This window comes from Pseudopipra pipra, chromosome 18, assembly GCF_036250125.1.
Source record: "Pseudopipra pipra isolate bDixPip1 chromosome 18, bDixPip1.hap1, whole genome shotgun sequence".
In the NCBI taxonomy this organism is placed as follows: domain Eukaryota; kingdom Metazoa; phylum Chordata; class Aves; order Passeriformes; family Pipridae; genus Pseudopipra; species Pseudopipra pipra.
The window spans coordinates 6,046,550-6,619,525 of NC_087566.1; the positions used below are offsets into that span (position 1 = coordinate 6,046,550).

Genomic DNA, 572,976 nt, shown 5'->3' on the forward strand with positions numbered 1-572,976 from the left:
ATGTAGTTACACTTCACTCCCTGCCCCCAAAGTGTGGGGCTGTGCCATTCTCTCTCACATAGCAAGCTTGGCACTTGCCTTAAGGTACCAGAAGAGGATCTAGGAGGTCTAGAGGAGGAGAACTGAGAGAGCCTGAGGCTTTTAAACGAGAAGAGTGAGGGAGAAATGTGATAACATCATGAAGTAGCAAAGGGCTGCAGGGACAATACAAGTAATACAAGGAGAATGGGTATAATTTGTTCTCCATATCAAGGGCATATAGGACAAATTTCAAGGTTTTTAACTACAGCAAGACATTAGAAAAAAAATGTTATAGCAGTAAATATAATGAAGCCCTGGAATGAAGTGCAAAGGTGCCTGTGGGGTCTGTGAAGGAAATATTTAAAACACAGTATAAAAATTTCAGTCAAGGATGGCGGACTGAGCTGACCTACCTTGGGGCAGGCAGATGGATGGAGCAGAAAGTCCCTTTTTGTCCTCAGCTTCTGTGACTCCTGGACAGTGGGAGCTCATATGCAGCAGGGAGCTTGCCTATAGGAAGAGGCTCCTCTTCCTGTCCCCCACTTAGATTGTAAGTCACAGGGAAAACAAGAGAAATACATTTTACTCTGTAGTTTTCTTACCACTGGACCTTCTCAGGATGGGAGATGGACCATCTTGTGTGGCTTTTCATGTCTGAGGATGTCACCAAGTTCAGACTTAGTCCTGGGTCGAGCTCCAGCTTTGCAGGGAAGCTCAAACCAGAACTGGCCTTTTTGTTGTGCTGAATGCTGGTTGATCTTATTCCCTTCCTATTTCCCCCTCCCACACCCTGTCCCAGAGCACAGATAACATTTTTAGGCATGCTCTGAGTAAGCGAGAGGGAATGGATCCCGCTGGTAAGGGAGGTAGTTGGGTAGATGAAGTTGCTTCCTTTAAAACATCTTCTAGAACTTTCCTGGCTTCAAAATCAGCGTTGGGAATTCACTGGCAGCTGAGCAGGGATTTTCAGGCTTTCACTGGGTTCTGAGTTGGGAAACCAAAATCCCCGAGGAAAAGAAGATTCCAAGTCCCTCTCAGGCTCCAAGTCAGAGCACCTTTCCAGCCCATCTCCCATTTGCCCCTTCAGAGGAAGGCACTGGCCTCAGCAGTGTCCTGCTTTCTGCAGCCTGTGCTTCAGAGGAGCCTTCCCCAGTGTGGGTGAGCGTCACTCTGCCCCGAAGAGCCAGAGCCCTGTAACGTGCTGAGAGAGCAGACTGTCTGCTCCTGGCATTTCTTTATATTCCAGCCCACAGCCATTCCCTTTCTGAGAAACCTAACCACTCTGTGTCCTTTCTTCCCTCCCTCTCAGCTCCCTGGACACGTCTGCTGCCATGAGATGTCTCAGCCAAGGATTTTGAGCCAAGATATGAGGGAAATGCTTTAACCAGATGTGTGCCCATGCCTGTGACACTGAACTTTGAGATGCTGATATTTAAAAAGATTGCCATCTCCCCTGCCTCCCAGCAGCAAGGTGAGTAATGGGTGGGACAGCAGCATATCCAGAAAAACACCTCTTTTTCAAGAGGAAGGAGAGGAGGTTATAATTCGACTGCAAAAATTTGCTCCAGGCTGAAAACTTGGCAAACAAAAGCTTAACTTAGGAGTGATTTAAAAGGAAACAACAAAAAAGCATAAAATAAATCAGGGCAGTCATTTTGGGTGGAGATGAGGGTCCAGAGCTTAAAGATCATTCTTTAGTGGGGGAGGAGAAGGAGCGGCTCAAGACAGAGTTGCATTTGGCTCTCAGCCCTACTATAACTAAGCCTTTCAAAGCAGGAGAATAAACTGAATACAGTCCCTGGCCTCTCCCTTCACTCATTTGTCAGAGGAAAGCAAGGCCCCCTGTACTCTTTAAGCAGAGTGGATGCAGATAGGGTGGCATTAGCTGAATTCCTCCTATTGCCACTTTCTAAATGTGGATTTCCCTGTACCTTAAATTGTAAAAGCACATAAAGTCATTGAGGCTCAGCTTGCCCAGGAGATAAAGAGGGGCAACTGTTGCTTTCAGCATTGTGACTCCCCTCAGGCCCCCTCTCTCTGTGCTGTACCACACCTGCTGCTCAGCATCTGTGCCCTGCTTCTGCCTTCAGCACTGCACAGAGCCACTGCACACCACGCTGGAGACCTGAGCAGGAGGATGGCTGCTCCTTACAGCCCTTACCTGGGCTGACTCCTCTACAGTCCCAGGTTCACAAAGCTAAGGAAGAGGAAGAAGAGCTGAGTGGCTGCAAAGCAGCAGAGACCAGAACACAGATCATGCCTCTGGAGGGAAGGCTCTTCCAGATTATTACCTAATGTTTGTGGCACACGTGATTGGCAGCACACTTGGCACAGGCCTTGGGAAACAAAGACAAGGTCCAGCCAGTTACCTGCCTTTTGTCATCTCCAGACCCCTGGGCCCTTCCAGCCTGTGTTCCAGTGCATAACTGCATTGCAGGCTCCCTTTGTGGTTCTACAACTGTGAGATTTTCCTGATGGCCTGGAGTCTCCACACATCAAGTTAGGGAGCAAAGTATAATGGTGGCATTTTAGACAAACTCCTCCACCTACAGAGAAGGATTTCACAGTGGAGTGGGTTAAGCACTGGCACAGGTAGCCCAAGAACTGTACAAAAGCTCCATCTTTGGAGATTTTCAGATCTCAGTTGGATGAGGGTCTAGAGCAACCTGGTATGGCTTTGCTGACTCTCCTTATTGGTGTGCACACTTCTGAAATAGCCATCCCCTTGGCTGCCTGGTGGAGTGCTTTGGCTGTAGCAGGTGCCAAGGAACTATAGGCTAAATGAATGATCACAGGCTCCCTTTGCATGGTTTCCCTCCCAGGTTCAGTTCCATCAGCTTCAAGTGACACGGGCAGTTATGGTTGAGTTGGGATGTTACCTAGTTCTGCTCAGAAGAGGCCTTCTGTGGAGAGCAGCACAGCTTAAACCTCTCTGGCTTTTGTCACAGGCTTCATAGTTTGCTCGCAAATATTTTTGTATGTGTTCACAGATCCTCCCTGGCTGAAGAACTTAGTGCTCTCCAGCAGCTGACAGTGCCACATTTTGCTTCATGTAAAAGAAATGCACTTTAATTCTGGTTTTTCTCCAGGCTTAATGAGGGCAGGTAGAACCAGCCACTACCAAAACTTTCAGAACTAGGTCTGTTTATTTGATTTGATTTGATTTGTGCTTCTGGCACTTTTGTTCTTGCAGTATTAAGAGATTTCTTACCTTTACTGGTACACTGCATGATTTGAGACCTGGTCGTCAGTATCTCAGTAGAGTCCTTTTTTGACCTCTCTGAATATCTCAGTAGAGTCAACTACTGAGATGTTGAGGGAGGCTGTTCAAGATGCTGATGCTTTCATGTATTGTCATTTCTAGGGAAGACTGAAGCCACTGAGCATGGAATCCAGCCCACCTTCTACCTCCCACCTCCCCGAGTGCAGCCAGAACATCTGCAGACTGATCTACAGCTGCTCACAAGCACTGGAACTTCCACTTGTCCACGTTTTCAGGACACAAGCCACTCCAGGAAAGCTGCTTTTGAAAAGGTATGTCATCTCTTGTTTAGATTAAAATAAAATGAAAGAGGGGAAAAAAGAAAAACATTTGCCTTTGGCATCAAAACAAAGCAAGTCTTTCTTTTCCCTAAGCTTCCTTAACTGTGCTTTTTGCAAAAGAAAATGTAAAAATAAATGGGGATGAAGGTAAAGGCAAGGTACTGGCATTGGAGATAAGGTTAATCAGAGCCCAGCAGAAATAATATGGAGTGGAAGAAGTTTAACAAGTTCATTTTATGTGCCACTGTGTCATGCTTCCCTTTGTTGCTCAAGAATGTTGCTTCACTGGTTCCTAGGGTGTGAAAGGGCCATGCTGCTGGGAGGATGTGCCCCCAAGACCATGCACGAGCCACTACTGGGCTACCTTTCCATCTGAAAATTGTTGTTTTACTTGTATTACAGTTTTGCTGTGGACCAGGAACGGGTCTGGACTTTGTAGTCACAGGTCTTCTTTAGTATGATAGCTTGTAGAACAGTACTGTGCAGGACAAAAGTGTAATGAGAGTAGGCAGGCACTCCAGTCAAACCAAGGGAAGTTAATATGCCTCTGTAGAAAACATTCACAGTGGTCAGGAGGTTTGAAAGATACCCATCTTGTAAGGAGCTCAGAAGATTAAGCTAAATGCTCTTTAAAATAATGGAGATCCCTCTGACCTTTGCTTTCAAGGGCAGGAGGCAGGACAACACAGACTGTGTTGTGTGTACACATATAAAGCAAAGCCCAGGAGGAACCTCACAGACCCTGTCAGGAGGGGTGGAGGGCACTGGGAGAGTGTGACAAGCCCTGGCATATTGACACCTCACCACTGCGAGCAATGGCTTGAAGCCAGGCTGGGGCTGAGCTTCCAGCAAGGACTGACATCTCTCCCTGCTGCCAGTGTCTGTACACATCCCAAACTGCCATTGCATGGTCTGTGTGAGTCCTGAGACTGGAAGAGCCAGCTCCATCTGCCCCTTGGGTAGGTCTGCAATGCACTGCAGAGACATCCCAGCCTGCTGGCTTTCCTTCCCCTCCTCCAGGTCCCACCTGCACCCCCAGCCCTGGAACAAAGACTCCCACTAAAAGCAAAGAAGTAGCTGTAGTGGAAGATTCCCTGTTACTGCCCACATGTGAACTGCTGCTGCTGCAGGCTGTGGCTCGTGTGATGACAGCAATGATTCAATTAAGTGATTTTTGAATACTTCCTCAAATGGCAATAAGTCCTTTGTGTGGACACTCTTAAATCAGTTGGAGTGGCCAGGAACTGATGGATGTAAATTTGTAAAAGAAACAGAGCTGCAACCCTGCTTCCCTTTTTTTTTTTTCCTCTGTGTTTCCTCTCCCTAGAGGCACAGCCAGGCAGTTTGATGACCATGCCCAGCTAGTTTTTAGCTCAGCCCCTCAAGTGGAAAAAAAAAATAAAAGTGGTCAGTGTCCTCCACCATTTGTTCTGCCCTTGGTGATGTCAAAGCCTGCTCCAGAGCACGCTCCAGGTCTGTCCATCATAAATGCCCCTTCCACGCACTTCAGCCTGAAAGACATTTCATAGGCCTTTGCTGGAAAGGACCACACATCACATGTGAAGGACTCAGAAAAGCCAAGGTAGGACTCCTGTAACAGCTGTAACTCAGACGTTTTTGCACACATATTATTTTTAGTTAATATAGTTGGTGTTAACATTAATGCCTTAACCCTTGAGGAAGCTAGCTAACTTCCAGGTCAGTATGGCCAGGGAGCTGGCTAATTTCCAGAGTTTTGGGGAGAGAGCCAAGAAGTGCAATGCCAGGGTGTTTCTGGCTGCTGGTGTTCCTGAGTGGACCACATCCGGGTCTGCACTGTATCCTGGGCTTCCAGCCCTGTCTGCCCCCCCACCACCCTCTGCTTGCACTGTGGGCTGTGTCTTTAACAGCAGGGCTACACATTACCAACAGCAGCTGTGTGTACTGATACTTCACCCAAAATTACTTGAATAGGACAGACTGGCAGCTTGTGAACCGAGCTGTACAGGCTGGTGGCTTATGAAGGGACAGCCACCTTGGTCCAGGAGTTTTGTGTGTGTAAGATGTGGCAAAAAAAGTGACACCATCAGCCATGACCCGCCGTTGTTAGTGAAATGTGGATTTCACCAGGAAAAGGCTGTGGCAAGCAGGCAGGAGAGGAAAAGGGAGGGGGGATTTCAAACACCACAGCTCAGAGAAAGCAAGCCCTGCGTTCGTGCTTACGTCAGTAGCCTGTCTGTGTGCTGACCCCAGGCTCACCTGAGCCTTGGCAAAGCTCCCCTTTGTTCTGTGTTGGCGTTCAGAATCCAGAGTTATCCCACCACCACTGCGTGACCCGTTCCACCCAGACAGCCTGCCCATGATTGCTTCATAAAGCAAGACCCAGGAATCAAAACCAGGGCATGTTTCCTGAGCAGAGATGGAAAACAGCTGTGCTGGAAAAAAGGAGGGGTTTGCTGGCTGAGCAGTGGAAAATACAGATCAAGGCCTAGTTGTGCAATCTTCCCTGGCTGGCCTTTGGATGCTGTTGTGGCAAGGGGACCAGCTGCAGTTGGCAGGAGGCCGCTGCCCAGTGATGGGGGTAGCGAGAGCTTCTGGTGACAAGGCTGGAAACCCAGAGCTTAGTTTTACAGATGCTTGGGAGGCTGATAAGTGACATCTGGTGATGCTGCCCCCTCCACTGTCCTGCAGTCGGGTCTGTCTGGCCAGTCCCAGATGGTGTTTGAAGGGCCAGGCCCGCGACTCCAAAGGCACAGAGCTCTGCAGGGCTGCAGAGCAGCAGCACCAGCCCAGGTGTGGAGCTCAGTTCTGCCTGATGCTCATAAAGTGCTCCCCGTGCAGCCACAGCCAGGGGATGTGGTTATGTTGTCTGGCCAGGTTCCTGCCTCCGAATCCCCAGCAATTGTGCAGGAAGGCTGAGCAAAAAATCTTAGGGCTGGAATCTGCTCTGCCACTGCCATCTTCTAAAATCAAGGGAAGGCTGTGTCCTGATTTCACTAGCCTTAAATGGTGCTTGCTTCAAGCAAGGCTTCTGGAAGAGTTCTTGACTTTTATCAAATTCAAAATCCCTAATGAAAAGTAAACTAACCAGCTGCATCTGGATCCAGAGGCAGGAGGTGCGGGATTCTCTGTTTTTTTTTTTTAATCTAATTATTGTGTACAAGAAGGAGAGGATGGACAAGAACAGAGAGGGGGAATTAGGCCTTTTCTTCAGAGCCAAATTATCAAAAAAATTACCCTCTCCTGCTGAGAGAGCCCTGCAACATCTCTCCCAGTGCTCTCAGTAACTAAGCAAGAAACTAAAGTAAGGGGCAAAATGGTGAGAAGGCAGAAAGCAAATGAAGTAGACAGGACCATCAATCATGTCCTAGGCTGATACATGCCAGCTACATTGGCCTCTCTTCTCAGCACCTGGACCAGCAGAAGACAGTATGATGAATGTTTTTCACTCAGTGGTATTGGAGCTGTGGATGTGCTGTAACTGCAGGGGGATTGTGCTTCCTTACAACTGGCTCAGCCTACTGAGCTCAAACGTGGATCCAGACCTTGCTCTGCAGCAGCTTCCAACAGTGTTCATCACTAGGGCAGCACAACTACAGAGGGAAAAAGCAAACCCCAAACTGATCACTGCTACAGAGCCCATAAAGGGAAAGAAGGAAGATGTGGTGACCTGTAGCAGGGAGGAAACTGCAGAATTTAGGCAAGAGCAGTGCCCAGGCGAGGTGTAGAGGGAAGCAATTTTGGTCCAAATAGCAAACTTGGGAGTATTTATAGTTCTGAGTTGGGAGCTGAACACCACACACACACCACATGGAAGGAGTGAGGGACTTAAGGCTCTGCTGACAGCAGCCAACCTCTCCTTCAGTTTGATTCTCGAGGTGCAGCTTACAGGAGGCTGCAGGAGCTGCTCCCACAGCACAGGAAAAGAACAAGACAAGGAACATGCATTTTGCTGAGGCAAATGCACCTGCTTTAGCTATTACTGATTTAAGCCAGGCCACACTAAACTTGGTACACAGCAGGCTTTGCACAAGTGCACACAAAATCAATTTGCTTAAACCTGGACAACTTTGCAAGACATCCAGACAAACAAAACCCAGATAGATGCACAAAATTAATAGCTGGTAACAGCTTCAGCATTATTAGACCTGTTGAAAATGTAGCATTACTTGCAGATTAAACCTCCAGTGCTTCAGTTTATCATCAGTACAACACAGGATGACGGCAAATTTTAGAAATAATTTGCAAAGCGAGGTGATGGTCTTTTGGCTTTTACTCATCTGAAATTATTCTTTATAAAAAATTCATCCTCCCCTTTTAACTTCTTATAGTGGTATCAGTCATGAGAGTTCTCATGAAACAAACAAATATCCTCCATCTGTATCTACTCAGCAGGGTCCAAATGGGACCTCAATAGTGGCTGAAACAAAATTTCATTACAAAAAAAAAATTGTTCCCATGGAAAAGTTCCAATTTTGATGAAATATTTCCTGCAGAAAAGCAAAAACCAAACCTATCATTCAAAGGTTTGACCCAATATCTGCTCTCCAAGAGGGAGAAGGGTAGCAGAGAGAAAAAAAGCAAGTGTGGGTTTGGGAGAAAAGAAGACCTACCAATAAATGAGGGTAATGAAAGCAGAGGGAAGAAAGTACAAATTCCCAGGCATTCCAGACATATCTGGTGTCCTTTACATCCTGTGCTCTGCACTTCAGTTGTACAGATTTCAGTGTTCCACCGCAGAGGCAGCTGCAGTTCAGTTGTGAGTTATTATATGAAGAGTTTTGTTGTAGTTGTTACAGGATCTTATGAGATGAAAAGGACCTGACCACGGCAAAGAAAGTAAAATAGAACATGCAATCTATTAACTATGCTGGAAACCACTTAGGCCACAGAGAAATGGGTGCCAGGAAGCAAAAACTTCCAGAAGGAATTAGAAATAAAAGGGCAGAAAAAGGAAAAGGAAAGTCACTGGTAGCTGGGAGAAGAGTGCAGGCTCATTACCACATCTGAGCTGTTGAAAACAGCCTCTGGTTTTCTGTAGCTCTTCATCTGTTTTTCTGTTCATTTTTGTCCTTCTCTTTAACCTTGCTGGGTAAAACACATCTCCAAGGACAAATAAAAATGATTTTCTTGCCAGTGCTGCTGACTTTGCAACCTGTCAGAAAACTGACTAAACTTGAAGCTCTTTCAGTCAGTCACTTTAAAATATAGTCAGCATTGTGTTTAAAGAAAAAAAAAAAGGAGGAAGAAAAAGGCAATATATGAATTCAACAGCAGGGCTGCTCTGCTGTGTATTGCAGCATTCCACCAGCCTCTGGGAGACAAAACCCAGGTGATGAGTAGTGGGACAAAGGAAGTGCTGCAAAATACTAGGCTTGGCTCTTGCAGTATGGTGAAGATGCTTCATTTGTTTCAGTTAAATAGTTATTTTATTGAAGGATCCTCAGATCCAGAAAGCTGGTCTGGGAACCAGAAAACACCCTCAAGAACCCAGGCTAAGGAAATGCGAATTAATTTTGCTCGGGTCACACTTCACCTGCCCAGGGAAAAGTGTCTGAATCTTAACATCTGGGAGGTTGAAATCTGCAGTGGGTGCTTTTGTCATTACTTCCCTGGAAGCATTTCCCCTTTTTACCTGCGCCACAGGTGGGTGGAGAACTATTATTTATTTTAGGAATCTTTTCTGCCTCAGCTGCTTCACTGCTCCTCAGAGTTACACTTAGAGCCCAAACAGACTGGGAGGATTTATGCATGGCAGGTCCATCTACCATCTACTGTTTGCTGCTTTCAAACTCCGGTTAGGAGAAAGCAGGGGGAACTTTTCAAAATCAGCCTCAGCTTGCTCAGGGTCACAACAAAAAAAGGTGAAATTATGATTCCTCCAGATTCTGATGAGCATCAGATTTTGGCTTATGAGCCAAGTGCAAGGGGATAAAATGGGAGGTTGTGAGTGCCTCTTTAGGCCGTGTATGTGTGGGAGGGTTTGCTTTGTGAAGTAGCTGGTTCAGATCCCTGAATGGAGGAGGAGAAAACAGGGAGAGAGTCAGGCTATAGGAACAAGGTGAACTCTAGAGCAAAAGATGTAATTTTTCAATCAAGCTTTTAATGAAAAGATCATAAAATAACAGTTTCTCATCACTGTACATTAAGACTGCAAATTTCTGAATGCTGAGATCATATTATAATTTCTGTATCTTTTTATATGACACTTGAGTTGAAGCCACAACTATGTGTGGCTCTGACCTGAATTCAAGCTCTTGAAGGAAATGAACAGAACATTGCAGCAGGAATGTCGGCCTTTCCCTTGCCCTTCCCTCCTCTCCCCCTCCCCAGGAAACATCCAGGGCTCCCAGACTGACTGATAGTTAAGGCTTAAAATTAAAAACAAAAAAACAAAACAAAAAAAAAAGGAGATGCAACATCCCTTTTTCAGTTGTATTTAAAATATTAAAATAAAACAGGGAAGAATATCCAGCCAGCCAGAACAAGATCCTCTCCTCACAGAAAAGTTATCCCCAGCCAGTCAAAAGTCCTGTGGAAGGTTAGAGGAACAGCTGGGCCAGGTGCTTCAGTGGGCAGCTTGTGACAGAGAAAGTTTAAAACAAATCCCACTCCTCAGGGAAAGCCAGTGCTGTGAAGTGGGTCCCCCAACTGCCAACAAATGTCTCATGAAGTGTTCTTGCCCCACTGCAAGCCACAGGGACTGTCCAAAAACCACTGATCCCTCTGCTTGATGCTGGCCTTCAAAATGCTTAGGAAAACTAGGGAAGGGAGGGAAGAAAAAGATGGCAATAGGAGACAACTGAACAAAAATGCATTTCTAAACTTCTCTAAACTTCTCTAACTTTCTAACATCTCTAAACTTCTGTTTCAGGATCTTCGAGTTGTTAGTTAGAAAAAGGAAATTAGGATAAATAGGAATTTTGTTGTGGCAGATAAACTAGGGCTGAAATGAAGAAGCCATCCTGACTTGGAGGACCAGCTCTAGGAGCCTTACAGCAGAGCTGGAATTGCCTCCCAAGGGTCCCAAATATTTTACTTTTACAAGGAAAGCAGCAAATTTAGTGAGTCTAATGGGAAATCATCAAAGGTGAAATTTCTTACCCTACTCTGAAAAAATGCAAAATACAAGGAGTGGAAGGGGGCTGAGAAACAGCTACTCCTTTTGCCTGCTTGTCTCCTGCACTAAAGTCAGGACCATGAAGTACCATGGGACTTAAAATATTGCAACAAGCCACTTTCAGCTATTGAAAGCAACACCCAAATCCTCTTTTTCAAGAATATGGCCAGTTCTGGAGTGCAAGGGTAAGCTTATAGAAAGAAAGGATTTTACAGTAAATGGAGAGACTTTACTGATGTTGAGCAAATAATTATTTAAACAAAAACTAAGGAAAAAATGGCAGAAGTCTGTTTAACTATTGCAGAATTACAGCTCGGAGTTCGTTTAGATTTTAAATTCTTGCTTAAACAAATGTTTCTTCAAACATGCCATCTCAGTGATGAGCATTTCTGCTGTCTGGGGACAGCTCAGTTTGCTACCTGGAGCCTCTCAAACCCACTTAAAATGTAGGGAGGTTCTGTCTCTCTATTTTTCACTTGCTTTTCCCTCAATTCCAGCACTGCTGAATGGAAAGGTTTCTGAATTTGGCAAATATCCAGAAATCAGCAAACATCCAGCAACATTTCTTCTTGCTAATTTTTAAGGCTGTAGGAGGTGCTCACTCCACCAATACTGGAACAGGAGGCTTTGCAAAGGACAGCTTTCCCCCTGTGGGGCTGTGGGGAACCTGGTGCTTCAGGATCCTCAGCAAGGCCCAGCACAAGATGGCACAGAGGCTGTTGGGTTTGGCACAGAGCTTCCTCTGCCCATCCTGGGCCCCGACTCCCACCTCTGAGATCCCTTATTGCTACCACAGAGGGATGAGGGGGCTTCACTCCAGAGCTACATCCTGTTCTTCAGGCAGGACACAGACTTGTCTCAGTCACAGGCTGCACTCAGAAGCACACAACTGTTCCTCTAATGACTTTCACCTTCTCCGGATTTTGCCAGCAGTCACCTCAGCTTTCATTTGTTTCACTAAGTGCACTGGATGTTTCTCTGGTCAAGACCCAAACTCCTGCTTTTCAGAACTGAAGCGACACGGTAAAATACTGCTAACCCAGACTTTGAACCTGCACTGCTTGAAAACAATGCTTTCCACACACACGAGAGAGAGGAAAACAAAAACAAAAACCAAAACAGGAATCGTAAAAGAGTGACACTGTAAATTGAAACATTTAAATACAGCAAAAACATAAATTCCTCTTCTATGCAAAGCTACAAAAGTCCAGTCTTTGTATTGTCTTCACAGGTTATGGTTTATGGCTATGCTGAGAGTCTCTGAGATTCTTTTTTTTTTTTTTTTTTAATATATTTTTTTTTCATTTTTTTGAAATCCTGTAGAGAAGACCCTGCGGACACATCTTTGTGTTTGCAACTTTCTGAATTACATTGCAAAACTGTGCATACAGAATCTGAGAAATAAATACATTCATTACTGCACATACATATTGATACAAAAACAACACTGTCAAATAGTGTTTGCACCATCTTTGTTAGATATTAAGACCAGGCAAAATTAATGTTTCATTTTCCATCAGCCCCCCCTCAAATGTTTGAGGTGGCTTTGGTGTAGAAGGTAAAAGCTACAAAGGGTCAAGACTAATCATGGGGAGCTTTCTTAAACCTTTTTTTTTTTTTTTGGCTTCAGCAGTATTTTAGCAAACCACCTTCCTTGGTCACCTTTAAACTGTCCTACCATGCAGACCAGGCTTAGACTTCCACCTAGGTGGCCGTAGGAGTTTTGGTTGGGCTCTTTGCACATAACTGTAAGGTCTGGAGTGAATGGGTCCAGCTGGTGAGTTAAGGTGGCTCTGGGGGTTGGAGCAGCACAGCCCTGGCAGGAGGAGCCGCTCGGTGCCCGCGCTCTGCCCTCGCAGAGCTCTGCTCCCCGAGCCGGGCTGGGCACGGGCGGCAGGGCTGGGCGTGCTCCTCGTGGCAGCAGCCCCAAAGCCTCACAGAAGCTGCGTGTCAAGAGCTCTTTGGTGTCTTCTGTGATCTTTGTGGCTCCTGCTAACTCCCCCGAATGCACAGAGCTGGGCCTTTGGGGTTTTTTGCCAAGAATTTGTTTTTGGAAGTTTTGCAGTAAAGGACTGGAAAACAGCCCAGCTCTGCATGGCTAAAGTGAAGGAGATGTGCTGGGTACAGCAGCTCCCACCATCCTCTAACAACATCCTTTTCTGTCTCTAGAGCTTCTTGCATCTCTCTTTACCCTCTCAGTGCCCTCAGACTCCTCTAAGGAAGAGGGAGGCTGGAATGCCTCTCCAACAGCGCCTGGGTCTCAGTCCCAGCAACATCTCTCATGGGTTGAATAAAAAAAAAGTTCTCCGTGCCATATTTGTAATTGCCCACCCTGTTCCCCACCCTCCCCGAGCAGTGCTGGAATGCAGGCTGGGACACAGATCTCCCCTCCCAAGCTGGGGGACACTGTGTAGCCTTCAGAGACAAACCAATGGAAAAAGTAAAGATTAATTTTGACTGGCCCCTAGATCTGTTGAGGTCTGAAACTGTAAAAGTTTATGTAAACAATGAGATAAATATATTAGTACTTTTCTGAGCCAAGTGAGGTTCCATACTCATTCAAATGTGCTTTGGTTTAAAAAATAGTTTTGTGAATTTGGGTATGAGCTTCTTTATTCTTTTATACAACTTTTGCTATTTTATCTTTTTTTTTCCTGTTATTCCGAAAACATTCTGGAACTAAGTGACTAAAGCATATACTTAAGCTGCCTGGCCTCTTTTTTTTTCTTTTTTTTTTTTTTTTTTGTTTGTTTTTAAATTGTTTTATTCCTCTTGAGGCTCTTTGTGTCTTTAAAAAAAAAATTAAAATAAAATAAAATAAAAACCAAAAATGCAACTCCCTCCCCCCCACCCTAAAACTCTTAAAATCTTAAATATGAAACTAGTGTTTTGCTTTCTCATTAAAATACAGAAAAATGTCTGATACAATACTATGTCGTACAAATGCAGTTGAGTGTTTAGGCCCCGAGCAGGCCTGAAACAGTCCCTGAAGTTTTGAGTATTATTAGTTATTCATTATTACTGTCACAATTTGGAAAATGTTGTTTATACTCAAATCTATGGAACACAACTTTACACAGCTATTTGAAAAAAGAACAAAATTTCCTTTTGTACAATACTCTTGCTGTACACAGACTTTATGTCGTATTGTTTAAGTGCTGGGGAGGGGATAAAGTTTAAAAAAAAAAAAAAAAAAAGACGCTCCGAAAAAAAGTTTTTAAAAAATAGCATTGGGTCCTGAAACTTCAACGTGATTCTCAAGGCCTAAGAAACAAATGAAGAAGGGGCCTGGGTGGGGGGGAGAAGCTACATCACCCACACACATCTTGTAAAAATGGAATTAAGAGAGGGGGAGCAGGGGCTTTGTCTGCTGAGGAGCCTTGGGCTGCTCCCGGGCTCGGCTCCATCCTGCTGTCCCAAGGGTGGCTCCTGCCAGGCACCCACCATCCCCAGCGCTGGGGCACTGCAGGGCCACAAGGGAATGGGAAACCCGCATCCAAAACCCACAGCTGGGGACAGGGCTCATCCCTGGCCGTGCCCTTCTCTCTGAGGGAGCCCAGCACTGTTTGGGAACTCAGCCCTGCCGGGTCCTTGGGCAGGCGGCGCCCGGGGGAGCCCGGCCTTGGGGCTGCAGGGGCGGCAAAGGCAGGGTGGAAGTGCCCAGGAACTCATCTTGCACAGCTGGGCCTGGGATCTGCTGAGACTTGCTTTGAGAAAAAGGTAGATGGCAAGGCCTTCCCTGTCCTCCCCAAAGATTATTTCAGGGACATTCTGGGGGTGGGGGGTTGGCAAGGAATCGAGGAGAAAACAATTCAACATATATTCAAAATGTGGAAGTGCTAAAGACACTAAAACCTCACCTAACCCCCCCCCCCAAAGAAAACAGTGCATCTCAGCACAATTAGAAAAATCCAAAAGTCCATGCTCCCCTCTCACACTCCAGGGCTTGCAGGCGCCCCGGAGCAGGCGGACAGTGGCACTGGGAGAAGCTGGAGCGGGTGGAGAGGGGTGAGCGTGTTCCCTGTAACGTGACACCTGGCCAAGGCTCAGTGCCTTCGGGTTGTCTATTGCTTGGAGCCTGGATTCCAGTTTCCTATGTTCATTCAACTGACCCAAAAACTTCTCATGGACTAGTCTACCTTAACCAAAAAAAAAAAAAAAAAGAAAAACAAAAAACAAACAAACAAAAAACCAAAAAACCCCAATAGAAAATGAAGCTTATATTTCTTTGTTTTAGTCAAACATGCTCACTTTTTTTCTTTTTTTTTTTTTTCTTTTTTGGTCGAAACTTTAAAAAATTGTTTGTTTTTTCTTCTTAAAAAAGACAAAACGTGAGGTTTGGTAAACCTTACGCATAGAGACTATACTGGTTTGAGTGGAAAAAAAACAAAAACAAAAACCAACAAATGAAAAAAAAAAACAAACGCAAGTGTAAACCTTAGTCATTTCAGAAGGGATGATTCTACTGGCTGTGAATTTTTACCACCACAGTCACGGGAGGCTTGAAATAAGCCATAGCTTTCCACAAGGTCACGCCAACAAAGTCAAGGGGGCCAAGAATTGGTGGGCAACGTTCTCTGTCTTCTCTCCTAAACCAATAGCAGCTGTTGGCTGTGATGTCTTATGCAGATGTTGCAAGAACATTTTGTTTCTTTTTCTTTTCATTTTTTTCCTTTTTTTTTTTTTTGTGTGCGTGTGTTAAATTGTCTAACAGGGAGGATATGAAACACTTTGGTTTGCTTTTTCCTCCTCTCCCCCACCTTATTGCACTCTGGATTCTAGTAAATTATAGGCTGCTATGCCCTCACCCTCTGTCCTGCCAGGTGTTTACAGACTGACCCAGATGTGCTGGGGGAGTGGAAGATGAGGGGGACATTTTCCCCTCCCCATAATATCCAGATTCAATAAACAAAGCTGGAAAGGGCCCAAAAAGCTCAGAGAAGTTTTCTGCTTTTATCTAAAAGTGACTACAGACAGCCAAGAGACTGCGAGTTGAGCCAGTCCGAGCAGCCAGCACAGCCTCTGGCTCAATGTATATTTTGCTTTGTCTTTGGCCAAGCTTTGCTTTAACATTTCTCTAGTTGACTTTTGATGGAAGGACGGGGTGGTAAAAATCCCTTAACTTTAATTTAGCTTCTACTTTTATACATTTAATTACTTACAATAAAAGAAAAAAAATGCCTAATCTTTCACTAACCATCTTATTGTTCTCATGAATTCAAGAGGTAGCAAAGGTAACAAGTCTGTCCACACAGACTCGCTCTTTAGTGAGGGAGGAAAGCTAAAAACATACACACACACAAAAAATAAAATAAAAAATAATAAAAAAGTACCTATGGAACTTGTAGCAAGTCCAGCCTACATCAAACCCCCTCCCCACCCACCCACCCTAGAATTAACCTCAGACCTTCCAGTTCAAACATTCACATAAACGTTACAATGGTTTTTCCTTTAATAAAACAAGTACCTCTAAGCAAAGAATATTCATACGAAACTACTAGAAAAGTAAAGACGACCCCCTGCTCACTGAAAGAAATTCCCAGGGCATACAGTCCCTGTTCAGTCATGGGTAAGGCAAAAGAGGTTTGCGTGTTTTGTGGAGAAGGTGGCACGTGGTTACATGTGCCAAGGATAAAGATCAAAAGCAAAAGAGGGAGGGATGGTGAAGGAGGCTTCACCATTTAAAACTTAAATACTTGGGCTGGTGCAGCCCTGGGGAGCTTCTCTCCCCACCAGCCCAGCCCAGGGCACGAGGGGTGGGCTCTGTCTCTGCTACGGCTTTCCCACAGCCTCTGAAGGGGCTGCCAACCCTGTGAGATGGTCCACAGACACAGCTTCTGCACTGCTGAATGCAATGCTATGTTATTTCACAGCTACTTAGGCCACTGAAAAGGTGTATTCTCTTTTTAATGGCAAGAAATACCCCTACTGAGTTTGGTTTTAAGAGAGGAGGTGAGGTGACAGTAACACAAAGGAAAGAGGCAGGGAGGGGGGAGCCAGCGGAGGCCGAAAGTTCCCCAAGGTCCCCCTACCTGCTCCAGATAATTATCATGGCAATGAAGTCGAAGTGTGCAAAAAGAAGTGGCATTTCTTGCCAGATCATCAGGATTTGGAGGGAGACTTGGACTAAATGCATCAGCTTGGCTGTGGACCTTTCTTTTTTTAAAAAAAGGAAAAAAAGGAACTTTTTTTTTTAAAATGTTAAAGCTACATTTGTTTAGGCCTCCCATGACTGAACAGAGTATGGGGAGCTGCCCCCTTTTTTGTCTGGTATTTTTTTTTTCTTTTTTTCTTTTTTTTTTCTTTTAAGCAGCAAGTCTACAGAAAGGTAAATCACTGCGGATGGGCTCGAAGCTCATTCTGGAGTCTTTGGCTTATGTGGGAGAGGTATGCATTCGCAGGTGGCTGATCAGATTGCGCTGCTGGGTGAATTTCCCACCACACAGTTGACATTCGTAAGGTTTTTCTCCTGAGTGGACACGCATATGCTCTGTTAGTCGGTACTGCCGGGTAAAGCGCATCCCACATTCCTCGCAGGCAAAGGGCTTGAGCCCCAAGTGGCTGCGCATGTGCCGTGTCATGGTGCCCCGCTGCGTGAACATCTTGCCGCAGATGTTGCAAGGGAAGGGCCGCGTCAGCCAGTGAGTCTTCTCGTGCTGCCGCAGCGTGGCTGGATCCTTGTAGCTTTTCTCGCACACTGAGCACTTGAAGGGCCGGGACTCCGCAGCGTAGGATTGATTGGGGTTGGACAAATCCTCGGCTTCATCCTTGCTGCCGTACGTGCCTTCCTCCTTGATGTAAAGGTCTTCCTCGGTGTGCGTTTCCACGTGGGCGTTGAGCTGCTCCGAGCTCGGGAAGCCTTTGCCACAGGGGATACAGACGTACAGGTTGTCACCGTAGGCCACTGGCTCGAACCCCTCCTGCCGGTAGACGTAGTTGGCACTGGTATGGCCGCCGCTCTCGCTCTCGCTCTGGCCGCTGTCGTCACTGTTCTCCTTACCATTCTCCACCTCCTCCTTACAGGGGTAGGGCAGGTCTGCGCCGTAGGCCCCGGCCAGACTCCTCTCCACAGACTTGGACAAGGGCCCCAGCAGGATACCGTTGGGCAGCCCTTCGCCCTCGTCCCTGTCTTTGCTCCCCTCCTTCCGGTCAAAGGCGTTGTCTTTCTTGATCCACTCCTTCTTGCGGGACGAGTGCCGGAGGCCCTTGCGCTGGCTGCCCTCGGTCAGGGCGTGGTGGCACTCCTCGCTCAGATCCATCTCCATGGGGTCGCTGCTGTCCGCCATGCTGTGGGGGGCTCCGACTCCTGACTCGTCGAACGATGAGGCACTGTTGGCTGCAGGGGCTGAGGCAGACTGGGGAGAGCCGTGCTGGCTTTCGCTGTGCTGCGTGTCATCATGGGAGGCTGCAACAGGGAGCGATGGGCTTTTCTTGGACAAGTCGAGGCCGAGCTCCTGGTCACCGGTGCTCCCGTTCGCGCTGCCGCCCCCACCGCCGTTCTTGCTGGCTCCCCTGCTTAAGGAGTGACAGTTCTCTTGGTTGGAGCTGCTGATGAAGACCTCGTCATCAGAGAGCTTTCCCTTTGACAGCTCCTTTGAGTGCGAGCCCTTCAACCCCTCGTTTGACCCTGAATAGCGAGCTTGGATGACTGAAGCAGTGGAAAGTCTTTGACTCCTGGCAGATCTCCCAACACCAAGGCCACCGGCCTTGCCAGCAAAGGACTTGCCGTTCCGCTTCAGCTTCTTTCTGCAGAGAGCTGCCAGGTCGTGCAGTTGGAGGTAGCTTGCTGCGGTGAGGAGAGCGTTAAAGTTCTGTTCACCAGGCTGGTCAGTCGTTAAGAGCTTACCAGTATAAATAAAGTCCAAGATCTGCCGGAACACGGTGGGGTTCACCATGTCCGTGTCTAAGTTTATCAGGTTGTCATGCAGGACAAGGGATTTGAAATACATGCTGCTGGCTGCCAGGATGTTCTTATGGGCACGAAACAGGGCATTTTCTACCACAATGATCACATCACAGAGGAAACCTTTGGCTCGTTGCTGGTTCAGCTGCAGTAGCAGTTGTTTGGCATGATTTGGCAGTTCCATCTCCACCTTCTCTTCCTCTCACCTTCACCTTACCACCTGCAAAACAGGAGGATGAGAGGTGTGAACCTGCTCTTTCCACTCAGACAGGTTACATTTAATAGACTGGTTTAACATGGTGCAGTCTGTGTTAGGCTTGACTCTGACTAAGGAGATCTGAGTACAATGAGCCCTGCAAGCTGTGACCCTGCTTGGAATACAGACAGAAGTATCTCTCATGCTAAGACTTGATTCAAGTCTTTCAAAAATCAGATTTGTAATTATCTGTTTACAAAAGCAACGGTTGCTGGCTGGAGCTACTATTCAAAAGGCACCAGCATGAAAGCAATGGTTAGGAATGGGGGAAAGCTGATCCCTCTCCTGACACAGTTTTGAAGGGAGGATGAGGAGCGAGAAAAAGAGGAAGAGAAAAGAAACATCTACTTCACTGTCATTTGCATATCTGAGCATGTAAAATAATTAGCATAAGCTGCAGCTTCTCTGCTTTAACATGTAGTTTGTTTCTTGGCTCTTACATGTTGAAAACTTATAACACCCAGCTGCTCTGGGATTGAGAAAAATGACATGTAGCAACTAAATCCATTGAAGATGGAATTAATCACACAGAGGTGTGAATGGGAAGCCTCCTTAAGAGTATGAAAAGCTGCTTTAAAAACCCCCCTGGCAATGTCCATATCCCAATCCATTGACATGAAGGGCTAGAATCAACCCTCAACTGGCTGAAATTCAGGATGCTGAGCTAGCTAAGTGCCACCAAATGTCTTCACAAATCTGACACAGTTTTCTTAAGCTAATTTTGTTCTTTCTTTAGTTTTGAAGGAATTTTTTAAAACTGAAAACATCATATCTCACAGTCTTTCTACCCTGAAATACTGGAAAGAGAGGAAAATAGTGGTTGCCTTCATGTATGTATTCCACAAACAGTAGTCATGTTGCATTTTAGATTAGATGTTTATATTGGCTTTTCCAGTAGTATGGACTGTAGGAAACACCTTGCTTGAGGCATATCAGAACCAACTGCAGTTGTACATTTGGGAGATATCACAATACCTAAATGCCAGAATTTAAATCTGGGTCTGTATTCAGGGATCCAAGACCAATTTAAGATTTTTTTTTCTTGATTTTTTTTTTGTTTGCAAGTGCCAAGTGCTTCTTGTAATGGACATTTATCTGTTAAAGTTGGTTCAAAATTGTTTCTGAGGTTCAAATGTAGGAATTAAATACCAAACATACAATAGCCACATTTAGCCTTCCACTTCCTTCCCTTCCCAATTCATCATATTATTTGAAGCATTTTCTCCTACTGAAGAAGGAGGAGGTCATAAGTACAGAGAAATGAAGAGCTTAAATTTTCTCATAAAATCATCCTCAGTTAATGTTTTTATTGTCTGTGAGACCCATTAACACATTCTGTCCAATCAGAGTTCAAATGATGAAGCATCAGACTGCATTATCTTCCCTTGTGCCAAGCATATACACACAAGAAAAGAAAGAGTGATGCTGTCAGTGTTAAAAACTACTTCCTTCAAACCTGATTCTTACTAACTGATGATAAAAATAAAGATTTCATTATCAGAAAGGTGGTAAATTTACATCATCCTTTTCTGCGCAACAAAAAGATTTTGCCTTATGAAAAAAGCTATCAAAAAGTAAACAAGTGCAATTTTTCCTCCAGTGTTGTTGCCTGACTACCCTGATATTTTTACAAACAGATCTGCCAAGCAGGTGCCTCCCTTTTTTCTCAGGACAGAGCTCTTCCCTTGGTTTGCTGGTCAGCCTGGTACTTGCTTATGCTTTTGGTAGAATTTTGTGGCTCTTGAGTGCAGCTGCACCTAATTCAGCATCCACACAGATCCCTCTGGCTCGTCCCCCTGACCCACGGCTACAAAGGCTGCTCTGCTTTCCTGCTCTATATTGTTTCAGCAAGGGATGGGAACCCAAGACGACCTCAGTGGATTCACCACTGTGCCTTTGTGACACAAGTGCTGTTCCCAGAGGTCACTGGCTTTACCAAGGGTGGCAGCCAAAAGGAGGGAATCCCGGCTTGCCGTGGTGCTTGTCTCCACCTATAGTGTTTCTGTCCTAGAAAGGCACCCTGCAGCATCACAAAAACATGACAGGACAGGGATTACTGACACTGAGCACTGTTGAGCACTTTAAAAACAAGTTTTGATGTAATTAGTTACATCAGAGCTGCAGCAGGCAGGCAGCGTGGCTGGGTCTGGTGGCTTGCTTCCAGAATTGCTGATTAAGAGGAAGAAGCAACAACAGAGGCACCAAATACCCACTTTTATCTAACCAGGCCAGTAAAAGCCCTTAACTCCTGGGTCACTGAGATACATGGATAGGGAAGGACAGGCTTGCAACAAAACACAGCATTCTCTCTCTATAAATGCATCCTGCTCAGGATAGGCAGAGACAGCCTGGTGCTGTACTGTACTCTTTCACTACAAACATAACAGGGCTTTTTCATGCATGTAACACACAAAATCCCTGGATATGATTTTTAAGTGTTCCATAAAGGACAAACATGGGAAAGGAAGGGATGGGAAAGGAAGGGAAACAGCACAGCCAATATTTTTTGCCTAAACAAGCTAATAAAATATAAAATTTAAAAAAGGAGTATGTTACTCAAGTAAAAGTGATCTTATTTCCCATTCCTGTGGCACTTGAAGCAGAGGCCTAGAAATCTCTGTATAGAGTTGTCTAAGCTTTTGCAAAGAGTCAAGGTGCACTGCAGCTACTAATGCAAAATATTTTTAGAGTTGTACTTCTTTTTTTTCTTGTTCTTTCTTTCTGCCTTAAAAGATATTGAAACCAGGTAATGAGCCTGCAGGGAAAGCACTGGAATCAGGTAGAATTGTAATTCTGCTTTTTACTGACCTTCATGAGGAAGATAATGTTATTATTAAGCTTCAGTATGTTCTGCAGCATAAAAAATAGCATAGTACAACTTGTTTAAATTACCTCTATTTATCTCACATGTCAAATCTTACAGAACTATTCATGTTCAGTAGGACATAGGTAAGAGATAGCTTATTACCTTTAGTAGATTTTAAAAGCAGTGGTCAGGTGTAAGCACTGTAACACTGCTTATCAAATTTGAATTGGTTAGCTGAAGGCTAACATGGGTTTACGAACCCCAAACAAAATGAATGTAATGAAACAAGGCAGCAAAGCCTTCAGCCAAGCTTAGAGCACCATGTTTAAACTTGTGTCAGAACTGCCCCCCAGCACAGCAATATGGCTCAGGGAACACTCCTTTGACTGACATCCCTTTGCTGACAAAAGCTTGAGAACAACCTGCCTTGTGCATCTTGTGCAGTCCTGAACAAAAACAAATCATTCCAGATATTTTCCAGAGCTGACCACTCACAAACCCTTCCTTAGCACTGCTGCATTTCAGAGGTGGAGGAAGAGAGGTGTGTTGGAAAAGGTGTTAGCAAAAGACAAGCAGGCATTATTCCTTAACTTATGGCATTCCCAGGATCTCACTTCTAGCTGAAAGCATGGGACCAAGGACAACTCCGAGGTTAAATCCCATACAAAAGTTGGCAGATCTGCCCAAACAAATGGGAGGTGCAGCCCTTACAAAGGCCTTGCTATCCATGAGTTTGCAGAGACTGTCTCTTAACAAACCCTTGCCTTTGAATAACATCACCACAACCCCCAAAGCGCTGAAAAATCACAGTGGGTTTATTTTCTTCTATCTCAGTATCATTTTTAATAACCCTTCCTTTCCTGTTTCCTGCAAAAAGACAGATAAGACATACTCCCAGCTAAGAGGAGCCCTGGCTCACAAAAGGCTTAGATGCATTTCTAGTAAATAAACCAAACCCCAGACCTCAAGAATACATAGATGATCTCACTGGGGCCCCAGTTTTTAATCACTGAATGTGGTGTGCAAAATTTCACTCCTTTGCATTTAAAACATGATCACAGAAGGCTCTGGACAAAGAGCATCAGTGATGGTCTTTTCCCACATTCAGGTTGGTTCCTTGGCATTCAAGACACAGTTTTCAGAGCAGTGAACCTGCTCAAATACTGCCGTGCAAGGAGGGAGTGAAGCAAGACTGAGGCTCTCCACTACCTCCACCATATCCATGACACTGAGACACAGCACATGCAAAGACATGAGAGATACAGGGCACAAATCACAGAATGCAGTGATGCTGCAAGCAGATGCCACACAGCAAACAAAGCTTCGCAAGCTGAGCACCGGCAGCGTCTTCCTAAGCAGTGCTGCCCCAGGAGCTGGGTACCTGCGGGCTGCTGTGCCCAGCCTGGGGCACTCTGGCACCTTGAGGACAGGAAGGTTGTGCAGAACACACAGGCTGCTCCAGGAGCTGTGCTGCTCTCACTACACAGCGGGGAAAATTTAAATTTGTCTCAATTTCCACAAAGATTCTGGACATCACAGAAAATTAATTTGCTAAAGTAGAGGAGAAGAGAAATCACTTCACCCCTTTAAACAGTATAAAATCTACATATTCACTACAGATTTGATTCTCTTTAATATCACTAAATCTCCTCCTAAAAGTAATTGCTGAATGAATGGTAAATGTGTTATCTTAGCAACTTCTGGCAGGAGATGCTATTTGATTTCATCTCTGAGTTATAGATTGCAGCACATGAATATTGTTTACCTTTTAAGCAGCAACACCAGTGAAGCAAAGAATCAATCAAAAACAGATCTAAGGAACCACTCATTTCACGTAGAGGATTTGTGGATGGATGAGAAGGCTAGACACCGAGCACCTGAGCAGTGAACTAACAGTACTGCAGATAAAAACCAACAGATTAGATGTGATATAGCAAATTAGATGCTGTTAAAGCGTCAGCCTACTGTGCATGTTATAACAGACCTAGGACAAGGTAGTGGCCTGCTTCCTTAGTTCTCCACCTTCCCAAGCAGTTGTGCTGCACTGAGCAGACACTGCAGTGGTGAGCATGGGGAAGAACAAGTCAGAATTAAATCCACTGTTTCCTACATTGCTCTCTCCCACCAATTTCTGACATTAAAAATGCTGTGTCCAGCTGCTCCTGGAACTGAGTGAAACTGAAACCAATGACTTCTGCACCCTTCAGTTCCGGATGAACCAACTTCTTTTGAGCACTTGACGACCCCACTGGAAAGAGCTTTCCTGTTCCTCACTGGCCCATCTGATCTTCCTCTCCCACATCCCAACAGAACCTATTTCCAGAACTGTCCCGAGGTATCAGTGAAGTGGGTGGTTCATGGCCGCTAACCTGCCCCCCAGGAGCTGCAGTTGGCAGGTCATTAGCCCATGGCTTTTAAAGGTATTCACATTCCAGAACGGCAGAAGCACAGGGAGTAATGCTTGGAACTGTGTTAGCCCAAATGTGTCCCTATCCCCAGCCCCTGCGAGCAGACAGACAACAGAATTCAGAAGCAGAAGCAAGAACATGCATTTTCATCATTGGCAGTGGAGCAGCAAAAGTTCTGTGAACTGGGCTTAAGCAGAAAACAGGATGCAGCACCCTTGTTTTTCTCACACAAATATTTTGAACTTCAAAATAGCTTAGACCAACATGTCAAGTGACCCGGGGACACGGCTGCAGAGCCGGGGAGGGGAGAGAAAGCAACATGCAGGACAGAGCAGGATGTGCAGCTGACTTTGCAGGTGTGAACATGGAAAGGAGAAGGAAAATGGAGGCTAATTTTGCAGAGGATGCCACATCACCAAACTTAAAGTGGCCCTGCTTTAGTTCATTACATTCCAATTAGTGCCAGGCAGAACAGCCCTCCCGGCTCCCTGAGGCAGCTCCCGCAGGGCTCCCGCAGATCCAGCTTTGCTCGTGGACACAAGCACCTGTTTGGTACCTCTGTGCGGCAACATTTGTACGTGGGCAATACCTGCTCAACTGCTACCAGCTCCTGGCCCAAAAAGGAGAGAAGAAGAAGAGTCAGACGATTTCCCAGTCCCTTCTCTCATGTTCTAGAATAACAAGGAGAGCCTGACGTGGCTAAGCCCTTCTCTACTGCATGGCAAACTTCCCAGGGAAGGGGAATCTCCATGGGTGGAAAGGGTAGGGGCCCTGCGTGCATGGAAGCACTAACATTAGGAGAGCAGAGTGATTTCCAGTCAGTGCAAGGCTGCAGCAAAGCAGGAACACCTTGCTACACAAGCTGAGACTACGAGCAGTAGAATGCAGATTAACCGCTTGGTTGCCGCTTACCATGCCAGGTACATTGGGCTAAAGGCACCTCCATCCAGTGCTGCCCGACGTGCCAGGTACATCCCATGATGTTCCATTGAAATCACAACAGGCCATCAATAGAACGTGGCTGCACGGATGCAGAATGGAGAACCAGCAGGGACGCTGTTAAATGCAATTAAAAAACTGCAATCAAAATTGAAACGTACATTTTAAAACGGCCACCTGCCTTAAATATGTAACTACCAGAACAACCTCCCCTCCACCCATCTCCCCACAACTGCTGAACTGCAACGGCAGCAGAGCAGGAGGACTCTGCAAGTTTCTTTTTGACTCTGGCCGCCTCCACTCAGGACTCCCAATGTTACTGAGCTTCAGGGGGACCAGTCCATATGTATCCAAACCCAGCAGATTCCAGGATGTCTGCACCAGCTTCATTATGCCCAGAAATTCAGGCAACTAAATATCATCACCATTTAGAAATGCCTCTATGACAGGAATAGCCTGGTGCCAGAGCTTCGTGGTCTCATTCCCACACAGTACAGGCAACGGAAGAAACTCTTAAATGCTGATCCTCTGTGTTGTCCCCGTTTCCCTGTGCCCCTTCCCAAGCCTAGAGATGGTATGGCATTGAGCCAGGCTGGATACTTTGGTGCAAGATGGGAGAAGAAGATACTGTATACCCTCTCCTATGTATAATCATAATTATTCACTGATAATTTAATCTACGTTCTTAGAGACTGGAGATCAAGTTGATTCCTGGTGAACTGCAGCTTGTACGAGAGTCGCAAAACTTAAGATCTAAAATTCCACCCTCCCGTGCCCAAAGGAAAAAGCAACACCATCTTTTCCACATCAGGGAAAGGCACATCTGACAGACACCCTAAGTTTGACAAGCTGATTGTATCTTCTGCAGTGTGTATCCTCCTTCCCCCAGACCTCCCGTAATCAGCTCCAGCAGGATTATCATGGAGGGCAGTCTGAGGGTAGATGCTAAGCACGGGTCCCTCTCTACAAGTGATGAAACTGCTCCAGTGAAACCCATCAAACAAAACCCCCAAAAAACAGTACAGAAAAAAGCCTGCAGCCTGGCAGGGATTTAACACAGGTTTTTAGACCCTCAGAGTGAAGTAAAACATCTGCATAGCTCTTTTCACATTGACAGCTGCCTGTCTCCAGCTGTGCTGCCGAAGACAGAAATCTTACATTTAGAAAGTGAGAAGAATATTGATTATCAACCTTAAAAGATAAAAGGCCAAATGAAAAAGACCTACAATAATTAATGTAGTTGGATGAGAGAGAACATAAAGGAGGACACTGGCCCGGGAAACAGAAACTGTCCTCATGAAAAGGACAGTGAATATAAGAGAGGTCATTCTTCCTGGACATCTGCTGGGCTGGGCTCGGCTCAGGCCCAGGTCAGTGTTCCCACCATTCCCACCTGCATACTTATCCCCACAATTCTATAACTAAATCCCTGTCACACTGAACTAACAGGTCTTTTGTATTCAGATCACCCTGTTTTGACTGCTATAGACTGAAGATTTTCAAATCTTGTCAATACAATGAAGAAGTGAAATGTAAGCAACTGTTTGCTTACTGACCTGGGCTGTGCTGAGCCAAGAGCATTTGCTGAACTAGTCTGAACAGCCAGTGCCAGCATGAACAGGCCAACCCACATTTAACTACCCTGCAGCTTTAAGCATAATGGGCCAGAGCCCCAGGGATTCGGAGCTCCCCCTCCCCAGAAGATCACACTCTGCACTGCATAGGAGCAACATACTTCTGGCTGCATCTGCCAGCATCACAACTCTGCAAACCCCTCAGCAATACCAGCAGTACCCAGTTTAACAAAGGCTGAATGCTGCATAAAGGTACATCTTGAACAGCAGCTTGAATGCAGATTTTTTTGCTTCTGTGAAGCAAGAGCTCTTCTCCATAGTTGTATTTCCCCTCTAGGGCAGAGATTAGCAGAGAACTGCTTAAACCAAAGGTGTTTCCTACTGTTAGAACATCCCACTGCAGTCAGAAATGAAGCTTCCTGCCAATTCCTAAACAGAGCACTTGTATATTATACATTTATTTTCACCGCTGACATGAAGGAGCCTAAGATTACCCAAACCTCTGGTGGGAGGAGGAGAGGAGAGGCACGGACATTGCAGATCTTGTCAGGCAGAGCCAGGCACTAAAAATTCCTGCATATCTGCAGAGCACAGTTGATCTCAGGAACACGGCAGTGGCACAAAACAAATAAAAGCTTCAGAAGCTTGTGACCAGCTAATGACCAGCAACAGCCACTGGGCTCTTCTGCAGTCCTGCAACAACCCAGAAAGCTGTACCTGCACTGCAAGTAGTAAAGGCAGCTCCGCTGTCTGATGCTAATCTATTTTATTTATTAATTTACTCCTTATTGCACTAGAATACCCATAGATTGAGTGGAGCAGCTCAGCCCACACAGGAGGAAGGATCTCTTCCACCCATCCACCAGTTAAGACCCCTTTGGTATGCAAACTTTCTGCTTCCCAGCTACCTTTGAGCCTTGATGTACAGAATTGTCCCTTTACAATGCAAGAACTTAGGACATGACTAAAGGATTGTTGCTACCTCCCAGATAATCCTAGAGAGTGTTAGGCTTGGGCCCTGTCCTTCAGTAGGGTAGGGCAGTTGGCACGGGGTGGCAGCCTCATGCTGAGCATTGCTCTGGGGGCACACACAGCACGGAGAGAAGGAGGAATGTCCAATGACCCTTCTCCAGCCCACACTGTCCTACAGCACCCTCCGGGTTGCAGCACTTTAGGGCTCTGAGTCACCACAGGTACAAGCTGATAGCAGGTTGTGAAATGCAGTGGTACTGGAGCAAATGCACGACCCTTTCCACTGTCCCTGCAGCTGGGCAGGGATCTCCAGGACAGGGATGAGGCAGGAGCTGGGACCATCCACTGTGACTCAGGCTCCTTAGTTACATGAATTGTTAGAGCAAACAAAGCCTCAGAGTACTGGGAGAAATAAGAGAGGGTTTGATAAAGATCCTCTTATTTTTATTTCTTGTGTGGACTCAGCAAACTTTTCTGCAGAGAGAAGCAATCTGCACAGGAGCACCTGCATCCAGAGTACTGCTAATACCACCAACTTGCAAGAGTTAACACTGAGGGGTGCAGGGTAGTAACCATCTTGGACCAAAATGGCATCTCTCTCACCATATGCCTGGCTCCCATCCTGCCAGCTTTATCCTGCAGCCCTCACAACAGTGGTGCAGGGCTGCACATACTCGGGTGTGTTTGGCCAGCCCTCCCTGCCAGAGAGCTTCTCAGCTCAGGGGACTACAGCCCCAGGCACATAATGAAAGGCAGCCCAGCAAGGTCATGGGGTGTTGAAAACTTTCCTACAGTCCAAAGCACAGGATCTTCCTCCTTTCCTTCCCTACACACTGTTCTTGTCAAGGTCAAGGATTTTCTGGCAGTTCTCAAAACACACAAATTATAGGCTTTTGTCATGAATTAAGACTTGAAACATCTCTTCATTTTAAAGAAGTGGAAGGGGAGGAGCAAGACAGAGGGTAAGGTACTTTGGGCCAAGATTTGGTTTTGAAAAGGGGATTGGAAGCCTATGTATGTGCTTTACCCTGTAATCTGAAAGCTCCTCAGGACAGGACCCCTAGAAGCATTTTACACTGAACCATGTACACATCCCAGAGCAAGAGAACCGGCAGCTCCCTGCATCCGTTCCAGTCTGCTCAGCTTCTCCTAAATCAACACTGCCAGAAGGCAAGACAGCACTATAACAAATTAGCACCACTCACAATTTGTTGGAGTTGCTGTTCCATTGTTTGTTTATTTAAAACACGCGCAAGAACACACACACAAACCTCCCGAGCCTGCTCTCTGCTGCCATCCCCCAAACTCCAGATCTGCAGTCTCAGAGAGGCGAGCAAAGGCTGTGGATTAAACCCATGCAGAGCAACAGCCAGTGCACTGGGACTCTGCTTGGGTTTTGCTCTTTCACTACAAGCAAAACAAAAGAATGCCCACACTGTGCCAGCCTGGAACATCACGGTGTCAAAATCCTTATTTCAGCACCTGACTAGGGATGTGTTGCTAAGAAAAAGAAAGAGCCCCAGGCTTGAAAGGACCCAGCGCTAATAAAACTCTTAGTGCTAATGCTATTTATGAACATCCAAGGGATAATCTGCACCCCTTATCAGCCCACAAGATTATAAGATCTTTAAAATAGAAAACATGTCTTACTTCATAAAGCACTGTAAGAGTTTACAAAGCACAATATTAGTGGTAATAAATAATTGTCAGAGTCGGGCACAGAGGTGGCTGTAAAACCTGAGGCACCATCGCCATTCCCATTTCATCCTGAGCCCTGGGCAGTAACACTGGACATTGACTGGCTGTGCTGACTTGGTCCACTCAGGCACCAATCTGTTTTTATTTTAAGAGATCATCTGGGAAATGTGCTATGCTTACACTCACACTGGAGAAATTAATGTTTTATCATGAGGTGATCACGATGAGGGTGATTTCAAAGAGCTGTAGTAGATTCTTATCCTTCCACCAAACACAGTTTAATTTGCCAGCATGTGTCAGTGTGCCAGCAGTGATTCCTTCACAGAGCATTTCTATCTGTAGGCACTTATCACACACAGGGAACCCTTCACCAGAGCACCTGCTCACCAGTTACATCACACAGCACATAGAGACACCTTCTCTTTAATTTCTCTTGGCAATAAGCTCTGGGCTGCTGCAGACATAGTTTAGAGGACAGTAAAGTCAGCATCATCCACTCAAACCCTTACATGCTTTCATTCAGTTATTTCTTTCATTTTAGAGAATTTTTTTTTTCTGGCTTAAAAACGCTCTAAATGTTTGCATTTCTGGCTGCTGTATCGTGTGCTGACAGATAACAGTGTCATCCAAAGCATCTCTGCTCACCTGGGTTGATCATGGCTTTGGTTTCTGGACAGGTGAACAGTTACCTCCACCAGTCTAAAAACAGTAAAGGAAACTACAAGATTTTATACTCAGATTGAGACCTTTGCATGGAATTCTGTTAGTGCCAAAACATTTACAATGTTATTCTTCAGATAACCCATGATTTATCAGATGTTTAAATACTCAAGCTTAACTATTTAAAAAACTACTCACTTTACATTTGTCACCTAAGGAAATTACAAGGAAATTTGTGCATTTTTTTCCTGTCAGGAAAAAAAAAAGCCTCAAAGAGCAAAGCAGAATGCACAACCCTCCTTCTTTCAGCATTATTAAAACCATCTCATTGGTAATTATTCTTCTCAAGATGGGTGTGGGGGAGTGAAAATCTGGAGCAGATTCTATTTTTAGAAGATAACCTTGGGAAAAACAGGAGGTACCAGAGAAACAGGCATGAGGGGTGAAGTTGTGACAGTACTGAAACCAGCAGGAGACACAGGTGTACCAGGTGTCTGTGCCAGAGAGCTCTGAGAACACAAATGTGGCCACACCTCCTGCGAGATTTAGGCTGGGCTGGCAGGTTTCAGAGGCACTCAGAATTCACAGAGACAATTCACATATTTAAAAGCTTGAGCAAGAGTTAAAAAACCAAAAAAACAAAAAACAAACAAAACCAACAAAACAACAAACCCACACTAAAAGGTTATTTTAAAAGTTTGCTGGATCACTTCCCACAGAGCTCTCCCCTCTCAGCAAGGAAAGCAGTTAAAGAAAAAAAAACAAACCAACAAAAAACCAAACAGAACCAAAACATAAAACCCAAAACAGCCAGAGAGGCTGAAACCTCTCTAACACAGATGAAACAACACGGCATTTTTATAGCTACATAAATAGGATCAGCATCTGGCCCAAGGAGTAATACATGTACAAACTACTGCTAGCAGCCACAACAAACACTGATACCACTCCTTGGAGTGGAAGGAAAAAGTAAAATTCTTCCATCCTTACCACTTCCAGCAGAGCCCTCTCATATGACAGCACCAAGAGACACCCAGGGGATGCAGAAAATACGTTCAGCGTTTGGACTAAAGCCTCCCTCTTGGCAGGGTGCATTCCCAAACACCTGTATCCAGTATCCAGCTGCTTCCAGCCCCTGCCCCGTGGCTGCTCATTATTCAGCCACATGCAGTTCTGTCACAGAGAGGGACTCCATAAATTGTGGCATTGTTATGCCACAGTGCAGGTGCTTGAAAACACAGATCCTGAGGCTCATCAGCCACATCAGACAGAAGGATGTTCTGATGCCATCCAGCTTTCTCTGACCACCACATCAGCCCATCCAGGGTTAATCTATTCCTTTCTCCGGGCATTTTCTTGGCAGGGACCTCACTCAAAGAGTATATTTTAACAGCAGGAAAACCACCTTAAAATCCCAAACCAAACAAGTCAACTCTTGTAAAGAACCTGAATGAGTGGCATCCTTCTTATCCCAAGATATCCTCCACTGCAGATGCTGACATGGTTTTCACACACCTTTTTTCTCTGTTACCTCATGGAAGAAGCCCGACAATAATCCCAAATCCCCAGACCCTTCCAGGAGCAGACACAGACCCATCCCACACAATCAAAGTCTTATAACAGGGTATGTAATGTAAAAGCTCGTTTAATCTTGTGCAGGCAAGAAATAGCAGGGACCTGCCCGTAGAAAAATTAAAAAGTATATAGTAATTCATCAAATTGATTTAATAGAGCCAGCTGCATGTGCAAAAGCTGACTCCAGCAGAGACAGTCCCAGTAGTGTGCATTTGCTTACAAATAGGCAAGGGGCTTTGGCACAGCCACTGAATCCTTTGGAAAAGGTCGTTTTGACATGTTGGAAAAGGACTTGGATTTTTCAGCTGCTCCCTAAGCAGGAGGCAATTCAGAGGACACACCCAGGACCTGCAGCAGACACCACTTTAAAATTTGTCTTCATTATGTTCTAATTTTCTCACAATTTTCTATTATTTGCAACAGCCAGAAAAAAAAAGCACAGATGAAATTTTTCATGTTTCTAAAAACAGAGGAAAGGTCAGGAAAGCACCATTACACATCATTTGTTCTTTCTCTAGCAGTAGTCAGAGTCAAGAGCCCTGGCCCAGGCTCTACTACTCACATTTTCCCTGTTATTCTTGAGCCAACAACCCAAATATAGATGTCAGGTTTGGTGGGTTTCAAAACCAAAGGTGTGCTAGAAGGGGGATTATTGTGGGGTTTTTTAAAGACAGTTATTCATAACAAATAGTGAAATTGCTGAGAAAATAAATTCAGCTTTGCCATCTTGCAAATGTAACTTCTTCCCCCCAGATCCTACTAGGTCAGTGAGAGACAGGCAAAGCTTCAGACAGGACTAATACCTGTTTGTGCTGAAACTTGCTGAGGTGCCCAAAAATGACCGATGAATTTGGGTCTTTCAATGGGATGAATAGCAGAGTAGAAATTCTTAGTCATACAAGCTTTCTTCATAATTCATGATTTCTTCCCTCTGTGATACGTATTTTTTATTATTTGTGTAAAACTTTCATTATAAAAGACAAAAGTATGGTTATTAGAGGATATGTAAAGTACATCAGAACAACAGAAAGGAGTTGCAACTCTGACCACCTCTCACGTGAAAGACTGGTTGGTTACTGCAATCTACTTTAACTTAATTTTATTTTCCTGGGAAGTGTGAGAAGGCTTTTTTTTTCATTTGGTTTTTAATGGATCATATTATTTAAAAAATTTAGTGAGGAATATAAAAATCTGTGAAAGGGTTTGTTGGAGGGGGATTAGAAAGAGAAGAGTCCTGTAAAAACAACCCCAACCACTGTGCTGCACACAGAACCACAGAATCATTTAGGCTGGAGAAGACCTTTAGGATGGAGTCCAGCCATCAACCCAGCACTGCCAAGTCCACCACTAAACCATGTCCCCAGGTGCCACATCTACACGTCCTTTGAATACCTCCAGGGATGGCCATTCCACCCCTTCCTTGGGCAGCCTGTTCAATGCTTGACTGACCCTTTCCACCAAGAATTTTCCCTAAATTCCCCAACCTACACCTTCCCTGGCGCAACCTGAGGCCATTTCCTCTTGTCCTACTGCCTGTTACTCCGGAGAAGAGGCCGACCCCCCTTGGCTACAGCCTCCTTTCAACCTTGTTGACCCTCACACAGTTGGCCTCGGCCCATCGATCCAGCCTGTCCAGACCCCTCTGCAGAGCCTCCCTGCCCTCCAGCAGATCAACACTCCCACCCAACCTGATGCCATCTGTCACCTTACTGAGGGTGCCCTCGATGCCCCTGCCCAGATCTCTGATAAAGACACACACACTGAGGCCTTCTTGCCCCCCCACGAGGGAAACAAACCCAAAAGATCTGGCATAAAAGGCCTGGAAGACACTGCTCTCAGACACATAGTGGGGAGGTGCTGGGAAGCAAAGCAGTGGCTGAAATTAGATGGAAATAACCACAACATTCACAGAAGTTCCCCTTGGATACATGTCAGCATGTGGGAATGATGGATTAAGACTAAGTATTTGCATTTCCCAGTCAGATGCCAAGATAGCAGAGCTGGCACACTAAAGTGTTGTGGTGTTCCTTGAAGGGAGTCTCCTGCCACCAACACTGCCTGTGTGCAGAGCTCTTCTGCTTGCAGGTATCTCTCTCTCTAATAATGTAGGTGTTTTGAATTTTTTTAAATGTGATCTAGGTTAGTGCTTATAAAAGTAAAGCATTAACAACTACAGCATAGCACGGGCAGCTAGGCAAGCTCTTCTGGCAGATCCCTGCCAACACAATCAACCCCAAATTAACTTGTGCTGTGCTCCCACCCACACACAGCAAGCAGGTAGTGCCATGGTGCCAACTGCTTCAGTCAGCATGTAAGAGCAGAGTGCCATGTTATTACCTCCTCTTCTAAAGGCCACAGTAGAGCATTTTGATCTCTGCATTCAACAGACACATGAACTATTACAGCACAGGGCTGAATCCTCAGGCAGACGTGGCTTTTAAAATAAGATGTAGCACTTCTGCATCGTTGCCCTCCACAACAGATTTCAGTGCTTTTATGCTGCTCTTTTTTAAGGCCAACACTGACACTGCCAATGATACATTATTTCCCATTATTTTCCCAGCTGGAAAAAAAGTCCCTAAACAAACCACAAAGAAATAGAGCCACCATTACAAAGGATGAGGCATCATGATCTGTTTTAGGGCATCCAAGTCAGGGCCACAACCAAAAGGGTCAGGTCTTGCCCTCTTCCTGCATCAGCCCTGTTCTGGCTCAGCCTCTTGGTCTTCAGGGGCAGCACAACAGAGCAGGCGGCAAAGCACAGCCAAGGATCGGGAACACTCTCCAGCAAAGCTGGCTGTAAAGCCAAATCCCCAGTGTCAGAGGTCACAGCAGCAACGGAGGATTGTGCTTCAACCTCCAAAACATCCTCCAGTATCCAGGGAGGCTGCTGGCAATAGGTGAAAGATGGTGGTAAGACAGAGGAACAATGAGGAAAAAGTTCTCGGAATTGTTTCTGGCACTGCATGGTGCACACCCAGTGAGGAGGTGGAGCAGAGCACCACTGGGACCAGGAGGAGGCTTCTCTCCCACAGAGGGACAAACAGAAGGGAATGTTCCTGCCTGCATTTTGGCCTGAAATTCTCCTCTCCCAGTTTCCATAGTCAGCATAGATCAATGCCTAACTACACAAGATACTTCCACTTTGTAATGATCTTCATTTCTACATGTTTAATTGTTGTTGACTTCCTCCCTTGGAACTTTGTAGCAGCCCAGCAAGAATGACAGTTTAGAGGTTCTCCCAAAAGTCCCCCAAATGCATCAGGAACTGGAATCTGCTGCAGGGCTGTGGTACGTTGTCTCAGCAGATTCAGTGGGTAAGGAGGTCTTCTGAAACAAAGTGTAATAAATGTTTCTGCCTGGACTTGCCAAAAGACCTTAATGCAAACAGAACTGCAGGAAAATTAGGGTGGACTCTAGTGGCTGCCTCCCCCTCGGGGTTTTGGTTTTTTTGTTGTTTTTTTTTCCCTTCAATCCTGATGAAATGCATTACAGTTGCATTTAAACTGAGGTTGTGATTTAAATTTTCCAAAGCAGGCAGGGCAGGTTTGAAAGCCTGATATATCAGAGCGTGTGTGTGCTTCCTGAAGAACCAGGGTGGTTGCAGAGCCTTCCCCAAAGGGTGCCTGGTTGGTCCCCTCACCCCTTGGCATGTTTTGCTGTCACACAGGCCACTGGAGTCGAGCAGACTCGCTCCTTACAGCCAAGCAGCCCCACATTCAAACATGCCAGTACTTTCCTTGAAGGTATTTACAGTTTACTTTTTAGTGCTACTTTTAAGTTCAAAGGGTCTAGTAAAGCCCCATTAAGCCATTTACATCAAACTGGTTAGTTAATTATCCTGTTGCAGGCTTTAAATTAGCAATTTATAACCCCTTCCCTGGAGATGCCAGTATTTGGAAACAACTCAGCCAGGACATTTTGCAGGGTGCAGTTAAGGAACAAAAAAAGCCCCCTAAACCATACCACCACCACCACCACCCCCCCCCCAAAAAAAAGAAAACAAAACCAAAAAACCCTCAAACAAAAAAAACCCACCCAAACAACCCAGAATAAATCTCTTCAGTTTTTTATTGGAAATCTGTTAACTCTGGGAGAATCTAGTAGGGACAGGGGTGGGAGAGAGCCCACCATTACCAGTTAGCAGGGATAGCTTTGGCTGTGCAGCAAATCGGGGTGATGTGCAGGGGGACAAAGCCAGCCTGGGACGCACTACAGCCAGATGGGGAGGATGTTCAACCTTTACAAGATGTTCTGCTTCTTAGTAGCACAATCAAAGGTATTTTTACATTCACATTTACGAAAATGTGTCTGCCCACATGGGAGGAGAACAATTTGAGGCTTTAGGTCTGGTCAAACTGCACACCAGCACACAGGTTCTAAAGAGGACGTGGGTTTTGGTGAGCACCTCTGCTTACCCAGGCAGTGAGGAGGCTCTTCCTGCACTGCAGCCATCCTTCAGGTTAGGGGTTAAAAGAGCCATTTTTATATCCCCTTGCCATAAGGGTCAATGACCCCATGAGCCAGGTGAGGCTGGAGCTGAGGGGGCTCCATGCCCAGGATCTTCTCCCCTGCCCAAAACCTCTAATTTCTGAGGAGAATCTGTTGACCCCTCAGGGACTGGTTATTCCAGTCCACCCCACTCTCAATGCAGAGCTGTTACAGAAGAGAATAACCCCCTTCTCCCCTAAATGCTAAACTGCCCAAACTAACCAGGTCTTAGAGTAAAACATTCCTCTCCTCCCTCTTCCTTATTTCCACCAGCCATTACATTAGTTCTACAAACAACTGGCAGACTGGATGTTTACTGGCAAACATTATTTAAAATAAAGATAGGAGGAAAAAACTGTCCAGTTGCTACTATTTTTACACAACAATCTGTCAGGTATAGGAGAAATCTCGGCCCCAATCCTGGAAGCTGTCCCAAACTAACAGGCACTTAACACCTCACCAAGAGCAGGAATCCATGGAAAGAAGGGCCATGTGGAACAAGACCAAGGCAAACTAGGAGATTTCACATTAACATCAAAAAAAAAGCACATGAAGTTTGAGAGAAAAATTCCATTCTACTTGAAAGACAAGACAGACAGATGGAATCAAGTCATATGACAGACCCTGCCATTTTTTGGCCTTCATCTTAATACATCCTCTTTTCAATGGCAGAAAAAAAATTATCTTCTGCCAAACAAGTGTCAGATTTACTTTAAAAGACAGATAAAAATCTAAGCAAGTTATTTTCTTTATACTGTGCAACCATGAGATGTATTTTGCATTTGCTTGCTTCTTGTTATGGAGAGTAGCTGTTTCACAACAATTTTTGGGACAGGGGACAGGTGGGAAGAAGAGAGGGAAAAGACGCTCAGATTTCAAACTGAAGGGACAAAATATTTTTGTTCAAAATCTGTAAAATGGTGTGACTTTTATGTGATTTACTGCTCCAAATTGCAAGACAGAGGCCATATAATAAAAATACAGGTAAACACAACATAAAATCTAAATTATCTAAAGGACTGAAAAACCCAACCCCACACATAGATGACATTCCCCGAATTCTCTGCCCTTTCTTGGGAGCAGTTACACCCAAACCATCACTCAGACCAGAAGCTGTTCTCTCCTGCTAATCACTCTGGAATCACACACTAAGGTAAAAAAAGTTCAAATGCAAATGCCAGCCTGGCCTTTGAAACAGCCCAGTGCTAAGGGGCCACAGGACTGCACAATATTAGGAAATTATAAAATAATGTGAAACTGGGGAGAAAGAAGGAAGCAAAGCCCTCCTGTGGATAAAACAAGAGCGTTTCCTGCTCCACCAAAACCCCTCCATTCCCAAGGCATGCAATACCCAGGCCCGTGCCTAGAACAGGTGTGTCTCCTTAAATACCTCCCATGTCACACTTGTGTCTCATGGATACGGTCCTGCGGGATTATATTAGTACCAGTGCATACCAGCTGGAGCTGCCCCCGGCGGGATCCTGTAACTCCTGGCTCGGGGGGAGCAGCTCTCCAGCCTGCGGCCCCTCGGCCACATGACCAAGGACACGCAGCGACCCCGCGGCTGCCCCGCAGTTGTGCTCCGGGGGCTGAACCAGCCCAGGCACGAGCGAGAGACCTCCCCCGAGAGCGGGAAGGGGGCACTGCCAGCAGAAAGGGAACGGAGCGCTCCAAGGATTCTTTTCTTTCCCTCCTCTGCACTTACTACCACCAAATCCTGATTTATGCCAAATAGACACAGCGAAAACCACGGTAAAAAAACGATGCATGGCTAAGAAAGCAAAGCCCACCCAGCCATTCCCAAGCAGAAAATGCTGACGGGGCACTAGGCAGGTATGGCTAAAGCAGGATGAAGGAAGGACAAAGGAGAGCGAGCCTCATTCATCTCCAAGTCAGTGCAGAAAGAGACACCCCTTGGCAATTCCAGCCTAATTCATCACTGAGCCCTGGAGGATGCATACCTAGGAGGATGCTTGCTACTGGCCTGAGCACCTCAAAGTGCTAATAAGAAAAGTCTTACAGCAGCAAACACATTAGTGACATTTTTTTGTGTCTTCTCTTCATGACTGGCACAGATAGTACAAAGAAAAGAGCTACGTGGTGTGAGCTATAGCTCTGCATCACAATACAAAGGTATTCTTCAGCATGAAGAACTGCCCTGATGCCACCCTTGTCACGAAAGGCATCTCATAGTACAGGTCAGGGAGCTGGGGCACCGATGGATGTGAGAAGTTGCTGAGCAGGACACATGGGCTCTGAGGTGGAGCACCACAGGGCCCTGTGGGATCTCCTCTCTTACTCCTCCTTAGTAGCACAGGTATCTTCATTTTCCAGAGAACAATTCTTGCAACAGGTTTTAGGAGAGTACATGAGTGAGAATTCATGCACCAATCTTGATGAAAAGTCTCATTTATGAGGAATCTACCACATCCATAAGTTATTCCATTGGTTAATTAATTCAGATTTCCAAGTTTGAGCTCACATCAGGTTTATCTGCTCATCCCTACAGAAAATAGCTCCAGACATCACAATCAGCCATTGGGGGTGAAGGCAGTGCCAAGCTAAATGTTCTTCTCAAGTGGTGTAGGTAGAACTTCTTCAGCCCACCTCTGCTTTATAACCCCTCGAGGGCTGGGTGACACAGAGGGTTCAATGAACCCAACTCATCAGTCCAGTGCAAGCTGGAAGCAAAAGGAAATTCTCACACACTCCACATATTCTACATCCCAGTCATCTGTTCATCTCACTGGCCTTTTCTGTTCAAATAATCCAGAATAAGGCCATTCCATCATACTTCATTCTCAAACAAATGAGCAGGACCTCAAAGACCCCAAATCCATCTACCCCTACAAGCACATATCCTTCTTACTACTGACATTTCTCATTTTCAGGAGGTCTCAAGTCCATAGCCATAAAAATCAGCATTAACTGCCCGGTGAACTCTTAGTCTTTAGCCAACTATTTCTTGTGCTGTGTCCTTGATTACCAGGCAAACATCTGTTGCAAATGCCACCCCATTTCTCAGACACCAGGAGTTTAAATGTTGAACAGCCTCCCATAACCAAGATTTAGCATCTTTCCTTTACTCTTTGCCAGCCACAGTGTCAGTGACCTTTGGCCAGTGGGCAGCCAGGCTGGGGAGAGCACTGGGCTTCACACATCTGTCCTGAGATCTTACAATACAGACAGACTGTCCCCTCCTTCTCAGGCAACTTGAAACCAAGTCACCAGAGCAGCTCTGTGTCCCCAGCAGACAAAGGGAGGCCCAGCTGTATTTCATAACTGTGCCACATACAGAATGGGCACTTCCAGGAACCTTGATACTTAGTGACACACCTACTGCAGAAACAATTATTTAAGAAGCCATTTTTAAAAATCCCCACGTTTAGTACGGGAGTGCAATCATTCACTTCCATTTTTCCACAAGGAAAAATTGTTCAGACTTTGAGTAAACCAGGCCTTCTTATGATCAACCTCTCTGCATCCCCAGGGCTGTGTGTTCCCCTGGGGACACAGCAGCACGTGCAGTTTCTTTGAAGACTCCAAAAGGCTGAATTTCTAGGTGAGAGTAAAACAAACCAACCCACTGAAGTGGGAGTAGCTGAGAACAGAGCTGTCCACGTGCCTCTGTACAGGCCTCCATCCAAATGCTCAACTCCCACTCCTGTCAGGACTTGCAAGCCTTTAATCCAACGGAGGTTCTTCACCAACCTCCAGCTATTTCATGACGTGCCTGTCTTGGGGCAAAAAATCCTAGAGAGTGTCCCCGTAAATCAAACACGTTCGTTATATAATTGAAGAGGTTTTATGGGGGAAAATGGCAGAAATCCTACTGTCATTAAGAAGAAAATTAGTGATCTAGTGCATAGCAGTGATTAGCCAGATAGCTACCTTTTTTTATTGAGGAACCAGACTCATAATTAAGGTGTTTTTTCTTAAAATAATATATAAATAAACTATTGGAAAGTTTTACACAACTTTAACCAGTGGAATTTCAGAGTTCAAATAAATTACTAGCTATTTCACTGTTGGACTGTCTGTCTCTAAGGCCATAATTAATTTTAATGTTCAAAGTTGCAGTGCCAAACATGTGGCCAGGAGTAAAATAAGGAAAACCTCTTTTAGGCCTCTCTTGCATTTTCTATCAACAATACAGAAGACAGGAAAATAGGAGGCCAGGTGCACTTATGCTCAGAGATACCTTCAGTCTCACACACCTTGAGATGTATGTAAAACGTGACAAATTCAAAATTCACTTGCCCCCATTTTGGGGGAGGGCAACGGAGATGAGAGAGAGGAAGGGGAGGGAAAAAAGGAGACCAACTGTCACATGAATGACTTCATATGTGAACACACAGAAGGAGTTCCCTTATCTGTGGATCACATCATAGCAAATACAGGGAAAGCCATGGCAATGCCATGCCAGCAGCTAAATGTGCTGTTATTTATTTATTTATTCAGATAGTGTCCAATGGTAGAGGAAGACTGGATTTAAATAAAAGTAATTGAAAGCTACCAATTTTAATCTCGTTTTACATTAAGACTAGTTATTTTCATAAAGGATGATCAGTGGCTGGTAACTACTAACCATATTGATTTGCAACTAAATATAGTCTGCCCTCAATTTGGTATTATGTTCTGCTAACCAGAGCTGCACTATCTCCAGCTGAAACATTTATTCCATTTCACATATATTTATCCAGCTGTCATTTTCCCTCCTTTTATTATTTTAATAAAAACTCAATGACTTTTATTAGGCAATTTCTTTTTGTCCCATTTGAATCATAGTGCCTGAAAAGTCAAAAATCCATGGAGAATTTTTTACATCATTTTTGTATCGAGCATACTAAGCATTTAAGTCCAAACATGTCTAACATTTAAAACAAACTCTTTTATAAAGAGGAGTGAGCTGTAGCTAATGATTTAAAACTGAATTCTCATTGCCTATTCCTTGAAAATCTAGAGTTTCCCATGAGATCTAGTTTCTTATTCACCAGCTTAGAGAAGGAAAACAAGCATCCCAAATTTCTTAGACTTTCATTGTTCTCTCAGCTGAAATCCTTTATTGCATTAAGTAATAATTTAAAAAAAAATTATGCAAAAATGGCCTGAAGGTCTCCCTGCAAAAGCAGCTGCCTCTGTCAAAACAAACTCTTGTCCCTCATGGTCAGGGACAGACTTTCTGCCACTGAGCATTCTGTCTTCCCTTAAACCTTTGGCAGAGAACAAGCAGTGCCTAAATAAAGACAGACCTAAGTTCACAAGATCTATGAAAATTGTTTAAGGCAGCTATTGTAACTTCAGGTTTCTCTTACATATTATTGTTATTAAAAAGATGATCCAATGCAGTAGCTTTTAGCCATTACATCTACAATGCATTTGACTTTTGCGCAATAACCCACAAATTCTCAACCAAGATTACTAAAACCAACAAAAGCAAGAGGTTCCACTTCCTACAATACAAATTCTGCTTCCCTTTTCTTGGTGTACGTACTGAGAGGCTGTGATTGCATCTGCCCACATTGTGTTTAGCAACTGAAATTCGAGAAATATCTTTTCTTCCCCCCCCCCAAAAAAAATCTTAATACACATGCCAGATTAAAAAGATAAAGCTTAATTTGCTATTAGGAAGACTGCAGAGAAACAGAAGGCAGACCTGATCAAACACAACGTTATGTGAAAAGTGCAGAAGAAACGGGTTTTTGTGAAACCCTCCCATTCTACTTCCAAATTCACATTTGTCTTCACAATCCATGGCATTTCTCAAACCACTTCTGCACTAAGTTCCTTATTTGTTTATTCCTTCCCAAGATAGCACTTCCATTTATAAAATTCACACTTAATTGCCAGCACAGACCTGGCTGCCTGTCAGGCTTAGGAAAGCTGAAATGAAGCCTTTGCTTTGGCCTGGCAGGGCTCAGCCCTGGGCAGCCCAGCTGTGCCTGCACAGCCCCTGGCAGGGCCAGGGCACTTCCTCAGAGCAAACGCTTCAGCAGGGACGAGACCCAGCCAGGAGCTCATTGCTGGAATAATGTGTGTGCACCTACAGAGGAATAAAAAATCCTGTGGCTGCATGAACACCAAAGCAATGTGAACCACTTGTTCCTAAAGTCAGGAGCCATCATCCAGTGAGGATGTCTGCCCAACAGTGTCCAGCATGTGCCATAAATGGCAGTGTCACCTGATGACCCAATGGTGGGCTAACAGTGACTCACTGCCACCGACAGAACACACCTCAGTTACATTTTGAGCAAGACCCGAGGCCCTTCAGCCAATCCCACAGCAGTTTGAGCCAGGTGAGGTGCACCATGTGTGTAGCTGCTGGGTTGTGAATGCTGAAAGATGCTGTTCAAGCTCACCTATGACCACAGGTTAATCAGCCAGTAATGTGACTGATGTGATTACAACAGGACAAGGAGCACTGTATTAGTCACAGTGCCCCGGGCCTGCATCACGCTGGAAAACTGTCACATGTGTAGCTTGGACACTGGGAGAATCTCCCTAGATCCTTTTACCAGTATTGCTGGTCCATTCTTACAGGTGTTTGAAAAAGGAAAGTCTGGATGCGTGGAAGGGATAAAAGCACTAAACCCTCTTTACTCCTTGTTGTAAACATTCATTTTGCTGGTGTGGAGGAAGAAGCAAACGGGGGGAATAAAACTGCACATCCCTTATTTAAAAGAAAGATGACTCGATACCTCAGAAATAGTCTAGTAAGAACACTGTTTCCTTTCACTAATGAAGTTCCATGTCCAGTATTAGGGAAAACTAATCTTTCAGTAACACTTCAGCCACCTCAAAGGGCAATTTAAAAAATAATGTGGGGTTGTGATGTTTAAACAAGTTTTTCTACCAATTACTTGCTAATAGCATCCAGAGGCTCCAAGTAAGAAACAGGATCCATCATTCCAAGCAATTTATAATAGCAATATATAGAGTGAGGCAGAGAATTTGAAGGGAAGAAAAATGCTGGGGGCAGGGAGAGGACGGGAGGTTTAAAAATCACAATTAAGATTGCTGAGTATATCCAAAATCTAAAAACTGGTATAAAAGCCAATGCTCTGCACCAAAGCCCCCTGGAAATATAAACTGTTTAAAAAAAAAAAAAAAAAAGGGGAAAAGGAAAAGTCATTTTGTCCTAGTTTGCCCCATGAGATCAGACCCAGCAGCTTTCCTGCAGCCCACTCTGGAGAGCTCCCTTTGCCACCCCCCTGGCAGCCTTGTGCCCTGGAGCGCTCAGGTGTGCCAGGCACTGACAGCCCACAGGTACAAACTCATCTGCCCCAGGGCTGCCTGGCACACGAACTCAGAAGGGCTGAGAAATCTCCCAAGAAAAGAAACAAACTCTCCCTGTTTCGCTTAGAAAAGCCTCCTCCGGAGAGCGGAGCCGCATTGTTGGGAGGTGGCGATTGACGCCTGCGCTGCAGCCGCTCCTCCCGGGGCAGGGAATGCCACGCTGCAGCAGGCTCGCCTGCTCCAGGTTCACATGAAGCATTCCAAGCTACTCAGCTTCTGACAGCTCTCCAACTGCTCTTCCACGCGGTGTTGCTTTACATTACATTGCTTTCCCTGCCAGGAGGCACTGCTGTATTACAGTACAGTCGTCTAGCAAAATGTAAAACTGCTTTCTTCACCTCCCAAATACCACCTGACTGTTGCCGCTGCAGTCACGACCATAAGCCCCGCTCTCTATTACACTTCCCTGCTTTTGTGCATATATAAGAGATTTTAATATCTTCCCTCCTCTTCAGCCTCCTTCCCAACTTTCTGCTTCTCCCCTCCCTGTCGTACACCCCAGTCCTTTCTGCGGAGGGCAGCCCTCCTCAGCTTCCAGCCCAAGGTGTCACTGCTCGAGTTAAAACACCCAAGTCAGCTCATTAGGGGCATTATCAGGTGACTTGACCGACTGTAGCACCAAGCAGAGAAAGTGTGAAAAATAATTCAAAACATTGTAGTGGCTTACAGCTTCCTTAACAAGCTCAGCTTCCTGTTAAATCAGAATTTTAGCGAAGAAAGCAGGCTACAGAGGCAATTTATAACACACATACACTTTTAGGCATTTGGCTTTTAATTCTCTTCATTTCTGTGTGCTAAACTAGTTCCCTGCACTGCAGTGTAGCTGGTTTCCTTTCTAGTTTTGAACTACAAAAATAGCCATATCATAAGAGCAAAGGTCTAGCTCTGTCTGTTCTTCAGTCATAGCCAGAAGGTGGGGGGGGGGGTAAGAAAAGGGGGTGGGAAAGGGGGAGGAAAAGCAGTGAAATAGAGTACAGGCAGTCTTTTCCCTTCTTACACCCTTGTGCAATTGTTAAAGATCTCCTGATCCAGGGGTTGCATCCAGGCCATCACTTTTAATAAGAACTTATCTGTCCTCCATCGATTTTTCAATCTGTTTAGACTTCTGCTATCCATAACACCCTGTGGCAATGAGTTTCACGTGGTAACTGCTGCTTGACAGAGTGCCTCCTCTCTGCCTGCTTTGAATCAATTCAGCAAACACAAGAACCGTGAAGGATCACTCCCTACTCCCCTTCCCCACCCCATTTCTGACAATATAAGACATCTGCAATTTCTGTAATAAGTCATCTCTGCTCTGTGGCAAAGAGAGAAATCGGTGAGTGACTTTTCTCTGGCCCTTCCCTGGCCCTCCACTGCCTTTGAGGGGTGGTGATCAGAACTGCACAGCGCTTAAGACACTGGCACACCAGGGATTTACCCAGCAGCACACTGATGGTTTCTGTTTGGTTTACCAGCTTGGGTAAACATCCAGAGAGTTTGTTGATTCCTCAGGGAGCACAGCATTTCCTCCCAGCTGAAGGATCAGTCAGACTTGGCACTGCGATGCAGAAATCACTACCCTGCCTCATGAGCCCCTGCTAATCCCAGGAGACTTGCTTCACCAAATAGAGCTGCTCCACATAATTGCTTGGCTTATCTCCCCTCTCTTAGCTGAGCTACCAAGGTTCCAAAAGCCCTCAAAATTAATGACAGGCATGCTTGCAGATTAAAACCCTCTACCTGTGTAGTGCTGTGTGCATCACTTGTTCCCACAGCACTGCAGTCGCAGCGCTCGGCTGAGGTTTCTCTGTGCTTCTGACAAGCAGCTCCAGTGCTGCCAAATTAACAAACACTGGGAGGAACCATCAGAGTACTTTGTTTGACTCCAGCTTCAGAATTTCTGAGAGGCAGTTGTAGCACATCACAAAAAAGATAACACAAAACAAAGTTATGAACTGAAACACTGAATCTCAGCACACCTGACCAGAAAACCAAGCAGGTAATCTGAGCAAACACAGACTCCTCTGAACACACAGTTAACAAAAGGAGCTCAAGACAGCTTAACAAAATAATAGCACAGACACATTTTACTTCCACAGTTACAAACCTCTGAATTTGAATGAGCAAACTATAGGAATAACAGCCTTTGAGCATCAATGAAAATCTACAACTACACATAGCACACAAAGGCTGGGGGAATAAAGTCATCCAGTCCAGCATATCAAAATCTAAACCTTCCTTCTGGATATCTCATTTGTGGAACATTTTGCACATGGTGCCTGCAAGAATAACACTGGGTGTGTTAAGGTCTGTGGAGAAGAATTCCTTTCCTTCTGTTTCCTAAGGGAACTAACATCGCTTTCACTCAACAGGATGAGGAATCCCTTGCTGGAGCTCTGACATAAAGAGAATTCAGAAAGTCAGCCAGAGACCTGCCCACACCCATCACCATGACTTTCCAAGACTGGAATGAGAAAAAGTTCCGTTTAAGTTGTGCACTCAGCCTCAAATGTCAGTCACCCCTATTTTCTCTTTTGAAATGTATACACAATGTACACACACCTATTTATACACACATGTATAAATCACTTCTGATATTTCTTCTGAAATCCCCACAATGACTGACATTTCTCACAGTCCCAAATCTAACAGATGGTTCCCCAGTTAATTTACCCCCTGTATTATAAAATGCTGCCATCCATGAGGGATCAGAACCAGCCAGGAGCTTGAATACAGAGAGCACAGCAGCCTGCTCACAATAAGCAGAAAAGTTATCTCTGTAAAGCAGTTCACAAAGAGTGTCTTAAACACCATTACAGGGAAGTGGCAGCCTGCTCAGAGCCACACCAGGCAGGATAGAAAGTCCGAGTCCCTCGAGTCATGGGGCTCGTTCCTTGCTGCTCTCCAGGAAGGTGTGCACAAGCAGGTGAGGGAGCAGACAGTATCTCCTGCCTCACACTGGACTCCAGGCTGTGAGCCACAAAAAGTACTGTTTGCTCACATCCCCTTTCTTTGGTAACCAATTGAGAAGCTGCTTTCTTCTCAGTCCAAAAGCATCTAGCTCCAGCTGAAATTGTTTCAGAGAAGATTCAGCTGTGAAGAATGAGGATGCCCTTCATGAGATAAATGTTCTGGCCTCTTGTGGGCATAACTCTCCCAGCAGGAACTGACATTGATAATGCTGGCACAGAAAATGCATTTAAGCTCAATTCTGTTAATATGGTCCTCTCCCAGCTGAGACCAGAGGATCCCTGTTCACCTGGTATCTTCCACATTTATCCTGCCATTGTTCCAGAAGCAGAGCTACCACTGGTGAGGAAAAGTCACCCATAGTAAGGGAATGGGCTCTACTTCTAAGCCACAGAAAAGCGACAATGGATGAATTGACTTTGCAATTTGAGATGAGTTCTTCTTATCATCTGGGCCATTTGCATGAAACAGCTTCCCCAGCTCTTGGTTTAATGAATAAAGGAATCAAATCTTTCAATACATATTGTAAATAACCACAAAGATTTGCCATCTGAAACATCCATACATGGCTCTCTGCATACCCAGCATTTACAAGTAAACATTTCTCAAGTGATCATCTGAGAGAGCTGAAGTGGGCAGAGCTCAATGCCAGCCAAGCTGACTCTTCAAGGGAAAACTTGGACAACACAATACTGAAAGTCTTGGAGATGGTGAAGCCACTGCAATCTATGTTCAGTTTTTTCTCAAACACTAAGTTTTTGTAGCAAACTGGTAATTTTCCAGTTGTATCAAATTCTTTGATATCTACTTGGGAGAAAATTTAGTTATCTATTAACATTTGCATGGCTTATTTGAGCTGTGAAAAAAGTCAAGTGGAGAGGTGAAGAAACTTGCCCAAAGTCAAAACGGGACCCCCCATCCTCACTCCCTTTTCTCCTTGGCCTTCTGCAAGTGAAGGACAAACCTGCAGTGATCTGGCTTCAACTGCCCCAGCTCCAGCTGCTGCTCACAGTCCCCACATCCATCCCTTCTCCGGGGCAGCCCCAGAGCTGCCCAGCAGGCACAGCTGGGAACAGCTACACCCCAGGATCTATCCACCGGGTTAGGCAGAAAGGAGTATCCAGGGTACCTATCATGGCAACATCTAAATGCAAGTATCAGAGTACTTTGCAGACAAAAAGGGCTTTCCCCCAGGCTGTTTAAAATTTGCATGTTCCTGTGTAGCACTGAAGATAGCAGCAATGGTGATTCATTAAGATAATGATTTAAGTAGGAGGCTTAAGAAAGTCAGGGTGGATTAACATCCAAAGGGCTGCAGTTGGAGCTTCTCCACTCCAGGCTGCCACCCTCCCTTTTAAGGGAAGGGATGAATTCCAAGTCAGGAGAACTATGAATTAACAGCAACTATATCACAACTACATTGCACTGAAGCAGAAGAGCACCATCTCTGCTCCTGCCCATCCTCCTTGGCAAGGACAAGCACAAAATTTTATGCTGCAGGAAAATTTTCATGGCATTATAAATAATTGACAATTATAAATTATTGGATTTTCTTGTATTTGATTAGTTTCTTAGTGTAGGTTCTCCTCAAAAAAAAAAAAAAGGATTGTGTAAATTTCTTTTAAACCAATTTTCCATCCACCTTAAAAACAATACAAATTTTCTTCCCAACACTTGTCTTTCCCCACTATTGAATAATCAGATGGGTTTGATAAATTGATTGCTCCCACATAATAATGTAAATACACACATTGGGAAAAAGCACACAAGTCCTTTCCACACCCCAACATTTAATCAAATCGTGATCAGTTACGAGCTGAGACATGAATTCTGTCCGTAACACCAGGTTAATGCTCAGACAGTAACAGGCAGCTCATACTTCATCCCTGCTAAGAGAGAGGCCTCTGTACCGTGATTTTGATATATTACTTTCAGTTGCCTTCTAAAGAGAGGTACAGGCAGCCAGTTTTGCTGTTGTGCTGCTCACTGGTTATGTGGCACCAGGGCATCGCCCCACTCACCGCTAGCTGTGCTTGGGCTGAACGTCTTCTAGGCACTCTATCCCATGCTGATTCAGAACAGAATAGCTCCCTGGAATGCAATTATAGAAAGAGTGAGGGTTTGTCTTAAAAAGGGATTATTCCAGAACAGCTATTCCTTATTAACTATTCCCAGTCACCTCCTGGCTACGTTGATGAAGTTAACTGAGATTCAGATCTGTAACTTACCTTGGTCTGAATCAATGACCCTGTTTAGATGAGCCCTGGTACAGCATCCTACACCCATAGCAATGGCTTTGCCAATAGACTCAGTTGCAATGAAAATAGAGCTGGTGCATGGACACATCTCAGCTGAGTTTGTTTTAAGTTGGGCACATAACAGGATCAAGAAATATGTTAAAAGAAACCAGTTGTTCCTATCATGTTAGATCTCATCAGTGCTGCATGTGACATTTTGTACTTTACAAGTCTCAGGATCTGCTTTGTTCAAACTTGGTTTATTCCTTAGATATATGGAGACCTTAACAGCAGGGAAATTTTGAGTTCTGGAACTTCTTTGTTTATTAAGTTCTTAGCTTGCAAGATTTCTCATCCAAAAGGGCTGAGAAAGTACCTGGCACATCTTCGATGCTTATTGAATACATTAAATAAATCAAACGTTTTATGATAAAATTCCACTCCCCCACACTAAACAGATGTAGGTGCAAGTCAAAGAAGCTTGAAAAATTGCTCTAAAATTGATTTTGCTCCAGTTTTCCCCAAAGGAAAAAATTTGAGTGTGGTTTGAGACAAAAACATGGAAAATTTAAGCTATCATGAACAACCAAAGAGAGAAATGGAGGAAAGACAGAAGCCAAAACTAAACTTCACATTCAGCATGCATAATGGATATTCTCTACAGTGTTCTGTATTACAGGCATTCCTGGACTCACACATGAAGTGGGAGTCTTTTTCTTGGGCTCATCTCACTTCTAGAGAAAAACGCCAGATAGGTTAATGCTGGAGTCTCCTGCCTCCTCAGGGGAAATCACAAACCACAGAGAAGGCTCTTTCACATTCTGAGGGGCTAGAAAAGATAGGACTCAACAAAGCTGAGGATGTTGGTCCCAAAACTGGAGGAAGAATTACTTATAGATGCTTGTCAGGTCTTGCAGCATAAAAAAATCTGCGAACTCTTGAACACCTATAACTTAAAATACACACAAAGCCATGTCATGTTGCATGTGTTACAGGAAGGGAAGAGAAACAGCATCCTCTGTTCAGATTGTTTCTAGACTGTTAGACTATGACTTGGTGTGGTAGGACTGTCAAGCATCACCATCTCCATGATGTTCCACGCCGGAGGTCTGTGCCCAGGCAGGCAGGATCTGGGGAGGGGCAGAGGGCAGAGAGTCTCTGTGGACACAGTTCAGTCATTTCCAAGGCTGGTATTGGCATCCCAAAGGAGCTCTCTGACAAAGACAGCACAGAGCTCAGGATTTCAGGACAGCACTCAGCTGCAAGACGCACAAGACCATTTCTTGTGTCCCTGAACTCCTTCACACCACACCTCCCACTTTCACACTGACAAAGCTGGTCCATCCTGCACAGAGTGAATCAGGGATCCTGTGTCCAAAAATGGGTGATCCAGCCTGCCATTACTTGATTACATATCTGTAACTATCAGTCTCCTGTTGCATACACGCAATCTTAGTCCTTGGATGTAATATTTTATGAGCAGCTTTTATAGGTTCTTTTCCCTTTAGGAGAGAAAGTTAAGAGAGGCGTGGCAGAAAGGGGAAAGGGCTATTATAAATATATGCAAGTCAAATCAGGGGGGGAAAAAAAAAGGAAAAGAAACTGAAACCACTTCCAGTCTCTCTCCCCCTAATAAATTCCACACTCTCATGGTCTCTGGCACCACTTCACAGTAACCCCAAAAGATGTTCACCTGCTCCCACAGCACTGAGAAACAAACAGTGAAGCGAGAACAAAGAAGCTCCCACCTAGGATGACCAATCTAATCCCCTGACAGCACATGGTGAAGGGAGAACCTGATCATTAAAGGAGAAGAAAAACAAACACACGCGCACACAGCTCCACTGCTGGGCACTATTAGCATCCTCCCCATTTTCTATATGCATCCTGTATCAGGAGATTTATATTCAGGCCAAAAGCTCAAGCTGGCAGGAGAGGAAAGTACTTTGGAGAAGAGAGGGGTAGGGGGAAAAAAAAAAGCCTACAGTTTCTTGGCTTGTGATCAGCAGGCTGGATGCATTCTGTGGAACTAGGCCAAAGCGTTAGTTATTATATTCAAGAGAACATCTGAATCCCAGCTCAAGGGAGCCGAGTTTGCGGCTCTCATTTATGCTGTATATCAATTGAATATCAAACCACATTTTCCGCCTTCTGAATAATAAAGCTTAATAGTTTGGGACTCCCATATGGTCTATTGTTAAAATATTTCCAAACACTGGCTGCTGTTTTATTTCTGAAGGGAAGATTTCTCTTTCCTCTTCAAGCTTTCTTGTTTAAAAAGATGCTTGTAGCAAAAGCTAAATATGTTCATCTTTTAAATATTTCCAGAGTTTTAAGAAGGGCTGAAAAATGAGAGGATAAGGAAAATACATTTTGAAACTAGCTTTTTTTTTTCTTTTTAATGTCACATGCAAATGTTTGTTCCAGGCAGAAGCAGCTGGTGCCACCAGGCTCTGCTGTTCAGAACAGGGGGTGCAGAAGCTTTCAGAAACCATGAGTTGCTCTAACAAAGGAGGGACCACACAGACTCAAACCATTCACAAAAGGACCCAGGCCGATTATTTGACTATTACTTACAAGGAAGCTTGGCCAGTAACGTAGGCAATAAATACTGGAGAAACCTGTTCTGTGCATAACCCGGGTTTGTCTTTTCACAAGTCCTGCTCTCTAATTAGCTACTCATTCCTGGAGGGCATTGCTGATGGATGGAGTGTATCAATTTGGTATATATAAAAAAAAGAGTCAAGAAACTTGTTAAATAATAAAAACATCAGCATAATAAACACTGTGCAGTGTGTTAGGAACGGTCACTAGTGCTCCTTCCCAGTCACACCAGAAAAAAGTACTCCTGTTCTTTCAGAAAAAGACTCAGTGGCTGAGTCTCTAACTCTCAAGGGCTGCAGTGCCCTGCTCAGAGCACAGATGAGAACTCAGAAGTGCTCATCTTCTGGTCCTGCATTCACCCCCTGTTCCCTCAGCAGGAAAGGACTCGACTGCTCTATGAGCAGAAGTGAAAGCTGCGGCACTGCCTTGTCGTGCACTGCTGAGACCCACCAGCCCCACCTCACCCAGCCCCTGCCCTCCCGTGAAGTTCCTCCGTGAGCAGAGCTCTTGGTGCAGCCCCAGCCTCAGTGTGTGCTGGTCACTCTGCCAGGCAGAAGGTGCTGAGCTCTGCAGGGCCATCAGTAACACAGCACAAAACTGTAGCTGTTCCTACAGCCCAGGAGCCAAGTAGAAATCCGGCTCTCTCCTCCTTACTCTTTTGTTCTAGCCCTCCTTGCTGCTTCTCATTCCTGTCTCCTACTTCCCTCCTTCTGCCAGTGTGTTCCCCTCCCCTCCATCACCTATCTGCCCTCCATCACTCTGCTCCAGTCCACAGGGCTTCAGAGTCAGCTCTCCTAACCCTGAAACTGGTTGCTCTTACTCATCAGCTGCCTCCTCCCCAGAAGGGAAGAAATTCCAGTATTTCAACATTTGCTCCCATCCCAATTCGGGGAGAAAAACTGAAATTAGAGACTCTTTGCAGAACGGAAGTTCACAAGTTTAAAAAGAAAGAAAGAAACAAAAAAAAGGAAACCTATTTATGAACACCAGTACATTTTGTGTCATTTGAAATGGAATATTTTACATTACTGAAACCAAAGTTGGTTCATTTTGGTTTGGTGACCTGACCTGAGAAATTTTGTTCTGAGTCAGTACACTGTTGAGCTGCTTTTATTCCCACAGTGTTGCACTGCCTCAGCCACTGCAGTTTGGCAGCCTGGTAACCCTGGGCTCACTTCTGGGTCAGCCCCCCTGGCTGGAAGGCAGCTCCCACAGCACACACCAAGGTCTCCTGTGGCACAGCACGGCCTCTGGGAGCCCTGCAGTGCCATATGGGAAGGCCAAGGCCCTTGGAGTCCAGCAGAAGAGGACATGAGACAACAGTTCTCTGAGCAGTTGAGGATGACCTGGAATCCAGCACAGTGTTTTGAACCAATCCCGAGTAAAGCCTTTCAGACCAGCTAGAGAAAAGCAAAGCAAAGGGGGTATTCCCATTCAGGCAGCACAGACAGGTCAAGGGAACATTTCTGGTAAAAAGCTAGTTTATTAGTTTTACAGGTGATCAGAAATCCAGCATTGGGCTTTTCTAGGAAAAAAAGATGTTTCCATTCTAAGGAAACTATACTTTTCCCTGAAAATGCCACTCCAAGGAAAACTCATATCAGTCTCCTACTGACCACGGCAGCATTCTTACAAATTGTCTTAAAAATAATGGAATGAACAGAGCTCATTCTTGCAAAAATTTCCTCAGCAGGGAACTTAAATTATAGCAATATCAACACCCTCCTGCCTCCTACAGAGCTCCTGGTGTGACCCAAGGACTGCAGGATTTAGTTCATCAACCAAGTTTAACGACTAGTTCAGAGTCTGACAAGTATTGAACCAGAGGGTTTGCAACAGATGTCTGAAGGGTCGATCCCTTGCTGCTTCCAGCCGAGGCACAGACACAGCTTTTATGAGAGCTGGGTAGAAACGAGTGCTGCTGGAGCTGCTGATGGCTCCAAGCTCTGGCCCAAGTCTTAGGGGTGCCACCAATTCCTGCTAAACAAGCAGTTCTTAAAGCAAGTGGAGAGGACTCAGAGGAGCATTAGTATGTATTCACAGAAAGCTGCTTTAGTAATTTTTCTGTAGACTCTATAATGTTACTCCTGTAATGTGTGTTCTTCCCCCAGGTCTGTAGATCTGAGAGAAGGTGGAGAGTGTGTGTGTGTGTGTACAGATTTGATTTACTTTTGAAAAAAAAAGAGGACAAGGAGAGACACTTAGCCTGTAGTTTCAGTGTTGGAAACTGCAATAAACCTCTCTTTTTAAACCCCATAACCCCGTGACTGTTTTATAGTTATAAGGAATCATAACCAGAGAAAGATTTAGCCTAACAGTGATCTGCCCTCAAAGACATTAATCTGTCACGTCTAATCGAAGGGGAATAAGGAGACGAACCTTTCCTCTAAGTAATTCAAACAGATGGCACATGGCTTTGGTGGGAACTTACTGTAAGTTGCCCCTGTAACAAGGGTAAATTTGGCAGCGCTGCACACCCAGAGACGCTATTTAGGAGTCAGCGTGAAAGATATCTCTGCACGATTTCCTTGTGTTTTAAAACCTGAATTCACATCGACCGTATCTCACCGCTTTTGTGGTTGACACATTCAACCAGCTTTCCACCCACTTTTTCACCCCCTTTAGTGCCAGCAAGACTGAGTCTCTCTTGTTTGCAAGTTTTTCCTCTTCTCAAAGTAATTCTTTACTTTTGAGGGATCAGCAGAAGATAATCTAATGCACCATGCCAACATGTTAAAGCACTAATATAACTAATATAACTATTAGTCTGGGCCTCTAGTAGCTTCTTTCTTACCCTATAAAGCACACCAAGCATTCAGGTTAGTTTTTCTTTCCATGTCCTATTTAGGAAATAAAAGGTTTATTTTCTCTCCCTCTCTCTTTTTCCCCCCAAACCTCAATCTCCAATTTCTCTTTCCTAGTTTTTTCATACGACATCTCTTCCCTGCTTCTCCAGACTCACAGTAAAAAGCATTTCTTGATCACCTTGCTCTGGGTTCTTCCTCTCCTCCAGAGGAGCAACAAATGGCTCTTAGGACACTTTGCTCTGTTTCCTCTCTTGGCAGACAGCCAAATCTTACTCAACTCTCTTCCTCAGGTCTGTCACTCAGCCCACTAACCTATCCCCATTTTCCACCCACACTGAACAAGCCATAAGGTTTCCAAACTTGTCTGGAGAGCTTAATCCCAAATTCAGTTTGTTGTCCTATAGGAGACCAGACATGAAACCAATACGAATGCTTAAGAGTTCCCATGATATCTCAAAGCAGGTGAGGACCATTATTGTCAGATTCCTAGCATGCAACAAGGCTGATAGGGAGCACTGAAAGATGTGGGGGAACAAGAGACCAAATGCACATGCAGTGGCAGTCCAGGAGAGTTTACTGAATTCGAAGGAGCAGTAAACTTGCACACTGGTTTTCCAGACCGGTCAGGGGAGGATTGGTACTAGAGAACCCGAGAGTAATCCCCAGATTACCCTTCAACACGCTCACAGGGAGCAAATGTCACTTTGCATGGTGAGCATGGCAGCTCGGGAGCACGCTTTACGTTTCACGTTAATGAGTATTAGCACGGAACCCAACTTCCTTCCCCTCCCTAATTTTTATATAATTAAAGACCAGAATGAGCATTTTGTTTCAATCTGCAACAGTGACAGACAACAGCACTGCAGAGTAACAGGAAAGGGAGAGAATGAAGAAAAAAAATGGAGGTGGTAGACACTTACTGCTCTGGCCACTGCATGAAATGAAGGCTTGAGTGCACATTTTTGCCTGATTGCATAGCTGTCTCTGCTGCCCATCTAATCTGCTTAGAAAACTGGTTTTGAAGGATATGGTTCAGACATACCACTCGCATGGGGAGGGGGGAGTGATGAGGGGAGAAAAAAAAAAGTGCTGCAGCTGCAAAAGATAAAATAGAGACAACTAATTTTCTCAGAGCTTGCAACACAACCTCTCCCCCTCCTCCACATGCAGTCACTGCACTGGCAGGATAAGCTGGAGATTCTCCAGCGTAAGCAAGAAGGCACAATAAGGTGTGCAGGCCCTTCTCCACCCCGATACCCACAGCCCTGGGGGTACCACAGAAAGCGGAGGCTGACAGCCCGGGGCAGGGGGGGACATTCCTCTGCCTGCTCCTTTCAATTGCCTTCCCATTTTCCGGAGGGGGACGTGAGAAATGCACATTGCAGGATGTTATGCCGAGACAATAATGAGCGTAAGGGAGCTGCAGACTCCTGCTGTACCAATTGGTGGCTGGGTTCTGAACTCTCATTGTGTGATCCGATTTCTCCTGTCATTCAAGCCATTTTGCAAACTCCAAGCATACGTTCATTTAAGCCATGTGTCCTGAAATCTAAACAGCTGAAGGGGGCGGGAGGGGTAGGGAGAGGGGAGAACCACTGGATTTCTGGTGACAGTGTCTAAAATACACATTTGCACAAGGAAGTCTCACTTTAGATAGTCACTTAGCAAAACAACTACAGCTGCTGACAGGCAAGAGGTACAGTTTCAAGTGACCATCAGACACAAAATAGGCCAAATAAATTACTGCAGTCTAAAGGGAGTGGGTGTGTGTGCTCCCACAAATGTAACAGAGATAACAAATGGATTACCACTGGGTACCCGATGTCAAGATTAGCAGCCCCAGTTCTCATTCCAGTTACACCATAGCAATGACTTTACCCAGGATCGAGCAGAAGAGAAACTGAAATCAGAGTCTGACCCAGGATGTCAGGGAGGCAGCTGCTTTACTTTTTTAATGCCTAGAATTTCAACCCAGTTTGCTTTGTTTCAGGAGTCTAAGCTGCCTCTGGCAGAAGGGCTGGCAGCCTTTGCCAGCTGCCACGTGATCTGCAAGGATGTTTTCTAAATAGAATTTTTTTTTTTTTGAGGTGGGGATGGGGGAGAGGAAATGGAGGTTGTTAATGATGGAGGCAGACAGCACGAGAAGTATATTAGCATGTTTTATCCCTTTTCTCTAAGATATTTTGTTATTTTATTTCTGTTCCATGCCCATATATACACTTACCCTCTCCTTTGCACCCTCATACACATACACCCATCTGTTCTTTAAAACGGTCAAGGCCAGCTCTGGTCTTTGTGAGGTCTTTGAGGAAACATTGTGTGAGTGCTTACTCCCTCACTGAAGTAAAATACAAGGGGTTTTTACACGTATATAAATAATTTTTAAGCTTTCCAAATATTAATTGCTTACGGAAATTAAACATCTGCTAACAATAACTCCCCAAACAAATGAGAAGATGGTTTCAGTCTGACTGAAATGCCTTCCCTTGCTAATTGCTAAGAATACCATTTTCTTGACTTTTACAATGGCAATTTCATTAGGTCATCTCCAATTATCCAAAAATTTCAGTCCTTTCTCTTTCATGACAGATTGGAAAAGGTCCAATTCCCATCTCCAACACAACTTTCAGGGTCCTGCAAAACCAAGTGAGAAACTGGCAATTATGACGAGCCACAAAAAGTCCTCAGGGCCGAGACTGCCTACGTGGGTTGCAGAGTCCACCTGCACACCTTTTCTTACCACCTCGCCCACAGTCCCCTCCGAGTCTTCCGAGTTTTCACAAGTATCCTACTACAGACAACATCCCACTGTGGCAACTAGGTACTGGAAGTGCCAAGAGGAGCTGAAATGCTGATAACGCGCGAATGCTCAGAATAGCTGGTGCCAGGGGGAGAGAAGGGGGCCACCAGCTGAATTTTCATCACATAAGGAAATAAGTCAGTTGGGTAAAAGCCCCATATGGCTGCCTGGGAACATGGAGCTAAAAGGGCTTTCATTGCTTGGAGAACTGCAGATCTCCTCCAGCTTCTCATCCTCACTCTGTGCAACTTGGTGCAGAAACTTAAAAGAAAACTTTCCAAAACCCCACAGTCTTTTATTACACGAGATAAGGAACTAGTTCTTTGCATGAATATGTTTCCTGCATTTAAGAATCAAAAAGCATTTAGCGTTTGCCCTCGGCCTAGCTCACTCAAGGTCAAACAGCAAGTTCAGCAGCAAAAGATGACAAGGACTCAGGTACATCCAAATCCCATTCAACTGTTGTACCCATTAGACTGAAGAGATGTTAAACACCCTCATGGCGTCAAGAATGACTAATGCCCTCCCAGGTCAGCCAGTGACAGAGAACTGGGAACTCGCACATCTCCTTCCTCTGCCTCCCACTCCAATATTGTTGCAAAGCCCACGTGATGAGATTTTCCTAATCAGCAATTAAATAGTTAATGCTTACATTACAGCAGATGGAACAGGAGTTGCTGCAGGGAAGGTATGCAGAGGGAAGGAGGAGAAAAGAGACAGCAAGGAGGAAAAAGCAGGCAAGGAAACAATCCTACAGGAAAGCAGTTTTCCCACTAAAAGGAGTGATTAGTTGACTAGACAACGTAACCCTTAAGACTTTGTCTAGACTAGGATAAAATGCTGCATTGTTGAAGTCGTTTGAGGCGCAGTGTAGGTAAGGCTCGGCCTTTGAGCATGTGGTAGCCGAAGTAGAGACTAATTAGGACACGTTCACTAACATGTCTTAATGTTCCACGTTTAAGTCCTTGCCCAAGAACTCAAGGCTATGCAAAGCAAAGCTCTCTGATGCTGTCCTAATGATTGTAAAAGCAAAGCTATGACACAGTGCAAAGAAATCAGAATGTTGAGGAATTGCTCAAGTCTCACATCCCCCATTTTTCACACGCTCATTGAATGCCTATAAACATTTGCATCCTAAAATATTCACCAGCATTTTACTGGACAACCTGCTACGACATTTTTCCTCTATAAATCTAATCAAAGCCCCAAATGTCAATACGAAAAGAAACCACAGGCTAACAGCCTACACTCCTGTGAAACCTATCTTTTTGCTCCAGTGTTTGCCCAGGCAGATTTAGGAAGGAGGGTGTGAGGGAGAAAGAAGAGAACACTAAGAAGAGTGTGCCCAGGGCTTTAGCAACACCATAATTTTGATAATCCATTTCCAGATTTGTAATTAAAATCAAGTCCCACCTCACTAGGACAGCCAGATGTATCCATAGAGGACTCCTTCAGAGGGTTGTTACAGTAAATACCAGGAGAATTACGAATGCTGTAGCTTCTTCTTAACCCTTCCAGCAGTATTTCAGAAACCGCCTGTCAGTTTGAAAGACTGATCGTTTTTCTCCCAGCTTGTTGCAGGCTCTAGGTGTGCCCCTAACCAAATAGGCTTACCACTTAAAAGCTTAATTGCACCTGTGGCTTAAACCTTATCCCAGACAGCACTCAGGAGCATTTGGATTTGGGCGTTTCAGGTGTGACACCAGGGCCTGCGCTCACGAACAGAGCTGGGCAAGTCAGACTGGGAGCCCCTGGTAAAAGCAGACTCTGTACACTGGGGAGCAAGGGATGGGGAAGAAAGAAATGCTTTTTCCATTTTGATCACATTTTACTGTATTTATGTTTCCACAATTGGGCTTGAGTAATGTCCACCTCCTTGTTTGTGACTGAGGGCAGGTTTCAGAGTCTCCAATTTCTTTTCCACAACAAAAAGATCAAAGTTTGAGCCACTTGTGCAACTTAGGTGTTTACAGTGAACTGGTCTAATCGCATGGCAAGCCCTCCCTCCTGTTATCAGTCTCACACTGAGCCAAGCTCCTTCATTCCATAAGCACCAGGAAGGACTGAGAGGAGAGGGCACACGTCTGGTGTCCATTATAACCCACCATCCCTTCTATCTGCTCTTACACGGGAACTAAAATACAGGGTGCTAGGGAAAGGCCCAACATGTTCAGGTAAATATTCACTCAGGGTCTGGTCTGCAGGGCTGACAAACCATTTCCAGGTTGTACTTTTAAAGAGTCTTTCTAAAAAGCAAGCAAATGCTGTGTGAAGAACCACAATGAAAGAGAAGATTCCCTTCACTCACCTTTCAGTATTGCCTGGGTATTTCAGGCTCATGGTGCATCTTATTGACAAAGGAAACCTGTGCTGCCTTGTCAAAAGTTACTCGTGAAAGAGGGAGTTCCTGCAGCCAAGCTTCCACATTTCTAATCTCTCTGTCTCGTGCAAGGACACACAAACTTTCTGGGTCTCAGTTTTGTAAGCTATGAAATTGAGCTAAATTTTAGGGGGTTGTGAAATTGTTTTTAATTAATAATTGCAAAGTGCACATCTTCAGATGAAAGGTATCATATAAATATTAATGAGCTCAGACTACTGGCAGTATGTGTGTCTCTCAGGAATCGTAAGCACCATGGATGGATCAAAGAGGACATGTAGCTCTAAGAGACAGAGTGGTGGGAGTTGTCTCTCTTTAACTGTATTTTAAAGTAGATCCTCAAGACTGTTGTGGATATTCCCTATCAAGTTACAGCAGCTTTCAATTAAAATTACATTTTATCCTTAGGCAAAATTCCACCGTGTACCTTTTAATATTAGCAGGGCACATTTTCACTCCTGTAGATATTTCTTCTACATACATGCATTACTAGATCTTTGTAAATAGGGGTCAAACCAACTGGGAAATAGGGATTTTACCTTCGTTTTCATCCAAATAAATACCCCTTACCTATTACATTGCTGCAAAACTTCCAGCTCTGCTGCGCTGCCGTGACAAGCAGCGGGATGAGGACGTGGCAGCTGTTTGCTCCCGGTGCTCGTCGCTCAGTCTGGCAGCACTTCAGACATGGAGCTGTCCTTTGAATGAATATGGCAGAAAACGCCGGACGGTGAAGATGCTGCCTCTGCTCCCCTGAGCAGTCGTGCCCCGAGCAGGGGCTGCACGAAACGCGGCCACGCCCGAGCGGTCGGAGCCGCTGCGGGGGCTCTGCGCGGGCATGTTGGTGCAGGGAGCGGGCAGCGCGGCAGCCCGGCCCCCTGAGCCCAGAGCCCAGAGCCGGCTGCCCTGCTGGGCAGGCACTGGGGAGGAGGCTCAGCCTCCTCAGGAATGCGGGATGGCCGCAGGCCTCAGGAGTGTTTTCCAAAAAGGTGCTTACGTTTGTTTCTCTTAGGGTCCAGCGAACCTGCGCTGGTTTGTTGTTGGGGGGTGGCGGTGGGGAATGAGGAGGAGTTGCTCTGTTGAGTTTTTTAAAAAAAAAACATCAGAAGACAACAGGGCGCAGAGACCAGAGATCTTTCTTTGCCTGAGGAAAATTCAGTTTTATCAGCTGCTTTCTTACCTCTTTCCAGCTGTAAGACCCCATGGGCAGCTTTCTACCCACTTCTCTGCAGCCAGGGCATCCCAGGTGCTTTGTGAGCCTGACACGTGGCCAGCCAAGGGATCTACGGCAACTTCCCTTCTTCCTGGGGGCTGCCTTTCATTTCCTTAATGGAGTCAGACCACTGGCCTCTGTCCTGCTCACCTCAGGCACTCCATGAGCTCTGCTCTCTGCAGTTGCTGCTAAGGCACTGCTGTGGCTGCCTCCGGTTTTGTCTGCACTGGAGCAACTGGGACTGATTGCTCAGTGCTGGTAGCAAGAACAAAAATGGCACAGGCACACCTGAGGTGGTTGTAATTGTGTCCCTGAGCTACTCAGAGGGACCACAGCGAAGAGATGGCATTAAGAATCCTTTGGCAGAAGAGGGAGAAACTTGGAAGACACTCAGAACAAATAACACCTTGATAGCTAGGGGAAAAAACAAAAAGCCCCAGAAATTAATTTCCTCCTGGGTTGCCTATAAAAGATGGCATGTTCACAACAGGGAGAGTGGTGGCCAAAACAATGGTCTATTAACTTGGATCTACTTGCTGTCTTCAGTGCTAAAAGATATGGCAGAAAATGTAACTGTGTTTTGATACTGTGCCAACAATTTTTAGGCAAGGAACCATGAACCCAAACCAGAGAGATGGGAGGTTAATTTCTTCCCCCAGCCACACCAGGGAATTTTACACTTCTGTATGAATAATGTTTTTATAGCAAACCCAGGCATCAGTCCTAGCAAATACCTCTCTGTAAACTCTAGCCCAAAAGAATCACTTTGGAAAAGGTCATACCACCTCCTGTTCCCAGAATTAAGTTAATTAGCACTTGTCCCTCTCTGTATAAGGTCAGGGATCCTCCCACAAAGGAGGTACACAACCAGATTGTTAAAAGATGTACATATGCCCCCTTAAGCAAATAGGCTTCTTAGTAGTATCACTAAGATTCCCTTTGGTCATCCCTGTAGAACTCTCAATTGGGAGGGAAGCAGGCTGGGAGATGAGCATAACCAGTGCTTTGCCAGGTACAGGGAGCACAGTACAGGCCAAGAAGAGTGCTGGTATTTTAGTACTAGGTAGTGATATCTCTCCATCTGGATGACATTTACCAGGTTCAGCACCAGCCTTCATGCAGAATGAAATACCTGAACTATGGGAATGTTTTCTCACTGAATTGAAAGATTTGCAAGGCGTTTTCCCCTCTGACACACTTTGTTTCTCTTATTCCATCCAGGCATTTGTGCTGTATATATTGTTGAAGTATTCCACTTCCCCTCCATGTGACCACCTACGTGCACTGACAGAAAGCAAAGCCAGGTAAGACCTGCTATCAGTTATATCTGGGTGCAACTGAAGTTTGATCAGCAATGAAGGTCAACACGCTGTTCTGTATTTTCTGTCCACAAAAAAGTTACACAGTGCACTTACTGAAAGAGGGAAAAAATAGCCAGGCCCACACAGTTCTTGGGCACAAAAATATTGTCACAGGTTGCCTGCCACAGAAGTTACTGCTGGTTTACAACAGTAGTTTAGGAACAGAAACCCAAACGTTTAATTACAGACATGTCCATCCTAATCTAACTCTAACATAGCACAAACTATGTAGGATGTTAAACCCCACTTCCTAAGCCTTTCTGTCACAGCCATGACTGCTTGCTCTGAGCACAGCCTCGAACCTGCTAAGCAGGAAAGGACTACACCAAGGAGGACAGGCTCCAGTTCCCTGGAGAGAACACTCCTTTGCAGGGCCGTAAAAAAAGGTTCAGAGACTATTTGTGTCAACTCCCTAAACCACAAACCACAACTAGCCCTCCCTCTGAAGCACTTGCGTGCTGCTCCTTGCAAAGCTGGAGCAAGATATGTTGGCATCCAGATCACCGCCTTTGGGGGCCCACCCAGCCCTCTTGCTCTCTTCCCACCCCTTATCGCAGCCTTGCAGACCCTCTGCCTGGGCAGCAGAAGACACTGGGCTGTATTTGCCTCCAGCTTTGGCACCTTCTGTTCCACCACCACCCTGTTCTCCTGACCCAGGGTGCAGCTTGCCCATGCTGCTGGGTCCTCTGATACCAAGAGGGGGATAACACGTAGAGAATCACAAGGAAGAAACGTGAAACTGGCAGCTCTGGCATTGCAAACAGAGTGGGACTCAGGATGGATTTGACATTTCAGCTTTTTTAACAAGGAAAAACTGAACAAAGCAAAGGAATGGCTTATGGGCAGCTCAGACTTGTCCTAGACTTTCAAGCCAGTCATTTCCCATAAATACTCATAATTTCAAACATAAGAAAGGGGGAGAGGAGACAAAACAAACTGAGTCAACTGCTTACTGCCTTTCTGATTCAGAGTCCTCAGCAGATGTAAGACAGAAAATTATTCTAGGAAAAAGTTCCTATTTATGTATCTGGGACAGCCCCCAAAATTTTTACCAGAGGGGAAGAAGAGGACAAGAACTAAACTGCGAACTTGTCCACACCCTAGCAGAATTCACTCATTTTTCACCTCCCACAGGTATCATTAGCATGCTACCGAGAGCAGAAAAAACAGCAGCTAAGATCAAACACAAGCTAGTAACAAAGCTCTTCCTCCTGTCATCCTGCAATGGGCCAGAGTTTCTGGCTGCAGCAAGGAGTGTTTTCCTGAAAGGCAGGGCCAGTTCTGAGTCCCTTTTAAAAGAAGGGCCATGCTATGAACGTGCTACAGCTGCGACACAGAAAGTGCAGAAGGCAGGAAGTCTGACGTTCACACCAACCTCAGCCCCTTCACTCACACCTCTTTTCAAATAGCTTTAGCACATGGAGCCCACATTTTCACATTCTCAGAAGGAGCTTTATCTATCACATTGCAAGTTTAAGAGAATTTCTTTAAATTTTAAAAGTCCCTTTTTCCACATTCGAAGACTCACTCAACTGGGAGCAACTTTTAAATTGTTTTTATAAACTGTTCTCTCTGATTTTTGCAATAAGTTGCTACACTCCCTTTTAAAATAATATATATAAGTTTAAAAAACTAAAATACGGATTGAAACACCATACCAACTGTTGTCACAGTCCAAAAATGTCTGGATTTTCAAACTTAAGTCCACTGCTGTGTAAAAGGGCCACACACATGTAAGTGTCAATCAGACTCGGTGGCAAAACAGAGGGACCCAGGCTGAGCCTGCAGAATGGCACAGACTTTCCTGGACAGAGAGGGAGTGCCAGTCCTCACCCATCTGGAATAATTTCTGCATTTTTCAATGCAGACTTTTGGAATTCAACCTCAAGAAGCCAGGTGTTTGATTTCTGCATCTCCTGCTTTGCAGTATTTGGTGACAGAAGCAAGAAGAGAGGGAAATAAAGAAAAATGTATTATTTCCAAGGCTACACCATAATTATACCTAATATTACCATTGTAACTGTTTTTGCAGACAACTCAATAGGTCTGTTCTGTGCCCAAAAATTCTGTAGCTGATCCTGTACATTTTTAACAGAAACACTATCTCCATTCCCCTCCTCTCAGTACCAGGATTAAAATAAAGTAACATTCAAAGTATTTGTGAGAAATGGCAAACAAATGGGTAGTACAGCTTGGAGATTGCTTGGCAGCACAAAGCCACATGCAGAAATTAGCCATGGCAAGTAACTAAGTGAGGGCAACAAAACCCAACATTGTCCAGCAGTTGGGCACTCAGCAAAAGACTAATGAGTGAGGGGAAAGAGCCAACCCCACATGATACTGTAAGGTCTCAAGTACTATTTTGAATCAGGTAAACTAATATCTCCTGTACCTGTTCCAAACCACACAGTAATGCACAGTCTCTGTTTCTACAAAGTCTGCTGGCTGCCCCTTTGGAAGTAGCATCTATCTTGAAGAAGATCTTGTATTTTCTCTTGGTCTCTGAAAAAGGACCCCAAACAAGTGGCAGGGACACAGGGGTTTGGAAGCCTTTGCATGTTTATCTTTACTGATAAGCCTGCAATCTTTGCTGCAAGCACATCATCCTGTGTCTGCAGCAAAACCTTACTGCAGTCAATGCCTGCCTTGAAACAAGCTTCCTCAGAACTGGGCAATGCCTTTAACCCCTTAGTGGCCCACCCGAAGAGGCTTTGGTGTAGAAGACTTATTTTCCTGCTTGCAGGTGCATCATGTTTTCATACAACTTAAAAAACAAACAAGTAAGCCAGACCTGCTTTGAGACAGCAGCAGTGCAGATTATACCTCCACAGATACTATCAGGCTTAGTATCTTACCCTAGGAGAGTTTCATCTCCCCAAACCTCCTTTGGTCCTGTGGAGATCAAAAGTATTGTCCATTTAAAATAAAGGGATGCAGCTATCCAAGTTGTGGGTTGAACACATAAAAATTCATTAGGAGGACTTGTTGAAATTATTCTGTCTAATTGATTGGAGACTGTCAGCAGGACCTATCTGGATTCTTAGAACTGGAGAATCAACCATGATTCCAAGCTATCTAATCCTTTTCTAACAGCTTAACTAACCCTGCTTGTGCAGTTTTGTTAATACTTGAATTCTCAGTTCAGGCACAAACATGCATGCCAAGGGCAAACATCCAGAAAGCCACTGGGGATCTCCCAAAGCTGGCATGCCAGGAGCTTGGACAGCCTGAAAATTACAAACAAGTGGCTTTTCTCTGACAGCAGGTTCCATTTATTTCCTCCCACTTGCTCTTTCCCCATCTCCTTCCTACACCCCTGAGTCAACCTTCACCAGGCAAGTTTCAGTTAAGCATGTGCTTTGCCAGAGGTGTTTTTAAATTATGTTTTTTAAAGTTTATTTATAGCACACACGCACAGTGCACGATGCTTTCAGGGCTTCTGGAGACTTCAGCATGTCAGGTGTGACTTTGCCAGGTGGAAGGAACATGAATTCATCAACTGACCCATAGAAAATGCCCTCCCCTCCCCTGTATCTGTCTCTCTCTCTACTCTAACTCACAGGTGGAGTGAAATATAATATCCATGATGAACATACTGGAAATTCCAACTGAAAAAAAATTAGAGGGATCCAACTTAGAGGGATCCCTCTCCAGCTGACCTCTGAGCACAACCAGCAGCCCATGAGACAATACAATTCTGTGAACAGTTTCCTATTAGGGCAAGAGTTGGAAAACAGTCCAACAAACTGAACTGGGTGAAACTTGCAGTCAGAATTCACATGGTCCAGCACTCCTTGCATCTGGCAAACAGCAAGTTTCATTTAGGGATTTATCCTAAATGGGTTTATTTGAGGCATATGACTAGTTTCTCTTTTCATAGGAAAAGTGTAACATGACCACAAAATGATTTCTGAGGAGAAAAGCACATATTTTCAGCAAATCTCTGAGCTAAGTTCTGACCCTAAAAGACTTGTTCTCATGGTTAGGCTTCCCAGATATACACAGCACAAATCGGGTTTTATTGCACAAACCTGTGCCATAGTGGAGAGAGCTCCTGTTCTGCTTCCTGCTCTGTACCTGGCCTGGGCAGGGAACAGCCACTGGACAGGCCTTTCAAACCAAAGGGTGTGTCCATGACTGCTTTCAGGACAAGTTTAACTTTCCCAGTTCCCAAGTGGTGACAGTGGCTGAAAGACTGTGTCCTCAGCTACACAGCAAACAAAACCAGAGCAAGTTACTCAGAGCAATGGCTCAGAAACCTCAATTGTAGGAGGTGGCACAGAGGAGTTCTGAGAGGAGAAGAAAAGGATGTGGTAGACAATTTGCTAATGCCCAGAAAGTCTGTGTCTGAACCAGTGAGCTGCATGCCAGGATGCCTCGGGGCAGGGCTGAGTCCATTGCTCTTTCCACAGCAGCTTTTTCTAAATTAAGATGTCTTTACACACAGGACTTGGGAAACTTAATTCAGATTAACTGAAGTTGTGAATTTAAAGTGAATTAGCTAAACCACATTATATCTCTGTACAGACAACTCATCCAGTATTAAAAGGAACTTAGTTTTATCTCATTCTACTGAATTAAGAGCATTTTAATTCTAAGAATGCCCATGCAGGTATTAGTGGGTTGAACAAATAATGAAGTTACATGCTATGCTGGAGCCCAATGTAGCATAGGAAGTATCCCCACCTGTGTGTTGTTTAAAATATCAGAAGAAAAAAGAACATTGATATAAAAAAAGGGGAAAGGCAACAGCACATAAGAGACATTCACATCATTACTTCGAGAAAAGCCAGACACCAGATCCCAGCCCCATCTGCAACAACGGACCTGATCTAGATTTGGCCTCCATTATTCCATGAGCCACTACTCTGACTACCTAACAGAGGATAATTCTCAAGTTTTAGAAGTGAGATTGTGGTGTTGTTTGTGAGCATCCAGGTATGTTTCCAGCTTACCTAAACAGTACAGAGCTCTTACAGCTTCACCAAGGGTCATACAACACCACTACCCAGCTAATTGCTTGGACACAATATTTCTTCATCAAAGGGTTCAGCAAAAGTCATTTCAAGGAGCAGAAATGGCAAGTAATGGTAAATTCTAGCTGTTGTTTAGGAAAGGAGACTTAACCTCTCTGCTTCATTTCACCTGGGATTGCTGGGAGAGCTTGCAGCAAATCAGAACCACAGACTACAGAAGTCCAGGTAGCACAAGGGAGATTGGCCAACTGCTTGAAGTGAGAGTGGTCTGGTAACTATGGTTAGTTACCAGAACCCAAAAGATCTTTCCTACAGAATATGTGCTACTTTCCATGCCACCCCTTTTTGAGTTGTAGAGGAAGCAATAAAAAGGATAAAGGATTTTTATTATAGATATTAAGTAAACAACACTCTGTCTCCAATGCAATCTTCCACAAGAAGGAAAACCAACTTCTCAAGCAAGTCCAGATTGTTAAACAGGAGACAGATGAAAGCACTGCCTCAGAATGCAAGGAAATCCCAGGCTGGCTGGTTGGGAAAGAATTAGCAACACATAATTAAAAAGAGCACTCTCCCCTTCCTCCTCCCTGAGGTGAACACAGGTCCTGCATATTATTGACTTCTCCATCAGCACCAGACAATGAAGCCATTGCTTGAGGTCTTTCTCATTTCTACCCAGGCTTTCAGTTGCTGGAGGCTGTTTCACACCAGTTACCAGCAGTGTCCGTGTGCAGTACGGGCTGTTCACATGTGTAACTTGTGATGAAAGATTCGGCCAGTGGAGAACACCAGGAGGGAGGGAACCAGATGGGAGTTCTTATCATGACTTCCAGTAGAGGTTCAGTGGTCCCTTACTGGTGACCTTGATTGAGCACCAGTGGAGCCAACCCTCCTGCTCTTGTGTTTGAGCAGGGAGGAGCTCAGATCACATTTTACTGAACAGAGTAAATCCTGTCACTTGGTAATACCACCTGGAACACAGACTATCAGGATCCTCTCCAGGAAGAGCTACTGAAGGATCAGGAACATCCAGTATATTCATCAGGGCCAATACACAGGGAAGACATGAGATACAGCTCAAAAGTACAGCACAGAAAGGCTCCTGCACAGGTAAAGGCAGGAGTGACTTGGAGCAGAGGACAGAGCCATGCAAAATGGAGCACTACAGAAAAAGCAACAGGCAACACAGGTTATGCCTTCAGCACAAGAGCCAGGGGCTGCTGACAACAGGAAATGGAGAAAAAGCAGCACTCAAAACCAGCAAACAAAATAAACAGATGTGAGTGACAGCCCGGAGTGATCCCTCCTCTACAGGCAACAAGATCAGCAACACTCACTGGAGCCGGATCACACACCTTGCTACACCTATCCCTCCTGAAGTTTGAGACTGAGGACCACTCCAGCACAGTGCACAGGGGTGCTAGCTGACCTGTGCTGTTCCTTGGTCCCCAGCTCAAGGCAGGGAGTCCGCAAGAACGGCTTAAAAGCACATCATATGTGATAGTGAATACCCAGCTACACAGAACACTCAGTAAAGGCCAGAAACTCCCTCACCTCAGGGCATAACCAACCACTGACTTCCTCTCCGCACAAGTTATACCATAGTTGTTTGTTTTAGGAGTTCTTGTACCTTTCCCTCAAGCATCTGGTGTTTGCCTGTCTTGGAGAAAGGATGCCAGGCTAGACAGACAGATCATGGCTTCTTTCTGGTATGGCAATTACTGCATTCCACCCTGGAAGGGGGAGAACACACTGGGGAAAGCGAGGAATGTTAGATGGCAATTTCCAATAACACACGGCCCCATTAAATAGCCTTTCCTCTCCATCTGGCCCTGCCCAGTCATGAAGCAGAACACCAGGAGCACAGAGCAGCACAACTTGGCCCTCTGCACTCTCAAAGGGTCCTGTGTTCCACTGCAGAATTTGGGAACAAAGTTGAGCAGGGCTCAGCTCTCACCCTGGAAGTCCTCACACATGCGAGAAGCAGGATGTTCCGATGCAAATAAATGTCTTACAAAACCAGGAGCAGAATTGTGGTGTGCAGCCCAAGTTAATACAAAATGCAGTATTTAAAACAGATCTCACTAGACACCACAGTCCCTCAACATCAGGCTGAGTCAGTTGTCCTACAAGATCTGTGCCTCTAGTGCCAAAAAAAAAAAGGTAAAACACATCAAAGGTTACCTACAATACCAATTCCCTGCAATCTTTGACTAAGTCGACCCACGTCCAGCAGAATAATAAATACCTGTGTCACTCTATGAACTAGGGGCTTGGGAGAGTGTTTATACTTGAAATGGGCATTTGGCAAAGCCTCTTCCTTCCTTCTCTGGAGCCAGAAGGCTCCCAGGCTCCACAAGACAACTGTAATGTGGGAAACTCAGACCTGCCTTTCTACCTAAAAATTCTTCTCCCTGTTGACTTTGGCTCTGTGCCAGTTTAGCCGTCAATTCCAGGTCTCCCAACTTGTGTGTCAGCAGAAGTTGCCAGTAGATATCTGCCCAGATTAGCTGCCCAGACACCATCTCACTTGAGGCCTGCTCATGGATACCCTTCTTGAAAGCAGCTGCTGCTGCTGCATTTATCCACTGGAGCCCTCATTTCCTCACTGCCCATCTGCTGCAGGGGAGGCAGAGCCACACAGACAAGACACAAATGACTGACAGGGAAGACCCTGCCACACCGAACAATAAACACCAGGAAATCCAAAGCCTGCACCTACCTCGTGAATTTGTGCTGGTTTTTAAAAGCAGAAGCAGAATGTGGATAAGCAAGCACAGATACGGTTGAACAACTTATCTAAGTTTAGACAAGCGGTATCTAAATAATGCTGGTTTATCTTATTACTGTAACAAATATAAGAATTGATTTAATAACCTAATGTTGGTTTTGGACAGTAGAGGTCTGCATCAATGGACCAAGGCACTAATTATATTATCTTATCAAATCAGTGTATAATAATAGAAATTCTCTATGCATTGATGGAACTAGGCTTAGCTCTGCTTGAGAAAATAATCCCTGAAAGATAGGGAATGAGACAGTATTTAGTAGGAACTCCTTGTGCATAGTCACTATTTTCCTTCCTTTTCAAAATATTACTAAGTATTATCTTTAAGGTATCGCATGACAAGAAATTTCCTCGATAATCTTTTATTGCTTGGTATTTAACCTCCCTCTGTCTTTCTGAGAGGTAGTCAATACAATCCTCCAGAAGACTTAAGTAAAAGGGAAAGAACTACTGGTGCATATGCAGATCCATCCATTGTAAGCTGACAATAAAGCTTTTTCCATCAAGGTACAAGCAAAATGACTTGCTGACATTAACTGGCAAGTACTTTGCATTCATATGGTATCTTTCATCTACAGACTTCAAAGCATCTGACAGGAGGCAGGCAGGCGTCGTTTCGTCATCCTCCAAGAAAGAAGCTGAAGCAGAGTGGCAAGACCTCCCCAAGAAGGTAAAACCAATAGCAGAAATCTAAATTAACTGATACCCAGTCCTTAAAAATGAAGTGCTCTGCCCCCAGTACAAATTACACATGCCCCAGAGAGCAGAACTCACCCACACCCCGCTCAGAACTGCTTGGGATTCTTTAAGAATGGAAAATTCATTCATGAGAAACTAAACAAACACAGAACACAAGAATCCTCTTCTACACAGGGGAAATGGTGGGGATCTGAGACCAATCCAAATCTGAAGTTCTGTAGTGCTCCAAGGAGGAGTGCTCCTTGAGTGAACCTGCAGAAGCACAGGTCTTCATTCATGAGGAGAGGAAGGGAAACCCTGCTACATAATCTAGCAAGTGTTTAAATAAACCTGCTCAGATGAAGATCTCTCCAGAGAAAAACTAGGACTGTAAGAAAGGTTACGGAAATAATTTTTAAAATGCCATCTTAAAGAGAGTAAGCCTTGTTTCAGCTCTTCACCTTTTTCTTATAGCTGAATAAATGCTGATTACCTAGAGTACTCAAAGGGTCAGCAGAAACACTTTTTAAAGACAAATTGGGGGGGAAATCGCTGCACAGTGCTATTTTAAAAGGAGTGTATGGATTCCTCTAAGTTTTGGGAGCAACAAACAAAAAAGGATGCTGAAGGAATCTCTGGAGCAAGCAGTCTTTTAGCACAGAGAGACTGCAAGAGAAATATTTTAAAATGCACTCTCTAGTTATGAGATCTCTCACGGCCTGGGGAGGTGGACAATATTAGAGGCCACTAAATCCTAAAGTTTATTTTTCTAAAAGTTTTCACTTCAAATAAAGCTTTGTTTTAAAATGTATGGGGCCAACTGTTAGAGCATTGAGATCCTGGTTATTAGCCAGCTAGAGCTCATGAATTATGTTTAGTGAGAAGTTTATTGGCTCAGTAAACACCATTCCAGTTCCCCTCACTCCTGAACTGTGGAAGCCAAACCAAGAGATATTCAATGCCACATCACCACTAGAACCAGAGCAACCATTAGGTGATTACAGACATTTTATTTTTTGTAAGGAATTTGCTATTGCATCATTTAATACACAAAAGTCTTTAAATTTACCAAGGCAACACACAAAGAGTAAGTAACTGTTTGGTCCTGTTTACCATCTTCCGGAGCAGGAATATTTGTTTCCATCTCATAACTTTCCAAGTCCACACACTACAGAAATGCAGTCCCTCAAACTCTTAGTAAGGCAGGAGTTTGGCAAGGAATTTATAACACCAGCAAGGCTGGAGCGGGGCAAGCACAGGAGCTTTCTGATAAAACCATCACATGGAGTCAGGGCAGAGTATGGGACAGTAACAATCTGCATTTGTTTCTTATTATTGCCACTCTGTCTCAAGGAGACTCATAAAAATGGGGTCTGTTCTGTGTTCTGAGACTTAGATGTTGTTCTTTTTAAGTTACACACTCAAGAACAACTTACACCATTATAACTTAATGGCAGATCTGGCTACAACTCAGGTACAACCCAGGTAAAGTACCCATGAGTGCCCAGAATGGGGCCAGGGCAGCCTGAGGTGGCACTGGCTCTGCCTGGCCTTACACCCCTGTGTGCACAGCACCAGGAACCAGGAGACCCAAACACAAGGTAAGCATCTCCAGGACCAGCAAGAATGATGTGTAGCTGTGCAAATCCAGAAGCAGCTTCTACTTATGCAGTGGCTTTGTCCTGAGCACAGAGCTGTTTTAGCTGATTACCTTTCACTGCCATGAGCTAAAGCCTCACATACAGAGAGTAAGCAATGATCAGTCAGTGTGCAGTGACTTGTTTGTGTGCTTGTTGTTCCAGTTCTCTGGAATAGCTGAAATATGCCAGAAGACTGTACAGGGACTATGTCAGTCCTTGAGGCAAGGAAAGTTAATTTAGTTGGAAGAGTAGGGATGTAAAAGAGAGTGCAGTAATAACAGTAGTCTGTTCTGGTGGCAAAGTAAACTGGAACTGAAGGAGCTGAGGTTCTCTTCCTGGTTCTCTACATCTGTCACACCACCTTGGCCGAATAATGCATCTCTTTGTGTCTCTGCTTCCTCTCTCCCCTTTTTGCCTTTACTGTCCATTTAGACTGGGACATTCTTCAAGGAAGAGATTGTGCCTGTACAGCCCAGTGACAGCCTTAGGGTTCTGCAGTCCCTAAACCAAGCGTAGTCCAATTTACATAACACATGAAATACATGAAATCATGTATTCTCATGTAAGTGCTCTTTCTGATATTCTGAGAATCACGATGCTAGAATCTGTCCATATGACAAAGAAGAACCTTGGCAGCACAGATCCTTAGTGTCCAACCTATCCCACAAGGGCATGCCAAGGCCATATCATCACACCCATAATGAAGCACCTCTGGGGAGCAGGCACAGTTAAAATTTTTCCAACCCAGTAGTGGTGAAAGACAAGATACCCTTCTCTTTAAACTTAACCCTCTCCCTTCCAAAGAATGCCTGGAATTTCTACTATTTCTCAGCAGAGAGTGGAAGGCAAAGACTTGGCATGGGGCAAGACAGATAAGAGCAGTTGCCTTCTCTAGGTTTTGTTAACTCTGCATAATTGCTTAGGGCATGTGATGGTTAGAGAGAGACACATCTGTCAGAGACAGACTACAAATCACTAGGATAATTCCAAGCAAACAAAATGTAGTTTACAATATGGCTGTGGTATATAAAACACCTCTGTAAAACTACGGTATAATTCAACTGCTGCAGGTTTCATTTACAAAGTAACAATACAGTTTTCCCTCTCCAAGACTGCCATTTAGGATCACTGAGATGCTGAATAAAGTCTTGGCAGTCTTCTGGGACACAGTGAAGGTTGATTGTTGTTGGAACTTTCTCTAAGCAAGCCACATTTAAATACCATGTTTTGCAAAAGGCCCCATATTGCCTTGCATGTGAATTCAAGTTCCTTTACCAGTTTAAAATCTGGGTCAGAGCAATTTGCTTACATTTGGAGTCCTTTTCCAAAGTTAATGGTGTGTGGGATTTGGAGTTGCAGATACAGGACAACCGGATACTCTGCTATTATCTGCTCTGCATCATGCATCTGCCATCTACAGTTTTCCTGCTAAGCTTTGTTCATATGTACAACCCACTCCTTCAGCAGTTGCACACTCAGCATCCTAATGATATTATTCTTGGCCATCCTGTTAAACTCACAGGTAAATGCACAGGAGTGGGCCCTGCTGGATTCTCAATACAGTTTTTAGATGGCTCCAGATTACATCTGGCCAAGGGTGGAAGTTTTGATAAGCAGTCATGAAGTTGAGAGCTTTTCTATTCAAATAGGATGTTGACTCCTGCTGACTCTATCTCTGTCACTTCTCTGGTGATAACTAGATTACCCAAATGTACTATGCTCAGGGCTACATCAGACCACCACTTGGAAGATCCAGTTAGTGCTACATACAGCTGCCAAATTGCTGAGCCAAATTTCACACAGGGATCACACACAACAACAGTGACAGTTGATGTTTGTTTCACTTTGCCGTTCGAGGAGGTACTTTTGGATTACTAATATCTTGTATGACTTGGGTGCTGGCTAATTCAGAGATTATTTTATTGTATCATGACAGGCAACTGTTAGCTGGATCCTATGCCCTCAGCACACATGTTTAAGTCTCTGTGATCTGGAAATTTAGGTGTCCCACCCAGAGCTATGGTCCTGCCCATAGTTATTTCAGCACTTCTTGGAAAAAGAAAGAAAGGAAAGAAATAAGAAAGAAGCCCAAAACCACAATACAAATTTGGCACTTAAACTTACTGACAGAACTGACCTGCAAACTACAAGACAGTAACAGAGAATTATGATATTCACACTTTCTCATAGTATTCCTCCAGGTATAGTATATAATATTTCCTTAATACAAACCACTTTGGAGTGACAGTCAATGAAATACATTAAATACAAATACTGGGTTTAGGATAAAAATGCGGTTCCTACCTATGGGCTCGTAAAGGAAAAGTCAGCAGAGCCTTACTCTTCTTGTAGGTATATTCTGAAGTTTCATCCCCTTGTTCACAAGCCAGGCAGAATAAAAATATCCACCTACACTAAACCAAAGGGAGCCACTCGTAACCCAGACACAACCACAACAGACATTCTCGACAGTCCTTGGCTTAATAGAACACTGCTTTGTGGTTATACCCACCACTAGGATTTCATCTTGCAAGTTCTAGCACGTTTAATTTATTCCAGGTCATACATCAAATATAATATTAAAATTGGAGATGGCGTTTGAGATTGAGACTTTCTTTTGCAGTTCGAGTAGAGAGAACATGGTTGAGACTGTGGGTGCATGAGCATATTAATACCTAAACACAAACCTGCAGCCATCACTCAAGAAAAACAATTGGTCTTTAAGAGGGGAAAAAAGTTGTAAAAAGAATCAATTCCATTAAATAGCTCTATAAATCAATTCCACCAAAAATCAATGGGAAACTACATCCACAAGGTGCCAAGTAACTCCCACACATCAGGTGCAACTGTCCGTGACAGAGGCCACGCAGCAGCTCTGCCTGCCGGGAATCCAGGCAGCCAAGGGCTGAAGTGGGGACCTGGCACTGCCCACGCTGCCCTCCCACTCCTCCCACAGCACTTCAGCCCTGCCTGCTCAGGGGGAGCTGCTGAGACCCCCGGGAAAGCAAGAGCACTGCTCCCTGCCAAGGCCTGCACACGTGTTCATGGAGCCCACCCTGGGATCGGCCCCACGCTCCCGGGGGCCACTCAGACACAGCAGTGGGCAAGTCCCTCGGAAAAATCAGCGGACGAAAACTCAAGTTTCCTGTTAGAGCCACGGGTCTTACATGCCCAGGTCTAAAATGAAGCATTTGGGATTTTCCAACAGGCTTTGTGCCACATCAAGTGTCCCCAAAGGGGAGTTGGCTTATGCACAGATATGGGGAGGGTGGTAGGGGAACATTTGGGATGTGGGGCCCATGAGCCACCAGCACACAGTAAATCACACACTGGTTAAACAAAGAACTAGTTTAAGCACAAGTTCATGAGTTTCACATTGTGTCAGTCTTGACAGTTCAGTGACTCCCCAAGTGACTGTGCCAGGCCACTGCCCTCTCACTTTCAAAGTGCAGCTCAGTTGCATTTTCACATTTATAGGTGGTGGATGCCCCTTCAATGACTGGAGAAACCCTTGGGGCTTTCATTTTGTGCTGGCAGCTCTCAAATGACTTTAGAAACAACCCCCCCAGGGCTTTTGTTCTGTGTGGCAGAGCAGAGAGGGCATGGAAGATTCTGGCTTTGTTAAAACCTGCAGAAAAATTCATGTCCTGTGTCTTCCCCTTCATGTGCTCCACGTGTGCTGTCATGTCCCTGGACCATTACAGACACACTCTAAGAAATTCAGACCAAGCATTTTTGCAATAGAAAAACTTGATGAGTTGGCCTCTGCTAAGTACCAAACCCCATTTTTTCCTGTTGCAACTGAATGTCAAGAGTAACTGAGTTCAGTTATTGCACACAGAAGCACTCATGTCTAGTACTATTCACCTATATTTAAAATAGAGAAGGAGTGCATATATGTGTAGAGCAAATAATGAACAATTTAATGAGAAGGCTGAGGACTGTCCGTTGCAGGGATTGAGACAGTCTACTGCTTCTCTCCAAGGCTCTCTGACCCAACTGCAGGAGGGATCTGATCTGCAAATTGCATCTTTTAGCAATCAGCACCCTCAACTTACTGATTTCAATGGGGTTTGAGAGCAGTTGATATCAAAGCTTTCATCAGTCACAAGTTTCCCCTAGATGTAAGGACATGCCGTTCTGGAAAGCAAGACTTTGACATAAGCTGGAGGTTTGATGTCAAGAATAAGTGGGAACTGTACAATCAAAAACTTCAATCTAACCACTGGTATCTGGCAAGACAAAGCAGCAACACATTCAAGTTTGTCTCTTTTGGAATATTCCTTAAAACTTTATCATATGATTCTTCTGCTCCCAAAGAATTAATCAAATATTAAAAACTATACTAAGGGAAGCTGAAGGACGTTCTCAGTAGAACAGCCAGATTTTCCTGCAATTAAGAGTGAATGTTCTTCATTTTGCAGTGATACTTTATTTACTGGGATTTCAGTTTCATACAAGTCAGGAAAAAAAAAAAGATTTTTGCCAAGTGGCCTTCAGGTATTATAATTGGAAGGGTGTTTGCAGAGAGTTTTGAAACACAGATCCTGTTCTAAAGAGAGTCTCCATGCACAGACAGATGCCACACCAACACTTGCATGGATGTAACCTGAAACTATTTGGTGACTCTCCGAAGGTCTGCAGTAGCTCAGAGTGAAGAAATTACTGTTATACTGATGAAGGACAGCCCAAAACATGGTGCAAAGTTTGTGTGGAAAGAGACAGAGAAAACAGATAGGAACAGACACAGCTCAGGGAATGAAGAGATTACAGTGATACAGCAAATATGTAGGAATGGTTGGAAAAAGCAAGTATGTGCACAACTGAGGACCCTGGAGGAAGCAAAGAATCCCACAGGTTAGACAACCAAAGGATAAATTGCAATAAGCAGACATTATGGACTAAGAGTTGAAGCCAGCACAGGGATCTAAAGTGTCAACTTGCATTTAAAGACTATCACAGTTAAAAGCATACACCAAATTGCATAATAGACAAATGAAATGAATTGAAAGAGTAATCTGTGGAAATAGACTCAGAGAGAGGATTGTAAGGATTTTTTTTTTTTAAATCCTGCTCCCAAACTCTTTTATACTCAAGGAAAAAAAAATCTTAAATCCCATTTCCTGCCACTGTAGGGCTAAAAAGTTAAAACCATATTTCATAGCAGTTAACGTGAAACAGGATTACTGTGCCGACTTGTTCTTAAAGAGCAAATACATTTTAAAAACTAGATTTGGAAGGAGGTATATTTCTTTCTGACAAATCCTCTGACAAGAAGCAGGATGAAGAAAACATATTTTCTCTATGACTTCTGGGGATGAACAGAATTTAAAAGTTGTTGCCCTCAGTAGAATTGATGTACTCTTCCAATTGGACTTTTTTTGTTCAGTCATTCACTGTAGAGACTGACTTAATATGAATAATTGTGCTTTTCTTCCCTACTCAGATGAAGTACTTGCACTCTTCTCAATGAAGGCAAAAGAAATGCTTTGTTAACATTAAGTTTAAAATAAGCCAGGAAGGTCTTATGAAGAAGATCCAATGACCCATCGGAAGGAATAACTTTTTAATACCAGCCAGGGAACTGCCTCCTGAGAAAAAGAAAGATTCAAACCCCTACCCAAGCAGACAAGCCAGCCCTCTCTGACACAGCAGTACCACAGTCTACTTGGGACTTCCCTGTGTCAAAGCCTTTTACACAGAGAGCACTTGGGCAGCGAGCGTGTGACACACATCCAGCGAGACTCCTCATGTCTCTACTGTTTTCTCTTGAGCCTCTGAACTGTGACCTCAAAGCAAATGAATCTGAGAAGAAAATACATTAATCAGGCATTCACTCAGCCAGGCTCGGGATTTTTAAAGCAGGGATCTGAATCAGCTCTATCACCTCCCACTTCTTTCCTGATACAATTAGTCAGCATCTGCCCCGGCAGCCAACCCGCTGCCTCTCAGAGGGGGGGACAAGCAGCTGCAACTCCCTTGCCCGCTGCTACCTCCTGCCAGGCTGCAGAAACACGGAGAACAGCCTACTGAATTCATCTGGTGAAGGTTAGCACCCCTTCCCTGCGCTCAGGGGAGCGAGAGGAGCTGAGAACAGCTACCACTTCCAGCCCCTTTGATTCCCTGCTCCAGCCCAAGTGCAGGTTCAGACGTGTCCCAGCCACACCTCTCCCCACCTTGGGCCAAGGCCATGCCAGCTCTACACACCTGTTGGAGGCTTCCCCACATTTTAAGGGAATCCCCAGAAGGGGATTTGCAGGTGCTCTGCTCCCTTCAAAGAGTTCAGGCAACAAATCAGCCTGGGAAATTGGACCCACAGCATTCGATGTGGCCCTCTGACCTTTTCCGAAATGTTCTCAGCCCACCAGGCTGGCAGGAGCTGAGAGTTTTGAAAGAAGCACGTGCTTTTAAAATCCAGTTGAATTTTTGCTAGGGAAACTTTACAAAGGCATCATTAGGGTATCCACAGGAGTTTTGCAATTTTAGGTTGCACGTGATTACAGCAAATAAACAGGTGTGCAAGTCAGGGTCGGAAGCGGGCTTCTACTTAAAGCCCACCTCACCAGGCACTTGGAAAATAAATAAACCCCCCCAAGCAGTTCTGTTTTACCCAACAGCTCTAAGGCTCCAGCTCCACTCCTAGGGCTGGATTGTGCAAGCTCTTACTCCAGCAGTCACACCGGGTTCAAGCAAAGTGCCTGAGTAAGCATTTGCAGAATCTGACCCCCCCAGCCAGTTATCTATATGGCACCTATTTGTGCCTTGCATTGCAAGCTCTTTAGCCAGGGACATGGGCTGGGAGTATATTGTCTGCTGCAATGTGCTTTATCTCCATTTATAGCATTAAATCTAATTTTTGGTGCCAAGTACAGCATTACCCTTACAATGACATCTATTAAAGACAGTTTTCCCTGAAGACTCTGGTCTGACCAACAACCAGTTTGCACTGTTCATTTTTTTTATTTTACTGCAAAACCACCATGTTCATACTACTTCTCCACTTCTTTAATTTCAAGTATTTTCTTAAAAAACAGTATGACAGGCACTGAACTACAGAAATCCCACATCCTGGCATTACACTGACTTCACTTGAGATGCTGCCATCCTTCCTTCCCTGAAGATTTAAAAAACTGGAAACTTAAAACAAATTTCAAGCAGCAAACTCGACTGGTTAGTCTCCAGTAATGTGTAAGTTTAGCAGAGGCAGACTTGTTTTCCCCATGCCATCAGCAGCATTCCTGATGGGCACCCAGCCCCATCCCCCCTCCCAGGCACAGAAGAGGAGGGGTGGGACAGCAGCATGGCACAGCATGGAGCAGTTCTTATGGAAAAAAAATCTGCAAGTTCCCCTGAAATGCTGCGTCCTGCATGCCTCAAAGGACAGCTGCTACCTTCTCACTTACAAAAACGTGACCCCAGCCAGTCAATCTACAGCACTAATGCTGTCAGATACCCTCCCACTCATCACTTTTGATGGTCAAAGCCATTGTAATGAAGAAGCTTCCCCTCCACCTCAGAAGGGGATGTGCTTTGCTTTTGCTCCAGGAAGGTTTAGGGAGGGTGCTTTAGGTTTTTGAGGTTTTGGTGAAGGTACAACCCAAGCTGTTTTAGATAAACACAGAGGTAGCATGAGTCCATGTGTAACCACAGAGGAAGCAAGCACAAATAGGCAAATGTTCTGAATAATGGCAGTCGATGCACAGAGAAACTCGCTTGGACTCACCTGGACTCCTTTCCCCCTTTCTTGTCCAACCAGTTACTGGATGGGGCACATCCCAGGCCTCTGGCATATGATATTAGATGCTCTGGGCATTAGAAGATAACTACTGATAAGTCTTTTGAAATGGTACAGCTGGTGTCATGTAGCCCAAGTCCCTGTTCATAAGAACTCTCAAAATTTGGAAGGGAGAGGGCGATTTTATTTCCTACAAGTGAAAGAGAAGCTGAAGTGCTTCATCAGTTGTTTGTGTATATTGGGAGAGGAAGCTGTTTTTTTGGGCTGTGGCCATGGCTTCTGTTCTGTTAGGGAAGAACCCGTGGGCAGCTTTCGGCAAGTCATATAAACATCTCAAAAAAGGTTACATGAAGATGCCAGAGACACAGCTGTAAGTCACCGATTACTAATTATGAAAGCATTTTGAGATCTTTGGCTGGAAGGGATCTCTTTTCTGGACAGGCAGATATTTTAATTCCATACTCCAGTGATCACTGTTCCAGCAGGACCCTTAAGATATTTTTTCTTCCATGACTATCCTTGTTGCTAGTTACACCTCCATGCAGCTTTTAAAAAACTGCACAATTTCCAGTACTACAGCTCTATCAAATATACTAGTTTTCTCTGCTTTTGGTTCCACTTACAAAGACATTGAATTATTAGTACAGCATTCAGCTTGAAATCCTCCTGCACAATTAACAGGGTGAAATATTATACAATGGGAACTACTACTGTTATTTACTGTTCATTAAATGCTAATGGAAATTCAGCCCATCTTCAAAATATCCTGGCCTTACACAGGCAGAGGTAGAGAGGTACAGACAGATTAAATGATTTTTCCCGATTCAAACAATAAATCAGTGGCAAGAAAATTCTCATACTCAACTCTTTGTTTTAGGCACCAAAATAGAGACTGTCAGAATGAAGCTGATGGTCCTCTGTCCACACTCAGGTCACTCTTTCCCTCGCTCAGGAGCTGAGGAATATCAATTCAGCAATTAAACCCATCGCTTACAAGCAGCAACCAGAAACTGGGAGACCCAGCCTGACTGGAATAAGCCAGCTGACTGCAGCTACTGAAAAGAGGTCCACACTTGGGGAAGTACTCAAGACATTCCTTCTCCAAGGCACCACCCATAATAACAGGCCAACAGTCTCAAACACCTCTGCATCTTGGATGGATACGCAGAACCGCATACATTAAACTGCTTTTCTTGGAGCTCATTTCAGAATGCTGCCAGCTTGTAAACAGCAGAGTCAGTTTTGCTGCCAACACAATTTTTACCTAGAGCAAACGGAAGTGCTTTTCCAAGAATTTCCAAGACTGTTGCGTCACGCTGAGCACTGGCATTGCACCACACAACCCGGGGAGGGAAGACACAAATACAAGCTGCTGCTCGGCACACCCTGAGAAGGATTATTTAGAGGTATTTCTTTATTTCCAGGAAGAGACTCTCAGTGCAAAACAGACCTTCCAAAAAGTCCCAGTGTTCGCTGCAGGGGAGTACAGTCTCGTTAATACTTTCAGTGCTGTAGCAAAAAGTGAATAATTTTTATAGCCGGCACGTTTCAATTTTTGTTACGCTTTTGAAAGCCTTGTTTGATAAAGTACAGTGGAGACTAAGAAATGTAGCATTTCTGAAGGACTGGAGAGCAATCTTCTCGAGGCTCCTTTCCCCTCTGTGGGTTTTGCATAATCCTTTGGCAACTTTACCATTTTGAAGCTTTATTAGAATTATGTGTATGATGACAGCATTTACAGGCTGTTGCTAAGGTCAGGGTCCCATTATGCAAACTTTTAAATATGATGAGCATTTGTAAGATAAATATACAAGACAAACCAAGGACATTGTATTCTCCATACTTTAAAGATGAAGAAAACTGAAGTTGCCTAATTTCCTTCATGACCATAGCATGGAAAAATTAAATCAGGGATAGAAGCAGAGTTCTTTAGAGCACGAACTTACTCAGAAGAATTAAATGTGGGCAAACATTCAACCACTGCATCAATTCATAAAAGCAAGTGCTTATAACCAAGTTTTCTGGGTAAAAGTTTTCAAGTTGTAATTTACATGACTTTTAAAACACACTCAGCCAAACATCAGTCTGCTGACATCTGAAGAATTACACTATGACTCTCACTCTCATGCCAAAATTCCCATTATTGAGCATTTTGGTGCTATGGTTCTGAATATGTACATTTCATAGATGTGGACACAGATTTATAGTTTTTAGTGGATTCCCTGCCATCTACAACTTTGTTAGATATTTTCTCTGCCTAGAAGGACATCCATGTTTTAATTTGAAGACTGGGCATAATCATGTCGCTAATATCACATTACCAAAGAACATTCGAACTGCCTAGAAAAGAACAAAGAGTTTTTTCAAGGACTTGAGAAGTTTAAGCAAAAAGTTCCACGTGAGGACTGTTCTGGATACTTTGTAAAGGTAAACAGAAACTAGGAATAAAAAAGCATCCTTCTAGGAGTAGGGAAATAAAAACAGCCCAAGTTTAAGTCTCACTATACACTGGCATAATTTCAAACCTTCTTTTAAATGGTCTTAAGTCAGTCTTCAGTTGTATGTGTTTGCTAGTAAAGTTTTGAGGAAAATCAGTCCCTAAACAGAGAAAGCCACTACTTTCTTGTTTCATCCACTCTGAGCAGTTCACTAAACCATCGTATCAGGAGCCTCTTGTAAAGGGACAGAGAGGCTGGTTTTTTTCAGTTTTAGTTCAATAACCAGTTCTTTCAGACTGCAGAAAGCAATTGAGATTTGAGGAGAGGCAGAAGGACAGGAAAGCCTACTGCCCTCCAAATCAAAACTAGGTGTTAGAGACTAGTATCTGCTAGTTCCAAACTCAAAAAAGAGCAACATAACTAAAAAATAATCTGTTCCCTTTTGCTCTAAGAACACTTCCTTTGCTTTGCATTTAAATTGGAGCTGAATAAAAATCACAGAATAAGTCACATAGGAAGGGACCTCAGGAGGTCATCAGCAAGTATTTTGATAAGAAAGTATTTTCTAAATATTTTTATTTAACACTTCAAAATATTCAGGTTTAGTATTAAATTAAATTTAATGCTATATAAGAAGTCGTTTGAGTCACTTCTCAGAAACAAAAACACAGTAAATTACTTTTGGTTTTGATTTGCATGTTAGATCATAGCCTGAATGTGTTAAACCCTGCTTAAGAGAAAATAACATCAAATTTACTTTAAAGTTATTTTTAGTTGTGCATCAACATATTTTAATAGGTACAAACCAGTGAAATCCAGTCTTTCTGCTGGAGAGTAACTACCACATAGACAAACAAGCAAGCTTTAAAATAAGGTTTCTTGTCGGCTGATTTCAATTCTCAGTTAAAACTGGCAACGCAAATTACTCTATTCTGTTCTTTATCGAACAAGAGAAAAGATTTCCAAACTGTCAAACTGGCTGGTGGCATCTTGACAGCAGATGGGAATGCAGTAAGAGCAGTCCTACATGGCAGTGCCTTTATGTGACTCCTGGAAAACTGAATCCACTCACTGAATGGTTCTTTATACAACAAGAAATGAGCACACATTTAGGGGAAGGAATCTGCTGTACACCCGTGTCATCTTAAACCAGTCCAGGAATGAATGGGACTAGCCCAACATGAAGAGCAGAGTCAGGTTGTTTACCATGAGGCCTCTCCCCAGTCAGTCCATCTTGTATCCCTCTTTAAACCCATGGCAAAAGACTGATTTGAAGACAATTTTATCGTGCACAGTGTTTGGTTCAGTGGGGGAAGGGAGTGGATAGAGCAAACTGATATATTATGGAAAACCATCCCCTTCTCCCTTACCCAGGGGACTGAAGGACAGCGAATGCCTCAGGCCAGTGTACTGACATGAAATGCTTACCACCTCCCATCCACAACCTGGGCAAGGACAACACTGGCAAGTTTTTCCATCCAGTATCTACAGCTGGAAGATCAAGAGGGGATTGTTCCTAGATCCTGCATAGATCTCTCAGAACATTCAGCAACAGAAGTAAGAAGTTCACGCTGTTTTCAGGGCTATTCTTACTGCGAGAGTTCCCTGATGACAGTTTTGAGCAACAAACTAACTCCTTGCACTTCTCTAAACAATTCTTATTGCCAGCTGAAGGCTCAGACCCTCCCAGCTTAGCTGTCAGTGCATGTGTCTTCTGACTTTCTGCAGCCAAGCTCAGCAGTTTGTCTTTTTTCTGTTACAAAGAGAGCAAGTGAAGGAAGCTTCCCACAACAGGTCCATTTCCAAACGCCTGCTTGAGGTTTTCAGTTTAAAAGATCACTTTTTAGCCCCTTCAAATCCCCAGGGTGCACATCCGAAAATGTGATATAATACAGATGTAATCCTGGATAAAGTACATTCCACAGCCCTTTCCATTAAGTAAAATCAGTAACCAGAATCCCTGTTTAGGATTTGTGATTACAAGGATCACCCTCCGCCCTGCCCTGGTCAAACAATACGGGCTCCAGGAAAGCATGAGAGCCGTCATTTAAATAACGCAAAACCCTGTCGCTTCCACTCCAGAACAGCTGACTTGAAGTGCATGCTAGGCTGTGCTTATTAACAAAATGAGAAATCTGATATATAGAAAGAAAACACTATGTGAGGATTAATCCTGGATTGCAGTTTGTGGCCAGCACTGGGCCGTCATCCAAACACAGATGAAAAAGAACAAAATTTCTCCCACCTGTCACTTACAGCAGGTACAGCTATTGCAATGTTGTAGTCTTCTCCTTTACAGCTATTGTAACAACTCATTTTGTACCAGCTTAAAATTCAGGATTAACCTCACTGTTTCATTTCTTCCTTGTTTTGTGGGAGCCAGCACTGGAGGGTGAATTTTCTTTCCAGGAATTACAAACAAGAAGCGTGAGTAACTTACAAGTTTGGACAGCTAGCACAATACACGTACACTTCAAGGAAAGAAACCCAGCTTAAAACTGGCATCCTGTTGGAACCTGGAGATGCTAACTGAACAAGAAAATAGGACTCTCAGGAACATCTTTTTAACATTGTTTCTGCTGCTTTTGGGAGAAGTAAGCACACTGTCACTGCTGATTAAAAGACACCTGAGCAAACCAAATGCAGTTTCTTCACCAATGAGCTACTGCACAGCAGAGCGAAATCCCTATTGCAATGCATTGTCCTTGCTCCTGATACTACAGCAAGACAAAAACCAATTTAAGCAGCCCTAGTGGCTCAATCACTGGTAGTGTGATCATCACCAAACCAAAGGAGAAGTCATCTTTATTTTTTAAAATATATTCTCCTGCTTACGGTTGGGTCGACGCTCAGTTGTTGCAATCCCACAGCTGAGCCCTGTTAATTTTTCTCCAAGCCCAGCAGGGAAGGCATGTCCGCTGATGCTGAAATGGTCCCTTCCCATTGAGCTTCGCCTGTCACAATACAGCCAATATAATGGCTATGTCACAAATGTGATTTTGCTTTCTCCCACTCCAACACCACATTTGCTGCAGCACTGAAATGCTGCTTTGTGGCAACGTTCTTCCCCAGCTGTTGTCAGAAGCTGCAGTTTCATTCGTACACTTTATCAGTCAGATTTGGTTTGGGGATGGGAAACTTGGGTTTCTGTAGAGAAAACACGACAACCCCATCCTACCAATACCTCTGCCTGTCAACCCACGATATGTTCATCAGGCTGGATGAGAGGTTAAATGCTGCAGTCAGCACAAACAGGAGTTCTGATATGAAGGCAAATGCACCTCGGTTTTCAAACATTACCCCATTTCCCTACATCTATCATCAAAGGAGGCAGCAGGAGCTCAAAGAATAGCCACGTGCTATTTTCTGCAAGGTCAAAGGAATGTACAACATACAGTTTATGTTTGACAGTTCTTAATTACTATGGACTGTAAAGATGCTGGAAAATGGGAACTCTCACTGAAAGATCTGCTGTTCACAACTTCCAATTTCATGCTGTGACCACCAATTTTGGGCTGCGGTGGCTGTTTTACAGAGTTTAAATCCATAACACAGCCAAACTGCTTAGCATTAGGTTGTGTTCTAGTTATTTTAAACAACTAAACAAAATAAACTGAACATGTACCCTCCTGGAATCAGGCCTCTCATCTTCTCTTTCTCTCCTCTCTCTCCCCACCCCTTGTCACACATCGGCTTCTGCCAAACAATTCAGCACTGACACTACAGCACATCACGTGATACCAAGTGCTTCAAGCATCTTGCAATACTTATTACTATCTACACATCCATAAGTCATTCCGCCAGCAACGTATGTGAATACTAACGTGAGCTATTTCTTTATGTATTAAAGATTTAGAGCTCTCCCGGATCCTTGGAAGAAGCTTTTCCACCAAACACTGAAAAATCATCCCTTTTATGTACGTGCGTCTCATCTGCATTTCACGTAGATTAGGAAGCATGACATAGGGAAAACCTGCCACATCCTCGGATTCTCCCATTCCTTCTTCTTACAATCCTGTGGCCACACAAGTCTGTCGTGATTAAGCAATGGATTTTAGACACCGGAGAACAAGGCACTTACAGGGGGTGTCCTTTCCCGTGTTAGAATGGAAAGTAACAAATGTAAGAGGTTGCTTATTCTTAATGCTGATCTCCTCCAGAGCTAAAATGATATGTCAGTAGCAGGTGGCAAGTTTGAAGACACCCCCACTCCTCCTTTTTTTTTTTTTTTTTAATAAATATAACAAAGGGCACACAGATTTGACCTAATGGGTCAACCATCAAAAGTTAAACTGATTTAAATAATTAGACCTAGAATGTCAGGCACCACTGCAAATAATTGCTCCTAATGCTTTTAGGATTAGATTGCTAATGAAAAGGCGCAAAAAGGAGGCCACTTGCAGTTGTGGAAATAAGTCAATTTTCTTTCCATATGTCATTTTCCCCATGTAGATTTGCTGTGAAATCCTAAGGAGTCATTTACAGCTTTCTCTCCAGAGTCACTGTAGTATATTACAATAGTTCTGAGTCATAAAAAATAGTAATAAGTCATCTTGAAATATTAGTTGTTTATACACTGTATTTATCAGGCACAGCAAACATCTGCTCATAGTTCTGACATTTTCCAATGAAAGTGACTATTGCATATTGTTTTCCCCTTTAATTTGTGGAAAAACATGGGAGCTATTCAAATATAAACAGCATTCCGCAACAAATTTAAACCAGTTTTGGTCAAAGGACAGTTCATTAGCAGAATGTAATTCTGATGCTCTTAACTGGTTTCTGGCTGTTCTCTCAGATTTATTCTAACAGCAGAGTAACATCCTGGGTGATTTCGGTAACCGTCTGCTAAAACACTTGGTTCCATAGATAATTCATTAATTCTATGTAAAGGTGTATACACCCCCGCCCCACTCGCAGATACTAACGCCAAGTTACCCGCCAGCGGAAGCGCCGAGGCCACCCGAGTTCTCCGAGGCTGCGGACTTGGCAGCAGAAAGTTTCGAGTGCCCGGCCCCGGGTGTACATCCGCGCTCCGCGGGGCCGGGCGCGGTGTCCGGCGGGCGCGGATCCCCCGGGAGGAGCGCGGCTGGCGGCCCCGATAACGGGGGGCGCCCCGAGAGCCGCCCGCCGCCGCCGTGCCCACTTCCACCTGGGACCCGGCCAAGCAGAAGTCAATAATTGACTTCCCCGCCGGCTCTCGCCCCGTATCGAAGGGGCCGGGCGCGGGCTGGGCGCTGCGGGCACCGCGGGGCTCCCCGGGCCGCGCACCGCGCAGGGGGCCGGCACGCTGCTCCCCCGCCCCCACTCCCCCGCCGGCTTGGCTTTGCTTTTAAATGCAACCAGAAAAAAAACACAAAAAGCCCGGCTCCCCCCGCCGCCGAGCTGGCACCGGCACCGGCGCGCCGGGGGATGCAGAGCCCGGTCCGGCTCCGCGGCGCCGCGCACCCGGACCGGGCAGCCGCGGGCAGCCACCAGCCCTCCCGCTTCCCTCAATTGCGATGCCGAGCGCCTCGGCAGCAATGCTGCCAGCCTGGACGTACAATTTAATTTTTTATTTTTTTTTCAAACGGGGTGGACAGCTCTGCGCTGGCCGGCGCGGCCGGGGAACGCGCATTTCCTGCGGGGCACAAAGCCGGCGGGCAGGGTCTGGGAGGGTGCGCGATCCTGCTCCGTCCATTGCGTCCGAGATGGGGACGTAACAAAAGCCAGAGACCCGCAGCGACGGGCAGAGCGAGCGGAGCCGGCGGGTCTTTCCCTCCGCGATCCCGAGCGACCGAGGGGGGCGGCGGGGAAGGGGGGAGCCAGGGCAAAAGTTCACCGCGGTCCCGGTAGGGCAGGGGGTGCTCTGTGGGGCTGGGGCCGGCGCTGGGGTTGGGGGATGCCGGCCTGGCTCGTCGCCTCGCAGCCCGGCGGATGGACCGCGGGCGAAAAGGAGGGGATGCAAGTCCCGGGAGCCCCCTTCCTGCCCTCTCCTCCACAATGCGGCCAGATCCCCGGCACAAACACGCCCCCCGGCACCCCGGGGCTCCGCTCTCTCCTTTCGGGGAAAAAATGAAATAAAATAAAATACGGCTCACTTGCAGGGGCGAGTGGGGATGGGGAGCGGGCGGCTCCGGGGCTGCCTGCGCTCCCCGCCGCTCAGCCCCACGCCGGCCGGCCCCGGCGGGCAGCAGCTGCGGCCCCCCGCCCCGACCCCACCGCCGGCGGGGAAGGGGCAGCGCGCACCCATGCACACACACACACACGCGCACACACACACACAAATGGCACGGGAGGAGGGGGAAAGTTTCCAGCCGCTTCAACCAAATAACCAGCATTTGCAACCCCCAGACAGGCACGGTGGCCGGCACAGCGATGCACGCCCCGGCCCCCAAAGCAACGGGGCAGCGCGCCGGGAGAGCGAGGGCAGGGGGCCCGGGGCACGGACAGAGGGGGGCACGGGGAGAGGAGCGATCTCGGGATTTTTTCAATGGAAGTACCGCCGGTGCCGGGCACGGCTGATGCGGGGCAGGGAACAAGGGGATACCCCCGCCACCCCGGCGACTCTCCCGAGCGGACCCGTGCAGATGGGCAAAGCACCGGGGCTGCGAATAAAGAGCGGGGGAGCGGGGCTGGGCTGCACCGCGGAGCCCGGCAGCGCCCGGCCGCCCCGCGGGACCCGCGCCCCGCGCCGCGTTACCTTCTTATTGCATCTGGAGCAGTAGCTTTTCTTCCCCTTTCCCTCTCCTCCTCTCCCTCTCCTGTCCTCTCGGTTTATACCAGCCTGTTCCTCATCTCACAGCCTTCCTCCCAGCGCCATCTTGCAAGCTTGTGACGTTGGGAGCCGCTCACCCCTGACCCACATTTGAATAGAAGCCAAAATGAAAAAAGAAGAGGAGAGAGAGAGGGAGAGAGGAGAGAAAGAGGGGGAAGAAGAAGAAAGAGCGGAACAAGGATAGGCAGGGAAAGCAGCAGCTAAGCAATTGCTGTGCCAGTGTGGAACAGCATCGGCTCCGCTCCCTTGCCAGCTAGTTTAGTAATAAGCAATTTCCTGCTGTTGCAATAAATGTTGCCGCGACGGGGCTGGGAAAGGGACAGGGAGCGGGGTAATTCCCACCGAGGGACCAGGGCTTCCCCCACCCCAAGCCGCCCCCCCTTCCTTGCCACCCACACCCCGAAACCCAGCCTGGAGCCCGACCACTGCTCCCGGCAACCCAAATACTGCTGCTCCCTCCCAGGTTCTGAGCAATGAAAAAGGCATTTGTTACGATTATTTCTCCCATCACTGATGAACTCTCAAGTGTGTGTTAAGAGAAATAATACAGATTACAGCTTGTACATGTATTGGAATCTGAAATGAGCCTTATATACAAATTTATGGAACATCCTCATGTGTAGCACTATTTGCATATTAGCTTTTTGTCACTCCTGTCTATGTGTTAAGGACTGTCACTGCATTTTGCACCATCCAGGACACAGATACAGACGTGGCCTTTGCACCCACAAAATCCGTAGAATCTGAAGTTTTGTTTTGTGCATTTTTTTTAGTTATTTACCTATTGGAAGTGTATCGGGGGGGGGAAAAGTCATTTGTGTTTTGCATCCCTGGTCCTGCAAGATTTCCATGCATGCTTAACTTGAAGCACATCAGTAATCACACTGAGCAAGAAGGGCTATTCGGATGCTTGCACTAAACATGTGCCCAGCCTGCAAACTCAACCTATTATTTTGTAAAATGTTAAGTAAATTGATATCATCTTAATCTTACTGACTGTTGCCACAAAGTACAACTCTGCAGAAATCTGAATTATACCTTTGTAGCACTTTCTTCCTTCAGTAACTAATTAATCTGTAATAACAGGAGCAATGCATATAAACATTTTCATTGTAATCATGCACAGGAATAAATCCACTATCCCATCTAAGAATCACTGTATTAGCTGCAAGTATGAGATATTTTCTTTCCTTCTGTACCCTGACAGCCACCCATAACCAAAACTCTCTGTAGCCTGAGCAAGGTGATTCATTAGTGAAGCTGAGCCTACATTTAACACGTGCCTAATAATTCCCTAATAGCCACATCGCCAGCAACTCTCTCAGCCACTTCCTGTGCAGATCCCTGCAGTTTGCATGCACTTCAGCTGGATCCCAGCTGCAGCCTAAGCTCTCTGTCCCTGATAATAAAGATATTTTCTAGTTGCTCATCCAGAGTTCAAAGTTTTTGCAGGAGATGGTTTCTTCAGCCTTACCAAAGTGGCTTGAGGAGCAAATAAAGATAAGGCAAATCACAGCAGCCATATCAGAAGGGTCTGGACTGGTGGTTTGTTCGCAGTACACCCAATAAAGAGCAGAACACTTTAACAGTGGTGAGAACAGCAAACCTGACTGTCAGCACAAGACCCAGTGAAGTAGATAAGGATCAATTTGAGACTCTTCCCCCACCAGGAAAGTTAATTTAAGATTGGTGGTGCTGCCCTTAACTGTATTTTAAAGCTAAGTGGCCTTGTAAATAACCAGGGAGGTGTAGGTAGCCATTTGCTTCATGCTGTGCCAGAGGAATTGGTAGGCAAATACACAGAAGTCCTTGCACTGTGTTATCTAAACAGGGACAAAATGCATCACAGAGTTTTTTCAGGCAAGTTTAGACATTTGGGTTTAGAAAGACGTGCTTTTGTCAATCTTTATGTGGCATCTCAAGACCTCAACAATGCCACCGTCTGCCCTCATCTTCCTTCCGCTGAAGCTTCCCACCCCACAACAGTCTGTGTGCCCCTGCCAGTTCACAGACCAACATCTTAGTTCAAACCTGCTTTCATCAGACATTTGAACAAAGGTGCCAGGTTTTTCACAGGAATGGCTTGAGGCACAAGCATTTCAGCCTGTCTGCCAACTTTGCTAGGCAGGTGTTAACTTTTAAGAGTGAAGGGAGGGAAGAAGGTTGGGAAGATGGGGAGAAACATCCTAAAATGCCACCACAAGATTTAGTCTCAAAAGCTTTACTTGTATTTGAATCTTCTCTAGGTTTGGAGATGATCAGTTCCCAACATCCCTAAGGAAACTGAGAGATAGACACATTTGCAGTGGCAAGGAGACCAAAAAAAAGATATACATTAGCTGTCTGGCACCTAGAAATGATATGGTATGATGCAGCACTGCATCCAGCTTTATATAGGGGTGATAATTATAAGGTTGAAAAAGAATTAATGAGAAAGTTAGACCTGGCTCTGTCACTCGAACCATGGACATCTGTGGAGAATCTGATGAGCCAAGGAGAAGTATGGCCACACCTACCTGGAAAACATCTACAGGCACGCAAGGCAGATACCACGATACCTGTAATGTCTCCAAGCAACCACAGCCAGGGAACTTGCCATCCAAACAGAGGGTACACCCTCAAGTTCCAAGAAATCACACCCACTGTGGGCACATCTGGCACTGGGTGAAACGTGCCCATGTGTGTGAAAAGCAAACATGTTGCTCAGGTGCAGAGAGCAGCGTTCTCGGGTGAAAGGCTGGACTAGGAGGGTAATGGTGGCACTCTGCTTACAGACACTGGCACAGTGAGTGTGTTCTGAAGGATGGTTTGGGCTTGTGGATACTTTAAAGAAAGAGGCTCTTCTATTTCCAGCCTGATACTTGTCATTAACTTTGTTTTCTAATTTTGTTTGACTGTGGGGTTTTTAGCACTTATATTGAAAGGAGCACCAAGAGGATGGCAGCAGTGGATTGTGCTCTGCAGACACAAATGAAAGCTTCAAATTCCTCCTCACTGTGTTGATGCAACACATAAAATACTGTTCAAAACTATTGTTGAATGTAACACGTCCAAGGCAGCTATGACCAACAGATTTTTGTGCTAACAGTATACAAAGAATTCAGAACAAGCAGATTTCACACCATCTTTATATATTTGCCCTTAATATCTATTCACAAACAGCTCTGTAAAGCTGCTTTCAAGCAGAAAAGTTTAATGAATTGTATCCCCCCCCCCAAATAAATTGTTGTTTGTAAAATATTTAGAATCAGGTCAGTGACTTGAGACCCAGAGAGATTTCAGGGCTTCCGATTGTTTTCAGTCATTTTCAACAAACTGATGGGTTCAGAAGCAGCTCCAGCTCTTTGTAGCAGTGCTAACAGCAAGTTTATACTCATCATAGAACAAGAAGAGGACAGAGGTGGAATTATTATAGTGGCAATCGAGTGCTGTGGGTGCAGAGTGAAGTAATTTGAGCAAAGAAAATGCCATTGCAGAAAGTAAACGGAATAAGGACCAAAGAGTGGCCATGTGCCCTTACGGCTCTTCAGTGCCACCTGCCTTCAGTCCCAGCGCTGGTGGATGGCCAGTGCCATCTAGCAGGCAAAACAGTTGTTTACAGTAGGGAACCGATGGGTGAAGCTGGGCAGAAAAGTTGAAACGAAAAGAGAAAAACTGTAATTCAAGGAACTAAGCAAAATATGCAAGGCAGAGAATGCCAGTTTAGGGCTTAAGTCTGAAAGAGAGGTGAAAGTGAGGGGTAACCAGCCTGCTCTCAAGAACAGAAAACGATTTAGCTCTAAAAATAACAGCAAAAAAATAAATTTCTTAGCAGAGGTTTGCAGTCATTGTCTCTGCAGTGGTTTAGTTCTGCCACAAAAAATGCTGAGGGCCAGAACATTGATCTGGAACTGAAACAGGCACCATCTAAAGCATTGCAGTGACCCAGGAAACTGTGCTTGAATGGTACCAGAACAGCTGGTGATAACTCATGAAATTAAGAAGTTATTTCACTGTCCCCCCCACCAGAAATATCCCTCTACAGTCAGACTTATGTGTCTGGAAGGTTTTTTCCAAAAGACTTGCAGGTGTCCACGGAGGACACTCCAATTTTATGCTAAAATGGGTTTGGAAAATCTTTTCCCTCTTAGCTGCAAATGTGCTATGTATGAATACACATCCTCAGTAAAGCTCCTCCATTATGTGCTGGATTAGTTGGGTCCCCCAGTGCTACTTCTGGTCTTTTGACTGGCAGATGGACACACAGAATGTTACATTTTGACCTCTGTGTAATGATACCTGAATTTCTCATATCTGTTCCTGGTTTTACCAATTCAAAACTTGATAGTGCACAAATTCTACAAGTAATTTTTCCACAGCTGAAAAGGAAAAGAAAATAGTTTAAGAGACTCATATATAATCAAGGAAAATCAGAAACTGTAAATGTAATTTGAATCCTTAGTATCAAAAATAGCCACGAAGGTACCCAATTCAGAGCTAGTTTTATGCTGTGCCTGGTCACAGGTTCCCTCAGCTCTGCATTGGTTTGCCTTGTGAGGCTTCTGTTCAAAATAATGGGGTTAGAACCCAATTAAAAAAAAAAAACAAACACAACAGAAGGTAACAGTTTCAAAAATTAGGTTAGTGGTTTAGTGCCTGTACAAGGTACTATTTTGTCCACTCTGCTTCTGTTGTGTTCTTTCTGATAGAAAGTTTTCATTTCCTTGGAAGAGAAGAAACATACAATATTTTTATTGCTACAAGCTGAAGCTTTTTGCTAGAAATTCTGGCATAGGCTGGGCTGAGGCAATGGTGTTTGTGACTCTAAATCGTATAAAAACATTGCTTCCATTATAGCAAGATCTTTGATTTCTGTTTGCCTGTGAATTTCATTGCAAATATGTTTACTCTGTACCTGTCTACAAAACATCTGTATTTAACTATGTCTACCCTGTTGGTTCATATAGTCTGTGCAATGGCATCATTGCAATGGACTGTGGGAGAGCAATAAAACTAAGGAAAACAAGTGATGAACAAACCCACTACCTATGTGTGCTCAGAATAGAGAGAGATTTGCTGAAAATAACTCTCAAATAGATGTCAGAAGGAAATTAAATCAAAAATCAAACATTTCTTCGGCCATTTAAATAAACAGGGAACAAGAAAAGAACTGGTGCTACTATGAATTATGTGGACAAAGAAAAGATTAAAAATACTTTTGTACCCAAAATCTAAATGAAAGCTTTGCCATAGTTTTAAGAGGAACAATGGAGTTGAAGAAAGGAGCAAAACCAGCATGATTAGTTGGGAAGAAAATGGAAATTATCACAATAAAAGTGAAAGCAAATAAATAAAAAAAAAGCTTAACATTTTCAAGCATGGGAAACCAGGTAATTTTCATCCCAGAATTCCAAAGGAACAAGTACCAGATTGATAGCAACCATTTGAAATAAGTCTTTTATTTGGAGGTTGTTCTTGCATGATTTGGAAATAGTAGATATAATACTTTTATTTTAAAAATTATTGGAAAGTTATCTCAGTAGCGACTGAGCTCATTGATTTTGAGACTGTCTCAGACTTTCAGAAGAGTTTTGAAGGAAAATATATTTAACCAGAAGAAAAAAAAGAGAGAGCAAAAGACAAGATAAACAGGATAAAATGCAACCACAACACTGATTTTGCCGAGTATCCTGGACTATATCTTTGCAGAGATAACTGATTTTCTAAGCAAGGGGAAATGTAATAGATCTAATCTATATGGATTTTAGTCAAGCATTTGATATGATGCCACATGGGAAGTTATTCATTAAGATGGAGAAGATGGGGATTAGTATAAGAGCAGTAAAATGCATGAGGAATTGTCTGAAGGAGAGGTGCCAGTAGATTTCTATTGGGATAGAGATTTCTAGTGATTCAAGACTGAACTTGTTTAATATTCACTCTAATGATCTCTTGTCATTTAAGCTGGAGAGTAATAACGAAATGTTCTGATGAAACAGTCAAGAGGCACCATCATTAACAGCATCAGAGTATTGCAGCTGGTGAGCTGGAAGACAGTGAAAGCAATGGAAATGGGATGTAATTCCCTACAAAAGCAAACACACATTTGGATGCACTTCACCACTAACCATTGAAAATTGGGTGTCTCTATGCAGAAGGATGAAGAAAAGTAGATTCTCTTTAAGGAATAAAACTGACTACAACAACAGAAAAAACAGAAGACAAATGTCCACCTTAGTTAGTCAGTGAGTGACTGTGAACCATCAGTACCTGAGGCAGGGACAGAAATGACAAATGTGATCCTAGACAAGGTTCTTCCAGCAGCAATAGGAAGGCACTGCTGACATTACACAAGGCACTACTGGACCATTGTGTCTGTTGTGCAGGATCTCACCACAGGTGTTAGGACAGATATAAGTCTGCCAGGACATCCAGTGTAATCCTGAGACATGAGTCTTCCAACAAGAGCAGAGAGCTGAAAACTGCAGCTTTATAGACAGATGCTGACCCATGGGTGTGAGGGATGGACCTTGCAGGTAGTGGTGGGAATTTCTGAAGTGCCAGGATGTCCTCCAGTCTTATGTTTCTGATGTTACTGTTAGGAAAGTATTAGTCATCAAAAACGTGTATATGTTTTTGACCAGCTTTTTCTTGGTCCCGTTTTTATTTTGGCTTTTTGTTTACATGGAAGTACATATATGTGTGTGTACACACACATCCATCCATAAATACACATTGAAGTGAAGCTTTGCTTCTATTTGTTATTGGGCAACATAGAGAAACTGAGCTGTATTTTGTATTGTCTTTCATAACCTACAGAGCCAGCCTGTATTTGTTAATATGCTGCATTTCTGAGTATTTTTGGTGGTGACTTTCAAGTTACAGATAATCTAAAAATCTCTTCTTGTCCTCACATTAGGCAAAAATGATAGGAAAAAACCCCACCACATTCAGCTGTACATAAAATCTTTTTTCTTTCTTCATGTATATGTACTTGGGGTGGCAGTGTGTATAGTATGCATAAGTAATTAATGTTGCAAGCTGGAAGAATGAATTATTGTCAGATGGAGGTAAAGCATGCAATATGGTCAAGTAAGCAGTTCCAATAATAGCTGTGCTTAGAGAAGCAAAATGTAATAGAGGGCAAACTCTACAGGTTGCCAGATTGGTGTCAATGTGGAGCTTTGTTGCCAGTTGGTGACCAGGGGACAGCAGAAGGATTGGTTTTAGCTGAATGCTTTTAAGCTTACATGTTACCACACGTAATGAGATTGCTGCTCAAGCAGTGGCACTTAGACAAAGGCCATATGTAATTTTAGCTTGATTTAGTCAGTGGAGGTCCAACTAAAAGCCACATTTTCTTCCCTCCCTAACTTGACATTTTCTCAGTGAGTTACAGCTAGGTGAATATGAGCCATGTCCTGTTGTTGCCAGGACAGTTAGATCAGGGTGACATGTGCTTTTCCAGCTGGGAATTAGCCAAAAAAAATGGAACCGTATTAGAGCAACTGGGCTATGCAAGCTCCCCAAAGCTGGCACTGCCCAGGATAAAGTACAAACCAAGAGAGTACTCTGGTTTTGTCCAGGTCACAGCAGTGTTTTTGATGGATGTGGTAGAGAAGATACAAAATACAAGGACAACAAAAAGGCTCTTTTCCATCCGAAGTAGACAGCAGAATACTGGATATGTTGTAGCCCAGCTGAAGGCTGCCCTTTAAAGCTAATGGCCATGCAAACACCACTTTTTATATTGAATAAGAGAAAGAAACTACAGTGCCCTTGATTACATAGGTGTGTATTAACTGAGTATCAGTGACCTCAGAATCAGAGTCACACACACAGGCACATACACAACACACATGCACGTGCTCAGGGCACCTCCCCTGCCTACCTCTACCCAAACAGGCAGAGTCCAATTTCAGACTGCCCGGAATACAAAGCAGATAATGACTGGCATGGAAGAGCCCATGGGCAGCTTGGCAGCCTCTGTAGTTACTGGTATCAAAGGTCACTGAATGATAAAAAAATAAATATGTTCCAGTGCCAGCAGGGCATTGGTGATCCAAGATAAAAGTTTCTCTACCGCCAGAGGTACATTTCTTGTTTGGTACCTACCTGGACTTTATTTACTGTGGTTTTTCAAGATTTCATGAAAATACATGGGGGATCTGCTTCAGAGGCCAGACCCTCTCACTCTATCATACACTGTGCTGCTTTCATGGAAAGTGGCTTTTGGGTGCACCTGAGCCGCAAAGCAAAGAAATTCATTGGGTTCTGATACTTCTCATTCTATTTACTTTTCAAAAATGGGGTTGGATTTTTCCTGTCCTAAAAGCACCTTTCTGTTTGAGTCTGACTTCTCTGGTGCGGGTGTAAACCTGAAATTACTATGCTGGAGCCACTGGAATGATATGGGTGAAAGGGAGAGAGACTCCAGCCCAGTGCCTGACATTGTTAAACAAGGTTATAAACACACCATTGGTCAGTTCATATTCATCTTCTGTGATTAGTGCCAGCGGCAATGGAAAGCCTGGCCAGTCATTTCGTACCGTGTAATGCAAGGTGACTATAGTTCAGAGGACAAAGAACAAGAGATTGGGGTTTTTTCAGGGGCAGACAGAGGACTGGTTATGAATGTTTGGGGCGATTTAGTTTCATTGTTGTCTGTATCAGCACTGAGGGCTGAGTGACGCTTTCTTGCAGATCTCTAGTACCAGTTCAGGGGTTGTGCATGGGAACGAGGACCCTCTGCTGCTCCTTCCTCTTTTTTATACTTGCATTGGTTTTTTCCTTCTGTTTCTCTGAAGGCACAGATCTCTGGCAGTGTTCTCACTTTAGCTTAAGGACAATGCAAATAAAAAGCAACACACTAGAAACCCAGAAAAAGGTGAAAATCATGGTGTTCTTCTATTGCCCCTGGGCCAGCGTGCCATTTACAGCAGCTTTTAGCCTGCTCTAGCCAAGGATGGGTGACAGGATGGTGCAGGGTCAGGCAACTGCAGATATCGACTGGGAACCCCAAAGTCGTCACAGTGGCCATCTTGTACCACCCACGTGGTGTCCACAGGGTAAGGGGGTCCCTCACAGGGCTCTGAGCTGAATCAAGGCAAAATATTTTCAACTTTTGCTTAACTTCTGGAGACAAATTTAATGTCCCAAGCTGTGATGCTCGTCCCACTCCTTGGTGTAAATTTGCAAACTGTGTGACATATTTCCAGGTAATAGTCTACTTATCCAAAATATGTACTAAACATCAAACTTGATGTAGAAAGCAAAACAATAGCTATCATCAACACTATTTGCTGAAAAGTATCTTTAGCTTCTCAGTAAAAATGTAGCATTTAGGAAGCTACATATTTCAGTGGCTTTACAAACACTGGAGAAGGACACAAAGCAAGAAATTTTACACTTCTAAATGTACAAACAGAGAAACAAAGGGGCAAAGATTTGTTCCAAGTGCTCAAACAACCAGAGGCCAAAGGAAAATTCTGGAGTCATGAAGGACCAGAAGTAGGTGTCTGTGAAAGAGATGAACAACACCACTGCCCTTTACATCCAGCACAAACACATCTGCTGCATCGGCTACCCCAGAGGCTCCTGGAGGAAATCATTGCACCTTCATGTGTCCCAAGTGGCTGGACAGTACTCACTCTTCGGGCTGAATGAGCGGAGAGCTGGATACACAGAAGGAAAGGGACTGGAGTGGAACAGCTGGGGAATTCTGCAAGCTCTCCCCGTTCTCCTGGAACCTTCAGCAGCACATCGAAAAAGGCTCGGGATCTGCTTTGAGAACTGGGAACTTGCACAGAGGCTGAAAAACAACCTGTCATGCCTTGGGCCGCAGGATTCCATGTCAGAAACTGGTTAGAGCACAAGCATTTCTGCATCCCACTCCTCTGCTTAGATGAGCAACCCACGCCTCTGTAAATCATACAGGAGGCACTGATGTTGCTGTGGCTTTGTGTGCGTGCAGTAAATCACAGAGCTGTGGGGAGGGGAGACCCATCTGCCTGCAGACTGCCGGGGGCACTGCTCGTGGTGATTGAGCTGCCACCCTGCCCTTACTTACTGTGTTTCTGAACAGGGCATCGAGTCTCCTGGTACAAAAAAATTACTTTTTCCTTGTCTGTTCTTAAATGTGCATTCTAGCTATCATTTAATCTGTTATGAAACACTTGTCTTAGGATAAGATCACTGAGAAAGCTGTGGCAAGACAATCCCGACAATTTCTGGATGCTGCAGATCTTTTGGCACTTATCTCTTTGATTACAGTCCTGAATATGCAATAGAAACTACATTTTCACACTCCTCTGTAGTTACTAGTTTCCTTGGTGGGTGTTCCCAGCCCCTGAAACTCCTGTTTCCTTCATTATCAAACATTCTGAAGTGCTGCTGACTGCTCTGTTCTTTATCCTCTCTGTCCCATTCCCTTTACAGGTCCACAGCAGACTGTGTCAGCAAACAGCTTATTGCTACTCTATAAGACACTGTAAACCTTTTTGATCCCCTTGGTTCTCTATAGGGCAGCCAGGTGGTGCCTTCAGTAAGGGGTAAGGCCCTGTTTCTGACAGTGATGCTGTTTGTGCCAATCGAGGGAAATATCTCACAAGAATTGATCTAACTAAGTGTCTTCCACTTGCACTGGAACAGAGAATATTGGTTTTGTTCTCTGTAACCACAAATGCTTTGGGACTTGCCTAATTGGGACACTATATCTCCTCCTCTGCAGGGATTTTAGCAATGGAAATCACCAAAGGCAATCTTGACTTAGGGCAGTTTTCTCTCCACTTTGTCCAAAAGGGCTGTGACTTTTTGGCTTTCAGAAAGTGGAAGCGTGAGCAGTGAGAGAGGTCTTGGTGACAGAGTAAGAAATGTGCTTGTTTTGTTACTGTGATTGCATGGCTGGATTTTTATTCGTTGCAGTGTCTTGCCTGGCTTTGCATAGAACGAAGTGTGAGTAGTATGGGACAAAATGCAGTGGCACTGGAGAGCCATTTTCATGATCATCTTAAAATTATAACAAACGTAGTTCATCTATTTCTTTTATTTTTCTATTAAAAACCAAGAATGGGATAAAATATTAAAGCAGGAAAAGTACTTTCTTAAGATGGGCTGATAAACTGTTAAAAGTGTGTGTATGTACATTGCTGTTGCTGCTTTTCCTGCTTTAAACAAGTGGCTATATTTTGATTTTAATTAAGAAATAAAGGGTTTGTATGCACATGTCTACGGTGGAGACCCCCAAGTGATTCTGAGATGAGGGTGAACTGGGCTTTTTTTCATCCAGTTGGATTGAAATTACTTACCACTTGAATAGCATCTGCAACAGTGTAAGGCACGGAAGCAATTTTTCTTTTGTAAGAAGATGAAAAAGAAATAAAAAAGGAGTCAAAGAGTAAGCAGGCTGAATGGACCATTAGCACCAAACTCTAAAGATGTAGAAGTCAAATAGGATAGAAAGGCCCCATAAATTTTTACAACTCCTCAGAGAAAAACACTGTGATTATTAAAACATGAAACCTTGCTTTTCTAAAATGCTTAAAAGATTAATATAGAAATGTCATACTGTGGGTGCTGGAGGGATTATCCTTAATGGGAATGGTAGAAGTTATTTTAATGTAAAGCAAACATAGCCACCGAAGAAAGATCAAAAGTGGAACAAATTCAAGGCTCTTAGTTTCAGGAAAATGAAGTTTGTCAAGAAACTATTTCTACTCTGTTAATTAGAATGACCAAATTCTCCATAAATACCGTATATATATGACATAGAAAGTGGTGACCTCATCTAATTAGTCATTACCTAATCCAATCACTAGCACAAGAGCAAGGCTTAGCTCTCTTTTATGAAAATTTTTTTTCCCTTTTAGGCTTGAGAAAAAGTATATTTTTGCTAGTTGCACATTTTTGTGAGATCATGTGCATGTGCCCAAACAGCTTTGATGCTAATCCACCATCAACAGCCAGGGGAAGGTCGGTCACATGGTGCAGTGGCAAATGCTCCTGGAGTTTGTGGTCTTTTCCATGCAAGAGCAAATTCTGTGACTTTTTGTTTTCTTTTCAGTCTAGCATTGTTACTTTTTTTTAATGTAAACTGACCACAGAGCAACACACTGCTTTGGTCTCTATGTAAGCCTTTGAAGTCTCAATCAAAACTTCAGCGTTGCTAATTTAGAGCAAGAAATGTAATATTTTCTTTGCTGTTCAGGACAGCACTTAATTTGCTGTCTGTCCTTGTTTGGCCAGTGCTGCCATCAAACACCTGATTCCGTTAGCCCCCCGTTAGCAGCGCCAGACTATCAATTCCAGGAGCAGTAATTGCTTTACAAATTGTGCCGCTGTCGACTTGTTTTTTCCGCCAACGTGAGGCACAAAACCACACTACACCATGGGCAGTGCTCACACATTGCTGTCCTTGTTTCCCTGTAAAAGGGCTGGACTTGCAGAACACAGGTTCTTTTAACATTTATTTCTAAAAAGATCCATCATGCCAGTACTCAGCCTGAGTCTGCTGGCTTTGCTAAAAAACTTTCCCAGAAAGTAAGAAAGTGCTAAATCATTCTTCTCAGAGTGAAAATCCACTTGTTCAAACATTTAGTGTCACAGATGACAGCCAGCTATTTCTGGGTAATAAGTATATTTTTCTTGAAAACAATTCCAAGTATTTATGGGGAAGTTTTGTTCAGCTGCCCAAACCTGAAGCCTCTTTCCCTTGTCTTATCCTGGCCACAGAAATAAACTTCACAGAAATTAATGTTATGTTTTACCTGCTTGCAGCCCTGCAAGCACTCAGCCCAGCAGGCAGACAAGGTACCATCACCATGTGATGGTGACTAGTTACGAGTCACCAGAAATTTTACTTCAAGGTGGAATCTGGTTTTTAAGAGCTCTGCAAGCTACCGACAGTCCTGACAGTGAGGTACTGCAGGGCCTGAGGTGTGCAGAGCTCAGTTCTGCAGACTCAGCTCATGGAAGGCAGATCCTTGAAGGAAGTAGTTGAAATACAAGAATTTAGTTAATTGTCAGGATTTGCCAAACTCTAAGCAGTTTTTTTTGGAAGATTCTAAAATGTATCCCAGAATATCAACTGTAGACCTGGTGAAATTGGGATCAGAATTTAGAGAACCAAATACTTCATTCATAACAGAAAACAAATTTATATTAGTTATGTTCCAGAATTGTACCTAGCAACTCTTGTTAGCTTTATTTTTACTTTCTTGAAATTCTTTTTAAAAATATGAGAGTGTCAGTTGGTATTTAGCAGCTTTCCTCCGTATAGTTCTGGGAAATGCGCTAAGATAAAACAAAAGTGCCATAATTTCCTGATGAATAATCACACTAAAATGCCAAACACATTAGTATTTCTCTCACCAGTTTGGTGCCACAATGACAAAAGCAATCCATCTATTTTTTTGTTATGAGCCATGGGCTACAAAGCACATCATACAAATGAAGTGGCTATGACACAGCGCTCAAGCTGTATATTAAGCAAGTGTGCACCATCCCTAAAACACAGGGCTGTAATTCTTGCTTCCCTGGTGTTCCTTTAATTTGCAGCCATACAGAATAGCAGAAGAAAAACATTAGCATGTTCTTCTCCCTCATTAAAATATGGTTATTTGATGATAATCTAAAATGCAGGGTTAGAGCCATTGCACAGAAGCTCAGGATTTGCAGCCTTGTCCTGCAGAGCTTGTGCTCATTCTTACACATCAGTGCTCAACCCTAAATGCACAGTTACAGGAGCAAGTTGGACAGAGAACTTGATTTACAGGGTTGTAGGATCCTACCTGTAAACATCCTCTTTCCCCACTTGCACTCAGTGCTCACCACTCATTAATTTCCTGCCTTCTCTCATCCCCACACTGTGTTTCCAAAAGAACTCATTTTCATGACTGTCTTGCTCACTGGGCACTGGGTTGACAGAGCTGAGAAAGGAAATTTTCTAGTTACAGGGTGCCAAATGCAGAGTGACAGTGCAGGCATCCCATCCCAAGCTGCTCCACTAATGAGCTGCAGCCCTGAGAAGAGGGTGGGCATGGAGGGGATGGGATGGGGCTGTGTCTTGTTCAGAAAGACTCATAATTCTGTTGAAATCAGTTCTAGTAGGGGAGCTCTAAGAGTGGCAGCCATGGAGCCTGTGTTTCACTTATCTTACCTGCTTAATCCTTGTTCAACCTGCTGATGCTGCCAGGAAGAGAAGGTGCCATCTGTCCTTGGTGGTTTTCGTGTCATTTCATAAAGCAACTCAAAATCTGTAGAATGAAAATATCCAGTCACTTCCAAACTGAACATTTCAATGTTTAATATATAAACCCACCTTATATGCAGGTACCTGGTATCTCACACCCATTTCTGCACAGAGCCTCAACAGCCATGGCAATGAATCTTCTTGAAACTGGAGCACAACACACTGAGGTGTGTGTTGTATGTCTTGATTTTGCTCTGGCAAACAAGCTCTCACCCTAATGGTGTTGATCTACTTCATTTTTTTTCTGGTGTCTTCTGATTTTCTTTGATCTTAGCATGACAGCCAAGAACTGGGTGTGCAGGTGCCACTTTATGACAAAAAAAGGGCTTCATTGTATCCTTTTAGTATCCAGCAGCTCAGGAACTTGGATACAGGAGCAAGATAAGCTGGTGACCAGGCTGGGGTACCTGCTAGACCAGAGCTGAGCTTAACAGCCGGGAGACTCAGAAAACTATTTTTCATGTATTAATAGCAGTAGAGAACACTGGCAGTGTTTTCTAAATGCTCTTTTTACAATTCCTTGAAAAAGTAACCCAAAAAGAAGTTGTATGACACAAGTGATGAAGCACTGAAGAAACAGTGAGTCTCTTGCTGCACAGAGAGTCCTGAGCAGAACACCAGGTTGGCAGGTCTCACCAAAGTCACTGGAGATACATGGGTGGGGAGTGGTGTAACCATTTGGGAAATCAGGCATAACATGTACTAGAAAGTCTCTTAAGCTGGGAGTTGTCTAAAGCAATTGAGCTTTTGCAGCACTTTCCATGTGGGACAATACAGTTTATAGTGTGGAAAAAATAGGGACTGACTCTTCCTTGCAGATAAGTGACTTGTGTTTCTGTTTACGCCTGCAGACAGAGAGGGATCAGAGTTACCAATTCAGGTGACTGGTATCTTTCAGCCAAAGCAAGGGTACGAAAAGAACAATAAAGAACTGGGCCCTGAAATTCCCAGTTTAGTTTGTGAACTGTGCAGATCTTGGCCACACATATCCTCTGCTCACACCAGCTTTGCACTTGGAAAAATTACTTCTTCATAAAAGAGTTTCATTCTGCAAGTGTAGGCAAGTAAGTGGCAGTGTGTTGGTGTGCAAGGGAAAGGGATGCAGCAAGACACCATTTTGGGTTTGATCTGACAGCGGCAACAAAATGGGAGTCACTTGGACGGTGCTCCATCAATCCATCAGGTACATATTCACTAGGGACACACTGGACCTGAAGGAATATTTTAAAGAATTGAAATTAGATGCAATTTTTCAGCAATTGTGTACACCCCAAATACCACCTGCTGGAACTGAACCTCATGGAATGGCCATTGCTGCTTTAGAAACACACATGGCTGTGCTCCGCCTGCTTGACACGCAAAAAACTGGCACACTGGTGTACTTTAAGTGTGGGAAGAGGATCTATTCCACCAGCAGGTTCCTGCAGGATCTGTGCACAGCACACAGTCAATGTGTGGTGATCAGAGCATTCACTAGCAGAGTGCATGCAGTGAGAATGAAATGCATTTTAGGACCATCCCTTTCTATTAAAGCTGTAGCACACTGTGTTTGGATGCAAGCCCAGGCACGGTTCTGTGCAGGACCTTGTTTATCCTTTCATCGTGAGCGTTCCTGCAAACTGCTGTCTTCTCACTTATGGCTTGTTTTCAGTTTTACGTGGGGATGGTGAGGTGGGTTTCTGAAAACACGGCAGTGAATCAGTGACCCCATGGTGTGCTGTAACTGCCAAGAGCCCTGTGGAGAATACAAACATAATTAATCAGATAAAGTGAGATATAAGAGAGGAACCTGCATGTAGGTATACAGCAAAGGAGTTGGCAAGCTGTAAAATAGGGACTTGGGAAAAGGCGTCAAAAGGGAGAGAAGCAGAGTGATAATGGAAGGATGTAGGATAGCATAGGGGCCTGAAAAATGATGGCAGGAGCTTCCAGGCTGCTCCCAGGCCCCAGTGCAGAGTAGTCTGCCAGTGCAGCGGTGCAATAGGGCAGCACAGCACAGCAGCATGACATGGAACAACACAGAACACACAGCACAGCAGCACAGCATTGCACAGACACAGCACAGCAGACACAACACAGCTCAGCACACACAGCTCAGCACACACAGCTCAGCACACACAGCACACACAGCTCAGCACACACAGCACACAGCTCAGCACACACAGCACACACAGCACACACAGCACACACAGCTCAGCACACACAGCTCAGCACACACAGCACACACAGCACAGACACAGCACAGCACACACAGCTCAGCACACACACACGGCACACACAGCACACACAGCTCAGCACACACAGCACACACAGTGCAGCACACACAGCACAGCTCAGCACACACAGCACAGCTCAGCACACACAGCACACACAGCACAGCACACACAGCTCAGCACACACAGCACACACAGCACACACAGCTCAGCACACACAGCACACACAGCACAGCTCAGCACACACAGCTCAGCACACACAGCACACACAGCACACACAGCACACACAGCTCAGCACACACAGCACACACAGCACAGCTCAGCACACACAGCACACACAGCACACACAGCACACACAGCACAGCACACACAGCTCAGCACACACAGCACAGCTCAGCACACACAGCACAGCTCAGCACACACAGCACAGCACAGCAATAGCTCAGAGAGCACAGCAGAGCACAGCAGTCTCCTGACATCTTGTGGCTTGGCCGCAGAGCACAGCCATCCCTTCCCCCACAGCCCAGGCACGGGTGTCAGCTGGAGCTGACCTTGGCATTAACCGCAGGCACTGGAGGTTCTTATATATATCTGCATTCCTCTCACAAATGCAGGGCCACTGCCTTTCCCTCCTGTGCAAGAATGAATGGGCTCGGGTGAGCCCGTGTTTTCCCAAGTGCTTGTGTATGAGGTTTACCCAGATTTACACCAAAGAGGCTCCTAAATTGACGTTGAATATAGATGGAATTTACCTAAACTGGATCCCAGATTCTGCATTTATCATCCTCCCTTTAACTGGTGGAACAAACCCCAGAACCAAACATCCCTAGTTTGCTATAATCTCCCCCAGCCCCACCAGTTCACTGATGCTCAGATCAGGGACTGTTGATCAGAATTACTCATTTCCTTTGGTTGCAATGGCCCAGCTTCTATGCCAGTCATGCATGGTCTCTAGAGGAAAGGATAGGAATTTTAAGTATTTAATAAAGTGTACTTATTTTTAGGCACTGATTTCATTTTTAAGAAAGCATGGCTATCCAGAATGTTATATTTACACACATACAGAAATCCACACAATGCACTCTTAACCTCTATAATTTAAAAGTATTGCTGGTTCTTGAAATATTTGTGGAAGAGTCTTTTGTCTCCTCTAAGTAGCTGAGACTGACTCTGGTATTTGCCTCAGTCAGTTTCATAACTGGGAAAATTATGAATACACTGAATTTTGTAAGCAGAGAAATCAAGTAATTTTCCTCATGTTGGTCCTGATGAATCTCCCCTGGGTTACTCATTACACCAGGCTCTTGCTCTGGGCTGAATTTGCAGTGGGAGGGCAGAGGACAGCTGGAACTGGGGCTTTTGGACACCGTGGCTGGGGCTGCTGAGAGCTCAGGCTGGAGTTCTGGAGGTGCTGACTGATGAGGAAGGAGGAGGAAATGAGCTTCTTCTCGGCTATTTCTTGCAAGTGTGTTTCGCACATTATGTTCCACAGATTGGCAAAATATGGTGCTGAGGAAAAGACACACGGCCAGTATTGACCATTCGTTCTTTGGCAGCCCTCCATGTGGGAGTAACTTCCACAGCCCACTCCCTTCCCTCGTTTAGGAGGCACGGTTCAAAGGGGGAAGGAAACGAGATGGAAACGGGGGAGAGGGCTCACACTGAAGTGGAGCAGTTCCCTGAGGGGAAAGCTGTGGCCAGCATTAGGGCTAGAGAAAGATTATCGGTGCTTACCAAGAAGCTTAGCAGGAAATACATGGAGAAAGTCATATGGTCAGTTTGTAAGAATTCATCCACATTCCCATTCTCCTCCCATTCTTTTACAATCTGAAATTTAACCTCTGAGGAGACCATGCTGCAGGAATGGCAGTGGAGGGAGACAGAGCAGTGTGGCTGGGAAGCACTTTGGGAAGCTGAAATTTCGTTTTCCTTCATGTCTGTGGGAATCCCAGCAGATCTGCACCACAGGGAGGTAGGCACACTGCTTCAGCTGCCACTGCACCCTCCACTTTACCGTTTGGATACACACATCTCCAGCAAGGGCTGTTCTGGGAAAAATCAAGGTATTAAAAAAGATCCATCTGGCCAGTTTCAGTCTGAAAAACTCTGGAATGGATGAAGTGGCACTAACACATGAGAGGTTTCTCCCAATCCTCACTATTTTTCAATGCACTTAAATCTTGTAATTTAAGAAACATGCAAAGGAGTAAACTTTCACATACTTCTTACAATGTCTTTGAATTTGTCATAGTCTTGGCTGAAAATAGAAGTGGAGCTGATGGGCAGATGCTGTATTCTGTGATGAAACTTGCACCAAGGTTTTATAAAATAAATTGCCCTTGACTTCATGTTACCCAAATGACAGTTGTGGTTGCTGCAGCAGTGACAGCAGGACAGACAGATCATGTCCAGTTCAGCTCTATCAGTCCCTTTGTTAAGGTCTTCTGCAATTAGACAATTGACTATTTGTGCCTTGTGGCTCCTCTCGCAAGAGAAGTTATAAACTGAAAGTGATACCGAGTGTTATACAAAGGAGAAACAAGGCACAAAAATGGAAGGAATTAAAAACAAACAAAAAAATCCCCTTTTAAATATATGTAATTATATAAAAGTGTGTGTGTGTGTGTGTGTGTGTGTACACACACTCACATGCAGAGCCAAACATATGTGAAAACATGTTTCATTTAACAAAAGAAATTACATTTTTGAAAATATATATTCAGTATTCTGTTGCTGCAAACCAAAGTCATATGTTTATCTCGACTGCTAAAGAAGGTGAAGGCAGCTGCAATTTGAGCTTCTCTGCACTGGCCAGCTGGTAGCCTAAAGCCAGAGAACAGGAAGGGGGAGGTGAATTATCCCCACTGGTTGGTCTTAGAAGTGGTCACTGCACAGGGTAGTTTTGGAATTCCAAGGGTTATGATTCCTGTAGGAACTGCTGGGCTAACACTGGTTTATATTTTCTTAAGACCAAATGGTGTCTGGAAGCTCAGCATCAGGTAACCTCCAGCACCACACACAGGTTCAGGGCCACCTGTACAGAAACAAATGCATCACTTAGTTATTCCACACTTCCCATTTGTTTCTCTCAGTTGTCTTTGAATCACCATGACTGTCAAGATACTGTAAGTGGTATTCACTTAAAAACACAGGAGTATGGGAGCATCCTTAGAAATTAGAAACATCAAGCAGGTCAGGTCAAACTCCTTAGAGTGTCTTTAGAGGACACCCTACACTTGAGTGTACAGGAGAGAGAACTGTTACCTTGCTCCTGCAGCTGTTTGTGGAGAGCTGGCACAATGGCATGGACAGGGGGCTCACTTGAATGGGCAACAAGAAAAAAGAACAGGAAGGAGGGGATGTGACTTATATCCATTTCATTATATTCAGTGACAAAATGCTGCATATAAGCTGGTTACAGCTGGGTTTCTTGAGTGAGCCCAAGGCCCGGTGTGTACGTGGCTCCCGATTCCCCTGTGCGATACCTGGGGGTGGGAGCCCTCACATCAGTGCACTTTAATAGCAACATGCAGCCTGTTTGTCACCACTCTGAATTGGCTCTGGTGATTTCTTTATTCATCCTTTTTCTGCACCCAGGTTTTATGATTTCCAAACCACAATGTAAAAGCTGTTCAGCTCTTAACCAGCCATGTGGAAAAGCAATGTTGAATATATATGCATGCACCGTGTCTGGAAGCATTGCCATATTTTTCTCTGAAGAATTTGTTTAGGTTACATAAAAGAAATAGGCAGGAACCCTTGGGTTTTCATTTGGTGGTTCTCCCTCTGTTCTGCTTGGCTTCTCAGCTTTCAATAGATCCCAAGGTCAGGCTGTTATTTGTTGCTAGGCCAAAGTGGCAACCTCCCACCCTAACAATGCTGCTATCTTCATATCATCTGAGCTATGGGGGCCACATTGTGATGCTTTGGCAGTGTTGCTAGGGAGGTTGCTAGGTTAGACTGATGTCACTATGTGGGTTATAAATTGCCTTTACCCTGCTGGCCCTAACTTGGCCCCTAACACAATGATCTAGTGGATGGCATCAAAGTGCTCAGATGAGACATTGGAACAACATCTTCGGATCCTGAACTTGGCAGCAAATGCATGTTGTAGCCATTCAGCAAAGGAACCCACTTGTAATCTAGAGAAGAAAATAAACAATTGTCTGAAATGCATTCTTTCACGTCCAGAAATTAACAAAACTGATGAAAAATACCCAGTCTCTAACCCACATACATGCACTAAACCCAAGGTTTTCCCTTAACACAGGCTGTGTGCCCTTTACATGCCCCGCTATTGAGAAGAGGAAGGAAGTTTTATAAAGATGAAAGTGAGAGCTGAGGAGATGAGATAGGTGAACTGACAATTTCCCAGTTTTGAGTACTGTGTGTCACAATCACAACTCTACTAAAATGTACCAACACCTTTATTATCACAAAAGTGCCATTCCACGTGGTCAAATTATTTGCACGTTTCTAGTTTGTGACCTCAAGGGACTTTCTAATCTTCCCTGTTGGAAAAAAATAATAATAGCTGGAGAATAATTTTAATTGATTTTTCAGTAGATTAACATATCAAATTTAGAAATTCCGTGTTCTGCAAAATATAGATGCCTCTGTATGTGTGTGTGTGCACACACGTGTGCTCATGTATGCACCTCATTTGTTTTGAAAAGGAATAAATACAAATAGATAAACATGCATGCCCTTCAGAGCTGTTCTGGTTTAATAAGTAAATACATCATTAGACAGGCTTTGCTTTATGCACGATGTCTTGATATGCTTTAGCTGCACACCTCTCATTAGCACTAATGAAATTTGTGTGGCTAAATCCCCATGCATTGTGTTGAACATACACCTTAGTATATTTGTAATTAATTTTTAAAGACTGCAGACCAGAACACAGCTCCTACAGTGCCGTGTGAATCCATAGGGTGTATACATATTTATAAATGTTTTAAAAATGCATATTATATTTCACCCACAGAGCATAACATCTCTGCTGGCTGGAAACATGTATTAAAGAAGGTAACAAAAATCCAGAGGAAATGTCTTTGAAAAATAGTTAATACACATGGGCTACAGCTGCCTTTTAAAGATTAATTTCTTGGCCATTTACAATGTGGCTTTTATTATCAAAAGCCAATGGACCATATTACAGAAAATCTTGCTTTGTAAATTCCTTTTGCTCTTCTTGGGCCTGATTCTGTTACGCAGATTTCGGTCCTTTCCTTTGCAGACTTACCCTGTCATGTGCTCAGGACTGGACCTGAGTTGCCACAGGTTAGTGTGTGCCCTCCTGAGCTGTCACTGCAGTCAGCAGCGTTCCTTGTGCATGTACTAGTGCAGTTAAAGAGAGGTAAAAGATGGAGATCTGAGTCTTTGTTTAAAATGTGGTTTGCAAGGCTGCAAACGTGAGCATAATGTTGCAGAGTCATACACATGGGTGTAGACATTTGCATGCATTAAATATGTGGAAGAGTTTAGAGAGCTGGAATCATACTTTTAAAAATGTGGTCTTATTGAAGCTGCACTAGTTCTAACTGGATTATTATAATTTCTTTCAGTTGTTGATTTCCTATAGCGTTTGAAAATTAACTAAAGACTGTCTCAACAACACTTACGCTTGCTCTGTATCTTCTTTTTCCTTCTCCTGGCCTTCCCCTTTTCTTTTCTCAAGACTTCCAGAATTTAGCTTAGTGCCATGTACTCCTTCATTTCAATATGAGACTGGACAGAATGCAAAAGCACACACCTCTGTGTACACAGCAAATCCTGGCCTGTCTCTGTTTCAGCCTGTACTCAGCAAATTTCTGATATGCAAAGAATTTGGGGAGCCCATCCATGGGCTCTCTGGGCCTCCTCAGAGCCAAACCCAGACCTTTCCAGGCTACTTTTAAACCCATAAAAAGTGAGGGTAGGAGTGGAGGGGGAGGATGAAGCCAGTAACTGCTGAATCCTGCCAAGTAGTAGCCCAGGGAAGAGCGAAGAATCTACAGGCTCAGAGCTGTATTAAGGACGATAAATTGCTGTTACTCCTTAACAAGCCATGAGAGGATGGAGAATCTGCTGGGGTGGATCCCAGACGTGGGCAAGTGCCTTTCCCAGAGCAGAGGCTTGTCCTCTGTGACCTTGGGCAAATCATTTAACCTCTCTCCATATCACTGTTCTGTTTCTGAAATGAAAATAAACGGCAGTAATGCACCAGAAAAGCTAAATGTGCTGGTGATTATGAGGGGCTCAGATGAGGATGAAGGTGAGATAAATACTTTAGACAGATAAAAATAATCCTTCCTCAACTCCTGTGAAACCTCCAAACATTAAACTCAGCTCCTTGGTATGACAGACAGGATGTATCCCTCAAAAACCAGGATGGCTTGCATTTTATCATTGCTGTATAAGCAGATGAGGTTTTTCCAGGGGACTTTTGTTCTTATTCCTGTAGTAGCACTCAGAGTGATGTTTCCATATTTGCAGCACTGGTGTGCAGGGCACTCCAAGGTGACTTATTTCAGTAGAGGATTCACTCGCTGACTGGAGCCATTGGCTCAGGTCTTTGTCTGGTGATACAGTGTCTTGCATTAACATCGCAATATTCATTTCTTGGAAAGTGTTAAAATCTAATACGTAAATGTTAATTTTTTTTTAACGTGCTCCTGGGGCTTTTTCATCTATGCCAGAATTAAGTGCAAAGGGAATTTTTACAGCCAACTTGTAAATTCCTGACAAGAGCAGTTTATAATAGAAGTGTTGACATAACCTTAACTACGGTGACAACTGAAGCTGGTTTGTTAGGAAAGCAGCAAATAATTTTCTTGCAGGAAAGCAGGAGTTGGGCACAGAAGGTGAGGCAGCTAAATTTTTTTTTCCCTGAGAATCCCCGGAGGCTATTGTGTGAGACAGCATGTGAAATGAAGCTGAAGCAAATCACATAGCAGGCAGAAGAAACATTGTGGAATTTGCTCATTTTCATGAAGGAGAAGGTGCAGGTTATCCTCTTATAATTTTTTTTACAAGCTGCATTTCTCCCCTCAGAGGTAATGATGAGGGTCTTATAGCAAGTCAGTGCTTGCTTTTGGCCGTTCAGCTGTCTCTTCATTCTTTCTCCCTGAACACCTAAAGCAGTCAGGAATGAACTCTGGTGCCTTAACTCCGTGCCTTCAACAGAAGCAGGAGCCAGCCCTTTGTTTGCAATCCATTTGTGTCTCTTACAAGCAATAATTTTTTTAAAAGTCACTAAATCTTATTTCCATGAGTTACCTGCAAGAATTCAAAACCTGAGAACTTAACCACGGGAATAGATGGACAAGCCTTTGTGCAGCCAGGCTGAGCCACAATAAACATTGCTGTCACTTAAATGAGAACAGAACCTAGAAAGAGCTGATTTTAACTGAAATCTGAAGCCTAAGGAGCATATGTAGAGTTGATTCTTAGTGCCTTAATTTCCCCAAAGTCAGCTGAGGTTTGTTTTATACCTGTCACTTCTCTCCTGTGGACAAGGGGAGGAGGAGTTTTCTGACTCTTCTTGCAGGCATAAAATCATCAAGGTGGAATGGAGATAGTACGTGCATCCCATCCCACAGCACAGTTTCATACAAGCAGCCAGGCCCCTGTACTACTCAGGCTGAGTTTAGAGGTAAAAGTGTCTCCCATCCACTTTCCCATCCCCTTCTTCTGGCTACAACTCTCCCTGAATCTTTGGGATTAACTTTTAAATGGCATCCTACTTTCCAAACTGTTGAACAAAGTCTTTCTTACACCTTTGCTGTGCTGTTTGCATGTGGAGAGGCAGTCAGCCCATTGGCAAGTGGCAGGAAGATTTATTGTGAGCTGGCACACTGCAGCCTGGGTGCCTGACTTCCTCCCTGCCCTACTCCTGCATGTTTGGCAAAATCCTGGAAAGCTGAAAGTTCCGGGGGCAGAGTATTCAGTATAGAGTAAATAAAATATGGAGTTGAAAGCAGAGAAAAGGACAGCTCTGAAATGGGAAAGCCAGAACTAAATCCCCTTCAGTACTTCCTAATTATCTAGGGACAGTTATGGCCTGTGGAGCCTGCAATCCAAGTGCAGGAGCTATTGGTGAGGGACAGTGCAGTCCAGGCAGGGGGGACTGACTGTGTTCTGTGAGTGCTGATGGATTTTTAAACCCCCTTTTTGCTGCAGTGTGGTTGAAAGGGCAACATGAGCTGGTCTGGCAGGATGGCAGTGACAGGGGAGGATTAACCAGTAAGCGACCAGTTTGCACAGGAAAGAAAAGCAAAGCAAAGACTGCAGATTACTCATTTGCCTTCTCCCTTCCCATTAAAACAAGATTTTTTTACTCTTCTCAATATTCTTCCTTTTTAATACATATTGAAATACAATCCCTAGCTCTTAGGCACTGCCAGAAAACCTGGTGGAAATACTGCACTTGGAGCCACAGCCACGAGCTGGAGGATGTGGAAAACTATCACTTTTTCCCCTGGCAAACCAGACACGCATCGGGGGAGCAGCGTGCCAGCAAATGCCTCTGCTCTTTTCCCAGAAAGCTCATTTGCTGTCAGGATTTCCGCTCTCGCTGGATGCCCCTGAGTGTGTGGAAGGCGAGCTGGCCAGTCCTTGAACCACGAGCCGCTGGAGCGAGATCCCAGGGCGGCTTTGCGCCTGCCTTTGCCCGGGACATCTCCTCCCGGCGCTTGGTTCGGAGTGCCCTCTGCTGGGTTCCCAAAGGCGGCCCGGGCTGGCCCGGGGCTGGGGGCTGTGGTACGAGGCAGGCACAGCAGGGGCGGCCGCGTGTGGGCTCGAGTGCCTTTGTGCCTGAGCACCATTATGCTTTTGGCAGGGCTGTTAATGGAGATGGCATTTGGCCGCGCGCTCTTATCGCACCGCTCTTCAAAACGCACTTATACTTCCCCGCTCGGATTCAAGGCTAAGGGATGCGTCTCGGTGGTATTTATATACATTTAGCCCCAGGTCCCTGCCGCTCACAAAAGGATATGGAATGTAGAGTAGATTTATACCAAAAATGAAATGAACAAGGAGCAGAGGCTATTGCAGATAAGTAGGTATTAGAACTGTGTTTTCCATCTTGTGTTCCTAAATGAGGGTAGTGACACAAAGCGTTGTCAGCAACAAATTGGCAACAGCCAGCACTGCTGTGTTTTGATCTGTGCTTATGGGACTATTGGGACTGGTTTCTCCAAATAGTCTTTTAAATTTTGAGAGAGTCTGCCTCCATGGACAGCAGCTGTGCTTTGCAGAGTTATCTCAGGGTACAGAGCCAATATCTGCCATTGTCACCCAGAGCCAATATCTGCCATTGTCACCCAGAAGTATTTTCCTTTTTCTATTTTCTTTTTTTCCCTATTTTCCTTTTTTTTTTTTTTTTTGTCTTCCATACCAAGCTGGTGCAGCAGCAGTGTGTGGAAAAAGACAAAGGGTCAGGTGGCAGCTGTGGGTTGGTCAGAGGGTGCTGAGGCATCCCTTTGCTAGAGGTTTTCAAGAACAGACTCAGACTCAAAAATCATTCACTGAGGAAAATGTAGATCCATTTGAGCCTAACTCAGAGCAAGATGGGCAACCACATGTCCTCTTCCAGATCTTTGTTATGAGGCACAGGAACTTGTAATGGCAAAAGCTTTCATGTTCTGTCCAGACACTCGTTTTCATGAAACATGTGGGAACTTAATAGCTTTGAAACAGTTTTCCTTGAAACTGGCTATCCAACTGAAACACTACTGGGACAACGAACATATAGACCATGTGACTGCACAGTCCTCATTTTTCTTGGAAGCCAAACACTGAGGGGTCATTGCAGGTTTGATTTAAATAAGGATGGGAACTCTGCAGTCTTGTGGCTGTGTCATATGCATTGGCATGTTATACCTGCTGGTGGCAGGGAGGAGGGAATCTGAAACATTCTTGGCATTTCCTGGTAATTCTGTGTTAAATTCTCTCATAAGGGTTTTTATAGACTTCACTTTAAGGTAAGGCCGGCACAGCCTAGGTCCTCTTCTTCAGCCTGTTCTCCTTTCCCACAAATCAAATCTGTCTCCAGTCCTTCTCCCTGCCTCTGCACATGTATTGACTCCTTCTGCAGCCCCAAAAGCCATTGGGAAGGGAGTGGTGGGAACACTGCTCTGGAGAACAGAGTGGCAGTGGAGGCCTGAGAAGGTGTGCAGGTGATGTCATGGGTGTGTGAAGAGATAGAAATAGGAAAGAGACAGGAAGGAGAAAGGAGAGTGAAGGAATGTTAAAGAAATTAATGAAAACAATTGTTTGTGGAATTGGCGTTTGACTGGAAGGATCAGGCACCAAGGTCTGCAGAGAAGGTTGCACTGACAGCAGAGCAGTTCCATCAGAGGCTGTGCTCTTTGGTTACACAGAGGAAAACAAGGAGTCTGATTTCTGCCCAGATTTGATCACTGATCCCTTTTTTGGTTCTTGGCAAGCTACTTCAGCCTCTCCACAGCACTACTCCTTTGTGTAAAATGAAGACAGTGCAGCTGCATAGATAGGAATGAGAGCAGAGACTTTTCCAGACTGATGACAAATCATGGAACCATAAGGCTGGCAGACACCCTGAGAGATTGTCTAGTCTGGCAATCATCAATTTTTTAATCAAAAGACTGCCCTGGAATTTTTTTTTTAAAACTGTTCCATTGCACAGTGCCAGCACAATGGTTTGAATCTAAAAGTAACCAAAAATCGTATTTTATTCTTTAAATTGAAGAAAGACTCATGTTGAGCAAAAGTTTTTTTAAAAAAAATTAAAGCCAGATCTACTTATACTTTAAAATAGGCATAAGTCCCTTTGTTCTGATTAGTTAATCCTGGCATTGCTTATTTTCATAGATGCTTATAAACATTTTCTTTACTAGTTAGTCCAGCTTTGTTGAAGTGTAGTAGAACCACTGCATGAACTGGAAGTGTCCCACTCAGAGCAGCTCTCAGGGTGCAGGAGCTGTACTGCAGCAGCGTTACTTAGATCTCCCAGCAACACAGCCAACTCCATCCTGATTCCAAACATTTCTCCCCTTATTAATCACCCAAAATATCATGGTTTATAGCATCATTTTTTTCTCCATGTATTTGGAAGGTCATAAAAGTTCCTTCACCTGACCAAACCTGCACTGCAAATACCAAATATCAATACCAAAAATTATTGCTTTGTACTTGAAAGCAAACTGTTACTGGGAAGAACAGTCGGAACAAAGCCCTCTTAAGTCAGGGATATAATTGCTCAAGAAAATACCAATCAAAAATCACACCTTTACATAATTGACTGCTGTGTGCCTGAGCAGAGGTTTGCATCCATCCACCTCTCTTTGCTCAATCTGTTGAAATATGCAGAGTAACACCCCAGCACAGCTGCTCCACAGGCAGCAGAGCCCTAATACAGTTCAGTAATGAGGATGCTTTGTGGTCATCTTCTTCACATTAAGTGATTCATATCCTGTACATCCAGGAAGAACTGAGAATTTTATTAGGGCTGATGGATGTACTTTGACCACTCAAACACTGTATATTCACAAATGCACGATACCGTGGTTTCACTCTGCTTGAGAGAAGTGAGAAATGTAAAGGGTAAATAGACATTATCTGTTGCATGTAAGCAGTTTGTGCCATCCTAGATACTGGTAAAAGATCTGTCTTCAAAGCAAGAAATGACCACAGCTTTCTTCTGAATAGAAAAAGACTGGATCCTCCTGTGGGAACATAAAAAGTTTTGTGAATATCAAAGTTTTGTCAAGTAAGGATGTTCAATTTATGATGCAAAGGGAGAATATTCCCTATAGATGTTTATATTACAAATGTTATGAGATACTCCTTCTCTGGAAACATAGAACCAGAGTCCTTGTGCTTTCAGCTTTGCAGAATTGGGTCTTACTTACCAGTAGGATGCTGCTGCACCTGGAATAACTCCAGCGATTTAAGTTTGCCGTAGCAAAAGGGAATGACAAGTCTTAAGTGGCAGAAAAGTTCCTATAATTCAGAAAATGTCAGACATTGTAGAAAATGAGAGAAGTTCCTGACATGGTGCCCCACATGTATGTATGTCTGTATCTGCCCATTTCCCCCGGGTTCCTCCATGAGCACAGTGGAATGCACATCTTCTGTGGAACACGCTCATTCCTTCACCTGGGCTGATCCCCATGTAAAGGATAAGATCCCAAACCCTGAAGAAGGTAACGGGTTGTGAATTGTCTCCCATTTTTATGCTGTACATGAAAATAGGGGTAAGTTTTTGTCTCCACAAGCCAGCTGACAGGAGGGAGGGACGGCTGGACAGAGAAATCCCGAGTTGGTGGGAAGCTGAGCGGTCCTGATGTCCTACATGCCAAAATTCTGAACCTCATCAGGTTACACAGAAAAATCACTTTCTGACTATACTTTTATGATTGGTGTGTTTTTCTCCTTGAAATGCACACTTGATCCCCCCACCCTCCCCTCTAATTGTATATCACAGAGGAAAGCAATAATGTTTTGTCCATACAAATCAGCAACCAATCCCTTCTTGAAAGCTTCAATTAAGGGTGAAGTAGCCTGAGTGCTCCTTAAATCCACTGCCCTGGCTCAAAAAAAAATTTACACCAAGATTCACGGATGTAATTTATCTGGAAAAAAAAAGTATTAAAAACCTAAACACATCAAACGTGCACGTAAGCCAAGCCTCCCTTTGTGTGCTCCCAGAGGGTTTATCCCCCCCAGCACGTGCACACACGCACACCCCCCCGTAAGAGATCCGTTTTATAGATTCAAGGACAGCTCTCTCCAAGAGAAGAAGGGACGTTGCCAAGATACCAGATGTGGTTCCATTCAAGACCACTCATAGGAGCAATTCAAGATGAAATCAAATTAGATGTGTTGGTTATACATAGTGCAGCCTGCTTGGGATACTAAATGACAGAGTTTGCCAATAATTAAGTGAAATCTCAGAGATGATGAGTCCCCAGAGCTCTCTAGGTTATGTCGGTCTAATTCTAAGTGTCATCATTATAGCAGCAGAGCAAAATACTCTGCATAGGCCACAGAGCTGGAATTTTTACTGTGGATATTAGCTTTTCACAGCCAGTGCTACAGGGCAGTACTGAGCTTCATTACATGTCTTCTGCTATTACACTTGCTTAACCTTTCCCTGATATAAAGCTCCTGAAACCTGACTCCCACTTAATAATTGATAGTTAGCACTTACTATCCATAGTGGTATTCATATTCAAAGCACTTTACGAAGAGCTCATTAATGTCTCTGGATCCCCTCCCCCTTAAGGTGTCCAGCACAATTACCCTAATTTCGCAGAAAGGGAAACTGAGGCAGAAAGGTTGTGCCTCAGCCTGGGGCTGGAGGGCAGTGTTACAGTCAGCACTAATGCTCAGGGGCTTCCTTACTGGGGAACTGGCTGAGCTTCTGATGGTAGGAAACAGGTTGTTCTCAAATTTAGCGTGGGGATGGAGGTGCAAGGAGCCTTCCTCCAGTCCTGCAGAACTGCCACCGGGAGCTGCTGAGCATTCCCACTGCCTGCAGGTAGTGAGGAGCTGGAGCAGCCTTTGTGAGCCCCTCTGCAGGTCTGCCTGGGTGGTTCTTGTGCAGGGAGGAGGCTGGAGGATTCTGAACAGGTGGAAAAAGTGCCACTCTGAGTATATTGTCCTGCAGCTTGAGCCTCCTTGGCAGCCTGCCTGGAGACCACTTGGTGCTGCTCCTGTCTTTGCCTACTCCACCCTTACAGGCAGGGCAAGCAGGTCTGCTTAGGGACCACAGTGGCCTCACTTTGCACAGTGATTCAGAGCATGAGACAGGCCAGGATAAGACCCAAGTATTTCCAAAATGTGCTCCTAAGGAGACCATCCTCTACAACCCTCTCACAGCAGGACTAAGCCCTAATGGAATCAGTTTGCCAGGAGTTTTAGTGTCTTAATGGAGCCCACTTCATTGTTAACCTTTGCTTTGCTACCAGAAAACTGAACATCACAGCCATGTTCAGAAGAGGAATGACTATTTCCAGCTTTGCAAGCATTCACTTCTGATCACTTGATGATGAAATCCTGTTGCACTGAATTTGTGAATCTGAGAGGTCACTGGCTGAACTCCTGAAGAACAGGAGCTGATTTAAAAAGAAATAACCTAAATATTAAAAAGAAAGGGAGGGCAGATATAAAAAAGTCAGTCTGAAGGTAAGACTTTCAGGAAGGGCTTGCTCCAAATGTATTATTTGCTCTGTATAAAGGAAGGGAAAAGTTTTGAGGACTGAAGCCTTGGGGACCGTGGCATCAACGTTGGTTTAGCCACCAGCACCACACAGGAAGGCAAAATCTGCATTCCATTAGCCCAGGCTACAGTAATAAAGGTGTCAGGGGTAGGACTAAACCCTGATTCCCTAGTGCTGTGGTACCTCCACTGGCCCCATTTGGCCCTGGTTCCAGACCCTTCCCTGTGCTCCCTGTTTCCTGCAGCCCTGGCCACCTTCCCCCTGACACCTCACTGTTCCTTGAGGTCTGCAGAGCTCAGCCTACTCCTGAGAGAGGGACAGTGCAAGGGGACATGGGTTCATTCACAATGGAAAACAGCATCCTCAAGATGACTAGGAGGAAGTTATAAAATTTATAGAAAGTTCTGATAAAGATCTTGGATAGATATTTTCATACTGCTAAAAGATTCAAACCTAAGAGGCTTTTAATTAGAGACTGAGGCACTCAGAGCTATCTTACCAAAGAGGTAATAAAATTATTGACTAAATCACTAACAAAGGCAACTGAAGCAAGGAGTTTAAATGATTTCCAGAGACTGTTCTCCAAGTGAAGGTTATAGTGAGAGAGCCAGCAGTGCAATTAAACCAAATGAGGTCAAGCATGTTGGGCCTTAAGGCCTCTGCCTGCTCCTCAGATTTCTTTTGTTCTTATAATTCAATTATAAAGACCCCCCCTCAAGGACCATTTAACTGTCTCGTAAACCAGTTTGTAAACTTTTTTATTTTTCTGTAAATTGTCTCCTAAAAGTGGCTTTCAGCATTTCAGGTCTGATGGAGCGTTCAGGGGCTTCACTGTGCCTTTTGTTCTCATTTGTGCATCACATGCCTGTGGGTGTTCATACATCTCCCAAAGCATCCTCAGCCCATGCAAAACATCCATGGCTGGAGGTGGCCATGGATAAAACCTGTGCTGGGGAGCTGGAACAACTGTGATTGTTCTGTCTCTCCTTCTCTCTTGCTCCATGCCCTTCCCCTCCCCAGCCTTTCTTTATCCTGTTTCTATGTGAGTCAGAAAGAGGGTAACTTTTGTGTGTGTGTGTGTGCCTAATTTCCTGCCCACTAGGTCATGTACCCAACCCTTAACATCATAAATGAGCAGGGAAGTCTGCTGGCCAGCAGATGCCTATGCAGACCCATTCACGTGGAATTAAACACTTTTAAGGTGTAGGGACTTTTTCTTCTTTTTACCTTTTTTTTTTTTTGGTATAAATACAATTGTAGAACAGGGTTAGGTGGAAGTTGGGGAGCTTCCAAGTGCAAAAGTTTTGCAGACTGCAGTTCTGCTGTTGACATTGTCCACTGACCATAAGGTAGCTCCTGTAATTTGGAGATCTTGTAGGACTCTGTCTCATGGTGCAATTTTTTCCGTTAAAAGGGGCAAAACACAATTATTTACTCCTTTCAAGAAAGAGAGCATTTCAAGAATGAAACCATTCCTCATTCGCCCATGGGAAGAGGATAGAAGTCCAGAAGTGATTACAAATTTTTCTAAGCAGTTTAAACACAAAACTTCTGCTCATATTATGGCTTTAGGAGCTTATGTGATTCAAGGCTCTTGGGTTCCTGTTTGCATCAGGAGGGGCTTTGATGCCTTTGTAAATCAGGCCCAGGGTGGCTGTCTTTAAATGAGCCACAAGTGAGAGCGTAGAAATGTTCCCAGAAATGTTCCCTTGTAAAAATTCAGACCCACAAGTGGCAGCATCCTGCCTGTCCTGTGAAATTCCAAGGGACAGATTTTTGCTTGGAGATGAATCAAATGCTACAAGTGACTGTTGTAGCAGGAAGAGAAATACTTATTCTTCCTCTCTATTTCTATTTAATTACAGCTAAGATAGTTTGGTTGAGACATTGGAAGTAGGACTGACAGCTCTGCTTTCTTGGGAAAAAAAGAGAAAGCAAGTATCTCTGAGGTCCTGCAGAGACAGTGTGATCTGTCCCCTCACTGCGTCTCAGCAGGAGCTGGGCAGCTCCATGGTCTGAAATCTGTCAGATTTTGCTCTGTGGGTCCTCACAGATTTGCCAACCTCTGTTTCTAAAACTGTAGAAGAGCAGGGTTTAATGGGGTGACCCCTCATCTCCTGGAGAGAGGAATACTTGCCCTGTTAGCAGCAATACTGAAATAACCACTGGTGTTAGAGATGAACCCAGAACTCACTCTGTGACTGATCCCTCATCTTTCTCAGTTCATTAAAACCTTGTGCCTCCTTTCCCAAAGGAAAGAAATGTCAATACATGAAAGAGGAAGATAAGATGATGCTACATCCAGGTTGCAGAGCTGGAGATTTTGCTGGGGTAAGGTGCCTGTATTGGTGCTAACTCAGCCACATTGCACAGAGACAGTACAGCAGCCTCATTTCACTGGTCACATGCATAAATTAATGTAATTATCTTTATTAAAACATATCCCAAAGTATTGCCTGTTGCTAACCTGTCACATTCCAGATGTGGCTGATGATTGTACCGTGGTGGCATCGTGGAGCACAATGCCCAGGTCAGTTCTCTTCAGTCATAGGACACAGGTTTACTAGTATGAGTCTGAAGTAGCTGCAAGCCCAGTGGCACTTCCTGGATGGCAAAGGAGATTTTAGCTGAGAAAGTCCTTTCATTACTGTAAAAAATTAATGCAAAATGTCAAATATTTCACACCCAAGTCGATACTGGCAAAATTCCAGAAATATTCTGGTTTCGCTTGGGGTGTGAATATAGTTGATCATCTGTAATTCAGAAGCTTTTATTTCAAAGGAAAGAGGCAGAGTGTTGCAATAGACTGTGAAGTGATAAATATCAACTGTGCCACTTCTCTCCCAAAAGGGATTTCCCACAGTTCTATAGTGATATACAGTTCAAAAGGCCATACTGAGATTTATAGAGCTATACATTCAAAAAATGGTATCTGAGGCCCTTTGCTCAGCCAAAGTAGATTTGACTTGCAGCCTTCACAGTTCTGCACGACTCAGAAAGCAGCCACAGGTCCAGGGTGCCAGCAGGCCCCAGTGATTAGTGAATGTGTGGCAGCTGGGTCACTCAGATTTGTACAGGCAGTTAATCCAGCGAGTCCTCACTTGTGTGGCTGGATGTTGTGGAAGCTTTCAAATGTACTTGGCCAGGAGAGCTGGTCAGTTTGGAGTAAAAGGACAGAAATGAATTTAAATCGAGAGAGAGAGAGCAGCTGATGACAGCAGTGAATTTGGCCCTCTCCATGCATGTATTATTACTACAAACTGCTCTCTTTTTCTTCTTTTCTATTCTGTTCTATTCCTGTCTATTCTACTCTAATCTCACTGCACTTAAAGCCTCACCCACATTCTAACCCACTTGCAGAGCAATAGCTTTTGTCTGTTAATGTTCACTGAATGCCCCAAAATGCTTTCTCTGAAGACAGTAGAAAAGTTTCCACTGATTTTATTGGGGATATTGTTGGGCCCTAAATGAAGTGAATTGATGCTGAAATCTTCATTCCATTATACCCTTAACAAGGTTGTTTGTGCTGAAGCCTCTGGATGAAGCACCATCTCTGAGCCATGTCCTGAAGTCATTGCCCAGTTTACTCTCATTCAGAGATCAATGGAAGCTTTGACCAAATAAGAACTGAGCAAGGACTGCTGGAGTTGTTCTAACCTAATGTACCTGCTCTGTATTTGAAAATGCAAACCTCTCACAACTTTTCACAACTTTAAAAGCATATAGGAATTTTGAAAATACTACATTTAAATCCATTACCAACCTGAAAGCTATTCTAGTCATAGTTTCAATATTAAAAATGTTTTGGAAATGCAGAGGTTCTGAAAGTAGGTGTCATCCACCACACATCTTTATTTAACTATTTTGTTATAGGAAACAACCAGTTGCTGGGGGGAGGTCAGGTTAAAGCTATTTGACATCCATTATAGAATTCCTGTAAAGAGATGTGGAGGAAAATGGGTAAGTCAGCACAGCAAGAAACAATTCCAAAGTGTCCAAATTCCAGTGAGTTAGTTTTTGTTTGCTAAACAAATGATAACACTCTGAACCTACTATGAATAACACAATTAAATTAATTCTTACTTCATGACTCTCAGGTTTAATAATTCAGTTCTCTGGGTTATTTTCAGTTCATGTGTTTAGGACTTGATACCCAGAACAGCTGAGCATCACCAGCAGCGAGAGGTTTTCATCTCTTTACAGTTTTCATCTTAGTTTATTTTTGGATGCTGCCATATTTTCAGCATCCAACAGAATTCCCATTCTTTTAGGGGTTTTGAAAAGCTTGGTGATGCTCCAGCATCCTGTTTTCTAACATAATAAATTAAGACTGCTGCGAAAACTCCAAAGCAATAAGAGAGTTGGTGTTTGAAATTGTGCTTAGAAAAAGACATTTTAGAGACACGTGTCACCCTCAAACCCACAGTGAGCAATGCTTTGTCTGCAGTTGGCAGAAAAATGAGAGGATCTGATTATTTTGTGAGAGTGTCAGTGTTATGCCACTCCACCTCTCACATATCTGTTGGCTTGGCTGATCTGTTCTGATTGTGCCCTATCAGAATCACAAAGACACCGTGTTTACAACACAAGAGTGACACCACTTGAAAGCACACACACTGATGTTGGGAATAATGCATAAAATGGTTACTGCCATAAAATTGAGCTTATTCCCGCTCTCAGTAGCAAGCATTGTAAAAAGTACTTTCAAAAATTCTATTAAGAAGATCTACTTTCAGAGTGGCTCTGTACGTTTGAAACTGGTAATTGAAATAAAAATGAAATTTCTTAGAAAATTTACTTTACAAAAGAAGTTTGGAATTTTTGTTCAGGGGTATGTTTATTAAAAGCCCTTCAGAGAAATACCAAGAACCAAACATTGCAGGATAAATCATATTGGGCACAGATGAGAAATGTGCAAGGATTAAAACCAATTTGCCCCTTTTCCAGGCACTGAGGATGAATCCTGGCCTGACTGAACTTGCAAGTAACAGGCCCCTGGATTTCAATGAGATAATAATTTGATCCATGCGATTGCTTCTGTCTCTTTCTTTGATATTGCTGTAGTTGCCACTTCTTCTTTAATCCAAAACAACTGAGATAGAAAGGAAAAGCCACATGTTTTTATAAGAAAAGGGCAATACATAAGGTTAAAAAAATGTTTCATCAAAGGTGCAACCATTTAAAATGCAAAGCAGATACTACAGAGGTGACAAATTCAAGTTCTTAGTGTTTTTATTTAAGATCTTTCAAGTATTCATTTGCCAGAAATACTTGTTTAATTTTTTTAATGTATTCAGTTAGCCATATTCAGTTCTCTTTTATGTCCACTTCTCATGAATCATTTGACAGATGGACTTCTACAAGCACATCCCTTTGGGAAAAGTAAATTTGAAGTCATAATAAGAACATAAGACATGCCATAGTGGATCAGAGCAAAGGTCTATCTAGTCCATACCCCGAACCTGTCAGTAGCCAAGAGCAGTATATTAGATTTTAACAGTAATAACTTTGATCTTTCAGTGAGTATTAAGTTGGTGATGACTAAGCAGAAAATGAAAGGAAATCCCAAGGGCAGAGCATTCCAAAAGTCAGGCAAAACAGCAAGTGAGGCCACGTCTCCCTGTGCCTGAAGGGTCTGTGTCTCACAAGGAACAGGCACCAGGCTGAGCAGGCCCAGCTCAGGGTACTCTGGGGAATTATGGCCAGTTGTTCTGCTGCAAAATGGAATGTGTCAATAAACTCCAACAACGTGGCGGGGACAGAAATGGCTGGAGGAGGGAATCAGGGTGGACACTGGGAGGTCAGGGCTGGGGGCAGCTTCATGCTGACAGGGGTAAGTAGTTCTACCAAAAGGGATGGTTTGGGATTAGGAACTTGGGCTTGCACATGGTACATTGGCAGTGCCTGAACCCTGTTCTCTCATTTCCAGAGTCAGAGCTCCATTTGTTCCAGTGAGATTGTAGTTAAAAGTTCTCAGGATTTAGCTCATCTTTAATTGCTGCTGTCTCAATTAAATTGCATCTGTGATAACAACAGCCCTCCTGGAGCCCCAAAAGGAACTTAAACACACTGTGAGTAAATTAAATAATTGTGTAAATTATAAAGTTTTTATCTACTGGTTATTGCATTAAAAACTACATATAGAGCACATACTTTTTATACCCTTCCTACTTTAGAGAATCTTATAAAAAAGGTGTTTAGCCTGCCAAAAATCTACAAGGATCACTGATAATTTGTTGATCAGTATTAGGTTCATTAAACCTATGCACTTCATTATCTGATTAATTCAGAGGTAGGTTTGTAATCAGAGATGAAATGTTTAAGATTCTACAGCTTTGGCCTCCACAACCTCCTGCAGCTCATTAGAAAAGCTAATCAGATTGAATTTTCCACCATGCTGTTTATTGTAGCCCTAATGGAAGACAATCACTTTAAAATTACACACTTAGCAGGTAATTTCTAAAAGCCATAAGCTATGGAAGCTCTGTTCTCCCTGGGCTCTTTGTCTTTCCTTATTAGGGTAAGGTAAGCAATGGAGAATTCTGTTAGAATTTGGAGAGGTATTTTGCAATACTGAATGCAATATAAAAGCTGCTGAAAAAATATTTTTGTCCTTGCCATGTTTCTTGACACCTGTGAGCCTTTTCAGAGATGGTCAGTAATGTGTGATGAGTTTGATTTAATACTCAGAGGCATTTCCTATGTTGTGATTTTATTCTTTGAAGAATTAAGAACTTCCTTCATGTCCTTTTATCTTGAGATGAATAGCATTATTAAAAAAACAGAACAACTTTTTGATCTTGGGGTTTCACAGATCAGTTATAAACACTGTTGTGCTTGAGCTTTCTGAACTAAGTCACTAGTGTGATCTGAGGGAAAATTATGACAATGTTTAGTATGAAGAACCAGAAATTAAGGTGACTTAAAGTATGGAGTATTCTTAAATTTTTAATAATAGAATTCCTGTGAATTATGAGAAGTGACAACAGAAGTTGACGGTCCCCTCTTGCACCAGCAGTGTTCCTGCCACTGCTCTGTTTTTCTGAAGGGTAACTGAATTGGGGAATGCAGCAGGGACAGCCAACACCTGAGTGAGAAAAACTGTCATTCCACTTGTTGTGGAAAAGATCCTTTCAGTAAAGCAGGTATGAAGAACCTTGGACTGAGAGCCAGATCCAAGGTGGCAGAACAATTCCTCTGGCCCGCTTTACTGCTTTTTCCATCATATGGACAAAAGTCCATTTGTGCTTTGACTGTCATCTGTGTTAGTCTCTTATTTTAATACGTGAAAGGATGGGCTTTCCTGTGACTTATTGTAAGAAGATCCCAATGTAAACCTGCCCTGCCAAACCACGTTCATCACATCTCTACCTACTGGCAATAAAGGGTAAAGGCATATCCACAGAACACCATGAAGACGGTGCATACCTAATACAGATGAATCCTTTTGCCACCCAGCACGCTCTAAATTTGCCAGCCTGAAGGGCTGGATCCTACTTTTGGGATCTGTCTTCTTGCCACGGGCCTGACTCTACAAATAAACAGCAAGTTGCTAATGCCAGCTCTGATTCCTCCTTCTGCATGGCTGTGACAGCTTGAACAGTGAGCACCAGTGGTGTTTGGGTCACAGGAATGAAATGTGCTGTGCAGCAAAGGTCAGGGGTGAAGTCATAGCAAAGTATATCCCCTTCAGGGGATGACACCCCTGCCTTTTGTTGGTTAGAATGTAATTGGGGGGGGGGGTGAAATACTGGATTTATTTAAATAGACTTGGGTTAGTGCTATGTTATTCCATAGGATCTGCTCCATCAAACTGAGCTTAGAGAAGGGAAGGGCACCCATTGGTGCATCCAGCCCGTGTCGGCCTCGCTCTAAAGGAGTATTTCTTGCAGTGGGGAAAAGTGAGTGTTTGGTTTCCATTTCATGGGGTTACCCTGTGACCACCCTGTGGACTGTTGGGTGTGTGTCTGGCAGAGCCCTCATCTACCTGTCCTTCTGCAGACTGGGGTTCTCAAAGGGCTGAATTCCCCCTGTGCTCACCAGTCATAGCCCGTACGGTACGGAAGTTTAGTTTTGAGGGCACAAGTATAGACAAATCCTCAGCTTAGGAGTCTGGGTGACTTTTCTCTCATTTTGTGCAGGGAGTGTTATTTATTTTTACTTTTTCCCCAGTGCCAGTGGCCGCGGTCGCGCTGAAATCCAAGAGCCTGTCCCATGCCCCCCAAGATCGCCGGACAATAACATGGCGGCCGCCATGGTCCGGGCAACGTGGCGCCCCCCTATGCATGTACCGTACAACAAAATGGCGGCCTCCAGGGCTCACTCCCGCCTTCTCAAAGGCCGTCTGAGGCGGCCCCCCCCTTGTGGCTGAGTGGTTGAGCTTCTCGCCTAGGGAGCAACTCATGCTCTGAATACACAGATTCGAATCCCATCCTCGACCAGCAAAACCTTAAATTTTACTTTTTATTTTATAAAAACTGGGAACCAGCAGCCCCGCCGTGCAGGAGCGGGAGGGGGCAGAGAAGCACAGCAGCCTCCCCATTGGTTGCTATGAAGCTCACACCGCTCTCCCACTGGTCAAAACGTGGCTCGCACCGCCTCCCTCAGTGTTCCATTGGCTAGCATCTCTGTCAATCCCGCTAGGTCACCAAGGGGTGACCAGCCTAAAGCCTGAGCGAGAAAAAAGACAATAAAGCTAAAATAAAAAAAATAAATTAAAAAATAAAATAAAAACGAAAATAAAAATTAAAAAAACATAGAAAAGAAATGAGGAAAGAAAAAATAAAGTAAAAAATAAAGATAAGAAATAAAATGAAAAAATAAATTAAAAAGATTAAAGTAGACCATAAAATAAGAAGAAAAAAATCAAAAGTAAAATAAATAAGCACTCGGCCACTGGGTGAGTTGGGGGGCACGGCTTTACTGCCACTACCGGTCGTGTCCACCAGGCGGCGCCTGCAGGGCAGAGCACGGTGGTCGGGTTGGGATTCGAACCCAGGTCTCCAAAGAACTGATGCAGACTCAGTCAGCTCCGGAGCTGAACGCGGGGAAAATTTTAAGGTAGAATAGAATCATAGAATCAGCTGGGTTGGAAGGGACCTCCGAGATCATCAAGTCCAATCCTTGATCCACTACCGCTGCAGTCACTAGGCCATGGCACTAAGTGCCACATCCGGTCCTCAGAGAGATTTGAGTACCACACAGAAAACAAAAAGGATTTTCATTTAAAAAGTAATTTTATTTTATATTTTTATACAGAGTTCCTAGCAAAACTCTCCCATTACTGAAGGGGAAAAAGTTTATTCATCAGTATTGAAACGCGCCCTTCACAGTGTGGGTGCCCCTGTCCTTGGAACTCCACTCTGGTCCTGGCACTTCATCCTTGCACCGGCCGGTCCCTGCTCCGCCGCGCCCGCTCACTGCGCATGCGGGGGGCTCTTCCTTGTGGTACCGCTTTTTCACCAGCAGGGGGCACAGGAGAGTCAACGGAGCCACTGCGCACGTGCCACTTGGTTGCTAGGACGCTCACACTTATCACGTGACGCTGGGCGCCAGTAACGTCCGTGCGCATGCGCCGTTTGCCCGCGCGGTGGGAATTCCTTAAACTCTGAGATCCTGTGTGTGTTATAGCACATATAGGGTAGCGTTTTGAAATAAATTTACATGCGAGTTAATATTAGTTTTCAATATATATATAAAGATGAGAAACCTCGCAGGTTTTAATATTGTTTTGCACGCCCTTCCATGGAAAATTTTGGGCTGTAACCTTCCTTTTTTAGGAGTCTTGCCTTAAAGGATCGGCCAGGAGCCAAAAATACACTCAGCAGGCAATTATTAGTAGAGATAAGGTAGAGAGCAGGTTTAATAAAAGCCCTTCAGCCACCCCGGAGATACAGTGCCCGTGTCCAAGGGCGTTCCACAGTTTAAGGTGTTTGTCCGTCCAATCCCAGATCTATCCGCCCCCCAGATCCTCCCAGTTCTGCCCCTGGTTCTGCCCCCGGCACGCCCCTCTGGAAATTGAGTTAGGGGTCTCTTAAGACTCCTTCGTCTTGGTCTTCATCACAGCACGTCCAGCCCTCGGGGCTCCTCCGAAGTTCTGGGGTTTGAGGGATGCTTTGTTTGTTGGTGTATCTTGTCGTTGAGGCCTGGGTGCAAACGTTCCTAAACAGAAAGAAGGCCTACCTAAACAAGGTAAGGAATTTAGAAAGTTAGATATGAAATGGGGTAATAGAGGTGGGTAAATGTGTAAACTACTGTGCTAAAGGGTGAGCTAACTACAGCTACTTCTAAAATCTGCAAAAAGCTAAAAATCGCGAAAATTCATAGGCACCAGGAGGACCCCACATTACCCCGTTCATGCCCCAGGAGCTCACCTGCTCCTGCACCCATCGCGGCTCTCCCGGTGACATCGGGGTGTCCCCAGTGACATCATCACCTGCCAGGCTCCAGCCCCCTCCCTGTTACCCCCCCGGGAAGGCACAGAACGAGTCAAACTGCCCTGGGCAGCAGCTCATTGCTATAATAATTTCGTTGGCAAACGTACCCCCCTCCCAAAGAAGAGGGCTCTACTACAAAAATAAAGGCAGGGCAGCCCCCCAAAGGGTTGAAGTCCCCTCCCCAGCTCCTGCCCCCGCGGCACAGGGGCAGCGTGTCCGAGGGCGGTGCCTCGCCTCCCGCTCAGGCTCCGCTCCGTTCTGCGCTCCAGCAGCGCCAGGAGATGTCTCGCCCCTTCCCCGGGGCTCTGCTGCAGGGACGTCCCCCCGACGGGCTGCGGGGCACGGCTGGACCGGGATGGGACCCTGGACTCCGAGACCCATCCAACAGCTCCGGCCCTCGCGCCGCTGCTGCTCCTCCTGCTCGGCCAGTGGGGCTGAAAGTCAGGAGTGAAAATGTACAGAGTAAACTGAAAACAACAACCCCAAATCTCAGTAACTCGCTTCGTAGTGAAAAGCTGTGCCTCTGTTTACATACGTCCTGTAAAAATGCTCCTGCTGGAGGAGTCTTGGATTTTCCCTCGGCATTAACTGAACTGGCACAGCTGCAAACTGATGTCGTATTCTTGCAGGGTTGCTGGGAGGGATTTAGGGGCCCAAGGAGGTTTTGGGGGGTACTTGGAGGGGTTTGGGTGGGCTTGGGTTTGCTGGGATAATTTTGGTGGTTCTCGGATTGGTTTTGGGGATGTTGAAATATTTTAGGGGGTGCTCGGAATAGCCTAGGGGTTCTAAAATGGCTTTGTGGGTTGTTAGGTAGCATTTGTGGCTGGTTTGAGGTGCTGGGGTGTTTGGAATCCTTGGAGGGTTGGGGGTCCCACCTTTGGGGGTGGCTGTAGCAGGTGAAGTCAGGGGGGCCTCAGCACAGCTCATCTAAGGTCAGGGTTTGGATCACTCAGAATAGGTGTCGAGGTGTACTGGGTTTTTTTAGGGCTGCCTCTGATTTCTTTTTGGTGTGCTTGTCTCTGGGCATTTGGATCAGAGCTGCTCTGCCAGGGCTGCTGACTTGATGGTAGGCAGAATATGCCCTCAGGGCCCCTCAAAACTCCCTACAAGCCACCAAGAGCCCCACAGCCCCCTGCAAGACCCTCCAGGATCCAACCAGCACGTGTGGGACAGGGGTACTTGGGTGCATCCCACAGCCTGGCTGGGGGGGACGATGGCAGGGGGACCCTCCCCAGGTACCAGGACCCCCCTGTGGCCCCCTGAGCTGTCCACAATGCACCTAGGGGAGGTCCCAGTGCCTCCCAGTCACCTCCCAGTGACAGCTAGCTCTTCCCAGTCAACCACTAGTGCATCCCACTAATTCCTGGTGCCACCCAGACCCCTTGGTTCCTGCCTAGTTCTGCTCAATCCCCCACCAATGCCCCCCAGTGACCTGGAACTCCAGCCTCTGGACACCACCATAGATAGAAAGAGATCAATGGCCTTGAAGTGATGTAGAAAAATGGCTTGTGAAAAGCAATAACCTTATTGTTATGAACAAGAATGTGCATGAATTTGCTGTTAAAACCCCAAAACGTTGCAGGGTTAAACTTAATTTCTCTCCAGAGACATTGGGGACATCTGGGACATCTGGGACATCAGAGACATCAGGATTATCTAGGACATTTGGGATATCAGGGACATCTGGGACACTTGGAATATTTGGGACAGCAGGGAATGAGGGAAACCTCCTGAAATCCCTTCTGCTGCCATTGCACTTTCTTTTCTTTACCTGAATGCCTTTCAGCTAAACAATGTGCCTTTAATTATTTTTGACCCCTGGTCCCCATTTCACTACATATGTACCAGAATTATCACAGCCTTACACGATACTGCTGATATGGTTATCTGGTTCTGAATAGCCTTGCTTCCCCAGACTCCCTGTCATCATTCCAGACTCTACTCTGCCCTTGGTGTAATCAAGGCCAAGGAGGTTCTTATCTTATGTACTGATATTTTACATATCAGATCAATGGGATATGCTTTGCTTTCTTTCAGTATCCCCTAAAACCCCTCCATGGTAATGTCCCTGTTCTGATACTGGCTGTTAGTGCATAGGTGCTGTCCTACTTCCTTTCCAGAATATCCCTGTGCTTCTGTCTGAGACATTCTGTAGCCCATTTCATAGCTCTAATATTAAGCCACCATTCTCAATTATACCTTCCTCAGAATATCTTTTTACCTCTCTCGTTTACAGCCCTCATGCTGGCACATACCATGCAATAATCACACTTTTTCAATGCCTCATTATCTCCTGAGCAAAACTGTACTGTCAGCATCTATTCTTTATCGTTCTTCTAGCTGATAACTAATTCCTCCAGTAAAATTAAAGCATAGACCCAGTGCCAATGACTCTGTGGTCTTGAACTTTGAAGCAGGAATGTTTTTAAAAATAATAAACATCTACTTCCATTTCAGAAAAACTTAAATGTTAAAATAACGTGTAGGAGTTCAAGTGACTACCTCCCCTACCCCCTCTATCTTCTCCTGAATTGGACATGACCTCTGAAAAGGAACATTTCATTCCATTTGTCTTGCTTCAGTAGTTTACAACAAACCTTTGAACAGTGAGAATCTTGTTTATTCCTGGACACCTCGTTCTATAAAAGGCTTTTCTCAGACTGGCACAAAGACTACTGAAATCAGCCATCCTGAATCATCTGGACAAAATATGAAATTCATTGGCATAATTGTTTCTTTCTTCATTCTCTTCACCCTTACTGCTCTTCGGAATGCAGGTGAGTGATTTTCAAAGATTCTGCTGCTTTTATCTACAAACTTTTTTAACTTCTGAACTTCAGAATACACACCTCAGTAAGAAATTGCTGATACCATTTGCACAAGCCAAAGCAAAGGTACACAAGTCAGCTTTTACCAGCATGGTGTCATTTTCATTTCCTTCCTCTGTAATTTCCAGCAGGTTGGTGGATCTTCTCTGTAAGTAAACAGACAATTTGGAGAATGCAGTAAATATATTTAAAGACAGAAAAACTTTCTAGCTCCCTTTATTGAACAAGCACTTCTACCTCCCTTCTTCCCATTTCCCCATGCTTGTTCTTCACCACCCACCTTGAACCCTGCCTTTCTTTTTATTTGTGTCCTCCCAAATAAGCAACCCTCCCCTAATAACTTTTTGATAATTGGTTCCAAATTTTACAACAAGAAAGAAATTTCAGTAACTTTTAATAATCTCGTATTGGAGCACATCTTGTTGCTGATATTAACTTTCCAAGAGCTTTAACCTCCTGTTCTTATTGATTCCCTTCTAGGGTTGATGGTGAGGGAACCCCATTCTGATACGTTTAAGACTTAACTCTCAGAAATAAATATAATTAGTGACACTTGCTGAAGGGCTGCTCTGGAGATTTATCTGACTCTTGCATGTAAAATTACCCATGGAAGTGATGAAATTATGTAGTGGCTTGGAGGTAAATAAGTGTATTTTCCTATTCAAAATGGAGCAGCCCTAACATGCAGGTGATTACAGCCTTCACCTAAATACATTCCTAAAATAGCATAACCAGCATACTTTATTGATTTACAGTAATCCTTTAGATGATATACGAGAACATCTAGAAAAGTTCAATAACATTCCTGTCTATATGTTTTTTATTTCCTTTAACAAGGAGCTCAAGACTCTTGCTCACACCAGTGTGGGGAGCTGCTTAGTACCTGTTCTTGCCAGGTGACATGCCAGTCCTTGGGGAATTGCTGCCCTGATTATAAAGAATTTTGTCTTCAGATTTCTCCGTACTCAGGATCTCTGATGGGAGGCAAAGACTTTTTGATTGAAAATACAGCTTTTAATACCTCTTCTGTGCTAACATGCAGGTGGGCCATGATTTTATATAATCTCACTTTCCAACTATAGGTAATTACCATGAAACAAGGCTAGTCTGTACAGGAGTGAAAACTTTGTAGAGTTGTTAGAGTCCTGAAACACACAAAAGTTCTGCTGAACCTCACCCTCAAGGGTACATTTTGACTGTATTTCTACACAGGATCATTTCTTTTAAGTCAAGTTATTGTGTGATACAATCATTATTCTGCTAATTTATAATTTCTCCCTCCTCCCAGTAATTAAATAGTAAATTGAAGGCTTGTAGACTGCTGTGTATTTGTGCAGTGCACAGCAGGTTCCACACTGGTGAAATAAGCACAAACAAATTTTTTCAGTTTATATTCACTGCTACGAGCAAAACTTGAACTTGAACAGATGGGACTTTAAATGATCTGCTCATGACACAAGGTTGCTTGATGAAACACAACTGAGACATTCAGAATTTTCCTTCTCTCAGTGGTGCCACTGAAAAGTGTTTTCAACACCTACAGGTTCAAGCAGGAAATCAAAACCAGTGGCTATACTGCTAAGGATGGAAAAGGCCACTGCATCTCCCCGTTGCTTTATGAGACTGGTTTCATCCCTTTTGAAGTTTCTATAGATGATGGGAGGACGTTCCCCTACTCTGGAACTTGGCTATCAGGTGACTTATTTAAATTTACACCATTCCTCTTCTTCCTGTATTCTTCCTTGTTGGATGCAAGTTTACATAAGCCTTTCCTTTTTGATCATTTTTCTTCTTCTTTAACAGGCCTCAGAGAAGTAATTCTTGCTGTCCTCATGCTAATTCATCTTTTGAGAGATGAACTTTTATGGCAATTGAGTTCTGCTGCTATACAGTAGCAGCAGCAGCATTAACTCATAAAAAGTCCTGCTTAAAAATGAGGTTGACCAAAACAGTTACCTTTTTGTCACTACTTCTATTAGAAAATAACTGCTCTGTGGTGTTCAAACATTAGTAAGGGCTCAGCTTCAGCTTACTCTCTTTATGTTGTGCATCCTGTACTGTGTCAAACATACACAGGGGAAATACTGCTAAATCTTAAATAACATAGTAGCACTTTTTCAGAACTATGCAAAGCAAAAATGTCATTAGTCCTTTTTTTCTGCTCTGTAATGCAGTACATCACAGCAAGGTTTCAGATGAAGAAAAATGTACTTTGGTGAATGAGACAAAATGGCAATACTACGGTACCCCCAACACTTATGGAAACTTAACTCTTACCTGGACACATCAGGCACTTGCAGAAAACCACGTCAACATAGAAGTCTGGGGATACCATGAAACAGGTAAAGCGACACTTTTCCTACCTGTGCACAAACATTTATTGTAAGTTATTGCATGATTTATGTGGAGAACTCTGCAGAGCATGTGACCGCCTTCACTGAGGCCTCAAGAAGAGACCTGCAAGTATAAATAACTCATGACAGTAATGTCAGCTTTTCCTCTTCATTTACTTATGTGGAGACATCTAATTTCAGTCTCGTGGTAATTGTTCTTTTCCAGTGTCCAAAACCATTTTCTTCCTCTGTGTGACAGGTGACAGTTACTCAGAAAACTGGTTGGCTGAATGGAAATATCTTTATACTTTGGCCAGAGAAATCCCCAATACAGGGAAATTCACTTTCACTCCTGTACCTGCTGAAGGAAATTACAGTACGTGGGACTTCGGAATTTTGAGGATTACACCCAGCAGCTATTCTGATGGGCAGAGGCAAGTGCATCACAGCATTCATTAATCATAAGTACCTTATTATTGCTTCCTGAAGTAAAGTTGATATATCCTTCGGCATTTACAACTGGGACTCAGGCTCCATTTCGCATGAAAAAATGGGGAGAGAATTGGAAGGGCAAAAGTGGGAAAAACTCATGGGTTTTTCCCATATTTATTAAGAGGGGCATGGGCAGAGAGGGAGTAAGGCAAAGGCAATCAGTAACCACCTGCCACAAGCAGAGCAATGCACACTCAGTCACCCATAGGGGCTGCTTTGGAAAAACTCTGCTGCAGTTTTATTGATGGACATGATATGGAATGGTGTATGGAATATACCTTTGTTCAGTTTGGGTTGGCTGTCGTGGCTGTGTTCCCTCCTAGCTTCTTGACAAGCCCTAGCCTATTTCCTGGGGGACAGCATGAGAAACACAGAGGACCTTGACACCATGCAAGCACTGTTTGGCAGTAACCAGAACACTGTGTGTTATCACAGTTGTTTGGTCACAAATCTGAACCACAGCACTCTATGGGCTGCCTGCAGAAAATTACTCCACCCCAGCCAAACCCAGTACCCTCAGCAGACTCAGATCTGCCAATTTTTTTGTCACACCTGTAGAGGAGTCCCTAACTGTGGAATGTCTGTCACTGCAGCCATAGGCCTTCCTCTGCATTTAATTTTTTTTCTGTTTTGTATGCAGCCTTTGCATTCCTACAGATTTTATGACCACTTCCTTTTATTTCATTGTATATTTTCCCATGATTTTTGGTGAATTACCTCTGTAAGTGCTCCATACATATTCTGACCTTGCCTATCCCTCATAATTCTTCCACGTCTGCAGTTTTTGATGTAGATGGTGTAGATTCTGTGAATATATAAATGCCACCTCTTCAGAGTTCAAACATGTTGCTAATATGTCAGAACCTTCTTGAGCATTTAGGAGTCACTACCCAGAGAAGGGTAACCTTTTCTCCTTCTTGAGGGATTTTTATTATGCTTTGTATATGATATTTTTTCATGGGTAGAAAGCAGAGTAGTTTTGGAACATTTCATGGATTCTGAATGGTTTTTCCCTATCTGTTGCCATTAGCCCTGATACTATTGGGGCACAGGGTTATGTTTTGTTAGAGAATCCAGATGTTCTTCATTCTATCCTAAATAGAACTACAATGTCAAAAGGCATGAGTAGAAAACCTGTCTCTAAAAGGATTCAGGTAAGCCAGAATCATGAATATTGAAATGTATTCTGATTATTGTCTACTTGCTGCATGCTGCCCTCTCACTTTCTGAATTTGGAAAATTTTGATTGGCCATAACATTTTGCAGGAAAAAGAAATCAATGGGCTTTGTAATGAAATCACACCTTGCAAGTTAAAAGATACTTCGTAATTATAGTTAGTGATTTGACAGTGTTACTGTCAAAACAGTGCTTGTTCAGCTCTCAGATCTATTTTTTGGCTCTTTTTTTTTTTTTTCCCAGCAACATTCCATCACTCTGGAGCAATGAGCATGCATTGGCTTGGCACCTCGGGAAAGACTTCAGGGATGACCCAAATGCATGGGCAACTGCAAAATGTATGGAATGGGACAGAAAGGAAGAGAAGCTTCCAAACTTCAAGGAAGAAATTATAGACTGCCCTTGCACTTTGGCACAGGCAAGAGCTGACACTGGCAGGTTCCATGTGAGTTATTGATTGATCCCTTTGGCTTATGATAGTTCCAAGTAGAAGCTTAGGGAATGCCATACTCCACCTGAATGCCATACACCTCCCTGTTCCCTCTCTAAATGTCATTACAAGGCAATTAAATTATGTTTAAACTTGCACCAGTAGCATGTCAAATAGCAGAGGGAAATACAGCTTATTCAGGTAGTATGAGTAAAAGAAGGACAGCAGATGGAAATTACCTTCAAACAGGGAATTCAGCCAGTAATTCCAGTGGTAGACAGAAAACACCATGGAGGACAGTGAGCTCTGTGGAGCTGAGAGCAGGGTTGTCTTCTTCAAGATCCTGCAGGATGGCAGTCTGTGTTCATAGGTGATATCCTGGGATGGATCCTGCAGGATGGCAGTCTGTGTTCATAGGTGATATCCTGGGATGGAAGAAGCAGGCCACATTTCTTCCTAGTATGTCAGACTTCACTACAAGCCCTTATGCCTTGTGCTTCAGAGCTCAAGTCCAGAGCCATAATCCATTATTTCCTTTCTCCTGCTTCCTTCCTCTTTCTCAGCTCCACTGTGTAACAAGGAACTGACAAAAGCTAAGAAATCAATTGCCATTTAGTCTACACTTTCAGTTGCAGTGCTGATCTGAGGACCAGATGAGGGGAACTTTGTCTCCTATTTGTGATAACAAATGGTGGCAGCGTGTTTATACATATTAAAAAAAAATTAGGTAGATTTTGCTACCATCTTATTCTGGTTATGAACCTCCAAATTTCATGTGTATTCCAAATGACACAGTTAAAAGCATGTGAAGGAAAAAAAATAGATCCACTGCACTGCCTCTGTCTAAGAACATAGGACAAACTTTTAGTCTATTGTGATCTGTGTTTGTTATACGCTTATAGTTGAATCCCCTCTAGCTGCTCTTGTTCTTCAACGTCTGTCGTAATAGACTGCAAAATGCTCAGCTTAAGCCTGTTGCCCCAGGGTCTACTACTTTTCTCAGCCCTCTGGGGGAAAACAAGGTTCAAACCACTACACCCAGATACTACAGTATTAAATTCACTGTTTTTCCTGTCATTCCATGCTATTCAACACACAGCCTCAAACAGTTCATGTAGATTTTACACATATGTCAGATACAAAGGGTGAGGGGAGGATACATAAATGGAAAGGACAACGGGGAAAGAACCCCATTAAATGTGAACATTGATCTTTTTCAGACAGATTATGGCTGCAACATTGAGAAGGGGAGTGTGTGTACTTATCACCCTGGTGCTGTGCACTGTGTGAGAGCCATTCAAGCCAGGTAGAGAAAATTTTTTTAACTGCATTTTTTTTATTCCATCTCAGAGACAGCAGCATCACAGAAGGCACAAAGGTCTCTGGCATCTTAACTCAGGTTCATAGCAACCACTGTTTCCCTCTTATTCATATACTGACCCTCATTGCTGAGATGAAGTTAAGGCCTTAGATTTAATAAACAAGAAATTGCAGCATGTGAAACCTTAGGATACCTAAACAGGAACTAATGGTTAGAATAGATCTGAGTAGGCCTAATTAAGCCTTTTCTGTGTTGGTCTAATTAAGTTCAACAAGTTAATCTTTACACTATTTCTGTAAGAACAACTTCAAAGAGTGGTATGTTCATGTAGCTATAAGGCCTAGAGAAGGCCTTTTAACCAAGTCCTTCCTTCCTACCTTGGTTAAAAACCCTTCCCTCCCTGTCCCTACTCTGGTCTAATTTATAAGAACCAAGAGGGGTGGGGTGAAGTCTAACTGGGCATCATACAAAGCTTGCCAACCGAAACGTTTAGCTGTACCCATAAAAAGGCAATAGGCAACCCCTACACACAAAGGAACCTCACAGAGCTGAATGATGACTTTCTTGCTGCTTCTCTCCATCAGTCCCCAGTATGCAGCAGGACAGCAGTGTTGCTATGACTCCACGGGAACACAGATCCTCACACATGACTCCACGGGAGGCAGCACACCCGATCGAGGCCATGACTGGGGTTCACCACCTTTCCTGAAGCCTCCCCGGATACCTGGCTTTTCCCATTGGCTTTATGATGTTATCAGCTTCTATTACTGCTGCCTGTGGTCTGATAATTGTCAGTTCTATATGAAAAGGCGTCCCTCTAGTGACTGCAGGACCTATCGCCCACCTCGAGCTGGTAAGGGCTTCATAATTCCCTTATGGAGTATTGCCTTTTGATACAGTGTTGGCTTTTAGAATACTTGTATATGTACATATATTAGTTGACAATGGAGAAGGTACAATGTTCTGTGGAAAAACTCCATGGAATGTTTCCATTGATCTATCAGTAACAAAATCTGTATGTGTTTTTTAGTTGTCCTGCAAGATTTTCTGCCGTTGAGTATCTCATTAACCCCTGGAACATAAATAGCCAAAGCTTAGTGAATGCCCATGACTTTCTGCCATCACTGAACACTTTTTCAGAAAGAAGATGGTTAGAGATGGTTTAAGACAGGTAGGCAGTAGCTAGAAAAGCTGTCATGTTATTCATATGAAATAAGGAAGTTTTACCATTTACAGTGTGGCTGTTGCTCCTGCCCCTTGCTTTGAAGTAAGTCCTCAAGTCTTGCCATATCTCTACTGCTGCCACATGTCTTGCCTTCTATGCTGCTCGGATGCTGAGGTGTCCAGCAGAACATGGCCTCCCATAAATGAGGAAAGTGCAAAGAGGCAGCAGTTTGCAGCAGGAAGAAAGGAGAAAACTGCAGAGGGCACTGCAGTAGGTAGCTGGGGGTCACAAATGAGTGGTTTGCCTGCTTAGAGAAACCCCATCAAAGGTTTTGGAAAAAGCAGCCTTTTAAAATGCAGCTCTGAATGTTGGCCAAAGAATATGAAAGTAACTGGAATTACATTTCTCATTGTTCAAGGTTCTCATGGCTGTTCCTCATATCCCATTTACCATGGATCAGATCAGCCTTGCATTTTATCCTTTGTTTAAATGCCATTCTTCGGATCACCACAATGAGATTTATTTTTATTTCTCATGAACTTAACAGGAATAATGGGTTGTGATTTTTGCTTGTTCTTATTTCTCATTTTGCTTTCAAAAATAGCATCTGCTTTTGGGGATCCTCATTTCTTCACATTTGATGGTCTGAACTTCACCTTCAATGGCCTAGGAGAATACCTGTTGGTAGAGTCTGATCTCACATCCCTAAGAGTGCAAGGGAGGACACAGCAGGGTCGCCTTCCCAATGGTAAGTTGGCAAGAGAAAGCAGTGATGACAAATGAAAGCTTCTGAGGTTGCTTGATTTGCACTTTACAGCATTCCTCTTGTTGTCTCTAGTCTTCTCCTTTTTTTGCCATTTGTGAAAGGTCACCATTTTGAAGATAATCAGAAGGCAGACAACATGTTCAGGGAAAAAAACCCTTCCTAATTGAAATTTAATTACTGGTTTTATTGGGTGTGAGAAATGGCAGTATAAGGTTTTCTGTTGTGTTTAAGAGCTCAAAAAAAAATCTTATTTTCTCTCTATATCCGTTCTCATCTATAAGGAAACATAAGGTCAGCTCTAGAAATAAGTCAATAGGCATAGCTGCCAGCTGATGCATTTTGATAGTATTGTAGCTGAAAATTAATAGAAAGCATGTAAGTGTATGCCCTGATTTATTTTCTTTCTGTGTTAGATGGATATGCATGTGTGTGTTGACAGAGCAAAAATGTTCCACAGTGAGCAGAGAAAACACACTTTGGATGGGGAAAAAATTCTTTCTGAGCACCTCAAGCTAGCAGAAAAGTACAGAATGTGTGGTGAGAAGTTGGTTAAGGGGGTCATTTTTTTATCAAAAGGCCTGATGGTCCCAGTCTGTTGGCTTGTTCATAAAATGAAACCTAGGGCAGAAGAAGCTTTCTGGAGGTACCTGTGGCCTTCACAATTTGAAAGGGCAAATTGCAAACCAGCCTGTAAGGAGGAGACTGTCATACAGCTGCATTTTAAAGTGAGGGAAAAGCAGAGTGTCAAAGAGCATAATGGGATCATGCTTCTCATAAGGTTGAAAAGATACTTTTGTGTATGCTTTTCCTCTATCTAGTGCTATTTTATGGTGCATAAAATAGCAGGCTTGGCTCAGTAAAGAATATTCCATCTGGCCTTAAGGATGCTCTTCAAGGATTTGGTACTTCTGATACAACTATATGGATGAACTAAAAATTGTCTGTGCATTTCAGCACCCATGTAGATATACAGCTTATACTGAATATCACATTGGATAGGACAGAGATTATCAAGGAAATGTTTTGCCCTTGATAGATTTTACTGTGTTTATGGCAAAAGTAGCATGAGTCACTGAGCAGTTTCTTCTGAAGATCAGTTTCTTAAATTTTTGTTTATTCTGTTTCCTTTTCTTGTCATGCCCTCCCTGAAATCATCTTCAGTTTTCCCAGACCTTACTCACAGGACTGAATGTACAAGCAGATCAGCCAGCCTTCTTATATAGCCACTGCCATTAAGATGAAGAATTTAGAGTTTCCAGTCTTTTTTAGCATTAAACATTCTGCTTTCAATGTATTGGAAGGAGATGTATACTGTGGGTTTTTATATGACTTATATGCTTAGCCGTTCCCTCAAATATAAATAATTATATTTCATTATTTTTAGGAAATATCTGTTTGAGGTTTTTTTTCCTGTATTGCTATAACCTTCTATATTTATTTTATATCGTGTTGAGTATTTTAGGGGATTGTTTTTTTATTTGGAAGGAACTGGAGCTCAGGGGACAGGCTTGTCTGCAGTGGCCATGCAGGAGAACAACTCTGATGTGATTGAAGTACGGTACTCAGAGGATTTGAATCTGGAGGTCCTGTTAAACCAAAAGGTTCTCAACTTCTCTGAACAGACCTGGATGGACCTGAAAGGTTAGTTACAAATATCAGCCTTGTAAGCTATTGTATTCCAGTGGAGCCCATGTACAGTTAAAAATATCTCTAGATGCATGAATTTCAACTCTCTTTTTAGCATCCTTTTGTGAAAACAGTCTGCAGGTCACAGAAAAAAATATATATGAAGTAGACAGAGAACAGGCAGTGTCCCAACTCATTAGAATTTATTTTATTATTACATGACTTTCTTCAGTTGCTGCCAGATTGAGGCTGAATCAGTGGTAGTGTACTGTTGACATGCACCTTTGTGAAAGAAATAAAACTGAGAGCAGGGGGCAGAATGCCCTTTCCATCCAGTTTGCCCACCTGGCCTTTTGTTTATGCTAAACCAGTGCCCGGATTCATCTGGCCTTTGAGACTGTTGACAGCCACGATATCAGCAGGAATATAGCAGGAATGTAGCCACCAGAATTATGGGCTATACATCTCCTTCCAAATAGCCATGGATCAAGGATGCTACAGGGAAACACGCTGTGGCTGTCTGTGTTCCCATGGAGAAGTGTAGCAGAGTATTGGTTCGGGTGAGCACATCAGAACCCGCATTGCTCGTCACCAGCTAACTGGCAGCACCTAAGCTGTGTTCAGGAAGAGGCAGAGCCATCTGATTTGCCAGCAAGGAAGAAGGAGAGGAAAGCTGTGACTACTGAGAGTGGTGCTGCCAGCTCACAGCCACTCTCTGATGCAGTCATTTCATATCTTAGAGCTTCTGGTCTGGGACACTGGCAGAAGGCAGTGCATCTTATATCAGCAGTGGACCTTTCTTTGCTACTGCTCTGTAGTAGCCATCTTACTATAATTGTAGTATGAAGGTGTAGCTTTCCTTTAAATGCTTCTCAGAGTGTAGCCCAAAGTGAAAGGGAGGAAAAGCTTTATGAGAAATGGTTATAACTGATGATGATTTTAAGTGATGCTAAAACACAACAGTTTGTTCACTATGGATAATTAGGTATTTTGTCCTCTTCCTCTCATTGTTATAGGTCTCTTTCTCCATTCTACACCCGATCAGAACATCACAGTGATGTTCTCTTCTGGGTGTGGAGTGGAAATACGGGGAAATGGAGGATTTCTGACCCTGACAGTTCTGCTCCCAGAGAAGTTCACAAATCACACACAGGGTCTCTTTGGGGTAATGAATGGCAATACAGAGGATGAATACACCTTCAGGAATAAAACCACCCTACCAGTTCATGCAAGTCCCCAGCAGTTGTTTGAGTTTGGAGCTAACTGTAAGTAATTTCTCTGGTCTATTATTACATTTTCTTTACAAATTCAAAACAGCTTATGATTGAAAGGCTAGGAAATGAAGTCTGTGCCAAGCAATCAGTACTGGGAGGAGAGAGTAAGAGAAATATACTCTCCTCTACCCAAGTGGGTATGTGCAGGCAATGTTACATATGAATCTCTCTCTCTTTCTTTCTCTGTCTCCCAAGGGGCTATTGAGAATGGAACTTCTCTCTTTACTTATGACACAGAGTTCTTACTGAACAATTTCTTTTATGGGGAGAAGCACAATGCTTCCTTCCTGCCCGTGTTCTTCCCTTATGAAGACCCTGCTGATCCCCTGGTAGAAGAGATGGTCTCACTCTGTGGCTCTGACCCGTTCTGCAGATTCGATGTCCTGACAACAAGAAGCCTTCAAGTGGGAAATTCCACAAGACTATCTTATCAGAATCACAAGCTGCTGGTAGAACATCTGGAGCCAGGTGATACAACGTTCCTCAAAGCATCATTATAGAATCACAGAATCTGAGTTGGAAGGGACTCACAAGGATCATGGAGTCCAACTCTTAAGTGAATGGCCCATACAGGGCATCACTAATTTTATAGGGCATCTAAGTAGTTCACAATGTTTGAGGAGGCTTTGCTTAACTGTAGGTTCATGCACCTGTAAATACTCTTATCAGGAGGAATTGTCCTTGTACCAGGAAAACTCTGCACTGGAGGAATACTTAGGCAAACACAAAATATATTTCTTTCCATTTCTTCCTACACCGCAGTGTAGAAACTTTATCTTCATTTTCTGTGCATTCACCTGTAGTCCTCGGACTTAAAAATAATAATAATTTTAAAAGTATCAGAAGTATTTTCATTCAGATTGCCTAAAAGTCTTTGTCTTTCCATGAGTAGCCACTAAAATGCCATTTGAATCATTGTAATGGAGATTTGCTAGTCCAAATCAAAAATACTTTCACCAGATATGTCTCTTTTACTAGTGATCTCTTGTGGCTGGCTGGACCATCCAATCAATGGAACAAAGAATGGAACTAACTACCTGCTGGGCTCAACCATCATTTTCCTCTGCAGTCAGGGCTTTGAACTCACCGGGTCAAAGGAAAGAACTTGCCAAGCGTCGGGGGCCTGGTCTGGAGACACACCCAGTTGCATCCAGAAAATAGGTCTGTTGCCTTTTAAATGTTACATGTTGTCATAAAATCATTATCACACATGAGGCAATCTCAGTGCACCATGATGGCTCTTAACAATAAAAACTTCTTTTACTTGGGAAAATGTTGGACATAAGATCTCTGGATTTCCAGAGAGAGTAATATTCTAATCTAAATAACAGGTAATTTATGGTGGGTTTATGGGTTTTGTTGGGGCTTTAAAATTTTTTAATATTTTTAAAAATTATTTAATCTATCTACTCTTTCTAAGGGTTTAGGGCTACAAGCTTCCCTTTCTGTAGGCTTGGCTAGGAACTGGCAGGCATGCTTCTTGAGTGGATGACCTAATATAAATTTCAAAATCACTCTTAGAAAAATAGGAAAGCATAGTACTTAGCTAAAAAATAGGAAATATGGATTATTGGAAACCTCTAGTATCCACATAATTTGAGCTACTTTTCAAGTATAAATGATGGCACAGCCCCCAACCACTTAGTGTCATCTTTCATTCTGTCATCACTAATACAGTTTTAACTTCCTTTGCAACTAACTGGGGCAAACATGTATCCAGTCTGAGCCACCTGAGGGGTGAGTTATGAAGCCACACATTATAAAATGAGCACTTGAAGAGAAACTTTACAGAAAAGGACCTGGGGGCAACTGGCCCTGGGTGGTCCTGGGCAACTGGCCCTGGGTGGTCCTGTTTGAACAGGGGAGTTGGACATCATGACCACCAGAGGTCCCTTCCCATGTCAGCTGTTCCATGATTCTGTGAGTCGAGAGCAGACAGAGCCCACACTTGTTGAATGCTTTCACCCTTTTTTTCTAAAGGGTTATGTTATCTCAAAACATAATGCATCATTCTATGGCAGCAAAACTATTGTAATGATGTAATGTAATGAATGATGTAATAGTATTTAGGATAACTAACAAAATTTTATTATCTTTCTTGTGTTAGTCCCATTAGATTAACAATTAGCCTGGACTTTTGGATTTAGTAGCAGTTAGGCTGTCTCTATGATTTACAGAAAACAACCCAAAATTTTCCTTTTAATCATTCACCACATACACTCCAAACGTCCTCAAGATGGCAATATTTCAAAGCACCAAGGTGATGCAAGGCCAGATGGCACGTTTGAAGCACTTTTAATGCTATGTTAATAGTTCCCAAAAGCACTCATCAAATAACTCATACCAAGAGATTCTCCATCAAGTAGTTCATACCAACAGATTCTCCACTCTGAGCACCTTCCAAAGAAATGTGCAATGTGCACCTCACTTCAGCAATGAATTCCTGTCAGGCTGACACATTTCATCAGCCTCTGCTGGCCTGTACCAATTGCTTGCACGTTTTGAATGCAGCTCTGCACATTTAGTGATATTTGTAAGATGAACCACAGTGAGTTTGGGCAGCAGAGAAATGTGCAAAGGCCAGATCTTAAAAAGCCAGTGGCAAAACACTCTGCCAAGCTGAAAGCTAAGAACATTTTTCCACTGCTGCCATCAACCACATACATGCTGGGTAAGAGCCAATCAGTCTCAATAAGCAAAATGGATGCTGACATTTACATTAGAAAAATGGGGCAGAAAGCCAGCCCTGAATGATCAGAGGGAAGGAGCTGGGAAACATGCAGTGATTAATTGCATTCAGAATGATGGAGATGTGATGCACTTTTATGGATAAGCAAACAAACCCCACAATGCTGTGCAATGGTTTCCTGAAAGATGACAAAGAACAACAAGGTATGAAAGAATTTTATTGATCTGATTGCAACAAAGACCTTCCTTACTATTTGATATTATGAAAACTGGATAGGAAGAGAGACAGAAACAAGAAAATTTAATGCCAGTTATTTTGCAAAGTCCACTTCAGTATTTGAAACTTCAAATACAAATTATGCTGTTGAGCCTGCATATTGCTGCTTTTGAGTTTTGCTTTCTTGAATTAAAATTTCCATGGAAGTCCCCTGCTAATAATTATTTTGCTATGCTTCTAATTACAATCCCACTGCAAGTCTTGCCAGTACCACAGCAACCTCTCTTCACACAGTATCACAGAGGAAGAACAAAGAAACCATCCAAGCACAACCAAAAAGGAGATTCTAGTAAAATCACAAGTAACATCCAGCTAAAAATCAAAATCTTAGCAATATATGGACAAAGGATTGAAAAAAATCCAGTTTCAGGGATTGGCAGTTCTGCATTAATATTGTACATTCACGATGATGATTACATATTAACCACTAGCCACCCTTTCTTTGAGTTACAACAGCTTTACAGCCACCTGTCCCAACAGTCAAATGCAGAAGTTCTGTGAGTTCCTGATTTGTACCAGTTTCAGAGAATCACAGAATAGTTAGGGTTGGAAGGGACCTCTGGAAACCATCTAGTCCAACCCCCATGCCAAGGCAGGCAGTTTGTTCCACAAATAAAAAGAACAGAAAAATTGTATATACAATTTCAAAAATCATCTTGTGACTGCATTCAAACAGATATGAATAAATGTATCAAAGTCTTTCTGGTTTTTTTTTGTCATTGGTCTGTTTTTCAGCTATTGAACAACTAATTCTTCTTGGCTGTGTATTTGGAATAGTTGGTGTTGCAGTCCTGGCACGTCTGACTTTTTTATGTAGAAAGGAGAGGTAAGCCTCAATTAAACTGAAAACACAAATGAACCTCCTAAAGAAATAGCAACTGTTATGACCTCTTCATTAATTTTTCTCATCAACAAAGAAATCAAACATGGTATTTTTCTGCTACTATCTTTTTTGAAAAACACGTCACTGTCCTTGCCAGGATAATGCCTTCAAACTGAAAGAGGGTAGATTTAGATTGGATATTAGGAAGAAATCCTTCCTTGTGAGGGTGATGAGGCCCTGGCACAGGTTACCCAGAGAAGCTGTGGCTGCCCCATCCCTGGAAGTGTTCAAGGCCAGGTTGGATGGGACTTGGAGCAACTTGTTCTAGTGGAAGGTGTCCCTGCCCATGGCAAGGGGTTGGAACTACATGATCTTTAAGGTCCCTTCCAATCCAATCTATGATTCTATGGTAATTTAAATATTTTGAATCTTCAGCACTGTACAACAGGGGAGGGATACTGTTCTTTGGGGTGGTATGCACTGGAATTACACAGAACTGGTACTTTTAAAATTGTTGCAATACGACTATTCAAGAAACCCCAATATTCTTCTCACTTTGTTCTAAGGTAACCTCGTTCTATGGTAACTACTTTTACTCATCTTAAGCCTTTGGTTTGTTTGGGTTTTTTTAACTTTGTTTTTTCTTCCAAGACACAAAGGAAACCAGAAACTTGTTTCAGAAGTTCCAGTAGAATAAGAGACAATGAAATTCCAGCGGAGTTTTTAATGAAATACAGAAAAAGCGCAGCAGAGGCTTAAATCATCCACAGCAACAAATACCGACTTTCCAAACACAAACAATGGTATCATTTTGTACTATATAATTTGATTTCTGCTATCAATATAATGAGTATTGAATTGTATGGGAAATGCTAATCAAATTCCTGACATTACATTATGGCAGGCTGAGCAAAAGACAATGTTTCTGAAAGCATTAGTCTCAAAGTTACAGGCACTAGTTTCTTCTGTCACATCTTTGCCAGCAGAACCAGAGTTCTGACAAAACTGAGAGAGTTCATGATTTCTCTGCGCTTTTCATCTTTTACTGGAGAGCTGGTAAAATGGAAAGAATAAGAGCCTGCTATCTTAGCAATTGTCAGGGAAACATTTGCCTTCTCTGGGGCCATGTAAGGCTTAGAGAGATGTGAAAGTGGATGCACAGACAGATGGACTACTGGCAGGTCGGGTTGAATTTACAGATTTTTGGGGTTCTTTTTAGCAGAGAGGGAGAGATACTGACAGTATTTAAATATAGCATTCTTATATTTTGACAAGTTTCTGAACACAGACTCAAAGTGAACTTTTTGTTTCAGTTCTCACCTAATTTTAAAAGGATCCAATTGGAAGGGAGAGAAGGGAAGTACTCGGAAAATTATGTTTTCTTCCACATTAGTGTAGAATGACTTTTTAAAAATCCATCTTTATTCAACTCTCAAATTAGAGTCCATCTTCAAAACAAAAAGTCTGTTAGCTGCACTGGAAATGTTTTGCAAAACTTGCAGTGCTTTCCTTGAACAACCACAACATGAGCACTGTTTGTATCTAGATGTATTTTCCTGTGTTTCATTATCTTCATTAAAAAGTGATTTCTGAATTACTGCCTTGTACAGAATCCTTTCAGGAAAAAAACCCTTTGCTTTTATCTACAACCCAAAGGGTTTCTGAAGTAATTTCTATATTGTTCAGCTCTTTTCAATGTAAGAATTGCTAACATTTGCAGGTTGTTTTGTCTGTTTTTTTAAGGTCTTTAACTTATTGACTACTGGAAAATCGTGGTGGTTTCAAAAAGCAAGGACAAACTATACCTGTACCAAAATTATCCTGTACCAAATGTACAGGAAAACTAAATTAATTAATACTATAGATTTTACATTATAATGGGCACAAGACAAATTGAAAGAAATGCCTCAGACTATGTGTTATGAAATATAAAATTATTTATTCATTACTTATTAGCTGCCATTGCTGTTGCCATTGTTGTTTGTATACAGAGACCATAAACCACAAAAAGAAAATTACAAAATGAGAATGAGTGACCTTGAATACAGTGTTGAAATACAAATAGAAAGAAAAAATCTTGTAAAAAAAAAAAGAACTTTGAAAGAAATCTGGGGGATTATCACTGGCAATGAACTTGTTCTCCAGGGCCAGTGTGCTACAGTTACAAAAACCAGTGCAACTGATGTATACACACATATCGATTGTGTGTGCAACTGATTGGTGGAGAAAGAGGGCAGCATAGTGAATGAAAGTGGGTTGGCTTAGGAATGCTGGAAGACTGAAATGGCTTTTGGAGATATGGTTGATTTTGTGAGCTTTGTTAGCAATACACTGTTATAAATTTGTAAGCCTTCTCTGTTCCAGTGTCCTTAAGGAACAGAATGCCAAATAAAATGGAATTGAAATTGAGTGAATGGGAGCACAATGGGATCCCAGTCCTTGGAGAGAAGACTGTATGTGTGAGGAGGAACTAAATATTTCTGCATTTATCATTAAAAAGGAAAAAAAAAAACCATAGCACCAAGGTAACAGAACACTGCTATGGTTTTTCAATATTTCATCAGCTTAAAAAAATTACATTCAATAGGAATTCAGCTCAAAATTATTGAATATTAAAAATTTAACTAATATTTAGATTTAAATTTTTGTGTAAAGCCATGCTATTATATGGAATCTTTTTTCTTCTCAATGTTTTTCTTTTTTTTTTTTAAAAAAAAGGAATGTTTTTCTTCTCAAAATCAACCCTACAGCTTTATGTGATGGGAGGTTTCTGCATGCTAAAAGTGAAATATATCCATACTATGTATTGATACAACAGTTAAGGCCTACAAACCGTATTATTGCTTCCCCTCTCAGAGTAGAAAATTGCTCTCTCCCTTTATGGTTAATTGAAGGTGCCACTTCATTACACAGCAATGATGTACAGGTGCTACAAGAATAACAACGTTTGCCCTCCTTCCTGACAAAGCAACTTTGCTGTTAGTGTGGTTTCTTTTCTGTTGGTTGCTTTTCAGCAAAGCTGTACTGCCATTGCTAAGATGTCTCACAGGTCAGGTAATAAGACTTTGGATATGTTTAGACAATAGCTTGACATCACCACCTTTGTTTTGTCCTTTGTTGTCTGCACGTAGATGAGACAAAACTCTGATAACCCAAACCCTATCTTTCTGCATGTGCCTTCACTGTTGTCACAAAGCAACGCTGCTCCTCTTCTTTCGGTTCAGGGGTCTCTCAGCTTCTATGTTCCTGTTTGTCGCTCTGGATGTTCCACTGTAGGCGTGGGTGTCTGCTCGGGGTTCGCGTGTCCGAAGGTTTGGATGTGTGCGCGTGTGTGTCCTTGTGCCCCTGTCGGCCCGCAGATGTCTCGCGTCTCTGTCCGTGTGCCAGGCGGTGAGCGGCCTCTCCCCGTGCCCGCCCGGCGGCAGCTCTGCCCCCCGGAGCCGAGGGGGGTTTGCAGCCGGGCCGCGTCCGTCCAGCGCGCTGCGGGCACGGCTCCGCCGCCCGGTCACCTCTGCCGGGCCGGAGGTGCCGGTTCAGGTTTAGAGCGACGCCCCGGACAGCAGCGGGCGCGGACACCTGAGCGGAGCCGCCCGTGTCCGCGTCCCTCAGAAAGGCTGCCGTGAGCGGGAGCCGCAAGGGAATAGCACGAAGTTTGCAGCGTCCTCTTCCTGTGTCGTGTCCGTCCGTGCCCCGCGGCTCCCGGAGATGAGAGCGAGGCAGCGGCGGAGCGCTCTGCTCCGGCAGCCCCTGAGGGACCCCCGCCGGCCTGAGGGCGGGCGCGGGGCCGGGGCGGCGGCTGAGGGCGCTAGGCCGCGGCTGCCCGGGCTCCTCGGCGGCCGCAGCGGGACACGGGGTGCGAGAGGGCAGAGGGGAGTGACGAGAGCGAGGCGTGGGTCGCTGCTGGGCTGGAGCACTGTGCGTGTGTGGCGGGGGGTCGCCGGGGCCCTGCCTCGCTAACGGCGGGGCAGCCCGGCCTGCGGGGGGAACCCCGCGGAGCCCCTTGGCTGCCCCGGGGCGAACGCCGACAGCCCGGACCTGTCGGTGTCAGGAGTGGAAGCGGCAGTTCTGCGGTCCCGCGCTGCAGCAGGTTGGGATGTCGGTCTCTATCCTTTCCTGTCACATGGCTGGTAATAGGATCCCTCATCTGCCACTCGGCACCTCGCCGGGGCGCACTTACAGGACACATGCTGTAGGGCCTCCGCTTCCCGCACTTTGCGCTCTTCCCGGCCGCCTGCCACCCCCGGAGCGCTGGGGCTGCGTCCTGCGGGCGCCGCGCGGCCCGGCGGCCGCTGCCCATGGAGCCTCCCGCCCTCGCCGCCGTCCTGGCCTTCTCGGGGCTGGCGCTGAGCTGCTGCCGCGAGCCCCTGCAGTCCGGTGAGTGACGCTTCGCGGGGAGCCGGGAGGGGGGCGCGCTGGGGGCTGCCCCCGGTCGCCTCGCAGGGCCGGGCGGAGGGGGAGCGGGGCAGCCTCGCCCCGAGCTCCGCACGCTCGCGGCTGGCGCGCAGCCTCCCGCGGAAGGGCTCTGCCGCCCGGCAGCGCCTCTTCGAGGTCGCGACGACGTCCTTTCCTGCCCGCCCGGTGGTCCCGGGCTCGAGGCGGCTCGTGCAAACACGCAGGGAGTGTTTTTGTGTGGAGTTTGCGGGTGTTTGAGGCGCTCTCTGTGCTTGCTGAGCTGGGAGCTCGGAAACTGTATGGAAGCATGAGGTGAGAGAAAGAGGAGCAGCACATCTCTCTATGAAAGTGGTCTGATAGGTAGATCTGTGGAATGGAGGCATTTGCAGGGAGAGGAGAGTGTGACTCAGTGTGTGTCAGTGGGAAATGAAAAAACCGGTGGCAGCAGGGCATAATCGGGGCTGCAGAGCCAGAGCTTGGAGGGTGGCTGTCTCGCCTGCCTGCGGTGTGCTGTCCCAGCTCCCCGGCAAGCATGGACTTCTCTGACCATTTAGGTTCTCGTTCAGCCAGGGAGTCTGGGAAGCCTGAAACTTCACTACCCGTTAGTGTGATTTTTCACTTAAAATTTCTCTACGCGCTTTTGTCCTCATTTCATTTGTTTTAGTGACTTCAAGTACCACGGTTCTCCTCTGGTAAACAGTGGTCATTCTTTGCAAGATCTGAAGTGGCAGATGATCACGGTGTCACAGCCATCAGATGCGTGTCCACTCTGGATACATTTCGTGTATTCTAATTGCTGATCCTTCTTAGTATGTAGAACTTGCTCCAGTTCTTCTTGCCATGAACACATACTTGCTTATCAAGTTTTTGTAGATGCACTTTATCAGATTTGGAAAATACTTACATAGACTTTTTTGGGGAATAAAAAGCCTTCTACCAGGAAGAGAACTCTTCTGAGTTTACCTTTACCTTCTCGTAAACTCAGAAGTTACCTGAAGTGAGTAAAACATAAAAGTATTCTTAGATAACCGTTTATAGAGCTGCCTAGACTGGGACATATCTAGACCATGTCAAACAGTCTGTTCCCAGTACCATTAGGATATGTTTGATGCACACAGTACATACTCCCTTCCATTGCTTAAGTTGAAGAATGTTTGCTTGTAAGGTTTCTGTGCAGAACTGTGGACAGAACACTCCATGTGTGACCATGTTCCTCACAGCAGGCTGCATGACAGCAAGTGGAGGATATATCCCAGTGTGAATGTTTGGTCACAAAGGGGGACAGAGATGCCTGAGCACAAGCAGCTGGGGCAGGGGAGGAGGGAAGAATATATAATGCCTCTGAATGAAGGTGTAGCAAGGGAGAATGGATCTAGAAACCACTGCCATCTATGTGTTTTCTGCTAAAGAACCTGAAAACAATGCAAATCTGCATTTCAGCAACAACCTGTAATTTGTATGGCACGTACAAAATCTGCAGAGTTCTTAATCTGTGCAAACTACATCAGGATCTTCTTGACCCTTAATCCCACAGAACTGAAATGGGATCAGCTGTGTCAGGTTGCACCTGAAGCTAGCAGAATGCTGAAATTACTATTGCTTTTGTAAGGCAGTTTGTCATATGGTGTGTTTTTAATACCTATTCCTTTTTTTTAAAATGCATGTCTTAATAAGTTTATTGTAAAGTGCAGTCGAAATACTGACTGTGCCACCATCATTTGCTAAGAGGAAAGAAACTTTTGGAATTGCTTTATGTAAAATTACTCCAACTGTCAGAAATTAGAGTGGGTTAACAATTGTTTTTGCACATAGTACTGCGCTACTTTTCACAGACTGTTTTTGCTTTGCTGTGTGATGTCTAAGTTTCTCTTAATTCAAACACCTGACATTTCTGCATTCAGACACTGACATTTGTTCATTCAAACTTCAGCCATACCACATCTTTTGAGTGAATCAGAAATGAGAGGTGAGTGAATAGATTGCCTGACATTAAAGGACTGAATTTGGTGAGTTTTCAGTTACAAGGACAAAGAGATGGAAATGCCTTTGGCAGTTGTTAGTTTTGGTGAACAAATGTTATATCGCCAGTGCAATAAGTTATAATTTCTAGTTTTTGTATTTATAGCATGCATTTAATTTTCCTATCAGGAATGTATTATCAATCTCTTTTTCTTTTTTCTGTTTTCTTTCCATTTTGCAATACTTGGTTACCATGTCTTTGGTTTTCTTCCTAGCTGAGTCTTTCCTTTGAGCTGTTATTTCAGCCTTCTCTAACAAACCTTGTCTCTTGTCACCTTATTCTGCCCATGTCTTGCTGATCCAGAGAAGAAGTTCTAGTTGATATGCCATGAGCAAGTGTCATGGAAATACTCAAAAAAGCAATTCTTTTGTTTCTTCTTGTTTCTAACCAGGCAGATAGAAGATGAAATAGTCAGACACTTGAGCATATCATGCTTGTACATGCATAGAGCATAACTCAAAATCCAGAGCTATGTGAATGGATTTAAGCAGGATGGAGCCAAAGAAGTGGGAGGGAGGCAGGGATTACATGCTGCCAGCTGCAAAATTTTCATTCTTTGTCATATCACACCGTAAAGGTTGTACAACTGACCACTCTCTCCATCCACACAGTGGCTGTGGCCCATCCTGATAAAATTACCAAGGGGATTCAATCTGCCACACTTAACAATGGAACAACAGTTTTAAATCTTCACAAAGAAAGAAAACAAACGGGTGTATTAAGGAACAGAAATTCTTATGGGGCCACATCATGCATTCTTACTTCCAATGATAAAGAATTACAAGACAGGCAAGTGTGTTTGCATCTTGTGGCTGAGGACCAGCCAGCAGCTGCAAAGCTCTAGCTAATATAGCATGTTTGTGTTGTGCAAACAGAAAGAAAAGATGTACAAAATGCATACTTTGAAGCATTTAGAAATAATGGTGACTGCCTCTCGTGCGCATATCCGAACTTGCCTGCTTCCAACATATTACAGAAAGGGTCTGGCCAGTCAGATAGTGTTTAATGTTATTAAAAAAAAAAAAAAAGATTAGATTGAAGATTAGTAATCAAAGTTTCACAAGGATAGCAAATTCATGTATATAAGAGCTCACACACTGCCGGGGAACACAAGTATGGAGCTTCACATGTCTCTACATTTCCAGGAATGTACATTCTTACAAGGCAGACTTAAGTCAAGGTTTGGTCAAATGTCAGGTGGCATAATTCAAATATTCACTGTGGCTACTCTCTGTCTTGGACCAACACTAAATAAGTCTCTCATTCTGACCAGCAAAAATTATTGCATTTGAGGACTTTCAACAATTGTATGTCAGCATGTGTGAATATGTAGAATGAGCAAGATACGATTTTTAAAATACCTGTGGAGTGTCCCTACATTGTAAAGGAGAAATGATCAGCTAACCAAGTGCCCTCATAGCATCACATCAGAATTTAACTGTCTGATTTACCAAATGGGGAGTTGTCCAAATTGTTTTCTAGCAATTTTGAAAATAACAATTTTAAACAAAGACAATTCTTTCCTGAGGTTTTTTCTTTAGCTTATACCAACTGTTGTGTTTTGGGTTTTTTTTAATGTTACAGTATAGGTACACAAGTCTGATGGTTTCAGTGAGGGCTTGTGTTATATTAGTATAAATTGGAATAGAAAAGTATTGAAATGTAAAAATACTACACTATTTTTTCACTTGGGTAGGTCTAAACCTGCCTTATACTTCCCAAAAGCGTTTATTTTGCATCATAGCATAATATGGAATATTTTTTCCCCTGACCAATCATATGATAGTATGCAAATGAACTTTTGGTTCAATCGATAAAACTGCATCTTCAAAGAAAACCATTGCAATGCTAAAAATATTTTTAATAATGACCACAGAAGCCATATTTGCGTCTTTCATCTCCTGAAGCTTCTTCTGGTTTTAATCAGTGTTCCCACATGAAGAACTGTGGCAACCTATGATAATAGAATCCCTATTTGCATCTCCAGGGAAACAAAAATGTTCTCATCTGAAGAAGGTAGTGTGGTGTTCTGCCCCTTCCATCCATGGGCCCCTGCCTCTGTTACTGCCGGGGTATCTTGGCATCAGTTAAGTGGTTTCTGTCCTTTCCTCTGTGCGTTACTTTCTCATTGAAGTGTTTCTGCTGTCTAATTATACCCTTTCAATCAAATTAGAGACTGCAGCATCTGGTTAGTGCCTGTAACTGTTGCCATCTGCACCTAGATACAGTGCTTTCATTTAAGGAGGAGTGCTCAAATTGCAGTCTCCAGCAAGAACTAGAAGAACAGTTTAGGTTGAATGGGAATGACTTAAAACTACTCTCACAACACTGTGCAACCACATGCATCAAGCAGCTGACACCGAGTCATTATTGGACTTGGCACATTTGGTTTCATATCCTTATATTGTGCTTAAGCATTTTTCTGACTGTTCTAAAAGGCTGTAAGAAAAATGAGAGAGAACCGAGCAGGCAGTTAGTTACAGCATGTAAATTCAATGAACCTTTACTTTTTGGTCCAACCTTGCAGAGCATTTAATGTTCTGGCTATCACAGCACTCTAATGAAACCCAAGATTTAAATAGCAGCCACTTTCATTTATCTTTCATTACTCTGCAGATTTTTAAAAGAAAACCTTGCTTTTGGACAGTAGCTGGTAGGATAATTTCTGGCTTGGGCAGACTAGTTTCTGGTTGATAATTGTCAATCTGTCTGGCCACTAGTCAGCACTCCATGTAGCTTCCAGAATGTAAAGCAAACAAACAAAGCAAGTGTAGGTGGTTTTTTTTTTCTCTCCAGTGGAATAGGAACAAGTTTGTCATTCTGAGTGTTCAGTCTCAAAAGCTACGTTCAGGCCTCAAACTTACAAAGTACTCTAAGAAATCATTTAAACCATCCTGGAATCTCCATCTCTTCAGTCTGCAATTTGTAATGTCACTAAATATATGTCTTTGAGAATGCAGACTTTGAAGAATGCTTAGAAGATTTGTAAGTTTTCCCACTTGTCAGCCACAAAAGGAGGAGTGTTTGAGAAGTAGATAGCTGTTTGCTTTGCGTTTCATCTCATTTGCACAGATAAAATGTTTGTATTATTTCTGTCTGTGATAATGTGGCACAAAATGAGAATTTCCCAGGTAACTGGGCCTCTTGCCATTAAGGACTTCAGAGATTAAAGCCAATATTTGGAAGTCCATCGTAGGAAATCACTGGAAGCCAATGCAGACTCTGAAATGTCAGTGATTTATCATCAGTGCCTCATTCAGTAGAAAAGTCTGCACTACCTTAATTTTTCAAACGATTCTAAAGTGGCGCCCATGTGGAGTGCAGGCAGCCATACAGTCCCAAAGTAACAAAGGCAAATGATCATTGTAAGGTCCTTACATTGAAGAAGAAACCGACACAGATGGAAAAAATTTCTACGACAGCTGCTGTTTGATCTTCCAAATGTTGATCTGGCTCTAATAAAACTAATTGTGAACCTGTATCCCACACCGAGCATTCACTCATAGTGGACAATATCCCTAGTCTTGATTTCTGCTTTTTCTTTCTAGCAGTTGCTACTTAATACATACTTACCTAATCTCAGCATTCATTTAAAAAAATTACTTTTCTATCAACCATGGCACCTGATATGTTGAAAACAAAACAGCCCTGACAACAAACTTCTGTCCAGGTTTTCTTACCAAGGCTCATTATCCTGAACAGCACCTGTTTGAACCTTCCAGTTTTTCATGACTAGAACCACTGCAAAGGTTCTCTGATTAATCTCTGATTAATTCTGTTTACAGACATTCTCATGAAACAGTAGAAACAGCAGGGTCATTAGGCAGTTAATAGAGTGAAATCATCACAGACACTGATTCTAATCACAGATTTGACATAAGCCTCTACTTCAGACTATGTCTGAAACACAGCTGAGTAAGATCTTAGAAATATGAGGAGATCGGGCACTTCAAGATTTGAGTGGTCACAGCTTTCTCTGTGTCTTGTCTGAAACACTGGGGTTTAATATAGATTTATGGCTGACAGGATAGTTTGAGCCTTGGGTGTGTGAACAGAAACCATGTGGCAAATCTATCAAGAACAGTGGCACTGACGCCTTCTAGGAAGCTGTGAGCTTTAGTGTCCACCAAGTGTCTGTTCTTCCACTGGGAGAGGACTTGGATACAGTGCAAGTTCTGTCATAGTTTATCATAGTCTTGGAAAACTTTAAGGAATAAGGCTTGCCAAAATTTATGGAACTTGAGTCACAGTTCTGACGTTGGGTTCCAAGTGAAGGGCTTCATAGCCTAAAGTATTGTGGACATATCAGTCAACATAAGGCAGCTGGATCCAGTGGGTGCCACAACAGTAGAGAGGTGGTTGTTGCTGCTTGGTTTACTCTTTCCCCCCTCCCTTCTTCATAATCTACCAAAGAGAAACCAGGTAATTTGAGGAAGCCCAAGAGTTTTACCAATAGTGCTCAGTCCAGTCTTTTCTGACTGTTTAATTCAGATGACCTCTTCTGACTTAGTTTTGTGCAGACAGATCTGACTGACCTTTTTTAAGCTCATCTTTTCACGGAACTATTGCACCAGTGGTGCAAGATGAAAAGTAGGGTGGAACCTTTCTAACCTCCTGTTCTCCAGAATTTCATAGGACTTTTTAAAGTGGTGCCCATGGATTTGAAATAGAGAGGACAGTGGTCTGTCTGAAGGTGAAACATTTACTTTGCACCTTCAACACACTGGGAATATTAATTTCATGGTGAGATTGCTAAGGTAGTGTCTTGGCTGTCATGCAGCAAAATAAGATGAAATCACTGCATGTGACAAATAGAAGAATTCAGCTGTTTACTGCCAAGATACTGAATATGCTGAGATCTGTAACTATGCTACTAGGAATTTTATAGGAAACTGTACAAAATGTATCTCAGATGATCTCAAAGCTGCCTGTTCAAGGTAAAAGAAGGTAGGATTGTGTCCTGGTTTCAGCTGGTAGAGAGTTAATTTCCTTCTTAGTAGCTGTTACAGTCCTGTGTTTTGTATTGAATATGAAAATAATGTTGATAACAATGTTTTAGTTGTTGCCAAGTTGTGCTTACTCTGAATCAAGGACTTTTTAGTTTCCCATGCTCAGCAAGTGAGCAGGTGCACAAAAAGCCAGGAGGGAGCATAGAAAGGACAACTGACCTGATTTTTTAAGTGCCAATATTTATTTGAAAAGATTGAACTCCAGTGCTCTGGCAAAATCATTATTAATCCTTAACAAAAGGAACATTTCCTAGCAAATTCCCTGGTACACAAAAGTTATGTACTTCATTTGGTAACAGCTACTAAATTCCATAACTAAAAGTTTTCATTTCAGTGTTTTGGGGATAATCAATGATTTTGCATGGTATGTCACTGCCTCCCCATTCCACATCTAGATGGTAACTGAGCCAGGGGAGCTTCACTACAGCTCAGCTGGCACATTTTTCCCAAATCTCTTGATACTGCAAAAGAACACAGGAGGCATTGATACAGCTACCTGTTGTCCTGGGAACAAAAAGCTACAGCTAAGAGGAATGAAGAGAGATCTGACTCTTCCTTTTGTTCCTGGTGCAATGAAGTTTGAAGAAAATCAGTTAAAAAAAGCTGACATGAAAATGTAAGTCAGTCGCTACTGCGAGTTAAAGCATGGGCCAGTCCTAGCAGATCCTAAAATGGACTGATGTCAACTTCAGTTTAGTTTGTGTGCCAGATCTCATTCAGGTATTGTAACATTCCTTGCATTTCTGAGTAGATGTTAGTATATATTGCTTCTCATTTAGAAGTGAGAAGAAAAAAAAAAAAGGAATAGTACAAAGCTGACGTAGACATCTTTTCTGGATGTGTTTATCACTTCTCTCAACTGCTTCTTTATTCTGTACATTATTTTGTTGATCTAGTTTGATTATGTTTTCCTCTCTTTTCTGCTAAATTCATCAGCTTATATTTTTCAGATATAACATACAAAAGCTTTTATATTAACTGCCGAACAAGAGAGGTATTGAAGAAAGTTGCAACACTGGTGACTTTACAGTGGGTTTTTTCATATGTTTACACAAATACCTGTGGTGGCTTGAATACTGGAAACTCAGATTTGCATTTTCAAGTAAATGTATGCAGCCCACCTGCATGACTGAGGCAGTCAGGTAAATTACAGTAAGGAGGAGTATTGACCTGAAGCTTGTTTTTGTTAAATTATATAGCTTTCTGTCCAAAGATGATAGCAGATGCATTAATGGCTGTGCAGACACCTCTTCTGTGTGCCTTCAGCAACAAAATTTCATTTAATTGAAATCCTAACTTGCCTAGGCATGAAAATGCACAGTGAAGGCACAAAAACATCGTCTTTCATCTGCTGTGTAATAGAACTGTGAAATAATTATTATAATTGCACCATTCTGATATCTGTGGGCCCAGACTAAACTAATTTCAAAGGCATGGTTTTAATAATACATTTTTCCATCTCCCACAGTATTTCTAAATAAAAAAAAAGGTGAACTGTTAATATCAGTATTAAGCTGTGGGTTGGTTTTTTCCCTCTTCCAACTGCAGCCACACAGGTCTTTCTAACCTTGTTTTTTAAGTTCTTCTCATGAAGGACATCTGAGATCAGCACATACTTCACTTCAGAGCATTCTCCCGTTCCCTCAGGGCAGTAGAACGTCTCTGCAGCTGTAATATGGTTTCTACAGAGAATACTATCAGATCAAACAGGAGGTTTCACAGCCTGCAGTTGGTAGGAAGTATTTGTGACTTTCCCCACTAAAGCTATTCTGTACAAAGAAATGTTTACAGCAGTGTAACACAGTAGTTTTAATTCTGTCATGGACTGTTATATTTTAATCCTATTCTGAAATAAATGCAAGGATGACAAATGTTAGCAAGTATTAGTTACAGACAGGATGGACTTACTTACGGTACATTAATTATAACAATTATTTCTGGAAGATGATCACAGAGTCACAGAACGGTTGAGGTTGGAAGTGACCTCTGGAGGTCATCTCATCCAGCTGCTCTGCTCAAGCACAGTCACCTAAAGCAGGTTGTCCAGGACCAGGTACAGGTGGCTTTTGAGTATTCCCAAGGATGGAGATTCTACAGCCTCTCTGGGTAACTTGTTCCCGTGCTCATCACCCTCACAGTGCATAATGTAATCAAAAATGTTTTGCAATTTTGGCAAAAGGTAAAATTGTTCATGCATATGAATATTTATTTGATCAGAAGATGTCTAGTGGAAGGTGTCCATGGCAGGGTGGGTTGGAACTAGATGACCTTTAAGGTCCCTTTCAACCCAAACTATTCTGTGATTCTGTGATTAGCAAGACAGCAAAGCCAGGCAGCATGAGATGTGTAGTTCAGCTGAGAAATGGGTAGTGTATTTAGTGGCTAAAGAAATCATTCTCTGCTTTGGTTTCTAACTTGCTGAGTACTAGGAAGCCAGGAAAACAAACATAAGTGGGAGAAAATATGAGCAAGGCAGAAGAATACTGACCCATAATTTTTAATCTGGAAGCATAAATGCTCTAGTGGCAAATCACAGTATCATGATTATACTCTACCAAAGGAGGTGCCTTTCTAAGGCAATTCAGGCCAGAGGAAAATAATGCCCAAGAATTTTTCTAAATCAGAATATAAATGTTTGTAAGGTCCATGCCTACAAAGTCTTTCACTTTATAAAGTACAGATATTTAAAGCTTCAGCTGAAGTGACATGAGATTTTGGGTAATATGCTAATAAGTGGCAGATTGATAATGTCATATAATTTCAATTTTGGAAAATTAACAAGTTACAGAGTCATTCTAATGAGTAAAACAGAGGGAAACAGTAAAAAATGCTTATTGAGAAAATGCATGTTCATTGTGTAAATCACTGGTCTTATACATTGTTTATTAAAGTAATGACATCATAATCTCTCCAATAGAGGCTTGACTGAGAGAAAGTTAAAATCCCAGCCAGCATGTTTAGTTGCCTAAACAATGCAGGAAACATATTAGTAAAAGCAAACATGTTCTGTTGGAGATGGGGTGGAGAGTGAGAGAAGAACAACCAAACACTAAACCTGTATACATTCTTTCTCTTTTTCCATTTCTCTTTCTTCCCAGAATGTTATACAGCAAATGGGGCTGACTATCGTGGCACTCAGAACCAGACTTCCCAATATGCAGGGAAACCTTGTCTTTTTTGGAATGAGACCTTTGAGCATCCTTATAATACTGTGAAATATCCCAATGGGGAGGGAGGGCTTGGAGAGCATAACTACTGCAGGTAAGAAATATCACATTGCTACTAACTTTGCCTGTATACCCAGTGTTACTTTGAGTGGTTGACACAAAATTAGGAAACTTCCTGTCATGCAGTGAAGAATGTCATAACCATGGATATCTCTCAGGCTTTGGTTTATTCTGTAATCAGTACCCTGGATCTACAAGCACCATTAGTAGAATTACTTTTTCAACCCAACTTGCACACTTTTTCAGCACAGTCCTTATCATGTGTCCAATCTATAATTTGGCATGACAGAGAAAGACTATAGATTACTTAAATGAAAAGGTGAAGATAATAAAAAAATTGATCCGAATCAGAAGTACAGCAGCACAGTGAATGTCTGGAGGAGTCTCTGGGATGTTATGGTTTTTATCCTTACACACAAGCCTGGTTCTGTTATACACTCTGTTTCCAAGTTTTGTGCTTATGAAAGTTATGTAGTCACTAAAAATTCAAAGTGAGCATAAGCTGTTCAGTGGGTTGGAATTTGTTATTTGAATTCAGAAGCTCAACTGTCAGGGGTTACAATACCAGCTTAAACCATGGCAGATCCACTTCTCTTTCCTTGCCTTCTAGAGAAGTCCTGCATAAGTATGGATAGAACTTAGAACAAAACTTAAATAAGAACTTCAGAATTTAGGAGCCAAATCCGAACTGAAGTTCCGAGATGTTGAGGCTCTGCAGGCCCTTTCCAGCCTGTAACATTTACCTGCCCTTCTGCCTCTGCAGGACTGATCAGCAGAGTTTCTGTGTGAGTCTATACTTGCTGTGGGGATAGGTAGAGAACAACCTGATAGATACAGTCCTTAAACAGCAATAATAATCAGCTCATGTAGGATGCATATAAAGTTGAGTGGTGTCTCTTTCTCACTGGGAACTGGGGACAGAGATGTTTAAACCAGGAGCTTAAGAACTGAGTTATCTGAGGCATAGCAAGAAAACCTGCAATGTCTCCTTTGTGAGAAGGTTCAAACCACACCTGTTCTCCTGAAAGATGCTTTTACTTAGCAGGTTATAGGCTTTTTAGGGTAGAGACTATACACTTCCTACATTCATGTTGAAACCATTTCTCTGTAAGTAATATAAAACTACATAAATGGGACAAAATTAACATGCAGGAGTTCAGCAGAATTGCTATATCATGAATGTAAGGTCCTGGATCTTGATCCAAGAACTTTTCCTTATTTAATCAGAAACTGGATTCAAGAAAATATGGCCAGACCCAGAGACAGAATGGAGAGTAAGAAATCATAGAAAAGAGATCTTGTGACATGCAGTGGACAGAAGAGCACATTGATGAAAGGAGTCAGTGACATTTCCGGAGTATTTGATGATTCAGGAGGCTGTTTCTCGTTGAAAAATATTGGTGTAGGACAGGGAAGAAAAAGACATACTTGGGATCTTTTCCAACGGCTGCAGCACTGCTTCAAAATAACACTTCAGTGTGTTGCACCAGTGTACTCTGTTTTCAGCCATAAATGAGAAAGCATTATTGCCAGCTTCAGAACTGACTCTTTTTTGAATCAGTTCAGCACCTTACAGGAGCAAAGCAAAATACACTACCTACAAGAGATGTTCTGTAGAAGTTGGGCATTGTCTTTACTGGAAACCAGATAGATATCAAACTGTCTAGTACCAGATTGGCACGTGAGCACTGGAAGGGCTGTCTTCCCATTAAAAACATTTCATACCAACTTCACAGGCTCCCTCAGCCCAGCAGCACCAAGTGTGTGAGGATTTTCATGACAGGTAGAGAGCTGTGTGTCTCAGCAAGGATACTAATATGGAGCTATGAAAAGTCTAGTGGCCACTGAGTTGCCTGTGATACAAATAGCAGAATGAAGAAGGTAATTTTGATTGTTGCTGTGTGGCAATATTCTAGACAGACAGGATCTTACTTTTGGCAGCCAACTTGGGCTAATACTTCAGTTAGTACAAAGAAAAACAGGTTGTATGAGCTATGCAAAAACATGCTTAACAATCTGAATGTTTTCTCAGATATTCAAGAAACTCTTGCTAGAGTCCTGCTTTACTTAGCAAATGAGAATTTGGTAAGTGTTACAAGAAGCAAGAAGCCTATAATCTGATATATAAACCTGAGAAATGACTTAATTACCAAATACAGCTTTGTGACCTCAATCTGCTAGGTGTTAGATTATCCTCTTTGGGATGGAGTTTGACTGGAAGGTTAGCTATTTCCTTCCTTAAGCTGTATCACTTGGCCTGGGAATATTCTGGAATAACAATCCTAACTAATGGATGACTTTTAACTTTGAATTGTCTTGAAAGAAAGCTTGGAAAGTCACTAAGAGGGCCAGAGCATATCTTCAGCATGCAAATGTTGAGGCCTGTGACACAGCTGTTTCAGCTCTTTCTCTGACATTCATTTACTTGGTGACAATGGACGAGTTGATCTTCCCTTCTCTGAGGCAGCACATATCTCAGATTATGCTTTTTTAAGGCATAATATATTGCTTTGAGATTTGATTTTAGGGACAACGTTTGAATAATCTAGTTTTACACTTAAAGCATTAACCAGAAGCATGTTACCTCTCCATGGGAGGTCCTTACTTGGAATACTTTGTTTACTGCAAAACACCCTGTTAAGATGGAAATGCCTCATCATGTTCCACTAAACCTCATTTCAACCATAACAAAATTATGAAGGCTGAAAGACAGACACTTGTTTTCTAACTGTATGCACTTTTGAGGTTCAAGACAAAGATTTCTAAAGACATTAATCATGTCTCTCTACAATTGCCTCACATTTTAAGGCATTTATATGCATAGTGTCATTATCATGATTCAATTCCAGACATATGGTTTCTGTCATGAAGATGTAAATGCAAAAATTCCTGTAACTGTGAAAACAAGGGAAAATGTGTTAATTTGAGTACAAGCTTTTTCTTGGTTTTAGTCTTCTACTTTCTTCAGCTACTGGAAGCTCTGCCATTACACTTAAATTCCTATCATACCACTCTTAGGCTTTCCTTATCCACCACCTTTAGTAATCTTTTTGAAAGCCTCACTAGCAACATTTTAGTCATCCAAATTGAACTCAACTCACCAGTTGTCTTCAGCAGTCTGTTACTTGACCAAAAAATATCCCCAGCATTTCTAAAATGGGATCTCCCACAAAGGAGTTGTTAATACTCGTAAATGACAACATGCAGCTGAACTGACACTTCAGTAGGGGGGTGTAATTACTAGAATTCATGCCAAAATTCATGATAAAGAGATTATAACTGGTCATACTTAAAAGAAAAGGTCACATTTCAACCTGACTGTGCAAAACAACAATTTATTCTCTTTAATAGATCTTTTCAATGTGAATAGCTTTTCAAAGTGTACATAGAAAATACTTTAAATAATATAATGACTAATTAGGTATGCATTTGTAAGTGAGCTACACAACAGCAAATAATTGTAATGGTAATGATAATGATAATCATCATCATGGACACATAAGGAATTACCCATCCACTGGAACAGGTTTACTGACTTTTACTGAAGGGAAAGAAAATAACTCAGTCTTTCCCTAAAGAAGACTTTATCAGCTAAATGTTTTTATCACCATACATACAGAAAGTTGGAGTCTGAACTATTTTGTACCAAAGCAAAAAATCAAGTTTAGGAGCCTATGGAACCTGTACACAGGATGTGGGACTGAAAATCTTTCTATCAGTACTTATGAGAAATAACTCTGCACCTTTTAAACTTAAAGTAAAAAGATATTACATTTTAGACATTTTGGGCTTCTTATGCATGATGTGTACTGTAATAAGCAAAGCTGTCTAAACTTCCTGACCACTTTTGCTTTTTTTTGGTATATAAGTCCAACGGGAGGTATTAGGGCAAAAATAGTGTTGTCACTGAAGCTTAAGAAAATTGACTTATATGTGGTTTTTGAAAAAAAAAATAAATTATGACTTTCACTCACTCACTCACTCGATTTTTGTATTTCAGAAATCCTGATGGAGATGTCAGCCCGTGGTGCTACATTGCAGAACATGAGGATGGAATATATTGGAAATACTGTGAGATTCCATCCTGCCGAAGTAAGAGCACCAGGCAATTTTTTTAGGCCTTTTTCTCACAGAGCTTGGCAGTTATACAGCAGTGGGTGGTGATTTTCAAACAGAAACCAGGATAAGGCAAATCATCTTATTTTCATTTACAGACTAAGCTATATTTTTAAGTGGGTTTTTAGAGTTAATGACTAGCTCACTGAATTGTTCCTCCACTGCTATCTTTTTCATCTTATCTCAGAGTTACTGGATTATATTATTTACAAATAATTTTGCATGACAGAGAATCACACAAAAGTACTGCTAGTTCTTTGAATCCATAGAAATATGGATATGAATAGGAAAAATTTTAATTTTATGTAGGTGTCCACCATTTGCAATTAGCTTGTAAAATGAATTGTATTAGTTTAATGTGATAGTGCATCATACACAGAACTGCTTGGAAGAAACGAGAGACAGTATGAGAGGACACAGGGAAAAGGTGGCTATTTGGTATGTGGGAACTCCTGGCTAGAATTCTATCTCTGGCAGGTGCATGTACTTAGAGTTGCAGTGAAACCACAACCTGGGCTTTGTTTGATTTTTTTTTTTCAATCAGATAATTCACGAGCTACTCACCTGAAGCTTCCTTCCAGTGTTTAATATTTTTAATATATTATATTTTTTACCTTGTCTAAAATGTCATGATTTGTGTCAGTATGTTCCAAAATTTTCTTTCCCAATGCTCCAAGATAAGCTCCTAAGAATTACATTCTTAAAATATGCCTGGATATTAAAAAGAGATTTCAGTTTTACATGTTAACAAGCAACCATAGCTACACATTTTATTAAGTCTAATCATTAGTGCCTTCACTTGCTTTCCTTGCTTCTTCTGTGGAAGGAGTCTTTGTTTCTGAGGGATAACTCAGGTGTACACTCTTAAGCATCAGAGCAGTTGTCCCTATGTAGGAGTACTTTTGACTGGAAGAAGTATGTTGCTTAGTTGAAGTTAAGAAAAGAGAACCAAGCAAAGAAAAATGGATCTATAGATTTGTTTACTTTGTTCATAGATTTTTGGTTTGTTTGGTTGGTTTTTTTATGCACATGAGTGAGTGAGTCACATCCTCAAGCAAGGCAAACAAGTACTTAAGTGTGACCTTAAGCCAGATGACTTTTACCTAGACTTAAATACAAATTAAGTGGTCTAATTTTAAATAACGCAAAATCATTCAACACTCCAATACTCATTGTTTAGAGGACATCTTACTCTTCTTTTTCTAATATACCAGGTTTGATTTAGGAAACCTGACCCTCCTAATTAAGAAATTTATCTTAGTCTAAAATGAAAGAATTTGCATTTTCTTTAAAGACCACAGATGTTAACAAATTATCTGGATACAGCACCAGGAAAAAAGCTGAAAGGCAAATTCTCTCCACTCCATTTGTTCTACACAAAGGATCCTTTTAAAACCAGCCTCACTCATTTTCTCTGTGGTGGGGAGCAGAGGATTTAAACTTGGACACTTACTTGCACAGATAATCCAGACTTATATTTACAAAATGTCCTTTTGACCAGTAGCAGCTGCTTCAAGAATTGCACTGAAACTCAATACTAGTAAAAGGAATTGCAGCAATTTAGAGCAAACTGTACATTGCAAGCCCATCCAAATCTTAATACAAACCTCATGGTTTACTGTGTAAGTAAAAAAATCTTTTATTCTTCACCAGATTTTCTGTTTTCAGTAAGCATGTTGCTAAATCAGAGGACCATCAAAACTGTCTCGTGAAGTACACAATACAAAACTGAGGTTTGTGATGGAGCAAGAAAGCAATCATGTAAAGAAATCCTGTTTGAAAATTTTTAGAGGAGTATAAGCTTCTTTTCCATAATCATATTTACTGCTAGAAAAGACAAGTATCTGGAGCATAAGTTCCCTATTAACTATACCCACATAACACCGTGACAATGCCAACAACATGAAGCGTCTTGATTGCCCAGAGAGATTTGCATGCAATGATTCACTGTAACAATAATTAAGAATCTACAGTTAAGACTTTTGCATTATGATGATGATTTCACATGATTATATCATGTGTCTCCTTCACTAATATTTATACGTAACACTAAATGTTTCAGTCAGAAGTGTGTTCTGGCACTCTGCATGTGCAGACACGCTGCGCAGAAATTAGCAGTGTTGGAGGAAGATGGATGAGCATAATCACAGAAGACAGCAGTAGTTACCCCCGTAAGAGCTTAGTCTTTCCTTTTCTTCCTCTCTTCTTCTTAATGTCTTGTCTGCTAAGCAGACTGGAATGAACAAAAACAAAATAAAAGTCAAGACGGCAGCTCTGAGTCCTGAGAGAACATGTGCATCTCACATGGACCATTCAGAACTGAATGCTTTACATGGTTGGTTTGCAATGTCGCAGCTACTCCTGACTTTCTTGGTCTCCTTGTTAATGAGGTTAGGTTTAAACTCAAAGGAGATAACAACTTATGCTCCCAAAATGTAAAAGAAAGGCTTACTATCCCACTTAACTGCATCTCCGTGTTTATGACCTGTGTGACTCTCTTCCCATAAACAGATTTCATTACTGGAATCGTTTTTCCAGTGTGCATGTATGTAATGTGATAAATTTGACTGAGATATTGATGAAGTGTTAAATGGCAGAGCCAGGATCACCCTGTAAGATTGACCTGTCTGTGTTTTAACACAAGAGCAGAGAGCTCAAACCATTTGAGACAGTGTACTGGTGTACACTACCATTGCAAAAGGCTAGGAGGCTCTTGAAAGACAACTAGGTGAGCATAGCTGGAACATGATTTTGAGCTCAAAATTAGTAATTCCATGTTTTAATACATGTGCCTTGGCATGTAAAATGCAGAAGCTGTGGTTTTTGCCAGGACCTCATTATGTCAGATACTGCTTAAAAGAAAAACAGTATGTTTGCACAAAAGAGGTGACCTCTTAAGCACAAGAGAACAAATAAATACAAACAGGTGAAGACAATTTAATAGTAAAACATCACTGGTCAGCATGAACAGTAATCGCAGAACACTGACTACCTCATTTTTTGCCAAGTTTCTTTAGTAGGCTAAATATTAAGAGCAAAGAAAATTAAAATACTGCTGGGACACCAAAGAGACTAATTAGCTTTAGGATGTACGCTTGATTTAGTTACAAAATTTAAAAGGTTTTCAAATTACTCTGTCAGATTTCTTAGCATGGCACATATTAAAGTACTAATTCTCTGGAGATAAGGTTGAAGGGTCTCACCAATAAAGCTACTTCAAAAATTTAAAAAAAAATTACGAAATCCCAGGTCTCTTAGGGAAATGAGCTAGGTTGGTTAACTAGGAAGCTTTTTCAGAGCAGTGAAAGCATGCACAATGCCAAAAAAATGAGCTCTCTGAGAGTTATCTGCCCAGCTGTACTCAGCTGGGGTGGGGCTGCAAATGGGGATTTCCAAAGGTATGTTAAATCAGGCTGTAACTTGAAGTCTCAGTACTTATATGCATTTTGCTGCAGGGCATATCAAAGCCATAACTCCATGCAAGTATTTATAATTGAAATTGTGTCATTCTTAGGAAATTATGAACAATATTTGAAGCAACATTATGTTTACTGGGTACTGAAATAAAAAATGACTGAATAAATAAAACTCTTAATACAGCTCCCTGACCACATCACATGTCATGCAGAGCTGTGGCAGTAAAAAAGAATCCTTGTCAATCTGGCATAGGAATAAAACACTTACCTTACCATAGAACTGGGAATAGATTTAATTTCAAGTATCTGAGCAGATATGACAAGTAGGCAAGGGGTAATTTTATGCCATTAGCCCAGTATTATATTGTACTCCACATCCTCTCCGTGGGGTGGTCATGGCTAAATTCCAGTGCTTTGATGAAAAGTGCAAAACCAAAACAAAACAAAAACAGAGGACAAATTGTGCACTGAAGGGGGAAAACTGAGCTCCCATGGTGACCAAGGAGCCTTGAAACATTGTATTAATGTAAATAGATAGAAAAATAGGGGGGTTTTAAAGTGATATTGCTCATTTTTTATCTCTTTGTATGATACTTCAAATTCATCTCAGAATTCAAGTTTTAAGTATTAGGAAATTCCCCTATATAAGTGCACAGTCCCTCCCATAAAATTTGCCAAACTCCATTCTAAAACAGCTTAGGTTCCCTTTCTCAAATATCCTGTTTTGAAAACTTCCAGAATGTTATTGTTTTGAATATCAGACAGAACTCACATAGTTTAATTTATATTGTTAGAATATGCATGTTCATAGTAAAAAATACCCACAAACCCTCTGAAAGTACTTAATGCCTTTCTTTTTTTTTTTTAACTGTCTCTGTCAGGAGAAATGAACCAGGTATTTATCTTGTCTATTTTACTGCAGATTACTGGAACCAACCAGAGAGTATTACAGGTATATTGCTAAGAAGATATGATACTCTTGCCCCTTCATTTATCCCTGTGCATGTTTGGAAAATATGACAAGGATCTAGCATAGAGTAACACTTCCCATACTGCAGAACATACTGCTTAGTAATCAGGTAGTGCATAAAGTGGGCTGTGTTTTGGATGTTTACAGGCACACCTTTAGAATGACTGTTGTCTGTTGCTCTTGCCAGTGCCAGGGAATCTGGGGTGTTACAAGGACCATGGAGAACCACCACCTTTGACTGGCACCAGTGAGACCTCCAATAAACTTACTATCCAAACATGCATCAGTTCCTGCCGAAGTCAACAATTTAAGGTGATTTCTTTGACATACATTTACAAAAGGTTTTCAAAGACAGCAGTAGGCCTAGAGCTCTCTCTCGTATTTCTCCTGTTCCCCCCCTTTTTTTTTTTTTAAACCTTTAGGAGGTCTAAGGTCTCACTTCCACTCCAAGAGATCTATATCCCTCTGTCTGCATCCAGAGCAATCTGGACAAATGCCAGGATGCCAGGAGAAAGTATGCTTGCTTACTGCAGTTATGAGTGACAGGGCACCCTAACGGTCCTCCATTCCATGTTTCTCACTAGCCTTAAGTAGCATCCTGACAGCTCAAACAAAAACAGTTTGTGGTGGTTCCTCTGACTAATCATACTTCTCCAAAACACACATATTCTGCTGCCAGCTTTCTTGCTCATACAACCTCCCGCTGTCACTCCTTCAAATGTTATTCCTCCCTTCTTATGCATCTTTGTTGTCAAAGTTTGCAGGCATGGAATCAGGTTATGCTTGTTTCTGCGGAAATAACCCTGACTACTGGAGATACGGGGAGGCAGCCAGTACGGAATGCAACAGTGTTTGCTTTGGAGACCATACTCAGCCTTGCGGTGGGGATGGCAGAGTCATTCTTTTTGACAGTAAGTATTGAAGCAGGCTCAGTTTTTCCCAAAGGAGAGGCCTCAAATGTTCAGCAAATTAGGGAAAAGGCTCTAAGTACAATGAGAACTGTTGCACACAAAACAGCAAAACACCTAAATTCAATATAAGATAAAGCTGCTTTGCATTTCTGTATAAGATTCTCAACCATTAATAACATGAAATAGCTCTTCCAAAAAACTATGCCTGCTTGTGCCCTGGAGATTGGCTCTTACTTCCTCACAAGTGGTACTAACTCAGCTATCAGAAACAGCATGTCACAACAGAAAGACACCTTAAGAATTGATCTTACTAGAGAGTAAATATATGAATGAGGCACCTCAAATAAAATTTGAATATACACCAACTTCTTTTTTTTTTAGTTAAACATATTTGCTATGACACAGTTAACACAATGCAAAGCAATGCAGGTAGGACTGAGACAGAGAAATATACTGTGAAAGTACAATCAAGTTAGGTTGCTGTTATGACCATCACTGATTTCATAATGTCTTATACATAGAAATCCTCCTTTCTACTCTTCAGTTTATGTACCAGTGCCAGCTGTGTAAGTTCAGAGGTAGATGGTCTGAGTCACTGGTTGTCTGGCTGCAGTACAAGCTCCCAGTATAGCTGAGAGTACTGGGAAACTGCACCAACATATCATTGCTTCTCAATCTCAACTGCCTTTGATGTAGAAACTACCTTTTGAGTTAAAGACTTTCTGGAACTAAAAGTGGCATCATATTCCACCTTCTGATCACACAAACTTCCCATCTCCATACTTTACAACTCAGGTTCCCAGTTAGCGAGACAGAAAGACATTTCAGTGGGACAGAAATTAGTCACTCTGCTTGTTTCCAGATTCTCCCCAAGATATGAAAAGATGCACCAGGGTTGCATGTTACTTCCAGTGCTGAGATAGCACTGGTAGCATCACATTGCAGCATCCTCTGTTTCCTTCTGCTCTTGGCCTATCAAATCCTCAGTGGGTGAAGTCTTCCTTTGTAGCTTTCCTTTTCTAGAGTGACCGAGTGCTCAGCAAATGCTACCCTGAGGACCTGCAGTGTCTTTTCTGGTAAACAGCAACGTTTACCTGAAAGCTGTGGCCAGGTAAGAGAGGTCATCCTAGTAGCAGCTACCTGTTTGCTTTTCCTGGTGAGCAACACCTGCTCCCCTCATGTCTCTGTTTCACATTATGTCATATCCCCAGAACCTCCACCGCAATCCTTGTACACACACACACTTCCCCCTCACCCCATTATCCTTATGTTTATGTGTTACTATCACAGTCCAATGCGGTAACATTTAGACCCACAACACAGAACTCTCCCAGCTCTAGAAGGAAATGAGAGAGGGAAAGCATTTCCATTCCATATGGAATGGAAATATGCCATATGCTTTGCTAGGCATCTGTGGAGCACTAGTCATTGGCACTCTTAGTTAATATTGCTAGCTTGAAAAACTTCTTGTGATTCAGGAGTTACAAACAGCACAGTCAAATGTAACAATACCTGTAAGCTATTTTCAAATTCTGTATCTCAGTGACAAATTTCAGTTCTATCAATTATATCTGTTCTATCTATTTGAACAATTCTATCCATTGGATTCAATCACCAGCTGTGTTAGCGTGGAGTGAGTGCCAAACACAAATTCCCCTATGTCCCTTAGTACCTCTGTGGGGTCTTTCACATTCTTTCTGTTCTTATTCTTTCATATTCTTTCAGTTCCTCTATTAGGTCTTTCCTAGTGCACACTCAAGTACAAGGTTTGTTAAGGCTATGATCAGGCCCTGCTCCAGAAAAAGAAATATTTTCACGTGTTCTTCTGGCAGACATATGCTACTTCTTGTTCCCAGAGTTTCCTTTTAATTTGTATTTATTAAAGCTTTTTCTCAGAGGCCTGTGAAAACTGAGACACTTTAAAACAGTTCCTTTACTTCCATTCTCACAGGCCTGTCTTACAGGGCTTTAATCAAGCTTTCAGAGACAATAATTCTACTTTGATTCTTCAGTCTTTGGGGAATGATAACTTTGATAACTTTGATTCAAACAGCTTTGACATAAAATGCATTATATAATATATATTATATATATATTACATATATATTACATATATATATTATACATATATATGCATATAAACCTCTCTCTAATATATTTTAAAAATTATACATGTATATATAGATATGCATACTCGGCTGCCATTTGAGTTGCTCTCTGGATTCACTGGTAATTAACTTTGCACTGGGAATCTGGATAGTTGTCAGGGAATATAACAATGTATTGGGCATGTACTTGTTTCTAATATAAAAGGTAGCAACAAATCTTTTCTTTAGACTTTGTAACAGGATCTTTTTCAATTTACTTAGTGAAGGTAAGGTCAAATATTAGTTGGACAAGATCAAAAGACAGGAGGCTTGAAAAGCTCATATATATGGCGACAGAGGTGATTAAGGGATTACAGCATCATTCATACAGGGAGAGGCTGAGAGAACTTGGATGGTTCAGCTGTGATAAAAGAAGGTGGGGGGGAACCTTTTCAATTTGTGTAACTAACTGATGGGAGGGTGTAAAGATGAAGCCAGCCTCTCCTCAGTGTTATCTAGTGAATAGATAAGAGTCAAAAGGCACAAACTGAAATACAGGAAAATACATTTAAACAAAAGGAAAAACTTTTTTTATGGTCAGGGTGACACTGGAACAAATTGCCCAGACAGGCTGTAGAGTTTCCATCCTTGGAGACTCAAAATACAACTAGACACTGTTTCCTGCTTTGAGCAGGGGGATTTGAGTGGACAATCTTCAGGGTCCCTTCCAAACTCATTTGTTCTGTGAATGTTTGTTTTTTCAATTTGATACAGCTGTGAAGGAGTTTCAGTACTTCAACAGTGCGAGTTAATAATCACTAATCCACTTGCCTCCCTGCCTCACAGGGATGGAGTAGAAGCCCCTGAATCAGTGATTTATCTTTTATCCTGTTCCTGTGGGGATGTGGGAAAGGGTATGTGGTTACCTGCAAGGACAAAGAACAGTTCAGTATTCAAGACTAATGCACAAGTCTGAGTAATGAGACATGAGGAGCCTGTTCCAAGGAAATGCAATGTAATGGCTGTGCTCCCAGTGCTGTGGAAGGTAAAGAATACCAGTCCCAGAGACAGTGCATCCTGCTGGCATAGCAAGTCTGCACCTGCAAGTCACATTCAAGTATTAGAATCTACAGGGTGCTAAAGTTTTGCAAAAATTAATGTGTAACCTTTTTTTTTTTTCATTTTCTCCCTCTTTTCTTGTTTTCACAGCCCTTATTGGTGCCTGTGGAGGGAATTACACTTCTGCTACAGCTGTGATCTACTCCCCAGATTTTCCTGACACATATGGCACAGGCAAAGTCTGTTACTGGACCATACAAGTTCCAGGAGCATCTCGAATCCACTTCAGCTTTGCCCTTTTTGAAATCAAAGATGCTACAGATATGGTGGAATTGCTGGATGGCTATACCTATCATGTTCTAGCTCGTTTTAATGGCAAGAACCGGCCTCCCCACACCTTTAACATCTCTTTGGATTTTGTCATTTTGTACTTTTTCTCAGATGACATCAATCAAGCCCAGGGATTTGCTATCAGATATAGAGGTGAGAGGCTAACTTTCCTGTTTCTACCTTTCAGTGAAACATTTAATTCACACAAGAGATTTCTGAAGTGGCAATGAAAGAGCAAATATTTTAACTCTCATTTAGCAGGTGTTTTATCTCTCTTGTTGCCACTGCACAGTGGGTAAAAGCTTTCCCAAAAATTCTCTCAATTTGGAACACTCCAGTCAGCTATGTCACAAACAGCAAAGTTCAGGTTTTCAAAAATTCAATCCTATACCTGCCTATCAAAACAGATTAGAAAATGACAAAAGGTGAAACAAATAAGGAGCATCTTAGCTCCTCTTGTCGCCTTCCAACAGTTTATTCCTCTCTGATCGAAAATCATGAAGAGAACACGTTTTGGTCCTTGAGTTGTACCTACTGCTATGATGAACAATTAGCTTCCAGAAAAATTCTGAGAACTCCAACCTAGTGAAATACAGGCTTCTTCTGGAATCAGACATAATTTGATTGAGTTCTCTTAAGTAAACCAGAGAGCAGGACTTCTGTTTACAAGCACAAAATGAAGTCCAATTACACCTGTTAAGAAGTTATTTTAATCATACTCTTGTGTTTTCAGCTGTGAAGGACAATGTGCATCAAAACAAGACTCCAGTGAATCACACCCTTTCAGAGAGGATAAATGAACAAGCAAATCTCAGCATCAATGCAGCTCGGTCATCAAAGATACTTTATGTCATCACAACCAGCCCAAGTCATCCTACCAGCTCCATGCCTGGTAATATTACAATAAAGTGTGGAAACAGGGAAAACATTTTGCCAACGCACAGTTTGGAGTCACTATTTCCTTTGCTCCCCCTCCACATTATCTGATTCACTGTGCATCTTACTAATAGATGAATTTTCATGTAGTCTAATTAGCACTACCTGTGATTCTCTCCTTACATTTCAAAACTTACTTCTCAGCATAAATGAGAAATAGTGTGAAGATGGTGAGTTCTTTCTTAAGAAGGAAAACACATCAAAATAAAATGTGAGTCAGAGCAGCCTCCTCACTAGAATGAGCTTCAGTGACCAGTGCATACTTGAGAGTGGCACAAATTGCTGAAAAAAAAGAGCAAGCTTTTGTAGAGTCTAGAAAAGCTTGAATGCTGGATGCATCCCAGTCACTCCAATTAACAAAAGCTTCATCAATAATACAAAGAAGGCTGGACAAGTTCATGGGTGCAGGGGAGGTGCCACTGAGAACTGCCACGTGTCAAGAACTTAATGTTACAATGACACAATGGGTCCTGCTTGACTTGCTCCTGCAACCAGAACTAAATTGAAATATAAAGTGCAATGGCCAAGAGCAGACCACAAATACTGATCACCTGTCTCAGGACTCTAGAAGACACTCCTCCCATTCCATACTTTGTGATTTCTTACATAACTACATAATTACTGATAAAAACCTGGACCGCCTCCTTACAAACATAACAGTTGCTACTGTAGCATATATTCTAGTCTGCTTTTAAATTTTCTTCTAAGTTTTGGTGCCTTTCCTAGATAATTTTATTGGTATATGCTTTGACTTTGCCAACTTTCAACTTTATAGGGAGCAGTCCTGCAAGGGAAAAGCCAGTTCTGACTGAAAGTTGTACAGTTTCTGCCAGTCTTGTAGGTTTGAGGCATCTTCAAATTACAGTTTTGAATAAAGCGTCAGAAGGCTGCGTGTTTCTTTTGTGCAATATTCTTACTTTAAAAACTGTAAGTAAATAAATGTACTAACAACTTCCCCCCTCTCCTTTTGTTCTTCTCTTTTACAGAGTGGACAATATACAGTCTCACAGCACTGCTCATCCTAAGTGTTACAGCCATAATAGCAAAGATAATTCTCCACGTTACCATGAGGTGAGTGTGGAGCAAAGCTGTCCCCAGAGAACTAAGGTCTCAGCTCTGTATTATAACGTGACACTTAACCAGATTTTTTTTGCCTATTAATAAAAACAATATAATTTATTGCTTTATTTTTCTACGCTTATACCAAGTAAGTTTTGTGTCCTCTAGATGGACGCTCATTGAATGAAATGATAGATGAGTTAGCAGCAAATCAAAATTCTGAATATTGTGTTTACATACTAAAAACAAGCTTAAATATAAAAGGAAATTAATTTGTATTAATAGCAACTCGTAACAGAGTCTGTACAGATTTCTTATCTTAATGTCACTGCTGTTGTTAGGGTAGCAACTATTCTGGCAGTAGAATACCTACTTTTCATTTGGTCATGAAATGCTCCAAAACCCTCTGTATTGTGCAGAGGGAGAAAGAAAAGGTGTCCCAGAGGTAGAGGAAGCTGTGAGCATTCCCAGTGCAGCAGCACTACAGACAGACCACTATGGCTTCCCAAGCACCCTAATACAAGAGTGAATTCACCCTTGTCTCCTAGATCCCATCAGATTCCATCCACAAGTGACACTGAAGATTGCAGTGATGTCACCACTGCTGGTGAGATCTGGAGTATATTTTACCAGCCATCCACATCGATATCCATCTTCAAGAAAAAGCTCCGAAATCAGCAGGACGATTGCAACCCACTCGTGGGAAACTAAAGTGCCTTCTGTTTTACAAGAATTGATCTTCTTAAAATCCAGGTGACTTGAGATTAGTCCTTCCTTTTTTTCTCCCAGTCTCATACTTGTTTTCCAAAAAGTCCGTTTCCAAAGACCTTTGAGTGACTTTGCCTATCTGCTGTTCTCTTGGGTATATTAGTGACAACAGATTTAACTGCAGCAATAGTTTTGAAGTACCTGGTGCTCATCAAATCTGTAGTGCTCTTAATTACTGCCTTTAAACCACTGCACTTAAAATATATGTAAAAACTTGTAAAATTCAAACTGTCCTGTACCCCTGCCAGAGGTAACTGAGTGAATATCTGCAGGCTGAGGAATTATTGTGTCCTGCTTTCCTGTATCACTGTATTTTATCAGGCTACTTTAGTCCTTTTATTCTCAAGGCTGAAGACAGAGGTAGGTACAGATAAACCTGTTCGGCTGCCACAGCAACCAGAGCTTATTGGCCTTAATGTAAACACGTCTAAATGGTACTGTACAGTAAAATGGGAACCAAAGACTTGGAAAATATATCAGCCTGGTTGCCCAGTGCTCTGCTGTTTCTACGTTTTCTGTTTCTACAAGCAGAGATGCACAAATGAAAATCAAATTCAGGAGGTGCTCTATCAAGTACCAGCTGCAAATACTCGTTTTGATGGAGTCCTGCTCACCAGGTCAAGGCCTGCATGAGCAATGAAGCCTTTTAAATGACTGTGTCTGACCCATCATTCACTGATGTTTATGATAATTTTGTTCATATTCACAGTGATCCTTTAAAAAACCATTGTACTCCAGCCTGAAGTCCAGCATCCATTCTGGGTGTAAGCTCAGGGCTTCTTAAAGGATTGCCCAGAGATACTGTAAATCTACTGAATTTTTAAACAGTGAAGCTAACAAAGTTTTACTCTGAAGTTACAGATATTAATCTCAGCAGCCTAAAGTGGGATCAACAGTGATTCTTTCAGGCTCAGCAAGTTCAGAGCATCAAGATATTTAGGAAAAACTGTCAATGCAGAAGACAGATAAACTGACTGGCAAAGTTTACTGAGTGAGCAACTCCTCAAACTGTTTGAGGAAATTCATTGAGAACCATTAAACTGGTTAAGTTTAAACATATACCAATGGTCTGCATATTTGAGACATACCATACATGCAGTCAGAGAACATCTATTAAAGAGCATCTACAAAAGGTAACTAAGAAAAGAAAATTGTCACCAAGTTCAAATTCATTATAGTATCTGCCCTTATGTTTTTTAACATATAATTCCCTCCCCTTCACATGGGCTACAGATTTCCTTGAAAAAATAGAGCATCTAAAAATCAAACAATGAAATATTGTGCCTTACTTGCCACTGTAGATCTAGTCTTTTACCTGAACTGAATTCAATCCAGCTCTATTTATGTAGCACAGATGAGTGCCAGCAACAGCTGAACAATGCCACCATATGTGCCTAAAAGAAAGAAGACCTTTACTAAGCCAGCAATTATGAAATTGTTTATATCAAAAATGGAATATCATGGGAACATCTAGTACTTTCTTGCATGAGCTGCTGGAAAGAATACAGGAAACTATAATTACGTTATTACCTAAAATCAAGATAGGACGAGTTGTAAAAAATACGCTGCTGGTTCTCTCTTCCCTGCCTTCATGTCAGACCAAAACACATTATCTGCCTCAAACCAACAAAAATTCTGAAACTGCCTTTTTAACAGTCAGGCTTTGCATCATGCTGCATAGACAAAGAGTCCAACTCACAGATTCATAGCAGAACAAAGTAGGTTGGTTCCTGAGCGTGCTGAATGTGGTGCACTAACAGAAAACCAGGAGGAGAGAATCGCAGTGTGGTGCCCAGACCCTTAAGAGTTGTTATGAGCACATAGTGCTTATCACAAACTGGTGAAGCTTTGCTTGCTTGCCTCATCAAATGTTCATGAGCAGTTAAACATATAGAGTAAAAGAGACATTCACAAAGCAGTTAGCTACTGCTGATAAACTGAAAAAACCATCAGGAATGCCCCATGACTGATTTTTACCTACTGCAGGAAACTACAGAACTGCTAGGCTTCTCTTCTTTAGTAAAGAATTTAAGTTCACTATAAAGTTGGAGACAAGCATTAAAAACAACAGCTAAGACTGAAGCCACTAATGAAAAATCTAGAGAATTTAGAAAGAGATTTTTGCATCAGTCCCTTAGCTTCTCAACTGTTTTTTATATAATAAAATCGCATTTCATGGGCCTTTCTTAGGGAATGCTTATCAAATTTCTGTACAAAAGACCCATAAAACCAGCAGTTACAGCAGATTAACTGGTCATGGCAACAAAAAACATGACTATGCAGAAGGTATTGGACAGTGCATGGGTAACATAATGATAAAAGCTCAGTGGAAATTGTGAGGTCCCCATTTCCCCCCCACCCCTCCAAATCTTCCAGATTATCTGATTCTAGATACCTCTAATGCTTGCAAACAGAGCAATAGATAGAAATGCATGGACAGGGGCCCTTAAATAGCACTTGTTACTGTACAGGCCTGAGACCTTAAAGGGCAGGTAGATCTCTGCTGTGAATTTTTTCCAAATGTGGTTCTGTCACTCACACTGCTCGTACAAGCACTTCAGGGTGTGGTGGTATATGGCCAAGGTATATGGTATCCATTAACATAGCACTTTTTATATTTGCTGTAAGGGCTTGGGGGGAGAGAGAAACAAAACGTGTGACATGCACAACTGTTGTAATCCCACATGATTCAGCATGCCCCTACTACACAAGCAGCTGAGTGCTGACAGCTGGGGAGCACGGACACCTCAGGAGGTTACTGTTTACACTACTTTCTTCAGCAAAGTGAAAATAACTGCAGAAGAAGAATTTGTTTGGAATTGTATCTGAATGGCCTTCTGATGTCCTGCCTATCAGTTCCCTCAACAGGCTGGACAGGCTGCAAGTCTGACATTGGCTACAATGTCAAAAGCAACTGTTTTGACAACAAAATAATCCTGAGGAGATGCCTCCTCATATACATACATGCATTCCAGCTCCAGCTCCGGCCCCCTTCTCACTCTGGTGTCGGTCTGACCGGCTGTGTGGTGCTGCAATAAACTGACAGGTCAAAAATTGCCATCGCCTTTTCTTCTCTGAGTTACTTTTCACAGAGATGAGTTCTCTGATGTTGTTATTGGGTGGTTGCAGAGAGAGATGAGCTAACACAGCTAAGTGGACAATAAGCCATAGGAAAAAGACAGTTGTCTGCCCCAGAAGCTGGGGCAGCCAGTGCTTCTGCTGGCACTGCCACTGCAGCAACCTGCGAGCTGCCGCCTGGACGCTGTGTGCCAGAGCCTACACTGTACGTGGACCTCAGGTGGAAAGGGGCCAGCTGGACAAGTGCCTTCCCTAATTCAAAATCTATGTTTAAAACTAGTTTAGTTTGTTGACTAAATGATTTTATATGTATTTTTGTCTTAATATTGTTATGTTGTGGGGAAATAGAGACTGTGTTATGTAAAAATGTGTGATATGTTATCATAGTAATATATATATTTATATATGTATAGGAAATGCATTATTTAATACAGCATATTATGCTTGTATCTTGCTAACATTTTGTAGGAAGAAAAGATGTTAGTTTACACTCTGGGAAAAATAAATTTTCTATACACTGTAACTGTAGGAAAAAAATCAAAGATACTTTTTTGGTATCTATAACAGAAGGTCATTGAGAACAGGGTAACTCAGACTCAGTTCTATGGCCAAATAGATGCTGATGAAACAGTTGCTTTAAGAAGCACTTACCTCCTTTGAATCTCATTTCTAGCTTGTATTTGTATAGGCTGTTCATCAGATTCTACAAATTCATATGCATATACTCTCTGAACCATTTTTTTCCTTCAAACAGATAATCTGCTTTTTCAAAGCATTAACGTCATCCTTTTTAGAACTTGTTTCTGCCAGATTTTCTACAGCCACTACAATGCTGAGGAAGTTTATCACATTGCTCATGCAGACAACTTAGTGGGATTGCAGAATTATGGTGTTTGTGTTCCAAGCCCCCCTGGCAGGAGTATAAATGGGAGATTTTTACGGATAGTCCTGGAAGCTGTACTGAATGTGCAGCCTGTATGACTACAGACCAAACCCATCAGCAGACACATGGCTGCTACTGAATGAGCATGACTAGCTATTCCACTTTCATCTTCTGCTTAATGAGCCTTCTCAGGCAGTGGGAAGGACTACTAACAGATTTTTCTAGTGCACCACTTTGCCTAAAGGAAGGGTGAACTACAAAAACAACTGACAAATACTTGTCCAACTAGTTCTTAATACCTTGCATCAATATTTCACAACCTTCCAATGAAATACAGTTCAGTGATAGTTTCACCTGAATATTGTTCTAGGCATTTATGAACTCTGCTACTCATTTCTGAATTCTGCTACCTTGAGAGTGAAAAACAGAATTCTCTTCAGACCACACTATTTTTCCTATAACAACACATTCCTGATACATACACATTTCATGCAGCTCATACTTTCTCAAATTTACTGAGCACCTGTGCTTTGGGGTGAAACTCAGCATTCTGAATTTCAGTCTCAAGACAACTTACTACAAATGCAAAGGCATGAACCACATAAGGCTGTCAAGAAACCAGAATAAATCAAACTTGAGATGACTCACCTCTGAAATATGTGCTGTGTTTATAGCTGGTCACCCTGCATTCAACAAATGGCTGTAAATAATAATTATGAAAAAATAAATACATTTGTGCAGAAGTTCAGTTAGGACTGCAAACGTGTGTACAAGCATGGAATAAAGGAGACACAAACTGCTGCAGTTCACCAGCAGATTACAATGGGGTTGTCCACTGCGGAGGTTAGAAGAGAATATTTGAGCTGAAAATGCTGAATGATTACATATATAAACTATAATATTGCTCTGAGACACAATTTCTGAGGTAACAGCAAATTGAAAGTTTTCAGTTTACCTGTTTTCAAACTGTTACAAAGAACTGTAACAATTCTTTCAGTGTTTTCTTTAGGAATTGCAGTAACATGTAATGCTGTTTCCACTTACTTGTGAGATTCATCTTTTCTTTAATTAATTCCTCCTGACCAAAATAATGCTACAGTTTAGGAAATCTTCAGTGACCTTTTATGTAAACACCAGAATACCAGTGTCAGATACCCAAACTGTCTCCAGCTTTTCATGTGAAGACTCAAACTCTCTTTTTCTCTTAGAAACACAACTGTCACAGGGGACTGGCCTCCCCTTAGACAGGGTAGGTTACTCTGCTCTCCTTTCTTGCCATTCTGGTTATGAGACTCCTCTTGCACTTTGGTTTATTCTGGGAACTGTTGCCTTTTTTTCTGTTGCTGTTTCCTAAGCAACAGTTTCATTCCCCATGAGAGAAATGTGTTCTTGATTCTGAAAGAGAAGCTTTTCTATGAAGCATTTAAGTCACAGGGGCACGGCACTTTCACTGCAAGATAAAATATCCAGTTTCAGGTATGCTGTTGTCTCCCTGACCAAAGAATTAGGCCAGGCTGGCTCCACGGGGTATGAACACAGCCATCCTTTTAAGGGCATTTTTCTCTTCACACTACCCAAGTAACAACAAACGTTACCTAACAGCTGTCACAGGATTTGACAGATGCACATGATATTGCAGATAATGTTACAGAAACACCAAGTGTTACTATAATGTACAATCCATTAAGAATAGTCTGCTCCTGCTTGTCTTTTTTTACCGTATCGAGATTCTGTGGAGGTTTGTTGTGCCCACAGGAGTCTCATTTTGCCACAAATTTGTTCCTTAAACATTGAACCTCAATAGAAAAAAGAACCATCCCCTGCCAAGTATCAAAATTTTCATTTCTGACAGAAAATATTTACATTTAGTAATTTTAAAAAAAGCCACAACAAAGAAGAAACAGAATATCAGGCACACAACTAAGCATCACATACAAGTTCATCCCAAACATGGAGTTTTCACGTACAAAGGGGGTTGGAGAGAATTAAGGCTCATTTCTTGGCTGAATCCTGAGGTGACTGAATTACAGTGCACTTGAACATGGATAAGGAGGGGAGAGTCCAGGGTAAAAATCTCTGGGAGAAGGAAGAAACTGGAGGAGGAGTCTGGAAAAGATTTTTTTGTGTGTATTTGTGTGGGTGTGTATCTCTGGATGGGAAATATGCATGAAGGCAAACTGTTTACACAATAACATACAAACATGTATCACATAAATGTATACACACACACACACACACACTGCCACATATCCCCAGGCCCCCCTCTTTCAGCGTCTGCATAGACATCTTTGGTCAAACTGTGCTCTCTGCTGACAAAACAAGTAGCACAGCACTGATTATCACTTCAGTGGGACCAGTGATTTCATGATCCAAGGCAAGGATTTGGATCTAGCTTGACTATTCAAGCTGTGATTCATCCAGTTGTGTCCACCTCCATCACGCTGGTTCAGGTCTTAAAACCATTTTATTTCAGGACAGTAAATTATTTTTACCTCAAATTATACCGGAATTAAGTTGCCCTGCCACAAGGAACAGGCAGGTTCCAAACATAAAGGCTTTCCTAAGCCTTTGCTTTTCCTTCTGTGCCTGCCTCCCTCTGTAACCTTTGTTTCCCCACAGGGAATGGAGCTTCCCCCACCTCAACAGCAACCACAGCCAGGTGTGAGCAGGGGCACTGAGGCACCCTCATGAACACCCACCCTGCTCACTCACACCTGGGGGCAGTTACAACTGTCCAGTACTGGACTGACACTGTGCACAACACCTGGTAAATTCAGCTGTGGCATTCAGTGAAAACTGAATGATCCTAAGAACATTAGGGGTTGCCTCCAAAGGAAACCACAACCACTTATGATCTCTATGTGTGTGTATGTATTTACATATCCACCTATCTATTATTAAAAAAAAAAAAAGAAAAAATGTTGTCTATTAGAGTTCATCTCAGCATATCTAGGACTGTACTTTGAGGAGAACAACTATCTGTGTCCTTACCCCCAAAACAAGAAGAACAACTCCCACATGTATATGCAATAAAACTGTATTTTTGTGTGGTTTTGCCTTTTTTTTTCTTTTAATACAGACATTTGTACACTTTCTTACAAAACTGCAGGTAACTACAACTTCTCTTAAATCATTTTTGGTCGGCAGGTACTGTAAAATCTTTGTGTGCAATTATCATGTATTTACAGGGCCTCGTGTTAGTGATTTTCAATGATTATTACAATAATGTCACACACTCTCAACATAAGACATGGCTTAAGATAAATATATTAGTAAATAAATATTCTGAGAACATATTTCCATAAATGAAATGTGCTGCTATACATATACAGAATATATACAAGATGCTTTCTAGCTTTTAAAACATTTTTAAAAATGGTAATGAAGGAGAAAGAGCCCTTTGACCATATTACAAATCTTTACAGCAAATTTTATACAAAACAATTTTAAGTGCTATAATTTTAATTAAAAACATTTTAAATAGTGCCTCATGAGCCAAACACAATGACAACTGTTCATGTAAGTAGTAGAAAGGCATTTTGTTATAAAAACCATCTATCATGGCCAGGTAGCCTGTAAGTCTGCATGGACATACAGGTAGCAGGGATGTAAGTACATGTTGAATGTAAAACCCAACACAGAAACCAGGTGAAGGGTGTCTGTGGTATGGCCTGCAGAGACTGTTGTACTGGCAGAGATTTCCACAGCATGTGAGTGAGACCAGTACACCCAGGAACACCATGAACCAGAATATTCAAATCTTTTTTAGAACCACATTTTACCTCAACGTGCCACGTAGTTACACAGTACAATGCATCTTAGGTGGCCTCCTACAGTGCCTCACAAAACACCAAGCAGAATAACCAAGCTACTATACCATAGCTTCTACACAATGCATTTCTTTTTTAGTGGAGCAAGGAGAGGGTAAGACTTAAAAACAAAAAAAAAGCAAAAAAACCACAAACCTTTAGAGTTTATTCTCCCAACACATACCACTTACTTCCATCATTCAGAGAATGAATAAGTTTTTAATAAGCTTTATACACAGAAAATGTGTTTATTGAAATTTTTCTTTTAATCTTATACCCAGATATTGCCTTGTATTAATTCTCTGAACAGCTGGATTTTGGTGCTTGTTGATTAAAAAGATGTAACGTGAATTCCTTTAAATATAACTTTTTTCCTAACTTATTGGGTACAGAAAGCAAAAGTAAACAGACGATTGTATTATTTCTCAGATGTTTGCTTCTTTTAAAATATTTCATTTGGGACTATAGAGAATACAAGTTAACTTTGCTGGGTCTCACAACTAGCCCAGTGCTGTCAGGGACATTGCTTTGGCAGAATATGTAACATGAAGGTACATCTCTATTTCATGTCTTTTAAGTACCTCCAAAGTGTACTGAACTTAGGACAAATCTTTTCAGAAGACTGGCACTGTGGGCATTAAATATTTAGTTTCCCTTTAGAAGATTTCCTACTGTGAATACACCACAGGATGACACTGTGTCCTCAGGCACATGCAGCATGACAGGCAATTTAACCCATGCTATGGTAGCCTCTTACTCAGAAGTTGCTGTTTCCACAGGAAACAATTGCTATCAGAAGTGACGACATAAATTATCTCACGATAACAAACGTCCCCACTGGTACAAGAACAAGAACAAAAGTATGTGCCCAGGCTAATGGGGTACAGAGAGCATTCTGTACAGAAGACAAAAATGAAGCACAGCTGGCTGGGCCCAAGAAACCTTTCCAGCAGATCGGTCTATGGAAGCTACATCAACCACAGCAAAGAAGAAAACAATGATTAAACCAAGTTCCTCACTTTCCCATATGCACAGTGACAAGCACTGCTTCCCTTAGGCATGCTTGCAGCCTGTAAGGAAACAAGAAACCCTCTGACCTGTTTCCAAAGTGAGCCAGCAAAGCTGCAAGCACACTGCAAGCTCTGTTTTCACTGCACTTGCCAGCATTCCTCACAGCCATAACAGAGGCTACAAGTGCCTGAAAAACTTCCTATGGAAGGAAAGGTTCATTACCTACAAAGGTAATACCCTTTCTTAAGCCCTTTGTTCTAGCATCTGCTTGAGGGAGAGGTCCCCAGTAATTCTTCACCAGTCAGAAGATACAATGAGGTCCATGGTTTAAATACAGGAAGTGAGGATGAGAACATTCTGAGCTACCAGTTCCCTACCCCCACTCTGTTGAAACTAATCATCATGGCAGGAGACCCTTCTTAGCCAAACCATCAGAGCAGCATGAAAGGGGGAGGAGGGGAGAGGAGAAAGGAGACAGTCCAATGCTTCAACTCCCTCAAAATCGCTCACATAACTTGCTGGCTGCTAGGATTTGCTACTGGGATTAGTCAGTATCTGAACATCCATTCAGCAGCTGTATCCCTCTGGACTACTATATTTCAAGGTGCTATCTGGTTTCTAAGGCAGGTGTAGCCCTGAGCTTATCAAAGGCTGGACTCCTTTAAGTAGGAGATAACAGCATCTACACATAGCCTGGCTTATTTAACACACTGTGTTACCTCTCAGCAAGAGGTCACTTCTAAAAAGAAAATATAAATAACACTTTGTCATTAATATAGAAATGGCACTAGAGCTCAGAAATGCTCCACACCACGTCCCACACGGGCTTTGCACACAAATCGAGGCCTGAAGGCTTCAGGCAGGAGGGACAAAGGAGACAATCAAGCTGATGTGAACACAGAGGAAGTAGGGGAGGGACTTCTCCACATTACCACTTTTGTGTGTTTGTCAAAGCTTAAAAAAAATTAAGTCCATGAGAATTTGGAGTTTCTGATAAGCTCCGCTTCTCCATCTGGGATCATCTGGACAGGTCTAGTCACTGATTTGGCTTCTCTCCAAGGGATGAGATCCAGCACCTGAAGGATAAAGAAAACTAAGGAACATTGCATCTAGAATATTACATACAGTTTTGGGACCCCCAGAACAAGAGACTGACTGACTGGAGTGAGTTCAGCAGAGAGCCAAGATGCTCAGAGGGCTCTCCCTGTGTGAAGAGGCTGAGGGATTTGGGCTGTTCAGCCTGCAGAAAAGGAGGCTTCAGGGGCACCCCTAGAAGCTCTGCAATACCTGCATGGAGGTTGTCACAACAATGGAACCACAGTCTTCACAGACATGCATTCTGGGCAAGAGGTAAGGAGCTTAAGTTCAAGCATGAGATGTTCAGACTGGATATAAGGAAAATCTTTTCACCATGCTGGCAGTCAAGCAGAGGAACAAGAGCCCAGAAAGGAAGTGCACTCTGTGTTCCTGGGGGTTGTCAAAACCTGACTAGATAAACTAGGTCTAATCTAACAAACTGAGTAACTTGATCTGATTTCAGAGCTGGTTCTGCTTTGAGCAGGTCGGACTAGATGATGGTCTGAGGTCCCTTCCAGCCTAGGGTACCCTGTGATTCTATGAAAACCCTTAAAACAGCCCTGGCAAAGCAGGTAAGGAATATCCCCTTCCTTCTGTGAGTGATTATTTTTTCCCCTTGTTTTATGTCCACAGCAGAGACTTTCCCACATATTCTTCTACAGCAATTCCAAGATTTTCACTTTCTTTTTTTTAAACCTTCAGCTTGTCTGTCCTCTCTCAGCACTGTGGCCTTGCCTACCTAAGCAACTCACCACAGCTGCTATGACTGGCACAGTGTCCCTGGCTGTGGGAACTCTAAGGGGGGCCTGGTACTGGCAGTTGCTTTTTCTCCTCCCCACAAAGGATGAGTATGAAAGCTTTTATAGGGTTAGGTAGTAAACTACTCTTCTATTCCTCTAGCTATGACCAAATGAGTACAGGCAACAAGAGAATAACACTTTGGGGCAAAGGGTTAGTCGATAACCTGCTCTTATGCAAAGGATGGAGTCACCTTTATGGCTGCAGGTACCTAAGTAGCTGACAGCATTTCATACACTAAGACAGAAAGGTAGCAAGTAATCAAAAAAAGCACACATATTACCTGTGACCTTTGTGGTTGTCATCAGCTTCTGGGAGTTCAGAGTGGGACTGGGAAAGAGCATTCCGGCTTCCTCCTCCTGAGAGTAGTTTTGCCGCAGGAATGACGTTGCCTCATAGCACACCTCCCTCTCGACCTGTACCTCTCCAGTACCTTGACAGTGCAGGTAAGTATCCAGCTCAGGTGTTCCATCCCAGGAACTACAGCTTCCTGTGTGGGTCCCTTGGTGCTCTGTCGGTAGAATCAGCTCACAGTCTCTGTCTTCAGGAATTATGGGAATGCGTTGACCCAGATCACATACACCCTTACAGCAGTTTGGCAAGGTGTCCTCAGGAAGCGTGTACTGCACATTCACTGCATAGTCTTCTGTATAGCAGCCACCACCTCCACTGCCACTGTTGCTACTACAGGCTACCTGCTTCTCTTCATAGAAGCAGCAGGGCAACCCCTCATATTTTACCCCATCTGTCCTATGTAAGTGGTCTGAGTTAATACTGTACAAGCCTGGGGTGTTCCCTGACTGTGGTTCAATTCCTTGGCCACATGTCCCCCACAGCGGAGAGCTAAGGAAGAGTGCACTACAGTCAGCTGTCCCATTGCTAGGCTCCAGGGCAGAGTGCTGGAATTCAAAGCAGCAGGTGCATGCCTGCTCCGAAATCGACCCTGCTATCTCTGGATTCTTCCAGTTCCTTTTAACATCCAAGGCAGCACCAGGAGTGGCCTCAGGTCCTCCCTCTGAGGTAGTGCCATTTGGATCCCTGTGCTCTAGTGAGGAATTACTGCTATAGTTCATATCCATGCTGCAATTAGACAGTTGGTCCCCTGAGGAAGAAGCTGGCACAAGCCGGCAGTCAGCACCCACCATACTGTGACCATGAGCTGGAAGCTCATCCTGGTGGGGGCCCTCCAAGAGAACAATTGCACCCCTGTTTGCACCACCGACCTCGCCCACTCGGCAAGGGCTCTTACTGCGGTAAACATATGGGTCATAGTCACTGCTCAAAGAGCTGCGGAAGGTGGAGCAGCTCCCATAAACCCCCTGGTTGCTGACCTCAGTGCAGTCAACCATGGAATCACTAGAGGAGCAGTGGCACTGACCAGAACTGCTGCTGCTGCTGTCGCTCCCAGGGCAGTCAGCCAAATATCCACTGCACACTGAGCGATGACCATGATAGCAGCTAAAGCTGGAGGTACTGCCACTCTCCAAGCGAGATGAGGGCATTACATGTACCACGGGAGGGAAAAGCATGCTGCTACCAGGCTGAAAGGCACGGGAAGGACCCTTTGAGGAAATGCCAGCTGGAAGCTGTCCATCTTGCTCAGGGTAACTAAGGCCTTGGAAGTAGTAGTGCTGATACATGGTCTCATATCGGGAAAAGCACGCCGCTTTGGAAAAGTTGCGTCCACCGAACTTGGGTCTTCGGAAGTTGTGAGCTGGAGAGTAAGCCCTATGTTCCAGGCTACAGTGATGTGTGTTTAAAGCATGATCCAAATGAATAGGCTGGTAACTTTGAATGTAGGCTGGGGACGGGGCTTGGTAGAGGCTCTGCTCACCGTGTCGCTCGACTGTGAGTACTGTGATGGGGTTTCCGTGAGGGTCCATGCTCGTCCGAGTGGGATACGCTGTTATCTGGTTTGCTCTGTGCACTCGGCCTGGGTAATGGACAGGCAGAATCACCCTCTGCTGCCGGCTGCGTGCTGGGTTGACAGATTCTAGGCAGATTGGACCTGCATTTCCTTTTTTCTGTTCTGAATGAGAGAAATAAGAATGGAGAAGTAGAACTAGCAGGGAACAAAAAGGAATACGCTTCATGCAAGAAAGTGGGATATTTTGTTCTGAGTGTTGTTACGTTACGCACCAATTTTTTACACAGAAGGAAAAAGAACAAAACAAAAAAAGTAAGTCAAGAGCATCTGCCTGGAAGCCTTTGAAACACTCAAATGTATTTGCTTAAAAAGGAAAACGAGTGAACTTATTTCAGATACTGTTCTCATATACACAAAACCTACTTACACAGTATTCCTGAACTGGCAGAGGCTGAGAGAGGCTAGAAGTCATCACTCAAGTTTTCACTTTACACATTATTTTATATAAATGTGTATTAACAGAAAACTTTCTTAAGACAGAGGAAATGAAAGGGGGAGAGGGCAAGTAAGGGAAACCACATTCCAAGCTACAGAAAAATAAAACCCCATACATTTGTCTTCTTTACAATTCCCAAGGGAAAATATATTCGTCTGCTCCACATGACCCTGAGCTCAGGGGCTGTGATACGCTGCCCTCGGCTGGGCATCGCCCCCAGCCCATGGAAGGTCAGGGCTGGGGCTGCTCTGCATGGCCTGCAGCCCCTCCCAAAGGGTTTAGGACCAACTGTATTTCTAGAGCTGCATTACAATAAAGGCTGACAGCTCCACGGAGATTAACAAGCAGGCACAATTTCTGTTTCATCTGGTGAGCTGCTATGTCTGAAATGAAGGACACGAGAGCAGCCCCACTGCAGCACTTACCTATAATGTTATGGCGGCAGTGAGGGCAGGTGTGATGCTGCAGCAGCCAAGGATCCACACACTTCTTGTGAAAGCGGTGAGTGCAAGGAATGACACGCAGTTCCTACAGGAACAGATGAAGGACCATGAGAAAGTACTTCTTCCTAACAAGTGAATTTTTCACAGCTTGTTTCTAGTTTTTTCAACCTAGCTGCAGAACAGATCAATTCCTACTCTCAAAGCGGTAAGAGGGAAAAAATGCCATCAACAGAGCCAAGAGCATAACATCAAGTGATCAGCTGTCTCTAAAAGAATAGTCTGCAGGCACACCAGAACTCCATGCAGATAAAGTACATTTCTTTAGAACACCTTTTGCTGTGTGTCCGTATGACCCAACACCTTGAAGGAGCCCGTTGTTTAAATTTTCCTTACTATATTAAATGAACTTTAAAAAAAAAATAAATCAAGAGTAATGATGTACCTTGCTGTTAGCAAGGGAAAACACTCAAGGAAAAGCAAAACCAACACAGTGTATATGATACTTTTCCCCTTGCCCAGCACTCTTACCCTTCAGCTATTATCTTTTCACAGGATTTCCTGAGCCTGACTTCTTTATGATTTGTTCTTCAGAAATGCAACCTGATGGAGGTAGCGACTTGCAGAATGAGATCCCTCACCTCTCACTTTGTAACACGGGTACTTTGGAGCTGCAGAATGCAGCTGAGGCTGACTTGGCTGCTCAATGTGATCAGACTGGCAAGTGGCACCACTTCAGTACACAATGTACCCAACAGCCAGCCACGTACCACAGTGCTAAAAACAGCTACATCCTCAGCCCATGTTGAAGAAACCATTTATCCTTTACCTCCCCATCAATGTACTTCTCCAAGCAGATGGCACAGTCAGAGGTGGAGCTGCTACTGAGTGTGTCCAGTGCTCCACAGTTACTTTCCCGGTGTCCCTTACTTTTGGACTTAAACTTCCTGGTCTCCATTTTCTCCAGTGCTTGCACTGCAAGCCTGTTCATGGAATTCTACATCAGAAGAAAGAAAACAAAAAAAAGGCAATGCTGCTGTGTATGGGACTAGAGTGTAGAAGCAGAGAAACACCACCATAATGTATCCTACAAATCATGTCAGACCCAATGATGTATAATTTCATAAATCAAACACAGGGAAGGTTAATTAGAATTTATATCAGAAACTTCATTAAAAGATTGTATGCCACATGCAATAGTGAGAATGATCAGCTACTTAGAATTAAAACAGTGTGAAGGAGCTGAGAAATGGGATACACTGGAACTGCTCAATTGATAGCAGCAACTATTCCAGCCAACATACAACACTCGGCCAGGAACTTGTTTTGAATTGTCAATATTGACAGCAATGCCCCAGTATGCTGTTACTGTCATATTACCAGGAGCAATACTTGAGAAAGGGATTAAAATGAAATGTTAGCTGTATCATGTCCTCCTCCCCCCAAATTTAATCAATAGTACAAGTTTAGGAAGGCGGTGTGTTGTTTTCATTTTACTGTAGAATTTATCATGCCCCTTTTTAACACTGTTTTTTAACACTGGTGATGGTCCATAACATCTTTGGATTCCTACTCAACATGCCCAAAGAAGAGTCCTGAGAATCCAGAATGCTTTGCATTCCTTTTACATGTGTATCTACTAGACGGTTTACAACTAGAGACTTCAAAGTCCATTAGCTTCTATTTGCTTTCCCTTTCATATTTGACAGGACAAACTCCAAGTACAACACCTGGAATTTCTCCTAACCAAACTTTTTACCTTGAAAACCTCTCCCATCAAGAATCAATAGATCCTATTCAAAAGAGTTGCAATTTACTTTCAGTCCTGATATCCTCTCCAAAATACAGCAACAAGAGTTGGAACTTCAGAAGTACACCAGTGCTACTGACAATCTTTGAATAACCAGAAATGTTTTTCTTTTCCAACGGCTAAATGGACTGCTTCTGTACTATTCTGATTTCAGGATTTAACTGAATGAACATCATGGATCAATGTAAATCTCCTTTAAAGACATTCCCAAGTTCTTCCAAAGGCCTACACACATGGCTAAAACCCCTTCCACAAAGATGGCTATTGCAGGTCAGTGCCTGGCATTTCCAAAAGTTGCAAGGAAGTTCTAGGACAAAGTAAGAGAAGTTACTTTCAGCATTCAGTGAATATCCCATCACTGCTCTTACCTGACTGCGTCGCTGTTTCAGTTTGATCTTGACAAGGAGAATGAGGCAAACAAGAGACACAACCACAAAGAAGGCCAGGAAAATTCCCATATCAAAGTACTCAGTGGGTTGCTTAAAAATTAAAACAAAAATATTATTTTTCCTTCCTTAAGATCATATTCAAATCTATTGTTTCTCTCTCTTCTTTTAACTTCTTAGTGGTCATTGTCAAGTGTACACAGTCACAGTGGCAGAAGTCAAAGTACACACTGTTCTGTTCATCAGCTGGGATTCTATGAAACAAAACCTGGGTTTCATATGCCACCACAAGGGAATGGAATACACAGAATGCCAATCATGAGATGTCAGATTTACAGTCTCTGAACAGCAAAACCCAGTTTTTTTCACTGAGTGAATCATACCAACACAAATTTTTATGATTTACTGGGTTGCCTGTGCACATTAAGTGACTGAAAATCAACATTCGAATTTTCAGCAACCGGCCCAGTTCTCAGATACATTCCTTAACAGAAGGATTCCATAAAAAACCCACACAACCAAAGTGGTAACTGGGACATGGATGACCTCTAGCTTTGTTCTTCTGTAAACTACATGTAGAGAGTGTTAGGAAAAAAAACCTCTAGAAAAACTGTTTTATATTACAATTACAAATATCAGATACCAAATAATAATTCCATGTTTAAAATACCACACAGAATTGTTAGTTAACACAGGGCAGACCACCTTACAAAACTGAGCCACCAGGAGTGTGCAATAATAAAGTTACTTCATCAAGAAAAAGAAAACTTATATTACGTAAATTTTTTAGCCATTTATATACTCAAAAGAATCCTTATGAGACAGAGCAGAAGCTACACTGGATTCTATACTTACATCAAGTGTAGCTGCTTGTCCACAGTGCAGTTGCTTGGTTTATGTAGGTCACAGAATTTCACATACAGTAATGCACATGGGGAGCATCAAAACATGCTCACCCTCTGTGCAGTGAGCAAGCACTGCCTGCAGCAACAACAGCACTGTAATACCCAGAGAAAGGCTCTGAAAGTCTCACCCGTGGGGGGCGATGCTGAATCCTGGCTCGTGCCACTTTCTGCTTGTTAACGATGTTCATCAGCTTGACAGCATCAGCACCCTTCACATACACCACTGGTCTCTTCAGAGGGTCCTCTGAGCCCTGGTTGAGCTAGAACAAAACAAAACAAAAAAATCTGCTCAAAAGGCATGTTTCAGGAAAACCACCTTTCTTCTGGGCAATGGAGAGAAGAATAAAGGAATATGGATGTGGAATTGTTTCAAGCATCAGTCGTTCTCTTCTAGCACAGACTTTGGGTTAAGTGTTCCACAGAGTTAAACCTGAATTAAACTTTTGATTTATGATGCCTTTTTTTTTTTACTGACCAAAACTAAGATTAAGGATAAGCAAATGCTCTTCTGAACAGCAGCTTTAATTTAATTGCATTATGTACCACTGCATATATCGTTACTGTAATCAGTTACACCTCACAAGGAAGAAGTATAAAAATCCACACATTCCAAGTAAATTGTCCTTGCTACATTTTATCAATCTTTTTATTTCAACTTTGTAGTTACATTATTCACATACAAATTTCTTCAGCTTTTTGAACAAGCTCAGTGTCAGAGTGCTGTCTTTCAGGTTCTTTGTACCTAGCCCATTAATTTAAGTCAATAATTTCTGCTGTTTAACTCAACAAACTCATTCAATTCAATATTGACTGCCAGCTGGGCGACCTCAAAGACTAAAGCATATGAGCAGACCACTTAATTCACCCTGAAACTTCTCTCCAGGTCCAGCTAAGTCCTGTCAGAAAGGCCAAATCACAGAATCAGAAAAGGGGGAAGGCACGTCATGAACCCAACCTCCTGGTGAAGGCAGGGTCAACTATGACATCAAACCAGGCTGCCCAGGGCTGTATCCAGTCAGATGCTGGAACCCTTCATGTGTGGAGAACGCATAACTTCTCTGGCCAACAATTCCAGAACAACAATCTGCTAAATTATACACCAGAGAGGGTAATAACTAGACAAAAGAATTAGTTCTGTTGCAAAATGGCACCAACGTGATAAATTCATACAGTTTATTGTGATTCTCAAGAAAAATCCTTGTAGAGAGGTTGGTTGATGCAAAACTAGCAATGCACTGTCAAGCAGACAGAAATGGCACAGGGGAAAGGAATGAGATGACAGGAATGTGAGCAAACAGATCACGAGCAGCTTATGGATGAGATGACACATCTCCATTGCTGTTTTCTACCTCTTACTTCTGGCTAAACCATGTAGAAATTACCAAATGACTGGTCCATCATCCTGATTACAGGATGACAACTCTCCTTAAGCTGACCAGATGATTGTGACAGATTTCATGGAGACTTTTTAGTATCCAGGAATCCCATGTGTTTACAAGGCTTGCTGGCCTAAGGCCAAATCCAGTCACTGTCCTTACGTTCCTAGACACATATTCTCTCTCAAGATTTCTTGTCTAAGAAAGAAGTCATCTGATTCCTCAGTCATTTTTGCACACTGCTAGACTCTTCCTAAACATGATATTCTGGATGCTGTTACTCCTCTTCAAATATTCAAAAGTAAAACTAAGAAATAAATCAGACTTCACAGACTATTTCTCAAAATAAATGTTTAATTCTTAATCTACAGCAGAAGATACTCAGATCAATGGGAATAAACCCCACAAAATCTGTAGGCAAAGTCCTTTCATTTGGTAGTAATTCTGCTACTAAATTATCTGCTACTAAATTCCTGTTCATGGACTGGCAGGAAGGACTGTCTTTCATAATACTCCACTCCTCCCTTTCAAAGCACTCTCCCTCATTTGTTGTAGTGCTTGGTAACAAGCATACCTGGGAAAACTTCCTAAAAAGCTCCCCTCAGTGTCTTAGGATACTTCCATTTGAACCAAAGATACTCCTGATTAACTCTTGTCAGTTTTTCCTCCATTGTGATCCATCTATCATTGTTTTCCACAACCAAATTGTGAGTGCCAAAATGGTACTTATTTTAAAGACAAATTAATTAGTACCCCTGATGTCAAGGGTTCTGAAGACTTTGGATGAGAATCAAAATTCATGAAAAAAAAAGTGTCCAGAGCAGCATGAGAACAGTCACACAAGTAACTCTTACTTTTAGAGTATGAAAGCTAAGTCTAGACGTTCCTCTCCTGTCTGTGAGTGTTTGCACAGGCTACTGCTCTGCTGTCTAACAGAGCCTACTTTGTCAGCTACTGCTCTAAGCCACTAACCTCCTTCCATTTTATTGGTACACAAAATATTCCAACATCCAATAGACTACTAGACCCAGCTATTGGGACCAGTTGCACCCAGTTTATTATTGAGAATCAAGGAAGGACAGTTGTTGGTAGAGGGAAAGAGCAAGAGATTCACAACTCAGAACTCAAGTTCAGAGCAGTGTGGCTGAAAGTGTCCAGAAGCTGTAATTTGGAGGAAAAAAATTGAAAGAGACAGATCACATCTTTATGAAGATATTTTTCTGTGTAGAAAAGGGGGAAAAAATATCCCTAAGAATGTTTTCAAGATCAAGGCTGCAGTCTTGATGCACATGCAGAGCACAGTTCTCAAAGCATTCCTTGAACAGAGTCTTCTGCATTCTTCTGTCCAACAGATGCTCATTTCAGAATTAAAGACAGTTTTTTTAATGTAAACACTGATGGTCTCTTTTTCCCCCATGAAATTCAGGCTGCATTTAAAAACCTTCAGCTTCACTTGTTTCTGCTGTAGCAGAAACAGTGGTTTTGTTTCAAGACAAAACAAAACTAAACTAAATGCAGACTATTTTTGTGCTTACGTTTCTTCACTCAAATAACTCAGCACTGGCTGGATCTTGAAACATTTCACAGAGCTATTACCTCACCCACTTCAAATGAAAAGATGGAAGTTATACCAAGACTCAGAAAAAGAAGAAAAACCCTGCTTGTCCACAAAATACATAGGCAGAAATCATCAGCTGTGAACGAGAAGAAAATGATTATAAGTTTTGAAAGAAACTTGTTTAGAAGCATGTTTGAAAGTCATTTTGCAACCTCAAAAATAGCAGCTATTCAACAATACGATCACAGGCTGGATGGGGCCAAACATCCCGTGTTTTGTACACGGAGCTGGGCAAAGAAAACCTCCTTGATTAGATAATGGGCCACAAAAAATTTGCCTCCATCCTCCTTCAAAACCTTAATCACAGACCTGGATTCCGCATTCTAGCAAAAGTTAGAAGAAAAATCTAACTCCCCAAACTTTTCCCTTTCTACCAGATTTACACCACCTATGTTGCTTTCTGCCTGACAGAAGAATAGCAGGAAAACCACAGCATCATGTTACCCAGGGTCAGTAGCTGCATGTCTCTAGGCAGGTGTGCTCTGATTCTCATACACTCTCAAGTCTTGCCTCAGTAACCCTAAAAGAACCCAACAGAGGCTGCGAAATAACTAGGCTCCCTTCTTCATACCTGATCAATGGCATCTGGGTTTTCAGAAACATCAAAGATGACCGCTGTGGCTCCTCGCTGTACTGCTCGTTTTGCCTGCAATAAGAAAGACAGCATCCTCAGTCCCACCCCAAAAGATGACTTCTTACCTCAAAAATGACTCTCTCTCCTCATGTCCAGATAGCAAACAACATTTTGTGTTTCTGTGTAGTTAAAACAAATGACAAAATAATTACAAACACAGGAGCTCCTGAATCAGCATAGAATGTACCTAAACTTCGCTAAAGCTTCTACAATCTCTCTGCTCCTTCCTTTTCAGACTCCTCTTTCAACAACTTTTTAAAGAAATTCAAATGTGATTTAGACCCTCTAAAGACTTCAAACATAAGAATTTTATAAAATTAAATTACTTTCTTTTTTCTCCATGTTACTTGGAAGTGCCATCAAAAACAATCTTCCCTGTGACTTGAGTGGAGACAAGCTCACTAGTGTAGAAAATAAAGGTTGGTCAGGTTCTTTTTATTTTTTCGGTGTCATTCTCATAAACTGGCATATCACAATCCTTGCAAAAAGTGCCTCAGAGAATATGCTTTTTCTGACCATCAGAGGTCAGAACTGTTGCACACACTTCTTACGCTGATAAGATCAGACCTATGTAAGTGCACGGCTTTTCATCAAATACACAGCCCAAAACTGGAGTTACCAACAGCACAGAGGAGGTATCAGAACACATTAAAATCTTCTGGAATAGAGAAAACAGTATTTTAACCACCAAGGCTAAGACAGGGGTTTTTAACCAGTTTCTGCCACTGTGCCTCTCTAAGTCCTGTTTCAATGTTGCTCAATGGTTCCACAGAGCATTGAGCAGTTCCAGTAACTTTTCAAGCTTTTACTGCCTTTATGGATGCAGAATGCAAGAAACTATTTCTCCAAGCAATGACAACTATCACCATCACTACTAAAGCAGGCAGCACTGGCCCTTTGTGGAGACTAGCAGAACCTGAACTTAACACTGAGATATAAAAGAAACATATATAAGGGATAAATCATGAAATATCACCCAGCATTTTCCAGGAAGAATGTTGGCCAGTACAGAAATGTTAGTCTGAACACCTACAGGTCTCTTTCTTTGCTCTGTTCTCATATTTTGTTTTCATTTGAAATGAACAAAGCCCATTAGCACACAAGAGAAACCAGCACCCAAATGGGAGTATTTTCTCAGCCCACCAGGTATTTGTCCCCTTTGAAGTCAGCACACCTGGTTAATCACTAAGAGCTGCTGGGGAGGAAGAGTTAAAAGGAATTTACCCCGCATTCTCTGTTGCAGTGGCCCTGAGGTGAGGGCTCATCCAGGTTTCCCTAGAAGGCACCCCTTACAGACACGCAGTGCCTGTAGAACTGCTCAGGCCATTTAACTGTTTTTTCAGGATGGTCAGTCAACAAGTAAGGCCCCTTGATTTCTGAAAATCATTTTTAAAGAGGGATTTTACAGATTGGCGCCGATAAAAACTCCTTATATTTGTGAAGGCGCTGAATGAGCAAGTACACAGCGCAGCAAGTGTCCGCCCTGGGGCGTTAAGGGATCAGAAGTACGGGCCGAGCTCAAAAACCGTGCTGGAGAACAAGGGGTGAGCTCGTTTCACTCCGCAACTCGCAGCCCGAGCCCCGGGAGGCTCCGGCCGCTCTCCCCCTCACAGTCCCCGCTCCTCCCTGCGGGGCGCCCTCAGCCCCGGGCCCCGCCCCCGGGCCCGCCCCGCGCACGGCGCCCCCTGGTGGCCGCAGGTCCCTCCCGCGGGCACCCGCCCTGCCCCGGAAGTGCCGCCTGTCCCGCGCGGGCGGGGGCTCTCGGCGGCCATGGGGAGGGGGGGGAGACGGGCAGGGTTTTTTCCCTGCCGGGGTTTAGATGCCGTTCCCAAAGAACAGACGGTGCATTCGCTGCTGGGAAACACCCCGGGCTCTGCCGCTGGCACTGGGGAGCCCGGCCCTGTGCCAGCCTAAAGAGCCTTGTTCGCACACGGGTCCCGAGGCGCCCCCGCCCGCGGGGAAGGTGCGCGGCTCCGGCCCGGCCGGGGTTCGCTGGCCACAGATCTGAGAGCGGCCGCCCCGCCTCCAGCTCGGCCCCACAGCCGGGGCAGGCTGGACATGAGCGAACGAGTGCGCGGGCACCGGTGCGCGCCTGGCGCTCGCCTCCCTCCCTCCGGCCCGAGGGGGCGGCCGCAGGGGCACCTTGGAAAGTCCGGCTGCCGCTGCCCCCCTCCTTCCTCACCCCCCCTCCAGAATACTGGAAGTTAATTAAAGCCAAAACGTCTTCGAAGATACCCTGTCCACTACTCAGTAATCAGGACAGCTCAAGATAACACAGCACTGTTAAGTCCCATTTAAAATAATGCCGGTCTGTAATAGGCACTTGGCTTTTTCATTTTGGGCTATCCAGCATTTATAGATCCCAAATCATTCCTCTAAGCAAACTGACCAAACCTGGATGAAAAATAAATACACGTGTTGGATGAGGGAGAAGAAAAAGTACACTGCTACCTCCTTTACCTTTACAATACCTGTGGCAAGCAAACAGGCATTTCCACAATTGAATTCCCATGCAATTGACAGCAGGAAAGATGTCAGGCATATCCCTTTTTGTGATTCTGAATGCAAAGACAGACTGCGAGGTTGTCACTATGAACAAAAAGTGATCACTTGAATTATGAAAAGTGCAGTTACCAATTTTTTTGTTGTTTTCTATTACTCTTCACAAAAAAAGAAAAATACTAATATGTAGTGATAGTACAATCACATTAAAAAGTTATCCACCATTTGCTAGACATCAGTCAAACACCTAGTTTTGACCATCTTCTCTAGCTGAATGCTGGATGTAGGTGCCTCTAAAGCAAAGGGAAACAAAACCCACCCTTGAATTTGCCCTTCCTCAATTCCTTTAACATCACCAGCCTATGACTTTATCAAAAGCTCCCTATCAAAGAATACATTTGGCTACTTTATACTCAAAAGAAAAACATAAACAGAAGGATATGATGTGTTTATTACACATTTTAAAAGGACTCTAATTGAAAATACATAATAATGGCCTCATCTGTGTTTCTGTGGCATTTTAATTTGCCCAGAGATTGTCACAGCTCATGGAGAAGGCTAATGAAAAGTTATTTTAGAGTGTATTTTAGAGACCTACTTGTTATGAACTTACTGTTGATAACCATTACCACTACAATGCCCATTAAATACTGTCTCAGTTTAAAATCTGGCAGAATTTACTTGGCCTTGTAATCTAGAAAGGATAAGAGGAAACGCATGTGACAGAAGTGCAAGGAAAGTTGCACTTTGCATATCTCCAGGTTTGAGGAAATTTAAGTCGTTGCCTCAAAGAACATCAGAAAGATTTTAAGAGCTCTGCACTCCCTTCCTGTGCCAGGCAAACACAATAAGGAAGTAACAACTTCCTTGATGAGGCAAACTTTCAACCCTAGGGACCAGATAACTATTAAACAGGTGCACTGCTTCCTCTCATTCATTCAAAGCAGGTAGGACAGCAACAATCAAACCAGTAAGAAGTTCAGCCGCTTCCTGACATCTTGAAGGACCTTGCATGCTTGCAGATATGAACATGGCAAGCATCTCCTCCTCTCCTTTTTAGTATGGCCTTATTCCAATTAATATGCCAGTTAGTACACAATAGTGGAGAAACCATCATTAGAAGAAAAGCTGCTTAACAAGGTCCCCATTTAAAAGAAAAATCATACCAACAACATTAGCCTTTATTAATACTTCTTTGCCAGAGTTAGAATTCCCTCACATATCCAGTAGTATTTACACATGAGGACAGGGCACTCTAATCGAATGGGTTGCAGAGAGTGAATAAATTACAGATGAGAGCAGGACTGAGGCTTGAACCATAAGCAGGGAGATCAAAGTTCATTAAGCACTTTTAGCTCTGCAATTTACATCAATATAGCAATGCATTACACATCTATTATGAGAATACCTTTCATTGAAAATGGCTATTGGTAGAGCCAGATTACTACTTATAAATAAACTTTTTTTTTCAATAAGTTAATATCGTAGATAATACTGACAGACTAAAGGGAGAAAAAGATGCTTTAAAAGTAAGGGCTGCCTGTGTAAACCACAGATATATCCTGTTGTTCTAACAGTTTTCTCATCAATGTCCTTACATTAAAAACTACCTATCTGTCTTCCTGGACTTGTTGAATCATTCATCCATCTGTAGGAATTATCTTTTTGGAATTTAGCACACTCTAGGTAACAAATATTAATTATAATTACGGTATGTGGTACATGAGGGAGTTTATTCCCTGGGTTAAGAAAATCATAAAGATGGGGAAAGGGAGATCAGGCATTGGTTTAAGGGGTAAACAGTACAAATGCCAGTAAACTGCTTTTAGCAAACTCTTCCATCAGGTGCCAGCATTATTAGCTGGTCTTCCAAAAAGGGAAGCCGAAAAGGATACAGTATACAGAAGATAGTCCTATGGATCCTGAAAGCAAAACACTACTTTCAGTCAGAACTGAGGGAAACAGCACAGCTCCAAGAGGCATAACCATGGCTTTTTCCTCTTCTCTTTCCTTTTTTCAATACATCTACTGTTTTGGGGGCAGGGGGCCAGAAAATATGGTTACTCTAACTCTGAACAGAGATTGATGAACAGAATAGTCAATAAAATTAGTTTGTACATCCTTCTTTAGCTGAGAACTGAGCCAGCCTGAATTTACTCTGTCCATTTTTGAGGTTTTTCCCCCCCTCAATTTCTTTATGAACTAAAAAAACATTGAACTTGAAGCATGTTTCCTGTTTAATCCCATCAGATCCAATATTCTACGTCGGATCCCTCCACACTGTGGAGTCAGTGGTCATTAATCTGCCAAAAGAGTGGGATTATGCAAGCGGTGTGAAGTGGAACCTTTCTTACAGCTGTCTTTTGGTCCTTTGAAATAAGAGTCAGCCTCTCACAAAGTGTACTGGTAACATATAAGCAACACTCAGTAGCTTGCAACTTGCACACTCTGTGACTCCAAAGAACAAGATTTTCAATGAAAAGGTGCAGTGTCTTGCTTTATGGCTCTGGAAAAGCAGTTCAAGAATTTCAACAGGGAAATTGCTGCCAGGGAATACAGCTGAAGGGATGAGGTTTCCATCTGCAATATTTCACCAAAATAAATGATGAATATAGCAGTGGTCATGCTCTCCTCTTGAGCAGACTCAAAAGTAACAAAATCTGTTCCAATAATTTTTAGCACTCACAAACTGATTTGCACCTGTTTTCTCCATATCAAGATCAAGTGAGACCACAAAGATGTAGACAATATTACCAGAGGTATGGTACAGAAAATGCAGTACCAGGTTCTAGAATATTGGCTTTTCTGGTTGCCAAGTTGCATGGTTAGTCTATGACACTTCTGCAGACTTGTCTTCATTGGAGTTTTTATATGAGAGAACAACTTCGGTGCTGAAATAAGCATTAGGAGCCAACATTACCAGGGTTTAACTTCTGCAGAGCCTCTTGAGTTTAAAGAAGTCCTCAGTTAAGTGTGGACAAAACCCAGGAACTTCTAATCATGAGAAAGAGACCACTGATTCCTACATAAAATGCACAATGAATCTGCAGGTCAGGACAAGCAGATGTTGCCACCACCAGTATTGGCTGCTAAAACATCAACTACAATGGGTATTACTAGTCAAATCTGGAAAATATCTCCCAAAGTAAGCAAGACTGTGTGTTTCCTATTGACATTTGACTATCCATAATATATTTGGGTTTTTAGCAGCAGTTACTGTTGGCGAAAAAGAAAATATAATGTTATCTCATTAAATGCATAGCACCCATTTCTAGAGCAGGCCCACAACTGTACTTGCAAAGGCTTGGCACATCAGCCAAAGGCCAAGACACTTCAGTTAAACAGTCCCCTGCACTCTGCTTGTCATTGAGAACCTTGCATAAATCCCACAGCATTGTGTCAAATACACCTTTCCCTTACAATTCTAAAACTGCAAAGACCTCTCTTTCTCTCAGAGCTACACAGAATACCAACAACAACATCTGAACAATACAGGCACCCCCTCCCTTTCTCCCCTCTACACTGCTAACAGGCTCAGTCAGTCAGCAAAAATATCTTGCCCCCTGAACCACCCCTGGACTAGCAAGTAAAGCCACAGGGCAATTCTGCAGGGCAGAGGAGGAAGGAGAAAAGGGCATCCTCTACTTTGCAAACAGCAGAAGTTACAAATTAACCAATTGATGCTTCGGCCCTGTTAATGGACAACTTCCTGGTAATTGCAGAAACTAAGTTAAGCCAAGCATAAGAAGGATGCCATTTTAAACCTTTTCTGAGATAATGAGAAAGGAACTTTCGGATTTCTGTCTGAAAACAAAGGCAGAATATCACAACAAAACAGTTAAATCCCCAAGTATCACACCAATATAAAACCCCTTCCTGACTGGAATACTTAAATTCTCTGGCACTTTGGGATATGTTTTATACCCATGCCCTAGAGATACTGCATTACGTGGCGTTACAACAGTTGCTTATTAATTAAGAAGTATAGAGAGTATGAAGCAGTATTTCTAAATTTAAAAACATAGTCACAATTTAAACCCAAAGAACCCAAAGTAGCTCTCTGGTAAAATAACCCTGAAGTTAAAAAACGATGTACTTGTAGTTTTACGAAAAATATCACCTTGTGTAATACATAATCACATCAACAATATATATGTATACCAATGTGGTTCATACTGCTCTGTACTAAGAGGCTCTCAGATAGTTAAAATGAGGAAGAAGAAAACAAAACTCTCTTTTGGGGGTTAGGGAAAAACACTGATCAGTTCTAAGTCTACACCAAATAAAAATAATAAGAAGACATTTATTTAATCCTGAACACAGCAAAGCCTGCTGATTGCAAATCTTTTGAGACACATTTCAGAGTCATGGGACTCCATCCCCAAAGCCCTGCCCTCTGCTATCACAGACCATTCTGTGGGCCAGCAGTCACAAAGAGAAGGGTGAGCACTGGAAGAGATCAAAGGAGGGAACTGGGGTCTTGAACTAGATTACATATTCACAGAGGACCCAGCACACTCAGCAAGAGGTGGGTGGCGGCGTTCAGGACAACTGCTGGTGTTTAACAGAAATGCTGCTACATCTTATAACCTTTCACACTTTTTCCAGGCAACAGAAGTTCTATACACAGTTACCTCCAAAATACAATGGTCACATCAAAAGGGAAAACAAAGAATTATAAGAATTATGTCTCACATTTAGAGGGGGAGATGGCAAAGCTTTCAAAAATTTTAAGTAAGGAATCCATCTAACCTCAGTCAATTTAATGGGGAAGTTTAATCCTTCCGAGAAACAAGTCTCACCTTATTGAATAAAGTTCTTTTCAACAAAACAACAGTTTTGGGCTGTGGTTCCCAACTCACAGCATCTTTTATTTAAATATTTTAGTAAATAGGAGAAATTTTAAATAGATTCAGCTTGTGTGAAATTATGTAAAGGTTATAGAATAGGTCTGAAGCATTTACAGTAGTCTATCCAAGATATACTGACACACCTAAATTAACCAAAAATTACTCAAAGGCTGAAGAGTTTTGTGCTCATTTAAAGCATTCTGCTATCCTTGAAAAGACAATCTGAATATGATCACAGCCCATCAAAAATGCTAAAAAGAAATGAAAGCAAGCATAGCTAACATGAAAAAAATCAGGAGTGATTCAGGCCAATTTGGGGTATATACCTATTTTCAAATGTAAAAAACTGATAGGAATTCAGAGTGACTTCTGCTTAGTATCATCTGTCTTGTTTAGCCTCATCCTCAGGTAGCTGGCCCTCATCAGTAGGTTGGTATCTACTGTGAACAAGAACATTTTAAGAGATAACACAATCACCATCTGAGATGATGAAATAATAGATCCAAAACTCGACAGTGACAGCAAATGCAGTGCTCTTTGCAGGGTTATTAAGTGCCTGCATGCAAACCATGACTATGTTCAGACAGACATCATGTATACCAAGGTGAGTTGTCAAGCAGCAAATGTATTTTCACTTCTATATATATTAAAGTGCTGTAGCACATTGCTCTGGAGGTTCTGTCCCCTTTGTCAGGGATGAGCATCTGCATCCAAGACTACAGAAATGCAGGTAACCCCCAGTCAGGGATTTATATCTTTCTGACTGAACAAAGGCATGTAAAATTCCCTTAGTATCCAGCAGAATACTGCTGATTCAGTGAGATCCTCCCTCTCCACGACAAGAATCTGCTTGGGTACTAAGTTCAGTAGTAAAAATATGCACGGTGGGCCAGTATTCCAGTTTAGCTAGCAACTTTCCATGGCTGGCTAATACAGGATGATATGGCTCTTCTTCCAAACAGTGATCCTTGGGTTTGGATTAGTTTAGTTTGAAGGTCTCAAACTGTGGTGGGCCCTTGTTGTTAGTTTGTTGACTCTGTTAAAAAAAAAAAGGAAAAAAAAAGGAAAAAGATAAAAAGAAGGGGAAAACAAGAATGAAAAAGGTGGAGGATTTTTGTTACAAAGGGAAACTGGAAACTTCTCTCCACACAAGCAGAGACATGGCTGTATTGCAGAGGCCTCGGGGTAAGGATTAAAGAAAAACAAAATAGAAACCCTTCCATCTCTAATTAGGGTCTTCATTTGCCAAAGAGCCATTCCACAGCGGGAGGAATTACATTCAAGCCGTTGCTTGGATAACGTCTCCCAGCAGGTTGGCTCCTCAGAGCAGGCTACTCTGAGCCAACAATTTCTGGTTACTTGGAGGCAAGCAGCCTGCATATTGTTTTAACTGGCCTGGCTTTTACAGCCAGTTTTGCTGAAGAACAATCTTCTATTCAGAATGCAGAGATAAAAGCTTCACTTGTTGAATTTGTCCCCAGTTTCTTTATCCCTTTCTTTTTTTAAACATGGGAATTATAGGTTCTGGAGTTTGTATTATTTCCCTTGTAGACTTCAATGTTTTTTCCCCCTCTAGCCACTTGATTCTTTGCCAGTGAAGGCTGCTGTCTGGAGTCCAGCCATTCATCAGCCCCTACCTCATCATTAACACTGTGGTGCTGGCGGTCACAGCTCATTGCTGGCGACAGGAAATCCTAACTTGCAAGAGGTTAACCACAGCCCATAAACAGTCAGACTGGCTCATTAGTCCCATAGAGTCAGCTGATGGGACCCTCTGGGAGTTTCAACACCATTCATGGACTTGGAGTCTCTAGATTCTGTGCTATTTGCAAATGCATCCTCCCCCCTGCCCACTTAAAAGCTTGTTATTTGCATCCTCAGGGCTAAGGACCATCTTTTTTCCTATCCAAAGCTAACTAAGTTCTTTGAGCATTTTGAAAAATTAAATGTCTGTGATGCATTCTCTTGGCTTACCAACTGAACAAAACACCAATGGGCCAACAACTGAGACATTAATGCACTAGAATATATACATGCTTTTGATATTTTTAATAGTTTCTGTGAGAGTTCCATATCCCTACCGAGCAATTCTAAGGCAACAGTTGTGTGAATGTTAATAATAGATAATTAATCTGCATTACCTAACTCACGCCACAAATATGTCCAGCTCTAATGTTCAAGAACTAACCTGCAAGAATTGCAAGTAGCTTGGTCAGTGCTCCCTACACTGACTAAAAACCTCGCTTCGTTCTCATTTTGAGTTCACAGTATCATCACTTGATTCATTTGGAGTTGATTCCTTGAACTTAGTACAAATACTAAATCATCATGTTATCCAAAAATGCACCTCTAGATAGTATCACCTGGTCATCACAAAGATAAAATGTTTAGAACAGAAAAATGTGTTCTGGCAAATTATCTCAAAGCAGTAAGATATGAAGCACACTTTGTGGTATATTAAGTTTTTCTCTTTCCTTTCAACCCTGTGAAAATCATTGCAAAACATTCCCACTTTATGTCTGCAATTTCTTAGGATCCAGTTTTCTACCACTGTCAACTGTATCTGCCCATCTTTTATTCTGAATATCGGAGTCCCTCTGATGCAGCTCTGGTTACATTCCAAAGTTCTCCAATTTCTTTCAAAGCCTTCTGTCCCCTCGTGCACCAAAATTAGGCATGTCACTCATCTGTGAAGTCCTAAATAATTCCATTCCCTGCCTCCATATCTGCTCCTGATTTTCTTCACTTCCTGGTCCATTTATCTGATTCTGCTTGCTAGACTTCTTTTGTGCTCATTTCTATACTCCAACATAGTTGCACTTACTTGCCCATTCACTTTTCTGTTTCAAACTCCATTTCTATAGCTTTTGCAACATGTTTGCCATTGTGCATTTCTCCTGTTAGAGAAACAGGCAGGTTCTGCATGTAAAATAAAAATATCTCTCAATGTTTGAGAGGCTCACAAGGCACATAGAATAATGATGGTCCAAAAAATTAAAACAAAACCTTTATATACTATTATTATTATTGGCATGTCTTAAGTAGTTGTTCCTTAGTCTTTACTCAGCCTTGACTTCCATTAATTTCACTGGGAGATCTGACTGAGCTGAACTCAAGTAACACATGTTGTGCAACAACAGCTGCTTCTTTAGCTCAAGGGAGAAGCAGCTGTGCTCCACAGTTGGTTAGAAAGGAGTGAACATGGTGGCAGGGACTGCTAAAGACTCAGTTCTAAAAGTGGGCACTTATTTAAAGTAATCAAGCCAAAAATGGCAAATCTAAGGAGCGCCCAGAGGGAGAAAAAAACATAAGAGAGAGCCTTTCTGCATGAATACCTGATGCTTTTCCTAACTGTGCAGTGAACATGGAAAGAAAGTTAGTAAAATAATACAGTAGCAGACAGCTGGCACAAGTTCCCAATGGAAAGGGCCCATCACTACCCATGAATGAAAACCTGATAGACCTACTTCTGCTGAACTGCATAACCTGATTCAGCCCTTGTCTGTCCATTCCTTTGAGCTTTTCCCTCCTTGGCTTTAATTCAATTATTTTCTTTCCTTTTGTATCTTTCACCACACGATCCATACACTACACAAACCTTTCCCCTCTCCAGATTTCAACTGCTTATGTGACTTTTTTTTTTTGTTCAAAAACATACACGTCCCTTCTTGACTATTTCTGTCTGCTATTATGAGAAGCCACCTTCTTCCTGAAAAACCATGTATTAGCCCCTCTTCTGACCTCACCTATGCAATTTTGTTAGAACTTCAGAAATCACTGTGTTTAGATGGTGTAGAGGTCTGATCACACTGCTCACACATTTCGGGTGTCCTGGACATTATGAGCGACGATGAAGTGGGAAATAACAAGAAACAATCATGATATTACAGCAGTTATGATGTTCTTTGGTGCTCCAGGAAAATGTTCATTTCCTGTTTCTCAATATATTTTTTAGAACAAATACAGTAAAGACAAACACATGGACGGCAGGGATTACAATTATATATACTACGCTTTTTCACAGTTAACCCTAATTTTAGGTAGTACTAAGACAACAGACCTTGGAAATAAAAAAATTTAATGCAAAGTTAATGGGAGACTCTTAAAGAACACGACTGATTCAGAAGGGCTGAGTCTTTAACACCAGACAGGATGCTATTTTTCCCCATCAAAACACATACTCTTTTTTTCATTACAGTGAAAACAATGAGGTTGATAAAAAACGTAGTTCGTGTTTTGATCAGAGTTCTGGCATGTTTGGCACGTGCAATATAGACCTATCAAGTAGTCCACAGCCAAAGGAGTCTAGTCTCATTCAAGAAACTTTTTTCTACTTCATAACAACTTCCATCTTAAAACAGAATGTTTGGGAGCTCAAAACAACCCATGCAAAGTCTATACTGCTGCAACACTTTTCTCAACTAACTAACTAACAAAAAACTAACCAACCAGCTTAAAAATCACTCATACTATTACTTTTGAGCAAAATTAAATTTTGCCATTGATTTTTGAGACTACTGCCTTGAAATGTATTACAAATGCTTTTTGGATGCTGTTTGCAAAGAAGAAACATGGGCTGACAAACAGAAGGCAGAAAAAGTCCCCAAACTGTGGAATAAATACCATAAGTGGAATGTCAAGTACTTCAATGGATGTAAGAAGTTTTCCTGAAGTGATAGTATTTCCTACTGCATGTGGCACAAGACTCATCACAGGGTACCTTACTGCAGGTGTCACTACCAGTTGAAAGTATCTGAATAAGCAAAGTTTTGGAAACACTGAACAATGATTTTAGACATGTCTCTCATTAATTTTAGATCTTAATCTAAAGCATAGTTCAGTTGTAGTTTCTGAGTAAGTTTAGAATGGAAGAACATTTGCCTGAATTCAGTATGCATTTCTACTACTGAACTGAATCCATTTCTACAGAACATTATCCAAACTGTATGTAAAACTATTAATGTTATACAGAAACAAATGGTATACTTATATGGTCAGTGCAATTCTAATTTGAACATATAATTATATGCTTAATTTAGGCTATTCATATAAAGGTGTAAGTTGATTTTGTTTAATCTGCCTTCCTTTTTTTCTTACTTTCAGTAACTCTGAAAGAAAAAGATTAAAATGGTCTCTCCACAGGACCTCTTGTTCCTCAAGTCTTAGAACACATCTCTCTTTATTCAGGAACTAAACTACCAACATAGCCCCATGATTTCTCATTTAACTACCTTATAATAACCTAAACTAAATTGTTAGACAAAAGGTTAGGAATCACAGTTCGAGTGTCTAATGCACATTCAAGTCATGATGATTTTGGCCAAAGCCTAACTGGTATAATCATAATGATGACATAGCAAAACAAGAGATTCTCCTAGATAGTATTAGTGTAAATTTTTGAAAATAAACTCTTGAAAGACAGAGAAGAAGTGAATGGATACTGGAAGAACTGTTAGGAATTTCCTCATATTACAGATTTCTTTGATCTGAAGAAAACAGGAAGCTGTAGTAGCAGGGAACTCCTCCCTTTGTTAGGTTATGTTCAGATGCACATCCTCAAATACATACATCCTATTAATACAGAAGAGACCTTTTAGCAGTCCCTGGAAGAGAAACAAGAACAAAATCCTTCCTTGTGGACTTTCAAGCCTGCAGAAAGGGAAGAAGTGCTACTTTTAAGCAAATCTTCAGCATTTTCTCAGTATCTATCCTGTACTGAAATAAAAGCAATGGTATTGCTGGGTTGCACTTCACGGTCTTGACAGATGTAATTTGCTTTAAAAATTACTGGGGTGGGCAAAGAACAGGGGGTCTGCATGTTGGAATGTACAGGACACATGCAGGTATACTGCCACCACAGAACAGTGAATCACTAAATACCAGCATGGTTTGGGTTGGAAGGGACCTCAAAGATCACCCAGTTTTAACCCCCCAGCGCCCTCCAGCCCTGCCAGGATGCAGGCATGCAACAGGTATTGTAGGCAACCCTGCTTTTGCCTTGCTTCAGCACAGTTACAGCAGTGAAGGAGTCTCATTGTGCTGTATGCAGAGAAGGGAGGAATTCCAGGAGGGGAAAGGTTCCCTTTGAAGCACATGGCACGAAGAGCTTCCCAGTGACCATGGCAACAGCTCAGTGGGTTCCCAGCCTGAGAACCAAGTTACTACAGCCATGCCTCAAAAACAAAAAAAGTCTGAAAGAAGGAAAGAGAGAGGGGGAGGTGGGGTCGGGGGTGTGGGGGAGAGAAGCTGAAGCAGAATTAGCCTGGCAGAAACTGAGCGGCTCCCCGGTAGGCAAATCCAGCCAATAATGCTGGTCGGGTTCACGGGGTTTCCTTTTCATTTCCAAAAGCTTTCTTCTTCCTCTGTCATTCCCCTTCTAGCCCTATTCAGGAGCTCATGAGATCAGTAAAACCCAGGCCTTTGCTTTGCCTGCATGCAGCATTGCCTCAAACAGGGCTGCACTGTGATCAAAGGTAATAGTAAATCACAGCTGCCACACACACCCCTTGCTTCAACCAGGGTCCAGTTTTCACAGGCACTTTAAACAGGAGATACATATTTTTTTAAACACTTTGATTTCCATTACACGATATAAACCTGACTATAAAGGATGAGCAATTACAAAATCGATATGGAAATGAAAACATTTAATTCTGTTCAGCTACCCATAGATAAACAAGTGGAGTAAAACTTCTGAAAACACAGACCAGAGTTTTAATAAATAAAACAAAACACCCCTAAATAAAAAAAGACCTCAACAACCAAAACCAACAATAAGAATAAAACCCTGCAAGTTTGTACCAGATTTGTGTGTCATGCAATTTAGTTCTACAAACAGCTTTTAAGTAGTTTACATTCTGCTTCACCATATTCCAAATTTTCAACAATATCATCTCTATAATGAAGAACAAACAGTAGGTTTGCACTCCTTATTTCTTCCTCCTTTTCTACATGTTCCATTTCCTTTCCCTGTTCAAGGCCACCCCTCCCCCATTTTCCTTTCCTTTCCTTTCCCTACTCCTTGCCATTTCTTTTTCCTTTTTCTTCTATTTTTCCACCTCTCCCTCCCTCCTATCGTCTCCTCTCCCTCTCCCTTTTTCCTTCCTTTCCCTTTTATGTTTTAAATCAGTTGCCAGATCCTAAAAATAACCAGAAGAAGACACATCTACACATGCAGCAGGTTTGATATTTACCCAACAAAATAGTTTGGAGGCCACATTGAATCCAAATGTTCCAAACTGCATGGAAAGTGAACTTTTCAGAGGCCCAGACAATCACAATACAACTTGTTCCCACTGGTAAGACAACCAAGCTGACTTGACAGACCTGCAAGAAGCTAATGGCTGATGCCTCTGCTGCTAAGTCCTTCTAAGTCAGATCATAACTTGAGCATAGGGAGGACAGCAGAGAGGTTGAAGGCAAAAGATGGAGAGGAGAAAATACAGCATTGAGGATGAGATGGAGAGGAGAAAATACAGCATTGAGGATGAAACAGGGAACAAATATTTCAGAAAGAGAAGGATAAATAAGAGACATGAAAATACAGAATGAGGAGCTGTAGCACAGTTACTGAGAAGCAAGTATTGCCTAGAACCTTGGCCACTCTTTTTTCACCTGTTGAAATTACTGCACATGAACTGACACACATGAAACACTGTGCCCAATCTCTCTGGACACACCCTATGTCACATCACTGTTATTACGCATCAAAATAGATGCTACAGAGCTCCTGCAGCAAAGCCAGGGTCTGCTGTTCAGCAGGCCAAGCTTCAGGAAGCCAACATCAGCAGATAACAAGGTAAACTCATTCTAGAAATCAGTGTGGCTTTGGGGACATGGGGAATATAGAGGACATGGTGGGATTTGAGTACACAGCAGTGGGTCATCCATTTCCCACATCTATTTCCTCACATAATTTTCACTGAGCAGATTCCCTCCTGAAGTTGCTTTCCCCAAGACTCAACTTACTCCTGGAGTTTACTTATGGGTTACTATGCATCTTTCAGTACCCAATCTTCTCTAATTCCCATCCTCACAAGACCTTATCCTCAGATTTTATCCTTCTAAGATCAAAGAAGCAACAGCTGGAATTTCTCTGAAATGAAAACAGTATTCCAAGTTTAAAAAAAAAAAAAAAAGTTGTATTATGCTGAAATTCATAGAAAGGGAAATCACTTCTTAAAGAGATGTTTCTCACCGTGAACTACAAGTGGAACATGCAGCAAATTTTAGACAAGCCGATGGTTTCCCATTTCCTTTGAAAGGTAAGGTTTTTAGAAGTTTTGCTTATAAATTTACAGAGACAAGTTTTACTTTAAAAATGTCAACCTGCAATTTTATTGTCTGCCTGATACACTGCTCACCTGAAGTCACCAACACTATCCTATCCAATTTGAGCCAGCTGGATTTTAGGATGAAAGCCAGTTACTTTATGTGTTTTCAACTGCTCAGTTACTGGTAGAACTTGTGGCCTATGCTCTTTCAACTGCTCTAGACTTCAAATGTCTACATATAATAACCTCAATACTCAAAAATTCCAAGCTGCAAACAAGAAAAGGTCAGCTTTCTGCTTTCCTTTTTAACTTATCTGGCAGCAGTAATGATATCTTGACTTCACCCCATAAAACAAAGGGAAAAGTTTTGCAATTAATTTAGATTCCAGAGGCTGCATTCCACAGGGAGACTCCAGGAAGATGAAAATCTTTATTTCCTTGACCAAGACAATAAGATTCACTTGTTATGACATGTATTTATCCTGCAATGAAAGCAAAGAAATCTTTCTAGGTTTGAAGACCCCTCTTTCCCCAAAAAGAGGAAATTAATGTATGTCTTTTGAGAAAACCATATCAAAGGAAAACCAATAAGATGCTTTCATTTTGACTCCTTTGACCAAGTTAGCAGTTCACTCTATTTCTACTCTGACACTGCTTCACCCAAACAGCCATTTTTTCTTGTCTTTGTTAGGTTCCTACAGAGCTCAAAAAGGGAATGTGTGCACTCAGCTCCCCATCATCATCTCTATCAACTGAGTTATGACATCATCTTTCCCCGCAGCATCTAGTGTGAAAACAGGCAAAACAGGAATATTTTGTGGACTAAAGGGAGTTTTCTCTTGGTTTATTTCTTGCTGATTTTTCTCAGAAAGAAACTAATCCTTCCAAGAAACAGTTACATGCAGCTCCAAACTATCCCCTTACCTTTCCTAAGACAGTGAGGCATGGCTTAGGCTCCAACTCTGGCTGTTCCAGTTTCACCACTCCTACCCAACCATATTCATACAGGTCTTCCTCATCATTGCTGTTACACAGTCCGAGTGGATGCATCTGAAATAGAATCAGAAAAAAACCTTTAGCCCATCAATAGAATTTCTGCTTTTGAATACTTTAACTTATAACAAATACACTTTTATTTATAAGGTACACCAGAAAAAATGAAACATAAGGTTGCATATATGAAGAATCCAGTACACTTCTGAAGCACAAGTACAAAATCAAAATTTTATGTAATGCCACTGTCATCTTGCTTATGAAAAAATCATTTAAGACTAACAAATGTGATTATAGGTCCTTTTCTCAGATATAAAATAATTAAATACAAAGTTCTACTTTGTATTGCAAAACCACCTTTCCTTGCAAATGGACAGAAATAATACGAACTATCACTCATAAAAGCTTTACATGTCCAGAGATGTACATGTTTACATAAGATCCAGAGCCCATGTTTCAGAGGCATTATCACTTTTTTTTTTATATTTGCACAATATTAACAGTTTGTCATCCTTTGGAACAAGCCTACCATATACTTCAAAGTAAGGTACAGGAAGCTTTCTAACTATTGTGAAGTAGTCTCTAGTTTTTTCTGAACCCAAATGATGGGGGCAGAGGGCTATCATGAAGCGAGAAACTTTTAGATATTTGTGTTTCTTACACTAGGCAACAATATGTCTTTGATTTAATTTCAGATATTCAATCTGTTCCTTCTCCTTCCAACACTATGTAGTTACTCTAATTTTATTATGGCAAGGACCTTCCTACACATCGATTTTTTTAACCTTTCTTTTCCAAGTTTGCTGTCCTCCATTAGGATAATATCTTTGTGTATAAACTAGGGTGTCATACATTTAACTTCTTACACTGTTTGCTGCGTTCTCCTTGTTCTCTTTTTCCCTCAACTAAAATCTGACTTTTCACAGACCCTTGCCTAAGAGTTAACATATATGCAGAGTTCTTTGCAAAAAACCTGTACTTTATCTGGTTTCATGCCTTTCCTTAAATGTCAGCTTTGTCAAACTAGCTGAAGAAAACCACAAACTAACATCAGCACTATGATAACTTTGCTTTCTGGTATCTGATTATAATAGGAGGAGATTATACTGCTCAATAATTTACATATATATACACACCTCACTAATCCATGCAAAGTAGCACCATGTAATGGTCACTAATCCTGCCATCACTTCTGCATCACCAGCTTGTTGTTTCGTCCTTTTCTGCTTTTCTCCCATGTCTTGTACCTTGACTTCCATTTTGCAAGTAATACAATACATGGAGTGCTATTTGTATTACCTTGTGGGGCCCTAACTTTCTGAATAACTTGAGTGATAACTGTGAAATATGGGAAACATGATGGTGAACTGACACAATACAGGGGGTTTTCTACCACTCATTATTTTTCAAGATTCATCACCAATCCATTCTATTTTGAGGGAAAAAACCAAACCATGGCAGAAAGAGTAAAATCCTTTTCCCAACTCTTAACTCAGCCTTCCTCTTGCTTTTTTTTTTTTCCTGAATGAGCTGTTACCACACATTGCTGAGCTGTCTGCAGCCTCACATGGGTGAGCAGCTCAACTTACTGCTAAAAGCTTGGGGCAGGTACTATCACTGGAAGATGAACCACTCTGTAAACTCATCATCTGATGGATAAACTATTCAGCACAGACATAAAATCAGGGGATGGAGTCAGTCAGAGAATGCTCTCTCCAAGATTGCCCGGGCATATATTCCAACATAATTAACCCCCAAAAGGAGTCCATGGGATCCTTTAAGTAAAAACACAGCTTTAATCGATATTAAATATCTAAAGAAACAGAGAACCATTTCCTTGATGTAATTCCCTTGACATAGGGTGTATTAATTGACTTTGAAACCATAACCCATATCTAAGAAGTTTCTAGTTCAAAATCCTTGAAATGTGCTGGGGCACTTTGCACATGCCTGAAAGGGCAAAACTGAAACCACGACTTAGGTGCTTTTATCCAAGGTTACAAAATCTGTATACATTGCTGAGGGTCTAAAATAACTTCAAAACGAGCCGCGTGAATTTTATGTGGGTTAGTGTTACAGAGCAGACAAACAGTAAAGCAACAGAGGAGGAATACTTTACTCTGTAACTCAATCATCTAAAAAAAGTCCTGGTGATTAAAAGAAAACTTTCACCCTCTTGCCCTTTTTTATGTCTGCCAGGATAGGCATTCAAGTGTTACAGACTACCGTATGAACAGCTCAGGATCTTTCTATGCACTGTCTCATGAGATGAAAAGTCTTGGTCTTTTTTCCCCATACAATAAATAACGGCTCTACCCACTTTAGTCCAGAAAAAAATCTTGGAAGAAGGCCAAGAGGAACAGAAAATTCTTTCCACTGTCACTTTCATCCAGAATACTGTTATTCCGTAACAGCTTCCAAGTGTGAATGGCCCTTTAGATCATAGTCACCAAGCCCATTCTGCAGTTATGTCTCTGGACATCAGTATAAACTCAAAGCTCAAAGAGCCTCTTCTCTTCCTTTTACAAAGCCTGAGTGACGAGCGGATTGAGAGCAGCCGTGCAGAGGAGGACCTGGGGGTACTGGCAGATTAAAAACTGGACTTGACCCAGCAACATGAGCTCCCAGCCCAGAAAGCCAATGGTATCCTGGGCTGCATCAAAAGAAGCTTGGTAACCAGGTCGAGGGAGGGGATTCTGCCCCTCTGCTCCACTTTGCCGAGACCCCACCTGCAACACTGCATCCAGCTCTGGGACCTGTGTGAGCAGGTACAGAGGAGGACACAAAAATGCTCTCAGGGCTGGAACTCCTCTGCTCTGGAGACAGGCTGAGAAAGCTGGGGTGGTTCAGCCTGGAGAAAAGAAGGCTCCAGGGAGACCTCAGAGACCCTTCCACTGCTTAAAGGGGGCCTAATAGGAAAGATGGGGAGGGACATTTTATCAAGAGGTATAGTGACAGGACATAAGGTAACAGTCCTAAACTGAAAGAGGGTTGGTTTAGATTAGAAATCCTTCCCTGTGAGGGTGGTGATGCCCTGGCACAGGTTGCCCAGTGAAGCTGTTCAAGGCCACGTTGGATGGGGCTGAGAACAACCTGGTCAAGTGAAAGGTGTCCCTGCCCAGGGTGAAGGGCTGGGAACTAGATGATCTTTAAGGTTCCTTCCAACCCAAACCATGCTATGATTATGTGATTCTGTGAATGAAGAAATCAGGGACACAATAAGGTACCAACCAGACTATGGGTCCTGCAAGTCTCATTCCAGGTTCATATCATCCACCGACAGCAGAGTTTTACTTAAACAGAAGCTTCCACATCATTTTTTTCCTGCCTTCAGCAGACCATAAGCCAGCAGAAGCTGCCAAAGCTGAAATTTTTGACTCTAGCTTAAACCCCAAAAGAACAATGACACACCTAAACAGGCACTCATCTCTTTCTGACAAACCACTAACCCCATTCTTTGTCTCTATGGTTCTCTATGATAGAACTGCAAGTACTCTGTGTCCTCTTGTATGAAAACATTCATATGTAACTCCCAAGATCACAAAGGATGGCCATTCCTGCAGTGCAGCTTTGCAGAGCTTGTACCTTCCAATTAGAAAAAGGTAGGAACAGACAGTGCACACGGTACATTCTCCCTTCCAGCATAGGTGTATGTTGCCCAAAAACTAGAGGAAAACCCTCTCATCTCACTTAACCAGATCAGCCAAGAAACAAGATTCTGAAAAGCTGCACGCATTAAGAAGGATTCAGAGACCATTATGTTTACAGCTGCCTTGGACAAAATACAGATAACAACATTGACTAGTATCATCTGAGGCGTGTGTGTCAAGCAGCAGGTATCAGGCACTAAGTTTGAAATCCAGAGAATTAATTTTGGAACTCAGTAAAATCAAGACCAATATCTGTAACTAAATGAGCTGTATCTGAAAAGCTGCACAATACTTCAACATGGAATACAAAACCAGAAGAGAGAACAGGTAAAATGAAGAACAGTGTGAGATGTAAGAAGTAACAATTGTTTTCATGGCAAGAGATGATTTCTGTTTAGCATTTACTGACCACTGTATGGCATTCTGAAACTCCTTTTCCAAATACAAACAGCTCCTGCTTCTTGAACCTAGTCCAAAGAACTGCATTTTCTAGGAAGGTTCTGAACTCTATCCCAATGCAAGAACCTAAAAAGAGGAATCTCTGGCAAGTTTGATAATAAAGGGGAAAAAATTAAGCAGGAACTCATCTCCTCCATACAAGACTCATGCCATTCACACAGTTGTATTCACCTTGAGGGAAGAAATTTTCAAATTCTTGTCCAAACCCATGAATTGGACCCACTTAGAACACTCACTTTTACTCACAAACCATAGCAAGGTTGTACTATGAACTAGTTACTAGAAGAAAGCTGTGGTCTGGCTAGCAAACAAAACCAAGCAGCTGTCACAGAAGAATTCTCCTTCAGCATGGCCATGCTGGCCACCATCATTGCTGTGCAAGGACAAACATGACCACAGCAAGTGGATCCCATTTTGTAGTCCAACAACCCAGGCACAGAATGTCTACTTTATGTTTCCTACCAGCGCGGAAGAGACCAAAGCAGGGAGAAGACTGAGATTTATTAAACCATCACACAACAGCAAAATGATTTTTCACATGAGAAACCTCAAACCCCAATGCAAAACCCATTGTAAGCAGTAAGTAAAACTAATAGGGTGCTGCAGGCTCTGTGCTGGCAAATATAGAGAATTTACTAAGTATATCTGCAGGGTACAAACTCCCCAGGATTTTGTTGCATCACAATGGAAGACATTCACTTCCCCCACCTTAAAAAAAAAAACCACCATTTGGGGTTTTGCATAATTTTTTGCATTTTTACAACACTTCCAAAAATTCTTTAGTGTGTTTGTTTCACATGGGAATATGCATCTCTTCTTTATACATCAACATCAATTTCCATCTTATCTACTACTTCCTTCTCCATGAACACACCAAGCCTTATAGTAATCTTTCTGACCAGCACTGTCAGAACCATGTTCCTGGGGCACCACTGAGCATCACTCTGAGCGTGTAATTTCCACTCAGGAATCTTTTCTCTGCATAAATTTCTTTCTGGCTTCACATCCCATTATTTAATTCACACTCCATATTGAGACTCCAGTGGCTAACAGGATAGCCAGCTTCAGTCCATTCATAAGGTTGTGTTTTTGTCTGGTTTTCTTTTTTACAGTTCACACTAGAATTAAGGATCCCAAACAGCCTAAACAAAACAAACAAAAGAAAAATAACAACAAAACCCACACACAACATCCCCACCAAACCAACCAAAAAGAAAAGGGTACATTCACACCATGTTAAGATCACAAGTGAGCTTCAATCTTCAACCCATTAAATCCACACTGAATATCATGCCACAGAAAATTTACTGGCCTAGGTGTGGAAGCAGGACAGTTGTGTCCACTCACATCAGGGTGATGACACTATATTGCTTTGGGGCCTGTGCTAGCTTGGATAAAACTAGGCTGGTATTTCTGTGTCTTAGGTAGTTCCAGTAGTTTGCAGAGGAACAGAGCATATCAACAGCGTAAACAGATTCCCTAACTTCAGTTCCACTAGAAACAAAATAACCCAACCCCAACAGATCCCAACTCTTCCTCTTTCCTGCCAAGATACCAGTTCTAATACAAGCTAGGTCTGGCAAATGAGACCTGAACAGTTTAAAAACTTCAATAACATGCCTTTGAGACTCTACATTACCTTCCCAAACTTTCCTCTGATTAAATTCTTTGTTATAAATTCAATTATTTAAAGCTCACGAGCCACAAAACATCGTTCTTTCTCCACCATTTGAGCAAAATTTAGCTGAAACATTACCCATGTTACACATGTCTTTGCTGGCAGCTGTGCAGCTCTAGTGGCACAACTTCTGCTCCCCCAAAAAGGCTTCCTGTGATATGGCACTATGGGAACATAGCAAGGCACACACAGTTTAGAATGAGCACTCTGGTCACAGTATCAAGAGATCAGTAACAAATTAAACAAGAACCTCTTCACTAAAATGACCTATTTATTCTTCCCATTCTTTTCTTAAATTTTAGTCTTCCTCTAAAACAAACTGCCAGTGTCTCCCTCTGTGCTTAATCCTCTGTAACTAATCAGGTGTTTTATCTTCTGACAAATAATAAGGGAAGAGACACAAGGCATAGATATTTTTCATTCATTTTGGATACTGACCCCATATTTGAGGTTGGCATGATTTTTTTCTTTCTGATAAACAAAGGATCTCTCAGACTTACTAAGTCTCCTTAGATACCTGTTCCCCTTTTGCTTCTCCTTCACAGTGAGCACACCACAAAGGGCAGTCGCACCTACTCACACGCAGTGTGCACCAACAGAACTTGTGGTGGGTTTCTATTGGTAATTCAGCTTGCAACGAATAAACCTACCTCAGCGAAGCCAGGTAAACATTTACACGTATGTCAGAAGGCCCTCAGTAACTCTCTGCATCAGTCTGGAACTTCAGTTGGTAACACTCCTTCATACTTTCTGTGGCAGAGAATTAATGTGCAGAGAAGCAAACATACAGAATCATAGAACATGCTGAGTCAGAAGGAACCCATCAAGATCATTGAGTCCAACTCCTTGCCCTACATAGAACAGATCCAAGAATCCCACCATGGGCCTGAGACTGCTGTCCAAACACTTCTTGAACTCTGTCAGGCTTGGTGCTGTGACCACTTCCCTGGGGAGCCTTTTCCAGTGCTCAACCACCCTCTGGGATAAAAAAACCTTTTCCTGATATCCAGCCTAAACCTCCCCCGACTCAGCTTCACACCTTATAGTTTTATTAGTTCAAGAAACAAAGGCCAGGGTACCAAGGCATCATTTTCCAAAACACTGAAGTATGACTTCCTCATGGCCACAAAGGAGTCTGTGCTATAAAATTCTGCAGTATATGATGCCAGAACCAGACTTGATATTCCCTGTCTAAACTAAAGTTACATCCCACCCTGGTAAGCATCTCTATTCTTTCTAAGGTTTTCTCTTGCCTCTGACATACCAGCACATTTTGAAATATGAAACTGAAATACTTCCCCCTTTGTTTGGCTATGTATTTGACAGATAGATTTGGATAACCCAGGTATAACAAAATCTCATGGTTTTGCAACAGTGACCAGAAACGACACTATTGCAGGGGCAGGGACTGGGTGAGGGACTCACATAACCCTGAGCACCCAAATCCCATCCTCTGGGCAGCCACCATCCCTCCAAGCTCACAGAACTGAGTTACTCACAGAAGTGAAAATTCATCAGGCAGAAAAAGAAAGGGCAAAAGTAACAAAAGAGAGATTTAAAAAAGGCTCACAGATCTATGCCAAGAGCCAGAAGAGCGAAAAACACTTTTGTAGTGGCAAAGTTAGTACAAATTCTAGACCACCTAAGACCACAAAATAACACAGAAGGGCTCTGGGGACCTACCCATGTCCCATAAAAGAGAGGATGAGAAGTCGTATGGCAGGTTTTTGACTGCGTTGTCACATTAAAAACTATTCAAGGTGCATATCGGAAGTGTCAACCCAGTAGCACAATTCTAAAAAACATTTATTTAAGACATAGGAAAAAAAAACAGTCAGCACCAAGGCCAGTAAGACATGGGCTTCATCGACAGAAAACTTTCTGTCCACAAAAGCACTCCACCACTCCAAGCCACAAGTAGTTGGTAGAGTCTTCTTGGATGCCACAGGCATCATCTTGGATGACACTGTAGTCATCTCTTGAGATCATGACAGACAGAATATACTGTAATTTTCTGAAACAGTGATATCAACTAAAAAGTGCAACATGAGTTAGTGAATTTAAACTTAAAAGACTGGTGTTATTTCTACTGATCAGGTGCCCAGACACAGCGAAACACCCTCCACTGGGGCTGATGGTGCTTACAACAGGACTCATGCTGTGCAAGTGCTTGTCGTGTTCTCATGGTTTCTTGTCATGACAAAAATGAATTAATCAGACAATCACAGAAGATCACAGGATGCAAAAAGGTGAGGCTAGATAAAAATATCTATCAGGCCCAGGGAGGATCCAGGGTGTTTACAGATCACAGTCATGTTTCACTTTAAACAAAAGAGATCATAGACAACTACAATGGACAAACTAATGATTTTCTGTGAGGTGGAAAGTTATCAGTCATTTCAAACAATCACAGAAAAAAGCAAATTCAAAACACTATGCTGCACATGTCTCTAAAATGGAGCAGAACTATTCAGTCTTCTAGTGAAGACTTGAACTCTTTATTGCTGTAGAGCCTGAAACAACAGACACACCATATAGCTTTCCCACACAGAATGCACTTGGCATGGATTCATCTCCCTCCACATGAATTCACATTCCTTCACCAGACAGGCTTTTGAAATAAAATTTATGAGGTTTTGCAGTGCTCAAAAGAAAACATAAAAAATAAGTCAACCTGAATGTGAAGTCTATCATCAGGGAAATGCAGTTTCTTCTTAAAGCTTTCCCCTAAACCAGGTGTATATTGAAGCAGCCTCTGGTAACTGAAGGGAAGAGAGCTCCCTTTTTGGCTTCCCCCAGGTGTATGGAAGCAGAGCCAGGTAACAGTGTAGACTTCAGATACTTTTAGTTACCCAGCCCCTTGGTGTCCTGCCACCACTTCCAAGCTCCAGATTTCCTTCCTCCAACTTCATGCCCCAGGGAAGCTTCTTCTAAAGGAAGGATCCAAAGTCAAGGATCAAGTGAAATAAGGCAACCAAACAATGTGTTTTACAGGAAGCAGAAAAAAACATTATTACGCTTCTGCTGGGATTTCTGTAGTAAGTATCTCTCCTGTCAAACCAGCCTTACTGAACTCAAGACTGAGCTTACATGTTATTTTTCAAAATGCAATAAAAGTAAGTCACCAAACAGATTTTGAAAAAACAACAACTTCTTCATTCACTAAAAGTACTAGAGGATGCAGAGTGTCTGATTCAGAGACAATCCAGGTTTTTGGTGCTAGGCTCAACAGAAGTTGGATGGAATAGAGAGATGGAAAAAGGGGCACACTCCCACAGATGAATATAGAAATATTTCTTGGAAATGCAAAGACTTAATTAGAAAAGCATTAAGTTCAACTGGAGCTCAAACTGGCAACAGACGTCAAGACTAATAAATATATTAATAGCAAGAAGAATTGCAAACAATATATGTCTGCTATTGGATGGGGTTGGCACAAAGCAGTAACAAAGCCAAGCAACAAACAGCTGATAGTAAAGGAGGGTTGAGTTAGGGATCATCCAAGCAAACCAGACCTACAGACATCTAAGGAATCTGAGAGGATGCCTCCAGGTGTCCTATGAGAGCTGGTTGTCATAATTGCAAAGCCAGGCCCTATTATCTTTCACAGGTCATGGACATAGGGGGAAGGCCCCTGATGACAGAAAAAGGGCAAATACTACACTGCAAATACCTGCAAAAATCCAAGAGGACAGATCTGGGAAACCTCAGTGCAGTGAGCCTCTCTTCAGTACCTGAGGAAATTATGGAACAGATCCTTATGAAGCTATTTACAGGTATATGAAGAGCAAGATGGCAACTGAAAATGCCAGTTTGGATTTACTAAGTATAAATCATGCTTGACCAATCTCAGTATCTTTTCTGATGAAGCAACTTGCTCCATGGATGAGGGGAGAGCTGTGGATGAAGACTTCACTGAAGCATTTGATATTGGTCTCCTTCAACATCCTTGCTGACAAACTCCTAAGATATGGACTAGTGTCCTGGTTTTCTAAAGTAGCTACTACAGTGCTGTGGTTTGTATTTAGTATGAGAATGATGTTGCTAACACACTGATGCTTTAGTTGTTGCTCAGCAGTGCTTACTCTAAATCAAGGACTTTTCAGTTTCTCATGCTCAGCCAGTGAGCAGGTGGACAAGAAGCTTAAATTATTAAAATAATCAATATGAGACCAAGAAGGTTGAAAACCAGTCAAGTTGATGCTAACAACATTCATTTTTTGCATTTCCTCTGTATTTCTACCTCCTTCCCTATTAAAAGATAAACTACTTAAGAATTAAAAAAAATTACTTTGTACTCATTCTTTGAGACAGACTTCAGTCAACTCAGCTGACTGACATTTGCCACTGATTGTCACCACTGCTATGATTTTGATCTTCAGTATAATGCAGCTACTAATACAACTGCATCATCCCAAGGCTATTTTTTCCTACTACCTACAAGGAAGAACTTAATTTTCTATCTCCATTTACTCCTCTGTACTGGCAGAGCAACCTGTTGCCAGAAAGGTTCTTGACTGCAATATTCCAACCCAGCATGACTAAGACCTCACCAGAAAGAAAAGGCTCAGGCTTTAACTGCACTGTATCCTGCTGTTTGAGAATAAGGCATCAGTAGAATGTGCCAATAATAGAGGAGCAATCCAAAACTGCACAAATGAGGGGAGAAAAAAAAACCCCTATCTTCCAAGAACGAAAGAGTAGTGGCTTTTTTTAAAAAATAAGCTAGGTATTGCTATTGTTTCTGCAGCCTGATAAAACATGAGGGTTTTTATGCTGGCTGCAGCTGGAACATAGCAGCCTTTCCAAAGAAGGTGAAAGCCAGAAGCATTTCCCCCTCACCCTGTGCTGCTCTAGACCGTGCAGCTTTGCCATGCAGAGAGGGACACTTGTTCCCCATCACAAGTAGAAAACTCCATTAAAACACAGTTTCTTTTCGCTTTCAGGCATATTTGTTCTGTTTTAAAGAAGTACATCCTGCCAAAAACCAAACTGCCACAAAATGTAACATTACAGGACCTGAGCATTTCAGCAGCGCGCTTTTCTTGGCTATCAGTTGTGACCGTGCGGTCCAGGCCGGCGGTTAGCGTTGAACCCACAAGTGGTTTCCACTAAACTTTCTCTGTAGCAAGAGCATCAGGCATTCCTGAAATCCTCTCACAGTCCACTTACTCCAGGAAGTATGCCAAAACAGATGATGAGAAATCCAGTCTGTGCTGTAATTAAATGTAAAACCAGAGATACTCAGCTGAACACATCCACCATGCAGAGAAGGCCAATCAAACTCTACAGTGCAGACAGGCCAGTACTACACACAGTCCAGCAGATCCTGTGAAAAGGAAGAGCAGCCAGAGTAGATTTTGTCAACTAGGAAACCAGATCTCGACACTGATCTAGTTCATCAGCAAACTCAATTCACCTGCACCATGGTCCAGCTGCAAATCCCTCAGGAGAGGAAGAAAACTGCCAGCTGAAAGACAAACCTCCCAGGCATCCTCCAGGTCAGAGAGACACTACAGACACCCCCAGCACACACACAGTAACAGATGTGTACAAGTCTAAATTCAGCACGTCTGCACCAGATTTACTGCACAGGCAGTTATTTAGTGTACTGCCCAAGCTATGCAGCTGAGCAACCTACTGCAACAAAGCAGATGGACTCTAATTATTCCAAACATTTTGGAAGGGAAGCTCCTGGTCCATGCAAATAGAAAGCTGGCCTCTCCTTCCTTCAAAGCATCTCAAAAGCAAAACTCCATGTACAGAGATGTACATATTCTAGACAACTTGAAGGAGGATTTCTTCTCTTGAATTTAAGTGCTTTGATTACATTGAGTTTTCCTACCACAGTACTGACAGAGCAAAGGGGAACAAAGTTGTCTTTACAACTGTGGGGTCTTTTCCCCCTCTTTAAATTGGTGGAAAGATGCTGGCAAAAGATGGAGGCACAATGCCACTAAGGACAGGGGAAACTAGAGAGAAAATCTGGGAGTATAATGACACCTTCATAGATTACTTCTGGCAGAAGAAGGCCAGTAGCTATATCGTAAAACAGAGTTCTGGCCCTATAAAGAACAAGACAAACCCCCAAAATGCACTAATGGCCAAAATGTTAGACAAAATCATAACTGACTGGGAAAAACAGAATTATCTTACATCTCAATAAAAACTACATTTTTCCCATAGCACTCAAGCAGGTACTTATAACTGAAAGTATCCGGTCAGTGTCATATAATCTGCTTGGCTTAAGTTAAAGGCCTGACATGGAGTTACCAATACTTTGCAACTAGGTTTCCCAGCAGGAAATGGAGTAGGAAGTATGAAGACACCCTGACAAACATTGTGCAACATAATGGGGTCTATTTGTTAAACTCCAGGGAAAGTTTGGGGCCCAGAAAGAACGCGTGTAACTATTAAACAGAAAAAACTAAAACAACCAAACAACCGGTTGATTGAAGCTGTTCATAAGGAACCCTAAAAGAAATTTCTATTTGCATTCTCTTGCCAAAAGTACACACAATGCACACTTAAAAAATGTGGCTGGGATGAAAATTCCATGAGTGTTAGGAGGGAATTAAAAGACAACACACACGTGCATGCACCAGAGAAGGTAGTATTGTATTTTACAAAAGCACACAGCTCTGAAAAGACACCGAGCTACTCATTTGCAGACTGTATTTTAGCAAGGAAGTTTAGCAAGCAGATTGACAGCTCTCCTGCTGACCCAAAATTTCACAGTATTGTAAGACTCCACACCAGTAGTGACTGTTCTTTAAATGTGTAGACTGATTTGTATCTGACTTCCAAACTCACTACAGTTCATTTTTCTGCCACATTAACTAGTCTAGACCCTGGCTTTCCAGAAAGTTCTTGATATGACATGGAGTTTAGGAGCTGACTTGATTTTCCAGAGTCCTCCAGGACCTCTGGCAAGAGAAGATATTTTGTGTATTTTGTAGTAAGCCGCTAACAAGCAGAGCTGGTTTGTCTGCATTCAGATTTGTGGGGAACTTTGCTAGACAAACAGAGAAGGGTAGGGAAGGAGAGAAAAAGGAGTTAAAAATACCACAAATTATTTCTGAGGCATCCTTTGGGTTTGAAAGAGAAGATATTACTAGAAGATCCAATTAAAAAGCAGTATTACAGATAAGGATGAACTAGTTACACGCAGAGATCACAGATACCTCCCACATCCTGTTCTTCTAATTTTAGGTGGTATGCTGCACTGAGGCATTCCAGCTGGATACATAGGTACATCCAAATTATTTTCTTCATGTTTGCCATAAAATACCCTCAAACACGTATTCCTCCTGACTTTATTCATCAATATGCAACAGCAATATCAACTACAATTCTGCTATCCACGCCAGACTTTGATGAAGATTAAAGTGATTTCACCACTGAGAAAAACTGAGACAGGAGGTGATAAAATTAGTAAAAGCGTGTAAACACTGTTAGTTACAATGCTCTGTCCTAGAACACCTCACCTGTTCACCACCTTTCACTGTAGTGAAAATTGGATATGTATTCCTATGCTTTGCTTGACCCCCTGTAATACTGTACTTCTTACCCTACAGCTACTGTCCCTGTAACACTCTCATGAAGGATATTCTCAGAATTTATCAAAGCTTGTTGTTTGGATTTCCAAAAACAGTCAATGTCTGCACAAAATGTGACCCAGCCATGCAGCTCTAGTGAATCCCTTTCCATTTCACACCATAGCCTTCATTAAGAAGGTGATTATTTTGTGTTGTCTCCAAGAAGATGTGTTCGCTGGGGCCAGAGGGAGGGAAGAGGAACAGAGAACATGCACACAGAGAAAGGCTGCCCTATAACTAAGAACAATATTGTCCTTAAAAAGAAGGATGGGGGAAGGGAACTAATGTGAGTAAATTGTTACAGAAGAATGCAAAGTCCTCACCACAAAACTAATCAAACTTCCTTTGTCCTATATACAAATGCAAAGCAGAAACTCTGTATTTCTGCTAGAAACCATTTTCCATATGCAAGACAACATTTTATCTATATAGAGAGGTAAAAGCCACAGAGAGTGGAAAAAAAGGTGAGAATGCAGAAAGAAATGAGGCTTAAAATGCACAACACTGCATCCCATCCCCCTCCCCTCATGCCAACCTCTCATCTATAATCCAACACAAGAGAGACAACAGGCAAACAGCAAGAGGTCATCTTCAAAGGGCTGGTTGCCAGGGGAGGCCAGTGGAAAGAGCGCAGGCATGTCCTCATCAAAGTCCAGCAGCTGTGGGAGAGCCACGGAGGTGCAGCTTCCCCTGGGGCTGCAGTGAAATTCAGAGATGGAGGATAGAGCTGGAGCTGGCAACGCAAACTGGGCAGCTTTGCACTTGGCGTCAGGCAAAGCACGAGAGAGAAGGGTTAGAATGTTTTAATCTTTCGCTCATTTTTGCACTTCAGAGGCTTGAACTGCTGTTTAAACTCACCAAGATACACCGTGGATGCAGCAGGCAGAAGGCAGCAATAAGGAGCAACTTTCTGCTCAGTTCAAAATTAAAATTTTGTCTCAGTGACTACACACACAACAGCGATGGAAAAGATACAGCAGATAATGCACAGCCAGCTGTAGTTTCATTACTTCTCACAGAAAACATAAATACAGTTGGAGCCTGGGAGACTGTCCCACAATAAACAGTGCCTGCAAACATTACCCAACAAAGTATGTATTATTTTTCTTGGAGAAACTGTGAGATAATAATACTGACTCCTGGCTACTTGAAACATTTGCATAAAAATCAGAAGCCAACATAAGAACAACCCCAGATTCTGGTTCTTAGAATTCTCATAACTTTTTGAGGCATTTGTATTGAATGAGAACATGATGACTGAATGTAAAAATTAAACTCCTAGCCCTCAAATATAGGAAAGGAAGCTGCAAATGCAGGCAGTGAAATTTAACAGATTAAGTAAAATCTGAACACAAAGAGGAATCAAAATTGCTCTATTATTAACAAAGAAAATAAAAATTTAAGAAATAATTAGAAATTAAAATTTTAACTTCTGTAATTCTCAGAAGCTAGGGGGTACTCTGTTTTAGAAAACTGTCATCCTTCCCTGACAAAATCAGTACTTTGTTATTCTGTATTAAGTGGCTTAATTAGCTGACAGAAATTAAAAATACAGTTGCTGAATTATCAAGTAATGGCAGGACAGAAATAATTTCATTATATTTACCTCCCACCTCATGCCTAGAATCTTCCCCAAACCACACAAAGAAAGGAAGCAGCTGGCATTTGCTAAGGATGAACAGACACACTTTCTGAGCATGTGTTTTGGAGCATGACGCTTCAGTTGCTGTCAGCACGCAGTGGTAGCTTGAGTGAAAATTCAAATGGCACAGAGTTACATGGTCTCAACAAATCCTGTAGGTTGCAATACAAACGTTGACAGGAAGAAAGGTTTTAATATTTAAATAGTTCTTGATCACTACCTTGACTGAAAGTCAGTCTGGAAGTACCACCAGGGAAGCAAAAGAGACATCAGTGATACAGTATTAGACCTGCATTCCTTTAGGCAGCATGAAAAAATGTTTTTCAAGGCTGAAACATAATAGTTCATACCCTAAAGATGTACCCTATTTCCTAGGTTAGCATGTGAACTAATTTACATACAGACTCTTCCAACATTCTAGAAACCAGACAATCTCTGGCCAACAGCAGTTCCTTCCTTCAGCCTGTGCTGCAGAAGATGCTCCTGAAAAGTTTTTGAATATGATGAAAATACTGATGCCCTCCACTATTATGGCAAGGCACATTAAACAGCCTAAAACACAACATTGATTTTGAGTCTTTCAAAGTCATGTGATGAAGCTGATTAGAAAAAGAAAGCCTGTTGTCCACAGACTTAAATTCAGTACCTAAATGTCTGCATCACCACCAGAGGGTTTTAAGACACTGAACCCAAGGACAAGTTGGAAGCTCTACATATCAGACATTTGTTCAGGGTTTTTTATCTCTGAGAGCAGAGTAGAGATTAAGGAGTTTGTGCACACACAGCAGAACTGGCCTTCACCTGCCCCACACAACGCAGTGGCCACACATGGAGCTGTGGTGCTTCCCTGGGTATCTGTCACCAGGCCTTCAACATACTGAGTACCCCAAAGAGGAGCTGCCTTGAAAACTGAGGCAGTGTATACCAGCTTTGTTTCCTTCAGAGAGTACTCCCAGCACCGCTTACTCTCCAGAAAAAAAAAAAAAGGAAAGCCAAGTCGCCATCTCTTTGAGATTGTGCCTCAGAGAGATGCTCTCATCTCTGTGGTGGAGCAATTTCTCAGTTCCCAGAGCTTGCAGCATGCCCCCTTCACACATCCCTACACACATCTCTCTTATGACATTAGAGGAAGAAAAATATTGAAATCAGCTGTGGATATTAGGGGTTTTCACTATAGTTTCCTTCATTATCCTGCTACAGAGTTAGACTATTTTGGACACCTCCTCTTACTTCTTATCTTTGTGCACATTTCTCTGAAGCTTAACCTTTAAAATTTCTAGATTTATAAAGAGGTGACTTGAGGATAACTCATATTCTTGTATTGAATTTTGTCATAAATTACAAAGCACTCTCCCGCTCTCTACATTTAACTTGAGCTTACACTGAAGCAACTAAAAAATGCTCAAGAAAATCCCTGTGCCAATTTTTTACAATTTGAAGATAGAGAGTTCATCTTAAATTGTTTTTCAAAGTTTTCCTTTCGGTCAGATTTTTGTTAACCTTTTATAAGCTATCCTGGAGCAATACACAAAAGTTTACAGAAGTTCTGTTTCAAACTCCAGCTGCCACATGCCTTCTCATATCCCAGTTTGCCCACTTTGTGCTCCAAACTTTCTGAGAGATATCATTTGACCTTCCTTTCATTCGACAACAGAACGTGATCTCCTTTACTGGAAGGTGAGATGACTTTCTCATCATACCTCAGCTTGTCTCACAGCAGAAATTGGATGCATTCTCCTGTTTCCTCTGACACCCCCCAGCCCCCAGGTCCAGAATTCTCTCACTCCACTCCACTTTGGAGCCACTGGTACAAGCAACACGCCTCTAAAGGAGAGACAGTGGCCATCCTGATGGGTCCAGACACCTCACCTGATGGCTCCTGAGCCCAGGTGCACCCAGCAGCAAACAGGCAGACCTGTGTTACCTTGCTGCACCATGTCCAGTGGAGAACAGAGCAGCTCACTCGCCAGATCCCACCTGAACGAACGATGAAGGTGGCAGGAGTTCTGCCCTAGCAAAGTCATGTCCCTTTACAACTGTATGGAAATCAGTCATTTCTTCCTCCCTGCTTAACTTCCTCATTCACATCACAGGGAAAAGATGCCCCTGCCCAGAGAGGAATTGAGTACTTTAAAAAAAAAGTACAGGCCAGTATTATGGCATATAAATCAGATGCAAAGAGTTGTTCCTGAAAATAGATTAAGTTTAATGCTTGCTTTTTTCCATAAAAGAAAATAGCTGGTGCACTGGGCTTTCCATTTCAGGTAAAGGAATGAGCAATGCACTGTTTCAAAATCTCCTTTTAAAAGAATTCAGTGCATATTGCAACCTTCCATGTTACCAGACAGAAATACTCAAATCCACTGGGGAAAAAAATGCCCTTCTTAAAAACTGCCACCTGATGGCAGCCTATGGCTTCAGTCCTATTGTTCCAAGTGGCAACTGGCAACCATTTTGAGTGAGATTAGCTCTACCCTGAGTCACCACTGAAGAATGCTCTGTAGTAGAGAGAATGACTTGAAAATAAAAAGCTGTGCTTAATTCTAACCTAGCACGTCGCTGAAGTGGTCACTGCAAATATTCCCATTTCACACACTACGAAATTCTTCCTCCCTCCTTCAACCTTAATTTGTTTTATTTTGCACAGCAAAAAACCAACTTAGATGTAACATGGGCTCCATAACTCAGTCCACTGCACAACGCCAAACACTTGGCCAGCATCAAAGGCTGACTGATGGTCAGTTCACTCACTGCTCACAGCCTGGGCTTTGACATCTTGAACCAGAATGCAGAACTGTTCTGCACTCAAGTAGTTATCAGGGCTTTGCTCTTTTCCATTTATCAAAGGCATTTGCAGGAACTTAGCACTTGGTGCCTGAAGGATCCAATTTACGTTATTTAAAGTCAAACTAACAATAGTGGAACTTTCTGGAACTTTGGAGACCTGATGCACTCTCCTTTCATTACAAAGAGGTTAATTCCGTGATCTAAGAGCAAAATAAACTCCACTTTGAATGAAGAACTACGAAACGGAACTGTTTTACAGAACTGTAAATCAAAACAGTTTTCCTCAGCTTTTTCTGACACCAGATATACAGCATCCTATGTACGGGTGAAAAAAATTCTAAAACTTAAAATGTACCATAATAAAAATAATTAAAATTATTTGCCCAATTCAGTGTCAATTTTCGACACTTGTGCTGTATTTCAGGATACAACAACGGTTCTCCCTCCTTCGTACACCATCTCTTTCTGCATGATTCCTCTTTCCTGTGGCCACTAATCTATTGCCTATTTCTCTTCTCTTCCAGATTAGCCCTTCACTACTTCTCTTCTACCCCCTCCCTCTTTTTTCCCTTTTTTTTTTAACCCAACTCCTGTAGCTCTGGCATGCAGCCCATGCTAATAAGTCCAGTAAAGCCTATTGGCTTGGGTATCTCCTTCTGGCACACCTCACCACTGAAATATGCCTCACTGACTGGGAAATTAATGGTGTAAACTGTACTCCAAGAACACAGCAGAGTGGGGTGAATGAGTGCTGTCTGCAGGACATTTCCCTCACACGTTAGAAAATTTGGACAGTGCAGTGAATGAGGTAAGATACTATGAGAAAAGAAAATATAGCACTGTGGTTAAAGCAGCTGAATGCTTCCCAAGAGACTGGATTGCTTCCTCTGCCACAGAATTCCTATGAAATGTTGGGCAAGTCATAAAAACAGCCATGCAGGGTGTGATCAAAAATCCAATCAGCACAGTATCCCATCCCCAACAGCGGCCAACTGCAGAAATTTGGAGAACAGAAGCCAAACAGATATGGAATGATTAGTCTTTAGATACATATTCTTTAGATAGCCTCTTAATTATGGCTATTGGTGATTAAAAAACTTCCAGAGATGAGACTTCACCAAAAATATTGTGTTTAATACTAAGCAATGTATCTATGTTTCATGTTTTTTACTGAATTCCTTTAGGATGACACACATACTTATGGCTTTTACACCACCCTACAGCAAGAAACACAACTTACTATTTTTAGTATGTACATTTTTTTTCTGACTGTAAAGCTGTTATGAGAATTTCACTGAGAACACTCTGATAATCCTTGTATTGCAGGGAGTAGCCAATAATTGTTCCTTAATCACACTCTCTACATCAGACTCTACTCAGTCTCTTGTCAGTGGCCTCTTTTCCAAGGTGATAAAATTCAGTATTTTTCAGTGTCACTCTGTTTGATGACACGGACGATCCACAGCTTTTGATCTACCTGTTCCTTTTTCTGGTCTCCCCTTCCAATTTTACAATGCACTGACTTGACTGCACGCAGCCTTCATGCTCTTGGAGCCTAACAGTGCTCACACTGCTTTGCTCTCTGGTCCCTTCCTAGTAATTGCAACACTCTCATGAAATTTTTAGCTACTTCCACCAGGATAAGGTTTTCAGAACACACTTTATTCTTAAGAAGGAAAAGAGATCTTAGGTACAACTTTGAGAAGCCTTTTATGGTCCCTCTTTGCTCTTCGTGGTGCATGCCTCCAGCTTGTGTTACAATTAACCAAGATCCTTCCCCAGATCAGCACTGATACATAACCTGCTGCATATACAGCTGTGACCTGGGGAGAGAATCCCTTTAACCAAGGTCCTTACAAGGCACATTCGGTCAGACATAAACACAGAGAAAGGCCTGCAGAAAATGTGACAGATGCAAAAATAAAAACAAAGTCAATGGAATCTGTGCCCAATCACAACAATAAACAGAAAAGGCCAGGCATTGTGAAAAGAACAACCACACTCATAAGAACATCTTTGTCCTCCACTGCTAGGGAACTGCTAATTTTGCCTGTAATATTTAAATAACTATTGGTGCTCATTTTTTAAAAACTACACATTAAGAGTCCCTTCATTCCATCAGGCATTTAGAGAACAGAAGGCTAATATATATTGCTAATATGTCTACAGAAGGCTAATATATATATTGCAAGCACCAAATGTCACATGAGAAAAACATCTGTGTTAGAAAAGTCATGGTTAGGATGCTTTGGTGACTGTCAAACAGTGAACAGCCTCTGTCAGGTAGCTATCAGTACACCAAAGTATTTACCATCAGTCTTCAGACAGACAATCTGGCTCAAAGATCCTCTACTATATTTTGCTTACTTCTAGCACCTAATATCACAAGACAGCATCTTTTTTTTTTCCTCCAGCGTGCCTCAAATCATCATAGTAATATGTTATTTTAGTAATATATTGGCTGATTTAATACATTCACCCAGATTAACTAAAGTTTTCTATGCAAGATCATATCACCTTTCAGTAGCTACCTTCATAAACTACTTAGGGGACATGTTTGCTGGTACTTCAGCTGACAAGCTCCTCTTGCTATCCCCTCCCAGTTCAGAAGAAAAAGGCCATTTCTACTGCTGCTCATGTTAGGCTTTAAGAACACATTTTGTCATCAGCCTACAGTAGCTGCTTTAAAACCTGTGTGGAGGAAGAGCTGAGGGGAAGAAATCCTCCCTCTCTCCCCACCAATCACTGTTACCCGAGGTGCTCATCTTCCCCAGAACCTTTAGGTTTGAACCTGGTTTGCCACAAACAGGACAACAAATAAGAGACCATCACCTCTAATCAAACATGACAAAAATCACAATCCCAAAAATAAAAATAAAAGTGCTGCCATTCAAGTAGACTTCTCCTTGCATGACGAGGTGACAGACAGAATTCTTGGACTTGTATCTCTAATACTGTTGTTCCGGAAAAAAAGTTAGCACATTTTCTCCTGGATTAATAATCTTTTCCAGTTTCTTAAACAAAAGAAAACCTGAATTAACAAATCAGACACTGTAGTTGACAGTGGTACAGCTCTGTTCCTATCTATACTTGCTCAAGCTGGAGTCTGAGTAAAACCTGTTCATGATCAGACTCATCTGCTCACTATCATCAGCTTCCTGTTCATTCATCAGTATATGAATGGCTACAATACGGCCACCGAGACAAAAGATGGCTTCAGAGGGAATGTCTGACAGAGGAAAAAGTTACATCAGCCTGACACTCCTTTGTTCAGAGAGCTCTGAACATTAATAGCAGCTAAAGATGAGGCAGCTGCTGCACAGAATTAGGAAGAGACAGAAAGAACAATTACTTCCTGGCAACATTTTTTCCCCTGCAGCTCAAAAAAACTACAGAATTTACACTGGACAGTAAGAGAATGAGAAAAATTCTGAAGATTCAGTTGTCTTCCCTCCAATCCTGTTACTGAGCAATTTAGGTAGGTAAGTGTCAGACATGCCAATGAAACTGCTGTTCTACACCTCCTGGACTACACACACCAACAGACTCCATTGCTATTCAAACATAAGGATAAGTACAATGTCACAGTGTGCAACAACCCTCAAAATCATAACAGATCTTCCCTGCTCTCTCAAATTTAGACAAGAAAGTTACACATGAAGTAACAGACTGGAAAAAAACATGAAAGAGCAAGCCATCAGGGGCTCTTGTGTTGTAGTTGATGCTTATAGGAAGACCTAAGCCACAAGCTGGTAGAGCCTGGAAGCATGTCCTGCAGAATTCTCACCATGTGCTTGCATTCCTTCACAACTATATGCTATTGGCTTCTGCCAGAGAGAGTCACAGGAGCAGAGGAACTTCTTGGTTAACTTGGCATGGCAGTTCTGTTAATTCATTTGGTTGCACGAATCAAAAGGCCACAGACAACACTGGCAGCAGTGGCTGCAAAAACTCAGCAGAGCATAGAGGAAATCAGTTAAAACCCCTTTTTTCTTTCTTTGCTCACTGGAAGCAAAGCATGGGGATGCCACACTGATGGCAGAACCCACCAATTTTTCCTATTCTGTGGGTAGAGGAACCTCTGCTTTATTAACTGCTGTCTACTACAACAGACTGGACAGTCTGTTGTAGTACTTCACATATCTAGGTGGGATTTCCAAAAAGGATATATTTTAAAGCAGAAAGCCATGGTGATTGCTAGGTTTCCCATCCCGGAATTTTTCTCCAGCCTCTCTGTATCATGAGGGGAAAACGCCTGCAGCACTAACAAAAATACATGTCAGAGCCCATCTCAGAGCTCTGTAAGATGTGCAAATTTCCTGGTGCCTGAAGGTTTGGCAAGTAAAAACCAAAATCAGAGTATTTTAAGTGTATTGAAGCTCTTTCTACTAGTGTCAAGTATCAAATCAGACACATCTGCAGAAGCAGCATGGCAGAAGAGAGATTCAGGGGGGTGAAGAAAAAAGGTTTTGATGCTGACCAGCAAAATTGAGACATTTCCATACATACAATACAAGAATGCCAGTATCATCCCACATACTCCACAATAAAGAGGATGAATCTCTTTCTGAGCAGGGACCTCCTACTAAAGTAATAAACTCATTCAGCAGACTAAAAATGTAGCTTTGACCCCAGAATGAAGCATTAAAGTTAACAATAGAGGCAGTCACCTTTCCCTCACGATAGATGTTCAGACTTCAGAGCACCACAATTTTGTGTACCAACCTGAACTGCACTGCAAATGGTCTCATGGCTGGGTGGGAAGAAAATTTGTAGATTTTGCCAGCAGAATAACCACTGCGATTTCTGGCATTGTGGAATACATTTTGGGACTGAGATAATCCCATTGGATCTTTCTTCTAAAGCAATCAGTAAGTGAAACAATGCAAGATTGGGAAGTTGGTTTTCAGTCTGGGAGTTAACAGCTTCCCAGAGACTTATGGAGGGATAGGCTCTTCCTCTCAGTTCTCCCTCCCTTGGACCTCCAGTCTATACCAAGAGCAAATGCCTGCACACTTTGCTCACCATCTAAGCTGAAGAGCTTGTCCTGCTTGAACTCCAAACATATACGGGATCAGTGCAGCTACATTAATTGGTATGCATTGCTTCTCTGGTAATACTTATTCATTCAGGCTTTGAGTCATGCCCACAAAAGTCATGTATTTTTTTGGATATCAGACTGTGCTAGCTCAGGTCATTTGCCATACACCAAAGAGATACACCTTCAGGTGGAAAAGTGGCACTACCATGCTCTGTCTCACAATTTCACAAGGTTCCCTTTGAAAACCTATTTTCTGCCCCTTACCTTAATAATAAAAATGAAGGTTCAGAAACATACTTCTGCAGCTGCAGCATATAAAGAGAAGTAAGGTCTGTAAAGAAGAAGATTGGAAACTCCTTCCATCCCTGCACATCTGTTCCAGAAAAGTCACACCTCTCCTTCCCTCTTTCCACATACACAAAGGGGGAGAACAACTGCTTCTTTCCTCACAGCTTGTGCCTGAACAAGCCTGAGCTTCTTGACAACAGATCCAGTTTATGACTTCCCCTCAAACTCCACCTTGCCCGTGCTCAACTTCTTTCATACAAATCCCAGAAATTTTTAACTAGCATTATCGAGAGAAAACAAAATAGTTTCCATTTTAATAGGGAAGGCATTTGCCATTTTCCTACTTCATCCCACATGGACACTACAAGTGAGAGAATACCGCATGCAGAAGTTGAGCAAAGTAAAATATGAAAAATTGCAACTTTTTAGTCACTTCAAAATGCTTGAGCTCCATGCTATTCATGAAAGCCTTCTATATACTCAGGTATCCCTGCTCTATCTCTGTGGCACACGCTTCACCTCTCTAAACAAACAAGGACTGTCTTTGTGCCTTTGTGCCTTTGTTTAAATTAAGAAAAAGGAAAAAAAAAACCAACCTGTCTCACAGGCTGTGATTACATCAGCAAGAGCATTCTCCTTTTCTCTATCAATCCTCCCTTACTCAGGCTTTGAAGAGCCTCTGTGTGCTGCTGCCACGTCCTTTGATCTTTCTATTTTATGCCCCAGGGCCAGCCCTGATAATATCTGCTTTGCCTGCACAGTTTTGGAAAAGGCAGCAGCACCCATTCCTGTCCAAGAGCAGCTTTGTGAACACACTGAACTGGCATGTGCGCCCCGTGACCCCGGAGGGGCAGACACACAAAAACACACAGTCCCTGCACACACGACACTGTAACAACATGTGGGAGGCTGCATGTGCCCTCCTGGGGGAGGCTGCATGTGCCCTCCTGGGGGAGGCTGCATGTGCCCTCCTGGGGGAGGCTGCATGTGCCCTCCTGGGGGAGGCTGCATGTGCCCTCCCGTTAAAAAGCAGATGAGTCTGACAACTTACGGTTGGTCTTTCAGCTGCCAGGCACACAACCTGGGCACTTAGGAGTTCTGCATTCTTGTTTCTCTAGGCTCTGTTTTGTTAAGGATGTTCAATAATAATACAGAGGCCCATCAGCTTATGTCTCTTGTAACACAAAAGTGGGATATCCTCACCATCAAAACGAAGTGCATCAACATGGCAACAGACCAGAGGTTTTCTTTAGCTCCTGCACGTGCAGAGCCACACAAAAAGACCTGCACAGCCAACACACAAGGAGCCAGGCAACTGCCCTTTGCAACACAGCTAGCAGCTTCTTGAAAAAGTAAAAAACCAAAATACAATATCCCACAAATCCTGTTCCGGATCTTTTACATTCACTTCTGCCATGGCACTAACCCTCACTTTCTAGAAAATTAATGTATTGGGTATAGATTATAAGTGAAGAATTTCAGCAACAGCTCTGGGATGGAAGCAGATGATCTTTTCTGAGATTTTTCAGCCTGTATGACTAGACATTTTCACTGAAACTTGAATTGTTAAATGGGAATCAAGGTACTTCAGGTATTAATAACCAAGTATTTCAAGGACAGAACCCTCTACGTAACTCGTACAACAGTAGAAACCCTAGAGGAAAATTCTACCTATTTTAGCAACTTAATTCTTGACATTTTTTGTATTCAGAAAAAAAAGATAGGTAGAAAGAAAGATTGAGTGGCAGAGCAGTGGGGAAAGAAACCTGGAGAACCAACCAACAGCCAAGTGTTAGATCCTTAAATGAGTAAAGATGAAAGGACACAATTATTAAGAGCAGTTAAGATAAATTTAACTTGAAATTTGGAGATATGACATACAGCCCTATCATCATCATCATCTATTCAACAGATTCAACCAGGTATTTTAATGTTACCTGTCATTAGCTGGTAGGTAAATTGCTTTTGATTGTCCCATTAGTGGCATTGCTAAAAGGAAATTTCTTTTCCTCAGTTTCATATAATGGCAACAACAGCAAAAAACTCCCAAAAACCGTGTACAAATATTGTCAAGAAATTATTAATTCAAGAGGCAAAGTATTACCCTAGAAAACCAGGGAGTAAATTCAGTTCCACTGCTGACAGTGACAGGAGGCAGCACGTGCACCAGAGCCCAGCCTGCAGCAGGCTGTGCCTGTGGGAGGATTTGCTCTCCAGAGGCCATCCCAAGCTGTGCCAGCCACAGGGATGGAGGATGCTCCATGCCCAGGGCAGAGGACACGCCCAGCACTAACCCAGGGGCTTCTCATACAGACATCACATCTTCCAGTTTGGTTTCAGCCATCCTGGGCAAGTGCCAGTACTGCCATTCTCCTGCCAGCCATTGTATTGCTGCACTGAGACTCAACTTGGCTAAGGTATGGCACCAGGTCTGAGATTTCACAGGTTCTAGCACACTTCCCAAAGCTCTTTCCAGAGCTTTGTTCAAAAGGGTTCAACCTCCTTCCCACCACTTAGCAGAGGTGATTCTTTCTCATCCCAGATGGCAGCAGTGTGCACTTCACCACCAGATCACATCAGAAGCAGCCAAGGAACTTCCAACAGGCCCCCTGTATTTAGCATGCCTTTATGGGAAGGGATGTTTTTAATCTGTATTTCTTGCAATCTGTCCCAATCCAAAAATTTTCTGAGAACTAAACAGCATTTGAAGAATTTCAAAAAGAAAGCCTTCACGCTGAGGCAGTGATGGCAAGAGTGAAAGAAACCCTGACCTTCTCTGCCATCTCACACTGCAGTTTGCAGGCAGCTGCCTGCTCCAAGCTAAGCCCACTACAAATTGCCAGCTACAACCCCATTCCAGGTTTTACCCTCAGCCGCTCCTCCCGGTACTTCAAAGGAAAAGTATTTTTGTACAGCCCAGCAAGGAGTGTAAACTGCCCAGCTGCTTTCAAAGCAAGATGATTTAACTCTTAAGTACCCAATATGCTATGCCCTCAGCAGGGGATGTCTGTGTAAAGAAAAAAAGATTCACCAGGAGCCTAAAAATTAAATTTGTTGTGTTCATGACTTAACTGAAAAGCAAATGCCAAAGTCAACTTCCCATTTACTCCTCCCTCTTGGAGGGGAGAAAGAGGTCAGAGAAACTAGAACTTCTAAAACAAATTTATGAGGGCCATATAATCATAGAATGGTTTGGTTTTAAGGAAGAGACCTTAAAAATCACCTAATTCCCACCTCCTGCCTTCGGCAGGGACACCTTCCACTCTCCCAGGTTGCTCCAAACCCCATCCAACCTGGCCTTGAACACTTTCAGGGATGGAGCGGCCACAGCTTCTCTGGGCAACCTGTGCCTGTGCCTCACTACCCTCAAAGTAAGGAATTTTTTCCTAATAGCACACAGATACTTTTGATAACACATCTCAAATTTGTTTAAACAGCTATAAGACACCATTTCTCTTCAATATTATAGAGTCAGCTATCAATACCTAAATACCTTCTCAAGTTGGACCAAGGGATCCCACAAATCCAGCATTTTGCTGCAAAGTCCAATGAACTAACTGCTTCCCTTGGCCTCCCACCCATTTTCACAGTAGTCACAAGCTGGAGGACAGGCTTCCTTACAAATGAAACTTCAAATAAATCTTTGCAGAAAATATGAAAGTAGCCTGTCTTTATGCTGAGAGACAACAGTAAAGGTAGAGGAAGACACTAAATGATACTCTTCTTCCATTAAAAGTAGGACCAGTTTAATTATTTTTTGTTCCAGGGTTCCTCATGAAGTTTGAGTTTCCATGCCCAGCAGTTATTTCCCCACCACTTGGAGCACACAAGTGGACCACTGCCCATCACTGCTCCTGTTCCCTTGAGTACCAATTTTGTTTCAGACCCAGATGGTTCACAATTGTATACAAACACAACCAGCCTTCCATTAAGACACAGAGATCCAGGGAAAAGCACTCATCTTTAGGTTAACTTTGATTTCAAAGAAGCCACTTCATTTTGTCTGACATCAGCATATACACTCAAGTATTTCAATTACAGAACCTGCAAAAACCATTGAGATTTACTGCATCCAAGCTTCTTTTTGCTTGGTTATTAAACAACAGAGGTTGTGGAAAACACAAGCAATAAACCACCAAGGGTGTCTGCATATTAAAGGTCCACACTTTGGGTGTGCAAAGCAACAAAGTATAACCGAGTACTTTTGCCCCAGACCTGATTTTGCTGAACAGAGGCACAGCACGGTCTGGAATTCTTCTCCTAAAACTATAAGCATCTTCAACATCCAGTCCATGAGCTGTCTCTTCCAATCTCTCTCCATATGGAGTTAGTCTCCAGCAACATTTCAGCAGCTGGTTCACACAATTGCTGTAGGGAGACTGACGTTCTGGCACCGTTCTCTGTGGGGGTATTTGTGTCTTAGGAGTTCAGAGCATGTCTTTAGACTCCCTTTTCTGTGGCTTATCACTCTGCTTCTTAAACTCCAGAGCTACAAGCAGAGATACTTGCTGGGGAGCGCTAACTCTGATCAACATGCCCATCTCTCTTGCTTCCCAAGCAGAATGCTGAGCACAGACAATGCTCAAACTCAGTAATTCACAACTGAACAGATTAACTAAGCACTCTTAAGAAGGTTATTCAGGAATCAGATCAGTAGTAAAAAGGGGGCTTTTTGTTTGTTTTTTTCCCCCCTTTCAGTTGTCCATAGGTTTAGCACACAATCTACTGAGATGCAAAAGACTTTATGACAGGACAATTGCTAGATCCATACCAAAATGGATTTTCTGTAACAGAAAAAACCCATAGTTTCAAAGTTAAAAACAGTCAGAACTGAAGAGAACCTGTAAAATTCTGACTCTCTTGTGAGCATTTAATGTAATAAAGTTGTTAATTTCATTATGATAGTTTTCTACAAGACCTACCTCAGTACACAAGATGGAAAGACAAAGTCTGTCCGGGTTGAAAAATGAGAGAAGTTTCTGCCTATAAGAACTTCTTATTTGAATGCAAGTTGAAAAGTTACCTGTCAAACAATTCTGTGCAAACCTGACTCTGGTTAAAAAGCATCCCTAACATATCCAAATCACATGGCTGCCTAAATATTCCTTCAATGAACTTCTACAAAAAATGGGTAACTCACACCAGAATATAGAAAGATAACAGTCAGCTCTACATTTCTCAGGTTTGTGAATCCCCACTCAAAACATTCAATGTTCCAGGTGGTGGATTACTTCACTACTACACTGACTAACATTTGCAACAGCTGCACCACTCACTCACTGGCTGAGTCTGAAGAGTCAGCACAAACTCTACAGGCAGAAGACCCAAAATTTCACTTCTTTCTTCCAAAGACTATGGGAACAGCTTTAGGCAAATCACTGCAGCAGGTTTCCCACACAGATAAACCAGAGAGAACTCAGTTGAGCTGTACCGTGAAAAGACAGTTGTGGCTGTTTGCCAGCCTTTGGTGCTGGGACTGACAGCTACAAGGGAAGTCACAGGGAGTCTGGATGTCATGCCATAGTGCCTGTGGCTGAATGTCCAACACGGTGCTGAAGATGGATTGTCTTGCCCAAGCCTTACCAGTGCTGAACTGGCATACAGGACAGAATCCAGACTATTTGATAACAGGAGATCACCATTACCTGGAAAGAGTATTAAGTTTATACAGGAAGTCTTTCTAAGCAGAGTAATTATTATGGGAGGGGGGGAAACAGGCAATACAGATTAACAGCTTTGTATCAGTGACTGATGCAAGGGGACGTGTCAAGCCCAAAAGAGTCATTAAGTCATATTTTGAAAGTTAAAAGATTGTTCTAATATTTAATTGATGGAAAGTGAAGCTCTGCCTTCATAGGTTGTGAAAAGGTGGTTGGCAAACACTTCATAGCACAAAATTGTCAATAAAATAAGATTGACAAAGTTCCAGCACAGGGTTCTATGATATGGACTACAAAAATAGTATATTAACACACTAGCACAACTATTTATGCATGATATGGTTTAATATTGTGCAACATTAGAGAAAAAAAAAGTAAATCCTGTTGTAACTTTGAGACGTGTGTCTGAACAGCCAACTTTGAGATCTGCTGTATTTGCACTTTAGTTCTGTCAAATCCCTAATTTTGACCCTATGAAGGGCACAGAACCGATTTCCAAAGCACTACTAATTAGCTTTAATCAAGAAAGGTAAGGTCTCTTGAGATAATAAATATCAACCCTAGTTTCTCTGCCTGCAACCCATCTGTAAGTAATTTCAGCATGAAATATCAGAACATGACAGAAATAGTGCCACCTATAAAATCGTCCTGAAGGATAACCATGACTCAGGCACGAGTGATTATTTTAACAGGCCCTGCAGGGCTGGGTTGGGAATGCCAAGATTCTGCAACAGCTTGCCATTTGACTTCAGTGTCCTTTGAGACCTGGTCCATGTCAAGGGACCAGAGATAAGACATTATATTAAAAAAATAACACTTGAGGAACATCACTTATAAGAAATTATCTCTTTTCTTAATTTAAGTCTCTTTTACTGTACATCTGGGCTTAGATATAACAAAGGCAACTAGCTTTTATCAGATACTCCAACTGCATAGGACTAAAAGAATAACATTTCAAAACTAACCAAAACTTTCCTCTCTACACTCTAAAACAAATGGGAAGAGAAATTCAGCTACACGAAGATTAACTCTGAATTAGTCAGAAGTTATTATTTTTTCCTGTCTTATTTACTACAGAAGTGTGGGGTCAAAATGTTAGGATCACGAACTTTTATTGATTTCCTAACTTAAAAATCAGTTTCACCTTGAAGAAAACAGACAGCGGTGTGTGTCCATGGTAATGCACTGAGAATTCACACAGGAACTAGAAGGAATCAGAAAGTGAGAATTCAAAGGCAAAAAAAAAAAAAAAAAGGCACCAGGACAGAAATCGCAGGTCAAACCTGGATTTTTTTTCTCCCTTGCTCACCCATCCCCATTCAACATCACTCACTGCTGGTCCCCCAGGGCTCCTGTGGCCATGCTGCAGAAACAGCACAGCTCAGGCTGTCACCAGAAACAGGGCCCTTTGGGAAAGCTGCTCCCCACCTCCTCCACATCCACCCCAGAGAGCAGGAAGGTGGGCTTGGAAAAGCAACCTGTAGGACAGCAGGGGAGAACTGCTGCTCTGCCAGGATTACCTGCCAAGTTTTAAACACCATGAATGAGGTTAATTCACCCACTACCTGCCTCAGTAATAGAAACATGATCCTGGAGTCTTAACATCAGAGATGCAATTCCCTACCAGCTAATGAGAGACGAGAACAGGCCAACATCAGAAGACATATTAAATATTTTCCTAAAACATGCATGATTTCAAAGCAATCCTTTCTAGCATTTCAGATAGGCAGCATACGCTCACCTGTTGCAAAGCAGAGCATATGTTTTGTTCTAACCTATTTTGTTCATGCTTCCAATAATTCACTTAATTCACTGTTAGCAGTCATCCCTCAGCATCTGCAAGGACGTTTCATTGATAGATTTCTAAGTGGACAGTAAAAAAGCAAATCAAAACAAAAAACACAGGTACCCATAAAGTCCCAGGCCAACAGCACATACTTAATTGCTTTAATTATTACACACTTACAAAGACATTCTATATTTTTAAAAAGTAAACTGAAGGAGAAGCACTGAAAATGTTGCAATTACTCTGAAAAATAGATGTATTTTTAATGTGAATGTAAGTTACCTTAATTAAAAATAGCTTTTTTTAAAGAAAAAAAATTATATTCTTCTAGCAGCTGTCTCCATTTGAAAAGATAAATAAAACCAACTCCTCCTTCCAGAGGCAGAGTTTGTGATGTTAATTCCATATAACACGAACAGCAAAAATCTGTGAATTCACTTGCAGATCCTCTTTCAGACTAAGAAATGCTATTCTGTGCTGAGAAATGGAGCCCTGCAGTTGGGCATGGATATGCTGCATTATCATACTGATACAAAGATTAAATTCCTCTATCATACAGTTCATGAACCATTCCTTAAAGCAGGGTAGTCATGTCCACCATGCCTCTGAAGGCAGAAAAAGAGTTAGATCATATTCTCCAGCTGGGCAGTGTCTATTATACCCAGTGACTGCTTTAGGATGGTTTTCTCCTAAGACTTGTTCAACTTTTCTCTGTTCTTTGAGCATCTTGTTTGTTGTTCCAAGCATTCTTTCTGGCAAGAATGCTATAAAAAAAATTAAGTTCCCTTCCTCAAAACCTTCCTTTGACTGATACTCAGGACTCCTACTATTTTTCTCAGTATTCCTAACTGAACTGGTCCTAACCTAAGTCAGAATTCTGCTGCCTTAAGAATATGTTTGGTATTAATCTCCAGAACAGACTGCATCAGTTTGTGTATTCTGTTCTAAAGACTGCAGTGCCCATTTTATTTGGAATATGTTTATAAAGACAAGATTTCAAGATTCAGCAGCACTCGGATAGTACAACTAGAAAAATATATAATTCAGCTTCCTAAGCAGCACAACCAAGATCTTTATCTATGAGGTTATTCACAGCAATATCCTTATCAACCACAGTATATGTTGTATTGCTTACACAGGAAGCAAATACTTTCCCAGCTTCAGCAACTTAAATTCAAAGACACCAACTGCAACTTAAGGATGGAAAAGAATTCGATTTGCAAAAATTCTCTTTGCAGTAACACTGAACTAGATGAATGCTACTGTCTGTTACCTCCTCCTAAGGCAAAAGCACAATGAAAGGGAATCACAGAATTATTAAGATAATCAAGTCCAACTGCTAAACCCAGCACTGCCATGATCACCACTAAACCATGTCCTCGAGGGCCACATCCACACATTTTTTGAACACTTCCAGGGACAGTGACTTCACCACTGCCCTGGGCAGTCTCTTCCAATGCTTTTACAACCCTTTGTGTGAAAATATTTTTGCTAATATGTAATCTAAACCTCCCCTGGCACAACTTGAGGCCATTTCCTCTCATCCTGTCACTTGGGAGAAGAGATTGGTACCCACCTGGCTCCACCCTCCAGTCAGGCAGCTGTAGAGAGCAAGAAGGTTCTCCCTGAGCCTCCTTTCCTCCAGCCTGAGCCCTCCCAGCTCCCTTGGATGCTCCTCATCAGATCTGTGCTCCAGACCCTTCCCCAGCTCCGCTCCCTTCTCTGGACACATTCCAGCACCTCAGTGTCTTTCTTGGGGTGAAGGGCTCAAAACTGAACACAGCATCATGTTTGCACAGCCTACATAAAAGTGTTTGAGAATACTACTATCTCTACAACCAGTCCTGACCTACAACATCTCAAAGCATTCTAGTTTTGGGTCCTCACAGAGCCATAACATATGCACGCCAGTGTTGGCCTGAGTATTTCTAAACCCCAGCCAGAACCAGAAACAGGTGTTGTCCCCCTGAACATGGGTTAAACTTCAGACTGTGATGACTTTCCTGTTGGAGCTCAATCTTGGTACTACTCACTGCTCACTCCTAAATGTCAAGTTTAGAGCTGGTTCTTTAAGCTTAGTAAGTGCTTTTGCTGCATCTCAGGATGTTTCCAGAAGTTACTGAATCCAAACTCAAAGTAAGATGTACATTCTACACAAACAGTAAAGCCTGAAAAGACCTAAACACCCACGGAGGAAAAGCTCTACCAAAACTAAACAAAAAAATCCTTCCCAGAGACAGAAGCATTGAGTACTTCCACACTTCATAAACTTTCCTGTCTCACAAGGATATTTCAGGCTATGCAGGGAGAAGGAAAACTACCTTTGTCAACAACAGTTTGGAAGAAGGAACTAAAGAAAAATGAAGTCACCATCACATCCACCCATCCTAGGCATGAGCACTGAAATGGCACTGCAGCAGCCACATTTATTTTACCGGCATAATTTAGAAACTCTTACTGCTACATTAGTAGTTAAGTTACAGGCCTCTGTTTCCCTGCTGAATTTCTATAGCAAGAGAAGCCTTACTCTTTGAGCAAACTACTTAGATCAGGTAGACAAGCAACCACTTTCCTCCTGTGGTTGTTTTCCAATGGTATTTAGCTACGTAGGCAGTGATTTCACTTGTTGAACTAGAAAAGGCTGTACCAGCAGAGAAGTGCATCTATAGCAGAAATGTCTTAACCCACAAACATTTTTCTCTGTAGGCCGTGCATTAAAACAAATTATCATCACCGAAAGACAAAATTTTTTACAAAGTGAAACCATTCAAAATAATACACGAAAAATCTGCCCCTTCAATAATGGCATTCCAGGTCTAGTCAGGAGACCTTCATGTAACACGAAGCATACAGAATTTCACAATAAAAACTAAGCACAGCAGAGCAGGCTACAGGAATCTATGCCCAAACTATCAGCATCCACACAGAAAAGTTCCAGGAAAAAATGCCATTGCTTTCCTGTCCCAGTTGGCCATGGCAAGGTTTCTCTGGGCCAGAACAGCAGTGATAAGGGAGTCCACATGAGATCCACAACACAGGGCTGACAGGATAAAGCAGAAGGGAAACATGGCAGAAAAAGGAGGAAAAGAGAAGTCCACAACAAAAGCTTGTCTGAGGGGACACTTTCCTATGACATACGCTGCCTCCTGTGCCACAATCAAGGTAAAGGTTCAAATCTCAACGATTTGATCCAAGACACCAAACCCAGCGGTATTTAAAGTGGCAAAACCTCCACATCTCTGTTTTTGAAAGAGCATACAGTGCCAGCTCTGAGCAGTCCACTGCCTGGGGGCTGGTGGGACAGGGAAGCCACTGAGGCAAAAAAGTCTGAGATGGGTTAAAAGCTTGACTGACAGCTGACTCATGAGGTATCTTTTTTAAGACTCTTGCCTGAGTTTGGTCAAAGTGTCATGCAAGTCAAACCATCCAAGTGGCAATTTCCATCTAAAACTTTTTCCAGAATTTCTGATCAGCTCCCACTGAGAGTCAAACCTCAAGTTTCCAGTTCCTCTTTAAACCACAAACCATGACCTGCTCCTTCTTTAAGGTGTCTGAGAGACACTTCTGTGATTCCTGAGGATGCCCCAGGTCTGACCCACTGCAGGCCTACCTGAGCTTCCACACTGTGGAGAAGGTCTCACTGTAACTGGGTTTTGCTGAAATTCTAGTTTACTGCATCTGTCTCTTCTGCAACATAAGTGTCTGTAGCGAGGCTCAAACAAGGAGCTGAGACACAGTAACTGGACTACCCCAAGCTGCAGAAACTAGAAAGGAAATCAAGTGGTTCCTCCCACAAGTAAGTAAGTATTTAAGCAATATATATGTAACATAAAATCACTCCCATGACTACAAATGTAAAAGGGACTCAAGAATAAACAGAGAAGAAAAAATTTTGTTGTGTGAGGAGGAACTTCTGCTCCAGTTAAAAAGAATACATACTGGAGCGATCTGAAGCTGCCTATAAATATTCGAGAACATCAAAGCCGGTCCTGTTAAATTAAAAATGCTGTCACACAGATAGGAACTAGCCTCTAGCACTGCCAGCTTCAACATGTGAGCCTCTGATCTGAGAGGCAGAGGCTCGGCTCTTCAAGAAATTTTATTCAACACAAGAAGGGGGAAAAAAAGTGAACCAGCAGTTGAGTTTAATAAGGATATTAAATACCTTACAAGTGAGATAATTAGAGCTTAACTCTTTCAGGACACTTCAGCCCTTTCACTGACAAGGACAGTAGCTTCTTCCCATACAACTTCCAAGGCTGGCATGTTTCTGGGCTCCAGGAATGTTCCTATCCAAGCCTCTGAAACAAACACTTATGTGGTCTTTGAAAACAGAGGTTTTGTTGGTTTCACCTTAGCATAACTTTCATCACACTGCCTACCTCGCACATATGTGTGTGGACATTTGGCTGGCTATTCCACATCAGGGAGCTGTGTTTAATACTAAAGCTGTCCAGAAAGATTTCAGATCACCTTCATCTTCCCACAGTTGCCTGAAGATAACAAGAATGGTGGACAACAGGGGACCAGATCACTTCACTTGACTTCTATTATTTGAGGATATTCAGCTCCAGTGGCAACTGAATGTAAATAAAATACATTTTGTGTTTGAGAAATGGTTGAGAAATTTATCCCAATCTGCAACTACAACCTTATTATTTAACTATAGGAAACCTCTGTCCATTTCTAGCATCCAAACCAGAAAAGACTATCCCAGACAGTCACAAAGGGGGGAGGAGGAAATAGTAGCTGCTTTCTCAAGTAAAACAGAGGAAAACTGAAAGTAAGATCATGCCTTGGGAGTTCTTTTGCATTAACTAGTCCACAATGTCTTTTCTTCAGACACAGTTTTGGGATACAAAAGATAATATCTTTTAAACAGGCAAAACACTGCCAGCTAGCAGAATGGGGATACCTTGCCTCTGAGCAAAAAGAGGTCTCCAGCCCTTGGCTCCTATTAAATACTGAACTCAGCAGCATCTCCTGGCACTGTTTCAAGGGTTCATTTCTTGCTCCCAGCCCTGCTACACATCATCAGGACATCTGCCAGCTTGGCATCCAGACCATGAAGTGTTCATCTCCCCTTTATCCTCACAGCAGGCAAGATCTGCTCTGAAAGGCTTCTAAATAAATACAAAACAGGTATGAGAAAGTATGACAGACCCTAGTAAAATACAATACGACTGTGATGGGAAGGAATACCTTTCCCTGTTATATCATACACACCCTTTAGAGACTGCCTTAGGAGAAAACCCAATGCACCTAAGAAAAGGCCAGCAACTGCTACACTGTGTATCCTAACCTCTATCCTTATCTCCAAAGACAGCAAGGACAGGTAAAACCTCAGTGCAGCAAGAACACACAGCACTCGTGTGCACAATTGGCACGCTGTATATAATGTATATACAACTGGCACGCTGTATATATAATGTATATATATTATATATATATAAATGTATATATAATGTTTTATCCATGAGATACAGATATTATTATTGTTGCTTTTGTTATTAAGGTAAAACCAATCAAGGCTCAATTGGGAATACCATCATTTAGCCAGGCCCAAATAAGAAGTCTTTTAAATCTTCAAGGGCAGTCTCTGTGAGGAAAATAAAATAAAATTAAGAAAAAAAAACGCATAGCCTTTAAAAGATGTTCTTCTCCATGAACTATAGAGTTGTGGAACAGACCCATCAGTGTAAAAAAACCCCAACAGAACAACTTTTGCAATTCCGTCAGTCCTTCAAACGTCCTTTTCTTAATCTGTCATCAAAGCAGACAGGTTAAAGCTGGAAACTTGCAGTTCTAAAGGTGAACTCGACAGAAAGTTTGGTTCAAGCCTCTTCTGCCTGGGGGAGGAAGGGCAGAGTGGAATGGATAGAGAGAAATAGGGGAGAAGGATTTTGTCCAGCCATGCTTACTACACTTTTTCTTGTGTGTATTTTTTTAAAGCAGGCAAACATCACAAGCTCAAAGTAGGAAAACAGATCTTGGCACGAACTAGGGTCTTTTCTGAATTAAATGCAATTTTTCAAACACTACAATCAGAAGTATTTGAAAGTTGCTTACCAAGCACATGCAATAAATTCACAGTAGGAGGCATGTACTTGCAACATGCATGCCTGTACAGCTAATTAACAGTTGTACTCAAACCATGACTGCAAACTCTAAAATATGCCCCTTAGTTCTTGTCAGGCCAGTCATCTCCTCACTGATTCTTCCATTTGCTTTACTACTGAAAATGATGCAAAACAATAAAGCAGCTTAAGCTCAAGAAAACCAACAGAAAGCTTAAGCTGGTCATCAGCTTTAGAAAACAACTAAAATCCTCACATCAATGCAGAGAGTAACATGGGTCTGGGAAGCCTAGAGAGTCTGCATATATTACACTACATATTTAAGGTTGTACTTGTGTCTGGAACATAACAGGCACCTAATCAACCTTTGTAAACTGGCTTTTCATCTTAAAGCCAAGTGCAACAACAAAAGTCTCTAAGCAGCATGAAAAGGAAATTTAAAAAAAATGAATGAAAGAAATCTGCCACTGTGAAGAGACACCTTAAGCCACCAGAGCCCTATTTTCCTGAGTACTAGTACTCAAACCTAACAGAAGCACAGCTTCACCAATGTGATAAGTGCAGGAAAGTGCAATTTTTGGCAGTCTCCACTGGGTATCCACAAGAGCCCATTTCCCTGGTCACCTCTGGTTTAAGTGTCAAGCAGTCAAGAAAAATGAAGAAAATAGAATTTATTTTTTTTTAACACGAATCTTCTGTTGCTGTTCTAACAATTTCAAACCACATCTTTGTTTTTAAACAATTTATTTTTCCTTTGCCAATCTCTTTTACTGTGAAGGACTCTCCCTTCAAGACAGGAAGCGAGAAATTAGGCCAAGCATTCAACTGGCATTCATTCTGTTTTCATATGCAGGCACACACTCTAGTTTGAACACATTTGAATAGTGAAGTGTAGATACCCAAAAGAAAAGATAGTATGAAAAAATTAATACTTAACACCTCCCAAATTGAGCACTTCTGAAGCAGTAAGTGTCTTAATGCAAATACATGTACCGCTTACACAACTGGGTAGAACACAAAGCAGATTACTGCCTCCAGATCTAACCTTTCCTTAACCAGTCTGATGCTGGCCTCCTGAAAGCATTCACACTTTGAAAAACTGTTTCTGAAAGTTATTTTGGTTCAGAAGGGCCTCACTTTGCAATTCCAAAACAAGGACTAGAAGACTGTAATAAAAAAGGGAGCCTTTTTAAATACACGCTCCACCACAAGATGGTATAAACTGGAAGAAAATTACTATGTATGCTAATCAATGGTTTTATACAACTACTCAAGACTTTCCTATAAGATCTGCTTGCAGCAAAGTTGCCTGCAGTTCTTTCCCTCCAAATCTGCCACACTGAATCATGTCCTCTACACACTTCACCAGGAGTCATTTCAGAAGCCCTTCACTAGGCAAAGCACTTAAGAAGCAGCTGCCCTGTCCCATAAGGGCACCAGTGGGGTGCTCAGGGGGAGCAAGTGCCAGTTCCACCCATGGGGCATAGCTGGCCACAACTGCTGGTAACACTGGGAAGCAGGCTGTAATTATATATAAACCACTGTAGTCACACAGATCCACTCTCAACATAAATAAATATATATAAATGAAAAAAGTTCTCCAAATGGCTCCATGTTTAACAATTTTTGAGTGCCACTTCTCTCTGGGATTTTTTCTTAGTTCCACCTCCCAAACAAGCAAGAGGAGCACATGAAAAAGGAAGTGCTCAGCATCCTGCCAGCAAAGGCAAGGTTTTCAGCAGTACAGACCTTCAACATCTGTGAGGAAGTTTAACTAAACATATGGACTATGCAGAAAAGTTACCTGAACTCCCACAAACTACTTTTCCCCACTTGATTCCCCATCTTTACTTGGAAGTGCAGAAATTGCACTGGTTGGTCTGAGCCCTGAGCCAGCGCTCTGAGCTTTCCGCTTCTATTTACGTACTTAACCTACTTTATTCTTATTCCTCTAAATGGGTCACAGTAGCATTTTTTTGCTATTTCCATTGTAATTTCTCCACACTTAAATATCTTTTACCACATTTTCTAACACTGTGTCTTCCCGCCCTCTCTGCAAGGGACTGTCTCAGTCTCACATGCCAGCAAGGTTCTGGTAGAAGGATTCTGGTATTGCTGCAACTCTGTGCAAACACCACAGACGCTGGAGCTTCCTCCAAAACCAAGAACTCATCACTTAATTTGGTACCTTATCTGTGGATCATGCCTCCCCCCTGTAGTAATGCCTAGAAACTTTTATTTATTACTGCCTTAGACTCATTTAGAAACAGCTCCCACAGGTGCCCTTAATTCTCTCTTAATAAGAGAATTAAGGTATTGTGATACCTTACAGCTTGAAAGTCCAAAGTTTTTAACTCAGTAAATACTATTTACTAGCCCTTAAATTTCCTATTGTTAGGAAATTAACTATTATCATAAGGTTATTACTAACTATTTTCATAAGGTGTTTCTTCTTTTCAGAAGATATGAAAGAAGACATAAATTTGTCCAACCAGACAGAGAAGGATGTTCTTGTAGAAGGCTTAAGCTGCCAAGTGTCCCTTCTTGCCACTATCTTTGACACTCCTCCCTTAAATTCTCTTACATTACATTTTTGCAGTGTAACAGGATGGCACAGACACATGATTCTCAAAGCAGAGCACTACAGCTGCAAGCAGACAGCATACAACAGCCAGTAGCTACCACAGAAGGAGTTCATCGAGTCCTTTCACCACCGTTCTAAGAGACATCTTGAATATTGCACTGTTGAAGAAGTAACAAAAAATATGGATACTTATTTACAATACCACGTTCAGAAGCCAATGCAGACAGGCAACTCCTTGTGAACTAAGCCAGCAATGCTGTGATTGGGCTGGAGCTCAGTGTCAAGACAGAACAGTAGAAGAGGATAAACGACCTAAACAAAGCACTTTAATGGTCTGTCTTCAACTCTGCCGGGTACCACCTCACATCACAGTACACAGCCGGCTAAGCATGACTGAAACTTGAAAAAAAAGGAGAAGGACAGGGATGAAACTGTGAGACAGCTGGACTAATCTGTTCTGAGATCAAGTTCAGGACAATACCTCTACTGCAAGCAAGCTGCTTGTGCACACTCTACAAAGGCTGCCCAGGTACAATAACTATACAAGCCTTTACCTCAGCGATCGATCTCTTATTTTGAATGCAAATTACACTTCCTTTATCATCCTGGCCCTCTCTTGTAGAGAACCCCAACCTGTAGTCACCTGTTGCTCTCCCATGAAAAACACCTTCCTTTCAGGGCAGGAAAAACTCAACGGTCCATGAGGGAGTAGGGGACCCCAGCCCCAAAAAAAAGCCACTCTGGGCATGTGCAGTCTTCATCCTTCTGTCAGAAATTACAGAGGAATAAGCACAGATCCAGCTCAGGTCAGGCACAGCACACCACACAAACTATAGAAGAGGAGCCTGCTGTTCACAGCACTAAACCTGCACTTTTCATCTTTCTGTCACCTGTCAACTCTCTCCCATAACAGAGAGGACTGACGAGCCCTGCCAACTCCCAGAACAAATTGAAAACTCCAGTTTAGGTTTCAAAGGCTGCACATGAGCTTTAAAGGACTGAGGTTACAGAAAATGCCCAACCACAATTTGTAAAATTTTTTGCTGTTCCATGCATATATCAAGGCTGTAGTATGGAAGCATCTTGTTCCTACCAGCTGGATAGTCAAGTCTTAGTACAACGATAACCATAAAGCAAAAGAAAAACTGAAGCTTAAATTAAACAAGGTTTCTGATGCACAAAGCAGTAAAGCAACAAAGTATAGAAAATAAGCCCTGCTCTGACTACTTAACGCATACATGATGCTGTTATAACAAAAAAGGAGCCATCAGTGACTTGCTGTTATTAAAATAAATTAAATAATTACTTTTACAAAATTTAAAACAGGTAAAAAACCCCACTTTTTTTAAGACAGCAGCAATTCACTTTCTTCCATTCATGGTTCAGTCTTACTATCTATTCAACACAAACTCCTTAACTCTCAGCAAGCTTTCAGAATGGTGATGGGACTTGTGGCTTGGTGTGACACAAGTTCAGATGAAAGGCTCAAAGGGGCAGTGCTTAGATTCACCTACTGAAGATGGACACCCTCAAGATTACTGTTCTCACTTGCCTCAAAACATTTGCCAGTTGTGAGTATCTGTTCATAACATCAAAGACTGAAGATTAGGGAGGACAAAACTACAGCAAACTCCCACTTCTCATTCAAGGCACAACAGATCCTTTCCAGGTCTCCTGCCTTTGTACCAAAACAGAGAAACATAGTAAATGCTGAACAGCCCCTCTCCTCACCCCATTCTCAGCATCCACAGGGTGTTAGCTCTTTGTTTTCGGTCAGAATAGAAGTGCCACGTTCCAGTGACAGCTCAACTCCAAGATACTTCACTTCAAGGACACAATAACAAAGCAAACCTGAAGCCCAGATAAATTATCCCTGATGTCCTCAGGATCATTACTGCAAGCCACAACTCTACAGTTAAGGTATGGAAACTAACACAAAGCCAGTCACAGGTGTCTTCATATTCTAAGAGGATAACTAGCAAAGCAAACATCCAACAAGACAGTGACTCAAAGCCACAAATAATTCCATTTCCTCAATCTGAATGGCCTTTAGGCACTCAGCTCCAGCAAGAAGAAACTTAACCTGCCTGATCACAAAACAACAACTAAAAAAACCACCAAAAACATTTTTGTTTTCCACTCTCAAAGGACACAAACATTCCCTTGACTCAGTCTCCTCTGATCAGGGCCAGACATCTATGTATTCCACACCGTTAAAAACTCTATTGATGCTTCAGAGTGCAGTTTGCAGCCTTTAGCAACTGTTGCATTCTGAGAAAAGGTTCAAAGCCATTCAAATAAATAAGGGGTGGGAGGGAGACAGAAGGAAGGAGCACACAGGCACACAGTCTTGCACTCAGGTTTGAAGCCTCCCCACCTTCTGCAAGAGAAAGACAGGCAATAGTTTCCTACAAAGAAGTGTCATGCAAGAGGGTGGGAAGTGTCCCACTTATGTTTTACTCCTGGAGCTTAAAGCACTGAGTTATGCTTGTTCTCCCCAGACTGTTAATTTTTGAGCACAAAAATTTATGCAAGTGGAGATTATTAGATCATCTACACACAGTTCAATGGCTACATAAAGTTCATTATTTCTCTGCTGAGGCTTCCAACCAGAAACAAACCAACCAAAACCCAAACTTTCGTTTCACAAGAAAAACCACACATAACATTCCCAAATCTCTCCTCCATGCTGCTTCTCACTGTATACATGCGTTGTATCCATCAGTAATCAACCCATTACTGTATTCAACAGTACAACTGACACAGGAGTAGAAAAAAAAGACAGAATTGACAATTATGAATATGCATCATTTAAAGCTTTTGACATGTCAGCGTTTTTAATGCAATCTAAAACAAGCGATAAATTTGATCCTCTTTTCCCAGCACCTCACCTGAGCAGCTCCTTCACATCCACATCTTTACAAGAAACACAGCATTAGATGCTCCACACCTTAGTTATCAAGTGGAACAAGCAACTGGAACAGAATCTTGCCAGTTCCATGTAGAATTAAGATACATAATCTCACTCTGAGCAATAAAGCCACTGCTAGTAAAAAAATCAGCCATGTTTATTGTCCTGGCACTGTCAGTCTGTGGCCATATAGCAACAAGTTTGAGACAAGACTACATCTGAACTTTGGCCCTGAATGGTACGAGAAGTTTCAACCATAAGGAGTTCTCCAGTCATAATTTGTTTTAAACCAAAACATCTTTTTAGAGGTTTCAGCTAAGTCTGGTTTTCACAATCACTCTCCAACCAAGTGTTTGCAATTTCCAATCTCAGCCATATCAATGGCCACTACACTGCCCCGAGAAACACGGAATATTCCAGTACACCAGATATCACCAAGATGGTTAGACCTTCAAGCAGTTTAAGGACCAGCTGACACAGCAACCTAAGCATGAGTTTGCTGAATACAAACTGTGACCACATGAAAGAAGACATGAACATTTCATCTCTGTAAAGAGTTATTCTGGTAGACACTTGACCCTATTAAGACTCGTTTACAATAACATGAGAAGCAATATAATAGCACACCACTACTGGATAGGAATCTGACCAATAACCAGTTTAGGAGTGGATGTATGACCTATCAAAAGCTGAAAGTGCATTGTTTCTTACGGTTGGTTTTTTTTTGTTCAGACTTTCAAGACCAATGAGTAATTGATGCTATTAACATAAACAAAAGTAAGTCTTTGTGTAGTCTCAAAACCACAATTCCTTTGATCCATTCTTTAATGTGTGCCTGATTTTAAAGAATTTCTAATATTTCATTTTAAAGAAAAATGCATCTTATTCTTGAATTGCTGTGTGCACTGACAAAGGGGCTGGGGCAGAGAAGAGCTTGCTTCACTGACTGATGTACAACTAACTTGCTGCTGCTGAACAGGTTCCGAGTGGCATTAGCTTCACGAGCCTTTTCTAAACCTCACAGGGAGCTTTAGACGATGATCCAGAACAACAGATTCATAGTCTTCTATAAAAACACAGCCTTGCTGAAAAAGGGAGGCAAGACAGTGCTGTGAAAATCTTACAAATTCTAGCTCTGAAAAAGTCACTTTCAGGAGGAGATAAAGGAAGCAGGACACTGACAAGAGATGCTGTATGCAATCTAGAACCTCAACAGTCAAAACACAACTGATGGCATTCAGTCTAGCTGCTTTGGAACAATGTCTGTCAGGTTTTCTTCTCTGAAAAAAAGAACAGTACACATGGCTCATAAAAAAAAATAGCCTGTCCATGAGGTATGTTATGTAGCATGTGTTCAGATGAATAAGCAAATCCATTTTTGAGCAATAATTAACTGTAAAAGATTTGCCACATCATTTGGCTTTCACTGCAGTCTCTCCTATTTGGGGTGCTGTCTACTAATGATGAAGAGGAAGCAGACAGCTGATGCTACACACCACAAAGCCTGCAAAAGTCTCTTTAATACATTTGTTCCGGGTTGTGCAAATCTAAGTCTTAAAAAAATAGTTAAGTTTTTTCTCCACTTTTACTTACAGTCACCAGGAAAGTATGACCTCAATAAATAGCCTATATTCTCTTCTTAACACTAATACCTGACACAAAAGGAACCTTTAGGGTCTCTTGTTGGCCCTAAAGACAGTGTTAAGTCTCACTGTTTGAAAATGCACCAAAAGGTTAAAAAACATCCACCTCTGTTTCAGTCCTTAGTAGCAGCACCTTTTTTTTAAATGTCACAATTATAAAGTAATTGATCCATTCCTCTTTTCTCTGAAGAAAATAATCACCTTACATTAGCAATTTGTCCTCACAACTCTTCTGGCTGTGAGAGAACTTTTATAAGGAATCCTCCCAGGTGAAACCATTTTGAAACATCAAGCACTCAAAAGCAGTATTCTTTAAAAGGAAAAAACAATGTTATTTTGATAGTAAAGTATTTATGTTTGTAGAGCTTTATCAGTTGTTTCTAGAGCTTACTTGCCACCAGTTAGCTTTCTTAAAATTTTATGTGTATATTTATTTATGCATGTACGTGTATGTACATGGAACTCAAGCAAACAAATTCCACAGCTCTTAAAGAGAAATAAGGATTGCTATTAGCAATTGCTTAACAGTCAAACTTATTAAAACACCATTCAAGTAATTTTTCTCTACTTAGCCAAAGGGGGGGGAAAAATAAAGTCAACAATTACAAGAGACTACAAAGGAATTAGATAAGCACTTCAAGAGTTTCAAACACAGTAAAGAATAGCTGCGTTCAGTCACAGACAAAAATTGTTTCTCTAGTGAGAAAGTCAAGCGCAGCTTTGTACGAAACGTCCGCGATGGGAGCCCGGCTCCGAGGGAGCCCCGAGCGCAGCAGCCCCGGGGGCGCGGAGCGGGCACCGGCCGGCACAGCCCGAGCGCGCAGCACCCAATTGCTGCCGCGGGACTTTCGGCCCGGGCCCCCCGAGACCCGGCCGCCCCTGGAGCGGGGCAGCCCCTCACAGCCCCGGCCGCGAACCGCCGGGACCGGCAAGGGCCGCCCGGCGCGGCACCGCCCCCGCCCGCCCGCCGGCATCGCGCCCGGCGGAGGGGCGAGCGGAGCGGAGCCCGAAGCGCGCGGACGGCGGCCCTCGGCTCCGCCCGCTCCCGCCGCGGAGAGACCGCGCCGCGCGCCCGGCTGTCAAAACGGGGCGGCCCCGCAAGTTGGGGCCGGCGCGGGGCCTTTGTGCGCGGGCGCGCATCTGTCACCGCGTCCCCGGGCCGCGCGGCGCACGTGGGGCGGCGGGCCCGGCCCCGCTTTGTGCCGCAGGTGCCGGGCCCGCGGAGCCATCTTGGGGCAGGCGGCGCCCCCCGGCCGCGCTCACCTGCACGATCTCGCCCTCGGCGCTCAGCGTGGCCCCCGCGCGGGAGAAGCGGCCCTGCAGCCCCGTGGTGTAGGTGGTGTAGTCGCCGCTGGGGCTGGACTCGAAGAGCACCACCTCCACGAACGCCGTCTCCTTGCCCAGCGCCGCGCCCGGCGCCGCGGCCAACGCCACCCCGAGCAGCAGCAGCGGCAGCGGCGGCACGGGCAGCCTCGCGCCGGCCCCGCAGCCCCTCATCGCGCGGCGGGAGGAAGCGGCGCCCCGCCGCCGCGCATCGCTCCCGAGCGGCTCCAGCTCCCGGGCCGGGGTCCCGGGCGGGTCAGCGCCCCATGGCAGCGGCCCTCCCGCCGCGCTGCGCCCCGCTCCTCGCCGCCGCCCGCCCCGCACTCCCCGTCCCTCGCCCCGGCTCCTCTCCGCCCTGCCAAGCCGCTTCCCTTTCATCTGCTCCACGTGACGGCCACCGCGGGGTTATCCCCGCCCTCCGCGCCGCGCTGACCCGCTCTGTCCCTCCCGCCGTGCACACACGGCCCGCAGCCGAGCCGGGCCCGCCCGAGCCGAGGGGCACCCGCGGCTGCGGCCGGTCCGACCCGGCCCGGGCCCGCAAGGGTCCGACAGCAGGCGGCTCTCGGGAAGGCCCTGCCGGGATCGGCCTTCCACGCGGCCGGGCCTGCAGGGCCGGGCCGGGCCGGGCGGCCCCGGCGGCCTGTGGCGACCGCCCGGGCCCGCGTCCGCCGGGGCTCTGCCCGCCGGTGCCGGGGCTCCCGCGCTCCCCAGCCGCGGGCCGCGGGCCGGGGGCCGGAGCGGGCCGGGCCGGGCCGCTTCCCGGCGCTACCGCGGCCGCCGGCCATGCCCGGGTGTGTTAGGGACGGAGCCCGGGCGCGGCGGCTGCGAGGGGCAGACCCGCCGGTGGTACGGCCCGGGTGGACGTTCCGCGGCGGCCGGAGCAGTGCTCTGTCACCACACGTACCACGGGCACCGATCCTCCTCAGAGGCATCTCTGCGCTGCGGGATGTGCCTGCTGTTTGCAGCGGGCTTCTCGTTTGTGTGTAGGACAGGACTGGCTGATCGGCCTCCTGATCCCAGTCCCCTGTAATTGCGTTTCGGGAGGCTGGGTAACCCTGGCTCTTCGGCTTGGCTGTTAATGCAAGTCTACAGAACCTCCATCAATGATGGGGAAAAGGTGTGTGGGTAATGATTTTTGTTTCAGTCTCGCACAAGAACTGGATGGCAGCCAATGATACAGTTTTCCATTAAAAGTATGTACAGCTAAGTCGTAGAATTATTAATACGTGATGTTACAGACCCTAAATATAACTTACAAGGAGGATTAGACAAACTGACTCGAGATCCATTGTTGGCTATGAAACACAATGTCTGGAAACAAAAGTCCGGCCCTAACTCACTGGCAGAAGGAATAACATCTTAGTCTACAAATAGCCAGCTCTTTTCCTAAATATACTTTGTTACAGCTGAAGGCAAGAGAGTGGCATCCTTAGCGTGACACAGTGAGCAACATAAGCTTAACAAATCATGGAAGATTTCTCCAGTGGCAAAAGGTCAAGAAGGGATCACAGGAACACACACTCTGGGCTCCTACCACAAGCTGCAAAACACACACCCCCCCAACATAAATGGTAAAGTGGATCAAAGGCTGCAAAATTATGACTTGCTTAGGGAGCTGAAAGGGGCATCACTGTGGTGCTCTGGCCTGGTAACAGCAGAGGATGCACTATGCAAACTTTTCAACCAGTGTGAATTTTAGATTATAGGTATGTTTCAGTAGGATTTCAGAAATGCATAGGATTTAGTGTACTAAATAGAAGCATTTTAATCGTTTAAGTGCAAACTATCTCTACTGATTTTTCCCTCACCCATGAGGCAAATGGCTGACAGTCAACACACAATTTGCTACATCACAATCAACATAGGAACAACTTAAACATGGAGAACTCAAAAAAATTTTCTCCCTGCTGAGTCAGCTAAATCATTTCACAATGTACAGCAAAATCAGAGATGTGTGCAGGGGCTGCTTGTCATGATGATGAGATGGTCATTTGTTCATCTGCACTATGCCTGTGTCATAAGGAGAAAGTCTCTTGACATTCAGCTAATTCCCTCACTTTCTTCATGAACTTAAGTGGTTTAGGCAAATGATATCCAGACTTTTTAACCTGCTGTCCTCTCATCCCTTCCAGAAGAGGCCAGAACAACTCATTTCCAGTCATTGGCAGCTTTTTATGTCCTGCATGCCAGATTCGGGATACCTGTTTTCACTGAGTATTTTTCTTCTTGGAAAGGTCCTTAAGCTACTGTAATTAAGATTTTTTAATGTTCTGTTGGCAAAGGTAAACAGTTATGTCCTAAGTTGTTGCGGGTCAAGGCCTTCCAACTGCCCCATGTGCAGTGGATATGTCATGAGGCAGTAAGGAGAGTTGGAATTTCAGTATCAGAGGACAGTGGGGTGTGCACAGGTTGTCACACAAAGCTAATGAATGAATGGTGCCCCTTGAAGGATGTCTTCCAATAGAAAGCTGTTGTGCAGCTTGGAGGAACTGCCCTTCATGGTGTATGCTCCCCACTGTCCCAGGCAATCAAAACCTGAGGATAGCCACAGCACTGGATGTGCCAACCTGGAACTTTTTTTGCTGAGTATGACTTGCCACATTTGCTAGAAGTTTGCCTGTTTTGGGCTCGTCCCTTCTCACTTGTTTCATTTCTATATTTTCTCCGTAATGATGTCCATGTAACTTCAGTGAATCTTTGTGGCAAACTGGATCAGGGAAGAGACCAGGGCTAAAGGGGGTGGGCAGGGATGAAGTGGAGAAAATTATTTTTAAACTGAATCAGAAAGCTAAAATAGTATTAGGAAGAGCAGCCTTAGGAGTGGAGATGGGAACTGGAAATCTAGGTGTTCCAAGAGATCATGACAGGAGCTCAGTGTCTGTGGAACACACAGTTTTAGTTCTACAAAAACTGTGAAGAACCTGAGATTCCCAATTCTTAGCTGTGAAACTGAAAAGTCAAAAATGTTTTGTCCTTTTCTGCTGGTCACCAAAGTGGATGTCCACTTACTTTGGCAGTGTAGGGGCTCAGATGTCAGGCAACTGTCTAAGATTCATTTCATCAAACTTAAATGCCCTCGGGAGGCATCCATGAACACTACATGTTTATTTTTTATCTTTTTTTCCTATTTAATTTTTCAAAATTACATATCATATTATTAGATATTAATAGATTTTAAATTTAAGTACCAAGAAAATGGAGATTATCCAAATTAGGCAATTCAACAGTAATCTTGTCCCCTGTTCATGTACTGAGAAATTCTTCTGTTACATGGACACATTCTTCCCAACAAGGTCTTGCTTCACAGGAGAATCCCACTCTAGAAAAAAATAAATTAAATATAGTAAAAAAATGCTATAGATAAGACTCCTACCTCTGTTGTTAAGGAAACAGAATTACCAGTGCTTTTCTAATATTCCTTAGGAAATGACATAGAGGTAGAGCCTCTCCAAGTTAGGTAGAGAGTTGGGAATGCAGAAATGGCAGGTCAAACAAAATCTGGAAACTACCTACTGAAAAAGATGGGAATGAGGCTCTATATAAGAAGTGGACAACATCCTACACCTAAAATAAGAGTTGCTGAAAATCTGATCCACTCCACTAAACTACCCACATCCTTGCACTTATAGACATGCCAAAATTGCCTCGTCACAGCCTCAGAGTCAAATACTGAGGAATGACATGAGGCACTAGGTCTCAGGTCACCAAGTTCTCTCTACTTGGGCAGAAATCCAAGCAGGAATTTGCAAGAAGAGAATGGACTGTCTATCATTAAAGCATCAAATATTTCTAACTGGCATCCTGCCCAGTTGGCAGCACACAGTTCACAATTCAGTTATGCCATAATACTTCAGATATGTTTTCCTTCTTCTCCCCCTAAATAGCAAACTGAGGCCCAGGGTCTGAAATACAGAAGTCTCCAGCATTTACAACTGCAGCTGAGGACAGTGAGAGCTGTGATTTGAACATAATGAAATGATGTGCAGTGCCAAGTGGTCTGAGAAAGCACGCCCTGGGCACTCCGTCTCTTCTCCCAAGTAACAAGTGACAGGAGCAGAGGAAACAGCCTCAAGTCACACCAGGGGAGGTTTCTATTGGATATCAGGGAAAATTTCTTCATGGAAAGGCTTGTCAAGCATTTGAACATTGGAACAAGCTGCCCTGGGTAGAGGTGGAGTCACCATCCATGGGGGGATTTAAAAGATGTGTGGATGTGGCACTTGGGGACATGGGCTAGTGGTTGAACAGGGGAAGGGTTGGACTCAATGGTTTTACAGGTCTTTTCCAACCTAAACAATTTGATGATTCTATCTCAGAAGAGGGCAATCAACACTAGAGGATGCTTTTGACACTGAACTTCCTACATGTCATTTCCCTTGCAAAGAAATAGATATTATAGAACCCTCCTCCCTCTGCTCTTGAGATAAAACAAAGTTAGTGAAGTACCCACATAATACTGTGATAAATGTTATAGAAAAAGCCCAAAATAATTATTTTGTGCTGAGAGCAGAGCTGGAATGTTGCACAGGAAGTACAGCCTTGCACATCAGGAAGAAAGAAAACATTAAGTAGCCATTTGCAATATGTCCATCACCCATTCCCACCATTAAAGGAGGCAAGAATCCAAATTCCCTGGTCCTGCCTTCCCTGTAATTGAAAATACATTTGGCTCAAGATATCTGAACACTGCTTTCTGTCACGTCTGTGCAGTCAACCACAAATACAGCGCTGAAGAATCCCTTCTAGAGCCTCTTTTAGCCTCATTTCATAATTAAACATATGCTATCTGCCTGTCAGCCCTGTTGCTCTTCTGAACCTATTAGATAATTTTGACCAAACTTAAGGGCAGAACAGAGGTTTTAAGAAGTACGGTCAAAAATTTTGTGAAAATTGGAGGCTCTGGACTCTGGGTACTGTAAGAGTATAAAAAGGACACAGGGGAAGCCAGGGCAGCAGGAAAACATTTAAGAAACTGTGCTTTTGGAGTTCTACTGTCCAAAGAACAGTCTGTTGTTGATTTTACATTTTTTTAAATAAAAGAATCTATTCTAGTTGCATCCCATTTAATTAACATGAAGGTTTTGTAACTATACTTGCATTTTAAGGGGTTACCACTAGGAAAGGACACAAAGTAAATGTGTGTGCATGTAAATGTTGGTACAGAACCACGTCCCTCGGTGAGGGGGCAGAGGTCGGTGGAGTTCAGCTGTTGCAGACTCTGTGTGGCAGTAGCCAGAAAAAACCTAAGTGCAGCAGCAGATTAGTTACAGCATTTGTTGGCTCTCGCTTGCTCAGGATGCTTACGGAATGTGAAAGGAAGGGAAGAGGAACTCAGGTTATTGAAGGGAGGTGACAAGGGCAGGGGCTCAGAGATCTTAAGAACAAATATATTGGAAACAAAGTATCTTTAGCTCTGCTGCTTTAGCACTAACTTGTTTGTCCTCCAGTACTGACGGAGCCTGTCCAAAACCTAGTATCAGTTATGACAGCAAAGAGCAGATGACATTTTCAATTAGGTGTATTCTTAAGAGACATCACCAAAACCCACCCTCTTGATGATCTACAATGCCCTTAGTCTCTGATGATCCACTTTGCAGTAAATATGGCAATATCAGAACCCAAAAGTCTTACTGAACTTTCAGCCAGTGATAAAGAGGATTTTCCAAGAAACCTTTTTTTCCTGATATATTGTCTAAGATTCTAGCATAAAAAGGAAAATATGACCCTTTTTCAAAGAAATAAATAAACTAAGCAATGAGCATGGATTAAAGGATTTCAGTTACTGTGAATTTTGAAGTTCTACTTGACTGAGATTGTCTCCAGTATTGCCAGACCTTGTTTGCAGTATATTTCATCTCTCATCCACTTTGTAAAGAAAAAAGGAAATCTCTTAAAAGGGGCTGCTCAGATGTGTTAAATAGTAAGAAAAGGTGATTCTTGCTCCTATGTTATATCATAAGAGGAGATCTGGTAACACTAGATAACCCAGCGTGGCTCCATTTCAATGGGAGATCCTTTTAGAGAGTGAGGGCACCCTGCAGCTGCAGAGCCCAGTGCCCAACTCCCCCCTCTGGTGAGCGAGGACGTGTCCGGAGCTCGGCTGGGAGTAGTTGCAGATAACACCGCACTCACACAACACCGGGACTGTTCTTCCCTTTAACTACCAGGTATTTCACAAGCTGCCACATAAAACACCAAAAAACCCGAAGCTCAAACAAACACAAACAGCACTGCCACCACCCCCCAAAAAGCCCAAAACAGCTGCAAAAAAACCCCCAAAAAACCACCACCATCGCCTCCAATTGATAAAAGTGTTCTGAACATACAATGGTGAATGGGAACTGTGGCTAAGAGTAAGCGCTGTCTGAAAAAAGTGGATAATATTTCAGTAGATCAATCTCCTCATTTCATTTTCTTCTTGACAATGAAAACAGATGAACAGAAATTTTATTCCTGGAAAAATTTGTTTCTCACCACTGTGGAAGTGCTGATGGAAAGGACAGAAGTTTATTCCTCCAGCACTTCACAGATTAATTCAGATTTTACACAATTACTTCTCATCCTTCTATCTATTCTATAAAGGCAATTAAAAATTTGTCAATGACTAAAAAACACCTCAGACCTTTCTCTCACCTTTGATAGTCACAAACACATCATCAGGCTTTTCTATGCAGTAGGAAGGTTGTGATCATACCCAGTAGGAATGGTAGGTAGGTGAATAGGCAGAATGTCCTGGGAAGATTGTCACTCAACACAAAGGACCAAGTGACAAGTCACCAAGGGAATTCCAGCTAAAGTGCTCAGCTATCAATAATAGTACATAAGATTCTGAAAGAGCTGAGCACCGACACAATGAACACAGAAAGGGTTATATACAAGTGGATACATCTTCAGGTTAATTTAGACAATAATCAGGGTTACAGGCTGCAGCTATGACAAAGTAAACAACTTGAAAGGCAGCCCAGTTACCTCATTCAAAACAACAACGTTGAGAGCATTTCCTGAAAGCTGGGGCATATTATCAGTTTTCATGGCAGTTACCTCAAACACGTCTACGTTATAAATTCACATCCCACCTTGATCATAGGGACTCATTTGTTCACACATGCTTAAGACACTGTCTTTCCTTTAAAACTCAAAGTCCAGATGAGAAACAAGAGACACAAGAGAAACTGAGAAAAACATCACTGACTAATCCAGAAGAGGTATGCCAATACACCAGGATTAAAATGTAAGAACTAAAATAAACTGTTATATTTTAAACACCACCAAAATCAGGAAGTCTGGATAGTACCAGCGTATTTGTTGGTAACTCCTGTTTAAAAAACATTCAAGGTTTTCTAAGTATTCTTTATAATAGTTTATGACTGTTATAACTGTTTGTTTTAATTCAGACTTAGCAATTTCCCTTTGAAGCCAATCTGTGTTCATATAGTTCTACTCATATCTGTTCCCCCTAAAGGAAGAAGTGTCTGTCTTTTGCTTCAGTCAAACTGAAGTGAAGGAAAAAGTGTCTCATCGTATAATTGTAAACTACTTGACTCAACATCTTTCTCCTACATTACAAAAAAAAAATTTTGTTTAGCATTTGCCTTGGAATTCTGGGCTGTTATGGCACTCAAGTTTAAGAAGCAGGTGGTGTGTCAGAGGTCCCCTTGTACAGATTAAAGAACATCATAGAGGGATTTAGGACATACCTTCATTGCCCTGCACAGTGTAGTGACACATATACTGGTTCTAAATGGGTATGAGAAGCAACCTCATTCCAGAGTTCTACATGACAAGAATGAGGTTTTGATGAATGGAGTTTTTCATTAAAGCATTTACTAAATCAAACCTGAGAACCTTCCTTTCACAGCAAACTGTATCTGAGAAGTCCTCATAGCAGACCAGGTGACCACAGGAAGGATAAGGACAGCCATTTGTCTCATTCACACTCCCACATCTGCCTGTCCAGGTGGTTTCAGGAACCAACCGAGTCGATAACTCAGACTACTGCCCATGCTCCCTACATGTTTTAATATCGTGCTCTGCAGAGCTTATTTCAAAGCAAATGGTATTGCTGTACCTCTAAATGAGCAATAGGCACAAGAGCTGTCCTCTTTCCATTAAATTCAAGGCCATGTACATGCTTGCCCTTTTCCTCTCAGACAGGATTGCACAGCACAGAGTCTTAGGGCTGACTGAAAGCTTTACTCAGACACACCCGAGTGCTGGATGGGTTTTCATTGCCAAGCAGCACCAGCAGTTTCCCACGGCGAGCCAAGGGGCGTGCGGGGCCCGGCCGGGGCGGGCGCGCTGCGGCACAGCCACCACCAGGTGTCCCCCGAGCACCGCGGGGCGGGCGCGGGACACCCGCGGGGGAAGAGCTGCGCTGGGAGTGTGTCCAGGGCCAGGAGCCGAGGTAAAGGTGTCTCCAGAGCCAGGAGCCGGGGTAAAGGTGTCTCCAGAGCCAGGAGCCGGGGTAAAGGTGTCTCCAGAGCCAGGAGCTGCAGTTAAAGGTGTCTCCAGAACCAGGAGCCGGGGTAAAGGTGTCTCCAGAACCAGGAGCCGGGGTAAAGGTGTCTCCAGAGCCAGGAGCCGGGGTAAAGGTGTCTCCAGAGCCAGGAGCCGGGGTAAAGGTGTCTCCAGAGCCAGGAGCTGGGGTAAAGGTGTCTCCAGAGCCAGGAGCTGGGGTAAAGGTGTCTCCAGAGCCAGGAGCTGCAGTTAAAGGTGTCCCCAGAGCCAGGAGCCGGGGTAAAGGTGTCTCCAGAGCCTTGTGTCTTCATGCAGACAAACTTTACTATTGCAGCCTGGTACAGAAAGCCCACTGCAATGGACAAAATGTTTATGTATTTACAAAAACGATGCTTTCATTATTGTCATCAATTATTCTAAATTAAAGTAACAAACTGTTGTAACGTGTCGGCTTAATTAAAGACCAAAAGGAAAAGTCAGGGAAGACATAAGTCAGTCTTATGTTAAGAAAAATATGCCAAGCAACTGTGGCTTTGCCTCTTGCTATTTAAATTCTGGAAACACAATTCATCCAAGTAAAACAGCATCAAAGCAATCCAAATTAAACAACTGACTAGCCATGACAATTTTAATTATAAAAATTATTTGTGAACAAAATTCCCTGTTAATGTTTGAAAAGTTAAGGTTTCTAATGTCTTAAACAACATGTAGTCTTTTAAATCTGTAAGAAGGGGAAACATGCTGATTTGGGAACCCTTCACTCTCTCTGTACATGTTATTGCCTACTGAAGGGAAAAAATAATAATGAATCAGGCCTGTAAAACTGAAATATGTAAATTGTACTAAAAATACCTTTATTTAGATAAATGCAGCCTTTTCTTTTTGCAGACTATTGCTCAATATACAGTACAAGTTCACACAAGAGTTGCAAGACAGTACAGCCATGCCTGATGTTTTCCTTCAGGGTCCTCACCAGGCAGGCAGACACAGCAGATCATGTTACCAAAAGAAGAAAAAAGAATACTATGAAATAAGCTTAAGAAATTATTGCTATATGCTGTTTGATCCTCTAAAATCTCTGCAAGGGCTGATAGGAACAGAATGGATTTGGAAAAAATCTGGAGCCATATTTTTCAAGTTTCTCAGTATCCATTCTGCAAGAAGTGCCCTCAAATGCATCCATACAAATGTCTTTGACTGTGCTCTTGTGCCCCTTGTGCCCCCGAGGTTACTCTGTATTATCTCCATCACTTCCAGTTACAATCACACTAAATGCTAGATTACTGTTAATTTTATGTGTTCATTATGTCAGTGCTTAGCAGTTTCCTCTCTCACAATATTGAAACATCCAATGTAAATAACATGTAAATATAACACATCCTGCATATTTCACAGAAACATATTTACATACAATCTAAATATTGACACTTCTGTATCCAATTCAACATTGTTATTAGTGTTTCTGGAGTAAGTATGTGGTACAAGCTGCTGTTCATGAAGCCCTACTTCAAGCTATACACTACATAAAGTGAATAATATATAAATACCACAGAATAAATTTGAAGCTCGTGGTTAAGGTGTGCTGTGTATCAGCCACTGATACTAATCACAATATGAAGAACCCTATGTTAAAGCCAACAAATAGATTTCACCACTTCTGACTACCAAAAGCAAAAAACATTCTTTAAAGGTGACTGGCTAAAATGAAGTAATTATTATATTAACAATGGATTCATTCACGCCAAGGTAAGTTAAGCAACTACTTACTCTATTTCATCCTGGGTTATCTATTATATTAAAGACTCACCTAAGTTACAAGATCTGACTGGCACTTTTAATTAATCACCTTAAAACACTCATTTTCCACATTTAAGTGCTACCATGTGATCCATTTAATTAGTATATAAAGGGCTTTAACTGTCCCTGTCCATTTACGTAAGTGTTATCATTAAAGTCAGTGCTAACAGAGCAAATCAGTGAGGCTACCAGAAAGAAAGCATGATAGACTCGTCCCTCTCTAACACCAGCTGCTACCCTGTGCCCTCTGAGCAGTCAGAAAGTTGAAACTGTACGAGGCAGGAGATGGATGATTCTGACAATATCCCCCACATTTTGGGTCCTGCTGAGCCTGTGCTGAGACAGAACTGATTCCTAACTTGACATTTCCTGATAATTTCCTCTTTTCACACAGGGTCTCGTGACAGCTGGAGGCAGGCTTCTGTGTACAAAGGGCACCCAAATGGAAGAATATAAGGAGATAACTTCAAAATTACAAAACAAGAAAGTTGCCAGGACTCTCAGGGGCTCTGAATTTCTAAAGGAATTTCAAAGCCTAGGGAATGACTAAGAAATAATAAAAGGTTTTTCCTTTCAAACGCTGGCACTGTTCCAAAGAAAAGCTTCTGCCAACAGGAAGTAGCCATCAAGTTTTCGTAACCACGGTTGTTGACCTCATGGAGTATTTTCCAACTCCTGAACCAGGATGTGCAAACTGAAAAACTTACTGGAATGGGAGCTTTTAGGCAGTTACCTGTTTTCCTCTGAGAGCTTATTCAACATGTGAAACACTGACACAGAACTCAGAACAGTGCTGTTGGCTCCCTGGCACAGCACACTCTCTCCTGTACTGCCCAAGCATATTCTACAGCATCACCCACAATGATGCACTCGCTGCGTCATCTCAACCAAGTGTAGCACCTTTGCCTTTTGTCTTTTATTTGTCACTAACACCTCTAGTGTATCACCATGCATCAGTATATACAGGTGAGCACAACACCTCTCCATGAACAACTCTTGTGGCACCTTCCATTTTCCTGCCAGCATAATGAGAGAACTTTGCAGGGGAACACTGTGCTTGGGACTAAGCTAGGAAGAGAAGAACCAAAGAGCTAAAGTAGGACTACACACACAAATTACAATCAGATAAACTACAGCCAAGCACCAGAGATGCCAACAGTTAGACCTTTTAAAGGGAAAGGGAATCCATGCAATGAAGTAGAGTCAAGGATAGAGGAACGGTGTGGGAAGAGGATGGGCTCAAACTTTGAGCAAGTTGATTGGAAGCAGAAGCCAGAACAACCAAGCAAAGCCTTAATGACAATGAACAACCACAACCTCCCTCGACCTCCGGGATTCCTCCAAAGATCAACTAGCTGTGGTGCCCACCAAACAGATTCCCTGACCTGAGCCCATTTCTCTGGCCAGCTGACCTAAAGCTGTTTGATTCCCAGGTGGAGTCTCTCAGGGACTGGCAGATGGTGTAAATCTTCCCAAGGACATCCAGTCACTACAGATAAAGATCTGTTTACAAGACTAATGTTTGCAGAGACTTCCAGTAACATTTCACTTTTACAGAACTGGCAGTGCAGGATTGCCAAGCCTTTCCGTTTGCTGGGATGTAGATATCTTGTCTTCCTTTAAATTCCCATGAGTGGTGTGCTCCAAGCTCTGAATGTGCAAGAGAAATTTGTTCTCTGCCTGGCAGAACAAATCAAATCAAGAGATCTTTATCTCAATTATGGCAATGTCCTTGTAAGCAGGTATACCTTCCCTTTATAATCAGCATTCTGTGACAGTGGGAGGGGGATTAGGAGGCTGCCTCTATACTGAGACCTCTGCTGTTTAATAAGCATGCCAGTTTTCTGGAAAAAGTAATACATTGGCAGAAAATTGCAACTGCTACAAAATTATACATGTTAGGTAACTTCTAGTCTTGAGACGAGTGAGTTCTTGAGTTTCAGAGAAGACTAACAAAATGAAGCAAACTGGAATTACAATGCAAGTGAAAATCAGGGAAGAAAAGATACCACAGAGATGCAAGGAACACTGAGCTCTTTATACAGGTTCCTTGATCTTAAATTTACTGTTATCACTCCAAAAAGAGACAATGTGTCATTAGGCTGTTTGAAGAAAAATCTGCCATTTTGTATTCTGTAGCAATGAAAAAAGGAATTACAGACACAAAATATTATAGCTGAGCTGAGCAAAATATCACCTTCTGAAGGACCTGCTTGCAGCAGCGTTAAGAGAAGGCACAGCCAACGTCGCTTCCAACTGCATGCAGACTGAGTGGCAGCTCCCATGCAGGAGGTGGAGGATACAGATTCTGCATATCCCCTGAAATAAGGAGCACTAAGACTTTGAAAGATGTACTCCTGAATCCCAATGTGTAATGATGAAATTTAAGAATAAGTAAAATAAGTTATTCCAGACCTCATTTTAGGCAGCAAAACAGTTCCCCTTCTCATTTAATCAGCTATTGATACCAATCTGGGAATATTCCAGCTGTTGTCACAAGCTTGGGGCCCCAGGCCACTTTCCAAGTATTTTCAGACACACATTCAACAAACAAGCTCTTTCTCAGACTATGATTGTCAGTTAATCTTTTCTCTACACCCCCTTCTTCCATTTAATTTCCCTCTTCTATACCCCCTTTTTTCATACATAGATAACATTCAACACATGTTTTTTTCTCTGTATCTGATATTACACAAGGGCAAAGCCTCTCCACCTTTGTTAAACACACCTATTTCCTCTGGTGGGTTGGCCACCTGGAACATACAACATAAAGCTATGTTAGCAGGAATTAATGTGGTTTCTGGCAGGACAGCCAACAGTATCCTCGTTGGCACATCCTTGGTGGTAGTGCTGAACCCCCAGTGGGTGAAAGGCAGGGTGAGAAGCATTCTGGAGTCATGTGGATCACAGGATTGAATCCAACAACTGAAAAAAAGAAAAATACAAAGACTGGAATGTGTAAAAAAAAAAGTGGAAATTAGAATTAAACTTGAAATCTTTTAAGTAAAATTCTCTGAGAGGGTGTCACAGTGCAAGACCACATTTATTGAACTTCTTTTTGGCACTCTTTTCCCCAGTGACTTAACCATACATTTAAACAAAAGACTTTATGTCTCCTAATGATAGTAACATGGTATTCGTGAGCCTAAATGTATTCTCAGCAACTACACCACAGCTACTCTTAGCAGTGCTACTAAAACTGTTCAACAGGACTAGACTGCAGGGTGTCATGCCCTTGTTTTGTCAGCTATTACTGCCAACACCAGACATGCTAATGGATGCCATTATTATATTCAGTAAGAATGGACACCACCAGTACCAAGGGTAGCTCCCACTTTTGTGCCTGGTCACACATAACTGGAAAACATTTCAGGCACCACTACTGGCATATATGTCCCTGCACTTCTGGAGTTTATTCATGATCACAAGTGTTTGCTGCAAAGGGAAACAGATGCTTTTGCTCTGGTTCCCTATAAAATTAAATAGAAAAATTTAGACAGAAAGTTAGGATCTTTTTTCAGCCATAACACTAAGAAATCTGGATATCTGTCTGATAAATCATATCATGACAAGTCTCCCCAGTATAGATACCAGGAATCAGCAATGTGAGGCAGCCTGTTCAACACTTCTGTTGCAAAAAAGGGCAATTCGAAATGAATGTCTGAAATCTGAAAAAGTTGTTAATACTGAACCTGCATTTTGATAGAAACCAGTAAAGTTTTTAGTTAAGAATTAGAATTACAGAAGAAACATGAGTCAAAACCCAGAAGAGACACACAAAAGAGAAGCAGATAGTTTTCAATGACCCGTATCTAAGGGGTTTAGCGGGACCTGAACAAACAACTTTTTTGCACTCAGACTAAAAGGCTTATCGAAAAGTTGCCGTATTTTTCACAAAGGTGTCAAAGTAGAAAGGTGAATTCTCAGCCTTAGCTCAATGTCATGCTGCAGTAAGTAAGGAAAGAACAAACACAAGCTTACAAATGCAGTTTGTTCTCTGGATCATGAAAGCCTGGCAGAACTCCAATGCTGGAGTAATGCCCAACCAGCACACCAGTGCCTTTGAACTTCTAAAGCTCATGTTTTTCCTTTACTGTTTAACAACTAATTTAAATTCAATGTACAAATGGATTTCGAAAATAAACATAAGCAGCCAAAGTCTCAACATTTCATAACTACTCAGGTCATTGGCAACTGTTGCAAGTGGAAACTTGGAAAGCTTTGGTCACCTGGCTAAGGTCAACACTTCCAACACCCTCGATGCCCTGAGTGCTTGTGTGTTGCTGTGGGCAGGTTGCTGAACACCTGCATTCCCACAGGCAGAGTATTTTGAGGCTTTCTACCTACAAAACTTTCACTTGTCTGGACCCAAGATCCTTCAGCTCTGACACCAGCCGGTCAGGGCAGGGTGATGACCTTCGCGGGACCCCACAGAAGTGCTCACTTCCCTCCCCACGCAGCACTGCTGCTTCGCAGGACAAGCTGGGGGCAGCGCTGTCACACCCCTGGGGGGTTTCTGCACACTCTCCTGCAACTTCTACTCATCAATCACTAACCTCTCTGCTTTTTTGTTCTTTTTAGCCCATTTTTAGCCCATTCTCATGGCATCTGCTGAAGTTCCGTTTTTGGCACTTGCGTTCCCCACGATTCTCCTTGTGACAAACCGGCCGCGGGGAGGGGACCACAAAGGGGCTTCAGCTGCACCGCCACGCCAGACCCTGCTCGCTGCCTCTCCGACTAACTGCCCACCCCACTGCGGCCATCGCGCCCGGCCCCTCACAGCCCGTCGCGGCCTCGCCGCGCGCCGGCGCCCCCCGGCCGCAGACCCCACGTCTGATGCAATTCGCTTCCCCCCTTGCTCTCGGCTGCCGGCCAATCACGAGCTCGTGTGGCCGTGGCGTCACGCCGTTCCGGCCAATGGGCGAGAGCCACGATAGTAGAAATCCGGGCGGGGCCGGGCGCGTCGCAGGGGGTTGTGCTGGCGGTGCCGGGCAGCGCGTCCGTTCCGCACCCGCTGCGTCCCGCCATGGCAGCGCTGCCCGGTGCCGCGGCCCCCCGGCTGCTCCTCATCCCCAGCAAAGCGGCCGAGGCCCCTGGCGCCGCGGCCGGCCGGCATCTTTCTGTTGTCTTGCCGGCAGGAGCCGACCCCGGCCTCGCGGGGCTGGAGGGCCCGCAGCCGGCCCGCAAGCGGCAGCGGCTCACGCACCTGAGCCCGGAGGAGAAGGCGCTGCGCAGGTGAGTGGGGGCAGCGGCGGGGGGGGGGGGGCTGCGGCTTCCCCGCTTCCCCGCTGACGGCCGCCCTGTCCCGCAGGAAGCTGAAGAACCGCGTGGCGGCCCAGAGCGCCCGGGACAGGAAGAAGGCGCGGATGACGGAGCTGGAGCAGCAAGTGGTGGAGCTGGAGGAGGAGGTGAGGGGCTGGAGGAGGAGGTGAGGGGCTGGAGGAGGCGGTGAGGGGCTGGAGGAGGAGGGGGTGAGAAGGTGAGGGGCGGCCTCCCTGCCTCATGGCTCTCTGCAGAACCAGAAGCTGCTGCTGGAAAACCAGCTCCTGCGGGAGAGGACGTGTAACCTTGTGCTGGAGAACCAGGAGCTCCGCTGCCGCCTGGGTTTAGATGCTCTGAAGACGGAGGAGGAGGGCGGCGAGTCGCAGGTGAGTCGCCCGCCGCGCTGCTGGTGTGTCCGCCCCTGCCCTGAGCAGAGCACACCGAGAGCTGCCCCGCTCCCGGGGTAACCCCAGTGCTGTGAACAGGGATGTGCCAGAAACACCCCTGTCCTCCAGATGGAAGTTCTCCTGAAACCGAACAGGTGCCAAGTGGGCAGTGTGGGAGATAACAAGGTGACTAGTTCCAAGCTGTTTTGAGACAATTTCATCTGCTCCTCTACACTTTGTTATAGAAGTGAAGTAAAAGCTGTGACATTCATATAGGCCTGTCTCAAAAGAATGGTGTCTGGGGGAGGGTGTCGGGCTCTCATTTAAAAGCGGCAAACAAAATAAATCCACAAGTGTATGGAGGCTTCAGCTAACTTTGGAAGTCGTCTTACCTTCAGGTTGCTTCAACATAAGCAAGTGGAGAATCTCATGTTGGAAGCCTTTGCAGGAAAAACGTGGTCTTCAGGATTATGTGCTGTACTGCCTGCCAGAACACTTGTGGTGACTGAATTTTTTCCTTGGCACAGGTTGTGAAGGAATCACAGGTGGATGAGATTAGATTGGTGACCGGGTCCGCTGAGTCCGCAGCACTCAGACTACGTGTTCCTCTGCAGCAGGTGCAGGCCCAGCAGTCACCATTTCTGATAGCTTCCACGTGGATTCTGATGGCAGTGACTATTCAGACTCTGAGGTGAGCATCCATTCCTATGCAAACTGCCCACGAACTTCAGAACCACTTTGGATTTAAGACTAGTAGTTTAATTTCTTGATATTAAATAATTTTATGATTTTTCCATAGTTTCTTTGTCCTTCCAAGTCTTGGAATGCCATATCTGTGGCTCAGAACAGCTGTGTTAGGCTGTATCTAGTGAGTACAGGAGTTAAACAAAACCCCCCAAAAAAACCAACCCAGCCTTCTGAACTTTGGTCACAGGCAGGTCTGTCTAAGCTGGGTTCTGGTGCTGTGTAGCCAGCAGGTACTGTGGCAGTAGCAGTTGATGATGTGTCCAGGATCTCAAAGAGTTTCCAGTAGTGGCTGTGCATCTCAAATGCATGTAGAATTCTGTGGGGATTGCCAGTACCTTAACAAAAAAGTTAATGGACAAAGAATGACTGCACAGTTGTTTAAAACACATTGCCCAGAGAGGTTTTGGAGTCTCCCTCACTGGAGATATTCAGGAACTGGCTGGATGCAATCCTGTGCAATGTGCTCTAGACTGACCCCACTTGAGCAGGGATGTTGGACCACTGTGGTCTGTTCCAACCTGATGGATTCTGTGAATTTCTGAAAGACAAGTAACTGCCTTAACTGTGTGTTTGGTGTTCTTGATAAAACAACTGTGATTGTGTTTAGTGTATTTTAACTTCCGCGTGGGGGTTAATACGTGCCACAACTGGGGTTTTGCTGTAACAGAAATAGGCTGTCTTTCTAAAATAGTATTTCATTCTGCAGCCTGATCTCCTGTTGGGCTTTCTGGACAGTCTGGACCCAGAGATATTTCTCAGATGTGCTGATTCAGAGTCAATGTGCCTGGAAAAGCTGGAGGAAGAGATCTCTGGAGAAACAAATTCCATATCAACCTCCCTCTCTCCATCTTTGGGGTCCCCATCAGCTAAGCTGGAGGCCATTAATGAACTGATAAGGTTTGATCATGTGTATACAAAGCCCCTAATACTGGAGATTCCTGTTGAAGCAAGCAACCAAACCAATATGCTAGTGAAAATTGAGAAAGAATCTCTCTCTTCATCTGAAGACAAGGCTATCCCTGAGGTCCCAGTGTCTGTGAAGGAGGAACCTGTAGACAACTTCATGCCTGAACTGGGCATTTCTCATCTGCTTTCTTCTCATCATAGCCTTGAAGCTTCAAACTACTTGCTGGATGCCTGTAGTGACTCTGGGTATGAAGGATCCCTGTCGCCCTTCAGTGACATGTCCTCTCCACTTGGCACTGACCACGTGTGGGAGGACAGCTTTGCTAGTGAACTCTTTCCCCAGCTGATCAGTGTCTAACTTGGTAGTGTTAACTCCCCTTGGGTAACTGTCCTGGCAGATATCAGCATATGCCCCTTTGGGGTGTGCGTGGGGGGAAAAATCAAGTGTATTCAGAAAAGTGTTGCTCTCTTCTACCCACGCTAGTAGATGGAGTGATGGTATGAAAAAACACAGGGTGTCCTGCCCTGCCCCCCATCAGTATTTGCTTATGAGGGAGGAAACTTTGTTTCTCAATAACTTGCTAATTCTGTATGAACCTGAAAATGTTAATTTTGTTTTACATTTAAAATTTTAACACCAAAAACTGCAGTGGGATATTCATGTATAGACAACTGGGGTAAAACTTTAACAGTCTCTACATCTTACAGCTTTACTATGTAAATGCTTGTTTTCCATTTGCTATGTAGAGTTGCTTTCTCCATTTAATATTTAACTGTATTGGTGCAATTAAAATGCAGCGCAGCTCACTGACCCTTTTTTCTTTAGATCTCAGTGGGGCGGGGGGAGTATCTGGGACTTAAGTTTAGAACTTAAATTTAGGTCCCTCAGTGTCTTATCCCACCACAATGCACTGAGGAGCAGCACTTGCACGGTGTCTGTAGTTGGATGCTGTAGCAGTTTCTTCTGGATGTGGTAGAGGGGCTTGTGTGAGAGCCAGAGCTGCTACAGCAAAACTTTCAGCCTCAATAAGGAAAGTGGGTGGCAGGAGCTTGAAGTCTGATTAAGGTCCTGGTGGTGTCACCCTGGTGTGGCCAGTAATGCCAACCAGAGAGCTCAGTCGGAGGGGAGCTGGGGGTGAGACAGACATGGGGTGAAAAAGGTGCAGATTCTGTGTTACCACAGGATATTCTGAAGCATCAAATGAGCTTCACAGAGAGAATTTCAAATATCACGGCGGGGCTTTTCGTTGTCCGTATCCATTTGTTCCAACATCACAATATTAAAAACACTTGGAGAGACAGAATAAACTGAAATTTTATACTGAGAGAGCTGTTGCAGGTGTTTGCACAGCTGCTCTTGGTTTCAGTGCTATTTCATGTTTTGCATCCAATTTTGACAAAAATAACTTGGGGTGGGCAGGAAGGGAAATGGGGGATGGTATTGGGAGGGTTTTGGTCACTAACATTCAAGGAGATAGCACTGCTTTGGATTACAAGTTTCTTGTAATAAAGCATTCCATCCGAATAGTGGATAGAAATAGAGACTACAGCTATGCAATGTAACAAATTTAGATTAAATATGCAAGTAGTCAGAGAATAGCTTGCTTTACTTTCAGTCTGGCAAATAGGGATGACTGCAACAGGACCTTTAGTATCAAATAAATAGTTGTGAGTCCAAAAAGCAAACAGAAGTGAGGATTTGATCTGTAGTTTTGCATTACTTTTATTAGTATTATTGGAACTTCATATGACATTAAATTCATAACTAGTTCAATAGATGAGTAAGCATAGTAATTGATGGAACTGTCTCTGTTCAGTGCTGCAGTATGTGTAGGCAATGTGTATGTTCCTGTGAATTTGATATTTGGGACTGAGTCACTGCAGGCACAGCCCATTCCTGTACAAGGCTCTTGCTTATTTTTGTGTCTTCAGGAGCTGATCCCAGTTGTAGGGTGAAGTGGAAGTTTTAGTCATATGCACAATCTTCTCTATCTCAGGTTATCAATGATGTTTCTCAGTCTGGTTTCACTTGTGATGGTTTAGCATTAGAGTTGTATTTTCTGTGCACCTTAAAGCTACAGTGACTAAACTGTAATAATGCAGCAAGAAATGGTGCCAGCAAAATGGCTTCACTGAGCTTTCAAGAACCTGCCTGGAAAACCTTAATATCCACCTGTGTGTATTTGCAAATAATGTGTCTCCAGCCTTTATGTTTAAAGGTGTAGAAATTCTGTCATGAAGAAATCTGAGGGGAACAAGAAGGCCAAAACTGATGGAGTAAGAAGTAGCATAGGGCTCAAAGACACGTTACCACCTGATACTTTCAAAATTGTAGGTACTTTGCCAGCAATGCTTATGCAGTTGCTTTTGGTTTTTTTCATGCTAGCTCAGATTAAGATACAGCAACATTAACTGCCAGGATGAGGAAGAGTGGAGATGAAAAGTTAATGTGAACTCTTTTGGCAAACTGCTTAAGAGAGGAACTTGTGCTCATTGCACCATGTTTCGTGAGGAAAATGCAACCTTTGTTTGCAATGAATAAGGAAGTTTATGGTTCTTACATTCAGCTTTTGATACACCATTACAAAGGCAGGGCCTGGTATCATATGCATGCTTCATAATTACTAAATCCAAGAACTCAGCAAGAGTAATTTGACTGGGACTGAAGACAAAAATAGGGCCACCTTTCACCAAATTATAGAGGCAGAGAAAACCAGTTGTCTTTAACACAAAAAAACCCAAATGCCTGAAACACCTGGAAAAGCTGTCTAGGCAGGAAATGGCTGAAGGCAATTTGTTAAGCTGAAGACAAAAGTTGGTGGAAGCACTGAGACCTGCTACCACCATGTCTGACAGACATTGAAGTCTAACAGCTGTATGTGAATGGTATGCTGAAAGAAATATGAATACATGCAAGACATGGCCACCTTAAGCAAAAAATCCTGTACCAATTATCAGCCTTGCCTGTGCTTAAGCCTTCAGCAAGAAAACCACCAGCAAATCCAGCTTTGTAAAGGATTGCTTCAGACAACATTGAGAATGAAACAAATGATACCTCTGCTGCATGAGTTTCCTTTGTTCTTAAGCCAGCTAAACTGCAGTTCTCAGCTCCTGGGCAAGGTTCTGCTCCAGTAATTATTCTGAGTCAGTGGTTTAAGAAAGATCAGTGCTCACAATTTTGAGATTTTAAATTGCTTTGATTCATTCGAGTAGTTGTTGGTGGTTTGAACCAGCATTTTGAGTGAAGTGTAGTTTGATAGCTGCATACATAAGCTTTTTTGAGTACTCTGTAAACTTAATTCAATTTACAAGCCTGGCCTAGAGCAGCCAAGTGCTTTGAAGCCAAGGCTGCACCCACAGCAGGGACAAGGAGCAGTGGGGGCATAGATTCCCTTTCCTCCTCTGTCACTGCAGCAGCTCCCTGTTGTCACTGACACAGAGCACCGTGATCCTCAGAACCGTCCGTGGGCACGAGGCAAAAGGCACAGGATGTGTGATATGGAGCAGAAAGCTGCTGCCTTCTGCTGGAGGAGTAACTCCTCGGTGTGATAGACTACGATGAATGATATTGTTTATCAAACAGGATGTTCTGCTTTAACCGCAAAGCTAAGAAATGCTAAACCACAAAGCTAATGCTTACGCAAGGTATGCCTTAAGATTGCCGAATGTTCCAAGAACTAAAAGGACAGCCCATATAAGGAAGACGATTGCTGCCAGAACCAGAGGGCAGAAAAAGGACACCCGAGGAAGACGTCTTACTTCAGCCTCGACAACCACCAGGAGGCAGAAAAGGACCCCCTAGCAACAGCCCGAGCACGCGCAGAGTACTGGTGCCACATCACGGAAAGTGGAACTGAAAGAATATAAAAAGAGACTGTCTTAGCCTGTTAGCGTGGCAGTTGGTGGAGCGGTGACTCCCCTGTCGCCCAGCGCTGCATTTGCTCATATTCTGCTTGCTATATCTGGGTAATTAATAAATTTTAATTGGTACTTTGATCCGTTGTGGTAGTAATTTATGACAATCTGGTGCCGAAACCCGGGAAAGGAACGGTGGGCTGCGGCTCTTCGGGGAGGCGCCCCGCGCTTGTTCGCAGCCCCGTACGAGACCGGCGGCTCACTGCAACCTTACCGACGAACCTAAATTTGGAATATCGAGCAAAGAAAGAACCGGTCAAATCCCATAATATTCTGTGCACGGAAGTCCGGACGAAGACGCGGGACGCGTAAGTATATTGCGATTTGAATCGCGGGGATTACCGTTCGGGCGGGATTGGGATTCCTGGAATATAACGAATGAGAGGCTCGACACATTGAGCCAAGCGAGTGCGGACCCTTTAGTACTGCGGTTCCCAACTCCCGCAAGGGACTGGGCCAGGAATAAGGGGAGCGAGTGTGTGTGTGGTTGCAGATATTCCAGAAGATGGGTGCGAAGGGCAACAAGCCTTCGGCTCCCATGGGATGGGTACCCTCTGTACCTAAAAATACCCCACTAGCTTATATCTTAGACAATTGGAAACACTTCCCAGGGACAGTAGGGAAAGATAAGCAGAAGATGATAATATATTGTACTAAGATATGGGGAGGAAAGAAAATTTCACAAAATGTCTTCTGGCCGGTTTATGGGTCAGAAGAAGACTGGGTAAGGCGACAGTTAAATCTCTGGGTTAATAATAAAAAACCCCTTAACCTAGAGGAAAGCCAGTATGCGAAGTATGGCTGGAGAAACTGCAGGCTGCATTTCCACTTTAGATTAAAGATAAGCGGATAAAGAAAAAGGAAGAATTGGATGAAACCCTTTTGACCCCCCCTCCATATGTTCCACCACCTGCGCCTGCCCCAGCAGCCCCTAGAGCGCCTACCCCTCCACCAGATGTGGAACCAGATTCTCCCCCTAGACGGAGGACCAGGAGTCAAACAGGGGCCACCCAAATGTATCCCTTGAGAGAAGTACCCTTGGGGGGAGCCCAACCTACCATAGGGTATATATCAGTGCCCCTGAACTCTGCAGATTTGAGGGAGTTTAAAAGAAACGAGATGGGGAACTTAATTGAAGACCCTCTCGGAGTAGCTGAAAGATTGGATCAGCTTCTAGGACCCAATCTTTACACTTGGGATGAGATGCAGTCAATCTTAAGCCAATTATTTACTACCGAAGAACGAAACATGATTAGGCAGGCTGGGATGAGAATCTGGGAACGCCCTGGGACCACAGGCAGACACAAAGTGGCCACTTCAGAGACCTGATTGGAATAATCAAGACCCGGCCCACAGAACCCATATGCAAGATTTAAGAACAATAGTGGTTCAGGGTATTAGAGAAGCTGTGCCGCGTGGTCAAAATATTAACAAAGCATTTAATGAGATGCAAAAGAAGGATGAGAGTCCTACTGAATGGCTGGAAAGATTGAGAAAAGCTCTCCAGCTGTATTCAGGTGTCAATCCTGATAACCCATTAGGACAAGTATTGCTTAAGACACAGTTTGTGGCAAAATCATGGGAAGACATTAGAAAGAAAATTGAAAAATTAGAAAACTGGCAAGATAGAGGGTTGGATGAGTTGTTAAGGGAAGCCCAAAAAGTGTATGTAAGAAGGGAAGAAGAGAGTAATAAGCGGCAAGTAAAGATGATGGTGGTAGCAGTAAGAGAGGACCGCAGAGGGATGCTCAAAGACCATAAGTTTTCGGGGACGAGCAGAAAGGAAGAGGTGACAAGGCGGGAACAAGGAAGTTGTTTCTATTGTGGAAAAAAAGGGCATGTGAAGAGGAATTGTAGACAGCGGATTCGAGATGAAGAAGTCTTAAAGGCGGAATAGGACACTCAGGGGCTCTATATTTTAGGGGACCGTAGTCATCCTGAGCCCTTGATAAAATTAAAAGTAGGTCCCCATAAACAGGAGTTCACCTTTTTAGTAGATACAGGGGCTGAAAAGTCAACAATTAGACAAATCCCTGATGGCTATAAAGCATCATCTGAAAAAGTGCAAGTAATTGGAGCCAAAGGAGAACCATTTAAAGTAAGTAAGATTAAAAATGTGATATTTGAAACTGAAAATAAATTCGGCATAGGTGAACTCCTGCTTGTCCCTGAAGCTGAATATAATCTGTTGGGACGAGACCTAATCGTAGAATTACAATTGGAAATAAAAGTTCAGAATCAAGAATTAAAGATCTCGGCTTACCCCTTGACCATTAAAGATGAAAAACAAATAGACCCAAACGTTTGGTATTCTCCCGACACTATCAGCAAATTAGATATTTCCCCGATTGAAGTTAAGATTGTAGATCCCCAAATACCAGTAAGATATAGGTATTTGTTGGTAATAGTTGACCACTTAACGCACTATGTAGAAGCATTCCCTACCTCAAGAGCTACAGCAACCCAAGTTACAAAAGTGTTATTAGAACAAATAATACCCCGATATGGTATAACTGAGGTTATAGACTCTGACAGGGGACCACATTTCGTGTCAAAAGTCATTAAAGAACTGACAGAGACTTTGGGTATAAAATGGGAATACCACACTCCCTGGCATCCCCAAAGCTCGGGAAAAGTAGAAAGAATGAATGGGGAACTAAAAACAATCCTTACAAAATTAATAGTTGAAATAAAAATGTCTTGGGTGAAATGTCTACCTATGGCCTTACTAATCATTCGGACAAGGCCTCGGGCAGACTTGGGCATATCAGCCTTTGAAATGATGTATGGAATGCCCTACTGAATCGAAGAACCCCAAAATCATGTATTAATACGCGATAATACTATTAATGAATATATTCCTCAACTTTCTAAACATCGGAACATGTTATGGAAAAAAGGGCTTATTGTACAACGACCACCTTTGGATCTAAAAATCCATAACATCGAGCCTGGAGACTGGGTAATGGTAAAAACCTGGAAAGAAGAGACATTAAAACCTAAATTGGAAGGACCTTATCTTGTCTTGCTTACTACAGAAACAGCAATTCGAACTGCAGAACGTGGATGGACACATGCCAGTCGCATTAAAGGACCGGTGAATCCCTCACGCTGGAAAGTAATCAGCACTCCTGGAGACACCAAACTGGTCTTGAGAAGATAAGTTAAGACAAAGACATTGAGCAATTTCTTTGCTGCCCTACCTTTTGGAATTGTTTACTGGTATTTGTTTTGGCATTTGTTTTATCTTTGTTTGTATATTATTTATGGAAGATTGCGAAGTGGGGAAAAGGAATCTGTTAAAATATGTAACATATAGGAGGCAAGTGGACCCAGAATACATTTATAACTGAGATATAAGAGTAAAGTGTAATATACCAGGTTGTAAATGTTATCTGTTTATCTGTTTTAAATGTAAAAAGTGCCAAGAGAAATGGTGGAAGCATTGTAGATACGGATATCCTCCTAAGGGAATCTGTGATCAGTGCTACCGATCAGAACGAAACTTTACTATTTGGGCATTAAAACAATTAGAAGAAAGAGGAGTTCCGTGGGGATCATCCCCCAGGTGGTGGGATTATTTTGTATTCGGACTTAACCCTCAATATTTCTGTTTTCACCCAAACGAACCAGCCCCCTTTGTAGTAGATATAATAAAAGTCCAGTGCCGACGGGATGTCAGTGCCTTGCCATGTGATGGGTACATGGTAAAAGCCACCTCGTGGCCCGCATATACAGTACGTCTCACTAAAAACAAAGGGCATATTCCTACTTGGGACCCCTGCTGCCGAGAAGATGGAACACCCTGTGACTCGAAGCAATCGAGCCGACAGGCGAGGCAGAGGAGGAAATCTCGAAAAGAGGAAGAGCCTAAACCATGGGACGTGCAAACTGCAATGGCCGAACTCCCCCAGGACTGGTGAAGGTAAGAGGGCTGGTAATATCCAAATTAATGAAAGAATCAACAAAGATCAAAGTTTTTCTCTAGGCACTGGTTACATAATTGCAGTCTCCATTGTACTATTGGCAGCACCGATACATGCAGGAAACCCCCATGAACCCATGACTTGGAAACTTGTTAATATGCAAACCTCAAGAGTAATACAGAACCTGACTGCATCAGGGAATTCTTGGAATTTTACAGTGCATTTGTATTCTTTAATACCCTTCGAAGCTGGGGGATGCTATGGAAATTGTCTTAATATAAGTAAAAGACAGGCGACATGTAAAGCATTTTACATATGCCCAGCTTCAAATCCAGGGAAAAGTTATTGTAATTATCCAGGACATTTTTATTGCGGATACTGGGGTTGTGAGACTATCGCCTCTGATTGGACTACACCTGGAGACAAAGACATAGAAGTGACCTGGGGGCCTCCTGGTTGTAAAAAACCAAGACATAATTATGCAGGAGGAGTACAAGGATCATGTCACAAACCGGTATGCGAAAGAATTGAAATAAAAATCAAGAACCCGCAAAATGATGAATGGCTAGTAGGGAAAATATGGGGCATTAGGTATTGGGAGCCAGGAGCAGATAGGGGAAGCTTCTTTAGAATTACCAAAGAGAGAGCTCCCTAAGATCCCCTCCCAGTAGGACCGAATCCAGTTTTGAATCCTCCCGTACCACAAAAAGAAACTATTCTGTCCCTTTCCCCGGACAACATGACCCCTGCTTTGGAAAATATTAATGTTACTGAACCCCCTATACCTAAACTATCAAAACATAAAGATCCCCTGTGGGATTTGATGTTATAATGTCAAACCGCCTTACTTTGAAGCAATAGGAAAACCTAATAAAGTCCGATGGTCAAATGGATCAAATCCTCTAGAATGCAAATGGGAAGAACAAAGAAATCATACCCAGGGGATAACAATACAAATGGTGACAGGCAAGGGTAGATGTATCGGAACTGTTCCTTTTAGATACCAACCATTATGTAATGAAACTATCTCTAATTGGGCCATAGGACAGCATAAAAATAAAAGTGACAAATGGGTAATACCATCAGGAGGAGCTAAATGCGTATGCTCAGACATAGGAGTAACTCCATGCTTATCCCTCAAGGTCTTTAATACAAGTGTGTTTTGTATTCAAGTACTTATCATACCTAGGATCATGTATCACACCTCGGAAGATGGTGCCACATCACGGAAAGTGGAACTGAAAGAATATAAAAAGAGACTGTCTTAGCCTGTTAGCGTGGCAGTTGGTGGAGCGGTGACTCCCCTGTCGCCCAGCGCTGCATTTGCTCATATTCTGCTTGCTATATCTGGGTAATTAATAAATTTTAATTGGTACTTTGATCCGTTGTGGTCGTAATTTATGACACTCTGCAGCACGTTCTACTTCTGCAGGCAGGGAAAGCATGTGTGTCCTGTGGCTCAAAACACCTCGGGGTGGGGAGTAATCAGACACTGGAATGAGCTGCCCAGGGAGGTGGTGGATTCACTGTCCCTGGAGGGTTTTAAGATTGGATGTGGCACTTACTGCCATGGTCTAGTAACTACAGCAGTGTTGGATCAAGGGTTGGACTCGATGATCTCAGAGGTTGATTCTATGATTCTGCGATTGGTGTCCCTCGCTTTTCTCCTCCAACAGGCTGCTCTGAAAGGCCGGCAGACCTGTCATTCTGTTACCCCGCTGCCTTCCTTCAAAACTGCTTGAGTGACTGTGGGTCTTCTCCCCAGGCAGCTCGTGTCGGTGCCCGTGGGTCTCCGGAGGGCTAGACCTGGGCCCATCGGTGTCCTGGCCGTGAAGGGGATGCCAGGGATGCCTGGGCCTGTCCCGGAGCGTGAGGGGGACGCCAGAGGCTTAACACGCAATTCCCAGCGGGGCCTGTTCCCGGTGCCGGATCCCGAGGCCCGCCCTGGGGCGGGACCAGCGGGTGCGCGGCCCCAGCCCCGCCCGCCTCAGCCCCTCCTGGCTCCACGAGGAACCGATTTTCAACGGCTCAAGGAATTCAAGGAAAACTGTGTGACCGTCACATTTCCATCGCGCTTGGAAGGGCTGTTTAACATCCAAACCCTGCAGAAATGCTCAGGGACATAGTATTTACGCTGTTTTGCTTCCCCTTTTTCAACTTTGCAGCTCTATCCTGGCATGCTTTATCCTGACTTACTGGGAGCACTGGGTTCAAGACAAACTTAATATTTATTGAGATCTCTTCCACTGAAAACACACAACTAGTTCTTGTTGGGCATCTAGAAGCCTAAAAGCATTCAGAATTTCTATAAGCACTAGTATTTATTTTTTACTAGAATCAAGTCCACTTAAGTGCTACTGAGGCAGGATGAGTTTTTTTTTTTTAATATATGTATTTATGTAGTACATGGAACTTCCACAGATGAAAGTGTGAGAATCTAAACTCTCAGCCAAGGATCTTTAATCTGAGATCTTCCTGTAGCTGAGAGATGCCAAATTAAACTGAACCCAGGCAAAGCTGGGGTAGCAAGGGAAGGGTAACACATGCAGGGAGCAGGAGCCTCTCACCTTGCAGCACGCTTCCTTTGGGTGACTGCTTTCTGATTGCTTGGACTTCTGGAGTCCTACTTGCCTCACAAGCAAGGATCCAGACCCAGTGGTTCACATTTGCATTTGATTAAATAAATGATCCATGACAGAAGCCACACATCTGCTCTAGCTGACTGATACAAGACATAGGCCCTGGAATAATTACAAGCCCAGTTCCAAGCCTATGCCAAAATAAATTCTGTCCCTTGATACCCCCCTTTTGCTTTGTCAGAAGCTCCCAAGGTTTTCACTTTTATTGGGAATGAAACACAGTCATCTAAAAAATATTTTAGAAAATTTATTGAAAACTGACATACAAAGGGTGATTTGGTCCCAAGAGAAGACAGACCAGAATCGGATCTTCCATATTTCAAAATAAGTTTTTTTCTAATACTGCATCACATTTGCCATCCCGCTTGTGAACAGCATTAATAAAAGTCTTTTAAGGAAGCCAACAACAACAAAACTCACAAATAGAGAAGTCTGAAAACGCCCAGAGCTTGATCTCCCATACCCTCTCCAAGTGATCGCTATGGCAAGGATCTTGCTCGGTCCTCCTGACACTCAGTTCCCACTGTAGCTCACCTTCTCCTCCCCCATCAATTTAAGCAATTCAACCCCACTGTCTCCTATCACAAGGGCAGAAGTGAATTATTAAAAAATGAAAGTAAATGTTTTCTACCAAAGCAAAATTCTTGGAGAGTTTTTTCCCCATCTCGTGGTCTTTGTCAATAGTCCACCACTATATTCTTGTTTCAGATGGCAGAATGATGGGTCAGTGAAGCCCTATTGGCATCAAACAATTAGAAGGAAAGACATCTCTGAAAGTCAACCTTTGGTACAAACCTAACAAGAAAAAAGTATGCTTAAAAGGCATCTACAAAACTTTCTTATTCTGCAAATGATATGCAATTTGTCACTTTTAAAAGGAAAACAACTGCATCTAGATTTGATGTATTTAGGCTTCTTAAAGTTTTTTTACTCCTCTGTTGCAATTTCAGTGTTGCTGAGATGGTTGCATCAAATTTTTGAAATTTTTATCCTTTCTTCTCAGTTTATTTAGGATGCAGAGCTTTCAGCTAAAATACTTCCAACCTTGAACTTTCACTATAATCCTGGAAGCTGAAAACCAGTTAATTAGTTGGAGGCATCACATTTTCTACCTGCAGTGACTACAGCCTTCTCCAAACTGCATTGCTTTACTTTATACTCAAGCAGTGGAGCACATCAAAGGCTGTAGATTTTAAGCACAGCTTAATAATACATGGGGAATTGTACACAGTTCATGCAAGAGATTTATAGCAGACCCTGAAATGAAATTAGACATAGCAAGATTGGAGAACGTGTGCAGCCTACGTAATAAACCCTCAGAATGGTACTGGTTTCCAGAGTAATACTATTCAAATGTTGAAATGTTTTTAGTGAAGCTCTGAAAGGTTTTATTGAGAGACAGAAAATTTCAACCAACCTTCAACAGAAGCTGAAAGAAACAGGACTTTACAAATAGGGTTATCTTTTGAACAACCAAAAGGAAACAAAGGATTTATGCAAAAAGAGAAGCTTGATTTTAAACTATCAGCTATGTGTTAACAGTAAAGAATATCATCACAAAGATTATCAACCAGCTGTGCAATGGAAGAGTAGCTTTTCTTATGTGAGCAGCTGCATTACTGTATACTTGTGCCTTTATGTTAGCAAGATGTCAAAACTAGACTGGCTGTAGGACTTTGAACTGAACCTATTACTTGGAAAGGAATTTCTTATGTGAAGCCCCAATTCAGGTATCTCTGAGAAAGCTGAAGGACTTGGGAACAGAAGGTAAGATTCTCTACCTTGTTTAAGGGTTTCAAGCAAAATGGAACTGCTGTGCATTGGGAAAAGGTACAATGGCTCATTGTGGATTCCTTTCCTTGGCATCCTAAGCAGGGTACAAAATTCTTTTGGCATACGTCTGTATAAACAATGTGACACTGTGTTAAATGGCACATGTTCTGGCTTAAATTTTAAGTCTAGATTCTCTTGGGAAAAAGACAAGCATCTTCTTCACCTCACCACTAATGCCAGCAGGTCTCAAAGGCTGGGACTTGGCTACAGACAATAATAAGCATTTGACCCTCTTTATGCCAGAAAGCAACTCCTTGTCATCTGATTTACTTACCACGTTTATCCAAATTAAAGGATGCCATTTATTTAATTATAAGTTAACAGTGTCTTCAATGGACTTTCCGACTTGATGCATACAAAGAATCTCAGCACAATGTAAAATGTGAATCTCTTGGCTCAGAACCACTTTTATCCTGACTTTGCATCATTTGGGGAGGGGGACATAAAACCCCAGAAACACAATTTAGAAGCCAATGAACCAAAGATGACTGAAGTTAGCAGGTATCCTGCAAGTTAGAAGCTGGCTTTACTTTCTACAAAGACTTTTGCTGTAACATTCCATCCCTACCACCCCACAGGACTTATAATTTCTACATTTGAGTTTACATCAAGTCCAAACCAGCCACAGATGAAATAGTGTGAAAAGCTGTATTACCATAGGGATTGCTTTTTTATCTGTGACTAGATTCAAAAGTATTTCTTCCTTTACATACCCTTTTGTAATTCAAATTAAACCAACTGGCCAAGCATAGTATGTGCACCAAAATCTTAATGGCTCAGTAAGTGAAAGACACGGCTTAAGCCACAGTTACATTCAATATTTAGATTTTATACTTTACCAAGGGCAATTAAGAGAATATTTCACCATTAAGCAAGATGGAAAGCTACTTCCTTGTTCCAAAGGCCTCTGGATTACCTTTTCAGTAAAAATAACAATATTTAACAGACTGGAGTACAGAAATCTTGGGGTGTTTCCTGGCCAAACCATGTCCTTATGATTGTTAATAAGAAAACAAAAAACAAATAATATAACTTCAGATTCACACATCAAACCAGAAAGAATAAAAAAACACCAACAAAAAGCATCAGAAGCTCACCACTTCCAATCTAAAATCTGGCATCTACAACTCCATTTCTTCTTCTGCACACCCAGATATTCCCAAACTAGCATATGGATCTGGAGACATGGCAGTCTGTTGTGATTCAGGGAACGTTTCAGTCTGTGGGTCAAAAGGAGCTCTTGGTGTTGGCTGCTTAGCTTGACACCCTTCTGTACTCTGCTGCTTGAAGTTCTTAACAGAAACAGACTTCAGTTTATCTGTCAGAGTTTCAGGAAGAGGTTTCCAAAGCACCAGCTCCATAGAAGGACGGCTCCTAGATGGGGATGGAGTTTCAGTTAAATTAAAGTTCTCCAAGCACAGCTATTAAATGCAGAAGACCAGAGAGTATCTTCATCCTTTGAGCTAGCCTGGAACTATATTCCAGAAGCCATATGCCTTTTCCCCCTCCCCCATTAAGTTTCCTCTTCCTTAACTAGTTTCATTACTTCTAACCCTGTATTTTCTCTCTTTTCTTTAGCACAAAACTTGATGACGACTGTTGGTCACACTTCAGGATTTTCTCATTTTGAAAATTCATATACATAAAACTAAGGCTTATAATGGTTTAATCAACAAATTTCTCTCTGTAGAAATGAGGAGTACAAAACAGACACTTGGTGACCACTACAGTTATACTTATTTCTCTTTTACATTAGGACAGTTTTTCCTACTTTTGACAGATGAATGGTCTGTTATACAATGTTGGCTGCATCATGCAGTAAATTAAGGACATCTCCACAAATATGAGACGGGGTCTCTCTTTTCATTTGCATGTGTTAGCTACATAGAACCATTATTTCCTCCAGAACTTACATAGACTCTATTATTTTCTTTGTCAGGACTTCACCAAAATCCCTCTTCATCCCTTTTTTAAGGGTATCTGACAGGATAAGAGTGGGCAGATTGCTAACATTTCCATCAGCATGAACTTCCTCATCTTCATCAATTATCCTAGGAACGGAGGGGGAAGAGGGAGATAAACACTATTGAGCATACTGTTATCAGGCACATCCACTGCAGACTACAGTCACATCTACGTGCACTGCCCTGGGCAGATCTCTGACCTAGGCTGGGTACCAGAAGCAGCGGGGCTGTGTTAACGTGAGTCTCTCTTGGGCCAAAATACCCTGAGAATAACTGTTACCACAGAAGCCACTCGAGCAGTTATGCCACTTCTGGTACCTGAGCTGGCTTTGTTATCCCTGTGTTACCTCAGCAGTGTCAGTGCAAACATACACTGAGAGAAAATAAATAAATTCCCTTCAGGGGAAACTGTACGATTCGGTCACATTACATGAGTGAGTCTCAGCTATGCAGTAGCTTCACCTGCTCAATTCCCCATGTCTGAACTTTAAGAATTATTGCAGAGGTACTGAATACAGTGCTTTACTTTTCACAGCATTGTGCCAGTTTCTGAGATTAAATCAGTACAAAACGTTGAAGCGTTCAGAAAAAAATGGAGGCATCTTCTTTGGTTCTGGTAAACCTTTTATAGCAAATTTAGCAGAGTAGCTGGGAAGGATGGGGAACAACCCTCTGAGATGTCCAAAGCAGACATGGGCAGATAATAAAGACATACATCACTACTCTGATTTACCCATGAAAAAAACTGTTCTAACAGTACCTTGTTTCCCCTCACACATCATCTATGGAGTAATAATCTAAAAAAGAAAAATCTTCTTTTAAAATTTCTATAACTTTTGGCTTTTCTAATCATTAGCAGTGGTCATTTTGGATATTCCAGAATACTAGTTCAGCTGCAATCAACTGATACACACATATGCCATTCCCAGAAATCTTTTGAGGGCCAGAACACACAGTACATTTATTAAATGACCGCAGTAGTCTCTCTATAGCCACCCCATCACCCCACACCACACCATCAGCAAGGTGAACCTCAGCCTAACTGCATATGTGCAGAGAGACCTCTCTGGTTCATGCTACTCTCTACACTGGCAAATTCAGATCTACCTTAAGTATTAATCACAGAATAAGCTGCAGTTGGTTGAAAAAAAGCTGAGCTCAAGTCTGACCAGACAACTGGATAAAATTTGAGCTCTGGATACTCACAGAAGAGCATTACACCCCATTATAATATACTGATGCTGCATAATGACTGTGATCAGGGGTTATTTAGTCAGCATATTCTGCTCTAGCACCCTTGATTTCAAATCACAGTATCAGCCCCAAGACTCATAGGGTCATATGTAGCTTAAAAAGAAATCAGTTGAACAGAAGGTTCACCTCAGAGTCACAGCAGTGTTATCACAGTGCTAAGTGCTAGATTTACCCCTGAATTCCCACCAGAAAAGGGAAAGCTCAGCAAAGCCAGTCTACTCAATCCCTGCATTTACCTGTCCTCAATTTCCTGAAGTTTCCTGCGAGCAACCTCGCATTGCTGTTCCCCCATTGTCTGATCCATTTCTTCACAGGGAATTTCTAACATGGCAGTTTCAGGACCGCTGCCACCACACTGACTTGCTACCTCCCCAGCTGCCTGCTGACCTGCACAGAGAATCCATTCTTCAGTGTTGGGATTCAAAGGGCAATTTTTGGCTCCTGTCAGCCTCTTCTTCCGCACAGGACAACTAGGAAACAAAGTAAGTTTACAACTGTCAAAGAAGAAATCCTACAGAAAGTCATGTGCATTTCAACAGCTTTGACACACTATAGCAGCACAACCTCAACAAAGAAAATAAACCGTGTTGCTCTCAGTGAAACATGAGCACCCATGCAAGAAAATCAGTGCTACACAACTGATTAGGTAACGTAAATGGATTCAGGTTCATGCGCAGTTCAGGAGAAGAGTTCCAAATGGAAACTATGATAGAAGTTCCCTTCCTGTTTGCATTGTAGATGAGATGTGCTCAGATGTTTTAGAAAACAAAAAGCAAATTAAGATTTTTCAGGCTATAAAAGACAAATTAATTTACCCTTCTGCCTCTTCTTCTAGCTTATGCTTCTTTCCATAGCGCACAGAGACACTGCAAAAGAAAAACAAATAGTTATTTAGCTTCTAATCATATCTTCCAGTGACACTGACATTGTCAAACAATATTTTCCTCCCTTTTAAAATTTCACTTGCAACTAAGAGCAACAGTTGCAGTACATTACCAGCCATAAAGGGAATGGAAACTTTGGACAATAAATGACCACTTTGTTCCAAAGGAAGTCAAAAGCAGCCGTAATTGCTCAGTTCTCAGAGCAGAATTCCATGCTAATTTCTCCTTCTTTACGTTACTTTTTTTTCCATGAGGAGCAAGATCAATTTTTGCTAAAATTCAACTGCTTCAAGAAGCAACACATGATCCAACTTGAATCTGTTAGTACAATGTATCACATGGACATACTCAAATGTGACTACAACACAACATTTTATAGAATAATTTAAGGGTTTTGTGCTCACATATGAGAAAGAACAAGTTTAAAAATAAATAAATAAAAAACCACATGAGTTTAAAAGCATATGAAGATGCTGGTACAGTCGATCACCTTTCTTGCCTTTTAGAAGGCTCCTTCATCCTGCACTAGCCAGCTTCAGGGCCTTAAGACAAGCGCAATACAATTCTAATCGCCTACCACTGAAATACTGATAGAAGGAAACAAATTCCACCCCGCCTCGCAAAGCACCGCTGTTTGACACTGCCGGCCCTCCGGCCTCGGCCCCGAGGGAAAGGGTTTGGCACTCACTGGCTGCGGCTCCTGGTGAAGGATCCCACCGGGGCCGCCGTCAGCCCCTCGTTGTGGCTCCCGAGCGCGGCCAGAGAGGCCAGGTCGAAGCCGCTCTGCAGACAGAGGCCGGAGGATCCATCGACGCCGTCGTTTCCGATCCCTGCCATGACCATCCCGGGTGGCTGGAGGCGGCCGTGGCCGCCGGCTCCGGGCTGCGGCCCGTGGCGGTCCGGGGCAGCGGCCGGAGCCGGGGGGAGCTCCACGGCCGGGCCGGCCGGGATGCCCTGGAAGGATCTGCCGAGCGCTGCCATTTCCTGCTGCGGGGCAGAAAACGCATGTCAACGCCACGGGCCGCGCCGCGGGACCCTCCGGACCGGCCCGAGGCGCTCCCGCGCCGAACCGCCCCCGCCCGCAGCGCTCACCCGGCCCGGGCCGGGCCCGCAGCTGGAGCCGCCACCAGAGCCCGCGTCCTTTCCAGGCCTTTCGCCGCGATCGGAGAAGGATCCGCGAGCACTGTGGGAGTCGTAGTCCCGGGCGCTGTGGGAGTCGTAGTCCCGGGCGCTGTGGGAGTCGTAGTCCCGGGCGCTGTGGGAGTTGTAGTCCCGAGCGCTGCGGAGGCTGCGGGCGCTGTGGGAGCTGCAGTCTGGGGAGCGCAGTCCCGGCCGTGGCCATACGGGCCGCGGGGTCCCCGCTGTGGCCGTGGGGGCCCTGTCGTGGCCGTGGGTCCCCTGCCACGACGATGGGGACCCGACCCCCCCCTCCCCAAGTAGCTCCGAGACAGCCCCGCTCTTGTCCGCGGCCCGCCCTAATCCCCGCGGCGGGGCGGGCGCGGCCCCGCAGCCAAATCCTGGTCAGCTGAGGAGCTCAGGCGCTGTCGGGGAGGCGGCGAGAGCGAAGGATGGCCCCGAGGCACACGGTAACCGCTCGTTCTTGTCTCTGGTGGCGGGAGGCTGCGGGTTCTGCGCGGAGTTGGAGGGGGACAGTGCGTGTGCAGCGGCGTTAGAGGTGGGAAAGCTCTCCCTGGCTGCTGTGAGGCTTTGGCAAAGTTGGACGTTTCTGTCACAGAAAAGTTCTGAACCATGGAGGAGTGTCCCGATAGCAAAAAAAACCCCCAAAACTATACAACAAAACAAAAATAATAACAACACAACAAAAAGCCAACCAAAAACCCCCAAAAAACCCCAAACAAACAAAACCTAGCTATGTCCTAATATAATAGTAACCTGATTTCTCTGGCACCTTTTATTCCTGTAATGTAGTCTTACTAAATTTTGCAAAGGAAATCCAATTCAGCCCATGCTCAGAATGGAGCACCAGCTGCTGCTCAGAGGGTCTAGCTCGCCCAGCAAGGTAAGCAGAACTGTCCTGGCCTCAGAATGTGGATCCTGCAGGGAGTCTGTAGTTTTAGCAGTGATGCACAAATGTGAAATGCGCTGATGTTTCATGTTAGCTTTTAAATAGGAAAGCATTAGGGATTAGGCTGATAGAGTTCTGTGCTTTCCTTGGACACCTAGCTGTGTTATACAATGGAAGCTATAAAAGCACGTTTTCCGATTCTCGTGTTTTACGTTGAATGTAAATTGAATTTTGTTTGTGTTGTGTTTCTGAGATGAGGTGAAAGTGCCTGTAAATGGTCAGGAGTTCAGTAGCTTACAGAACAGATGAGGCTGTTGTCTGTGCTCTCTCCAAGAAATCAGGGTCCAAACTCTAATGTGAGACAACATGTCAGTGTAACGAGCTGGCTGATTTTGGGCAGGAAGAACAAAAGATCTGTCATAACAAAACTTATGTGATGTATATTAATGATTTTGGGTTGTTTGTTTATTTTCTGCCTTTTCTAGATTCCAGGTTGTACCCATGAGACACACAAAATACATTTACAGTACTTGGTTAACGGAAAGGTCTGAGCATGCAGTGCCAGTATTTACCCCCTCTAGTTTTATTTTTTCTACCATACTCACTGCAGCCCTTATTTATTACTCTTGATTCATTGCTTTGCTTGTAATTTTGAGAAACACTTTTTACTGTTGGAAACTGTAAGAAAATTTTACTTTATTAAGATCAGTTTCAACTTCTGAGTTTTAGTCCTGAAGCAAGGAAGTTTTGGTGAATTATCTTTAGGAAAGACACAGCTCTTTCAGAATACACTATAGTATCTGGAATAACAGCATTTCTGGGAACTGGACCAAGAATGAGAATGATGAAGAGTTAGTCTACATACCTTACAACGAAAAATTCAGGGAGTTCAAATTTATAAAAATGAAGGAAGGGGAAATTTGATCACTGAAGTGCCTTTAGTATAGGAGACGACGTCGTGTCCAGCTGAAGTTAGACAATAAGATACTATGAGATGAAATTAGGACCTAATTTTAAATGAAAGGGTTACTAGACATCTGAACTGGATGTTATTTTTAGTATGATCATATTCAGTAAAAAGTAGAGTCAGAAAGCACCACATGAGATAACCAAACGCTGTACAAACCTCTGGAGATCTCTGACCCAGAGGACTCATCCAAAGTATAATGTTTTATGACCAATTAGACTTTTGAGATTTAAATGTATCATAACAGCAATTTGTATTTACCTTAAAACTGATGAATCTGTGACTCTATTAATTTTAATTTATAAATACTGATTTACGAATATATCTAGGTAATCAGTATTGAAAAATTAAAAAATACATGCCAATATACTTCAGATTGAATACTATTATCAGTGAACAATATGTTGTAATTTAAGATACTAAGGCTTAGCAACTGCCAATTTGCAGACATTGAGTAATCATTTTAGGGACTTGCAGTGGGAAATAAAATATTGTTATTTCTCACATCTTGGTTGAAACGTATGTCAAAGAAATGGGGATTTGGTTAATTCTTATACTGAATCATTGTGCCTCTAACACCAAACATAAACAGTCCTTGCATTCTTTCATTAAAAACAGACACCATGAGATGTGTGGCTCATGCAAAAAGCATTTCCTCAGTTCCCAATAAAACCTGCAGTGGTTATGTTGCCTACATTTAATCTGGGGACTGGTGATTGTGGCAGCTCTAAAGGCTGTTAATGATCAAGGCTGAAGTCAGTGTGAAATGCTTCTCCTGCTGCAGGTATTTGGGAGTTCATGCAGTTTTCTAAACAAATATTTTCACTGTTCCAAAGTAAAAACATGATGTATTTCACCACGATTTTCTCCTAGATATTACATGCCTGTGTGTTCAAGGACCTCTCTTTTTTCACACCCATTACACTTTCTTTTGTTCTCTAGCTCCCCAGCTGGACATTGTTCCTGGCTGTTTGTGCTGTTGGAATTGGAGGGACCTTTCAGTATGGGTATAATGTCTCCATTATCAATGCACCCACACAGGTAAAAGCTCATCTCTTGTTCACAGGGCTGTTTCCTCTCTAGCTCAGCCAAGAGGCCAAATGTGCTTCTGCTGCCATCGCAGTGGGAACCAACACAGGCTTCCTCTCATGTGAAGGACACTTGTTGATTTCCCAAAGGGTTTCATGTGAATTTCTTTGTGAGTACCTCCTGTCAGAGGTATTCTGTGTCAGATAAAGGTGCCAAATAGGCCGCATAAATACCTCTGCTAAGTATGTTTTAGAAGGATTAACTGAATAAATATCTTTTTCAGTTATGCCTTTGACTAAAATAGCCCAGAACATTAAGAATAAAATAGAACAGAACATTTTCAGTTGGAAGGGACCTACAATGACAACCTAGTCCAACTGCCTGACCACTTCAGGGCTGACCAAAAGTTAAAGTGTGTTACTAAGGGCATTGTCCAAATGCTCTTGGGGCATTGACCACTTCTCTAGGAAGACTGTTCCAGTGTTTCTGTAGGATGTCATCGCTGTTTCTCCTAATATCAAGTTTAAGCCTCCCCTGACACAGCTTGGAACCATTCCCACACCTCCTGTCACTGGATAGAAGGGAAAAAGGATAGTTGTCCATCGTAAGGCAGTTTACTGAAAAAGATCTTAGGGAGTCAAAAAGTTGCATCTGTAGTGGCTGAGTAACATGTAGGTATTTTCATCTACTTGTTACATGTGATTCTTTGCCAGGGCCTCAAGGATTTTGCCTATTTTGTGGATGACTCAAGAGGATTTGAGCAAATGGTCTTGTGAAAGCGATGGATATAATCTTCTACCATCAGCTGATTGATTTGCTTGTGAAACTGTGAAGACTGAATTTGCTATAACACTGTATGCTTTTTACAAAGCTTAAAAGAAGCTGTTTGTGAAAGAATATGTAATATGCTTGAAACAGAGGGACAGTCCAGGAACTTTGTCCTTCTGTAAAGTCTTCGTTTGCTGGCAAAGAACAGGAGTCTCTTATTACAGATACACGTCAGTTCAGGAGTTTCTAAACACAGATTTTGGGAGACCAAGCATTTAGAATAACAGTTTAAAAGTTCTGACACATGAATACTGTTAAGAAAAGTGGAGTATTATTAGAGTTGCAAAAGGGATTTTATTATGACTTGTTGGATTACACAAAGGCAGGAAGATTTAGATCAAGTGTCAGAATGAGTCTCCTGACTGTACAATATTTTAGGTTGTAAGGCCTCTGTGCTCTGAGATGTTCCTAAAATCAGTAGGACCAATCATCCACCGTCCCTTCCCTCATGCAGGGTGGTGTTTCTCCTGTGGTGCAGCACAGCCAACCTGAGCCAGGGCACAAAGCAGAGCTGCTCAGTGGCCTTTGATGTGTGTGAGGAGTAGGAAACAGTGTTGCAGTCAAGGAAGATTCTGCTAAACATTGGTGTTTTTAATACAATACAAATAAGATGATACCTTCTGTTAGCTCCTAGAATTGGTTTTCAGGATTGGGGTGCAAGCTGTTTGTGGGGTGCTGTAGGGCTGCACATAATGCTACACATTCATCGTTCTTTTCTACTGCAGCATATACACAAGTTCTTAAACGAAACCTGGACTAGTCGTTATCACAAGGAACTAAATCCAGATTTGCTGACTTTCCTATGGTCTGTCATTGCTTCTATCTTTTCCCTTGGAGGCCTGTGTGGAGCCCTGATGGGAGGCAGCATGGCAATTCGCCTGGGCAGGTCAGTGCAGCAGCAGGCATATAGCAGCATGTTTGCTTTTCCCACCTTCTTACTGGAATAGAAAAAAAATAAACGGAAAAAGAGCGGGAGAAAAGAGCACCTTGAGTACCTATACATGTTTTTCACTTCAAAACAGTTTTCTAGCAGAGTTTTACAGTTTATTACAATGTGACTTTAAAGGATGAGGCCTGAATTATATAACCTTCCAGTTTAGTCTTCCCATAACATTTACTGAAATCTGAGTAGGAGAACATGTTTGCAAACGTGGGTGTCCCCCCCCATTTGCAGCCTTTCTGCCAGTAAGGACATGCTGCCTCATCTGTTGCACTTCATGTGTGTAAATGAACAAACCCTGCTCCTATCTTGTCAGTAATTCTGTCATATTTATGCATTATTATTATGTTTAGACACTTTAAAAAACACAAGCATTTTATCAGATGTTTGAGTTTCCAGGAAATAGCACGTTTCTTCAGTATAAAGCCCATTTTTTCCCATATTACCAGAAAGGAAAACTTTTTAAGAAACATATTTTTGCAGATTTCCTTAATGTCTGGTTGATTTTTTTTAGTTTGTTTTTTTTTATTGTTTTGTTTTTGTTTGTTTGTTTCAAATGGTTTGGTTGTGGTGGTGTGGTTTTTGTTTGTTTCATTCTTGTTGTTGTTTTTTGTTTTTTCCTCCTCTTTAGGAAAGGAGCTCTTTTGATGAATAATATTATAGCAATACTAGCTTCCATTTTAATGGGGCTCAGTTATCCTACAGGATTGTTTGAGTTACTGATTGCTGGAAGGTTTTTGATTGGCATAAATTCAGGTGAATGATTCCCTATTCCTACTCTCAATAAACTATGGTGAATGATAAATTATTGTTACTGCTGATTCTTTAGGTTTTATGATATGTGCTTATGACAAAAATGTTCTGTAGTCTAATTTGGAATCTGAAGGCAGATAAATTAATAGGAAATTACCTAAGTCTGATTTCCTTCATGTTTTGGTTTAGTAACTCTTTGCAAAGCAATTTCTATTGATAGGAAAATGTTCTTCCATTTACTTGCAGGTATTGGGTTCTGTGTGCAGCCTTTGTATATTGGGGAGATTGCCCCAAAACATCTAAGAGGTGGCTTGGCCATGGGGACTTCCATCTTTCTGACTGGGGGGATTCTGACAGGACAAATAATTGGTTTGAGGTTAGAAATACTTTTTTTTCCCCTGTCTTGTGTTACTCCCACGTAAAGAATTCCAGTTTCCTGCAGCTCCTTGCAGAACATTCCTTGTGCCATTGTAGCATTAGAATTCACAGAGAGGGTCTCCCTGGAGGAAGAAAACCCTGCTTTGGTCACCTTATTCCTACAACTACCAGCCATCAGCAGTGTCTCCTTAGGGAAGTAGTCTCAGTTTAGATGAGTCAGCCAGAACAGCATCAATAAAACAGGTGTGAGTTCATGTTTTCTGCCAATTTCTTGCTGGAGGCAGTGAATGTTCACAAGACAGGACTTGGGAGCAAAGCACTTATCATTTCTGTGCCGTAGCACTACCTCTGGTTTTGTCCTTGGTGAAATCAGAGGAGGTTGCTGGGCCTTCATCCGGCTGGATCTTAAGTTCCAAGAGCAGAGACTGCATTAATAGTAACCAGTAGCTGATTATTATATTTCTTTACCTTCTTTATCCACACCTTCTTTTTCACACAGGGAATTATTGGGTGAAGAAAAGCATTGGCCTCTGTTGCTATCCAGCAGCTGTTTTCCAGCATTTGCCCAACTTTTATTCCTGCCGTGGTTTCCTGAAAGTCCCAGATACCTTCTTATTGACAGAGATGATGAGCTGAGCTGTGCCAAAGGTAATATAGAGCATCTATACTTTCTGTGTCTTCAGAAGGGTACAATGAGTATATTGAGTTCCAGATTCTCCTTTTATCTTCATCTACACAGCACAGTTATATCACCTAGTGCTTTTTGGCCCATGTTTTTCCTCCAGTGAGCTTATGTGGAAAAAGGGATTATGGAACTCCGGAGCCTGTAATGGATTGTGAGCAAAACTTTATTATCCTGTTTGAAATGTAACTTCATGTTTTGTTACTCTTTAATGAAATTTCTAAAGGTTTCATACTTTTTCTCTTGGACAAAGTAACATCTGTGAATTATTGAACCTCTCACTGGATTGCTCATTTCTCAGGTCACGTCACAGATTAAGTATTAATTACATCAGATATTTTCTTCCCTTCAGTGGTAGTGTTGTACTTTTCCTGTAGGAAAATAGTTGGAAAGAATCTAAAAAGGAGATGGCATAAGTAGCTGAAAAATTGGAGAGCTTTTTACTGAAAAAGGGTGATTCATTGGTTATTTGAGCAGAAAACTCCTAAATCCTCCGTTTTCTGAAGTTACCTCTTAAATACCTTTATTTTCCGTTTTTATATCATGTGGGAGAACTATGACAGCTTAAACTTTTCCCTTTACCTTTGAGAGATCTATGATTGCTCTCCTTTTATTCAAACCCTACTCAAGAAACAACTGTACTTTCATAGCTTTGAGTTCTGCAGAAAGGAGCAAATGAAGCCCACACACTACTAGAATTTGAAAGATAGAAATTCAGATTAGTTGTGATTTTTTTTATCCTGAAATTACACAATTTTCTTTATACTGCAAGAAGAAACTAAACATCACAAGAGATTTATTTTATTTCTGCCTAGAATATAAGCAAAACACTTCAAACTGGTAAGACTGTCCTTTAATGGAAAGACTGTTTGGAGGTCTGGGGATGAGATATAAAATATTTTGCTTGGTGAATATTTCAAGGTCAGATATTCCTCTTAAAAAAAAAATAAAGGAACGCCACAGAATCCTCCAAATCCACCACAGCAAAAAATGTTCAAAAACCAGCAAGGAAAAAACAAGTCACAAACCAAAGTTTTCCTGTCCTAGCAAAAGCCTGGTCATTGTGGGAAGAGATGATTTTCCAGGAGTTGTGGTTAATAGGTAAACATAAAGGAAGTTGGTTTTTTTCTATTTTTAGCTTTGAAGCGATTTCATGGCTCTTCAGAGTATCGAAGGGAGATGGAAGACATCCAGCGGGAATCTTCTGCCTTAGATGGGGAGAAACCCAAGAAGCCCTGGCAGTTATTCACCGACCGTGGTGTGAGATGGCAGCTCATCACCGTGATTGTGATGACCATGGGCCAACAGCTCAGCGGGATAAATGCTGTAAGATTTCATATGAATTAACAGCTTAAAGAATGATTTGATTCCCATCTGTTTTTCAGCCATTTGTTAACACAAAGGATCCGCTTAGAGAAGCTCAGAGAAATGGGATAAGTGGGAAAGAATATCCGTGCATTATTTCAGTGTTTCTCTTTTTTTTAAAATTTTTTTTTCTCATTTCTGTGTTTCTGGTATGCAAATTTCTTTAAAGAATGACTCGATAGTTGTGTTCACATTCTTCTGAAAAAGTAAATAAATGTGGATCAGCTTATGTCTTTGTGTCTGGTTTAGGAATATGAAGCATTATAAGTTGAATAATTTTACTTGTTTCTCTGATAGCAATATACTTACATAGACATGAATTTAACACATTCCTTTTGGTGCTTATGTGGGATTAGTAACTCGCAATATAAAATACATTGAACTGTGTGCTTAGTATGAACTAGACTTTGTTTCCAGTCAATGTTTTAACTACCAGGTAAGTCTCATTGGTTGTTTTTTTTTTCTGTTGTAGATTTATTTCTATGCAACTTACATTTTTGAAGCAGCTGGGATCTCAGCTGAGAAAATCCCGTATGTGACACTCGGCACTGGAGCTTGTGAATGCCTCACAGCCCTCTCCTGTGTAAGGAGCAGTTTGTTCTACCTCCCAGCACAGAGAGTAATGATGCTTCTTGAAGAACATTGGTAAAAATGAGATCAATATATTAACAGAAGATTATGTCTTATCCACAGGGTTTACTGATAGACTACGTGGGAAGAAGATACCTCATCATTGGGGGTTATCTCCTCATGACCCTCTGGTGCACTGTTCTAACCTTGTCTCTGACTTATCAGGTGCAAAGGACTCATTCCTATTACATGATGTGATTGTAGTGAGTGAAAAATGACAGGATAAGGGGGAATGGGTTTAAACTGTAAGAGAGTAGGTTAGATTGGGTATTAGGAAGAAATTCTGCCCTGTGAGGGGGTGAGGCCCTGGCACAGGTTGCCCAGAGAAGCTGTGGCTGCCCCATCCCTGGAAGTGTCCAAGGCCAGGTTGGACAGGGCTTGGAGCAACCTGTTCTAGTGGGAGGTGTCCCTGCCCGTGGCAGGGGGGTGGGAACTAGATGATCTTTAAGGTCCCTTCCAACCCAAACCATAATTATGATTATGTGATTCTGTGATACAATTTAGTAAAAATTATTGAATGAACACTATTTAAATTCTCCAAAGCAGTACTGTTAAATGAATTAGCTGTAAACAGTCACGAGTGACTGCTGTCTTACTTTCAGTAACATACAAAAGGAAATGTAACTGTTAAGCTGAACTTTAAAACTGGCTTATCAGAATCTGAACTAAACCACCTCATTCTTTTCTGTTCCAGGACCTATACTCCTGGGTGCCTTACGTGAGCATGATGTGTATATTTGCCTTCATCTTGAGCTTTGGGCTGGGACCAGGTACTGCACAGGGACGTGTGTCCAAGTGGTGGAAGGTTTGGGAGGGAAAGGGGGTGTTGGCAGTGCTGCTGTGCTCACCAGGCAGGACGTCTTCACAGTGCAGCTGCTGGTGCTCTGCCCAAGGAACCCAAGTGAGCCCATCCTGTAGCCCAAAACTGAGGCTTACCATGCACCCTTCTGGGGCAGCTATGTGTGAGAGAGGGCTTAGTTCTGGCCTTGAGAACACAGGAGTTATTCACAGAGCAAGAAACAAGCTGTGACCCCTCAGATGGGGCCCTGCTCCCTGACCAGTGTTGCTGAAATGCAGCTGTTTTATTGGCTCCTTCCTGCCAGGGCAGTAGCCTCAGAAGTGCACTGTTAGGAATCATAATAGATCAGCTAGTGGCATGTTCAAAAGCAACTCATTTTTTTCTGGCATTAGACATACCACAGGTGGACATTTAGCACAATACTCTGTTCTCTTTCTGACCCATTCCCAGGTGGCATAACCAACACCCTGATAGCTGAGTTATTTGTACAGTCCTCACGTCCTGCTGCTTACATGATTGGAGGGACTCTTAGCTGGATTAGTTTCTTCACAATTGGAATGCTCTTTCCCTTTATAGTGGTAAGTATGCACAGCACAATTTCCTGATGGTTGCACCGCCCACTTCATCTGCTCCCAGGTTCCGTCTCAGTGCTTATATTGTATTATATGCACTTGTATATATTATTCAGTGACACTTGAACAGGATGCACACTGCCCCTCAAATGAGTTTGACTAGATTCATTCAGTCTTAAAATATTTTTTAGATCTCACAGAAACAATAAAACATGATAAATGAAAATTAAAAGGAATGCATGGGGGGTAATTCTCATGTTCAGATTAAAAAAATGAAAAAAGTATCAAAAAAAGAAAAAATCAGATATTGAGATTCAGATAAGACATTTCTTAACAGTGCCTTGTGCTTTTATGGCAGAGTAAAATCAAGGTAGTACCTCTGGTGGCCACCTCTGAGAGCTCACTGAACTGACAGGGTTTTGCGATCAGATTATTAGGAAAGGCAACAGAGGGTTTCATGTCCAGTTTTGTATCTTTTAGCACTTGCTCTTGAGAACAAAACCTGCAGGAACATCATGCAGCAGGGTATTTGGGTCTGCCTGTTCTTTCTTTGTGGCTGAGCTCTGTTTCTCAGTAAGACAGTTGGGTTTTTTTAATGTATAGCACTGAAAAATGTTAATATTCCAGAAAAAGGTAAATCATATAATCTTAAAATATGTGACAGCTAAAAAGCAAATGTTGAGTTTTTCCCTAGACTGTGAATTGTTTAGTGTCCAAATGGCTTATCTTATTTTTTTCAAATAAAAGACTACCCAGTCTATTGCACAGCACTTGATAGTCTTTTATCTAAAAAAAAATAAAATTTTAAAAAGTTACATGTAAAGGATAGATTGCATGACTTTATTAAAAATATCTGAGCAGCACTGTTAGGCGTGAATGGAAATAAAAAGCTGCTTGTTTCTCAAACCTGCTGTTACACTTGAAATATGTTGCAATCAATTCATTTTCAGAATGGACTGAAGCAGTATTGTTTTCTGGTGTTCTTACTGGAGTGCTCCTTTGTTGCTGCTTTCATCTTCCTTGTAATTCCTGAGACAAAAAACAAGTCTTTTCTGGAAATCAAAAAGGAATTTCACAAGCTTAATTTTGGAAGAAATACCAGAAAAAAGGAGACAGAGCTTTATGAAAGATCACAACTTCAAGATGAATTTTTAAAAAGTCCTTCATAATTTTATGGCTGTAACAGAACTTCAGTGAGAATTATGAACTAAATTAGGAGTGTAATACATGATCAAATGCCTTATTAAATTCTCCCGTGTATTTAGGGGAAGTGTAACTAAAGGCAAGTTAATATTGCTGAAATGCTGTTAAAACATGTATTGCTGAAATACTATTAGCAACATATTATATATTATCCATAGAAGACTTGACATTTAACTGTAACCTGATGCTGTAGGGACGCAGAAATGCCAGAGAGGATGTTCAGTGAACGCCCCTGGTGATTTCTGTGGATAATTCAGTGGCTCTTCTTGCATTTCAAAGCCCCATCTTCTGTTCAGGTCATCGGGTGCATCCAAATGGTTCACTGAGTAAAACACTGAGTTCTTGTTAAAACCCAAACAAGAACTGACCTGCTGAAAACCGGTATTTGAAATATTCCAGTTTATGTAGAAATAGGGGTATTTAGTTGCCATTTTTCACTCTTTCTTTACCCAGTCCTACTACTGTAACTGTACAACAATGGTATAGCACCTCTCTGAATTACTGGTATTTGTAATAAAGACTTGTATCCTAATCAAACAGATTCTGGGGTTTGAATTTGGGTTTATTCTTTTCCCCTAACCTAGCATCTTAACATTTTAAACTATGCAACAGGGTAAAACCTCTTCTAGTTTTAAAGGTCAGTTCTCGTCAGACTGAGATCAACATACCAAAAGCATTCAGTAGTGGAAAGCACAAGATGACAGGAACTAAATACTTTTTACCTCATAAGAATTTTCAAGATGGTGTGAGAGAACACACACAAGGGGACTACAGAAAGCCTGCAGGACATACTGAATGAGCTTTCTGCTTATCTCTAGCATTTTGTCCAGGACTCTTTCTCAATTTAAAATACATTCTCCATATTTCAGTAAGTAAAAAAAATCTCACTTATATACGATGTTTGTGTGCCTTTCTGACCCTTGTTTCCATACTTGTAGCTGCCAGGACAGTGGCCCACCTTACCCAGTACAACTTCTCCTGGTTGTAAGCATTTTCAAATGCCATCTCTTACTGAAGTGCTGCAGCAAGCACTGCATTTTACATTTATTTTCCTCCTCTCAGAATTAAAGCTTCTAATGGAAACACAGGAAACAAACACCATTTGTCTGATTTTGATAACTGTTTAATTGAAAATAACATTAACTATTAATCCCAAAGGAGGCAGCATCAGGAAGGGATCTTCTTGGTCTTTAGTTTATCCTCTAAGTTTGCAAAATATTTCATTTTTCCTAGAAGCTTCTTAGCTTCTTGAAGATCATCTGAAATGAAATAAACATTTAACAGAGGGAGAGCTGGATTTGCATTTTCAAAATGACTCTCAAGATTTCAATGACAGTAGCTGTTTCACTACTAAGAGCTGTGAGGTGCAAGGGCCCAGACACTATTAAAACCACACTGCCTATTATTTTAATCTGGGATGGTTTGGGAGCACAACTCAGATGTTCCAAAACACGTGTAACAATATAAAATTTGGAAAAGAAATGTGAACGAATACCTTTTAATGACTTCTGTAAAGTGGCTGCAGTACTGATGTAGCCACTGGGCAGGACAAACATTTTTGTTTTAAATGTGTGCAATTTAGACCAACTGACATAACTGAAAAATGCAAAAGGGCAGCGGTTCAGTCTGGACAGTGCCAATTCCAAACCCGATATTGAAACAATTTCTCCTCAATTAAACAATTGGAGGGGAAAGATAGTTTATTACCTATTGCCAAGGACAGATGCAACACAGTCCTCCCCATAGCACAGAGTAACAGATTATAACAGGCTGTAACTCCTCACAGGCAGGCCCAGCCAGCACCACTTTGTGTTTGATGTTTACAGTTACAACACCCCACCCCTCACAGCTGCAGCTTTCTGAGACCTGGCAAAGAAATACAAAGGTTCCTTCTTCCCAGACTCAGAACAGTTAATTGGTTGTGGAATAAAGTTATGTTGGTTTTTGCACAGGAAACCCCCAAAACCTTAGGCTGAACAGGCATCAGGACTTTCTTTCCAGCTGCACAGCTTCCATGGTAATGGAATCGTTCCCGTCTTGTCACTGCACAGAACAGCACCCACTGCTCTGCTGCAGCTCCAAGGCTGCAGGACAACATCTCCCAAATTCCAGTGTAAAATCTCAGAATAGGTCTAAGTTTGATTAAGAGTGTGTTCTTCACAGTATTCTGGGAAAGACACAATTTCTTACCATCTGCATTCCCACTTAAAGTGATTATTTTGATGCAAAATTAATTAAATGGAAGTTTTGTACTGGATTTTGTTTTTAATGTGAGGTCCCGAATTCCTGAATCAGCAGAAAGATCAGTTTAGAAGTTCTTATTCTAAATACCACACAAAGAACCCTTGTTGATGTAGTATTTCTGTTCTATAGTTCAGGAAATATTTGCCAGTGAGAGAATGTGGGGTTTTGAGCATTTGACGGCAGCTAAATACTTCATAAAAACAGGTACCTCTTTCGAAAGCTGCAGTCAGCTCTCTGGTCAGTTCTTCTTGTTTAACTGCAAAACAAATTATTTAATTCACTTTTTGTTACATACTTAGTATATCTTATACCACTGCATTCCAACTGCCTGCGGTGGGAAATTTTTCATAATACTGCTGTCAATGTTTTAATTATAATTTCAAATTAAAGAGGTTTACAGACAGGAATTCCAATGCCCATCAATGGTCACTAACTTCCCAGCAATCTAACTTATTTTTGGTCTATCAGTTTACCCTGCTACAGTTAATTTTCTCCTTTGTTATTGTAAAGAATTAAATATATCAGTAAACCAAATATTCTGGTATCACCGACAACATAAAAAGAAAGTTGCTTGTGTAAGGACAATAACCACTTAATATAATGGTTGGTAAGTTAAAGAAGGTGAAAGAAATACGATGTCTGTGTAAATGACATTATTTAATATCATCAGACAAGCATTTTATTCAACTTCATTTTGAGAGATTCTTTCTTTGGAACAGTTGACTTGCCCTGATCTGCCAAAGATTGAGTAAATTCCTTTTTATAGTCTATATATACTTATTTTGCCATCAGAAGAGGTTCTATTATACAGATGTTCTCAAGCCAGATGTGATGTTTAGGTGCATAAATAGGTAAAGACAATACTGGGGAAGGGGACCAGGGCAGAAGCACCTACAGTGAATCGATTGCAGACTTACACAAGTTGAAGAGACACTACAAGAAACACACCAAAACAGACAGCTTTCAAAAAGACTCTTGTGTTACAGAAGATATAAATTAGTTCTGTACAAATCCCTCAAATAATAACCTACCTTTAATTAAAGTTTCAATTTCTTCAAGGATATCCTCATTTTTGGACTCTGCTAATTTCTCATTAATTTCCATGATTTCCATGAGGAACGCCGAGTCTGCATCACAGTCTGTCTCTTGTGCTGGCTCCACTCCACTCAGCTCCAGCTGGCAGAGGAAATGGAAATTTGAAAATAAGCACTATTACATCTAATTCAATGGGAATTATTAAGTTTTTTAGAGGGGCACACTCAGATTCGTATCCGATAAACGTGTATTACATGAAAGGTGCATAAACAGAATCAGTCTGAAAATTAACTCCATACACAGGCTGACCATAAAAATCAGCAAGTCAAAAAATACAACAAAGGCTGCCAGACTGAAATTTCATATGAGCAGCCGTGGCCAAACACAACATGTGATGTGGGAAAAAAAAAGTGTAATGTGAGCAGCAAATGTGATGATAAGCTGATTAATTTTTGGACAAGCTTGTTTTTGGTCTCCCTTCAGTCCCTGGTCATCCTTTGCTTCAGAGGAATGTGAATCAGCACGTTAAGGATGGAGTGGAAGGTCCTGTCCCTCACAGCACCCCCAGCCCCTCTGGTTAGTTACAGGGACACTGATAAAACCTAATGGAGACCTTACTAGATAGAGGCCCCGGCTCAGAGGGTTCAGCAGGGTCTGGTAGGCCTTGTTGATCAGGGAAGAGTGTTGCTCAGAGTAATACTGCTCTTTCTGCAAGTGGATGACAAATAATTTGAAGTTAATAACAAGTGGCAGAATACACTTTGTTACATGCGGAAAACCAGCGTCCCTACACCAGTCCGTGGGTGACATTGAGAGGGCTCTGTGGACCTGGGAACAGCGTCACTGCACTCAGCTAAGACCTGACGAGCCGCAGCGGCCCCTCATCATCCTCCTCCACCGCAAATCCATGACAGTCTCTTCTAAGCGCCAGGAGACAAACACAGGCGAGTCCCCGCACTCCCCGAGCGGGAGAGAGGCAGGGGCTCAGCGCTGGGACGGAAGGCGAAGGGCGGGTTCCCCCGGCGATCACCGAGCCCCGCGGGCCCCGCCCGGCCCGGCCCCCCCGCCCGGGACCCCCGCCCGGCCCGGCGCTCACCGGCGGCCTCTGGCCGAAGCGGTCGGGGTGGACGGCGCGCTGCAGGCTCCGGAACCGCCGCTGCAGCTGCCGCACGTCGATGCGGAAGGAGCGGTCACTGCGAGACACAAGGCGGGTGAGCCCCGCGGCCGGCCGGGCCCGCGGCCGCCCCGTCCGCACTCACCAGTCCATCAGACGGAAGAGGTCGGGCCGCGGGGCCGGCGGCTGCAGGGCCTGGCAGGCGGGGCAGAAGCGCGGGGTGCCATCGGTGCCGGCGAGCGCGGTGCCGCAGCTCCAGCACGGCGGCCCCGGGGCGCGGCCCGGCGCGGCCTCGCGCAGCGCCCGCCGCGCCCACCCGAGCCGGGCCCGCAGCGCCGCCCGCATCGCGCCCCGCTCCCGGCGGCCCCCGCGCCGCGGCCCCTTATTGGCTCCGCCCGGGGCGCGCGCGTACCGCGGCACCGGCGCGAGCGGCGCGAACCCCGTGAGCCGTGAGTTCGGGGCCCGCTCCGGCCGCCCGGCCCCGCGCTCCGCTCTTGCCTTGCCCTGCCCTGACCTGCTCTCCCCTCCCCTGCCCTCCTCTTCCGCCGCGGGCCGCTCCCCGCTCGCTCCTCGCTGGTTCTCCTGGGAAGGTCGCGCGGCGCCGCTGGGTCCCGGGGCCGCGGTGCTCGGGCGGGCAGGGCACGGCAGGGCGGGCCGGGCCGGGCGCTGAGTGAACGGGAGCTCGGCGGTGCCGCCCCGGGGTCCCGTCCGCGCCGGCCCGGCTCCGCCGTCCGAGCGTCCGGGAGCTGTTCAGAAGGAGGTGTAGGTTCGATATGAGGGAAAATTCCCTTGTGGGAAGGGCTGCCCAGCCTTGGCACAGGCTGCCCAGGGCACGGGTGAAGTCACCATCCCTGGAGGGCTTTTAGCAGCCGTGTGGATGTGGCACCTGGGGACGGGGCCAGTGGTGGCCTTGGCAGTGCTGGGGATGAGCGCTTGGAGTCGATGGCCTCTCTCTTTTTCAACCCAAACGATTCCATGGTTCTGCTCCCTCCGCGGGCGGCCGCGCCAGCACCGCTGCAAAGGGCCGCGGTCCGAGCCCGAGGGCCTCGCCTGTGCCCGTGAGCACGTGTAGAAAATGGGACGTGGGAAGTAACTTAGGAGCTGTTGTGGGGTTTTTTGGCTCGTAATGAAATGTAGCAAATCGATAAGGAGATTTAAATTAGCCTGCATTATACATCGGACGGTATGGCAACCAGCTAAAAACCCAGTAACACAGATGGTGAGCCGAGAAAGGAAGCAGAGGGATGAGTGCCAGCGATCCCAGAGGCTGGAAGGCTCATGGACGTTCCAGCAGCCCCGGTGAACGCGGATGTGTTTGAGGACGCCGACTGTAGGGCTGGGCTGGCTGGTGGAGCGTTTGTTAAATGGGGAGGGAGGAAAGACGCGCTGATAATTCCCGAGCTGTAACGGGGCAGGGAGGCGATTGCCATTTCTTGCCGCCAGCAGCTGCCGGGGGCTGTGGTGGGTGTCTGTCGGGCTTTTGTACTTTCACTGTGTGTAGGTGTGACAAATCTGTTGGGCGCCTTCAAGAAAATGTACGTCATTTTCTTATATACGTCATAGTTCTTATTTTTCCCTTTGTGTCTGGGGACCGGCCGTGATCCCTGCTCCATGCGGGCATACTCTGTTTTTGGGGACCGGCCGTGATCCCTGCTCCATGCGGGCATGCTCTGTCGTAGCGCAGCCCCTGCCTGTGCGACCCAGTGCGAGCCCTGAAGTCCTCGGGAGCAATCTGGGAATAAGGGTTATTTCTGGTTTAGAACCAGCAGAGGCCGCCCCACATTCCCTTTTAGAAAGAAAACCATCCTGGTTTGCAAAATTCCTGGGGATTTACGTATAACCCACACATGCACTCTTTGGTTGGAAGTTTTACTTTGAAGCCTGCGAATGGACTTGAGCGTGAATGCTTGCCACTTTTACTTTGCTGTAGTAACTGTTATTTTTAACATCCTCTTTGAAGCCAACATGTCCCGAGAGACTGAAAGTGAAGTACAGCAGACTCAAGGTGCCCAGTCACAGTCACAGAGTTCCTCTTCCAGTGGGTCACAGAGTACTAGTCAGTCTTCCTCAAGTTCTGGGACCCTCAGTTCTTTGGACACCGTTCCGACTCAGGAGCTTCCGTCGATCCCTGAGGAACCTGAAGAGCTGGATCCTCAGCCGTGGGGTCGACTCTTTGCACTTGCAAAAGGTTTCAGCAACTGTGGTATGTGCATACTGTAACAAACCTCTTGGTTTGTTTGTAGGACCTCAGAAAAGTTCTGAGCATCTTGCTAGAGAGCAGTGTCTTCTCATTTTTAAATTAAGTACAAGCAAATTTAGGTATGCAACTTTTGCAATAATGTTTTGTTCTATACATCCCAGTGTTTATATTGAGTATTTCAATACACAGATTCCCTAGACTTAGAGAAATTATAGGGTGTTCATGTTTGTTGTTACATGCTTCATTTTTCCGTTTTATAACTTTTTTTATTATCATATGGGTCTGTGAGTCTATGCTGAAGGTGAACTGAAAACTACTACTGCTAAGGAGGGCAAAATTATTAAGAGCATAAAGAGGGTAAAATTATTAAGGAATTTCCCAAGCTGTCAATACTGCTTTGTCTGAATTAAGACAAATAAACTTGATTGTAGGGGAAGAACCTTGTCTCTGGTATCCTACTCTACCATCTGGCATCATTCTGTAGTGCCATAGTTATTAACTTCCTGCAATGTTGTGTTCTCTCTCTGCTGTACCTTCCCCTCCTCTGCAGACTGTGTGAATGAGGAATACTGGTTTGGGAGAGACAAAAGCTGTGATTACAGTTTTTCTAAGCTAGGACTGTATGAGACTGGCTTCTACGAAAACTATAGCAAGAAGCACTTCCGAATTTTCAGGGTAAGTGCTGAAAAGGTTAACTGTCTCTCTGTGTTGGCATAATTCAACAAGTGACTTTGGAGCAGAAATCCTAAAGATATCAAAGCATCTTCAGTGTTGACTCCTTTAACACTACTCTTGGCAATGCCCCACTCACCTGGTTTATGAAATAACCTCAGTAGTCTCATTTCTTGAGCCAACAGTAGTAAATTTCTAGTCCGTCATGTCTTTACTGTGAAGTCATTTCTTCTTTACTTTCATCTTTATTATTTTTTTTCTCTTTGAGGAAATGGGTCCAAAAAATTCCTATGTTGCCTACATTGAAGACCATAGTGCAAATGGAACATTTGTGAATAAAGAGCTTGTTGGAAAAGGGAAGAGGCTTCCACTGATTCACAACGCTGAAATTGCACTGTCTCTACAGACCAATAAGGGTAAAATGTACTTTTACTTAAGTAGGTTCTTCACATGTTGACCAGGAGGTTGTTTCTGTGTTGATTTGAGTGTGTTTCTTGGGAGCTGAGCTGCTTCATGAGGACTGTTAAAACACAGCTATGAATAGATGTTTTAGTACTTGCAATAAAAATTATCCATGTTTAGTTTTTCCTCAAGCAGGCTTTTTTTCAGTCATGTTGTTGACTATAAAAGCTCGGGAAAATAGCTTTGTTTCTTACAACAAAATTTTAAAATTAATAACAGAAAAATGATCTCCACTTGTCTTCCCAGTGTTTGTATTTTCTGATCTTACGGTGGATGATCAGATGACATTTCCTAGAGAACTGAGAGAGAAATATATCATATCAAAGACTTTGGGAAGGTAAGCATCCTTTTTTCCTCAGTATTAAGGTTTGACTTTGTTACCATTGTCAGTACCTTGTTCTGCAATTTTTACCAGTTCTAATTGAGCTGCTGTTTTAAAAGAAAAAAGAAGAAAAGTTAATACTAACACCTCAGTAAACCTGTTCTTTGCAACAACTTTAAACAGGAATTTTGGCTTCATCCCTGTAATTGCCTTGGGGTTTGTAACCTGCCATCAGTGGTGAAAACCAGTTTTTGTTTTGTTTTGTAGAAGATAATAAAGTTTGTAAATTCTTAGCAAGTTTTTAAAGTTTGTATATTAATTTACTCGGTTACTGGAAGTAGAAGGAAGAGCTTTATCTCGGAATACAGATTTCTACAACATCACTGTTGAGGCCTTCAGGCAGAAGGGGAAAGAACTGTCCAGGAAAAAGGAGAGAGAGGCTATTTTAAGAGGAGGCTATTTTTTTCTCTCTTGGAGACAGTTGGTCAGTGAAGAATTTGGAGGTGAATGGTTGAGCAGAAACAAATCCGAGTGGGAAATACAAGAATTTCTTTCTGCAATGTAATTGCTATTTAGTAAAAACACAAGTGCTGTCGTATCTGTTCTTCAGATTTGTGCAATCTGATGTTGAGAGAACCCTTCCTAGGTTCTCTTCCCCTAAATGCTTTTGGGTGAAGGAAATGCTGACAGAGCCTGTCTGTCATATTTGTCCCTACCCTTGGTGCCAACAGACCTGTTGCTTTGCATATTTACTCCTGCAGTTCTGAATGAGTGGCCCTTGACAACACTTGCTATTTAAACATTCTTCCTAACTGCTGAATGCTTCCTGAAAGAGGCATATTTTAGAAAGCTGGAAAGCAGCAGCTCCAGACTGTGTGTAATACAATGCTTTCATTTGTCTGTGCTTGTTACACAGATTTTTGACGAGTATTTGTAAGCACTGACATAGCTGTGCTCTCGTGTTAGTGGTGCCTGTGGGGAAGTCAAACTGGCCTTTGAGAAGAGCACTTGTAACAAAGTCGCTGTGAAGATCATCAATAAGCGGAAGTTTGCGGCGAGTGGCCCGAGAGAGGCAGTGAGTGTTTCTGTTTGTCTGTCTGTCCGTCTGTCTTGGCCGTCTTGCAGTGGCCCTGGAATATTTGCTGACTTCTCTGACTCCCTGGCTATCTTCAGCTAAAGAGGATTTTCTCACTTAATGTAAGAAATTTAATTTAAATGCCTTCTGATCTTGTAGCATCTACGGAATTCTGTAGGAAATGCTTACTTTCATTCTTTGACCACGTTCTGTTGGGTTCATAATTTAGGACTGTTAGTGGGGTGTATACAGAGGGTGGTGTGGAGTCTTGTGGAGTTTGGTTTAAAGGACAGTACAGGTATATACATGACAGTATTTTTCTGTTTTTGTCGTTTGGAAATTAGTTGGGGATTTCTAACCCGCAGTGAAATGACGTGTGCAGCAATATCTTGCTCCTGATAGTGACAGCAGATGGTTTATTTAATTCACTGAAGGCACCTGATCAGTTTATGGAAAAAGATTGTATGTTATGATCACTTAGAGTAGCAAGGGGCATGATGGCTTTTCTGGTACTGTCTTTTATTACTGTCTTATTTCAGAACAGCACTGTCTTACCCAATATACTTGATTATTTTAACAGAACCCAGCTTTTAATATCGATACAGAAATTGAAATTTTGAAGAAAATAGATCACGTGAGTGTTTCTGTACATTTTTATTCCTTGCTGCTTCCTACAGTATGTACTTGTGTAGTTCACTGACCTTAGTGTGGTAACTAAAGATCAATTTTATCTGTTTAGAAATGTGTTAAAGGAGGCATATGCTTTTTCTTGTAAATTACCGAATGGGTCTTTTTTCCTCTTTTAATTATATTGTCTTTTTGCAGATTTGAGATTTTAAAAGTTTGTATAAATGAGATGTAAATTTGAGAAGAAACTGCACAGGAGAAATTTCAACCTGAACCAACTGTTGTAGGAATCTTTCCTCGATGCGAGTTTTTGTAAATGCCATGAGATAACCAAATATAAAGATTAGTTTTGACTGGCAGAATTTGTATCCCCTCTTTTCTCTGCACGTAAAATACACAAAATGCTGAGGGGATGGTAACTCACAGCTGGAAGAATAGGGATTGTGTTTACCAAAGTCTGGGGTGCTCACTAGCTGCTTGTGTTAAGTGTTGAAGTGACATGGTTGAAATACTGAAGTAGGAACTTAAGGATTAATTTTTACAAATTATTCTACTTTTTTGTGTGTCTCTTATTTGTGTTCCCTTTTCTGTTAGCCTTGCTTAATCAAGATCAAAAACTTTTTTGAAGCAGAGGATTACTACATTGTTTTGGAACTGTAAGTAAATTGTTTGAAAGTACATACATAAAATGAAATGTTTTTCATAACTACAAAGAATGTGTGTAGTTCTGAACTGTGGGGGGTGTGGTTTTTTTGGTTTTTTTTTTATTTTGCTGGCCTCCACTGTTCTCTGAAACCTCTCTAAAATTAGGACCTAGGATAACCAGGAGAAGAGTCATCCTTCTAAGCTTTGTAGGCACTTGGTGCCTGGATATTGTTTGCTGTGCTGCTGTTGTGGATGGCTGCTATTTTTCTGATTTTTGGAGCTTGTAAGAGGTGACTGATCAAAAATCATGTAACAAGTCCCAGTGAGGACTTAGGAGACTGACCCAAACTCAGCAGTGCACGTGCTGTGTTTAGGATGTTGCTCACTCATTTTCAGAAGCATACTCTATCTCTGTAGACAAATGTTTTGGTCTTAGTCCTGTCTAATGAGATGACTCTTTTGGAAGTCATGTGTTGACTTCTTACCTGCACTTGTTTTAGGATGGAAGGAGGAGAATTGTATGACAGAGTGTCAAGGCCAATCAAGATGAAAGAATCTACCTGCAAGTTGTATTTTTATCAGATGCTGCTGGCTGTAAAGGTACATAATGATGAATTCTACCAAGAAAAAAAATATGGTTATGCATATGAATGTTGGTAAGATGAATTTTTCTGTCACTTGTCATTTCTGAAACCCATTCAAGCAATCAGGACAGCATTCTTAACAATTTGGTTTAACAAGAGAGAAATGGAAAACCAGAATTCCTACAAAGGCAACACAGAACTTGGGTCTTCCTTAGTTCTGTGCTTTTACTGAGATGAAGAAGTGTAACTTCCCAGAGAATGGGAAGTATGTAACACCAGGCCAGGTCTGCACACTGAGCTTGCAGTGAGATTTGTCATTTGGAGCATAATGATTTCTAAGGTCTTTGTTTCTTTGGGTTTTTTTTTTTTGTTTTTTTTAAGGGAGAGTCATAAGCTGGGGAGCTTTAAATGCCTCTTGCACAGCTATTTCCGTTATCCTGCCATTGCCATGGGAAAAATTGGAAAGCTTACATTTTAAAACAGGTTAACAGTCTGTGTTCCCTTAATTGTCTATCTGTATATATCTAGTATCTTCATGACAATGGAATTATACACCGAGATCTAAAGCCAGAAAATGTCCTACTTTCGTCTTCTGAAGAAACATGTCTTATAAAGGTAAGAAAACTTACATTTCGTGTTAATGGAGAAATTTGGGGATATTCTTTCTCATTCTTCTTGATATTTTGTTAAACATATCCAAAAAGATATTATGGAAGTAGTCATACAAACCGTGAAATAACTTAAAACATTGAGGATTTTTTTTTTTTTAATAATTTTATTTTTAGTTTTGTGGGTATTTCAACCCATACACTGCATAACTAACTTCAAATGTCAATGCTTTTTTTTTTCGTCCCAATAAAATGTAATTCTTGAATTACAGGCAGCATTCCCACAAGCTGTATGTGACAGGGCTTTTTTTGGTGTTTTCGTTCTTTTATGGGGAGGGGAGGGTTTTGGTTTTCATTTGTGTTGGGTTTTTTTTTTCCACAGAGAAAGCACTGAATAGCTTTGCATGGTAAAGTGCTTATTTTTTAAGTAATCTCTTCTCATAAGCTACAATACCTTTATTCTCTGGTTGTCCATTTACATCTAAATTTGAGAGTACTTTTTGCTAGTGTAAAAGTCTGATCCTCTGTCATATATTTCTCTCTCTTCCTCCTCTCCCATTCTCACTTAAAACTCACAGAAGTTTGGGTAACTTTTGTTCATAGTCATGTACTGGAGCTGGCTTGGAAGGAAGAAACTTGATGTTACTTCCTGATTTATGAGGACAATGTGATGTGTTCTAGTACAGTCCATCCTAATATGTAATGTGGTGTTACCATTTTTAAATACAAGATTACAGATTTTGGACAATCCAAGATTCTTGGAGAAGCTACTCTTATGAAAACATTATGTGGTACCCCCATGTATCTTGCTCCTGAGGTTCTAAATTCACTTGGGACTGCTGGATACAGCCGAGCTGTGGACTGCTGGAGTTTAGGAGTTATTCTTTTTGTATGGTAAGATACTGTGTAGATGTACCTTCACTGGGCAGTCTTTGACATATGTGGCTTGAGACATGGCATCTTCAGTATCTATATTAGGAAGTGAAAGTGTATTTAAAACTTCACATGTGTAAAATCACTGTGATAGGAGGTGCTTTAAAATGTGTGATTTCAGTGTTTCATTTGCTGTGACGAAATCTGTGTTATTTAACTTGTTTTCTTTTATGTAGCTTGTGTGGATATCCACCATTCAGTGAGCAAAATAGTAAACTCTCTCTGGAAGATCAAATCACTCGTGGAGAATACAGGTTCATTGCAAGAGAATGGAAGCATGTGTCAGACATGGGTATGACTCCAGCACAGGGGGTAGCAGAATATCAACCTCCTTTCTTGTAGTTTGTGTTTTCCCTTATCTTCCTTTCCAGCTGTATGGCAAATTGCATGTTAATATGTTTAGTTTTTAAAGTAGTGTCTTAATTTTTTTTAAAGTTTGTAGTTAAAGCATTAGAAAGAGGAGATACATTTCCATTGAAGAGATTTCTTAGTAATATTTAATGTAGTTAACCACAGAAGTATAGAGTTTGTGTGTTTTTCCTCTTTCCACTTTTTCTTCTGACTTTATCAAGCTGGTCTACAGACTTTGCCTTGCCTAAAGATTCTTCAAGTGTTGAGCCAAAAATGCCAGGAATTTAAGGAATATGAACTAGAACTCCAAAAGACAAATGTTCCAAGAGAGTCATTTCATGGTGCTAGACTTCCAGCTGAAAGTGTCAGTCACATTTGTGGAATCAGCTATTATGTTTGGCCCACTACAAGCTAAGTAGTCTGCGAAATGGAGTTTCTGCATAGTAAACTGCAATGATAGCTACTGTTTGCATGCTTTTATTTTTTTCAGGACATTTTATATGCACAAAATAATTGTAGTATTTGCCTTGGATACTCCTTTGTATGTGCAGAGAAGTTTCTAATAAATGATGCTGTCATTCTTTGCCTAATAAACTTACCAAGTATAACTCCTTCCTGAATAATTTGAAGCTTATTCAATAATAAGTCAGACATGTATGAGAACAGAAATTATGTTAAGGTTGTACATAGTCCTACCGGTATGTATTTAGAATAATCAGATACAATGAAAAGTAAATCTTGCCGAAATTCCCTTATGGGAGACTTGGAATAATAAAATATGACATAAATGTCGTATTTTCAATGTGTCTAGTAAGCAGCTTCCTTAGAAAATGAAAGTTTGAGACCATGTTGAGCATACATGTGTCTGTCTCTTCTTTCTCACCTTCCCAGATGGACAATCTGCTTTCCAAGACACAGTAAACCAGGAAATTAAATTAAGCTGTCTTTGCTTTTCCACAGTAATACTGAAGCTTTTAGGAAAGTGCTCAGTCTCCTATGCATGCTCAGAACATAAATTATGAACATGCTCAATATATCTACTGGTAATTTTGATACATTGAAAAGTCTTGTGTCATGTGCATGTGAAGGAAAGATGGTTGCAGGTCTGCAGCCCTTCCTGTGCATAGAAAAAAGAGAAGTGATCTGCCCAGCCTGTATTTTTGGGCATTGTTCTGAAGGGGTATCAGGCACATTCTTGCACATAGCTTTTTGTAGGCATATTTCAGGTGATGAATGTATTGATCCTATGTCAACCAGATCTCTTAATTGTTCTAGCTCTGGATCTTGTGAAGAAGCTGTTAGTAGTGGATCCAAGCAGACGTCTTACCACAGAGGAAGCCTTAAAGCATCCTTGGCTTCAGGTAGGAATTGAGTTTTAACTGAAATACAGCAAAGCTGGGTTGCTGGGGGGATAATTTGTTGATGTGAACTCAAAGGCAGTTCAGCAGCCTGAACGTGGTGAAGTTTTGTTGATGCAGTGTAATTTGCTTCCACATGGAAGCTGGGGAGCCCTGACCACTGTTCACCAGAGGTGTGATGTGTGCCTGACCCTGCTTCTGGGGAGAATGCCACAGGAGGGGTACAGTGATGGGCAAGGAGAGCTTCAGTTCTTTGGCTTCATGGCAATAACAACTGTGATCTAAGTCAGAACTTAAGCCTGCCTGTCCATAGGTTGTCTCTGACAGGAGTCAGCAGGAGAACAGCTGTCATTTGGTGCCTCTCATGGGCATGCACTGCCTCTCTGCCAGCTGGTTGTACAGATTCTGCTGGTTTTAAGACTGGATATTTTCACAGAAAATTAAGCCCATTCTGCACCTGTAGCTGGTCTGTGCTTTCAAAGAATTAGTCCCTGTGGAAAGACTGCAAAAGTAGCATGGAGTAGTCTGCTGAATTCCTTCTTTCAATACAATCAGCAGCTACTGCATCCTTTCTGAGACACCTGTTCCCAGAACTCTTTCACATCTGAGGATCAAGATGTATTTTTTTAGAGACCAAGTCTGACTGTGGTCTGATAAGGATGGACTTCTTCCTTTGAGCATTGTAACGAAGCCCCACTTCCTCAGCTTGTTTGTGTGGGCAGGCAGTGCAGAGTTTGTTTCTGGCAGGTGCCCAGTACTACTGTGTTCTTACTATGCTCAATGTGAATAAATGTCGCTGGTTTGGGAACCCTCTGAGTAGGAAGTGATGGTTTCCCTGCCTCCTGTCACAGTCTAGTTTTTGTGAGGGGTAGTCTTTGGGTGGTCTTTCCTTAATTTTGGCACTCCAGAGGTGACCACTGGACTTAACGAGCTTTCCTGGATATTCTTGCTTGAGGAGGCTGAAAAAAGTCCCCCAGCCTACCCCTGAGCCACACAACAGGCTCTATTTACTCATGCTGAGCACAGTGCTATTCCTGTTCCCCCCCTGTGAACAGGGTGGTTTACATGCTTTGGTAAAGAACATAAGAAATGAGGTGGAAGAAACGGAATATCCCTCAGTGCTTAAGAGCTGACAGTGGCCCGAGACAAAAATTGCATATGGATGACTCTTTTTAAGTGATTAATTGACTTAATTATGCTGCTGTGCATCAGAAAAGTTTTCTTGGCATTCCTGGCTTTTACTACTGTAGTTTTGTCTGTAACTTCTACAGTGAGTTAATCAGATATACATTCTTACATTTAAATTATAATTCTGAGCAGAAAATGTTATTTAGAAACCATGCTACACTTATTTTAAGAGTTGCTGGTATGCATAATGGGGAAGGGGAAATAGATAAGTGATTTAGACTAAGAATTTGAGATATTTCAGTATTTAAACTCAAGTTGTTATTAACTTGGTTATATATTCCATTTAGGGACACCTCTTACTGTTAAATTTAATTTTGAAGGCAGGGCAAAAAGTTCAAGAAATCATAATAGCCACAAATCCAGATGTCAGCTAGCACACAGCTGCTGTTCTTTGAACTGTTTCCCTTCAGGGGCTGTTACTAAGAGTATCAGATGTTCATAGGTGATGTACACTGCCTACTTGGAAGGCCAACATCCAGCATGCTCAGTTCTAGATATCACACACGTTGATTACTACCACCAAAAGAGCTCCTGAGTCCTGTTACTGTGAGTAGTGGGGAGTTACTGGCTCCTCTCTCCCTCTTGTGTTGTCTGGAAGTATTGACTTTACAAGTCAGCACGAAAAACCACACTCTCCATGTGACCAGCTAATGCCTGATAGCCCTCTGATGATTTTGGGTACACTAGGGAATTTTTCAGATATTAAAAGTAGCGTGTTCTCCAAACAATATTTAATTTCTACAGATTTGTTTAAACCAGTAGTGCTTTCAAAGTAGTGTTTTCAATACATGTGCTGTTCACTCCATTCTTTGCTTGAATCTACAGCTTTAAAACTTAGTGAGCTGCTTAAACCTAAGTACTACTCAGTGGAAATGTCCTACCTGTATTTAATAAAACAGGTATTTAAGGAAACATTTCTTAAAGGCATGTAAATAATTGCTGTTTCTGCCTCTGAAAACTTCACTGAGGTCTTATGAGTAGGACTTAGTTTGGTTGCATGCTAAAGAAAACACTCAGGTGTTTGTTAAATAAATGTAAAAATATTTATCTTACCTTACCCATTAACTCAAAGGTACCCACAGTCAAATCAGGTGATGCTGGAAAAGAAAAACAAGTCAAAATGCCGTATAAAATAAAATGGATGTTCACATCAAAGCCTTTTTGTAGCACTCAAGAACATAGTTAAACAAAAAAGGATATACTGCAAGACTCCATTGCTTAAAAAAGGACCCCCTCCCCTGCCTTCCCCCAAGAAACTTAGTTAAAACAGCTGAAATCCTTAGGAGCTCCATGATCGTTATTTCTAATTGTCTCTAGCAGTGAGTGTCCCATTCGCTTCTCTTGGAGTTTCCCAATCTTTGCTTTTCCCTTAAATATTCTATCTACACTTAGCTACTGTTTTTTCCCCAGGATGAGGATATGAAGGGTACATTTCGACAGCTACTTGCTCAGACACGTACCAATATGGATCCACCACAAACATCAAAAATGGTATGTGTAACAGATATTTGAAGATTAATGTTTGATGCGCAGAGAAATTAGATTTTGAAGTAACTTGTAATAAGAAAATCAGTTAATTTTGAGACTTGAAAGAAACGTGCCCTTGGGCAGTATGTGGCAGCCTGCTGGTTATCTCTGCTTCCTGAGGAGCAGCAATGGACTTCCGTGCTTTGTCAACACTTGTTTCAATGTATAGAAACAGTCTCCTAGGCTTTAAAGAATTAACCATGTATTTAGAATAAAATTTTTGAACTTTTTTTTTTTTTTTAATGGATACAAGTCACTAATGTTTAGTATTCAAGGAAAAATTCTCATGTTAGTGCAAATTTAGGATGGCATTGTGCCATTCATTACCTGATGCTAATTAGGTGAATTGTAAACAGTAGCTGTTTCAAGCTGGGAGCAATGTCTTATATGAGAAGGCTCAAATAAAATTAGATGGATCTTGGTAGAGAAACATGGACTAGTCACGCTGCTTTTTTGGTCACAGAAAGGAGACACTGCCAGCACCTGTAATTCTGGAGCAAGCAGAACAGTCAGGCTCTGTCTTGCTTGGTTTCTGCAGCCATCCTGCTGTATCTTTCTTTTAGCCAACCACAATGAGAAAGCGTCACCATGAAAATGAGGAAGAATCTGGCCCTTCTAAGCGAACTGCTCCTTCTACATCGTTTCAGAAAATGAGGTGAAAAAGAAGAGAAAGTGACTTTTGCAAATGACAGCTTTTTGTATGGAAAGCAGACTTTTTTTTAATAAAAATTTAATAATGGAATGACATGCTTCAACATTGTTGAAGATGCAATTTTGAAATAAAAATTACTTTGTAAGACTGAAGTGACTGCTGTGCATGCATGATACTCTGCACAAATAGTCACGTTCTGATCCATCCAGCTGTCTGACTCAAGGAAAATACCAAAATAACCTCCTGAACTGAGTTATTAACCATTTTTAGGCTAGCTTCATCCTCACCTGTATTCTTTGTTTCTTCTCTTCCAGTTTCTAGGTTAGGCATGGAAATAATGCTTAGTCCTCACAGATGAGAAAGGAGTACTAGGTTTGTTGAGCTTCTGCCTGAGGCATGGCATTACCTGACACAATGCTGCCCCCACAGACTTCTGAGGACACTTAGACTATTCAGTTGGGATGTAAAACTACCCATGGAGCTTGAGGTGCTCTGGGCTTCAGGTAAAGCTCCCATGCTGGGCTGGGCAGACTCGCAGCATCCTGCTCTGGGAAGGGGCTGATTGGCTTCTAAAGCAGAGTTACCATCTGCATGGTGTTTCTAACATGTGTGTACTATGTTTATTTCCCAGAGGAGGGACGAGTAAGAGGAAATATGATAACAAGTGATGAAAGGAAGATTTATAAGTTCCTGCCAGGGAAGAACCAGGAATTAAAATGAGAGAGAAACAGTTTTTAGTTTGCTTGCCTAAGTGAAAATTTTCAACTGTGTAGCTTTTACTAAAGGATATTAATTTTATTATTGGCTGAGAGAAGTTTAATAACTCTGTTCTCAAATATGCACCTTCTAGTTAAAGGCATCTACTGTAAGTTCATTTGGAAAGAAAAAACATAATGGGTTATGGAATAAACCCGTGTCAGGTAGGAATATGACATCCATGATTCAGGTTTTCCCATATGTGCCCATTGCAGAGGTCTTGTGTGTTTCAATATATTTGATATTAACCATTGCTAATGATAAAATGCCAGTTCTTATACATTGATGTCATTCTTAATGAGTCAGATGGAGAACATCCATGGGCATCTGGATGGAAACAGCACTGGTTCCAATGCACTGCAGATACACCGGGGTGCTAGAACAGAGGAAGGCATGTCTGTCCTTGAAGATGTGCCCTTTCTGGTGGACACCCATGGCAGACTGGCACGTCCTTGGGGAATTCTGGTGCTTCCTGTAGCTCATCTGAAGTAGAAGGGAACACTCAGCTGCTATTTGCTAGATGAAAGGATCATAAAGGATGTGATGTGTTTGGCCTAGGTTTGTGTCCTGGTGTACTGCAAAAGCCAATGGGCTTTGGTTACCAATGACTTTAAAAAGACCTGCATCATTGCCAATGAGAAGATAATTCCCTAGCTCTTACTTACACTGTAAATTAACAGCAATTGGTTCTTAGATTGAAATAGAAGACACCTGTAATCTATTCCTCCATCTTTTTTTACATCCCACAGTTGTTAGATAATCTGTAACTGCTTTGCTTGGATCCTTTCCTCTGGTCCTGACTAAGACTGACTTTCTAATGATGTCTTAATTTTGATCTCCCTAATTTGATGACAAACCTTTGGGCTGCTGGCCATGTGTTCATTTACTGCAGAAAGCTTTCTAAAGTTTGGGAAGTGTCACTAAATTTCACTATGGTAAAGTGGCAGCTGATTTGCACTTAGACAACAAATTTCTTTATTCACAGCACAAGAGTCTTCAGCATAATCCATCTGCCTGTTCATTTCAAGGGGCACAAGGGGTCACAGGATTTGGAAGGTTTGAGCTAACAAAGGTGCTGAGCCTCGCTGTGCGCGGCCAGAGTGGTGTCGTGAGTGACCAGTGTCACCGCCTGCGGTGCGATGTGGAGCCCTGCTTACCCTCGAGCTCAGGCCGCCGCTGCCTTTGGGCAGACAGAGCTGTATCCTCCGTGAGGACGGGGCCCAGCCGCGGCGGACCCGCTGCTCTGCCGTGCGGCCCCTGCGGCCGGGCTCGCCCCCCGCCCCGCCGGAGCCCGGCAGAGGCGCGGCTGAGCAGCTGCCCCGGGCCCGGGGCCGCCCCGGCGGGGCGAGCCGGGGCTGCAGCCGCAGGACGTCCGGCGCCCTCGGGCGGGGGTGCCCGGGGTCCGGCCGGAGCCGAGCCCAGCCCCGGGGCGGGGCCGGGGCAGTGCCGGTCCCTCTGAGCCGGGCCCCGAACGTGGCGCCGGGGGCCGGAGCGGGATCGGCCCCCGGACGAGGAGGAGGAGGAGAAGGAGGAGCGCGATGGAGCAACAGGCGCCGCCGCCCCCGCCGGGGGCCGTGGCGGGGGGCCGGGCTCGGCGGGAGCGGGACGCGGAGCCTGCCCGGGTGAGTTGACGCCGGACGGGCGGCGCTGGAGCGGCCGGGAAGGCGGGAAGGAGGGAAGGAGCCGCCGGGCCGGGCCGGACGCGGGCGGCGGAGGGAAGTTGCGGGGCGCGGGCGGGCGGGCGGCTGTCCCGGCACGGAGCGGGAATCCGGAGGGGGCGCAGGCCCGGCGGCTCGAGGCGCCGTGAGGGGCCGGACGGCGGCGGAGCAGCTCCCCGGTGGGGCTCCGGGGCCGCCAGGCCGAGCGCTCGGCTCCCTCCGCCACGGGCTCCCTGGGGGGCCGTTCGCGGCCCCGCTTTCTCGGGAGCCCCGGGCCCGGCGGAGCGCGGCGGGCGGGGGTCCCGGCGGGTCCTGCCGCGGTGCGGAGGGGCCGGGCCTGCCCCGAACGCTGGAGCGGGACCCGCGCGGGCTGGGAGCTCGGGTGTCGGCGCGGGCATTGTGCTCGCTCCGGGCGCCCCGGTAAGCAAACCCGAAACTTACCTCGTTAAAATCTCCAAAGTTTGACGGTGAATGTGTCAGGTGTACTTCGCGGCGCTGCAGAGCTCCAGACCCTGCTGCAGTGGCACAGACACAAACGTTCTCAGGCTGGCTGTGCCTCCGCTGGGCACGCCGGCCGCGGGGAAAGTTGTCATGAACTCGATTGTAGGAGCTTTGTTACTGACAGAGCTTGGAATCTGGCGATTGGATTCAGTCAGTGCATCTTGGATGACAGCAAATGTCATGAATGTGGCTCTGCCCATGCACTGGAACACAGACTGGCCATCAAGGGTGAGAGGTATTATCCCAGTCAGCAGCCCGCACTCCTGTAGTTTGATGTTGCAGCCATAGGGATGCCCCTGGTTGTCCCCAGTGAACAGAGAGTTGAAACAGCTGGGTGCCTATACCTTATTGTCCTTCCTCATCTTTTCTTGAAGCTGTTTGTGTTTATTCTTTCTTTGTGTGGATGTCTTTCATTTTTCTTGGAGGTTTTCATAATCCTAGATAATATCATCCCTCCTGTGCTTTCTTCTGTGGCGGAACAAGAACTCTTCAGGTGCTAATGGAACCCTTTATAGGCTCTTTGAAAAGAGTTTATTGATGAGTCAATGAGTGGGTGTACCTTGAATGTTAAAAGGTTTTTATCAGCAGTAGGGTTCCCTTTTTGGGAGGGGGATGTTTTCTGGTCTAAACACACAGTCACATGTTCTTGGAGGTTCTAGGTCCTACTAATGTATAAGACTACTGATTCTTATTAGTGATAATTATCATTAATGATTATTGTTACTTGTATGTACTCTGTACTATCCAAATCTCAGTTTTCAAGAGCTGGAATCCACTGCAGCAGCAGCAGTCTGTGTGTGGATTTCTGCTGGAAATGGATCAAGTCTTCTTTTGTGGCTGCTTTCCTGTATCCCATTATCCCCCTCTTGACTGAAACGGAAAACCTCTTTCTTGTCCACTGTGAGTCCTTTCCTCCCTGCCTGGATACCAGTTGCCTCCATGACAACTGGGCAGGTCCATACTTGAGATGGAGCATTGTAATGAGAGGTTGCAGGTAAGGTACCTGTTACCTGCACATCAGTGGGTTCTGGGATTGCCCTTGTGCTGGTGGAACAGCACTCCTGGTGGCACATGTCCCCTCAGAGACAACAGCTGGACTGCAGCAGTGGAATGGTTTGTTGCAGACAGCAAAACCCAGGGAGCAATAGCCCTGCTGCCCTAACAGGTGTTCCTCGAGTGAGGTTCCTGTTCAGGCCTGGCTTTTGCTGCATTCTTGATTCATCACCCCCTCCTTTCTGGCTCTGTCTTCCTGTGACTCACTGACAGGCCAGAGGGAAAGTTCTGTTTTCTCATCGGTAATTTGCAATTAAATGATTATTAATAATAAGTAAATTGAGTATTTTGAGCTCCCTTTAGCTTATACTAGCTCTCTCTTTTACGTTAGTGATAGATCTCTTCAAGCTCAGTGCTGGAAGCTCACAATTGCTTCTCATTTTTTAAAAAAAAATTAAAAAAACCCCTTTTTCTATAGGAAATTTTGTATATAAGTTCTGGTTAAAAAAAAATCTGTTTCCTTCCTGTTGATAAGTTCGTACTTAAACTATTTTTGTTCCAATTGCAATGCAAAATCAAAGTAGTAAAATATTTGCAGAACAATATGCTCCAGAAGTTTAGACATATATTCCATTAAGAAATTTACTAAAATATGAGGGGGTTTAATAGAATAGTGCTGTAAGTTATGGTTTTCTTTTCAAGTCCTTTGTTCCTTTTGATTTATTTATGCTTTTAGACAAGTTATAGCTTTTTTATGATGTATGATTTTCTGTGAAAATCTAAAAGTTCCATATAGAATTTGGTGTGGTTTTTTTTTTTTTAAATTTGGAAATTTGACTTCTGTGTTACCTCATACTTTGTGAAGCTCTAACCTGGAGTTTTATTTCCCCTATAATGTAGATTTATCAGAGGAAATTGAAGCCTGGTCTGCCAGGACGGTATTTACTGGCACTGGTGGGAGTGCTTTAGGCTGCAGGAGCTGTGAGATGTGATGCCCTGACAACTGCACAGAGTCGGTGCTGAAGGTTAAACCCGCAGGACATCAAAAATGGCAGAAGCAGCAGAAGTTTGTAGGGTTTCCTTCATACTGCTCCTGATGTGGAGAAGGTGCCTGTAGCAGTGCTAAAGGGTGCTGGGCCCAGGGTTTGTTTTCGTGGAGGCTCCAAATCGCACAGGCAATTGCAGCCACTATTCTGCTGACAGAGCCGTGTCCCCAGGGGCTGTCCTGCCCTGTGTCTCCTTTCCTATCCCAGGGGATAGCCTGGGTCACTGCCCAGTTTGCTGATGTCCCACCTCTGGGGGTGTATGTATTGTGTTGCTGCAGATTTAAGGAAACATTTTCTCGCATCTGTGATGTGCTCCCAAGCAGCACTTGGTAACAACTTGTGAGGACAAAAGCCAGCTTAGAAAAGCCTGTCAGCCTGGGCAGCTGTTGCGCGCGTCCTATGGTGGCTTAATCCTTCAGTTTTCCTTCTCTTCCCACACTATTTCTGTTAAAATTCTGCTCTGACTGGGGGAAGGTTGCATGTGGCTTGGCAAGGTTTCATGTCTGTTCGGGAGTGTGGTACAGCCTGGCTGAAGTGTTGGCTACTGGGAGCAGGGAGGTTACAGGGATTGACTTTTTGTGCTTGATTTGTTCTTGGACTCTTGTTGAAGCCAGTTTCTGTTACAGGAAAACAATAATACCCCAGTATATGGACTGAAAAACATAAAACCATTTTACAGATTAAAATACAAGATGATGTAGAGATATTGTCATAGAAATGGAAGCTCAGTTACAGGTTCAAGCTGATTTTGGAAACCTGTATTTAGCATAAGTTACTGTCACTTTTTTTCGGAATCCACTTGGAATCCCTGTTTTTCTCCTTACCTCTACTTTTTTCCTCTTTCTGATGCTTCCTTAAGTATCTTGAGCTATTTAGATAATTTAAGATATAAAAATGCTACATATGACACCTAAAGTATTTTTTTTTTAAATTATAAAGAGCTTTTTTAAAAAGATGTCTTAATTATGGACTTGCCACCCAAGACATCATCTATATAAGGCATATTTATTTGGTTATTTAGCATTAAATAAGAGGGATTACGTACAAATGAACAAGCTGAGTTGTAAAATTGGTTCTTTGATAAAGCGTTCTCTTCACTCTGTTGAACCACATTGTTTTCCATTGTCCTCTTGGAGCAGAATCTGGATTTGCTGTTATCTCTTCTCACTCATCTTACTGGAACTCACTGGGAATCTGCTCCCCATGTCTTTCTGGATGGCAATGTGCTCTTCAGACAGTCACATCTTTCAGTGTGTGTGGGCACTGCTTTTATTTGGTGAATGTTCTGCAGAGACAACTTAAGTTTAGCAAGCTTGATCTGGGAAGATAGAAGTTCTTGTAACCTAAGTTTTGGGGTGTATTCAAATTCCCGTTTGCTTTGTGGGACTGGGAGTTTGTTTCTTCTTGAAAAGAAAAAGACCAAAGAAAATTGTAGGTGTTTAACCCTCCCCTCTCCTGGCCAGTAGGGTTGAATCCTGAGCACTTTCTGCCAGAGGAGGCTTTTTCACCAGTGAAGCGAATTAATTACTGAGTCTCATCTGAAGCAGATATTGTGGGACCTTCTGTCTGATGTGGCCTCAGTAGTAGGAGCTGGTTTCTGCTGCCTAACGCTGGTTTGGAAGAGTAATGCTGAGAAACTTGTGCCATCTTTCTTCTTCAGAAATACATGAACTCCTAACTCAGACTTTCTGTGCTGGATCCTCTTCTGCACTTCTTTAGAACCTTTTTTGTTCTGCTGCTCTAAGAAACTTCTTTAGCATTGGTTTAGTAGAGGAGACCACCTTCTACTACAAAATGTTAGGCAGCCCAAGTTTGTGCATTGCCATTACCTTCCACTATATTAGCAGAAGAGCAGTGCTAACTGGAAAGCAGGGATGACTTTTTAATGAGTACTTTTTGTGTGTTGGTACCATCATCATAGTCTTTTTTTATTTGTGGTTTGAGTGCCAGAGTGACTCAGTTTTACTGTTCTGTGGTTTTTTTCTTTTACCTAATGATGTTTTACTGCCTTACGTAGCTCTCATGATCTCAGGAATTAAATAATGGCATATTCCACAAATTACCATCATAGTTTCCATTAAACTAGTTTCCTTTTTCTTCATGAGATTATTTAGTGTCACAGTATATTAGGGGCAGAAACCATTTCACTTGGACTGAGAAGATGTCTGCTCTTGGATTCTCCTCCTTGTTACAGCCTCACAGTATGATTCTGGAAGCACCATTAACAAGTTTGTGTGTTCATTTGTTTGTGCATAATAAACTGCCAGAAAAGACAGCTGTTGTTGGACTTGTCCCACTGGTGCTCCTTGAGGTTGTGTCCTCACAGAGGCTTTGCTGCCAAGGGCTCAGTGGCTCTTGGTTGGCCTGGGCAGGCTGGTCCTGGGCAAGCAGTGCTGGTGGGCTGAGAGCACAGTCCCGTGGTGAGGGTGAGGTGCCCCTCCTGCCACGGCCCTGAGCTCTCCAGGGTGGTGTGGCTGTACCTTCTCACCAGGCCAAGCTTCCTGCTGGAGGCAGTTACTGCAACTGGTAAGGAATCTATTTCCTGAAGTACCTGTCTTCTAAATAACTTGAGTTCATGACTAGTTGTGGTACTGCTTGTGGAACCTGCAGTCATTCACTCTGAATGTGATAAAAGAGTGGGAACTATACAGTGCTTGGTCTTTGTCATTGTCCCTGATGCATGTCAGTGACCAGGAAATACACTGACAGGGAGAGGCAGCTACCTTTAAAAACACGTGGGGAAAGTGCAGCCCCTGGCACCTGGGTACTCACCAGCCCCACTTCCTGCAGTACCTCCAGCCCCCCTCGTGACAAATTCTCAGGGCTCCCTCATCTTTGTGTTTGAACACCTGTCCATGTAGTAGCTGCTGGATCTTCACATTGAGTTCTTGCAGGTCCTGAGGTTGGAGCAAACTGTCCGGGGGATGAAGTTTATGGTCAGATGCTCACAAATGTGTGAGCAGTTTTTGCACTGCTTGGACAAAGCAAGATGTTCATCTCAAACATTTCTGTGGTTGCTCAAAGTACAGCTGTTTTCCTGCTGGTAGTTGGGAATATAGGAAGTTGCTGTTTGTAAACTTGATTGAAGTAGCAAAGAAGTATCTGGTGCATTTAAAGATGTACTGCACATGGTAGGGATTTTTGAGGATGCAGAAATTTGCTTTTTATAATGTTGTTCATAATGATAATAATACTGTAGTGATAATAATAATAAAAGTTACATACTAGCTTGTATTAGCAAGAATATAAAAAGCAACTACACAGATGAAATGAACAAAGTGTTTGGTTAAGTCTACCGTGGGCAGGACAAGAAACAGTACATCTACTGGTACAAAGGAGATTTGGGGTTCTTGTTAGGACACATATTTTGATTATGAAAATCCTGAAGCAGTGTAAGGAGATTGCCTGAGTAAAACACGGAGTCTCCTTCAGTAGAGAAGTTTAGAAGAAGTTTGGACAAACACCTGTCAGAAAAGAATGAGTATAATAATGAGAAAAACAAGAAATCGGTAGTTTCTAACTTGATGCGTTTCTGCTGTTATTTGACTTAAGGAAGAAAAAAAAAGAAAAGTCTGTTGACAAATTGATGCTTGAGACAGGATGTCAGTTTGCAGCTTGCTTCCCTTTCCACCTTTATAAATATGCCTCAGCTGGCTCTGGTAATATATTTAAGCCCCACAGTTGTTGTGGTAACAATATGTGATATTCTTAACCTTTTTTCAGTCTGCAGGGCTAAAACTAGATGACACCAATCTTAACTATAGTAGTCTAAACCTTTAATGAATATTTCCCAGTACTTTGTATGTTACTATATGTATTGTGTTGCCCATTGGCAAAAATGATTACTGCACAATTCGCAACTGCCTTGTGATCAGAGTTGGACAGAGATGTTCTTGCTGTATTCTTGAGGGTCCTTGGGAGAGAGTAGGGTTTGCATGACAGAAACAGTTACTGACTACAAAGGACTGGCTGAGGAAAATGTGGAACGTAGGAAGTTAAATGAGGAGAAAGGGTGTACCGGAATCAATGGGACTAGGACTTTCTAGAGCTCGCTTTAAATAATAATATTTATAATTAGAAGGCAAACAAATTTTCTTTGTTATTTTGTATTGCCTGAGGTTGTCAGTCTGGGAAGGTGGCTCTGCCAAAAATGACTGTTCTGTTGCTAAAATAAATTTTATGTCCCACTAATTTCTGTGAGTATACCTGGTTCCAAAGACTCATCCTTCCCTTCCCTTCCCTTTATGAACAATTTGCAGCTGCAGGTAGCTGGGTGTGGAGGTTTGTGAGCAGACGTACCAGTGCAAGTTCTTTGGTTTGAAGAGGATTAATATATTCTTCCACTGTCTAGCATGCATGTGCTTCTGTGTAATCTGCATATCAAACTTCAGATGTACCAGCTTCATCTTCGTGTTCACACCTGCCACCTGCTCAGAGAAACTTCTTTACCTGGCAACTATGCTTAGTGCGCTAGAATCAAATAGTGTGGCTGAGGAGGAAAGCACTTGTGTGTGGAATGCAGCATACATAAACAGACTACAGCTGCTCCTGTGACATCCTTCGTAGGGAATGATGCGTTTTGTAAGACTTTTCTGTTACTTTTGTACCCTCAGAAAGGGATATCAATAGATAAACAATGTACTTTTTTTAAGAATCTGATTCTGAATTCATAATTTGTTCTGCAGTGATGCTTGTGGCTTTAATTTCTGCTGCACGGTTTGTAAATAGTTTGATTTTTTTTTTCTTTCCATTTTTGGAGTAGCATTTCTCAACACTAACATATAATTTCTCCCTTTGCCCCTCCCAGATTTCTTTCTTTGGATCCAAATCTCTTGGAAGAAAAAGTCCTGACAGTCCCATGTTGAGCAAAGCTGAATTTGTTGAGAAAGTTCGCCAGAGCAACCAGGCTTGCCATGACGGCGATTTCCACACCGCAATCGTGCTCTACAACGAGGCCTTGGGGGTCGACCCCCAGAACTGCATCCTCTACAGCAACCGCTCGGCAGCCTACATGAAAATCCAGCAGTATGACAAGGCCCTGGATGATGCAATCAAAGCACGACTTCTGAATCCCAAATGGCCGAAGGTAAGGAAGTGTGTTTGTCTTCTGGGGAAGGAGTAACTCCTGTGGGGCTGTTGCTCACATACGTAACACCCAGTGTAAACAACTGCATGTATTTCTGTACTAAAGTCTGGTTTTGCTAAAAGCTCCAGATAATAATATATTTTGTGTTTAAAAGTTGTTTGACTTGAATTACCTGTTGGGTATTAAACAGTTTTCTATGTAAACATACCGTTCCCCAGTGGGATCATGCTACTATTTTACTGTTTTAACCCAGCATGGTTTCTGGGTTGTGAAGACCAGACATCTGTTTTAATGTTTAATGTAGTCATCATTCGTCAGCATCCAGGAACATGTGGTTGCAGAACTCTGAGAGGTATCATGGAGATTCTTATTAGTAATGGAGCGATAAGGCCTTTCAAAATAGTGTTCAAAGAGTGTTTGTGTGTAGTATATTTTGGATAAACATTTGAAGAAATATGTATCTTGGCATTCTCACTTAGACCTGACTATGCAAGGAAACATTTGTAAAGAGTAAATGGTGTTGGTTGTTTTGGGTTTTTTGCTTGTTTGGTTTGTTTTTTTGTTTTTGTTATTTTTTGATTGTTAAATGGTTTGTATTACTGAATGCCATAAAAGATTTTGCATATATTTGTATGAAGGACTATGTCTAAGAAAAGAAAATTTCATTACTGTCATTAAACTCTAGCTGTCCAGTTCAGTTAACTTCAGGGAGCTAAGGAGTATAAAAGCCAGGGTGCCTGTACTCAGTTTTGTATCCTGGTTCTGGTAGTGATTTACTATAGAGGTGACTTAGATGAAAAGTTGTGAAAAGGTTTCATAAAAGAATACTTTCAAAATGCCAGTCGCAGAAGTATAACAACCTTTGGAAAAGGTTGGAAAAGACCTGTGGATCAAAATAGAAGATAAGATGGAAAAGATTTACGAGCTAAAAATCTGTGTTAAATGAAGGCATTACTAACCATCTGTGAAATACAGAAATAATAGAATATGTATTGATGCAGTACTAAGGTGAAATATTTAAAAAAAAATTCCCCAAACATTCTTAATATAAAATAGTAACAAAAAAATGAGACTTTTTTCAGGTAGACTGTATCACTGAGTTAAAAATATGAAGTAACTGTTTTGATTCTAGTTCTGACCATGAACAAACTCTATTTCTTTGTTTTTTTTTTTTTTTTACAAAAAGTCGGGTGGCACTTTTACAGAACAGTTTGAGGCTCACTGGTGGAAAAAGTACTGGCAGACCTAAATAATGGTGCCGTGATGCCATGGCATCTGTTCTTGTTTTACTGGATCAGTGTGTAAAGGATATCTTGTTCCATGATGCAGTATGTTCATGTACTTTGAAAGTTACTATCAGTCTGCAATGGGAGAGTCAATGTAGCTTTTCCAGGCTTCCTGTCCTGTATAAAGCTCACCCCCAGTCCCTGGTTGTATCTTCCCTTTTATCTTTTCACAGCGATACCTTTAGTTTGTCAGTGCCTCACACACTCTCCTCTTTTCTCTCAAACTGTCAGAATCCCATTTGGAATCTTACCTCTGGTTTTAAACTTCAGTGATCCACTGGTTTTTTTTTTTCAGATCATCAGTATTTTGCTTCAGAGGCTGTGTCTTGGCCATGTCCTCTGTGTCCGCACGTGCATTACATGTCCAATCTGATCTTTTGTTGTCATGGTTCTTTTAAGACTTTGTATGTAGAAACAGATTTTTGTTTTCACTTGGGCAGGTACTTTGAGAGCATAAACATGAAATGAATTTCCCTTCAAGGCCTTTCATTAGCTGGATTGAAGGTCGAAAAGGTGTTGAACAGAAATTATTTGTAGAGGTTGGAGTCTGACTGCACTGCCTGCCTTCATTGACACAGTTGTGATAGAAGTCTCATAAAAATGGCTTGGCTGGGAGTGTGGCTTGGCTTTTATTTAGAAATTGTGCTACTACAGTAATTGAGATAATGAAAACCCACAGCTGAATGAACTACTTTTTGTCCTCTATATCTTCATTCCACTGGAGTTGTGATTTTCACACTCTTCTGCATAGTACTTCCCTTTTTCTTTGAATTGTTTCCACAAATCATCTGTAGTGACTTATGTTTTAGAAGAGAATGAAAAATTTTTGCCAAACTCTGTTTGTCATTAATTTTTCAGCTCCACAATGAGGGTAACTGTTGGCTTAAGACATCTGTATCTACAATCTGAGGCCATTCACTGCCACTGTCTTCATTCTGTGTCATGAATTTGTGTTAGTTTGGTGAGGACTGGTTGCTTTAGTTGCTGAATCTGACTGTGCCAGTCTCATCCCAGGGCGTTTCTCCAGTCAGTGGTTTTTTTCAAGCCTTCTCTGTCTTGTTTCTTCCCTTGTGGATTTGTTAATTTCTCTTCACGTGCTCTTTCTTATTCTTTCGTATTCTTTTCCTCGGTTTTCCTGGTTTTCCAAAAAATTTAAATTAATTAATCAGCTTTTTTTTTTTCTTAGATGCCTGGAGTCCTATCACTGGTCCCCACAGAACAGAGACCAGTGCCTGCCCATCCTCTTCCCCTCAGGAGGAAGTTGTAACTGCAGTGAGGTTCTCCTCTTATTTTTGTCCCTCTTCCCACTTTACTAACAAGTAAATAAGGTGGTCACCCTGCACCCCGATCAGCGTGTGAATAAGGAAAAGTGTACTTTGGGGACTAATTAACTAGTCTGGTATTTTTTGAACACAAACATTTCACATTGGATTAAATATCTAATCCCAGAAAATAGGCAGTGGTGTTTTTAAGCTTAGAGGAGGTGCAGGTGGTTGGGTGTCAGGCTGGGTTTGCAGTGTCTCTACATAGTACAGGCATGTTTATTTTCTTAAGTGTGTGTGTGTAACTTGTCAGCTGAGACAACAGGAGGGCTCTGTCTGAAATTGAAAACTTAAGTTATATATTTCAATATCAAAGTTGCTTTACAGATTTTTTAAAAAATAATTGATTTTTATTGATAGGGAAGAACTGGAAAGATTGAAACTTCCATGTACAAAGTCTAAGCGAGTTTATTAATTAGCCAGAAGAGGGAGCTTAGACAGGGACAGCTGGTATTTGGTTTGAAAGGCCTAAGTTTTAAATACAGAACCTGACTTCCTTTCACTTAGGAAGCTGAACAATTTATTTGAATTAAGGTTTTTTGAGACTTGTACTATTAAATGTAAATTTCTTTGTTTCTTTTCCTCCTTTATCTTAGATATGTATTTTGTTAATTCTTGGTTTTTTTTTAATTATCAGCATTTACAATGATAATGGGAAATATCACAATCTTACATGTGTTTTAAGTAAAAGTATTTTCCTTCTTTAACCAGGCCAATGCATTAAGCTGATTTTTTTCTTCAGAGGATGACAATCAAAAACAAAACAAAAAATGTTGTGAAACAAAGCTGTGAAAGGAGACAATGTAGAAAGTGAGAAAATGGTTGTTCTTGCTTTCATACTTTTGAACACAATTGTGTATAACTTTGAAATTTCATACATCTTATATGAATTTTCATACAACTTATATTTCCAGTTAAGGTCTTGAGTTAATTTAGGTTCTCATCCCCCATCTTCCTCCCTCCAGCCCAGTTCTCTCAAGATACTTTTTCATCTTTTTTTTTCTTTAATACTTTTGAGTCCTGCAAAATCTGTGCAACGTTCCTTGAAAGTAATAGAGCTTAATTTCCCTTCTTTCTGCTGTGGGCACACTGGTGTGCGTGTCCCCAGGGAGCTGCCCTCAGAGGTACTGCACTTAGCGCTTGACAGCTTCAGTTCAATAAAATCTGTGGCTGAAAGTCATCCTCTTAACACCCTCACCCCAAAATCTGTCTTTAAAGCATTATTTAGTGTGGAGTAATAAGCAGGTATGTTTATAGAAATGCATCTGCTTATCTATGCAACTCCAGACATGAACGATGAGGAAGCGATCGCAGGCAGCAACTTCAGGTCTCTTGCAGACCAGAATAACTTGCTGTGTGTGGCTGGAAAGTGTTTGTTACAACAGTATATAAACCTATTTGTGGTGTTTGTCTGAGAGGACCGGCTTGTGAGTCCTGCTCTTTGAAAAATATTTTGTGTACATATCACTGAGAAATGCGAAGATAACACAGTATTTCAGGAATTATGTTGTGTTTTGGGAAAACACAAATAGAGGCAAATCAGATCAGGCTCATTTTGTTCTTTGATTTCCCACTGAACAGTTTTCTTTGTTTTGCTGTTGATCACACTCTAGAAAATTTTTATTCTGTTTCTCTTCAAAGCCATGCAGCCTTAGGCATGGTATGTGAAAATGGAGGGATATATATTCTGTCACTCTGACACCTGAACAGTCTTTCTTTAGTTCTTGTGGATTTTGAGATATTTTTAAATCTTCACATTATAGGAAAAAAATATGCTGTAGCTTAAATGGTTTAATTTTGTACCTAATTCTGTGCTAAAATGTAGATTTCATTACCAGGTAGAGTGCTGGTTTCAGTGCTGTGACAGCTAACACAAAGGTATGAATGGCCTACTGCTACTGAACAATTTTTTGGGTTTTGGCATTGATTTATTGGCTTAATCTCCTGACAGAAAAGTTGTTCATTAACAGGAGATGAAATGACTTTGTCAGATTTGAATACTTTTGGCTGATAGGACATTCTCAACCAAAGTTAAATGGAAGCAAGAACCACAAAGATGGATGTTTTCAGCACTCTGAGGGGTACCTTGATTTTATTTGATTTCTGGGTTCATTGTGAGTAGAAGGACTGGGACTGGTGTTTGAGGAGCAGTGTTCCCTGAAAAGTGCAGTGGGTTACTGAATGAGGGGGGGCCAAGTTGGCAAACAGAGCTGAAGATGAGGGTTCAGTAACAGTCTGTGATTATTGCAACTGTTCAAGCCACTGAGCAGGGAAAAATGTTATTTCTTAAAACAGTGCCACCTTTTCATATCAACGTGTTTTAGAGCTACAACACCTTTTAGAGAAAAGGTGAATAGTCTGGGAGAATGTAGTTAATGCAAAAGGAATGCCTCCTGCATATGTAAACTGAAAGTAACTAGGAAGAATTACACCACTTTTCATCAGGCACAAGTTTCTTTTACGGTCTTTGTCTCTCTTAATTTAAAATTAGTCGTCTCAATTTCGAAATGTGGCTTTGTACTTGTAGATGGAGAAGAAATCTGAAAGGAGGAAGAAGGGAGATTGTGAGCTCTGAGGCCTTTGGATGTTTGCAGTGCAAGAGGTGTTTAGATGTTGTCATCTAACTGTAGGGGAATTGAGCGGAATAGCTCACACTGGTATTTTGTTAAGTGACTCCAGCTGTCAGTCATGTGACCAGGCCTTTTACAAGTAAAAGGGACACTTGGTCGTCTTGAAGTTCTCCTTGCACTCCTGCCCAGCTTTATAAATGTACCCTCATGTGCTCTAGCAATCCGTAGCAACCTCAGAGTTTCTCAGTGAATTGCAAGCAGAGTGCCCACCCTCAGTCGCATGTAAAGGTTTTGAGCAAAGAATGTGACTTGACCACATAACTTTTTTCATGAATAGACCTCTTGTTTTTAATTTGATGAGCAAGGAACTTTCCAGTCCTGTCCTCCAGCTTACAATCTGTCTTTAATTTGCAGAAAGTTGCATTCCAGTTTTTCAGACATAAAACCGTTTAACAGACTTTTTTGACTTTGCTAGAACTTGCTGTGTTACGTTACTGTGAGATTTCTGCATTTGTTTCTGTCTTTTTGTGTCACAGAATCAGAGCATAGTTGAAGTTGGCTGGGACCCCTGGAGATGATGTTGTGCTGCCCTCGCTGCTGAATGCAGAGTCAGCTAGAGCAGGTTGTCCAGGACATTGTCTAGTCAGTTTTGAATATCTCCAAGGATAGAGACTCCACAACATGTTCTGGTGTTTGACCACCCTCACCAAAAAGTTTTTCCTTGCATTTAAATGTGATTACCTCTTGTCCATTCACTTCTTATCACTGACAAGAGCCTGGGTCTGTTCTCTCATTGCCCCCCATGAGGAACTGATGCCCATTAGTAGGGTCTCACTTCACTGCAACCTTCCCTTCCCCAGGTTAATCTGGAGGTGCAGCACAGCTGCACACTCTGCAAACTTTCAAAGGTCAGGCAGGGAGTTGGAAATATTGTTTAACCCAGGACCCAGGTCCCAGTCTGATGATGATCCTTTTCTCTGTGTCAGGTGTTTTTCCAATTAGATATTTAGTTAATGAGCATCATGTAGTTTTTTGACAGCTTTATGGAGTTAATGTTTTTCCCAATACTTAAGTTCACTGGAGAAGTATTCCATTACCTTCTGCCATGGTTATGGCATCGCTCAGAGGAAAGCTGCTGTGCAGGTGAGATGTAGATGTTCTTCTTTCCCTCAATTCGTAAAATTGCAGAGCAGTAGCAGTACAAGATGGGAACAGGGGGTGGGGACACAGTGGATGGATGACACTATAGTTATGTCATCCTCAAAAAAAAATGTTTTCACTTGTAAGGCTTGTCTTTCTTAAGTAAATATACAGGAAAAATTGCTCCTTTCTAAGAAATCGGCTTACTGCCTTAGAATTTAAAAACCTTACAAAGGTACTTGAGTGTCAGCATCCAACAAATCAACACAATTTTTCAAGCTCTTACTGGGGGGTTTCATTATTCCTTTCTTTGTTTTCTGGAATCCTTTTGTATATGGAGTAAAGCAACTTAAAATTTTCTTTTATGGAACCGAATTGCAATTTTTCTTCTTGGTCTAAATGCTGTAATGTAAATTTCTCTCCAGGAAGGTGCTGGTTTTTTTCTCCACAGTTTTCTTGCCAGTGGAACTAGTTATGCTACTATGCAAAATGGTATACTGTCTTTTATTCCTCGTATGTCTGAATATCTAAAGCACAAATGCAGAAATAATTCTGAATTTCAGAAATGAGGCTTGATCTGCAAGGGTGGTAGTTAAGGAAATGTATGTTGTTACCTGCTCATTGAGATTTGAGCACATTGCAACTGGATAGCATTTTAAGAAATTTGGACTGTCTTCATTTATTTACACAATATGGATTTGGTACCCCGTAGTTTTGGACTAAAACCTTGGCATGTATTGGTACCTCTTTTTCTCATCTCCCTAAACCCTGAGGATTTGTTCGCCAGATGATTTTTCTGATCAGTTTTCAGCTTTTCAGTGATTTTTCAGTTTTATTATTCTCAAAAATGAGATATATATTCCTTATTTTTACTCAGCGTACAAGGATTGGGCTTCCTCATCTCGGAGATTAATTTCTTTGCTAATATGATTGATCATAGTGGTGATCCAGTCTGGAGCTGTGGAATTGTGGAGGACTGGAGTGCTGTGTGGAGTGGTGAGCGCAGCACATGAGAGGGCGCTCTGTGCTCGGGGGTTCAGCAGGGACTGGGATCTCATTTCGGCTGTGTGTGGATATTCGCATTTTTTAGATACTTCTGAATGGTATTTTGTTAATTTCTTTCCACAGTCTGTACTGCCCGTGCTGCCTTTTCTGTTTGTTTGACGGCAGGCTGGGGTGGCTGCCGTGGCAGTGCTCACAGCTCTGCTCCTGGGGCTGCTGTGGGTGTCACTGATGCTCAGCAGCACAAGGAGAGTGGCTGTTCTGAGCTGTGCTTTCTGGACTGGTTTGCTTTACGCTCACGTTGTCAATACACATTTGGTTTCTTTGTGTTTTAATTGTTTGCTCTATTTTTGTTAACCTACTGACTATAAGCCCCTTATTCCCATTTATTTTTCCTTTTGCTGTATTTATATTATGAGCTGCTTTGATTAATCAGATCACCAATAACCACGTCTCACATGTTTTTGGTTTTGTTCTGCAGCTAATAGTCCTGTTAGGCTTTGCTATCCTAGATTTATCCCAGCTCTCTGAATTGATACTGTAGTTCTGGTTGCCCAAGGACTAGAATTTGAGCAGCACAAGGGAGACTGTCTAGAATGTTGTAGATTATAGGGACTGCAGTGAGCTCTCCTCTCCTTTGAGAGCTGCCCATAGGTGTCTGTGTGGCAATAAAGAGCAGGAGGGGATTTGAGGGGATTCAGGGATGCGGGATCTGTTTTTTCTATAAAAGACAGGAATGCTCTTGGATACCTGCATTTCTTGTTTGGGTGTACAGGCTGATACGTCATGGCATGTCTGGGCATCACTGGATCCTCATCACAGATCTGTAACCTCAACCAATCTCTGAGGAAATTAAATGAAATGGAGAGTTTGGGAGAACAAGCAGGCAGGAAAAAATACTAAAAATGGATAAAGCAGGAAATTGCCTTGACTAGCAAGTCAGTGGGAAGCACTCAAGGATACCATTTACACAGTGTGCTGCACTGTGCCAAGGGCAAGAAAACCTAACCAATTAGTAGGGCTTTGCTGAGAGCTACCTGACAGCTGAATATGTCCGTGGCTTCACGTTGTGCCTTCCTGGCCTCTCGGTGCCAGCAGGGGTTTGTTCAGGTCACGTTGCTCCTGCCATCTCAGCTCCCTGTAGCCCAGTCAGATGTGAAGTGTCTGCGGTCGTGTACAAGTAGGAAATGCAGCACAGGGATAATTGCTGCATTAAGCACAGGCATTTTCTGAGACAGGAGCATGATGACAGTTCAAACTAATGAAAACAGGGAAGAGATTTGTAGCAATTCTTTTTATTTCTATAAACCTATTGTCTGAGTCACTGCTCTGTTTGTTTCTGAGGGCGCTGAGGTCTGAACTGTTGAACAAAGGACGTGATGTTTCCCTTTTGCATCTTTGTGCACGATCTCTCCTTTGCTCCAAAGGGAAAATTATAAAGCCCCTTCCGTTATATGGAACAACAGAAATAAATTACTGGTAGTTTTGCCGTTATCCACTAATATAGAGCATTTGCCCCATAAGTTTAAATGAAAGGTTGAACAGTACTGTGATTTCTGTCATATAGACACTCTAGTTTCAATTTGATTTTCTGGATTTAAGTTAGTTTTGAACTCTTTCCTTTTTCCCTTCAGTCTGGAATGTCAAGTTTCTGTCCTGGAAGTCAAATAACTGAATTTCTCTAGAAGTTATTAGAAGTCTATCATAAATACAAGATTTTTATGCTTTTCAGTGCAGTTATTTTTGTAATTTCTGATGACTTTTCCAGAAGTTGGCAGTGGTATGTAAATTCCTGTATTGCTTTTTTCATTCTAAAGCTGTCGAGGAGCCAGCTCATAGAAATAATAGGTCATATGAATATTGATGTATATAAAAAGTATAATAAAGGCAGCCTTTTCCTTAGTATCCAGTATTGGAGACTGTTGTCCCCAGGCTGTGTATGTGATGGTTTTTGTTAGTCTTGCCAGGGGCATTGGTCTGTTCCATGTGCTTGATAGGCCTGTAAATGAAAACTATTCCTTTGGTTTTTCTTGTGTTAGATCTAATACAGTGCTCACTTCCCCTGGTGGAAAACCTATTTTTTATTTGGACAAATGTTAAATTTATGGTTTTATGATTCATTTTTAATGGACTTCTTCAAAGATGTATACCAAGCCCTAGATATTCTGGATGCTAACAAAGGGAGAATGTATTTTGATGAAACCGTTGTTAATAGAGGCTCATCTCATATGGGAACTCGAAAGAAACCTTCTTGAAACACTGCATTAAATATGTACTTCGAGCATAATTTTCCATCCTTTTTCAGGGTGAAAAAGGAGGTTTAATTTTTGCCATGGGTACTGTAGTCTGTATTTTACTCACTGTGGCTATCTGCTTGCAGGCTTCTGTCCTTCACAAACAAAACATGAAAAGCAGCGCAAGACAGAGCAGAAAGAGGATTGTGAGTTATTGTACAAAATACTTAAGCAAGATGATTTTATGAACCCACATCCTCACAAGCACTAGGACAGATGTATCACAGAATCATAGAATCATACATAGCCTTCTGCCTCTTAGACACTCTGTTCCCTTCAGCTAACAGGTGATGTTGCCTCTTCTTCCATGAGAAGTGCCATGCAGGATCAGACTGAAGGGCCTCATTGTGGAGTTTAAGCTCTGCTGTGTGTGAGATGTTTAAGGAAACAGGCTCTGCGAGGAATGTTTTCCTAGCAAACATGTCTGACAGGAGCCACAGATTCAGGGGCTTTCTCTCCTAGAGGTTACACCTGAGCTGTTGTATCTGTGTTATCACTGATGGACTTCTCCTCAAGAACTGAATTTCTAAGCCCATTTCTCCTGTAGAACCATACCATCTAGTAGAATTCAGTTTCATCGTTTCTCTAAATGTGTGAAAAAGCTAGTAAAACGTGGTTTTATTTCTGTTGCCATGGTAACATTGAGGTTGTGTTTGCTGGACAGCTCCCCCGTGAGTTGGGCAGAACATGGCTGGGTCCTGCCTCGCTCCATTGCACTTTTGGAATAACTCAGGACAGGAATTCTGGACAGATTCTCTTTTTTAAATTTTCTTGTTATTTTTTCTTGGTTCGTAATTCAGTCTTCATTGGTCCAAAATACAAAATAATGGTTCTCCTTTGCTTTTCTTTTACCAGATGAGTGGGAGCTGGAAAACAATCTTAGACTTTGTTGTAAGTGTAACCTTTAGCCTCCCTCAGTTATCAGTCAGGAAGATCTATGAACTTCTTGATTAGCTTTTGGTTTTCGTTGCTTGGGCATCTTGTTTTGGCCCTGATAGCTCTCCTGCAGTGAGCCACAGTGTTACCAGAGGTTTGTAGTCACTAATGGCGATTTATTTTAATTGCCCTGAATCCTCTCCCATGCCTTTAGAGATACGTGTCAAGCTTCAAGGCCTCTTACTCATTTAAATGTTTGCTGGGAACACGGACTAGTAGTCTCATTCCGGAGAATTCAGATGTGTGATGTGCTCATGTTTATTTTATGGTGATACATCTCGCTGAGTTGCCATTGTTACCAGGCTGTGCGAGGAAATTACTTTTTATCACTAGTAGGGTGGATGGAAAATGCGTGCAACTGTATTTCAGGGAGTAAATTTTTCATGATTATAGCCCATGGGTACTAAATAAAAAATGTCAGCTTCTTGGATTTGGTTGCACTATAAAAGTGTGCCTAGAAATAATGGCTTCTGTGACTGTTTGGGAAAGGACAGCTACAGCACTGAGCCCTCCTAGGCTTAAAGCAGAAAATATGTGCACTTAGCTCAGAGGGAAATGTTTGGTATTGCAAGGTACAGTTACTGAGGCCTTGGAAAGCTGTAATGGAATAGGGAATGCAGCAGGAAAGGAATGCGAATAAGAGGAGCGTGTGTAGTAAACATAGCTTTTTAAAGAGCCTAAATTAGTGTTTCAGTGAACAAAAAAGAAATCAGTTGCCTGTATGATTTCATGCCCTCCCACATTTGTTCTGCTTGATCTCACACTTGGGCTGCAGCACAGAGGGAGGATACTGATCCTGGAGTCTGCAGAGAGAGCAGCAGTGAGCACTGAGCTCTTAGTTAATGATCTAAACCAGCAACTCAGTCCTGGCTCAGACACATCCATTGTCTCTTATGCTCTCACACAATTTCTCCTCCCAAATCCTAAAGCTTTTATTCTTCTTTTTTCTTCTGTGTCCCCACACAAAATTGTGCTTAAACTAGACCAAAAAAAAAATCACAGAAAAGTAATTTTTATTGTTGGCAATTTAGAGTGCTCAGTACTGTTAACTACAGTGATAAATCATATCTGGAACTATAAATATTTTTATGCCTTTGTAAATATGTTGCATATTATGTTGGTTTTTGGTTGGTGCTTAATAAAAATAGGGAAATCTAAAATTTGTATGAAAATAACCATCTGTATTTCACTAATTAAAATTTTACAGTAGCTTCTGTGAATTCGTGTTTTATAAAATCACACAATAGAACAGAAAGGAGCAACTTGAATGTAGCATCTACAACTCTCCATTCTGTTAATATGAGAAGAAGCCAGTTTTGCCAAGAAGGTAAGTGTGGTGAGCTCACTGGTCTTTCAGATGAATTTTTTGCTTTCTGTCACAGTGAAGAAGGTGATGTTTATGTTTTACTTTACATGCCTCTGAGAATGTCTGTATATATTGCTACAACTCCCCAAAATCTTAACAGTACCACATACAGAAAGTTTGTTACCTATTTATTTCCCTTAGTTTGGGGTTGCCCAAATCCCTCGGTGTCTGAAGGAAGCCCTGTCCTCTTCAGTTGAATTGAGACCAAAGGACAGTTGGGAAGCAGTGTCCTTGTTAGGGCTGCAGAAGTGAACAGCAGCATTGTTCAAATATTCCCACTTTCAATATTGTGTAGCCTTCAGGTTTAGCCTGAGACTATACTGGAGAAACTGGCTCCCAAGGTGAGGTACTCACAGTTGTGTGGGAACTTCATCTACTGTTTTTTAATGAGGTGGTAATAATAAGGATGGAGAAACACATGCTGCTCGTGATCTGGAGGTACAAGGATTTTATTGCTGGTAATACACAGGAACCAGGCACGAGAAAATTTTTTTTCCCTTGAAATATTTCCCAACTGCTAAATATCTAAAAGCCCTTTGAACAATATCTAATGGGTTTTTATTTTACCTGAAAACAGATAGAGAATGTGAATATTTCTCTACTAATGTAGGGAAAGCTAAATTTGCAGTCAAGAATTTGAGCAGATGTCCAAAACAACTGTTTTTTATAAGATAAAGCACCCTCAGTCACTTGCACCAACAAAAGTTGTTTTGTTTTTTATTCCCTGCTCACAAAAATTAACCATCTGCTCATTAGAAGTGTTAGAAATGGAAGAGTGAAATGGGGCTGGTGTGGCTTGCAGCTTTCTGGCAGCTGCTGAGAGATGTAAGTAGTGTTTACTACTACTTTTTGTATAATCACAGACTGGTTTGGGTTGGAGGGGAACTTAAAGCTCATCTTGTTCCACCCCCTGCCATGGGCAGGGACACCTTCCACTGGAACAGGCTCCAAGCCCCGTCCAACCTGGCCTTGGACGCTTCCAGGGATGGGGCAGCCACAGCTTCTCTGGGCAACCTGTGCCAGGGCCTCACCACCCTCACAGGGAAAAATCATGAACAGTGGCATGGAGAGGCTGATATCAGAAATAACAGAGCATGTGAGCACAATTTGCATCCCAGCAATTCCTGTGCCACGTGCACAGCAAGGTCAAGAGTCTTAGTCGGGTGCCCAACATTCCCTGGCTAAGCCCTCGCTGGGGGCATCTTAGAACTGCACAAGATGACAGCTTTCAAGATGCTGCCAATAAACTTTAGGCAGCTGTAGGTTAACTTGCAGTCTGCTTTCCAAATATGTTTCATGTATCTTTGGAGTCAAATATCTCTTCAAGATGTTCTGAAAAGTAAAAATCAAGGAAATACATTTCCAACTCTAGATTTTTGATACTGTTTGCTGTGTGTGAACTGGGGAACTGGCTGATGCATTTCAAAGGATTAATTGAGATAATTTTTGAATTAGCTTGATTGCATTTGATTATAGACTTAGTTGGGAAATAAGAATCCTGTGAAGATTACAGTTTTTATGTAACTAAATAGTAGTTGATGCTTAATAACCCGTAGTACTTGGAACATTGACACTTTTCTGAAAGATAAATATGCTAAGTAAAACTGACCTTGATTTTGAAATGAACAAGGGTAATTGCTAATAGAGAAGATGATGAATTAAGATTATCTTTTATTGAGCTTGTCCTGGCACCCCCCACAGCTGTCACAGTGGTAGCCAAGCATACAGGAAAGGAGAACACCTCTTCAGGCAGGTGGAGAAGGTGGGTAGACACAGCTATTAAAGGACAGCCTTGTTAGCCCCCTCTATTTTTGCTGTAGCCATTCCAACACGGTAATTAATCATCTTGGGCTATGTCTCAATCTAGGGTTGATGCACTGCATTCTAATTAAACTCATTAGTGCTCCATCTCTATGATCACAGAATAACTTTCCTTTAAACCTTCTATAAAGACTCTGTCAGGAGTAACTTGCCAGGAAAACAGATAAAGAACTGAAATTCAGCAACATAAATTTCCTTGTATTGCTGGTACAAGTGAGGATGGACCAGAAATGTTCAGAACTCCCCGAGATGTCATTAAAACAAATGGCCTTGTAACAGTCAGTCTAGGAGTTCTGGGTTGTCTCTTCCTTGTTTCAGTGTCTTTTAAATCTGGTATTTCTAAGGTCTTTTAGTTTATCTGCAATTGTGATTCTCTTCATATAATGTGTTTGTTTCCCCACCAAAAGTAAAACGGAAAATACATAATCCTGGAGGATCATATGTGACAATTAATTAATCAGAGATTTTTCCAATGGAAGAGGTAGTATAAACAAAACATGGACATTTCAGTGTGGGAAGCACTACATAGTTATGTGTATATATAATTATTAATATTAATATAAAGCAAAATATTTAGTTTAAACACTGGTCATCACTGGGAAAAAAAGCTAAAATAATCATTATTTAATAATAATACTGGGTGAAAAGGAACTCATGGGCATTAACTGTGTCTCTATCGTGACCTTTCCAAAAGGGCTCTGAAGTGACTGTCAATTCCTGAGAGCAGCTGCCCAGTGCCAAACACAGCAGCTGGGCTCAGGAACCTTTAGTCAGGGCAGGCAACAGGAAAAGGTGCTCTTTCATTTAGGAGCGGGGTGACTTGAAATCATGCAAATGCCCTCATTTTTCTGTTCTGGAGCACTGGTATCTGGAAACGCTCTGATGGCAGCAAAGAAGATTTCAATGGAATCGCTGTATCTAGAAATGCAAGTACTGTCTTGGGAGAAATGGATTTATGGGCTGCTGCTGCCTCGAGCCAACGTGCCTGTTAATTTGTGATAGACGTAGCTTCTGGCTTTGTCCTGTTTCTGTGGGTAACCTTTGAGTGACCCTTGGCTGATGAGTGAGCTGGCTCTCTTGCACGTGGAACTACTTTGCATGAGAGGAAAACTGAAATTTTCATTTTGAAGCCTCAATGTGTTGCAGTTTTTCTCCACCTTTTGCTGCCTTGCAGGTGACAATTAAGCCCTATTGGAGCGAAATGTGACCTGAAAACTGTGTTTTTCACCTCTGTTAGAGAAATTATTGCAGGGAAATCTTACAGCTTTGTCTCTCATCATGACTTTGTTTACCAGTTGCAGTATCTGTACATGTACTTCCTTCTGGGTGCCTGTTTTGGGATTGATAAAAGGAGATGAAGCAGAGACCCAGTTCTGGTAAATTCCAGGGTCTAACCCTGCAGCAGTTCCTGACTCTAGGGCTTTCCACATCACCTACGACTGTGTAAGTCATGGGTCTTTGATCTTGACATATGTCTGCCTTTCTTTAAAAGGTTTTAAAAGATTTTGGACATGAATATTTTTCAGATACTAGAATTATTTTTCTTCTGATTTGTCCTACAGTGTAAACCCTATTTTCTTAAGTGTGCCAAAGAGCTTCCGTGCTGTTGAGGCAGTGGCAATTAATGAATATCACACAAGATGAGACATTGATCTCATCTCGAGGGAACAATCAATCTGTACTGTGCCACCTACTATTACCCTTAGCAAAGAAAAACAAACGTAGCTTTCTTTGGGAAATACAGATTTTCCACTTCCAGGTTGTTAAAGAGTTAAAAACCCACTGTGAATAAAAGGAAAAAGGGTTGTTCTGCTGAGAAGTAACTGAGTAGTTACAGCCTTGAGCAAAGAGAAAATGTTTGCAGGCAGGATAGAACATAAGCAATTTAGGAATGATTTGAAAGCTGTTTTCAAGTAATGGGAAGTAGAATGGGTGTGAGTGGGAGAAAACGCAGCACAATAGATGAAACATCGAACAAGGTTTTGCAAGCGGAAAACTTTTTGGGCTGGAAGTGAGTGCCGTTCCCCACGGGGATGCTGGGGCTCTGTTTTGGTGGTCTGTACAGTAGAGACTGAGCTTTGGCAAGCTGAGGAGTGCATGATGTCATTGGATGCAGAACACATGCACAGAGAGCCAGGAACTGCTGTTCGCGCCGCAGCACTGCCAGATGTGTGCGCTGGAACGCGCTTGGAAAAATGGAAAAACCATCTATAAAGATGCTGAGAAATGTCCTGTGCTGAGCCTGGTCTCAGCCACAGTATGTGCTGAGTACAGATATGCTCTGTGGGATTTCTCAGTCCTGGAGCCCGAGTTCTGTTCTCAGGGGCAGTCCATGTAGAAATGCCTTTCCCATTTTTTTCTGTTGTTCAGAGATGAGCTCTGAGAAACTCCTGTTTTATCCAGAAAACATATCTAGAGCTTCTTTGTATGATTTGCAGCAGAGGAGAACCAAAGGAATCCATTCACTCCAATTTCTACTCGTACTTCCTATTAGGAATGGTTCCACCATGCCAGCAATTGGTCCCTATACTGATGCACAGCTCTCTCTGCAGATTAACCAGCCTCCAGGAATTATTTGAATCTCTTACTCAACAATGCTTCACATGCAATAAAAACAAAGGTGGGTTTAAGGCTTTTTGTATTTCAGAGTGAAAATATGTATTTCTTTCCTAGATTTTTTTGTCCCCTAGATTTTGAGGTCAACTAAGAGTATTTGTATTTGTTACAGAATGTGTTGCCTCGTTATTGGTGTACAAAGACTTAAAATATAGCTTGGCTTCTTCCTTTTGCAGAGGCTCTAATTAAAGGGAGGAGGGGAGCTGCTGGAAGGCAGCAACAGGAGAATGCCTACAGAAAGTCAGGAGTTTCTCATCCAAATGAGACAGTGTTTCAAGCATGAGAGATTTTTTATATTTCATTTCTATTTTATGTTTCCTGATGATTTGTCCTGCTAAAAGGATCATTGCTAAGAAATAGTATTATAATTTTGCTGGTCTGTACACAAGACTACAGACAAGTCTCCTGTATTAGTCACGCAGGTGAATTGCTGCTCTGGAATCTTTGGAACTGTACCGTTCTGAGTGGTCTGTTTAAGGTTACTCTAATCGTTGCCTCAGAGGAATGTGAGATCTGTAACTTGCTGGGAGATTAAGATTTTACACTTGTTGAGTAGAAATCGTTCTGCCGAGCTCAGAGACTGTACCACAAAAGGGATCTGGTTCCTCCTCTTTGGGCTGCCCAGGCTTTTCTGGTGAGGACTGGTGGCAGCAGTGAGACCACAGCGCGCGGTGGTGCTTCTGCAGCTTGTGAACTGAGGCACCACGTTGTGTCCTGTGCCATTTTAGTAAGGAGGAGCACAGCCCTGCAAGTGTCACTGTGCTTGGATAAGTGTGGTAAGTGCTCTCAGACTCCAAGGCATAAACTTCTAACAAGTGGCGTCAGAAAGTTTTCTTCCTCATAGATAAGATGCACGATTTGCTGTCTTCTTCGTTCTGCAGAAGGAGGATCTACAAGAGGTATGTTCCCAGACTGATTGGGCTGACTTTGTCTGTTCTGTCAGAAGGAGCAAGACCCAGCAAGCTAAATGACTGATTTAATCAGCCAGGCCAGATTTAGGGAACAACTTGTCTAATATCTGGTCTGGGGTTCCTGTAGCAGCTCAGTTCAGTCTAGCAACAAGAACTCCTTCTCTTTTATTTCTTTTTTTTTTTTTTTTTTTTTTTTTTTTTTTATTTTTTATTTAAATTGAGCCTGGAATTATTTGGAATAAACCATTGTAAAACTATTTTAGTTTTAGGACATTAAAGTCGTGGTTGTTAGGCCTAAGCCTTTACACAGGCTAATTAGAAGGAGAAGGATAAGAGTAAGCTTCTCTGAAGTGTAAATCTGAGCTTATTGGCAGCACTTTACCTAAACTCTGATGCTTACAGAATGGTGATCAGGTAGCGATGTGGAAACCTGACAGTCACTGCATTTCTGACAGCCTGCCACGATGTCATGTAGAACAGAGTGAAAGTGTGTTCCCAGGCAGAAGAATTTATCAGCATAATTTGTCTCTCTTTTGTCTGTCATCGCTTCTACATGGAGGATATAAAGAAGGCATCGTGTAACAGTGAAATTCAAGATCTGTAGAGTCTTTTCCGTTTCTCCTAGATCTTAATAATTCACAAAGTATTTAGGCAGTTCTTCCCCTTTATTATTTTTGCTTATACCAGTCAGGTAATTCCTTCCCACACTTGCTCTTTTAATGTTTTTGACACACATTCAGAACTTGCTGTCAGCGGTACTGCATATCAGATACTTTCCACAATCTTTTTTCCATCTATAATTACTTATTACATTTCAGTTCTAATTGTGTTTTCTGCGCTGCACAATGGCTTTTGGGGCCTGGGCTTTGGGCTGTGTGTGGGATGCCAGAGTCCTTGTTCTGAGGGCTCCAGACGTGTCAGCAGGGGTGTTCTGGGAAAGCAGATAATGTTACTCTTTCCTGTTTGCCCTGCCTCTTTGCCCTGCAAAGAGTCCCTGTTTCTGAGGTATCTGCTGATAATCTCACTTTTTAAATGGCAAAATGCGTGCTGGAGAAAAAGAAAGGTGAAATGAGTATGAGTGACTCTTCAAGACTGTTCGTGCTTTTGGGTTGGCTGTGGGGTCACCTCTTATAATAAATCTTTAATAAGAAAAGAGGCTAATGCAAAAATAGATTATGGAGTAAACTTCCATTTACATAACCTTGTAAAAAGTATCTAAAATCAATCTCTTATCATCAGTAAACACTTTCATGTAGATGCAGATTGCATTTTTTCTTATTTTTATTTCTTGTGAGTAGCTCACCTCTCACCTTTCCTGTCAGGCATGAATGGAAATTGCTGCATGGTTGGCTCCTTCTGTTTCTCTGTGTAGAAAAATTTTAGTACCTCTCTAAGCCTTATGCTCTTCCAGTGCTGGAAGAGCACATGAAGGTAAATGAAGCAGCTGTGTACTTTTGTATTTTTAGGCTGGAGCCAACAGCTGTCCTTGTTATTCTTAAATGCTCTCAAAACTTTATGCTGAAAAATGCCATTGAAGTCTGGTTCTGACTAAATGTTGTGTGATGTTGCAGTGTGCTGGTTTCTCTGCTGTAGGACAAAGCTGACTGAGGTCGCCTTTGTCACTGAAAGGGTTTCAAGTTTTTATTTTGAGGTTGGGAGCAGATCTGGGCTGACAGTGGTGTCAGTGATGAGGATAGTGTAAGTTAAACCTCCATCTGGACATGCTTCTTCACAGCAAGCTGCACTAGATGATTGTTGTAGGTCCCTTCCAACTGGAACTATTCTATTCTAAGAATCTTAGATGTGACTCCTCAGAGAGGCCAAATTGTCTCTGTTCCAATGAATTCAGTGATGCTGGAGAGTTTTACAGCAGCTTAAGGTTGCTTCCGACTTTTGAAATGGTTACCTCTGACATGGCAGTGACAAGGCATTCTTCAGATTAACTGTAGCCTACAGAAAGAACTGCTCTTTGAACATCTTTCTGAAGAAGATTTATCTGATTTTGGTTTTAAGACCTCGTTGGCTGTGTGTCTGTAGACACTTTGTCATTGTACAGAAGTTCAGATTATTCCTGTCCTCTGTTCTCTTACTTCTGCAGCAGTGAAAAGGGCAGCTGTGAGCTGCAGCACACTGTGCTTTGGGGAGAAATGGTGCTACATATGGATGAATTGTGTCACATCTCTTATTCATACAGTCCTGACTGAAAATGTGAACAGACACAAACAAAATTCCTGGTCCACATTTTACAAGGAAGTTCAGCAGTAGAACTGCCTATCATTCTAAATCAGTAAGAGAAGACTCCTTAGAGAGTTCTAAGTGCTGTTTCTGACTGTTACAGGATCTTTTGCTGAGTATCTCAGGGCTCAGGAGTAGGATAACTGGTGTAACGTACCTACGTTTCCACTGTGCGAAAGAGAAATTTTGAATAGACAAAACAGACCTTTTACAGTACAATAGTTTTATTGTGTAGCCCTTTCAGAGGAAACAAAAAAAGAATTTTAAATGAAACTTTGCATTTGCGCTTCTATGATTTCTTTAAATTTAGAAAGTATGTTCTGTGTCCTGAAAAATGGGACAAATTTAATGTGCAGAGTATGTCACCAAACTGTAACTTCCTCCCTGCTAACCTGTGAGCTCCAGAACAGGTATTTGTTAAAGCAGTTTGTGTTTTTTTTTCTTTTTTGATAAATACTGTGGATTTTTGATGGACAGACTCTGTCAAGGAAGAACACCACCACTTAACTTTGCTTCTTGGAGCTCTTGGCAAATGGGACAATTCATCTCATTATGCAGCTAGTTGCATTTCTTACATGAAATTAATTAGCACAGTTTGTCTTTCTCCCCCACCTCTATTTTGGTGACTAGTGCCTTTGAATTATCCCTTTTCTGTCCTTCCTAGGTGTTCAGACTTCACAAACTCTTTAAAGCTTACGCTGACAAGTGAACACAATATTTTTCTGTTTTGTAGTGTTGATTCTTTTTTTAATAATTACTTTTATCTTGCTTAGTAACATACCAAGATTAAATATTTGGGATTATGTGCTGGAAGTTTGATTTATTTTATCTTTCAGTTTCTTCATGTAATTGTGAGGTGTGCGTGGAGTCCACCTCTTGGGAGAAGTGTCTGTGTGAGGATATGATTTTAAACCATAGTTGAAAGGTTTCACATTTAGACTGCTAGTAGGCTTTGGGAGGTTGCTCAATTCCTCTAGTGTACTGATGGAACTGTTTCCACAGTCCTGGAGTCTCTTTAAAGGTACCACAGCCTTCTACTTTCCTGCTTGGTGTTATTTCATATTCAGACACAGAATTCCTCCATTTCAACACAAATCTTTCTTTTGAATCATTGCCTCTTCCAGCAAACCATCATCTCAGGCCTATAGTCCAAGCTACTGAGAAGAGCAGGTTTGTTTTCAGTCTCACTGCCATCTGTTTATAAGAAAATTTAACTTGCAACTGAATTTCTTGAAAGAATTCATATAAGTGTGTTTAAGGTGTACTGTGAGGAGCAGACAGAGGGGACTCAGCTGGATCTTGGGGAATAAAAGCACAGCAGTGTTTTGATTCAGGAACCTCATCTGAAAAACGGTTTAGATTTGTATAGCCCTCTCCACTAAATTGATGAAACTGTCCCATTTTGGGCTAGTATGAGCTTCTTTGAGCCTGCTATGCCCACAGAGATGGTGGTGGTGTGAGTGCTGGCAGGTCCTGGAGTCACTGGTAACACGTGGAGCGGGGAGAGGGCGAGGGAGGAAGAGCAGCTCTCCTGGTGTGAAGTTACAGGTTAGTTACAGGTGATTTATTTGGTTTGCTCTTACCTGAGACAGCAGATGGTGATGGAAATTGGCAAGGGAAGACTGGGAGAAGACCCTTCTCCAGGAGAGGACAGGTAGCAAAAAGGGTACTTTACCATGAATCTTTGCCTCCTAAGTGTTGCTTTGACCCACATATTGCCTGAATTACACTTGTCTCCATAGCAGCAGTAATTGTGCTTCCTATGGAAAAAGGGAGGGGGAAGTCATAATTAGAAGCAGGTGCCAAACGTGGTTTTCTGCTCAGGATCATGTGAGGGAAGAAATGAACCTTCTTAAGCCAATAACAGTCGCAACAGTTTGAAAGCAAACACCTTCTGTGATAAGATGCAGTTAAAATTTAGGCTATGTTTCCTATCCAGTGAACAACAGAAATACATTTTGCCATAGGACTATCACATAGATATTTCACAGGCACAACGTTATGTTTAAATAATACTTCTCTCGATGAATACAGTCATTAGGTAGAAAATTTCTATTTGTGACAAACTTTCATCCCTAGGCTTCTTGATCTAGAAGTTCCCCATCTCTGTCTTACTGGGTGCTGTAGCCTTTCTACTGCAAATAAAGAAGGATTTGCTCCCCTGTATTGATTTCTGACTGTTTTAGAATATCGACTTGAGTGTGTGCCCACGGAGAATCAGAGTCCATGTGAGTCACATCATGTCCATGTGAGTTTACCCACTTATTACCCATGCTTTGTCACTGTTTGAATGGTTATTCTGTTAATATTATACACACCTTTGTGGGGACAAGAATTCTGTTTAAATGTGTGTGCATAAATACAGTCACATTTGAGGTGCCAACAGAGACTCTCACTGTGCAGTGAAGGAAAGGATGATGGAAAAGGGCACTGTGGGCACTGCTGTTCTCTCTCTCTTTTTTTTTCCCTCCAGTTTTCCCTTCTCCAAGGCATGAAGTAGAGCTCTCATTTGGAACAGCAAAAGATGGTATAGATAATGATGCAGTGTTTGACCCTTTATTTCCTAAAGGATGTGAAATAGATGGAGTTTTATAACAAGACTTAGTCCATTAATCAGAAGGGAATTGCTTAATTTTACAGCAAAAGCCTCAAATCAGGTAGAAAATACGGACATGCATTTGCATGCCTTCCAAAGATGAGTGGGTTTTGATGGGTTGATTTTCCATACACGTTCCTGGCCTACCCATCTTTGCCCTGCAGGCAAATCTTTGGTGGGAGTACTTGCTCCCTGTCCATGATATGTGTTACAGAATCACAGAATGGCTTGTGTTGGAAGGGACCTTCGAAGGTCATGTAGTCTTCTCTCACTTCCCCCCCAGTATTAGGTAAATACCACTCCAAGCTAGATTTGCTTTCTGAAGGAAATACTTGGAGGTGAGTTCCTGGAAAGTGGAGTGATGAGCCACAAGGAGCAAAACATGCAATGCAGTGTCTGTGTTCACTGTGACCAGCACAGAAGAGAGACCTCTGCAAAAGTCCATTCTGCCAGTGCCAGCTCAGGTACTGGTTCTTGAGAGGGGACTCTGTATCAGAACAAGATAGCCCTTATCTGGTATTAACTCATCTGACTATTTCATGATACCACTGAATAATTTGTAATTAGTAACAAGCATCCGTAATCCTTGATAATTTGGCCTGTCAGGCAACCTCCTTCCCTTGCTCTGTCTGAATGCATGAATGCAGTTGACAGTAGTAAATGCTGTAGGCTTTTCCCTCATCTCTGGTTCACTTCAGTTCTGCATCTCTTTGAACTAAATTGGGCTACAACACTCTCATTAGTCTTAAGCAACCAGTTTTTCTCAGCTGCTTTTCCTGTCAGAAGTGGTATTTTCCAGAGAAGTATATCCTTATTTTTGAAAGCCCTCTCCTTAGTTTTTCAGCCTAGATTTATACCCTGTGAAAGAGCTTTTTCTGCTTGACTAAACAAAGTATTTTCTGAAGCGATTTTCAGTCTTTTGAAGAGAGTCAGCTGCTGAGATGTGAACCCCAGGTAACCCAATAATGGAAATAATCCGGGCTACTTCTGTACAGCATAGAACAATCAATCTTTATTATCAAGAGAACAGGGTGAAATGCTCCAATCTAGTAGCAAAATGTAACAAGAACAAAAGGCTGATGGACCAGATGACCAGCACAATATGCAAAGACTTTTTTGGACCTTGAATTGATTTCCCAGCCCACTGTATTCCTGCCCTTTTCTGTGTACTCCTTCAGGTGCATCTACTAATGCCAAGTGACCCGGCACCTTTATTTGAACTTTGTGCTTCTCTCTTCCTATACATGAAAGGAATGGTAGATCATGGGCCCTAAGCACCTTTAGTGTGGAGGTTGGAAGGAAATTTTGATTGTGAGTTGCACAAGAATTTGCCATAAAGTAACATCTATCGATGAGTTACCATTTGCTGATATCTGGTAATCTAGAGCAGTGAGACTCTTTTCATACTCCAGCACACCAGTTCCTGCAGTTGAAGGGAGTTCCTCCTGTCATTTTGCTGGATGATTTTGTGCCAACCAGCCAAAATGCTGCCCATTATTCATTCTTAAATAGTGGAAGGAATAAAATATGTTTATTTGTGTGTTTGGAAGAGCAAACTCTGTTCCCTGGGAGCTCCTGTCAGTGTCCTGAAGTCTAGCCCTTAGGAATCCAAATAAGGCTGTTTCTTATGGAGAAGAGGTGTCACTACCTGAGACAGGCTCTAGGAATGGGGCACAATCCTCTGTGGGCAGTGCTGGCACATGGCTCTCCAGCCACAAGCCGTAATTTGGGCCAGGGGTGCTGGGGTGGGGAAGGGAGCGTTGCTTTCAGCCAGCTCACTTCAGTGAACTGAGAGCGTTTAACTCATATGGACCAATATTATCTTTTCCATAGTAGTATTACACAACTTTCCCACTGGTTCAGAGAGAGCTTTACAAAGCACTACCACTTGAATTTTCTTGGCTTTGCCGATTACTTGAGAGAACGAATTGGTTCCCTTTGAAATGGATATGAGGATTGTGTTCTTAGGATGGAGGAGATGGAAGTTGCTGCCATAAGAAGATGGTTTAAAGATTTCCTGGCAATTGAATCACTACATACTGAGAGCTTCCAACCTGGAAAGAGAAACTGGGACCTTAAAAATGAAACCAAAAATCATACTGCTTTTTCTTTAATCTTAGAGGAGTGTGATAATTCTCTAACTTTGAAAAAGTGAAAAGCGTTTCCCATTTCCTTCAAACACCAGGCATTTATACTGCCCTTATTCTGGATATTTGCTATGGCTTTAAAAATAGTGCCAACATTATTTTTTTTAATCTAGAGCAAGAAAAAGAGAAATTTAAATATAGCAGAAATGCCAGAAATCCTAATTAAGATTAGGAATGAAGCAGTTCACTCCTATTTGTGACAGGTATATATGCACAGCTCCTGTGTTTCTTCGTGTTAATTATCTTTACTTAGGAAGAATTTCAAAAACCTCTCGTTGATCATGTCAAAACACCACATTTTGCAATCTGTCCATGAATTCATTGAAGCTTCTTTCTGACAGCCATGTGGAGAATGCCATTGTCTGATACTGAGAACTTATTTTCTTGACTTGAGCACCGACTGCCATTTACAGAACTCTTCAGAATTGTCAATACCAGTTTTTAAATTCATGGAAATCTCTGAGTTTCAGGGCCCACTGGCTCTGCTGGTGGTGTGATAGAAGGGCATAGCTCCACAAGACGCTAGCTCTGGGGAGTAAAACTGGTTGGAGTTGCTTTTCTGCACTGCCACACGTGTCCTTTTCAGTCCCTACGGCTTTTCAGAGCTTTATTTTTCACTTTCATCTCTGTGCTGCCACATGCACTGCCAGTAATCCAGAGGAAAGTGTGGGAACAGAAGCACGGAATGCAGAGCCGGTGTCTGAAGGTAGTGCAGGACAAGATGGGACCTGCTGGAGGCAGCTTTGTGACCCAGGCTGATGTGTCCTGGGACTTGTGTCTGAGCTTTGTGTTCGTTCCAGATTATGTGCAGTCATGGAAGGGAGCGACCTCTGAGCACTGAGGTCTGAGCTGAAACACCCCCATCAGAGCTCCAGCCTCCCTGAGACCTGAGGGGAGTGTCCTTTGGGACTGAGGAACTGCCATGGAAAGAGGTGACTGTTGTATTTCCAAGGGACCATACAGGGGATATTTGTTGATCTATGTTTTGATACTACATTTGCCATTAGGTTTATTGTTTACCTCTGTTGGTCATTTGTCACAGCAATGAAACCTATGCCTCTGCACCACTGCAGTAATATAATCCCCAGTTAAATTGTGTTGTGTTCATGCCCTATGGATTTGTAATTCTCCTGAGCCTATGTTAGTTTGTTAGAATAGTCTCAGAATCATCCCTAGAGCTCAGCCTGAAGTTCTGTGACGTTGGCATAACCTGCTCCTCTGAGATGGCCACAGTGCGTCACTGCCCAGTTCTGCCTTTAGTCTGCAGCCCCAGCACCCCGGGGGACAAATAATGCAACCACCATAAAGCTGAAACTGCACAGCCCCTCTGCCTTGGGCAGCGGCTGTCCCTGTGCCTGGGACACACTGCCTGTCCCAATGTCCAGCACACCCCGGCTGTCCCCATGCCCGGCTGTCCCCGTCCTCATGCCCAACTGTCCCTGTCCCCATACCCAGCTGTCCCCATACCTGCTGTCCCCACACCCACTCTCCCCACACCCGCTGTCCCCACACCCGCTGTCCCCACACCCGCTGTCCCCACACCCACTCTCCCCACACCCGCTGTCCCCACACCCACTCTCCCCACACCCGCTGTCCCCACACCCGCTGTCCCCACACCCACTCTCCCCACACCCGCTGTCCCCACACCCACTCTCCCCACACCCGCTGTCTCCATACCCGCTGTCCCCACACCCGCTGTCCCCACACCCGCTGTCCCCATCCCCACACCCGCTGTCCCCACACCCGCTGTCCCCACCCGCACTCTCCCCACACCTCCCCGCGCCCTCCGTTCCCCGCACGGGCCCTGCGGGGCGGCACCGACAGGGGGCGACAGAGTCTCTCCCGCGCGCAGCGCCCCCTGTCGGCCTCGGCGGCGCGCGCGCCTCTGCCCGCGGAGGCCCCTCGCGCGGCGGGGGCGGGGCCGGGGCGCGCGGCGGGGGCGGGGCTGTGCCGGCCCCGCCCCTGTGGTGCCGCGCGCGCCGGGCCGGGGCCGGGGCCGCGTTCGGGTCTCGCCGCCCGCGATGCGCCCGGGAGCGGCCGCGCCCCGCGGGCCCCGCGTGTGACCGGTGCGGGCGGAGCCGCCGGCTGGGCACAGCCCCCGCCCATGGTCCGCGCGGCGGGGCCGGCTGCTGTCCCGCGGGGCGCGGCGCGGGCCTGGCGGCGGGGCCGGGCAGTATGACCGCGGGCTGCGGCCCCGCTGCGCCCGCCGCCCCAGCGCCACCTTGATGCTGCGCGTCCCCGCTCTACAAATATGATGAAATGGCAGCCCCGGAAGAAGGTGAGTGCGGGGAGGGGCCGCCCGGGCTCGGCCCGGCTGCGCTCCCGCTCCTCCCGTCCCGGAGGGGCCGTCGCGGGAGGTGCCGCGACTGCTCCGTGCCCCGGGCGGTGCTCGGGCCGTGCCCCGACACGGCCGCGGGGCCGGCGCTGCGCGGGCCCCGGTCCGGGCGGTGCGGCCGCGGGGTCTGTGCGGGGTCGCGGCGTTCGACGCCGCTCAGGACCCTCTTCCAAGGCGCTTGGCAGTGCGTTTTATGGATATTCTTAGAAGGGAGAACCCAGCGAAGCGAGTGCGCTGTGCCGCCCCTCCGCGGCAGTGACCCCTTGCTCCTGGCAGCTGTGGACTATTAAACTTTTTATTTTCTTTTTTTTTTCCTTTTGTTTTTTTTTTTTCTCTTTTGGAAAAGCCTGCTTGAACCAGCAGGGCTCCTTCTGTAGCATGATGTGTGATACTGTGTTTTACATCAGGGAAGAAATAGAAATCATATGTGAAAGGCATGAGAGCGTCTCTGGCTGTAAGTGTGAGACACGAATAAGCGGTTTGAGACCGTCCTGGCTGGAGAGTGTGTGTTGTGCCATTGCTGCTCCGGGTGATCCGTCAGGCTTTGTGTAACTGGTACCTCATCTCTTTTCAGCTGGTCTGAAGCTGTTGCTTCAGTTTTTTTCGAGTAGGCGATATTGTATAGTGAGAGGCGTTCTTATTTCAAGTCCTTGTCTCTTAAGCAGGATAAACAGATGACAGTCAAGCTCGGTGGGAGCACCGGTGCATTTTTCAGGCCCCTTTGTGCCTCCTTTCAAACTGGATTTAAGATTTCTACAAGCTATAGATTTTTAAATGTCTGTTTTTACTATTTTCAAGTGAATATGCAGTCACTCCTGTGGTTACGGCTGTGGAAACCCCTCCAGGCCATGGTTACAGCTGTATCGACTGAACCACTGAAATATTATTCTTGGCTGTTGGCTGGACTCCTCGGCTCTGGAAGATTCTGTTCAGAGTGTCAGGATTCACTCTGCAGCATTGGCTCACTCGCTTGTGCTTAAATCACCATGTCAGAAGGTTACTTTTTTTCTCTGCATTATTGTCAGTGTCCAAATTGAGTTGATTTGGGGCGAACAAATTTGATTGTGTAGAGGGTACACGAGACAGCTGAACTTGTCTGAACTGTCAGGCATCTTACTAGTCTGAGCAAAAAATAATTCCTGCTCCTGCTGTGATGAGATGGAAACTATGTTCATGTTGGACTAGGCTGTGTTTTCAGCTGTAGTCCCAGTGAATCTCAGCAGAGGTTATTTTGTCCATGCTGCCAGCAGCCTCACGTGAGCGCGGCTGGGATTTCTGCTCTCCCAGTGCCGTTTTGGTGCTGCCGTCATGTGCTGTGCAGAGCAGCCTGAGGAAAGGGGCTGGTGCAGACTGCACGGGAGGCTCGGCTGCCCCAGGTCTGAGGAGCACAGAAAATGAGTCCTGTAGCCCCTGGTACTGCTGGTCCTTTGTTGAAATTACTTCTCAGAAATCATTTGCTTGTCTCGTTAAAATACCCAAATATGAGAGCTGAACATGTGTGCTGCTTCACTGAATCGGGAGTCTCCTTTGGTTTATTTATGCCCTTTTGCTTTACCCACGTTTTTATTATTAAATGTTTAAGGTGTTTTGCTCATTGAGACATTTTTGATTTTACAACTGTGAAACTGTGCTGTGTAGCATCTCCTGCAGTTTATTAGTCCTGTGTGTAACCCTGGAGTAAGCTCCTTTGTGTGGTGATTCCCAGATACAGCTATTGCCTGGAATGTTTAAGACATTCTCTTGCCTTCAGCCAGTGAAAAAATCAATTTGCTTGTGACTGAAATATTTTTGTTCTGTTGTAAATCACGTGTATTTTTAAGTTTAGAAAATGACTGTTGTGTACTAATTTTCTTTCACTGAAGTCCAGGTAGACACATCTACAGCCTTTCTTTCCTGCATCCGCTAGGCAGGTCACTTTGTGGTTGGTCAGACAGGACCTACCTTTCCTAAACCTGTGCTGGCTGGGCCTGATCCCCTGGTTGTCCTGCACATGCTGTGTGATGGTATTCAAGGTGATCTGTTCTGTGACCTTCCCTGCCACCGAGGGCAGGCTGACAGGCCTGTGTTTCCCTGGAACTACATCCTTCCCTTACCATAACCTCTTTCTGAAGCTTCCTTTGGTTCCGGTGTGTGGCTTGTTGGCAGGGCCATGTGTACTGCCCATGGGATGCTGGTTTAGGCAGCTTCCTCATCAGTGAAATGGTGCTTTTTGCAGGATCCCGTTGCCCCAGAGTCACCTCTGGCTGCTCTGACCTATCATTGACTAGGATTTGCTGCAGCCTCTGTGCTTGAGGGGAGAAGATGGTTTGCATGGTGGTGTGGTCCTGTTTGCTAATGCAGAATAGTGATTCTGTGAATAATAATAAAAAAAGCCATTATACTTGTGAGTGCATATAGGGTGGGGGAGTTCAGGTGAGAGCACTGCTTTCCAAACTGTTCAAGCTAGCAAGGTGTATAAAGTGGTGCTTCGTGTTCATGGAATGTACCTTGTTTGTTAAGCAGGAGCAGTGTGGGAAATTCTGCCTGCTTGAGCCTGATAAAAACAACTGGTTTAGATACTAAAAAAAATTGCATATAGGAGTCATTTGCTACTCAGTTCTGATGAATAAATGCTGGACAAAACCTGAACTGACTGACTCTGTTGGGTGCAGACATTGTGAAGGATTCAATAAATCATGAATAACAACGCAGTGCTGAGCTGCAGTATGTATACCTTTGTTTGTGACTCCCACGGATTAGGCATATTTACCAAGAGCGTTTCAGTAAGAAGATTCATTCATGTGTAGCCCCTCTGTATACAGATAGCTTCTTCAGTTTTCCTGCAGTACAGAAGAAAATATGCTCTTAGTAAATTCATGCAAATCCCATTCTCTCTCTGCCATAACTTATTCTTTTGGAGATCTTTATTGGTTTTTTGGAATCTGGATCTATAAATTTATCACAGAATCACAGAATATGCTGAGATGGAAGGGATCCACAAGGATCATCGAGTCCAACTCATGGCCCTGCACGGGACCATCCTCTGGAGTCACAGTATGTGCCTGAGAGAACTGTCTAAATGCTACTTGAACTCTGGTATGATATGCCCAAGTCCTCTGTTAGGATGTACATGTTAGTACATGCTCAAGACTGGAACAGTGCATTTCAATTCAGTCACTGTAATTTTTTTTTAAAAAGCATAGCACTGTGTTCCAAAAGCTCAGATTTTTTTATTCTTTTAGGTTTCCTTTTAATCTGTAACTGTTGTGCCACCATTCCTGGCACCATCTATCCTTGCTGCTGCTGAATCTGGGCACGCACATCCCCTTCTGCATGGGAGAGGAGCAGTTTTCTCCTGATGCCATTCAGAACTGAAGTAGAGTTAAATGGAAAGGTTTGGGTTCCTGGGATAACCTCTGTTATTCACTAGAAAAAATGAAATATCTTTTTGTGGCCTTTTTCTTGTCAGTAGTGGTGTTTGTGTGGCTATTACAAGGAAACGCTGTTGGGAGTCTGTGATGGCTGCAATCTGTATTGTATTGTGGGTAAAATGTCACAGGCTATAGAGTTCTTTTCCATAGGGAATGGAATAGGTTGGCCCCTGGATGAGCTGCTGGTGTAAAGTCACCTTTTCCCCTCTGTGTTGTGGAGTGGAATGAGTTGTGCTATGGAAAAGGACTGGGAAACGCTTGCAAGATGGTGATAATTTCTGCAAAGGAGCATAAGCTTGGCTGACCCTGGGATCCCTCCTTGGGCAGATTGGCAGATGAGGGACGGTGGTGGGATCAGTTACTGACATGGTAAGTGCTCTGATTTTTCTAAGCTGGAAAATCAGACCTGTTTTGCAGAATTCTGTTCATACTAGGTGAAAATAAGCAAATTGACTTTTTTTTTTTAAATATTTTTCCCCTTCTGTTTTTTCCCCTCCTTCCCCACCCTTGCTTCTTTTCCCCACTTTTATAATTGGCAGTTATCAGAGAAGCATTCACGAGAAGCTTTCCTATTATATTTCTTAAGAGACTTCTAAAATCCAAATCTACTCTCTTATATGCTTAAATAAACAGAAATGGATAGTATTCCTGACCTGCTAAATATTGTAGATCTTTTCCATTTAAGGCAATACAGTCCTTGGCTCTGGAATGATGTTAAGCCTGAATTCCTGGTGATCTGAGCTGGCAGTCTGTCATTCTGCCAGTGATGGACCACTGTCCTGCCTTCCTCTAACAGTGATTGAAACGAAGAAGCTTCTTCCAGAGCTGCTGGGCCTCAGGAAATGAGAGCTCTGTGGCTTACCTAGCTGCAGTCACAGAAGTTTGCTGTTTGGAATTCTCAGGATAAACGTTATCTCTGAACCATTGTGGCTGTGTCTGCAAGAGGCAGGCTTGCCAAGGATTTCTGGGGCTTGCGACCTTGTAGTGGTTTTTTTGTTTGTTTGTTTTGGTTTGGTTTTATTTGTTAGTTTTGAAGGAGAAAGCCTTGAGAAGAAAAGGCTGAAGGGAGATGCTGCTGCTGTAGGAGCAGGAGGCATCCTGCAAGAGGATGCAGAGGACACTGAGAGCCTCTCCTTGGAGGTGCACAGGGCAGATGAGAGACATTGGATACAACTCTGAATATAGGAAATTCTGACTAGGTACAAGAAGAAAATGTTTTACCATCAAGATTACCAAATGTTGGAACAGGGTTGTATCTAACTTCAGTGCATTACTAACAAAGTTATCGCTGCTTAAACTTACATTTTTTTTCATTTATACCATTTAGAAGCCTGTGTCGTGTGAGTATACCCTTTGTTCAGCAGGGATTAAAAACTGCTGTGGCCCCTGGATGCTTCAGTGGAGAATGGGTGAGAGAGACAGAACTACTGGAACTGTATTCTCTTTGGGAAATGTTTTGTGCAGTAGTAAATGAGACTTGAAAGAGCACAGAATAGCAAAACAAAAGATTAATATTCAGCCATTGATTTTTGTTATGTTGTCGATTCACATAATTGTTCTTTTGTGATGTGAAGTGAGGATGAGTAAGATATGTGACACCTGCTTGGGGTTGCAGGCTCTTTTTCTGTTCTGTGTACAGCAACTTTTGAAGGGACAGTCCCCCCGAAGATTGTCATTTTGTCTTTCACTATCAGATTACTGTTGCCTTTTGTTATCTCTAGTACTTGTGCTTCAGGGTCTCCTGCTGTAAGGATGACTGATTTCCACCTGTCTGTGAGCATTTAGAGTTTCAACACGCTGAACACCCTTTGATAATACTGTTGAACTGTTGAGCATGAGCTCTGATAAGCTTGCTTTGAAACCCCATGTTCTGCAATGCCTGGAAGATGCTGTACTGTGAGCAAGCTTAGCCTGTCACTGGTGGCTCAGGTACTGCAGAAGATCAGTGAACATTGGGCTCTATCTTGTCACGAGCTTGGAGCAGGGTCAGTTTTGCTGTACTGCTGGAAGGGTAAATAGGGATATTATATGGCAACAGAGATGTGCAGGGGCAGCAGCAGTGCAGTTGACTCTGTTCCCATGGCTGGTCACAAATATGTGGGATTGTACATGTTTGCTTATGAAAAATGGTGGATAACTGACATTACATGTTCTTGACAGACATTTTCCTTATGCACAAGAGCAACAAATGCAAAGATTAGTATTTTGTAACCCTGGTATTTTGTTTGAGTTTATACAGTTTTTGCAAATACTGCAGCAGCTGTTGCCATACTTGTCCTTATTGCCTGAAAAGAATGCACATCCAAATGCGGTCTTGAAGCCTTTGATTCACTCAGCAGAAAAGAACTGTATGTCCAATGCAGTGTTATAACTGATGTTCCTTTGATGTAATCTCTGGATGTGATCTATTCCTCCTCTTCTCTGCATGCACTTCTAAAAATCTGTATCTTTTAGGCTTTCATAATAACCTAGTGATAGGGTCATCAGGTAGGGATTAGTGATTCTTGTTACTGTTATCAAAGATAGATTTATATTCTGACAGAGCGGACTTGTGACTTAATCAGTGGGATGGCAACATACTGTTCACCAGGAAACAATTCCTCCTCTGCTTCATGAACATAGCATTTGATAGGAATACTCTTTGCAGGAAGTGCTGTACCGGAGAATTTCAGTGTAGAAGATAATTACTTGTAATTATGGAAATTTCTGCAAGGGAAATCGTCCTAATTTTTTCTTGTTAAGAAATGGAATTGCTCTCGTTGCAATATTTGAATCCTTTCAGGAGATTAATGCAATCTTCCTTCATTACTGTGTATGGGCCTTGTAACCTTGTGGCATACCTAAAATCATCTCTTCAGTCCTGCTCATCTGTTTGAATTTCTACTAAAACTTCGTTTGGTTTAGAAGAAAATCCATGATGTGCACAAAACTTCTCTTAAACCGGGTCTGTTATTTCAAGAGCTGACAAAAGAGGTTAAGAATGAACCTGAAGCTAAATGTGGGTGAAGGTGAAAGAAGAGGATGTGATACTTAGCTAAAGGTGAGAACTTATTCCTTATAGCAGAGGTGCACGATGTGCACGTTATACTTGCATGTTCTGGTAATTGTGGATGCTGAGTCCAAGCAAAATCTCCAAGTGTGGTTTGTGTGCAGGGTGTGTAGGAAGCCTTTTTTTCTGTGTAGGGAAAACTGAAGAAGATCATAATAAAATAAACAAATGGGACAAGGAAAGCTTAGGACTAGAGTGTCTTTTCTAGAACAGTGCAACATGTTTCTCCCCTGCTGGAGACTGTGAAACTGCTCTGCCTGCTTGTGAAATCTGAGGTCACTGGGATGTGATCAGGTGCTCAGGTTCATGCAGCTGCCTCTGAGCAAGGCTGACATCCTGGCTTGGCACTGTTACAGAGCTACTGTTTACGTGAAGGCTGATGTCCATCCTCACGTGCAGAGCCACCTTGGGGTCAGATTGGCTTTGTAGGCATTGATCTGCATGGTTTATCATCCTGCTGTATTTGTATATGTTTTTCAGATTTCTGTATTTGGATTGAACGCTGGAAAATAATTTCATGATTTGGAGTCTTTCTGACAAGTTTCAATGTCACTTCTCAGTGACATTGGGAAAAAAGAAGTCCTCAGCTGCCAAATGACATTAGTGCTTTTTAGTGTATTTGTAGCATTCTTCATTTAAGCAGAAATTTATCTCCCCTCTGGTAAATGGACCCTTGTAATAGGGATTCCTGGGTCAATTTGTAAGAACAGCAGCAGTGAAATTGTGCAGTTCCCTTGATACACTTTGTATGGACTGGTTCAGCCATTGGTGTTTGGGAAGGAGAGCTTGCCTGTGGAGGAATGGGAAGGGATTTCCTATATGTGGTGAACACAGTGGTCCAAAAGTAGGCCATAGAAATGCCTAGCACAGGGTAATGGCAGAAGCCCAGCATGGCCGGATTTTTCGCGGAGATGCTGGTTTTAAAAGGTTTGGAGTAATGAATAGAGAAATATTCTCTGATTGCTTTCTCCTGTGCTGAGAAAACCAGGGCTTTATAAATAATAAAATACCTGGCTGTGTCATCAGTTTAATTGGAATCATCTCCGAGACCACTACTCTTTGGTTAGCCACAGTTAAAAGTGGCAGCAGCATTCCTCCTGGGATATTTATTAAAGCTCTGTGGGTTGTGCTGTCAGTGTAGCTCAGGTTCCTTGCCCAAAGGCTCGGCTGCCTGGCCCCAGCTGCTCCTCAGTCCTGCTCCGCTCATCCTGGGGCAGGCACTGGTGCTCCTGCTGCTCTGTGGATCCAGTGGCTGTGCTGCTTGGGTGTGGCCCTTGGAAAACGTATTTGATTTCAGGGGGCTCAGCTCCTTGGGATCCCACTGTACTCTGGGCCTTAGTGTTACTGCTGTGATAGGGGTTTTTTTGACAGAGAGTAGTAAGTCGTGTTATCAAAAAAATGTTTTTTTTTCCATTATATGGAAATGCAGCTCTTCCTGTCAGAGCTACTTATTGTTTCTTTTATTCTTATTTTTATTATTTAGTAGCTTACTATATTTAATGGAGTAAATGAGGATTGTGAGATGAACCTAAGTGTGACAACTTACTGCAAACAATGGTTAGTTACATGCCTATCCTGGGAGCATGAACAATTTAGTGCCTTCAGCTATTTTAATAACCCAGATCTAGGCTTGTTTAGTTTCTTGCCTGCTGTATACTAAATGGGAACAAAATTACACAGCTGAGATGGGAATGTTTATGGGATAGTCTAGCCTGAAACACTGGAATCAGAATTTAGTTTTGTGGGTTTATTTGCAAATTATTTCTGTCCTTTTAAAGGAAAATAGTTTGTAAAAGCACTTTTTGTGGTTAGCGTACAAGTTGGTGAATCTTTCCTGGGCACAGGCTGCTGTTGGGCCTGCCGTGGAGCAGCAGCTGAGCTGGGTCGAGCCTGCTGGGTCGAGCTGAGCTGGAGCTGATGCCTCAGGAGCCATGAAGGTGCCCCTGCTGTGGGTGGCCGGGTGCTGGCTGGGCCCAAAGGGCTGTTTATGTCTCCCCGGAAAGCTGAAGGGGTTAAGGCAGAGACACTCGGACATGGAGCCAGGGCAGAGCCAGGCTGGGAGGGAGAGGCTTTGCTGCACTGCTGTGGGGAGGCTCGAGGGCAGAGTCCCTCAGTGGCCAAATGTGGGGTGGCTGTGGGCCTGCTCGGTGGAGATCTGTGTCTGCCACAGCCCTGGGCACACACGGTGCCCAGAGGAGGCAGCTCAGGGCACGTATGGTGCCCAGAGGAGACAGGTTCTGCAGCCTGGGCTCGGTGATGTCTGGAAGAGGCTGAGAAGCCGAGAGTAACACCTTGTGCAGGGCTCGGTGGTCGAGGTGCTTCTCGTCCAGCGCTCTGGTGCAGGGCCCAAAGGGATTGTGCAGCTCTGGGAGCTGCTGCCTCCTTAGATTGAGATGCCTTGTATTTGTAAAGAAGCATGCCAAAATACATTCTGAACTAAACAACCATCAGAGGGATAAAACTGTCTGATCTGCTGGTAAAGCATGTTGGTTTTCTTTTAGATTTTTTTTTTTAATTTTTCTTTGTACTCTGCCATTTTTCTTTTCTGTTATGATTATCTTGGAACCTGCTAGCTGACGATATCAGCTCACCTACCTTGAAACCCAAATCTGGAATGGAGGGAAAGGCAATTCCATTGATACTCTGCCAAATATGCACATTTCCCTGACAAACCTGCTACGTTGTGACTTCCTTCAGCAAACACCATTAAGACAGGCCGTCCATGCGCTTCCCATATGGATGTGGCTGCAAGGGGCTAGTAATTCTGCCTTCTCTTAAAGTGGAATCACACCTAAGCAATCATGAATTAACCTCCATAAAACATTCTAGTATTTTTACTCTTAAGTGGCAGGAAGGAGGGACTTAGAAGGCTGATACATAAAATATCCAGCTGTGTTATTCATGTTAATTAGGCCTTTACAGAGACTCTTATGACTTGGCATCATCCCATTTTCCATAGAAATGTTACTCTGTTATGGTTGGAGAGCCCTTTCCTTAATTTCTGTGTTCTGAATATTAGCTCTCGCTCGGATGCAGACCCATGCCAAGGATATCTGGGCAGAGAGACCCCTTTGCCAGTTTCTCACAATGTGAAATGTAAACCACAGCTTATTCCCTCCCCAGACTTGCTAGAAATTCTTCCCTGTGAGGGTGGTGAGGCCCCTGGCACAGGTTGCCCAGAGAAGCTGTGGCTGCCCCATCCCTGGCAGGGTCCAAGACCAGGCTGGACGAGGTTTGGAGCAACCTGGTCTAATGGAAGGTGTTCCTGCCCATGGCAGGGGATGAAACGAGATGAACTTTAAGTTCCCTTCCAACCCAAAGCAGTCTGTGTTTCTGTGAACAGTTTCCTTTAAGCTTAAGAGTGCAGTCCCTCGGTCTTGGAGGTATTATTTTGGACAGCAGTCCATGCAGATTATTTTGGACATCAAAGTACCCTGCAGATTATCTTTGATGCTGGGAGCACTAGCTTCTTGTTAGCATAGCTGCTGCTCTTGAAAAGTCTGGGGATGAGATTTGTTTGATGTAGAAAGAGTTGAGAAATTATTTTGAAGTAATGTTTAACTTCTGTCTGGGATTTTCTAAGATCAGATCAATGCAACTGAGATTTCAAATCAATGCAGCTGAGATTAAAGAAAGGAAGAAAACATCTTTCTTTCAGGAAGTAGCTACTACAGTAAATATTCCTATCCAGCTCCACTTTTCTTCATCATGCCACCAGTTATTAAAAACACTGTAAAGAATAGATTTCTTAAGTTGTATGAAAAGCAGGTTGAGCTGTAGAATATTTTGCAGTGAAGAAATGTGCTTGAAAGTGAGCCAGAAGCTGTCATTTCCCTTTTCATCCATTAAAAAGTACATTAACACTGTCAATCAGCAAGCTTCAGAGGTTAGGCAAATATGGTCAGTATCTGCCAATAAAATCAAAGATTTAACACATCTCGGTATCAAAGTTAGAATAAAGAGAGAAATTTGCAATATGGGCATAAGCCCCAGCTGTGGTTCAGCTCTGGTGACTCCAAGCGAGTCCGTGATCCTTTGAAGTCCGCAGTGTTCCCGCTGTTGGAGCAGCGCGAGCGGCTGCTCGGTGCTGGGGGGGAAGGCCAGCGCTCCCGGCTGCCTGCGTGTTCCTGTCCTGGGCAAGGGTGGGAATGCCAGCTGTGGAAATTAGCAAAATCTGTCAGCACTTGGTCACAGGGTGTCCCAGTCGTAATGCATCTGATTGGGTGCTGATGAGTGGTGTGAGTACAGGTGTCACTTTTTTATGTTTTTCTTATGCATTAATTCTGTCCTTTGTGTTGCTGGCAGAAGTTAAAAGCATTTTGTGGGTTCTCAGCGCTGCTTTTCTTGTTAACTGGCATTATCTTCTGAGCAGTAGCAGGAAAGTCCGCCCAGCAGTCCAGCCTGAAACTCAGCTAAGTTAGCAGAAAAATTCCCGTCATCCTCAGTAGCTGTTGGATCTGGGCCTGCCCAACCGTTTTATGCCAGGGCTGATGAAGACATTAGTGTTGAATGGTATATGTTATTTTTCTGACACTGTAGGTTAAGCTTAGGGCCTTGTCAAACATTGTTTTTACCGACTTTTAAGAAACAGGTGGGTGGGTGCGTGTGTGTGTGTTTGTGGTTTGTTGGGTTTTTTAATAGACCCCCTTAGAAGTCCTCAGTATAGAAACGTCTGTTTTCCCTCATCTGCCTCTCCCTCCTTACTTTTTAAGAAGTCAGTGTCTTGTGAGAGTTTTAGAATAATAGAAATTTTGTACAGTTCAGTAATTCAGAAGAGCTCACTTGATGTTCCGCTACAGGATGATACATGAACTTGGGAAGACAGTATTCTGACGATTATAACTTAGATAGTTAAGGCAGAAGGGATGGGCAGAGTATCCTGTACCTTAGTTTCAAGGATAGTTACTCTGTTGATCTCTGGGTCCTGTTTGTTCACTGCTGAGGAAACAGGGAAGATTTGAAGCCTGTTTTAACACTTTAGCTTTGCTCTCTCTGCATCTGACTGGATATTGCAGCAAGAATGTTGGAGCTCTTGCACCCTTGTTTTTATGGGAAAGTGTTTCCTGAACCCAACGATCTCCATATTGTACATTACTCAAACTTCCTATGAGCTAAACAAGAACTTCTGGGGTAATCATGATTCTTTAGTGGTTCTGAATGTTTGCAGTGACTTTGAGGGTGTGCTGGTGGTTCAGGATGGCCAGTCTTGCCACCTGGGTCAGGGAGCTCTGGAGAGCTGCACCTTTTTTTGACTCTTTTCCCATTTTAGCTTTGAAGCTGGATTTTTTCAGTTGTCCTCCTTGGGGAATAAGACATCTAGCTCTTATGAAATCAAATTGTAAACATGCTGTAGCACTGTGAGTTATAAGCAATTCAACTGTTTTAAATGTAAATGATGTAGGATTATATACTTGATTTGTTATAGCTTCCTAATTCTGCTTGCCTCAGCACTTTCCTGGCAGTTAATTGCATCAGGGCTCAGAGAAATGTTCCATAAGCTGCTGAAGACAGCTTTGCCATGATCTCTCACACTTCTTCCTTGGTTATATAGCGAATGGGCACTCTGGGATAATTAGTAAGGAGGAGCTCCAGTGGCCCAGGTACTGTCCTCTGCAGCCTTCTTCCTGTAAATTGTCTCTTGCCCAGGTTTGGAGATCTGTTGTTTTGGATGTGGATGTGTGAAGTGATGAGAATGACTAGATCTATGTTTTGATGTGTAAAGAAACGTAGGGAAAGATTTAATATTTTGCACAGGCATTCAGTGAGGGAGATACAAAGTTCCCCAAAGCCGCAGTTGTTCGTGGACTTCAGTTCCATGCCAGAGGGGCAGCCTTTGAAGCTTATGCTTTGTGCTCAGGTGTGCTTGGTAGGATGGGAGTTCACTGCTTGTGTTGGACTGTACTTAACCACACAAACACCAAGTAGCCTGGCTGGCAGTAAAGCCATTCACATACCAAATGATCTACAGAGGCCCAAGGCATCATGGCAGAGTCACTCATAGTTGGTACAAGTAAACAACCCCACAAATGTCAGGGGGTTTTTGTTTGTTTTTTGATTCAGGCTGTGGTTGATGGATGAGCTGTGTGCCCAGGAGGATAGTTTGTGGGGGAGTAGTTCCCCACTGGCAGGGCCCTCACCTGCTGGGATGTTCTGGTTGCAGTGTCAGACTGTGGCATCGTGCCTGACTTTTGACCTACGGTTGAGCAGAACTGACAGGATTATATGGAGTAGCCTTGTTTGGGCTGACAGCAGTGCTATGTTTGTGCTCACAGCTCCCATCTTGGTGTTTGAAACTTCTGATTCCACAAAAAGGGCTCCAGGTGTGGAAGTCCTGCCCTGTGCTCGTATTCCGAACAGTTTGTGTTATGAAATCACTTGCTACCTAACTGTTTTCTTAAGATAAGGCAGAACAAGGGCTCATGACTGAAAGTTTCATTTCAAATAGAAAACTTTATCGTTTTAGCCACAAGGAAGTATTTGAACAATGTGACTTGTTCTTGGCGGCTTTGTACCAAGAGTCTATTTCTAGAAGTAGTGCAGGAGCTGAGCTGAGCAAAGTGTCGCGGTGCCTGGGCTGGTGGCTCTGGCCAGCCCTGCACTGGCTCAGGAGGGGAGACTGGCTGGGGCTTTGGTGTCAGCCCTTCAGGGGAGTCAGAGAGGCTGACAGATGCTACTAGGATCAGCACCCAGGGAATGAATGGGAACCAGACTGACATCTGGTCCCCAGCAAGTGGAAGAGCTCTCCCTGGGAAGTTGATGGCAGCAGGGATCCAGCTGGTGTGGGGAGGAACACTGCTGAGGACAGCCGCGTGCTTCGTTAGCCTGGTGAGTAACGAGCGCTTTCTGTAAGAGGAGAACTTCTGTTCTCTGTGATACATAAATAAAGAAGGAAGGCAGGGCAAATTCTTCACAGTTTGCTAAAGAGCAGTCCAGTGCTCTTCCTGGTACACATTTCCCCAGAAATTACTTCAGCTTTGCCCTAGTTCTCTTCAATGCACAGAAGTAGTCTTGGGAGAGTAGGAAGCTCTCAGTAAGACAAGAGGGAGGGCATGGTCTTAAGCTGTGCCAGGGGAGGTTTAGGTTAGATATTAGGAAGAAATTCTTTACAGAGAGGGTAATCAGGCATTGGAATGGGCTGCCGAGGGAAGTGGTGGATTCTCTCTCTCTGGAGATTTTTAAGATGAGACTGGATGTGGCACTTAGTGCCATGGTCTGGGAACCACGGCGGTAGTGGATCAAGGGTTGGACTTGATGATCTCAGAGATCCCTTCCAACCTGACTGATTCTATGATTCTGTGAATACATTTTGGTTCCCACTACTACAGAACAAGGGGCTTAGCAGCAAAAATACCTGTGTTGAGTTTGATCTCAGAGAAGGGCTTGATGTCACTGGGATGGGAAATGCCCAGTTATAGTCATGCTTAAGGTTGAGGCTCCGGGATACAGGTTGAATCACTGTCTTTTTTTGTCTTCATTTTCCCAGAGTCCAAGCCACAGAAATATTGGCAACTGCTGTGTCTTCTGGCTGGTGCTGTCTGTAAGATGCTGGGCAGTCCTACTAAGAAGTGCTGCAGAATAAGTTGCCAGGGCTAACTGGTCAGGACTGACAGCTTTTTGGTTTGCTTTCCTTTCATTTCTTCATGCTTTTGTTCTGCTGTTGAGGAAAATGATGGGTGATAAGTCTCAAAGGAAATACTTAAAGCTGAGCCTTTTGGATTCTTTTGTTGTTTTTTTCCACACAATCCATCAGGCACGACAATCTCTAGTTCTGAAAAGTGCAAGGTACTATGTTACTATATGATTCCTGTTATCTAACCAGATTTTTACATTATAATCTCATAGCTGAGCATTCTTAACAAAGCTGGCATATGGATTATTATGAAATTTCATGTATGGGTTATGTGCCGAGCTGTGTTCTTTGTCAAGGAGACAGTGTTCTGATATTCCTAAATTGTTTGGGAAGTACTGGACCCCTGTCATCTTCTGCATTTCTTTTCTTATTTCTGTGGTTCAGCATCCCTCTGAAGAGATTGTCTTTGGGCTCTATACAATCCTGACTGGCTCTTTAAAAAGCAGGACATGATAAACCCCAAACTTTTAACAATTAGTGCAGTCTGGCGAGTCTGGTGAGTTGCTCTGTGTCGTAAGCTGTCTGATGTGAAATAATGCATTAAAAGAAAATTTTCCTAAGGGAAATTAGACTGAAAGATGCAGGTGGACCATGTGTCTCTGTCTCCTTGAGAAGATATGTCTTCTGAGGCATAATTAAAATTCTTTATAATTGCTCTCACAATACACAGTGAATGGATAAGTGTGACAGTTGAATGACAAGCATATACACAGATTGGACAGCAGAATGGGCGAATATAGTTCTCTGGCTAAAACTTCTGTTATGAGCTGAATTCGTAGCTGCTAGGATATAGACATGAAGTTGAATCTGCCATTCTAGATGTTGATTTCTTTTTCCTGCTTCTTTTTGTATGATGCAACCTCTTACTAGCTCTGACTTTCCTCCCAGATCCTACCCCATACAGGGGTTGGGATACGTTGTGTCTGTGGCAGCAGAAGCTGAGGTGATGGTCTGTGACTCACCCTGCTGAGTTCAGGGAGAAGGAATGTCCCTTCTGATGTGGCAAGGCAATAACAGATCCATTTACCTTTGCACAGAGCCTTTGACTGCCTCACTTAGTCTCCTGTTTGCTTAGAGCATCTACACCCTTGAGGCTTAAAAGACTGATGACCTGCCAGGTGCAACATTTATTTCTTAAACAGGTTAATAGATTTTCTAGTTTTAACCTTAATCTTATCCGGTTAATCATCTCAGCATTGACTGATTAATGTTTTTGTTCCAATAAGCAGTTAAAACTAGGATTCACCCCATTATAAATGTTCATGTTAGCTATGTTAACCTGTACTCACTTGTGTTGCGCTGCAGCAAAAGTGACCCCAGATCTTGCAGGTATCTCCAGAGACATTATTAGCAAGTCTGCTGGAGTCCTTATGGTCCTGCTTGGTTGACCTATCCACTTTTGTGAAAAATCTGTGGCTTCCATAATAAATCCTAAAAACCCAACCACAAGGTAATCTGTGCAGTGTACACAGATGTACTGGTTCATCCCTTTGGAGCAAGAACTTGTCTGATGCTATTTGTACCAAGTGTCCAAAGGATCATTATCTTCATGTGGAGCTGTACCCCATATATGTCTGGGTCGTGGCAATCAGGGGATGTTTTACAAGGAGGTGAACCCATTCTCTGTGTTTGCTGCTGTTTCACTTGCTGTGTCCAGTTGAATCCATTTGACCAATGCAGGTTCCAGTGGGACCCAGGAATTTCCTTGCCTGATACTGTTCTGCGTTGGAAAATACTGCTCTCACTTGGCCAGCACTGAATCTGTCGAGGTGTGCAGCCTGGCAGTTTGGATGCTGACAGCACTGAGGCTCTTGACTTGTGCAAAAGGTCACTTAAAGCTGCACTGAAATCAGTTGTCCCTGAACCACCTGTACCTGTTTCAGGGGTTCTTATCCTGGGGTTTTTACAGTGCAGCCCTGCACCTCGTTCTTCTCTGATGTGCCTCCGTCTGAAGGGGAAGGTCTGAGGGGCTGAGGCTCAGGGACTGGCTTTGTTATGGACCGAGTTCCAGGAGCATTTTCATTTTTGTTTATCTCAAGTCTCTCATTTAGGAACACGTGAGGGACAGAGCCTGGCTGCTGCAGCTGGAGCGTGCCCTGCTCGGCTTCCCGCGTGTCCCTTCTCCCGCAGCGGTTCCGCCGCAGCCCCGGCTGCCATGGAGACGCGTCACCAGCGGCCTTGCAGTGGCGCTGAGATGGCGGCTCCTGCTGCGCCTGCGATTCCCATCATCCTGCTTCCATCAGCGTTTTTCTGGTTTGAAATCTGCTTCGATGAATTCCGTCTCCTCTGTGCTCACAGCACAGTACCGTGCGCCCTTCCAGGCGTGCAGCTCTCAGATGTAGCACTTTGTGGCCCAACAGAAGCCATCTCTCCCTGATACCTTTTAATCATTAAAATGCAGCTTTTTTTTTTTGCATAAGGCTTCTCCTGGCTTTCCCATGATGTATGAGAAGACAGGAGATCTGTATCTTCCCCAGAGAAGAGACTCCAGTATGCCCATGGGATCCAGCCGATCAGATTGGGGTACCTGTAGTTTCAGTATGATTAGGGACCCAATGTAGTCCTTGTGCATAAAATGGGAAGTTTCCTGCAACAGGCAAATCCTATGAATTCTGATAAAGGTACCTTCCTTTGCCAGAACTGTAGCAAAGAATACACTAATCAGGCAACACATCTGTGAATAGAATTTAAAGGGTCAGATTAATTTGTTGTAGTTCAGTTTGGAAATTTTTCAAAACTGGACCTGAATGATTGCACTGACAGGTCCTGCATAGCCTCTGGAGGCCCTTACACTGGCCAGGGCCTTTGGTGGAGGTGTGAACAGTGTGTCCTCTTCTGGTGGGCTGCCAGGCACTGGATCAGTATAAGCAGGGTTCATATGGCAGCTGCTGCAGGGTGGCCTGTGATAACTGCAAAACAGCTCTCAGGCTGTGGGCAGAGCCCCAGGGCTTGCTTTGTGCACCGTTTTCCTGGGGTATTTATTTATCATGAAGATGCTACAGGACCTGCAGTTCTGTTAGAGCTTGGGATGGTCACCCTGGCTTCTTCAGAGCACCTGGCAGACAACTGTGCCCTTCTCCTAAAGTCCTGGTGACTCTATAAAACACTGATCAATTAATTGTTTTAATTTTCATTGTGTTTCCTTCCAGCTTCTGGCTCTCTGCTGTTCACAAGACAATTCCATCTTTGTTTCAGTGTCATGGTCTAATGCATGGTGGCTGGTGACAGTGCTGTGCACGAAGCTCCTGGAGGCTCTCTGAATTAGCTTGCTCTCATCTGTTTGAAGAACTGGAGCCAAAAGCCTCTCCTTTCAGAGGATTAGAATCACATCGTTACTGGAGGGAGTTCAGAGAAGAGTGAAAAAAGTGATTAGGGGCCTGGAGGGACTGATGTATGAGGAAAGATCAAAGGGGCTGAATTTGTATCATTTGGATAACTGACTAAGTGAGGAACATGAAAGTCTGTGATTATGGAATGTGTATAAACAGGGACGGGTCAGGGAGAGATTATTCAGGGTGGGATGATGGGGGGAATGGGATTACATTAGCAAGGGACAAACAGCTGTTAAACAGGAAAATTTCCCAACAATAAGTTAAAGTGTTTAGTTGTCTCTTGCTATAAATCCAGTGACTTAAACTACTGCTTTTTAATTTACTGATGAATACACATAAAACATTCCAGATAGAGGTAGGAATTTAAAGCCAAGATTGGCACAGAAATTGCTCTCTGACTGTATGTATCTGTGGCCTCAGTGGCTGCATCTGCAACGTCCATCCAGCTTGGGTGAGACTCTCTGAGCAGAGCAGTGAATAGGGCATTGTCAGAAAAAGGCCTGTCCTAGCTTTTCCAACAGGATTAACAAGATCAGGCTGACAGAGATCACCTCTCTGTGCCGTGTGTCCTCCTGCAGGTACCTGGGATTTCAGAAGATGAATACTCACAGGGTTAGCAGCTGTGTTGCTTTGGTTCAGCAGTTTGGACTGAAGCCTAGATGTTAAAATGGGATCTAGGACCTTAGTTCCAGAACTAGCAATTGCAGGAATTAGATATTAGGTATTTTAGATGATATTTCCAGGACACTGCTTTTATACCTTCTGCCAGGTGTCCATGCTCTGCATCTCATGGCAGCTACATTCATAGCTCTCCCACCAAATCACATTCTTAACACCCTTTAAATGAGTATGTGCTGCTGTATGAGCTGACTGGTTATCTTCTCTACTGATGTTAATAATATGCAAAACATGTTTTGGAAATTCCAGACTTAAGTTCCTGCTGAATCTTTGCCTTCAAGCTAAAATTTTAGCTGAAGTGGTGGCTGTATGGGTCTTTTGGGCTGGCTTGAAAGTTTTCTTTCTCACCTGCTTATAGTACCAAAGCCTGGGAGCAAGACTGTTGTCATCACCAACTGCATTTCCTACTTTGTTGTTAATTTAAAGCAAATCTTTTGCATTGTCTAGCATATCTTTGCCAGTATAAACTGTCACAGTGCTTTATTTTTTCCCATCTAGCTGGGAATAATAAATGACCTGTTTGAGGTGATACCCTGTGGCCTGGGCCAGCTCTGTCCCTGCCCTTGGAGCCTGTGCTTTGCTGTGTGGGGTCTGACATGAGCCAGGAGGAGCTGAGGGATGATGAGGCAGGTCGTGTATGCACCTGATGTGAAGGCACACGTAGCTGGCAACGTAAGGAGTGAGTGCAAAAGAGAGGATCAGTGTGTATGTGTAGGATAGAGACGTGTGTCTTTAAAAGCAGTGGGATAACATATTCCCTTGGTATTGTGTGTTTCAGAGCAGAGGCTTATTGACTCAGGTGCCTGAAGTAGCGATGCCTTGAAGCAGGATTTCCTTTGGGAACAGTCGCGTGAAAGGGCAAAGGGGGGATGATTGAAATTGAAACCCTCAGACCCTGCTGAATTACTTTTTCATTTTTTTAAGTGGGACTGTATTACTGAAGGAACAAACATTTACCTCTCCCCGGATCTCTAACTACTGCATCCCCACCTAGGATAGATGAGAGATGAGAGGTGACAGGGGGAAGGTGCTGCGTGTGGCGTGAGAATTGCCTGCAGTTGGGGCTGCTGGGTACGGAGCAGATGTTCTTGTTGGGGATGTGGTGCCTGTTGGCTGCTTTTCCCCTGGACTGCTATAGCGAATCTCACAGTTGTACATGAAATGCGCAGTCACAGAATTACATGTCAACATCATTGATTGATATGCTGCTTTCCTCAAAGGAGGGATCTGGTGTGAGAAGTCTGAAGTGGTAGTTCCCAGTGTCAGTGTAGGACAGCAGCTGATGGCTGGCTGACAAGCAGGCAGTCTTCTCATGGGGACAGGATTTCCCAGACAGGAAGTTTTTCATGTTTTATGTCAAAAGTGTTTGTTTGTTTTAAAATGTTTGTTTATTTTTTGTTTGGGTTTTTTATTATGGAGAGACTTAATGTCAGAATGCAAATACCAAGGTAGTCCTCAAAAAGGTTTGCCCTAGGCAGGCTTAAGAGACTTCAGGCTCAAAGTACTTTTCCTTAAGAGACTGCTAGAGGACTTCCTGATCTACTGATGTATGTTTGACTTATTTTCTCATCGTGAACTCTCTTGTGTGAGAACTGTCACATGGCTGCTTTTCAGAGCTTGGCTGTCTGTTTGCAATTATTCTATAGCAGCATAAACATGTGCAGAATCTGTGTGTTCAGTCCCAGTAAGGGATGGCTCTAGCACATTCCTTTTTCAAATGATAATTAAAATATTTGTGTTACAGAAAAAATTAGAACATCTGATAGCCCTATAACATGTTTATATGTAACATTATTTTCAGTCTGCGGGGATCTGTTTCCATTCCTTGTGGATCCTGTGTCTTCCTCTCATTTTTATGGCCAGGGATTGACCAGGAAAAGCTTTCAGAATTGTGATTTTTGAATACATTGGTTGAGAAGTGCCTTGTGGCAGTGAATCATTGCTAATGCTGCCAAGCTGCTGCAGACCTCATTGCACAATGTCATTAATAGTCAAAGAACTCTTTAGAACTCTTTATAACCAGGCAAAGATTTTACAAGGTGCAGTGGTTCTTACCTTTACTACTCTGTTAATTGTGTCATACTTGCTAACAAACTGTTGTTTCTGCTTTCCTCTGTAAAGTAAAAGGAACTGTGACAAATAGTAGGTTGTTATCCTTGTCAGTACCATGAAGGAGAGCACTGCAATATTAACAGCAATGCTGATATCTGAGCACAGAGGAGTTTACTGTGATGACCTTTTGCTACCTGAGTCCCTGGATTGCAATTCCAGATGGGGATTCAAATTCGATGAGCATGTGGCAGATTTTACTTCCAGCAACATGCAGGATCTTCATCTTCTTGACAAAGGAGAGCACGATTCAGCTGTTTCTCCTGCCCCAGTCGGTGCTGCACTTCAGTATGTGCAGGAAGATGGAAAATGGGGGGGCCAAGGAGATGCCGTGGGCAGACGGTGGGTCTGGGCTGGCTGTCCCTGCGCTGTGCGGGGCAGGAGGTGCTCGGTGCTGTGTGTGCTGGTGGCACTGCTGCTCTGGGTTGGGTCCTGTTCAGGTTTTCTCCAGCTTACAGACCAGAAAGCGCAAGCACTTGCTGCCTGCAGCTGAGCACTCTGCCCCCCGGTGAGCGGCCACACAAGGACCTCATGCTGGCTTCCAGACAGGGGGAAATAGCTGCTGTTTCTTCTCTCCTCTGTTTTTTTGTTCGTCTGTGTGATGTAGGTAATGCACTGAAGCCTGGAGTTTCCTCTGTCAGGGAAGAGGCCGCAAGCAAAAGTTTATAGGTATTATGCCAGAGGAACATCCTGCTTTGTTACTTGATCAGCTCTGATTCCACAGTCCACGCTGGGTGTGCTACAAAGTGTGACGTGCCTAAAGTCTGACTCTAAAGAGTAAAAGGCTGGAGGGATTGCTAGGAGGGAATTGAAAACAAACTGAATGTGTAAAACCTGAAGGCTGCTGGGTCAAACAGCCCTTCATGTAATAGGAAATGCCAGAGCTTATTTATAGTTATGTGCTGGGTTGACCCTGGCTGGAGGCCAGGTGCCCACCAAAGCCACTCATATCACTCCTCTCCTCAGCTGGACAGGGCAGAGAAAATACAGTGAAAAGCTCATGGCTTGAATTAAAGACAGGGAGAGACCACTCAGCAGTTACTGTCATAGGCAAAACAGACTCAGCTTGGGGAAATTAGTTTATTGCTGGTCAAATCAGAATCATATCATAACAGGTTGGAAGGGACCTCAAGGATCATCTAAGGTCTGACCTTTCTTGGCAAAAGTACGCTCTAGACAAGATGCCCCAGCACCCAGTCCAGCGAATCTTGAAAGTATCCAACACTGGGGAATCTATCACTTCCCCAGGGAGATTATTCCTTTGGCTGAATTGGAATTGTACCCATTAACCCTCAACTTTTCCAAGTGACTTCTTGTAAAAAGGGAGTCTCCATCTTCTCTCTGCTGCAGCAGCACAGTGGTCACTCACACTGAACTTGGTGTCCACCAGGTCCCTTCCCACACAAGGGGCCCTAGCTGGGTCGATTCCAGCTGGTGCTGCACACCTGGATTCTGTTTTCCCAGGTGCAAGACTTAACATTTGTCCTTGATGAACTTCGTAAGGTTCTTGTTTGCCCACTCTTCCAGCCTGTCCAGGTCTTCCTGCAGTATGGTTCTCCCTTCCCAAGTGTCCACTTCCCCACTCAGTTTGGTGTCCTCAGCAAACTTTGTCAGGCTGCACTTCTCCACCAGTCTATTCAGGAATGCACAATTCCACAAGCTTTCCCTGGTCAATCCACTTGTACAGCAGTGGTTTGAGAAGTGAAAATGTGTGTGCTCAGGAACTGGGCTGAGAGAGACCTGCTGGGTTCACAGGTCCATCAGATTCTGCATAGTCTAGCTTCTGAACAGACCAAAATAAGGTATCAAAATGTATTTTTAAAAAAATCTTGGTGCTTAGTCACCTCATCTCTTGCATGTTTAATTCGCTCCTCTTTCGTCTGGTTTCTGAGGACAGAATAGGAGCCAAAATAGTCCCTTCAAATTGTGTGATATGATTGTCTTTTTTGCTTGTGAGGTTGTTAAAGTGGAAGGAGCAGAGAGCATGGCTGGAATTTATAACTCGTGACTCTCTTCACTGAAAACTGGAATTTTCAAAGCAAATCTCTACAAGGGGACTGTGTTACTGTGACTTCTCGTGCAGTATAAATGATGTTTCTTTCAGTTTACATCAAACAGAGTTGCCGTTGCTTCCTGATCCAGTGGAACCTCTGGTAATTGCTTTTGTAGGTTCCATTTATAGGTCTGATTTCTATGACTAAATTTAATTACTTACAGCTGAATCCAGTCAAAGTAATAAGTTCAAAATAACCTATGTCATGCTGCCGTGGAAGCAGATTGTTCCCAGAAAAAGGCAACTTCCTAGTTGTTTCATTTTTCAAGAGAAGAGTTTTTAACTTTCACCTATTTGTTGCCTGGTTAAATGAAGAATGGAGCTTTGCAGGACTCTCCCACTCAAAGCCGTGGGCTGCGGTGAGGTTCCTGTGTCCTGCCTAACAGCACTTGGAGCATTTCCTCATACATGAGTCTTGCATTCCATGCAAAGAAATGAGGTGTTCTGCTCTGCAGGTCTGTGCAGCTGGAGCACAGAGAGAAGTGACTTGGCCAGGATCCCCTTGAGTTGGTTGTCTTCAGGGCCCAGCACTGTTGTCAGGTGAGCACATCACGTGTCCTGTGCTTACACTGGCTGGGCTCTGAGCCCCCACTTGAGAGATCCGTGTGCCTGATGGGACAGAGATGTCTCCAGCTGCTGAGGCTTGGTCTTGCTATGCCTCTGTTTGAGGCACTTCTTGTCTTGGAGAAGTTCTTGGTTCCTGTCTCCCTTGGGTTCCTGGGCAGCACTGGTGCATCCTTTACCTCCAGCAGCCATGGTAGTGTGCAGGTGTGGGCTGCTGTGCCACAGAGGAAACATACAGCATTATAGCTTCAGAAAGCATTAAAAATACATGAAGGGAATCAAGTAGTGCATGTTCTCATTTCTAGGTTGTACTGAGTCACAAATAGGTGGGAATGTGGGGAAGGGCTTTGAGGACAGTCACTGCATGCCTGCCCTGCTCCTCGCATGGGATCAGGCTGCGTGTGGCCAGAATCACCTGCAGGTCTGCAGGGACCTTTTGTTGGACCCAGTGTGAAGGTTGTGATCTTGTACAGTGATGTCCTTCTTGACCTGTGGCACCCTGATTGGAAGTACATCTGATGATGTGTGATGAGAAAGAACAGATGCCTTGAAAGATTGCCATGTAGTGAGAGAAAAGCTTGGAATTATTTACTGAAGTGTTAACAAAGACGTAAAGGATGATGTTCTTGTTTTTCACTTTATTATGCAAGAATTAAATGAAAGACTCCTTAACTGATCTGCAGAAAAAGCTGCTGCAGGACAGTGCAGGGACATAGTAACACTGGTACAGTTGTGGCAGTTGTACCTTTCCTTATGTCTCTGTTTCTATCCTGCTGGACACTCGCTGACTCTGAGCTGCATTTTCTGATGTTCATATGATATTAGCATGATTGATCTGGGGCTGGCTGTCTTTTTTCTGTTGCATATGCATGAGTGTACATACGTGCTCACTTAAGTGAATTTGATTTCTTCGTTTCTTGTCTTTTGCCTTTGTCTGACACATTGTCATTTAAATGACCAGTTCTTTCCAGACTTTTAATTCTCACTTTTCATTTCTTTGTAAAACATTTCTCCTCCCTTTTTAGCACCTAGGCATAGAGCGGGAACACTCTGCGGTGTGACCGGAGGGTCTGGCACAGCCCTTCGGCACTGGATGGCAGAGCTGAGCGGTGTGCAGGGTCTGGGGGAGCATCCTGAAGGTTTGGAGAAAGAAAAGGAGCTTCTCCTGAAAGACGTGTGAGATCAGTGATGATCAGTTAACAGAGCAGACCAGGAAATCTCTGAGGGAAAATTATTTTGTATCTTATAAATGAATGGGCATAAATAATATCTCAGGAAATTTACTGCAATTTACTCTAGATTTTTTCATTTAAATGATAGAGATTTTTAAGAGAAACAATGGAAAACATTTATTGTCATGAAAGCCAACAGAATATGTGCAAGTGTAGTTGTATTGCATTTATTTTTTTCCCTCAATCTGTTACAAAACTCCTGTCAGTATAGACAGAAAGGGGAATTCCTTGGTGACTGCTTGCCTTTTCCTCTGGGAAAGCTACAGGCGTGCAGCTCTGCTTTTGAATGCTGCTCTTTCTTCCCAGGAAGATGCTCAGGGGAATAGCTCAGCTGGGAAGGATTCCTCTGTCATTTAAAGGATGAACTAGGAGGTAATTACTCATGCCACTAGGTCAGTCAGTATTGATGAGGGCTGCTTCAGGATGTTAATATGTGGGTAAGCCTTTGGTGGTTGAGAATTGACTTAAATCCTTCAAGCTTTGTTGTGTGTGAGGCGCCTGTGTGTTCATATTATCTAAAGCAGATTTATAGGAAAGCAGATTTCACGGACAGATTGAGCTGTGCTCTTTGATCCCATCATGGGTGGTTGGGTGTGGCAATTGTGAAATTTCTCTTGGAAATGCAGTGATTTGTACCTGCTGCCATACAGTTATTGATTAAACAGGCTGGGTATGGATTGCTGCATGTGTGCCTGCCCAGCTAAAAATCTGAAAAATGTGGAAAAAACCCCCCATTAAAAATAACCCATAAAATCAGCTGTTAAATCTGAGTGCACATAACTACCTGGCAAGTTCCTAATGATGGTTGGACAAAGGCTGTGCAGTGTTCATTGCCTGGTCTGGTGAGCGAGTGCCACAGAGCTTTGAGGGGGGGGCTTCAAGATAGTGTGGACAGGAACAGTTGTGCTGCTGCTGGGCATTGTGGATACTGGGAAGAATATGCATGAGCCATTGGAGTATGCCTTGTTGCCAGTGATGCAAACGCTGTGCTCCAGGCAGCTGCAAAAGAACGGGAAGCTGCTGTGGAATTCTGATCCAAGTGCCTGCGTGAGTGTGCTCTCGCAGTTGTGCCCTGCACAGGTCTGTCGGGCCGTGCCTGCCCCGTGAGCTGTGAAGGGTTTGTGCTGCCAGATATGGATATGGCTCATGGCAACATGTGATGGCAGGACAGGCTCAGGGACGTGACAGCAGGCAGCAGACAGAGCTCCCAGCTCTCTTGTGCTGAGGAGCAGCACCCAGGAGAGGTGATGCTGAGCCACACTGAAGCAGGTGCATAACCTGTGGGGCCTCATGCACAGGGCATGACTAAGGGGTCGACATGCTTTTATCTGGGCTTAGTGTTGTCAAGGGTGAGTGGGCTGAGTTTTCGTCACCTCTTCCCTCTGGACCCTGCTCATTAGTCTGTTCAGACCCATTCAAGTGTCTTGAAGTGTTCTGGACCATCATTAGCTTTGAGTGAACAGCTGATGACCCAGTACTGACACAGGGATAAATTATTCAGTGTGTCTTATTTGGGAATTCAGAAACTTCGTGATGAAAACTACAAAACTGTTATTATGTGTCTGACATTCTGAGATTTCATCTCTGTGTCTTCAATTATTCACTAAGCCTGCTTGTTCCCCTCCCGGCACCCTGACGGGGCTGCAGGCTGGTGGCAATCAGCAGGCAGTGCTTTCTGCTCTTTGTTCTCCTGCTCTCTCGTGGTACCTTGTGGAGGAAATTTTCCTGCTCACTGTATTAAACCTCTCGCCCAAGGTTGTTCACATTTGTGTAGTTCACAGACAGGGAAGAGACTGTGGCCATCTGTATTGCTGGAGATTTCTTAGCAAACTGTAATTATTATGAACTTTCTCCTTCCCTAGAGACACAGTTTTCACTGTGGCTGTGTTTATCCTGCACGAGTGCTGCAGTGGGACAGCAATGACCTGGTTGTCAGAACATCCTCTTGGAAATGCCTAAAGAGAGTCCAGCGGAAGAGGAAGTTGCAAAAAGCAGTTAAGGAAGGGTCTGTCCTTGGGAGCAGAGCCGGGGAGTTCTGTGCCAGTGGCGTGTGCCTTGTGCTCAGGGTTCTGCCTGTGCTGGGGGGCTCCCGGCTGGAGCGGAGCTGGAGGCACAGCAGCCGTCACCACAGGGCGTTGTGTTGTGGAATGACAAACAGACCCTCAGAGCTGAGAAACCCTCACGCTGTTGGTTTTGTATGGGCAGTTACCGTGTCTGTTAGTCAGGAGAGAATTAACACTCCAAATGATTCTGCTGCTAAGCAGCTCCAGTAAACTGGGACGTAGTGTCCTCTGTCTCAGCCGTGGTCCTGGGACAGGGCAGTGCTCAGCTTTGTCCTGCAGCGTTCCCGAACTGTGCCTCCAGAGCTGCAGGGCCTCTCTTGGCTGAGCATATGCCCTCATATTTGTACGTAGGGAAACTTTTCTGCCACCTGCCACCTGCCTGTATCAGAGTCCAGATGTAATGAGTTCCTCTTAGCTGGAAGGATCTGTGACACATCAACATTCCTCTTTTGTTTTGGTGTCTCTGTAGCTATACTTGCATGATTTGCAGTTTCCGTACAGCCTTGATAACTTTCTCAGGAGTCCAGACTTGAGCTCTGCAGGCAGGCAAGCACCCAGCATCATGAGAGGCCCTTCTGCTGAGTGTGTCAGGTACTGCAGAGCAGTGCTCAGGTATCTGCTGTGTTCCAGTGTGGAGAAGTTTTAGTCTGTAGTAGATAATTTTAGAAAAGAGAACCAGAATTAATACTTACGAACTCATCACCCGATGAAGGAGAAATTTTCTTGTGGATGTACAGAGAAATGTCTTCATTTCTCCTGGGGCTCCTAGGGATGGAAAGTCTGAATCAGGCTGGAGTCTCCATACCAAGACATGCCAAATACTTCAGAACTTAGAATATTTTCTTCCAAGCCAGGACACAAGTAATGGAGTTCACAGGATATGTGAGAAAGACCAGAACTTGTCTACAGAGGCACAGCTTTTGCTTTCTTTGTCATCACTTGGGTAATTTCAGCCAAAAGAAGAACAGAGAGAACGCTTGGGGAGGGAACAGAGCCTGCCCTTTACTGGCTTGCTGTGGGCAAAGAACTGAGGCATGGTTGTCATTAGAAAGCATGCAGCCTCTTAAACTCAGGTATGTTCTGTAATAAAACATTCTCTCCTGCCCATTCCAGTTATTTGAATTAAGTACAGTTGTAACTTAAAGGTTGAAGATGTTGGAATAAAGATTTCCAGGTGATGCTGCCTAGGGCAGCTTTCTCTCTGTAGAAGAGATGCAGAGAGTACCTCTGTACAGAGGAGCTGCTCATGTCCTCCACAGAGGAAACCTTCTCCCAGTGCTCTATGGTTTTTGCTGGTGCTTTTGGGTTTACAATAGACACACGTGCAATAAGTGGGGATAGAAGGAATTTGGCACTTTTGTGAGAGTGAAACAAATCCAGTGAGTTCCTATAATAAAGTTGGAAGTGTAGCCAGTACTCCTGCTGTTCTCCTGGCTTGTAGGAATGGAAGCTGCTAAGTAGTGTTTGGAATCTCAGGTGTCGTTTTCTGTGTGATGAACAAAGGAAGGTAGATTACATTGTTTTCTGTTAGCCTGATGCAGGCAATGCAATGTTTTCTGTGTTCCTAAAGCGCAGACCCTTGCTGGCGAGGGAGATTGTCCTGTTTTGAAATTGTGAAGCTGAGAAGGGCTGGGTGCTCTTCTCCTGCTGCTCTGTCCCTTCTGCAAAGGCATAAGTGGATCAGTCTGGTGTTCATCTCGTGGCTGGTGCAAGCAGCAGTGTGAAACCCCGGGGAATCACGGTGAAAACCAGCTCTTTGTGCTGGTTCCTACTGTCTCAGATCAGTGCTGATGTGTGCGCAGAGGAAGAGTCCTCAGTCCTTAGCTATTCTGCCCTCAGTGTGGCTCCTCTGTATGAAGGATTTTACAGTGTATTAGAGCATGAAAATTGCTATTTTTGGACTTGGCTGTTGCAGCCCCACTGAAGAATGACACCTATTCTGGAGTTCATCCAAATACTGTTCTAACAACAAAACGAAGTGGTGGGGCAACTAAAATAAAGCAGATGTTTAGCAGGGAAATAATTTACAATTGGCCAGTTTGATGGTACCTCTTGACCCTTTCAGGGCTGTTCAATAAAACTAGCAGTTTCCATAGCAACTACTAAATTACTTGGTGGTTCAGAGATCTGTGATAAAGGAGGTGAGTCATTGTAAGGAAACATGGTGTTGATGTTTCTCCCCTTTGCATTACAAGAGTAATGATCTGGCAAAATTTGCTAAATGGGACGCCCCTGCTGAAGAATTTTTCCCACGTTCACCTTGGCCAAAGAGATTTGTATGTTTAGTACTTCTACAAATTTGATTTTCCCCCTTTTCCCCATCATCAGCTCTGTCCTTGGCAGGCAGTGCTGGCTGGGCGCTGGGAGATGATGAGCCAAGAGGCAGGAGCTGTGTCTGCAGTGGGTGTGTGCTGGCCTTCTCTGTCACGGTCCCTGCTGAGCACCAGCTGCTTCTCCAGGTACGCTGCAGCCACAGTTACCCTGTGCCGTAACTACTGTGTATTTCATCTTTTGTCTTCTGCTTTACTCTCCTGGAGATTGTACTGCTCAAGATTTTTTTCTTCTTCTTCTCAAGATCGTGGCAGTCTGCAGGGCCCATGGAGATGTGTGCTAGGGAAGTGGCTTCAGGGTTTGTTTTCTACAAAGCCCAGCATGGTTCTGGAGGCTCTTGGGGTGCGTTCCACGTCTATGAACATTTGGTTGTATGCAGAGCTGTTGCTCCAGTGGAGCTTGTCTTCTGTGTTGGGAAAACTGTGCGCGTTAAAATCCTGAAATGCCTGTTTAAAATACTACAATGCATTTGTGACACACAAATCAACATCTGCATCTGATGCTGATCAAAGTTTATCTGACTTTCAGCAGTTAGGGAGGTTTTGAGTCACTTAGTAAAGTAAGCCATGGTCGTCAGAAGGTTGTTAAATGATCTCTTCTGTATCTTGATGTCCTTCAGTGGGGACAAGAGCATTTCCAAAACAACCCTAAATGCTTTTCAGGTTGGCAGCAATCAAACAGCAACTGAAAACAGGCCAAGGTGCCATGGATAATTGGAAAGTGCAAGATGCAGGGACTTTACAGATGGAGAGTGAAACCAAGACAGTACAGTCTTCGGGACAGAGGAAGAGTGCCTGGATTTGGAGAAAAGTATTAAATTTACACTTTAAATCATGGTTCTTCTGAGCATGGTGAAAGGTGTCTTTTTTTCTGCAATTTCTGAAGAAGTTGTTTGGCCAGAAATTGTGCCAAACTCTGTCCCTGTTTACTTGTGGATGAACTGTAGCAGATGCTGCAATGTCGACCTTAGAACACGAGAGGCTGGTTCTGCCTTCCTTGTGCTCTACTTGGGCACTGAAAGGTTGGTTGTTACTCCTGTAGAGCACTTTCCTCTGTTCCTGACTCGTTCTTGCTGTTAAATAAGGCTTAAGAGTTGTAGCTGATAAAGACAGGAAGATTGTCTGCTGGCATGTGCTGTTAGGGAAGGAGAAGGATGCTCTCTGAAGAAGGGATCCAGGATGTAGCTGCTGTTTCTAGAGTGAACGTGAAGTGGATGAGAATAGAACAGGAATAAGCTCTGTGAAAAGCTGAACTGTTAACTTCAACTAAGTAAGCAAGGGTTTGTCTCTCTGTTTACTAAGTCAGTTCCATTTTTTTCAGGTGGGCAGGTGATCTGTGCACAGAATCCCACTGGCACGTAGTGGAAGAACAATTAATAAGAATGATTAAATGCTCTTTGGATAAAACAAGGCAAGATATTTTACACAAACACACATCCCTCCTGTTTTTCTCGGTAGGCTCAATGGGGCTTAGAGGAAATTTCCATTTTCAAGTAGTAATTTCCATCTTTCTCCACCTATAAGGGGCACCTTGGAAACAGGTAGAAGATAAAGAAACAAGGCTGCAGAGACAACAAATCCATTATGCTGATTCTGCAGGGCAGGCTGACAGTGGTGGTTCAGGTGCCAGCCAGGTGTAGGACTGTGAAGGAAAAGTGTTACCTGGAGCGCAGCTTTAACTTCGGGAAAGCGGGAGTTCAGCTCGTGTGGCCAGCAGCAGTATTTATGCATGTGCTGCATGTGTTCTGAATTAAAGCACATTCTTCCCTCTCCTCACATTCCTGAAATCCCACAGCAGAGATTTGTCCGTATTTTTCTCTAAAATTTGGCTATAAAGCAGTTACAAGGGGAGAGGACAGATTCAACCTGGTGCTTGGCCCCGAGAAGCTGTGGCAGCTGTTCCCACATTCCCTTCCTTCTGTTGGTTGGTTGCATGGCACTGGTCGGCTGCAGGCCCAGCTGGCGTGGGCGGCCACGAGGGGCAGTGGGTCTGGCTGCCCAAGAGGTGTTCTGCAGACTCAGAACAGCATGATTAAATGCATCATAGGTTATTCCTGCTGTTTCTGGCATCGTCTCCTGATCTGGCAAACCAAGAGAGCATTATGGAAGAAGTTTTTCTGTGTGTTTGCCTTTCCTGCCCCGATGGCCAGCTGTCCAGGGGCTGAGGATGACAGCAGTATGAAGGTGGTTTGAATTTCCTCCCCTGTGTACAATGGGAGCTTTTGTCTAAGACCGAGGAGTTATTTTCAAGTTTTCCATGTTTGTTTGACAGTAATTTTCTGCTCCAAGTTCTTCTGATGCTGTTCCAGTTTTGTTCCTCTGTCTCTGTTATCCAGTTAATGTTGGCCGGCATGGTGCCATGTCCGTGAGTCTGTGGTGGGAAGTTTGGTGGCAGAGGGACCAGGTGAGCCCTGGCAGGAGGGTAACATGGGTTGGCCTGTGATGGCAGCAGGACTCCTGTGGAAACAGGATTGGATGTGCAGGGGGAGGCACAGGAGCCCCTGGGTGGCTGGGGCAACATCCCAAAGCCAGAATAGCCTCTGTTCCTTGTGGGCCAGACCTCGGCTGGAAGTGCAGAGGATCAGCCATGCAAATGTTGTCTGCTGCACATATGACCCTTGAAAGGGTGCCTCTGCTTCAGAGAGAGGTGGGGCTCCCAGATTTCTGCTGAGCTGTCCATGTGTCCTGAGGCAACCGGGTGACCATGCACTCTCAGAAGGGCCCCCATGTGTGAGGTAATTCCCCAGTCCTGGCTGGTTTAAAATATTTATAAAACATACCATCTGCCCAGTAAAGACTGTAGTATGGGCTACTAAGTTAAATCATATTCCAGAAACATGAGCTCATGCTTCAGACTGACAAGTGCCTGTGGTAAGACAGGACTGAACTCCCGTGTCTGCTGCTTCCCTCCCACTCTTGAGATGCACTAAGGATCAAAATGCTTTATTGCCATGGATTCTGCTGGGAAAATAGTATGAATCCAATGTATGAGCATGAATACCAGAGGCTGCCACAGATGCCAGTACAGAAGTATTTGCCTAGATCCCAGGTCCAAAAAATTAAAAGTATGTTCTAGTAAGAAAAACATTGAGTTGTCTTGTTTTCCTTTACTCAGCTTGGGTTTAGTTAGTAAAATCTTCGGGAACTTAGAGGTCCCATTTGTATTCTTACATGCTCACTTTGTACTATATTTTTATCTTCATTGGATGGTTTTTATTTATTATGAGCCAATTACTGTTGCCTAAAACAGTTCTTGCATATTAATATAAGAAGAGTTAATAAAAATTTCAGGACCCCTCTTGATATTGGCTATTCAATGATGGCATTTGCATTTTAATCCTATTTCAGGTTCCACAGGAAAAACTAATACTCAGGGTCCAGACAGTTATCTAGGTGGGATCTCAGATGATTAGGATCAAAAAATGAATAAGCATGTTTGTGTTGCCTGGACACTGCAGCCATCAGTCCAGTGGCAGCTCCTAGTAGGACAGATAGAAGTTCTCCTTTTGTGTTAAATGGGCTATAATAAACACTGATGGAAAATACTAATGTGTACAGAAATGACACAGAGGTCAGTGAATTGAGCAGAACAAATAGGGCTTGTGCTTGGAATTGCAGAGAGGGGCTGTGCCTGGAGAGGCAGATGCTGACCCTGCTGCAGACTGGCCACTAGTCGAGGGGCAGGACCATCTCTGTGTTCTTCTCCTGTTCATACAAGTTTTGTAAAATTAAGCTGAGGGTAGAGAAAAGCACTAAAAAACTATGTTCCAGCCATGAAAACATGGAGTGCTCTGAAAAGCAGGGGGTAAAAAAGGCAAGTCTGCAAAGTTCAGGGTGGCAAAACCTGAACAAAATGGGAAGCCTTGTTACCCTTTGGATGGGTGCCGTGCTGAGGGCAGTGTCGCTTCACCTCACTGGAATCTGTCCTGAGGCCAGCAGTGTGAGCAGCCTCTGTCACAGGGGCAGTGTTTTGGCTTGGAAGTCTCAAGTGCCAAATATATTTTACCAGTTAATTACTTAGAATAACTTATTTTTGCTTCCAGAACATCAACAGTGCTGTCAAAGGTATTATGGATAAAAAGCACTAATTATCCCTTGTCGTTCCTCCTTCCCTTGGCTGCACGAAATCAGTAGCCTGCTGGAAGCACGGCTGGTTGTGCAGCAGGCTGAGCCCACCTGGCTGTGTGGGCCCACATGGGGTCTGATTTCCAGAGGTGTGCAGGAATGCTCACTAGCAGGCTCTCCAACGTAGTATTGGGGACTTGATGAGATCAGCAGCTTGGTAGATCTGCCTTGTACCTTTTAATCCTCTTCCCTTCCCAAAAGGCTCCTGCTCGCAGAGCTGCATCCCTGCTCTCCATGTCCTTCCGAGGGCAGTGGATGGGCTGTGCAGAGCTTGGGCTGGAGGGGTGGGTGCAGATGCTGGGAACCCCTGGCACACTGCGACTCTGGAGATGGGAACAGCAGAGCCGTGTCCGTCCTGCTAAGACAAGGATAGGAGAAAACATTTCCCATTGAGGGAGATGCATCTAGTGCCAAATTTCAGCTGAGAGCGAGGCTTTTTTCTTGCACGGTGCTTTGTTCCTGGAAAGTGTGATGCAGAGACTGAAAAAATGAGAGAGATGGTTCCAGCTGTTTGTATTACACTGAGGATGCAGAGCACCAGGGTTAGAAAACACCTGCTGTTCCTGTCTTGTCTTTAGCGAAACATTGTCCTCTCCTTGCTTTAATCTCCTTAAAAGGAATTGATCATTTTTTCTTACTTGGGATCACTAGAAAATTAATGTAACTGTTGCTGTAGAGTGAGCACTGTAGTATCTTCACATAATGGGATTTAAAATTTAAAGCTCACTCAGCATGGGAAGGCTCTGTCTGTGTTGGGACCGGGAGCCGCTCCTTGGCTCACTCCTTCAGCTGCAGCTGCTGGCTCCCTGCCTTCCCTTTTCCTCTCCTCTTCCAAAGGGTGATTCTCACCGTTTCCTCTTTGCAGATTTTTTCCCTTGATACAGTGTCTTCATTCCAATGCTAAACTAACTTGTGAATGCCTCTTGGGGAGGAAATAGGTGATGTGAATGCTTTTTGTTTATTTTGTTAAAGGTCCATGGGGAACACAGTGTGTGGAGAGCCTTCTGTGTATGCTGGAAACTGGAGGAGAAAGGAAGGAAGGAAGGAAGGGTTTTTTGCAGGAGAAAAATGGGCCAAAATCTTCCTTTCAGTTATGATTAATAGGTTTTTCTTTTGGGCTTTGAATATTGTGTTTGTATTCAAATTAAGTGGCTTCCAGGGGGGGTTTCCAGGAATACATATGGGGAGCGGATAAAAACCCTTTCCATAAAGGACGTTCAGAATGTGCGGAACTGAACTGCACATTTGTGGGTCTTGCTCTGTCTTGTCTCCTCCTGTCACCTGGAGCCTGTGCAGGGCTCAGAGGATGGGGACTCTCCTTTCTCAGCGTTTGGGATGTGCCAGTGAAGCACAAGGTGCTGAAGAAGCTCACACAACACATGGAGCTCTGTGCTGGCGGCTGCGTGTCCGTGCCCTTCTCCCAGAGAGCTGAATCAGACAGGCACAGCTGCCCTGGACCAGCCTTGTGGGCTGGAAAGGTCCCTGTCAGAGGCGTGCTGTGTCAAACTCCCTCTGTCATCAGGCAGTAAAGAAAGTAATTAAATGGTAATTCTGAAAAAAAAAAAAAAAGGGGACTTAAAAGTGTACAACATGATTTAGGTGACAGGCCGCTCGCTGCTGGGAGGGCTCACGCTTGGTGGCTGCTGCACGTTGTTAGTTCTTTGTATTCTCTTTGATTTAAAGCTTCATGCTCGTAATCTAATTAACACTGAATTGGGTTTCCAGTACAGTGGCTTGTTTGGTTCAATAAGAACACATTTATACTAAAGGTTAATGAAAAGAATTTTGCTTTCATCAAATTTATTAAAAGGGGTTCTACAATCAAGACTTACTAATGGAAAAGAGATTAAATATTCATGTCTCTAAATTTCTCGCATCATTTTTGATTTTCCTTAGTCTCTGCCTTCCTGGATTGGATTCCAAAAGTGCCTGAATGCTTTAATGAAATACCAGTTTAAAAATTAATTGGAGATTTGTCCTGTTTAAATAAAAAGACTCCCACAGATGTATACCTAATGTATCTTGAGCACAGGTCTCTGCTATTATGGATGGAGAGAGAGAGTGGTGGGATCTTAGCCATGAGATCAATACTGGGAGCCAATCTCAAGGAGCAGTATTGGTTCTTAAAGCACTTTTAAAGAAATGCAAATAATGTTTTATCTTCTTTATTTGTACTATTGAAATAGGCTTGAATGAACCCAAAGTGCAGCAAAATTTACATCAGAAAGGTGTTAGCTGGTCATGAAGATAAAACGTGAATAATGGCATCCAAGGTGCTTGAAGAGTCAAGACCTTTATATAACAGTGTCCAAATGTGTGTGCTACAAATACCGGAGTACTTTGAGCAAATATTGGATTGTGTTTTCTGTGGTCTCTTTCCCAGTAGCTCCCAGGCAGTCCTGAATCCCCTTTTGGCCAGGGCTTTGCCCCTGTGTGGGAGCAGAGCATGTGTCTGAAGTTCCTGCTTTGTATGTCGGTTCCTTGTGTCCCAGTGTGGGGAGGTGTGGGAGCTCTGTTCGGGAGTGCTTTGCAGCTCTGTGTTGATGTTGTTGCTAGTGTAGAAACAGAAATACATGGTGAGAGGAGATTCAGGTTACTTTGAGGGTGTTGCACATTCCCTTAAAGGGTTTCCTGGGAAAGAAAGAAACAAAGACACTGCTCTTGTAAACAGGTTCAGAATTATGAGTGTCTGGCCTCAGTCTGAGAAGCGCATGTGGATCTGTGTACAGGGGGGTGTGTGTATATGTGTGTGTGTGTTGTATTTAAAGTGCACCAAGCAAGTGGGGCAGTGCTGGGCAGTCTCGAGAACGAGCATCTGGTTATAAATAGTTAAGAATAAGTATTTGGCCAAGTCCAAGGGGAAAGCTTTGCCTTACTAGTAGTTACCAGCCCTGGTCTCCAGAACAGATCAGAGGCCTTTCAAAGGCTGAGAAGGTGGTCAAAGTGAGAGGGGTCCACGCTGAGGGCAGCCACAAACCAGACTGTGGTGTTGGGTGGTTTTGATGGTAGCCAGAAGTCAGAGTGTGATGGTGTAGCCTGGTGTCCACCAGCATGAGGTCAGGGCAGCTGTGTTATTTGTGAATATTTGTGACGGGTCAGTGATGGGCATTCCTGTTCCCTCTGTTCCTCAGGCATACTTCCGACAGGGCGTGGCCCTGCAGTACCTGGGACGCCATGCGGATGCTCTGGCCGCCTTTGCGTCGGGGCTGGCGCAGGATCCCAAGAGCCTTCAGCTCCTGGTTGGCATGGTCGAGGCCGCCATGAAGTCTCCCATGCGAGGTAAGCACTGGGGGGGTTCTCAGGGGTGGTGACCTGCTGCTGAGGTATTGGAAGCAGGAGTTCCAGTCCATGGGTGATTCTGACAAGATCCTCTGATGGGAGAACTTGCAGGCCTGAAGGGAAAGATTTTAAGATTTGGCTTCTCTGCTGAGTCAGGAGAATGCTGAGAACAGCAGGAGGAACAAAAACTATCCTTCTGATTGAGTGGGATAGCAAGATGGTGATACCCAGCTTGAGGGGCACTGGAGATAAACTGGGTTTGTATAGCAGTTCCCATGGAGTTTGTCCTTTCTCCAGTATCAGTGCAAACAGAGGCATGTGGGGCTGTGGCCCTGGCTGTGCTGTTGCTGAAACAACTTCCCACAATGTTTTGGTGCTTGACTGTTGGGAACAGGGCATCTGAAATGCTCCAGGCCAGTGTTAGCCCAGAAGAGCACATCAGCAGCTTTTCTGTGGTACTAGTGTCTCTCAAAACAGCATTCCAGAAGGAAAAAAGGCTGCTCTGCTAATTCCCTTCTGTTCAGGCAGTATTTGAAATCACAGGGACCTTGAAGCCATATGAGCTGTGCAGTGTTTTGCCTCTCTTTAAAAATGTCCCTATTTCCAGGATTTTTCTCTCTAGAGGAAGGAGGTCATCTCCTCTTTGCTCTGTTTCTCTTGCAGGCTTTGTGTTGCAATGTCCTAATGCTGTTATCCAGGAGGGAACATGGCAATTCTCGTCCTCAGCAGATGGTGCTGGGGGCTGCAGGGTTTAGGAGCCAAGAAGCACTGAAATGAAAAAATATCTCTGTTGGTGTTTCCTTTTTTGCATCCTCCAAAATGAATTCATCTCGAAATTTCTGTCCTATATAGCAGTTACCTTGTGAAGGTAATTTCATTTGCTACCCAAAGGTACTGAGGCTGCTGCTTAGCATGCAGGTGATGTATTCTGTGTGAGCATCCCCAAATTTGGCTGGATGATCCCTGACCCATTTCCCTGCAGCTGTACGTCAGCTGTGCTCCCTGCTGCAGTTAGACCAGTCAAAGCAGCTGAGCAGGTCCAGTGCTGTCATCCCAAAGGAGCACCGTCTCCTGCCAAAGAAGACCTTCTTTCTCTCTTGGTGTACATCATGTGCTTTGGGTATCTGGACAGGCACAGCCTTTGCAGATGTTCAGCTGAAAGTTTGTGCTGAAGGAGCAGAAACTGTAATGCTCTTAGACACTGCTGGTGGCCCATTTCCAGTTTCCTACAAAATTCCCCAGGTGTTTTCCGTTTTCCATCTGCTGTTATGCCAGGCTTCAGAGCTCAGTACGAGACTGCTCTACATGCTCATGCTTCCTTCCTGAAGTACTTTCTGCAAGGCAAACAGCAGCTTGCCAGGTGATCTGTCTTGGTGTGCCGGATCTTAGATGGTACCTTTGAGCCCCAAGCTCCTGCAATAAATCTTAGTTGGATTTGGGCAGTCTGGCCCTTAATTCATGTGTCATTTGGTTACAAAAAAAATCAAGATGAGTTGTGAAGGTGAATCCTGATGTAAATAACTCGGTTTGTTGAGTAACTTTGCCTTTGGTTTTGTGCTTCAGAGTCCCTGGAGCCCACCTACCAACAACTGCAGAAGATGAAGCTGGACAAGAGCCCTTTTGTTGTGGTGTCTGTGATCGGCCAGGAACTCCTGACTGCGGGCCACCACGGGGCCTCTGTGGTGGTGCTGGAGGCTGCCCTGAAGATTGGCACTTGCAGCCTGAAGCTGCGGGGATCGGTGTTCTCTGCGCTGAGCAGTGCGTACTGGTCCCTTGGGAACACAGAGAAAAGCACTGGATACATGCAGCAGGACTTGGACGTAGCCAAGAGTTTAGGTAAAAATTTGCCTTTCACTCCTTGAGTGCTGGGTTGGGACAGGTGGAACAAATCAAGAGCTAGATTAATGATCAGTATCTCTCTGGAACGCTCAGGTTTCTGTGGGGTTTTACAAACTGCTAAATCCAATCTGAAACTCCTGAAATGTGCAGACTGCAGATTTGTGCAGTCCTGTTTGCCTGCCTGTGTGAAGGGGCAGATGATCAATGAATGCTAGGGTTTTACATGGTCTTCTAATTACCTGATGTCATGTATGTGGGAACTGCTCTTACTCCCTGTGTAGACTTATGCTCAAAACCATACATGAGTCTTAAATGAAGCCATCTGTTTTTCCAAAAATTCAATGGACAAAGGTACTCAGTCTGAGATTCTGGGGCAGTAGCCAGGGAAGGAACAAAACAAGAATGAGACAACGATGAAGAAAGAGTGTTTAAAAAATAACCAAATTCAAAAATCCCTCTCAAGTACGGTATATTCTGCACAACAGTGGGAGCATTCAGCTTCTCAGGGTGTTGTAGGAGAGCAGGCAGATATGAGACAAAGGCCCAGTCGTGGACAGGTGGAGGACAGTGCCTGAAGGCTCAAGCCAGGAGCACTCACTGAGAGCACAGGGACTGCTCTCTTGAAGATGGCCATAGATGTTCTTTGTACATCTGAGCTAAGCTGTGCTGCAGAATTGTTTTCTGGAGAAAGCTGACATGCTCTGTGCTTGTTCCTGGGCCATTGACTAAACTTTACAGCAAGGAATAAACGGGGAGCAATGGGAAATTGCCAGGTGTTAGACCAAAGGAGAAAGTAAAACAATTCTAAAAATAAGGTCGATGGCAACTGTAGAAGTTTCCGAAGGCCAGCGAGGAGGAGAGTTTGGCTGTGTACTAAACTGTTCTGATGCTACTTGTCACACCGTGTTCCAGTGTTCTCACTGGATGCTTCCAGCAGTGCTTGTATGAGCTAACCTGTGTTTTGTTTGCATGTGACACAGGTGACCAGACGGGAGAATGCCGAGCTCATGGTAATCTGGGCTCTGCATTCTTCTCCAAAGGAAATTACCGGGAGGCCCTTACTAACCACAGGCATCAGCTGGTGCTTGCCATGAAGCTCAAGGACAGAGAGGTAGGAAGCTTCTTAAATAGTCTGAGTTGAGAGTCAGCACTGTGTGATTTTCCAGACAGATACGAACATCTCAAAAAGCCTTGTCTGTCTGCCCCATTTTACTCCAAGAATTTGGAAGCTACGTGATTTCTCTTCCCAGGTGCCAGCTTGCCTTTTGTCAAGGAAAGTCTTTGTACCAGTAGATAACAGTGTGTGAGTGCAAGGGGCAGGATGTTTGGTTTGTCTTTTTGCCTCCCTCATCTCTAGTCTCCATGGGCTCTGAGCAGGTCCTTTCACCTCCCTCTCCCTTTCCCACTATGTTCCCTCAGCACAGAGGCTCTGGAGCTCTGGCACTGGGGGTAGAAGCTACTGCTGGATCAGTGTCAGTCCCACACGGCTTCAGTGGAACCCTCGTGTCCTCAGTGCGTGATACAGGTGCTGCCAGTCCAGACTCTGTTAGGCTGCACCCCAAGTTGTACCTAAGTTGTACAAGAAATGAGCAAGATCCCTGTCCCCAGTGTTTGCATAAAATACTCTTTGTATAAACACCTGTGAAAAGAAAAAGAACCTTTGCAAACCTCAAAACAAATTGTTGTGTATACTGTAGGGGTTGCTAGGACTGGGTCTGCTTTGCCTTGACCATTTGCCATTCAGCTCCTGAGGCATTATACTGGGCTCCCTGCCAGTGCAGGGAAGTGGGCTGCACAGACTGAGCAGGCTGTCCCAAGGGATTTCTACCAAAAGTTCACTGTAAGGACAGAATCATATTCTAGTGCATTTTACAGGTACAAAACCTATCCCCCCCTTCAGGGATTCCCCTCTACTGTGCATGGGAAGATGGGGTCTGGTGGTCACAAGGCAGGTGCAGGGAGGGGCTAGAGGCAGCAGGCAGGTGAGAATTCATGTAAGCACAAGTAGTTTTGGGGGAGATTTAAAAACCGAGGAAGATCAGTTTCCCACTGTAAGTCGTGGAAAAAATCCACTTGAATTTGCTGAGTGCTTTACTGAAATATTATTTGATAAGTTGAATATCAAGTAAGCCTTGGAGAAATGCATCTTTCAGTAGGTTGTGGAAGGACTGTGACTGGGGGAGGGACCTGTTAGACGCTTTCTTGATTATTTTACCAGCTGGAAAACTTCCTGAATTATTCCTGATTTCCTTGTTTATGTTCACGCAGAGCAGAAAAGCTGTTACTTGTCATTGTTTTTGCAGTTTTCTTGATTGGGGTCCCTGTTGCTGCTAACAGTGTAACCTGCGTGGCTGCAGCTCTTCCGTGGGGTTTCTGCAGCAGCAGATCCCCTGTTGTGGGGGCTGGAGGAGCAGCAGGAGGGTTGCTGTGCTGGTGGAAGCACAGCAGCCCCAGAGCCCAGGCTGGAACATTTCACTGACTTCAGGCCACTGATTTAAAAAGATCCCTCTGGAGGGAGTCAGGGAATGAGGGCTAATCATGATAGTTCTTAGTTCATGACACATCTGGGCACATAATTAACAGTTATTGACAACAAGTGACTACTTGGTTTAGCAAGAAAGCTGAGCTTCTTGGATTTCCTGTAGGATGTAACCACAGGAAATTAATTTGGCGCTTTCTGATGACATCATCTTGACCACAGAGCTTCCTCTGAACAAAAAGCTGTTTTTCTTGGCCTCCTTTGCAGACATTTTTATAATGCAAATGTTATAAAGTTGCAATAGGGCTGATGTGAATTCCACCAGAAGGGAATTTGGTGTACGACTTTAATGAGGTAATTGTTTTACCTCTGACTGTACAGAGAATTGGCAGAGAAGGTAAAAAGTGCTCGTCTGTATGGGTTACTGCTGTCTTCAGAGGGACTGTCAGGTTCTGAGGCTGCAAATGTTTGTACCAGGGGCTTCTGCTGGCTGTGTCACTCATAAACTGAGGAGGAGATTGCAGAGGATCTGTCTGGAGCACTGAGGTCTGTCTTCCCCTGCGTGGGCGTGGAGAAGGGAAGCTGTCAGCTGAGCAAGGAATCGTCTCAGCTGTTCACAGCAACTCAAGATTTTAAATGTTTTTCTTCCCTGGCGTGGGGAGTCTGTGCAGCTCCTGTTACAAGCACCGTATCGTGCTGAGCACAGACCGTGTGTCCAGGCAGACCATTCGCTCTTTCAGCCACTGTGAGGAGAAGTTTGGGCTGTTTTGTGATACTTGTGCCCAGAGAGAGTGTGGAGCAGGTGTAGCTGGGGTTTGGCATACCTGTAGTGTCTCCAAGAGAGACCGTGGGGTGTTGAACACACATTTTAATTTGGTCTGTGCAGACAAGAGAGAACACTGGTTCTTAGGAGACACTGTGAAGGGCACCATGCGACAGCCATCTCAGGTAAGGGATGTGTCAGATTTTTTGACCAGCTGCAGTGCCTGGTCAAGAAATTCAGATGAGCTAATTCTCTGAGATTGTTTCTGAAAGACTTAGCAGACTTGAAAAGGCGGTTGATTCAGGAAACCAGGAATCATAAGGGACTTACTCGGTCTTCCTGTCTGTGCATTCCTTGGTTCCTGTGGAGCTCTGCAGATGACCCCTGTGCTCAGTGGGATACCATCCTGAAGAGGGTGACAACAGAAATGAGGGGCAGTAGAAAACAGGATGATAAGCAGGACCATCTAGGAGGACAGTTGCCTCTTCTGATGGAGATGAGTGTGGAAGCCCAACACTGAGATGGTTTGATGCGGATAAAGAGAAAATAGCAGTGCAGGGTGGTAGTCTGTCCTTTCTCTGTGAAGATGAAGCAGAGGAGATTTCAGTGTGGACTGTCCTGGCCTGCTGCAGACATTGGGAATCTGGTTGAGAATGACCTGGCTGCAGAGGAGTGAAATGTTGTCTTTACTTCCTTGCTGCTTGGTGATGCATGGATAACGAGTCACAGCCCTGCCCTACACTGGCAGCAGCATCATGTTCTTGTGATGCGTTCGGTGCTCTCTGTGAGTGAAACGTCAGCGCACACTGTCCAGCAGTTCATGTGCTGAGGAAATAAGTGTTCTGGTAGCTTGAGCTGCTGCTCTTTTTTCCAGTCACTATTTAGTGCCCTTGAAAGAGCTGATAGTTGTATAAAGAGAGATTCCCTAAAGCAGCAGCCAAAGCACCAGGATGTGTCAGAGGAGAAGTGGCAGGGAAGAGACTGCATCACGTTATTTTAGCTCGTTGTCTTTTGCCTGTGACAGAAGCTGACTCTGACGAGCAGCAGAAACTTGCAGCCTGTTTCTTCTCAGAGTGGACTAAAGCCTGCACATAACGGAGGTGCAGAATGTTATGTTTGTACTCTATTTTTTAATTAATTACTTTGTTTTTAGCGCCAGGTAACATGATCTTCTGGAAGCCATCAGGTAACTCATGTAGCGTGTGTTGATGCCACATCACAAGCTGTGATTTAAACAAGGGTTATGCAGCTGATGAGCTATGCCAGGATCAGAGGAAAGAATGCAGTAAAAATGTAAGTGTAAAAGCTTGTGATGCCTGTAACACCAGTGCCCTATGTCCCTTTTCATCGTTAGCTGCTGCTCAGGTGTGCAGAACTGTCTTGTATTTGGCGTTCTATAAGGTCAGAGTGCCAAGGTAGAGCCAGTGGTGCATTATCTCTTGGAATGGGTTGGAGTGGCCCTTTTTACTGATCGTTTGGAAGGGCCTGTGTTCCCTCCAAAGCATTTAATTTAGAGAAGTACTGCTTGAGTGTTGGAGCTCTGAGGGCTGACAAGCAGAAATGGACAGGAAAAGGAAAGCTGTGGAGCCCCTTTTTGGGTCCAGTGTCCAAACCCTCACACAGGCTGTGCTTGAATCCTGCCGTGCAGAGGCCATGGACACCACAGGGACTCCGCAGTGTAATAGCTCCCTTCTCTCCTGGGCCCTCAGACGCCTTCGATTACAGCCCTGCTGTTCAGAAATAGCAGTACGGCAAGATCATAAAGTAACCATCATGAAATGAATGCTTGTGTGAAAGTGTGCTGCCAGCACAGAGCTCTTGGGAAGGATGCTGCTGCCAGAAAGCCACTGGGCGCTGGCAGCTCCCGCGTGTTGGCTGGTGGGCATGTTTGGAGCTGAACTGGGCCTTTCCTTAGGATGCAGGGTCCCTCTTTGGGAGTGAACAGAAGGTGCTGGATGAGGAAGACTGTGCTCCTGGACTCTCCCTGGGACTGGGATGAAGATGCAGCCAAGTGCCTCAAGGCTGTTTCCTGCTGCCCCTTTTCTCAGAATTGTGGCTGAGGGAAGGGCAGAGAGTGGAGGACAGACTGTCAATGCCATCTTGCCCCTGGGTTGGCTTGTGGTGCCTAACAGCTTGCAGCCATTCCTGGCCCAGTTTTAAAGGGATTTCCCCCCACCTCCCTCTAGAAGCAGCTATTTGTGGCAGGAGTAGGTGCAGACCTGCTGTGGCTCAGTGCCCTCTTGTTACTGACCCTTTGTGTCTGGGGCTGCTGGCTGCTGCCCCTGGACATCTCCATGAGCATATGTGGCTCTGGGAATTCTCTGCAGCAGGCAGGTATGCTCAGTGACTGATGAGCCAGGTTTTACTGTCTCAAGATGCTTTTTAAAACGATTGCAGATGTAAGGCAGAGTTCATGTTTCCAGCTTCAGCAGATTTTGTTCAGAAAGGCTGACTATTTGCAGCAGAAGGGCATGATGAAGATGATTATTAGAACTGGGTGGTTAAGTGGCATAGAAGAAAGGTGTTTACTAAGCAGACTCTGGTGGATTTTCTTTGTCACCTTGCTCCGACATATCTGTGAAGGTTCTTGTGTGGCAGGGGAAACATCAGAATGCAGAAAGTCCTGTTGTAAAGAGAAACCATGGGCTCACAGCCCAGGAGACTCCAGAAGCTGGCTGGGTGCTCTTGCTGCAGAGGGCATTGCCATGGAGCTGGCAGGGACCACTGGCCACTGTGCATCCCTGGAGGAGGAGCGTTGGCGAATATGGTTACTGGGACAGACATAATCCCTGGCTGGATTAATTTGGGAATTTGCAGATTCTGCAACTGTCTGAACATACTTTGTGAGCAGCTCAGCCACTGCTGGTTATTTAGGTTTGCAGTTCTGGTAGTTTTTCCCATTTCCCTTCAAAGCAATGAAACTCAGCATAAAGCTCCCACATTTGGTAAACTGCAGCTCCACGCTGTGCAAGTCAAAGATCAAATTTCACCTTGTTTCCAGAAGTAGATGCAGAAGGAAAGATAGATCATTCCTTTCTAATGAAATCTGTAAATTCTGTAAAGCCAAGGTTTTCTGCCCCTTCCTGAGGGGAAGGGGAAATGCTTTCCAGGTGTCCCTCCTGCCCTGGTTTGTTTGTCAAGCCACATCTTCATTTGATAGCAGACCTGTAAGGATATTCAGCTTTTTCCTTGAATTGTATCAGTTATGGTTTGGGGCAACAAAATGTGTTTAGGTTTTTTTTGTGTTCTGCTGAGTTAGATAAGAAAAAGACAGGAACACAGACTGAGTTGGAAGTGGCAGAGCTGTCCTTCAGGAGGACTCCATTCTTCCTAAAATAGGCCCTGTGGGGTCTTGTGGTGGAGAAGGCCAGGAGAACACCTGGAAAAGAGCATGACCCTCTACAGTGGGACTGTGAGGACAGTAAAGCAGCCAGAAACCCTGCTCCTTTGCTTCCAGAGAGGGTGGTGAGCCTCCCTGTCCCATGCCTGTTCAGGCTGGTGTAGAAGGTGAGGGCAGGCTTTTCATTGTTACCAGTTGAGTCCCTGCAGCCATACCTGAGCTGCCTGGCTTCTGTGGCATTGTAGTACACTGTGCTGTGCCTTCTCTTGGCTTGGCATGGCTTAGGCCATCCTGGAAGGCCTCAGTAGACACCAGCTCACTGAAGCCCAGCAAAGGGCCTGTGGCCTCTCGTGTGTGCCCTGTGGGATGGGCTGGTCAGTCACTGTTCTGTTCTCTGCAGAATTTAGCTTTGTATGGGTTCACTTGCATAGCAGTTGGCCTTTTCCATCGCATCCAAGTGGCTTTCAGGTGTTTTAAAATAGAATTTCTCATGGGGTAAACTTTGTCTCTTTTTCACTGTAAATCCTGAAGTGATCCCTCAGCTGCTCACTTGCCTCCTCAGCTGTGCTCCTTAACGTCAGTCTCAAATGGAGTGTGGAGAATCCCAGCCATTCATGAACTGCAGCTCAGGGGAGCCCACTGCAGTGTCCCTGCCCATGGGATGTGTGTGGCACTCGGCTGTATGAAGAGATGGTCTGGCCCTGGGTCTGCGACATTTTTCAGAAAGGAAAAATCTGAAAATCTTGAGACTGCAGTTACTTTGTTATGTTTGCAAACAATCTGGAAAATGAGGACAGGATATAAATACCTCACAAATGAGAACTGGAAATAGTCTTCAGGCTAAAGCAGTTTGTCATGCATGAAAACATTGACTAAGATGTCAGAGACAGGCTGTGGAGGCAAAAAGAGGAAAGTAGTGTTTGCTGCAATAAGCATCAGAGCTCTGCAGAAAACCAGCAGAGAAGGCACTTGCTTTCTGCTTTTTTCTGGCCCTTTTCCTCTTCTGTAGTGAAGCCACTGCTTCAAAATAATTTATTACACAATTGTCTACCAGAAGTGGGTTATCTTCTGCCTGTAGCAATATGAACAGGAAGGAGTAAGAGGAGAATTTGCCTTATTTCTTATGGCTTTATCACATCTTACTGGAAGTAAGTAACAGATTGAGGAGTACTTTGCTAATTGTTAATCTGTACTAGTGGCTAATGCAGCCACTGCTAATAGAAGTGCAGGAATGATGACTTTAGGGTGTATCAAACAGCAAAGAGATTCCTCTTTGTGAGCTTTTTTAAGAGAAGAGTTGGGAAACTACTTGAGAGCTTTGGTTAAGAAATTAGTGGATGAAGGCTGAGTGCCAGCTGCTGGGAGAACACTTGCCATATGACTTCATTTGGGAATTGTGGGTCCTGCAGGCCACTAGTGCTGCATTACAGCTCAGCCTGAATCACCTGCATGGCTGAGAGGATGAGTTCAGTGATGTGATCAGCCTTAGTAGCTGACCATCAGCAATTGGATACATATCTGAGAGTATAAATTTTTTGCCTTTCTCTTTCTGTCTTTAGCAGGTTTTTTTAGAGTCAGCTTGACTGGATTCATATAGGTTAGTCTGGTTCAAATGTGATAGGATTAAGCAGAACAAAGGGAAATCTGACCAGTGCAGGAAATTTGGGAATGCACTAAAAGACCATATGCTTTGTTTTGTTTGGACTTGTGACTCAAGAGGGAAATGTAATACTTCCTGAGGATCTCCTTTAAATGTCCCCATTTGACCTCCACAGCACATGGATTTTAGCTGAAAAAAATGCAGTCTTCTGGTTTTACTTTCCTCTCACAGTGACTGCAAATCCCAGCATGCTGCTGAGGCCTGGACACGGCTGCAGTAAAAGAAATGAAACAGAAACTTTGTGCAAGAGCTACGGCTCCGGGAGCAGCACTCTCTGGGTTTCCAGAGGCCCACCTCAGCCGAGGCCTTCTCCCCTGTATTGAGTCTGCAGTGAGAGGTGTCCAGCTTATGAAAAAGAGTAGCAAGGATTGGCACAAGTTGATATGCTGCTGTAGGAGTTGGAGTTTTGTTTGCCTGCACAAAGAGCTGCTCTGGGACCTGTGAGATCCAAGTTTGTGACTTGCTGGCTTATTCTCCAGGACTAACTTTGACCAGGGCATGAGTCACTCTTCAGTGTCACCATCGCAGAGGAGCTTGTGGTTTTAAATGAGGGCTTCTTTTCTTACATCACCACTAAACATGTCAAGTCAGCTATCCTCCCTTAAGTTATTGCACACAGGAGCCTTTTAGACTATGTTCAGAAAACGAACAAATTTGGGCTACTTGGGGTAAAGATACACGAACCCCAAGTGATGCTTAGGCTCGATGCTGAGGTCTCATTTAAACTGTTCCTGGGCAGGTGTATTTCATGTGACTTCTTTATGGAATGAGTGGAGCACTGCAGAGCCCACCCAGAAAGGCAGGCCCTACCCCTGGGTCCCCAGCACTGCACAGTGAGGGGTGTTCCTCCAGCTCCTACAGTGAATGTGAACAGCCTGGTCAGTATGAGTGACAGGCAGATTTATTCTTAAGAAATGGTGTGGGGTAGTCACTGTTTCTGCTCTCCATCAAAACCCTGCTAACTTGGTCAAAACTGTTTGCAGTTCTGTTAAGGGATTAGCTCAGGTTTGGTTTTATGAGTGTTCTAGGCAGAGCTGAACACCTTGCTCCTAAACAGTAATGGAGGAGGTGGAGTCAATGGATTTTCCACTGGAGCAGCATTATTTTGATCTCCAAACGAGAGGCTGAAAGTCAGTGTTCCCTTTGAAGCCTTTGGTTTCAGGAAGAATACTGACTGTGAATGGCTTGGCAGTTGAGCCACGGTGCTGTTCAGGTTTGCCTGGATTCATTTACTTTGTGTGATGCTTTTGACATGGAACAGGGAGAATGAGAAGTCCTTTGAAACACTACCATTTTCCTGTGCAAGTACAGACAGAGTGGGCTGGGCGTGTGATTGTCAGCACAGCCCATGGCAGCCTTTATCATGAGCAGCAGGTCTCTGACACCTGCAGAGCTGTGGATTTTACCCATTAATTGAGTGAGGACTGGGACCATCTCTTCCTGCTGTATATTTTGAGTCTTTCTATTGTGTCATTTATTCCTGGTTATTTCCCTTTCAGTTAGGAGTAGTTACAAGCTCCTTTCAGGCTTTCACATACTAGTGCTTCTGTTCCATGGCTTTGGCTTTCTTGGGGTTTGTTCTGGCTTTCTTGGGGTTTGTTCTTTGATAGTGTCTCTGTAAAAGACTGAGGTCTTCTACAAATAAATTGGATTTGACAGGAGTATTGATTTCAGTGTATTTTTTTCCCCCAGGAACTAGTTACCTAAAAGCAAATCCATTCCTTCTTTCTGTGTACAGATCATGTATAAGAGGAAGATACTGCCTGCTGCTTCTTTTCCTATTTTCAAAAGCGTGGCACACAAAGGGAAAAGCTGGATGTGACACTGGCACATCAGCCTCGCCTTTGAGGGAGGAAAAAAGGACAAGTTGGAATTTTGATGGGGCACCTTCTGTATTTGGGTGTAAGACTTGTCTTAGTGCATAAATCAGTAGTTCTCCAAGCCGGACTGTGGAGTACTGGTGGATTCTGAGGAAGTGATGAGGCTTAATAGAAGCGTTCCTGTTCCCAGTACAGCTGTGATGAATATGCATAGCTGATCTGCTGGATACAGTTCCACTGCATCTTCAGGGTCAAGCTACTGTTACCCTATGCCCAGAGGGAGAGGGGAAGTGGAGAGAAACAGCATGCAAGGGCATGTTCGATCTCTGATCAGTCCTGATCGGTGTCTGTGTTTGGGGATTATGGCTACCTTAGAGTGAGATACCAGGCTAAGCATTTTCCCATTGTATTTTAGAATGATTATAGTGTGTTCTTATTTAAGCAGGCTGTGCAGTCAGGTGAAGACTTTTTTAAATGTAACATGATTGGGAAATGACCATTCTCTGGCAAAAACGAAATGCCTAAGGAAGGCATCTCTCCAAGTCACCAGGTCCCTATTAGTGGTCATTCTGTGATGCACATCTGCTTAACATCAGACTGCCTTACTCATCTGAAAAACCTGAACTGGCTGTTGCTCCTGAGAAAAAGAGAGCACTTAGGAACCTGTTTCAGAACTCCCTTCTGTGCCTCAGCTCAGTGGCAGAAGAATCTGCTTTCTATTATAGTGATAAATTGCTTAATTGGAGGTGTAAGCAACCCCCACTGTGAAATTTGTCTTTGTCATATATATAAAGCATTGATTTTCTTTGTTTGCTAATGCAAACCCCCCTAGTATGGTGCTGTAGTCTCCCATCACCCTGCCACCAAGCAGAGGTCTGTGCTAGCAGAGCTGGGGTGTGTTTCACATGTGTCAGCCTTGTGCTCTCCCCACCATGTTGGGCCTCTTCTGCCAGTGACGTGGGAACACCCCATCCCTCTTGGCCCAGTGTGTGAGTCACTCGGGGTTCCCACTGGATCCTGTTTTGTGGAGGATTTTATTAAATATACAGTGATGAATTTATCTTCTGGAATCCTATTCCTAACCCCCTGAAGTGAGCCACTGGAGTCCCCCAGCAGATGTTATCACTAAATTGTTCTTAAACACTGCTGTAAGAGCAAGCTCCCCTGACTGCCCCCAGAGCACAGAGAGCACTGATTTTGCTGGAAGATTGCTGCTGCACATAGAACCAACCCCAACCTGGGAAAGCCAGAAGTGCCACAGGGCTCTGGTCATGCAGACTCCAAGAGGATTGAGAAGTGCTGCTCTCAGATCAGGTAACAGTGGAAGCTGCTGTAGAATAAAACATGAGGAGTGTTGGAGCGAAGGACACATCAGAAGGTAGAGGTGGCCTTCCTGCTTTTTCTAGCTGTCTGTGTGAGCCACAGCCCAGAGTCTGAAAACAGCCCCAGCTTTCTAATCAAGTTGGGCTATTTTTTGTCAACCCTTCACTGTTCATTTTCTGTTTCTCTTTTTGTCTCCTTCTACTTATTTTTCTTTTCTGCTTCACTTGCCCTCCTCCCACATCCTGGTTTGGACGATCCAGTCCTGGGCACTCAAGCACGTGAGCCAAATGTCTTTGCATGCCCTGAGAATGGTTGCCAAGCTTGTACCCTTCATTCTAGGTCTTTACTGCGAGCCTGGGCATGCTCTTGAGCAAAGGGATTAGGAGCCCTGGGAATAAACATTTCCAGCCTCACAAATTTTGAATTCCTATCATCTGCTTCCCATTCTAGGAGACATCCTAAAGATTTCTTCCCATGTGCGGTATGAGCAATCTCTGCTTCTGTCAGGTTTTTCTTGTGCACAGACAGTCTGAGATCTGCTGCTTTCCATTTATGCCTCTTTTCCCCAGCCATAGCCCATTTACATCATCCAAGTTTCTGCCTGATGGCTCTGTGCCAGAGCTCATCTCCTCAGCAATCTGCATGCATGGATGTCCACTTTTTTTATTTTAGCAGCCCCAGAAGACACCAGATTTCCTTGACTTGTTTTTTTTTCCAGAAGGATGTTTCCATTCTCTTCCCATTAATACCAGAAGTGCTCCTGCTGCTGGTGGCCAGTCTTTCAGAACTATTTGAGGCTGGATCAGTTCTAATTGCATTGTGCCAGATTTGACTTTGCTGGTGGTGCTGCTGGTTTATTCCAGCAGGCTCGTTGCTCACCAGCAGAAGGGAGCTCCAGTGGACCTTGAGGCCTGTAGGGGGCCAGTATTTTGGTCTGGGCTTGAGCAAGGTGGCTGCATGTATCTGTTTCTTTCAGTTTTTTTCCCTAGTGAGGTTACAAATGACTCAGTACTCTGTGTATATTAACATTCATGAAGATTTTTGTAAAAATGGATTAAAATTCAGAGCAACAATCTTTATGTTGGTTTTGTAGCAGCCTCCAAACAGGCCCCCTCACACCCTGTAAAAGCTTCCCCTCGCTGGTGTCAGCCAAGAAGTTTGGTCACTGCGCTGCTCAAGAGCCGCTCCAAAATGCCCCGAGCCTGCAACCAGTCTGACCAGTATGGAGCAGGACCCCCTTCCCAGCTCTGCCTGTGTCTGCACTGGGAGCAGCTGGTCCAGCCTGTGCCGAGGAGGGGCTGGGGCCACCACCAGTGCTGCCCACTGGGAGCTGCAGCCCTCGGCCGGCTGCTGCCCTCACCCCGACAGCTCCTTTCTGGAGGTTTGGAATTGGGTCACAGCAGCAGCTGGGTAGCAAAGAAGTGCACATGGAGGAATCACACAGGAGTCAGGGTCAGGACACAGGAGCAAGCAGCCTTACTAAGGCAGCAGGTGCGTGTTGGGCAGGAGGAACACGTCCCTGCCCTTGGCTCCTTGCCCTGCTGCCTGGCTGGGTGCTCTGGCTCCGCCAGGTGGAAGGCAGGCCTGTGTCCTAGGAGATGCAGGGGGCAAAAGAATCTGATTCTCAGATAATTTGTCTTGTTAAATACAGCTGTTTTTTGGTGGTAAGAACTCGAGTTTTCAAAGAGCTGTATTTAGGTAAGACGTGCCCAAGGGACAGAGGCTCCAGCTGCTGAAACGCTGTTGTCTTTGCTGCAGTCCCAAGGTTGTGTGGGGCTCAGGACCCTGATGCTGCACAATAAGAACTGTGCTCTTTGGAGCATGGTGTGCTCGGCCAAGCAGAGGCACGGGAGGATGTTGGTGACTGCAGTGGCCTGCTGGTACTGCAAGATAAACTGCAGAGGTATCTCCCTCCTCCCAACTGAGTGATGGCTGCAAGTGTGTCAGTTTTCCAGCAGCAGGTATTCAATGGCTGTTAAGCTTGGAGAGAAGAGACTGCAGGATCCTCATGGTGGCTCAGCCTGCAGTGTGGCTGTGTCCAGTTGGGCACTCTGCTGCTGTCTCTCTGGCACTGCTTTGGCCTCAGTCCACAGGAGTCTGGTGCTTTGATGTGAACTTACGGCGTGAAGAGTGGACAGAGCAGGCATTTGTTTGCAGTGATATCTGCAGGTGACTATCATTATTTATCTGCTTTCCTGAGAGCTGCCATATACAGGATGGTTTGCTGAGTTAGCAGGACCTGGTGTAGGTGTTACAGTAACCATGAGAGGTGACCTGAGGTGTGGCTGCCTATGGAGGAGGCACTGCTTTGTGGACAGCTGGGGTTGCTCACGGAGTGCAGTTTTCTGCAGCAGTCACTCTCTCCATCTCCTCAGTGGTCTCTGCATGTTTGAGGTGCTGTCCTTGCCCTCTGCCAGGTACATGCACACTGCACACTTCAGAGAAAGAGGTAAGCCAAGGCATGCCCTCCCAAGTCAACCCCATACATTCCCGTTGCCTCCACCTTAGCTGCCCTGAGAGGTTTAGAACTGCAGAGAGTTGGTTTTCTAGCAGGTGGTCACATTCTTTCTTCAGGATGGCCTCTTGTGGTTTTGATTTCTACAACTGGGGCCATCCAAGTTGTTTCCATGAACGCTTGTACTTACGTTGCCTCTCTTACCCCTGCAGGCAGCGTCCTCGGCACTGAGCAGTCTGGGCCACGTGTACACGGCCATCGGGGACTACCCAAACGCGCTGGCCAGCCACAAGCAGTGTGTGCTCCTCGCCAAGCAGTCCAAAGACGAGCTCTCTGAGGCGCGGGAGCTGGGCAACATGGGAGCAGTGTACATTGCAATGGGGGATTTTGAAAACGCAGTGCAGTGCCATGAACAACATCTGAAGATCGCCAAGGAGCTGGGGAACAAGCGGGAGGAAGCTCGAGCCTACAGCAACCTGGGCAGTGCTTACCACTACCGCAGGAACTTTGACAAAGCCATGTCCTACCACAACTACGTGTTGGAGTTGGCCCAGGAGCTGGAGGAGAAGGCCATTGAGATGCGAGCTTATGCTGGCCTGGGCCATGCAGCTAGATGTATGCAGGACCTGGAGAGGGCTAAGCAGTATCATGAAGAGCAGTTGCACATTGCTGAGAGCCTGCAGGACCGAGCTGCTGAAGGCAGAGCCTCCTCCAATCTAGGTAAGGCCCTGACATGGAGCAGAGTTTGTCAGGGAATGCTGAGACTATCAGAGCTGCTGCCAGGATGCAGGAGGTCCGCTTTGTGCTGTCTTCTTAGTCACCCCAGTTTCACCAGACTGCCTTAATAAATTAAACAGACCCTTGGCAGATTGTGTGCTGCTGTAATGTATTCCATGTTCAATTATTAAATTCCTCAAAAAGGCACTAGAAAGCACAAACTCACAGCAAAAGGGAAATGAAAAGATAAAATGCATTTGAGGAGCTCTTCAGGAGTCCGAAATAAATGTAATTTTTGCACTAATGCAAGTAGTGACATGGTTTGTTACCTGGCCATTTCTTTGGGAGCTTGTCAGCTGGATATGTCGATATATTGCTGCCTTGTAAGCTGGGAGACATATGGGTCAAATCCTAACTAAGTTTGTTTTCAGAATGTACATATTGAAATACTAGAGCGTAGGAGTCTTCTGTTCTCCTAAGGAGCGGCATTGGTGTGCTGCTGGCAGGCTGGGAGGGACTGAGTTACATCCAAGTGAAGCCCAGTCCTGCTGCTGCTTCACAGCGCCAGATGTTGGATGTGGGAGCGACCAAGGATACGTTTCCATCTCTGCCATGGCTGTGGCAGTTGTGCTGCCGATGCTCCAGCTGTCATTCAGGATGTGTTCTCAGCTGGCTGGGAATGGCAGAGCAGGGCTGGTGCTGGGATAACAAAATATGTGTTTGCTGGCAGTCCCTGAATCCCAGCTCTTGCAGGCTGCCCCACGCGGTAAATTAGCTCCTGTTTCTGCTTGGCAGTTGGCACTTGGTTCATTTGTAGATGCTAATTGTACTCTGATGTTATCAACAGCAGGTAATTGAAAAGAGCTTGATGAATTACTTAATTTCTCTTAGTAGCTGAGTCTTCAAGAGCTGAATAAAAAGATAAGGGAAACTGGGGAAAACAGAAGAGTCCCAGCTTTTTAATTAGTGTTGCAAATCTCCTCCTTTACATAAATTGGGGCAGATTTGTGAGGCAAAATAGGTTTGTGGGGCAAAAGTTCTTGTGGCCAGCTTAGCAATTCGGGACCAGAAAATTCATCGTAATGTCATTATTAATCTTAACAGCAGCTTTGGATTTAACGATGCTTTCATCATGTAATTCCAGAAATTTTCGTTAAGAAAAAAGAGTTTTGGTGCAGTAGAGAATGTTTTTCTGTGTTGGATTTAAGCCTAAGTATAACTTTCAGTTGGTATGCTGACTCAGTCACTCCCCACTTTGTGTTAGAATAGTTCTCCTTGCGTCTGAGTGCGGGGTCTCACGTTTCAGCTGTTATTTGGCTGTATTTTTTGTTTTCTCTGTCAGAGTTAAGTTATACTGGAGAAAGAGAACATGCAGTTCTTGTTGAGACTATTACTGTTGTTTAAAATGCATCCAGTACCAATTAAAAAGTCTTAATTGTCTCTTTCATCTAATCCACATGCAAAACAAAACCTCGTCAAAATAGCCATGCTGACAGGCAAAAAAAAATGTATCTAAATGTGTGTTTCCAGGCCAGAATGTTAGAGTTGGCCTCTTTGCTGAAGCAACAGACATTTTCTGTTTGCATCTCCCTGATGTAGATGGAAAGCACCCTTAAGTGTACTATCCAGTGCTGAGCAGGGCAGACATGGACTGTAATGGAGCCCAGCTGCTGCAGGGCTCAGCAGGGACATAACCTGTGCTCTGGGCCACGGTGAGCAGAAGGTGATGGGCTGAGGATGAGGCACAAGCTATCAGCCCTTCACAACGAGGAGATGTGGAGTTTAACCAGAAATCTCAGGTTGTCAGTCTTTCCAAACACCTAGGCTCCAGAGGCTTTCTAGCCTCTGCAGTTCCCATTGCAATGGAGAGAAGACAGTGCACATTATTAATAGAACACAGTTTAAAGTCTCTTAGTGCTACCTCTTTGCGAGAACTTCTGTGTCTGTCTTCACATGCTCTCCATGTTGCCCAAAGATGCCAGATATTTTCTCTTGAAGCTTTTGCAATTAATGTCAGAAAACATTTGCAGGGCCTCCTTCCGTGGCTTCTGCGCCTCCAGGCCTGTTCATAAGTGTTAACAAAGTAGCCACGAGCACTGTTAGTGCAGTTTTATTGAAGCATAGGTGATACCATCAGCAGATTCAGAGCTCCTGTTCCCATGTCTCATAACAAATGCAAGATGATTCGACTGAAATTGAAAAGCAACTGCAAATGCCATCTTGCTCATTGTGTTGAGTCTGAGCTCTGGAGCCACCAGATATCACTGATGGAAAAAAAAAAAGCAATTTTGTAAGGCCAAACTGTGCAGTTGTTGTGATGAATGTGTGCTTCATGTGTAACATAAAACCTTTCCTGGGATTTTCCTCTTAGAAGCAAAGAGGCAGTTTATTTGGAAGGGCTGTGCCCTGTCAGCTGTGCCAGGGCCACATCTGGCCTGGTGCTGTGGGGAAAGGGATGGGGCTGCTTGGGGTGGAGAGCCAGGGAAAGGGCTGGGCTGCCGGGAGTCCGGGTGTGCAAGATGCTCCAGAGGGTTAGTGCAGGGAACCGTGTTCATTGAGCTCCTTTCTGTTGTTTTTCAGGAATCATTCACCAGATGAAAGGTGACTACGACACTGCGCTGCGGCTGCACAAGACACACCTGTCCATAGCGCAGGAGCTGAGCGATTACGCGGCCCAGGGCCGGGCCTACGGCAACATGGGCAACGCTTACAATGCTCTTGGCATGTACGACCAGGCTGTCAAGTACCATCGGCAGGAGCTGCAGATTTCCATGGAGGTCAACGACCGTGCCTCTCAGGCGTCCACACATGGGAACTTGGCAGTTGCCTATCAGGCGCTGGGTGCCCATGACCGTGCTCTGCAGCACTACCAAAATCATCTCAACATTGCCCGGGAGCTGCGGGACATCCAGAGCGAAGCGCGGGCCCTCAGCAATTTGGGAAACTTCCACTGCTCACGGGGAGAGTACGTGCAGGCGGCCCCGTACTACGAGCAGTACCTGCGCTTGTCCCCAGAGCTGCAGGACATGGAAGGGGAGGGGAAAGTTTGCCACAACCTTGGCTATGCCCATTATTGCCTCGGGAACTACGAGGAAGCTGTTAAGTACTATGAGCAGGATCTTGCCTTAGCAAAGGATCTGCATGACAAGCTGAGCCAAGCCAAGGCCTATTGCAACCTGGGCCTGGCCTTCAAAGCCTTGATGGACTTCAGCAAAGCAGAGGAGTGTCAAAAGTACCTCTTGTCCCTGGCACAGTCTCTGAACAATTCCCAGGCCAAATTCCGAGCCTTGGGGAACTTGGGGGATATTTTTGTCTGTAAGAAAGACATACATGGTGCAATAAAATTTTATGAGCAGCAGTTGAGCTTAGCCCATCATGTTAAAGACAGGAGACTGGAAGCCAGTGCCTATGCAGCCTTGGGCTCTGCATACAGGATGGTACAGAAGTGTGACAAGGCTTTAGGTTACCACACGCAGGAGCTGGAGGTGTATCAGGAGCTGGGGGATATGCCGGGTGAATGCAGAGCACACGGTCACCTTGCTGCAGTGTATATGTCACTTGGGAAGTACACCATGGCCTTCAAGTGCTACGAAGAACAGCTGGAGCTGGGGCAGAAGTTAAAGGACCCCAGCATCGAAGCCCAAGTCTACGGTAACATGGGCATTACCAAGATGAACATGAATGTCATGGAGGAAGCGATTGGCTACTTTGAACAACAGCTGGCCATGCTGCAGCAGCTCAGTGGGAATGAATCCGTGTTAGATCGGGGACGAGCATATGGGAACCTGGGAGATTGTTATGAGGCTCTGGGAGATTTTGAGGAAGCTATAAAGTATTATGAACAGTACCTGTCTGTGGCTCAGAGCTTGAACCGTATGCAAGATCAGGCAAAGGCCTACCGAGGCTTGGGCAGTGGGCACAGGTAAGGAGCTGCACGTGTGTTCAGTGAAGTACAAGTACAGATGGATGTGGTGTGTTACTGATGGGGTGTGTTTGGTGGCCATTGCACACAGGCACAGAGGAGTGAATTAGTCTCTGGGTGCTAAAGACTGTGCTGCCAGCTGAAATAATGAAGCTGATGTTGCTCTGTGCGGAGAAGGGGAAAAGTTTATGGGGTGGCAGGAGGAGCACCGTTGATTTGACGGTGGTGGGGATGTCTCCTGGGGGGAGCGTTCATCTCTGTCTGAAAGGTTTGAGCTGGCCTCCAGGGGAAACAATGAAACATCTTCTCTCAAGGAAATACTGGGAAAATAAACACTGCTGTTTTCTTCCCTTGTAGGGCTATGGGAAGTTTGCAGCAGGCTCTGGTGTGCTTTGAGAAGAGGCTTGTCGTGGCACATGAGCTGGGGGAGGCATTTAACAAAGCCCAGGCCTATGGGGAACTGGGCAGCCTGCACAGCCAGCTGGGAAACTATGAGCAAGCCATCTCCTGCCTGGAGCGGCAGCTGAACATCGCTCGGGAGATGAAGGACCGAGCCCTGGAGAGCGACGCTGCCTGTGGCCTCGGTGGGGTCTACCAACAGATGGGCGAGTACGAGACCGCCCTGCAGTACCACCAGCTGGACCTGCAGATCGCTGAGGAGACCAACAACCCCGCTGGCCAGGGCCGGGCCTACGGCAACCTGGGCCTGACCTACGAGTCCTTGGGCACCTACGAGAGGGCAGTGGTTTATCAGGAGCAGCACCTCAGCATTGCGGCGCAAATGAACGACCTTGTAGCCAAAACTGTGTCTTACAGCAGCCTGGGGAGGACTCACCATGCTTTACAGAACTACTCTCAGGCTGTGATGTATCTGCAGGAAGGTAAGAGGCTTAGTTGTACAACAGAGCATGCAGCGATGGGGTCAAAGGGGTGGAAGGGAGACCTGAAGACGTGGAGGTGTGAAGTACTGTGAGCATGGCACTAAGAGGATGTGTTTGTTAGTGGTCTTTGATGCAGAAGCTCTTGCAGACATCCATAGCTCCTGCTGAGCATCTGTGTGAGTAGCCGTCTGAGGGCTGATACGGTCAGCATGCCATCTCCACTGGAGCCTTCCTGCTGTCCTGTAGACAAAGCATGATCTGTGCCTACCTGGGGGCATCTCAGCTGCCTCAGACCATGAATCTGGACTCTATTTGGCAGAGTCTCTGTGTAAAGGTCATCTGTGCCTGAGCCTGGAAGGTGTAAAACTTCTCTATAAACAGTACTGAATTCCAGGAACTGACTCAGGGAAAACCACAAGGGATCCCTCTGATTCTGAGAGGTCCCGAGATCCTGAGAGGTCTCAAACTCAAACAGATGTACACCTTGCTGGTAGCCACCTGGCTTTTCCTTCTGTGTTCACCTGGGAGTGAGACCAGGTGGGTGAGTGTCCTCTAAACTGTGAGTGAAAACAAGTGGTGTTTGGTAGGGAGGTGAGGGAGGTTCAGCCCAAGGTGTCCCGAAGCCATCTGCCACTGCTGAGCGCTGGGTCAGCGCTGGCCTGGCAGTTGTGCTGCTTCAAGGGATTCCAGCTGATCAAGGTGTGGGCTCTGATGGAGCAGATGAGCAGTATAGCTGGAGTGTACGAAGCTGGAGGCAGAAGGATTAATTACATCAGTTAGTCTGGTTTTCCTGAAACTGACCTTGGCAGGATTCCAATATGTTGTTGGAAGGGGAGAAATGAAACATAGCTCCTTCTCCTGGTGTACCACAGAATTCCTGCAAAGCCTGGGAATGCTAGCTGCTGCTGAGCTGCATGGTGACAGCCAGGGCCCTGCTCCCCAGGCCAGGGGAAACCTGAGGTGCCTCAGAGGAGGTGTCCCTGTTGTCAGCAGGGACATGGTGGAAGCAGGGACAACACAAAACATGCTGCTGGAAGTGAAAGGAGTTCCAAGTCGTTCAGGCCAGGCCCCTGCCCTGTGCTCTGGCTCAGCACATAAGCCATGCAGAGCCTGCCAGCATGCTGGGGAGAGCTGATAGGAAACAAGCCAGTAATGTGTAAAAAGGCATCTTTTCTGGCAGTGTTCCGCAGCTCAGTGTGATTTTGTTTATTTGTGTGGCTTTTAGAGTTTAAAAGCCCTGATAGGGGCTTACTGGGTGTATCTCAGGGGATGGCACCTTAACCTGGCTTAGAGAGGTCTCAGTCTGTGGAAATGTCTGTCTCACTGAGGCACCTCTCAGGCTGGTGCCGATGCAAGGGCCAGCAGCATCTGCCTGGCACTGGCACTGTCCTGCTCACCATCCTGGTGCTGCCCCTGCCCTGCTTGCTGTCCCAGCGTGGGCAGCTCTCCATGGCTGTCCCTGCACAAGAGCCCTGTGGGACTGAGGCTGCAGCCTGCCAGGCTGCCACAGCCCATTCTCCCCTCTGGCACTCTCTCACCGATTCCTTTTCAGGACTGAGACTGGCAGAACAGCTGGGACGCAGGGAAGATGAAGCAAAAATCCGTCACGGCCTTGGCCTCTCCCTCTGGGCAAGTGGGAACCTGGAGGAGTCCCAGCACCAGGTATACCATAGTCTGCCCTGTGCTGAAGGGCTTGTGGCATCCAAGCCCTTTGGGTCATTCCTGTCCTTAAGGAAGGAAATGTCTGGTGTGTCCCAGGAAGGGTCTGAGCCAGACCTCTCCTGCTGGAGGGGATGCTGGCCCTGAATCCTCCTGCCCTCCCAGCCACTGCTTTGTGCTGTGTCTGTCAGGAATTCACTGTGGCTGTTTTCCCTCTCAGCTCTACCGGGCCTCTGCACTGTTTGAAACCATCCGACACGAGGTGCAGCTGAGCACAGATTACAAGCTGTCACTCTTCGACCTGCAGACATCCTCCTATCAGGCCCTGCAGCGGGTGCTTGTCAGTCTGGGTAAGAGGTGCCTTCAGATGCTGAGGCTGAACTCAGGCTCATGCCACGAGTTGCAGGGAGCCATTCACAGTTCATCCTTTGCTCCTGAGCTGTCTGGCACTGCACAGCATTTCTGTGCCAGGGCAGCAGTAGGGGTGTCCAGCTTTGCTTCCTCCATTAATTTGCCTTTCTGTGACTGGTTGTGTTATCGCCTGCAGCAAAGCTGATCTGCAGGACTGTATTCCAATACAGAGACTGCTCTTTTGGGAAATAAGTGACTCTGCTTCCCCAGGTTTCATTTGGGATTGGGATAGCAGCTGTCCCTGTCCCTGCATACAGCACTGCAGACCACACTTGTATCAGATCTGAGAGATGGCTTTGTCTTTTTAGGCCACCACGATGAGGCGTTGGCAGTAGCAGAGAGAGGACGAACGAGGGCATTTGCTGACCTGCTCGTGGAACGTCAGACTGGGCAGCAGGACTCAGATCCCTATTCTCCAGTGACCCTTGACCAGGTCCTGGAGACTGTGAATGGCCAGAGGGGACTTGTTCTCTACTACTCATTGGCTGCAGGTTATCTGTACAGCTGGCTGCTGGCTCCTGGGGCAGGTGAGCTCCTCTGTGGACAGGAGAGCCTGGGAACAGGCCTTACAAAGGGAGAATTGTACCATTTGTAGCTAGAAATTAATTTGGGAACAGTGTGAATGTAGGAAGGAATAATTTCTGTCTAGTACCTTAAAGCAGAATAGACTAAAAACTGTGGCATAGCCACAGCAATAATGACACAGAAGTGCTTATTCAGGGCTTTGATTTCACCTGGAGATGGAAATGTTTCAAGTGTTTAATATTTCCATTTTTCAACCTCCTTCTGTATGTATTTCCCACAGGGCAGAGCAGAGCAGTAATGAGATTCCAAGTATGTTGGCTCTGTGAGAATCTTCTATACATAAGAATCTCTAGTTTAATTATATTTTTATGCTTTATCCTTCTAAAGCTTTTGACATTTATTCACTGAAGTGGATTGCAGAAAACAGAAGGGCATCCCCACTTCCTGATATGCCATTGAGCTGCCTGATCCTCACATGAATGTGGAAACACTTATCACAGAGGAGCAAGGAGGATTAATTTGAAGAGGATTGCTTTTTGCAGACAGCTGTTGTTCATTATCTAATAAAGCGATGACTGTAAATTTTGATGAGTTCTTTCTGGATATAATTTAATAATTGCAGCCCTTCACCACGACAAAGCTAAAGAGATAAAACGCACTATTTAGATTGCATGAAAAATGCTTCTGGAAGGAAAGCAAACACTCACACATGCCTGACTTAGATGAGTTGAAAGACGTTGGAAGAGCCACTTTTTGGGGGTAGTTTGTAATGTTGCATGTCTGAATGTAAGATGGGGTTGTCCTGCTGTGCATCCAGTCACTAATTGGCTCTTCAGGCCTGCAGTTTGCACAATAAAATGCCAGTAATTCTACAGTATCACTGTCAAAATGAGCTTATTAAAATTATACGGGTCAAGTGTAGGGTTTGCCACTGGTCTTCATGATCAGTCTCTTCCTTGCCCACTGGGTCTTGTAGAAAAGCAGTTGCAGTCTTCAAGCCTGTGGGTTTGTGAGGTTCTGTCAGGTGATGGGAAGGAGAGGGGCTGTGGTGGGGCTTCAGGAGTTCTGCTCAAGAAGCTTTGCTGGGAGCTCCTCAGTAGTGACTCCAGCCTAGCCATGGTGACCTCTTGTTCATTGATGCAGAGAGCAGCTTCAGTGACAGCCCAAGGTCGTTGTCCCACTGAGGTGGAACCCTCAGAGCCTCTTGGCTGTTGCTGTGTTTGCTGCAGGAGGAGTTGCTTTATTCTTTGTTCCTCTGCTCTTCCTAACTGGTTTAATAATTGATGCTGCCAGGGCATCCAGAGCAGCCTTTTACTGTTGATCACAGGCTGCAGAATTAATTACATCAGGAAGCATAGACCAGTCTGAGGGGAGGAAGGTTTTATCTGCACTAGTAGTTGAATTCTCAGCAAAACCAGCCTTTATCTGGTTTACCCATTGTGGAATGCTATCTTTTAATAATTTACTGTGCTTTAATCCATCTTCTTTCTTTTTATAGAATGTATTTTCATGTATATGAGTGAAATGAGAAATCTGTGTGTGATGTGAGGAGGTTCTGCTGTAGTAACAACACTCTTATTCAGCATTTGAGCCTTGTGTGTTCACTTAATGTCAGAAGCTGTTAATAGGTGTTTTTCATGTGCATCTTTTGAAATGTGAATTACTCTGGTAGGGGCTTGTATGAAAGATCTGGTTTATAATTTATATGAGTGCTGCAGTAGTAAAGGCATTCTGAGCATCTCGTAAAAGCTCTGTTCTGCCTTCGTACCTTTGGGCCATTATCTGCAAAGAACAAACCCAGATTTTAAAAGCAAGGTTGGAGATGCTGGAGAAGCCCAGCGAAGACCTGGCACAAAACACTTTGCCCCAGTTGTGCTGGAAATGCCAAATGCTTGGGGCCCTGCTGTCTTCTTAGACATCTGCTGGCAACACTGTTTCCTGCCCTGCAGAAATAACCTCCTGATTCTGGTGCCTTGCAGGAATTCTGAAATTCCATGAGTATTATCTGGGTGACAGCCTGACAGAAAATGCTGGAGACTTCCATGAAGCCAACAGCGTGACCCTGCAGACACTGACAAACTCGGCACTGGAGCAGCACATCTCCAGCGTGCGGGAGGCTCTGGGAGTGGATTCCTACTATACCCGGTGAGTTGGGATGGGGGGGTCTAACATCCTGGTTTCCACTCTCCCGCCTGGATTTGTAATAGCCTGGGGTGAGCTTACTGGCTGAGAAGTCTGAGAACTGAGAGTCAGAAAGAGGCAATTTTTCAGTGCAGCAACAAAAAAATGGCTTTGTTTTTGTATCCATGGCTATTTTACTGGCAAGCAACTCTATATACATGCAAATAAGGTCTGAACCCATGTACTTGGTGATGAATGTATAGATTGGATGAGGAGACAGGTGCCATCTCTGACTGTATATGCACAGATTTCATCCTGCTTACAGTTTCCAGTGTAATTAATTCTATTCCAATGGTTTGCTTTGAAAAACTGCAAATACCATAGGAACTCCACCCCCCACAGTATGTTCCCATTTGTCTATGGCTGAGTAAATAATTTAGAGTGAATTAATCCATCTGATGAACATCAGCAAAGAGGGAAGAACCTTACTGCAATCCATTACTCAGATAGGTCCCACAACTGTGTTTTCTTATGTTTTTATCCTATGGATTTATCGCAGGTCAGGTTTTTCTGCTTATTTATACTCAATCTCATGATCTCTCGTCATGTTTGGTTTGTTTTGTTGATTTCATGAGTATGAAAACAGTTTCTATGCTGACCTTTACAAGTAGTTTTTCTCTGAATGCTTCTGTCTGAAAAGGACAGTTGGCGATGTCCCTGTCCTTGTGTGTTCTTTGGGAATGCCATGCGCAGGTATCAGTTCATCACCAGGATGTGGCATCAGTTCACCTGGTTTTGTAAGTGAACCTTGCTGTGTTGTCATACATGGCTTGACTTGGAGTGTGTTAGTAACACACCAGCCGTGTGCAGGCCTAGTTCACTGCGGGTGCAAAGCGAACGTAAATGCTGAACGTGTGGCTGATTTCTTATCCAGCCTCTGGAATTGGAGGAAGTGAAGGCACTGGATCTTTGAGGTTATAGCATGTTTTAGTCTTCTTTTAAACTGTTTTCCGTTTTTCTGCAGCACTGAGATGTGTGAGCAAAGCAGTTCTGTGATTCAGAAGGTGACATCCAAGCCCACGTGTTGATCGTTGAGTCTTACCCTGCAGACAGGCAGATACAGTTTTCAGTTCTGTTAAACATTTGTCACCACAGATTCTCCTCCTGGCAAAGGCAGTCCTTCAGTCTTTAGGTTCTGGGATGAGTTTCTAATTTACTGAGATGTCAGCTTCTTCTTCACTTTTGGTGATAGTAGGGGTATGGTTTTGGTTAAGGATGCTGGAGAGGAAGGGGTGCACACGGGATGTCTCATCAGGACTTCGCTTTGGTGTTCGGTTCCACACTGCTGGAAATGGTTCCCTTCAGCTGGTCTAATTAGACTGGAAAGTAATGCATTCTTAAAAAAAAAGAAGTGTGAGGGATTTTAAAGCATGGTTGAACTCGTGTTAGGACAGACTCCACTCTCTTTAGGGAGAGCATGTGACCTGCTTTCTTGAGTTCATGAACTCAGGACTTTTGCCTCTTTAAGGAGCTGCAAATACCCACTGTGAGTGTTACTCCAAACTGTGCCAGGACTCAGAACTAAGCATGCCTGCAGCTGGAGAAAAAATGTACAGGGGGCAGCTGTTGACAATCTTCCCCTCCCTTTTTTTTTTTTTTATTTTTATCCCCCTGTCTGTGCTTCAGCTAGCCCTGTTTCAGTGTTTGTGGAGTGATTGACTTTTGTCAGGACTTACCAGAGTATAAGTCACATTGACCTGGAAGTACACTGACAAAATATCCATACGGCAACAGAGGGACAGCTCTAGTTGCCTGCACAAGTATGTGCTGTGTGTTCATTTAATTCCTGTGCTCTTTATTGGGAAACATACCCTTGAGGAGTGGCTCCAAACTGTCAGGAACCCAAAAGGAAACAGAAATGAGATGCGAGGAGGCTTTGGTAGGTAGCATAGTAGGTTTAGCTTAAGTGTACAAATGTGATGTGCCATTACTGTGGTTTAGGAATGGTGCTCCCCAGTTTAGTTCTCTCACTGAAAGAGAAGTGGGCTCTCCCCCTCTCTGCCTCTCCGCCTGGGGGATGGAGAGGAGAATTGGAGGCACAAAAGGTGAAATTCGTGGTTGAGATCAGAACAATTTACTGGAAACAGCAATGAAACAAGAAAACTAACAGTAACAGCAACAATATTAATAACAGAAGTGTACAAAAAAGAAAGTGATTCACATGCAAAATGCTCATTGAGCCCAACGCACAGGCACACCACCCCACTGCTGCTCCTTCCGCCTCACTTACTCACCAGGAAGGAACCCCTTCTCCCCAGAACAGTCGCTTTCCCCTGCCTATGGCATGAGGTGATATAGAATAACCTCTAGGCCATGCCCTCTCCCAGCTACTGCAGAAATTAACCCTGTTCTGGCCGAAACCAAGAGAGCCATATAATACACAGATTATTTATTAGATTAAAGGTTGTTAAAAATGTACCTACAGCATTTGTGTTTGCCTTCTGCTTTTAACAAAGAAGAGAAAATGCTAACAGTTAGATGGAAAATCTGGACTGAGAAGATTAGGTATTAATGTCAGGAGAAGGGAAATTTAGAACTGTTGGGCTGTTTCTCTGTATTGCTGCTGCACTTGTGGCATTGACAGAGGAGATAGTTCTGTGCTTTCCCTCTTTGTATAACAGGAGTAGCAACACAGCTCCTTCTGCTATGTCACACTGCCAGTGAAGGAAGCATGCAGAGCTTGGAGTTATTGTGGAAATCTGAGAAGGATATTCTCACACATGTTCTTAGTCAAATCAAGGGCTGAGGTGGTGTTTCCTGCAGACTCAGTTTTTCAGTGTTGTGCTACAGCTTTAGAAGTCCCTACCTGCAGTGCCTGGATTTTGGGTCCTGCACTTCCATCCATGTGTGCCACTCATTAAACCTTTAGGAATGCCTGGAAGAGGAGGATACGCGGCTGGTACTTACTCTTTTGTGTGCCTGACAGAAGGAGGTGACCAAGCCAGAGAAAATTTGGCATTAGCATTTGGTTGAGGTTGTGTTTGAAAAATATTTTCTCTCAAACTGGCCAAGCATTTTTCATCAAGCTGTTGTTCTGTCTTGCATCAATGACCCCTTCATCTCGCTGTTCGCCTCGCAGAGCCTGTGCCAGCAGCGAGACAGAGAGTGAAGCTGGGGATATCATGGACCAGCAGTTTGAGGAGATGAATAACAAGCTGAACTCAATGACTGATCCAACTGGCTTCCTGAGGATGGTCAGCAGGAACAACATGATGAACAGGTGAGAATGCAGAACTGCTGTGGGGATCAGCAAGCAGGAGGCATCCTGGTGACAAGCTTCTCTCTAAATTGCAAGTTAAGGTGCAGTCAGTGCCAGTGCTCGAGGGGAGAGCCAGTGAGGACTTGTCCCAGTTGTAACTGATGACTGTCCCAAGGAGCACCCCTTCCATATTTGCTCTTTTCCTGGCCAAACGCTGGAATTGAGACTGGGAAATTGCAGGGGAGCTCTGTCCTGTCCCTGCTGTGTGTGAGGTGTGGGGCTTGGAGTTCTCTCCTGTGCACTTGTTATGGAAATACTTGTTTCTGTTGATCTCAAGCCTTGTACCGATTAGCTGGGAATAAGCTGTGTTTCCAGAGTTACAGGACTGTATTATCTGCAGAGTCTCCACTCATTTTCTGCCTCTTACAACTTGTTCAGGTCTCAGCCTCTCACATGACTGTGCTGATGAGGGCTTAGAGCAATCATTCGGAAGGAAAATTGAAGACAGAATTTTTCCAGTGTGGAGAGGGGCTGCGTGATGCGACCCAGGGTTGCTGGCTGGATCTGTGCTCCATTGTGGATTGTGAGCACAGGATACCCCAGGCCTTTCTCAGCTGGAAAAGCAAATGCAATCAGCCTGCAGCATTGTGAGCCACCACTGGAGCTTGTGAGCTGTCACAGCATCCCCATGGAACTGGGAGCTGCCTGCTGGCACCAGCAACTGGCCTGGTTTTCTTTCCAGAATCCACATGCGTATTTGTTCAAGCTGTTGCACTGATGAAGGTCTGTGAGCACTCGCTAGTTTTGGATCACACAGGCAGATCCCCAGAATTGCTGACATGCTTTGCTAGTTCATCAGGCTTAGAAGGACAAGAGATTGCCCATCTGATTGCAGGGGAAAGTTGGATGTGATTCTGCTCCAGGGAATGCTAATCCTCAGGAGCACTGCGGAGGCCAACCATGCAGCATCTCTGTCTTTCTGCTCCATAGGAGCCACGTGCATTACTTTGAATCCACACCCAGGAGCTTACCTCAGGTGTCTTGTCAGGTTTGCAGCTCTTAGGAGAAGCCCAGAGATGGGGCAGCTTGGGCACTTAACTAAAAGCACCCTCAAAAGAGCATCAGGAGGAGCAATAGAAGCTGTGATGAACTTATGATGTTCTTGCCGTGAGCACTGAGGTGAAGAGATGAGGAGATGTTGCTGGATGGCCTCCCTGCTTACCCCTCTCACTTCGCTCGTGGAGGGGGGGCATACTGGGAGCCCTGGGGGCAGAGCCAACACTGCCACATCTGTTTGCACCTGGTTTGCTGAGCCCTGAATTCAGGGTAAGTGCTGCGGTCCTGCCCAAGCCTTTGAATGTCCTCCTTTAATGTCTGCTCCAGCTTCACAGGTGAGACACCTGGAAGCTACACAGTCTAGAGGGACACTGTAGGAAACATTAACCTTATAGCCTCTTGTTGTACTGCTGATTCCTAATAATTAAGCTGTATAGAGTGGTGTGGTTTATGGCATGCAGCACACTGAGCTTGGGAAAACAAGGAAACAACCTTGCAAGAGCCCTGGAGCTTCGGGATAGAAGCAGATGAGCATCTGTGTAGAAGAGAGCAGGGTGAGAAATAAAATGGGATCAGGCAGTACTTCTGTGCACTGGCCTAGAGCTCTAACAAGGAACTGTAAGCTCTTAGACTTTAATTAAGCAACAGAATGCAGTGGGTACCTAGAGCACAAGCTGTGGTCTTGCAGCTCCAGACTCCAGCTCCCCACCTCTGAACAGCCATAGCTGTTCTGCCAGCTGTGCTGGAGTGAGTTCGTGCAGCTGTGGGTAAGTGCTGAGCAGATTTTTGCTGCTGTAGTTCTTCAGAGGATGGTAAAACTGTGGCCAACAAGCAGCAAGTGAAGGTGTGGTGTCTGTTTGCTTTGGCTTCTGCACTTCAGGGGACGAAGGCAAGTGGGGCCTGCTTAGAGCTGAGAACGAGAGCTTGTCTTCTCTACTGCCAAGGCAGGCCCTGCACTCCTCACATGGGGCCTGAATGCATGTTCACATCTTGTGCTTGCGTGCTGGACATCCTCAGGGGAGCTTGCATGGCTTGGGGCCAGTGCAAGCTCCCTCATGCACAGGAACTGCACATGCTCTTAAGGTCCCATGTTAGAAAATGAGGCTGTGGAGATGCTGGGACTGTTCGGAGCCATCCAGTTTTTGTGTCTGGTGAGACATGGGTAACTGAAGGGAAGCCCTTGATTTGGCACAGGAGCCCTCTGGCTGCTGTCATCAGGTAACCTGGCTTTTAGGGAGAGAATAGTATGATTTTTTGGCAGTTCTGCTTAGGAAAGCAAACTTGGAGGGTTGGCAGTTCACTTAAGGAACTTCTGGGAAAAAAATGGACTTCAGAGGAGGAAGAAGCACTGAAGAACACTGCAGTGATCTCAGTACTGGGAAACAGCTGTCTTGAGCTGAGAATGCCACCGATACAGCCACCAAGATAGTCACAGTGGCTCATGTCTTACTGCAGCTTCTATTTTCTCTGCTCCTTGGGGCAGGCTGATTGGGGTCATTGAAGCCTGTTCCTGGCCTCAGGGGCCTGATGTCTTGCCTTGGAGAACCACGCAGCTGATTCCCTCTGGAGAACCGTGCAGCTGATTCCCTCTGGAGAACCGTGCAGCTGATTCCCTCTGGTGCAGAGGGACGGGGGTGTACCTGGGGGGCTGGCTGGCCCAGGCAGATGGGACAGCAGTGGCTGGGGAGTCCTTTCTGTGCCGATTCTCTGCCATCGGGGGTGCGGTGATGTAGCTGCTGATGCACAGGCCACCCTGGCAGAGACTGCTGGGTGGGCTGTGGGTTTTGTGCAACCACTGCTGGGTTCTGGGGATAATTGCAGATCCTTGAAAGTATCCACAGGGAGCTCATATCTGACTCTTTTCTGGAGCTTCCCACAGCTTGGTACTGTGGGTGTGTCAAGGCCCTGAATGTGGATTCAGGGCTGCATATTTAGGAAGAGCCTCTTTGAGGAAGTCCTGAAGCTGTCAGACCACTGCAGCACCAGGCCTGACTCCCAGCCCTCCCAATGGCCATGCTTGACCATGAGGGATATTTGACTTGTCCAGAGTCCTAATGAATGCTAAGGCAGGAGCAGCTCTGTGCTGGTTCTGGGATGAATCCCTCCTCCCTTCTTAGGTTCCAGCCGCTCATCCTCAACAGGCAGAGCCATGCCCTGTGAGGCTGGCGGTCAGCCAGGTCGGTCTGACCCATGGCTTGTACAACATGGGTTTCTCCCTCATTCTCTGAGGCTTTGCTTTGTTCCTGCATCTCCAAGACAAAGGGCGGGAGCAGAGCTAAGGCAGTACACGCCGACAGCCCTGGCTGTTTGTGCTGTTTCTCTGCTTGCTGCAGGCCAGGCTGCTTGTACAAAGGGTTATAAATCAGCAGCGCTGCAGAGTCTGAGCAAAGGCTTCCAAACAAGAGATTTCACTGTTTAGGCATCAGGGGACCCTCTACATTGCCAGAGCAAGGTAGAAATCATCAGTGTGGCATCCCAGAGACAGCACCAGTGCTCTGTAGAAGGGGTGTTCGGTCAAAGGAGTCCAAAGTCTCCCCCTTGTGACATTGAAAGGATCTGGACTCAGGTGCCTGAGAAGCCACCTGGAAAACCTTTTGTTGGCTGCTTTTGGAGGAAAGGGTGGGCTGGCCAGTGCTCCCAGTGCCACAAAAGGTCTGTCCATCCTCCCCTGTGAATTTGCTCACTCTTTGTGTACACACGCACATGGGCAGGAGATGTGAGAGATTTATGGTGCTCCCTTGGTTTTGTTCTCATAAAAAGCAGTCTGAGTGGTGGAGGAATAAATCTAGAGCCGCTTGGCTAGGAAACCAAGATGCAGGAGGGCTGTGCTGATTGGAGTAATCAACCCTCTATTCCCTGCATTAAAGGAATGTGTGACAATCACTTGACACAGGTGGTGGGGCTGGCGAGTGCTGCCTGCTAGCACCTAGCTGCTCAGGGGGGTCAGGGCCCAAGGTCCTTGGGGACCACTGGGGTACCCCTGCACAAGTTTTGTTTTCTGATCTGATTTTAAAATCTGCGCTCCATAAAGCTGAGTCCAGCCAAGCATGCATGGCTTGTTCAGGTGCTGCAGTGAGGTGGGCAGAAGGGTCCAAGGGGAGCAGACAGTGCAAGCCTGTGCTGGTCCTGTGTTTCACAAGTCCCCCAGGCGAGTTTTCAGCATCTCTAAGCAGCAGCAGCAGCAGCAGCATACTTGTGCTGTCACTGGAATCTCTGGGTCAGAGGGTATGGGCAGGCTGACACCAGGCTTCTGTTGACATTCTGAAATTACTCCTGTGTGCCCATAAGATGGAAATTCCTTGTTAGTGGGAGGTAGGAGCATAGGAGCATTTTTTCTTCAGAGAACTGTAGGTTTTAGGTATGATATGAGTTGGGTCAGGAGGCTGGTTGCTGCAGCTGAGGAGAGAAAGAGGGGGAAAAGGGAGGTTTCTGAGTCTGTGTGTTGTGTGTGTCAGAAAGGGTTGGGGTATGTCCTGAGTCTCTGGTTTGTCAGTGGGAGAAGCAGTAAACTGGAGTGCAGTATTTTTGTTCTCCTTGTCTTTTCCTCCCTGTTGGCTTAATCTGGTAATATGAGGAGACAGTGTACCTGAATGTGTGTGTGTATATCTGCCTCTAGCAAATACACAGCTATTCATTTACCCCATTGAGTAATGTAACTGTTGGATGCTGAGGTTTATTTTTATTTCCTGGATGTGCAAATGCTTTCTCCTTTTATTTCTTTTCTGTGTTGATAGCCAAGAATCAATCCAGGCAAAGAGGTAAAACTAAGGAAGAGAGACAAGGCATTTCTTCAGCGTAAACGTTCTTAAAGAAAGGACGTTGAGACCAGTGCCCTGATCGAGAGTGTAAGTCTGGTCATGAACCAGGGAACTAGAGCTGCTTCTCTGTTGTGAGGATTGGCAAAGGCACACGGTGTTGGAAGGTATCCGAGAGGAGAAACAGCTTCACAGAGACCAAGGGAAGCTTTCTGTGTGCAGGAGCGTCAGACATGATCTGGACTGGGATTTCATCTAACCCTCTTGTGAATGCATTTGGCACTTTGAGGACAGCAGGGCATGTGTTGCCTCATGGATGGCCTTTTATGTTTGAGATTGTTGTGTTCATTGCTGGACAGCCCCAGTGGTGACTCTGGTTACACTTCAGACCTTGCACTGCCATTGCTGTTCAATGTTCTTTTTCCCTTCCTAGCTTTCCTTTGAGGCCCACCTGCTAAAACTTTCTGGAAAGTTACCCTTTCCACATAAATTGGTTGTTCATGGCCCCAAGCCAAGGATAACATTTCTGGGGAGCACAGCTGCTGGATTAGTGAGTCCAGAATGGGGCAACATCATTTCCTCAGCAGGGCAGTAACTTGTGGCTGCTGATGCCAGGAGAGCACGTGCAGAGCCCTGGGGGTATGTCGGGAATGGGTGCCAGATCAGCTCTCGACGCTGACATTCAGAGCAGTGGCAGAAGTGCAAAAGTGATGTCTTGTTGTTTGCCTGTTGTATTTCCTTTGGTAGCACGCTAGGTCAGTTGGTGCAAAACTCAAGTGCAAATCCTGCCGTGACTGTGGTCAGTTGTCAGTGCATCTCGTGCCTGCCTGCGCACAGCTGCTACGTGTGAAGGAACAACTGGGAGCAGCACTTCAGGCACTGGAGTGTGCAGAGAAACTCCATAGCAATGTCATAGGCTGTCTCCAGCTGGTTCATACTGCCATTAATATCACTATTTGCTGAGGTGTGAAGCTGAATGGGAGACTCAAGCCCTCCCATGAAGCATCTTACAGAGCAGAGTCCCCTGGACGACAAGGCCTGGCTCATGTCACTGTTAGAAGTCAGGGCAGCCCACAGTGGAGCTGGGATTCCTGCAGCTAACCTCTCCCTTGGCTTTTGCCCACAGGAGCTGCCAGAGCATGACCAGTCTGTTCAGCAGTACCATGTCTCCTGTTAAGGATGGAACATCCTCACTTCCAAGGAGGCAGACTTCCTTCACCAAACCCCCACTCCGTGCGCTCTACGACTTATTGATAGGACCCATGGAAGGAGTAAGCCTTTGGCACAGACACTTACTGAAATCCTCGCGGTGTGGGACAGCAAGGATAGACAGTTTGGGGTGGTATCTGAAGCGTGGTGGTTTTCACAGAACAGTCTGAGTTGGAAGGGATCTAGTCCTGCATACAAGATCCTTGTCTCCATCCTTCAACAAGCACTGCAAAGTCAGCTTGCCTTTGGGAAAGTCAGGCAGTCTAGACAGAAATAAAAGGACACTATTTCAACTGGTTTTCTCCAAACCAATGCCAGTTTGAGGATTGGATCTTATCCAAGTGTGCTGAAAGTTTCATCTTCAAATGAGTGGTTTGCCTGGCCAAGCTGTGGCTGCTGCTTAAAGGTGTAGAATTGCAAAAAGGCAGCAGATTTCTAAGCAGGATAGTCCTTTTAGGCTTTTTTTTTTTTTTTTTTTGGTGGGCTGCAAGTGTTTAAGCTGGAGCAAAGTTTAGTGCTTTGAAGTTACTCTTTCCTGGGGTGATAATGAATTGGTTTTATGATACACTAGCTAAGTAAGAGTGAAATTCTACAGTTACATGGGACCAGGAGCAGTTGTCACTTTTTGTGCCCAGCTACATGTTTCTTTTTGACTAATCTCTCTGCTTCACTTCTCCAGCCATAAGGTCTGTTGGTCACTCTGGGTTGATGATGATGTCAAGTGTCTGGAAGTACAGGCCATGGACACAATCTGTCTGTAGATTGTTCTTTAGAGAAAATGGCTATTTTGAAATCCAGTATCAAAAAGAATATTCTCTGACAAAGGATAAGGTGATGATAATACTGACAAGATGTAGGAGGTTGGGGTTAGCCAAGGTTTCAGGCTGGAGTGGAAGGAGCTGTGGTGCTGTGGTGAGGCTGGGCCCACATGGGCTGAGGCCAGGATGGTGACCCTGAGCCTGCGGGTCAGTGTGCTCGGGCTTGCTCGTCTCAGTGGGACTGGTGGGGCACAGGTGAGCAGCAGTCCAGCTGCACAGGTGTGCTCACCTGTCACACAGAGCATGGCTCTGATGTGGATGTTTCCAAACCTGATGTGGGTTCAGACTAGGGCCTGATGCTGGGGAAGTGCAGGTGGGGGCACTGGTGGAGTGAAAGGGCCAGACTGATTCTGTCTCCTTTTTCTGCAGGGTTTGATGCATTCCAGTGGGCCTGTTGGCCGCCACCGTCAGCTGATCCTGGTTCTGGAGGGAGAACTGTACCTCATTCCTTTTGCTCTCCTGAAGGGCAGTTCATCCAACGAGTACCTCTATGAGCGCTTCAGCCTCATCGCAGTGCCGTCCATCCAGTCGCTGAATCCCAGCTCCAAGGTCTGACATTACTTATGAAACCTCTCTCACAGAGCCTCTCCTGTGGTTCCAGCACATGCTCAGAAAGCAGCAACTCTGTCCTGGTGTGCCAGACACAAGAACAGAAACCACAAACAGGCTGCCCTGCCAAGGTGCTCCTGGGGCTGAGGAGCACAGTGAGCACCACAGCTCTGAAGTAGGTTCTGATATAGTTCCTGCAGCACAAAATCACAGCCCTAGGCATGCCAGGAAGGACAAGGGGATTGGATCATTTGGATATCCTCCTCTAAAAGATCGCACGTGCTGGGCATGTAATGACGTGGCAGACTGCAGAGGTGTAGGTGTCTGTGCTGAGCTTCCCTGCCAAGCTGACTGTCCTGCCACATTACTGATATGGTCACCTCCATTTTAGTGTTCTGAGTGGGGAAGGCCATTGATGTCTCAGGACACTGAAGCTGTGAGGCAAAGCAAATACCACAGGGGAATCCTGCAGAAGTATCTTCATGCAGGGGTTTGGCAGCAGCATTTCTAAGGCCCTGGTCTCTGGGAGAATGCCCCAAGTCACATCTGCTTTTGCTGGGCAGTGTTTTGCTGCATGTCTTGGCTTGCCCTGGGTTAAACGCAGTCAGTGGAACAGCAAAAGAGTCTGAACTTTTTTATCATTACTGCTGTTCTGTTCAGAAGTCGCTGCTGGCAATGGTGAAGCTGATCCTGGAAATAGAGGTGTGAGGAACCACTTAGTGAGTGATTACAGGTAGTGTTCCCATAAAGTGGGAAGCTGGGATTTGCTTTATGCTTTTAGCTCTGCTGCAGCCCTCAGAGGGACCTGGGCTGTCTGTTGCTTTCTGTTGTTATCTGTCTGTTCACCCAAGATGTGGGGATACAAGTCCTGACCAGACTCAAAGGAGGTGTTCCTTGAAATAAACAGAAGAAACTAAAGAAACACAAAGTCTTCCTGTAATTAGGAGAACCAGACTGTCTGTTTAGATCCAAAGGGACAGGATATTTTATTATCAGCATCATAAAAACCAGATCTTTGAACCCTATTTTCTTTTTCTCTTTCTCTGTGTAGTCCCATGTGAGGAAGAATACTCCTTCTTACTCCAGTTCTACCTCAATGGCAGCTGTCATAGGAAATCCCAAGCTCCCTTCAGCAGTTATGGACAGGTGGCTGTGGGGACCTATGCCCTCTGCAGAAGAGGAAGCATATATGGTATCTGAGTTACTTGGCTGCCAGCCCTTAGTCGGCAGTGCATCAACAAAAGAGAGGGTCATGAGTGCCCTCACTCAGGCAGAATGTGTCCATTTTGCAACCCACGTCTCCTGGAAGCTGGCTGCTTTGGTCCTGACACCCAACAGTGACAGCAATCCAGCCAGCAGCAAGAGTTCTTTTGGGAACCCCTACACAATCCCAGAATCTCTTCGGATGCAGGATGATGCCAGTGATGTGGAAAGCATCTCAGACTGCCCTCCTCTTCAGGAGTTCCTGCTTACAGCAGCTGACGTCCTGGATCTGCGGCTTCCTGTCAAGCTAGTGGTTCTTGGCTCTTACCAAGAGTCCAGCAGCAAAGTCACTTCTGATGGAGTCATTGGCTTGACAAGAGCATTCCTGGCAGCTGGGGCTCAGTGTGTGCTTGTGTCACTCTGGCCCATTCCTGTGGCTGCTTCCAAAATGTTTGTGCATGCCTTCTATTCCTCTCTCTTAAACGGGATGAAAGCCAGTGCAGCCCTCGGAGAAGCGATGAAAACCGTGCAGAGCAGCAAGCAGTTCTCCCATCCGGCCAACTGGGCAGGTAGGAAGAGTCTTCTTTTGGACAAACCAGATGTGGGGTTTCTAGAGAGCTGCCAAACTGATTGAGCTAAGAAATGAGCAGTGCTGGCAGGTAGGTGGGAGCAGTGTGTGCCCTGTGCTCTCCTAGAATTCAGCCCCTGTGTCTCAGACCCCGATTCAGTTGAGTGTCGCTGTCATGGGACACATTGGCATCTTACTATGCACAGTAGGTGGGTATGAATTTGATACAGTTGGAAGCAGTTGTGAGGTGAAGTGTGCTTCATGACTGGAAAGAAATAAAGTGCAATACAATGACTCATTCTCTATGTCTGAAATCTCCAGGGTCACGTTTCCTGTGTCCCTGGAATGGAGTTGACTGGAGCACACATATAGGACTTTTTCACAGAGAACATAGTGACACACTAACTGGAGGCAGGAGCAGTACTGCTGGAAGCTGCAGTAGCAACCAGGAGCTGTGATTTCTGTGACATAAACCTCATAGGGCTTATTCCTTTGGTCTTTTTAGGAGAAAGGTTCCCTTGCTTCCACTGGGAATGTCTCAGCAGTGTCAGCTCCTTATGCAGTGCTGGTGCTTGCTCCTTCTCAATTAGATCTGTGCGTTGAGATTTGAAATGACAAAGTCTTGGAGTTCAGCAGTGCTGTTACAGGGGTATCTACAGATAACCTAATTTTTTTTTCCTAGCACAAGGCCTAGTTTTTGAAAGCTGCATGCATTCCCCAAATGGATTTTTGCACAGGCAGTAGAACCATGTTCTTTAGCTGTGGTGAACATGGCTCTGGCATGAACTGCACCTGGCTGGAGGAGTGGGAAGCTTGCTAGAGCTTGTTAAAGTGAGTCAAGCTGGCAGTGATTTCAGGCACATTGAGTCCAGCATTAGGATGTGGTTCAGGCAGCACCAGATGGGAGCTGAATTCAGGTTACTGTGCACAGTTCAGTTGGGATTTTATTTTCCTTCCAAGATTTTTCTGTCTCAAAAGAAAGGAGCAGTAGAATACCCCAAAAGTGACCTCTTTCTAGGCAAAACAGAATGAGTGTGGACATGGTGCTTGGCATCACTACCAAGCAGAGGCTTTCAGCTGCTCAGGCTGTCTGTCCTGTCCCTTCCATGCTACTGTGTGAGTTCATCACTCACAGTCCCGCCTTCCACCGCTGACCCTTGATGCTAAGTCTCGGAAGGAGCACCAGAGCCAGGAGCAGCTGCATCCTCGCTGCATGAGTGAGAGGGGGCAGGTAGAGCTCCTCATGCTGACATCTGGGGAGTCTGGCATTGGATGGTGCATAAGCCAGGACAGGTTTCTGATCGGGACAGGGAAAGCTCTCTGTGTTCTGAGTTCTGTTCTGCGAGTGCTGTTGGCAGCTGTCGATTTCCATGGCTGTAGAGGAGTCCTAGAGCATGCCTGGACAAGTTTAGCTGCAATCCAGTGGTTTTCTGCTTGCTTGAACAGGAAGACACTATTGATTTAATAGCAGAGGACAATAAGAAGCATCTAGAAGCTTTCTGGAAGTTCAGTCTGTGGAACCAAGCAGGGAGTGGACAGCTGCTCTGGGAAAAGAATGTCCCTGTGCAGGGTGCAGTGAACCATCATTCAGTAGTCTGCAGGCAGAGGACACCTGCGTCTGGTTTGAACATTTTCCATAAAAATGGAAGATTGACTGTCTCTTCTTCTGAATCCTGCAGGCTTCATGCTTATTGGGAGTGATATGAAGCTGAACAGCCCTTCTTCGCTGGTAGGACAGGCCCTGATTGAGATCCTGCAGCACCCTGAAAGGGCCCGGGATGCTCTGCGTGTCCTGCTTCATCTGGTAAGGGAAAGGAAGTGCTGCCACAGCTCACAGGCACCGGTAGGGGCACCACAGCCCATCTGATCCTGAGACACCTTCGCCTGGGGACACGTCTGCAAACCATGAGTGGAAGAGCAGCACCCTGATGTGCAGCCACTCCCATTTGAATATACAGATAGATACATATATCTGTACACAAACATACACCTTCACCCCCTCTCTCCTGCCGTGATGTAGCCTTTTGTGAAACTCTAGGTCAGTGTGGAAAGACTGGAACACCTAGGGAAGTATCCAGAGCAAAAAGAGGCAAAGGAAGCAAAATCTTGCATTGTATTGACAAAATCCTCCCTAGACCCATCTGCCTTGCATTAGCTGTTGAATTGGGTCTCTGCTTTAAAAAAGAGGTAATCATTGGAGTTAATTGTTTGTACAAGGAAATAGTTATGAACATGGCAGTCATGGAAACACAGAGCACAGTCACTGCTGTCTCTGCACATTTGGAAGATAAGAGGCCCTTCTGTCCCCATCTGTGCCACCAGCCTGTCCTGGGGAACAGTGGGACTGGAGCCAACTGCCAGGTGGCTGGAATGATCGCTCATGGCTTTTAATACTTTTCTTTCCAATGTGTCATCTGTGGTCCCACAGGAGTGTGAAGTATCCATAGAGTGATGGAAACCTGTGAATATTGCTGGTCCTCCCAGTTGCTGGGGTTTGTGGACACTCATCTCAGTCTTTCCTATGTAGGTGCAGATTCGTCTGGTAATAAGCAAGCTGGGACCCCAACATGAGTCATCTTTTGGGGAGCAGTGCAGCTACCAGGCTTACAGGAAACTATCCCAAACAAACTGGTACTTTGTTTCCTGTGGCATTACTGTTCCCAGCATCTCAGAGAATGTTGACACTCATCACTGTGATGTTACATCTGTGAATGCTAAGTTACTGGAGCCTCTGTTTTCAAGGCACTAAAGTCCTCCTGTGTGAGACAGGCCAGGATCAACCTTGGATTTGCTGTCTCTCAGCCTTTTCTCTGTGTAAGAAGAGGAGGTCAGTAACAATTAGCTAATGGTGTGTTTTCCCCACAGGTGGAGAAATCACTACAGCGAATCCAGAATGGGCAGCACAACTCCATGTACACCTCCCAACAAAGTGTGGAGAATAAAGTTGGTGGCATTCCAGGCTGGCAGGCACTCCTCACTGCAGTGGGATTTCGGCTGGACCCACCAGCCAGCGGCCTCCCAGCAGCAGTGTTCTTCCCAACCTCAGACCCCGGGGACCGGCTGCAGCAGTGCAGCACCACCATCCAGTCCCTCCTAGGTGAGAGGAGGCAGCTGTGGGCCCTGACCAGGCAGACATTAGCCTTTCCTGCCTTTCTGTGATGAAATCAATGTATTGAACTGGGAAGAAGTTCTGAAAGTAAATGTTTACTGAAAATTTTGTCACAGATGAGAATCATTTACTACTGGGTCGAGTAAGCACGATGTGACTTCCTTTTTGTTGTATTTCTTGCAGTCAAGAAATATATACAGACATTTCTGCTGATGTTTTTCAGGTTTGCCTAACCCTGCACTTCAGGCACTTTGTAAACTTATCACTGCTTCAGAAACAGGAGAGCAGCTTATCAACAGGGTGAGTTGGGAGGTTTTCCTTCAGTACCAGATTCCAAATGGTTCTTCCCAGGTCAGTAAATTCAGAAATGCACTGAATGGTTGATATCCTGGTTTATCAACCCAGAGCTTGCTAGGAGACTTGAGGGTTTAAATTCTGACTTTGCCTATTTGTGTGAATGAAAGTAAGTGTCCGGAAGGAAGAAATGCAGGTGGGTTACTGGACTGCGTGGCCTTGGAACTCCCCATTCAGTGACAAGTTAAAGCATGATCCCTTCTGTGAGGGGGAATTGAGTGACAGACCCCTTATTGCTGTTTGGCCATCCTGTCTAGGGGCCACGTTGGCTGGTCTTTGTGCACTGTATTTACCAAAGTCCCAACGTATGGCTGACTTCGGTCTGTCAGAAAACTCACTGGGACTGTGCTGCTCCAGTGTGTGCTCATAGCTCTGTGGAAGGGATTCCTGGACTTTAGGAGAAGGGCATTGATACCTGTGGCGATGGGACTTCTCCCTGCTCCCCCCAACCTCCTTCACACTCCTCCCTCTCCCCAGTCTCTGGAGCATGCCAAGCCCAACCTGACCTTTCTCTGTGCCACCAGCCCGGCTGCTTTCCATTCCATGGTTCTTACTGTCCTGAGTGCTCTTGTAACAAAGTTTCTCTTCATCATTTGCCTGCGTTAGTACATGGACACACTCACACAGGGAATGGGCCTATAGCTCACTGTCTTTCCTCTTTCCCCATGCAGAAGCATTCCAAGGCAGTACTGTGGTGGGGAGCTGGGATTGGCTCTGTGTGGTGTCCGGTCTGCCCTTCAGTCATGTGGAGTTTCCACAAAATACAAGACAAGCCTCAGCTTTGCTGTTTCCCACTGAGCAGCTCTGAAGCCCACTAGAATGAGTCTGCTCCAAGGAGGGAGTTCCTGTTAGGATCCTGTTAGGATCTGCAGCAGCGCATGAGATATTTCCAGTGGCCTGTCCTTGGTGGTGTTTTGCCTCTTGCCTGGGCTCTCATCGGTGCCCAGGATGTCTGTGATTAACCAGTGTTAACTCCCTCATGGCCACCCAAAGGACCTGGGTCCGAGGGGTGTGAGGAGGAGAGGACAGCATCCTCGTGGCTCAGAATGTCTTACAGTGCTCATGAGGTGACTTCCTGACTGTCGCCCTGCCTCAGATGATGAAATCACCGAAGGACAAACATTCAGCTGGCTGTACATGACTAACAAAAGACACACACATCCTTTCCTTGCTGCCCCACACAGTAAATACTGGCAGGCATATTGCACTGGGTTTGCAAATGTTGTTCCATAGCCCAAACCCCCAGCAGAATTCCCTTTTGCGCAAGAGTCTATCCTGTTACACGCCAGGGTTTTGAGCTCAGCTCTCCCACCCTCTGTGGTTATTGCTTTTTTCCCTCCTGCCTCTCCACAGTTCGTGAAGTGAGCAGCCTGGGGCTCTGCCTGTCCCAGAGGAGAGCAGGCTTTGTTCCAGACGGAAGCAGGACGTGGGACAGTTCAGTCAGCGGGTGCTGCTCGCTGTTTTTCCCTGGTGGGTGACCAGCATCACAGGGGAGCAGGTGCTCTTGGCGTTGGTGAAGCAGCAAGGTGGGAGCCTGAGCTGCTGCATTGGACAGAGAACACTTGTTTTGAGTGCAAAAGAGAAGGCAGGAGCCACAGAAGAGAGAGAACTTTAGTACTACTGCATGTGCAAGGAAAAGTTAGGGATTGCTGACTGCACTGAACGCCAGTACTGTATCCCAGAGGAAACGAGAGAAGGACTGTTTTATGTTCAGCCTCCTGCCAGAGGGTTGGCCTGAGTGTCCGCCTGCTAAGTGTCTGAGCTGTCATGAGCTGGGCACTCCCAGATTCCAGCTGCCTGTTCCCACGCTGTTGAACTCAAAGTTCAGGCCATTCCCTTTGCTCCTTTCTTTCTGTGGATAGAGCGTCTTGTAGGCAAGGTGCTGGTTTGCACATGGATGTGTCCCTGCAGGGTTCCCCAGCACAGCCACTTTGTAGCACAGTGTAACCCATGTTCTTTCTTTTCTCCTCTTTTCCTTTCTTGTTACCTGCTGCCCGAAGGCTGTTAAAAATGTGGTGGGAATGGTGAGTATGATGTGCACGGGGGTGACACTGCAGTGCAGGGTGAAACACCAGGGTCACTGCAGACCCATTCCCTGTGCTGCAAAGTGTCTGCACCCGCTCCCAGGCCTGAGATTTGCTCCACAGAGCTACTGTGGAAAAAGGCCTGTGTAAGCTTTTGTGGGTTGTCAGAGATGGGTGGTCCTGAGGTTAGCTGATCCCTGATTAATGGCTTTCCATCCTTGCTGCCCTGACTGTGTTGGTGAATTACATGGGATCCTGGCATCTTAATTTGTGTCAGATCTTCATAAACACATTTTCTCTCAAGCTTGCTACTCCTGTCCCTTGGGCACGGTTGAGAAACTTCTTTCCTGGAGGCCATGGAGGTATTAGGAAAGTCTTCCATAGTTTCATATGACTTGTTCTGCCCAATTAATGAGTTTCTTGGGATTTGCATAAGGAGTATGGCTCAGTCATGGAATGGGCTTTAGTATATCCTATGAGCAGCCCCAGAGTATCTCTTTCCTTTTCTTTCACTTCACAGATGTTCCTGCTGTGCTTCCTTCTTGCTCAGTTTCCACTGGCCACCCCCCAGCCCTCACCCCTGGTCTGTCCCTGCCTTTGCTACTGTTCCAGTCTGTCCGATGTTCCTGTCCCTGAACTGTCCCTCTGCCCAGACCTTCCCATCTCACTGCTCTGTTCAGGAGCAGCAGCTGAACTGGGTGTCAAAGGAAAGGGTGTTCAGGGAAAGGGTATTGCCTTAGCTGTGACTGTCAGAGAAACATGATGTGACTTGTAAGGAATGGCTAATGTCTGTATTGCTTTCTTCAGCTGCATCAAGTCCTGGTTCAACTTCAGGCAGGCGAGAAGGAGCAAGATTTCTCCTCTGCACCAATCCAGGTCTCCATCAGTGTCCAGCTCTGGAGGCTGCCTGGCTGTCATGAGTTTCTGGCAGCTCTAGGTAGGAAAATACTTCTTTCTGTTGTCCCTCTAAACCCATTGCTGGTGTCTCCTGTGGGGCTTGAAGCAGTGATGAGACTCACAGCTTCACATTTATCTGCCTCCTGCAGGCCAGCCTGCATTTGCCAAATTCCAAAGTCTGTGCTCTTCAGCTCCATTTCTGTAAAAAAACTTGGAATGAATGGTAAATGGTTGGGTATGTGGGACACTGTCCCCTGAGATGTATTTGGTATATCATTCCCCAACAACTCCACATAATTTGCAACTAAAGAAGGATTGGCAGGGGTCATTTGTGTATGAGTGTGTGTGTTCCCTGTCCAGCGCCATAAAGCTTCCAAGACCTGGAGAAGATGTGCTGAACATTAATAAATACACACAACAAACTGCACAGGGGGGGTGAAGTCATTCTTCTGAGGGTGCTGCAGGGTCTCATACCTCTCTGTTCTGTCTATGTTTTAAATGAGATCACTCTTACTTTAGACAGAGGGTCTTTCTGTGAGTTGTGATTTTCTGCTCTATGTCCCGCTACATAGGTTTTGACCTTTGTGAAGTTGGCCAAGAGGAGGTGATTCTGAAAACTGGGAAGCAAGCTACCAGGAGGACTATGCACTTTGCTCTACAATCCTTGCTGGCACTTTTTGGTAAAGCTGCTTACAGTAGTTCTTGCTCCTGTGTCCTCTGATGATTTGATCAGAATGGCTTCTGGTGAAATCTCACACTCACACATTTGCAGAGGTCACACGTCACACACGTGTCACACAGGCCAAACGTCATCCAGGGAGTGGCTGGAGCAAACATTATTTTTCTGTGGGAAAGACTTGTATGAGCCCAAGCTGGGGACAGAGTCCAGCAACTGGAGGATGTATAACTCACTCTTGGTTTTGAGAAATAAAATGGTAATGAACTGACAAGTTCCATCTAGGATAATGGACAGAGGTTCTTCCCTGGGCATTTCCTGGGCGGTGCACTTCTTTTTCCTTACCTAAGTAGTAGTTGGGTGTTCTGAGGTAGCATAGAGCATGAGGGCATGTTTTGTAGCATTTCCTCTTAATTCTGATAGAATGTTGCCTAGTTTTATTTGATTTTGTTGTGTATCTAAGGGCATGTTTGTACATACTATTTTCTTTCCTTTTTCAGATTCTACAGAGCTGCCCAAGCGCCTTAGCCTGGACAGTTCCTCATCACTGGAGTCATTGGCTTCTGCTCAGTCTGTTTCCAACCCTGTACCCCACTATCAAAACCCTCCATTCTCTCCCACCTGTCCAGACAGCATTGCCTCAGATGCCATTTCGGTGTACAGCCTGAGCTCCATTGCTTCTTCCATGAGCTTTGTTTCCAAGCCAGAGAGCATGCTGGATGGGGTGGGACACAGAGGTCGCCAGGATTATGAGAGGCCCAAGAACATCTATCCACACAGGTCTGCAGCTCAGAGCCAGCTGTCACCACAAGCCACCACTGCAGCCAGCAAAGATGAGGAAGAGTATGAAGGTTTCTCTATAATCAGCAACGAGCCTTTGGGCAGTTACCAAGAAAACATAAACCCAGGATTTTCCCCTGATCACAAACAGCCCAAAACTGGTCAGACTGGAGGCATTAAAGAGTCTGTCAACTCCAAAGGGAGCATAAGTACTCCAAATTCTCCTGTTAAAATGACTCTCGTCCCCAGTCCAAATTCACCTTTCCAAAAAGTTGGGAAACTTGCAAGTTCTGATACTGGGGAATCTGACCAGTCTAGCACTGAAACCGACAGCACTGTCAAATCCCAGGAGGACAGTAATCCAAAGCTTGATCCACAAGAGTTGGCACAAAAAATTCTGGAGGAAACTCAGAGTCACCTCATTGCTGTTGAACGTCTTCAGAGAAGCAGCAGCCAGATAAGCAAGAGCAGCAATTCGGATGACGGGGCTCCCGCCCCGGCTGGCGTGTCCGCGTTCCGCTCCTCGGAGACCAGCGCGTTCAGCCGGCCCGTCAGCTCCAGCCAGAGGAATCAGTCTTCACCTCTTGCAATTAAACCAAAGCCTCCAACAAGGAGTTCATCCCTTCAGAAGGTGAGCTCTGGCTATAACAGCCCCACAACATCGGAGATGTCAAACAGAGAAGGCACAGGTCAGTACAGTGGGCAGCCATCTCCAGGTTGTGATTCCCAGGGGTCCCTAACTGAGCAGCCTCCCTTTAAACTCAAGTACCCCAGCTCTCCTTACAGTGCTCATATTTCTAAATCACCCAGAAATATATCTCCGAGCTCAGGGCATCAGTCTCCTGGTGGCAGCACTCCATCTCCTGCTCTTTCTTATTCCTCAGCTGGTTCTGCTCGCTCGAGTCCAGCTGATGCCCCAGACATAGACAAATTAAAATTGGCTGCCATCGATGAAAAAGTGCAAGCAATTCACAACTTAAAGATGTTCTGGCAAAGCACTCCCCACCACTCCACTGGCCCAGTAAAGATTCTCCGAGGAGCTCCTGGAACAATGACTTCTAAGAAAGATGTCCTCAGCTTGCTCAATTTATCTCCACGGCACAGCAAAGAAGAAAGCGCAGAGAAGCTGGAACTGAAGGACCTATCTATTGAGCAACACCTTGCTGCTTCGCCACAAAAGATCCCCCCAAATGGACACAGACACCCTGAAACCACAAATGCTGTGACATCAGCTCATTCCCCGCCGCCCGGCAGCACCGCGGGGGCCGTGCGGCCCCTGAGGCTGCCGGCGGGGAACGGGTATAAATTTTTGTCACCGGGAAGATTTTTTCCTTCCTCCAAATGTTGAAATGTCCCGAGTACCAGCTGATGACTTACAGTCTTGTTAAAGTATTTGCTTCTGCCCACTTGCCTTTACCAAAACAGAACCAATACCTAAGCAGCCGTGGTCATGCCCCCAGCTGGCGGTGCCCAGGGATGGGACAGGCTGTCATTGTGGGGGCACACGGCCTCACACACATGGGTTTTCTTTTCCCTTATCAGGACCTCAGCCAGACTCACCTGATAACAGGTTCTTTGTAGTGTTCAGTATTTGCAGCAACGGGTCCAAAGCATCTGGTTGTCTGTTCATTAAATACTGGCTTTTAAGCCACCTCCTTGTATTTTTTAACCCAAGAGGAGGTTTTACAGCTGGCTTTTTATATTATAAATTATACATATCAGGGGTTGGAGAGGAAAGGGAGAGGAGGCAGAACGTTCCTGTGTGCCAGAAAGAACATATGCACAAGTTTCTGCCTGGAGAAGGATGAGCCATTTACTGCTTTCAAAGGCTGACAGAGGAGAAGATCACACACCTCTAGATACTTCTGCCAGGTTGGTGAAAACTGCTGGCAGGAAAACTCCATAGTAGCAGGATCTGGCAGTTCTCTTGCATCATTTAGAGTCTGGTGAAAAAAGGACAAGAGGACAGAGGTGCCCCATTCTAAAATCTGCATCTCAGGTAACTTTTCTGGAGGGAAACCCCTCAGGTGAGACTTTGCTGATTAGTCTGTTCAGAGGGAATGTTTGGGCCTAACGAGCCAGGTGAGCCTGAGCATGAGGTAGCGAGTGTGTGTCAGAGAGACAAGCTCTGGTTTTATTGAGTGCTCTGTCTCTCTGGTACACTGCGTTGCGAAGGTGAACTTTTCATCCTGGCAGGTATTTGGGCAGCACTGATGTCTTCTGTCTGCTCACTGAGCACAAAAAAGGATTACAGATGCTGCAGCTGAGAACATTATTTTACAGTTCCATGGCAGGCAGGAATGTGTCATCAGTATGTGTGATTTAGACATCACCTGACCAAAAAAATCCCTCACTGATCCTGCTAAGTCATTGCCATGGCTCAGTGCAGGCAGGTTTCCTTTGGAGCAGGTTTGGAAACAAGTTTCCTTTGGGGCAGGTGTACAGTACCAATGTGAGCAGCTGTCGGTGCAGTGGGAGCATAAACACGAGGCAGAAAGCGGAGGGGACAGATGCAGAACCTGAGTGCCCTCTGCCCTGTGGAGGAAAGGGGACCAAGAGCACCCCGAGGGTGATGTGTACAGTCAGCTTTCCTAGGCTAGGTGGGGTTTAGGAGCTAGGGATCAGGTTGGAGGTATTTCTTCTAAGTGGCTGTCAAATGCAGTGATGTGACGGGGATCCCAGTGATCGTTTCCATGCACTGAAGCCGTGGGCGTGCGGCAGCATCAACCCCACCACGTGTGCTCAGATCCACGCAAGGGATTCACAGGCCACGGGCTATGAAGTCGGAGCACTGGATCACCAAGGTTTTTGGTGTCTATTCTGCACTCCCAGAATTGGCTGAGTGACTGAAGGCCAATCACTTCACCTCTCTGTGCCTCGTCTTCCCTTTCTATCTAAATGGGGATAGTAATACTTACCTACCTACCTCACAGAGGTGTTGTGAGGCTGAATTCATTAGGCCCTGAGTTTTAGCTGGATCTTAAGTCAGCTTCCAGTCTTGCAGCTGACTACCTGAACAGTGAGTGCAGGCAGCTCTGTGGACGTACCAGGGGGTGCGTTGCCGATGCAGAGAATTGTTGCACTTAGCGTGGCTGGATGCTCTTGCTGAGAATGTGGATCTGATCATTTGTGATTTTCTTATGGATCTTGGAGGAAAAGCATGATAGCAGGGCAGAGATTCAGTTCTGATACCGAAACATGAAATTGCTTAGGCTCAGCTTGCTCACAGGGTGTAATCAGATGCTTGCTGTGAGAATGTTCTGGAATCTGCTAGTTTTGGAGGAACATTTTCGTTTTTGTCGTTGAAAGAAATGAACACAAGCACTAAAGGTGAAGGATGTTGGGCTGAGTTGTTACAGCCAGCTAACAAGGGATGGGGGATCACCAAAGTTTCAGTGCAGAGACAGAAGGAGTAGTGAGTTACTCACCTATTCATATGCAATGTAGCAGAACAGTTGGGTTAATCTGTTCAATTTATATAATGCAAGTTATTTGTCTGTACATGACATCTTCCTGTGATGGTTTGGTGCTAAACATCACCTTCATGTCATTTGGCAGGAAAAATTAGAATAGAGGGCCAAAATAAGTCAGCAGAGTGTCTGCCCCTTGTGGAGACAGTGATGCTGCTGATTGTGCCACTTGCTGTGGTCACAGGACTGCTGAGAGACTTCACGTGACCTGCTCTGTTTCTAACCAGCATAACTGTTTTGAAACGACATCCCAGGAACACCCAGGATGGAAGTGGGCAGTTTTTTGTTTATAGCAACAGCAAATACTCCCTGTAGTGCTGCATAACATGCCAGAAATAAGCCTCTGTGTTGTAGTTTACTTCCATAACTAAAGGATCTTTTAACCTGTAGAAATTCTATGCTGCCATTTTGGTACAACCCATTTCCATGCTCCAGCAAGTTTCATGCTGGCTTAAAGCTTTCAGACAGAGCTAAATCGGGGTGGGAGGTGTGGGGGGAGTGGTTCTTCTGTTGTTGTTTTTAAGGAGGGGGGAGCATTAGAAACAGGGAAGGGTTCGGATGTAGAGAAAGTTCAGTATTTGGGAATTTGGTGTTGTATAAATATGGAAGGTGAGTGTCACTAGAACAAGTCTTTAGGGAAATTGGTCTCCACTGACTTGGCACAGGGCACTTCCATTGGCTTGCCATGAAATGCATGCTTACTCGTGGCTGGGAGACACTGCACACACCTTGTGCCTCACTCCTCCACCCCCTGAATGAGAAACAACCCCTTTGTGAGGAAAAAGTTTTATCAGGCTTGCCCAATATGTGGAGAAATTCAGGATATGAAAATCACGTATTCTCCATTTGCTATTAGAATTCCTTCTGTGGAGTTAATGCATTTGTCGTTGTTGTATTTGTGCATGGTACAAGTGACAACACTGCATAATACAGTGAGCAATAACAATTAGGTATTAACCACTTTCACATTAAACCTGCCACGTGCAACCATTCCCCAAGGCCCCATAGAGTGTTTTGGTTTTGCCCCATACTTTTTACTGTGTGAGATTTCAGATTTTTTATTGACTGTCTTTAGCTCCAACTAAATGGGAACAGTAAACAATCTCTCTGATCAAAATCTAGTTTAATTTGATTTTGTTGGTTAGCCTGTACCTCTGGCCTGGTATTGATTTTCTTTCTCTTTAATCCTACCTTACTGAAACAAGGAAAAAGCATTGAGGGGGTGCTATACCCACGCATATCACTCCAGGCCATATTTCTTTTCATTAGGTCAAACTCATTCCGTGAACATCTCTTCCAAGTTGCAGAACAGATCCAGGGGCACAGGGGTGTCTGTGAATCTGTTAAGAAACACTGGTAGTTTCAGCTGGATGGTGATAATGGGTTTGAGCAGTTCTGGGTTCATTGCATTGCCAGGCTGCCCAGAAGGGCTGCTCGTGTGTGTGGACACTCGTCCCCTTGGCTGCAGAAGAGTTTCAGAAGAGCGCTGGAGGTGGTGACCCAGAGAGGATGGTCAGCAGAGACTTCCCAGCAGCAGCCCTTCAGCACTTGCTCTCCCTGTGTGCAGTGTTAGCCATGTTTGGCCTCTATGGACTTTCTATGTAAATTAAAACTCTGTTTCCAGACAGCATTAAACTTTTTATATTATGAAATTTACCATGTAAAAAGATTTTCATATTTTTATTGAAATTGCTAAGGCATTTGGCCTTCCTTCTTTGTGATTTCAGTGTCTATTAAAGCATGAGTTCTCTCAGTGCCTCAATCTCTTGGTCTAGGAGGGTGTTGGGGAAGGGTGTTTGCTGGCTCATTGCTCTCTGCCAGCAGCCAGCTCTGTGCATCCCGTGGCAGAGTGTGGCAGACACACGGCAGCTCTCAGCTCCCTCTGCAACCTTCCTCCCCTTTTTGTGCAGTGTAGTGTTCCTGTTAACAGTGCTCATTGCAAATTGCTTTTCCTTTTCCTAACAGGTGGTGGGAGCATCACTATTTGCTGGTCTCTCTTGTAGGTGGGAGCAAAAGGATGCAAAGCGCTGGGAGATGCTCCAAGAGTCGCTGGCTCTGGCTCTCCAGTGGGAGAACTCAGTGCTGAAAGGATGAGAGACTCTCCCTGTACCGATGCCAGCTGGAACCTGCTGAGTTAAATCTTCCTTCTGCCCCCATGTGAAAGGTGCCCTTGTGCTTAGGGGAAATGTTTGGGGACAGATGAAACTAAACATGCAAACCTGCATTGGGGCCACAGGAGGCTCAGCCTCTTGACAGCAGCCAGGAGCCACTGGCAGCGCTGGTTGTGCTGCCGAGGGAGCCTGGGCTGGAGCTCTGCCAGGAGGAGCAGCTCCTGGGGAAGCGACCCCTCCAAGAGTGGAGCCGCACGGGCTGGTCTGAAGTGGTTTGTCTGTGCAGGGCCCGGGGTCAGTGGCTGCTCGGTGACGCTGCCGTGTGTGGCAGGATGCAGAGAGCACACGCTGCAGCTGGCGGAGCACACACCAGACAAACCTTATCCATATGGGGAAGAAGCAGCAGCATGGGCTGCATGCTGCCAGTGTTTTGAAAAGCCAAATAAAGGCAAATCCTGAATGCTTGAGAACTTAGGCAAGTAGAGGCTCGCAGCCCCACTCCCAGGGGCCCCAGCACAGCCCTGGCCACCGCTGGCCCTCTCAGCCGGAGCCAGCCACCCCAAGTCTGGAATTGTGTGTCCATAGGCAGGGCTACTGAGGGTTTTCCGTACAGCCAATTATCTGTGGTAGGGCAACGTGGAATTTTCTTACCTGTGGATTTTTGCTCTCCATTAATGGGCTAGTTTGGCTCCTGGCAAAAGCAAGGTGGGGGATGATGCCTTTTCTAGGGAAAGAGGGGCCAGGAGTGGTGCAGGAAGGGTCATGAGTCACCTCTGGGGAAGAGGATGTGCCATGGGAACACAAGTGTGGTGCTGAGGCTGAGGCTTGGACAGGAAGCTGCAGCTCACTGCCCTGGCCAGTGCTGGGCACCAGCAGGTACCACAGGAGAATTAAAATGCAGCAGCCACCCAGAAATGAAAAATGTGCAGCTGAGCTGCTTATGGGGCAAGAGTTGACCACAAATGTGCCTTTGAAGTTACACCTTTCTCTTGCCAGCCCTGGGGCAGCACTATTCACCAGAACTCCCAGGTGGGAATGCTGTGAGGTCCCACATCCAGGACTGTTTCCATTTCCCTTCCGCAGCACCCAAAAACCAAGTTCCACCCTCCCCTTGACAGGCCTGGAAGTGTTGTGGGGTTGGTTTTTCTTTCCATTTTACCTGGTTTTACATTTGTGTGAGCATTTCAAACAGAGGAAATCAGATGTGCTCTCTCTGCATAGCTGTGGAAAGTATCGGAGACAAAAAATGAAAGCCAACGCTCAGAAACCAGAAAGCAAATCAATATATTTAGAATACGTTAAGTAAATCCTGTAGTTCTACCTGAATTGTGATTTTTGAGAACCCCAAAGTGGAAGTATTGTTACCTGGCTACCTTGTTCTTAGGACGACATTTTGCCACAGGATAAACTTCAGTCACTATGGAAACCAGGATGAAGCCAAATATGACACACAGAACACAGGGGGTGGTCCCACCCCTCTGCTCCAGAGCCTGGAGCCCCGGTAGAACTTGTCCCTGCCACACACAGTCCTGCACTGCCCGGTGTCACTGCCCAGTACCCCCGAGCTACCACGGGAATTTTGCTCCTTGAGGAGTGTTCCAGGAACCAGCGTTCCAGCCTCCTCACAGCCTGCAGGGGCTCCACGGAATGTTCTGCTATCGAGGCTGAGTTCACCCTTCTTTCAACGCCTCTGAGCTCTCGGGCTTGCGGGCTCCTTTCATTTTTTTGTTTTTAATGACAGCTGATGGTCAAGCGTTACCTGTGGGACCAGCGGGGGCAGGTGGGACTGAGCCCCAGCACGGCCGAGCCTTGCTCTTCCTCGTGTGGGTGCCAGACCTTATTAATTCCTGGCGTCCTCGCTACTGACTTGTGACTGCGATGGAGGATAGAGCTGGTCTCACAAGAGGGCGGCATTGGCCGCGGTAACAGCCTCGGATGGAGCCGGGAACGCGCCTTTCCCTGGCGGAGGCACCGCGTCTGCAGGGCCGCGGTGTGGTTCCGTTCGCGTGTCCAACGAGGGCGGTGCGGAAGCAACAGCGACCCGCAGGAGAAGGATTTTGCTCGACAGACTCAATGAATTCCAGCTCCCCCCGCCCGGCAGGGGCTGGTGCTGGCGGCGCCCCCGCCGAGACCGGGGCTCGGTGTGAGAGCGATGCCGGGCACTGCGGGACAGCGGGACTCAGGACAGGCCGCCACGCACCTGAAGGGCGCCGACACTCCCGTTGTGCCTCCCGCGGGCCGGGCCGGGCCGCGCAGGACCCGCGGCCGGGCGGGCAAACGGCGCAGCCGCCGCCGTTGGGGCGGGGCCGTCCCGGGGCCGCGCCCGCCCCGCCCCGCGCGTCGCCGGCCCGTGACGTCACCTCGCCGGCCGACGAAGGCGCGCGGGGCGGGGGCGGGGCCGGTCCGGCGACGCGCCCTGATTGGCCGCTTACGGGTGAGGTGTGCGCTCGCGGGAGCTGCGCGTCCTCGGATTGGCGGCGGCCGGCGCACGCGCGCGCCCCGAGGGCGAGGCGCGGGCGCGATTGGCCGCGCGGGCGGGGGCGGGGCCTGGCCCGAGAGCGGCGCGTGCGCGGAGCGACGGGAAGATGGTGCTGATCAAGGAGTTGTGAGTGGGGGCGGCGGGGGGAGTGCGGGGGCTCTGGGGGACACTGATGGGCACCGGGGGGGCTCTTTCACCGCCACTGCCCCGTCCGGCCTCCCCCGCCCGCGCCGCTCTCCCCGGGCCGCGGGGCCGCTCTGCCCGCCCGCCCGTGCGCCGGGGCCGCCGCCACGGCCCCGCTCCGGCCGGTCCGCACCCGGGCACGCGGCCCGGGCGGCCCCTGCGCGGAGCGGGAGCCGCGGCCCCGCTCCGGGGTCTCCTGGACCTCCGTCCCCCCGGGCCACGCCGTGCCCAGGCTGCGGTGCCGCGGCGAGCGCGTCGTCCCGCGGGATTTCTCCCCGTTTTCCTTAGAAAGCGATTCGGTGGCAGCGGCGACCGTCCTGGAGCGGGGCCAGGGCCCTTCCCTGCTCGCAGCTCCCTGAGCTGCCGGCGCCGGGAGTTCCACGCCGCTGGGGAGGTCTTTCTCGTGGGAGCTTCTGCCAGCAAACCACCAGCCGGTTTGCTCCTCCGTCCCACCCTTTGGCTTTAGATTACTTCGACGTCCAGTAACTGTAGCCTCAGCGGTAGTAAAGGTTCAAAAGCTTAAACAAATTAAGCACGACACAAAGTTATGGCAGAGCTGGAAGTAGATCCGAAATTTCCTGGCTCTTTTCTGCGGTTTCTAACATCCTCCACCCCTCGTTTTTCCTTTTGTAACATGTTTGGCATTGAACTTCGCTTGGGTTTGTTGCATTATACTCAAAGCCTCCCTGTCATCAGAGCATTTCTAAAGAGAAAACTTGAATTAGCTCCTTTTGACACTTTCTTGAATACCTGTGTTACGTTTTATGTCTTTTATCTAAGATGAAGCCTAATGACTCATTTTGTTGAATTTGCTCTTTTCCAGCCGAGTGGTTTTACCTTGCTCAGTGCAAGAGGTATGTCCTGGTGCTCCCTGCTTTGTTTGGGCTCGGGGTGGGGGGGCTGTGTGGGGTCCAAATGTCCCCTGTGCTGTCCCTGCCAGAGGGGAGTGACACAGGCATGAGCCCTGTTCCTTCCCATCAGGGAATTTACAAGGAGGCAAATGCAGCACAGAGCCTTGAGCTGGTTCTGAGCCCTCCACTGCCACCTGTGCCCTGTGGCAGCACTTTCCTGCTGATCGGGCACTGAGGGACTCCAAGCCTTTTCCTATAGCCAAAAGTTGGAATTGTCCTCTGGGATGTGAAGCCAGCAATTCAAATGGCACTGAGGTGCATTTAAAGGAGAGGCATGGCAGGGGGTCTGAACACACTCCTGTGCTTGTCCTGCAGTGTGCATTTCCTGGGTCCTGGGAGGGCAGCATCTAGCTGGTTAAAAGTATGAACTGGGGAGGCTTAGAGCTGGAAATCAGTCATTTCAAAATCTGTAAACTCAAAATGTATGTTTCTTTGATGCAATGAAGCACAACAAATACACTTTATTCTTAGGATGTGTAACAACTTGGGTGTGTGCCAAAGTGTTGGATTGTTATGAAGCGACCTGGGTATAAACTTGGTGCTTGTGAGCTGCAGATATGTGTTGCCAGAAGGTTGTCAGAGTTTACTAAATGTCTTTTATATGGTGTATTTTACTTTCCTGATAATTTTGTTTGTAGTACTGCATTTTTACTGGAAACAGATAAATTGTTTTATCTGTTAAAAGTTTTGGCCAACTTCAGTGCTGACATTTGAATTGTCTTCCCTTTTCAGTATCAAGTCGGGCAACTTTATTCTGTGGCAGAAGCTAGCAAAAATGAAACAGGAGGAGGGGAAGGCATTCAAGTCTTAAAAAACGAGCCTTATGAAGAGGATGGTGAGAAGGGACAATATACTCACAAGATCTACCATTTAAAGAGGTGAGGAAAATATTGATGCACATTGTAGTCAGTTTGTTGTGAGGGCAGCCTTCCATTGTTTGCCATTCTAGGACACTTGCTTGTGTTTTTCTGCCACTCTGTAATTTGCTGAATTGTGCATTAATGCTCTGGTGAGTAGGAAAACATGTGAAATACAGTGGATTTTAAATATATGTGATGGAGCATTGTGGGACAGCTGAAGGAATTATGTTTGCTTGCTGTAGACAGAGAGGAGTGGAAGATGAGTGGGACATAAGGTTCCTGCTTTAATTATCAGCTGTTTTTTTTCCTTGAATTTAAAATAAATAGGCCAGGAACTTATTCACCATCCTTGGAGAAAAACTGAGGCTGGAACACTTACTTAGGTTGATCTCTGTCTGTCCCTTACGCACGTGTGTATCTGGAGTTTGTTTAAAGTTGCCTCCTTTAAGGACACCACCCTTGAGCACTCTCCTGGGTAACACCAAATTTCTCTTGTATCAGATTTTGTTACTTTTTTCACCCTGTCCAATTCTTGGTCCCTGTCAGGGGCACTCTGTTGGGCTAGAGAGGGCAGTTATTGTCAGGGGTGGTAATTCACTTGCTCTTGGAGAGCTGCAGGCAGCTCTCACAGGAGAGCTGTGCCTCTTCAGGCACAGTTGCAGACCCTGCAGGTCTCCACTTGGGCTGCAGGTCAGGAGCTGGAGGGAAGGGCTCTGCCCAGTGCTCTCCCTCAGCAGGTGTCTTTGCTGCTCTGGAAGAGGAAAGACAGCACACCTTTCATCAGAATCACATAGCTCACGCTCGTTTACTTTATTATTACCTTACCCATTTTTTTCTTTATTATGTTGTGATCAGGAAGGGTTTTGGAGTTCCTATGTATTTCACTACATGTGCATCATAACCTTTCAAATGCTTGGGTAGAATGTGCCTTTCTTTTTGGAGTGGAAGAAACCAATGAGGAATTTCAGCTGGCAGAATTTTTAAAATGTTGTCCTTGTTTGTTTTTTCCAGTAAAGTCCCTGGCTTTGTAAGGATGATTGCTCCAGAAGGCTCCCTGGTGTTCCATGAGAAAGCCTGGAATGCGTATCCCTACTGTAGAACAAGTAGGTCTCCCCTTGTGTGTTTTGCTGTCAGTGTTCAGTGAAGGGATGGGCTGAAATGGTTTAGAAGAGTGGGGCCATCGAGAGGAAGATGCATTTCAGATGTTCCTCTGGCATGTGGGGGGGTCTCCTCTGGAAAGGAGAGCTGCTCCTGGGGCTGCTCAGGTCCAGGAGCCTGCAGAGACCTGGCATCCAGTGTCCTGGGATGAGGGCGAGGAGGGGATTCCCTTCAGGGCTAGGACAGAGCCTGTGTGAGAATCACTATATTTTCATAGTCTGTTAGAGCTGACTGCTGGGTTTTATTGTAGTAATTGTAATTCCTAAGAGTAGTTAGGCTGGGAGTAGTTGTGTGTGTTTCTGTTGAACAGTTTGAAGTGTCCTGTAAGGAACTCCCAAGGTTAGGGCCATCAAGTCAAAGTCTGCTGAGCTCTGCTGTGATGCCTACAGCTGCTGGTCAGACTGACTCTGTTGTACTGCAGAGCAGTTATATGTGAGACCTTTCAGAAACAATCGTATCTAATATGACTCTTTGTTTCCTTTTCCTTTTCCTTGCACGGGTTTCCAACGACCAGTTGTGACAGTGAGTATTTGAATTCCTACCAGTCCCATGTTGGGTTTTTTTGAGATAATATTTTGTCTGTTGTTACCACTACAGTTGTCTGGCCCCAGCCTGTCATATGTGCCTTGCTAGGGTTCCTGGCATAGAGCTCCCTGTTACTTTATTTGTCTGCATATGGCTATAATTAGAAAAAACTGTAATTTGTGAGAGAAATTTTTTCATTTTTGTCACCTTCTTTTATGCCTTTACTTACCATTACAGCTGCATAATATCTGACCTGGTAAGACATAATGCTAAAAAGGGGGGGGGGGGGGCGAAACCCACACCAAATTAGAGGCTTTACCCTCTTGAATGCAAGAAGAACAGTGAAATGGAATCAGTCCCTACCTGTCTGAAATGCCACTGCTGTAAAGTGAATTCCTGCCTCGGTTAAAATGTGGTAACTGGGAATTTAAATGGATCAGCATAGCTCAGAGTTTGGGTTTGCTTTTTTAAGATGCATGGAAGGGACATCGTTAAGAATTTAATGCCCTGTGTATATGTTTTAGTTGCCTGTTTAAGGACACGTATAAGTTAAATGTTAAACTGCTTTATTTGCTCTCTTGCAAATGTGGTTTAGACTGTTACCAGGTAGATGCAACACAAGGAGTAACAAGTGAGTTTGAACTCTTGAGCTTGACTCATCATGACACCTGTGCACACAGGTCTGTGCTTTCTGACTTCTGGAATCAGCAGGGTTCTGTGATAGCCTTTAGATGTATAGTTTAGTGATAGCTGGACCTTTATGATGATTATTGTGCTGTGCAGTAACATCTAACTGCAGTATTAGTAATTTGGAAATTACTTGAACACAGAGGTAAAGAACTTCAGGGCTGAGGAAGCAGGACAGCAAATGGCAGAGTTATTTCTGTTGGTGTGCACAGCTGGAGCTGAAATTCTCAAACATATTTACTGCCCCAACTTAAGATTATCATGTACCTATTTCTGTGTGTAGGTAAAGGGGCTGTTTCTCTGGTAAATTAAATAGGTTGGTTTGCTAGTCAAGGCTTAGTAGTGGCTTGTATGTAGATATCATTTCTCTAAACTGTAGGCATAGAAGTGTAATCAGACTCATGCTTTTTGCTTTTAATTCTTACAGAATGAATACATGAAAGATGACTTCTTCATAAAAATTGAGACCTGGCATAAACCAGATTTGGGGACAACAGAGAATGTGAGTTGAGGCCTTAGTGCAATTGTACAGTTAGTAAAGATAAAGTATCCTGTACCTGGTAATGGTGGATAATTACTGCATAAATCAATGCCTGACCAGTAAGTAAAGCAAGAAAAGCATTATTGAAGTCCTTGCAGGGTGGTCAAGCTGTCTCACCTAAGGAGATCCAAGGACAAGAGAAGGTTTTTGGTTTTTAAGTTGAGGTCAATGCAGATGCTTGATTCTCACACAAATATTTAAATAACTTTTCAGTAAGTTCTTTTCTTATTCCATGTTCTTTTACCTTAGACATGCTAGTGACAGTTAGTCTGACAAGTTTATTTGAAAACAAGTTTTACAACAGGTTTCACGAGACCATTGGAGCTGATCTGTGTACAGTCTGTAGTTACACATTGAAGCTGCCTCTGTAAATCATCCCAGCTGGCAATGTTCTCATTCTCCTCCCCAGACACTTGATTTGGTTCACAGGTCACTTCAGGATAATTTTGATCTGTAGTGACAAACATTTATAAACAGTCCACAGAGTTGCCAGTCTGTTTCCAGTGCTTGGATGAACTGTAGCACTGGATGTGCTGCACAGAAGGGCAGTGTTCCTGGGGCAGCTCTGCTTCCTGTAACTAAGTTTAGGTGTGTTGGAGAGACTACAGGTGAGGAGCTGATTTCATCCTGAGACCTTTACACATGCTCACACCACACACACTTCACCTGGTCCACATTCAAGGCAGCCCTATGATTCAGGGAGCCTGTGAGATCAGTCAGGTTATTGAAACCTGCATATTTGCACTTGGAACTTGTACGGCTTCTTTCTAGCTCAGAAAGCTCATGCAGATTATGGAGTGGGTAATGGCTCTAATTAGAGCTTGATTTCATTAGTGCTAACAAATGTGGCAGATGAATACAGCTTAATTTTAAATCCAGGTTTCCTGAATGCACAAAAAGTGAAGGCTTTGTGCTGGTTTAAACTTGGTTAGTGAGTGAATTAAACTTTAGCTGTGGAAATCATTCCCTTTGAGAAAGGCAGAGGAAAAAAGGGTAGGTTTGGAGAATGCTACCTTTATGTAATTCTGAAAAACTCCATGGCACACATATGTACTGCACAAGGTGCACCACTGTTTAACATGCCAGGAATCATTCCTTTTTCTCTTTTTGCAGGTGCACAATTTAGATCCCAACACGTGGAGGAGTGTTGAAGTTGTCCATATTGATATTGCAGATAGAACTCAAGTAGAACCAGGAGTAAGTAAATGCTTTGCTAGTGGGATATAGATGCAGCCTGCAGCTGATTGCACTGGTGGTGTGTGTTGATTGTGAATAAGCTAAAGTGGTGTGAATTTCACACAACAGAGACATGAGAAGTATCTTAAACAGAATCACTCATTTACTTGCCTCCCTTACTTTCTTGGTTTTAGTGCTGATGCTTTCAGCACATCTGGATCCGTTGGGGCTGTTGTCTGGTTTGTTTAATTGTAACAACTGGACTGTTCCATGTGTAATAATTTTTGGACAGTAGGGGAATGGTAGGCACTAATATGGAGACTGTTTCCACAATAAATTTGATTATCTTGAGTTTGTGCAAGGAGATGTTCTTTATAGTGTTTCACTGTTATTTTCTGAAAATAAATACTTGGATAACCTACATTCTGGGGAGAGGACTCCTTTGCAGGAGGGCCTTGGAACTATTTTTAGTACATTATCCTCTTTTTGGTTTTGTGTATTTGACCTACAGAGTATCAAAACTATGAGTGCAGAGCGGTCTCATCCAAAGTCTTAAGTCTCTTCTGATGTTACTACATTTGGTTTCCTTTTGGTTAACTTCTAACACCATTTCCACTTTTAGCAAATATTTCGAACAGGTATTTTCAGATTCAAACTCACAGTGTAGCCCATCCTTGTGTAGGAATACTTGGGATTAATTTGCACCACCTGATTCAAATTTTCATTTCCATTTCATCTCCAGAAACTCAGTTTTGCAAAGTCCTGATTTCATTAACCAAAGCCTGGCTTTGTGCTCAGACTCTTAGCAGACTGATAACTCTGAGTTACCTTCAGACTCACACCCCTGCCATTCACCTGTTTGCCCCTTCTGGGATTAGACAGCAGGAATTCTCTGGGTCCTACACTTGGAATCTCTTCTGTTATGAAAATCTGCATTTTCCAGCCTTTATCTTCTCAGGACTCCAGGAGAGAGACTCCATTTATGCTGATATATCTTTATCAATTTTAGATCATGGAACTTGAATTTTTTTTTTTTTGAAGTTTAGCTACATTATAGTAACAAAATTGCCCTGATTGACATGCTGGCTTTGTGCCTTCAGAGAAGGCTGCTGGTCTTGGAAAGTAAATGTCCCCTATGAAACCATCAGCTGTTTTCCCTGTGTTCTATTTGTCTAGAGGTTCTTTTCCTGCTGTTTCTTTATCTTTGTTCAGTGATATTTGAGCAATCACCAGTTTACTCTGTGGAGTAATACCTGAAATCATGTGCTTTGTATGGTTTTGGGGTTTTTTTTGTTATGATGCTTGTTTGGGAACTATCATTCTAAGTGGCTGGTTGGGTCTTTTGACCTGCTCCATTTTTCAGGGAAAATAGCAATAGTCAGTGTTACTAAAAGAAAGTTTTATTTGTACATTTATCTTCTCAGACATTGTTTGCCTGGAAAAGCAGCTCAAATATACGACCTTGGGTAACAGTAGGACTGAAAGAATGGAGCTACGTTTAAGATTTAGCAATTTTGATAAAAGTTTTCATACATTCAAGATTCATCTTTTTGTTCAGTGAATTAACTTGTCCACCCTGCTGCAGCGTAGCAGTTACTTTAGTTTCAGAGCCACAATTGGCATAAATATAAAAATAGTAAATTTCTTTAAGCTACTAATGGCATGCATATGCTAAACTCATGCTCATTAAAGTATGTATAAAAATAATTTGGCTGACATCTGTGACTTTCTTTAGATAAAAATTTAACCCTGCCCATTCTTAATCATCTCCAGCATCCAGTCCATGTCACTTTATGTGATTTGTATATAAAAATTACTTCCCAGGAGAGGAAGACTTTTTAAAGAGTAAGCAAAAGTGAACCCTCAATTAACATCAGAAGAGGCTGTGGTTTTGGAAACAATTTGTAGGAAAGGAGAGTGTAGTGAAAACAAATTGAAATCAGATTTATAGCTATGTTTGTACAATGAAGAAATTAAAAGTCTTGTTCTAGGTCACAGTGGATCTTCATTGTATTACTTGAAAGAAAGTTGTAGAACTACAATTTTGTGCTCTAATTAGATTATTTTACACATGCCTTAAGAGTTCAGATTTCTGTGTGCTATCTATCCCTTGTTCTACAGTTTGAGGAAATATACTGGAAATGCTCTTCTGTAGTCTGTAAGGAAGTGTTAAAAGATTCTTGAGTTAAAGAGTTTGATGGGTGGATCTCTTCCATTTCAAACTTAATTTATCATGTGATAGGCACCTAAAAACTACATGTTACTAGTCTTGAAACTTTTGAGTCATTATATGATGACACATCCCATGGAACAGCCTGTCTATGTAGCTTTTAGCTTACTAGTGTTTCCCTCTCCTCTTTTTGTTTTCTATCCCTAAATAAGGCTTTTTCATCCTGTCCTGGGTGTTTATAAAGCTCTGTGTCTTCCAGCCTCCTTTCTGGAGACCTTTAACTTCTCGTTCCGAGCGCGGCACGCCGCGTGCATCCGTGATGAGATAACCAGGCTGGTTTCATTTCTCATTTGAACCTTGGCGTTCTTTCAAAAGTGACTTCAGAGAATGGTTTCCCTGATAGCTGTGCTGTAGCTGCAGGACTCTTCAGGAGATGGGAATGACTGCAGGACATTTTTGATTAAAAGCCATTTAGCCAAGCCTACCCAAAGCACACGGCTGCATGTCAGTGAAGTGCACACTAGTGCTGGTGACTGTTTCAGTTATGAGACATGGGAATCTGACTTGGAAATATGACATACTTGGATAAACCTGATTTTGAACTTCTGTTGTGCTGTGAATGAGCACCCACAGAGCTGTGGATCATGTTGAGAAGTGCTGGTAGGTGTTTCCTTCCACAGGGACCGTGTGTGAGTTTTCTGCTCAGTAACACCAGTAGTAAGTGTGTTCTCACGTTTAAAACATTGATGCAATATTGAGCTGAAAAGCCAGAATTTGTGTCCACCTGCCTAGTTAGTGTGATGCCACTGTGTGTTCAGGAAGTGCTTTTCATAGATTTGCAGATCAGGCACCAGACTTGTATAACTTTTATGTTAGGTTCGAAAAGTTTTCTTAAAATCATATGGTTTCAGTTTTTATACTTCTTGATAGTGAACTGTGAGCTCTCAGGAGTACTGTTACCACTCTGAGCAGATCTAAAAACTGAGAATGAGAATTGTAAAGAAGCACCCAGGTTCTGGGTTTGTTGTAATATTTATTGTATATGGTACATGATCTCTCTAAATAATTCTTTTCAGTAGATTGTTGCATTCATGCTTGTTATGTTGAGTATTTGAACAGAAACTGCCTGTGAAATTATATTTGTATATTTCTTTGAAATAGTTTTAGCTCCTCTATCTTGTTATGCTGCTGCATGCTGATGTTTGCCTGTCTGGCTTTCCAGAGGGCTTCGGGGGTTTGAGCTGTAATATTTGCTCCAGCAGCTGCCTGCTTTTCTTCCTAAGAAGGACTTGCTGTTGTCAGGAGTTAAGCTCTTGCTGCACAGATATTTTCCTTAAACTCTGCAAAGAACTGTTGTTTATTTGTACTTTGGCTCTAGTCCAGTCTTCTTCCCTGCGTGCTGGTAGGGTTTGTGTGTGGAGAAGAGTTCCTACAATGCTCTCCTGTCCATCTAGGCTTTAGTCTATACAGGGTTTTGTCTGTCCTTAACAGGATTTGGGTTAACTGAGTTCTGAAAGGTCTTGATTCAAAACTTCTGTCTCTTAGCATAGAAAACTTTACCATGACTCATCTAATTTCTTTGAACTTTTGTTTTCACTCCTACATTTTATTCCTAGATAACATTTTGTTCCCCAGTGTTTCCAGCTCTGGTTATTTATTTGTGGGTCCCAAATGCAAGAGCACAGTTGCTTTTTACCAGTGTCCCTGTGCAGTGAGAGGTAGGATGGCAGGTAACAGCATTGTGTGGGCTTGGGTGTCCCTGGAGTATCCAGACAAATCATCCCACAACATCAACCAAGCAGATCAAGGTTGCACATGTAGGTGAGTTTAAATGCCACATGCCCCACACCACTGTAGTGTAAGCTCTGCCTTGGTAGGGTATTCACACAGTGAAAATAAATTCAGGGTTATCTCAATGCAGTACCTGTTTTTATTTACAAAACTGGCACTAAGATGTGGATTCTTGTATTTCTGTTTAGCACATCACTGCCCCAAAACAGCAGCAGTAGTCGTGCCAGCAATTAGTTATCTAGAGCAAAATTGTTTATCCATTACTATAGCTTGATCCTTTTCCATGTCTTCCATCCAGTGGTTGAGTGAAATTTTTAAAAGGCAGTCATGATCAGTAATTTAAAATATTCAATATATTTCTATAAAAACACTCTGCTCTAGTATTTGCATAGATTTCCTACGGGTGATTTATGTGTAAAGAAAATGCCTCTTTTTCCACCCAAGGATTGTTAAAAAAAAAGTGTATCACGTTGAGCCTCCAGGACACGCAGAACCTGAGGATTCCAGTGGGTTGCAGCTGTCCTCTCCCACAGTATTTGGAAGTAACTCATGAGATGAGAAGTCTGCAGCTGGTGTCAAGTCCTGTGAGCTGTGTGGCTCCCTGGCTCCCGGCTGGGCTCCCAGAGGAGCCAGTCTTGGACACAGCCAGTGACTGCAGCTGAGTGCTGTGCTCACTGCAGCAGGAGCTGAGGCAGGGCTGGATTATCGTGTGCTGCTGTGTATCTGCTCTTTTTGATGTCTGTGAAAAGGACGTGTGCTTTACTGCAGTGAAATCATAACTCAGTGGGTTTTACTGAAATTCAGGTGACAAATATGTCTGTTAGTCTTTCTGCAATTACAGTAATTCGAGTGGGCTTTAAATGTTTAAGTGTTGCTGAATTTCAGTGTTGCTGTGCCGGTTCCTCAGGCCGTGCCCTGGGGCAGGCGAAGGGTTGGGGAGCACTGTGGCAGCCCCTGCTGATGCTGGCTGGCTCAAATGTGGGCTCTTCAAATAAAACACGTTGTTTCAGTTAAGAGGGAGAACTAGAGGGAGCTCCTGGTTTGTGGAAGTTCATAAAACATTGATTAGCAATGTGATTGGAATGTCTTGACTCGCTTGGCTTCTTCTAGGAAATATTTGTTCAGTTCCTAAATTTTAATTGTATATGTTTGAACGCTCCATATGGAAGTTTGAATAGCTAGTAATGCTAGCCTGGCAGCTGTGCTCCACCCATCCTGCTCCACAGCACTCAGGGAATCACTTTGGCAGTCGTGGGCAGAGGCTTAATGCAGTGTGATATTGAATCTGGTGGAGTTTTCTTACTATAAGGGTGTTTTATGTTACAGGACTACAAAGCTGATGAAGATCCTGCATTATTCCAGTCAGTTAAGACGAAGAGAGGACCTCTGGGGCCAAATTGGAAGGTACTGGGAACATAAAGCCTTATGAAGTCTTTATCAGCAGAAAAACAGAGTTCATGGTCCCTTCAGAACCGTGCTCAACTCCAATTCAGGAAAAAATTTCCTGTGGCCCAGCACATCCTCTGTGGACCCCAGTGACATCCCAAGAGCAGCACACAGCTTGCCAGTACCCCTTGCCCCTGCCAGCCATCAGAATCCATGTGCACGCCATCCCAGGAGGGAAGGGACTGTGTGTGCCACACCAGAGATCTGAGCAGCCCAATGCTGTGCTCTGGGGTGAATCACAGGCAGTCTGTCAGGAACAGCCCCTAGTTACTGATTAGAATGTAGTTTCTCTGTAATAATACTTAGAATTATATTTTATTATTCTTATAACATAGTCAAATTCCATTAGTTTCCTATAAATTATATTATCTGTAATTCTAATACACTAATTAGAATTATAATTTCTAATAATTAAAGTAAATTTTTAAAAATTTAAAACTTCTTTCCCATTGTCCCCAAATAGAAAGAGCTAGCAACTGATGAGGAGTGTCCCAAAATGTGTGCTTACAAGTTGGTGACCATCAAATTCAAGTGGTGGGGACTGCAGAACAAAGTTGAAAACTTTATACAAAAGGTGAGTGCTTCTGCCTTGTGGGGTAGGGGGGGCTGTGTTAATGTGGGGGTTGAGCAGAAACAGCAATGCAGTTTCCTGTCCATTCTCCCAGCCAGTCCAACCATTTGTGTCTTGGTCTCCTACAAATGGGGCTTCGCTGGTGGTACCAGAACAACTCTCTAAGGGGAAAAAAGCAAAGTCTTCAGGAAGTCCTTGTTCTGGTTTGTCAGCTGCCACCTTGGAGCTAAAACAGATTTTAAAAGGATTCTTCATCATTTTCAAGTAATGTGAATTGCTGAACTGTCTTGAAACTTTTTTTTTGATAGTGAAATTTGTTCATTTTTTCCATGCTAAAGCATGTGAGAAATGAGGTGAATTTTAATTGGATCCAGGGGTGTGAAGGGGCTGAACCTGCACCAGTGTGAAACAGCACACGCCTGAAGATTGTAACTCTTCAGACTGAGCGGGTGCAGTCACTTCACCAGCCTTTGGCAAGTCCTAGGCCAATGATCTAATGCTTGTTTATCTTTTTAAAGCAAGAAAAAAGGATATTTACCAACTTCCATCGCCAGCTGTTCTGTTGGATTGACAGGTGGATTGAACTGACTATGGAGGACATTAGGAGAATGGAGGATGAAACCCAGAGGGAGCTGGAAGCGGTAAGAAAGCTTTTTTAAGGCTTAGATGTAGGTGCTTCTACCTGTAGATTTGTCTGTTTGGAAACTGAGACAAGATGTGTTGTGTCTGTGCCTGTGTGTGTGTGTTTGGGCAATTGCTGATGAACATTGTGGCCCCTTTGGTGATCCTCCTGTGCAGCCCCATGTGCTTCAGGCTTCTGCAGTCTGTGCTGGCAAGCTGGAAGTGGCTGTAAGGTAAATATCTCTGGTGTCATTAAACCCAGAATGCCTGCCCTGACCACCTCTGTGTTCATGGCACCACAACCATTGCACAAAGTCTCATTCAGGGCCTTTTTGCTGCTTGTTGATTAGAAGTCAGAGCTGCCACCTTCCTGTTCCATCACGTGTCTTGCTGTGTTTCATTTCTAGTTATCACTAGATCTGATCTTTTTTTCCTCTTCAAACAAGTTTTCAAGCAAGTTTGTGTCACGTGTCAGCTGTTCCAGTCCTAATTAGCACAGCAAACCAAAATTTTACTTCCAAAAAGGAAGTCACTAAAATTAACTGAGATGGTGTCAGTTTTCCTGCTTTAGTGGCTGTGAGGACCAAACCTCTATATCCTGACGTGGGCTGATGTCTGAGAGGAAGCTTGGACGTAGGGATTTGTCACTGCTCTTTCCTTTCAGAGGTGGACCACTAAAACAGGCTGGGAAGGAAGCTGTCTTCTGTAGTGTCTTTCCAGAACATAACCTTTGGCATGAACCTTTCCCATGTAAAATCCTGATGGTGATTTGCAGGTCCTTTGCAGTCTTTGGATGTGCAGTTGTATTTCATCCCATTCTGGCAACCGCTTCATGCCCCAAACCCAGTCAGGTTGCCACTGCCCTTCCACTGTCTTGGTTCTTCCAAAACACAATGTGTCTTCACCTACAACTTGCTTTTTGTGTGGCTTGACTCATTCCAGACTCTCTAACCACGTTGCCCGAGGTTCAGCCCAGCTGTGGGCAGGGCCCTGCAGCGCGTTCTGTGCCTGGCACCTCTGTGCTGTTGGTACCAAACCAGCTGCAGCTCCTCCATCCCCTCTCGTGCTCTCTGGGGACTTTCAGAACTCTGTGGAACAGCCTGTATTGTGTAGGGGTGTTTCCTGGGTTTGGAAGAAGTGTTTCTTCGCGGTCCTGCGCAGCCATAGGTAGATGTGCTGAGATGGTAACACCAAACGTTCTTCTCCCATAATCTGGAGGGTTTGGCTGCGTTGGCAGCCCCGGAATAAGCTTTGGACAAGACTGGTCTTCACTCACTCATGCAGACCTTGTGCGCTCTCATGGGCATTTGGATATTTTTGGCAGGTGTTCTCTCAAATCACGGGGATTTCTTCTTGAATTCTATTTTATGCCTGATCCTGTTCCTAGAGCCAGCTGTTCCCAGGTGTCTGTGAAGGAGGAAGCATAACCACTTTCCTCTCTAGACTGATTTTTGCCAGAAGGGTCCCCTTTTGCACACCCAGTTCTTCATTTGAAGTGAAAAAGACTTTATCCAGTTTCCTGAGCAAGGGCAGTGGCAGTGAGGGGTGCTCACCAGGGGTGTGCTGGAGAGAGGCAGCACAGCCTGACACACCTGTGTGCGTGAGGAAATTGTTCCTCTGTGTGTCTGTGGACTGTGGATGTTTGTCTTCTTGTAGAGAAAGTTGTTTCACATTTATCACTGGTAAGTAGCTTCTTTTAAATATATTTTTTTTCAAAATATTTGCTGCTTTTTAGTTCTTGCCTTAAACCAAACCCAGTTCACAAGTCTCTGGGTGTAACATTTATCCTCTTTCTTAAATATCAAATGTACTTATTTAATATTTTCTCATTTTGCAAAGCAAGGCAAATAGTTTTTTGCAAATAGCTTCTTATGTAAGATATTGGCATCAGGAACTTGTGTGCTGTTGAAAAAGCCTTTTTTTTCCAAATGTATTGATGTTACACTAACCCAGATTTCTGTGTGTATTGTGAAATGTGAGAGGAGTGGGGACCTACCGTTTCAGGGTTTTCTCTGCTGTTACAAGAGGGGTATCTACAAACACCTATAAATGATGCAATTTCAAGGGGTTTGTGGTGAAGTGCGTTATTGGAGAACATCATAAAGGCAAAACTATCACTGCCAAATAATCTGAATGCTAGCTTTTTCCCAAATAATGTCATATTGTTTCATATTCAACTACTCCATCCACTGTGCTCACCAGTAACTGCCATTACATCCCCAGTATACCACAAAGTATGTTTTATGGCCAGGACCTCTGAGAAGTGAGTGCTCAGGGATGAGGTGCTCAGTGTGACAGATACCTCCGTGCTCCCATCCCTGCAGAGCAGTCGGGCATGGACAGGTCTGCACTTCGGTGTGGCTGAAAGCCAAACCAGGCACAAAGCAGGGCTGGCAGTGCATGTTCTTTCCCACATGGCTTCCTGGTGCTCTTCTACTTCTCATGAACACTCTTTCTTCCTCCTGCTCCGAGTTGATCTTTCTCTGGATTCTATGCACATTCCAGTTCTTTTGTTGCTCTTGTGTGTCATCTTCAGTCAATTCTTATAGTCAGGATCTCTCTTTTGTTACTTTTCTGTTACTCTCTGAGTCCTCATCAGTGTTCTTCCAGTTTCTTTATCCCAGCCCATCTTTTTCTCATTGTTTTTCTTTATCTCTCACTTGCTTGTTTCTGTCTCTGGCTCCTGGAGATGAGAAGCACCTCCGCTCCATGAAACACACATCAGCTCTTCAGTGCAGAGTAGGAAAGCACCTGGCCCAGCCAAAGCCCTCTGACCAACCTCCCTCATGTCTTTGAGAGGGTAGAGATGGCACACTGGATATCCTGGGCAGTGGCTCCATGCTGGAGCATCGTGGGCCAGTAAAAATTCAAGCAGCGTTGTTTACAGCTGCTGTCTGGTTCCCAGATCTTGCCAAAAAGAAATACTATATACCCTCTGTCCAAAACCCCTGAGCTGTAGCTGGTCCTGGCCGTGGCCAGGGAGAAGCAGTCCTGGCTCTGTAGATCGTTCCTTCTCTCGTACTAACCATGGCACGACAGGTTCTGTGTGTGGAGCTCACATTTTATTTCACTTCAGATGCGTAAGAAGGGTTCCGTTCGAGGCACTTTGGCTGCGGACGTCTAGAGGAGTTCTCTGTAGGTTCTGAGGCAAAGCAAGCTGTGTAAGTCAACTGCTGGATGGAAAAGGAGAAGAGGGATTAATGTTCTGATGGATGGGAATTGCTGGCAGAAGTCATTCTAATAATCCACATAACATGTGTGATGTTGCCTTGCTCCTGCTTGACACTGGTGTGGTGATCAGCAGGTGGGACTGACCCGTGGTGCCCAGGGCACACCAGACAGGCACTGCTGCAGGCGCTCAGGACAGAATTCCTGCAGTGTTGGCCACCTGCCCTGGTGCCTGGTGCTTACCCAGTGCAGACACCTGAGGTGTGGGGCCTGCTGCTGCCATGGCAATGGCACTGGGCCCTGGCACACGCCCCTGTCCTTCTGGGCACCAGTTGGACACGTCGGCATCGCTTTGCTGCATGCACAGGAGCAGAGTGATCTGTGGCCTTGGTCCACATCACTTAGGGAACCTGTGGAGTGTCACCTTCCAACCACTTTCAGTTCTTGAAATCCACTTCCACCCATTATTTATAGACACTAAACCATTTCTGCAGGAGCAGGTTCTCCAGGAGTTACAGGCTCTTGGTGCTTATGCCCAGCACTTTGGTGCTGCTGTTCCACACAGGCACTGTTGTAACACTGCTGGGAATCCCAGCCCAACGGTGCCAAATCCCATTGATCTGTGTGAGCTCCCCAGCGACGGGGGCAGCTCCCACCCGAGGACAGCTCCAACTGAGATTCCCTCAGGAGCCAGCATTGCTTTGGTGTGACTTGCTCAGTCCCGGTGGTGTTCCGACAACCCTGCCCTGGCTTTCCCTGGAGATAATTTCCCTGCCTGTTTGGAACTCCCTGTCTGAGGAAGGTGCTCATGTGGAATTTGTGTTTTCTCTCTCCACAGCTGCGTAACCAAGGCCAAGTGAGAGGAACGAGCGCTGCCAATGATGAGTGACGACGGGCGATGCCGGTGCCGGATCTCGGATGTGTGTGTGGGTGCATGACCTGTATATAACTATACACGCACATGCAGACGGAAGGGGTGGTTACAGTGTCTCCGGGTGCTATACCTGTCCTAGCAAAGATTCCAAGGAAACTGCTTTCATTATGTATACCCCAAGCAAATAAAAATCAACTGAGTAGTGTCATTTAAAGGATGAATTTTGCTAACTGGTATGTTCATGAATGTCAATACTGGACCAATTTCTGCCCTACTTGTTTTTTTTTTTTCTCCTGTCCGAGTCATTCTGCTCTAACTCACCCCTCTCTCATTGTAAAGAAACACTCTCAAACAAGTTAATTTCAGTTTTATGTCTTCCCTATGTGATGAGTTTTGGAATAGGAACAATGAATGTATTTATAGCTATTTATTTCTGGATTGTCATTATCCTATAGTCAAATCAGAAAAAAATTTCTATTAGTGGAAATTGGAAGACTTTTACTGCTGAATAAGTTTAACCCAAACGTTACCCACTCACTGATTTAAAAGAAAAAAAAATTTGTTTTATTGGACTTTTGTACATTGAAATGCTAATGGTTTTTCTTCATTAAAATTGGCAAGATTAAGGAAAAATGGCTTGTGATTTATAAAGTAATTGCAACTTGGAATTTTCCAGAAGCTGCTTTTTAGACAAGTACTCTGACAATACCAGTAGAGCATTTCCAGTGTATCTCAGGCCAGGCAGTGAGGAGGGAGACAGCCCTTCTCTCCAAGAGCACTCCTGCCTGGGCAGTGACTGTTTTCCAGAGCTTCCCTTTGGAAGCCATGCAAATGGTCTGGATTTCACATACAGCAATGGAATATAATTGTGATTTTAGCTCTTTTCATGTTGAAAATACACTTCGGGAGATGTAGACTTTCAGATATGATGAAAGTTTCAGTCGTAGCCCTGATGTGTTTCCATGCTGTTTGTGAGGGGCTGATGCACAAGAGCCCCTGGAGTGACACATCCCTCCTGTAGCAAACTCCATAGGGAAAAGGTCTTCAGCGTGTTTGAGGAACTATTCACAGCATATAACAGAGGGATATTATCCAAATGCTTGCTGGATTGGAGACAAAGTATTTTAAAAGCACTAGTTAGGTAAAGTTCTATTAATGCCTGGTTTCCTCCCAGCGTCGTCAGCAGGGCAAGCCTTGCATGCACTCCCATCCTCGTATTCTGACACACAGCCAGGTGCATTGGAACCATTTTGGACCTGCTTTGCTCACAAAAGGAGGGATCTGATTTCCGTTACTCTCAGTGACAAAATGTTCCTGCTCTGGCAGGGTGGGCCAGGTGGGCCATGCACCTTGTCCTGGTGCTGCACGTGCCAGCACTGCCACGCCTGCCCAGCGCTGGTGCTTCGCCTGCGCCATTGCACCCGCCCACCCTCCAGGTCCCACAGAGAAATGTGGTTTTGTTCCTTTCTGGGTTAGCAGTTAAGTGGTTATTTGTCCTGTACCACCAGGAGGTGGGATTGGTAAATACACACAGAGACACGGCACACACACACACAGGTCATGGATGTGAAGTGCACGTTCCCAAGAGGGCTGCACACCTGGAACCCAAGGGCTCAGATCTCCTCGGTGCTGGAGTTCGTGTCCCACCGTCGTTAATGTGTTGTAACACAGCTGGTGGGAAAGGGACCCTGTGACTTCCATGGATTTGGACTAGTTGTGAAAATTTGAGAGAACCTTGTAGTGAATGTACAATGTTTAGTTTCCTTTGGCAGTCTCTGGTGCGACTCACGGTAAAGCAGGCAATGAAATTTAATTAAATAAATTTGATCATAAAACGCTCCGTCTCTTGTCTCAGACATTGGCACTCACAGTTTGCTCCAGAGCTGGTGTCTGGGGTCCCTGAGCTGTGCAGAGGGTTGGGAGTGCCCAAAGGCCGCACTCGGGGCTGCTCTGGGGCTGGGTTTGGTTTGGGAGTTCCAGCTGAGCATTGCACATGCCTGGAACCTCGATGCTCCTGAACTGCCACCGTAACGGGCTGGGCTGGCAGAGGTGGGATGAGGCGGCAGGAGGGGGTTGCAGGTAGGAGGTGCCTCCCACGGGCACTGGGAGTGCTGATGGGGGTCTGGGTGTCCCTCCTGGCTGGTCCCATTCCTCCTCTCTGCTCAGCACAGCCCTGCCCTCTGGGATGGGCCAGCTCCACTCTGGGGTTCTGCCTGCTCAGGTTGTGCAATCACCTGCTGCAAATGGAGACTTGTACGGCTCCTTTGGTAAATGCAGAATTGAATCCTTTCTTTACTACCAGCTTCTTTAGCTTCCAGATGGCAAACCAACAGGAAGCAATGGAAGTGCAACGTAGTTTTGTCATAATGGATATGTAAACGTGATACTTACTCACTGCAATAGACTGCTGTGAACCATATTCCAGCAGTAACCTTTGAAATCCATCACTTGACTGCACACAAGTGTGGTCTAAAAGGGACTTGTAAGGAATTTGTTTTTTTCTGGAGGATTTTTAATTATTGAAAAGAAAGAGGGATGTTTTCTGTCTTTTGCCTTTATCTGTAGACTGAGAAATGTCAGAAAAAAATCTGTCAAGATTTTGGGTGTGTCAGGATTTTTCCACCCTAGGGCCTTTCTAAGTGTTCTCTGAGCAATCTCAAAATGTCCCATAAGACAACTTACTCTGCATTTCCAAACCTCAGTTGATTCAGCCATGTTTAGGAGCTGCATCATGTACTTACAAGTGCAGTGCTGTGGTTTTATGGCAAATCTGAAGCTTGAGGCTGTGGCTGAGGTTTTTATTCAGTTCATGAAATTCAAAAGAGTCTTCTCCATTGAATTATATCTCGATAGGACATCAGGAAAATATTTCCTTTGTAGTTTTGTAACTTTGTATGAAAGACTTTCTACTTGCTTGAATTGATGTGGAAAATGGGTTTTAATCAACAGCATCTAATTGTCAATCAAGCAGAGATTATCCAGAGACTGATAGCTGCTGTCCCTGTCACTGGGGTGTTTGGCCACTGGGACATTTTATTCTTGGGAGCCTCTTCTCCTCATTACCTGCTCTGGGCAGAATTCAGTGTGCAAATTCTACCATAAACAAAGTTCTGGCACTTGAAATAGTTTAAATGATTATAATGGTAATGTGTCAAACCCAGTTTTTGGAGGCAGTTTCAATGACTTCCACCTGAGGCATCACCTGCATGTGACTTGAGTGAAATCCTGATAGTCCAGTGCAGGGATCCTGTGTCTCCACAGCAGTGGCTGTTTGAGGCCCCAGCCCCTGGCAGTAGAGCTGGGACGCTCACTGGTGTGAGGGGCTGTGGTTTGCTTTGCAATGCACCTGCTGAGAGTCTGGAGGTATTTCTGCCACTGTGTTGTGCCTTTTTTTGCTGGTACTTGTTCTGATACTTTTTCTTGTAGTCACTCTGTTTTGGTGTTCTTTACCCCACTTTTGCTAGATATGCTGTGTTTTTTCAAAACCTCTCAGCAGGCACCGGCTCAGCCCTGGCTGTGCTGCTGTTACCCCTTAGGGCCAGTATCTGCCATCCATGCTTCAGAACGGCCTTGGATTCCTCACTGCTGTAAGTGCAGAAAGGTCTAATTTAATTTTAAAATTTTATTTCCTCAGGTTGGAGACATGTTTCTTTCCAGAATGCCACCTACCTCGATTCTTTAACTTTTCTCTCTGAATTTACATGGCTTTCTGGTGTAGCGTTGCATATCCAAGACCCACAAGAAATTCGAGGTATTTGTTCAATCTGAATTTTGTAGAGTTTCTCCAATCCCAGCTAAAATCTCAATATGCTAATTTAACAGATTTCCTAGTTTCATAAGCTTGGGTTTAGCACCCTCTAGAACAGCACCTAATAATGTTGCTCCTTTTGCAAGAGTCTCTGTCTCCCTTGTTTCTCACAGATATTCAGTCCAAGGTAAATTAAGGGAACGTGATTATCGGGACTTTGAAAGACCCAGTAGTCACCAGCTAAAATGTACCACAAAAAGAACCCAGCTACGACAACAAGGGAAGTCCCTGAAAAAGGCTGGAAGCAAAATGACCATAATTGAAATCTGAAAGCAGCAACTTCATAGAGAAGTAAACGAAGAGGCGGCTCTTTGTAAATGATGATCTAAAAAGTGTTCTGGGTTGTAAGACCTCATTTCAAATGTATTCATTAAATAATATTTGAATCATTTAACAGTTTGAACTCTACTGCACTGCTAATATCTTCAGGGGATTTTTTTTTTCAGTAACAAAGACGCCTTTGTTCCCCGCTCAGTGCTTGGGCTGTGCCTTGGATATTAGCTGGAAACCTGATCGCCCGACATCGCTCCGAGGCTGCGAGTACAATGTGAGTCGTCTGCAACCAGGATTAAATCAGGCCCTTTGTAGGGATGCTGAGGAGCCGTGATGATGGTTATGGACAGCACGAGGTCGTTAACCCTTTGTGCCTCTGGCGGGGAGATGGGAGGTTTGGGGGAGGCTGCCGGCGAGGTGCAGGGCAAGGTGCAGGGCAGCTGGGGCGGCTGCGTGTACCAGCGAGTAGTGCCCGAGTAGTTCCTGCTGGAAAGCAAATAATGCCTTACATGGGGTGGGTGAAATCATGTTGCCTGACCCAGTGCTTGCTGCCTTGGGATGCCACTTCACCACAGTGTGTGGGCAGGGGCACTTTGGTTTAAATTGGAAAAGTCAGGACTGCGAGCCAAGGTTCAGCAATGGCTCGGGAACACACGTCATACTGTTAAATCTTGTGAACTAACACAATAAATAATAAACACAGGAGCAGCTTTATTTGCCTGGTGGCTTTGAGTAGTGGGCCCTGCGGTCTCAAGCATCCCTCTCACCCCGGGATGTGCAGTGTGCTGTCCAGCCGGGGTCGGAGCCCCAGGAACCACTGTGTCCCCCCGCCCTGAGGGCAGGAAGGGGATGGGTGGCAGGAGACAGTGGAACATGGGGGAAGCTCAGACACGCAGCCCTGCGGGAGCTTCTCCAGGAGAGACCAACGTGGTCCCTGCTGGGTGACTTCCTGCGAACCAGTGACTTCCAAACCTGCATCCAGCAGCTCCAGCACCATCCTGCTCTGCTAGGGCAGGCAGGCGCTGTCCTGCTGGTGAGGGAGGGGGAGGATGGGACCACAGAGTGTGAAGTCCCACGGGATGGCAGGATGGAGAAAGGAAGCACCAAGGCAAGTGCTCTCATGAAGCTAATGCTTAGGGGAAATTAAGTCATCAGGATTTTATAAAATAGCCTCTGGCTCTCTACTTTCACAGTAGTTCAATTTATAAGATGATGAAAAATGAATTAACTTTGGTGGTTTGCTGGCATCACCCACAGTGAGCCAGACTTTCCACATGCTCAAAGATCGTTCCTGGTCCACCACGCTTACATAAATTCCCACCTGGTTCAATTTTAAGAAAACAGCAGAACAAAGTTGGTCATACAAACTCCACCATAAAACACCGAGAAGAGTTAAACACCGATTAGTGGTACAGAGAGGTGCTATTTTTTATTTATGCTTCACTGAGCTATTTTAGGAAACATAAAACTTTTACTGTTCCTGTAACCAAACTAATTCTGTTGTGCAGTGTACATAAAATTTCTTTTTTTTTCTTTCCCCTCCCCAGTGAAATGTAGGATCCTACGGTGTGTGTTTTTGAGATGGGAATTTGAAGGGGAAAAATAAAAGCCCAAAGCAGTGCACTGCAGTGCAGTTATCATGAATGGGAAAAAATGCTTTAGGGTCTCCTGTGTTTTTACCAATGTACAATCTCAGTGTTGGATGATTTTAGCACTATCCTGTCTTTCAGTCATTGAAGTTAGAAAAGTTTAAATGTGTTCAACATGTACACCAAAGTGTCCCATGTGCTGCAAAAGTTTCCACCTAAGTGGCATGAATGGGACCCAATATACTTAATTAGTGAAAAAAGCTCTTTGCAGGAATGGAAAAATCTACTGATATTGTGAAAATATCACAATCCATACTAAGAGACCTGAAAATCGAAACAGGAAAGATACACAGCTACAGGTTGCAGTGGTATAAAGAAACTAAACCAGGTGACCAACCTTGCAAGACAACCAAACAGGAAAATCCTTGTAAAGGGCTGAGTTACCAAAATGCTCTAGATCCCTGCAGGAAGTGACTGTGATGGTTTTAGTCCCTTAACCCTGATTACTCAGTTATGCGTTTTTTAAAATGGGAAGCAGGCAAGTGTCTGAAGGAGTTTGGTTCAAACTTTGCAGAAAGAACATTGTTGGCAAAACTAAGCATAAAATCTTTACACTGGCAAGGTGAACTTCTCAAAAACTGAATACAAATCAGGTTTCACAGATGAAATTGTCTTTAATCTCAATTACAAACCAGTCACTTTCATACACTCAAGCAGGGAAGGACAAGGAGTGACAGAGGTCGGATCCCTGGAAGTCCCTACCCATCGCCTTTTAGCACAATGCCCGGTGCCTCCCAGCTCAGCCATATGACTGTGCTGGGAGCAAACCCCTGGGAGCCCAGGAGGCACACGTGTCACAGCCCTTTGCCCACAGCAGGTCTTCCTTCTGTTCTTGGGAGCTAAAGCAGGTGCACACTGACAGACACCATCCCCTCTGGAGCGATGCCTTCCCTTGAGAACCGGCTCCGTGCTTGCTGCACTCGCGGGCTCATCTAATACTTTTACATGTTTGCCTCCTGCATCAGTCCTGACACCACCTTCACTGCAGTTTGGAGAGGGAGGAGCTGTAATGGTTTCCCTAAACTGTTCCAGGCAGAAACGCTGAAAACTTTCCCGCCAGGGTTGGAAACCTCTCCTTCAAAATATTCCAATTCCATTCACTTAATATCTCTGCTAGGAGCAGAAATCCCTGCCAAGAGAAGCCCATCAGGTCCTTTGCAAAGTGGCTGTTGGGAGCCCCTGCTCCAGCGACAGGTCCCATACCCGGTGCTGTGGGGACCCGGTGGTGTTGGTGTGGTTGCAGGTGGCACAACAGAGGACGAGGAGCAGCTGCAACCAATGTACCTGAAGCTGCACTAAGGACAGGGCACCTTCAGAGAGCTGGGAGTGCAAACACCACAGAGAACTGAGCTTGGTTTTGCTCCATGGCAGGGTTTAAGAGGCTCTTGCTAAGGGCTGGCTGGGCTAAAGTGTCTCGAGCATATGGGCTTATTTTGTGCAGTTTCTGTGGTGGTTTCTTCGTTGGATTCTCAGTGGTAATGAGCCCACACAGTTGATTGCTGCAGGGAGAAAAAAAATCATTCTGAATAGGTTTGCTGAATAATTATGAACTGAGCTGAACTCTTACATTTGCTTACTAATTGTATGGTCCGTGATGTTTTATGTATGATGCATTCATTTTGTTAAAAAGGATTTTTTTTCTTTTTTTGCTGAGCAGCAACTTTTCTCAGTGCAAGTTAAACTGACACAGTGGAAAGAGCTGGATTAAAGTCTGATGAATTGATGTTGTTTGAATTATTTTTTTAAAAACATCAGCCCCACCATTTGGTTTTCAGAGCTTGCAATATGAAACCTAAAATTGTGCTATTGTCTTGAGAGTTGAAATAAATGAATCCCCTCAACTTTGGATTTGGCAGGCACAATTACTATTGTTAATTTAGAAAATAATCCCCTGCAGCTACAACTATTTAAATAATGCCTTTCCCTGCTTCCCCAAAGATGACCAAAACGCAAAGACTGAAAGTAAAAATATGTTTTATAAAATACACTTTTCACTGCTCACTACAATCGAGAGGCTTCCTTCTCCTTGGCTGGGGACTGGGGCCCTTTGTGACGCAGGGGACCCGACAGTGGGACAGCGGGAGCTGCGGGGCACGTTGGCAGCCCCAGGGCGAGTTTTAGCCCAGAGCACATCCCAGGTCAGAAACAGGGGCTCAGTCGCCTTCCCACATGCAAGCTGGCAGAACTCTGTAGCGGGTGTTGGACCTCGCCATTCCAAGCAACTCATTGCTTTCACTGTCATAATATTTAGGCTGAAATTATATCCATATTTGCCACTGTCCAGTTATAGACACGGCCTGGCTCCCACTGAAGTCCACAGAAGGAGTGGTGCTGGGGGAGCTGGGCCAAGCCATGGGTGGACAAGCCATCGGGATTTCTCTCTCTAGCGAGCCTGCGGCGGCCCTGGAGGGTGCGGCGCCCGTGCTCCGAGAAGAATCGGGGCAGCCGCCCCCGGCGTCTCCGCCGAGCCCGAGACGCCCCCCGCCCCCGTCCCTGTCCTTCCGCGGAAGGAACGCGCGGCACTCGGCTCGCCGTCGGGGCGGACCGGGGCTCTGCCCGGCGGGGGCGGACTGGGAGCACGGAGCGTGAGGCGGAGCGAGGACTCTCTGCCTGCCGTCTGGGCGGACCCGGGGCGCGGACCGGGGGCACGGACCGGAGGCGCGGACCCGGGGCGCGGACCGGGCGCACGGAGCGGGCTCTGCCCGGCGGGCGCGGCCGGGGCCGGGCGGGCGGCAGAGGGCGCTGTGCCCGTTCGGAAGAGCCGCTCCGACGGCGCGCACGCAGGCGCAGAGGGAGCCCCGGGCGCGGGGCCGCCCCTGCCCCGGAGCCGCCGTGGGTGCGGGGTCTGGGTGCGGAGCCCCGTCGGCTCCCTCCTTTCTTCACTTTCTCCTTCTCTCCGTGGCCACCGTCCCCGTAGCGACGGGCGAGACGTCCCCTTCGTTCCTTTGTGCCACGGCCGGGCCACGCGTGCTTCATTCTCCACCCCGGTGCCGGCCCCGCAGCCCGAGTCCCGCGCACTACCCCCCCCTTGTCACTTCGCTAAGTAATAATTTCCACGTCCAATTCCATTTCTTCGCCAGTTCTGAAATCTCCAGGCCATCAGCAAGGAGGATAGTTCACATGAAAACTAATTACACAAAATCAATATTTAATCACAGCGCAGCATCCTGATCCTGCAGAAAAAAAATCCCGTTAAAACTCTCCTGCCATATACAAACACTCCTCGGCCGCTTATTTATAGATCTCATTTTTTTTGGTGGGAGCAATTTTCATTACTATTTCTTTAAGCTATCGACATGTGCAGCCGCGAGCACCTGAAGCGCCGCGTCCCGCCCGCGGTCTGTGACCCCCCGGGCCTGCGGGTGTTTGTCCCTCCGAGGGAACCGGGCTGTGACCCCCCCCGCTCCCTGCGCGGCTCCAGGCGGTGCCCGGCTCGGGGCTGGCAGGGCCGCTCCTACTCCCGGCTCGGGGCTGCCGGGCGGGTTTCGTCCCAGCTGCCCGGAAGGGCAGTGCGGGCGGTGGGAGCGCGGCACTGGCAGCGCCTCCCCACTCCCGCCGCTCGGTCCCAGCTCCGGTGCTCCCCGTCCCGCTCCAGGACCCCGCTCCAGGACCCCGGCGCTCCGCGCGGTTCCCCGGCTGCCCGCGGTCCGCGCGCCACGGCAGCAGCAGCCCCGGGCACGGGGAGCTGCGCGGGGCGGTGCAGGGCGGGCGGGGCGCGGGGCCGGCGGCGGAGCCACCTTAACGGCAGCCCCGCCCCGGGCCGCGGCGCTCATTGGCGCAGCCCCGATGGCTGAAATTCATCGCTGAAATGCAAAACTTGTTGCTGCTCCTCCAGCGCCGGGTGAGAGCGCGGCAGCGCGCGGGGAGCGCGGCGCAGCCCTACCAGCGCCCGCCCGGCCCCGCGCCCCGGCCCCGCCGCCGCCGGAGCGCTGCGAGCCGCGGGAGCGCACGGCCGGCCAGCGATGCGGCGCGCAGCTCCCGGGCGCCGGAGCCTGTGAGCGGCGGCGCGCCGCCCCGTCGGCTCTCGGGCAGCAGCGAGCGGCGAGCGGCGGGGTGAGCGCGGGCGGGCGGCCGGTGCCGGCGGCGCGGCAGGATGTGAGCGGGGGCGGCCGAGCGGCGCAGAGCGGAGCGGCGGGGAGCGGCGGGCAGCGGGACGGCGGAGTGGCGCGGAGCGGCCATGCCCTGCTGAGGAGCCGCGCAGGATGTTCGGGCTGGAGCAGTTCGAGCCGCAGAGCAGCGGCCGGAGCAGCGGGCAGGCGGAGCGGGGCTTCGGCCAGCCCGGACTGAGTATGAGCGCGCACTTCAAGGCGCCGGCCTTCCCCGGCGGCGGCCCAGCGGCGGCGGCGGCGGACCCGGCCCTGGGCGCGCTGGGCGAGCCGCCCCTCCTGGGCATGAACATGAGCCTTGCCGGGGACGCCTACGGCTTCCCGGGCCGCGGCCCCGCCGAGCTGCACGGCGGCGGCATGCAGCCGCCGGTGCACGGCTTCTTCGGCGGGCAGCAGTCGCACGGAGGCTCCGGCGGTGCCCCCCACCCGCACCAGCACCCCCCGCACTTCGGCGGCGGCTTCGGGCCCGACCCCGGCGCCTCCTGCGTGCACGGCGGGCGGCTCCTGGGCTACAGCGGCGCGTTGGGCGGGCAGACGGCGTTCGCCGACGGCTACGAGCACATGGCCGAGGGCCAGAGCGGCGAGGGCTTCGGGCAGCAGCGCCCCGGGACCCTGCCCGAGTTCCAGCACCACGGCGCTGGCGCCGCCAGCCACGCCGTGCCGGCACCCTGCCTGCCCCTCGACCAGTCCCCCAACCGCGCCGCCTCCTTCCACGGGCTGCCGGCGGCCGGCTCCTCCGAGCCCCACGGCCTGGAGCCGCGGCGGCTGCCGGCGCAGGGCGGCGTGGACTCGCTGGAATACAATTACCCCGGCGACGGCCCCGCCGGCCACTTCGAACTGCCCGTCTTCTCCCCGTCGGAGCCCGAGGGCCAGCTGCCGCACTACGCCGGCGGGCGGCAGGTGCCGGCGGGCGGCAGCTTCGCGGGAGCGCCCGCCCTGCCCCGGGCGCCGGGCATGGCTGTGGCCAAGGCGCACCCGCCGCAGCAGCACGGCGTCTTCTTCGAGCGCTTCGGGGGGGCGCGGAAGATGTCGGCCAGCCTGGAGCCGGGGGCCAGCGCCAGGCACCCGCTGATGCAGCAGCAGCAGCAGCCACCACCACCGCAACCGCCGCAGCAGCCGCCGGGCTTGCTGGCCAGACAGAACTCCTGCCCGCCAGCCATCCCTAGGCAACAGCAAACAGAAGCCAACACTCCCAACCCCAACCTGCAGGACAATGGGCCCATAATGCAGAACCAGCATGCACAGTTTGAATACCCTATTCACAGACTGGAGAACAGGAATATGCATCCCTACACCGACCCCATGTTTAATATGCAGCACCCTCCTCCGCAACAGCCACCAAATCAAAGACTGCAGCACTTCGATGCCCCCTATGTGAGCGTCGCCAAGAGGCCGCGGTTCGACTTCCCCAGCACCCCCGGCGTCGAGCGCTGTGCCTCCTGGGGCGGTGGCATGCACGGCCCGGCCATGGAGAGCCACCTGTCCCCGACGGCCTATCCTGGCCTGCCGGGCGAGTTCACCCCGCCAGCGCCCGAGGCCTTTGGGGGCCCGCTGCCACACGGCGGCCCCGAGCACCCTGCCCTGGCGCAGCGCCAGAACGCGGCCCTGGTGATGAAGCAGATGGCCTCGCGCAGCCAGCAGCGCCTGCGGCCGCCCAGCCTGCAGCAGCTGGGGCACCACGGTGAGGTGGGCCCGCCAGGCAGCCTGCCCCCGCCCGCCTTCGAGCGGGAGCCCGGTGGTGGCCGCAGCTTCGACCCGCCGGCGCCGCACATGGCCCCTGACAGTGCCTGGTTCGCGGGGCCACCACCGCCTGGGGAGCTGCTGCCGAGGCGCTTGGCAGCACCAGGGCTGCCGGCTGAGGCGGCCCCCCACGAGCTGGGCCTGCAGCCGGGTGGCCCCGCTGTGCTTTTCCGGCCGGGCGCCGGTGGGCTGGGGCTGCAGGAGCCCCTGCGGATGGCAGGTGAGGGGCCGGCGCAGGCCCTGCCGTCACCTGGCGTCCACCCACCCTTTGCACCCACCATGGGTGGCCTCTCACAGCTGCAGTCGCCGGGTGGTGGCGTGGCACTGCCCAGTGCCCCCACTGAGCGCCGCGGCCCCACCGACTTCGCTGCCCAGCCCAGCTTCCCCTTCGCTGCGGCGGCGCGGCAGCCAGCGGCCCATGGGGCTGCACCTGCCCTCAGCGCCTCGCCGGGCGCTTACCCGCCACCCCCACCCGAGTTCCCCCCGCCACCCCCGCCTCGGCCTGCCGCCAGCAAGCTGGGTGCTCTCTCGCTGGGCTCCTTCAGCAAGGCAGCCAGCAAGGACAATGTCTTCGGGCAGAGCTGCCTGGCTGCCCTCTCCACTGCCTGCCAGAACATGATCGCGAGCCTGGGCGCTCCCAACCTCAACGTCACCTTCAACAAGAAGAGCCCGGCCGAGGCCAAGCGCAAGCTCAGCCAGGCCGAGCCTGACCCGCCACCTGCCGCCCCGGACTACTTCCCAGCAGGGCCACCAGCGAGTGGAGGTGGCACGGGCAAGGCAGCGGGCAGTGCCCCACTGCTGCCCGCAGAGAGCAGCCTCTCGCCCGGCTACGCTCTGGAGCCGGTGGCCAGTGGCGAGGGGAAGGCGGGTGGCGGGCGGGGTCGGGGTCGCCGGAAACGGGACAGTGGGCACGTCAGCCCCGGCACGTTCTTTGAGAAATTCTCGGCCACAGAGGGCGGTGGGGCCGGTGTCAGCCCGGGGCAGCCGGCGGTGCCGGTGACGACGGGGGGCCCACCGGGGGCTGCGGGCGCTGAGCGCGGTGGGGGCACCCCCCATGACAAGCCCCTGACCTCACCCTCCTGGGGCAAGGGCAGTGAACTGCTGCTGGCGGAGCAGCCTGACCTGATGTCTTCCCTGGACAGTGGAATCCAGAGCGTGACCAAGTCAGACGGCAGCTCCCCGCACGTGGACTTTCCTGACGAGGTCAGCACCAGCTATGGCAACGAGGATGAGGTGTCCTCCAGCTCTGACAATGCTGCCTCCAAGCCCACCCGCAGCCCGCTGTTGGGTGGCTCACCCAAGCTGCCCCGTGGGGAGCACGCACTTCTCAACGGACAGAAGCCCCTGGCCCTTGGCCTCCTCAGTACATCTACCTCGACCCCCGACAGCTACGGGCTCAGCACCACGGCGGGCGCCCACCCTGGCACGCCGAGCATGGAGCAGGTGCGGACCCCCACGAGCACCTCGGCCCAGGATGAGATCCACCCCCTGGAGATCCTGCAGGCACAGATCCAGCTCCAGCGGCAGCAGTTCAGCATCTCGGAAGACCAGCCCTTGGGGCTGAAGAGCAAGAAGGGAGAGTGCACGGGGCAGAATGGGGACAGCGACCTGGGCAGCTGCTGCTCGGAGGGTGTCAAGGGCACCATGAGCACCATTGACCTGGACTCCCTGATGGCGGAGCACAACTCCACCTGGTACCTGCCTGGTGAGAAGGCCCTGATGGAAGGGCAGGAGGAGGACAAGTCCATGGCACCCTGGGAGAAGCCCAAGCCCTCGAACCCCAGCAAAGAAGGTATCGGTTGTCCCACATTTGTGCTGGTGCAGGGGTAGGGAGGATGGTGGGCTGCTCAGGGAAGGGGATATGGTGGGGTTGCGGCCCTGGTATGCTGGGTGCACGCTGTCTCCACCCTTCGTGGGGACCTTGGTGGGTGCCAGACGCCTTTCCCCTCTGGGCTGGGGTTGCAGGGTGCTGGGTGACTCTGGGGGGGGATCCAGTGGCAGGGACAAAGTGCTTGCTGCTGGACTGGCCCTGGGTGATGACTGCCCTGTGCCATCTCTGCTGTCAGCCCTGTCCCTGTCGTGCCTCCTGAGGAGTGGCCAAGTGGGGGTGCTGAGCAAAGGGGCTCCCCAGTGAACTCCTGGGCCTGGGATGCTGTGGACAGGGACCACAGCCCGGAGGAAGGGGCTCCCGCAGAGCCTGGTGCCAGCCGAGCCTTCCAGCCACTTTCTCCAAAGTGTGACTGAGGTTTTCCTAAACCGCGAAAATGCAAAAACGCGTTTGGTGGCAGTGCTGCCCCTCTGAGTCCAGGTGTCCCCTGCTTGTGTTTGGAGCCCACAGCAGTGTGAATACTGAACTGAACCGTTTGTAACAGATTTTTTTCCTTTAATTGGAAGGCAATTTAAAATAAGGCTCTGGGTCTGCTAGTGTAAAACTTGCTTAGTTAACAGATGTTTTATTTCGATATTAGTTGTCATTTTTGATCTTTCCCTGTGTCCAAAAAGCATCAAAATTCCCCAGTCTCAGGAAAAAAATATTTTATTTGAAAGCCCTCTTATTATAAAAGATATTTAAGATAAGGATGATTATAGATTCAATTGGTATCTATTTTATCTTATCAAATCCCTATTTTGCAAACTGCCTGGCTCTGTGTGTGAATGTTACAATGGGTGCACGTGCTGTACCAGCTTTCTGAGGGCAAGCGGGCAGGTTTTGGTGTGCTAGAAGTACATATGTGCAGTTTACACAATATAAACTCATAATTTGTGCCTAGGAAAGTTGATGTGTTGGTACTGCAGTGTAGTTTAAAATTGTTTTCATTACCTCTGGTGGTACAGACTGACTTCTTACAGTCCTCCACGTTCAGTAATTTTGCTAAGAAAGGTGTTGGGGAAATCAGAGGGGAGCTGGTTTGGAAACTGGGCCGTTTCCTATGCCGGTTCTGGTTGGCTTTGCAGCTTTGGCTTTCTGAAGCGTGAATCCTAGCCCCCACGGTTTGTCTCTTTGTTCATGTTTAATGCCCAGCGCAGGAGACTCTCATTTCGAGCGAAGTGTTTAGCATGCACGGCAGACCCGAGGAAGCCCATCAGCATTCTCCATGCTTCACCCAGGCAAGGACATAAATTGGTTTGTTTGGGGCCCTTCTTTTCCATTTTTAAATGGAGTTGCACACAGCATCCTTCCTGGCCCCTTCTCTTTTATTGTTTCTTGTACACAACATCTAGATCTGACTGGATCAATAGCTAGTTAGCACAAATCACAGTTCCTGTCACTTCTACCTTGGCAGGCGCAAGCACATATATATGTTCTCTCACACCACACGCACCCCCTTACGTATGCACTTTCACACACACGCACAGATACACAGATCTCACACTGTGCTGTGGTTGGAAATAGATTTTAAAGAGTAACTTATTCCATAGGTCTTGATTTCGTGGATAAAAAAAAAATTCCTGAGCAGTGATTTAATTCTGAACAGCACATTTATTAAAAGTGTAATTTGGTTTAAAATGATCTATATTTTGTGTGTGTGTCATACGGAGCGATGCTTCTGCAGCGTCTTTAACAGCACTCCTCCAGTCACTTTGATCACCGCTATTCTTAGTAACAGCTAGTGAAAGAAGTAATTGCTTTCTGGTTGCGATAACCACAATGTTGCTGTTAAAACAGTTCATCACTTGGAAGGAAAACCATTTAATCAGTGTTCCTATATAAGGATATGTTTTAGTATTTCGGAGGCTTAACATAAAATACCAAACCAGTTCCACAACAATGCAAAGAGACACTCGGGTTGGTTCACGCTTTAGTCACTTGAGGGATTTGAATGGGCTGGTTCCTCGGATGAGGAAATTCATACAGACCCGCGGAGAATTTACTTTAACTACTGTTGGAAGTGATAAAGATACAATAGGTGAGACAAAACACTCTGTTCTCCTTGGTTAGTAAAAATAATTTAACTTTAGATTGCCATACCCCTGAGTGTTCGAAACTGTGTTTAAGAAAAGGTTTTCTTTAGCCAGGGACTGAGATTTTAGATCGTCTCAGTCGGCTGGGATTTGCACCGTGGTGTTTGTTCCAGCAGCTCCCCGGTGTGCGGGCTCCATACAGCGCTCCTCCGAATTCAGGCAGTTCCTCGGCGTGCGGAATGCTGCTCTGGGGAGTGGGCACCGTTTTGGGGCTGGGCAGTGTCAGTGAGAGCAGCGTGGGACCCAGGGCCCTCCTGAGTGCAGGCATTGTCGGGGGCTTCTGAATGACCCCTGCCGTGCGAGGGTGGGCGGTCAGGGATTTATTCCCATTGTGGCACTGCTGCAATTGGCAGGGCGGCTCCTCAGGAGCCAGGCATGGGAGGAAGGGGCAGTGGGTGTTGGGGGGCAGGTTCCCCTCAGGGGAGTGCTGGGTGCCGTGTCTGCTGCCTGCCACTCTCGGCCAGGGCCAGGGCTGAGGGTCCAGCTTTGCTGCCGGCCACAGAGGAAGGGTCAGGCTCCCCAGAACAAGCAGTGTAGGGACTGACAGACTAACAGACTTCTCAAATAGTCTGTTAATGCCGGTATTATTGGGGAAACAACTTGAGTTGTTTTAATGGCTGCTCAGATTCCTCGTAGCTCACCTTTTTTCTCATAATGGTATTAAAATCATTTGCTGATCTCTGGCAGTTGTGTGAGCTGTGAGTCTGGAGGTCCCTGGGAGCAGACACCTGTGCTGCTGGAGCCCCTGTGAGGTGTGACACCTCTGGCACTGGGTGCTGGCCTGCCGTGAGCTCTGTGCTTGTGTTCACGTTGCATTTCGGAATGTAGCATTAGTAGTGCTGACTGGACATTGCTCTGCCCTGAAGTGTGTTTTCTGTGTTTTCTCTGATGCATCATTTCTTGTACCAACGTGAAGTGGCTGGTAGTTTTGGCTTGTTTTTTTCCCCCCAAAATACTTTCTAGAATTTCACGTTTTCCTCTACCGAGCAGCTCGAGCTGGGAGTGAGAGATAATAACACTGAGTCTAGAGGAGTGGTCTTGACTTCCAACACCACAGCTCTAGCTGACAAACAATAACCAGATCAAATTCACTTAAAAACCCGAGGCCAGCTTAATGGGGTTTTGCTTTGCCTGATTTGACTGAACCAGAACAATTTCCCTTTCAGTGAAATGTGTATTAGTATTCTCTAGAAACTCAGTAATTAAGTGCTGGTGGGGTTTAGTTTTTAGTTTTTAATTGAAATTTTGAAGGAACCATACTGCAGATGTCAGGTGAAGACGTCAGTATGTACCTAGAACTGGCATTGATTGGAAAAAATGGGAATATATTCTGCTGCTTGGTGGCCGTTGGGCTCGTCGATGCGGGCTGATGGGCACGTGCCACGCAGCACCCTTAGCCTTCAGCTGTGAGTTTTTGTTAATATTTCATTGTTACACCAAACCTGTCACTGGAATGAGCAGCAGGCCAGCCCTCTTGCCGGAGCAGTGGGTAACATCTGTGAATTGCTGCAAATACATTAACAAAGGTCAAATTTGGTCCAGATGCGGCCGGGAGCCTTTGTTTTCCTTCCCTTCCCAGCGTGTTCTGCTGCATGCTTTATTTTAAATACTGCCGAGTTCTTTTAGAGGCTTTACCAAGGGACTGGGTTTGTTTAGTGGGACCGAGTTTGTCAGACCTCTCGTGAGGTTTTTCAGACACTGAGCCCTCCCTGCGAGCGATGTGCTGTGGAGCGGCTGTGCTGGAGTGAGTGCTGTGGAAACGAGTTCAGCGGCGAAGCCCAGCGCCCTTTGCAGCGACGGGGTTGTGATTCCTGATGCTGCTTTGTTTGCCTGATGGGGCTGCTGAAACTTAACAATTTAGTGGAAAAAAAAGAAGCCAGTGCCTTTGTCAAGAAGCTACACGATGAACTCCACAGATACAAAATCCATATCTTTAATAAATGATCTGGATTAGCGAGCAGATTGATATGAGGGAGGAACGCTCCCGCTGCTTATCCTGGAGAGAGTTTGGTGTGCATTAGATTTGGGTTTAATATAATCCTTTAAACTCTTCTGACCTGTTAAAAAAAAAATTAATTGGAAGGGTTGCCCCTGCTTGGCCTAATGTGAATGACAGAAATTCTCCATTGTTTACCTTGACTGACTAATTTTTAATATTTTCTACTAGAAAATGGTCCTGTTTAGAAATGTTTTCCTTTGTTTTATAAACATTCTGCAGCAGAGTGTTTGTAGACCTTTATGGTAAATATTAGAGAAGCTAAAGGACAGAATTTTCAATAGTATTTGCTCTTGCTGTGATGCACTAAGATATTTAATGCAGGAAGTTTGTGAATTTATTGGCATTTCAATAACAACCGTGGCCACTGTTTGACTTTGCATCCACCTGTCTGGCTGGCTATTAATTTTTGATCTCTAGATTTACCTGTTCTCATTTCAGTGGACAGGCTGGCTGTGTTTGAATTAATGCAGATCACAGATTTGGGTTGCATCATGGTGCTTTCTTGCCCCAAAGCCTGTTATTTTCAGATGGCCCATTCAGTTGCAAGGTGAGTTTCAACGGGGTTGTTTTGTACACACTTGGTGTGAGGATGTGTGTGAGACAGACTTTGGGAGAGATCTTTCTTGAAATTGGTGTTTTGTGTGAACGTGCTTCAGATCTTTACGTATAATGTAAAAGGAAATGAATTAGACTTAGTATTTATATATGAGCTTGGATGACAGCATAGATTTATTCTGATCTGTGATTTATTACCATGTCTGCTCCTAATTTTTAAGGTGCAATACCTGTATTTTTACCAATGACCTAGTGGAATGCTCGAGCGTAGAACTGCAAATAATTTTTTGCTAAAAAAAATGTTTTAGCAATGCCTACAGTTACAGTTTGTTGTTACTTGTATAGAACAAAGGATAAGGCATCAAAACAAAAGTCTAACCTAAACCTATACAGGCTGCTTTTATTTGTACCAGCTGACTCCCAGCCTCGGCAGCGTTCTGTACCAGGGAGAGGTTTTGGTATAGTAAAATGCCTTTATGTGGCCATATAAAATTTTAGTACTAGACAAATTACTGTACATTTTCAGTCTGTGGTTTCTCATGTATTTCTATTAAATGCAAGTGTGAGGAGAGTCTCCACAGAAAGTGCAGAGCCAGTTCTAAAATGAATCTTCAGGTGGCCTAACACGTACGCTTTGTTAACGCTAAATTTCCTGAAATATCAGAAACAGTTTAATGACATGATTTCTCGAGCACATTGAGAGAGACCAGTCAAACTGTAGGCAGAGGATCATTCCCTGTTCTGTCTCTAGTATAAAATAGGTTGTCCTTTGCACATTCCGGGCCGGAGCCCGTCGGGTGCCGGCGGTGCGGATGGTGGGCGTCAGGCGCTGTACCCGCCTGGGCACCGCGGCTCCCTGTCCAGCCAGTCCAGCTTTCCCACTGGAAAACCTACACCCTCGAAAAGAACAATGTTTGCACCTCTAAATACGTGCTTAAGGTTTGTTTAAGATTAATACACGTTTGAGATTGGTGTGTTGTTTGTTTTTAAATACAAAATTGTTCTTGTTTCATTTCTTGAGGGGTGTTTTTAAACAGGAGCCTCCGTTAGTGACGGCTGTTCGGAACATGGCTGGCTGTGCACCAGCTCTTTGGTGAGGGACACGGGGATGCTCATGGAAATTAAATAGGTGAAGCTGTGGAATCTTCCAGGAAATTCAAGGTGTGCCCTGACTTCCTGATCTGGGTTAGATTTCTCAGCTTTTAAAATGTAATTCTGAATTGTTGCTGTTCTGTAGATAGACCCAGTTTGCACACAGTGATTAGATGACTGGCTTATGTAAAAATACTGATATTCTTTGTAGCTTGCTGCTTTTCCTTTGCCAGACACTTTTGTGTTGCTGCAGTTAAAACATTATGACTTAATAGTGACCTTTTAATACAAAGGGTTCAGGGTTTTTTTTACAAATTTAAATATATTTTATGGATTATGTGCCAGTGTTCCAAAGTCAAATACCTTCTAAATTTAAAGCTGAGAATTGAACAGCTGGAGGTCTAATCCATTAATTTTTACAAGCTGACTTTCTTAATACTTCAAAGAGAACATCTTAGATGATATTGCTTTGCTGCTCCCCTCCTCAGCACCCCTTCTTCTCATCTCCCCCATAATGCCCTCTCCTTCAAGGCCTCATGTTCTGCTCATCTCCTGGCAAATGACAAAAGCATGTGAATGTGGGGAATGCATTTTCCTTAGTTGATGTAATAAGTTGTAAAATTTGATGGCCTAGAAATGTGGTCTCTTGGTGTTGCGCTTTTTATCCGTATGGATACAAAAATATGTGGTCACTGCTGTTCTGTGTTTCTGTCCCATACTTGGGTTATTTTTCGTAGCAGTGCAGGCGTTGTCGTAGGAGTATTTGTGCTCTGGACTTCTGTCTTTTTGAGACAACTGACTCACACCTAGTGCACATCCTTCTCCCATAGGATTGGGCCTGATCCATGCTGGCCATTAGGAAATAACATTTTGCCAAATTTTGTCTTGCCCCTCTGCTCGGGTGCTGCCGATGGCGCCGCTGCCTGGGATGCACGTGTGCGTCCATCATGGGCAGCTCCCAGGAAGGAGCTCCCGGGAAGAAGCCATGTCTCAGCTGCAGGATAAGGTGCTGCTGGGACCCTGCTGTGGGGCAGTTTCTGCCTGTTTGTTTTCAATTCCGGCAAATATGTGTCTGTTCAGTGTTTTAACATAACACCACCAAGCATGACACTGGGCCATCTACATTTTTATTAGCTTTTAACATTTGTCTGAAAAAGCTTTTTTTGGTTTGGTAAGCAGAAATGTGGTTGCGTTTAAGTGCTGCTTTGATAGATTTTTTACATCAAAATAAATACAGTTTGTTTGAGTTTAAACACAGACAACGTGTGAGAGCTCAGAAGGGCTCCGCTAGCTCTGACTGCAAGGGACGCGCCACGGCCCCGCTCCCGTGGCCAGTTTGTGTGAACTTTGGGATATTTATCTTTTTTTAATCCCTCTTTCTGTTTGGAGCATTTTAAAAGCAAAATGAGGAACCTGTTTTTTCGTTTTGAGTCTCCTACCTTCAGTGCTGAATGCTGGTCCTTTAGGTTTGATCCCAGAAATGCCTGTGATCGATCAGTGGTTGGAAGACAGTAGGTTTTTGGGTGGTAAAATATATATTTTCAGAGTTAAGTCTGCATTTAATTAATTTTGTGAATTAGTATTCACAAAATATTAGAAAGCATTCTACTGCTAATAGAAAGATCATCCTGAGGCTGGGGAAGCACAGTTAATTGAAAAAGCAGCCGTTTGTAAAGTGAAGAAAATTTTTAAACATTTCATATCCTAATTAAGAATGTACTCCTGATTTAAAATGGAGAATATTAATTTGCTCTGTGAAGCCAATACACTAGAAAGCCCTGGAAAAAGTCATATCCTTCCTTCCTCCTTAATCCTCTCCCAAAGTGCAGTTTAAGAAGAAAGGTATGACTTTCTTTTTTTTAATGTAGCCTGAAACCATTTTACTAGAAAGATGTAAATTGATCTATTAACATAGGAAATGAAGGCTGGGCTGGAGTTATTATCTGGTCAGAATTTTAGGATCTTTTTCCTAGAAGAATCTTCCAATATTTTTTTTTGCACAGGGGCTGGGTATAATATTCCCCTATAATGGCATTTAAAAAGCCTTTTGGTTCTGGGTGAGAGCAGTCAGAGGAGGCAGAGGATGCTGTGGATGAGGGTGTCTGAGGCACAGCTGTGCATCATTGTTGCAAGCAGTGTCGGATCCCTGGGGAACGGGGCTGAGCCTTCCCTCCCATCCAGCGCTGGAGGTGAGGCTCTGACTGTCTGGCTGGTGGAAACAGGCGAAGAGGGAGTGTCCACCCAGTGTTCCAGCTCCTGACTAGGTGGCACAGTCGGTCAAGGCATTACCATTGTACTTACGGAGATTGGGGTTTACGTGTGATTTAGAGCGCGGTGGAGTCCGTATTCAGGTCCCACTCTATGATTACTTTTATTATTTAAGATCATGCTTATTGCACCATAAATTGCCACGGTGCTTTGGAAACCTGGGAGACGTTCCCACTGCTAAAGATTTACAGTCCAAATGAAATAAAACAGACGTCGTCGGGCCAGGCAGCTGCCGGTTCACCGCCGGAACACGGCGCGGTGCCACCGGGGCTTGGGCAGAGGATGCTGGTGAGGCACATGGTGGAACTGAAGGGACCCTGGGGATAAGTCTCAGCACTTGGGTACCCAGCAAAGGCCGGGATGCTGGGGCCGAAGGGTGCTGGGATGGGACGTGCGGGGTTTGGGAAGTGTGTGTGGGCAGGAACGAAGGGCTGACAGTCTCGTCCCAGCTGGTGATCCCATTTCTGCGTGGATTCCTTCTTTGTCCAGCGGTGGGGACGATGTGGCCATAGTGCCCAATCTGGGGCAGCATTTCTCCTCCATAACCCCAGTTATGACACTTCTGATCTGTGTGTGAGTGAATTTCTAAATACATTTCTGTCTGAGCAACAGGAAAAGAGACCTAAAAGGTGAGTTTTCACCTCCTCCCGATGCCTGTGGATGGATCACCAAGGGAGGCTTCTCTTCCCCACTCCCCGGGGAATGGGAGAGGAGGACGCAGACCTCAGGTCTGAGCTGCCCAGTAGGTCACAGCACCCTGATGTGACTAACACCTGGAGTGGTACTGAGGTGATACTGCTAGAAAGAGAGTGTCCCTTAGACCTGTCAGGCAGCCAGGTAACTGTTTGTATTTAATGTAACAGGTATTTTTGATCTGACTCAGATAAAATTTTTATTGGTGCCAAATGTTAGGCTGAAAAACTTTTTTTGCCTAGTCTGAAGAGTAACCCAAAATTTCATACCAAATACAGTTTTAAAAGCAAGAAGATAATAAATGGGCCTATTGTTTGTATTCTACAAAAAAAAAAGGAATTCCCTAATAATCATAATAAAAGTTACCACAATCTATGAGACAATAATTCTGAAACCCTTAAAAAATAGTATTATTATCCAAAGTGCAAAGCAGCTGGTATTTAATGATGGAACAGATTTTATTGTTGCTGGATGTAGGGTCAAATGCTTGCAGCACTTTTTTGATTTAAACAAACCAAAAACACAAGTGCTTTTTTTTTGAAGATAAAATCAGTATGATTTATTTATTTTTTTCCTTGATCCTGTAGTTCCCTTCTCTACCTCTAAATATAGGCACATGCTGTTCTTTTTGTGCTGGGAGCAGCCCGGCTCCCCGTGCTCTCCTTACCACGCTGTCGTTCTGGAGGCAGAGGGAAAACCAGGGCTGTCTCAAGTGCAATTCAAATCTCATATGAACTCTGTTGAAATAGGCAGATCCCAAAAAAAGGGAGAATAGCAAAACATTCCTTCATTCTGGTGGTTATTATTATTACTATTATTCAAATCTCATATGAACTACTTTGAAATAGGCAGATCCCCAGAAAAGGGAGAATAGCAAAACATTCCTTCATTCTGGTGGTTATTATTATTATTGTTGTTGTTGTTATTGTTGTTATTACAAGCCATCAGTGGGAAGTTTCACCCCATCATTTGCCAGTTCCTTGTGTTGGGGGGGCAGGTGTGAGGGCGATGGCTGGAAAACGTGCGGGGGGACGAGGTGGTGTCGGGGAAGGCTCAGGGGCAGCGCAGGTGATCTGGGTGAGCTTTGCTTTTAAACTCTGTGCATCAAAGTAGTGTCATATGTTATGTGGTAAAGTGGTTTGTCCTATAGCTGTTTGTGTACTGCATCCTGACGTTACTTAGTTTAGCTGAGGTGCAAATAGGAAAGGCAGAAGGGCTCCTGGTGCTCTGGGCTCCAGGCTTTGCCAGGGCTCCTGGTGCTCTGGGCTCCTGGCTCTCCCTGGGATCATGGTGCTCCCAGGGCAGGCGGCTCCGGTCCTGGCTCTGCCAGGGCTCCCACTGGTGTATCCGAGTGCTGGGCTGTGGTGGGGCTCAGAAGTCCGACTACTGTGGACCAACAAACACCACTTTGGAAATGTGAGGTTTTAACAACACAGTGAAGTCTTACTCCAGATAATTATCCCGATCCTCTCGTGTTTGGTGTAGTTTTCCTCAAGTGGCCGATGCCAATGGTGCTGCAGTATTTCCGTTACAGAAAAGAACAGATAAAAAATCTCTTTGTTGAGCCAGACACGTGTGAGCCTCAGAACTGGGAACGTGCGCTGGGAGATTGTGATACAATTACATTTTATGTCTACCTATTAAGCATAATGAAGGGTTGGTTGCTGGCCTTAAATTTGGAAAGATCTTACTGTAGAGCTTAAACCAGAAGTAGATTCCTGTAATTACTGCTTTGCTGTGCGGAGTGTGGTGAGGTAGAGGGAGTAAAAACTGTTCATTGTCCAATTGTATTTCCATAACTGCTGCACTTTTACATGTCTGTTTTGAAAGATAAAATTTTTTGTTACACTAATTTTCCAAAGTAAGCTAATAAAAGCCAACACGGGGGGAAAAAAAAGAGGTGAAGAATGTCAAATGAACAATGCTTAGAAAACATGGAGCTTCTTTAGTGAGCCCTGCTATGGTGCTTGGAGAGTGAGTGGCTTTGTTTGTTAAACACAAGGCCAAAACACAAGGCCACTGTGCTATTGCAGTTTGGGTTCACTTGAGTCTGAGATCCTTGATGATGAAATGAAGAATTCAAAAAACTTTGAATTTAATGTTTGCTTTTCTTTGTACTAGATTAGGCAAACCTGGTAAAACATGAAGCAGTCAGTTCTGAATCTGCTTTTGCTTTTACTTGACTTTGTTCTTGCTGCCTGATGGCAGTATGTCAGGGAAACTTGGATCCCAGTGTCAGTTGTTTGGAATTATTGTTTGGATTATATTCAGTTTCAAATGGTACAAAACTGTAGTGAGAAATGAGCATTTGTTTATGCTGATGAAACCAGTCTTTCATAGACTACACTTGTTTTGGTTGTAAGTATCAGTACACGTTACAGCTCAGAATGTCCTGGTGCAGTTTTTTGGTGTGATAATGTGGCCCCATTCTGCTCTTTGTGTGCATTTGGGACTGGGAACTGCATCGAAGAGAAGCCTTTTCTGCTTCAGGGGAGCAAGTGGAGGGGGAAGACCAAACCTCTTCTTGACCCTTAGGGAAATAAAACCTCCTAAACCACATCCTTTTTCCTTTCCCCCTCAAAAATGTGGCTTACATCTTCAACACAGAGGGTTTTTTCCTTTTATTTTCTGACCATCCTTTAAGGTGTGCTCTGCTGGCCTCTCTCCTCCTGTTTGTAGAACTTTTCTTGGAATCCGTTTTAAGGGGTTATATTTGACATGTTCTTGAAGGCTGCCTTCTGCAGTGGTCTGGCCGAAATAGAAATGTGAAAAGTTCCCATTATTGAGCTGTAAAAGAATACTGGAAATGGGTTATGCAGAAAAAACCATTTAGATAAAAATGCAATTTTCCCTTCCACATTCACTGCTAAGAATTAATAGCACATTCTTCCTAAATGGGTACTTCTGTATTATATTTTCACTTTAGTGAAATTCTTTCCAAAACAAGAGAGTTTCATGTAAAATTTTAGAACAAAATTGATCTGTTTTTATTTGCAGTGCTCCCCCCTTTAAAAACTTAGGGGAACGACTGCCATGGAGTGTCTGGGCATTCTGTGGAAAACAGGTGTGTTGGGTTCCGAGGTGCATGTCCCACTCCGACTCTCCGTCCCGTCGCGGGGTGTGCGTCACAGGGCACTCCTTACCCTGTCGGCACAGCTGGATTTGGGCTGTCGCTGGGGTGGCGTGTGCTGTGCACACCACCTGTGCTTCCACAGCTCCGCTGCTTGGCCAGTGGCCACCACGCAGTGGGGACACGAAGGTGTCACCAGGACATTTCTGCCAGAAATACTCCAAAAGGGAGGAGGGCCAGGCCCACCGTGGCCTTCACCTGCCTCGGCCAGCGCAGGTTTGTTGTTGCACACCTGGGGCAGAGGAGGTGAGCCCAAGGATGGCGTGGCCTGGAACAACACCAGCAAAAACACAGCCATCAGTTTTAATATGTCCCTTTTCTGTAGAAGGTAAATAAATGCCGAAAGAAAGAAAGAGCAATGCTCTGTGGTGGCAACGAAGCTGGAGATACCCCCAGGAAGACTTGCCAGTCCCAGCTAACAGAAAACCATATGCTTTTTAATGGTTTTGTTTTTAATGAAAGGGTTTTAATATAATGGTGAGAACGGAATTGTGCGGAAGGAGTAGGGCTAATAGAGAGATTCTGCTTTAAACAGCTCTTCACTGCTGAGTTGCAGTGGAGAAGATGCTTTTATTAAATAAAGTGTTTGGTTTTTCATAGTATTAGTGAAATAGTTCTCACATATAACTAACGCTTATAGCAATGGAGACGCAGACAGGATTGATACAACTCAAAGTCTCCATGTTAAAAATACAAATTCCTTTGGAAGTGATGCTGCGCAGCCTTTGTACTGTGTTTGTGAAAAATTAACTCTTCAGGGGGATTCTGCATTTGGGCTGTCCCCAAAAAGTGAAATACAGGAGAGATGTAAGGCACTCTGTTTGACTCTTACTCCAAAGTAACACTGAGCTTAATCCAAATTCTGTTTTTGAAAGGGATATTTATAGTCAGCGAGGCCCTGACTACCTACAGTCATATGCCGATAGTCTCCCAATCAAAGAGCAGCAAATACTATACTGCTCGTTAGGTGGGTTACAGAACAGCTATTTTTTCAGTCACAAAACTTTCCTTTCGTGATTCATTTTCTGTGAATCACAGTAGTTCAGCGAACAGTGCAGATCACGACTTTTACAGCCAAATATGCAATTCCCTGGAAGCAAATGTTGAAAATTTAACTATTTCAGTGTAGTTCTTTATAACTTACAAGTTTTGTATTAATGGGACAGTGGCTCTTGAGTTTCCTGTAAAGCTTCACTCCTTGGGACAAGCGTTGCTCATGGGTAGGAGCGTTCACTCCCCAGTGTGAGTGGTTCTCCACTCAGAGAGTGCTGCTGGTATGAATTTCTTAGGTGTTACGATTTTATTTTTTAATTTTTTTTTTTGCTGTCGGCGCTCAGTGTACCTGCAGGCACACTGCATGCTGAACTGTGCATTTAAGCATTGGCTGCCACAGTAAAAATCTTGATGGCCATTGTTTCTACCAAAAAAACCCCGTCTCATCTTCAAAGTCACTGCTGTTACAATAATTTTCTCTTTGAACATGTCAGGATTCTCGCTTTGATTATAGACTGGATTGTCTCTTGTCATTGCATAATGATTTTTTTTTTTTGGGTAGGCAGAGACATTTTTCAGTTCATCACAGTTCATCCCCCATCCCAGTACTTCTTTAAAAAAGAGATTATGTTGAAACCAGGTATTTAAGAATATAGATCTTCAAGAAAATAACCGGTTTTGACTTTTTATTTTCCTGGAAATTTTATAAAGCTGATGCGAAATACAGCTTTATTTTACAATCTGAACTTAGACTTTCAAAATTCCCCTTCTTCACCCTGCCCTTCTTTTGCTTTTGATTGGGCCAGAAATCATTATTTCAGAGATTTTCTTCTACTTTTTCATTTGCTCTTTTTGCAAATTACACCACACAAAAAGAATCCATCTCTCTAATTCTGCCATTGGTTGGATGGTTGCTTGGGTGGGTGGTTGGTGTTTAAGGTGGTGTTTGATTTGGAGGCCGAGCACTCTGCTGCCAGACCTTCCCTGCTCTGCTCTCTGTTGAGGACTGGTGAAAAGCCTTGGCAAGTGCTCGCCGAGGCTGCTGCTGTCGGAAGCTGTTTTTTGGTTTGGTGGTCTGTCCACGCTCTAGGGACCAGAGTTTCTGCTGCTGCTGCAATGGGTGCTGACTGGCACATTGCAGCTCTCCAAGTGTGGTGGTGGGATGAAGGTGCCCTGGAAGCAGAGCTCCTCTCCCACTGCTGCTGAGGTGTGCCAGCTTTGTAGCTCTTGATGGCTGATGACTTAAATTGTGGTGCTTTGGACTAGTACAGTATTCACCTTGGATCAAAAGGCAGGGGACCTCCTGGAAGAGAACATGCCTTGGAAGGTCCTCCCAAGCCTCCTCGAGCTAAGTGAAAGCCCAGAGGCCAAGAGTGTTTGCAGTTGTCTTGCTTGGGGTGTGTGTGCAGTCTCTTCCATTGTGGAGTGATGTTGATGTCATTGGAGTAATGCCACCATGGGAAAACTGTACAAAATAGGGGACAGTAGAACTGCGTCAAGCATGGAAGTGATTTATCCCTTGGGAAATTGGTATCTTGTAAAAATGGCAGGAGAACCCCAGCCCATGTGAGATCTGCAGACCCGTATCTGGTTGTGATTACATGTGTGCAGGCTTTCAGCTGTTATGATGGGTATATTGCTTCAGAGAGTTCAGGATGACTAAATCCAAAGTGCTGCTTGGTGGGAGTTACCTGTGTGGGCCCATGTGATGGAAGCCTTTGCCGTAGAGTTTGTAAATCCTGGCTGTGGTTCTGCCCTTGTGTTTTGTAAGGAAAGAGCTAAAAAGGACTCACTGTGTCTTTAAACTTGTAGATCCTCAAAACCTCCTTGGGAAGTAGAAGGGGGAAGGGACCCTTTCAGGATTAATTAAACAGAGATGTCTTGCTGTAGACTTCAGGTTTACTGATAAACACCAGCCCCTCACCCACGTCTGGTGGTGCTGCTGTTATTTAATCAGGGCCACAACAAGGAATCTGAGCAATCTTCCCTTTCTCCTCCTCTGTTTCATTTATCTGTCCTCCCAACCTGTTTGTTTGTGTACGCTTAAGTTTTCCATGCCAGGGAGAAGTAGAGTGGAAATGTCAGGGGTCAGGCTGCAGGCAGGAGCAGGCAGGGAGCAGGCAGGCCAGCTCTGCAGCGTTGGAGTTTCTGAGAAACTGGAGATAGGTTGTTTCAGGCGAGATTAACTCCTTCAGCATGGCTGCTTTCTGCTTAAGAAGACCTGGAGGATGGGAGGCAAGGCAGGTACATTAAGACACTGAACTCAGACTCCATTCCTCTATCCTTGCAGTCCTGTGGGTGATGGGTGCTCCTGCTGCCATTTCACTCACCCTTGTATCAAAGCCCTGCAGGCCCATCTGCCTTGGCAGCTATGCTGCTGCAGGAAGAGGCTGTGTGGATCCAGACCTGAGGAGGACAGTGAGTAGCAGAATTCACTGCAGTGCTGTTATGGATACCTGAGTTACTCGCCACATTTCCCAGTGGACAAAGCATCCATGGAGGGCTGCTGTTCAGAGACGTGCCTTTGAGTAGACTTATGACTTGGAGTTTGTCACTCAGAGGATACCTAAAGACCACTCTGAATCCCCTTGCCTTCAGAAGAACCAGTTTTTATGTTGGGCCAATTGACTGAGTGTCTCACAGGCTCTCTGCCATGTGGTGGCTCACATGTGCAGCAGCCCTGGTCAATGGCTGGGGTTGGGTGAAGTTTTGGTTGTATGACTCAGGCTGTTGTAGCTGCAACTTGCCCGACCTGTGTGAGAGAAAGGTTAATTCAGGGTGGGGTGGAGGATTTTTTGTTTGTTTGGTGCCGCCTTTGCATTTGTGTTGTGGCAGCGAAGCGGGTGCTGAAGAGCCCAGTCCTGCCTGGCTTGACAGCACTCGCATTGCTGGCAGTGCCCTGTTTGGAACAATTGCAGGCAGAGATTACAAGGTCCTTACGCCCTTCTATTGGGACAGTCTGTGCTTCTGCACTTGACCGAATCTAGACCAGGTTAACAACAGTTGTCACAAGCAACCATCATTGCGTATGGGTCAGAATGAAGCATGGAAGAGAGTCACAGAATTATGTGGATTAGAAGGGTCATCTTGTTCCAACCGTGGGCAGGGACACCAGGTTACTCCAAGCCCTGTCCAGCCTGGCCTTGAACACTTCCAGGGATGGGGCAGCCACAGCTTCTCTGGGCAACCTGTTCCAGTGCCTCAGTACCCTTTCTTGCTAATATCCCATCTAACCCTGCCCTGTCAGTGGGAAGCCATTCCTTCTTGTCCTGTCACTCCAGGCCCTGGGTCAAAAGTCCCTCTGCAGCTCTCTCAGAGACCCTGTGGGCTGCTCCATGCAGCAAGGTATGTGTTGTGCTCCCCTGTGCCGGTGCTTGGGTGCTGCTCAACCTCGTGTCTCTCTCCTGCCCTTGCCAGGGGCAGCTGATGCTTCCAGCCACCTTCTCCAGAGAGGTGCCACAGGGCAGGGCCCACAGAACCCCTAGCATAGTGGAGTGAGCTAATTGGCTGCTGTTCTTTCATTTTCCAGGGATATTGAAATTGTTGTGGGTCATAAATCATGAGAGCATATGGCCAGAAGGAGAACGCTGGGCCATATTTCAGCTTTGGGCTGGAAGATGAGACTGTCCGTCCTGTGTTGTACAGGCCCATTTTGTTGATTTACTGGCCTGTGAAACTTCAGAGTTAATTTTTCGTTGAAGCAGGGAAAGTCTGTCTACCCATGACTTTCCTACTTGAACAGCTGTTTGCTCCTGATTCGTTGCTATTCTGAGAATTTCGTGAAGACTCTCCACAGTGATGTGACAATTGGAAGAAAAAGATGAGCTTATATTTTTCTTATCCTAATAGTGGCACTTACAGCTGTACCTAAGAACACCAGGTTTCTTTGTGTGTTTTTTTTTAAGCTGAATTTCCCTCACTGCCATGCCTCCTCACATGGTTGTGCATTTCTTCTATCTGATGATTTTTTTGGTTTTCCTTTAGATAGATTTAATTTTTGAACATGCTGTTGAATCAAACCCTGGTCCTCCATCAGATTTATGGGCCCCAGCTCAATCACCACACCTTTCTTCTGCTTTAGGGGATGTTTCTGAATGTGCCAAATCCATTATATGGCAATGACATTTCCATCTCTTTCTGTAGTCAAAATTTGGGATTTTTTTACAGCAGAAGAGACCTAGCATGAATTTACCCAGAAAAAGTGCTGGGTTGGTAGCATCAGCTCTCAGTCTGATTTATCAACATTTAAGTGTTTTCCAGCAGAGATTTTGACCTTTCTTTAACAAGCTCAGGCCTCCTGCTTTTTTAAATTATTTTTTGCAGACGCTTTAGAATTTGCCTGTGAATTATTTGAAAGGGAATTGCAGACAGTGATTTGGAACCCCCTGTTTTTGGAGTGTCACACCTCTGCTGTCGGTGCTGCTGGGCATGGAGCGGGTCAAGGAGCACCCACAGCATCATGGAATGGTTGGAGCTGGGAGAGACCTTAAAGCTCATCTTGTTCCATTCCCCTGCCCCGGGCAGGAACACCTTCCACTAGACCAGGTGCTCAGAGAGAGCCCTGTCCAATTTGGCTTGTCCATCTCAGAACTGTGTCTCTGCAGGTGCCTTGTGAGCCTCAGCTTTGACCTGGACACTTTTCTCTTGATCTGTGATGTTGTTTGAGCTCTTTTTGTTTTCATGAAGGCTGATTCCCAAGGTCCCCTCATTCACTCCTGAGACACTAAACTTCAGCTGGAGGCGTCCTAAAGAGGAATGGGATGTGTTTCAAGCTAGTGCTCTAAATAAATGGCATAAAAGAGGTGATGATCCTTGGTGCTGGTTCTTGCTTACTGTTAGCCTTTGTAAACTCACTTTGTATTTTCAGGAATATCCTTGAACTTGTGTGGTTTAACCCCGAGCATTACTGCACATGATCACTGTTTCTTGGTGTGCAAGAGCCTCAGATGTGTGAGGCCCCTGGGAGAGATTGACTTTGCCTGTGGCAGTTTTGTGTTACAGTCTCTCGTAATTGTGAGTTATAGATGGGGCAGAGGCACCTCTGGGAGCTGTGGGCAGAGCCAGGGAGGAGATGGAGGGACCAAGGGGTGGGCGGCCAGCAAATCTTTTCGTCCTGGCCCTGGCAGCCAGGCTGGATGCAGATCTGGCTTTGGGATGTGAGAACACAGGTCCTGTTGAGCTCTTGGGGAACAAGGCAACAAAACACTTAGAAGTCTTTGGCCAGCTGTATCTGAGCCTTTGCCTCACAAGAGACTGATAATATTTCAGAGCCTTTTTTTGCTTGGCTAACAAGTACTCATTTACTTACAAGTAATGCAGTACTTACAAGTACTGCATCCTGAAACTAAGTGACCACAAACGAATCTTTATCTTTCATTTTGTTTTCACTGTATTTAAGGAAAATAGAGTTTTCCATGTATAATCTGCAGGGCTTAAATATCCTGCTTATTACTGTAATTTCTATTTTTTCCCCTGCAATTATGTCAAAGGTCTTGCACAAATCTGATGAGAGAGTGCTGGAATTTACGTGTTTCCTCCTCTGTTTGCTCTGTGCATAATCACCAAGTATTCATTGCCTTTACTAGCTCCATTGATATACCCCTTCCCTTGCCAGTGTGAGTGGGCATTTTCCTCCTATTTTTGGAGGCCTGCTCTGCGTGGGAGCTGAAGGTAATGCTGGTACTTTTGACCCATGTGTCATCAAACAGAAATGAGCAGCACCAAAACTTACTAAAATGATATGACAGGTTATAGAGTGAATTAAAGGCTAAAGTAAATATTGCTCTTGGGGCCCATCCCCTGGCCAGTCCAACTGGTGGCGATGGGGCAGCAGCAGAGTGGAGTTTAGGCCAGCTCGAGCTATTTTTCTGTATTGAACACACAGCAAAAGGTTCCTTCATAGGAAAAACCAGCTTGATAACATCCGGATAACACCCAGTAGCCCAGGACAGGGTCTGAAGGCAGCTGGATACTGCCGAGGGGAGCGAGCTCTCGGCAGTGTGGGCTGGTGGTCGCCCAGCTCTGAGGTCGATGCTGTGCGGGGAAGTGAGGCGTTGTCACTGTTCATCGCCGTAGCTCTGTGCGAAATGTCCAGGTGGTGATTTAATGCAGAACATTTAAGTAGCATCTTTTTTTCAGTTTTGGCCTGTCCTGATATAATCCTAGATGGTGTCCAGAATTGGTTTTAGTTAAGTAGGGCGTGCATTGAACAATTTCATGTAACTTCTGTGCAACCAGAAAATTCCACTTTGGATTTTACAGAGAACCTTTTGTTTGCTCGTGCGTTCTGGCTGTCAGGAGATGGGCTTTGCATGGGCTGGAGCTGTGCGTAAAGCTGCCGTGGGGTGTTATTTGCGTACATACGAAATAAATTTGAAAGTATTGAGTGCAAAACCCAGCATTTCCTTACTCATCACGGATGTGTGGGTTGTTACCCTTGGTGAAAATAGGCTCAGAGCATTTAGTTAGTGCAAGCGAGTGATGTATGCCAGCAGCGCAGGAAACACGGGATCAGTCAGCCTATATTCCCTACTGACGTGGAGGTCTCCTTCTCGTGTTGGCGGCTGGATTTGGGGAATTCAGAGGCAAGGACACATCTCCAATGGCCGCAGCACTTTTAAGGACAGTTAGGAGGGAGAAGCCAGTTGTAGCCTCTTCCCAATGCTAGGTCTGAGTGTCAGTGTGATGGAGTTGGCGGGTGGGGCTTAGGCAGTTTGCTCCTTTCTGAGATGAGCAGAAGTGCTCAGGTTTTTGTGGGGGCGGAAGGACAGGCCCTGGAAAATAACTTGTTGCTCCCAGAGGCTTCATTGGTGTTGGATGGCAGTGTTTGGATGTCATGAGTGTTGAGTCAGCTGTGCTGGGATAGGCTGCAGTTGTCGGACTCCCATTTATTTTCTTTTGGAAGTGTTCCGACATTGTTTGACTGTTGGTGGCAGTTGATTTGGTTTGATTTTTAACACCAGTTTTCCTTGCTTTGGCAGGGTCCCAGTTATCATACCGTGCAGAGCTGAGGAGAGCAGTTTTGGTGATGGCACTGGGAGCCCAACCAGTTGTTTGGAGCCATGTGGTTGGGTTAGACTTTGGTTGGAGGTTTGGCTGTCGGTAGCTCGGCTTTCCGTGGCTGTCACAGGCGAGCTGTGGTTTGCCTGCGTGGGGCGGGCAGGGCCAGGCGTCAGACAGCAGCACTGCAGCTGGGGTGGGACTTGGTTTGCCAGAATGGTCTTTTGTTCTGTGAGAACCAAATCCCAACATCAGCTGCTTTGCAAGGGGGGCAGGCAGGACCCCCTCTGCGGTTTGCATGTTTTGCAGGGAAGCCAGCCTGAGACTCAATGTGTTAAACCGAAAAGAGGAACTGAAGGGAGCCAAAAGAGGGGAAGGATATGAGTTAGAAACTGTCTGTTGTCCCTGTGGCCATCTAGCAAGGCACAGGAGCTGGTGCTGTTGCAAGGCACAGAGCTTCTGGCTTCTCCTGGGATGAAGGACTTACCTTTCTTCTCAGAGTCATAGAGCTGCAAAGCAGTGATTTAACAGTAACATCCAGAGAAATAAATAGATGTAGGCAGTTTCACACTTGTCTATGAAGCCATGGAGGTGTGTTGCTCTCCTGCTGGGCAGTGGCAGAAAGGTGGTGAGTAGTGTGTTCCCTCTCTCTTGTGTCCTCCCAGCACAGTGGAGGGAACACGGTTTTTAGGGCAACAATGTCATTCTCCTTGTCCACGTATCGTTCATTCTGCATCTTCAAGGTCAAGCTACGTGTGAGGTGACTGCTGCCTTTTCCATCGATAGGGTTAGCATTTTTCTTACTTCATGTTTTTTTCACCAGCTTCTTCAGACAGTGGCATGTGGTTCACATCTGAACTTGTCCTCAAGTGATATCTGCCCAGCTTACTGCTGGAGCTGTGGGGTAGGACACTGCGGTCTGACTGTAACCCTACAGCCTGACAGCAAACCCTTAACGCTGCTGTGGGTTTGGGCAGCCTCCCTGTCGTGGCATGCACATCCTTCCATTGCTCCTGGTGAAAACAGGAGCAGGAAAAGAGGTCAAGGGAGAAAAGAGAAAAATATGTATTCGCAGCAAGTACTTTGTGTCTCCTGTTATTTGAATTCTGTGCAAGCAGCGAGCTCCGATGGAGCCCCACGCCAGCTCGGAGACCACTGAAAGCAAAATAAACATCTCTGCAGCATGGGCTGATACACTCTCCCTTTAGAGCCGCAGGCACCTCCAATTAATCATGCTGTCTGTGGAGGAAGGGGCTGTGAGGACCAGAGGATGCTGCCAGAGCTGATGGGCTGATGAAGGGGTGGGCAGTATGCAACAATAAGGGTGAACAGGCTGTGTACCAGCCCGGGTGAGCAGGAATGACTGTGCCATGCCTTTGGGTGAGCACTGTCTTGTCTGTGTTGCAGCAAAGTCAGAGCTTTAATCCTGGTTTGTGGGATATATGAGTGCTGTGGGATAGTGCTCAGTGCTGTGCACACATTGTTGATGAAGAGCTTTCCCTCCTGTGTGAGAAAGGCTCTCACAGAGCAGCTTAGCTCAGCCTCGACAATAAATCGAGGGGCTGACCAAGCCAAGTGACTTCTTGAAATGTCAACGAGTGAGATGTGTCTGATACCCTGGAGCTGGGGTGTCTCTGCAGTGTGCTCCTGGTCAGCAGCACGAGGAGTCACCTGTCCCCATTTCCACTGAGCTTCTCCTAACAAGTCCTTGGCATCAGTTGTTCACCTTAACCACCAACACTGAATTCTGTTCATACTGGGGAGGGCAGCACCTTTAAGTGTCTTATGGGCTTTAAAAATGGCAGAGGTTAAACAGAGTAAGTAAAATCAAAGTGAGAGGAAGGTTCTGGTAATGGGCAGTTGGGGCTTTCCCTTGAGTGCCAGTGGAGCTGGGTGCTGCCAGTCCGAGGCCAGAGGCAGCCTATGCCAGGGCATTGGAAATAGCAGAGACAGATCCAGCCCACAGTGGGCATGGGTTGCCAGGGGTGAAGACACCTGAAAATGGTGCAAGCTTATGGCATAAGCAGGTGGCATGTGCCATGTTCGTGTCTATGAACAAATGCAAACCATTTCCTCCTTGTATTCCAGGGTCGAGAAAATGCCTTTGTCCAGGACTTTGTCAGCGCTGCAGCAGTGAGGAAGGAGATGGTTCATTTGTTTATCAACACAAATGAACTAGTTGTGTTTAAAAATACAGTTTTAGGAGTGTTTAAAAATACAATTTCAGGAATACATTAATCTGTGGAGACTAGGTCCAGTGTGCAGGAAAACATGAAATGTTTTCAGACCTTATTTTTCTTGAAAACTGAAAAAGATGGCTCTGTGCTGTGTACAAATGCAGAGCTATGTGCCTGAACCAATATGTCAAACTGTCATGTGGGAGATTTGGTGAAAAACATCTTGTCCTAAGGGAATAATTTTAAACACTATATGTAGGTTTGCTGCCTCATAAGGGATCATTACTCAAATCTATTCCCTCTTATAGTAGCTTGGCCTCTGCTTAACGGGCACAGAGTGAACAGAAGCCCATTAACGCGTCCTTTAAGAGTGGTTATCAGATGGTAGAGGGGAAACAGATCTCTGATCAGGGAATATAGTGTTTTTGGCCAAATTCTCAGATTCAGCCTTAACAAGATCAGTAGCAATCCAGGGCCTTCACGCTCGGCTGGCCATCGAGGGCGGCGGCGGGGCCGTGCTGTGCCGGGCGGCCGGACCCTGGGCAGCGCAGGCGGCGCAGGCTGTGTCAGAGCGGTGAAGAAGTGTAAGGGATGAGCCCTGGGGCAAGGAGCCATTCCAGGGATCTTCACCTCCTGTTTGTCACTTCAATGTCGCAGGAATGCTGAAATGTGGAGTGGAACCCACTCCCAACCAGACCCCTACCAGACTGTGGCTATGCTGTCGCTCCTGCGTGTCACTGCCTCCCGTCCTTCTGTTGGTGGTGATTTTGGCAAAAATGAGAGGGACGGCATGAGCAGCACCTGAAGAGCAGCATCATCTCCCGGTGCCTCGTAGCATCCGTGGTTGCCTTGGCTACACCAGCTCTCCCTCAATTAACCTTCTCTCTGGCAAGAAGATGCATGCAATGCGTGTTAGTCTTACAGGTGAACTCGGTTCTAATGGGATTAGTTTACTAAAAATCGGGACACCTCTGGGTTTGCACAGTGCTTGGTGGGGTTGTCACAGTTAAAAGAACATATTTATTTTTTAATAATGCATAAGAAGATGCTACATGAGGAAAAAGGCTTTATGGAGTAGCTTAACTGCTCGGGGGCTTAGGAAAAAGAGGGAGTGAGAAGGAAGCTGGAGGGACTGCAAGTGTGTATACACAGTGTCTGCAGGAGTGAGGAGAGTGTCAGGGTCTAACATCACTAAAGAAATGTGATTTTCCCGAGCTAATGTGGAAAAGCAGTCTGTTGCATGTGTATTGAATTTTTGGTGAAGCAGAATTCCTGGTCCTCTTCCTGTGTCCCAGCTGCAGGCTCCAATGCTGCTGGCCAGGCTCCTGGCTTAGTCACCATGTTGCCATTAATGCTGTGTAAACAAACAAACAGTAACCTTTTCTTTTCAGAGGCTGCGTGCCTTTGCAAAGTAGAGCAGAACGAAAGAGCAGCTTCCTAAATGTGCAAGGTCAGAGCAGAGGGTCGGGCCTGGGGGGAGGCTGGGGAGCCTGGCTGGGCACTGCCTGCTTGCTGTTTGTCTGGGGCTGAACGCCTGGAATGTGTTTGGCTGGGTAAAGCTTGGTCAGAGGCTCTTACCTAAAAGCAAACTGGCTCTGGGAACTACCACAACGTCACCAACCGCAGTGGGGTAGGACAGCATCACGGTTGAGTTGGTTCAAAACTCCTTTCGGTCTCTGGTCACTTTGCCGCTTTGAGTTTCATGCCTTCCACATGAACGTAGTGTGAGCTTACATCCAGTGTTTTGTCTCTTACCTCTGCTTCAGCATTTGCTGTTTCCAAGGGTCACATACTGTCCTGCGAGCCAGTGGTTGTGCTTTTGTCTGTCCTGGGTTCTGTTGTGTCATGTCCTTTGGTTTGGAGAGGAAGTCTCCACCCAGACCATCTCAAGATCTTGGGTGTGGAGGATGGCCCTTATTAGAAGGGTACTGCTTTTATTAATAACACAAATTTCTTGCAGTAGTTGCTGATAGAGGCAGTTGTGCAGTTTAAAGATAATTTGTTTGAACATACCTTGCTTTCAGTAAGGTGCTTGGTGCTTCACGACTGATGGCGATTTGTCTGGAACTTGACAGCTGCGAGGCAATGACGTGGTGACACCGTCTTGCATTACCTGACTAATTTTAACCTGTCCATTTCCTCTAAGATCACCCCTCTGGACCGTGTGTGCTGTGGCCTGAGGGTGCTGGGGCACTGTGGCTCTTTGTTTTGGATTTAAATGTGTCATTTTCTGTGCTCTTTAACGATAGGCAGGAGGGCTGGAGCTCCCACAGTGGTGTCCTGTGGTGAGTGAAGCTTGTGTAGACAGTGGCAGTCAGTACTGACTTTGCAAACTGAGGCTCAGTTCCTGCTCACCTCTTTTGCTTGGGTTTTCCTCTCAGGCTTGTTCATCCCTGTGGGATAGATTTTGCTTTGATTCCTTTATCAGTAGTTTGCTTCAGAATTTTATCCACAGCAAATGGCTTAGAAATAATTTGCTGATTTACAAGCAAACAAGCCTAATATTTTATTCCTTAGTTGCTTGTGACACATGAACTTCTTCAAGTAGTCATTGCTGAGGACTGGCTCTGTTTGGGGTGTCAGGCTGCCTGCACAGTCAGTGCAGTGGAACTCCAGCTCTGATCCTGGCCTGGGAATATGCCACCTCTGCCTTGGCTGTTGGAGTCCTTGGCTGTGGGGGTCTCCTGCAGCCCTTGTAGAAACACTGCTGGGACCCCCGGGCCCCTCGTGGCTGCAGTTCAGCCGTGGGACTCTTTCCTCTTTCTCTGCAGCAGAGGAAGAGAGTTGCTGTCACAAGGACTAATCTTGAGGCGCTGGCTCTTCCTGTGCTGAGCCCAGCATGTCCTGTGCAGTCAGGGAGACCTAACAATAAAAATACTGGGTACTGAGTGCCTTGTGAACAAATACAAGTAAGAAAAACATTTCTCTTTCACAGTTTTCTGCACAATCCCATCTGAGCTTTGAATATTTTATAAATAAAAAGTTTTTCATGTATATTTGCATTCAGGACAGTAAGTAAAATTGAACACCAAATCAAATAGTGGTTATTTAAGGAGTCTGTTTTCTTGCCCTGTGGTTTTCCCGAAGCAATGGGGCTCAGGGGTGACAGGAAAGGAGAGTAGAAGCTCCACGTGTTGGGACGGTGGTTGTGGAACTCAGCATTTGGGTATTATGTGGCAGCCCCTAGTCCGTGCTTCTGCCCAGCCCCTGGGTGGTGCTTATTTATCTGACTAAAACACCCAACACCAACTGCAGGGAACTGGAATCCATTTGGAGCATAGAGAGCACCTTTGCCGTGCTGCTGCCAGATTCTTTGATGGAGCAGCATGTGAGGGTGTCGGCGAAAGGTGATGGTGGCGCAGGCAGTGATAGACATCTGTGTGTGGATGTAAACAATCTGTGTGGGGTTTGCCCATGGCTGCACCAACGCAGGGCTGAGCAGGCAGCAGTGCTGCTCTGGAGCCCCGTTCCTTCTCCCAGCACTCATGGCATCGTGTCCCCAGATTCTCAGTAGTTTCTCTGTGTGGTGTAACTCTACTGTTTTAGATACAAGCATCTCTGGCATCTTGTTATAATCAAGCATTAAAAGTATTTTCCATTTAAACCAGGGACTTCCAGGCTAGTTTAGGATTATTAATATCATTGTGATTGTGTAAGAATCTGGTCAGTTCTGGTTTTGTATCTGGTATAGCAGCAGGTTCAGTGGAACCAATGCGAGCTGCTCCATGAAGTGTGGTACCCCCACACTGCTTGGCTTTGTGGAACAGGAGAAAGGTGATGGAAGGTAAAGTCCTGAGAGGTTAAACATGCACAGCCGGCTTTTGACGTCTTTGGCATGTTCCACACATTTTAGCTACTCTTCACATTAACTGTAAAATCCATGGGGAAAAGGCCAAGGGATATTGTTTAGGATGTTTCAGTTAAAGTCTTCCATTTGTGGTTAACAGAAACTAATGATGGCTAAAGATCATACAAAGCCCTAAAATGAAATATATTTTAAGAAAAATATTATTATGGTGCTCCATTAAAAGAGGGGAACAGGGAGACCATTGCTAGGAGTGACCATGAGGGCACAGAGGGCTCAGGGCTGGCTTCCTGCTTGGAGATGTTTCAGCATCTGTTTTCAATAGCAGAGGGTGCACAGGGAAGGAAAGCTCCCGATAGTGCTGCAGTCTAGGACACGCTCATTGGTCCTGGATCCTTCCCCAGCATTCAGACGTGTCACTGGTTTGTTCCAATTTGTTCTTCTGCCCTGGTAAAAAATCAGCCATGGATGTTCTCTGCAGGGTGGGGAGGGGGAGCCACACCAGTGGTGGTGACACATTTGTCCCCGAGCTGGGGGATATGATGCTGCAGGCGCAGGAACCGGGGCATGGGCTGGTGGGGAGAGGGTGAGGCAACCCCACTGCTGCCGCCCGTGAGTTGGTGGGGTTGCATGTCATGGGTCTCCTAACCTCTCTCTGTGAACCCTTTCCAGCCCACGACCTTCCCCCGAGCAAGACCTCGGCAGCGGCGGCGCAGACGGGCAGCCACCTGCAGTGCCTCTCGGTCCACTGCACGGACGACGTGGGCGAGGCGAAGGGCCGGACTGCGGTGCCAACGTGGAGGTCCCTGCACTCGGACATCTCCAACAGATTCGGGACTTTTGTGGCTGCCCTGACTTGAACAAAAGAAATTATTTTTTTTCTTTTTTTAATTTCAAAGGGCCGCTACTGCTAGGTGGACTATTTTTCTAGGTTGGTACCTGCTTAGTGGCATATGGACTGGAAAGGGTTAATTTAAAGTAAACCTCAACTTTTTTTTAATCTTCTGCCACAGTATGTTACCAGTGTTAACCCTTCTGCAGTTAGCACACTTTTGCTTAAGATTTTCCTGCTAGACCACTTTTTCCCATTATTCTGTAACCTTGGCATACATTTATAGATGAGGCCTTTTCCTTTTTCATCTCAACGTATGTCCAAGTCACGTATGTCATAATAAGACAAAGATTCTCCTCCTCCTTCTCCTTTTTTTCCTCATTTGCTTTGTTTCTCTTTTTTTTTTTTGTTTTGTTTTGTTTTGTTTTGTTTTGCCTTGTTCAGTGCTTATTACAATGGTGATCCTGAGGAGCAGCAGTTCAGGAATAAACACCAGTGAAAGTGAAATGGTCAGCATTAAATTATATGTCATACTGACACCCAGCCTTTGCCAGTCACATACAAAACAAGCAGTTGATGCTCTGTCGAATGTTCAGGCATGGACCTGCCCTTTCCTGAAAGAATGAGGTTCTCCTGTTAATGAGGTTCAGCCTCATTTGCCCTGTGCCTCCTGGTGAGGCCAGGACGCTCCTTCTTCTCTGTACCTGGGCCCAGCCCCGGGATGGAGCTCTGTCATGAACGGGCTGGTTCAGGCACAGCGGGGAATGTACCAAGGGGTTTTTCTATGTAAGTCTAACAGGAAGTTTTCTTAATGGTCAACAGTCATTATCTCCTCCTCTGAAGGCCCAGGCTCCCTCTTGCTTTCCGGGGCCTGGCGGTGCTCCTGCAGTTCCCAGTTTACTGATGCTGAAAAAGAAAATCCCCTGCACCCTGCCCATTTTTTGCCCATTTTTAGCTGCAGAAAGATGCTGTTGATTGGTAGCAGGTCCAGTGTCCCCTGTGCTTGTCTGGGGGTGCCCCAGGCCCTGCCACCTCAGGTCCTGATGCAGTGGCAGCAGCTGGGGATGGCCCAGGTTGGGGGATGCAGGGGGCTGTCTGCTAGGGGCAGCGTTTCCTAATCTGCCAGTGCAGAGAGATCCCTGTCAGACCCCCCAAAACTCATTCAAGGTCCTGCTTCTGCCACACACTGAAGAACAGCATTGCTGGATGCACACAATAAAAGGAAAGCCATGCTTTCCTGCTCGGGCTAGATAATGCTCATTCGAGACGAAAGTTGGAAGCAAACCAGATAAACCCACGACTGACATGATGGCCTGACTCTCCAGCAGTTTTACGTAATACTGTCCATTATTTGTGTGTCCCTGCGCCCAGGAGTGGCCCCGTCTCGCCCCGTGCCGGCAGCTCGCCTCTCGCAGATCCTGGAGCTCAGGAACAGCACTGGAGGATTAGGTTTTGGCTGCCAAATAAAGGTTGGCCTCTCTAGGGTTATTTATTCATGATTTCACAAATGTGTCCCTGCTGAAGGGATGGAGTTGAAGACTGCTTTGTGTTTTATCTTTGATGATTGTGCTGGGTTTTTAATTATTTTGACGTAATATTCTCAGTAGACACCAACGGAGAGGAAATTCTGCCTAAAAAGCCAAGGGTGGTCTGGAATCCTCACTCTCGGTCGTACGTGGCTTCAGAGAGACTCACAGTGTTTGGAAATGTGATTTGAATGTGCTCTTATTAACCATGCATGGATTGATTTATGGGTCTGGTCAATGAATTGACTTTGGATAAATTTGGATAGTTTTGAATCTTGATTTTCAATATTATTTTACTTTTTATTGAAGCTGGAGCTGCCACGAGGATGAGGATTTTTGCCCATCCTGAAGTAATTGGCTGTGGAGCTGCCTCACGCACGCTTGGTTTGGAACAAAAAGCTGGGATGGTTTGTACCTCTGTTGGGGTGCGTGACTGGGAGCGCAGAGCTCCTCCTGCACCTGCAATAAAATATCGCCATCCCCAGAAAGTATCTCCTGGTAGAATAATCACTGTCAGCCTCCCTCTGGAAGGTGCCTCTTTGCCTGTGATTCCTCAAGTCCTGGCTCACCCAAGTATGTGATTTTAAATCCTGTCAGCAGAGCATGGGGGGGATGCTGAGCTAGGGGGTCTGTGCCTACCAGGGCACTTGTGCTGCTGCGAGGGGCTCGGTCCACAGAGAGGGGTCCTGGCGTGGCCCCGGTCCGGTACTGTCTTCCATCACAGCTGAAAATTTTGTCCGAGTTCATGGCCTCATGGCATTCCTGCATGGAGTGCAGCCCCTTGCCTTGCTGCTTTGTTTTTAGTTTTTCCTGCTGCACTGAAGAGAACAGGTTTTTCAGGCTTCCTGAGGTCAGGGATGCACACCCTGTGCCACGGGAAGGAACCTGTCAGGGAACGCAGAGTTCAGATGCTTTTAAAGAGAAATTGCCGTTTGAGTGGAACTGTTGCTGCCTTGGTCTGACCAACAGTTCTACTCGTTCATCATTGGCAGCTCGTGCTTCTCTTCTGCAGTTGTTCTCATCCACTTGGAACTTGCTTTCTTGCTTGCTCATGGAAATGCAGAGTGCAAGCAATTCCTTAAAAATCAGTGGAATTCTGTGAAATGAGGCCAGGCTGTTCTGAGGCCAGGGGCTGTGTCTCCAGGTGCCAAGGCACGGGAGCTGTGGCACTTGGCTGCTGCTGGCTCTGCTCCGGGCGGTGGGTGCAGTGTGGGGAACAGGAGTGTCAGAGAGTGAGCAGTTAAACCAGCAGCTGGCTGTGTGCTGGGAGTTCTCCTGAATCATATGGTCACATGCAATCCTCTTGCTAACCTCCTGTCCCTTTGATCTTGACTGAACGAGCTCTGCCTGGGGCAGCCACTGGTGATGCCAGGACCAACCAAACCTGTGCTTTTAGGGTTTTGTTGCTTTTTGCCAAAGATCAGAACAGAAACGGTACATCCTGACCAAGACAGGCATCACATCCTGCTCATCACCTGGGAACGTGGTACTGACAGTGTATGCAGAGGGCTCGAGCTTTGTCACAGAGCTGGTGGTACCTGCAGTAATTTCATTGTACCCGTTAATTTTACCCATTAATGATGTCATTTTCTGAATAATAATATTCCAACTGAAGCATGTTTGAGAGCTGTAGGTAAAAGCCAGTTGTGGAAGAGGTGAGTTGCACTCTTGTGGAGAGGGAAACTGAGGCACAGACAACATCGACCTGAGCGTGTCAGGCATATTGGTGGCAGGGCTGAGCTGCACTGAGGTCTGACCTCTGCTCACTGCAGAGCCCCATGCCCGAGGGTCACTTCCTTTGGGGTCTCAGCTGGGTCAATGGGGAGAATTTTATGAGCTACATGTTTCCCAAATGCCAGGGCAAAGCCAGGATGGTGAAACCTCCCACCCGTGTGTCCTGTGCAGCTTCCAGATGGGGGATGTTGTACAAGAAGCCAAAGACTGGTGATACATGATGCACAATCCATTTTGGATTGTGAACAGCAGCTAAAACATGGCTTTACCTTTGTCGTGGGGATTCTCCCTGGCCAGCCTGGCACTGGAGGCTCCCACACAGCCTTGGAGCTGCAGCAGGGGAACCGGGATGTCCCCCACCTCCCGGCCCTGTGCCCTGGCTCCCTGTGTGTTTGTTGAAAGAAACCCTGTGCTTAGTCTGCAAGTTACAGTGTTATAGCAAACTGAGCAAAGTTTGTCTTGCATGTCAATTGGGAAGAGTGATAAAACATCTCATTGCCAGGTCACTTTCTCCTGGAGTTACCCATTCTCTGTTATTTGAGCATCAGTGAGGGGGTTTAGGCTCATTGTTATTTAGTTAAGATTTTCACTGTGTGTGAAGGTGGACGGGAATGAGCACCAGAATTCTGTCACCTGGATCACTTGGGGACCTGTGCAGATCCCATGGCCTCCATGGTAACTGTGGTGCTGGCTGGCCTTCAGAACCTGGGGTCAAGATTGGACTTCCAGGCACCACCAGCAAGGCAAAAAATTCCAGTTTCAATAGGCAGAAGGGGTGAGGCGAGTGCAGGGCAGCAGGATGGGCACTGGGAGGGTGGGAGGCAATAGAAATCAAATGGTACATTTGGCTTATTTTTGTTGAGCTGCAGTGTAAGGTTTTCTCAGCTGCTGGATTCACAGCTGTTCAAGGGATGGTGTGTAAGAGCATAACCCATTTTTATAGAATTGTTTCTCCTTTATTGCTTAAGGCTAATGGAGGAAATAGTCTAATTTTGTCTTAGAAATTCTCTATTAAAATTGTTGGTTTGAGTCCATCCGCTCATAGGTTCTGACTGATGAAACTGCAGGCTCTGATTTCTGGCAGTTGTAACTTTATCACTATTCACTACCCAAGAATATTACAGCTTTAAAACAGCCTTAAGCAAAAGGATGTTATTTCTTTGTACTGAATTTAGTTCATGGAAAAGAAAAAAAAAACGAAAACACTGGTAATCTGTACTGCATAGCAAACTCTTCTGAAAAATGTTATTGCACATGTAAAATATGAAAACTTGACTCTGCTGTGTGTTAGGCAATCCTGTAATCTTTTTTTTTTTTTTTTTTTTTGATTCTTGTTAAATTCATTTCCTAAATGCTTGGTTGGAAGACTGTGACAATAGCTCATGAAATTGAGTGTTATTTTTCTTTCTTTTTTTTAAATATGTAAAGTGCAGTCTTCTGTATTCCTGCATATTGTACATATCTGTATATGTTTTACTGAGCAACTAAATAACAATAAATATGATGTTAATGGTGGCTACTGTATATTTCATACCAGCGTTGTTGATTTTTGTAGTAAGTCCTGTTTCCCCTGGGATGTGAAGAAGTGAATAGACACTGTTCATGTTCAGGTAAGCCCTGGGCCTCGAGATAGTGGGGAGAAATTTGCCCTTGATCCGGGGAAACCCTTGCCCACATGTGGCTCCGCCTGGGGCTCCTGGGGGGTCTGGGGTGCGCTTTGCTCCTGGTGCTCCAGGGCTTTGCCAGTTCCTCCCTGCCAGCAACAGCAACCCTCTACCCCTGCAGGATTGGTGGTTTTTAATTTTGATTTTCTTTTTGATCCTGAGAGAGGAAGGAATGCAGTGTTCCCGGCAGCTGTGCAGTACCTGCTTCGCAGTGAAGCCCATGGAAGATGAGACCTTCCCCTCTCTGCCCAGACAGTCTCCTGTGGGACTGCGGACCTGTTGGGCAGCATGAGCTCCCGGTGTTCCTCATTCCCATTGTCAGCCCTGACCTCTCCCCAGCCTGTCCCCAGAGGCACTGAAGGATGCTGGCTCGGTCTGTACACTGAGATTGTTGGGACCCTCTCGGCTGCTGGTTGTTTGAGACGTCCATGCAGCTCTGCCCAGACGCTGCCATGGGATTTTTGGGGCCATCCTGCTCTCCTCTGTGTGCTCTCTCTCTGTGGCAGCATCTTTCTTTCTCCTCTTGCAACCGGTGGCTCTGGAGCTTGTTCAGAGGAGTTGGACCACGCCTGGAGCTGCTGGGCAGTGGGAGCAGCCCCCGAGGCAGCTCCCCAAGCCCCTGGCCCTGCTGCTGCCCCTGCAGTGCTGCTCCTGCTTCATCTTAGTAGTTCAGTAAAACTGGCCACGAGCTGTGTTAATGGTTGGATTCATGCGGCTCCTCTGGTGCACGAGGCCATTTCTCAGCACCCAGATCTCCCACTGTGCAAAGGCTCCTTTGCTACTGCCAGCAGCTGGAGCTGCCTCTCCTGCTCCAGCAACGCTCTGCCCCCAGTTTCTGCTTCCAAAAAGGCAGCAGGAGCTCGCTGTTCACTGCACATTACATTAACAACTGATGAAAATCAACTGACTAGCCTGTGATTTCTGCTCTTGGCACTGGCTTTACTTGTCCCTGGTAATGTCACCTCTGGTGATGCTGGCACAGTACCTGCCTATCCTGAACACTTGCCTTTGTCCTGGGGCTCTGTGCTCAGGGACTCACCTGGTCTGTGACTGTATTAAGCATGGGTTATAGTTTATTAACTAAAGAAAAGCAAGTGGTTGATCATGGAGCTTTTACAGTTCTTGCTCTCCTAATCGTTGTTCCCTGTGCTCTGTGACTGTGCTGAGAGCTGAAATCTGTTTGTAGCCATGTCTCTTTCCCCAAGCCATTTAACTGATTTAATTACATCCTTTGAGTTGTTTTCTGCACCAGGCTTTGGCATTCCTGTCACAGAGGAGACGCTATTAATGTGTGTTGTATGTTCAGCAGTCAGGGATCCATCGGCAGTGCAGCTGGATCCCGTGTGCCGAGATCTGCTCGGCCCCTCCACGGCCGGGGCAAAGCAGTGCAGCAGTCGGGCAGCACTGCCCTGGCAACGCCAGCCAAGATTCCTGCCAGAACTCTGTGTTGTGGTGCTGTTTGTGGTCTCCTGTGTGTGACTCCAGAGTTGTTTAAACCCCCTTTTCCCAGGCTGCTTGGTTGAGCTTCTTGCAGACCACTGGTGGTGCGGTGAGAGTATGGCAGAAGACGTGGCTTTCCCTAAAAACCAAGGTAAATAAACACAGGAATGAAAGTTTAGGTCAATTACATCCTTTTGGCTGAGAACATTGTTAGAAACTGGAATTATGATGGGGTTTAGTACTAATTATTTCCAAAAGTCCCTAGGCCACGCGTCTGAAAGCCACATGTCTTTCCTACCCAGGGACCAGTTTGTAGCCTTCCCAACAGTTTTAGCATCATGGCCAATAACATCACATATATTTTGCTTGTAAAATATCTGAAAACTCTTTGCTCAGGTGAGCTCCATGAGGCTCTGCCTGCAAGGCAGAGGTACAGATGGAGGTGATGTCTGTTCTGAGCTCTCCTTTCTGAGATGTTGCCAGAGCTCATTAATGACAGTGCCAGAAGTGGAGGTGACGAGACCTGAAGAAAATCATTTAGGTCATCCTTGGTTCATTAGTGCAGGATTGTGCCCTGTTCTCTATTGCCCAGAGCTCTACCAACACAACCAAAATGGATGCAGTAGGGAGGGGCCTTAACCTTTTAGTGAAAAAGAATAAAAACAACCAACCAAACATCCCTTTATCCCAGCTGCGGAGTGGGGATAATGTTTGAGGTGATAGGAGGGGATTTCAGGCTGCCTATTTCCAGCACTGGCAGGCAGCAGTGGGATTGTGCACCTGCCAAGCCCAGTCAGCTGGTGCAAGGGACCCCCTGGAAGGATCCAGGCGGCCCCTGGTCCCAGGACAGCACATGGCCCATGGGTGGGATGTGGGAGGTAGGATCCCTGGCTTCTTTGCATTCTCACTTGGCCTTGGTCACGTGACACCATTAGCCATGCCTGAGCCTCATTATTTCCTTTTAGATCTTGCCTGGGTCACACCTGTAAAACAAGGACCGGAGGAGGAGCCTTGGTAAATGGTTGCTGTGTCCTCTTAGGGACTCCTGTTAGCAATCCACAGACAAAAGAGCTGTTGAAGTGTCACTATAAATGTGATGTTGAAACATTCATTTCAGTCTCAATGTTGAAGGAGGCTGAGAAGTTTGGCGCTATGAGTGCTCCTGTCCTGCTGAAACATCCTCCTGCTTCAGGGTTAACTGATGGAGAATATTCAGCACTGAGCTTCAGGAGGTGGGAACTTTTCTGAATTTCCTTTTATCCTCTGCAAAATGCCCATCTCTCCCTTCCCCCTTTCTTCCCCCCACCCCCTTTTCTCTTTATAAAGCTGGAATTCTTCCAGACTCTGCTCTGGGCTTGCAAGAAAACTTTACTGTGTAAATTTGCTCTTTGTGTTGGGAGTCCTTTGTTTAAACAGCATTGTGAGCTTGCTGGGGAGGGATGGAAAGAGGGGGAGCTGGGAGGAAGAATTTGAAAAGCCCTGACCCCTGATGAATAAAATCCAGCACATTAACACATTCTTCAATAAATTCATGATTGCAGATAAGGTGGGAGTCCCCAGGGCCGGGCTTTTCATTAACCCCCTGCTGACTAACCCAAACAGACGGGAGTGTTTTGTCAGCGCTAGGACAAGCAGAGCCCTTTTGTGGCGGAGGGGCCGGGTGCGCATGGGGAGCGCTCCTCCAGGAAGCCAGGTTACAAAATGGGACTCTATTTCAGAACAAACTCCTTTTGGTTAGTTTGATGAGATTACAGAAGGGAAAAGGCTTTAACAAGGGGCTTATTGAAGCTAAGTAACTGTTCTGAATACAGTGAGGACCAGGGCAGAAAACATATGATTCCCAAGTAAACAGGCGCCTCAACAGTATGGCTGAAACAACAAAGCTGGACATGCTCCGTGTGGTTCTTCTGTGGCATGTGGGAATGCTTGGAACACACGAACATGTGTGGGAATAACCTGTGCTTGGCACAGCCTGGTACCACCAGCCAGGGCTGCCCCGCACCGTGCGCTGGGGCGCTGGGCTGGAGAGCGACGTGGGAGGGACACCTGCACCACGTCCACAGTGCAAGGAGCACCTTGTCCAATGTTTTAGCCTCAGAAACCTTATTTGTTCCTCTGGTGAAAAGCCTACTAGGGAAATATTTTGCTTCTGTGGAAACCTATCCCCCAAATGCTTCCCTCCCGTACTAGGGAGGTCTCCTGGGTTGTTCGTTAGAATACCTACATTTTTAAATGATCTGAATTCTGTGGCTTGTTCTCCCAAGTCTTGGTCAGCCAAGCTACTCAGGATATCACTCAGTCCAAAGAAATGTGTTTTGGGATGAAACCTAGAAAAATCTTGAGTTTGTCTCAGGCTCCTCCTGTCTGCCATTGATGCTGCTGTGCCTTTCCCATGCTGCCCACCTCCCCAGGAGGTAGCAGCTGATGGTGGACTCCAAGCCTTTTGCAGAGTAGCTCATGTGTAGCATCAAGTGAATCCTGTCCTTTGGGAATAAACCCTGGTAGTGTGCACAGGACCCTGCACAGCTGCACCCAGAACTGGCAGTGCCTTGGCTCACCTCTCCTGTGGACATGCACATCCCGCCGGAGAGTGCTGCTGCACGAGGGCTGCAGCACTGGGGCTGAGGGCACTTTGGCCCTGCCAACTCCTGCCTGGGACTCTGCAGGCCCAGCCTTCTTTCACTGCTGTGTTTTTGGTGTGCAGTTTCATTTACTTGCGAGATATGATTTTAAATTATTTCCCATTGTTGCTAACAGAAACTTTTTTAAAATTTCGATGGAAAATAATTCTTCTCTTTTAGGGGAACTGAAGTGTTCCAGCCCTGACTGCTCCTGGCCCCATCAGCATTGCATCTCCTCTCCTGCAATCCCTTATAAACAAACACTGTGTCTGTCGTGGCCTTCTCTCCCAGCAGCACTGTGAGCAAATGTGGCAGGGGCTGCTTTGCAGTCTGTTTTAAACTATTTACACTTCCAAGGTTAAAAAAGATAGAGAGAAAAATATTGTATTCAAATGGACCCTCAAGGTTCCTTATTCTTGATGCAATGAGATTAAGCATTGCCAGTTTCCCTAATTAATGGCCCACACCCTCAGCTCTGAGAGCTCCCTGTGTCTGGCATGATGCTGCGGGTGGGTTTTGGTCTGGAATAACCCCAGTGGCTTGTGCCATGTGCGAACAACCTCTGAAATGTGTTTACTTTGTAAGCTTGATACTCCTTATCAAGGCTCTTGCTTAGGAGCCCAGGTGAAGGCAGCCTCCTGTTTGAAAGATTAATGCTGCGTTGATGCAATTTCATATTTTACCGTTGCTCCATCTCATTGATAAGCACCTGGAAGAGGAAAAACCTGGTTGTTTGGGTACACAGAACAACAGGTTCAGGCTCTGGCCGTGGGTCCCTGTGGCCTGTCTGCCTTGTGCCAGGTTGGGGGGCATTTCCCTCTGAAAATCTTCCCTAAAGCCCTCTCCCGGCACTGCTGGCTGAGCAAAGGCAGCAGTTTAATGGTTTGAACACATGGCTCTGCTGGGCTGACATGTTTGACTGGAAGGAGCAGTCGCTGCTCCTTCCCATGGAAAATCCATCTGTTCCCCTGCATTCCCTGGTGTGTGGGGTCTTGGTGCCGGGGCAGGGGGGACAGTGGAGTGGGTATTATTTTCTGTGCACCCTGCTTGGCTGAGTGACGCTCTGCACACTGGAAGTGGTGAGGAGGGGTCGCTCAGGCATGTTCCCCCCGCTTCCTTTCCCTTCATTTACTATTTTGAGACTTTGCTTTGTAAGAAAAGCCTGGTTTTTATGTCGGGCTGTTATTTATTCCCCTGGCCACGCTCATGCTCGCAGAGGGCTGCAGAGCCCCTTGGAAGAGCCCCGCAGGCAGACTGTGCTGGAGACCCGGGGCCCAGGTGCCGGGGCTGGGCTTGGCAGCAGGGGGCTGCAGAAAGGGTCTGTTCAGGTTGGAGGTCTGAGGATTAATCTGAATACAAGGTTTTGTGTTTCTTTTCCCCTGGAATAATTTAAGTTCAGCTCTTTTCAGGCACTGGAAACCCTCCAGCAAGACTTGGAGTGATGGCTGCGGGGCAGGGGGAGAACACTCACTGTGCCCCAGCCAGGCCCAGGACCCCCAGCCCCACTGGGCTGCAGGAGTGGGGTCGTGCAGGTGGTGGCCATGCTTGGCTGAGGTCTGTTCATCCTGGCAGGATTTCTGTTTCTGGCTGGCCTCCCTCGAGGACTGTTATCCACTGTGGCTGCAGCGGACCTGCCATTGGTGTGGCTGGCACATCATGGGGCTGCTCAGTGGTAACACAGGGGATGGCACAGGTAGCTGCTGGCCTGACATCGAAGGCATTTTATCTTAATTTGAGCTGTTAAGAAGTATCCCTTTTCTTGTGATTTATGGAGCAAGATCAGGCCGTGAGGCCCAGGTGGGTCCTGCACAGCCCGTGGGGCGCGACCCGGGCTGGAGCCCAGTGGGGCCGGTACAGCCAGTGACAGGGCTGGCCCGGCCTCCCAGCACTTTGAAGGCTGTTTGTGTTTGATGGGCTGATGCGTGTCAAATGCAATCCAGCTTCCCACTGTCTGCTCTGGCAGCCCCCTGAGGTTGGCCTTTGACAGATAAAGCACCCCCTCCCCAAATTTCTGATTTCACACTGATGCACAAACATTCTTTGGCAATTTGAGCCCATTGTATTAAAGTAGTTAAATTCCTTAAGCATGTGCCCCTGAGACAACAGCGATGATATTCATTACAGAAATACCGGGCTGGTGGCAGTGCTGGCTCTCTGGCCACGCCAGGAGACCTGTAGCAGTTATGGCTCCACTGGACCCTGAGCCAGCGGGTCCACGGCGCTACGGAGGCTGCAGCACACACTGACACACACCTATTGGCTATTGGACCTGGTCTGGAAGCCTCCTTTTCCGTCCAGGAACAGCCTGGGAATCAGGAAAAAAGGTCCCAGAAAGGGAAGCAGCTTTGGCAAATGCAAGAATTGAATTGTTCTTTGCTAAGGGAGAGCTGGAGGGGGCACCATTGCTGGGATGTGTTACAGTCCTGACTCTGCTCTGCAAGCCCTTGCCTCAGAAACTGCCCCGTGTGATGGAGTTGCTTGTGAGTTAAGATCTAGTTTCAGATGTCTTAAGTTATTATTGATGCTTGAAAAGGTTACATCTGCAACTCATTTTCTATGTCACTGACGTTCTTTTCTGACAAATAATTTCAGAAATATGCAGCAAAATGTTTTGGCCCACAACCACTGCAGCTCACCAAGTGTGCAGACCACATCTTTACACATTTTGTAAGAAAAAACTTAACTCCTCATGTGCTCTCATGGCTCTGCCTGCACAGCCAGGCACGAGTGGGATAGGAAAGGCTTGCTGCTGACCAGACCTTGCTGCTGACGCAGTGCCCAGGGGGTTGTTGAGAGGCACGGTAGGCACAGGGTATGGGCAGAGGAGAGCTGCCCCACTCCTGCTCACTGTTGGGGTGTCATGGGTTGGGGCTGTGGAGGGCTGGCTGCATCCCTCTCTCCAGTGCTCAAAGCATGATGGGAACAGAAGGGAAGGAAACTGATAGGTGACCTGCTGTAGTGACAGCCACGTCTTTGGTTCTAGAGAAACATGGATTGGGAAGGGAATACTCTCGGTGCTATTCCTTTATATGTTTGTTGGCACCTAGGGTTTAATGTGTGGGTGTTACGTGGTGTCAAGACCTGGAAGAGCTTTGAACATCATGAAAGCAACAAACTTGAAAGGGAGAATTCAATCATTTTGCTGGGCTAGCAGATGCCGTGTTTGCCACTGCTCCCCACCATGGTGCCAGTGGCTGAGGCCAGGCTCGCTGTTCCTGGGCTCACAGGAGTGCTCGGGACTGCTCCATGCAGAGGGACAGGCTTCCCTGCTGCTGTCACAGCGTGGTGATGATTTCAGGGAGACATGATCCAGATTGTTTGAATGAGAAAGCAGTGTCCTTGACTTTGTGGTTAATGCCCAGGTGTAAAAGGGGGAAACGTGAGAGAGTTGCTTGCTAGGAATCATCATCAAAGCCAAGTGTCATTCATGTAATTTGCTTTGGAAGGCGGAACTTGTCTCTTTATTTACCAGGCGCTGCCGATGTCCAAGATAGCATTTGTATCAGATGAAAGCTTTTACAGTGCTGCTCAGACAGAGCTATGACCTCCTTCTGGTCTCATTAAATGTTAGGCATTTGACACACTCTCTCTGTTATCTGAATTTCCAGCCTGGCTGAGAAAGGTGCTGGCTGCAGCGAGCTGGGTGAGGTTAGATGTCATCTGAGTGTCTCTGCTTGATGTGCCTTTGCAGGCAGAGCTCAGCAGGAACTGTGCTATTGGGATGAAAGCAGGAGCTTAACCTATGGGCGGTTTGAAATAACTTCATTGTGGAGTGGTATCCAGAGTGAAGATGGGACTCCACAGGAACGCTTCCCTTTCCCCAGCCTGCCTTTGTTGTTGCTGCTTTGGTGAATATTAAGAGGGGTTGCTGACCCTTGCAAGCCCTCGACCTCTGTGTCTAAAGGCTGGTGGAGAAGAGCCTTCTTCTCAAACTCGCCGAGCCCGTCTTTCCCCAGCACTCTCCTTTCTTTGCCAGTGTGACACTATGGAAATGCGAGCTATGGAAATGCACCTTCTGAGCTGCCACCCTGAGAGCAGACTCGGTGCGCTTCCACCGTGTGTGGCTGACTGCTCTGCTTTGCATCCTTCGGGCAAGGTCATGCCTTCCCTGGGATGGGAATCTGCAGGTGGTCTGGCTCACATGCTGCAAGACAGACCTGGTAGATCAGGGTGATAAGAAGGACCAAAAAGTGCAGAGGAAACTTATCTGGGAGAATGTCAGAGGCACATGGCAAAGGCTGCACCTGGATCTAAGGAAATGGCATAAAAATGGCTGTGATGGCTCTTGCAGGTGGCTGGTCTGTGCACAGCATTGCTGCTTTCCATTTGGAAAGCAGGACAACACAGGTATGGAGAGACTGTCTCTGAGCTGCACAGTGTCTTCAGGAACAGGGAGATCAGAGCTGGATGTTTCCCAGAGCAGGGTACGGGTGTCTTCTATCAGAGCTAGACTGTCCTGCAAATGTCATGGGAAAGGCAAAGAGCAGTGAAGCAAATCTTCTTCCCCTTCACCCTGCTGTTCGTGCCACTGAGGAAGCAGTGAGGTGCGAGTGTGACGTACCTTGTCATCAGTGGCCATCGAAATCTAAGACATTTACTGAGAGCCTTTGCAGCCGACTAGGAGCTGGAAGCTCTGGCTTCAAACCCCGTGCTTTAGCAGCTAATTATTTCTTTTAGTGTTTTATGAGAAGGTGCCTAGTGAAGCAAGACAATAACTTTAAAAACTGGATTCCTTTGGTTAACACAGCTGACCTGAGCCCTCCAAGTCCTACTCATGGCTCTGAGAAAGCATAAGGTAAAGGTAGATTGTGACATAACAACAGCAGTAACATAATGACAGCAGGCTGTCTCTTTCATCTGTATTTTGAATGCTTTTCTTAATGACAGTAAATATTTGTCCTTCGGCTAACATGGGTTTATTTTCTTAAAAATTTCTAGTGTACTGTAAATGAGTTCTTTTATTTGTATTATACCCTTTTATTTTTTCTATCTTACTTTTGTTCTTGCTCTGCAGTACTGAGAGTCTGACATCGTACCATCTTTTTAGTGGAATCACGTCTGCAAGTGGAAATGTAGCTCCTGTTCTCACAGCTCAAGCTGTGAGAGCTCTTTGCAGAAGAAGTCATGTCATGAACAGCCTTTCGCGAGGTCCCTGCCCAGTCAAGTCTCGAGATTCTTTGAACTTCTCTCCCTTTGGGGATCTGTGCTTTGCTGCCTAAGAACTGTCAGAGGATGTTACTGTTTTCCTCTGGTTGGTGAGGATGTTCCCTAAGATGTGTTCCTGTTAATCCAGCCGCATTAGCAAGCACAGTGCAAGGCTCACACCGCCGAAGTGAATCTGGTGCCGGAGCCCCCGTGATGAACAGTAATGAGATGCTGAGTGGATTTGCAATGAAAACCCAACTGGCTGCACATGGTGCAGGGCAGCAGGGCAGCGGCCCGTGTTGTCTCTCGTTTTGCAAACACCTTAGCAGCTATGAGGATTTTCTTAAAGTTTCAAGATATTTGAGGAAGTTTTGTTTCTAAAATCTGGTAAAACATCTCCCGGGCTCCCTCCTCTACAGTATCTGTCAGCCTTTTGGGATCAGTCAATATTAATTTGAGACCCTTGGGAATTTGTTTGGATATTATGGTGCTGAACACAGATTGTATGTCCAGACAGACAGATTCACTGTGTACATTCTCCTTCTTGGAATCACGGGTGTTTCTGCCTGCCCTGTCTGTCTGCTTAGAGTAGCATTCAGTGGATGCCCATGAGACAGATGCGCTAATGAAGGGGTAGGATTTTTCGAGGAAGAGGTGGTGGGGCTGAATTCCTCTTCCAGGCTGTGGAAAGAAGGGACGAAAATTATATTCTGTCTGGAACATTCTCGTTCCGGTTGCTAGAAGCTTCCTGCTGATCTCTAGCCTGGGTTTATTCCTGGCCTGCTCCTCCCTCTGTGTTCCCATGACAGCTTCCCATCCCTTCAGTTTCCATAAGGCTTCTCTTTCCCAGAGGTTTTCTTTCTCTGTACTGTCAGTGAAGCATCCAAACACACTTATTTCTGAGCCTGGGCAAAACCAGCATCTCTCATGGGGTTGTCTCTGCAGCGCTTTGTCAGTCCTGGATGCCTTGCCCCTGTTCTGGTTGGGCTCATCTTCCCCAAGCCGGTGTGAGTGGCCTCTGGAGGTTTGCAGTTTTGGTTACTTGCAGCTGTAAGGAGATGAGGAAACAGTAAAAAAAAATAACAGTGCAAATAGTGGAGTCAAATTTCTGTGCAGTCTAATAAAGGGAGAAGGGATCCTCCATAGGTGGATCTTCAGGTGACCTCCTTCAGGGTGACATGCTCTCCCCTGGCATGTGAACACACAGAACTTCCTCGCAGGAAGGTGTCCCCCCTACAGTCTGCACTCAAGTGTTTTAGAGGAGGGGAATTAATTAAAGTGACTTGATAGATTTCCTGCTTGGGCGTAATATGAACTGTATCCTCAGAGTAAGAGGATTTGTGATCTGCTGGTGGGCAGAATCACCATTCATTTCCCCTTGTTGTTGAAGGTCTAATCGAGCTTTCTGGCTGTAACGAGATCGATGCGTGCGAGGCTTTGATGGAGCGCATCACAAAGAACATCTCTTCCTGCCAGAGCAAATGACATGAAAATGAGTGTCAGGTTTTAGGGCTGACCTTAGCTCCTGGCAGGCACAGGTGAGAGCCAGATCTGCAGCCCTGGTGATGCATGGAGCTGCAACTGGCACAGAGTGGAGCAAGGGCAGTGCCAACCTCGGCCATGTGGCCCATTGCCTGCCCCAGGGGTGCTGCCACATCCACAAGGGTCACGGAGAGATTGCAGTGGGGATTTGCCCAGTTGAGGAATGAGGAAACTTCCCAGTTTCAAATGAAACTTTTCTGAACAACTAACTGTATAAGTAGCCTGGTATTCCCAGGCTACTTGCCTGCACCGTGTACTTAAAAGCATGTTTTCTGTGGTATTTTTCTCAATGAGATAATGGAAAATGCTGCTGCTATCTCAGGTTAGCTTTGTGCTTGTAGGAAGATCATTCATTCCAAGCTATAACCACAGCTAAAAAAATATATTGCTCCTTAGACCACTGCTTCATTGCCCAAATAAAAAATGGCAACATGCAGACCTTCTTCCAGGCAGACTTAATGTCAGAAGAGTGCAGTGCTGAGGTGAGTCGGGCCTGCGGTGTGGCTGGGAGATTGTGGCTGGTGCCTTGATGGAGCAGGTGTATTCACTGTGTTTTTTCTAATTTGTCCTTTTATTTGAAGTTATTTCCTTGGCTGGCCCCAACTTGATTTCCTGGCCTCTTCCTTGTCTCTGTACTGTGGTTCCCAGGGCTGGTGCCTGCAGACAGACCCTCTGGTTCTTTGTGTGCAGGGACCCAGCCAACCCTCCCCTCTGCTGGGGGAAAGCTCCTACTTGGATATTGGGTTTTTAATTCTGGTCATTTCTTCGTAATTTGCAGAGTAGGGGCAAGATCAATAGAGTCGCTTTGTAAATTGGTGATAGGAAACATAATTAACAGTGTTAAGGATTTAGCTAACAGTGTTGGTTAGGAATCCTAAATGACCTAATTTGTGACTTGGCTTTTGGCTGGGGATTTGGCTGACATGATCAGGTGGAGTCAGCAAGCAAGACACCTGTCACTTGTTCATGGGTGGGGATATGAATTAACCTGAAAAAAGCAAACACCTGTGAAGTGTGTGTGAGCTGCTGCTGTTACAGGGGCTGTGAAACACGAGTCACCTTCAAAGCCTTCAGGTTAAAAACCTGCGTGGCAGAAAGTAGAATGCGTGGGTATTTATATTGTGCAAGTTGTGGACAATTTACTGGTGTGACGATGATCCTTGGCAACTAAGTCACATTTCCAGGCCTGAGATCTGCCAGGAAGGTGAGTGAGGAATGTCCCAGTTGGCACTGAGGTGAAGTGGGAGGACTGTGATGATGTGCTGGGGGGGCAGTTGCTTTCCCTGTTGAGGTGGTGCTGGGCTGCAGTGGAGAGCAGAGCCACTGGCTGAGGGGGTCTGGGGACAGCAGTGTGTGCACAGCTCTCCTGCACTGCCCCAGCCTGAGGCTTGCTTCAGGCAGCTGTGGGTGAGCCCTGAGCTGCGGGAAGGGCCTTCAGGAGACAGCCTGCATGGAGCACTGTGCAGCCCACAGCTGAGGAGAGCCAGCAGCCCAGCATTGTGGGACCTGGACAGCGTCTGTGGTCAGGTGTCCCCATTGTATGACAAGTCACTTAATCTGCATTTTCACACGTGTGAAAGCAGAGCAAGGGAGGACCCTGTGGGTGTTTCTCCTCCTGCATTTCCAGGATGAGAGTGTTTGAGCTCCCCATCCCTGCCATGGAGCTGGTGCTCTGGGGGGTCTCCTTGGCCCCCACAGCCTGCCAGGGGCTGCCTGGCCACTGTGCTCAGAACAGGGCTGGTGTTGAGGGCAGCTGGTGTGTGTCCATTCCTGTGACAGCCTGGTCAGCCCTTCCCTGGGGTGTGCTGTGCATCTGTAGCGAGGAGGGAAGGGCAGAGCTGGTTGGCTCTGTGGGAGGCCTTTCCTTGTGGGGGGCTGATGGCTGGGAGAGAAGGTGCTGCTTTGTACCTGCCCGAGCCCCACTTGACTGGCGGTGGGCCGGCACCGGGGCTGGCCATGCTGGACCTCCCCATCTGTCCTGCTGCTCTGGCAGAGGCTCTGTGCCCGGCCCCGTGGCTGTCTCCTGTCGTGCCCACAGTTTTATTAGTGCTGCAGCTGGACTGTGGCCCTTCTGTGGAGGGTGGGCAGCTCCGTGGTGGGGCTGTGCCCATCTCAAGCATTCTTTGGAGGCACGGTGGGGGATGACACTGGTTGCTTCCACACTGCTGCCTGCTGGGCCTGGATGTGACATTTGGCTGGTGCTGCCAGGCCACCGGGACTGTGGAGCTCTTTCTCTGCAGCTTGTTCTCCTGGGGCACAAATTGCATCTCTTAAAGCACTTAATAAACTAACAATGGCTTGAAAGGAGGCAGTGAACAGAGCGAAGTCCCAGGGAGGCAGTGAAGAGCTGGAAGAGGAGAACCTGTGAGAAGTGTGGGCACAGAGCTGCTGGCAGAAGGGTGCTGGCTTCTCTGGTGAGAGCTCCGGTGCCGCCGTCCCCCGTGACCTTGCTTGCTCCGAATTGGTGGTGGTTAGCAGGCTGTGTGGTGGCAATGGTTTGTAATCCCGTTGAACATTGGGAAGCAGAACCTGAGCCTGAGATTTAATTGTGTGCTGCAGAGTAGAGGGAGGGAAATGTGCTCAAGCGCTTCCTCTGACTGATGTGGGATGGAGACTTTGGGGAATAAATAATGTGATGACACCAGGACTTAGATGCTTGTTGAGCTGCATTGATTTCATTCAAAGGGCCTCACAGTTGTATTGATCTGGGTCTTTCTGTACCTGCAGAGCCTGGGGAGCGGGAGGGTCAGTCCCAAGCACACATGGTGTGCGTATGATATTTTACCAAAGCCTCTTGGTGCTTTGTATGCAGCTGCTCAGCAGCTCTGGGGTGTTTGCTCAGGTGCCTGTGTAGGGGAAGAGTCTCCCCAAAGGGTCATGCAGTTAACCATCGTTAGCTGCCTGTTATGGATGGGAGAGCAAGAACGTCTGTATCTGTTTATAGACTTCAATTACTCCACTGTAATCGAGCCAATGCACAGGCTAACCTAACAAAACTAACAGTGGTAAAATACCCTAAACACCCCCATCCCCACCCCCAGACCAGGATGTTTTTTCCAGGCATTTGTCCCGAGCTGGAGCCCCTTGCCACTGTAATAAGGGAAGCAGCAGTCTTCAGGGTCACTTACCCTCCCTGGCTGTGCCAGGCCTTGTTCCCCCCTGACCCTCCTGGCTAACCTCCTCATTCTTAATGGGGGGCTCTGCTCTTGTCTCTCAAGGGCTAAACTTGTTAAAATGAATCACATTTGGCATATCTCCCTGTGGTGCCTCTCCAGATAAAAGTGGTCCCAGCTCGCATGCTCTATTTTTGTTTTGTTTCTGTATGTGGCAATTTTCTCTATACAAAACCCTCTTTTGTCAGTTTGTAGAAGAGATTATGGGGAGACAAGAGCCCGCCTTTTTTATATCCATCTTGCACTTTCTCATGGCTCCACGGATGGCATTGTTCATGGCCAAGGAACAATGACATTTTTCTGTTCCCATATCTGACGTGATTAAAGGAGCTGCAGAGCAGAAGTTACACTGAAGATTATAATGAACAGAGGAGACCTCGCTACTGGACATGAGATGCAGGGGAAGATTTTAGCCCTGGACTTGCTTCCTGTAAAAAAAAAAAACTAAACCCCTTTTTTCTAATCTGCAGAAAATGTCTGAAATTATGGCCTCGATAAGACTGTAAGTGGACAAAATGCATCCCGCCTGCACTCTTCCAGCCCCAGAGTGCCTTCCTGTGGGGCTCAGCGTGCCACCCTCGCTCCCTGGGGAGCTGCGTGGCCATGGCTGGGAGAGTGCACTTGGATCAAAAAGCACAAGGAAGAAGCTTGCCAGCAAGCTGTTAGGCCAGGGGCTGTAGCCCTTTTAGGAAGACCAGAGAGGACCTTGCACTTAAAAATTTTTAGCTTGAAAGGACTTGAGACATCTGTAAAAGAGCAGGAGCTGGGAAAGTTGGTTCTGCATGGCTGGACTTCTTCCCTTGAAGTCCTTAACAGCCAGGAGGGTCCTGCTGGAGGTCTTTGGAAGGGGATTGGAAACTGGTGAGGGTTTTTTAACCTTGTTTCCTGGAGAAATATCTGTACTGAGTATGCTGGCTGTTCTTTGCCTGCGAGACTGTTCCAGGTTGCAGCCTGATCTGTGGAGGAAGAGGGGCTGCAGATTTATTGTGAAGAGCAGTGACAGGCCTGTTTATACAGGAAGGGGGTGCACAGGAGCATCTGGGTCTGCAGGCACCAGCTTTGCAAGATAGACAATCTCATACTTTTATTTCAGTTTTCAGAGTTATGGAAGAAGGGCATCTGAGGTCTGTTGGTGACTGGCATCCTTGCACGGAATTAGTCATTCCAGAACTGGCATCGGAAGGGAAGGACATGCTTTGTATTGCAGCTGTGTTCTCCAGTGCACTTACTGTTTGCTGTACACATTTGCTTTTCCTCTTGATAACTTCTCTCTGGTCTCCTGCAGCAGAATCCGTATTTACCAATGCATATTCGATCTGCTGTGTGGTGCTGGGATGCACAGCTGGAATACTAAGTTGCCTCCATTGTGAACACGTGGCGGGTTCTTGCAGGAGGCCCAGCTTCACAGCAGCATGAGCACTGCTGCTGCAGAACCTGTGAAATCCTGTTCCCAAGTGCTTTTGGGTACAACCACCCATCCCGTGGCTGTGGGATCTCTTGCCAAGTGACTGAGGTTCCTCTGCTCTCTGAGCTCTCCCCAGGAGATGGGCTTGGTGGGTGCAGAGAGATGGAATGTCCAGCAGTGATCTGCTCAGCGTGCTCACACTGTTGCCTGTGCCCTGCCCAGCACAGGGGTCTCTGCAAAGGGATTTAGGTGCTCAGGTTGGCTGAATTTGGTTCTTGGCTCTCTGGAATTTGCTTTTACTTGGTGTCTTTCTTTGGGTTCATGGAGGCAATTCCAATGACAGCCTGTGTTTAAAGATAAGGATGTTTATTAAAAAAAGTTGAGTTTCTGGTGGCAGCTTCTGTTGCCACACTGAGTGTAGCATGGCCAGAACAGAGGGGGTCTCTGTCCTGAGGTCCATATGTTCTTACTAGGCGAAAAGAGAGGTGCTGGGTCACCTTCCAGCTCTTCTCACCTCTGTGTTTCCTCATATGTACAACTGACTGCATTGGTTGTGGGAAATGTGCCTCCCCTGGAAGGAGAAAAACCCCTATTATTTTCTAAAAAATAAATCCTTGGCAGGCTTTCCAGAATACATGTGGTCCCATGTTAGCAGGGGAGGATTAATCCTGGCTTGGACAGAGGCACAGTGCACAACATGTTAAACAAAGTTCTACAAGGAGGGAGAAAAGCTTTTCTACTCACAAGGTGAGGCAGGGATCAATGAATCAAAGACATAGGTATTTCATAAAGCAGGTGGTAGGAGGCAGCCCTTGGATTACTAGAAATAATGTGATATATTAGCCCTTGATTTGGCAGAGTCTGCCTTATACTAAAGAGGAGGAGAGTGTAAATTGTGATGATTTGTGTAGAGTTTCTGACATTATCTTGGCAAAAAAAGGGCAATCTACATAGATAAATGCACTTGATTGAAACCGTGCATGTGAATTTTTATATGCACTTTTTTCCGTGAGAGAGGTCTGGGATGGACATGAAATCTGTATAAAATGAGGGTTTGTAACTTCCTTTGAGGAAATTATTTTGCCAATACCAAGAACCTCTGGATTGTAATGAAGCATCCTAGGCTCCCTTTTTTGTTGATGGACCTTTTTTTCTGCAGTAGTTTATTAATACTTGTTCCACATATAAATGCAGTTTCCTCTTTGTGCTTTGGCAATCCTGCCTGCACATAAGCTGTTAAAGTCATCATTCCAAAATCAGCTTGCTTGAGACTTAGGCTTTCCAGTCAAATGGCTTTTTGTTTCCAGTTTGAGGCATTGTGGGGCTCCAAGTTTTGTCTTCTCTATGCAAGTCAAGCTGTAATGTCAGAGCAGGCTGCTGGGATGTGAAGTCTTGGACCAAGTGTGTCTAGGCTGGCAGGAATTCAAGTTCATTGCTCTGATTTTGTAGGGTAGACAAGTGTCTGAGTGACTCTTCACAAGTATCTCCATGTCAAAGTCAGGTCAGTGCTGGGTTCAGATCATCACATTGAGATGTGAGGCCCCAGGTGCTGTGCTGAGCGTCCCTGATCTGCTGACTCTACAGACGAGCAAATTCTGTGTGTATATGGACATGAAAATCTTACCACAGCATGTCCTTCCATTTCTAAAATGCTGGTTTCAGAAATGGAAAGCCTCCTTCATGCCAGTGCAGGCCTCTGATGGAGTTCCTTAACTTTTGGCTAAGGACAGATTCAGCTTCAGGTCCTCTGACAGCAGAGCTCTGCATGACCAGGACCCTGGCTATGGGGAACTGGAGTCCCAGCGCTGCTCGGATGATCCCGGGGAGCCTGGCACTGCTGGCACAGCACCTCTGCCATCCACAGTGCTGCAGACAGAGCCTTTGGCCAGGGACAGGCAGGTGGGCTCCACACAGGGTGCTTTGAACAGCTAATGTAAGTTCTCTGGCCATAATTCTTTCTTCTCCATTATTTCATTGGCTCTAAGTGTTCCCGCTTCATATAACCCTGCAAAATCAACAGTTGAATTTAATATGACTGAGTAATTCATATGGCACAGGTACTGACAGTGGTAATTCAGCCTCTAAATTATGATCATAAATTTCCACGCCATGGCACTGCTGAGGGGGGTGATGATTTTATTGGGCAGAGCAGAGTCACTCAACTAATTAAACAGGGAAGGAGCCTTTGGCTGCTGGGGGTGCAGCACAGCCCACACAGGGAACGTGTGGCCGACTGGCAGCGTGGGCACGTGCCAGGGCGTGACAGCCCAGTGGCGTGACAGCCCGCTCAGGCCCTTGGCTGAAGTTGCTGCACTCGCTCTGCTCCTCTGCAGATGTGACGGTGGTGGCTCTCCAGGCTCTGCCTGAGCCTGTGGCTGGGCTGCAGAGAGCGGCTGACCGGCCTTGGGAGAGGGAGTGAGGCTGGCAGAGGGGACCGAGGCCAGACGTGCCTCGTTCTTTGTCTGCAGTGACGCCTGGCTGTGCTGACTATTAGCTCTGGAGCCAGTCTCCAATGCTCACATTTACAGGGCTGACTGGGAAAGATGAGAGAGCTGAATTTCTGTGTCAGGAGGGGAGTCGGGTCTCTTAGTGCTCCTGTGCCGTGTAATAAAAAAGTCTTGGAACTGAGACTAAAACATACCGATTGCTTCCCATTTCTGTATTAGGAAAGATCCACTTCAATGAGCTCAGCTGTGGCCTTATGTAGATAAAGAAGCAGCAGGAGCAATGAGCACCCAAAGCTGTCAGGATCAGGCTGGGAAAGGTGACGTGTCTTGGTGCCTGGTCTGGGAAGGGAAATGAGAGGGAGTGTAGAAGCAGAGCAGGCTGCACACATGGGAGAAAGGTATCTGGCTTCTTGGAGGTTGTGATGGCACCCAGACTGCTGGAGACTCTGATCCTCTTCAGCCCAGAGCTGGTTGCAGCTGGCTAACCCTGCCATGGGCACTGCTGGGGGTTTGAGCTGAGAGATCCACGTGTGACCTGAGGAGTGGAAAATGAGGGGTGTGACCTGAGCATAGGCTTTGTGGGCTTCCCAGGACCCACCAGGCAAGTAGGGACTCCAGAGCGCAGTGTGGGCCGTGCTCTCCCCTGCTCAGCCCAGGCTATGTGTGCTGGAGTGGGGTGGCTCCCACCTGCAGTCCTTTGCAGAGGACCTGCTTGCTGACGCTGCTGCTGTGCAGCAACCACCACACCGGGGCCCCCTCCTTGCCTGAAAAGTACAGGTAGGCTCTAAGTTACTGAACCGTGGGAGGGGTTTATGAGCCAGACATGCAAGAATGGTCCAAAGTTGAAGAAAATATATTTATTACAACACTTTTCATGGGCAAGTTATCATTTTGTCAAACTTTATTAGAGAAAGTAATTAATGGGCTGTAAAAGGTGCTAGTGCGTAGCCAGTAAAAGAGCTAGTCCTGTGCAAATTGGCAGTTCATAGATTGATGGTTCCTTCTTTCCCCATTTATTAATATGGAGAATGCACATGAAGTGTGTTATATGTGTGGGCTGGTGAGCCCTGTGTCCGCGCACCAGGACTGTGCTCCTGGGGCCTGGCCACGGCGAGCACAGGGTGGGGGCTGCTGGGGTGTGATGGGTTCTGTGTTCCTGCTCCCCTACAGGTTCTGGTGGCTCTGCATGGTGAGCAGCACTGGGGATGATCAGGATTAAATACATTGTGCCTGCTGGGGTGGGCTGTGGCCCCTGCCCTGCAGAGAGAGCAGTGTGGCATGGCCCAGACCCTTGGGCAGCAGCCCTTTGCCAGCATGCTTGGGCAGGGTCTGGCCTGGGAGATCAGGCTGGGCTGCGACCACTGCCGTGGATGTGAGCCAGGCAGGTGGTCTTGGTGCCAGCCCTTCCCAAAGCTGTGCTGGCTGCAGTGCAGGGCCGGGGAGATGGTTTCTATTCTCTGCTCTCGGCCCAGCTGGAGTCCCTGTCTGGCCTTTCAGCTCAGGGACCTCTCTGTCCCCTGCAGCCGACTGCTCCCCCAGCCAAAGGTCCCTTTCTCCTTGGCCTGATCTGCTCTGGTCCCAGCTCTGTGTGTGGTGTCTTGTTTTCTCCTGGGGATTACGTTAATACCATCGATTGGTTTGTTTTAAATAGCTCTAGCTGCTAGGTCATTATTACTAGATGCTGATGCATAATTTATTGATAGAAATATTGGCTGCCTGGTAGAGGGACATTGGCTTCCACCTGTTAACCCTTCACCTGCCTGCATTGACCTCTCATCACTTCTGTGGTCTTGTAACATGCAGCTTTTCCCAGGCTGTGGAGAGGGATTTTATTTTCCATAAGCTTCCATCTCTCTTGCCCCTTTGGAAGGGAAAACAAGCAGGTCTGATGTTGTCTGCCTTACAGCCAGGGAAAAGCCAGTGTGGTTAAATGGCTGGGCTGAGAGCAGAGCACGTGTCAGTGCCCATGGCTGGCACTGGTTTGTACTGGTCTTGCACTTTGCTGTTGCAGAGTGCTCCCTGTGCCTTGGCTGCCTTAGCTGGGAGCACTTGTGGGTTCGCCTGCAGAGACAGGCTAGGAAAAGTGGCTTTGAGTTGTGAGCCTTGGCTGGAGGCAAGTGGGATGGCGCTGCTCTTTGGGGAGAGAGCCCAGCTGCTCCTGCTGCTGGGGGATGCTGCCAGCCCATATGCAGTGGGGCTGGAGCTCCGTCTCCAGCCTGGAGCTGGCAGTCTGCAGGAAACCTATTGGCACAGGTCAGGCTGCTGGCAGAGCAGAGTGCTGCATTAGGGAGCTGTTGGCTGGGCTCGGGGAGTGCCTGATGTTTAAAAGATCAGAAACATGAAACCAGAACTAGCCAGTGAAAACAAGGGATTTTTGCTCAGGCTCCACAATTGCTGCCTGCTGCTCTGCTTCTGCTATTATCGCACTTCCTACAGTGCCAGGAGCTAATCCAGGCTTCCCTCTGTGCTGGGCTCTCAGCTGCATGGAGCTGCTGAACCTGCAGCCAGCATGTCACTCGCTGGCAGGGTCCTTGCTCCAAGGACCTGGGACAGACTGCTGGGTCAGGTCGGTGGACAGGCACACCAAGCAGTGCCCTCGTTGCTGCCCTATGCCAGTGGGAAAGGCTCTGCCCCAAGCATGGCACACCTCAGGGACAGCCTTCTGCCTCTGCCACCCCAGCCCTGCTCCCAGCAGCTCTGCAGCTGTGGGCCTCTGCAGATGTGGCATGAGAGAGCCAGTATGATGGGAATCTGCCCGACTTCCTCAGCAGGGAACTGTGGGGCAGGCGTGTGTCTGAAACCTCTTGGGATCTCATAGCTCCCCAACCTCTCTCTGACTTATGCTCTGGCTTTGAAATCAGACAAGCCTATGGAGTTACTTTATATCTTTATATGAATTAGTTGTAGAACAACTCAGGATCAAGATTATTTTCTGTTTTCTGTGTGCACTCTTGCTAGTCTAAGGAGCATCTACTGAACCCCTCTAAGAGGAGGGACACACAGAATCAATTAGGTTGGAAAAGATCTCTGAGATGGGAGTCCAACCTTTGACCAAACACCACCTTGTCAACTAGACCAGAGCACTGAGTGCCATGTCCAGTCGTTTCTTGAAAACACCTGGAACTTGAACCTCTGTGAAGCAGTGAGTGAGTGCCCTGGCTGCTCCTGTGTTCCTAGGTGAAAGAGTGATGTCCTCACCTGCCTTGGGTGATGGGAGTCCCATGTGGTACACATCCCTCAGGAACAGGACTGGGTCTCTGCTTTGCACAGGCAGTTTTCTTGTGGAACTTCTGTGAAAGAGACCTCCTGAACCCTTCTAAGACCAAGCACAGGTTGGGGGGTGCTGCACTGTGGGGTGCTGGGCTGCTGACTGCTGGTTCATGGTCCTGCATTGCCACCAAAATCCACAGTGGGCCTGCGCCTTCCTGCGCTGCCTCTGATGTGGTGAAACCCCTCAGAGCAGATGCCCCTGTCCTGGCAGGGACCAGGAAATGTTGTGCAGTGGTGCTGTGGATCCTGTGCTAGTCTGTGGAGATGAGGAAACGGGTGGCCACTTTGTCTGCAGGCCATGGTCAAGTCTTTCGTCTTACATTATCCCGGTTTTCTTTGCAGCACTGACATTCATGCAGATCCTAATTTCTGTGTCCCTTGCTTCTGCTGCCAGCGTGGCAAAAGTCTTGCAGGCACCTCTCCAAGCACGTCCTTCGTCTTGCCTCATCTTGTGTTGATCAATAGGCTGCTTGGGGTGTTCTGCTCGCTGTAGCCTTGCTGCTGTCAGTGGGGACCCACCCATGCCCACCCTCTGCAGTGGAAGGAAGGCAACCAGATGTTCCTCATGGGCTCAGGAGACAGGAACATGGAAACAAAGCTTGGCCAGTGTTCATGTCTCATACTGCTGGTCTGCTCTGCTGGGCCAAGGAATGCTGCTAAAGCACAGCATGATTAAGGGCCTTACAGCACTATTGTGCTGGGACTTCACTAACCAGGCCCAGAGTAATCCTCCTGTGGGCTCAGTGGGAAATGTACGGATGTCTTCCACACCAGATTTTAGCTTTTGCAAGGGTATCGCAGCCCAGGTCTGAATGTTTTCAGAGCTTCCTCTGAAGACCCTTGGTACCCTGGTGCGCCAAGAAAATGCTCCAAGGAAGGCTGTTCATATGGTATCTGGTGCTCACAGCCAGAAGAACGGAAGGAGGATATGAAAATGAGTAATTATCTTTAAAAGTTATCCAGATGTATTTGCTGGCCTTTCTTTTGTGTACCCTGAACTGGTTTCCATCTCCCTTGCCTTAGGTTCTCAAAATCGTGGAGAAAATGGATTTTCAGAGGGTAAGGGAAGGAGAAATCAGTGAAGTCAGATGCTAACCTCACAAGATATTAAATGTCTTGTTTAACTGGCAGAGCAGTAGCTGGCCCATTTCTTTTGGTGTTTCTGCCCATGGTGATGAAGCTTTGCAGGGCAGCAATGGGGAGCATCTGGTGGGGCAGAGATGGGCATTACCCCTCCCCAGTCCATGTTCCTGCCTGCAGCATGCTGAGATCCTGGCTCTGCTCCCTGTTCATGGAAGAAAGATATTTGTTCTCTTTTTTTAAATTGTTCCTGATCCCCATGAAAATGAATTTTAAGCCCTTCCAAAGTTTCTAATTAGTAGGTTTGTTAGTGCTGGTTCAGGCACCTGTCCCTCCCCCTGCAGAGGGGAGCAGTGCTGACCTGGAGCTATGCCTGGGGCGGTGGCAGTGCTGCTGGTGGGGTGACCCGTCCTCCCACGGAGCTCTGGGAAGGCATAGGGGCAGGGGCAGCTCTGCACAGCTTGTGCAGGCACCTGGCAGGCTTCAGTGCCTGCCACACATGTGTGGTTGGGTTGGGAGGGCTTCTCCAGGGAGAGCAGCAGGAGCTTGTGCCCACTACAGAGGACTGTTCTAGGCTGGGGTTTGCTGCAAACCACTGCCTGTTCCCTGTGTCTGTGTGTGGCTTCCTTCAGAGATGGCACACGAGGGAGTGAACTTTTCGTCTGTCCCCACTTCAACCTCCAGCCAGCTTTCCAGCTCCGTGTCAGGCGCGGGACTCCTTTAGCACACAGCGTTCATTCGCAGTGAAGCCTCTGGCAGCTGTTTTCCTTGGATGCATTCCCTAGATCAAGAGTCAGCACATGTTCACCACGAGACCTATTTGGTAAACGGGTTGAGAAGAGAGATAATCTTAGACTAGTTTGATTTGCATAGGAGCACTGACACAGCTCAGTTCATGTTTGAATTCGGAGCTGAAGTCTGTATTGGGGTCAGTCACGCAGCTTCTGGTCACATCCTTGTCACATGAACATGGATGTGCACATATCTGATTGCCTGTTGTCTGTGTGAGGTTGTTGTACTATGGATGGGAAGGAGAAATGGAAGAAATTCAGTCATTCATAAGAATGAATAAATGAATCTGTGTTTAATGTGTGCTCCAAGACCTTCTTACCTATGTCTTGTTTATGTGTCCTAGAGAAACCTCTGTGCCCGTCTCCCCTGGGGACTCTTGCTCTTTTCCCAAAACCTGTCATTATGAAGAGCTGTGGATCTTCTGAGTGAATTCACAGTGTAAAAGGTAATGGGGAACCAGTTTGTCCCCCCTCTCCTGTACAGATGTCTCCTTTGCCCTAAGCCTGGACATCTGTATTGGAATATTGCAGCTGGGCTTCTTTGGATGCTTTTACCAGCAACTGTATTTAAATCACTGTCAACAGAACTCTGCCTTCCCTTACTCAAAAGATCACATTAGGTGATTTAACCTGATATTCTGGGTTTAGCAGGCAGATTAGCAGCTGCTAAAATGCAAAGTCATATGCCATTGATAATCTATCACCAGCAGCAAATCCCGGGTAATTGTCGCTTAGTTAACAGAACAAGGCAGGTGCAGCACAGGACACACTCCTGCTCCTTTCCGGAGCTTTCAGACAGCACTGCTCAATGTGTTTCTGGCTGTGATGGAGGCAGTGGTGGTGTGATCCAGGCTGAGCCCTGCGTGGCCCACTTGGGACCTGGCCCTCAGTGTGGAGCAGCACAGTGATGCTGTCCCAAAGGCCTTTCTCTTCCTCTTGCTGCTCGGATGTAAATTCATTTTTGTCAGAGCACTGCAACTGCCAGTTAAATCAATTGAGACAAATCCCCTGTATCTTAAGGAAGAGCTGAGCCTGGGCTGAGTGTGAAGTGAAGGAGAAGGGAATGTTCTGTGCAGGTTCTTGCACCCCAAGCCCTGGCTGTACGCTGGCTGGGATGGTCAGTGCTGCTGGCTCTGCCGGTACTGTGCCGCACAGTGCTCCTCAGGCCTTCGGCTTCTGGGAAGAGCTGCACATGGCTGGACACGCATCTAAAGCTGCATGCAAGAGTTGCTTGGAGAAAATCCAGCTCCTGGAGAAGGTTTACAAAAAAGAAAAAGATTTGTGCCTTCACCTACTCCGATAGCGGGGGACTGGGCATCCCCTCTGAGATGCGCTGCAGCTCATCCCTGTGCCACCCGGGATTTGCGGGTGGGAATAGCAGGAATCCAGTGCTCTTGTACCAGCAGAGATACAGCATGGGACTGGAGGCATATTGTCCTTGCCATGTGCTATTCGTATGGAAGAATAATCCATAAATCAAGATATTACAAGGCTATTTAGTGATTCTTCAACTGTTAGACATGTGTCAACAACAAATAAAAGAAGCATTTGATAGCGTTAGTCCATGTGCCAGGAAATCCTCCTGGTTGCATTTCTTACCTAAGGAAGGGGGGACCTAAGGCTATTTGGCTGAGCACGCTGTGCTGCGATGCTCCTGCACAGGCAGCGAGTTCTTCTTGAGCTCTGCCAAGAATTTGCTTGTCACAGAGATGTGTAATGTGATTGCAGTGGAAAATACATGCAAATGTTTAGCTGCCTCTTTTTTTTCTAGAGGGGAAGAGATCTTGATTAAACAGTAATTAAGAGTGTTTTGGACAACTCAAGGCAGTCTCTCTCCCAGGTGCTTAATAAGTGCCAAGACTGTTGAGTGAAGTGTTTATTTAGCATAATAATAGGAGGTAGGTTTTGCCAGGCTCACCAGAACTCAGGCTATTATATATGTAACCTTGGGTCCCATGTGTGCCAGGGTCTGACCCCCGTGTGTGGCTGGGTTTGTCCCATTGAGGGCAATGCACGTCAGAAAAGCCTCCTTTGCCTGCTGCCCATCCCCATGGCTGCCACTTCCCCCCAGTGAGGTGGAGGAGAAAGCTCTCCCTCCTCAGGGAGGTGTCAAGGTGAGTGCAGAGTTGCAGGTGGCACCCTGGGACTGGGCTATGTCCCCGAGATGATGAGTCTGTCCCTTGATGTGTCTGCAGGTGGGGGACAGTGATCTGGGGGCACCCTTCAGTGAGCTTCTTCAAATCCCATCCTTTGGTGCTGTCCCTTGCAGCCAGCAGGCAGGGAGCAGCCTTGCTGGCTCCTCAGCTGGGCCCTGGCACATCTCCCTTGCCCACTGCTCCTGGGTGGGACACCCTCCCCCAGGCTCTGTCCCTGCTGCCATGTGCTCCATGCATCTGCCTCTGTCCCTGCCATGCCATGATAGGCACTGCTAGTTCTGGGCAGAGGTTTCCTGCAGCACTGGGGTTAAAGGGTGGAGAAAGCCTCTTGCCTTGGACTTGTGGTATTTTTTCAAAGATGCTGTTTGCATTGATAGATTTTTGGATGATGCTCTAGCAAAAAAAAAAATCAATGTCCCAGTGATTGTACCAGGAAGGGCAGTCGATTGGTGAAAAAGCTGCAGCAGGCGTATTGGGAAATGGATTTTTCTGCCCTCCAGACATTAACTTGAAATTCTTTGAAATGAGGAGAAAACAGTCTGTGTCAGAAATGAAAAATTAAGGAGGTTAATGTGATGCCTTTTCCACTTTTAATTTCTTTGAATTCTAGGATGTCCTTGGAGGCTAGAGGTGAGAAGTGCAGGAGAGCTCCTTCCTGAGCTGTGCTGTGCCTTGCCCGCTCCTGTTGCCCATGGCAGGACCCTATGGCACTCATCGTGGGCTGGCAGCAGGGCCAGGGGGTGCTCAGGGCCCTGGGGAGGCTGCTGCCCTCATGGGTGTGCAAATTGCTGGGTGTGTAAGAGCAGACAGGGGACATGTTGTGGTTAAGCGCCCTCCAGGTGTTGCAATACCTGGATCTCTGTAGAGATCAGCTGTGGGACTGGAGCTGTTTGCTCCACAGTGTTAATGACCAATAAACTCGGGTCTCTGACGGGGAAGTGATGTAAAGCGTGTGGGCAGGGAAGTGTTTCCTGTGCCTGAGATGCTCCTTGTTTTTCTGTAAGGACATGTACTGATGCACACATGTGTGCACTTACACACACGTGTGCTCCCTGGTACCTACTTCCATGCTGGCAGCTCTGTTGCCCGTGGCACAGCACGGTGCTGGCCAGCATTCCTCTTGGAGCTCTCGGAGGGGAAAGCTGAGCAGGAGATTTCATGCCGTTGTCTTTCTGCTTCGGGTAATTGTCTGCACTTCAGCCTTTCTAAACAAAATGCCTCTTTCTTCCTCTGGGGACCACTTTCCCAGTCCCTTGGGTGGTCTTTTTATGCAGGTTTTTATCCACTCTGTGGTAGGCTATAGGCAGCTCTCCAGAGAGCCGAAAAAACCTCTGCTTGCCTTACCCTATTGCAGAAGGGGAAAATGAACTCCCAAAGACTCGGTTTTGGGAAATTAAAAAGCAAGGCGAATATTAAAAAGGGAGGTAAATAACGGGAGGCTTTTCCTCCCCCCTGAGCTACAGGGGGACCGATTTCCCTGTGCCCCTGGGGACAGCTGGTGTGAGCCCCCCTCTTCCACCCAGGCCGGGGGATGCAGACATGCTCTCCTTGCAGAATGAGTGCCTGCAGCTCCCACTGCTTCCATGCAGGGCACTTTCCACTCCCCAGGGCCAGGACACTGGCATCTTCCTGGGGATGGTGGCTGGGGTCAGGATTTATCAGTTCTCTCCTCATGGTAAGTGTAAAGGGTCAGTGGTGTTTGATGGCCGTGCACAGTCAAAGAGGATAAAGGACCAGACAAAATTACACTGTTGAGAAGCTGCAGTGCTCTTTGCATGCACATTTTAGATATAGCAAGTGATGTGCTAGTCAAGCCCTGTCTTGCTAAAAGGCAGAATAAACCTCTAGAGAAGCTGAGAGGAGGAGAAAGTGGCATGAAGGAGCTTCTGTGTGAGGCAGGCTAGAAGAGCAGGCTGTCCGTCTGGGAAAAGAGTGTTGGGTTGGTCCCTGGGGGTGCCAGCAAGGTACAGTCACGTGTGGAAGGCAAAGGTTCATTAGAAAACAACTAATTGCTTTCTCCTAGGGCAAGAGCTGGGAGTATGTAATGAAGTTAACCAGCAGTTTTGAAACTGAAGTACCTTTTATATCATGGTGTTCAGATACATCCCTGAAGTTAATGGTTATGGGTTGTTGCAGAAACCAAGACAGATGTGGATTCAGAAGGGAAACAGGCAAGTTCATGGGACAAATGTCTGTTTGGTTATTGGTGATGAAGATTTGATTCATGGTTTGGCTCAGTCAGTCCCTAAGTAGGTCATCATGAAGTGGGAGGGTGTCTTCCTGTCCTAGGAAAGGGAGTAGTCTCCTGGGTCCAGTTTCTTGCATATTTTCCCTAAACATGGGGGGTGGTTGACAACTGTGCTTCAACTGTGGGCAGAGGCTCCAGCATGGGAGTGCAGCCGTGCTGGGGACCGTGCCCTGCTCTTGCTGGGAACAGCCAGGGTCTGGCAAGAACACACTACAAGAGTGGATCCTTCCTCTCTTCACCTGAGTTGGCTGAGCCATGTGGGTGTAAGCCAGGGCAGGATTTGGCACATTAAGTTTATCTGGCGATGTAAGCGGTGGATCTAATGAAGAGAAGATGTGTTTCCTCATCTTCAGTATTATTATTTATTGCATAACTAGAAGGCAGAGACAGTGGCTACTTCATGTGTTTCCATATGCATGAAAGTTTATAATTCGATTCATTTCTCTATTTTAGCTTTGTGGAAGCGAAGGAGAAAATCACCAAAGTTAACAGAGAGGTAGCAGGGAACAGTGAAGGACATATGGGTATGTAAGGGAAGCAGATGGCCTATCTGACTAAACCACATCATATAAGTTTATGAGTCAGGCAGGTGCTCTTTCCTGCTGTTTTATAGTGATGTCTTAAGGATTTCCCTTTTGATATACGAGGGCAAATCGTCAGCCGAGCCCTTCTCTATCAGAGGCTAATCCAAAAGTAAATCACTCTAAAGCAGCAGGAGAGAGGTCTTGCAAGGCACCCACTATAGAGATATTCTTTTGTTATAAATCATCAGAGTCGTGTTCTTAAGGGATTATGCTGGAAAAAGCAAACAATATAAAAAGGTCAAATACAAATAGTAAAAATGAAATAGTTTGTTGCCTTATTGTGTCTGCTCACAGAGGAGAGACTACTTGGCCAGGAGAAGAGAGGGCTCTTCAGTCCCACTGGAGTGTGGCTGGAGCCAGGGATGGGGCTGGGTGGAAGTAGGCAGCAAGGGATGCTCTGCATCTGCTCCTCTGGACACTGGGGGATCAGTTCCTTGGCATCCAAAGGAGCACCCCTGAGCCATGAATCCCGTCCTGGCTGCCTGTGCTTGTGGTGGAGAGGGGGAGCAGCCGTTCATACAACCACTGCCTGGGCTCTGCTGACAGGCCTGGGTTTCCTTCCCCTGGGAGCGTGTGGATGTGGGGTGGGTGGGGGTACATGTGGGTGCCCCTTAATGCACAGCTGGAGAGGTTTTTCTCAGACATCTGTCCCTGGACTGAGCCTGGCACAACCTGGCTAATGCGTAGTGCTGTCTCACTGCTGCTTGTGCTGCTGTTGGGGAAAGCCCTCTTGCCATGATCCAGCTGCATAATTGCCCTGGGCACTTAAATGCTTTGCTGCTGCTCCTGGTATAATATCAAAACTTGAGGGAAATGTAAGTGAAAGAAATGTAAGTGCCCGCTGCTGGCCGGACATATGGATGTGCTGCAGAGAGCTGGTGGTGGTGTCAGCTCAGTGGCACATCCCACTGCAGACTGTGCAGCGCTTCATTTTGCAGGAGATTTACTCCTTGTGCCTGTAGTGCAACCTGAGCCTCTGCCTCGCCAGGTAGGAGGCACAGATCCAGGCCCCAGGCTCTCCTGCTGGGAAGGTGCTTGGCAGCAATGCCCTTGGGGACCGTGAGCTGTCTCTGCCCTCTTGCCTCTCCCTCCCACCACAGCTGGCCCTGAGAGGTGTTTCCCATGTGATGTCTGGGAGGGCTGAGTGTCACTGTGGGAGTGGAGGTGAAGTTGGTCTTGTACCTTTTACACTGTTGTGCGGGCAAGGTAAGATCCCTTGGAATGCCAGGAAACAGCTGTGCCATTTTCTTCTCCAAATCTCAAAGTGTAATTTATTAATAATGTGAATAAAAGCACCAGAGCTGCTGTTGGGGACTCTGACGTGCTTTGGCTCTTTAACCTGACATCTCGGCATGGGCAGCCGTGAGCTCCGTCTGGCAGAGCGGCAGGTACCGCACAAAGGTATAAACACTACTTGGCTTCCCACAGGCTCAGGCAATCCCTTTTCTCTGGCATCCCTGGTTCATCTGCTCTCTGAAAGAGGGAGAGCTTGATTATAGCTAGGGCCTGGGCTCTGCTGGGGTGCAACAGGCTGGTGTGGAGCTGGCGGGCAGAGGGGGCAACCCCAGGGCTCTTCTGCGCAGCAGGTTGGAGGATCTGGTGCTAGGCACTGGTGGCCGCTGCTGCCTTCCCCTGCTCCACGTGTCAGATCAGTAGCAGCGTCTCTGCTGCCAGACCATGAGCATGTGCCTCCCTGCAATTATATTGAGGCCGTTGGCTGTCCCTGACACAGACTCGGATTAGGAGTCCCCGTGCTGACACGCTGACAACGGTCGGCTGTGTTTGGTGTCCAGTTAAGTGTGCAATTCATTGGCACATGCATGCAGCTGCTCTGGCCTGTGCTGCCCGCTGGCAGGCTTGGCCCGTGCCCTGCAGCCCTGTGTCCTTCCCCACCACCCTGCACCGGGGCTCCAGTTGCAGCAGGGCTCATCCAGCCCGGGACAGGGTTGGGGAGAGCTGCTGGGTCTGTAGGACCATCACGCTCTGCCTTCAGTGAAGCCCTGTGGGCAGCAGGCTGCTTCCCTGGCTCTGGGGTCTGCCAGCCTGTCATAACCCCCTCCTGCCATTGGGGTGCCCCTGGCTCTCCAGCCCTACAGGGTCTGAAGCCTGGCAGCAGTGCCTGGGCAGCACCATGCACAGGATCCACCAGCACCGAATACAGCAAGCAGCACTCTGTGAGGGCATGTGGGTTTCCCTTAACCCAATAACCATTTTTGTCTCCTATAAACACACTTTGCAGCTTCAGCAGGATTTTGATGGCATCAGTGTCCACCACTCCACGTCTCCAGTTCATTCACAGAGCAGCTCCAGCACCCACCACCTGTCTACACCTGGCTTCTTGGAGGAAAACCAGTGCAACCCAAGTCTGTCACAATACAAGGAAACAAAGTCAAATTCAGGTTGCAGAGGCATTCCTAACTTCTGAATGCTGAATTTGGAACGTACTTTTAACTTAGTACTTAATGTCTAATATAGTTTTATGAGTCTATGGGAGCACAAATGATCACTTGCCGAGTTTAAACTGATGAACTGATTTTCCTTGAATTCAGCTTCACTTTAAAACACCAATTGTGTTTTCTTCAACCTTGCCCAGCTCTGTGAGTTTTGTTGAGGCCTCAAGAGCTCTGAGCCCTTAGAGCTGGAGAGCTTTTAGAACTGTAGCTGCAGCTAGCTGTAGGCAGGTGTGGAGTGGAGGTGGCTGTAATGCTGCTGCTTTGAGTTGAGCTACATTTCACTGCTCGTTTTTTAGTGCAGTAGCTCTCTAACAGTGATAACTCTAAATTAAACTCCTGGGTTTTTTTTCAAAACACTGGAATATGCTTTTGCCCTCTAAAGTGAAGAGTGTGGAAGAGATGGAGAATTTACATCAGAAATATTTCTCAGAAATAACCAAGAAATTCTGAATTAAATCTTAAAATCAATATATCCAGTCCAGCTGATGTATTTGCCATGGAAAATTGGGGCTGATCAGTTAACCCTTGGTAAATTTATAAGCAATTGAAAATGAGACTTTCTAGTTAGACATTTCAGTCTTGTTAGTGGATGGGTCTGTCACCTCTGGTGCAGGCAGGTGCCAGTGGGAATGTGGTATGCACCCTGTTCCCAGCCGGCTGTGGGCTGGGGAGGGCTGGGCTGGGGCTCGGGGATGCCCTCAGGCCTTACCCCGAGTGCCTGACAGAGGTAAAGGAGACTCTCCTGTAACGTTTCCTTTTCCAAGCCTCCTAGGAAACGAGATGACGAAGGTCAAGTGAATGAAGCACTGCCAAGTGTTGAAAGGATAAAATATGCAAAATGTAACCTCAGGTGCACAACTCTGACTCTGCCCCCTTGTGCATATTCATTAGAATACAGCCTGTAATTACCTGTTGTGAGTGGTCAGAGCCACCATGTCAGGGTGTGGGGATCCTGTTGCCCCGCACGCTGCGGTGCCGTGGGTGGGTTATGGTTTGAGGCTGCTGCAGTGTAAGGGGCAGAGGCTCAGGCTGGTGAGACTTACCCAGGGCCTGGAGCTGACCTGGGCTGGAACTTGAGAGACTTTGCTGAGGAGCCACCTTCGAGTGTGGGCTCTGTGGCAGGAGGAGGTCAGGTAAAACATGCTTTTCCTTGCAAGGTGATGGTGCAAACACAATGCTCCCAGGAAGGAGTTAATATTGGTCTGTCTACAGATGTCCTGATGGAGTGAAGGCAAGCAATGATATTTTATATCATTTTGATATCTGGTCTAAATTAGGCCCGAGGGAAAGACTGTGGCCTATTTAACCCAGCATCTGTCAGCTATCATTATTTTCAGCCAACTTTAGTAGTTTCAAGTATAAAATTTATATCTGTGGGGAGAAGAGAGAAAGAGGCTAGTAGGAGCTGGATTTGGCTACCTCAGGTTTCACTGAAAGAGTTTGCAATAGCCTTTTAGAAGTTGTTATGTGAGATAATAATGAGATTATTAGGGAGAGCACTGTGGTTGAAACTGGCTCTGGTCACCAGCCAAGAGAGGTGTGGAGAGGGCACAGGGAGTCTGAAGGGTGGTTTCCAAGGATGTGTCTTGGGTCTGGATACTGGTATTTGGTTAGCTGTGTTGCAAGAAGAACTGGAATTTGATCATAATGTAACCTTGAAAAGCGTTTCCACAGATGTGGGTGGCCATCCTGCTGAGCAGACTGTTGGGTAACAGATGGGCTGGGATGTCTGTGGCCTTGCTGATGGTGCTTCTGCCACCACTGAGAATGTGGGTGGAGGGCCCAGGGAGAGGCAGGGGCTGGTGTCACTGGGTCATGGGAGGGATGCAGCTGTGATAGAGGCAAATCTCCTCTTGATGGAACTTTCAGTAGAGATGAAATGGTCCACAAGCTGGGAGGACTCTCACGGGCACACTCAGGCCCTCCAGGTGTTGCACTTTGCCCCATCCAGCCCCTGCACAGGCAAGAGCTGCCAGAGCAGAGTGGAGCCCAGTGTGAGACTGGCACCTGCTGGGACCTGCCCTGCCATGCTGGGGAGGGAGGCCCTGGATGACCTGAGCTTGCCTTGGCGCTTACCAGACCAGATGTGTTGGTGGTGTGGCGTGCAGCCGCGCGGTTCCCAACCTGTCCGGCCTCCTGCGGTGCCGCTGGCTGCAGTCAGGCAGCAGAGCAATTTTTTTACCTGCTGTCATCTGAAACCAAGCAGAAACCCTGAACTCCTGATGACTGACTAATGCAATTGCCCTTTTATTTCCTGATACTTCCTTGAGAACTAGAGGGACTCTGAAGCCTACGTTGTCGTAAATCCTTGCTCAGGCTGCAGGCGTCTAGCTTGGGTGCAGAAAATGGAAACTTTAGTGGCTGGGGAGAAACCCAAACCTCTTCCTTCCCAGCAGCCTTCTCTGTGCCACGTGGTGTGGTAGATGCTTGGGTTTTCATACAGTGGGATGTACTGGGATTTTGTTGAAATGGAAATCAGGAGTTCACACCTGCTGTATGGCAGTGCCTGGCAGTGCTGTTCCTTCTTCAAAGCAGCTTGGGGTAGAAGCTACAAACTGCTGGTGACCACGGTGCTGCTTTTGTCACCCAGCCGAAACCTGCAGATTGTGTGCAACTGCTGCTTGCCCCTTGTGTTGGGCTGACCCTGACCAAACCCTAACCAAAATTACTTTAAATTCTCCAGAAGTTAAAACATTTTCTTTGTCCAGCAGGAAGGAGCATCCGTGTTCCTGTGACTTGGGGTCGAATCAGCCTCTTCCCAGGACATGGTGGAATAGCTCCTTCTCTTGGCTGTGGGTAACGTGTTGTGCTGCCTCTCCTCAGGAGCATCCTGGAAGGGCCGGGGGGGAGGCAGTGTGGTGGGAAAGTACTTTCGTGCGCCCAGCAGTGGGTTTGCTGTTCCAGCATGCTGCTGTTCCAGGGTTTCGAGGTGTGCCCGTCCCGTCCTTATGCAATCTGCAGAAGCACCGTGTTGTGTAACGCTGTTGTGTAAGCAGGGCACGGGCGGGTGTTGGGGTTTCGGCACACGAACTGTGCTCTGTCATGCTCCCTGTGTTTCCCCACCTGCAGCCTGGACGGGATCTGTTCCAGGAGCTTCCCATCCAGTTTCCAAAGTGTGTCGCAGGAACAGATACCAGAGCCGTTCCTCAGAAGGCGCTGTTGGTGGAAGGGTTGTCTTTAGGCCGAGGATGCTTGGCACTTGTGTCTGACTCCTGCTCTCATGTTTAGCTGCATTGTTTCCAGAGATGTGGCAGAGTACAGGGCCATCTTTGCAGGATGTGAAGCTGCCGGTGTGCCTGGACACTAATGAGAGCGGCTTTGCAGGAGACTCCTTGTTCAGGCAGCGCTGCCTCGCTCCCTGCCCTCCTGTTCCAGCTGACATTACCATGGCACTGTGCTACCTGTTATGAAGCTGTCTTGTGGAGGGATTACCAGATCTTCCATGGCACTGGCACCTCAAAGGGGTGCTCGAACTCAGAGGGGAAATGTATCCCCCCGCCTGCGATCGTGCTGCGGTGACAGTGGCACGGTCGGGAACATGGTGAGCAGGCTCTGAATGTCAGTGCATTGTTCATAGCGAGATACGTGTCATGTCGCATTAGCTCAGGCCGACAGCTACCGGTGGGAAAATATTTCTGTGAGTTCCTCAGAGTGCCCCCACCTCCTACAGGCAAGGACTTGTGCCTGGTGAGGCGGCAGCAGAGCTGTGCCCAGCCATACTGGGGGAGCAGTGAGACCATCTGGTGCCTGCGTACGTGGAAAGTCACCCAAGTGTTGTGTCCAAAGGGCAAGCTGCTTCTGCCAGGAGAGTGTCTGGCTGTTCAGAAGACAAAGCTCAGTTTTATTTCTTGATAGCCTCTGCTAAGGGAAGAGGAGTTGGGGTTAGCATGACTTATTTGGTGAAATCCACCATGTCCAGACCTAAGGGAGCAGCTGGCAGCACTGGGAGCTGAGGAAGCCCTCTTGTTCCTGCCTGCAGGCTCTAGAGGTCAGGAGTTGGAAGTGTGCTATCTGGTTCAGGAGCATTTAGAGCAGGACAGGGCGGTCCTTTGTGAGTGCGAGGAGCTGCACAGCACTTCTTGGCCACATAACGGTGCAAGGATGGAGCTGAAACAGGGCTGCTGTGGGGTAGAGATGAGACACATGGGAGGACATTGGCTCACACACGAGGAGGGACTGTAGCCTGAGGGTAGATTCCCAGGGAAGCCCTGGGCTGAGAAGTGCATTGGTGATGCCAGTATGGTTCCCCTATAAGGGGTGGGACTCCAGTTCTCATGCCCTCATCTGCAGAAACAGCTCTTCACCCGGCCCTGGGACTGCCTGTGCCTCTTGCAGCTCCCTTGGTGCTCTTGGCTCCCAGCTTCCCTCTGCCTGGGCTGGCTCAGCCCTGCCCTCCCTGCTGGGCTGGGGACTCCAGCCTTGAGCACTGCCTGCTCTCCTTACTTCCTTACTCCAGCATCAGCTTTTCCAAGCCCCTCACTCTTTATTTTCTTCCAATATCAGAAAGAAAGGTGAGGAGGTCAAATGCTAATGCAGTATTTCTTTCCTTTCGTAAAGTGTACCTAACAGATGAGGAGTGTCAACACCGATTTGTTTTTCAAGTGTTTCTGCAGGATTATTTTCCTGTTAAAAGTGACAAGGAGGTGCAGAACTGTCGGCCTTTAGCCAGAGATGTCGTCTCATCTTTGTGTAGGTGAACAGGCACAAGATGACAGAGTACTTTTTTGTGGGAAGGATGAAAAGTTGAGCCCAATTTAATCATTTCCTTAAAAATCAAAAGGAGAACATGCTCCTTTTTTCCTGGTCCTCGGTAATGAGAGGCTGTAGAGAGGAAGAACCTGTTAGGCCATAGTGGAGTGTGTTTTTGCAGAACTGCTTTCGGTACCAAGGAGATGGTTTGAGCAGGGTTATTCATCTGTGGCCTTTCCAAGTTCCTCTGCATCTTTTGACAGTAAAATCTGATGATGGTTTCAGCACAGGTAAGGTGCTCCGGTGTTGTAGCTGGCAGTATGGACCATGTGGGGAAACTTCTGGGTTTCAGCTGTTCTCTTGAGACCTGCCCAGGAAGCTGCCCTGTGCCTGGGTGCTGCCAGCCCGGCTGCTGCTCCCACTGCTGAGTCCCCTGCAGCTCCACGGAGGGCTGGCTTCTGTTCCTGATTGCAAGTGCCTGTTGGAAGCCCACCATGTGGCTTTTGGTGAGGCCAGGCTGTGGCCCCTGCCCACTGCCAGGGTTGAGGAGCAGGAAGGAGTCGGGGTAGGCTGGGGGCATGATCCTGCTCCTTGGCCACCCTGGCCATGGGCTACCCATCAGCACAAAGCACACATCCTGGCACTGGAGAGTTGAGGAGACACTAAACTCTCGCTTGGGTCTCTGGAGCTGTTGTTACTGGCAGTTAAGGAGACTGATAACTGACTTGCCACTTGATGTAATCCTTAAGGGGTTGGTTGTGCTGTTCAGTCCCTCTCCCCCCCTGCTCTGCACAGATTCCTGTGGTGCTCCAGGACAGGGAGCATTGTTGATCACTGTGATCAATGATGTTGAGTGTGGGATGGAACTGAGGGGGCTGAAATCCTGTGTATGGCATCAGCTTCGGCTCATGGAGTGAAGCTCTGGTGGTGCAGCACAATGTGGGACCAGCCCTGGGTCTGGTGTGGGACCAAGTCTAGGGTTTGGGCCTGGGTCAGCAGAGAGGCAGAGGCAGATCGGAGAGGCCAGGAGGGCTGGAGACGTGGCCAGGTCCCAGTTCTCCAGACCACATCTCCTTTGCTGGATTCATACTGGTTCATATTGGCCACCTTCCCTGTGGTGAGTTGGCTCCAGGCACGGTCTGCTCCTGCTCCCTGGTGTGGGAATGCCTGAGCTGGGAGACCTGTGGGGAGAAGCCAGGTGGTTTCTGCTGCTGTCAGTGTGGTTTTCAGTGTGGTTTTCTGGCTGCAGTGTAGGCAGCCAGTGTGGCTCTGCCTCGGAGCTTCCCTTCACCCTATGCTGTTTCCAGGTGTTTTCTGTAGCTCTTAGTGTGGTGATTAAAACCAAACCCTGAATGCACTGGGGCTGGAGCTATGCCACAGCACAGGTGAGCAGTGGATGAAGGTGACATCAGTGACATTGTTTTGCTCAACAAACTCTCCTGTTCCTTTTGGACTGTGTGGCAGGCCAGTTTTACCTCAGTTTGGTCAAAGTAAGGAAAAGAAACACGTACTTTTAAGAAGATTTCCACAGTGACACTTCTGAACACAGTCTGTATTTTGTTCTCTAGCAAAGCAATGCCAGGGAATAGCAGCCACATCTTTTTTTTTTTTTTCAGTAAGATGGTAAAAATAACCTCATGTGGCAGAGCTGTATGTCCCAGGCATGTCCCGGAGCACCAGGGTAAAGGGTGCTCAGTGGAAACTTCCTAATTCCTCTCTTCTCCTCAGACCTCAAGCTCTGTGGTGCTGCAGCAGAGCCGCTGGTATGAGCAGAGCAGCTCTTCCAAACCCAATGGCTCTGTGCATTTGTACTGACTTTGCAAGCAGTGACCCGCTGGACTGAAGTTTCCCTGCTTTTCCTCAGCCCACGTGATGTGTGTGTGCAGGCAGGTTGTTAAAATGGGTTTTTTCCCATCAGCTGTTAATACCTCACCACGAAGCCCGCACGGTTTTCTGACAGTCTGGCTGAAGTGTTTCAGCAGCGTCCGTTTGTGCAGGCTGGTGATAAACAGTTTCCTTACATGTAAAAGCTGAAGCAAAGGTAGCTTTGGGAGGGAGCCAGGTTGAAGCTGAACCAGAATGCTTCTCCTGCAGCCTTTTGCTTAAAGATGTGCTTGCAATCAGACAATTCAGCTTTTCATAGAAAAAACAACACTGGAAAAACAAGAAAATTTGAGACATGTGAACTGTTCTCTGTGGGGAGGTGTCAGCCGGCGGGAGCAGAGCAGTGTGGAAGGGGGTGAATCAGTGTGTTCTTTTGTCATGGCTCCAAGTCCAGAAATTCAGCAACTTTGGAGAAAGCTGTATTTAGAGGAGCAATAAAAACACAACTGACTCACATGGAAACAACATCAGTGGAATAAATCCATGCAAAAACAAAGGAGGAGAGGCTTGGGCTGCTGCAAAGAGAGTCTCTGGTGGGGGAGTTCAGTGCACTTACATCTGTGGTGGTGGAAATGCAGGTATTGAAGTGCCTGGTATGAGTCTGACCTTGTCCAGAAATGAATTAGCAGAAGTACATATTGTATATCCACCTTCCCATGAGTTCTGGCTTCGTTAACAGTGATATCATGTCTTGCTTTTAACAGCTTTTGTGATCTTGGGGCAAAGTATTTTTAGAAAATTAAGATAATACTTTTGTTTCAAAAAAACCACCCTAAAAGCCCTGAAGTGACCTTTTATTCTAAGTGGAGGGGCAGGCAGTCTGATGGCTTTTTCAGATAGGAAGAGTCAGGGCAGAGCAGCCTGCACTGGCCAGCACTCCAACACAGAGCGCTGCGTACAGCGCACACTTGGCCCTATTGTCTGTGCTTGTATGGACTGGTCGGTGGGAAATGAGGTATTTCCTCCTTGCAGCCTGCTCTGTTGGAGTGCAGGAGGCCAGATCCTGCCAGGCCCTGAGCCACAGTGCAGCCCTCGCAACGCCAGGCTTTGGGGAGGTTCTCACTGTGCAAGCAGGATCAACCTCTGCGCCAGGTGTCTGGGAGGCTGTGACCCTCTGGGGCTGCTGGGGCATTGTAAGCTAAACATGTTCTGATTAGCCTGCACTGTAAATCCAGCATTTTAATTCTTTCCATATGTAGGATCCAATCTAATAAGCCAAAGTATAAGGCCATGCAATCTATTTGGAATAACCATATGGATTAGGAGTCAGACTGTGCTTTTCTGCTTCTTGTATTTACACTAATAGAGAGACAGTTGCTAATGCACATGTAGCTCATGCTGGTACCCATTTTTTAAAAATATGACACCAAATGGCTTGCATTAAAATATTTGAAAAGCAGTAAAACTGTGAAAGTTTCTCTCTTGCGCAGACACAGACACATCTGTGAAACGAGGCATCTCCAGGCAGCAACATTCCTGTCCCTCCCTGTAGGCTTATCAGTGAGGCTGGAGACCCCTGAGGGGTGCTGGGCCAGCCTGAGCCCCCAGCGCTGCACCCGCTGGGCTAGCGCAAACCCTGTGGGCATGAGGGGAGAGCAGCCTCTGAGGCAAGAAGGACCTGGCTGAATCTAGACCCCTCCTGCAACGTCAGGAACCAGAGGAGCTTGTGGCTGTGGAGAGCCCGGGACTGTCTGCGGTTGGCTCAGCACATGGTGCTGACTGTGTGGTGTTGTCACCCTCCACTCTCGGGGTGGATTTCCAGCTGGGGTTCACCCTGCTAAAGTCCTATGGGCCAGAGAGAGATCTGGAGAGAGGAGCAGCAGAGCTGGAAGCTGAGTGCTCTCTGGGGTCGTTGCATTCACCAAAGTAATTAATTTTACTGGTCTTTTTCTGGCATTTCTTGGTTACCTTGGGCAGATCCCCAGTTTGAGTCTTTCTTAGTCTTTGTGTTTGTCTCTCTTTACATTGCTATGGATTTGAAATATTATTTTGAAAGAAAACCAGCAGTGCTCTGCTTTTGAATCTTTGTTCTTGTGCTCAAACAAGAACAAGGGACGTTCTTGTGAGTGTCCCTCAGGAGAAGGTCGAACAAACCTCTCACGGTCACCTCTTCTGCACGGACCTGCCAGCACTGAGGTTGGTGGTGGGGGATTTATGGGCGGTCGCAGGTCCCCCAGCCCCTGGCAGTGCCCGGCAGGCTCTGGAGTCTGTGTAACTTCCGTGTCTTTACTTCATCTGCTGCTTGTTTCTTGTCAATGAAGTGATCGCCTCCTTATGTTCCCACAGCTGATGGGACAGGGACACTGTGCTTGAGGCTGCTGAGGAGGTTCTGGTGTGTGTTCCCAAGGTGAGGGCAGTCACTTTGCTACTGCTCATCACCTCTGGCTCTGTTTGGAGGGGGGTGGTCTTGGCTCCCCTCGCCTCTGTGAGCAGCTGTGTGGGTGGGCACTGCCTCCCCTCAGGCTTTCTGAAGGTCTCACTGAGTTCAGGGTGAACGCACCAGTTCCTGCTGCGCTGGGGAAGTGCTGGGGCAGGGAGCAGCGTCCTCTGTCCTCATCTTGCAGCCCTTGGCCTTCTGTGTGGATCTGGTGACCAAACGTGGCCAGAAGCATCTCCTTGCTCCTTGAGGTGTTTCTTGTGGGATGTGTTTTGGCTGAGGGTAGAAACCTGCATTGCTGGCTGTTCCCAGGGTGCAGAAAGAATCCAGGACAGGGTTATAAAGCAGTTGGCTTTTCATGGGAGCTGGAGTTGGACCTGGGTCTTGTGTGAGCGCTGGAAAGCCTTTCTGAGTGGGAGTTGCACTCTGTCATCCGTCATTTGCTCAGACAGAAAGGAGGGAGTCAGTGTGAGACATGGCAACTTCTTCCTCCCTGTCTCCAGCATTAATCTAAATGCCAAAACGCAGACCTTGTGGAATGCACCGATGCTGTGGAGAACACCAGCCTCTAATTCCATATGGCACGGAACTATACCCAGGTAAGGCTTCACAGGCATCCAGCACTGCCTTGCAGGTGTAGGTGAATTCCACCAGCACAGTGGCTGCTCCGCACTGGTGTTGGGCCATATTGAGGAGCTGCTGGGCTGGGCTGCCTGAGGTGAGCAGGGAGCCTGGGGAGACGTTCACAGTGTAGAGCTGGAAGTGGTTTATTGAAAGGAAAGGATCATATTACACTCAATTTTTGCTGAGTTTATCTTGGTTTTTATCAGATTACACCCAGGATAGCTCATCAATATTGTGATCCTGCTGACATGTAAGTGAGCCGCTGCATAATTCATGGCTGCTGCAGGGCTCTGGCACTGGGAGGCACATATTTAATTAGGCACCTCACCATTCCACTCTTCTGGAGCAGCCCTGGGATCACACCCGTGGAGGTGGATGCTGCGATGGCCCTGCCTGTGCAGCTCCTGGCTGCCTTGCAGGAGCTGTGCTGGCACTGTCCCCAGTCCCAGCTCAGGGGCAGAGACACTGTGTCATGGCATCGTGGTGCAGCACTTTCCAACAGGGGAAATGTCCTGGCAGAGATGAGAGGTCCTCCCTCTCAGGTGCACTTTGGAGGGCAAAGGTGATGATGAATGAAGGGTGCAGCATCTCCTTGCATGCCTGTCAGCTGTAATGTTTAACTCTGAGAATGCATGTTATCCATAGAAACACCCTGTCCTTTGTCATTCTTTTCAAGTTCAGATTCCTGCTGCAGTGAAGTCTGGAGCCAAATTATGTGTTTATGGTAAAGTCTTCCTTAACAATTGGAAATTTCTCAGTCTGGTCTCACTCATCTCCTCCATCTTGGGCTGCAGGACCGAGTCACTGTCCAGCCCTGCTGACCCTCTCCAGACTACCCCAGCTCTCTGGGAACCCTGACTCATAACCTCCCTCTTGTGACAAACAGGGTTCAGCAATGGACCATACTGAGCACTAGCCTCTTCTCTGCCTGTGTTCAAGGCAGTGTGTGTATCTCCTTCCTCTTACAGTCTGCTTGAAAATGTATTAGGGATAGGGAGAATTCTTTTCCATTTTTGTGGTGCTTCCCTCCATTAATTTTCTGGTTGTAGTACATTACTCATGGATAATTAAGAGTGAGCTATTAATACAACAGTTAATATTCAAGTGCAGTGAAGAGGAGAGAACAATAAGTCAAGGAATCGTATACTACAAGACATTTTGGTTTAGTGATGAAATTTTTTTTGCTGGCTTTGGCTATCAGAGCATAGTGCTGCTTCCATTTAAGTATGGTCCTGAGAACTCCATTTATTGATAGAATACAAATAGGACATTAAATCAAGGGAAGTGAATTTGAATTGCTGGTCATATATACAATTATAAACGGGATTGGCTACTTCTATCTAGTATCGTGTATCTTAAGTTAGGAGAATTATGTTAGGGACTGCTAAAGAGAGCTTGGAGTGTCTTAAAATTAATGAGATTGAAGTCTGTCTAGGAAAAAAAAATTAATGCTAAAATGCAGCTCTTGCTTTAGGGATGAAAAGATGACTTTAGAGAAGTGGTCATGCCTTGTCCAGATAGAGGAACACCCCACAGGGAGGGTGGACTGTGCAGTGGCATCAAATAAACACATCTCAGTCTTAAGTGCTCCTCCCTGCCCTGCCGTTCTCATGTGCTGGAATGGGTGGATGGATTGATGCCAGCTGCAGAGAGGAGAGGGGAGCGATCCCCTGTGCCTGGCTGAGCCCATCACTGTGCTCGTCAGCCTCCTCCCTTCCCAGTCCTGGCTGGCTGCTCCCAGCACTGCTCTGCACCACCCAGCCATGTGCTGTATTTCAGAGGGTCACTGGGAGCATTCTCCTGTCCCCCAAAGGCTAAAGATCTCGGTGTCCTGTGTCTGTAGCACGGTGCTTTCTGGGGTGGCTCCTCATAGGAACGCGCTGAGGTGTTTCAGACCAGCCCAAATAGGGAACACCTTGCTTTCTTCTTGTGCCATGGGCCTGCCTCTGCTTTGGAAATGATGAGGGAGGCTCCGGTCCATGACTGGGTCCATCTGGAATGCACAGTGGATGATGGCAGTGGCAGTGCATGCCTGGCCAGAAGGCTTGCCTGTGTTCCCAGCTGGAGCAGGGACATGAGGGGTGGGTGGGATCCCCCAGTACCATATGTCCTGGTTGGGTGGCCTTGGTGAGGCAGCAGGGGTGCCAGCAGGGTGGGAGGCAGCTCTGCTGAGCTGCCTTGGGAGCCCTCCAGAGATGGAGCATGTAAAGACATCACAAGTCAAGCACATGTAAAGGTTGCCATTTACAAGCAAGTAATTGCAAGAGTTCCCACACAGCTGTCTCCGAGACAGCACAGGATAGTGTTATTTATATCCCCACATTCATCCGCTGCTCCAACCTGCATCCCTGCCTGCAGCAGTGCCGCTGCCTGCAGCCGGCAACTCCCTGGCACCTGCAGGGAGTCACGGTGGGCAGCTGCCCCTTCCCTTGGTGACGGGGGGCTGCTGCCAGAGGAGGGGTTTGTCAGTCACTTGCACACTGGGTTACCCTGTCTGGATTTTGCACAAACTCATGTCATGGGACTTTCTCCAGCTATGCCAGACACACCTGATCACACACGTGTGTGTGCACAAACACTTGCACAAATATTTGTGCTTTGTTTTGTTTGATGAGCTGAATAACTGGCAGATGGGAAAGGGTAAGTGTGCTGCTAACCTTTCTTTGGGTGGGTGATTTATAGTTAATAATGCTGCTAACTGTGTCTGTTTCTGTAAGGGGGCTCTTCCTCCTAGGGCAGTCTCAGTGCTCTCCAAATCCTAAATGCAAAGTCCCTGATTTCTGTAGGGAGAAAGACAGACCGACTGGGGAATGTAATTAAACATAGGCACTGTATTGATTCCCAATTAAGTAGCAACAAAACAAATTATTTACTGGTATAATAACAATGTTGTCAGTGTTGACAGCATTTAGGCCCAAAGCTTTCCTGGGCCCGTTGTGTGCACACGTGTGTGTCATACAAACAGCTGCTGTTGTCAGTAAGGAGCCTGAAGTACAGCCGCCCGTGTGTGCATCCTCGGACATCAGCGACTGCTCAGCACTTGGGAAACAGCCAGGTCCAGCCATGGCTGCTCCCTGGTGTCCCCCTTCCAGAGGAGCAGCACAGCAGCTGCAGCTGAGCAGGGTGCTGGGGACACTGCTGTCCCCAAGGCTGTCTGGCCAAGGGGCTCAACAGAGGCCCAGGTTGATGTGCAGAGGGGACCAAAGGGTCAACCAGGAACAGGAGGTGTCTGTCACCACTGGTTTTGCCCTGGGCTTGCTTGGCTGTTCAGTTGGAGAGGGACTGAACAAGTCCCTCTGGTCCCAGTGTTGCAATCCTCTCTGCTCATGGTGTTTCAGGAGCGCTGCGCAGTTGTGGCAGCATTTGTGGCACATGTGTGCTGTCTCTGAGGAGCAGTTGTGTAGCTTCTTTTCTGAAGATTGGAGCAGAGCGTGTGTGTGCGTGTGCACGAGGTGTGCCTGTGCACGAGGAGGGTGTGTGCATGAATGAGAGGGGACTGTGCTTGTGTGTGTGTGCAAGAGGAGGAGGTGTGTGCGTGCATGAGGGGGGTGTGTGTGCATGGGTGTGCGAGCCTGCGGCCAAGAGCAGGGATCTGGGGGAGGGGAAGGCTTCAGCAAACAGTTCCTTACCAAATCAGCCCTGACCTTTGCAGGGCTGGAGCTGTCTGATGCAACAGGCTGAACCTTTCCAGGCTCCAGCTCTGACTTGAAATGCTTCAAAGCAAAACTGATGGCTGTGGCACTGGCCCCAGAGCTTACATCCAGCACTCACCCAGCTGCTGCTGGGGATGGGGAGTGGGGGCTAACAGCCCAATGTGGGAGCTGCAGTCTCTGTTGTTCTTGCGGTCGCTCCATCGGTGTTGGCTGATGCCTGTGGGCAGCGGCGTTTACCGTGAGGGCTGGGTGCTGTGGTGTGGGCAGCTGCGCTCTCCTGGGCCCTTTGGGGTGCGGAGGAAGAGCTGGGGGCTCAGGAGGGGGCTGAGTTGTGCACTCTGGAGCACCAGCATGGTTTGGAGGGATGGGTAGAGGTATTCATTTTGACCAGAGGTGAGAGAGTCAGTGTGTTCCTGCTGGGGACTCACGCCCAGTCCGTCAAAACCAAGCAGGAATTCATTTGCAGCACCTCTGGTGTGCAGGCAGGAGCTGCTGTGCCCTGGGGATCAGTGCTGAGAGGGCTCCTTGCTGCCTGGCTCTCCGGTAAACCAGCATTAGTTACAGAGATGCTGTTGTTTCTGTGTCCTGTGGTGAATAAAATTAAACAACTCTTTGTTTCTGAATGACAGCCCAGGGACTGCACTTCTGCTCTAGCTCGGCATGAAGTGGCTTCATCCCAGCGCGGCTCCTCTGGGGCCTGAAGCCCTCGATTCATTAGTTGTCAGGCTCGTAGGTGGATTCTGCATTAGGCCTTTAATTTAGTGTATTGCCATGGGCTACTGACCACATGACACTGCTCAAATGTGAGCAAATCTAACGAGGATCCAGGACTGCTCTTTAATTTGGTGAGAATAACAGAGTGAGCATGGGCCCGGAGAGTGTTAATCATGAAGGAAAACTGGCTGAAACCAGGTCAGCTGGTGCCGGTTCTCAATGCAACGCGGCGGAGAGGGAGCACAGGGGGGTGGAGGAGGGAGTACTGCGTGCCCTGGCACCCCACAGGACTGGTAATCCCACTCTGCCAGCAACGGGAGGCGCCATGGCCTTTACTGCTGCCTTTTCCCCTCCCTGTGGCTGAGCACTGTGGCCCCCAAACCATGTGAGGTGGCTGGAGTCTTGGGGGGGCCATGCTCAGGTCCCCAGCCCAGGGTGATGTTAGAGGGCCTGGCCTTCCCCTTGTGTCATTGGTGCTGTGGGAAAGGGCAGGTGCTGCTCCCTGGCTATGACAATCCAGGGGTGCCGGGTGTCCTTTTGGGAGCTGGTGGCGAACGCCAGTCCCAGCTGTCACCCACGTGCCCCTCGGTCCTGCGCTCTGTCACTCGGCATAAAGGCCCTGGAGTCACTGGCTCCTCGTGGGAGCGGCAGCGAGTCCCCACAGTTAGATTTGTTCTGTACAATAAACAAATCCACACTGCTCTCCTGCTGGCTGTTCCTGGCTGAGGCCGGCTCCCTTCAGCATTCATCACACTGATTTACCACGTTCTCCTGGAGCAGTGCCTGGGCTTGGCTGGCTTCTTTAAACCATTCTTTTCAGAGGGGTGGGCTTTGGGAGAGGGGCACAGGAACCCTCTGTGGTAATTCCTGTTGACTGCAGTGACCAGCGAGGCAGAACTGATCAACTGCAGGCTTCTCTGCTGCTGAGCTCTGCCAGCAAAGTGCTTACATCTGCTTTTACACTAATGGGAACTTTATGGACTGGTGTGTCTCCCCTCAGGAGCAAATTCCAGCAAGGTCAGAATCCAGAAAGTTGCCACTTGACACCGTTCATGAAGCCCTGAGCCAGCCGGAGGAGGCCAGGTTGCACCGAGGACCTTCTGGGGCAGCAGATCTAACACCATCACCTGCAACTGATAGCCTGGAGGCCCCCAAATGCCGCTGCTGCCACCCCCACTCCCTGGTGGCACAGCCCCCTCCATGCTGGGCCGCACTGCCAGAGGAGCTGCGTGGATGGGCACCAGATCGGGCACCGGATCGAGCAAGGCACTGAGCTCTCAGCACACAGGGAGCCGTGATGGCTGTGCTGGCAGAGTGGGCTGTTCTCTATGCACACCCAGAAGGTCATGATATGGCAGTGCTGCTCCAGCTACCTGCTCCTGAAGCAAGGCTGTGCTGCTGCCAGCAAGTGGATGCTGGGTACACAGCGTGGCATCGGGCAGCCACTGGCCCGGGACAGGTCGTGCACAGGGAGCACAGGTGCTGTGCTGTGAGTGCCCCAGGTACTGAAACCATGAAATGATTCCTTTGAGGCCCTGTGTTTTCCTGAATTTAATGAATGACCATTACACATTAATGTTTATTAAGGTGATTAATAGTTTAGTTTGCATGGAAGAGAGTTTGCAGAAACATAACTTGCTTCTGCACTAGAGTTACTGTTCATTTTTCAGGACATACAATCAGTCTGGACAAGGCCTGCTGAATTGCGGCTGCTTTGGCAGCCCGAGTGTGAAGGATTATGGACGCTTTCCGATTAACTGTCTCTTTTTTAATCTAACATTGCAGGGCCCTAATTGCTTTGACTTTGAGTAAGGAGAAGATGGTTTCTGTAAGGACGCCCCACGGTACTGTGTGGTCTGTGCAGCTGCTGGCCCCAGGCAGGGCCCTCAGGGTTGGGTCGTCAGCCTCCCCAGTGCTGGTGTGTTTGCTCGCCATTGCACGTCCCATATTGCTCTCCTGGGATGTTGGTCAAGTTTTGTGTGTTGCAGGTGTGGTTGGAGTCACCTTCCTGTTGTTCCCCTCCTGAACAAGGACCAGCCAGTAATGAAGGAGCTTCTGCAGCCTGGCCCACAGGGCATCCTCTGGTGTTCACTGTGTGCTGGCTCCTGTGGGGTGGTGAGCAAGGCGGGACTGTCCCTTCTTAGCATGGCCCCTCTTCTCCTTCCTTCACCTTGCTCAAAGCTCTGTCTAATTTTAGCTCTTTGAAACAAAGCCTGCACCATCCTCCAAGTGCCCTGTGGCACAGGGATGGCCAGAATGAGTGATGGCAGGGGGCTCTTGGGGTATTGCTCCAGCTCCCAGCCCCAGGGGCACAAGGGCTGCCCGTGTCCTGTGCCGAGCACAGTCTGGGTACACAGACCACTGTGCAAGGGACCCTGGCCACAGAAGGGGACAGCTCCCACTTATTGCTAAGCTGTGACTGCCACGTCAGTGGCAGAGCTGGTGGTAGCGGGCTCGAGTCCCTGCCTGATGCTGGGAGCTGGGTGCTGGTGGCAATGCCCGGAGAGGTCAAAAGCTCCTGTGCCAGCCCGGCTCCCTGGCACCTCCTGCTGCTGCCACGGTTTGCAGTGGTTTGTTAACTGAAAGGCAGTTTCAGAGCAGGCAGCAGTGAATAAATTCTGTTTTTCTCAAGCATTTAGTGTTGCTTTCAGTTTGCTTTGATGATGTCTTCTCACAACTAGTGTAAACAGACTGCGCAACGGGGAGCACTCACATGTGTACTAGAAGCTGCACATGAAAGACAGAGGCATCTTGAAAGCCATAATAACGCTCTGAGTGCCAGTTAAAGGATTTGTCACTAAGAGCACTTTACAGATAGAAAGAACTTATTAACTAGTGTGACTAACAGCTTGCAAGGTTTAATTGATGTGTGTTTGTTGTCCTTTTATATCTCTCCCCCTCGTCTTCCTCTTGGCACAGATTCCAGCAGTTGCTGGTGCAAGAGCAGCAGCCTCTAAGCTGCCTGAATGGGTACCAGGAATAAAAGGGAGGCCGAACCCTGCCCCGAGTGCCCCCGGGTCTGGGGCTGTAGTGGTTGTGGGAGCTCGGCTCCAACATCCCGACTCCCCCTAGGAACTGGGGCTGGGCCTATTTTCTTGCTCTGGGTTCTGTTATTCCTCCCTAAGTGACGCAGAGTTTTTGAAGATAAAGCTTTTCAATGCATGAATAGGATGGATAATGAATGTTTCTGCCAGACAGACTGCTCGTTGCAAGATTGATTGACTATTAAGGTCATAACGCAGCAGCCACCCACATGAAGCAAACAGGCTAATGTTAGACTCCAGGTTAAGCCGAGAGTTGGTCAGCTGTCCACGGGCACAGTGGGGGCTTCCAGTCATCTGTCAACAAGTGATTGATTGATGTGGACACCTTCCAATCTTATTCTGATGATTCTCAGCAGCTTGCCTGCCTGGTGGCCATTTTTCAGGATTTGGCAGCACTCAGACCTCCAGGACTCCAAGCGATGACTGCATGGGGGTTAACCCTTTCCTTTGATCCCAAACGCCTTTGTTGTGGGCAACAACAGCGGACGAGAGGATTGTATTTGTGAGCCCTAGTTATGGAATACACCAGGAAACTCCCTGAGTGAGAGTGATGCTTTGACTTTCAGCAGTTTCTAAGTTGGCCCGAGTGAAGCTGTGAATGGGGATCTGCAGAGAATCATCAGGGCAGGGCAGGTACAGCTCTGTAACCCGACTTCCTCACCGCGCTGTCCTTCATGGGCCGTTTAACGTGCACTGGGTAAACCGTGCACATCAGAGCCCCAGCCAGCAGCAAGGCAAATCCTAACAGCTCAGGTAGGAGCAAGTTTGGTATTTGGAGGGGAAAAAAATAAGGATTGGGGTGTACTTGTTCTGGTGTGAGAGACAATGAGTTAAGAGAGCTCTGCTGGTTTTAAGGATCTCTCCTGGTTCAGTGCTTTGAATTGACCAGGAGAAGTGTGTTGCCTGGATGCTTGCTTTACTTGCGCATGAAGATAAATATATTTCTCTGTTGTGTTTTGTGTACATTATAATTGGTGTGTGCCCACACACATGCTAGTGGGAAAGTGAAGTTACACATGGTGTATAGTGCATGTTTGCCATCTCTAAACAATTTCGAGGGTTCTTTAGTTGCAGCGTGTGACCTTGGGTGTTTCCTTGTCTGTTTTTCAGCAGTTTTAGTTTAACTGTTTTGGAGAGCTGACTTCACCTGACTTCACCTTCCCATGCAGTTTCCATCCATGGTTTTAGCATTCCTAATGTACCCTAAAAGCCTGCTGTGGGGAAACGTCAAGAGCCTCTTCTCCATGAGTTGGATCTTTATGTAACTCAAGTGCATTGTTGAGTTTTGATGGTGTGATCCAAGTGCTGTAACGTGGCAGAGCTGGCACAGAGCGGTTGATGGCGACAGGAGAGCTGTGCTCAGCTGCTCTGGAGTGCTGCTGGGTTGTTGTGCGCACCTGAGGATCCCAGCACGGGGGGGGGTCCAGTCCCCCCCCTGGGGGCCAGTCCCCAGCCCCAGCAAGGGGCTGCGGTCGGATATTTTTCCCAGGGAAGATGGTGCCAGGCCCTGGTAAAGGACTGCTTAATGTCAGTCTCTCTCCCAGCTAAGCAGGGATGGGGTCTGAGCCAGAAGTATCTGGGAGATGGGCTTTCATAGCTGCTGCTGAGTTCAGCTAATCCTATCTTCTCTCCATCCCTTGCAGGTGGTGATTCCCACTCGGATGGTGCCCCCTCACAGCACCACACTGGCCTTGCTGCCGACTGTCTCCTGGATGCCAAGGACCATCTCTTGCTGCCAAGCTGGGCAGTGTCTGGCTTGGAGCTGCTGCCCTGGGCAGGCTCTCTGGCAGTGGCACTGAGCTGCACCTAAGGGAGCGCTGTGCCCAGTGCCCACTACATCTGGTGTGAGCTTCAGCCGGCCTCTGCCCGTGGGCAGGTGCACCACGGTCACGCTGGTGGAGAGGCTTTTACCAGCCCACCGTCAGCCCCTTGGCCAGAGAGAGTAGGGCTGTGCTGCAGAGGGAACGAATGACCTGTGCTCACGTAAACTGGAACAGGGGACTGAAATGCCACGTGCCTGACACAGGGGTTTTCCAGGGTACAGCAGAGCCTTGTGCAGGGCTTCAGCCCTCTTGTCCAGAGCTCTGAGGGCTGTTGGTCTGAGTGCATGAAAGAGCAAGAATTTGTCTCGGGGGCCTTTTGTACCAGCACCACGGCCTTCTCCTCTTCTCCTCATGCACCCCACACTCATGCTTGTGTTGCTTAGTTCCTGCTTGGCAGGGCAGAAGGACTCATGTGGACCAGGAGAAGGCCTCTGACAGTGAGAAGATGAGTCCACGAAAAGCAAGTGTTTTCAGTAAAAGCTCTCTGCCATTGTTGGTCTTAACATGTATGGGCAGATTCAAAGTGCTCTGGGACTGCCACAAAGTACAGAAGTTGATAAATCCGTTCCCATTTTAGCTTTTATCAAGCAGAAGGTGGCTTGTTTGGGCACGGTCAGCCATGGAGCAGTGATAGAGAGCCTGGCCTAGGTCATTCATCCCTAGCATCCTCTAGATGCTGAGCATCAGCCAAGCAGGGTTGCTGCTGAGTGCTTTTCTGCTGACTGGAGGTGGTGAAGAGTTGAAAGGCACCAGCTCTGCTTGCTGACAGCTCCTGCTCAACAGGGTGTGTGGGATTTCCCTGAAGCAGCCCCAGATGGACCTGGAGCAGTGCAGGTGGTGCTAACCCTGGGGCACATGGAGCAAGACTTCCCTGTGCTCGGGGAGGGGGCACAGGGTTGTCTCCTGCAGCTCATTATGTAGAGGACAGGGACCCTTATTTCTCCCTGGGTGATCTCTAACATGGCACTGTGGTCATTAAGGTAGTTTTGTGTATTGGAGAGTCACTCTGAGGGGGATGCACTCAAGACTAGAGCCTCCCCCTAGGCTTCCTGCTGCCTGCAGTGGAGCCCCCTGGGCAGAGCTTGAGCAAAGGATGTGGAACCTTGGAGCTGGCAGCTGTGAGGATGGACAAGGGCTGGGAGGAAGCCTGGCCTACTCTGCCAACGGCTGCAGCCTTGGTGTCCCCATGGTGTGAGCCCAGCCAGCATGGCCTCGGGGCTTCTCCTGAGGCAGCGCTGGTATAATAACACTGATGAAAAGCTGATTAATCCTTGTGAGCGAGCCGCAATAGCTTCCCTCTAGAACTGAAGAGATTACCACTGATTTGTCATCCTGATTGTTTCAAAGAGACGTGCAATTAGTTGCTCTAATTTAGCTTCGCTGCTCACGGAGCGGCGTGACAACGGCACTGTAATCAGTGGGGCTGCGATGGCAGAACTGGTGCTGCAGCTGTGCCGGCACCATTTCACACGCGAAGGGCGGCCGCCAAAATGGTGGAGCATCACATGCTCCTGTTCGAGGGGCCACGTCCCCTCGGTGCTGTGGGGCACTGGGGCAGTGGGGCAGGCCTGGCTCAGGGGGTCCCGCTCCGAGGCATACTGATGGAGACGGGGCTCAGGGGGTCCTGTGCTGGGCCTGATCAGGGCTCTCACAGGTGCTGGTTGTTCAGGAGACTCGGGAAGACACAGGGAGAGCAGTGAGTGTTGGCCTGAGACCTCCATGGGGTGATGGGCTGCCTTGGATGTGGGCACGACGTTACACTTAGTGTTATTAAAAAAAAGAAAAGTTGTAAGGAAATCTTGTCTTCTTCTGCTCCCTCCAGTTATTGTCCCTCTTTGCCAGGTGCAATAAAACCAGTCCCAGGTACAGGAGAAGGTGAGTATTTGCTTGAGGCTACCCCCTTCTGAGGACTGTCTTTGCTTTGGAAAAGGTGCAAAGATGCCACACAAAATGAAGAGCTTGTGGCACAGCCCCCCAGCTTGCTGTGCTGGGTCAGCAGCCAACCCCCCCTGGGCAGAGAGGAGGCAACACATGGGATTTCAAAATGTGCCCATTTTCAGTGAAACCAATCACTTAAAAATTCAATTCAAAATGAAGAAAAAAAAATGCTTTAAAAACAAAACCTGCCTGTGGCTATTTCTTGGTTTAAGCTGTCTCTTTTTTTTTTCCTTTTTTTTTTTTTTCCTGGGAAGGCATTTTGTTTCTGGAGCAAGCTGGCCATGCTTGCTGGGGAGGGTCTTTGAGGGAGCTTGGAGCAGCTCTAGTGCTGGCTACCAGCAGCCCCGTGCCCCTCGGCCCCCAGCCAAGTGCTGCACAGCTGCTCGGCTCATGTTCCCGGCCACGGCACGGCATGGCCCGTGTCACTGCAAGGTCGTGCTTTTCCCTGGCTGTGCAGCCCCTGGCCCCTCCAGCTCTGCTGGCAGCTGTTGTCCCCCACTGGGCAGGAGCCCTGCACCCCATGGCACCCAGGGGACCCCGTGCTAGCCAGGGGACCCCGCATGTTATGTGTGTCCTGGGGCCGTGCTCTGGCACTGCCCCAGGGCAGAGGCTGGGCTGGGGCCGGAGTGATGCTGGCACTGCCCCTGTGCTGCTTAGCCAGCCCGGGCCGCTCGGCTCTGCTCCCTGGGCACAGAGCAGCACATGGCTAGTGCTGTGCCCCCAATCCTCGTTGTCCTCATCCATGGGCACTGCCCAGTGGCAGGTCCCTCAGCGCAGGTGGCAGCTGGCTCGCTGCACTGGTGGCAGCTGATCCGAAGGGCAGCTGGGGTCTTGGTGGTGCCAGGTGGGCCAGGACAGACAAGTGCCATCGGCCCAGAAGCGTTCCCCTTGCCTTTCCTGGATTGGGCCAAGGTTGGCCTCTGTGAACTGGCTGAGGGATGGTTGGGCACAGGAGCACCTGCAGGACATTTCTGAGTGCTCCTGCTCCCCTCAGCTAAATATAAGCCCCAGTGGGGAGCCTACCTCTCACTAGTTTTATGTTTCTTGCCCCTGTACTTCCTAAACCTGGCAGCAGGCCCAGTTGTCTCCAAGTCTAAGATGAAAATACCCTTGCAAATCCCACTCATAAAAATACCTGCTGTATTCCCAAAACATGCCTGAGATAGCTTCCAGAGAGGAGTGGGAGCTAAAATAAGATGCATGAGCTCAGAGCCCCATTTTCCACTGGCCCCACGGTTCCTGTTGCCTCAGGACGCTGCACCATGGACTGAAATGGAAGTGCTGCCGCACGGAGTGGCCTTGGGCTGGAACTGGACAAGCTGCAGCTCTCCCTGGAGCAGGCGCTGCTGCAGCCCTTGTGTGTGCCAATGAAACCTCGTGCTCCTGGGGACAACCTGTTGGCTGGTGGCACCACCTGGACAGTCACCCTGACCAGCAGCATTGGCCTCAGCAGAGGAAACATGGGCAAGAGCAGGGTACAGAGCACTGGGGTATGTTTGGTCCCCAGACTGGCCCTGTGAAGCTGCTGTCCCCAGTGTGGCCCAGGCAGCTGGGCCGCACTGGCAGTGGCACCTGCCCTTGGGATAGGATGCAGGCACTCTGCTGTGGACTGCAGCCTCCCCGTGTTGCCCCTTGGCCACCCTCAGCATCAGGGACTGAAGAGGACACACAGAGCTGTTGTCCTGCTGAAGGTCACAAGCCTGCAGCATAGGCACAGCAGCTGGGGACAAGGAGGAGAGTGAGCCCCATTCTGCCTCTGGGCAGTCCCCAAGCAAAGGGACAAGCTCTTGGGGAGGTGGCCTGAGCCACTCGTTGGTGACTGGCTTCCAGCAGGGGTACAGTCCATGGAATGGGTGTCACACTTCCTGGAAACCGAAATCTCAGCCTTGTCCTCTTCTGAAATGCTCTGCTGCAGTCTGCAAATGTATCCCAGATCTTCTTGCAATCACACATCCCCCTTTTTTTCTTTTCTTTTTAACAACCCACCACTTCTATTTAGATGCCAAAATGTTTCCTGGATCAGGCACAGATGTCCCCACAGTCACGTCCTACCATTGTCTCTGCTTGGCTGTTCAGAGCGGCCCGAGATGGGGGCAGGCGTGCCCGCAGGTTTCCCCCCACTGTAGGCAGGAATGTGGCAGCCCTGAGCCCTCGGCAGGGACAGTGCCCGCCTGCCCAAAGTGGGCTTTGGGGGCTGGCAGCAGAGGCACTGGCTGCTCCAGGCACCCCAGCTGGGATGGTCATAGGACACAGAACCCTCAGCAAGCCATCAAAGGCATCCTGCAGCACCTGGACACAGCCATCTGCTCCTGCTGCTCACGTTTGAGAGGTGAGCAGGTACTTCTTGTACCTGCCATGCTCTGAGTTAAACCTCTTTGGGTCTGCTTTTGCCCTTATAACTCTTCAGGCAGACTGTGCTGTGCTGGTCCTGAGGTCTTGGAGGGATTTTCTGCCCCAAGACTGATCACCTCGCAGCCGTGAGCTCAGTGGGAACGAAACCCCTTCTGGGCTCAGCAGTGGTGCTAATGGTCCCTGGACAGCCCATGTGACCTGGCTGTGTGGGCCCAGCACCCCCGGGATAGTGTTAGTGCTGGGTGCTTGCATGGATGCTCTGAGCTGAGCTTTGTGTGGGAGGGCAAATCTGTCCCTCTTTGGACAATTACATCCCAAATCTCATTTACTGTGGGGCTGAGTGGCAATACTCAAAAGTTCTCCACTCACTTGCATTGCCTTATATGTCAGCAAGTGCTACTTAATGATCTGTGAATGGAGGGAATGCTGGGAGTGGGCCGGACCTCATGTGAAATATCCATCCAGAGTCTATAAATAATGCAGCCTCTTTATGCTGTGCACAGTTTGGAGCTTCATGGGAGGAGCATCTCCTCGCTCTGACTGGAGGAGCCTGTAAATGATTTTGGAATGAAACAAAGGCGATGAAATGCAAAGAGAGGGACCGTTCAGTTTCAGAAATATCTCGCAAAAGTGCCTCAGACACTTCTGCCATCTCCTGCACTGCCACCCACCCCGCTGGCAGTGCCTACAGGCTGTGCCACATGCACTAGGACGTAGTTCCTGACACTGACCCTGCACTGACCATGGAAACACCTAGGAGTGGGGTCCCTGCGTGCCCTCGGGGCTCTGCCTCTTGTTGGTCACTGTGAGGGACCCGGGGCTGCCAAACATGGCACAGTCTCACTGGCACTGGTTGCAGTGTCCCAGTGAATGGCAGCTGCCCTGGCCCCTGCTCATGAGCTGTCCCACTGTTGACACGGTAAGCACTCCCAGAACTTGGCTGCCTCTGCGGCAGCAGGTTTATGGCCCACTGCCTTTTCCTGCTAAGGAAAAGTCCTGGCAATGGGCAAAAAAAGGTGGATTTCTGTTAGAGTGGCTGTCTGGTCACTTTTCTAGGGCAATGTGTGGGTTTCCCTGTGTGTTTGGAAATGCCAGGCAGAGGCGGCTGCATCAGCATTGCCACAGTGTGGGTGTTCAGCAGCCTGCACTGGGCACACCGAGGTTGTCTGCTCGGAGATACGCTCAGCCAAGGAAAGCCCTGGCTGTCACACACAGAGTCACGGGCGGACAGATGGTCCCTTTCCCTGGCATATTCTACCTGCCCATGAAGGCAGCCCTCCCCTGCCAGTGCCACAGTCAGTGTGGGGTGGCTTCCTGCGCATGGATGGTCCGCTCTGCTGGGGCAGGAAGGGTTGCATGAATTTGATTCATTAAAGGATACATTTCTGTCATAAATATTCTGTCATCGCTCTGCATGTCTTGTGAAATTTGCTTTGCCGGCGCTCACGATGGCACTTGTGAAATTAATAACAGCAAAGCAGGACTGAGCCGGTGCTGCACCAGTGTGGCACCGATCAGGGCACATGGAGCCCGGCCCCAACGTGGCCCCGGTGTTATCGGCGGCAGAACAGGTGGAGCAGCCCCAGCGCAGGGCTCACGGCCGGGGCTGTGCCTGGCTTTTATTTTTAACACCCTGCTCCCAGGCGGTGACAAGCCTTCGCTAAGTGAGGTAATAGCCAATTGATTTTGTTCCGTTTTGCAGTGGGCAGTAATAAATCACACGGCTTGTCAGGGGGTGTTTCATGTTTTCAGTGAGAGTGTGCCAGCAATTAACCATCAGAAAGCTCTTGTGGCTCTGCTCTTGAAGACGTGGCTGAAGTTTGAAACTCAGGAATGCGGGGCCCTCCGCCACCAAAACAGAGCAGCCACGGTGGAGATTTACAGGGGGGTTTTATTTCCAGGCTCCAAAGTGGACAGAGCAGGAATTGATTGATGAGTGGGAGGACAGCCATTCATCGGCACGGCTGCCTGTGAGGGGACACAGGCAGAGTGGAACTGCAGGATGTCCCCATCCCCATCCCTGTCCCCACGGTGCCCTGTCCCCACTGTGCTCCAGGGACCCCCAGCATCAGAGCCAGCAAAGGTGTGTGTCCCATCCAGCTGCCCGCTCCACAGCCACGCAGGCAGCAGGTAGTGGGATGAGGACGGGTTGAGATGGAGCTGCTGGACACCTTCTGGCCTTGCTATAGCCTTTGCTATAGGCTGCTGTCCTGGGCTGCCTGTGCCCAGCTCCGGGGGTGCAGGACTGCTGTGCTAGGGTGTGAGGAGGCACATGGCAGCTCCTCTTCCCTCCAGCCCCGTACACTGGGATGCAGGGTGTCGCTTGGTTTGGCTTGGCTTGGTTCGGTACTCTCTGCACTGTGCCCCAGTGGTGCCACCAGGGCTGGGTCCCTGCAACCCTTGCCAGGCTGTTGGGGTTCAGGGGACTGAGGCACACATGGGTGACGGGCCATGGGGTCAGCCCAGTCTCTGCAGCCTGCTCCATTCCTCTGGGCTGATGACTCCCAGATGGTAATCACTCCGCTTTTATTTCCTGTAACCTTTGTTACCCTGGGAAGGCAGAGGCAAAGGCAGGGCTAGAGGCCGGGGTGAGGGATGTGGCAGGAGGGTCGGGACCCCAGGGAATAATGCTCGTTTCAAAGCAAGGCCTTTCACAGAGGCATTTGCATTTGGAAATAGGGAGTGCCTGCTTTGCATGCAGAGCTGGAGGCCTCAGTCCTGGGGGGAACCAACAGGATCAAGTGCCCAATTGATCCCTGATTGGAATCAGGAAATTATCTGTGGGTTATGTCTCCCCTGCTCTGTGCCAAGGGGTCTGTGACAAAAGAGCCTTCTCCAGCTCACAGCCCAGTCGCCGTGGCCACGCTCAGGCCCTGACGTTCCTGGTGCAGCACTGTGGATGAAATGTCCAGGAGCACAGGAGAAGGGGGTGGGCGCTGCCAGCCCCCAGCCTGCTGTGTCACTCCTGGTTAGATCAGAGCACCAGAGCTGCCTCCTCCCAGGGCCACACTCCCCCTGCTCCCCAGGATGCTGCTGGAGGCAACGTGCAGCAGCTCCAGTGTCTGTCTTAGAGAGCTGATAAACACAAAAGCTCTGGAATGGGTGAGACGGGCACACATGGGCTCTGCTGCTGCTGCCCAAGGCAGCATTAGATGACCTCTGTCCTGCACCCTGCACAACCTGTGTGTGTGTGTGTGTGTGTTTGTGATGGCTGGAGAAGACCCTCCAGAAGGCTCCTGAGTGGTGGGAAGGGCTTTGTCACCTGTACTTCCCTCCCTGGGACCTGACTGCCCAGTGAGACCAGTTTCCCCACTGGCATCAGTTGTTAAAAGCCTGTGACTCCACTGGAGGTGCTGGTGGTGGCACCAAGGCACCAGCATCCCACTGTGTATGCCCAGGCGTGTATAGGGAGGGGACCAGACGTTTTCATGGAAATCCAGCTGGGATTTCATGGGTTTGTTATGGGTTAAAATTCCAGATTTGATATTTTTGTCATGGAGCTTTGGCAAGCGAAAGCCATGGAGAAATCCCAGTGAGCGCAGGCTGGTATCACGCTGTGCCTGCTCCTGCCTGAGCTGGGCTCATCTCATGTGCACAGGGAGTTCATTTGCCTTTCTTGGAGTCACCCCATTAGAAAAAGTTTCCTGACTATGAGGTCCCCACTGCTGCGTGATCCCACCACAACCCGGTGAGGAGGACCCATCCTGTGGCTGCCGTGTGCAAGGTGCACGTGGACACAAGGACAGTTGTTTTCATACTTCCTCCATGGGAGGCAGGGAATGGATGGAAAGGCAGTGCTTCCGCCCCCCAGGCCCCTAACATTTTTGTGATTTCATGGGAACTTGTAGGAAAGGAGTGCAGGTTTTCTGCAGTGCTGGGCAGAGGAGCACAGTTCATGGGCTGTGGCGGAGAGTGGGTCATGTGCCCCCGGGCATGCAGGGAGGTCAGCTCTGCTCCCAGGGAGGAACCTGCCTGTGTGTGGGAAAACCTGGCTCATCTGCACCCCAATTCCTGTTTATTTTTTTCATCCTTGCTTTTACTTTCCAACATCCCAAGTGACTTCCTTGTTACATGATTAATATGCCTTGTGAATTATAGCCCAGAGTGTGATGTGTTGCTGGGAGCTGCACAGGAGCCTGAGGCAGGTGATGCTCCAACTCCTGGAGCCCTTTCTCTTGCAGACTTCAGGGTGGAAAAAAATTCTGTCTCCACTTGGACTCTATTTATTGCCACAGTGTGAGACTGATGAGGGGTGACACAGCTCACACGAGTCCAGGTAATGCCTCATACGGAAGCAAGTGACCCAGAAACATCCTGGAAAAGTGCAGCCAAGGAAACAGCCCCTTGGAGTCAGTCAGGGTATTTACAGGCATTCACTGTCTCCCATGTCTTGGTGCCCACTGTGATTGGAATGGAGGATTGCTTCCCAGCAGCTTGGGTGCAGGCAGCCTCAGTGGCTGTGAAGCCTGGGCACGGACGGGCTCACGGAGCAGAGCTGTTGAAAAGTCTGAAGCTGGCACTGTTGTTTAGCTGTTTCACGAATACCTAAACGATGGTGCTGCACAACAGCCCTGTTTTTTCTTTGCCTTGATGACAGGGCTCCTGCCTGTGGCCTTGGCTGTCACTAAAAGTTAAGGGCTGGTGCCAGCAGAGCCGGGGGCATGGCAGGGTGTGGGGGCTGGTGCTGGTGGGGCTGGGGGCATGGTGGGGTGCTGGAGCTGTTGCTGTCTCAGCACACTTGGCCCTTCAGCCCCACCACTGCAGTAACCCATGCTCTAACTCACACCTTGCAGCGTGCCAGAGGTGGCAGACGAGGAGCCAGCACAGGAGTAGGAGGTACCTGCAAACACCTGTGGGCCAGAGGGTCCCCAGGTTTCAGTTCCTCCCACAGAAACAGGGAACCGCAGCACCTGGCTCCTCTTTGTGTACAAACTTCTCCACTTTGAATCCAGAGAGGTTCAGTTCCTTTTAACCACAGCTGTCACACTATCACAGATGATTTTGTTCAGACAAAACCTGCCCATCTCCTCTGGAGCATGGGGAATCTCAGGGCTTGTTACCAGCACGAGGGCCAACAAGGGGCTATTTTGGACATTTACATTTCCCGGTGGAGGATGTTTGCATATAATCTAAAGTCCCAATGGATTTTCTAGAGGCACTGTGTGTTGGCTGTGGTGCCGCTGGGTTCAGCAATCAGTGCTATGTAATAAACAACACATTTTTTAAAAATGGAGCAAAACTGCAGGGCTTGGCAGCACCTGTCCACAACCACCGCACCATGTGTCAGACCACTGACGTGTTCTGATCATCCACGAGGTGCAGCACTTCTGCTGACTCATGGGCTTCTGACGGTCTCCAGAAACAGGGCATGAGAGCCAGCACAGCTCCTGGTCCAGGGACCCCCAGACCAAGAGGTGAGAGATGGAACCCAGTGCGGCTCTTGGTCCATGGATCCAGAGATGGGATGTGAGAGCTGGAACCCAGTGTGGCTCCTGGCCCACAGACCCCATGGACAGGGCAGGCGACTCTGACTGTGGAGGCTCTGCTGAAGACGCCTGCTTAGCTCAGAGGAGCTGGTGCAAAGCAGCACTGGCAATCTCTGGAGCTACATTTCTGAATCATCGCTGCACATGTCTTGTTTCTATAAAAGGAAACCAAGGACAGATTTGAAATCGTCAGTGTCTTCTTTGTCCAGCTAAAATCAGAGATTTTCCCAGTCCTTGCTGTCTGTGCTAGAGAAAAGAAATGTGTGGGGTTTCTAAAGGCTGGACCTGGCACTGCCCCCCACACTCTGCGCTGTGGATGATACACCTCAGATTGCTGGGAGAAAGTGTCTAAGGCCAGAATCAGGGCTGGTGCTTCGGAAAAAATACATGTGGGCTCTTCCCAGGGCGACGTGATTTTTTAAAGGGGAACACAGTGGAACCCTTGTGTGTGGAAGTGGTTGTTTCCTTTCCTCCTTCCTCTCTCACTAGCGCTGGTCACAGAGCTCCCGCCGCTCTGAATGGGGCCTTCAGCCTCCCTTCCTGTTACAAATTCTGCAGGACAAATCAACATCTTCCCATTAGGAAGTGATGACAAACCAGTCCATTTGGGGTGATTAATTGACATCTTAAATTAATCACGAGCGCTCCTCTTAATGCTGTGACTCAAGATATTAACTGTTCCACCAGCCACATGAGAAAGAGCAGAGACCATTACAAAGCCCATTTGTCAAGCAGTCACTTACACAGCCATTGTGGTGGCTGAAAAAAGGTCAAGTGACTTTGTTATTGTTAAGTAGAGAGCAGACCGAAACTCCTAATTCCTTACTCTGTGCTTAATGTGCCAGTTAAGTAGTGGTAATTGGCAGCAGCTGTGCCCTGGAACCGATGGGTCCGTACTGGAGCAGGGAGTCCTGATGTGCTCAGCGGTGCAGTGCTGCATTTTGGGGGGGTTTATAAAGCGGGATTGGGGAAGGGTGAATCCCTGCGAGCTGGAGGTGCTGTGGGCAAGTGACCGTGATCAGGAGGAAGCAGGCAAGAAGGGAGTTTTTGCTGATTTGAAAATTTAAAAACCAATAGACAAATCAAAATGTGATTTCCATGGAGGTCAATGCAGTGGTGGTGATAAACTGCTGGGACTTGGGGCTGTTCCTGGAGTCAGTGGTGCTGGGGGTGCCTTGTGGTGAACTGCCAGGTCAGATCTGGGTGCAGTGCCATCCCTGGCTGCAGGAGGGTGCTGGTCTCCCTGCCTGGGCTGGAGCAGGAGGGTCCCCCCACCGTGAGGGGATGCACTGGGGGCCCTGTGCTCCCAGCTCCCTGCCCTGTGCTGTGAGAGTGCAGAAGGTCCTCAGGATTTGGGGGTTTTGAGTCCTGTACCTCCAGCTGGAGTGACTCACCCAGCCAAGGAGACCTGGGAAGCAGAGGTGCTGTGTCTCTGGATGACCTTGGTGTGTCTGACTACAAACCAGCATTTTTCCTTGGCTGGAAACAAACTGATGGCAATGAGGAGCGGGTGGTGGAATCTTCCTCACAGAGCAAGTGCCATGGCTGTGCCATGATCTCCGTTTGGAGGAGCTGATGTGGTGGTGTCAGAGGATGCAGGGATTTACAAAGAGCTCAGACCTGGGACTCTCGCAGTTTATTCTCTTTGGGTGGAGGTGGTGAGAGGGCAGTTCTGCAGGGGCAGGTAGACCTGGGCATGGGCTAGAGATGCTGTTCACATAGGATTCCCCTTTCCAGCCTCCAAGGAGTCTCCTGGCTGTGCAGATGTGTGTACTGGCAGCACAGAGGTGTCACCTCAGTGTCACCCAGAAGGCTGAGCTTCCTTGGAGGCATAGGGATGCTCAGCATATGAACCTCCTCTTGGCTCTGTTCCAGTTTTCACACCCTCCTTGCTCCAGGCCAAGCCACGCAAGCGTCAGACTGCTGCTGGGCTGTTTCTGGCTCAGGCAGATGGTTGCATAAGGGTTTCAGCCCTGTTTCCAGGCCTACAGTTTGCACAGCTTTGGATAAACAACGGATCTTTCAGGTGTAAATGCAATGTGAGCAAACCTCCCGGTTCCCCCGGGGCTGGGGCTGTTTCCAACCCAGAGCGATGCGGAGCGGACATAAGCCGTGCTGGAGGCAAGTCAGGAATGCTGTGCAAACTGAACATCGTGAGGGCATCTGGAGCAGCCTGCAGCCTGGGCCACCTCTGGTCATGCTTCCAGGGGTATCCCTGCTGGGGGCTGTGGCTGGAAGCTCTTGGCCCATGTCCCCAGACCACAGACCTCCCACCTCTCCAGGTCCATCTCTGCCCCAGGAAGGAGCAGGTGTTTGGTGACTGGTGCTGGTGCCCTGACAGACTGTGGTGGCTGTGCAGGTGGTCAGGGGGACCCTCTGCTACATGCCCAGCTCTACCTTGGTGGCAGCCAGGGGGTTCAGCACCTTGGCTGAGAAAAAAACACGGAAGCTGCAGCAGCAGCACAGAATTAGGGAATGGTCCCCTCCTGCAGCTGGATGGAAACCTCCATAGCCTGCAGTCGTTGTTTTCCTCTGTGAATCTGCCTTAATATTTGAATGCCTGGAATATTTATTTTTCATGTTGCTTACTAACACCGTGAAGGGGAAATGAGTAAATCTTTATGCACGTTTAATCACCTGTTAGCGGAGGAGCTGCAGGGCACTGCTGCTTTGTGTCTGCAGATAAGAGATTGCAGCTGGGCTTGCCAGGGAGAGGTGCTGGCACCCGTGCTGTGGAAGAGGCACTCTGGGCGAGGGGGTCTTCAGCTGGGAGTGCTTTGATGGGATTATGGCAAGGAGAGGATG

At 45.1% G+C, this 572,976-nt stretch overlaps 11 protein-coding genes and 1 long non-coding RNA gene across 36 annotated transcripts; 8 read left to right on the forward strand and 4 right to left on the reverse strand.

The window, feature by feature from the left end:
- Positions 1 to 16,093: 16,093 nt before the first annotated feature.
- HIC2 (HIC ZBTB transcriptional repressor 2) lies at positions 16,094 to 88,949 on the reverse strand. The gene is made up of 3 exons (XM_064674825.1): positions 88,533 to 88,949; positions 24,949 to 25,092; positions 16,094 to 18,786 (listed from the first exon to the last, which is right to left on the reverse strand). The coding sequence occupies exon 3, from the start codon at positions 18,748 to 18,750 to the stop codon at positions 17,038 to 17,040; it is 1,713 nt and encodes a 570-aa protein (XP_064530895.1). The 5' UTR covers positions 18,751 to 18,786; positions 24,949 to 25,092; positions 88,533 to 88,949; the 3' UTR covers positions 16,094 to 17,037.
- A 40,300-nt stretch (positions 88,950 to 129,249) lies between these two features.
- Positions 129,250 to 161,503, forward strand: SUSD2 (sushi domain containing 2). Of its 6 annotated transcripts, XM_064674817.1 has the most exons (16): positions 129,250 to 129,424; positions 132,252 to 132,446; positions 133,335 to 133,539; positions 134,041 to 134,192; positions 134,672 to 134,839; positions 135,090 to 135,264; positions 136,743 to 136,944; positions 138,150 to 138,235; positions 138,835 to 139,103; positions 140,020 to 140,163; positions 141,667 to 141,822; positions 142,824 to 143,072; positions 143,277 to 143,549; positions 144,060 to 144,242; positions 146,782 to 146,872; positions 147,521 to 149,568. In XM_064674817.1, the coding sequence occupies exons 2-16, from the start codon at positions 132,380 to 132,382 to the stop codon at positions 147,564 to 147,566; spliced, it is 2,466 nt and encodes an 821-aa protein (XP_064530887.1). In that variant the 5' UTR covers positions 129,250 to 129,424; positions 132,252 to 132,379; the 3' UTR covers positions 147,567 to 149,568. The 6 variants fall into 6 exon arrangements, 5 of the variants coding, with proteins under 5 accessions (XP_064530887.1, XP_064530890.1, XP_064530891.1 ...); XM_064674820.1 differs by lacking the exon at positions 132,252 to 132,446 and having other exon boundaries at positions 129,251 to 129,424; XR_010435064.1 differs by lacking the exon at positions 129,250 to 129,424 and having other exon boundaries at positions 130,378 to 132,446; positions 144,151 to 144,242; positions 147,521 to 147,563.
- On the forward strand, positions 150,083 to 184,180 carry KREMEN1 (kringle containing transmembrane protein 1). Its single transcript, XM_064674832.1, has 9 exons — positions 150,083 to 151,243; positions 161,389 to 161,551; positions 165,518 to 165,609; positions 170,207 to 170,331; positions 170,777 to 170,930; positions 174,227 to 174,559; positions 175,140 to 175,298; positions 176,329 to 176,413; positions 176,950 to 184,180. The coding sequence occupies exons 1-9, from the start codon at positions 151,165 to 151,167 to the stop codon at positions 177,110 to 177,112; spliced, it is 1,353 nt and encodes a 450-aa protein (XP_064530902.1). The 5' UTR covers positions 150,083 to 151,164; the 3' UTR covers positions 177,113 to 184,180.
- On the reverse strand, positions 184,152 to 259,411 carry ZNRF3 (zinc and ring finger 3). Of its 3 annotated transcripts, XM_064674813.1 has the most exons (9): positions 259,043 to 259,410; positions 213,907 to 214,032; positions 197,295 to 197,369; positions 193,858 to 193,989; positions 192,807 to 192,917; positions 191,458 to 191,625; positions 190,614 to 190,716; positions 188,109 to 189,854; positions 184,152 to 187,026 (listed from the first exon to the last, which is right to left on the reverse strand). In XM_064674813.1, exons 1-9 carry the CDS (start codon positions 259,274 to 259,276, stop codon positions 186,983 to 186,985), a joined length of 2,739 nt encoding a protein of 912 aa, XP_064530883.1. In that variant the 5' UTR covers positions 259,277 to 259,410; the 3' UTR covers positions 184,152 to 186,982. The 3 variants fall into 3 exon arrangements, with proteins under 3 accessions (XP_064530883.1, XP_064530884.1, XP_064530885.1); XM_064674814.1 differs by lacking the exon at positions 197,295 to 197,369 and having other exon boundaries at positions 259,043 to 259,411; XM_064674815.1 differs by lacking the exons at positions 213,907 to 214,032; positions 259,043 to 259,410 and adding an exon at positions 198,582 to 198,950.
- Positions 259,412 to 259,770: 359 nt separating this feature from the next.
- LOC135424044 (uncharacterized) lies at positions 259,771 to 274,241 on the reverse strand. 2 transcript variants are annotated; one of them, XR_010435066.1, is made up of 4 exons: positions 273,913 to 274,241; positions 268,412 to 272,281; positions 267,171 to 267,911; positions 259,771 to 262,419 (listed from the first exon to the last, which is right to left on the reverse strand). It is a non-coding gene; the product is annotated as an uncharacterized LOC135424044 (long non-coding RNA). The 2 variants fall into 2 exon arrangements; XR_010435067.1 differs by lacking the exon at positions 259,771 to 262,419 and having other exon boundaries at positions 265,532 to 267,911; positions 272,085 to 272,281; positions 273,913 to 274,223.
- A 57-nt stretch (positions 274,242 to 274,298) lies between these two features.
- Positions 274,299 to 277,464, forward strand: XBP1 (X-box binding protein 1). The gene is made up of 5 exons (XM_064674837.1): positions 274,299 to 274,591; positions 274,668 to 274,764; positions 274,873 to 275,004; positions 275,532 to 275,695; positions 276,458 to 277,464. The coding sequence occupies exons 1-5, from the start codon at positions 274,383 to 274,385 to the stop codon at positions 276,642 to 276,644; spliced, it is 789 nt and encodes a 262-aa protein (XP_064530907.1). The 5' UTR covers positions 274,299 to 274,382; the 3' UTR covers positions 276,645 to 277,464.
- A 9,907-nt stretch (positions 277,465 to 287,371) lies between these two features.
- Positions 287,372 to 294,468, reverse strand: CCDC117 (coiled-coil domain containing 117). Of its 3 annotated transcripts, none has more exons than XM_064674833.1 (6): positions 294,165 to 294,360; positions 293,761 to 294,056; positions 293,004 to 293,054; positions 292,425 to 292,658; positions 290,884 to 291,021; positions 287,372 to 290,344 (listed from the first exon to the last, which is right to left on the reverse strand). In XM_064674833.1, exons 2-6 carry the CDS (start codon positions 294,051 to 294,053, stop codon positions 290,092 to 290,094), a joined length of 969 nt encoding a protein of 322 aa, XP_064530903.1. In that variant the 5' UTR covers positions 294,054 to 294,056; positions 294,165 to 294,360; the 3' UTR covers positions 287,372 to 290,091. The 3 variants fall into 3 exon arrangements, with proteins under 3 accessions (XP_064530903.1, XP_064530905.1, XP_064530904.1); XM_064674835.1 differs by having other exon boundaries at positions 293,761 to 294,059; XM_064674834.1 differs by lacking the exon at positions 290,884 to 291,021 and having other exon boundaries at positions 293,761 to 294,059; positions 294,165 to 294,468.
- A 52-nt stretch (positions 294,469 to 294,520) lies between these two features.
- On the forward strand, positions 294,521 to 305,799 carry LOC135424039 (solute carrier family 2, facilitated glucose transporter member 11-like). 5 transcript variants are annotated; one of them, XM_064674826.1, is made up of 13 exons: positions 294,521 to 294,658; positions 295,002 to 295,092; positions 297,008 to 297,106; positions 298,648 to 298,808; positions 299,494 to 299,618; positions 299,862 to 299,991; positions 300,493 to 300,641; positions 301,814 to 302,001; positions 302,513 to 302,623; positions 302,734 to 302,835; positions 303,365 to 303,440; positions 303,920 to 304,047; positions 304,992 to 305,799. In XM_064674826.1, the coding sequence occupies exons 2-13, from the start codon at positions 295,039 to 295,041 to the stop codon at positions 305,208 to 305,210; spliced, it is 1,542 nt and encodes a 513-aa protein (XP_064530896.1). In that variant the 5' UTR covers positions 294,521 to 294,658; positions 295,002 to 295,038; the 3' UTR covers positions 305,211 to 305,799. The 5 variants fall into 5 exon arrangements, with proteins under 5 accessions (XP_064530896.1, XP_064530898.1, XP_064530899.1 ...); XM_064674831.1 differs by having other exon boundaries at positions 294,579 to 294,658; positions 295,022 to 295,092; XM_064674828.1 differs by lacking the exon at positions 295,002 to 295,092.
- A 3,809-nt stretch (positions 305,800 to 309,608) lies between these two features.
- CHEK2 (checkpoint kinase 2) lies at positions 309,609 to 322,993 on the forward strand. 4 transcript variants are annotated; one of them, XR_010435065.1, is made up of 15 exons: positions 309,609 to 310,086; positions 311,598 to 311,840; positions 312,388 to 312,512; positions 312,778 to 312,925; positions 313,218 to 313,308; positions 314,260 to 314,368; positions 314,949 to 315,002; positions 315,590 to 315,651; positions 316,141 to 316,240; positions 316,753 to 316,839; positions 317,563 to 317,726; positions 317,942 to 318,057; positions 319,392 to 319,477; positions 321,073 to 321,208; positions 322,073 to 322,153. XR_010435065.1 is itself a non-coding variant. In XM_064674822.1 (15 exons), the coding sequence occupies exons 1-15, from the start codon at positions 309,699 to 309,701 to the stop codon at positions 322,846 to 322,848; spliced, it is 1,950 nt and encodes a 649-aa protein (XP_064530892.1). In that variant the 5' UTR covers positions 309,610 to 309,698; the 3' UTR covers positions 322,849 to 322,993. The 4 variants fall into 4 exon arrangements, 3 of the variants coding, with proteins under 3 accessions (XP_064530893.1, XP_064530892.1, XP_064530894.1); XM_064674822.1 differs by lacking the exon at positions 321,073 to 321,208 and adding an exon at positions 322,753 to 322,993 and having other exon boundaries at positions 309,610 to 310,086; XM_064674824.1 differs by lacking the exons at positions 309,609 to 310,086; positions 321,073 to 321,208 and adding exons at positions 310,100 to 310,403; positions 322,753 to 322,993.
- A 2,122-nt stretch (positions 322,994 to 325,115) lies between these two features.
- On the forward strand, positions 325,116 to 446,716 carry TTC28 (tetratricopeptide repeat domain 28). Of its 3 annotated transcripts, XM_064674810.1 has the most exons (23): positions 325,116 to 325,219; positions 332,603 to 332,881; positions 395,165 to 395,312; positions 396,876 to 397,148; positions 398,132 to 398,262; positions 411,204 to 411,711; positions 414,289 to 415,630; positions 415,988 to 416,511; positions 418,064 to 418,173; positions 418,391 to 418,520; positions 418,890 to 419,108; positions 421,086 to 421,251; positions 424,367 to 424,507; positions 430,424 to 430,568; positions 431,694 to 431,873; positions 432,925 to 433,645; positions 435,324 to 435,448; positions 436,510 to 436,741; positions 436,977 to 437,053; positions 439,108 to 439,131; positions 439,939 to 440,068; positions 440,601 to 440,708; positions 441,205 to 446,716. In XM_064674810.1, exons 1-23 carry the CDS (start codon positions 325,136 to 325,138, stop codon positions 442,830 to 442,832), a joined length of 7,425 nt encoding a protein of 2,474 aa, XP_064530880.1. In that variant the 5' UTR covers positions 325,116 to 325,135; the 3' UTR covers positions 442,833 to 446,716. The 3 variants fall into 3 exon arrangements, with proteins under 3 accessions (XP_064530880.1, XP_064530881.1, XP_064530882.1); XM_064674811.1 differs by lacking the exon at positions 439,108 to 439,131; XM_064674812.1 differs by lacking the exons at positions 325,116 to 325,219; positions 332,603 to 332,881 and adding an exon at positions 359,150 to 359,401.
- Positions 446,717 to 449,567: 2,851 nt separating this feature from the next.
- On the forward strand, positions 449,568 to 466,440 carry PITPNB (phosphatidylinositol transfer protein beta). Its single transcript, XM_064674838.1, has 11 exons — positions 449,568 to 449,670; positions 450,551 to 450,581; positions 451,371 to 451,516; positions 452,510 to 452,601; positions 453,171 to 453,178; positions 454,296 to 454,370; positions 455,523 to 455,606; positions 460,873 to 460,950; positions 461,456 to 461,566; positions 462,082 to 462,204; positions 466,191 to 466,440. Exons 1-11 carry the CDS (start codon positions 449,651 to 449,653, stop codon positions 466,239 to 466,241), a joined length of 819 nt encoding a protein of 272 aa, XP_064530908.1. The 5' UTR covers positions 449,568 to 449,650; the 3' UTR covers positions 466,242 to 466,440.
- Positions 466,441 to 475,751: 9,311 nt separating this feature from the next.
- Positions 475,752 to 562,517, forward strand: MN1 (MN1 proto-oncogene, transcriptional regulator). Of its 6 annotated transcripts, XR_010435069.1 has the most exons (4): positions 475,756 to 479,594; positions 556,529 to 557,030; positions 557,314 to 559,325; positions 560,216 to 560,300. XR_010435069.1 is itself a non-coding variant. In XM_064674840.1 (2 exons), exons 1-2 carry the CDS (start codon positions 476,159 to 476,161, stop codon positions 560,380 to 560,382), a joined length of 3,603 nt encoding a protein of 1,200 aa, XP_064530910.1. In that variant the 5' UTR covers positions 475,752 to 476,158; the 3' UTR covers positions 560,383 to 562,517. The 6 variants fall into 6 exon arrangements, 3 of the variants coding, with proteins under 3 accessions (XP_064530910.1, XP_064530911.1, XP_064530909.1); XR_010435068.1 differs by having other exon boundaries at positions 556,529 to 559,325; XR_010435070.1 differs by having other exon boundaries at positions 556,529 to 559,148; positions 560,216 to 560,295.
- The last annotated feature ends 10,459 nt before the right edge of the window (positions 562,518 to 572,976 follow it).

Bases quoted from the DNA above. Each gene is read 5' to 3' on its own strand.
- HIC2 (XM_064674825.1), bottom strand. From the start codon at position 18,750: ATGGAACTGCCAAATCATGCCAAACAACTGCTACTGCAGCTGAACCAG.
- SUSD2 (XM_064674817.1), top strand. From the start codon at position 132,380: ATGAAATTCATTGGCATAATTGTTTCTTTCTTCATTCTCTTCACCCTT. The intron at 132,447-133,334 runs GTGAGTGATTTT...TCCTTTAACAAG, and splicing joins TACTGCTCTTCGGAATGCAG to GAGCTCAAGACTCTTGCTCA. The intron at 140,164-141,666 runs GTAAGTTGGCAA...TTTATTTGGAAG, and splicing joins GCAGGGTCGCCTTCCCAATG to GAACTGGAGCTCAGGGGACA.
- KREMEN1 (XM_064674832.1), top strand. From the start codon at position 151,165: ATGGAGCCTCCCGCCCTCGCCGCCGTCCTGGCCTTCTCGGGGCTGGCG. The intron at 165,610-170,206 runs GTAAGAGCACCA...TGCTCTTGCCAG, and splicing joins TGAGATTCCATCCTGCCGAA to TGCCAGGGAATCTGGGGTGT. The intron at 176,414-176,949 runs GTGAGTGTGGAG...CTTGTCTCCTAG, and splicing joins ATTCTCCACGTTACCATGAG to ATCCCATCAGATTCCATCCA.
- ZNRF3 (XM_064674813.1), bottom strand. From the start codon at position 259,276: ATGAGGGGCTGCGGGGCCGGCGCGAGGCTGCCCGTGCCGCCGCTGCCG. The intron at 193,990-197,294 runs GTATGAAGAAGG...GTTTTGTTCTAG, and splicing joins ACCCAGATGCCATTGATCAG to CTCAACCAGGGCTCAGAGGA. The intron at 189,855-190,613 runs GTAAGTGCTGCA...TCTCTCATTCAG, and splicing joins CTGCCGCCATAACATTATAG to AACAGAAAAAAGGAAATGCA.
- XBP1 (XM_064674837.1), top strand. From the start codon at position 274,383: ATGGCAGCGCTGCCCGGTGCCGCGGCCCCCCGGCTGCTCCTCATCCCC. The intron at 274,592-274,667 runs GTGAGTGGGGGC...CCTGTCCCGCAG, and splicing joins GAGGAGAAGGCGCTGCGCAG to GAAGCTGAAGAACCGCGTGG. The intron at 274,765-274,872 runs GTGAGGGGCTGG...GGCTCTCTGCAG, and splicing joins TGGTGGAGCTGGAGGAGGAG to AACCAGAAGCTGCTGCTGGA.
- CCDC117 (XM_064674833.1), bottom strand. From the start codon at position 294,053: ATGGCAGCGCTCGGCAGATCCTTCCAGGGCATCCCGGCCGGCCCGGCC. The intron at 291,022-292,424 runs GTAAATGCAGGG...CTCCGTTCCTAG, and splicing joins CTTCAGGAAATTGAGGACAG to GATAATTGATGAAGATGAGG. The intron at 290,345-290,883 runs GTAAGTTCTGGA...ATCCCCATCTAG, and splicing joins AAGAAAATAATAGAGTCTAT to GAGCCGTCCTTCTATGGAGC.
- LOC135424039 (XM_064674826.1), top strand. From the start codon at position 295,039: ATGCTCAGAATGGAGCACCAGCTGCTGCTCAGAGGGTCTAGCTCGCCC. The intron at 299,992-300,492 runs GTTAGAAATACT...TTTTTCACACAG, and splicing joins GGACAAATAATTGGTTTGAG to GGAATTATTGGGTGAAGAAA. The intron at 304,048-304,991 runs GTAAGTATGCAC...ATTCATTTTCAG, and splicing joins TGCTCTTTCCCTTTATAGTG to AATGGACTGAAGCAGTATTG.
- CHEK2 (XM_064674822.1), top strand. From the start codon at position 309,699: ATGCGGAAGGAGCGGTCACTGCGAGACACAAGGCGGGTGAGCCCCGCG. The intron at 311,841-312,387 runs GTATGTGCATAC...CCTCCTCTGCAG, and splicing joins AAAAGGTTTCAGCAACTGTG to ACTGTGTGAATGAGGAATAC. The intron at 319,478-322,072 runs GTAGGAATTGAG...TTTTTTCCCCAG, and splicing joins TAAAGCATCCTTGGCTTCAG to GATGAGGATATGAAGGGTAC.
- TTC28 (XM_064674810.1), top strand. From the start codon at position 325,136: ATGGAGCAACAGGCGCCGCCGCCCCCGCCGGGGGCCGTGGCGGGGGGC. The intron at 430,569-431,693 runs GTAAGCCTTTGG...CTTTTTCTGCAG, and splicing joins TGATAGGACCCATGGAAGGA to GGTTTGATGCATTCCAGTGG. The intron at 436,742-436,976 runs GTGAGAGGAGGC...GATGTTTTTCAG, and splicing joins CACCATCCAGTCCCTCCTAG to GTTTGCCTAACCCTGCACTT.
- PITPNB (XM_064674838.1), top strand. From the start codon at position 449,651: ATGGTGCTGATCAAGGAGTT. The intron at 451,517-452,509 runs GTGAGGAAAATA...TGTTTTTTCCAG, and splicing joins AAGATCTACCATTTAAAGAG to TAAAGTCCCTGGCTTTGTAA. The intron at 461,567-462,081 runs GTGAGTGCTTCT...ATCTTTTTAAAG, and splicing joins TTGAAAACTTTATACAAAAG to CAAGAAAAAAGGATATTTAC.
- MN1 (XM_064674839.1), top strand. From the start codon at position 476,159: ATGTTCGGGCTGGAGCAGTTCGAGCCGCAGAGCAGCGGCCGGAGCAGC. The intron at 479,595-506,148 runs GTATCGGTTGTC...AACCCTTTCCAG, and splicing joins CTCGAACCCCAGCAAAGAAG to CCCACGACCTTCCCCCGAGC.